At 32.6% G+C, this 500,755-nt stretch overlaps 5 protein-coding genes across 8 annotated transcripts; 2 read left to right on the plus strand and 3 right to left on the minus strand.

The window, feature by feature from the left end:
• Positions 1-12,058: 12,058 nt before the first annotated feature.
• Positions 12,059-79,914, minus strand: LOC114335729 (etoposide-induced protein 2.4 homolog). Its single transcript, XM_028286018.2, has 6 exons — positions 79,748-79,914; positions 79,510-79,697; positions 79,201-79,456; positions 50,012-50,355; positions 34,011-34,085; positions 12,059-12,295 (listed from the first exon to the last, which is right to left on the minus strand). Exons 1-6 carry the CDS (start codon positions 79,757-79,759, stop codon positions 12,211-12,213), a joined length of 960 nt encoding a protein of 319 aa, XP_028141819.2. The 5' UTR covers positions 79,760-79,914; the 3' UTR covers positions 12,059-12,210.
• Positions 79,915-80,363: 449 nt separating this feature from the next.
• LOC114335728 (E3 ubiquitin-protein ligase HECTD1) lies at positions 80,364-309,022 on the plus strand. Of its 4 annotated transcripts, none has more exons than XM_028286013.2 (20): positions 80,364-80,531; positions 80,813-80,874; positions 173,716-174,090; positions 189,575-189,890; positions 192,756-192,958; positions 209,294-209,558; positions 218,908-219,521; positions 224,121-224,292; positions 226,661-226,891; positions 233,949-233,984; positions 241,563-241,829; positions 242,896-244,380; positions 255,563-256,582; positions 266,935-267,609; positions 271,697-271,937; positions 273,757-274,107; positions 288,754-289,076; positions 294,854-295,104; positions 298,047-298,795; positions 303,920-309,022. In XM_028286013.2, exons 3-20 carry the CDS (start codon positions 173,716-173,718, stop codon positions 304,200-304,202), a joined length of 7,857 nt encoding a protein of 2,618 aa, XP_028141814.2. In that variant the 5' UTR covers positions 80,364-80,531; positions 80,813-80,874; the 3' UTR covers positions 304,203-309,022. The 4 variants fall into 4 exon arrangements, with proteins under 4 accessions (XP_028141814.2, XP_028141817.2, XP_028141816.2 ...); XM_028286015.2 differs by having other exon boundaries at positions 80,365-80,531; positions 266,950-267,609; XM_028286016.2 differs by lacking the exon at positions 233,949-233,984.
• A 14,251-nt stretch (positions 309,023-323,273) lies between these two features.
• LOC114335731 (succinate dehydrogenase cytochrome b560 subunit, mitochondrial) lies at positions 323,274-336,356 on the minus strand. Its single transcript, XM_028286020.2, has 3 exons — positions 336,190-336,356; positions 335,896-336,113; positions 323,274-323,628 (listed from the first exon to the last, which is right to left on the minus strand). The coding sequence occupies exons 1-3, from the start codon at positions 336,204-336,206 to the stop codon at positions 323,342-323,344; spliced, it is 522 nt and encodes a 173-aa protein (XP_028141821.1). The 5' UTR covers positions 336,207-336,356; the 3' UTR covers positions 323,274-323,341.
• A 946-nt stretch (positions 336,357-337,302) lies between these two features.
• On the plus strand, positions 337,303-393,178 carry LOC114335732 (delta(14)-sterol reductase LBR). The gene is made up of 6 exons (XM_028286021.2): positions 337,303-337,727; positions 337,885-338,318; positions 340,944-341,089; positions 341,147-341,950; positions 369,325-369,739; positions 381,156-393,178. Exons 2-6 carry the CDS (start codon positions 337,886-337,888, stop codon positions 381,431-381,433), a joined length of 2,076 nt encoding a protein of 691 aa, XP_028141822.1. The 5' UTR covers positions 337,303-337,727; position 337,885; the 3' UTR covers positions 381,434-393,178.
• A 15,637-nt stretch (positions 393,179-408,815) lies between these two features.
• Positions 408,816-413,607, minus strand: LOC114335727 (zinc finger protein 239-like). The gene has a single exon (XM_050653405.1). It carries the CDS (start codon positions 413,049-413,051, stop codon positions 412,170-412,172), a length of 882 nt encoding a protein of 293 aa, XP_050509362.1. The 5' UTR covers positions 413,052-413,607; the 3' UTR covers positions 408,816-412,169.
• Between the last annotated feature and the right edge of the window lie 87,148 nt (positions 413,608-500,755).

The raw sequence follows: 500,755 nt of genomic DNA on the forward strand, positions 1-500,755 counted from the left end.
TTTGCTCGAAAACGTCTTTTAACTGCACACATGGAAGTTCACACTGGAGAAAAACCTCATAAGTGTGAAATATGTTTGAAGCAATTTATTACATCAAGTAAGTTAAAAACACATTTGGTAGTGCACATTGAAGAAAAGCCTTACAAGTGTGAAATTTGTTTTAGGCAGTTTGCTCAAAAATGCCATTTAACTGCACACATGAAACTTCACACTGGAGAAACACCACATAAGTGTGAAATTTGTTGTAAGCCATTTTCTGCAAGAAGTAACTTGAAAGCACATTTGAGAGTGCATACTGGGGAAAAACCTTACAAGTGTGAAATTTGTTTCAAGAAGTTTACTCAAAAAAGTCATTTAACTGTACACATGAAGATTCACAATGGAAAGAAAACCTAAGTAATTTTCTACAGCAAGTAAAGTGAAACGACATTTGGTAATGCATATTGAAGAAAAGCCTTAAGCCGGGTCGAGACTAGGTATATAACAAAACATGTTAAACAACACAGTATTGTATAACATTTTTCTGGTTATATAGCACGTTTTATGTTATCCAACAGATGTCGGTAATCAAAGAAAGATATAAAACATTGTTGTAAAACCTCACCGCGACTGATCTACACTTAAAAACACGTTACTGAAACATTTCTCTGGGATAGTACACGAGCAGCAACCATCGGAGTCATATCGCCGTATTCGTTCTTGAGTATATGGTGAATATGTATCAACCACCTTGCGGAACCTTAAAAGCCAATCGGTGCAAATCAGCGCCAAATTTGACATAAATAATATTCTCTACAGAGCAGAGTGTCCAAACATACAACCTGGAACATTCACTACTTCGTTAGCTACACAGATGGACACTGCTTCATCAGTTACTCCAACAGGCACTCAATCATACAATAAATCTGAGCCTTTCTCCATTCCGTCCACTACACCTACATCCCCTACTTCGCCAGCTACACCAATTCAAACAGACACTGACACTCAATCTTGCACAGGTGCAGAAGATAATAATACTGAGGAATTAAATTTTACAGAAATGTTACTGTCTCTCTGAAACAATGAATAAAAATTTTAAAAAACATACTTCAATTGATTCTGTCTTTTAAACAGTCAGTGAGATCGTCACAAAACTTCTGGCACAATATTCGAAATACTTTGCTTAGAAAATTTAAATAAGTAGCTTAAACTTCGGTAGGAATCTCCACTTGCGAAGAATTTTATCATAACTGCAATAAACTTTCTCTTACTGGAATTTCACCTCGAAATGTGTCTTTCCTGCCTATGTTATGGTCGATTTCATTTGAGGAATTCAAAATCAGACCTTTTCATTCTTAAGAAGTTTTTAAAACGGACATCACATTTAGGGCCGGTACTTTATGTCCCGGTTAAACCTCGGTTAGCTAACCGGGGTTTAATCGGGACAGAAAAGTACTTCCTAGAGCCTCTTGCGTTGTAATAAAAGCAATTATAATTATTATTATAATTATTTATGAATATAATAATAAGTATAATTGCGTTTATGTCTATGTTATGCATATATTTCTGTCCCGATTAAACCCCGGTTAACTAACCGGCTGTTAACGGAGACATAAAGTACCGGCCCTTAATGTTTCTTGTCGATAGGTATATGTCATCTCTTTCCAGATCAGCTAAAAGAGCTGTACCACCATATTTTGCTCGAGCTGCTAATGAAGGCCGCACGGAAAGTCTTCGTTTAACACGCCGGTGTCACTTGCACAAAATTACACAAGCTGTTACTGCTATGATGGCATTATCTACGTATGACGCCATTTTATACTGCCAAACCTACCAGATATCCAGCTAAACTGCTGCTAAAGTTATGCGCATTTTGTTGTTATGTTTTTTTATATATAGTCGGGATACTTATGCTATTATAACAAGTTACAGAACAAAGTTGTACAACAAATTTGTTGTACAACTTTGAGTTAAAAGCAACATTGGAACGAATTCTTGGCTACCACGAACTAGTTCTATGTACGGAAGATTTTCAGGAAGATATTTGTGAAGTTAAATGCCAAAAAAATTAAAATTAAGCTACAGTAATCCACAATATAAAACTTAAAAAATAATGTTCATGTATTTCTGTGTTTCCCAATCCGTTTTGCTCCGTAGATCACTTGCCAAAATTTTTGGTTTAAATAGACACTCTAATGTCACATTTTTTGAAATCTCGATGTGATCAAGTCTGTTTAAAAAAAACTTACCTTAATAAAATTTACTACCTTGAAATGTATTTTTGTTAGCCGATACATTGTTTTCACAAAAATAAAAGCATAGGAGTTTAATTCGTATATTATTGAAAATCCTGATGCTGTGATAGGGATCCTGATAGGGATGATCCTGATGCTGTGATACCAATTATTCAATTCATGATAGAAAGTGTAACGACTCAAATGTTTTGTATTAATTTCGTCTTATTCCTTTACATCCCGTTTTAATCCCTCCAAAATGTCACCTTCGTTCGATTACAGTTAAAGTGTGATTCGAACAAGTTTGCTTTATAAAAACGCTTTATATCCCACTTATACAAATTAAATGAAACAACCATAAAAGATATAACTGCCGTTATACATTTTAAATGAAACAAGTTATGGTGTATTTCTTTAAGTTTACATTAATAGAAATCTTTAAATATTATTTCTACGCATATATACTGTTAAATAATTTTTATGGGGAGAATTTAGAGAAGTAATTTTTTGTCAAAAACCACGAGACCATAAATTTTCATCGCTCTGTATATGACCAAAATTTGTAAATAAAATAATTTAGCCGTAAGCAGTGTTTCGTGGAAGAGTCAAAGTCAAGTGGTAAAGTTTCTACGAAGGGATTAATACATTTCAAAACAATGAACTAGAAAATGGCAGTTTTAGAAAGTTAATATGCCGCTTTGGAATGGACAATAGACCATGTTTCTAAATGGTTTCGTAGAAAGAAACGATTGTAAACAATTTTAATTAATTTAGAATAGAGGGTTTTTCTAAAATGTAAGTAAAATTTAATTTTAATATCTACTGGAAATTGACAAGACATAAAATTTGTATACAATACTATTTGTTCTTAAGAAAAAAAGTAGGGATATGATGTATGGAGAATGCTTGTGATTGGCGAGGAGGGAGAATAGAGTGGTTGATGAGTAACTGAATAAAAATGGAATTTTTATTTTATTTTTTTATTGGTCTTTACTCCTTTGAGTAACTAGGTCCATTTTCCGTTGGAATTTACCAGCTGAACAGACGGGGTCGTGAATTGTAAGTTTTTGAATTCCCTCTTGTCTTCTTTGCTTCAGCATCCATCTGGCTTGCAATTTTTAGAAGCCATGGAGGTGTTACCAAGGAAATGGACCAATAAGTTTTCAATTAAAAATCTTTTATTAATATTTTTCAATATTATTATGTTTACATTAGGTTGAAAACTTTGCCTGAGGCCTATTTCATACTTTACGACTTCGGTCGTCACGACAAACGGTCGTAACGACAGTTAGTCGTACATTCCATTAGTCCAATACAGCAATGTACGGAGTCTTTCACACAGGACGACCACGACTAACTGTCGTGCCGTTGCTCCTCGCCGGTGGTCCAATGTCACTGCAATGGACGACGGTCGTGTGGTGCCGTGCTATCAGTGAACCACGGGCATAAATTCGTGCTTCCATACTTAACGACAGTTAGTCGTGTAGAACCACTGAATCCAGTGACACGTACATAATGGCAGGCAATATAGATGGGGAATTTTTAATTGCACTACTGTACAAAGTAGACCAGTATTGTGGGACAAAACTTTGGATGTGTATACAGACAGAAATGCGACAAGGAATGCATGGCGTGAAGTTTTAGTGGAGGTTAACCCTGATTTTGAAAACTTAGAGGACCAGGAGAAAACTAAGTTTGGTAAGGTGTACTTACTTTATTTTACATTTAAAGTATACTCGTAGATTACAAACCTGAATTTTTTAGCCCACTAATTTCCAACGTTATGTAAACGCAACATTTTTAATGTATCACTACTTGAATAACATTTTTATTGCTACATTTTATTAAAACAGAACATAAAGTACAAATCTAATAAAATATTATGAAATAATGATGGCATGTAATGTAATACGCATAAAGATAAACACAACAAGAAGAAGTATTTTGATAACGATTTCCGAAGTGGAAACGTCAAATAAACTTAATCATAAAATAAAATTGTGACTTATTCCCAACTAAAATAGTAAATTGCATAAGAGACCACAAGAAAATAGCTTCAGAACAATTATTATTTTTTCTGTTATTTAATTACAAAAGATTATAATTAGGATTTTTAGTAAAAATGCTTATTTTAAAGATATCTTGCTTATCTTTGTTTATTTTACTTCTTATGATAAACTATAGTGAAATTTCATGTTACTTCCTGTCTTAAGCAAAATTCTATGAAGTATACAGAGCTATAATAAAACTCTAATAATTCAATAAATCATAAGAATTTTAATCCCTTAGGCTTAGGAGATAAGCGGGAAAACCCATCGTTATACCTGCCATGTAATAAACTAATATTTGTCTACAGAAAGCCCAAATGTATTATTTGTAAAATAGTACCGGCACATTTGTCTAAATTTAAATACGCACCAATCACATCTGCAGATGTTCAAAGAACTTTTTCTACGTATAAATAATAAATTTTTGCCTGATTCATTTTACGCCCTGTGCTCTGTACTACAATAAGATGAATACTGTCGTAAAATGTGAAAGTCCGATGAGCACGACCAAAGTCGTAAAGTATGAAATAGGCCTTATTAGGGTATGTTTCTTTAAATGTACAGTAATAGAAATCTTCCAATATTATTTCTACGCGTATATAATAAAATGTGTCTAGTGGCTGTAATTCCTGTGTACTCAGCTAAATGATTCTAAAAAGGAACAGACCTACCGCCTAAATATTTCGTGTTGGTATCATGTGACCTCACGGGCTATGACGCGGATGGGGATGACGTGCAACGGTAAGTATATTGGACGGACTATATATCTAATAAAATTTGTCTATCTTAGTGGTTATAAGTCAAGTGTATTTGGCTAATCGATTCTAAAAAGGAACAGACCTACTACTTAAATATTTTTTTTATTTGCTAAGTGCTACAATCTGGTCTTTGACCAATGAGTAACTTTTTATCTATCCTGTCTTACTAACTAGGTACTTAATATCTAACAGTCACCCTTTGATGTCTTCTTAGTTGTCTTTATTATTACTGGGGCACTTTTTGCTTGCGCACTATCACACAAAGCACTGCTTTTCACTTTATCGCGCACTGCACCAAAACGTTGCTTGCACACTAGTCGCGCAATGCTCCGCTATTAGCTTTGTCGCACTACACCAACTCGTGAGGTTTGGTCCTCTTCAGTCTTCTTTTCTGGTTTGAGTTGTCCAGGAGCTGGATGGCCTCAATATTTTCGTGGAGAAGAAGTTTTTTTTCATGACTTTCTGCGTGTTTTCTGATTTCTTTGTCGACGGGCTCCATTCGTAGATCCTTGTGGAGGTCGTCATTACGGATGTACCAGGGGACATTAACTATGCCCCTTAATACTTTGTTTTGAAGTCTGTATTATTTTCAAGTTTGTCTTTTTTGTACATCCCCGCATAGTTGGATACCATCCCATATAGCACACAACGTCCGATGTACGTCCATATAACGTACATTTAAAGTCCAAACGTCCATGGACCAAAACTGGACGTATTATGTACGTACATTACGGGACGTCCATTGGACGTTTGATTTCAACATACATTGGACATCCATTTGTGGTCCATGGATATTTTACACAAAACGCGACTATTATATTAAGTCCCAATACAAACTAAATGAGAATCTTCTTGACAACGTTGTCCCTCTTCGCGCTATCGGTCGTAAAAGGTAGTATTAGGCAGGTACTTTTAGGGGATTATCGCTGTTAATTGTTGTGGAATACTGAAGGATGGTTTATTTATGATAATTCACAGAATGGCAAACGCGCTTGTAATATACAACAACGGTACTGACTCTAAAAATAGTTTGGAAAAGAAACAGAACAGAGATTAAACCTCTTTTAATGTGCATGCTTCCTAGGGCGTCATTATCTGAATCTCGTCTTTATGAAAATACATCCTGTGATATATTTGTGTTTTCTGTTTATCGTGCATTAATGAAGTTCCTAGTTCCTATAATAAAGTATATATTATAATGAAGTTATAGTAAAGAGAAATAAAAAAGGTCTTTTGTGTAATATTTTTAAGTATAAGTTTAGTATTATAAGGAACTATTTCCTATAAAGGCTTTTTGCTATGTATTCACAAAATTATGGATACTAGATTGCTTTCTGAAAAGTGCCCTACAAATGTCCATAAGACGTACATTGAATGTACATAAGGTGTACACTGAAAGCTCCAATACAACGTACAATGTACGTTTGTAGCGGACGTTCTATGGACGTCCAATTTTGTGAACTCTGGACATTCGTTGGACGTCCATCGGATGTCCATTGTACCTTAGCGGGACGTCCATTGGACGTTCCAATGTACACAGATGTACGTCCATTGGATGTCCATAAAACGTACTTGTGCTATCTGGGATACGTCCATACTGGTTTTATAACTTGTTTGTAGATTAGCATCTTGTTATGCGTTGACAACCCTGAGTATCTTCCCAGTAGCCAGTACAATTTTTTATATTTGATATTTAATTCTTCTTTCTTTTTCTTTACATGTGCTTTCCAGCGAAGCTTCGTGTCTAGGGTTAAGCCCAGGTATTTGGCTGTGTTGGCATAAGGAATGTCTTGTCTATTAATTTTTATTGGTGCGTAGAGAATTTTTTTATTAGTGAAATCAACATGTACTGATTTGCTTTCATTCAATGTAATTTTCCACGTCTTAGTCCATTTTTGGAATTTGCTCATCGCATTTTGCAGTTTATTGGCTGTTTCTACGTTATCTTTACCTACTGCTAATATTGCGGTGTCGTCGGCAAAGGTAGCTAAACAGTAGTTATCGAATTCTGGTAGATCACATGTATAAAGGAGATATAGGACCGGGCCCAATACGCTACCCTGGGGGGGGGGGGGACTCCGACTTTTATTTCTTTAAGTTCGGAATAAGCATTATCTTGCTTGATTCTGAAATATCTATCAGTTAAGTACGATTTAATTATGTCTGTGTATGATTTTGGAAGAGTAGCCTCTAATTTATGAAATAGTCCTTCATGCCAAACTCTGTCAAATGCCTGGGCAACATCTAAGAATAAAACTTGAACAGATTTTTCTTTCCTCTAGTGCATTTTCTATAATATCGGTGACTCTGTGGAGTTGGTCTATAGTCGAGTAGTGTTTCTGCCTAAAGCCAAACTGGTGATTTGGAATTAATTTTTTGCTTACTATAATTGGTTGCAATCTTCCGAGGAGAAGCTTTTCAAATAATTTAGACATTGTGGGTAGCAGTGATATTGGTCTATAGGAGGAGGTTATATGTGGTGGTTTGCCTGGTTTTGGTATCATTACTATTTCCGCCACTTTCCACAATGAAGGAACATATTTTAATCTGATCGCAGCATTAATTAAATAGGTCAACTTGACAATTGCTTTTCTTGGGAGCTGTTTTAATATTTGTCCTGTTATTAAATCAAAGCCAGGAGCTTTTCTCGGGTTGAAATTATACTAGATTTCTTTTATTACTTCTTCTACAGTTACTGGCATTATGTTTTCTTCTTCTTGCAAATGGTTGCTCTGTAATGCTTCTTCTTCTTCTTCTTGTTGATGCGGTTGAAATATTTTCTCTAGATGTGTAGCAAAGCATTCTGCTTTTTGTTCGCTGCTTCTAGCCCAAGTGCCGTCTTCTTTTTTTATGGGTGGTATTTGCATTTTGGTCTTTTTAATCCTTTGGTTGCCTTCCATAGTGAGTATTCTGTGGATCGATCATTCGTTAGGTTGTTTAGGTATGTTCTAGTGGATTCTTCTTTAAATTCTTTTATCTCTCTTTTTAGTTGTTGGGTGAGATTATTTACAATTGTTTTATCTTGAGGAGCTCTACTTTGGAACCATTTTCGTCGTGCTTTCCGTTTTTCGTGCACCAGCGTTCTAATTTCTGCAGGGTAGTTGCATCCTTTTAGGCGTCTTTTGATGTCTGGAGTACATTCCCAAGATATTCTTTGGATGTCTTTATTGAATTGATCAACTTCTTTTTCGATGTCATTTACGGTTCTAAGAGATTAATTTACGTTAATACGTTTAATAACGTTTAAATTAATTGTTTCTTCTAGCAATTGTCTAAAGCTTATCCAGTCGGTGTACTTATTAGTTAGCGAAGGGTTATTTTCTTTATATATTATGTTTTCGCTTAGTGTTAGTGTTATTGCTGAATGGTCAGAACATAATTTATGGCATTCATCTATTTGCAGGTAGTTTTGCGATATATTTTTGGTTATGAAAAAGTCAATTAAGTCTGGTATCTTGTTGTGGTCTGTCGGCCAAGTTGGCTTCCCTGTTGATAAGATAGTGGCTCCGTATTCGTTCACAGCTTTTAAAAGTTCTCTGCCTTTTGTTGTGGTTAACCTTGAGCCCCAGTGGGTATTTTTAGCATTATAATCGCCTCCTATTATAAATCTATTTCCCAGCTCGTTAAAGAGGTCAATATATTCCTCCTTATTTATTGCATGTTTCGGAGGACTATAGATTGCTGTCACTATCAGTGGGTATCTATTAGTTCTAAGTGTTACTGCAGTTAACTGCACTTTTTCTGTTACGTAGTTTGCTTCTTCGTAATGTTGTAAATTTTCTTTAATTATCACTGCACTTCATCCTTTTGCATTCTTATCAGGATGAATCGCATGATATACTCTATAACCGTGAAATTTGAGGTATCATGTGACATCACTTGCTATGACGTGGATGACGTGCAACGGTATTTATACTGTACGAACCATACATAACAATACTGACCTAAGGATGTGAATCTTGGACCTTGAGACAATCGGAAAGAAGAAAGATAGACGCCACAGAAGTGTTCTGTTAAAGACGAATGTTACGAATTCCTTGAACCGACCGTATGACAAATAATTCAATTTTAAAAGAGTTAAAAGTTAGCCAACGATTCTCCAGTAAAATCCACCTCCAACAATTAAAATACTTTGAAAAATATGATGATGGACTGATAAGTGCGAAAACGTTTTGAACGTAATCCGTTTGGATTTTTAAAAATTTTTTGAATTTTTATTAAATATACCAACTACACTAGGGAGTTTTACTTCATGTTAATTATATAAAATACTTTGGACATGTTATGAGAGCAAACACAGAAAACATGGAAAGACTCATTATACAAGAAAAGGTGGAAGGCCGAAGATCACGAGAAAGTTCCCCAACAAGATGGATCGATCAAATTACAGGAATATGCAAAAGACTTATGCATAAGTTAAAAGAAATTACCAGAGATAAAGATCTTTGGAAACGGACAATACACGACATCACGTCGACCACTACACTCCCTTCGGGGGGAGGATTAAAGAGAGAGTCATGGTGGTCATGCTGTAGTGTGTTGTTAATGCTCTTCTTTGGTAGTCTGTCAGTTATTTGTGCAGATTTTGTAAATTTTATTTTCCAGTGATTTCGTTGGGTCCTTTTTTGTTTGGTGTAAGGTGCGCTTGTGACCAATTCATGGATTTTCTCCTGGTACCTATTGGTTTTGTTTTTATCCGCTCCGAGCTTCGCTGGTATCGCCACCTACCTACAGGATTACTAGTATAACTTTTACCGGAAATTTTCTGGAAAGAAAAAAGTGTTGCCTATACTCTGTGAGTTTCGCTGGTATGGCTGCTATCGCCATCTAACGGTTGACTAGTGTTCCTATTTCGGCCGGAATTTTAAAGAGGACAGTAGAAAAGCAAATAATAGTTGTTTCAAACATTATTTAATTCTTATCGTGTAATATTTACAACGTCAAGAAGTAATTGGATTGTAATCGATAATTAATAGCAGTAAGTACATTTATTATTAATTATGATTATTTTTAAGATTTTGCTTATCGTTTTGACGTTTATGTTGCCAACTAATATTAGAAAATATTTATTCTGCAAAAAAGTATAATAATTTAATGTAATTATAGTATAATACTTCTTAAATATTAATTTATGAATGACAGTTAACGGCATCCTACGTTTGCTGTGATTGGTCGTTATCTTCACGCATTCAAAGTTTGTTTCAGGATTGGATTGTAAAATTGAAACCGTCAAAATTCGAGAGTGTGCTAACTGATCCTTTAGCTCAAATTTTTCTACCGTTTTAAAATTAAAATTGTGTTTACTTACTTTTTTCTAATTGCATCAATCCATTTTTCTCGTTGAATCACCTTATGCTTAGCGACAGGAAAGTTGTAGAATACACAGTTACTATTAATTACAATTATTGTAACCAGTATTTAGACACTATTTAATACAACAACTTTCGTGAGACATTTAAAAGCTATAATATGCAACTCTTAATGCAGAACGTCAAAAAGCAAATTTCCAGTAAAGGTTTACAAACTTGTCACTACTGGCGCTCGCGAATTTTTAATTATCCCCTCTACCTACGAGCTCACAGCGTATTGAGCTTTGATAGCTTTGCTTTTGGCCTTGTGTTCTCCAGTTCCATTTTGCTAAGTACTCTATACTTCTCCTGTTCATCTAGTAGTTGACAGACTTTTTCTACTACACTGATTATATCTATTTTGGGAACTGTTAAGCCACGTATCCACTATGTTGGCGCTCCGCGCTCCTGCAACTGCTCCACATAGTATATACGTTGGCGCAACAGTGCGCGCTCCGCCTCGGCACTCCAATCGATGGCGGTTTATATGTAGAGGAGCACATGCCGTATTGATTGGAGCAGTTGCAGAGAGCGGGGAGCGCCAACCTAGTGGCTACAATAATTGGGCCTTGTTATACAAAAAGCAACCAACCCACATTTTTGAGGAAAACAAGGTAATGTCACATATCGATTTAAAAATGTGTATTCTACATTGTGTAAAAAGCAACCAAGCCATTCTAAATATTAAACCATGAAAAATACTACTCCAAATTATTTCTGTTTAATAATAGTTCACTTAAGATTTCGCATAAGACAACCAACCCTCTTGGATTGTTTGTGTGTATCACTGGACTGAACCTATTATTACATTGCACTGTCGAAAAGTACCAGCCAAGTGGGTTGATATTGTTATGCCGATTACGGTTCCTGGAATGTTGCATCTTTTTGTTTTTACGTGTAGGTACTGACCAATATTACTTCGTGCTTAAATATTAAAATATTTGTTGTGTTATATCTATTATATTATGAAGAAATCTTTAAATCTTTAATGCGAAAAATATGTTTAAATCAAGAACTGTTAAAATAATTAAAGCGGCTCGGTAAATTTCAGAAAATGGTAAGTTTTAGGATTAAGGCTATGTTTATCTTACTTTTTAAATATTATGGTTTGTTGTTTTGACTGATTATCGCATATTTTTTATTTGTATTGATATTATGTTTAATAGTAGAAATTCTACTGTATGGTATTACAGAGTTGACTGAAATTATTCGGTTTTATTCATGGATTTTGTGGGTTGGTTGGATTTTGCAGATTGCATTTTATTAGATATATTTCCAACAGCAAAAAGAAACCAACCCTCAATATGGCTATTTTTTTTGTAAAAACTTATTAGGACAATTTTGATAGTACTATGATAAAATTGCTCTAAAATTAAACTATTGATTAGTGAAGTTATCGTTTAAAAAAATACGACGGAAAATTAAATATTTAGAAAAACATAAAAAGTTAATTTTCTCTTAATTTACAAATTGAGGGTTGGTTGCTTTTTGTTTAACATGGCCCAATTGTGGCTCAATCTCGTATAAACATATTACGTACATACTTAAATGACGTACTTTTTTTCTCCCCAATTACATATTACGGAGTACTGCATTTTATTTAGAAATTAGGTGAGTACTTATTTTAAAGAACTCGCTACGAAAACAACGGGAAGTTTATCTGAAATAAAATTAGGGAATAAACGTAGCTGTTAATATAAAAAAATAAAGTTTAATAACAAAAAATTAAAAAGAAAAACATAAATTCCAAGTTGTCAAAAAGAATTAAAATAAAATCGTCACTTATGTATAAATTCTTAATCATATATTTACAATGAATCATTGTTGAGCATTTCAATCTTTTTCACCTCTTAGAACTGCCGATTGTTTTGCTAAACAACGTGTTTGATATAGCAATCACTGGCGCAAAGAAGTGTAGAGGAAACCCACTGAAAAAAAAAATGTTATTTCAGAAAGAATAAAGTTGTAATCTCCAGTGCACAGTCCTTTCATGAAAATAATTACAAAAGTCTCAAAAATGGTTTTAACTGCTTCGTTTGAGCGAGTCTACCACTTTCTGAAAAATTTTCAGAGTGCAGCTTGGACGCATTTTGGCACGCACAACATCTAAATTTGTAGCTCTAGCGCGGCTATGTTTTGTTATTGCAAAACTATAGAATAGAATAGAAATATGCTTTATTGTCGCTGAAAATTATACAAATTTTATGGACAAAGCTTAATATAAAGTCAGAAAAAAATAAATAAATAATATCTAACAATATAACAATAACAAATACAATTTGCTGAAATTTGATAAATCGTCAATATAAAAAAATACAAAAATACAAAATATAAGTTAATAAAGTAAAGAAAAAAACAAAATCGATATATTGCAACAATTTATAGAAATTGCAAAGTGAACATACAACAAAGTAAACTATAGACATAGGAACTAATAAGTTTAAGCTGCTGCATGTGACACCCAAATATAGATAAGTTTGGTTACTTGTTCATTACTGTAATTTCTTAGTTAGTCATTAAGAAACTCTTCTACTGAATAATATGGTCTTTTAGATAGATGAGCTTTTGTCATTTTACGGAACTTGGGGAAAGATGTTGCAGATTTGAGTTGTAAAGGGAGATGGTTGTACATTTTTTTTGCGGAATATAATATCGATTTCTTTACTAACTCCGAGGTCGGGATCGGTAAATAGACAAAAATTTGAATTTCTGGTGGAGTAGTCATGATGAGGCCTTGCTGGAAAGACATGCATGTGTTTACGAATTAAGCAAACAGTTTCTAAAATATATAAAGATGTAAGGGTTAAAATTCCGTGATCTTTGAAGTAACTTCTGCAATGTGTTGTTCTTCTGAGGCCAAACAGATACCTTATTGCTCTTTTTTGTAATTTAAAAATAACATCTAATTGGGCAGCTGTACTAGAACCCCAAAAAGGAAGACCATATCGAAGATGAGACTCGAACAAGGAAAAATATGTTAGTTTAGAAGATGCTAAATTGAGTTCTTTCGAAACAGATCTTATAGCATAGCAGGCTGAGGCGAGTTTCTTACTTAACAAATCGATATGAAGGGACCATTTGAGGTTGCTGTAAAAAAATACCAAGAAATTTTACAGCATGAACGGTAGATATCTGGCTGTTATTAACAAGCAGGGGTTGAAGAGCACTTTTATAGGATAATGCTACTGTCTTATCCACGTTAAAAGAGAGTAAATTTTAGAGTCTCCAGAGTAAAAATTAGAGTATAGTTGAGTTGCTCCAAGTGATACTGGTATCATCAGCAAAAAGAAAAATTTTTCCATCGATTTTTAAAGTTAGTGATGTTATTTATAAAGATAAGGAACAGTAGAGGACCCAATACTGAACCTTGTGGTACTCCACATACAATGTTTTTGAGACTAGAGTCAGTATCATTTGCTCTAACTAGTTGTTTCCTATTATTCAAGTAAGATTGGAACCAATTCGAAGAAATACCTCGAATCCCATAGAAATTTAGTTTTTTAATCAAAATGTCGTAATTTACACAATCAAAAGCTTTGGCATAGTCACAGAGAACAGTGGCAGTATAAAGATTATTGTTTAGTGCTTGGTAAACCTCATGAAGCACAGAAAACATGGCATCAGTGGTACATTTATTAGTTAAAAAGCCGAACTGATTTTGGGATAAGATGTTGTTATCAATGAGAAAGGACATAAGACGGGTTTTTATGAGTCTCTCAATAATTTTTGAAAGTACCGGTAGTAAGGCAATAGGTCTATAGTTGCAAGCATTCGATTTTTCACCACCCTTATGAAGGGAAATAATAATGGCTATCTTTAGGCACTCTGGGAATTTGCCTCTTTCAAAGGAATCATTAATTAGTGAGACGAGGATTTCCAACACATTTTCTGTGAGATTTGAGAAGATTTTTATCGATAGTCCATCAGTACTACAGGATGATTTGCTTTTGATACTATTGATAGTTTGGATCAGTTCAGATGTATCGATTGGTCTTATAAAGAATGAATTCGAGAATACTCCTGAATTAGAGAGATAGGAAATGGGATCTTTTTGTGGGAAAATAGTAGAAGTTATATTTTTACTCACATTAACGAAGTATTCGTTTAGATTTTCCGGGTCTGGAAGGGCAAATGTTTGAACTGCGTGAGTTCTATTTCGAAGATCGTTTATTATGGACCAAGTTTCTTTTGCAACACTTTTAGAGCTTTCCAGACGATTTTGATAGCAGGCTTTTTAGCTGATTTGATGAGTTTTAGATAGGTTACCCTGTACTTGGTGATATATTGAGTGACAGAGACGTTGGTAGTAAATTTCTTGATATACAATAGTGAGCGCATATTTTTGGCTGATATGCGGATACCTTTGGTAGCGCAGGGTTTGTGATGTTTTGGCTTAATTGAAATTAAAGGAAATGCCTTATTGAAGATAGAGACAAGATTTTCTATAAAATCGTTGAAATTATAGTCCACGTCCGCAGAAGGAAAATGCGACTCAGAAGTTAAACATAAATTTTGAAATTTATGAAAATTCCGAGCGCAAAAAATCCTACCTAAACGTCGGGTTTTCGAGGAGGGTTTGCTGAAGATGTAAACTTCATAAATACTGCTTCATGATCTGATAATCCCGCATTAATAATTGTAGAGCAGACATCAAGGGGTGAGAAATCTGAGATAATATAGTCAATATTATGGTAGATGAAGTTTTTGTAATCCTTGTAGGAGAATTAACGTGCACTGAGAGACCATATGATTCAAATATGTTGACCAAGGACATTTGGGTAGCACAAGCAGCATCATAATTAATGTTGAACTCCCCGCATAGAATTTTTCTGCTTTTATGAGGCAAGTCATCTAACAAATTTAGCAGGTTCTGAAAAAATAGTTCCACAGGAGAGTCAGGTGATCTATAGATGCAAATAATGTAAAGATTAAGATTTTTATTATAAACTAGGGAAAACTCAAAGAAGGCTTCATTTACAAGAAAGTCTTATTTCGTTATCAGAGAAAAATCATTATTTCTAGAAAGAATTAGGGTGCCTCCATGAGCTGAACTTGGACGATCATACCTAGCAATTGTGGTATATTTTTCTACAAAAAAAAGGCTCGTTGACTTAAAGCCAGTGCTCTGTAACCGCAACTATCGGGGGAAATCCTAATTCCTCCAGAAACAAAAATAATTCGTCAGTTTTATTTCTTATAGAACGAATATTAATCAGAACCATACTAAAGTTGTCATCACTAAAATTATTCGAGGTTTCTAGTTCCTCAGAACACGTCATATTATTTAAAAATTTCGTCTTGGAGAGCTAGTAGAATAATAATTTCGGTGGCATTCCCTTGATTTTTGTAGATGTATGATTCTTTCTGAACTTAGAAAGGACCTATAAGCAGCAAGATCAGCTTCCACCTCAGCTGGACCAATTCCATAGGCATCATTAAATTCTAGAAGAATTTTTCTTAGTTCCTCAGTCTTGGTAGGTAGTCCTTCGGAAGGCAAAAATAGTTTCAACACTGGTGTTGGTATATCCATCACAAAATACTGAGGCAGGCTGGTCGTGTAGGAAAGCAAGATGTAGCTTAATTGCTATAACTATATTGCTATAACTATAATTTTTAATTTTAATCAAAACATACGTTAAACTAAAATAAATTAATTTTGTTGGACAAAAAAGCGATCGTCGAGTCAGACACCCGCAAGATGTCACTCTAGTCCGGCACAGTTTTGTTATTACAAAACTCTTAATTTTAACTTGAGAGTTCTTATAATTAATTACAATAATTGTCGATCTCTCGTCCGACAAATTTACAGCGTCATTTCTCTAGTCCGACAACGTAAATATGTTAATTATGGCAGGTTATGTTTTGCAATTACAAAATTTCGGACACGAATCACAAGTGATATGGCACTGTCTGATAAAAATTGGGTATCAGATAACGAGTCCGATAAATTAATTTCAATTAGTTAAGATTTAAACGTCTGCCTATGGTTATTTGTCAAAAAGTTGACGTTTTTCAATTATCTAGTTGTTTTTACGTCAACGTCGACTTTTTTACAAATAACCATAGGCTATAGGCGGATGTTTAAATCATTCTTAATTTAATGCCAAACTACAATTCTATATTTATTTAATTTATTCGTCAAAATTAACTAAACGTAAACAAAATTAGTATTAATTGAATAGGTATTTGTAATATCTTTCAAACGATATATCATTTGCCATAAGGTCCCATTTAAAATTATCGGTCAAACTGGCCCTGTAATGGCGTCTGTAACTATTACGTCACCTGTTATGACTATTATTTGCGAGGCCTACGTCCGTATATTCCCACCCACCAAATTTCACTATTACTAGCACATATTTATAATCGTTCAAAAAATATGCATGCAAATATGCACAAAAAATAGTTGAAATATGCACTAAAATATGCTTTTATGCATTTAACGCATATAAATAAAAAAATGCAGTAATTCTCGTTTTGAAGCTATTTAATTATTTATTTTATGCCAATGGCCTTAGCTGTCAAGACATTTAAGCTAAATAAAAAAATAGGTATTTATTTTATGCTAAAGTCACAAAAAATATTTATTGAAAGTTCTATTACCTAAATCATTATATTCATTTATTCGTTTTATTCTTTCATTCTTTATTATATTATTATTACAATTAAAACTATACATTATTAAATGTTTTTCTAAATTTTGTACAGAAAAACTGAGCCTTCTATCTGATAATAGATAATTGTTTATACACGGAAAAACTTTTAAATATTTATAATGGGAAATAAGCCACAATATTATTAAAAAATGATTTTTATTAACGTTTCGACGCCCAAATCGGGTGCCGTTGTCAAAATACACAATACTATTAACATAAACAAAAATGTTGTTGCTTAGTAAAAAAAAATTCTTCCAATAATTCATTTAATTTGACTCATCTATATCGGCAATTCAGACACATATGACACATTTCAAAGTAGAAGACTCCAAAATGATATTGCCAATATTTATTAGTTGCGTTCCTGGGACGACTTTACTGAAAGATAGTTCATTCGATTACATGAAATCAACCCCAACTCAAGAATATCCGTCACAAAAAAATCATAGCATGTGATCTGTCTTTAAAAAGACAACCACATGCAACGGTGACATTAAAATTCTCGCGTTAGAGATCTCATAGTAAATCACGAGGGAAAACCAGGAAAAACCTTGTGATACTATTCCGACATCGTAAATATTTGGTCTTACATTTAATTTACTCTCAAAATTAATACCAAACTCTGACTTTATTATAATTTTGTTTAAATTATAAATAATATCAATAATACATGGATATATAAGTAATACTAAAATATAAAATATGTACTAACTCGACTATTGACTTACTAATTGTGGTATTTTCTTTCTATTGACTTCCTCTTTCAGTATGGGTATCCACATCCTACTGCATTCCACCGAGGAATTTGCGACACAATTGGTTTCGTTTAGCATAATTAGAGCCGCTTCTTTGATTTTTCTCTTTTTACTATCTGTTTCTTTCAGGACTATACTTGAATCTCTCCACTGAACTCTATGTTCATTATCCCATGCGTGTTGACATATTTGAGATCTATCAAATTCTCTATTTTTAATATAAGATTATGTTCACTTATTCTAACGTTTAATGGTCTTGATGTTTCACCTATATAAAACTGTTCGCATTCACAAGGTATTTTATAAATACAATTCTTTGTCCTTTCTTGTTCATTGTTAGGTTTAGTTTTAGATAGAATAGATCTCAATGTGTTTGTTGTTTTGAATGTTGTTGAAATGTTGAATTTATTTCCTATTGTTTTAAGTTTCTCGGATAGTCCTTTTATGTATGGTATTGATATTTTCCTCGTATTATTTCTTGTGAATGTTGTAGGATCCTGTTCTATGTTGTTCTGTTCCATTCGATCCAATCTTGACAATTCCTTATTTATAAACGATAAAGGATAATCATTTTTTAATAAAACAGATGTTAAGAATTGTTTTTTTTTCTAAAAATGAATTTTCGTTAGAACAAGTAATTTTGGCTCTATCATATAAGGATTTTATGATTCCCTTTTTAACGTTGATGTTGTGATTTGATTTGTAATTGAGATATCTGTTGGTATGTGTTGGTTTTCTATACACTTAAGTCTCATATCTAGTATCCTTCTTTGAGACTAAAACATCGAGAAAAGGCAGGGTGTTATTATATTCCTTTTCCATTGTAAATTTTATTGTCTCTTCTTGATCGTTTATAATATTCAGGAATGTATCCAACAATTCTGATCTATGAGGCCATATTGAAAACACATCATCTACATATCTCCACCATACAGTGGGTTTTAAATTTTGTTTAGAAATGATATTAGTTTCGAAATCCTCCATAAATATATTAGCCAATAATGGAGATAAAGAGGAGCCCATTGCTAGACCAAAATTTTGTTTATAAAATTCATTATTTAGTTGAAAATGGGTATTATTAGTACATAATGTCAATAACTCCATTATAGCTGATACATTTAGTTTTGTCCTAGTTGTCAATGTATCATCATTCTCTAATTTCGTTTTGATTGTGTTTAAAGTTTTATCTAATGGCACATTTGTAAATAAACTGTTTATGTCAAAACTTACTAAAATATTATTTGGATTAAACTCAATAGTTGATAATTTGTTTAAAAATGTTTTGTATTTTTTATAAATGTGTCATCATTATTAGCAAATGGTTTTATAATGTTTAATAAAAATTTTGATAGTTCACTACAAGGAGAACTGATGGTACTACAAATGGGTCTAAGTGGTATGTTCGCTTTATGAATTTTCGGCACTCCATAAAAATGTGGTGACTTACTGTAATGAGGTGTCATTAATTTTCTTTGATAGTATGTAGATCATTTTTAAATTTGAATAAAGTTCTATAGATTTTGTTTTCCAGTGTTTTCGTTGGATCCTTCGTTAATTTGGTATAAGGTCCATTTGTAATTAGATCTGTAATTTTGTCCTCATATTGTATTTTATCCATTATTACAGTTGCATTTCCTTTATCCGCTGGTAGGATCGTTATGGAGTCATCATTTTTTAAAGTTTTTAAAGCTTTCATTTCCTCTTTACTGATGTTCTGTTCAATTTTATTTGTCTTTTCCAATTCAAGTTTACATAGTACCCTATACTGTTCTTTTTCATGAGTTGGTAAACACTGGGATATTTTTTCCACTGAACTAATTATGTCCAATTTTGGAATAGATGGATGAGTAACAGCATAGTTTAAACCCTTTGACAATACCAAATTCTCCGTTGCATTCATAGAGTTATATATTAGCATAGAGAGAGTGTCATTCAGAGCGAAGTGACGACACCATCTTTTTTATTTGGATTAGTGCTGTTTCACTCTTACGCATAGTAAGGCTGCTACAATTGTCCTCCTCTTCCGTGCCTATATTCACACTGAATGTCATCATAGATTTTCGATACAATGTGTTAGAAAGAGATGCAGCAAACCAGTCCATGAGATCTTGTCGTCAGGAAGCGCGGAAGGTAGGCTCCCTCTATGTTAATATATACCTCTATGGTTGCATTTAACTGTCTATTTGATAGATTGACAACTGTCGCTAATATGTCATTATTTCTATTTAGGTTATCAAAAGTATGTATACTATTTTGTTCTAAAAGAATATTAAATTTATTTAAATGTATATTTCTTTGTTTCTGATATGAATTTTGATAAATTATGTGTAAACTAAAAATAATTCGATCAAAATCAGAGTTTGATATCATTCCGAAAAGCAAATCTTTAATACTTACGATGTCTTGTTCAATAAAAAATAAATTTGACCTGTGAAATTGTAACCTTTCCCGGATCATTGACAAACTGGCTCTATGTAGAATATTTTGGAGTCAACTGCTTGAGTATGCTGGCCGTAAATATATATTAAATTAAACCGTAAATATATTAAAACAATAGGAAATAAATTCAACATTTCAACAACATTCAAAACAACCAACACATTGAGATCTATTCTATCTAAAACTAAACCTAACAATGAACAAGAAAGGACAAAGAATTGTATTTATAAAATACCTTGTGAATGCGAACAGTTTTATATAGGTGAAACATCAAGACCATTAAACGTTAGAATAAGTGAACATAATCTTATATTAAAAATAGAGAATTTGATAGATCTCAAATATGTCAACACGCATGGGATAATGAACATAGAATTCAGTGGAGAGATTCAAGTATAGTCCTGAAAGAAACAGATAGTAAAAAGAGAAAAATCAAAGAAGCGGCTCTAATTATGATAAACGAAACCAATTGTGTCGCAAATTCCTCGGTGGAATGCAGTAGGATGTGGATACCCATACTGAAAGAGGAAGTCAATAGAAAGAAAATACCACAATTAGTAAGTCAATAGTCGAGTTAGTACATATTTTATATTTTAGTATTACTTATATATCCATGTATTATTGATATTATTTATAATTTAAACAAAATTATAATAAAGTCAGAGTTTGGTATTAATTTTGAGAGTAAATTAAATGTAAGACCAAATATTTACGATGTCGGGATAGTATCACGAGGTTTTTCCTGGTTTTCCCTCGTGATTTACTATGAGATCTCTAACGCGAGAATTTTAATGTCACCGTTGCATGTGGTTGTCTTTTTAAAGACAGATCACATGCTATGATTTTTTTGTGACGGATATTCTTAAGTTGGGGTTGATTTCATGTAATCGAATGAACTATCTTTCAGTAAAGTCGTCCCAGGAACGCAACTCATAAATATTGGCAATATCATTTTGGAGTCTTCTCCTTTGAAATGTGTCATATGTGTCTGAATTGCCGATATAGATGAGTTAAATTAAATGAATTATTGGAAGATTTTTTTTTACTAAGCAACAACATTTTTGTTTATGTTAATAGTACGGAAAAACTTCTTTCTACTTCACATGAAGTTAAAGGAGCAAACTTAATATATTGTATAATTCAGGATTCTACCTATAAAATTAAATTATCGTTACGTTTCCCCATCTGAATACTATTATTTATTTGAATTATTTTTTGATATCCCTCATTTTTTTAACACCGTGCAGAATTTTTGATACACTTTGTTGGTTTTTCCTAGGTGTTTAATTTGTTCATTTAATGAATTGATAATTTTTTTATAGCACCTGAGTCATCTACATAGAAACTACAACTGACGTCTGTAATTCCCTCAAAATTATCGGTTATGAAATTTACATAATTTAACCATGTTCCCCATCTAGTTATCACTGGTTCAGGTGGCAAAGTCACATTAGGTAAACGATATTTTACACCTGTACTCGCAGAAGGGCTTTTAAAAATATTTTTTATATCGATACAAGGGTATTGACCATTGGAAATTATGTCCTTACAGTTCCTGCTACTCTATTTAAAGTGTGTGCTAAACAAGTAACAGATTTGAAAAGAATATTTTCAAATGTTGTCCAACTTTGGTCATTTGGCGCAGCGTCACTTAACAATAACAAAAATATTTCACTCCTTTATTCGTCGTCTCCTTGCCTTATAAATTGTAAAAGGCAGAGATTACCAGAAAGTTTAGATCTGACTTTTCATTTTTCTTTAAATTTTTTTCTGTTGGTATCGTTTGAGGTAAAACAGTCTTCTTCTTCTTGCAGTACCGTCTCCTATCGAAGATTAGCTACCGTCATAGCAATCTTAACTTTGTTGGCTGCAACTCTGAACAATTGTATTGAACTGCAACCGTAACACTCCCTTAAATTTCGCAACCAGGAAAGAAAAAAGTCTGAAAATATACAATTTTAATAAATGCATTCGATGGCTTAACTTGCACAGCGGCTAACTCCGTTTTTTAAAACTTTACAGGAACACAAATTGTTTTTTTAAATCACAGAATTGGTATATTGGGTAACTCCTCAATTCACATAGTAAATAGTTACGTTAAAAATGGACAACTCCATCATCAACATATTATGTTATAACTAGGATATTTCTCACAAAAAGTTACATTATTTCATTAAAACTACTTACCGCCACTCTTATACACTGTATCGTTATCAAATCAGCTGGATTTTATCTGTTAATTCACAGTTTTCTAAAAAAGACCGCGCACTTAAAACGTGGCACTTTGTTACTCACCGTCAAGTACAAATAAACTGGCGGTTGACTTTGGAGTTAGTCACGTTTCAGTGTTGTTATGCTAGTGTTAGCAGTTGACCATTTTACGTGTTCGCCTTTTTCTCTGTAATTTTAAAAACTAGAGAGATATTTTATTGAACATAATGTGAGAGACAACTAGACGCAGTCAACAACGCCAAAACCTGTATTTCGGTAAAAAATGGAATTAGCCGATTTGCAAGTTAAGCCATCGCTATGCACTTAAAAAATGTATTCAAAATATGTAAATATGCATTTTGCATATTTCCCGAGCTCTAGTTATGTATAAATAATAATTAATAATAAATTGAATAATTATTTAATTAAAAATAAAGTCACTTTGCAAAGGTATATGAATGAGAGTTATATATCGTCTCTCTTTCCTTGTTTAAGCATTCAAATCCTTGTCTAAGCAAATTCAAAAATAAGGAAAAATAAAAAATTTCCGTTTTTTATAAGTTTGCGTCATTTTTTGTCGGACTCTTACTGTTTTAATAAACATTGTAACAGACCAACTCCTTGTCAACTATTAAGATGGCTTTTCAAAAGCTGTACATTGTGAAGTGACCTATTTAGTGTGTGGTCTGACCGTTTTGTTTATATTTTAAAGTTTGCAGATGTGAATTGAACACAAAGACGGTATATTAGCTTTTGCTTTTATTTAGTTAACGGTCGACCTATGTATAAGAAACACGAAATACACAGATCCATCCAATATCTTAATTTTCATTGTAAAAAACCCTAAACCCTCTTGAGATTAATTATTAGTTACATCGTATATTGTGTTATAACATGTTTTATTTGAAAGTTAAAAAAATTAAACTTATGACTTTTGTAATCGTGAAACATAACCTGCCACAATTAACATATTTACGTTGTCGGACTAAAGAAACGATGCTGTAAAGTTGTCGGACAAGAGATCGTCAATATTTTGTAATTAATTATAAGTACTTTCAATTGAAAATTAAGAGATTTGTCATAACAAAACCGTACCACCGCACTAGAGTGACATCCTGCGGGTGTCGGACTAGACAATCGCTCCCTCTGTTTTGTCAGACAAAAATAATTTTATTTTAACGTATGTTTTGATTAAAATTAAAAATTATAGTTTTTTGCAATAACAAAACATAACCGCGCTAGAGCTGCACGTTTAGGTGTTGTTCGTGAGGAAACGGGTCCAATCTGAACTCTGAAAAATTTCAGAAAGTGATAGACTCGCTCAAACTAAGCAGTTAAAACCATTTTTAAGACTTTTGTAATCATTTTCAAAAAAGGACGCTGTACTGGGGACTACTGTATAGCATATAATAAAATAAATGTTTAATAAACAGAAATACATTGCTCCAAGAAATAAAGGCACCATCTACAAAACCAAAAAAAAAGCGATTCATTGGTATTTTAAATTTAAGCATGTCAACATTTTTAATGTGTTTTAAATGCATTCATTTTTTTCGAATACTGAGAAAACTAATAAGTATTTTTGAAAAATTTAAACGCAGAATGAAAGACTACTCTATTGCCGAGGGCCGAAAGTCCCTTAGAATAAATAAAAAGTTTCTTTTGAATGAAATATTTGCAGTTAAAAATCACACTAAATTTTCTCTTTTATTTTCACCCCTCTAACTTATTAAAATAAACATTATAGAAGTTTTCAGGAACTTTAAGCCCTCGATAATAATGTAATCTTTCATTCTGCGTTTAATTTCTTCAAAAATATTTATTAGTTTTCTCAGGATTCGAAAAAAATGAATACATTGAAAATGTTGACATGCGTCAAAATTTTGCATTTTGCTCCGTTCCCCTTAATTGTATTCATTTTTGTACTGAGTGTACCATGTATTTGAAATGTTTTTATTAGGTTACTTGTATTGTTTTTGGTTTCAACCAGTTTCTAAGGAACACAAAACAAAGATGCTGTAAAGTTAATGTCGACAAGAGGTTAGTGTCATTTTGAAGTCGTTGTGTGAGCTATTGCTGTTTGTTGCTAACTTTTGGTAATGTTTTAATCAGAATGCAACGCGAATCGAGAAATTTGACCAATGAAAATTGTGCTCAAATTGTGGTTTTGCACGAAGAAGGTTGTAGTTATAGAAGTTTAGGAGAACGGTTCGGCGTACACCATACCTCTTCTTCTTCTTCAGAAATGGATGTTAGCGATCACATTTTCCATTAACTCTCTGTTTCTTGCAATGTGTATCGGAGATTGTATGTCGTTAATCCCTGTCCATTGCCTTATGTTTCGGAGCCAGGACACCATACATCGGTCTCACGAATTATGGAACGGTACAGAGAGACCGGTAGTCACTCTAGGCGTCCAGGACAAGGTCGTCACCGTGTAACAACGACTGTTCAAGACTGTTTTTCACGACTTTGAACCTTAAGAGTCCCCGCAGACTGCAAAAATTTTATCGACCGGTAGTTTGGTCGGCTTATTAATCAAGTACAGAGAGGTATAGTCCTGTCGCCAGGGGGGGGGGTACAACGGCCTTCTTAATTCAGATGGACTTACCCAAGTTTTTTTTATGTATTTTGGCCCGTAGAACACGAATTTTTTGGGTAACAGTTGATCCGGATGTCGATAAGATTGTTATAAACAAAGAAGTTGAGGAATTACATAACAGCGATTTCTCGCAAAACAAAACAATTTTTTGTATTTTTTGGGTCATTCTAACCAAAAAATGTTCCTACAAGTTTTTTCGTAGGATGCATAGTTTTCGAGATAAACGCGGTTGAACTTTCAAAAAATCGAAAAATTGCAATTTTTGAACCCGAATAACCTTTGAATAAAAAATAAAATAGCAATTCTGCTTACCGCCTTTAAAAGTTTAAGTCAAATTTTATCTGTTTTGAATATTTGGATTGCTTAAAATTTATTTTTTGATTGTTAAAAAAAGCTATAAACACATAGTGTTTCCCGTGCCTAATACATGCGTTTTAATGCATGCTACGTAGAAATAGCCATGCTTGCACTCTTACCTCCTCTACCTACTCATTCGATTTTAAATGAGAAATCATTGAAAACATCACTCAAGCACTAGGTGTTTATAGCTTTGTTTTAACAATAAAATAATAAATTTTTAGCAATACAAATAATTAAAACCGATAAAATTTGACTTGAACTTTCAAATGCGGTAAGCAGAATTGCTATTTTATTTTTTAATCAAAAGTTATTTGGGTTCTAAAATTGCAATTTTTCGATTTTTTGAAAGTTCAACCGCGTTTATCTCGAAAACTATGCATCCTACGAAAAAAATTGTAGGAACATTTTTTGGTTAGAATGGCCCAAAAAATACAAAAAAATGTTTTCTTTTGCAAGAAATCGCTGTTATGTGATTCCTCAACTTATTGGTTTATAACAATCTTATCGACATCCGGATCAACTGTTACCCAAAAAATTCGTGTTCTACAGGTCAAAATACATAAAAAAACTTGGGTAAGTCCATCTGAATACAGGAGGCCGTTGTACCCCCCCCCCCCCCCTGGCGACAGGACTAGTATGCATATGCGCACATTACACCGATTCAGTATCGGCCGATAAAAAAGTGTGATGGGGTTCCCGATTGCCTTCAAACTAATTTGTGGGCCAACTATCGGCCGACAGTTTAATCAGTGTTGGCTAACTAGGACTTGCGCACACACGAAGATTGTTTATCGGCCGATAGTTCAATTCTCTCATAGTTTTGGTGTCCAATACTTGTGCCGTGCGAATATTTTTTTATTATTTTGCGAAAAACTGGCGTCGTCTAATTCACAACCGTTAATTGTAGAAACCTGCATGGTCCAATTAGCATGACTAGTTCATTGAAGCTGACTAAGACCATCCGATAAAAGGCGAAAAACTTTTTTGGGTAATCGGAGTAGTACCAGCGGAATGAAAGGAAAGTCTCCTGCTAGCGATACTCAAAAAGGGAGACCTGAAAAATCCTGAGAATTATAGAGGCATTAGTCTGATGAACAGCACATTAAAATTGTTGACGGCAGTCATAAAAGACAAAATCGAGGAAAAAGCGAACATGGCAGATGAACAACAAGGCTTCCGGAAGAACCGCAGCACAATAGATGCAATTTTTATTATCAGGCAGATAGTAGAAAAGTCTATTCAATATGGAAAACGAGCATACATGTGCTTTGTAGATTTAAAAAGTGCTTTTGACAGGGTGAGGCGAAATGACATCTTAAATTTATTACAAGCTGAACAAATAGACCACCAGATAATAAGGCTAATTAATGAAATTAACAAGAACAACAAGACCAAAGTTATAATGTCAATAGGAGAAACAGAACGCATAGAACTAAAAGGAGGAATCCGCCAAGGAGACTCGCTCAGCCCATTGTTATTCAATATGGTGATGAATCAAATAATTCACGAAGTAAGAAAACGACATGGATACCACATGGGAGCGCATAAAATCACGATACTATGCTATGCCGATGATGCGGTACTAATTGCTGATAACGAGGATGACCTACAAAGGCAGCTCCACACTTTCAACATCACAGCAAATAAACTTAACATGAGAATATCAGTAGAAAAAACTAAATGTATAGTGATAAAAAGAGCCGCGTAGATGCAAGTTAGAAATAGACGGCAAAATTGTAGAACAAGTAATGAAATTCAATTACCTAGGAGTAAAGATCACTAGTGACAGGATTATAAGAACAGAGACCATAACACAAGCAACAAAAGCGGCAAGAGTAAGTGGTTGCCTCCGAGAAACCATATGGAGAAACAAATATCTGACCACGGAAAGCAAAATAAAAGTACACAAGACAACAGTAAGACCTATCCTAACATATGCAGCAGAGACAAGGACCGATACAAGAAAGACGAAACAACAAATCAACAATATCGAAATGAAAGTATTAAGATCAATAGCGGGCATATCATTAAGAGACAGGCAAAGCAACATAAGTATACGAGAACGATGCAAAATTCAAAATATTAACAGGTGGATAAAAACAAGAAAGAAAAACTGGAACGAATATGTAAACCGAACGGAACCAGATAGATTAGCGAGCATCTGTAAAAACAACAAGCCGTATAGCAGAAGACCCGTTGGAAGGCCGCCGAAAAGGTGGAAAGAAGACAATATACAGTCAACAGCAACTGAAACAGAATAAGAGGCAGACAAACAGGAGTAATCCTAGTCGCACGAAGGAGAAGAAGAAGGGTAATCAGGTAATGTAGAATACATTGTGTAGAATTTTCTACTAAATAATCTATCACTGAGAATTCATCAACAGCTATTCCATCCATCGCCAGAAAGAAGCCTCCTTTAGGTGTATTAGACTAAGAGCAGCTATAGGTGAAATTTGCTAATCATTTTAGGCACAATAAGACCCTATAACTTCAATAGTAGAAACTAAAAGAAAACGTTTGAACACAGTGCCGTCACTTTTTAGTGGCACATGCGTCGAGAGTGGCGCATCAAACTTTTCACTTATGGAAGGGATAAATAAATTAAAAGGTGCCCTCCCCCACTCCCAGAATTTAATATTTTTGATTTTCTTAAGTTCTATGTGATTAAACAATTAGGCTCAGCGTAATTTTATCCCGCCACACCCTTCCCCCTTCTCCCACCATCAAAAAATTCATTTTTCGTTTTTATTTTTTTTTTAGGTGGGATGCAATCAATTTTAAAATTTCAAAAAATTCATAGCCATAGTTGAGAATTTTCCAAAACATGTCTATTTTTATAGATCAGTAGGTTGAGTATACATAACCTCAAACAAATTTTAAAATATTTTTTTTTTGAAAAAAGCGTGTAATTTTTTTGAAGTGGCTGGAGGACTATTTTTTTTTAGATTTTTCCGTAAGGTTCGCCGCCTTCAAAAATCCAAAAAACTGTTTTTTTGGATTTTGGGGGGTTGGACGTGTTTCTCCCATTTATAAATGTTCCAAAGGACTCAGTTACTTTAATTTATATGTAACGTATACAAAAACATTGATTTGATCTATTTTTAAGTCTATAAACTAGGTAAAATCCCCAAAAACCAACCAAAAAACAGTTTTTTGGATTTTTCAAGGGGGCGAACCTTACGGAAAAATCTAAAAAAAATTAAAAACATAGTGTTTGATAAAATACTCAACATAGAAAAAAATAGACCGTAGCCATCTCAAAAAAAAGTTATAAGCTTTTTTCAAAAAAAAAAAATAAATAAAAATTTTTTGAGGTTATGTACACTCAACCTACGGATCCATAGAAAACAGACATGTTTTGTAAAAGCCTCGTCTAGGCCTATGAATTTTTTGAAATTTTAAAATTAATTACATCCCACCTAAAAAATTAAAAACGAAAAATGAAGTTTTTGATGGTGGCGGAAGGGGGAAGGGGGTGGCGGGTTAAAATTACGCTGAGCCTAATTGTGTAATCACATAGAACTTAAAAAAATGAAAAAAATTGAATTCTGGGGATAACCGAGGGTACTTTTTAATTTATTTATCCCGTTCACAAGTGGAAAGTTTGATGCGCCACTGTCAACGCATGTGCCACTAAAAAGTGACGGAACAGTGTTCATACGTTTTCTTTTAGGTTCTACTATTTAAGTTATAGGGTCTTATAGTGCCTAAAATGATTAGCAAATTTCACCTATACCGGCTCCTAGTCTATATTTCATTTCTGTTTGTTGTTTTTTGCATCCATTCGTGACCAGCCATTTACTTGATGTCATCAGTCCATCTTGTTTGAGGTCTGCCTCTACTTATTTTGATCTACTTGATTTGATCTCTACTTATTTTGATCTTTGCCGGTTTGATCAACTTATTTTGCTTGTCCTTGGTCGCCATTTAAGAATTTGCTTCGTCCAACGGTTGTCTTCTATTCTTCCTATTAGGGGAGTGCAATTAGAACGAAAACATGCATTGTTTCGGAATAATTCAAATAAGCTTATATTTTTCTAAAACTTTTTTTGTTAGTTTATATACATGTTAAAGTAAAAAGTTCTACTCGCAGATTTGGCCGCTAATTGTTTATTAATTGTTTAAACAATAACAATTGTTTTGTATAAATAATTTTAAAAATATCGTTGAATTCATCATTTTACTTTGATCAAATATGTTTCTATTTTGTCTTTGGTTATGCTGAATCCGAGTAATGGCATTACAATTGGAAAATTCTTATACATAAGCTCTTATACAGTATGTTTGCGTAGCTAGGAACCACATGGAAAAAATTTTTTATTATAAATTTTACGAAAAAAAAGTTATTCTTCATAAAATACTCTGGATAGTCAAAAATCTAAAACTCAACCACCAGATATCAAATTTTATCAATTTTATACGAGTTATGTCAAAAATATTAATTTCTTTAAAGAGTAAAGTACCTTTTTATTCCAGAATATCAAAAACTGCTATTATGAAAAGTTGTTTAAAATTAAAAACTATGTTTTAATATAAAATTACATTATTCTAATCGAAAAAAGAAATTTCAATTTTTTCGCAAATTACGGATACCCATCATCATTTTATTACAATTAATTATGGTAACTATTTTATTATCGATTTTACGAAAAAAAGTTATTCTTCATAAAACGCTCTACCTGGTCTAAAATCTATGATACAACCATCAGATATCAAACTTTTTCAGTTTTATACGAGGTAAGTAAAAAATATGAATTTTTCTTAAGAGTCAAGTGCCTTTATTATTCACAATATTTTAATTAGAAGGGTGTAGTTGAACACTGAAACATATTTTTTAATTCCAAACAACTTTTCTTTATAAGAATTTTCGATATTGTGAAATATAAAGGTACTTACTCTTGAGTGAAATTCATATTTTTTTATATACCTTGTATAACATTAATAGAATTTTATATTTGATGGTTGCATCTTAGATTATATACGATGCAGAGTATTTTATAAAGAATAACTTTTTTCGTAAGACTGATAATAAAAAAGTTATCAATAGGTTCCAAGTTACGCAGACATACTGTATAAGAGCTAAAAAACTTTTTTTTGTTGAAGATTTATTATTGTTGAAGCTTATTATTAAATGTATTTTGGATAAGTTTTATAGGAAAAAGTTTTGATCACTTTGTATAAACATTTTTTTAGCTGGTAATTTTCGGTTTTTGTATTACATTTTTGTTATCTTTCTTAATTTTCTCAAAAAGAAATAGTTTATTTTATTTCTAAAGTAAAATAATTTAGTGCATTTTAAAGACTACATCCTGAGCTTTAAAAAACACCTATAAAACTGTAATAGATCTGTTGACAATTGAGTAATACCGTCTTAAATTGGTGTTATGTAATTCTGTAAAACTATGAAGTTTTCAAAAATTACATTTTTTGAGACGTCGTATCATTTGAATTAAATTTTTGAGATTTTTTTTGAATGAAACATCGTTTAGTAAGATGATTAAAAGGTAAGTTGTGCAAAATTGAGAGTTTTATAAGCAAAATTGTATTAGTTACACATTTTTAAACAAAATTCATGTAAGTCTCACTTTCAGCCCACACCGTACTTATGCCCATACATTTTGTTTCTTTTTATTATAACTTTAAGATAGCTTAATTATTCTTCTTTCATGTTCAATTCGTAAAATTTCATTTAATCGATTAGTTAAAGAATTACATTAAGATAACTCAACCATGCACTTCGCCATACGCTAGTTTACAGTGCGCCAATGCTTGTGAGAAGGGTGACTTTAGCGTTATAAATAAAAAATTATAGAAGCTACAGATTTAAATTTAGAAAAATCTTTATATAAGGTTTCTTTTGTAAAATTTTCTGAAGTTTTCAATGACCAAGTCAGTTTTTTTCAAAAATTTACATTTTCGGAGTTGTTTAAAAAAACATCTATCATCGCAGTTCATTTGTTTAATACAAAATGAAGCACCCACTTCTCGAGTAGAACTATTTGATATATGTTGTTTATTAAACATTTCTTAATGAAATTACAAAAAGTTCTATCTTGTTTGATTTTTTCCGAAGTGAAAATCTATATGCACTCCCCTATATGGGTTTTGCCCAGTTCCATTTTACCATGGTAATCTTCTGGATCACATCTGTTACTTTTGACCGTCGTCTTATTTCTTCCACTGTGAATTGGATGCACTCAATACTCTCGGAATCTCTTCTTGGTTTTCCTCCTCCGTTGTATGAGAGCGATAAGAAGATTTCTGGATAATTTTTTCATTGTGCGACTATTCACTTCAACAGTCAAATAAGAACGTTAGTACTAAATCGTTCGAGAATCGTCGGTCGGCTGTTGCTAGTGTGCGCCCTCTTTACCAACCCGACTGTTTAGTTGGCTCGGTATGCGCACTAACAGCCCAATCCGACTAAACTATCGGCCGATAAAAAGGCTGCAGTATGCGGGGGCGCTAAGACAACGATTTTTAAGTACCACAAGCTTACAATCCCAACTTACAAGATGTTTAAATGTTGAATGGGTTGCATATGTGAGTTATACTTTATACTTTACCTTAGAATATAAAACAAACAGGAAGGAGTCTGCCATACATCAACAACACCTTAAATTTCTAGCGGAACCGGCCATCTTGAACGTCTGTGGATGACTCTTAAGTTTTTGTCAACGAGGTAGAAGGTGTTTGTGTATTGGATCAGCTGTGTGCATAGGCATACCATCTGGTAAAGCTCCTGTATATGCAATCAATTAACTAAGTTATTAGTATAATAAAATGTTATTTAACTGACTTTTCAACAAAATATTATATTAATACGTATTTTCTCTTGATCTATAGCTGTTTGTTTAACATAAAAGATGTAATAAAATCGTTAAGAATTTCTTTTCTTCCCTCTTTCAAAGGTACGTCACTGGAGATAGAAAGCAAATCTGACAGCTGATCGCCATTTGCAACCTCCTTCCTGGCTGGAAGTCATTTCGCATTGTACTCCGTCCTGGTTTATTTTATATTCTAAGTACTTTACTTCAATTAAAAATGTTTATAATGTTCGAATCAGCTGTGAAACTGTTCGTCAACGCTTCAAGGAAGGTAATTTGGTAAATCGTACACCTGTCAGAGGGCTAGCTTTGGCCTTAGCTCATCGCAGAGTGCGTTTAGAATTTGCACGAAATCATGTCCAACAATAGATTTATTTTACAATTGTCGATTATCTATTTTATATTATGCAAATGGACATTAGTTGTCGATGCATTAAGCTAAATAAATAAATAAATAATTGTATTCTACTATTTTCCCATGGATACGATTTAAGGCCATCGGTACATAATTCGCAAATATTTTCTACCCCTACTTTTTCTGTCTTTACACGGCAAATTACGTGTAGTAAAATTCACACTGGTATGGATATGTAAACATTACTAGAATGTCATTCTACTTGACAATGTCATCATTAACTTTAAAGAGATGGCTTTTGAATGTTCTTGGATAACTGTTATTTGTATAATTGCAAAGTATTAATTCAGTTAATAAATGTGATAATTTTGTCACTAACTATGTATTCAGTGATTGTAATAGTTTATATGTACAACAAAAACTAATACTCAATCGAGAAAAGAGGAAAAGTGTTAAAGTTATTTTTTAATAATATATTGTTACTATGGAACGCTTACAATTTTGAACATATTTAACAAAAAAATACTTGGATCACAGAATATATCCTGATGTATTCTCTGCTTGGATCTTCCATAAATAATAAACAATAAATAACTTTTTATTAAGTTCACGTCTTAAATCAATTATTTATCAAATACACTATCAATATTATTTAATCAACAACTCAAAATATTCCCGATGCCATGTCAAATATTTAAAACTGTCACTGTCAGTGCTATTTCTATTTGACTCAGTGCGTTGTATGACAAAGATAGCGAATGTTCGATTTGGAAAATATCACCACGGACATGGTATCCATTTTTTTCGAATCCTGAAAAAACTAATAAATAATTTTAAAAAATTTAAACGCAGAATGAAAGACTAAATTATTATCGAGGGCCGAAAGTCCCTTAGAATAAATAAAAAGTTTCTTTTGAATGAGATATTTGAAATTCAAAATCACACTACATTTTCTCTGTTTTTCACCCCTGTAATTTATTAAAATAAATATTATAAGAAGTTTTCAGGAACTTGCTCTCGGTAAGAACGTAATCGTTCATTCTGCGTTTAAATTTTTCAAAAATACTTATTAGTTTTCTCAGGATTCGAAAAAAATGAATCCCCATTTGAATAGCATTGCAGCCGAAAATACGTACCCGTCCCCTTAATAAAAATTTGAAATGTCATGGAAAAACAAATTTCGATTAAAGTGCCTAATGCTATTAATAATTACTTTTTTTATATTTAGCCTAAATGCCCCCACAACTAATGGCGATTAGCATCGTGCAGTTACCAGTGTGATGGGTAAATGTCTTGTTACTTAGTAAAGTCGACTTCATTATATTTACAAAGACACGCTAATTAAATCATTATTAAATTATGTGTTGTTTTAATTAATTATTGCTTTTAATATTATTTTTAATTGACAATACTAATAATAATGCCTTAAAAATCTTACCTGGTATTCAATATAGGACTAGCCTCATTTCCACTAATTATGAAAAAGGGAAATAATACAGAGAACACACAGCCACTGAAAAAATTAGTTTATTTTAAAATTAAGATACTTATAACCGTACTGCAGTTATTAAATAAGTACGAAAAATCTATTTAACAATAGGGAACTTGCACATTTTTGTTTTACTACACAATATTGCTCAGTTTCGTGTAAAAATAAGATTTCCAAAATTTCACGCCTCAAGCAAGACCTCTCAACTTAAGAACTCAAGAACTTGAAAGTACAAATTTAAAATATTCTGTGTATTTAAATCATTTCAAACGACCGAAAAAGCGCGCGAACCCTTGTGACGTCATATATTTTATAATGACAATTCTCATTATGACGATATAAAAATATACACACACCCAAACTTATATGGAATCACCATGTATTTCAAAGTAATATTTATTTCTTTTGAAAAAACTTGTTATTGTTGGAAGAATAAAGGTTTTTATTGAAAATAAACAAATATATAAGACAATCGGATAGTACAGCTCGGTACGGTATAGGTTATTTGCTTGAGTTGCAAAATTGAACGAAAATAAATAAACTAACTTTTGCGTCCAAAAACGAAAATATGCCTCATGTGGGGTTATAGAATTTACAACGAGGAAAGATTATTGGTCTTGTGGAGAAAGTAATGCTCTCAGAGGGACATGGCTGTAGAGCTAGGCGTAATACAGGGCGTTCTGTCCAAAACCTATGCAAGGTAACAGGAACTAGGAAAGCTCAAAAATAAAGCAAGGGAAAGTCGCCAAAAGTAATAACGGCTCTCCACGATCGTTTAATTGTCCAATCAGCTGGAAGACACCCAACCATTTCTCACCTGCAGCTCCAAAGGCAGCTTTTGGAAGCTACAGGTGTAACTGTTTCAGTTGAAACGACAGGAAGAAGAGTTCGTACCAAGAAGTATACAGCAGGAGACAGTTATGGGTTCCCGAGTTATCCAGGCAGCACAAGATTGATCACCTAAATTGGTGTCTTCACCACCAAAACTGGAACATTGGGAATTGAAAAAATGTGCTATTTTCAAAAAAAGTCAGGATTTGTGTAAAATCAGATGACCCACGAAATCGTGTACTCAGAGGTCGAGTAAGACAAGCAAGAATGAAAACTGTCAGATCTGTTCACAAATATACAAGGGGATGTGTAATGTTCTGGAGAGGAATTGTGATCCGTAAAAAAAAACTTCTTTAATTTTCATCCAATCAACTTTAACTGCTCACATGTATGTTGATAACCTGTAGTCAGGCTCTGGAGAGGTGCAACAGGAGAAAATTCCACGCAAACTGAAGATTGCATAAGGACTAGAGGTGATAACACCGACTACCACAAAATACAAAAAAAAATAAAAACAATTTAAACATTATTCGTTTTACATTGAAATTTTGTATGCTATTGACTTTAAAACAACTACTTTCAATTTGTTTGTTAAATACTTTATTGTTTTATTAAATTGTTATGTATTTGTTATTAAATTGCTTTAAAATAAATATTGATTGACTTCGTGTGTTCGTTTTTTTAAATTCGCACGAAATAGTAAGAAATATCAGATGATTCCATATAAGTTGGGTGTGTGTATACCAGTTAGATTGAAGTTTCAGAGGCTACAGTAGCGCGCCGCCAATACGGAAAACGCGTCCCACGATTGCGGCTTTAATTTTGAATATTTTGTCGAGATATTTGGCACACATATTCGTAATATAGTAAAGAAGGGCGGGTACACAGTCTACACTGCCCAATTTGAGAAATATGTTAGTATGTGGAAATTACTCTATAACTAAATACAATATTAAAAAACGAGCCTGTACCGCCAAAGAAGAACAAAAAATACACTTTCTTCAAATAAACTTATTTATCCCATGCCTAGATTTTGTGTCATATTGGAACTACTAAAATTTTTTAACTCAAACAAGAAATCGAACATATTATAACTAAATAACTGATTAGGCAACATAGAGAAATAGTCAGTCATTTTGACAAAGCTGCGTCAGATTTCTAAGTGTAATAGCACGATTCTCTTATCTGCTGGAGTCTTATCAAATTGTTGAAATGACTATTTGAAAAATAGATTATTGTTAATTGTGAGTTTTACTTATAGGTAGGTATATTTACGTAAAAATATTTCGAATTCTAATGCGAGTATATAAAGTTTTAGGAGGATTTTTTATTGTAAAAATATTATCAATAGTTGAAAAAAATGGGAAACGGTCATTTAAAGTTCTATTTTAAAAAAAGGGTTGAAACTAGTTATAGTGATTTTTTCGCTCTATGAACTAAATAAAACAAGACGGCTCTTGTTTCGTTTCACAACGAAATGATTATTTATTATGTTTTATTATTATTTCGTGCAAATACCTATGGTAACATAAAATTTTCACCCATTTTGGTATATTTTTATAAATATTTATTTACTAATAATAAAATTGTTTTCTATTACTTCCATTTAGCGCGCCTATGATTATATTGTCAAAATATTGATCTTAGATAACGTCAAATATTGCCACTGTTGCCAAAGTTTCGCAGAACTTTCGAAAAAGGGTATGATACTCAGCCCTTTGATGAATCACTCACGTTAAATATAACGTAAAGTTATCCTGTAGTTAAGTTATAATCCTCGACTTGGTGTGATGTATCATATTATTTAACTTAACTATTTGCGTTATTTCTTAACAGTTCTTGAGTTATCTGATATATCAACTGTCACTTTATAACGCGACGTTAAACCATAGAGGTATATATTAACATAGAGTGAGCCTACCTTCCGCGCTTCATGACGACAATATCTCTTGGACTGGTTTGCGGTATCTCTTTCTAACACATCGTATCGAGAAGCTAAGATGACATTATGTGTGAGTATAGGCACGGAAGGGGAGGACTACTGTCGCAACTTTACTATGCGTAAGAGTGAAACAGCACTAAGCCAAATAAAAAAGATGGTGTCGTCACTTCGCACTGAATGACACTCTGTTTATGATAATATATAAGTCTATGCGTTAAACCTCAAGTTATGAGATAACTTTCTGCTTATGTAAGGATGTGTAAGGTTAGGTTCATCTTTTGACTTGTTTTTAGATAGAAATCAAGTGAATATTCAACGAAGAACGCTTCTTCAGGTTGTCCTAGGATTTTGTGCGGCATGTTATTAATTTAATATCAAATATAAAGCCCTACAAAATTAAAAATATCAAAAAATAGACCTCAAATAACAATTACAAGCACGTAGGCAATAATAATATTAAAACAATTTAGTAATACAATTTTACAAATCATACAAAAATCAAATCGAGATATAATTGTTGAATATAAGTTGAAATTTATAAACATAGAACCATACGCCATACCTACTTATATGCAGTGTTGCCAGAGAAATTTTTGTAAATTCACTGGAACTGGAATAGTGACACAAATTGTACTAAACCAACACATTTTGTAGAAAAACTTCAAAAACGTCGTTTAATGTTATTTGAAGCAAATTTCTTTTATTACAAAATTTAAGGTTTTTACTTTAAAAGTTTGGTTGTCAATTGTATCAAATTGGTACAATTGTACCAACTCTGGCAACGCTGCTTTATAGTTATCTTTCCATCCTGTCAATCCTGTCCCATGTTCCGATCAATCTCTCGCACTCACTCCAACTTTTACTATTTCTACATAAGGTTCTCTTTGTTACTTCAAACTTTGTTACTCAAATGTTATTTCTCTTTTAACGTTTAAGAAATAACTATTTCATAACGGTGACGGATACGTCACACCTAATTTACGTAAATAGTTATGGGCATAGTTATCCCTGAAAGTTAGTATCTTAACTTTAACGCAAACGTTAAAGATAACTTCGGTCATCCAACACAGGGCTGACTATCTCCCGAAGTTATATTGATGGCGCGTTACTGTAGGTTCTTAATACAGTTTTTGAAGAGATAGTATTGAATTGTGTGTGTCTTTACTAGGGAAAATAAAAGCAAATACATACTATAAAAGTGTTGTTTGGTACCATTGTTTAAAAGTGCAACCATAAAAACCCCCAATAAAATATTTATTAAATTACCAGTCGATAAGAAACGGCGTAAGTAGTTACGTTCATTTCGGAAGGACATTACAGACATTTTAGTTCATTCTCTGTTTAACACTAGAAAGTCGGACTTAGCTTACCTACCTAGAAATCCGGAAGGGATCATTTTGGCCCCACGTTCTTTAATCAATTAAAGTATCCCGAATAAAGTACGTGCCTCCTAGTGGCGGGATACGGGCAACAATACATTGCCTTATACGGCAGTCCTTACAGTAGGGATCTGGCCTATACAGAAAAATGCAGGCGGGTGTGGGGTAGTACTGCACTTTGGTTGCATTGGTGGTGTATTGGCTAAACGTGCCGGGTATGGTGCTGATAGAAAAGGCATTCAGGCATCAAATATCAAAAAATCTGTTCAGGCCGTAATAATGAAAAGACCTTCTTTTACGCAATAAAAACTTATACTGAAATGATGGCATCTCCTGAGGTAAAATATTCCGGAAGTAAAATGAACCTCCGTTCGGATCTCCGGGTGAGGACTATCTCAGGGGGAACACCATTACAGGTTAGAAAAATCAGGATAGGGTCTTGGAATCTTGGTAGTCTTACAGGTAAGAGTCTGGAGTTAGTGGATGCGCTCAAACGGAGAAGAGTTCAAATTGATTGTATTCAAGAAACTAAGTGGAAAGGACAAAGGGCGAAAGAACTAGGTGAAGGATACAAATTGTGGTATGTAGGGAGTAGTAACACTAGAAATGGAGTTGGTATAATTGCTGATAGTGAAATGAAAGATAACGTAGTAGAAGTTGTAAGAACGAGTGATAGAATGATGTCAGTGAAATTTGTAATTGATAAAGAGGTATTTAATGTTGTTTGTTTGTATGCTCCTCAAACAGGTCTGGGTGAGAATGAAAGAAGAGCCTTCTATGACCAATTAGGGAGACGTACTGAGTGATATTCCAGCAGAGGAGAAATTTATAATAGGAGGTGATTTCAATGCACATGTGGGCCAAGCCAAGACAGGATATGAAACAATACATGGGGGATTAGGATTTGAAACTAGAAATGAAGCTGGAGATGACATGCTTGAATTAGCAACAGCATTGGATATGGCGATTGTTAACACATTCTTTAAAAAGAGAGAAACTCAACTTATTACCTACAAAAGTGGACAGCATCATTCCCAAATAGACTACTTCATGATAAGGAAAGAAGACATACGTGAATTCAAGGACTGCAAGGTAATAGTTAGTGAGACAGTAAGCCAACAACATAAGCTGCTTGTTCTGGACATCGAAGTAAAAAGCGAAACTAAACAAAAATATCGGAGAGGACCACAAAAAATCAAGTGGTGGATGCTAAAAGATGAGAAATAAGGTCTATTCAGGGAAAGAATAGTAGAAAAAATATGTTGGAACATGAAAGGAAGCCCTAACACAATTTGGAGAAAAATGGCCAATAATATTAGAGAGACAGCTATTGAAATACTTGGGAAAACGTCAGGAAAGAAGTTTGAGGATAAAGAGACTTGGTGGTGGTCAAATGAAGTACAAGAAAAAATAAAAGAGAAGGGAAAATTATATAAAAAGTGGCAAGAAACCAGATCGGACATAGATCTTCAAAACTATATGGTCGCCAAAAAGGAAGCGAAAGTAGCAGTAGCAAAAGCTAAAGCAAAAGCGTATTCAAACCTATACGATCAACTTGATACCAGGGAAGGCGAAGCAAAGATATATAAAATAGCCAAACAAAGAGCAAAGAAAGCAAGAGATTTTAATCAGATTAGATGTATCCGAGATGAAAATAATAAAATACTAATTCACGAAAAGGATGTCAAAAAGAGATGGAGAAAGTATGTTGACAGTTTATTAAATAAAGAATTTGACAGACAGCCTGTGGAGTTAACGGAGAAAGTAACAGCAATGGTTACCAGAATAACAAACGAGGAAGTGGCTCAAGCGCTTCAAAAAATAAAGAAAGGAAAAGCAGTCGGACCAGATGATATTCCTGGGGAAGTATGGATAGCATTGGGAGAGACAGGAATAAGTTGGCTAGCAGGTCTTTTCAATAGAATAATGGAAGTTGGACAAATGCCAGACGAATGGAGAAGCAGTATATTAGTACCTGTCTACAAAAACAAGGGAGACATACAACAATGTACAAACTACAGGGCTATAAAGCTACTTAGCCACACCATGAAAATATGGGAGAGAGTAATTGATACACGGATACGTGAAGAAACCGAAATATCCAATAATCAATTTGGCTTTATGCAGGGCAGATCAACAACAGATGCAATTTTCATTGTAAGACAACTGATGGAAAATACAGGAATAAAGAGACCAACGCTCATATGGTATTCATTGATCTTGAGAAAGCATATGATAGAGTTCCTCGAGAGATTCTGTGGTGGGCACTCAATAAGAAAGGAGTCCCTGGCGAATATGTAAAGATTGTGAGAGATATGTATGAGGGAGTAACGACTAGTGTTAGGACAGGTGTGGGAGAGACTGATTTTTAGGTGAAAGTAGGATTGCACCAAGGCTCGGTGCTTAGTCCTTATTTATTCTCATTAGTTTTGGACCAGATAACAGCGAAACTACAGGGTAGCATTCCATGGTGCCTAATGTATGCTGATGATGTAGTGTTAATAGAAAATAGTGAAAGAGACTTAAAACAAAAACTGGAACAGTGGAGACAAGCTCTGGAGGAAAAAGGTTTAAAACTTAGTAGGACAAAAACAGAGTATCTTTGGATGGTGAAATGATTGTGAAAAGCAATAGTTTTAAGTACCTAGGATCGGTATTACAGAGTAATGGAGAAATAGATAGAGATGCATGCAGTAGAATTAGAGCTGGATGGATGAAGTGGAAAGAAGCGAGTGGGGTGTTGTGTGACAGAAAAATTCCAATGAAGCTGAAGGGAAAATTCTATAAAACAGCCATAAGACAATAACTTCAAATCGCAACAGAGGCCAAATTGGCCCCTCCGACTTTCTAGTGTTAAACAATTTTTTTAATCTAATTCACAAAAATAATCTTTTCACTTCCAACAATTTTTTTGAATAATTTGGGTCATTTTTGGGTCAATAGCCATTAGCAAAATAGCCATTTTCAAAGCTTAATAACTAAGCGTATCGCGTATAACTCGAAAACAATAAATTTTAGAGAAAAATCACAACAGACCTTTTTTGCTCAGAATGGCCCAAATTATCTAAAAAAATTTGTTTGAAGTAAAAAAATTATTTTTGTAAAGGACCCCGCAACACTCCTTATGGAAAAGTGGACCCGGTCAAATTTAACGAAACTTTGGTCAATGACAGTTCTCAGTGAGTAGATTAAAAAGTCCATGGCACCTAGGTCTGAAAAACTAATATTCTCGAGCTACAGCCTTCTGAAGTTCTTAAGTTCAGGTACTCGGTTTACGTTAAGTGCACTAATTCACGGTCAAGTGAATGAAAGTATCTATTATTGAAAGAAGAGAGGCTCATTTTCTTCATGCAGATTTGCGTGTTGCATTTCAGAAAACCTCCGAAAAGTACTCAGAAAACTGAAGAAGTGCGATAGAAAATGTGTTGCTACAGCGATATAAGAATTATCATGTTTTCATGAATGATTCAGACTTATCCAATACCAGCGTAGCTGCAGCTCCGCCTTATCTTTACAAAACTACTGAACAGTAGCGGATCTAGGGGGAATAGGGTAATTCCCCCCGTAACACGGTCCAGAATTAAAGAAAAAATTGTTGAAACATAAAATATATATTAGATGACATGAAACTTACTACAGACAGACAAATTCAACCCAATTAACTCGACAGGGAAAATTATGGGAACTTATTGCACATATATGTCTTGTAGTTTTGGTTTATCTATTTTATGTATTTTAGGGTTAGTGTTTTATTGGAAGTCACCCCCTCTCCCAAGGCAAATGTTCCGCCACTGCTACTGAAGCGCCTTTAGAAAATTGAGGAACAACCACAATAAGTGCTGCTAGAGCAGAACAAGACATCTCACGTTTTCACGCATGCAGAATAGAATGCCTCTAAAATTCATTAGATATGCCGACGAAACAGTAGTTTTTGCAAATAGCTTAGATGATTTGTAAAGAATAATCTCCAGCATATCAGATATGAGTAGAGAAAATGGACTTGATCTCAATACGATACGAAAAAAAAAACAAGTACATACATGGTAGTAGCTAAACGCGAAATATTAATTACAATCTTCTATGGGAAAATCGGGTTTATGTAATTTTCGACTATCTGTACGTTAAGATTTTGCTGATTTCGGTTAGATGCATCATATGTCGTGTTAACTAACGATCTATCATGATACTTCAGTAGCAGTGGTGGAAAATTTGCCTTGGGGGAGGGGGGGCGACTTCCAATAAGACATCAACCCCAAAATATATAAAATAGATACACCCAAACTACCTAAGACATAGGTAATAACAGGCGCAATAAGTTCCCTGTATTTTTTCTAACTGTTGAGTTGATTGGGTTGAATTTGTCTGTCTGGACTGAGTTGTATGTAAGCTAACATATTTCAACGTGTAATAATCATGTTTCAACAATTTTTTCTTTAATTCTGGACCGTGTTACGGGCGGAATTCCCCTATTCCCCACTGAATCCGCAACTGTTTAGTAGTTTTCTAAAGATAAGGTGGAACTGCAGCTATGCCGTTATTGGATAAGTGTCAAGCATTCATGAAAACATGATAATTGTTGTATCACTCTAGCAGCACATTTTCTATCGCAGTTCTTCAGTTTTCTGAGGACTTTTCGGAGATTTTCTGAAGACTAAAATACGATGCATCTATTGTTGACCACGAATTTATATGCAACACGCAAGTCTGTCTTCATTCACTAATAGATATTTTCATTCACTTGACCGTGAATTAGTGCACTTAACGTAAACCGAGTACCTGAATTTAAGAACTTCAGAGGGCTGTAGCTCGAGAATAACAGTTTTTCAGACCTAGGTGCCATGGACTTTTTTAACCTACTCACTGAGAACTATCATTGACCAAAATTTTGTTAAATTTGACCGGGACCGCTTTTCCATAAGGAGTGTTGCGGGGTCCTTCGTTTAAAAAAAATGTTTAAACAATTTTTCGACCACGGCACCGTCTGGCACCCTGTGGATTTGTTATAAGGACCTCTTTTTGAGTAACTTTGTGCAAAAAAATCTAATCGAAATAATTTTGCTAATGGGGGCGACGATACAGCCTGGACTATGGCGCTAATTGTTAATAATTAAAAATAAAATAACAGCTTTGTAATAAAATAATGACAAAAGTTTCTTCAGGATCTTGGAGGGGTTTTAAAATTTGATTTGATCACTTTCTGCCTTTCATAGGATAATTTTTAATCGAGGTATTAAGCCTTGAAAATGGTCATTTTCGCATTCTTCCAATTTTAAATCGCGTATAACTCGACAACAATCAATTTTAGAGAAAAATCGCAAGAGACATTTTTTGTTCAGAATGACCCAATTTGTATAAGAAAAAAATTGTTGAAAATAAAAAAAATATTTTTGTGAATTTGTTTAAAAAAAATGTTTAAACAATTTTTCGGCCACGGCACTGCCTGGTACCCTGTAGATTTGTTATAAGGACCTCCTTTTGAGTACGTTTGTGCAACAAAACCGAATGGGAATAATTTTGCTAACGGGGGCGACGACATATATTTTGCTCTATTAGACGAATAACGGGTCTAACCTTGCATTACGAGCTGCCCCAAATTTTATTTTTCTAATTTTTAGGGGGGTCAATAGTAGTGTATATTTAAAATCTCAAATGAATTCCGCCGTTGCGTTAGCCGCCATCTTGATTTTTAACGAGAACCGTTTTCGCTCAATATTTCCGCCATTTTCAACTTTTCGACAAAAAGTATAAGAACTAAAATTGTTGAAAATGATTGAAATGGTTAAAAGTGATTTTCTATAATTTCTTTTATTACAATTTTTTCGTTCGGTCGATATTTTTAGAGTTATGGTGGAAAATAGTGATAGAGGATAATTATTGAATAATTTTACGACATTTATTAATAGTTTTACGACAAAAATGTACCTATACAAAAATAGAGAAAATTAAATTTTAAATCATTTTGATCTCTTTGGGCGTAAGACCCGTATGGTTTTACAGCAATTGTTTTTGTTTATTTTTGTTTAATATCTAGCCATTTTCAGCTTTTTGACAAAAAGTGTAAGGACTGAAACGCTCGAAACACACACTAAGAATTTTCAACGTACGATGGTTGAAATCTACGTAGTGGCTCGAGCAATCATATGGAATCTTTCTCCCTTCACCGAACGTTTCAAGCGGCGAAGAGAGAAAGATTCCATATGATTGCTCGAGCCACTATGTAGATTTCAACTATCTCACGGTCAAAATTCTTAGTGTGTGAAACAAGCGTAACTGTTGCAATTGCGATTTCCTACAATTTTTCGAGAGAAACAGTGGCGGGTCTACGAGGGGGAATGGGAAAATTCCCCCCAACGGGGCCCAAAATTTAAAAAAAATTGTTGAATTATAAAAAATATATTAGCTGACATGAAACTTAAAATATCGACAGACAAATTCAACCAATAAACCCGCTAGTTAATAAAATTAAGTGAACTTAATGCATATAAGTTAGTATTTATGTCTTTTATGTACTTTGGTTAGTGTTTCATTGGAAGTTTCAAAAATTGTATAAAATATAATTCTCTTATTTTTGTTTATGTACAATTATCCTGTAAAGTTAATAATAAATAAGAAAATTCAATAATTATGCTTCCCCTCCACTTTCACTATTTCCCCCTTAACTCGGAAAATACTGATCGCATAAAAAAATTGTAGAAAAGAAATTGTAGGAAATTGCATTTCCAACAATTTTAGCTTCTACCATTTTTGTCGAAAATTTGAAAATGGTGGAGATATTAAGCAACAAAGGATCTCCTTTAAAATCAATATGGCAGCTAACGCAACCACGGAATTCAGTCGCGATTTTTTATTTACACTACTATTGACCTCCCCTAAAGGATAGAATTATAAAATTTGGGGCAGCTCAGAAACAAGATTCAATTCAAAAATTATTCTTTCCTACCCCTTTTTACTATTTTCCAGTTTAACCCGGAAAATATCAACCACACGAAAAAAATTGTTAAAAAGACATTATAGGAAATCAGGCCCAATTTTAGTTCTGGACTTTTTGGTCTAAAAGTTGAAAATGGCGCAGATATATTGAACAAAATCAATTGCTATAAAATAAATCAGGTCTTACGCTCGCGCCTTTACCGCATACATACTACCTTAAAAATTGATTTTACCAAAAAAACGACAGATCAAAATTGTATAAAATTTAATTCTCTTCATTTTTGTATAGATACATTTTTGTTGTAAAACTAATATTAAACGAGATAATTCAATAATTATGCTCTATCTGTCACTATTTTCCACCATAACTCGGAAAATATCGACCGCACGAAAAGGTTGTAATAAAAGAAATTATGGAAAATCACTTACTTAGTCCTAAGCCTTTCTACCTTTAGGTGTAAGGATGAGAGTATAGAAAATCACATTTTCAACAATTTTAGTTCTTACAGTTTTTGTCAAAAAGTTAAAAATAGTGTAGATATTGAATAAAAACGGTTCTAGTTTAAAATCAAGATGGCGGCTAACGCAACGGCGAAATTCAGTCGAGATTTTAAATTTACACTACTATTATCAGTGGTTTCAATGTCTTTGGTAAAAATCCAACAAATAAATCAGTACTGGTAGAATTCGCAACATATTCAGCAAAAATTAGTGTTCTAAAAAAGTGCAAGCTTCTAAAAGGTACAACGGTGTTCATCGCCGAAGATCTATCCCCATCTCAACAAGCAGTAAGAAAGGAATTATTAAAATACCAATCTGAACTCAGGTCGTCAGGTAAAACGGTGAAGTTGAGAGGAAATAGGCTTATAGTTGATGGTCAATCTTTAACACTGGAAAAACTGTCTATTACTACTACTAACAAGACTGCTGAAGTAACCGACACATTATTGGATGAAACCAGAAAAACAAATCGTTACCCCACTAGAGCAGCATCTTCAAAAAATTAACTTTTTTTTACTGTATATTGTACTTATAGTTTTTTTTTTTCATCTTTTTTTGTTTTCTAGAATATTTTTAATTTAATAATCATTAATACTGGTACGCTATATTAATTATTGTAACATGAATTCGTTTCTGGAATACATTAATTACACTCCTATTGATACAAAAGTAGTTGACTCCATAAACGAATATAATTTGTGTTCCAATAAGAACTACTCTTTTCGTATTTTGCACCAAAATATTAGGTCCATTATTAAAAATTTTGATGAGTTTAATATTTACACACAACAAATAGAAAATGATATTGATTGTTTTGTATTAACTGAGACCAGACAAGTGGCATGTATAGATATTTTTAAATTGGATGGATATAATATCCATTATAACGAGGGTAATTTCAATCAAAATGACGGTGTGATAATATTCATAAAAAATAACCTTGACTACGAGGTGGAAATAGTAGAGGTTAACATTTTTAAATTCTTAAAATTAAAAATTAAACTCAATAACATAATGATACTTATTACAGCAATATACCGTTCGCCTGCAACCTCAGAAAGTGCGTTTATTGTAGCCTTAGAAAGTTATTTAAATATAATAAAAGCAGAACCAATCACATATAACATTATTGTTGGCGATATTAATATTGACATACTTGCAGACGATGAAATCGCTAATACTTATTTAAATTTACTGTCCGAATATAATTTTCATTCATTAATAAACAAAATAACGAGACCAAATAAATCGGGAGGTAGCTGTATAGATCATATGTTTGTTAAATCCACTAAAGAGTCTATTGAAGATATTTGCTCTCCTTTCATTATTACATCTTTAACTACCGATCACTTCTGTACAATAGGAGAACTAAACATTAACATGAACATTATTTGTAAAAAAAATATTAATAAATTTAAAAATAGTTACATTAATTATAACACATTAAGAGAAATACTAAGAAAGTATGATTGGAGCGAAATTTTCCTTTTACGTGACGTACAAGATATTGCAACTAAAATTGTAACAACTCTTCAAAAGAAAATAAAAGAATCTACTTATGAAAAAAAAAATAAAACGGAACGAAGTTAAACGGAAAAAATGGATAACGTCTGGCATAATAAAATCAATAGACACAAAAAATAAATTATATAAAAAAATGATCCAAAATCCACATAATGAAATTCTTAAACAAGAATACAAAAATTACAAAAATTTTTTGACAAATTTAATAAAAAATACTAAGGCAGAATATTTCAAAAACGTAATTACTAACAAACCCGATAGTAGAAATACGTGGAAGGTTATTCGTGAACTGACCCAAACTGAGGTAAATTCTGTAGGCGTTAAACAGTTAGTAGAGGGTGACCGGATTATGAACTCTGATTTGGATATCGCTAATACCTTCAATAATTATTTTTCAGCTATTGGTGAAAAACTGGCTAACAATATAAAAAAACCGCCATCCAATAGTCCGAATAGAATCTCAGTCGCTCAAAGTGCTTTTTTTGATCCAATAGCTGAAAGTGAAGTTATAGCGATTATTCAATCCCTTAAGTTGAATAAAGCTCCCGGACCTGATTTATTAAAGGCAGAAATATTAAAAGAAGTTTCAGGAGAAATTGTATCCCCTTTAACATATTTATTAAATAAAATTATAGAAAATGGAAAATGTCCAACAGAATTTAAAGACGCAATTATCAAACCTGTATATAAATCAGGAAACAAGGATTTAAGCCAAAATTACCGCCCAATTTCACTAATCTCAAGCCTTGCAAAAATTATGGAAAAAGCGATTAAAACTCGGATGCTAAAATTTTTAGACCTACATAAAATCATATCTAATAATCAATTTGGCTTTGTTGAAGGCAGAGGTACAGATGATGCAATTGCTTCACTAATGGGTTGCATTTATGATTCAGTTGATAGAGGTAAGCCCACATTATGTGTATTTTTAGACTTGGCTAAAGCTTTCGACACAGTAAGCCATAAGCAACTCTTGGAAACTTTGGCTGATGTAGGTTTCAGAGGCAACGTATTAAGATTTTTTGAAAGTTATCTAGATAATAGGGTACAAAGGGTAAAAATAAATGAAAGTATGAGTGAGAGAAATGTGGTGAAGTACGGTGTTCCGCAAGGAACGATTCTTGGTCCATTGTTGTTTATAATTTATGTTAATAATTTATTGTCAATGAAATTAAAAGGTAAAATTATTAGTTATGCAGATGACACAGCTGTACTGTATACTGCAGATAATTGGGAGAATCTAAAATTATTGGCTGAAGAAGATTTAAAAAATTGTTTTGATTGGTTTGCACACAAACAACTAACTGTTAACTTCACAAAAACTTTCTTTTTGCCTTTTGGATCTTACAAAACAAGTCTGCCTAACTACGAAACACTAATAATATCCAATGAAGGATATAAGGATCAACATATTCTGTCTGCTCATTCTGTAAAGTATTTGGGAATTACAATTGATAGTCATTTAAAATGGAACCTACATATTGCGAATGTGACTAAAAACCTTCGAAGTTTACTCTATAAATTTAAATACTTAAGCAATATTTTAGAACAGCGCCTTTTAAAAACTATGTACTTTGCCTTAGTAGAATCTAGATTATGCTATGGGATTCTTGGGTGGGGCGGGGCGTATGGCAATCATTTGGAACAACTAAATGTCGTCCAAAGAAAAATTTTAAAATCAATTTATCGCAAGCCCAAGCTTTACTCCACTGAATTATTATACAAGGAAACTAATATTTTTGATATTAGGCAGCTTTATTTTAAAGCGGTTACTGTATATCAATATAAAAATAAACAAACACTACAGTTTCCCTTGCATGAATACTCCACCAGAAACAGGAATAAAGCGATACCCCCTAAAAGTGAAAAAACAATTGGACAGCGTTGTTTCACTTACCTAGGACCTAGGTCCTTTAACGTTTTACCCATAAATGTTCAGAATGTCAAGAACATAAAACAATTTAAAAATAAATTAAAGAAATATATTATAGATACGCCTCTTTCAGTAATACATGAATTAATTGAAGTTAGAAAATAAAACAAGTGTTTGAATATTGGACTCATAGTTGTTGTACTTAATTGTGTTTTTTTTTCTCATTTGTTGCTGTTATTTTTTGATAAATACATCGTAGGGATGCTGTATTTTTAAATTTTTTCCAGATTTTGAAATATAATTATTTTCTTTAATTATTTAAGTATTCAAAAAACAATGTAATGCTCTTTGCTTTTTCTTTGTTCTCTTATTATTAAGTAATAGATATTATATTATTGTATTGCCTGTGAAAAGATAGTGTGTACCTACTCAGGATATTTTTGTTACATAATGAACCAAATTGACCACTGCACAAGCATTCTGCTTCAAGTGGTATTTTTGTGTTTATTTATAGGGAATTATAATGATTTTAATGTATTACCATTGTATGTATTGTATCTTTTCTCTGAATAAACATTATTTATTTTTATTTATTTATTAACCCCCTAAACATTAGAAAAATTAAATTTGTGGCAGCTCGTAATGCAAGGTCAAATGCTATCCCGACTGGGCTAACGTTGGCAGCCATGACAGTAAGGTGCAGGTCGAGGCATTTGTAGACGTTTTTACCTTTATCGCAGACATACACTCTGTCCACTTGATGAAATGTTACTAAATAACATAAGCCAATAATCCCCTTTTGGTAAAAAATCGGACATATCACGTTTTGCCATAGCACTACAGAAATTAAATTATCTCTCAAATATACTTTATTCCGAACTTCATCGATAGGCGAAAACACTGAGCAAGAAACATACATACATACATACATATTTACAATATAAATAATATATATAATTAAATATCATACCTTATCACCCACGAGTCAGATAACTGGGTAACAATGGCCATTGGTAAACCAAATCCCATGAAATAAGGCCAATGAGTTTCTATGAAAGACAGTCTTTTGTGTAATTCCCATCCCATATTAAACCACTTATACTCAAATGCGTAGAGAGAATATAACATACACATCTGAGCTAAAGATAATGTATATCCCACCATGTATATTGGTATATAACTCACAGCTGTAGCTTGAATTAAAAACAACAGTTGGATGAGAACACTGAAGATTGAATCAGCTAAAACTTTGCTCAGGCTCTGGGAAAATACCGGTCTTCCCCTGCTATGCCTATAAGCTGAATCTGCAATATCCTACAAAAGAAAAAATAACATGAATTTAATTCATTAAATGGGATAACTAACTATGTGTACATTATTATATTGTTTTGAAGCTATTTTTGTGGTATTTTAACTCTTTTTCTACGACCGTTTAATAACATGCTCATTATTCGCTATTTTTTCATAGATAATAGCACCCATTACTATACCCGTGAGTAATAGTTCATTACTCACGGGCAGAAGTTACTCACAAGTCATTACTCACGGGCTGAAGTTAGATTCAAGTGGCGCATGCCATTTTTAATATTAATCGTATATAAACTGTAAATAAAATTACTTAAACTTGTTTATTTAATACAATAATTATTGTAATTTATACCAATAATTAACTTCGAAAAATGTTTAAAAGGAATTTTAACTGTAACAATGTCAGTATACTTTTGACGTTTATATATATACAGGGTGGTTCATCTTATTCGCCTCGGTCTCTGTACGGAAAACCACTTGATATTTTAAAAAAATTTCTTCAGAGAAATATACAGGGCCTTTAATACTACAATCTAAAAATAATGTGAATTATACAGGGTGTTCCAAAAAAGAGTGGTATATCAAAGTTATATTTTTTCTTATGGAATGCCCTATATCTGATGACATTATTGAATTGACCTTAAAAAATAAGCTATACTTTCATAAGGGTTCCCTATACCTAAATACAGGGTGTTTTGATTTATTTCGATTTTTATAAAAATGTAAGGCTTTAGAAAAAAATAAATATCTACGAATCTAAGAAGCAGTAACAAATTCTTTCTTGGATCTTAATAATAGACTATTTAGCATACTTAAACAGATGCTTATTGCAACAAAATTTCTTACAGGGTGGTCAAAATATGAGATTGTTCTATTAACAAATTCAAGCTGTAATAACTTACTTATTTTAAATAGAACACCCTGTATCTTACTAGTCTATCGAGTAGAAAATTTACTTAGCTTTCAATTTGTATTAGGGTTTCCTATACCTATCTTTTTACAGGGTTGTCAAAATATTAGATTTTTCTATTAACAAATTCAAGCTGTAATAACTTACTTATTTTAAATGGAACACCCTGTAGATTACTAGTCTATCGAGTAGAAAATTTACTTAGCTTTTAATTCTTATTAGGGTTTCCTATACCTATCTCCCTTCATTTTTTAAATATTTAAAATTTCCTAATTTGTAAGCTTTAAAAATTAGAATTACATACGTACCTATGTCGTGTTTATGTAACACATCACCAACACCGGCAATATACTTAGACAAGATACTGTCATTAATAATAAAATTTTCATTGTTATCATGTAATCACACAGAGTGTTGTATTATTTTATTTGATTTTGGCCTACATGTATAATTGAATAATATGTTTATTTTAAACTGCATACCCTATATTAGATGCCGTATTCTGGAAGATATTTAAATTATATTTCATTCCGTATAAGTATTTTCCATATCTTAACCCAACGGTTATTAAGTAAATTTAAGAACGCCACTTTTTGTTTGAATCTTTAAATCGCAATTACAAACAATTAAATGCAATGGCTACTTTGACGAAAACGAGCCTATTGTACAAAAATATGTAAAAATGGGTATTTACAGAATAACATGGGAATTTATATTTACAGAATAACATGTGTATTGAGAATGTTAACATGGAATTGAAGAGATTTTAAATATCTTCCATTATAAAGAATAGAATATCGAGTATGTCATTTAAAATAAGAACACTCTGTGTGATTAAATAATAAAAATGTGAATTTTATTAATGAAACTATCTTGACTAAGATATTTAAGTATATTGCCGGTGTTGGTGATGTGTTGTACATAACCACGACATAGGTACTTAATTCTAATTTTTAAAGCTTACAAATTAGGAAATCTTTAAATATTTAAAAAATGAAGCTAGATAGGTATAGGAAACCCTAATAAGAATTGAAAGCTAAGTAAATTTTCTACTCGATATACTAGTAAGATACAGGGTGTTCCATTTAAAATAAGTAAGTTATTACAGCTTGAATTTGTTAATAGAACAATCTAATATTTTGACCACCCTGTAAAAAGATAGGTATAGGAAACCCTAATACAAATTGAAAGCTAAATAAATTTTCTACGCGATAGACTAGTAAGATACAGGGTGTTCTATTTGAAATAAGTAAGTTATTACAGCTTGAATTTGTTAATAGAACAATCTAATATTTTGACCACCCTGTAAAAAGATAGGTATAGGAAACCCTAATACAAATTGAAAGCTAAATAAATTTTCTACGCGATAGACTAGTAAGATACAGGGTGTTCTATTTGAAATAAGTAAGTTATTACAGCTTGAATTTGTTAATAGAACAATCTCATATTTTGACCACCCTGTAAGAAATTTTGTTGCAATAAGCATCTGTTTAAGTATGCTAAATAGTCTATTATTAAGATCCAAGAAATAATTTGTTACTGCTTCTGAGATTCGTAGATATTTATTTTTTTCTAAAACCTTACATTTTTATACAAATCGAAATAAATCAAAACACCCTGTATTTAGGTATAGGGAACCCTTATGAAAGTATAGCTTATTTTTTAAGGTCAATTCAATAATGTCATCAGATATAGGGCATTCCATAAGAAAAAATATAACTTTGATATACCACTCTTTTTTGGAACACCCTGTATAATTCACATTATTTTTAGGTTGTAGTATTAAAGGCCCTGTATATTTCTGTGAAGAAATTTTTTTAAAATATCAAGTGGTTTCCCGTACAGAGGCCGAGGCGAATAAGATGAACCACCCTGTATATATATATATATATATATATATATATATATATACATTATTTACTAAAAATTTTGAATCTTTATTTTAGTGACAGTGACATTAGCGCAATTTGTTTGTGTTAATTGGAATTTATAACTAATATAATATTGTGTTTATTTTTCAAGTTATATTGTGTTAAATATGTTATAACATAATATATATTATAACATAATATATATTGTTATAATATTATTAAATTAGGTATATATAGTTAAATGTAAATAATAGTATATTATTCAACGAGCATGTAATGATGGCTATTACTCACGATGATGAAGTTTGCGACACGGGCCGTAGGCGAGTGTCGTAATTCATCAGAGTGAGTAATAGCCATTACATGCGAGTAGAATACTATACTTTTTCTACGACTTTTTTTATTTTAAGTAGTGAAAAATATAATCGTCAACTACTGAACTACTCGAGATTTAAATTATAATAATTTACAAAAATACCTAAATGCTATTTACCCCTAGTACGTGGCTAAATAATTGGTTGCCTACTATTACCAAATTCTTATTTATTGTAAAAATACAACAAGAAATAGTCAATCCAAGTTCTATTCGTTTCCGAAAAATTATAAGCATAAATTTGTACCTACTGTCAGTGAATCTAATAAATAGGAAATGGCTATTGTCGGTGGACGTATTACGTATTTCATATGGTTATATTTATTTACATTTAACTATATATACCTAATTTAATAATATTATAATAATAGTATATATTATGAAAAGAAAATAATCATTTTCGTTTTGATTCAATTCGAGTCTCTTGGCATCCTCTGACACCGTGTTTCGGGGTCTACCCTTTTTCAAAGAGGCTTTCCAAGGAGACTGAATTGAACCATAACGAAACGAAGAAGAACTGCATATATTAAAATATTTGCAGCGGAGTGTGGTTAGACTGTCCTCTAACAGGGAATGACGAAATGAGTGAAAATAATTTCGACCACGAGTCACTATTCTGTTAACCTAGATACAATAGTACCAATCGGCGCCGCTAGGAGAACACTCCAATAATGCGTCTCAGATTACTTTAATCAAACGTGGTCATTTTGTACTCTAAGGGCCGGTTGTTCGAACGCTAATCAACAATGATCACTATCAAATATTTAATTACTGTCACCAACTGTCAATGTCAACTTTGGTTGGGTTGCTGAAAACATAATTGATTATAATTACGAGATTAGTTAATCAATTAACATAACAATTGTTAACATAATTAATTAACTAATTTCATAATTGTAATCCATAAATATGTTTTCAGCAACCCAAACAAAGTTGACATTGACAATTGGTGACAGTAATTAAATATTTGATAATGATCATTTTTGATTAGCGTTCGAACAACCGGCCCTTAACCGAGTACTACCTATACCGAGTATCAAAATAATCGTTTTGATTCAATTCGAGTCTCTTGAGATTTGATTCAATTCGAGTCTCAAGAGACTCGAATTGAATCAAAACGAAAACGATTATTTTCTTTTCTTTTTCATACCTTACTCGGTTTAGAGTACAAAATGACCACGTTTGATTAAAGTAATCTGAGACTCATTATTGGAGTGTTCTCCTAGCGGCGCCGCTTGGTACTATTGTATCTCGGTTAACAGAATACTGACTCGTGGTCGAAATTATTTTCACTCATTTTAAATAACATATTTAACACAATATAACTTGAAAAATAAACACAATATTATATTAGTTATAAATTCCAATTAACACAAACAAATTGCTCTAAAGTCACTGTCACTAAAATAAATGATAAACGTCAAAATTTTTAGTAAACAATATATAAACATCAAAAATATACTGACATTGTTACAGTTAAAATTCCTTTAAAAAATTTTCGAAGTTAATTGAAGACATCAGTGGATAAAGGTGTCATGTCACATTTGATGAAAAAATGAGATAGTGCTATTTGTGGACTTTCCTGGTATATATTTAACTTTTAAATTCGACCCTATTTTTAAAAATGTTACAGTTAAAAAGATATTTAAGTGATAAAGGTGTCATGTCACTTATACTTCTACTAGATTTAGTGAATAGAGGTGTTATGTCACCTTAAGTTTCGATCTAAAACATAAAAGTTCCAGATCAAAATGTATTCTATCAATTTACTCAGAACTAAAAAACTGTGACATAGCACCTTTATCCACTTGTGTCTTCAATTATTGATATAAATTACAATAATTATTGTATTAAATAAATAAGTTTAAGTAATTTTATTTACAGTTTATATACGATTAATATTAAAAATGGCATGCGCCACTTGAGTCTAACTTCAGCCCGTGAGTAATGACCTGTGAGTAACTTCTGCCCGTGAGTAATGAACTATTACTCACGGGTACAGTAATGGGTGCTATTATCTATGAAAAAATAGCGAATAATGAGCATGTTATTAAACGGTCGTAGAAAAAATAAGTTATAACATAATATATATTGATATATTATTATATTAGGTATATATAGTTAAATGTAAATAAACATTATAACCATATGAAATACGTAATACGTCCACCGACAATAGCCATTTCCTATAGGGATTTTCATCGACTGTCAATTGTTTCGAGCTTCTGTCATGCGTCACATAATATTAATATATCTACGTCATACGTCTTTGGTTTGTATCATTGGTATATGCCAATAACGTAAGACGTAGATATATTAATATTATGTGACACATGACAGAAGCTCGAAACAAATGACTGTGAATGAAAAGCTCTATTTATTAGATTCAATGACAGTAGTTACAAATTTATGCTTATAATTTTTCGGACACGAATAGAACTTTGACTACTTCTTGTTGTATTTTTACAATAAATAAGAATTTGGTAATAGTAGGCAACCAATTATTCAGCCACGTACTAGGGGTAAATAGCATTTAGGTATTTTTGTAAAATATTATAATTTAAATCTCGAGTAGTTGACGATTATATTTTTTACTAATTAAAATAAAAAAAAGTCGTAGAAAAAGTATAGTATTCTACTCGCATGTAATGGCTATTACTCACTCTGGTGAATTACGACACTCGCCTACGGCTCGTGTCGCAAACTTCATCATCGTGAGTAATAATAGCCATCATTACATGCTCGTTGAATAATATACATACTATTGAGTAATGAGTTTTTGTTTGCAAAGATAAAAATTTTAAATTTGGGGGTTGAGGTACATGATGTTTTTAAAGATTTATAAACAAAAAAATTTGCCCATGAAAATACATTTTTTTGAATAAAATTAATGTTTGTTAAAACAACCATGGTGTCTCAAGAGATAGATAGATAGATTTATTTAACTACTTTACATAAAAAAAAATATTTGCAGCAAGTTAAAAATACAAAGTACCTATATTAAAATATTAATATAAAACGTAACTTACAAAAAATATCACAAACAAGAACATAGATTAACAGAAAATATTTTGTATGCTTCTTTTCATGAGCATTTTTCAGTGCGTCACAAATGATAGAAAAAAAGGTAAGTCCGTGATAATATACGTTTTACTGACATGACATTTTAGTTAAATCTGACAGTGGTCACATTTTATTTGCAATTTGGCATAAAATCAAATCCATTGTATTTATTGCATTTATAAAATGGTATTTTCTTTGATTTGTATAGTCTTATAAATTGTACAAATTATATTCGGAGATATATTATATAATTCGGAAATAATGTTTTTTTCGATTATAGCGCCATCTATTGATAACTAGAATAAATGTTATAAATGTCACCGACGAAATTTAATCACCGACGTGCGTTTTTTTCTGTCACATGCAATTTAATGCGTTAGAGATAAATCGAAAAACTGTGACGCACTGAAAGATCCTCATGAGAAAAAGCATAGCAGAGTCACAGTAAGCAGTTCAGTGGATGTTCTGCAATGAGTCATATATTATTCTTCTAAGCAGAAAATCAATGTTTTAGCAGATATTTTTTATAGCTTTTTCGAAACTGTTTCAGTTTAGTTGTATAATATTATACAATAGATAACAAGTAATTAATTTTTATTGAAAAAACGATCAGGTAATATGGCACCAAAGGTGCATATTAGATTTGTATAATGTTGAATCCATCTAGCAGAGGTTTCTGACACTATGACATTGCTGTTAGAAAAAAATAAATCTATAGCAGTTTTTACAGTTTCGCGAAAATTATTGCTATTTTGTTTTGGAAACATTTGGGAGTGCCAGTTCTAGTTCCAAGTTTTGTAAAAAAAACCTTCGCCTACTTTGGTCATTACTTTTCCAATCATGAAACTTTTAGTAAATATAATATAGACATTGAGTGCAGTCATATCAATCATTTCCACCAAAATCCAAAAAGGCGATCTCCTACTTGAACAAACACATGTATATTATCTGGTCATTTTATCTCTGGTGTCAAACAGACCCTTTGATTTTTATACACAGCAGGCCAGGGCCCCCGCTACCATATGTGCAAAGTGTGCAATGCACACGGGCGCCATCCTTTAGGGGCGTCAAAACCGGGGTCAAAAATTGCAAAAAAAGACAAACAAAAAAACAAAAATTAATTTTAAAATAAAAGTTGAGAAATTAAATAGGATTAAGTATAAACACACACGAAATTTTATTAGTATATCAACCAGTTACTGCTGATTCCCATTTGCAAGAACATATCAGAAGTCAGGCATTTTAATTTATTTTGTTACGATTTTATTCTGCTTGTTTCATTTTGATATACACAAATAATAGTCCACTTACTTACGGTTTTTGCCGAAAATTTTAAAGAACCGCTTATATTGACATGAAATTTGTCATACACATAGCTAACAAGGAAATAAGTGATATTGTGCCGATGTGTGCTTTTGTACCTGGGGATATTCTCAGGGTAAAAAAACATACGTTCAAAATAAGTCCGGAATTGGATAAACTGACTAATTATGAGCAACTTTTGTTCCATAGAGATTTTCACTAAGTCAATACTTTTCGAGTTATTAATCTTGATCTTAATCTTGAATAAATTCCTTTTTTCCAAATAACTTAAAAATTATTATTGATACCAAAAATCTCAGTAAAAAATTTCAAGCAGTAAAAATAAGGTTTTGCTTTTCTGAATATTTTGGATTTTTTGTTTCTCTGTAAGAGAAAAAATGGTTATGGCTGTTCAAAATTTGCATACACTCATGATTAGTGACTCGTTCAAACCCTTTTAACTACAGTCTTTTCAAAAATAAGCATTTTGAATCGATAAAACTTCAGATCACATATAGAAATAGTTTCATATAGAAATCCTAGTATAAAACATGTTAATATGAAACTAAGACAATGTACTAACATGAACATAATGTTTCTCTCTGTTCCTACGGGAAATGATCCTAATGCCAAATATATTTCAAAATTTAATAACAAATTAAGTGACTTCTTAAGTGTTTTTAATTCATATTATGAGCACTCAATCTCATTCCTAAATGTAAATAATTCATATGGGCATAGACTGAGCAACTATAGAATTTCATACCTGTTGGAGAATCAAATAAAACATTTTAAAAATAATAAAAATTTGATATTTATTCAGTTAAAAAATACAACACCACCCAATGAACATAATTCAGAAAGCATAATTGTTTTAGATGATCTTGGTGAAAATTGTTGCACTTTTACAAGACCAGAAAAAGATTTGGATTTTCAGTTAACGCCAATAATACAACTTCAGACTTAGAAACTGACAAGTCAGAATCTTCTTTTAATTTAATTTTTCTCTTATTTAATACTCAGTCAGCTAGAAATAAAATTGATGATTTATTTTTAATGTTAGAATATAATGACTTTCCCAGTGTTCTGTTATTGACTGAACACTGGCTAGAAGAAAATGAATACTTGTATATTCCCGAGTATTCCATGATTTCACATTTTTGTAGAACAAACTTTATACATGGGGGTACTGCTATTTTAGTACACAACTCTCTATTGCAAGAACTGGCTTTTGTTCAGATAAATTATGAGGATCTTATTGAAGAAAAACAATTTGAATTTTCAGTTGCACAAATAACAAATTTTGATATCTATATTATTTGCATCTTATTAATGTCAAATTGACGTCGAAGTACTTATCAAAGTTTTTTAGAAAAAAATTGATTTTTTAGTTACTTTGGAAGCTGTAAATGTGCAAGAGAATATATTTATATCAAAATATATATAGTAATTATTATTACGCAAAGAAATAGTGAATTCCTCACTGAAAGAAAACTATATTAGTACATGGTGATAAACATAGATATCAAAATCTTTATTTGGTCTCGTTTAGTATCCTTTTTTAGTGATTTAATTGACCATAATATAAAGGATTACATTTATATCCAGATAAAGGTAAACATTGTTAGTATTCAAGAAATCAGTGAAGCTCTTACTGAAGAAGTGACACAAATAGACGTCAAAACTTTAATAAAATCTGTTGATATCCCGTTAAGAGAATCCCGTTAACGGTCTCAAATCATACGAAAGTGTGAAACGAACTCTCCTTGATGATCCCATCAACTAGTTGTAATATATATAAACGTTAACCCCATGGAGGAGGATTTTATAACAGGCATCCAAATTCAAATAGGTTAGAACATTTCTATTTATTTTAGTAAGAACATCTGTGTATGTATCCTGTATTTCTTTAGTGTTAGTAGTTAGTACTCCTGCCACCTCCACGTGGTTAGGGGGCGGGCAACCACTCCACTGCCATAAGTCGGGGTCCTCCCACAATAAGCTCAGTGGTAGGGCTAAGAGCACACTGAAGAAATTGTAGGTAAAAAAGTGGAAAAAATGGGAGATAAAAAGAAAATTACTTCTTTTGGAGGTAATTCATCTCAAATAGATGACATAATTGAAAATAGTTTTAGAATTAGTATTAATACCTTATCTCAAAATAATAATAATGAAATATTAGATAATAGTATTGTAGATAATAATATAAATAATACTGAATTAAATATAAATTTGAATGAAAATATTGATAATACTAAAACAAAAATTAAAGACTTACTTGACTTCATTGAAGGTGAAATGGAAATAGGTAAAAGATTAAGTAAAATAGGAAAAGATGATTTAAAAAATAGAATAATCTTATTAGCAATGGAATATGGAAATATGGAAGGACAAATAAAAATATTAAAAGAAGAAAATAATAGACAAAGAATAGAATATGAAAAATTAAGAAAAATAACACAAACACAAGAAACGAAACAAACATATGCTGCAATAACATCAAAACCAATAAATAATAAAACTGAAAATCAAAAACTAATAGAGACACAAAAACAAATAAACACTCTTTTTATAACAAGTGAAACAGCACAAACTGGAAGAAAAGTACAAGAAGAACTTACGAAAGTTCTAGATCCAGAAAAAAATAAATTAAAAATAAACAAAATGAGAACATCAGGAAGAGTATTAATAATTGAAACTCCAACACTAGAAGACATTGAAAAAATAAAAAATAATGAAAAAATAAAAGAAAAATTTAAATGTGAACTTCCAAAAAAAAGAAAACCACTAGTAATAATGTATGATTTACCAAGCAACGAAAAAGAAGAAATTATATTAAATAAAATATATACTCAAAATTTTGAAAATATAACAAAAGAAGACTTTACAAACAATTGTAAATTAAAATTTAAGACAGGACCAAGAGAGAAATCTACGGTCCATTATGTATTAGAAGTGTCACCTGATATAAAAAAACAGTTAATAATAAATAAAACATATGTTGGTTTTACAAGTGTAAACACAAAAGATTACATAGTGGTAGCAAAATGTAATAAATGTAATGATCTAGGACACGTAAGCAAACACTGTAATAAAGAAACAACATGTAACCATTGTGGTGAAAATCACGAAAGAAAAAATTGTAATAAAACAGGACAGCCAAAGGTATGCATACCTTGCAAACACAGAGGAAAACAATGTAATAAAGAAAATAAAAATTGTACAACTTATGCTCTACTTTTAAATCGTCTAATTCAAAAAACAGACTATGGTACATAAATATTATTTAAAATTTAATTAAAATTAAAATTAAAATGAAAATTAAAATTAAATTTGAAATTAAAATTAAATTAAAATTAAATTTTATAACATTAAAAATTAATATAATAAAAAATAAAAAAATTCAAAAACATAAAAACCAATGTGATGCAATGGTTAAAAACAGAGTCATGAGAACAAAAAATCATACTTTAAATGCTAAAAATACAAAAAATATAAATCATAATATAAAACAAAAATACTTTAAAAATAATAAAAATTATTGTATCAGAGAAGAGGGAATAAACTCAGATAAAATAATTAAAAATAATAAAATACACAGATATGGTGATAAAATACTAAAAATGAAAATTTATTCGATTCTAATAAACACGGAAACCAAAATGAAATTAATAAAAAAAAAAACAAACCAAATTAATTAATGACAAACAAAACATTCAATATAAAAATAGGACAAATAAATGGTATGAGAAGTATCACAGTACTACATGAAATAAGAAAAACAGCAGAAGAAAATAGTCTTGATATGGTTTGCATTCAAGAACCATACACAAGACTAGGAAAAATTCAACACATGCCAATTAATGCACAATGTGCAAGCATAGGAGAAAATCCAATGGCGGTAACCGTATTATTCAATAAAAATATGAGACTTCTAATTCTAAAACAATTTAGTGATCGACACTGTATCTGTGTAGAATTGCTAACAAAAGCAGGTAAATTTATCATAGCTAACCTATATTGTCAGTTCTGTGAAGATATTGATGAATACGTGGAAAAGATAAGAGCTATATTTATAACGTATAGAGAGGAAAAAGTTATAGTTGTAGCAGACGTAAATGCAAAATCAATATTGTGGAATTCAACTCAAACAGATCAAAAAGGATTATTAGTAGAAGATATGATTAATGAACTAGAGTTGATAGTACACAATAAACCAGGAAACCCACCAACTTTTCAAAACAGAGCTGGTGCGGCTAGCAATATAGATATAACAATATCAAATGTTGCAGTAGCACACCTAGTTAAGGATTGGAAAGTGATGGAACATGCAACAATAAGTGATCACAACCTTATAACTTTCAATCTTAATAACCTAAATCCACGTAATACGGAAATATCTTCGGTAAGATACAATATAGGTAAAGCAAATTATGAACTATTAAAGTCTGAGTTTCGACCACCTTGTCTGGTACAAAGGGGATCTAATATAAATATTGCAACAAAAGAATTAACCAAACAAATTAAAAAAGCAATGGATATAGCAATACCAAAAATAAAAGAAAATAGTAAAGTAAAAAACTCAGCCTGGAAGGAAAACCTCACAAGAATGAGAAGCAGAGTTAGATATGCGCGAAAGCGATATCAACGATGTGGTATCTATCTTGAGAGGCAAATCCTTCTAGGTGAATATAGAAGACTAAAACAAGAATATAAACAAGAAATAAAAATAACAAAAGCTAAAAGTTGGGAAACCTTCGTATCAAGACACTTAGAATTAGATATGTGGGGAATACCATATAAAATAGTTTCTAAAAAAATTAGATGTCCGACAATGCTTTCTACTTTAAAAAAAGAAGATGGAACATTTACAGAAAGTTGGGAAGAATCGGCCGAAACATTACTTAATGTATTATTACCTCCAGATAAATTAGAAGGAGAAACAGTAGAACAAAGAAATATAAGAGAAGAAATGATACAAGAATACCAAATAGAAGAAGAAAGAGAAATAGAGGAATTCACAGAAGAAGAAGTATATGAAAGTCTGAGAGAAATGAAAAGAAAGAAGGCACCTGGACCGGATAATATTCATGTTGAAATACTTCAAGCATTGTCGGAACAAATAATTCCAGTACTAACATCATTATATAATGAATGTCTTAGACAAAGAAGGTTTCCCAATAATTTTAAACAAGCAGAAGTTATAATAATACATAAAGGGGAAGATAAAGATCCTGCCTTACCGAAATCATATAGACCGGTATGTTTATTGAATACAATGGGAAAATTACAAGAAAAATTACTATGTAAAAAATTAAATCAAATAAGAACAGAAATTGGATTACATCCTGGTCAGTATAGTTTTAGGAAAGGTAGATCAACAGAAGATGCAATAAATAAAGTATTTGAAATAGTAAACGAAAGCATAAAAAAGTATGTTTTAATGATCTTTATAGACGTGTCTGGGGCTTTTGACAATCTTTGGTGGCCGTCATTCTTTGAAAGACTTCGAAGAATGAGATGTCCAAAGAATCTGTACGGAAGTCTCAGAAACTACTGTCAAGACCGATATGCAAGCCTAAGCTGTCCAACAGGAAAAAAGACAAAACATATCACAAAAGGATGTCCACAAGGATCAGTTTGTGGACCTATGTTCTGGGATGTAATGCTAGAGGAACTGCTGGAACAATTGACTATAGATCCTGAAGTGCTTGGAAGCATAGCATATGCAGATGATTTGTTGTTGATCATAGATGCAAACTCAAGAAGAGAATTAGAAAATAAATCAAATGAAGTATTAATAAGAGTAAATGATTGGATGAATAAAGTAAAATTAACAATATCAGATTCAAAAACAACATATAGTTTAATAAAAGGAAATTTAGAAAGAGATCCAATTATAAAAATTAGAGGGAAAACAATAAAAAGAAAAATGGAAACAAGATATTTAGGTATTATAATAGACGAACAAAAATTATTTACAAAACACATGAATTGTGTCTGTGAAAAGGCAACAAAGATCATGCATAGCATTGCTAGTCTAGCACAGAAGGAATATAGAATTTCGTTCCGACAGATGAGAATATACCTAAGTACAATACTTGCATCAATTGTAGGGTACGGTTCAAGTGTATGGGCACATAGATTAATAAATAAAAAAAACGCAGAAAAATTAAATAGAGCTCAGAGAGGATTTCTTGTAAGAATGACGGGAGCATTTGGAACAACTGCAACACAGGCACTCACAGTTTTAACTGGAGTAATGCCAATGCATTTAGAAACACAAAAAAGAGCATGTAATTATTGGCTAAAAAACGAAAAACATGAAAAAATAATACAAATAATAGGATTAGATATAAGAAATAAAAGAGAATTAAAAGAAATAATAAATAGAAAAAGACAAAATGAATGGGAAAATTCAACAAAATCTAGACGTTTATACAATTTTATACCAATATTAGAAAACATTCCAAATTATTTTAATCCAAAACAAGGTTTAATACACTTTTTAACAGGACATGGACCGTACCCAACATATTTGGAAAGATTTAACTTAAAAGATGATGCATATTGTGAATGTGGAGAACTAGGTACACCAGAACATATAGTGTTACATTGTGAAAATACTATAGAAAATGAAGAACACAGAGAAATGAGAAGAAGATTAGAAAGAATTGAAATAAGAGATATATTACAAAATGAAGAATATTTTGAAATATTAAACAATCTCGCACAAATAATATCTAAAAAACAACAAGAAATCTATAATAATAGAAGAAGACAACCAATAATCCAACCCTGATGAAGTTGAGTAAGATAAAGTTAAAATAAATAAAATAAAATATAAATTAAAAAATAGATATTTACAATTATAATAATAATAATTCAATATAAAATAAATAAATAAAAATAATAATTCAATACATAATTCATAAAAATAAAAAAAAAAAAAAAAAAAAAACTACCAACTCTCTTCTGAAAATAGAGGGACTGTCTTTATAACTTAGAAGGGAGTTGATAGTACCAAAAATATTTTAAATTGTTTATTTAAATTTGTTTGTTATACGTAATTAAGAGATTATGGCAAATTGTTATTGTAAAAATAGATTTAATAGTTGAGTAAAAAATGTAAAAATATAAAAAAAAAATATCTGTAATCCCATCAGGAAAAAACGACCTGGATTAGTCACTAGAGGCCAGGTCATATGTATAAATAATAAATAAATAAAAATTATTTGCATCTACAGATCTCCAATAGCCAGTGTCCAGATTTTTTTGGAAAGGCTGGAGAACTTGTTGTTGAGGATTCCAAAGTTTAGTCAAATAATCCTGACGGGTGATTTTAATATTGACTTTCTGAACTATGATTGCAATGAAGTAAAGAAAATAAAAAACTTACTCACTTGTTTTAATTTAAAAATGCATGTTAATGAAGCAACACGTGTCACTAAATTGTCTCAAACTCTAATAGATTATTTCTGTTCTAACTTTGAGAAGGATTATGTTCAATGTATTGTATTTGACCCCAATCTGTCAGACCATAAGGCAGTTGTTGCTTCTATCAAAATTAAGAAATTTAGTAAAGGTAAAGATAGTGTAAATAAATTTAAAATTGGTCGCCTGTATAGTAAATCTAACTTTGGTAAATTTAGATTAAAGTGCGAGAGTCTTGACTGGTATTCTCTCCTATCACAATCGTCTGAGCCATTTAAATCATTTCATAATACAATATGTGAATTTTTTGAAAGGTCTTTTCCTAAACAAAAGATTAAAATTAAAAATAGAAAACCTTGGATTACAAATGGCATTAAAAATTCCTGCAAAACCATGAGATCGCTCCATTATATCAAAAAATATTACCAAGATGAATGGTTTGTTACCTATTATAATCAATATAAAAAGATATACAGAAATGTTATTAAAACTGCAAAAGAAAACTGCTACAAGCATAGAATAGAAAACTCCTCAAATGTAACTAGGGAAACTTGGTCTATAATAAATGAATTAAGGTAAGGGGTAAACACAGATCAGGTAATAGTCATCACACTCCACTTCCAAATGACTGTAATGAATTTTACTGTAGCATAGCCGAAACATGGTACAGATCCTTTGTCATATCTGAAGAAAACAGAAGTTATGTGTCCCTTCATAATTTATGATACTAATGTTGAGGAATTGAAAGAGATATTTAAATCAATCAGAAACAAAAACTCTTCGGGTTATGATGACATCTCTATAAGAGTTTTCAATAATCTACCAAACTCTGCTTTGGATGTTTTATCTATTTTAATTAATGATAGTTTTAATGCTGGCACATTTCCCGATTTCCTGAAGATAAATGTTGTAATTCCATTGCACAAGGGTGGAGATCACATAAACCCTTCCAATTACAGGCCAATTTCTCTGATACCTACGTTGGCAAAAATAATAGAGAAAATTGTTAAAGCAAGATTAATACAATTTTTAGAGGTTAACCAACTACTAAGTCCGAAACAGTTTGGTTTCCGTGGTAACACTGGCACGACCGACGCGATTTTCAGTTTTTTAGAGATAGCTTACAATAATATTAATTTAGGCGAGATGGTTGCGGCAGTGTTCTGTGATTTGACGAAGGCTTTTGACTGTGTCAATCATGGTTTGCTGCTGCAGAAGCTTAAACGCTGCGGAATTAAAGATAAGTCACTGAGTTGGATGGAGTCATATTTGTCGGGTAGGAGTCAGTTTGTTAGAACAGACTGTGACTCTGACTTGATGAATGTAACTTGGGGAGTGCCCCAAGGCTCGGTATTGGGACCAGTTCTGTTTTTGGTATATATAAACGATTTAGCCTACCTTGATGTATCTGCTCATTTCACCCTTTATGCAGATGATACCACTCTTATATGGCATGCTAAAGATTTGAATGTCTTACGCCAATCTGTAGGTAGGGAACTCTTAATGATTGGAAATTGGTGCACGGCGAACTTTTTGACATTAAACACTTCTAAAACCAAGCTTCTGTGTTTTAAACATGCTATGCCTGAATTACATCTGGAACTTGAACCTCAGCTGTCCGTCAGGTTTCTTGGCCTGAATATTGATCCTGACCTTAAATTTAAATCGCATATCGAAGCCTTGAATTCAAAACTTGCATCTGGATGCTATGCAATACGGTCGACTAGAAGGGAGCTTGGTTTTGCCCAAGCAAGAACTGTGTACTTTGCACTAGTAGAGTCACATCTTAGATTCGCAATTCAGTTTTGGGGAGCGTGTAGTCAGGAGCTTTTCAGTAGTGTGTTTTTGCTTCAAAAAAAGGCAGTACGCCTGTTGTACCAGGTAAATTCTAGAGAAACGTGTAAACCTTTATTTATTAAACACAGTATCCTTACACTTGTATCTCTTTTCATTTTGGAAACGGCAAGCATTATTTTTAAGAATAAACATCTATATGAAAATAATAATCGATCTGGACGATTTGCTAGCAATTTAGCTTTGATTACACCTAGAAGCACACTAGTCAAAGACTCATTTATTTTTAACGGCATCAAAATTTTTAATAAACTACCTAGTGAAATAAAAAATTTGGAAACTATTAGAAAGTTTAGAAATTCATTAGATAGACTGCTCGCTAAGAGGGCCTATTATGATCTGACAGAATTTTTTGAGGACCATTGGAGCTGATGTATTTGTGATCCTGTGTATATTTATTTATTTTTTTTTTTAGTCAATTTGTTTGTCATTATTGTTTGTGATTTAGTTTTACAGCTTGTAGTTTGTTTGTTTTTTATTTTTGACAATACTACATATTTTGTAGTTGTTATATAATGTAAATGTGTTATGTGTTATATTTTATATTTAGTCATATTTTAATTTAATTTATTTATTTAAAACTCTTAAACAGTGTTTGTCAACAAGATTTTTTCTTAGACAATAAACATATATTCTCTCTCTCTCTCTCTCTCTCTCTCTCTCTCTCTCTCTCTCTCTCTCTCATAAACACTACATAAGTAAAGTAACTTGTGGTGAAGCGGTAACGATTAATTTCATTTGGGATGCTAATTAGAGGGTAATTTTCACGATTTGTTTACCAAAAAAAAGGGAATAGCATTATTTTGAGCGTACCCTACTCTTACTTTTGATATTAAAAAAAAACACCTAAAAAAATAAAAATATAGCTTCTTTTAAACACTTATTTCACGTTGAAATATTCGATTTGTAATTTGACGAATAAGACCCTTCTTTTCATTAGCTATAAGTCTGCTTCTACTGGGTCTGCAGACTTCATAAATTACACCATTTTTTTAGATAAGATATTTTTTTTGATAAAATACTTACTTTTTGAGTTATTTGCGAAAATCCGTCTAAACAGGTATTTTTTTTGTTGGAAAATGAACATTATTATTTACTCGCAAATAACTAGAAAAGTATTGACTTAGTGAAAAACTTTTTATTTATCTATCTAATCAACCCTAAACATCCATCCTTGGATATAGGCCTCCTCTTCCTTCTTCCATGCCTCTCTATCTTGGGCAATTTGCATCCATTTTGACCCAGTGTGCTTCTTCAGGTCATCTGACCATCGCATTTGTGGCCTTCCCCTTTTTCGTTTGTGGTTCCACGGTCTCCAATGTATAATCGTCTTAGTCCATCTTTCATCCTTCTGCCGTAGGGTGTGTCCGGCGAACTTCCATTAAAGCTTTGCTACTTGGTTTGAGACATTTTTCACTTTTGTTTTGTTACGGATCCATTCGTTTCTTTTCCTGTCTGATAGTTTAATGTTCAGCATTTGTCTTTCCATGGATCTTTCTGTCTTTGCTATTTTTTCCATATTTGCTTTTGTCAACGTCCATGTCTGAGAGCCATATATTAGAACAGGGAGTATACATTGATTGAAGACTCTTTAAAAAAAACTTTATAAGCAGAAAAAAAGTTGTTCAAAATTAGTCATTTTATCCAATTCCGGACTTTTTTGAACGTATGTTTTTTAAAAAACGTATGTTAAAATAAAAAAAAATATTACTTTATTCCTTGACACGTTAGCTAAGCTATATGTATGCCAAATGTCATGTCAATCCAAGCGGTTTTTAAAAATTCGTAGGTTTTACAATATTTTTCCTTGAGTGAACTTTATCATAACTATAGATATGATTTTTAAAGTTCGGTTTTTTGGTTTATTTCAAGCACCTACCTACCTTTAAAAAATAAATAAAAAACATGATCCAAAATGCCAAAAATCTGGGGGGCGCCAAAATTCTTTTTTGCACGCAGGCGCCAGTAACCCTTACGGGGGCCCTGCAGCAGGCCATGTGGGGTAACGGAGGTACCAAGTAATTAATTTCAATTTTAGTAGGAAATTCAAATTATATCTAAGTAATAATTTTTATTGAAAAAATGATTTGGTAATATGGCACCAAAGCTACATCTTAGATATAATGCTAAATCCATCTAGCAGGGGTTTCTGACATTATAGGTCTGGATCTCGCATACCAAAAAAAAAGTTGATTAATAGCAAACTGAAAATTTGTTAATAGCTTAAGGGTGTCTAGTCAGACAAACTTTGATATATTGGAACACTGGAACAGGGGAAGTTTTAATTGTGGAACAGATTAAAAATTTGGAACGTCAGACTACGAAAATGTCAGATGTATTTTGTCCGACAGTGGACGAAAAGTATTATTTATTATTGGCTAGACAGTTCCGCCCTTGCTCAATGACGGGAAAAAACAAGCATCAAAAAATAAAATCCACAAAGAAAAAGAAATGTTTTTCCTGTAGTTGGCTGTATACAATCAATCACAAAATTGGAAAAAAAAATAAAAAGTACACAACATATATTTGTCAAATTTATTGTGATTATTATAATTCACATTTTAGCAATTGTAATTAATTTTTTTAGCTAAATATAAGAAGTTTTGATTATTATTACAGTCCATTCTATCGAAGTTGTCCATAAAATTTGGACCTTCGAGCCCGAGAAGTATAAAATTTGGTCCGATCGAACCCGATGAGTGAGACAATGGTCTAATAGATCCAGATGGGTATGAAGATTATTGGTTTTTGAAGAATTTATGATTCAGCGAGATTGGATCCGCTCTGCCGATTGAATTAAATGTGAGGATTTTCCATTTATTTTCTCGATTTTACTTGTTTATCCTTCATATTTATTTCCTTTCAACAAAGTGCCAATAAATTATTAGATTCTTTGAGGATTTTTGGGGTTCAATTAAAAATTTTGATTTTGCGCATTGAATAGTTGATTTATAACAACCTATAATTTTATTTAGCTAAAAAATAATTACTTATTAGATTGATTTGTACACCTTTGTGTGTATGTATATATGTATTTGGGTTGATTTGGAGTATTAATTTGTGGAATGCTATACGATTTCTGATTATTATTAGTAGATATTGCTATTATTATCGGATTTATTTAAATATAAATGATTATAGGACCATAACCAATATTCGGCTAAGTTTGATTATTAGATAAAAGAGATTTAGGTTTGACTTTTATTACTTGACTGATTCGTTGATTTTTGAGTTCAACAAAGATTAAACAATTTTATTGAATTTATAGTGATAACAAATATCGCGATTAATGATTTAAGCGAAGACCATTTTTCGCAGAAAGTTTGTTTACTGAGTTTGATGAAATCCAAATGTCAATTGAATTAAATTGTCAGGATCAAGATATTCAACAAGAGTATGCGAAAAGACAACGATTAGATACTACATTTTCAAAAACTTTGTCTAGAGCAAGAACGATTATAAAAAGAAAATGTTCCGATTCATCCAGTTCACAGTCGAAAAGGTTAGATATAAGCCATGAATATAGTGGATTAGGTGTCAAATTACCTCCTATAAAGTTACCTGTCTTTGACGGAGACTATTTGAAGTGGATTGAGTTTAAAGATACTTTTGAAGGGTTAATTCATAATAATAAAATATTGGCAGTTTAAAAGATGATACATTGAAAATTATACAAAGTTTAGATTTTTCTGCACAAAATTACAATTCTGCATGGCAGACTTTATGCAACAGATTTGACAACTCTCGGATGTTAGTCAACAATCATTTAAAAGCTCTTTTTGAGATTGAAAATTTAAATAAAGAATCTGCATTAGGTCTTAGAAGCATGATAGATTCAGTTAAAAAGCATTTATTCGCTTTAAAATCACTTCAACTACCGACTGAACATTGGGATGCTACACTCGGATGCAAAATTAACCGGACACCTTAAAAATGGGTAATTTTTGATGTCTCGCAATTCCTAAACCTGTTGTCCGATTTAAGTGATTTTTTAATATGTTATAGCCTTATTCTTTAACAATACCGTTTTAATAATATTGTTGCTAAACAGGTAAATTTTCATTGTATACGAGGTGTACCAATGAAACTGTGTTTTTTTCTTAAACTTCGCATCACCCTGTGGAATATTCTAGCATTTACAAAATACTGAAATTGAAATCTAACTATAGCCTCATGTTTTCTAAACATTTTGTTTTTTGATTCATTCGCGTACATTGGACCATAAAAAAGTTAGGTAATTTAACAACTAGCTATGTTTTTCATCAATACGGGGTATTTTCAAATAAGTATGGCAACCTTTAAAGGGTAATTCTGCATGAAAAAATAATGACAGTTTGCTTTATAAACGGTATGTCCGCAATTGCTTCGTTTCTGAGATAGGGGGTGTTGAAATTTTTCTTACAAACTGATGATTTATTTATTGCTTTAAAACCGGTTGAGATATGCAAATGAAATTTGGTGGGTTTTAAGACGTAGTTATTGCACATTTTTTGACATACAACTAAGAATTTAATATTTACTATTGGCGCGCATACGGGTAATATGACAGCTCATATTACCCGTATGCGCGCCAATGGTGAATATTAAATTCTAACTTGTATGTCAAAAGTTGTATAATAACTACGTCTTAAAATCCACCAAATTGCATTTGCATATCTCAACCGGTTTTAAAGCAATAAATAAATCGTCAGTTTATAAGAAAAATTTCAACACCCTCTATCTTAGAAATTAAGCATTTGCGGACATAGGTTTATAAAGCAAACCGTCATTATTTTTTCATGTAGAATAACTCCATAAACTTTGCCATGCTTATTTAAAAACATACTGTTTTGATAAAAAACATGGCTAACTGTTAAAGTACCTAACTTTTTAACGCTCCAACATAAGCGAATGACTCAAAAAATAAAATGTTGAGAAAACATGAGGCTATAGTTGGGTTTAAATTTGAGTATTTTGTAAATGTTAGAATACTCCACAGGGCGATGCGAAGTTTGAGAAAAAAACACAGTTTCATTGGTACACCCGGTATACAACGAAAATTTACCTGTTTAGCAACAATATTATTAAAACGGTATTGTTAAAGAATAAGGCTATAACATATTAAAAAATCAGTTAAATCGGACAACAGGTTTAGGAATTGCGAGACATCCAAAATTACCCATTTTTAAGGTGTCCGGTTAATTTTGCACCCGAGTGTATTACGTTTTATTTGGTAAGTGGCAAATTGGATAAATTTAGTTCTCGGGAATGGGAAAAAAGAAAAATAGATAATTATTTGCCAAGTTTAAACGAATTTCTTGAATTCTTGAAGAATTATGCTGATTTTTTGGAAACTATCGAGTTAAGCAATGTGATAAAACCGGATTATAAACCTAAATACCAAGATAAACGCTCTAGATCTCTGCTAACTAGTAAAAGCAGAAGTTGTAATTTTTGTAAACAAAATCATTTGATTTACATATGTGAAGAATTTCTTAAACTTTAAGTAGCCCAAAGATGGGGTAAAATAAAACAATTAAATTTATGTCGAAATTGTTTATGTACCGGACATTCCTACAATGTAAATCGTTCGGTTGTAAGATATATAAAGCCAAACACAGTTCTCTTTTACATGAAAATAAACCATTTAATATTCATGTTAAATATAACAGTTCAATTAATTTCAACCCGAACAATGATTTAGATTTAGAGAATGAACCAAATAAAGTTAAATTATTATCATGGTGAAGGACAGGACGTGAAATGCATTTTTAGATTTCCCTTGTCGAGTATTTCGCCACTGTTATGCTTTATTTTTTTTAACTTAAAAAGCTCAGAGGATAAATAATTTCGAATTTTATTTCCAGACTCAACTTTCGATTCATAGATGGTGCTAGTAGCATCTTTGGTAATTAATTTGATAATTACCCGGAAAGGATGAAAGAATTTGATTTCAGTTCAGTGCCTCTACCCAGGTGCTCCGATGAGGAAACGGCTATTCCGAAATACGTATAAGCACATAGTAGAGGTGCTGTACTGTAATCAAATCTAAACCATCCTTTCTTTTCTTTTAGTTTATACTTTATTCACTTTTGTGGATATAAAGGGAAATAATTCGCTAAAATTATTATCATGGTGAATGACAGGACGTGAAATGCATTTTTAGATTTCCCTTGTCGAGTATTTCGCCACACTGTTATGCTTTATTTTTTCCAATTAAAAAAGCTCAAAGAATAAATAATTTCGAATTTTATTTCCTGACTCAACTTTCGATTCATAGATGGTGCTAGTAGCATCTTTGGTAATTATTTTGATAATTACCCGGAAAGGATGAAAGGATTTGATTTCAGTTCAGTGCCTCTACCCAGGTGCTCCGATGAGGAAACGGCTATTCCGAAATACGTATAAGCACATAGTAGAGGTGCTGTACTGTAATAAAATCTAAACCACCCTTTCTTTTCTTTTAGCAAATAAAGTTAAGTTGTCAACTAATACTCCAGAAAATAATGTTAATAGAAATGAGATCGTTTTAAAAAATAATTGTTCAAATAATGATTATGTACTGTTGAGTACTGCTAAAGTTAGAGTATATGATAGATATGGAAATACTCATATCGCACGAGTAATCCTAGATTCAGGGAGCCAATCATGTTTTATTACAGAGGATTTTCTAAGTAAACTCGATTTAGACACAAATAGAGCAAATATTTGTGTTTCAGGAATCAATAATTCTGTTTCATCTTTAAATAAAAAATGTCAATTAAAAATTGGTTCTACATTAAATAATTTTAGGTCAAATTTACATTGCATAGTGGTGCAACAGATTACTGAGAATTTGCCAACGTATACTTTTAATGTCTCAAATTTCTCAATACCCCCTAATATAACTTTGGCAGATGATTCACTTAATGTAAGCAGTAAGGTAGATATGTTATTTGATGCTAGTTTGTTGGGATATAATGTTAGATGGTCGCATAGATCTTGGAAAGAATTTACCCGCCCTCCAAAATACTGTTTTTGGTTATATTGTGGTTGGTAAAGTTCCATATCCAACACAAAATCATATTAGATGTCATTTTTCACAAAGATTTAGTAGTGATGATTTATAATTAGAGAAATTTTGGTCTGTTGAAGAACCAAAGTTTCATATTTCTTATTCAAAGGATGATGTTTATGTTGAAAATCATCTTAAAAATTAATTTTCTCGATCAGAAACTGGTCAGTTTATTGTTAAAATTCCCTGGAAGGAACATCCTTCTGTCCTAGGCGATTCTAAATAATTAGCTGTTAAAAGATTATTGTATTTAGAGGATAGATTTAAGAAATGTCCTGAACTTAAAAATGGTTATTTAAATTGCATGAAAGAATATTTAGATTTAGATCATATGTCAATTGATTATAATTTAGATGCGGAAGGCACCACACAACCTAATTATTTTTTACCACATCATGGTGTTATCAAAAATGAAAGCCTGACAACCAAACTCCGTGTTGTTTTTAATGGTTCTGCCCCATCGACTAATGGGAAGTCATTAAATGATATCCAATATTCAGGACCAGCAATTCAAAATAATATTTTGAGTATTTTGATTAGATTTAGACAACATGTAGTTGTTGTTGTTTCCGACATCAGCAAAATGTATAGGATGATACTTATTCATCCCGATGACAGAAGACTGCAAAAAATTGTCTGGAGGAATAGTCCTTCTCAGCCAATTTCAATTTATAATTTAAAAACCGTAACATATTGCACTGCCAGTGCACCATATCTAGCCATTAGGTGTATCCAGCAATTGTGATTTGATAATAAAATCAAGTTTCCTGAAGCAAGTGAAATTATTCTGAGAGATTTTTATGTTGACGATCTGATTACTGGATTTTCAAGTGAGGCTGAAGCTATTAAAAGATGTGATGAAGTGGTCAAAATATTGAAGTCAGCTTGTTTTAATTTAAGGAAATGGTCTTAAAACAGCTAATTGGTATTAGATCACTTTAAAGATAATTCCGACCCTTTAAAAGTACTTAATTTAGGAGATCACGAGTGTATTAAAACTCTTGGTATTCAATGGTCTAGTAAGTTTGATATTTTCAGTTTTCATGTTGAAAACCCTGATCTTTTATCAAAAATAACGAAACGCACAATGCTTTCTGCAATCGCAAAAATTTATGATCCCTTAGGTTTAGCCAGTTGTTGTATAATCCTAGTAAAAATTATGATTCAATCTCTTTGGTCGTTAAAACTTGATTGGGATTCCGAAGTCCCCTCTGATTTTTGTGATAAATGGAAAAAGTTCCAGTCTAAATTATGTCACTTAAATGATTTAAGAATTCCACGGTGCGTTCTGAGTAACAAACCTAAAATAATTGAATTACATGGATTTAGTGATGCTTCACAATATGCATATTGTGCAACAAATCTATGCTCGATGCATTGATTCACAAGGTTCTATAAATGTTCACTTGTTATGTGCTAAGACTAAAATCGCCCCAGTCAAAATATTGACTATTCCTCGATTAGAATTGTGTGGTATGGTTCTTTTCATGAGCATTTTTCAGTGCGTTACAAATGATAGAAAAAAAAAGGTTAGTCCGTAATAAATACACATTTATGACATTTATTCTAACATGACATTTTAGTTAAATCTGACAGTTGTCACATTTTATTTGCAATTCAATTGTGTTAATTGCATTTATAAAATGGTATTTTCTTTGATTTGTATAGTCTTATAAATTGTACAGATTAATTTTTTTTATATAGAATAATATAATATTATTTAATATTATATTATTAGCGCCATCTATTGACAACTAGATTAAATGTTATAAATGTCACTGACGAAATGTAATCAGCGACGTGCGTTTTTTTCTGTCACATACAATTTAATGCGTTAGAGAGAAATCGAAAAACTGTGACGCACTGAAAAATGCTCATGAAAAGAACCATAGCTTATTATTGGTCCAACTTATGAAAGCTGTTTCAGATTCTGTTACTTTTCAGTACACTCTATATTATTGGTGTGATTCACAAATTGTTTTGCATTGGCTCAATAATGACCCAGCAAACCTTCAAGTTTTTGTTGGAAACCGTATTGCAGAAATTCAAAGATGTACTACAATTGAAAATTGGAATTACGTTAGCTCGTCTGAGAACCCTGCAGATATTGGTAGTAGAAGAATTTTGCCAGGCCAATTAGCTCACTGTAAGCTCTGGTTTAATGGCCCTTAATTTTTATCAACAAATTTTGATAAAACTAAGTTCTATGATTTACTTGATATATCAAACCTTCCTGAAATGAGAAAGAAATATAAGGCATTAGTTTCTATAAAAAAATGATTTTAATTTACTTTTTTATAAATACTCGAATCTGAACAAATTAATTAGAATTATGGCTTATTGTAGAAGATTTGTTAATAAATCAAAGTCAAAGTATAATAGTAAAAGGTATGGCCCGATTTCAGCAATCGAATTTACTGATTCAGAGGTTTTTCTTGTTAGATTGGCTCAGACAGAAAGTTTTGTTGAAGAAATTTCATTATTAAATAACGGTAAAGACCTTCCGTCATGGAGTAGATTATTACCTTTAACGCCTTTTCTAAACGAAACTGGATTATTGAGAGTAGGAGGACGCCTTAGAAAATCTTCTAGGAATTATGATGGGAAACATCCCTTACTATTAGATAAGATTCATGTTTTAAGCAAACTAATATTGAGACATGAGCATGTGCAACTTCAGCATGCAGGTCCACAACTCTTGTTAGCGACAGTTCGTCAAAAATTTTGGATAATTGCAGGGATGTCCCTAGCTAAAACAGTTGTAAGGAATTGCATTAGATGCTATCGGTTTAAACCCAAACCTGGTTCTACGATTATGGCTGATTTGCCAGAACATCGTGTTAATATATCACAACCTTTTTTCATAACTGGATTAGATTACGCAGGGCCAGTTACATTAGAGGATAGAAAAGGTAGCGGATGTAAAACGTATAAAGCGTACATATGTTTATTTATTTGCTTCGCCACGAAAGCAGTACATTTAGAATTAATTAGTTCTTTGACATCTGAAGCTTTCATGGCAGGCTTTAGAAGATTTGTTTTTAGACTTGGTAAACCCAGGCATCTGTATTCAGATAACAGTACAAGTTTTGTAGGTGCCAAAAATGAACTAAAAATTTTGTATGATTTTATTAGAAAATCAGAGGATGAAATTGTCGCCTCTTGTGCAGCTCAGAATATTATATGGCATTTCATTCCTCCCAGTACTCCAAATTTCGGGGGAATATGGGAAAGTAATATAAAGGGGGTAAAATATCATTTATCTCGTATTATTGGTCAAACCCTTCTAACTTATGAAGAATTCTGTACATTTTTAATTCAGATTGAAGGCACTTTGAATTCACATCCTTTGTATGCTCTATCATCTGATCCTAACGATTACACTCCTTTAACTCCCTCACATTTTTTAATCGGAAGACTGATGACCACTTTCCCTGATAATACGTTTCAAGGAGAGATAAAAATAAACCAATTGTCCAGATTCCAACTGATTCAGAAATTGTTGCAAGACTTTTGGAAGCAATGGTCAAAGATTTACCTGAATGATCTCCAACGTCATAAATGGAGAAGTAGTACTTCCACCATTCAAGTCGGATCTTTAGTGCTCTTAAAATCTGACAATTTGCCCACTTGTCAGTGGCAGTTAGGAAGAATAGTGTCTGTTCACCCTGGTGATGATGGTGAAATTTGAGTGGTAACTGTTCAAACTGCTCATGGACTTTAATAAAAATGAGGAATAACTAAAATTTGTCCATTACCATTAGCTAAGACTTTTTTTTAGTGTTCCTCATTATTAACTTAGGTGATTTGAGTTTGAACAGTCTTGGAGCAGTTCAAGGCGGGGAGTGTGGACGAAAAGTATTATTTATTATTAGATAGACAGTTCTGCCCTTGCTCAATGACGGGAAAAAACAAGCATCAAAAAATACACAACATATATTTGTCAGATTAATTGTCATTATTATAATTCACATTTTAGCAATTGTAATTAATTTTTTTTAGCTAAATATAAGAAGTTTTGATTATTATTACAGTCCATTCTATTGAAGAACTTCCAATTGATTTGTTACCCTTTCATTAAACTCTCATGCAAAAATCAGACTGCTATTACTAACCAACATGATTCCTGTCATTTGACATGTTCTTCATGTTCCACTCATTAAAATGCCCAGTTGGTGATAGACACCAGTCTGATTTTTGCATGAGAATTTAATGAAAGGACAACAAATTAATTGGAAGTTGTGTCTAACAAAATACATCTGACGTTTTCGTAGTCTGACGTTCCAAATTTTTAACCTGTTCCAACATTAAAACATCCCCTGTTCCAGTGTTCCCATACATCAAAGTTTGTCCGACTAGACACTGTTAAGCTATTAACAAATTTTCAGCTTGCTATTAATTAACTTTAGCTGTTAGGAAAAAATAGATATATCGCAGTTTTTACAGTTTTGAGAAAATTATTGCTATTGTGTTTTGGAAATATTTGGGGGTGCCAGTTCTAGTGCCAAGTTTTGTAAAAAAATCCTTCGGTTACTTTATTAATTACTTTTCCAATTGGGAAACTTTTAGTGCATAATATAATATAAGCATTGAGTGTAGCCTTATCAATGTAGCAACAAAGGAACCCCAAGTAATTAATTTCAATTTTAGTAGGAAATTTAAATTATATCTAAGTAGGTAATAATTTTTATTGAAAAACCGATTTGGTAATATATTTTCCAAGATTGCATGGAGGGAGAAAAAAAAATTATATTTTGAAAAGTTATTAAAACAAAATTGCATCTAGTATACCTAAAATACCCTGCACAGTTATGGAAAGGTTAACAAACAAAAAAAAAACAGTTAAAAATAATTTTCTAAGTGCTGAATGAGCTCATTATATAACTACTACATCTATTTATGAGTACAGTTTCTATAAAGTGATGTACCTATTAAATTTCTATATTTAATTGTGTACTGAATATAATGTTAATTTATGAATATAATTTGTTAATATAAATTATTAACTTACCTGAAACCATAAGGCATTGACCACTTTACTTAACAAAAACAAAGGAATAACCCATATAGTTTTAAATATAATGGACACTATAGTTTCGATCCATGACCATATTCGTTTACCCATAAATGATTCCCTTCCATATACGTATCCCAATGATTGATTTACACTCGGGAGAAATACATATTCAAATAAAAGGAGACTGCTCAGGAATATAATTCCATTAAGTGTTCCACATTGCATGATCCTCTTTATCACTTTCGATTCTCTAAAAATTATTAGAATAGATAAAACTAACAGGTGACTAATGAAATTGCTTACTCATGTCTCTTTAGTTGCCTCAATGGTGTCCCTTCTTTGGGGTCTATAGGCTTTTGCCTAACAGAGTTTAGTCTGGTTGGAGACTGTCTAGTTATTTTACGTTCATTTATTTCTTTATCTAGATAAATAAGTGCATACATTCCAGTAAAACTGTCGAATACACCTCTAAATACAGCATAAAAAATTTTCTAAAAAGGAATTATTTAAACAAAGAACTTTTGAGTTTTATAAAACTTACTTGTATATCCATTTTCTTATCTACAAATATACCCACTTTGTAATTAATCGATTTTTGTAATTCAATATCGTTACAAAAATAATTTAGCTTTTTTCATAACTACTAAAAATTTTTGTAAACATTTATAATCAACATCTGACAATATGACAGTTGACATTCGATTATTCGTCATTCGTTCATTTTTTTTGTCAATGACAAATGACAGTGTTAGATGCAGTATGGTAAACATAATAGAAAAAAAAAATTTCAAAAACAAATACTGCGGATTAAATGCATTTATATATAATTAATTATAACATATCAAGTTCAAAACCAAATTACAGGTAGTAATATGAGTTATCAGATTATAATTATGATTTCATATGGGGTGGCATGATAAACTGGCAACACTGCACCAGTATGAAAGATTAATGCAAAAATAAACTGGTTTTTGTAAAAATAAACCAAGTAATTGTTGACATATTAATATTATGTTGAATTTTAAGTAGTTGAAAATTTAACTTAAATCAAATATTTAAATTATCAATGAAATTAGTGGACAAGAAACGTTCATAAATAGAATGACTGATGACATGACACCAATCACCCATTTCGTAAGTGATTTTATTGGCAACACTGCATTGCCTTGACGTTTCCTAAGTGAATGCGAAGTACCGTGTAGGTGAACGTGAACATATAAATATTTTATTGTGTATTTTTGGGAAAATTTCTCAGCAAAACATAAATCTGTTTGAATCTAAGGCAAATAACATCAACTATGGGCGTATGATCAGGTTATAGACTGGTAAGTTGTTTTGGCAATGTCATTTTGGGCTGTTGAAATTTCCATTATTTGCGTAGAAAAAGTGGGCACAAATTCATTGTCAGTAGAAATGTCACTATTTATTAAATTGCTTTTAACTTCTTCCGCGTACATCATTTCACAATACTTACTTCGGATTACAAGTTAAATGATTTGGCTGGTTTGATTATTACATTTATTATTGATTAAATTGATGGCAGGAGATAGTCAAGTTGCCGAAATCTATCACATGGTTTTACATATATTTTTTTAACGAATTTCAGGACAATCTTCTTTAAATCCAGATTGGACTGCTATCCTGAGCTGTGGGGCTTCACGTTCAGTGGTGAGTAGAAGTCCAAATATTAATATATAGCTTTTTTCCATATCTAATGAGGTTGATTTGTTTCCTAAAATACCACCTACATAGTTTACATGCACAAATAAAAACAATTTGTATCTGCGCAATAATATTTGCTTAATTCACTACCTAAAAATACAATTATTTGTATGTTTTTCTTCAAACATGGAATTTTGAACTATATATATTTTGTAACTGTAAAATGTGTCATATTTACTGTTTCAAAATATTATTTTTATCTTAATCAGTTTGTTTGCAAACATATCTTTTTAATGAACTTATTTTTTGTTAATTAAAAATGTAATATTAATGTTTACAATACTTGATATTTTTTCTTCATATCCAATCCTTACAGATGGATCATAGTTGGTGATCATGATCAAATATGAATGTAATCTCCATTCCACAAAATACATGGTTTCCACATGTGACTACCATGTGCTTGGGAAGTTCTTGAGATTGCATTCATTAATTACTTGGCGGTCTCTTTCACAGTTGCACAAATAAAATAGGAAATATCTTCTTCCTCTTTATAAGCAATTTTGCTTGTTCATTGGCAGATTGACTCTTCTTGGGAAGGTTGTCAATCCGTCTTTTGCGTGGTCACCTGATACTTCTACCAATTGGTGATATTTTGACCACATGTGTCTCCCCCATTCTGCTTGTGTAGTACACTGTACCTTATAAACTGCTCGTCAAAAGTAGGGATATAGAAAATTCTGCTAAATTTTCATAGTAGATTTTTTTGTGAACAGATTAACGGATTCTGCTAATTTTTTTTATTATTTTAGATTTTTCTTTAGTATTTACACAGTTATGCAAAGGTTTACTCAAATTTTTGTTTTGCGTTTTGAAACATTTTGTTTTTTGAATGTCCCTGATATCTTTAGAAACAAATAAAATAGACAGTTTTGTAAGTTAACATGTGTTTTAACCGAAACAAAAGTTTGAGACACCTTGTAGGGAGAAAAAGGCACAAAAGTGAGTATACCTCGATATTATGTTGTAGTCTCATATTTTGTGAATATTTTATTTTTTTAATTTCTCTAATATCTTTAATAACAAAGAAACTAGACGGTATTACTCTTTAATATGTGTTTTAACTGACGACATGCATCACATCACACATGTAAAACATAGAAACACATATTAAAGAGTATTATATTATTATTCTTTGTTATTAAAGATATCAAGAGAAATTAAAAAAATAAAATATTCACAACATACCAGACTACAACAAAATAAATGAAAGAAGTATATTAAAGTGTGTAAATGTATTTTAATTTCCTTAGCTAAGCGCTTTTGACATAAAAGTCATCTTCAGAGCTAATGCTACAATAAAAAGTTAAAACAATAAGTAAAAAGATGTTCAGAGTACAAAGTTTTTTAACTTACGTCAATATATAAAAAGTACCGGCTACTTAGGAATGTATTTTCTTGCATCGCATTAAGAAATTTTTAATTCTGGTCCACTGTACAACTCCGGCTGATGAAAGCTAGTTTTTTTTTTTTAATTAAAAATTAAAACTAGCTTTCATCAGCCGGAGTTGTACAGTGGACCAGAATTAAAAATTTCTTAATGCGATGCAAGAAAATACAGTCCTAAGTAGCCGGTACTTTTTATATATTGACGTAAGTTAAAAAACTTTGTACTCTGAACATCTTTTTACTTATTGTTTTAACTTTTTATTGTAGCATTAGCTCTGAAGATGACTTTTATGTCGAAAGCGCTTAGCTAAGGAAATTAAAATACATTTACACACTTTAATATACTTCTTTCACTTCTTTCATTCATTTCAAGTGTGTACAAAACCTATCAGTCTTTCAACTCTCTACAACAAAATATCGAGATATACTCACCTTTGTGCCTTTTTCTCCCTACAAGGTGTCTCAAACTTTTGTTTCGGTGCAACTATGAAAATCAGCATAATTTTCTATATCCCTAACTTTTGACGAGCAGTTTATTTTCTTCTAATGCCTTCACTCCTCTTTCAATCTCTCAGTATATAACCTAATTCTTCTCACTACTCTCATCTCTGCTGTTTCCAGTAGTCTTTGTGTTGTGGCTGTAGAGTAGTATACTGCCATCCTCAATTAAAACGTGGTATCTGCAAAAAAATTGAAAATCGAGTTTTTGCTATATGTGGTTTTCTTGTGACCTTATTTATGCTTCTGCAAGGTCTGAAAGCCGTATCATTTCATTTACTACCAAATTGAAATATGCCGTCAACATGTTTTATTTACTACCAAAATAACAAATTGGAATATGCCGGTCGAAATAGAACTCCTACAAATCATATCTATACTATTAATATAATATTAAGGATTGTCCTTTAGACTCTGTATCTCAGATAAAAGACCTAGGTGTTGTGCTCGATTCCAGCTTATCCTACATCCCCCATATCTCATCTATTGTCTCAAAATCACTTCAACTTTTAGGGTTTATCAAACGTTGTGCTAAAGACTTTCTATATCTATTGTCTCTGAACAGCAAGAACATATATGATTGTTTAATGAAATTTATCTGTGAAACTAAAATTAACCTCTAAACTTATTAATCCTGATAATTTGGTATATTATGTACATATGAAAAAAGAAGAAGAAGAAGATACATAATGGAAAATGTGGTGAGCAACTTGGACAGTCCATAGCGGCCAGCTTTTGAACTGAGTAGAGAGCTGTAGAAGAGTTTGCTATGGAACTCTAAGGACCTCATTGCCTTCCTTATGTATGAACAGAAAACAAAAAAAGTTGTGACTGGCTAAATGACACCCAAGTCTATGCCATAAAAAAAAAATATCCTATCCATAAAAATATTGTATTGTTCACTTGTGAGACCTCACCTAGATTACTGTTCATGTGTTTGGTCTCCACACTATAACACCCATGTTCAAGCTATTGAGAGAGTTCAGCACAAGTTCTTAAGATTTGTTGCATTTAAACTATACCAGAGAGTTGATGAAATTAACTATTCGAATATGGAAAAGTCTCTCAACATAACTTCTCTCCAAATCCGACGCATGCATAAGGATCTCACAATATTTTATAGCATACTACACTCCAATAATTTTGGTCCTCAATTATTGGAGAAAATTAGCCTCCATGTTCCCAGTAGACAAACAAGGCTTAATCAACCCTTTTACATTAGACCCCATCACACAAACTATGGACACAACTCCTTCATGTCTAGAACACCTTGGTTTGCTAACCAATATTCGGAAAGTTTAGATTGTTAAGTGTAGTTTTCCAAAAGAATTTAAAGCTCAGCTTAAAAACTGTGTGTGATAAGTTAATGTCCTTGTTTTCTGTACATTTTTTGTTAATATTTTTTCCTAGTTTGTATGATTAAAATTTTTAAATTTACTGTAGATTAGGTTAAAAATCTCCTGTGATTAATGTTGATACTGTATTTTAATTGGGTGATTGCCCGTTAATAAATAAAATAAAAGAGAAACACATATAGGGTACTGAGAAAAAAAAATTTTAAGAGCCGATTTTTCGGTTTTAAGTTGGCTGCACATACCGCATTTTATTTGAGGACAGCAGTGTAGAGGGTCTTATTTCTGCTGCAGGTGATTATTGGACTTACACTGGCTTTATACATTATTGACTTCATCTCAGTCAGTGTTAATGTCGGTTTCACCTTATACCTAGTGTTATTAAGGCATCCTGCCAGCCTATTTGCTTTTTGTACTTGATTTCTCACATCTTCATCCAGGTCTCCATATCTGGACAATGTAATTCCAATGCATATTATTTCCATTACTTGTTCAATACTATTGCCATAAATTTCTATTTTGCAACTGATTGGTTATTTACTGATTACTATTGTTTTAGTTTTCTGAGATGAAATTGTTGTAGGTATTGAATTCTTTTGCTCTTATGTAAAATCTATGGACTAATCTTTGCAGACTATCTTAATCTTGGGCTATTAATATTGCATCATGCATAACAGAGTATTGATATTCTTTGTTTCTCATTCTGTATCTTCTTCCTTTCTTTGGTAGATGTTTTCTAGGTTTGTTTCTTTCTGATCAAGGGTTACCACCTTATTTATCAATTTATTAATTTATTTTTTTTATTTATTAACGAGATAACCCCATTAACAGTAAAATACAATAAAATATATTAAAGAAAAAGTTAGGCTCCGCGAATCATAAATCTAGACAGAAATAACAAACTTATGAATGTACAACTAAACATAGAACAGTAATCCTGAAAACATTTAAGACATTTAAGTAATATACATAATGAACATACAATACTAAACGATAATAATACTTTCTTTCTAGGTTATAATGATGAATAGTTTTTAAAAGCTACTTTCTAATTAAAATTATTTATTTGAATAATTATTATGATGGGTCAATAATTGGAAATAAAACAAATAACTAAAAAAAATTAATGTTCTCTTTTACTGACAATTTATAAAATGTCAATATGAATTTTAAATATCTTCTTCTTGTGGTGCTGTCTCCTTTAGTGGAGGTTAACTACTATAATATAGTCCATCCCACCTTGACTTTACAGTATAGGGAACATATGCAATGCGGTCCTTATGAGAGTTTTTAGTACGGTGATGCAGATTTTATCAAAAAGAATTTGTAATCGAACATTAGAGCTCAGATTAAATTAAAACTGTTTTAGAAAGACAATATACAATTTTAGGATTCTTATGTGTTTAAGTTTATTTGATATACTATAGGGAGCGTTCAAGTTAACTATTACGTAACGTAATTTTTGAAGATTTTTGATCCCCCCCCCCAACCTGCGTTACGTAATACTTGAATGGTCCCATAGTTACTATGCATCTGAATCCTAAAATTGTAGATTGTCTTTCTAAAACAGTTTTAATTTAATCTCTCTAATGTTCGATTACAAATTATTTTTGATAAAATCGGTATCACTGAGCTAAAAACTCTCAAAAGGACTATCTGGTGCCTACAGGAACCCCGTTTTCCTTCAATCTTCCCTTGGACGATCAGTTGCTTGAGGCAGTACTTTTCATTTCTCATTATGTGTCCCAGGTAGCTAACTTGCATGATCTTTAGCTGCTCCCTATCTGTACTTATTCTCCTCATCATCACATTTTCATTGGTGGTGTGTGGTTTGTCCAAAGTATTTTCAAGATCCTTCTATAAAGTCAGAGTTTGAAGGCTTCTAACTTGTTTGCCAGTGTAATGTTGAATGTCTAGGCCTCTGTTCCATACAATAGTATTGACTATACATGGCAATGCAGAAAACCAATTAATGCTACTGTTATAAAATAAGCTTTTGGAAGGGGTATAGGTATAGGGGTAATTTTTTTCTTTGGTATTTTCATAACTTTGGTTTTTGCATTATTGATCTTCATCCCAAATATAAATACTTTAGGTTTTAAAATTGTTTTATCAGTATTTTTTTTTTAGATGACATTCTAGGATGGCTTCATTTGAAGATAGTTTCATTACTAAAAATCTTCAAAAAAAAAACTCGAAAGAGTCATAATAACATAATTGTGTATGTGTTAATATTTTTATTGAATTTTTTGTTTTAATAAACACACTTCCCACTATAATTTTACTGAAAATTTTACAAACTCTAGTACAGCTTCTTTAATATATCAGTTTTACTATCAGGTTGTTTCAAAACTGTTGAAAAGTTCTTCCTTTACATTTTATGTTCATTGTTTGCATTTTGATCATCCAAGTTCTATCAAATTATCAAATTTTAATGTAACATTTCTGTTGATTTATTCTAATATTCACTGGCCTTGAGGTTTCACACAAATAAGGTTTTCGCAGTCATATGGTAAATACAATCCTTTGTGTTCTTATTGATAATTATGTTTAGCCTCATTTAAACTATTGGGTATTTTAATGTTATTTCAATAATTGATTCATTTCCTATTTTGTTTTTATAGTCGGTTCGCTAATCTGAGACACAACTGTCTAGTAATTTTAGTAATTATTTTTTGCTAAGTTAGTTACATTTTGACAGACTAGAATGGCTGGAAATTACTATACAACGAAGCACACATGCTCATAGCAATATTAAGTGTAAAAAAACATGAATAACATAAATCTCTTGCCAATTAATAATTATTTATTTTCACCATAATATAATGTATTGATAACAAATGAGAAAATTATTTATTGTACAAAATAAAAATATTTTGAAGAAATAAATTCCACAAAATTTTATGTGGGAGTTTAGTATCCACTATACACTCCCACTATTTCCAATAATTCTTCTTATTCTAATGAGAGAGTAAGGTTATTTGAGCTGTTAATAGCGTGAGGTAGGAATTTTTGTGTTGTAGGTTTCCTACTATGAATCTATCAAAACGCATTTCAGTTGAGCGAACCGAGTTTATGATCATTAATTCTTTTACAGACAGTGGCATATGTCATTATACAGGGTGTCCCGAAAAGATTGGTCATAAATTATACCACAAATTCCGGGGTCGAAAATAGGTTGATTGAACCTCACTTACCTATATACAATAGTGCACACAAAAAAAGTTACAGCCCTTTGAAGTTACAAAATGAAAATCGATTTTTTTTATATATCGAAAACTCTCAGAGATTTTTTATTAAAAATGGACATGTGGAAATTTTATGGCAGCAACATCTTAAAAAAAAATTAAAGTGAAATTTGTGCACCCCATAAAAATTTTATGGGGGTTTTGTTCCTTTAAACCCCCCCAAACTTTTGTGTACGTTTCAATTAAATTATTATTGTGTCACCATTTGTTAAACACAATGTTTTTAAAACTTTTTTGCCTCTCAGTACTTTTTCGATAAGCCAGTGTTTATCCAGATATTTTGAATATTTGTTGAATCCACCACATATTTGTATATGGTTAAGTAGATACGATTATAGAGACCTGTTAATAATCTGAAAATTTATTTATAATTTACATCTTTAGGTATATTTTGAAAAAGAAGCTACATCTCGATAAAAGGTGACTTATGAAAAAAAGACTAAGAGGCAAAAGTTTTAAAAATACTGTGTTTAACTAATGGTACCACAATAATCGTTTAATTGGAACGTACACAAACATTTGGGGGGTCTAAAGGAACAAAACCCCCATAAAATTTTTACGTAAATATATTGAAAAAGAAGCCGCATCTCGATAAAAACTGGCTTATCTAAAAAATACTAGGAGGCAAAAAAGTTTTAAAAATGTTGTGTTTAACTAATGGTACCACAACAATGAATTAATTGGAACGTACACAAAAGTTTGGGGGGTTTAAGGGAACAAAATCCCCATAAATTTTTTATGGGGTGGACAAATTTCACTATAATTTTGTTTTAAGATGTTGCTGCCCTAAGAATCATACATGTTTATTTTCAATAAAAAATCTCGAATAGTTTTCGAGATATTGAAAAAAATCGATTTTCATTGTGTAACTTCAAAGGGCTGTAACTTTTTTTATGAGCGCATTTGTACTAAGGTAAATTAGGTTCAATCGAACTATTTTTGACCCCAGAATGTGTGGTATAATTTATGACCAATCTTTTCGGGACACCCTGTATAGTTTTTTTTATAAAGATCTACATTTTTTATTAACTGGATGGTGATATTCCAATTAGGTTCAATCGAACTATTTTTGACCCCAGAATGTGTGGTATAACTTATGACCAATCTTTTCGGGACACCCTGTACAGTTTTTTTTTATAAAGATGTACATTTTTTATTAACTGGATGGTGATATTCCAAAAACAGCAATATATCTTACTGGCTCTTATACTCCCAGATACATAGTCTAATATGAAAGTGTTCAAGCACTAGAGAGACAACACTGTATCTCCTGATATCATTGGTTTTAGGTCTGTTCCAGATTCTTCTGCTGTTTTGTGGATCACAATTTGTGGTTTAGTGTTTTTTCCAATATTTGGTTCAAAACATGTTGCAGTTTGTTTTGCTGTTTTGTGGGTCATTTATATACCAAGGTCTATTCCTTTGTTTTTTGGTGTAACACTAATTGTGAAAAAGTTTAGAAGTACTACACTAATTTGTTCCTTTGTAAGGCATAGATAGTGGTACATTAAGTTGTTCCTTTGAAAAGTGTAGCAAAAAAGTGTAACACTGGTGTAGTTAAATCTACACCTGCTTCTGAAAAGCAGAGGGTGGCTAAGTACACTCATGTACAGGGTGTTTGGTAAAGAATGGGCCATAGCTTAACCTTAGATTCCTGAAGTTAAAATAGGTCGATTTAAGCTGACTTACCTTAATACGAAAGTTGATAATAACCGAAATGCAGGGTGTCAAAAACTTTTATTTATTCTTGAATATTTCCTAACAAGCATGGGATAACACGAAATTTGGTAAGCGGGGGTTTTTTGGGACGAGAAATCTAAGTTCGCCACCAAAAATGATGTATTACTCAGAGGGTGCCACATACGCCTTTCAGCGCTCATTTAATAGGTTCAGTTTTTTTTTATTACCCACTCTACATAGTTTCTGAATCAAAACTTTTATTCTCTTAATATTTTTACTTAAAAAGGTATACTGTATTAATCTCGCTAAACTCAACCGTTTCCGAGATAAACGCATTTTAAATCTGCGAGGAAACATCGTTTTTTGCATCAAATCATTGTAGCTACACCCAAAAAATAACTTAAAACCGTAAAAATTTCCAAAAATGTATCGCAAGTTTCTTCAAATCGAATTTGCGACGCAATGACATAAATATGGCAACTGGCACAATTCTTATGGTTTCAAGTTGATTTTTCGGGTGTAACTAAGTACATACAATGATATTATGCAAAAAAATTGTGTTGCCGCGCAAATTTAAATTGCGTTTATCTCGAAAACAGTTTTGAGTTTAGAGAGATGAATGTAGTATGACATTTTTAAGTAAATATATATTAAGAGTAAATATATATTATAAATATATTATAATTGAACATATTAAATGAGCGCTGATAGACGTATGTGGCGCCCTCTGGGTAATAAATCATTTTTGTGGTGAATTTAGATTTCTCATCCCAAAAAACTTCCGCTTTCCAAATTTCGTGTTATCCCATGCGTTTCAGGAAATATTCAAGAATAAATAAAATAAAAGTTCAACTTTCAACTTTCAGATGTTATATTATTCCAGGGAAATAAGCTAGAAATAGACCATGTTCGGGACACTCAAAGATCCAGGTAGCTGACTACTTTTTTAGTTATTGTAGACCTCATCATCATTCTCTTTGCCTTATCCCTATGCGGGGTCGGCTTCCCTAATTGCATTTCTCCACACAATTCTGTCTTGGGTCATATCAATGTTAATCCCCTTTACCAACATGTCCTGCCTTATCGCCTCCCCCCAGGTCTTCTTTGGTCTTCCTCTCCTATTGGGTGATTAACGTCTCGACGTTGAACATGACCAAACCATCTTAACCTATGCTCTCTCATTTTGGCATCAATTGGTGCCACACCTAGACTTCCCCTAATATACTCATTTCTAATTTTATCCTTCTTTGTCACTCCACTCATCCATCTAAGCATTCTCATTTCCGCCACATGCATTCGTTGTTCCTCTTTCTTTTTCACTGCCCAACATTCAGTTCCGTACATCATAGCCGGTCTTATGGCTGTTTTATAGAATTTTCCCTTCAGCTTCATTGGAATTTTTCTGTCACACAACACACCACTCGCTTCTTTCCACTTCATCCATCCAGCCCTAATTCTACTGCATGCATCTCCATCTATTTCTCCATTACTCTGTAATACCGATCCTAGGTACTTAAAACTATTGCTTTTCACAATCATTTCACCATCCAAAGATACCATTTTATTTGTAGTAGCTCCATCTTTAAATGAACATTCCAAATACTCTGTTTTTGTCCTACTAAGTTTTAAACCTTTTTCCTCCAGAGCTTGTCTCCACTGTTCCAGTTTTTGTTCTAGGTCTCTTTCACTATTTCCTACTAACACGACATCATCAGCATACATTAAGCACCATGGAATGTTACCCTGTAGTTTCGTTGTTATCTGGTCCACAACTAATGAGAATAAATACGGACTAAGCACAGAACCTTGGTGCAATCCTACTTTCACATGAAATTTATCAGTCTCTCCCACACCTGTCCTAACACTAGTCGTTACTCCCTCATACATATCCCTCACAATCTTTACATATTCACCAGGGACTCCTTTCTTATTGAGTGCCCACCACAGAATCTCTCGAGGAACTCTATCATATGCTTTCTCAAGATCAATGAATACCATATGAGCGTTTGTTTCTTTACTCCTGTATTTTTCCATCAATTGCCTTATAATGAAAATTGCATCTGTTGTTGATCTACCCTGCATAAAGCCAAATTGATTCTCGGATATTTCGGTCTCTTCACGTATCCGTCTGTCAATTACTCTTTCCCATATTTTCATGGTGTGGCTAAGCAGTTTTATAGCCCTGTAGTTTGTACATTGTTGTATATCTCCCTTGTTTTTGTAAACAGGTACCAGTATACTGCTTCTCCATTCGTCTGGCATTTGTCCGACTTCCATAATTCTATTAAATAGACCTGCTAGCCACCTTGTTCCTGTCTCTCCCAATGCTCTCCATACTTCCCCAGGAATATCATCTGGTCCTACCGCTTTTCCTTTCTTTATTTTTTGAAGCGCTTGAGCCACTTCCTCGTTGGTTATTTTGGTGACCATTGCTGCTACTGTCTCCGTTGACTCTACAGGCTGTCTGTCAAATTCTTCATTTAATAAGCTGTCAAAGTACTTTCTCCATCTCTTTTTGACTTCCCTTTCGTGAACTAGTATTTTATTATTTTCATCTCGGATACATCTAATCTGATTAAAATCTTTTGCTTTCTTTGCTCTCTGTTTGGCTATTTTATATATCTTCGTTTCGCCTTCCCTGGTATCAAGTTGATCGTATAGGTTTGAATACGCTTCTGCTTTGGCTTTTGCTACTGCTACTTTCGCTTCCTTTTTCGCCACCATATAGTTTTGAAGATCTATGTCGGATCTGGTTTCTTGCCACTTTTTATATAATATTCTCTTCTCTTTTATTTTTCCTTGTACTTCGTTTGACCACCACCAAGTCTCTTTATCCTCAAACTTTTTTCCTGACGTTTTCCCAAGTATTTCAATAGCAGTCTCTCTAATACTACTGGCCATTTTTCTCCAAATTGTATTAGGGCTTCCTTTCATGTTCCAACATATTTTTTCTACTATTCTTCTCCTGAATAGACCTTCTTTCTCATCTTTCAGCAGCCACCACTTGATTTTTTGTGGTCCTCTCCGATATTTTTGTTTAGTTTCGCTTTTTACTTCGATGTCCAGAAGAAGCAGCTTATGTTGTTGGCTTACTGTCTCACTCACTATTACCTTGCAGTCCTTACATTCACGTATGTCTTCTTTCCTTATTATGAAGTAGTCTATTTGGGATTGATGTTGTCCACTTTTGTAGGTAATAAGTTGAGTTTCTCTCTTTTTAAAGAATGTGTTAACAATCGCCATATCCAATGCTGTTGCTAATTCAAGCATGTCATCTCCAGCTTCATTTCTAGTTCCAAAGCCTAATCCCCCATGTATTGTTTCATATCCTGTCTTGGTTTGGCCCACATGTGCATTGAAATCACCTCCTATTATAACTTTCTCCTCTGCTGGAATATCACTCAGTACGTCTCCTAATTGATCATAGAAAGCTCTTCTTTCATTCTCACCCAGACCTGTTTGGGGAGCATACACACACACAACATTCAATACCTCTTTATCAATTACAAATTTCACTGACATCATTCTATCACTCGTTCTTACAACTTCTACTACGTTATCTTTCATTTCACTATCAGCAATTATACCAACTCCATTTCTAGTGTTACTACTCCCTACATACCACAATTTGTATCCTTCACCTAGTTCTTTCGCCCTTTGTCCTTTCCACCTAGTTTCTTGAATACAAGCAATTTGAACTCTTCTTCGTTTGAGCGCATCCACTAACTCCAGACTCTTACCTGTAAGACTACCAAGATTCCAAGACCCTATCCTAATTTTTCTAACCTGTAATGGTGTTCCCCCTGAGATAGTCCTCACCCGGAGATCCGAACGGAGGCTCATTTTACTTCCGGAACATTTTACCTCAGGAGATGCCATCATTTCAGTATAAGTTTTTATTGCGTTTGGAGAAGGTCTTTTCATTATTATGGCCTGAAAAGATTTTTGGATATTTGATGCCTGAATGCCTTTTCTATCAGCACCATACCCTGCCCTGCACGTTTAGCCAATACACCACCAATGCAACCAAAGTGCAGTATTACCCCACACCCGCCTGCATTTTTCTGTATAGGCCAGGATCCCTACTGTAAGGACTGCCCTATAAGCCAATGTATTGTTGCCCGTATCCCGCCGCTAGGAGGCACGTACTTTGGTTATTTCGGGATACAGTTATTGTAGACCTATAGGAAGAAAACCTACCTGTTTCCTGCCTAGAGTTCGCGTCCGTTTTTTAATTACAGTAGAACCCCGCAAATCCGAACTAATTTCCCAAAAGGTCAGATTATCCGAAAGTCAACCTAATTAATAATCAAAGCTTTCGTTTTCGTTGATTTTGAGTCGCAAAACGTTCTCGCAAGAATGTGGACAATATTTTTGGACTCAAGTTAACTGCAGGAGAACCGAAGTAAGTTTATATTTAACCTTTAGAAGGACTACATATAAAGTGCCAATGTATTCATTTTTAAAAAATTTTGAATGTCAAAGTCCTATTAATCCTAAATTGTTCAATTTACTGGATTTGTTCTGTATAATAAACATGTTTTTAAGTTTTTGTCTTGAATTTTTTATTTTTTTTTCACTTGCCGTTGGTTTGGATTTGCCGAACGTTCGGATTAGCGGGGTTCGGATTTGCGGGGTTCTACTCTATTAACAATTTAGTACAAAAAGCGCGATTTTTTCGATTTTTTGCACCTCATTCAAAAGCTAAATAGTTGACATAAAATTACCAAATTAAATATTTTAGAACTTTAAAAAACCTTCAAAATGCCGATTTTTAAAAGTTAAAATGTTAATTTGTTGCTATGCAAACTGCAAAATAAGTGAAAATTATTTGTTAATAACTTTTACAAAAACTAACTTAGATCTTTAATGTTTCACCCAAAGTTGGACATTGGGGTACTTAACAAACCCTCAAAATTTGAGACCGATCCATTAATCAGTTATTCTATTTGTTTATCCCAGAGACCTTTATTTTTCAATAATATAAGACAGAAAATAATGAAGATAGGGTAATTCTGCGTATGCCAAATGAAAGTAGAAAAGTGGTACTATCAAAATGTACCAAAAAAATAAAAAAAATTATCTAATACATATAGTCAAAAACTCTAATACCAAATTTTTGAAATTTTGTAGTTTTTAAACATTTAGAATAACTTTCGTAACTAATGTAACTTTGTAATGTAACTATGTAATTGTATTTTGCTTGCAGTACTGCATTTTAATAACATAACCTGAATCTTATTTTTTCTTCTTATTATTTTTTTGGACTATGGCCTTGACAATTATCCAGTAACCAGGACTAATATAATTGGTCAATATAATTAAAAGTGCGAATAATGTTTCTGAGCGTAGAAACCAGGTGTCGCTTTGCCGAACTTGCACGGTCCCAATAGATATACAATAACTAAAAAAGTAGTCAGCTACCTGGATCTTTGAGTGTCCTGAGAAAATCCTTATTTCTCTGGACTATATTATACAAGGTAAGTTAGCTTAAATGGACCTATTTTAAGCTCAGGAATCTACGGTTAAACTATGGCCCATTATTTACCAAACACCCTGTATACTCGTCTTGCGCAGTGTCATCTAACCGAGTTTGACAACTGTTTAGCTATCAGATGTGTTTGTTTACAACAATTCGATCGTACACTCAAAAGTGCTACTCTAGAAAATAAAGAAACATACATACATACCTACAATTGGGTACTGCCATTTGGCAACTACACTCGAAAGTGCTACACTAGAAAACAAAGGAACAGACCTACAATTGGTTACTGCCCTTTGGGTATTTTACTATCTGATTCTTTCCCTTTCAGTTCCTAGCTATTTGCTTTCCTTTTTGTCTATTATCTCCTCCATATGTGAAAAGTTCCTAAACCAATCAAACCCGACGTGTTTCCACATCACAGACATTAACTCTCATAGTTTTATGTATTGTTCTGAAAAATATACAGTACGTAAGTTCGGCTGGATATAGGGACTATACATTGAGATAATTATGGCAACTGCGCTCTCTCGGTGACAATATGTTTGTTAGGATTAAGAGACATTGACAATTATTGTGGCAACTGCGCTCTCTTGGTGACAATATGTTTGTTAGCATTAAGAGACATTGACAATAATTGTCAATGTCTCTTAATCCTAACAAACATATTTTGTCACCGAGAGAGCGCAGTTGCCATAATTATCTCAATGTATAGTCCCTATGTCCAATGAATTATTCATTTCGGCTGACACAAATAAACGTCAAAACATGACAATATAATAGCTAAATATTTTTGGCCTAAGGGAATGAGAAAACTGTATCTGTTTAATTTTGCAATTACTTTTTAAATAAGAATATTTTAAAAATTAAAGTAAAATTATTAACTCATTAGCCATAATCCTTGTTTTTGATTTATTTATGGACAGCCTTGCTGCCAAACTCACTCATTCTATCCATTCTAACAGCTCTACGGCATCAGAAACTCCTACTCAAATAGAAGCTTCAACTATCACGGGTTAGCGCAGTTGCCACAATTATCTCAATGTATATTCCCTATGTCCAGCTGAACGATTTACGTAGTATACTCGTATAACGAGATACCAGCCAATTACCAATTGCCAGTATATAAGATTTTTAATTTATAGGTACTTAAAAATTTGACAAAATGTAATATAGCTTCGTCAGTCTATAAATTTAATTAATACCTACATAATTTATGGATTTCTTCAAGTATGTATATAAATAGTGCAAAATTATACATTTTTATTATCTATTAAAAACTGATGACATTGTAGAAAACACAGATACATAGCATTTTTATGGTTTCCATTACTATGTACAGGATTATTCACTATATTTTGACCCTCCTGTAAACAGCTTTATTTACAGAATTAGAAAAAAATGTAAAATACAAAAGTTACACAATTTTTTATGTAGTTTTCGAAAATAATAGAAAAACAAACAAGGTGTAAACAAAATGACCGTGATGTTAACTTTGGCAATTTAAATGGAACACCCTGTATATGGTTACATATTTGAATAGAACGTTCTGTAACTAACATTTCCATATTGAGTTTGATGGGCCTATCTAGCTTGTAGTTTGATGTAACTTCAAAACGGAAGAATTAAAATAAACGCAGATGGATGAAGGGATGGTTAAAACAAAAAAGAAATACGTACCTACACTGATGAAAATTTTGTATGAAGTGGTTTTCAAAACTTTCTGTGACTAGATAATAGGTATATTCTTTGATGAACTATTAATAGTTATTTATGTACCAAGTCAGTAAAGTTACTCTTTATCGAACGAGTCTGATATTATGGGCAGATGAAGCAAAGCGAGCGAATCAAGTAACAGACGAGTTCGGTAAAGAGTTTTTACTGACGTGGTGCCGTGGTGCATACAAAATTTTATCGCCAATCATAAAAAAACAAACACTTACTTAATTACATCCTTCTAATGAAAAAAAAAAAAGAATGTGTGTGTACTTTGTACGCACGTAAGAAGTTATACTTCTACTATATGATTTAAACGAAATTAATATACTTTTTATTTATATTTTGTTTAAATATTAAACTAATTTATACTTACTACTTCTCAAACATTTTTATTAGAACAGTGCCAAAAATTAAAATAATAAAAGAATAAAACACACACAAACACATTAAACAAGCCACAAATGATGTCTGAACATTAATTGTCGAAATTTTTTTAACTAAATACGTATTTTCTGAAAATACAATTATATAATAAATATACTTACAATCATAAAATGTATTAAAAAAAACAAAAAAGAAAGTTTCTATTGGGACTCGAACCAGCGCTGATAAGAGCGGTTGGTATTGGAATTCTTTCGCCTTCTCCGCTTAGCCACGGACACTATGTGTCATTATTTACGAAGATCGACTAACTAAACGGATTAAACTTGTGATATTTTGATATTTTGAAAATTGATCAAATTATTTTAATTTTGAATTGAAATGATTTAGAATTGAAAAAATACAACAAAACATAGAGTAAAAAACAATATTTTAGGTGAATATTGATAGAAATTTTGATGGTAATCAAATTATATAAATAAAAGTATTACATACTATGTATTTTGGCAGATCAAATAGGTAGGTTTATACTCATGATACACTAACAATTATTACGTACCTGTTGCTTTTAAAAACTATTTAAAAGTCACTACAATATTATAAACTTTTTTGTTTCTGTCCTCACAACAATAAAACTAATATATTATACATTTGTTTACCTTTACCTCCAAACCACAGCTGCCATATCGGATAATTTTTGATATGTCATTTGAACATCCAATCAGAACAAAGTTATAATGCGCATGCGCCGGGCTGATAGGTTTTAACATATAAAAAAATCACCCTCTATCGCCGGTAAAGAAGTATAACTTCAAAAATGTGTGTACTTTGTACGCACGTAAGAAGTTAAACTTCTATTACAGTGGAACCTCGATTATCCTTCAGGGCACCGGACCAAGGGTATGACGGATAATCGAAAAGACGGTTCACAGAACGTTAACTGAATTATGGTGACACGCAGATATTGACTGTAATTATTGTGCTGTGCGTTTTTATTTTCGGCTTGCGATTCTAAAAATAGAACTCTAAAAGCACAGTATCATTTATCATTACCTATTTAAATTGAGATTTAATCCAGAGTCCTGATTTACATAAAAAAATGCTCAAACAAAATGAATTGATGACTAAATTTTTACTTATGTGGTCAATATATCTTATGTATGTACCCTGACGGTTAACAGAGGTGACGGTTAATAGAGAGACGGATAATCGAGGTTCCACTGTATTATGATTTCAACGAAATAAATATGTTTTAAACACTTTAATTGTATTTTTAGTTAAATATTAAAACTAATTTTAATACTTAAAATAATACCAAAAATTTCGCAAACTAATAGCCTTTTGGAGTTTCTTTTCCCTTGATGAATCGTAGAAAATCTAAATATTTAAATATATTTACTAACAAATTATCAGTAAATATCTATCACCGTCCTATATAAAGTGCTAGTCAAAAGTCCGTACACCCCCTTGTAACTTTTGAACGGTTATACCTATACAGGGTGTTTCAAAAAAAGGTAACCCCGTCTCTAGGGTAGGTAAAAAACTGAAAAATAATTGGGGTTTGCTTAGTAAAAAATTTTTGTAACGCCATCCGTTTTCAAGATACAGGGCGTTGAAGAAAAAAAAATTTACGCATTTTTTACGATTTTGCCGAAACTACTGGCAACATTGTAATGAAATTTTATACGAATATGTTTTGGAAGCTGATACATACAAGAATCTACAGGTCGAGCAAGTCTCGTAAATTTCACGATTGCGAGCCACGCTTCACGCAACCGTGTTTGCGTACTTGTGTTTCGAGTTGCGTGGTCGTGCGAAGGTGCGAAGTTATGTGGTTTCAAAATTAAATCAATATGGCTACTGGGTGTAAAAGATAAATCTTATTCTATCTGTTCTTAATGAGTTTTAGATAATTTTAGTTGTATTTCTTTGTAATTTTGTGTTGTACAAAGATTAATTTAACATTTTCTCTGGAAGTATTAATTTAGAAAGATAATATGCTTCATTGGTGTTGTGTTTTGAAGTGTGAAATGTGATAAAGTCAAGATAAAGTTCACTTTTAAACTGAACTAAATAAGGTATCTGAGAGACAACAATGGTTAAATGCAATACAATGTACGGGTTTTACTAGCGAAATGAAAATTTCCCTGTCCTGTCTGCTGTAATCATTTTATATCTGGTAAGTTACAATTACAACAGTAACGATTTTTGAAGATGTTAACATTTTAATCTTATAGGAAAACCAGCCGACTTAATCGATAATAGCAATCTCCAGATTGGGTTCCTTCAATAAATATGGTCTATAAACACAATGAAATAAGTTCCCCAAAATCTAAAATGGAGTGGTATCAAAGGAGAATTAAAGGGAAAAATATTCATATTGAAATTATTTATAAGGCACTGGACTGTCTTAAATTCTACAATAATACTAGGTGGGTAAATGATTTTAGACATTTTTCATTAAGAGTAGATTAAGATTAAGTAGATTTTCATTCAGTAGATTTAAGACTTGTTTACACGGGTAGAGTAATGATGCAAGTACTTGATAGAGTAGAGTAACTCTACCTGTAAAAATTATAAGCACAGTAGAATAGCTGGTAGAGTGTATAGTTGGAGTTAAAGTAGAGTGACTAGCAACCTATGGCAAAGTAACTACTCTATGACCACCACTACTGCCAAAATGTCTACTCGGCTGCACACTCTACCCATGGAACACGCTCAATTATGGCAGAATAGAGTAGGTAGGAGAGTACATGGGGGTGCTGTCATTCTGGCTGGAATTGTGTTTTGTGTAAATAGTGAAAATGAAGTTCACCGAAGATGAAACTTTAAAACTTGTAGAGCTATAATACAGCAAATACCAGTGTTTATGGAATTTAGGTAGTGTATGCTACAGAAATAAAAGTTTGCAGCAAGCTGCGGAGGATGAAATCGTCGAAAGAATGGCAAAGGGGGCTTTGGAGTAAACGAGCTTCAGCAAAAAATTAAGAATTTAAGGTGCACTTATAATCAAGAGTGTTTAAAAATACAAAAATCGGTTTCACTATACTAGCATCAGTACTATACTTGTACTCTCCTCATGTGAATGGTATCAAGCCATTTTTGGTAGAGTACTACCACTACTCTACTCTCCTCAAAACTCTACCCATGTAAACAAGTCTTTAGAAACAGTGGAAAATGAGGTAGCTAGTAGAGTAGTAGTAGAGTAAAATATACTGGTTTAGCAAATTACTATGTTTTAAGGTAATACAGTAGCGATAAACAGGTAGCCAAAACGTGTTCCAAGATTGTCACTGTAATTTTGAATATTTTTTTGGGGGATTTGGCACACGTATTCGTAAAATAATAAAGAATGGCGGTACAGAGCCCAATTTGAAAAATATATTAATATGTGGAAATTACTCTGTAATTATACAATATTTAAAAAACGAGCCTGTACCGCCATTAAGAAGAACAAAAAAATACACTTTCTTCAAATAAACTTTTTTATCCAATGCCTAGATTTTGTGTAATTTTGGAACTACTAATGAAATAAAAAATTTTAGTAGTTCCAAAATAACACAAAATCGGATAAAAAAGTTGTATTTGAAAAAAGTGTATTTTTTTGTTCTTCTTAATGGCGGTACAAGCTCGTTTTTTTATATTGTATTTAATTACAGAGTAATTTCCACATATTAATATATTTTTCAAATTGGGCTCTGTACTGCCATTCTTTATTATATTACGAATATGTGTGCCAAATATCTTGAAAAAATATTCAAAATTACAGCCGCAATCTTGGAACACATTTTCGCTACCTGTTGATCGATACTGTTTCCTCTTAAGATAGTTTTAATAGTTATTTATGATATAAGTATTAAAAGTACAATTTTAAGACGCGCATGTGAAAGTTAACTTGAAAAAATAATTAATTATTTATATGGGAAATAAGCCACAATTAAAATGAAAAAAATAATTTTATTAATGTTTTGACTTCCACATCAGATGTCATTGTCAAAATACAAAATATTCATTATTATTAGGTTTGTTCTAGCAAACAGTCAAACTAGTCAAAAACTATCAGCAAACAGTTGGTCAGTAAAAGAACATAATACAGTCACCAGTGCGATCCCCTCTACTCGCGCTGGTCCACTATTCGCTGATGGTTTCAAACTGATGCTAGAACAAACCTATTATTATTATGCATATCATTATCTGTAAATAATATTTCTTCTGATTGTTAATTGTAAAGGATAGAAAAATTACCATTTATTTTATTTTTTTTAGAATCAGCTGAGAGAAGTGGTCTACAAAAAACCAGGAAGGAAACGGAATATGTGGCTACGAAAGGCAAAAGAAAGGTTTACAAAGCAAATGTGACACATCTTTTTGAAATATTTAGGAATATCAGTAAATTGCATTGAAAAAATGTATGAAAAGATTTTGTTCAATAAAAATGTTTATATTTATCAAGGATGTATTATTTGGTATGGCCACATATCGTCAGTGATGTAATAATACATCCTATCTGTTTTTTCATGAGTTTTGTAAGAGAGACTAAAAACTTGTCTTAGGGTCACCTCCTGTTTTCATATGATATTTTTTGACTTGTTTTGTAGTAAATTAAACTATGTATGAACTACAAAACAAGTCAAAACTTACATATGAACACAGGAGGTGACCTTAAAACATGTTTTTCCATCTCTCATATAAAACTCATGAAAAAACAGATAGGAGGTATTGTCACATCAGCAAGGATGTACAGTGATGAGTGCCCTAATAACCGGCAAAATATGGGCAACATATTTAGTTGTGAGATAAAAAGAAATGAAACTAGTCGAGCTGGGAAATTTAGCGAAATTAACCTTTAAATTTACGTTATATTGATCCCACCTTTACACATATCGGAGGAGTATGTCAACTAAAACTGTCACTGTGACAGTGGTAGTTTCCAAACTCGTCTGATACGTCTGAAGGTGGTACACAATCAATACAATCTAAATGTATAAGTTAATATCGCTAAATTTCCCAGCTCGACTAGTTTCATGTCTTTTTATCTCACTACTTAATACATCTTTTGTGCTATTTTGCCGGTTATTAGAGCGCTCATCACTGTATTTCTGGTATATCCAGGGAATGTCTACAAAATATATTTTGAATGTCCAGAGAACATTTGTGGACATTCATGGAATGTTCCAATAAGACATTCAGGTAATGTTTAAAATGCTGACACAGGATTTTCCTGGGATGTTCAGGGAACATGTTTTCGGGGATATTCCAGGAATTTTTCAATGTCTGTGTACCTTCTATGGACCTATATGGAATATTTTGGTGTTATTACCGCCGCACTCCACTTGCGATTTGTAATCAGGAAGATTGAACACATTGTTTCAAATACAAGTCAATCCATTTGACTAAATAATCATGGATTGACTTCTATTTGAAAGAATGTGTTCAATCTTCACAACTACAAATCGCAAGTGGAGTCCGGCGCTTAGGGCTACTTCCTCTTCGGTATTATGTATTATACTACAGAAATCAGGAACTTTGCTTCTAAATATATGTATGCATCTTGGCCATCAAACATATTCTTCCAAACATTTTTTTAAGGGGTTACATATAGGTCTTGTGGGTAAAAAAAGTGACTTTTTAAAAAAATTATATCTCGAAAACTAAAATTTATTTTTATTTATAATTGGAACATGTAAAAGTATAGTACTTAAGGTAGTCTCAAAAAAAGTTTCAGCCAAAAATATTCATTTTTGTAGAGTTTAAGTTTTTTTGCGTTGGCAGCATACTAAGTCCAGTCTCATCTGAAATCAAAAAGTTTCTTGTAGTTTATACCTCTGGCTAGAATATGAACGAAGGAATTAAAAAAAAAATGAAATTTGAAGATTTTACATAAGTTTAAACACATTTTTGACCCCAATTTTTCTCATTTTTAAAGTAGTTTTTTTTATAAAACAAAAATGACCTCATCTAATAAAAAATCCTTTGTTCATTCACTAGCCAGAGGTATAAACTACAAGAAACTTTGATTTCAGATGAGACTGGACTTGTTATGCTGCTCACTGCAAAAAAGGGCTGTTGTCGAAAAATTGCAGTCAACTCTACAAAAATGAATATTTTTTGGCTGAAATTTTTTTGAGAGTACTATACTTTTACATGTTTCAATTATAAATAAAAATAATTTTTAGTTTCCAAGATAAAATTTTTTTAAAAAGTCACTTTTTTTACCTGCAAGACAACAACTTAACAAAATGCTGATTTCAAATTGTAACAGCTGTTTTACAAAGTATGCTGCCCTCTTGTATTTTCTGTGTTATCTTCATCATAAAATTACTTCATCTAAAAACTTTCTGCGATATATTCGCAACAACAAAAACAAACAAAACAAAAAAAATAAAACAAAAGTTTAACCACCTTCACACCACAGAATCAAGCAATCAAGTTACAAAATTTTCAAACACCTCACCTGACACAGCGTCTCAAGTACGATTGCGCGAATTGGTAAATATAACTCCGCACGACCACGCAACTCGAAACACAAGTACGCAAACACGGTTGCGTGAAGCGTGGCTCGCAATCGTGAAATTTACGAGACTTGCTCGACCTGTAGATTCTTGTCTGATACATCCCATGAATTTGTTTTTATATCTGATTCTCATAGAGGGCGCTAGTTACACGGATCGTAGTAAGTATTAGTCGATATAACTTTTTTAAGAGTATAATTATTAATCAAAATTTCAAGTAAACTTAAACGTCATTCAATTTTCCACGAAAAAGGTACTCTTGGTAAAACTCGATACTGTGTACCGTTTTCGGAATATTTTGATTTGAAAATTACGAAGTAATAATTGATGCTGGTAGTAATGATAAAGTTCTAATAGGTATACCTCTATTTTCTCCAAGTGTGCCATGGAAATCTGACATTTATTGATTGTTATGACGATAAATCAACAATAATTAGAGTTTTTAAACCTTGTTTCAATTTTTCAATTTTCAAAAATGCGTAAATTTTTTTTTCTTCAACGCCCTTTATCTTGAAAACGGATGGGGTACAAAAATTTTTTACTAAGCAAACCCCAATTATTTTTTAGTTTTTTACCTACCCTAGAGACGGGATTACCTTTTTTTGAAACACCCTGTATAGGTAGTGAAATTTGGAGGGAGGAAATAAACGAACGTAGGCTTCTTAACTAGTCATGACAGGTGACGTAATACTGACAGATGACGTTACAGAGCCACTGTGACAAATAATTTTAAATGATACCTTATGTCAAGTGATACCTCGTTTGAAAGGTATTCAGAATACCTATTCAGCCATACTAATTTTGTTTGACTTTAAGCTCATTTTGATGAATAAATGAAATAAATATAAATTGTAGTTTCGCATTTAATTAATAAAAATTCAAAATTTCGCCTATGGTTACTTATCAAAAAGGTTGACGTTGACGCAAAAACTACTAGACAATTGAAAAACGTCAACGTTTTTGCCAAAAAAAACCATAGGCGGACATTTGAATTTTTATTAATTAAATGCGAAACTACAATATTATATTTATTTAATTTATTCACCAAAATCAAAATCAAGTTAAACCCAAAAAAATTAGTATGACTGAATAGGTATTTTGAATGCCTTTCAAACGAGGTATCACTTGCCATAAAGTCCCATTTAAAATCAACTATTTATAATGGGAAATAAGCCACAATTTTACCAAAAAAAAAAGAAGATTTTATTAACGTTTCGAAGCCCAAATCGGGTTTCGTTGTCAAAATACATTTTGACAACGAAACCCGAGAAACAAAATGTATTTTGACAACGAAACCCGATTTGGGCTTCGAAACGTTAATAAAATCTTTTTTTTTTGGTAAAATTGTGGCTTATTTCCCATTATAAATAGTTGATTATAAAAATACCACAAGGAAATAGCTTCAGAACAACATTAAGTCCCATTTAAAATTATTGGTCACAGTGGCTCTGTAACGTCATCTGTCACTATTACGTCACCTGTCATGACTAGTTAAGAAGCCTACGTCCGTTTATTTCCTCCCTCCAAATTTCACTATTATAGGTACCTAGAACCGTTCAAAAGTTACGAGGGGGTTACGGACTTTTGACTAGCACTGTATAATCGAATTAACAAAAACACAATTTCAAATTTTATTTGCATTACTACCTAACTTCCAAGATTTAAGATTTTTTTTAATTTTAGACGAAATAAAACTTGCGTATGACAGTAATGACGGAATGCTTTTGCATGACGGCCAGTTTCGATGTTTAATCGATAGTTATTATTAATATTGAATACCTACCTATACTAAATTTACAATCAAGATGCAGTGGAAATAAACAAACCAAGACAGTTTAAATGCTACTAGGAGCACTCCCAAATCATAATTTACAATGTACATATACATTGTAAATCCCAAATAATGATTTCCAAAGTTTATACAATGTAAATTATGATTCGGGATTGCTCCTAGTAGATACGATTTAACGTGTTTTGGTTTGTTTATTTCTACTGCATCTTTATTGTAAATCTAGTATAGTTACTAAATCTGTAAAGTTTTGATTTATGTTGTATGCATATAATTGCAAAATACTACAGAATTTCACTTTTTGGCATAAATTTAATTAACAATAACGTAAATTTGTGTGTGTTACTTTACTGCCGCAGATGAGGGCAAATTAATACAATAATGAATTATTTTAGTGATCGTTGGCGATCAACATTATTATACCTGAAATTAAAAAAGGGATAATAGTCGAGGCATTGAAGCACAAAAATAGGCCTTAATGTCGATTTTTGGCGCAGTAAGACGGATTTTAATGCAGTTTGGTGCGTTGGATTCGTGAGAATGTCAGGAAACTGTGTGAACTAATGTAATGAATAAGAAATCTCAAATTGCATTTGTGCATAAGAAAAATGCATTTCCAAAAAGCATTTCGGTAAATAGTGGGAAAAATTGACTCAATTTTCTTACACGGGGGTTTTTGGGGTCGCTGAAAACGAATATGAGATCGGCGAGAGTGTGGAAACTACCTGGTGCCTGCTGCGGGTGTAATAAATGTCTTCCTTTGGAGTATTGTGGTAATTTATCATATAATTGGCTTAAACTCATTACTCGGGGGGTTTTGGGGTCGCTGAAAACGAATATGAGGTGGGCGAGAGTGTACGAACTACCTGGTGCCTACAGCGGGTGTAATAAATGTCTTCTTATGAAGTATTGTGGTAATTTATCATATAATTGGCTTAAACTCATTACTCGGTGGTTTTTTGGGGTCGCTGAAAATGAATATGAGGTCGGCGAGAGTGTATAAACGACCTGGTGCCTGCAACGGGTGTAATAAACGTCTTCCTCTGGAGTATTGTGGTAATTTATCATATAATTGGCTTAAACTCATTACTCGGGGGTTCTTGGGGTCGCTGAAAATGAATATGAGGTCGGCGAGAGTGTGCAAACTACCTGGTGCCTGCAGCAGGTGTAATAAACGTCTTCCTCTGGACTTTTATGGTAATTTGTTAAATAATTGGCCCAAACTTGTTACTCGGGGGTCTTTGGGGTCGCTGAAAATAAATATCGCAACGACTAAATTCTAATTTCATATCATTTAAAGCAGTTTGAATTAAGGCGCAAGTGAATGATGTGGTTTTGCCTTGAGAGAAAGTTACTATATACAGAATGTACTTAATGGCTATTGGAAAAAATAAAAAGATTATCATTGAAAAAATTCTTTTTTGGATTGTCAGCATTTAAAAAGGGTATATTTACAAACACAAATTTGGCTGCATGGAGAGGACAGTAACATGAACCCAACCTATTGGGGATGGGAATTACAAAATAATGTACTAATTCCAGTTAGAATGACTCAGCCGCCTGGTCCTCCATACATTTTAAATTTAATATTTTGTAGTTGTAAGTCAGACTGCGGCAACATATGCGGGTGCAAGAAGCATGGGTTAGTTTGTAATTTAGCCTTCAAAAATTATGCAGGCTCTGATTGCACAAATATTGCACTGGACTCGAGAGAGGAAGGCAATAATGAAGTAGTAGATGATAATGATGAAGAAAATGAATTTTAAAGATGAATTACGATAAATTTTGTATAATGAACTTTTTTAACCATAAATATATTATAATAATAAAAATTTATGTTTATTTATAATAAAAATACCACCCTTTTCGATCACTATAGTTACATCGAAGAAAATAGATTACCCCAAAAAACCCCGAGTAACGAGTTTAAACTAATTATATGATAAATTACCATAATACTCCAGAGGAAGACTTTTATTACACCCGCTGCAGGCATCAGGTAATTTGCACACCCTCGCCGACCTCATATTCGTTTTAAGCGACCCCAAAAACCCCCCGAGTAATGAGTTTAAACCAATTATATGATAAATTACCATAATACTCCAGAGGAAGTCGTGTATTACACCCGCTGCAGGCACCAGGTACTTTGCACACTCTCGCCGACCTCATATTCATTTTCAGCGACCCCAAAAAACTCCAAGTAATGAGTTTAAGCCAATTATATGATAAATTACCACAATATTCCAGAGGAAGACGTTTATTACACCCGCTGCAGGCACCAGGTAGTTTGCACACTCTCGCCGACCTCATATTCGTTTTCAGCGACCCCAAAAACCCCCGAGTAAGAAAGTTGAGTCAATTTTTCCCACTATTTACCGAAATGTATTTTTTAAATGCATTTTTCTTATGCACAAATGCAATTTGAGATTTCTTATTCATTACATTAGTTCACAAAATTTCCTGACATTCTCACGAATCCAACGCACCAATCAGCATTAAAATCCGTCTTACTGCAAAAAAATCGACCCTTCAATCCTTCAATGCCTCGACTATAATGTGATGTGAGATGCTATCTCACCAAGTCAGTGTTTATCAATAACTTATGTTACCTAGCTACTGAAAATACTTTTGAAGATTTAAAATTCATAAATGCATTATTGCTACAAATGAACCAATATTGCCACAAATGAACCAATATTGCGCAATATCTTTTAGACTTTGACAGGCGAGAGAAACTCAAAGCATGTTTTTTGAGCGATTTCCATTTCCATTTGGAGGATAAGTTATAGTATGAAGACGCACATACTGAGGTAGTTTTTATCTAGAATGAGACTTTATTGCCTGTAGGTACCTGACAGAGGTTCTAGGAGACCATGTTTTATTGTTCATAGTTGTTATTCTTGAAGATGACGCAACATTTATGCATGCTAGTGCAGATAGTAACTGTGTATCTTGACGAGGTACCATTGAATATATTTGTGAAGGAAACACAAACACACTTTATACAGTGAGGACGTTTAGGTTGGAATAAATTAATTGTCTCGAGAATGGGCTATTTTGGAGATAAATCCCAGAAACAGGTTGATTTTTACTTTTAAATTACGATTTTTTGGCATATATATCATACTAGTGACGTCATCCATCTGAGCGTTATGAGGTAGTCGATGATTTTTTCACATTAGAATAGGGGTCGTGTGATAGCTCATTTGAAAGGTTATTTAATTCATAATAATGACAGGTATAATTTTTTCGCAGAATGTGATCCAAAGCATGCCTCAACATTTGCAAGCTGTTATCACTGCTTCTTCTTCTTACGGTGCTTTATCCTGAAGGATGTTAGCCATTACATTTGCCCATTTAATCTTGTTTGCAACCGCCCTGAATAGTTCTATGGAGGTCATATTCATCCACTGTCAGAGGTTTTTAAGCAAAGAGTTGCATCTTCTTCCTGGTCCGCTATTGCTATTGATTTTGCCTTGGGTTATGAGTTGTAGTCCAAGTAATGAAGCTTAAAATAGGACAAAACCTCGCAATTTTTACAGAATGGATCGATTTGCTTGAAAATTTGAGAATAAGTAGTAGATAAGATCAAAATCTATATGATGCCAAAAGGCGCTTTTACCATGGGGGTGGTTGCCACCCCATCTTGGGGGTGAAAATTTTTATTATATTTTGACCGCAAGAGTTGGTAAAAACATTCATTATAAGCAAAAAACGTTCTATACATTTTTTTGATAAAATTAATAGTTTTCGATTTATTCGCTATCGAATGTGTTAGTTTTATATCGAAAAAATCAATTTTTTTTAATCAGTTTTCTGCTAATAACTCAAGTTTTCGTTTTATCAAAACAACTTTACTTAACAAAAATGTACAAAGAAAACCGTTTTTTTTTTTATTTTCTTTAAGACCAATAGTAATTGAGCTATACTTTATTATATGTTGGCTCTTCTTCGTCAAATGCTAAATATTGTAGTTTAAAAGTCAAAGGACGGGAAAACTATGCATTTTCGAGGACAACTTGTTGAAACTAATTTAAAGTATTTAAAAATATGTATCTCCAGAAATAAAAAAATCTCTAGCTAAAAAAATGTAAGTGACATAATGAAAATAATGGCAGTGACTATATAACGGAGATCTCAGCTGCAGACTATACAGTAGAGAGACCGAGACAGTCAGACATTTATTGTGCGATTGCAAGGCGCTGGATCGTAAGAGACAAGCAATATATGGAGACTGCAAACCAAGTCCGACAATGTATGGCACTAACCCAATGGACCTTTACAGGCTAGTGAAGGGCACTGCTATATTGGATTAGGTGTCATGAGAACAAATGGAAGAAAGCACAATAAGCTGAAAAGCTGCAGTGCCACCGGGGTGCATGCACGGGCGGCTTCCAGGAAAGAAAAGGGGTGGCAACCACCCCCATGGTAAAAGCGCCTGTCGGCATCATATAGATTTTGATCCATGGACTATCCACTACTTATTCTCAAATTTTCAAGCAAATTTATCCATTCTGTAAAAATTGCGAGGTGAAAAGATTTGGTTCCTGGACTATTGGAGCAGTTCATACTTTTGATTTCTTACGATGTGACCAAAATATTATGTTTTTCGTTCTTTTGTAGGATGTTCTGAGTATTTTACGGTAACACCAGAGTTCGAATGCTTGGATCATTTTATATGTTGCTTCTGTCGTTGTCCAGGCTTCAACACTAAGGTGGAGAAAACCTAGTACTTAAGTATTCTATAGTCTAAGAGCTAGTGAACCCTCCGACTAACGGTCGTCCTGTAAGGCTAGAAATTTTTCTAGTGATAATTCATAGCACATCAAGGCTAAAAACCATGACTTGGCAGGCCTCAGCGGTGCACGTGTATCTACCAGGTGAATCGAAAAGTGCAAATTTAGGGGGTAAAATAAACTTTCTCCTGTAAGGTTTAAATTTAAGTATGGTTCTTTTCATGAGCATTTTTCAGTGCGTCACAGTTTTTCGATTTCTCTCTAACGCATTAAATTGTATGTGACAGAAAAAAACGCACGTCGCTGATTACATTTCGTCGGTGACATTTATAACATTTGATCTAGTTGTCAATAGATGGCGCTAATAATATAATATTAAATAATATTATATTATTCTCTATAAAAAAAATTTAATCTGTACAATTTATAAGACTATACAAATCAAAGAAAATAGCATTTTGTAAATGCAATAAACAAAATTGATTTGTTTTTATACCAAATTGCAAATAAAATGTGACAACTGTCAGATTTAACTAAAATGTCATCTTAGAATAAATGTCATAAATGTGTATTTATCACGGACTAACCTTTTTTTCTATCATTTGTGACGCACTGAAAAATGCTCATGAAAATAACTATATGTGTTTGGGTAAGTCATTTAGAAGAAATGTGTACAATGACAGGCGATTCTGAAGAGCATAAGACCTTGCCAGGCGAGGGGAAAGATTAGGGGTTTTTCCTAAAATTTTCCTTTTTAGGTTTTTTGAATAATTCCAAACAGAAAAGGTCTTTAGTGATTTTTCTCTTAAGTTAATAGTTTTTGTTATACAGTGCTAGTCAAAAGTCCGTACCCCCCCTCGTATCTTTTGAACGGTTATACTTATAATAGTGGAATTTGGAGGGAGGAAATAAACGGATATAGGCTTCTTAACTGGTCATGACAGGTGACGTAATAGTGACAGATGACGTTACAGCGCCACTATGACAGATAATTTTAAATGGGACCTTATGGCAAGTGATACCTCGTTTGAAAGGTATTGAAAATACCTATCCAGTCATACTATTTTTTTTTGGGTTTAAGTTGATTTTGATTTTGGTGAATAAATTAAATAAATATAACATTGTAGTTTCGTATTTAACTAATAAAAATTCAAATGTCCGCCTATGGTTTTTTTTGTCAAAAAAGTTGACGTTTTTCAGTTCTCTAGTAGTTTTTACGTCAACGTCAACCTTTTTGACAAGTAATCATAGGCGGAGGTTTGAATTTTTATTAATTAAATGCGAAACTACAATTTTATATTATTTCATTTATTCATCAAAATGAGCTTAAACTCAAACAAAATTAGTATGACTGAATAGGTATTTTCAATACCTTTCAAACGAGGTATCACTTGCCATAAGGTCCCATTTAAAATTATCTGTCATAGTGGCGCTGTAACGTCATCTGTCACTATTACGTCACCTGTCATGATTGGTTAAGAAGCCTACATCCGTTTATTTCCTCCCTCCTAATTTCACTATTATAAGTATAACCGTTCAAAAGATACGAGGGGGGGTACGGACTTTTGACTAGCACTGTATAAGCGATTGAAAATTGCGAAATCGGCCATTTTTAACCCTAAATTGGACATTTATCTAAAAATTTCAAAGTTGCCAAGGTAGGTAGATATTCTTTAAACATTGATTGATGAAATCCCAAAGAGTTTTTTTTAATACAATATCGGAAACGCCTTTGTTTTTTAATTACTAATCAAGCGGGCGCGACACTGTGGTATAAGTGAGGACGTTTGAGTTGGCATAAATTCATTATCTCGAGAATGGGCAAATCTCGAGCGAAATCCTCAGACAGGTCGATTTTTATTTTTAAATTAGGACTTTTTGGCATATATGTAATACTAGTGACGTCATCCATCTGAGCGTGATGACGTAATCGATGATTTTTTTAAATGAGAGTAGGGGTTGTGTGATAGCTCATTTGAAAGGTTATTTAATTCTCTATTCACTAATATAAACATTAACAAAATTATTTATACAGGGTGACAATTTGACAAATAGAAGAAATTTTTTTTTGTACACCCTGTATAAATAATTATGTTAATGTTTATATTACTGAATAGAGAATTAAATAACCTTTCAAATGAGCTATGACGCAACTCCTACTCTTATTTAAAAAAATCATCGATTACGTCATCACGCCCAGATGCATGACGTCACTAGTACTATATATATGCCAAAAAGTCCTAATTCAAAAATAAAAATCGACCTATCTGAGGATTTCTCTTGAAATTTGCCCATTCTCGAGATAATGAATTTATGCAAACTCAAACGTCCTCACTTTAGACTACTACAACTAGAGCATCATTACAGTTGCTTTCCTGATGAGAACAAAAGAGTTCGAAATGGTCCATAGAAAGATGGTAATGATCTCTGAATCGAAATTAAATATAATGCCTTTTATCTACCTACCGTTTTTACTCACGTATCGAGTACTAGGAAGCAGATTTGTTGATCTTTACCTCGGTGAATTGATATGTTGTGGAGTGCAACTATGTAGACTCCCCATGTCTATACATTCATCACCCTTTATTCCTTGCAATTTTTGGAAGGACGGGAATAGGTATAAGAGAGAATCTGTTTCCGAATTAAGAAATCCAAAGATTTTATTATTTTTAAACATTTATTTGTTTGAAAATGGAGTCTTTTGGGTTTCGACATTTTGTTAATAGAGGTCGCTATAGCGTCTTAATGTTAATTATATTTTGTAATTGGCATGAATGGCAAAGGTGTTTTATTCGATTCAGAGCATCATTACAGTTGCTCTCCTGATGAGAACAAAAGAGTTCGAAATGGTCCATAGAAAGATGGTAATGATCTAGAGCATCATTACAGTTGCTTTCCTGATGAGAACAAAAGAGTTCGAAATGGTCCATAGAAAGATGGTAATGATCTCTGAATCGAAATTAAATATAATGCCTTTTATCAATAATTATTTATTTACACCATTATAATGTATTGATAACAAATGAGAAAATTATTTATTGTACCAAATAAAAATATTTTGTAGAAATAAACTCCACAAAATTTTATGAGATTAGTAGACACTCCCACTATTTCTAATTATTCTTCTTTTTTTAATGACAGATTAAGATGTGTCAAAGTGAATCTCGGTAGAGCGAATTCAGTATAACACCAAAAAGAACTTAAAATTACCAGGTGATCCTAATTTTATGCTAGGCAGTGTAATTTGGTTTTCTTCTTCTTTTATGGAAAACAGTCCCACGCATAAATTAATTATTTTCATTGATAGACTTCTTTTTTATTTACATCTGTCAAAAATATAACATCATCGATGACTACAAATGACATAGGATACATCATTTGAAACCTCTTGTTTCACTTAACAATTCTTTACAATTCAAATGAGAATCACATCTCATTAATATTTTAAATTAGATTATTCATCATCACTTGCCTCCACGTTTTTTTTAATTCCAATATGCATATCAACGCAAATTTATTTTCAATTTGAATTATTTCTGAATATCTATTCGAACTTGAACTACATCCTTATGTGCTCCAATTTGTAAAATCCTAAACAATGTTTCATCAATAATTCAGAGATATTGGAATTAAGTTCTTTCAAATGAATAAAAAAAGTAAATCAATATTGAGTTTTTAATTCTAGCAAGCTACCATAAATTAAAACTCATCTGTCTGTCGCATTCACAGTGACGTGGGTAAAGTCCTTTTCATGAGCATTTTTCAGTGCGTCACAGTTTTTCGATTTCTTTCTAAACGGATTAAAGTGTATGTGACAGAAAAAAGGCACGTCTGTGATTAAAGACATTTATAACATTTGTTCTAGTTATTCTAATTGTCGATAGATGGCGCTATAATCGAAGAAATAATTATTTACGAATTATGTAATATATCTACGAATATAATCTGTACAATTTATAATACATACTATACAAATCAAAGAAAATACCATTTTATAAATGCAATAAACACAATTGATTTGTTTTGTGACAACTGTCAGCTTTAACTAAAATGTCATGTTAGAATAAATGTCATAAATGTGTATTATCACGGACTTACCTTTTTTTTTTATCATTTGTGATGCACTGAAAAATGCTCATCAAAAGGACTTTATAAGCTTTTTTCTGAAAGTCGTCTGCTATAAACCGATCATACTGCACTTGATATATGATGGAATTGCCCTAAAGTTGTGTTAATTCTTATTCGTAAAACCCGCTTTACATCAACAATAAATTATTGATGAAGAAATTGACCAACTTCTTCAAGGACAAATTTGACGTGTACAAAATGTATGGTTTGTGGTACAAAACACAATTTGACATCCAATTTTACCCACAGATCACCTAAAGCAGTGGTCCTTAAGCTCCTTAAGTGCGGCTCTGGCACAAATATCCACGGAAAGCACAATATTTTCATTAACAAAAAACTTAATAAAAAAAAATTACATCTTATTTTAATAAATTCTTCTTCTTTTTGTATAGATATGATTATATCTGTTTTTTCAATGTGCCTGTAGTAAGTTGTCGTTCCATCGTTTTGTGGTCTTCCCACTGATCGTCTTCCTATTGGGGAACCGTCTTTCGCTGTCCTTACTACGCAATTTGTTGTCATTAGCAAAATTACCATTTGCAATCTTTAACATTTGTAAAAAATTCCCTTGATGTTACGATAACTGAGTTGAAATTTTCTCCTTTTGAAATTGACATTGGTAGCTTTGAAATACATTTGCTGGATTTAAAAACAAGAAAGTATCAGGCTCTAAATTTTAACATATTTGTGTTGAATTGGAAATATTGGAGAGGAAAAAATGTGATATTGAACATGGAAGACATGATCATTTTCAACTCTGGGAATAGTATTCTTGATTCTTACGACCAACTAAAAATGCTCGCATTTGGTGTTCTTTTCCTTTTTGGTTGTACATATAAAATTTCATAAAAATTAAATTTTGTGCCAAAAATTTGGAGAAAATACAATATTGTAAGAAATAAAAACCCTACAAAACGAAAGAAAATAGAAGTTTCTACGATGATTTGAAAGGAGTATATCGCCAAAAAACGAAAAAAAATACTTATTAATTTTTTTGGGCAGTTATGGGTAGCGCTAGGGGTATAAAAATTTATTTGGTCTGATACTTTTTTATGTAAAAAATGGTATTTTTATTTTTGGAATATCGCTGGTGAAATTTTTCATTATCTTAAAGGGCTAGACCCTATAGCTTATCTAGTGTAAGTATACTACTTATTTATGAGTAGTGTAATAAAAGTTACTGAATAAGCAGATTTGGCTTCCAATTTTTTTTAATTGTTATAATGTTCATATTTGGCTCTTTGGCTAATAAGTTTGCCGACCACTGACCTAAAGTGTTCTGTGATTTTAGCATGAATCAAAAGAAAATGAAGGACTTTGACAAAATAGAACATGTTCTATATTCTTTGTTATAGGACATAATTTATTTTGTCAAATTTCTTAATTTTCTTTTAATTCACGGCAAAATTGGATATAAAATTGTGTTTTAAACACGTCAAATTTGATTGAAAAATTCCCTTGATGTTACGATAACTGAGTTGAAATTTTCTCCTTTTGAAATTGACATTGGTAGCTTTGAAATACATTTGCTGGATTTAAAAACAAGAAAGTATCAGGCTCTAAATTTTAACATATTTGTGTTGAATTGGAAATATTGGAGAGGAAAAAATGTGATATTGAACATGGAAGACATGATCATTTTCAACTCTGGGAATAGTATTCTTGATTCTTACGACCAACTAAAAATGCTCGCATTTGGTGTTCTTTTCCTTTTTGGTTGTACATATAAAATTTCATAAAAATTAAATTTTGTGCCAAAAATTTGGAGAAAATACAATATTGTAAGAAATAAAAACCCTACAAAACGAAAGAAAATAGAAGTTTCTACGATGATTTGAAAGGAGTATATCGCCAAAAAACGAAAAAAAATACTTATTAATTTTTTTGGGCAGTTATGGGTAGCGCTAGGGGTATAAAAATTTATTTGGTCTGATACTTTTTTATGTAAAAAATGGTATTTTTATTTTTGGAATATCGCTGGTGAAATTTTTCATTATCTTAAAGGGCTAGACCCTATAGCTTATCTAGTGTAAGTATACTACTTATTTATGAGTAGTGTAATAAAAGTTACTGAATAAGCAGATTTGGCTTCCAATCTTTTTTTAATTGTTATAATGTTCATATTTGGCTCTTTGGCTAATAAGTTTGCCGACCACTGACCTAAAGTGTTCTGTGATTTTAGCATGAATCAAAAGAAAATGAAGGAATTTGACAAAATAGAACATGTTCTATATTCTTTGTTATAGGACATAATTTATTTTGTCAAATTTCTTAATTTTCTTTTAATTCACGGCAAAATTGGATATAAAATTGTGTTTTAAACACGTCAAATTTGACCTTGAAGAAGTTGGTTGGATTTATTGTTGGTGTAAAGCGGGTATAATAGATTTTGATATTATATTTTTTTGACATAACGAAAAGTAAATTGAATCTTATATTTTCGAAAACAAATTAGAAAAAAGTGTATAAAAATGAATGAGTATGTTACATTTAGGGATGAAGAAGTAATAGAATAATTCAAGTATATAAAAATCAGACTTTAACTATAAGATCTTTTATCAGACTTTAAAATAACGTTTTCAATCGGACTGAAATAAAGGTGGTTTTTACATGCTCTTTTATAATATTTATAATTGCTGATAATGCTGTTCCAGTACATCGCAATTAGTGTTGTAAGAGTCCAAAATGTTCAACGCTAACAGACGGTAGCCTCCTGTTGAATTCATAATTCCTGGAGAATATACTGGATCATAGCGGAGCGGTCATTGTACTGTAATTCACGGGACGGGACAAGAGCCTGTCCCCGGTCCCGCGTGAATCCCTAGTCCTAGCCATTTACTTTCTTGTATTTGTATTTCTGTTAGTTCTACATTCTATTTTCTGAGTTCGTTAAGTAGTGATCCCTGTGCTTCTGGTTTATTCAATGTCAGGACGTTCCACGTATCCAGTGCGTAGTCCATGTTTCTTTGCTCAAGTCGTCGTCGATAAGACCGATCTATCCGTCTTAAAAAATTAGTACAATAATATAAAATTCGGAAATATAACCTTGTGGCAGACGCAGACGTTTCAAAAATTGATAATTTTGAAGTGACCTCAATTTTTGCCTCGGCTGTGTTTTGAATATAATTCATATTTATGTTTTTAACCCTCTCTACCTCTACGACACTGATAAGAATTTTATTTACAAATAGGAAATGTTTTTATTTGTGTTTTAATGGGTGATATCGGTTAAACGATAAATCACGATAAAACTAGAATTAATTGTTGCTTTGTTATTCGAGACTTATTATCGTGAAAATAATTCGGAGAGTAAGGTGCACGTTTTATAAAAATCAATGACTTCGTTCATTCTCTTTTACTAATGAATAAGTGAAATGGATAACTTTTTTTTGATAATTCAGAACTCTTGGTTTGTTTAACATCGTTTGGTTTAGTATCGTGTGTTGAATTTTTTTGATGCATCCGTCATAAAGGTAACAATTTTATGTTATTAAAAAAGATAGTATGGCATGGGCTACTAGGACAAAGTACATTGAAAACTAAAGCTTTATTTTAATATGAAAAAATAAAAAAATCAGATAATGTAAATTTTAAGTTTTTTCACGATAAAAATAATGCTCTCTCGCTTTGCCTTATTATAACCTATAACCTGTAGCTACACTGCCCGATTTCACCAACGATACCTAAACAGTTGCCTTATTAAGTAATTCTTATCGATAGGAACTTCCAAGTCAATACTTAAGAACAATAGCGTTTCACAACTAAAAGAACTTTGAACTAGGAAATTCTTTTCTAGGTATTAATTCGGGTACGTTTTAACTATTTTTGATAAATAAAAAGAAGAATAAGATGACATTACCTTACTTTTTCGATTATTTGTCATTATTGTTTGTTTGCCAACTTGGTTTCAGTTTTGAACTGTTATAGTTATTTTATTTAGTAGTTAGTTATTTGTGAATTAGGTTTGTTAAGTTTTGTATGTTATTTGTATATGTACAGTGAAATTGAGGAAAAGAAAAGAGTTGTAAATTTCATGTCTAAATGTCGAAAAATTAAAGTTAGTTGAATTGTCATTAATGAAATTGCTTCGTTTATTATTAATTTTTAATGACACACTTTTAGTGATATCACGAATGGGTTTTTGAAACACAACACTAGTTTGTTAGGTAGTAGGTAGACTACATAATTTTGTCAATAGACCTGTAAAAAAACTCCCAAAGGATTTTCTATATTTTCCAACACATATTATATTAATAATATAAAAGAAAATACAAAATTTCAACTAATATACCTAATATTACAGAATAACAGAAAAATTAAGGTAAGAAACAAATTATTGACAAACGTCACAAGTACCTACATTAGTCAAAATTGTAATAATATAACCTGACTGTCAACGATAAGTAATACCTAAAGTTTAGGGAGATCGAAATCCGTATCCTAACGTAATGTAATGCTTAAGCGGATTAGGCAATTCTTATCGTATGGTGAAATCCGTTTTAGAGTTAGGAAATACCTAAACCCACTTAGGTAATTCCTTAATATTTAAGTATCGTTGATGAAATCCAGCATAAAAGTGGAGCAAAATGCGCATTACGTCCTTTCTTAGCCAAGAATGGCTTCTAGTGGTAGATTGGTTAGGCTAAATCAAGGCACTTCCTTAGTCGCCATTTGATATGTAATCACTTTCTTCCGGTTTATGTATTTTCAGTTTTATTTTTTTACTTTTCTCCAGCTTAATCCTACTGATTCGTATTGTCTCTTTACGCTCCTTTTGCAAGTACATATTGCCTGGCATACCTTTTTGAAGATATTCTTCTTTAGCGGCGATTCGATTGAGGGTAAAATTGTACATAAATCTGCGCGCCTGCGCACACAGACAGCATGTAGTTCATTGCTAATCTTTCAAGATAGGTATGTATGTATCTGTAACCGTGCAAATAAGTCATTAAAAGAATATATTAGTGTTTTTAGTAAATGTATTATTTATTATAATTCTTGTGTTTTTGGATTTGTGTTTCTCTGTAGTAAAATAATAAAATATTATGTAGGCATAACATTTTTACACTAATTATTGTCGCCGTATTGTGTAATTATATCCGAAACTTACACGTCAATTACAAGGACCTCGCTGGAGTAGTTGGTAGGGCGTTAGCTCCGAGATTGGAAGGACGCGGCTTCTAATCCTGGGCGATTCATATTTTTTTTATTTTTGGTTGTTTTAATAAAAAAAATTTGAAAGTGGTAGATAAGAAAGTTAGTTTAATTTTTAAATAAAATACAAATAACCTGTTAAGTATATTTACTTCGTTTAAATTACCTATATAATAGAAGAATATCTTCTTACGTGCGTACAAAATACACACACATTCTTTTTTGCTTTTACTGATTGGCTCTATTTGAGCCCTTGTTATCGTCATACAGTGTGTCAATATGCAAAAACACGTCAAATTTATTTGTGAGGGGGACATTTTGTAAACCGGTTTTTAACTAAATCACATCAAACCTCTAGCGGGGGCTGACAGAACCCAAAAAATCTTTAATGAAAATGGGGTTGAGCGATACCTTCATTATATTTCTTTACAGTACTTTTGGCATAGTGAAACCGTACAAATATTAATTAAAATTGCGTTTTTGACAATGTACCTCCACTTAAAATTAAAAATAGACCTCATATTCGTTTTCAGCACCGTCAAAAACATAAAGTAAGACCAAAATTAGCCATTCACCACCCGTGGTCAGTATCTCGAGAAATAGCGTTTTTCTTTTTGGTGTGCCGCTCGTCTATTCGCGATGTGCAAGTACTGGGAGGCGATATGAGAAACGATCGTGCGAGAATAGCGGAGAAATATTGTAACTTTCTTAAATAATTCATTGTCAATTGAAATTGTCAAATTGACGTATATTTCATATCTACTGTCAATGAAGAAGAAAAATCATATATTGCTCCACAATAGTGATATGATATAATTATTATATAAAGGTTAATGTAATTAATTGTATTTTGTTTGCATTACTGCATTTTAATAAGTAATTTTATTTACTACATACAATTGTTTACGTTTTAATAACATAACCTGAATCTTATTTTTTCTTCTTATTATTTTTTTGGACTATGGCCTTGACAATTATCCAGCAACCAGGACCATATGATTGGCCAACATAATTAAAAGTGCGAATAAAAGTGCAGAGCGAAGAAACCAGGCGTCGCTTTTCCGAACTTGCACGGCCCCAATAACGACAACATATAAATAGCACTACCATAGTTAAGTTTGAAGACCATAAGACTTTTATTTAAAAAAAATACTAGATTTGTTGTAAAATGTATATTTATAATACCCTAAATAAGGTTAATTAAAACAAAACGTTTTCGGATTAAGAAATCCATCATCAGTGTTTCTAACAGCCAACAAATAGCATGCATGAGCCACCAAAATATTTTGGGTAAAAACCCTTTAAATGTAAACAATTATGTTATGTTACATGTTAATACAAAAGTTTAAAGATGTTGCAGATATGCCTGGATATTACCCAGGGCAACACAGGACTCTTCCCACGTGGTTTGAATTTTTTTGAGGATTAAAACCTCACATATTGGATTTTATTGGCCAACTGTCAGTGAAACCCACAGTTCCCACAAACCCACAGCGAAAACCGTCAGTTCCCATGGGGTTGGAATTTTTTTGAGGATTAAAACCTCACATATTGGATTTCAATGGCCAACTGACAGTTGAGTCCTGTGTTGCCTTGGGTAATATCCAGGCATATCTGCAACATCTTTAAACTTTTGTATTAATATGTAATATAACATAATTGTTTACATCTAAAGGGTTTTTACCCAAAACATTTTGGTGGCTTAGGCTTGCTATTTTTTGGCTTTTATAAAAACTGATAATGGATTTGTTAATCCGAAAACGTTTTGTTTAATGTGACCCTTATTTAGGGTATTTTAAATATACCTTTTACAACAAATCTAGTTTTTTTATGATAAACTGTATACCATAAAGTTTGCATTCTTATACTCGTGTAAGAGTGTAGAGCTGTATTAATTGGCCTAGGGCTTTAGAGGCATTGATTTACAGGCAACTGTCTTTAAGTTCTTGAAGGTATGGTCTCCATAAGAAGCTTAATTAATAAGAATGATATTCGGTGTGCAATGCATTTTTTGTCTTCTGATAAATAGTTCACTTCAGGTTTGGATAGAGAGAAGTTGAGGTCGAACCTACTGGCACTCTTGTTTATATACTCCATATAACATTTATATATTTATAAGCAACTTATATCGATAATATTAAAAAAAAAATTGAAAAAATCTTAACACATCGAATAACCGGTTTTTGGCCCCATGCTTTTCGTTAACGAATGTGTTAGATTTTTTCACTTTTTTTATATTTGCTTTTTAGTTGATTTTTTTATAATATGTTTAATTTTAGTCACTCGTACCTAAAGAAAAGCGTTTCTTAAAAATATTTTTTTCATATTTTTTATTTTTTACTTTTTAGTCTTACACTTTTCAAACATTAAAATATATCGTCATGTTTATTAAAATATGTATAAAACATATGATGTACAAACATGAAAAGTAGTCGGAATCGGCAAAAAATTTAAAACTTCATTGTTTATTTATGAAGCATAAGGTAAACAATTAACGTAAAAAGTGAAATTATGTATAGTTCATATAATTAGCTACAATTTGTAAGTTTCAAGTTTCTTCATTGTAAAAAACAAGAGAATTTAAGAATTTTCTGTTAAAATCGTTTTTTATTTAAACAATTAATAAACAAAAAAAAATTTTATTGACTATTCGTGTATTGTTCCCGCGAATTTTTAGTCATTTGCATTGAAGAAAATGCAGTCAAATTAACGTCCAAAGATTTGACCCAAACGATTGAACTAAAGAAAAGCGTTTAAAAAGGAATAATTAGTCCAGGGTAATAAGGATTTTCTCAGGACACTCAAAGATCTAGATAGCTGATTACTTTTTTAGTTATTGTAGACCTATAGGAAGAAAACCTACTTGTTTCCTGCCTAGAGTTCGCGTCCGTTTTTTAATTATTAACAATTTAGTGCAAAAATCGCGATTTTTTCGATTTTTTGCACTCCATTCAAAAACTAAATAGTTGACATAAAATTACAAAATTAAGTTTTTTAGAATATTGAAAAACCTTCAAAATGTCGATTTTTGAAAGTTAAAAAGTTAATTTGTTGCTACGCAAACTACAAAATAAGTGAAAGTCGTTATTTGTTAATAACTTTTACTAAAACTACCTTAGAACTTTAGTGTTTCAGCCAAAGTTGGACATTGGGGTACTTAACAAACCCTCAAAATTTGAGACCGATCCATTAATTAATTTAAGATTTGAAGAGTTATTCTATTTGTTTATCCCAGAGACCTTTATTTTGCAATAAGACAGAAAATAATGAAGATGGGGCAATTCTGAGTATGCCAAATGAAAGTAGAAAACTGATACTATCAAAATGTACTAAAAAACGATAAAAAGGTTATCTAATATATAGTATTTTTACTACAAAAACGTTATTACGTAGGTCAAAATTTTTGACGTAAGAGAACTGTCAAAACATTAGAATGTGACTTTTCATTATTGCCGTATTTATAATAAACATAGCAATAATGAAAAGTCACATTCTAATGTTTTGACAGTTCTCTTACGTCAAAAATTTTGACCTACGTAATAACGTTTTTGTAGTAAAAATACTATAGTCAAAAATCCTAATGCCAAATTTGCGAAATTTTTGTAGTTTAAAAACATTTAGAATAACTTTAAAAATATTGTCTGTAGAAAAAGGCATTTTACATATTCAAAATGCTGGTATTTTACACGAATTTTTAAAAATGTAGTTTAATTGGTGACTAGTCGTGATAAGTGAAGGGGAAGCTGGGACCCGACAAGTGCACGAGTTCAAAAACTATAAAAAGCAACTCAAAACTACTATCATTTTCTATATCTCGGGATCTACTGAATATATTTTGATCGTTCTTTTTTTAATGTGTATGTATTTTTTCTGTACATTACAAATATGCAATTTGTCTTGACATTTATTAATTATTAAACAGTCTAATTTGTTTAAACAATTTTTGAAAAAATAATTTTTTCCCAAAAATCCATGATTTTAATCGTACTATCCCTATTAATCATAGAAAAAGTTAAGGTATACTTTAATAAATAAATTATTTTCAATAATTAATTATCTAACAAAAATCTTTTATTTATTGAAGTGTACTTTAACATTTTCTGTGATCATTAATGATACTATGATTAAAAAAATAGATTTTTGTAAAAAAATATTGTTTCCTACCTGTTTCCTGCCTAGAGTTCGCGTCCGTTTTTTAATTATTAACAATGTAGTGCAAAAATCGCGATTTTTTCGATTTTTTGCACTTCATTCAAAAACGAAATAGTTGACATAAAATTACAAAATTCAGTTTTTTAGAATATTGAAAGACCTTCAAAATGCCGATTTTTGAAAGTTAAAAAGTTAATTTGTTGCTACGCAAACTGCAAAATAAGTGAAAATCGTTATTTGTTAATAACTTTTACAAAAACTACCTTAGAACTTAGTGTTTCAATCAAAGTTGGCTATTGGCGTACTTAACAAACCCTCAAAATTTGAGACCGATCGATTAATTAGTTTATGAGTTATTCTAATTGTTTATCCCAGAGACCTTTATTTTGCAATAACATAAGACAGAAAATAATGAAGATGGGGCAATTCTGAGTATGCCAAATGAAAGTAGAAGAGTGATAGTATCAAAATGTATTAAAAAAAGATAAAAAAAATGTGTGTACTTTGTACGCACGTAAGAAGTTATTCTATTATATAATTTCAACGAAGTAAATATACTTAACAGGTTATTTGCATTTTATTTAAATATTAAACTAACTTTCTTATCTACCACTTTCAAAAAAATTTTATTAAAACAACCAAAAATTAAAAAAATATATGAATCGTTCAGGATTGGAACCCGCAAACTTCCAATCATTGGCCCAACGCTCTACCAACTACGCCACCGAGCTTCTAAGTGACACGAAGTTTCGGATATAATTACACAACACGGTGACAAATAGACATATAAAAATGTTATACCTACATACATAATATTTTATTATCTTACTACAGAGAAAGACAAATCCAAAAAATATAATAAATAATACATTTACTAAAAACACTAATATATTCTTTTAATGACTTATTTGTGCTGATACAGATACATACATACCTATCTTGAAAGATTAGCAACGAACTATTACTGTCTGTGTGCGCATGCGCGCAGATTTATGAAATTTTACTCTCAATCGCGCCTAAAGAAGAATAACTTCAATAATTAACTTAGTCAAAAATCCCAATGCCAAATTTTTAAAATTTTGTAGTTTATAAACATTTAGAATAACCTTAAAAATGTTGTCCGTTGAAACAATCTTTTTGTATATTCGAAAAGATAGTATTTTAACACGAATTTTCAAATAAAAAAAATTAGCCTGGGCTCATTTGGGACAAAGTTAGCCATATGTTTTTTTTAATTCACAGCTAACTTGTTTATAATAATTAAGGAATCTCATTAATGCCATTTTAAAAAATGGGATTTGTATTTTACTTAAAAAAAAATTGCGCAAACCTTATACCTTCACAGCACCCTCTACGATTTTTCAAAAATGTAGTGCAAACGATTACTAGGGGGAATCTACAAATCCAGCGAGTTAAAATACCGAAAAAGCAATTTCAAACGAATATAATTTGCTGTATCTCGGGATCAACTCAATGGATTTTGATCTTTCTTTTTTTAATTGGAATGTAATTTTTACGTACATTACAAATATGCAGTTTGTTTATAAATTTATTCATTAATAAACAGTCGAATTTGTTTAAACAATTCTTGAAAAAATATTTTTTTACAAAAATCTATTTTTTTAATCATAGTATCAATGATCACAGAAAAGGTTAAAGTACACTTTAATAAATAAATGTTTTTTATTAGATAATTATTTATTGAAGATAATTTATTTATTAAAGTATACCTTAACTTTTTCTATGATTAATAGGGATAGTACGATTAAAATAATGGATTTTTGGGAAAAAATTATTTTTTCAAAAATTGTTTAAACAAATTAGTCTGTTTATTAATTAATAAACGTCAAGACAAATTGCATATTTGTAATGTACAGAAAAAATACATACAAATTAAAACAAGAACGATCAAAATATATTCAGTAGATCCCGAGATATAGAAAATGTTAGTTTTAAGTTGCTTTTTATAGTTTTTGAACTCGTGCATTTGTCGGCTCCCAGCTTCCCCTTCACTTACCACGACTAGTCACCAATTAAACTACATTTTTAAAAATTCGTGTAAAATACCAGCTTTTCTATGTAAAATGACTTTTTCTACAGACAATATTTTTAAAGTTATTCTAAATGTTTTTAACCTACAAAATTTCACAAATTTGGCATTAGGATTTTTGACTATATTAGTGATAATCTTTTTATCGTTTTTTTGTACATTTTGATAGTATCAGTTTTCTACTGTCATTTGGCATACTCAGAATTGCCCTATCTTCATTATTTTCTGTCTTATGTTATTGCAAAATAAAGGTCTCTGGGATAAACAATTAGAATAACTCTTAAACTAATTAATGGATCGGTCTCAAATTTTGAGGGTTTGTTAAGTACCCCAATACCCAACTTTGGGTGAAAGTTCTAAGGTAGTTTTTGTAAAGGTTATTAACAAATAACGATTTTCACTTATTTTACACTTTGCGTAGCAACAAATTAACTTTTTAACTTTCAAAAATCGGCATTTTGAAGGTTTTTTAATGTTCTAAAAAATTAAATTTTGTAATTTTAGTCAACTATTTAGCTTTTGAATGGGGTGCAAAAAATCGAAAAAATCGCGATTTTTGCACTAAATTGTTAATAATTAAAAAACGGACGCGAACTCTAGGCAGGAAACAGGTAGGTTTTCTTCCTATAGGTCTACAATAACTAAAAAAGTAGTCAGCTGCCTGGATCTTTGAGTGTCCCGAACATGGTCTATTTCTAGCTTATTACCCTGGTCTAAATGTGCTGGGCAGTGTTTTGGCTGTTGATTTTACCTTGACATCTTGTTATGTGAGAAAAAGAATGGGTGTTAAATACCAGATAGCATAATCTGACTTATCTTTTTTACTATCACATATTTGGTTAGAGTGCTTTTGATGTCAAGGAAAATTGTAATAACTTCATTTTTGTTCAATTATCAAGTTACCAAATGTACCTTTAATACTCAAGATACCAAAATATGAAATTGAAAAATATAACTATTTATTTAGTAATTATTGAAAAAATCATATCAGTGTTAGTCATCAGTTGTTTGGTAGATTAAAATTTAAGATTAAAATGTATTTTTTAATAAATGATTAATTTTTATCATTTATAAATACGAAATTTAAAACATTGTAATATTTCTATGAATTCACTAATCGATTTTAATGTTTTATCCATTTAATAACTTTGTAATGCCTCTAGCTTATTATTTAAACTCTACTTGCTTAGAGAAGAGAAACCTCGGAAAAGAACTATAGGGCCATTACATCAAATTAACTTTTAAATTTAAAATTAGGTCTATGATGTGATGAGTTTTTCGCTTTTGTATACCCTGTTTTTAAACCAGGAGGAGTAAACTCAAAAGACAGATTCACATCCAATAATGTCACTAGAAAAATCAGCAAATACATCTTCTGTTTTAGTTGATCATGTCGGCCTTCGACGGTAATCCATAAATATTATATTATACTAATACGTCGCTAAAGAGTTATGAAAACAACTGTTTTTTTATAATATAAAAGCAGATTAAACATCTAAAAATTAAAGGAATAACGCAGAAAACACAAAAAATAGCCGATATAACTTAGTTAACTTATGAAATGCCAATAGTGTCAAAATTTCATAAATGTCAATAGTGTGAAAGTTTCATAACATTGGAGTAAACTTGTCTGAGGTTGGACCAATTACAAACAAGCATTAAATTTGAACTACTCCTCCTAGTTTAAAAAACAGGGTATAGTAATATTTTTTAAAGTTATCTTGTGTGAACATTTAAACGTATTTTTATAAAGTCAATTTTCATTATTGTTTCAAAATAATTTGAAGATCATTGATGTCTTCTAATAAAAAAGTTATTTATAATTTATGATAATTATTATGTTGATTGAATGTTTTTGTTATTGTTCTTATCTATCATATTGTTTTTGTTTGTTAAACTATGGTTTGTAATCTTTATATACCAATATTTTTTATGTAGCTTTTATAGCCCTACCCCGTGCTCTTGTATCAATAGTACAGTCGGAAAAATGAAAGAATACCCATGAACGAACATATAAAACACGCTGTATTTTCCTGTCACCGTGTCACAAAGAAAATTGCCCAGCGCAAGTACATGTAATAATAATTATTACATGTACTTGCGCTGGCCAATTTTTTGTGTGACACGGTGACAGAAAAATGCAGCGTGTTTTATATGTTTGTTCACGGGTATTCTTTCATTTTTTCGACTGTAATTTCTGCGGAAGCATCCCTACTTGGAGAACCTATTTGAGATAGAGTCAGCAACCGGGTTGACCTCTCTACTCTTCCCTTTATTATTTTTGTTTGTGGAGTAGGGGTCGCTCATTTCTGAGTCCTCTTTTGAGTTAAGTATATCTTTTTCGTCTTTTCATTTATTACCATGAGCTGAGACGAAATCAATGTCCATTTTATTATTATGAGTTGGGAGGAAACCAGGCGCCTATGCTGAGCCGACGCTATAATTCAATAGAGTTCGCCAGATCTCTGGATCATCGCTCAGGTATCATTTCCTCCTGTGCCATTGTATTCATTGGACAGGAAGACACAGTGGTGTCAGACTTCAGGATTGAGGAGCGCTGTAGTAGCAGCACAAATCTCACTGTGCCTACGGTACGGAAAAACAAAGTTTCGAGAAAAACGCGTTTAAAGTTGATGATTTTACGCTGAAGGATCTTTAGGATTCTTCTAGATTATGTTAAGTCGTGTAAATTGAAACTTTAGATTAGGTCTAGCTTTGCTACTTTTGCCTTATCTCCCTGGTAATAATACCCTGTATCCCTACTTAGTCTGTGGTTAGTCACCCTGCAACGACCTGGGTGCGAAAAGTTTTTTTCCCTTCCCTACTCTTGATTGTTCGATTGGATTCGTAATGGTCTTGGTGTATGGTAGGTTTGGTTAGGCGTTGATTTTAAGAAGTGTTGCTGGCTAAATAGGCGCAATTCCCAAAGACCATAAAAGAAGAAAAAATACTGCAGCGCATGCGTAGAATAGGAAAGACAGCGCACGTACCGACCGCGCAGTATTCAAATCTCAACTCCGGTAATAATGCTCGAATTTACTTCAAATTTGATACGAATACTCTTGCAGTACTATTAGTCCGGGATTCCAGGCCCATTTTTACCATTTATTACTATTATAACATAACAAGTTTATTAAATTTATTTAATTACATAACAAGCTAATTTTTCGTGAGTAGCTTCAGTTTGACGAGACGCATAACTTTAGTCCTTACAACAATTTTTGTTTGTGGTAGCCAACAGGGATAGCAGGGGTGAAATATGTTGATTTGACGGCTCTCAAATTACTAACTGGATTTTTTGTTAATTTTCAAGATAATTATCTCAATTAGCCGACATTGTCCTACAAAATGCAAGGTCTTATCAAAGAGTCCCCCTTTCCAACATTAACGAGGCCATGAAAAATAATTACTAACCATCTGATTTTTTTCTGTTGATTGATTAATATTTTTTATATAATTTAACTCCCACATTGTCCTACAAATTGCGTAGTGCATTATATGTAGTAAAAATTTGTAAAAAGCTGTAGTAAAAATACCTGATGTAAAAATAATTACTATAGTCGGTTCGCTAAACTCAGACACAACTGGCTAGTGATTTTAGTAAGTAATTTTGCCAATTTGGTAAAATTGGCAAAAAGCAATTACTAAATAGTTAATAATTACTAAATAGTCAGTAATTTTGCCAATTTTGGCAAAATTGGCCAAAAACAAAAAAAATACCTACTAAAATCGCCCTACAATGAGACGCCCAACAATTTCCTGTGCGAAAATTTTCGTTTGTGGTAGCTAACAGGGGTAGCAGGGATGAAGTATGTTAATTTAACGATTCTCAAAAATTTATTACCAACTTTTTTTTTGTTATTCTGAAGATAGTAATAATCATCTAAATTAGGCGAAAAAATATTTGTCTTACAAAAACCAAGCTTTTGTCAAAGTGTCCCCCCTTTTCAATATATATCATGAACGAGGTCATGAAAAATAATTACTAACCACTTGATTTTTTTTCTGTTGATTAGTTAATATTTATATAATTTAACACCCACGTTGTCCTACAAATTGCATGGTTCGTTATTCCGGCCTCCAATTAATTACATATTTTAAATTCATGAAATTACAAATCAATTTATTTTCTGCTATTAGAGCTGAGTTACACTGGTATAAGTACGCATGCGCACGGCTTTGTTTACAGTTTGTTAGCAACAAATATAGACGCATAATATGCCTTTTCATCACATTTTTTGTACGCATGACAATTCTTGTCGGACTAGCGATTCAAACCTGTTTTTTGTAGGACATTGTTTTATTTGGATGAAACGTGCAATTATCTATCACGTAATATCTTTGTCCTACGTTACTAATGAAAAAAATGGTCTTGTGGTATTAACAACTTTTGAACGTAGGACCAGGACAACGTACACAATTTGTAGGACAATGTGGGCGTTAAATTATATAAATATTAACTAACCAACAAAAAAAAATCAGGTGGTTAGTAGTCATTTCTCATGACTTCGTTAATGATACATGTTGGAAAGGGGGGGACTCTTTGATAAAACCTTGCATTTTGTAGAACAAATGCAGCATCGCTTTAAGCATCACTTATTTATTAATATCTTGACAAAGTTATCTTTGTCCCCTCGAGAACTGTTTTTCTTTTGTTATAAACCAGCGCTATAATTTATTTATAAAATTGGCGATTACAACAGAATTAAAGTGGCGCATTTTCCCATCTCACGTGTTTGGGAAGATCACTCGAGCATACTTTAGGTTAATCCGATGAATTTTTAAACGTACGTTATTATGTGAGAAATACATAAAATATCTTCAAATACGAAGTCAAATTAAAAGAGCTGCTTTACATTATAAAGAACATGAGTACAACAATAAATGTTCAAAAAATTTTGATCCGTGATATTTGAAACATTAAAAACATTTTATTAGGATTGAGCAGGCGGTAAATCGTCGAACACACTGTATAAAAGGCAATGGGAATTTTAAACTTAACTTTGTGCTTCCTTAATTATTATTTCACATAAAAAATCACAATGCTCTCCAAATTACGTTCATGTCAAAAACTGCTAAAATGCATTGAATATTATATTAAAGACACACATATACAGGGCGTTTCATTAATAATTGAAAATATTTTAACTGCAGATTCCTGGGCTAAAAATATTGCGGTATAACCCAATTCACCTAGTCCGAAAATGCTTTCTAAGGAAGCTAGAGCTCTTTGAAGATAACGTCTTGTATTAATTAGATTTTTTTAAATACCTTCAGAACGCTTATATTTAGAAAAACGAAAACTGGTATATTATCTTCCAGGGATAAATCGATTCCGTCAATTGCAAATTTCTAGTACTGGTCATAGACGTTTGTTTTGGGTAGGGCAACGGGTATTTTATCGCATGACTTTTTTGTCTTTAACTGTTTAAACATTTTTGACACTGAATTATTAAATTACGATGTATTCTAGTACTAAACGGTACTCTCGCTTTAAGTCGGTAGGATACATACACCGTTTTCTAGAAAGATCGATTTGAAAATTTTTCATTTTTTCAATGTGAAAAAAATTTTCAAAAAGAACGGTGTATTTTACCGACTGATAACTCTTAATACTTGAAATACCTGATAATTTAATAATCTAATGTCAAAAATGCTATGTGATTAAAGTAACCGTTGACCTAACCATAACGGACGCGTATGACCGGTACTAGAAATTCGCAATGGATGAATCAATTCAGCTCTGGAAGATAAATAAACGTACCAGTTTTCATTTTTTCTAAATACTTAGTTTTTCAAATTCATTTTTCAAAAATCGATTTTTTGAAAATCCATCTTTATCCATCAAATGAATAAAGAAACTACTATTCTATGAGAAGAATACATAAAGTCGAATTTGCGAAAAATGGACATGTGTTGTTTTTCAAATAAACGCTTCAAATAATTTTGTAACCATGGATATTTTCTAGTATAATGTGTTATATTATCGTTGGAAAGAGAAGATTTCAGAGAATAATTTTCAATCATAACCCAAATAAACTTAAAAAATTCAATTTTTGGACTTTGGCTTCCCTTAAAAGTTAAAGCCGAAAATGACCTACCCAAAATGGACCCTATGACCGGTACTATAAATTCGCAATTTATGGAGTCGATTTATCTTTGGAAGATAAATAGACGTACCAGTTTTAGTTGTTCTAAATAGAAGCGTTCTAGAGGTATTTAAAAAAACTAATTAAAATATGCTATCTTCAAAGAGTTCTAGCTCTCTTAGGAAGCATTTTCGGACTAGGTGATTTGGGTTAAACCGTAATATTTTGAGCCCAAGGATCTACAGTTAAAATATTTAAAATTATTAATGAAACACCCTGTATATTACATTTATATAGTTTTTTAATACCTTATAATTGTTATTTTACACCTATATTGTAATTAAATAAATACCCCATAAATATATAAACAGCTACCATAACCTACATAAGGAACACAACTTTTTACTAGACCAAACAATAGAGGTTTAAATTAAATTTTAATTTGTGAAAAGTGTGTCAATGTTCTTACGTCTACTGTGTATAACACAAGCCAAAAATAAACATTAAAAGGTAGCCTTATTTCCTTTAAAAAATAGAAGCGAGTGCACTATTGTTTTTATTCTGTGTAAATTAAGTGACATAATACATGATTCAAATCGATTTTACGTAATTCTGAATATACTGTGAGTAATGAAAGGTTACGGAACGAATATTGTCAATTAATACACGGTAGTGGTGCACAATAGTGCATAAATTATTTCCAAGTTTATTAACACGATATATTTTTTCATTTTATATAGCACATAACTAGTAACTAGCCTACACCCTTTTTACTACAAAAACACACTTACGTCATTCAAGATTTCTGACGTCAGTAAGTAGTGGTGCACAATTATACCGGGGCTGATCTGTGAAAAAACGTCTATTTTTGGATGTACGAGGTGCCATTCGGATTTTTGCAGATAAAGTTAGGTGACAACTTCAACAATAAAAAAAATTAAAATATTTAGAAATTTCGAAAAACATCGATTTTTTCTACGTTCTTTACTCATAACTTTAAAACGATTCATTTTGGAACAAAGTCGTAGGGAAATAAAATAAAGATAATTGAATTTTGTATGATAAACGACTGGTTAAAAATATCTTAAATTATTACCCTTTCTGCAAAATAGCAATAAATACAAAATAAGGGAGCAAAATAAGCCTGTTTTTATTTAACGTTTTTCAACCACTTTCGTTGCACTTAGTAATTTTTGTAATTCGCTTAGAAAATTCTTACAACATACTTAAATGGTTCACCAAATTAAATCAAAATCGACCTGATAGATTTTGCAGAATAATTTTGCAATCTAAATTTTTTTAAAGTTCAATTTTTTTTGAAAACTTTCTGAATTTAGAAGTTTTTTTTTACATATTTTACCTAAGATTTTTTTACATATAAAGAGGTTCTCTACCTATCTAATACATTTTACAGAATTAAAATAGGATTATTTAAGCGGCCTCAGCACTGTTTTAAAGTTATAAACAATTTTTTGGCTTATAAAAAAATACAGTGAGGACGTTTGAGTTGACATAAATTAATTTTTTTTTCGAGAATAGGCGTCTCTGGAAATAAATCCCGAAACAAGTCGATTTTTATTTTTAAATTCTATTTCTTTGGTATATATATATATCATACTAGTGACGTCATCCATCTGGCCGTGATGACGTAATCGATGATTTTTTTAAATGAGAATAGGTGCCGTGTGAGAGCTCAATCGAAAGGCTATTCAATTTTGTATTCACTAATATAAACATTAACATAATTATTTATACAGGGTTTGAATTTAAAAAAAATTGAATTAAATTAATTCCAATATTTAGATTACGTCATCACACCTAGATGGATGACGTCACTAGTATGATATTTATGCCAAAAAATTATAATTTAAAAATAAAAATCGATCTGTTTCGGGATTCATCTCCAGAGTCGCCCATTCTCACGAAAAAGAATTTATTCCCACTCAAATGTCCTCACTGTATTTTGTTTATAAGCCAAAACATTGTTTATAATTTTAAAACAGTGCTGAGGCCGCTTAAATAATCCGATTTTAATTCTGTAAGGTGCATTAGATATTAATAGTAATTAGATAGATGTAAAAAAATTAGCAAACTTCTAAATGGTCTAATTTTTGTTCAGAAAGTTTTTAAAAAATTTGAACTTTTTTAAAAAAATTTAGATTGCAAAATTATTATGCAAAATCTATTAGGTCGATTTTAATGAAATTTGGTGGACGGTTTAAGTATGTCGTAAGAATTTTCTAAGCGAATTATGTATGAAGCTTCTAAGTGCAACCAAAGTGATTGAAAAACATTGAATAAAAACAGGATTTTTTGTCCCCTTATTTTCTATTTATTGCTATTTTGCAGAAAGGGTAATAATTTAAGACATTTTAAACCAGTCGTATATTATACAAAATTCAATTATCTTTATTTTCTTTTCCTACGACTTTGTTCCAAAATGAATCGTTTTAAAGATATAAGCAATGAAAGTAGAAAAACTCGATATTTTTCGAAATTTTTAAATATTTAAATTTTCTTATTAATGTTCCGGGCATATTTGAGAAGGATCATAAGTCAATTACATATTATAATTATTGAAGTTGTCACCTAACTTTATCTGCAAAAATCCGAATGCCACCTCTCACATCTACCTCAAAACAGATCCGCCCTGGTCTAAATAGTGCATAAATTATTTCCAAGTTTATTAACACGATATATTTTTTCATTTTATATAGCACATAGCTAGTAACTAGCCCAGCGGTGCTCAAAGAGTCGATCGCGATCGACCGGTCGATCGCCAAAGTTTTTGAAGTCGATCGCGATTCACGGAAAAAATACAAATGGAAAGGACGGGGATTGCGCTGACTCACGGCATGCGCAACTTTACAACTTTTTATCAAATAGAAATGCGCAATCAAGTTTTTTATTTTCTAAATTGTTTTTTTTTACTAGCAGTCGATCGCTGGACGCTTGCAGTTTATGTGGTAGATCCCACGCAGTGTAAGTCTGAGCACCACTGAACTAGCCTATACCCTTTTTACTACAAAAACACGCTTACGTCATTCAAGATTTCTGACGTCAGTAGTGGTGCACTATAGTGAATAAATTATTTATAAGTTTATTAACACGAGATATTTTTCCATTTTATGTAGAACGTAGCATATCATTCTTTTTCATGTGCCTTGTCAGTTCCGAACGTTGGCAATTAACATGGCTATTCTGATTTTGTATACGGCAGCTCTGAATAGTTTGGCAGATGACAATCCGAACCACTGCTGCAAGTGTTGGAGCCACGAGTGTCTCCCCCTCCCTAGACCCCTTCTGCTCTCTATTTTCCATTGGATAATTAGCTGAAGTACTCTATATTTACTGTGTCTCATAACGTGACCCACCTATTCCAACTTTCTTTTCTTTATAGTTATTCCTACTTCTCTCTCCTTACATATCCGGCATAGTACCTCCTCGTTGGTCACGTACTCGGACCAGGATATACATACTATACGTCGGTAAGCCCACATTTCGAAGACCTCTACTTTTTTCATTAATGTTGCGGTCATTGTCCACGCTTCCATTCCATATAACAAAACTGAAAATACATAACATTTGAGAAGTCGGATTTTGAGAGGCGGACTGTTAGAAAATTTGCTTCATGCTAGTGAACGACGCTCTTGCCTTTTTTTTCTTATATACTCCGTCTAATATGCTAGTGAACGACGCTCTTGCTTTTTCCATTCTTATATACTCCGTCTAATATACTTACCGTTGCACGTCGCACGTCATCCGCATCATAGCCCGTGACGTCACATGATACCAACACGAAATATTTAGGCGGTAGGTGTGTTCTTTTTTAGAATCATTTTGCCGAGTACACTGGAATTACAGCCACTAGACATTTTATTATATACGCGTAGAAATAATATTTAAAGATTTCTATTAATGTTAACTTAAAATGATACACAATAATATGTTTCATTTAATTTGTATAAATGGATTATGAAGCGTTTTTATGAAGCACATTTGTTCAGAACACACTCTAACTGGTGTAATTGGTAACATTTATTTGACAGTTGCGGTGGTGACACTTCATATTTGGTTTTTATTCTTTACTATAAGTATTTGTTTTATTATATCTACTGTTTTTATTATTTACTTTAACGTAAGATTATAAACTTAATTCTTGTTCTCTATTTCTAAAGTTTTTATTTATTTACATTGAATATTAATTTGTTTTGTTGTATAATCCACGTTTGCAATAATTATGTGATCTATTTGATTTAAAATGGAATCAGGATTTTTTTATACTTTGGCAACTATGTCAACTTAGATCTCTGACGTAGATAATGACGTGCAACGGTAAGAATATTAGAGGGACTGTACGTATCTACTTCGCTTGATCCCAACTTGGATTAACTATTGTTCCTAAGTAAGTGTACGAATCCACGTGTTCAATTCTTTGATTGTCTAATATCAGTTGTCTTGCTTGTTGCCGGGTTTTGCTTACTAGCATCCATTTGGTTTTTGTAATGTTTAGTTTGAGCTTTGAAGCCGTATTGTGCACTTGTAGGCCAGGGTAATAAGACAAAAATATACCCTGTTCGTGACACTCGAGCAGCCAGGGTACTAAAGCGTTTTTTCGACAAGTAATACCTATAGGAACAAATTGTAATTATTTCCTGCGTAGGATCTGGCGGCCATTTTTATTTATAAACAATTAACTGTCAAAAAATGGCATTTTTCCCTTTTTTTTTCAAATCAATGGAAAACAGTGAAACTTATGATTTTTTTAGTACAAATATCTTTGAGATTATGGAAAAAGCTTTAAAATTACATATTACAAAGTTTGATATACTCATTTATTGTTAATATAATTGCGAAAAAAGGTCGGAATTGCGAAAAAAATTATTTTCGCAATAACTGCTGTAAAAATTAGTGTACAGGTTTGAAATTTTTGTCAAATGAGGGTTCTTTGGTGCTTAATATGTGATAAAAATTTCAAAGCGATTCATTCAATTGTTTAAATTGTATTCGAATTGTTTATCTCAGTGAGCATTTTTTTGCACTAACATAAGTCAGAAAAAAATGACGTTAGAACCATTTCACAGGTGTCAAATGGAAGAGCATGAACTATATTTTCAACTTGGTTTAAAAAAAGCGAATAAAAAATGCATTTATTAGTAATAAATAATTGTGCAAAAGTATCGTAAATCTTTCCTTATAAACTTTTTGAATAACTTTTTCCAAAAAAATTAACTTTTTTACCCTGTTTTAAGTGCACAACTACCAAGTAATGTTATTTATATCATAATTGATAAAAAGTTGTAATAAATATGTATAATTTCTTATATAACAAAATAAAAAGTTTATAAGGAAAGATTTACGATACTTTTGCATAATTATTTATTACTAATAAATGCATTTTTTATTCGCTTTTTTTTAACCAAGTTGAAAATATAGCTCATGCTCTTTCATTTGACACCTGTGGAATGGTTCTAACATCATTTTTTTCTGTCTTATGTTATTGTAAAAAAAATGCTCTCTGGGATAAACAATTTGAATAAAATTTAAACAATTGAATGAATCGCTTTGAAATTTTTATCACATATTAAGCACCAAAGAACCCTTATATGACAAAAATTTCAAAGCTGTACACTAATTTTTACAAATGATATTGCGAATTTAATTTTTTTGCAATTCCGACCTTTTTTCGCAATTATATTAACAATAAATGAGTATATCAAACTTTGTAATACGTCATTTTAAAGCTTTTTCCATAATCTCAAAGATATTTGTACTAAAAAAACCATAAGTTTCACTATTTTCCATTGGTTTGAAGAAAAAAGGGAAACATGCCATTTTTTGACACTTAATTGTTTATAAATAAAAATGGCCGCCAGATCCTACGCAGGAAATAGTTACAATTTGCTCTTATAGGTATTACCTGTCGAAAAAACGCTTCACTACCCTGGCTGCTCGAGTGTCATGGAAAAAACCTTATTACCCTGGACTATTGTTCTTTGTATTAAACTCTTCAGGCAACTGTGCTTTTCTCTAGCGCTGTCTTAAGTACTTCCTCTGAGTATATGTTAAAAAGAATAGGAAACAGTCCTGCCGTACCCCTTTCTCGATCTCAGTTTTATTGATCAATGTAGATCCTACTTTCACGTTGGCTGTTTGACCCCAATAGTGACTCGCTATTGTTCGAATGTCTCTGTAGTCGATTCCGATCTTATGGAGTACATACTTGAACAATTATATTTTCGTGCCTTACATTATCGACTGCTTTTGCTTAGTCTATGAACCATATATACACGCCTTTGTTCATATTTATGTCTGCAGCGCTGCCTGGATGAGTACCTGTGCCAAGAACATTACGAAACCCAAACTGCGAATCTCCAACGTTGCACTCACATTTTTTGCGTATTCTGTTGTACTCGTATATTTTATAATCTTGGTGTATGCCCTAGTAATCTGGTTAATTAGACTTATCATACGATGTTGATCACAAGACCTTGCTTTTGGTTATTTCGTTATGGCGACAAAAGTTGAATGTCTTCAGAACATCGTAAATACTTCAAAAGTAGCATAACGATTTAGAAAATAAACTTATATTCCGACAAACGGAAAATTTATTCATGATCATTTTTAGCAGAATTGTACTTAAAAAATTATTAATTTGCTTACATTATATGTTGTAAGACATTCGAGGTTTTGGAGTAGAAGTCTCCAAATGCCATGCTATGCCGATTCTTGGCCATCGACTCCGCTTCTCTCCAATTGTTCCTCGCCTCTTCAGCGCCTTTCTAATCTAGCTATTCCACGTCCTTGCTGGTCTGTCTCTTGCCTTGTCTGCTTGCCACACTTGCTTCACTTTTCGTGATTTGGTGATTTTTTTGTCTGGTCAACTACAACAACCGCGGAAATTGCCAAATGTTACTTCCACGTGCAAATCGTAAAAAGATGGGAAAAGGGGGCGAGGATGTAGAGTTGCCAAGGTAACACTAATAGTCTGGGCTGATTATCGGAGAATAGGCCATTTTTGGGAAAAGTTATTTACCAGCAATTTTATTGCTGGAATCGAATTATAAGATCCTATATATTAATAATATTGGTATGCAAAGTCCTCAAATAGTGTGCTACTTTTTTTATAAACAAAATGGCGCACGAAAATCGTGTTTTTTTCAATTATTGCTCTATAACTCCGAAGATTTTAACTTTACAACAAAAACACTCAAATAAAAATTCACCGTGATTAAATTCTGCATAGAGACGCGTTTTTCCCGATCTGCTCCGACGAAAATTTTACTCGGAAAATGCGGGTTTTCCCAACAAAATCTTTAATTTTCAAATAAAGTTTTAGATAAGTAATTATCTATAAATAATTAAATAGTTTGGTGACTTAAAAGCCTTTTTCGTTTAGATTATAGTTCCAGAAGCTGATGAAAATTAAACGAATATTTTAGCAACAATTCATTTGTTAATTAATAATTTACGGTCGCAATAATAACCAAAATAATTATGATACACTGATCAATCTTTGAAATCTTATAAAGATGAGATGCCTATTTAACATTTTGTCGACAAAATATGAATTTTTTATTTTTTTGCATAATCTTTAAATGTTTTAAAAAAATAGTTATAAACAAATTAACGTTTCTCAGAAAGTTTTTATTATATTATAATTTTAAAAAATAGCTAAAATGCGCATTTCAAATATATTGAAAATGAATGCTTTAAAACTTTTTTGCAACCATTTGTAAAAAAGTTATGAAACAACAAAGTAAACATACGATGACTACTGTGTTTATAATTTTTTTTAATTCTTTCAAAACGCAGAAGTGAGTTTAAAGTACAAGCTAATTATTTACAAAAAAATATCAATTGTCAGTTTAATGGTTATATTCTAATTAAAGATTATAAATATATTTTTTTGTAATTTACACGCGCGAAAGTAGAGTAACACAGTACTGTAGCTAAAATTTTCACTCGGAGCGACGACCGGCCGCGTGATGTACACTTTTAATAAATAATGTACGCTGCGTGTCAGTCGCTTCGAGTGAACATTTTAGCTCCGACTCTGTATCAGGCCTACGTTTGCGCTAAAAATTACAAAAAAAAAGTATCTTTAATCTTTGATTAAAATATAACCATTGCACTAATTTTTGACATTCTTTGTGAGTAATTAGGTTGTACCATAGACTCACTTTTAAGCTTTGAAACAATTAAAACAAATTATAAACAACGGAGATTTCGTATATTTACTTTGCTGTTTCATAACTTTTTTGCAAATGGTTGGAAAAATTTTTTAAAGCATTCATTTTCAATACCTATGAAATACGCATTTTAAGTATTTTTTAAAATTAGAATATAATAAACAATTTCTGAGAAATGTTAATTTGTTTATAACAATTTTTTTAAACATTTAAAGATTATGCAAAAAAATTAAAAATTTATATTTTGTCGACAAAATATTTAATAGGTATATTCAAATGGGAAATAAGCCACAATTTTACCTAAAAATGATTTTATTAACGTTTCGACGCCAAAGTCGGGTGTCGTTGTCAAAATACAAAATAATACAACGACACCCGACTTGGGCGTCGAAACGTTAATAAAATCATTTTTAGGTAAAATTGTGGCTTATTTCCCATTTGAATATACTTGATTATAAAAATGCCACAAGAAAATAGCTTCAGAACAACATTAAATAGGTATCACACCTTTATAATCTTTCTAAGTTTGATCAATGTCTCATGATTATTTTGGTTGTTATTGCGACTGTAAATTGTAATAAATTGTTGCTAAAATATTCGTTTCATTTTCACCGGCTTCTGAATTTATAATCTATAACAAGAAAGCTTTTATTTCACCAAGCGATATAATTATTGATAAATAATTACTGGCCCAAAAAATTTATTTGAAAATTCGAGATTTTGTTGGGAAAACCCACATTTTCCGAGGAAAATTTTCGTCGGAGCAAATCGGGAAAAACATGTCTCAAAGCAGAATTAAATTGGGGTGAATTTTTATTTGAGTGTTTTTGGTGTAAATTTAAAATCTTCGGAGTTATAGAGCAATAATTGAAAAAAATACGATTTGTCGGCGTCATTTTGTTTATAAAAATAGTAGCACATTATATGCGGACTTTGCATACCTATATTAATAATATATAGGATCTATATTAATAATAATATATTCGATTCCAGCAATAAAATTGCTGGTAAATAACCTTTCTTTGTACTTTACTAATTAGACCAGCGTATTATAATTATTTTTTTTTAAATTTAAAGATTATGCAAAAAAAAGAAAAATTTATATTTTGTCGATAAAATATTAAATAAGCATCTCATCTTTATAATCTTTATAAGTTTGATCAATGTATCATGATTATTTTGGTTATTATTGCGATCGTAATTTGTTAATTAACAATTGAATTGTTGCTAAAATATTCGTTTAATTTTCACCGGCTTCTGGAATTACAATCTATACCAAGAAAGCTTTGATGTCACTAAGTTATTTAATTATTGATTAATAATTACTTATCTAAAACTTTATTTGAAAATTAGAGTTTTTGTTAGGAAAACCCGCATTTTCCGAGGAAAATTTTCGTCGGAGCAAATCGTGAAAAACATACCTCTATGAAGAATTTAATTGCGGTAAATTTTTATTAAGGTGTTTTTGTTGTAAAGTTAAAATCTTCGGAGTTATAGAGCAATAATTGAAAAAAATACGATTTGTCGGCGCTATTTTGTTTATAAAAAAAGTAGCACACATCTGCGGACTTTGCATACCTATATTATTATTATATAGGATCTTATAATTCGATTCCAGCAATAAAATTGCTGGTAAATAACCTTTCCATGAATTTTGCTAATTAGCCCGGAGTATAAGCAACCTTGAAAAGTCAGCATCAAAGAAGTACTTGGCAATAACCAGGAAAAACCTACGCTTGACAGTTCTTGGTTTTTTTAATCGGTCATTGTCAACTAAGCAAACACCTCCACACACTGGGTTACACCTGCCCTCATAAGGGAGATGTTCACTGGTGACTTGTCCAACTTCCTGGAAATGACAGGATCGACAATGAGCTAGGGACGACAGCTTCCTGGGTGGATACGCAATGGGTCAATTGTGGCCTAAAAGCTGTGGGACTTGACTCGCCCTCCGTACCCTACAGATAACTGTCACTACCACACTTGGGATATACTCCCTGGTGTCATAACTGAAAATCGTTATTTTTGACACTTGCACTTCCAAAAAGGTAACAAATTTTTCGCAGTTCCTTTAAAAGGTGTTCGCATATCTGCTGTGATTTTATCGTATCCTTGTCATGCAATGATTTTATCTTATATTTAAATTTTTTCGATTACTAAAATTTGTTTTAGTTATGTATTTTCCACTTAAAAACTTAATCATTGAAATGTTTCAATAATATTGTAGTGATGTGACACTAATCAATAAAATTTCATCAGATATCCACAAAACTGTAATCAAGTCTTACGTAAGACAAGTTATATTATGTATTTAGATTAACACATTTTTTTCCAGTTGCATAGGAAGTTTAATTGAATGAATATCCCGTGATGTGCACTAAAGGCTAATTTACATCAAACTCTGGTTTGCACATTAGTTTCGACATATGTATCTAATATTTGTCTTTTTGTTGTTTACCTTAAATCCATATTCATCACAGTAGTCGTCTCAATTATATGTGGCAGTTCTTCGTAATTGGACGTTGAGAGGTGACTCAAATTTTTTTGCAGAAATTGCTTGAAAATAAATCAAATAATAATATTTGAGTTATCCTCCCTCTCAAAAAGGTCCGGAACATTGTTTAAAGTTTAAATAATCAAAATGTCAAAAAATTAAGGAAAAATTCGATTTTTTTCTTCGTTTTTTGATTATAACTTTAAAAGTATTTATTTCCGAGAAAAGTTGTACTAACATAAAAGTTGCGTAATTAAATTTCCTATAATATAGAATTGGTCAAAAATTTAAAAAATGGTCACCCTTGTTGCAAAATAGCAATAATTGCGAAAAAAACGTACAAAAACAAGTATTCGCATTTTACGTTTTTCAACCATTTATGCTACACTTAGGACCTTCATATTTCACCCAGAAAAACTTTATGATACAGTAAAACAACACTGATAATTTCAATAAGATCGGTTCAATAGATTTTGCAAAATAAATTTTGCAATCCAGCTTTCGCAAAAAAAATTCATTTTTTCAAAATGTTACAGGACTGAAAATAATGCAGATAGCAAGTTGACATTTTTTTTGCATATAGAAGTGTACTGTACCTTTCATTTGCAATTTTGCAAAATTAAAATCGATTAACACCACGGCGTCAGGAATTTTTTTAAATAAACTTTAATTATTGGTGCTACGCGCAGGACAGCGGATAGTTTGCTCTGATTGGGCATTCCAGTGACCTTTGATAATGATTGATACATTTTAATTTTTATTACATTTCGATATAACTAAATAAATTTGTTAATTGCAAAATAAAAACACATACTCTATCCTTTGAAATAACACTTTTAATAGCAAAAACTTTCTTTGTTAATATATTTTAACTTAGAGAATAAAAGTTTATTATTTTTAAACATAAGTAATTGTTTAAACAATATTTCACAAACAATAATAAAATTAGTTTGATTTTTGTGGAATTAAAATATTAAAAAACAACAAAATATAGAGTAAGAAAATAATATATTAGATAAATATTGGAAGAAATTTTGGTGGAAATCAACTTGTGTGAATCGAACACCGCTGTCCTGCGCGTAGCACCAAAAATTAATGTTTATTTAAAAAATTTCCTGACGCCGTGGTAATTAATCGATGTTAGTTTTTCAAATTGCAAATGAAAGGTACAGTACACTTCTATAAGCAAAAAAAAATTCAACCTGCTACCTGCTTTATTTTCAGTCCTGTAACGTTTAGAAAAAATGATTTTTTTTTGCGAAAGCTGGATTGCAAAATTTATTTTGCGTAATCTATTGCACCGATCTTAATGAAATTTACAGTATTGTTTTACTGCATCATAAAGTTTTTCTGGGTGAAATAGGAAGGTCCTAATAGTCCATGTGGTGAGACCGCTCCCGTCTGGAAAAATTTCTAATTAGGTTTCTTTGTGGATTCCTATTCAAAAATGTCTCCTTTAAACAAATCTGGAGGGTGCCGGGCGAAATTTTTGGGCAGAAATTGTTTAAACAATATTTTTAAACAAATACAAAAGATCACGTTTCTTTGCTCCGGAACATATATTTTTGAGTTTTGTGAGTCATTCTGAACAAGAAAGGTATCTTGTAAATTTTCTCAGAAATTGATAGTTTTCGAGTTATAGGCGATTTAAAATCTGAAAAATGCGAAAATACGCATTTTCGAGGCTCATATTTCGAACTCATATTCAAATTAGTATTTTTGAGGTTGCCAGATACTTAAATTGAAGACTAAATATTCAGCTTCAAGATTCTGAAGAGTGATCGCGTCTAACTTTAATTTATACCGTTGTTTTTTAATTGTTAAATATGCGTGTTTATCCGATTTTTTTGCCGGTGCGGCGCGCTCCTATTCAAAAATCTCCTATTTTCCGCCGCTATTTTCCTCCGAAAAATATTTTTTCTAGATTTTTTGGGACATTCTAAATAAAATAAGTTTCTTAACATTTTTCTCAAAAGTTAATAGTTTTAAAGTTATAAGCGATTTAAAATCCGAAAATGCGTTTTTTGTCATTTTTCGAATTTTAAATCGCTTATAATTTAAAAACTATTAACTTTTCAGAAAAATGGCAAGAAACATATTTTATTTAGAATGTCGCAAAGAATCTAGAAAAAATATTTTTCGGAGAAAAATAGGAGATTTTTGAAATGGAGCGCGCCGCACCGGCAAAAAAATCGGATAAACACGCATATTTAACAATTAAAAACAACGGTATAAATTAAAGTTAGACGCGATCACTCTTCAGAATATTGAAGCTGAATGTTCAGTCTTCAATCTAAGTATCTGGCAACCTCAAAAATACTAATTTAAATATGAGTTTTTAAGCCTCGAAAATGCGTATTTTCGCATTTTTCAGATTTTAAATCGCCTATAACTCCAAAACTATCAATTTCTGAGAAAAATTACAAGATACCTTTCTTGTTTAGATTGACCCAAAAAATCTGAAAATATGTATTGCAAAGTAAAAAAACGTGGTCTTTTGTATTTGTTTAAAAAAATTGTTTAAACAATTTCTGCCCAAAAATTCCGCCCGGCACCCTTCTGATTTGTTTAAAGGGGACATTTTTGAATAGAAATCCACAAAGAAACCGAATCAGAAATTTTTTTCAGACGGGAGCGGTCTCACCACATGGACTATAAGTGTTGCATAAATCGTTGAAAAACGTAAAATGCAAATACTTGTTTTTGTATGGTTTTTTCGCAATTAATGCTATTTTGCAACTAGGGTGACTATTTTTTTAATTTCTAACCAATTCTATGTTGTAGGAAATTTAATTACGCAACTTTTATGTTAGTACAACTTTTCTCGGAAATGAATACTTTTAAAGTTATAATCAAAAAACGAAGAAAAAAATCGAATTTTTCCTTCATTTTTTGACATTTTGATTATTTAAACAATGTTCCGGACCTTTTTGAGAGGGAGGATAACTCAAATATTATTATTTGATCTATTTTCAAGCAATTTCTGCAAAAAATTTTGAGTCACCTCTCAACGTCCATCTCAAAACAGATGCGCCCTGGACTACTTGCCATTAACACTGTCACTCGTGTACCACAAATTTTATCAATATTGACGCCATTAATTCTGATACCGCACTGAGCAGTACGAAATGCTTGATTGGAAACGAAAGATTTTGAATAATATGTAGGTTTTTATCATCAATACCTACGTGCTACTTCAGTATATTTACTCGATCAAGGACCTCCTCAAAGTTAGCCAAACATGTATAAACCGAATGTCGACATGTCTGAATGTACCATAACTTAACTGTACGAATACTAAATGGTGATTCTCTGGTTACAAGAGGTGATTGCTGAATCCAAGCATCTGTTGTTCTATAATTTGAGTTGTTCTATTTTTTGGTACATCCTTGAGTGCAAAATTCTAAAAAGTATTTTTAAAACATGGCTCATCAAGCTGATGGTTCGGTTGTCACTACATTGTCACCACATCTTGTCGTATTTGGGTTATCGTCCCAGAAGTTGACAGCAGTCAATCCATTGGTATACAATCAGTCTCATTTTGTTAAAGAGATGCAAGAGAGATCTTTTACTTGAACTTTCAAAGAGCTTCATTATTTAATCCCGTTCGTCGCTTTTCTTCTTCTAACGGCGCCTTATCCTTAAGGACGTTGGCAATTACATTTGCCCATTTAATCTTATTTGCAGCCGCCCTGAATAGTTCTATGGAGGTCATATTCGTCCATTGTCGTAGGTTTTTAACCCAAGAGTTGCGTCTGATTCCTTGTCCTTTTTTTCTATTGATTTTGCCTTCAATTATAAGTTGGAGCAGTTCATACTTTTGATTTCTTACGATGTGACCAAAATATTGTGTTTTCCGTTCTTTTATTATAAGTTGTCGCTTTTCTGATGTTTGTTAATTATTTTTACTCGTTCTGTGTGGTCTATAGTTATGTCAAGTCCGGTTGCCGTTTCCTTAATTTTTAGATCGGGTCCTTCACCATTGAACAGTTCCTCAATATACTGTTTCCATCTGCCAATTTTGGCCAAATCAGTTATAATCAGTTTGCCGTCTCTATCAACGATATTATTTGTAGGTACCTATGTTTGTGTACTGATCTGTTACTGTTACATACTTTTTTATCGTATTTGTTTCATTGGGAAACGGAAATACTTTAATGGTGAATAAAGGTCACCGAGCCGGTTCTAGATATATTAAATTTTTTGCCCTACCGACTTTTATATTTGACTTACAGGGTGTTTTATCGATTTTGCTCATTTCTTTCCAAAGCCATAACGTTAGAACCACCCTGTATATTTTTTTAATATTCGGTACACATATGTCTCATTCACAACCCAAACGACCGATAAACTAATTACAAGAAAAATCCAGGTCCGGATTAACAAAAAATTATAAAGTAATTGTGACCTTAAAACAACACCCTGTATATTGAAATTTTGAAAATCTCTTTGCATCTTTGAATAGAGCACAAAAAGGTAAGTCTAATGGTTCGCTTCGATTTTTTGGCCAGATAATTTTTTGACTTTAATTTTGAAATTATATTGATTTTTTTAAGAAATCAACATTAAAAAGTAGGTATTATTAACTTATAATTATAAATTTTTAAAGTTATTGAATAAATACTTATAGTCCAGGAACCGAAGCTTTTCACCTCGCAATTTTTACAGAATGGATCGATTTGCTTGAAAATTTGAGAATAAGTAGTGGATGGTCCAAGGATCAAAATCTATATAATGCCGAAAGGCGCTTTTACCATGGGGCTGGTTGCCACCCCATCTCGGGGGTGGAAATTTTTTATTATAATCTTGACTGCAAAAGTTGATAAAAACATTCATTTTAAGCAAAAAAATTTATATACATTTTTTTGATAAAATTAACAGTGTTCGATTTATTCGCTATCGAAAGTGTTGGTTTTATATCGAAAAAATCAATGTTTTTCGGTAATATACTCATTTACTATTCACTCAATTTTTGCCGTAGAAAAAAGTTTTGCAATCCAATTTCTTGGGAATTTAATAAGCTACAATTTTATATTTAAATATTTTTTCGTATCTCTGATGCTACTCTTTCTATTCTGAAGCAAAAAGCATTTTTTACCAAACTACAAAAATTCGTTATTCGCTTTTAACTACATTTTTTTTAAAACTAATCATTCTAAGCCAGTCAAGCTTTTGGAATCTATTAATAACACATAAGTAAAGACGAATGAATAAGGCCGATGACTAAGAACACCGCTAACTTACATTATTATGCTTCCAATTGGATATCTCCTTTTTTTTTTTCAAAAAAATATATGGATTTTTTAACCGTAACTTTTTTATTTTTATCCTAGAAAGTTTGTTAAAAAAGAATTTTGTAGGTTTTTACAGGATCTCCAGGACTATTAATATTATATCATTTTAAAATCCTCATTCGCAAAAAGAGGTGACTTTGAAAGGGTTGGTAAAGGTGGTTTTTGCATGTTATTACAAGTTTTAATTTCCAATAGCTCACTTAATTTTTGCCGTAGAAAAAATTTCTGCAAACCAAGTTCTTGGGAATTAAATAAGCTACAATTTTATATTTAAATATTTTTTCGTATCTCTGATGCTAATCTTTCTATTCTGAAGAAATGGGAATTTTTTACCAAACTACAAAAATTCGTTATTCGCTTTTAACTCATTTTTTCTTAAACTAATCATTCTAAGCCGGTCAAACATCTAGAACCTATTAACAATACATAAATTAAGAAGACCAAATAAGATTAATGACCAGTTCTAATTAGGGTGGAGAGTAGGGGGAAGTTTACGATCACTTTTTCGCTGAAAAAAATAGGGACTGACATTCTTTTTACTATAAGTCACTTAATTTTTGAGCTAGGGACTATTTTTTTCATTTCTGAAGATAGATATTTTTAAATACTTTAAATTAGCTTAAACAAGTTATCCTCGAAAAATGCATAGTTTTCCCGTCTTTTGACTTTGAAACTACAATATTTAGCATTTTACGAAGAAGAGCTAATATATAATAAAGTATAGCTCGATTACTGTTGGTCTAAAAGCAAATTATAAAAAACGGTTTTGTTTATTATTTCAAAAGGTACATTTTTGTTAAGCAAACTTGTTTTGATAGAACGAAAACTTTTTGAGTTATTAGCAGAAAACTGATTAAAAACAATGATTTTTTCGATTTAAACCAACACTTTCGATAGCGAATAAATCGAAAACTATTACTTTTATCAAAAAAATGTATAGAACGTTTTTTGCTTAGATTGGATGTGTTTACCAACTTTTGCTGTCAAAATAAAATAAAAAATTTCCACCCCCCGAGATGGGGTGGCTACCACCCCCATGGTAAAAGCGCCTTTCGGTCTTATATAGATTTTGATCCTTGGACTATCCACTACTTTTTCTCAAATTTTCAAGCAAATCGATCCATTCTGTAAAAATTGCGAGGTTTTGTCCTATTTTAAGCTTCATTACTTGGACTATTATTTTAAAATGAATCAATACTTATTTACCACATTGGAAAGACCCAATTATTAATCACAAGACGAATCCAGGTCCGAATTAACAAAAAACATAAAGTAATTGTGACCTTGAAACAACACCCTGTATACTGACATTTTCAAAATTGGTTTGCAAATTTGAAAAGAACACAAAAATCTGAGTTTATCGGTTCACTTTGATTTTTTGTGCAAAAATGTATTAACTTTAATTTTGAAATTAAATATATTAAAATTTTTAAGAGCCCTGAAATTAATAAGCAGGTTTTTAAAGCACTTTTAATAATAAATCATTCAAGTTAATGAATAAATACTAATTTTAAAAATAATCAGTTATTATTTACTGCGTTAGAACGACTCACTTACTAATCACAAGAAAAATCCAGGTCCGTATTAACAGCAAAATACAAAGTAATTTTGACCTTGAAATTGAAATTTTTAAAATACGTTTGAACACCTGAAGAGAGCGCGAAAAACTAAGTTTAATGTCCCTCTGTAATTTTTTGTGCAGACAATTTAATGACATTACTTTTGAAATTATATCGAAATTTTTATTATGAGTTCTCAGAGTTCTTAAAAATTTCGACATAATTTCAAAATTAAACTCATTAAATTGTCTGGCCAAAAAATTGAAGCGAACGATAAACTTAGTTTTTTGTGCTCTTTTCATACCTATGTGCAAACGGATTTTGAAAATTTCAATATACAGGGTGTTGTTTCAAGGTTACAATTACTTTATATTGTTTTGAATGTCGTTCGAATGTCGTAAATAAAGTAATGCTATTATTTTTAAAATGGGTATTTTTTTAATAACTTTAATAATTTATTGTTAAAAGTGCTTTAAAAATCTGCTTTTAATTTCAGTGTTCTTAAAAGTATCAATATATTTAATTTCAAAATTAAAGTCATTACATCTCCTTCACAAAAAATTAAAGCAAACTGATAAACTCAGATTTTTGTGGTCTTTTCAAATGTGCAAACAAATTTTGAAAATTTCAATATACAGGGTGTTGTTTCAAGATCACAATTACTTTATGTTTTTTTGTTAATCCGGACCTGGATTTCTCTTGTGATTAATAATTGGGTCGTTCCAATGTGGTAAATAAGTATTGATTGATTTTAAAATGAATATTTATTCAATAGATTTAATAATTTATAATTAAAAGTTAATAATACCTGCTTTTTAATGTCAGAGTTCTTAAAAAATTAAATATAATTTCAAAAAAAAGTCATAAAATTGTCTGGCCGAAAAATTGAAGCGAACGATTAGACTTAGTTTTTTGTGCTCTTTTCAAATATGCAAACAGATTTTCAGAATTTCAATATACATGGTGTTGTTTTAAGGTCACAATTACTTTATAATTTTTTGTTAATCCGGACCTGGATTTTTCTTGTGATTAGTATGTCGGTCGTTTGGGTTTTGGATGAGACAGATGTGTACCAAATAACAAAAAAATATACAGTGTGGTTCTAAAGTTATGGCTTAGGAAAGAAATTGGCAAAATCGATAAAACACCCTGTAACTCGGTTATAAAAGTCGGTAGGGCAAAAACTGTAGTATACCTAGAACCGCCTCGGTGACCTCTATTCACAATTAAAGTATTTCCGTTTCCCAATGAAACACCCTGTATAATATCACAAGAGAGAAAATTTTGCCGGCAATATTTTCGACTGGTATGAAAGTTTGTTGCCTGGCAATTTTCGCGAATTAAATTTTGACTTAAATCACGAGACGTCAGTCGAGTGATTTTGTCAAAATTTCATAAGCGAAAATTACCAAAAGGCAACGAACTTGAATGAAACCAGGAGAAAATTTTGCCGGTAAATAATTTTCTCTCGAATGATATTCTACAAGACTATTTCACGAGACAATTAATGCACCATATCAACGAAATATAATCTTTATTTATTTGTTATTACCAGACACTTTCGTGACGGATCTGTCATAATTTTGTCGCTGAGAAATCACGTCGCTAAGGAGTTTTGTCAGTAGAAAACGATGCGTTGCTATACCGTTTTATCAGTTAAAAACAGTCTAGTGACTAGTGAAGTAGTCGTATTAAATGCATCATGTTTTTTCTGTAACTTTTCATGTTCCAAACATTTGTTTTCAAAGTACATATGCTTCATTTCAGGAAGATTCTGGAAGTGGAATTGTGAACATAGTGCGAAGAGAAATTAAATGAGTATTGACCATATTGCATTTCATTGAGGATTATGGCTCGCTATCAATTTCGTAGATTAATTTTCGTGTTTTCAATAGTGCTTTGACCATATACTATTTCATTATTATGGTTTGCTATCAATTTTCGTCTGAAATGAGTCTTGACCGTATTCGCTCTATGCGTGACTATGGTGAACATGGTGCGTGACCATACACGAAACTATGCCAGCGTCCGTAGCGACGAAATATGACAACTTTGGCGACTAATGATTGAATAATAATTTTTTTCAATAGATATTTCGCTTACCTTATTATTGCCGTTTTGATTTTTATTATTTATATTATTTTTATTTTCATACTGACTTTCTTTCGTTCCCTGATCTAGTGATATATTCCTATCGTCATCTATTTCCATTTTGTGTTACACACACACAAAATTAATAAAAACAAAAACTGTCTGTTCCCTTTTACAAAACTGATAGTTCAATAGACCCAGCTAATGTTCAAATTTGGTTCCTACTAATAATTCACACTACCTAATTGCTTTCGATGTACACTTAATTAATGTTAACACCAAAAACTAAATTATAATGAAAATGTGAACAAAACCCCTTAAAATTAATATTTTCTTCAGAGAACTTCCAAATATCCGCTTTTTAATTTGACGTTTATTTGATACTCGAACTTATTGTTTGTATTAGTCTGGGCAGATTATCCGAGAATAGGGCGTTTTTTGGGAAAAGTTATTTACCAGCAATTTTATTGCTGGAATCGAATCTTATGATTGTATATAATAATAATATAGGTATGCAAAGTCCGCAGATAGTGTGCTACATTTTATATAAACAAAATGGCGCCCGAAAATCGTGTTTTTTTCAATTTTTGCTCTATAACTCCAAAAATTTTAACTTTACACCAAAAACACCCAAATAAAAATTCACCCTAATTAAATTCTGCATAGAGACGTGTTTTTCCCGATTTACCTCGACGAAAATTTTCCCCGGAAAATGCGGGTTTTTCCAACAAAATCTTTAATTTTCAACTAAAATTTTAGATAAGTAATTTTTTATCAATAATTAAATAACTTGGTAATATTTCCAGAAGCCGATGGAAATTGAGTTAACAGTTTAGCAACAATTGAATTGTTAATTAAAAATTTACAGAATTGAAATCGGACTATTTAAGCGGCCTCAGGATTATTTTAAAATTATAAACAATTTTTTGGCTTATAAACAAATATAATATCTCGGGAAATATTAAATTGAATTAAATCATGAAAACGGCATTGAAAAAAAGAGGCATGACGCTTCTTTTAAAATAAAAAACGTTTAATTGTGATGAGTTGTTCCTGAGATACAAGCGGTCAAAGTTGACCGGCATTTACGGCAAAGAAATAAACAAAGGATCATAATTGTCGAACCATCACCTTTTTATTCCGGTCCTCTTTCTCCACACCAATTTTCATGTCTTTAAAATACTTATAACATATTTTATTATAATAAAAACTATCGATAGTACGAGTGAAAATTGCCAAAAATAGCAAAATTCCAATCAAAAATTAGGTTGGAGAAAATGTAATCTCAAAGTTCAAAATCGGTATAAGTTAAAAAAATGCATTTTCTCGACTTCCCATCGAGCAATATTCTTTATTCTTTTTTTGTTCCCAAGTAACTCGAGTAGAGCCATCTAACTAACGTATTATTAAATGTCAAACTTGCTTTTGTTTTGTTATAATAGATTAAATTTATTTATAAGACTATATTTTTTCCAATTGTAGACTTTTTTAAATAAACTTACTACAAGTGTACAGGGTTATTCACTATATTTTGACACCCTGTAAACTGCTTTATTTACAGAATTAGAAAAAAATGTAAAATGAAAAAGTTATTCAATTTTTAAATTATGATTTTTTGACATATGTATGGTACTAGTGACGTCACCCATTTGGGCGTGATGACGTAATCGACTATTTTTTTAAATTTGAATAGGGTTCGAGTGCTAGCTCATTTGAAAGGTTATTCAATTCCCTATTCGGTAATATAAACATTAACATGATTAATTATACAGGGTGTTCAAAAAAATTTTTGAATTAAATTAATTGACACAAAAAGAAGAATGTATGTAATTTATTTAATTTAAAATACATTTTACTGCTGTTACAAAACATAAATAAAAGTTTATTGCACAAATAAACATTGATTTTTGCAATTCAATGTTCAAACTGCCAAGAGGCAGATGGGTGGCAGCTTGAACATTGAATTTAAGTGAAAAGTAATGTTTATTTGTTCAATAAACATTTATTTTTGTTTTCTGACAGCAGCAGAATGTATTTTGAATTAAATAAATTACACACATTCTTCTTTTTGTGTCAATTAATTTAATGAAACAAAAATTTGGGACACCCTGTATAATTAATCATGTTAATGTTTATATTGCTGAATAGGAAATTAAATAACCTTTCAAATGAGCTAGCACTCGACCCCTATTCCCATTTAAAAAATAGTCGATTACGTCATCACGGCCAAATGGTTGACGTCACTAGTACGATATATTATATGTCAAAAAATCAAATAACTTTTGTATTTTACATTTTTTCTAATTCTGTAAATAAAGCAGTTTACAGGGGGGTCAAAATATAGTGAATAACCCTGTACCTTTTAACGTTAAAAACACAAATATTCAAAGCTGTACAATTATTTAAACAATCTTTATTTAAACAAATTAAAAAATTTTGTTACAATAAATTAATTTATTATAACAAAACAAAAGCAACTTTGACATTTAATAATGCGTTAGTTAGATGGCTCTACTCGAGTTACTTGGGTACAAAAAAAGAATGAAGAAAATTGCTCCATGGGAAGCCGAGAAAATGCATTCTTTTAACGTATACCGATTTTGAACTTTGAGATTACATTTTCTCCAATCTAATTTTTGATTGGAATTTTGCTATTTTTGGCAATTTTCACTCGTAATATCGATAGTTGGTGTGGATAAAAAGAATCGAAATAAAAAGGTGATGGTTCGAAAATTATGATCCTATTGTTTATATCTTTGCCGTAAATGCCTGTCAGCTTTGACCGCTTGTATCTCAGGAACCACTCATCACAATTAAACGTTTTTTATGTTAAAAGAAGCGCCATTCCGCTTTTTTTTCAGTATCGTTTTCATGATTTAATTTAATATTTCTCGAGATATTCTATTTGTTTATAAGCAAAAAAATTGTTTATAATTTTAAAATATTCCTGAGGCCGCTTAAATAGTTCGATTTCAATTATGTAAAGTACATTAGATCGGTACAGCTTCTTTTTATACAAAAATCATAGTTATTCTTATATTTGTGGTTATTATAGCGACCGTAAAATTTTAATTAACAATTCAATTGTTGCTAAACTGTTCAGTCAATTTCCATCGGCTTCTATAATTATAATCTATACGAAAATAGCTTTTATATTACCAAGTTATTTAATTATTGATAAACAGTTACTTATCAAATTTTAGTTGAAAATTAAAGATTTTGTTTTAAAACCCCGCATTTTCCGGGGAAAATTTTCGTGTAAGTAAATCGTGAAAAACACGTCTCTACGCAGAATTTAATTACGGTGAATTTTTGTTTGGGTGTTTTTGGTGTAAAGTTAAAATCTTTGGAGTTATAGAGCAAAAATTGAAAAAAACACGATTTTTGGGCGTCATTTTGTTTATAAAAAAGTAGCACACTATCTGCGGACTTTGCATACCTATATTATTAATATATACAATCATAAGATTCGATTCCAGCAATAAAATTGCTGGTAAATAACTTTCCCTTGTATTTTGCTAATTAGCCCAGAGTATATGGTATTTTATCAAAAACGGTAAATAAATATTACATATTAACGTCAAATATGTCATATGTGTATCATTATGTTTAACGTCAAATTCTGGTCGCCAAAGATGTCAGGCGACTACGCTAGGTGTCGCGTCAGCTATGCACGGAACGAATAGCATTATTTCATTATTATGGTTCGCTATTAATTTTGTAGATTAATTTTCGTTTTTTCAATAGTTGTTTGACCATATAGCATTTCATATAAATTTTCGTATTGTCAATAGTTGTTTTCGTTATTTAGCTAGTTAACTCTGTTGTTTTTTTCTTGAAACTTCTCTTTCATGCGTTAAGAATAATAATTATTTGATGTAAACGTACCTTAACGTTTTTAGCTTTTGCACTCTTTTATTTTCAACATTCTTGCTATTAAATATCAAATTGTATCACAACACAAATATGTACGCGCATGGACTTGGGTCACGTCATATAATAATTCAAGTCAGCACAAAGACGTTTATAATGTAAGTGATTGTGAAAGCGTTGTTTGATCGTGATTTAGCAGTGATATAAATTTTTCTATTCGGACATACATAATGTGTTTCCCCAAATATGAGTGCTATCAAATCGAAAATGATGAGATAGAAATGGTTTTTTACTTTTACATAATATTATCATATAAGTATTACCGATTAAATAGTATCATTTATTTTAGTTTAGAACTTTTTTAGTCTCAGTTAAAATTGTACAAAATATAATGTGAGTTACTCTTTATCTGACGCTTCATTAAAAAATTGTATGTGTATTAAAGCAAATTTTAATTATTCATTTTCAATGAATGATTTGTTTAGAGTTTCGTTCGTTGTCAAAAAAGTGTGGTAAAAGTGATACTTTTTTTGTGATGTATTAGTAAAAATGAATCAATTTTAATAAGTGTCAATATTATTATTTTCGAATGCATATACATATAATCAGTATACGGTTTTTATTACATTTTTTTTATTTTTTCGTAATTTTCGTCTATCTGTCGTATGAAGGTAAAAAAATACCCTGTTGGAAACTAACACTTTTTGTAACTTATTGACTAATACTAAACTCGAAACTTTAAATTAAACCTAGGGCAACTGTATTGAAGCTTTTTAATTTAATTTTAGCTTCCATTTCTTATGGGCCAGACGATGGCATATATATTGTGAATGCCGAAACCGGTCGCCCGCAAACTGCTGTAAATAAACACATTCAGTAAGGTTATGAGTATTTCACTCTTTGTACCCTAAAGGTACGATTCCGACATCGACGGCAGGCGGCAACTGCAAACGACAGTTACAGTTGTTACCATGACATACGTATCAATAATTGCTGTCCGGTAGAACGTCAGTTGCTAATAATTATACAAAATAATAGTGCAAACTAAATACGTATGCCATGGTAGAATGATTGCAAAAATCTCTGCCTGAAATACGGAGGTATATTTTACCAGTGGAATAGAAATGTTAAAATTTCCACCACGTTGAAATTTTCAGTCCTTTGTTCAAATCGGCAAAGTCGAAAAATTAAACTTGAACTTCAAAGTCAAACTAGAAAATATATTCGGTTGTTGTTGATGAATTTGGACGTCTCTTTTTATAATTTGTATGTATTCTTTGCGTAAATTGCCGTTTGTTAATAAATTTACTGTTAAATTAACCTTGTAAAAATGTTTTCCATCTACCTCTAGCGAAAGTATACTTTTCCGGACCTGATTGTAGGGAGCAAAGTTGTACTTTTCCTCCCTAGGGAGGAAAAGTAAAAGTGACGTCATGGTATTTCATTCATGAAATATAACTTATTGAGGCCCTGTACAATATCTATTTTCTATTACGTAAGTATCTATACATTTTAACGTTTATTTATAATACACCCTGTATTTTGCAGAACGGTAAAAGCAGTAAATTGTTATTTTGATTTAACAATGTTTACATTAATAATTTGACTTATATTTGACAGTTGACAGTTATATTGTACCTACTTGTTAGTATTAGTTCTAATAAATTTTGTTGGTTAGATAAATTAAGTAAAAATGAAAAAATGACTTGTTATTTGAGGAAGGTGGAAAAATCATATGTATAACATGGGAGTAAAGTGCCTTTTCCTCCCTTGAATGATTACTGCCCTCCGCTACGCGTCGGGCAGTAAACTTCATTCTCGGGAGGAAAAGTAGCACTTTCCTCCCTTGTTATACAAATAGCTATTAAACCATCGTTGGAAAAGAAAGATTACGATATTTTTTGGACTATATTTGTTGATAAAACAAGAATTTATCATTTACAGTTAACTTTACAACTTAAATATAACAAACATATAATTTGACAAATATTTATAGTTGTAGGTAAATAATATATGTAGTATTGAAATATGAATAATTTAAATTTTATCAATTATTTACAACAATTTATTGTAAATTCAAGTGTAAATGGTTTATTCCTACGTTTTCCAATAAAAATCGTTCTAAAAAATTTTGTCGAAGTTTGTTTAACAATTTAATTGCATAAATTAAAATTAAATTATTAACAAAAGGCACAGTCGTTATGTACAAAAAGAGTACATACAAATTAAAAAGAAATGTCAAAATCCATCAACAAGAGCCGGAGATGTAATTTATAGAGCGAATTTTAAAGTGCCCCTACGCTACTCTAATCTAAACTAAGTGGAGCTCCACATTTTGAAGCTTTGTAGGACTTTTGTAGGACCACATTTTGCGACTCTGTTCAAAGGAAATTTTTTCAAACTTTGTACAATAAAATTTCAGTCTCTAATTTTTAGAATGCCGCTAATTAGGATTCTTAATTGTGATAAACAAACAAGCTATGAATTACAAAAAAGTGACTAACTTCGTCCTAATTATCGTAGGACAACTTTCCCTTCCGGTTCTACTTCCGGTCACGTTAGGTGATATCCTAGGACTTATAGGGAACTTGTACATAAAAATATTTTTAAATAAAATTGTTAATTTATGTTTAAAACGGAATATCTCAATCATATACAGATGTAGTACCAAGTTTTGATTTATCATCAGATCATAGTCCCATAATTGCCACAATTAGCACAACGGTGATAATCAAAAAACCAACACTTCGACTGCATAGCTTCAAAACAAACTGGGACACATACCGGCTAATCATAGAACAGGAAGTAAATCTACTAGTGAGATTGCAAACTCCCGAACAAATAGAAACAGAAACTAATAATCTAATCAACTTACTTCAAAATGCTGCCAAACAGTCTACCCCTCAACCTGAACAAAAAAAATTTTCAACCAACATTCCTCTTGAAATAAAAAGACTCGTAGCAGAAAAACGAAAAGTCAGATCAATTTGGCAAAGAACTCACAGACCAGACGACAGGACAATTTATAATAACAAAACTAGAAACTTAAAAACAGCTCTAGAACAGATGAGAAACAACTCATTTGAAAACTATGTATCAAACCTTTCGCGTCAAGATAACTCTATCTGGAAACCAATCAAAAACAAAAATAAACCAATAAATACTTCACCTCCAATTCGGAAAAACTCAATACCACCAGGACCATGGGCAAAAAGCAACAAAAAAAAAGCTGATTTATTTGCTGAACATCTAACTGAAGTCTTCAAGCCACACGACAATGACCAAGTACAAGAAGTAGAGCAGGAACTAGTGTACCAAGAGCTAGCAACGTCGGGAAAACAGTGATTTTAAGACACTTGGTTTTTTAATATATTATTCCCTATGCTTCCTTGAACACTTTACCGGCCATTTGGCTACTGAGACAGGTTGCGTTCATTACTGCGCAGCGCACCTGTACAGGTAAATATATCGAATTTAAAATTATTTTAAGACGAAAAATTTTTTTGCCATTACTTTTTAAACATTATTAGAAATATGAATTATAATTGCCAGGAATTTCTGTGGTTGCTAAATATGCGTCAGACGCTATTTTTTATAAATAATAATTGAAAAATTTAAATCATTTTAGTATGTCTGAAATTTTAATATCATATTATTTACACATAAATAAATGCAAAATTAATTTTCCAGGCATTAATTCGGTTGCATTCACCAGCCAGATGGATTTAAAATCATAAAAATAATGTGTATTTTCAGCAAAACGATCGCTGGTTGGGTTAAGAAACTAGACAAACAAAAGATACGACAATTTCGGGGGTGAATGTTGTCCGCACATGTTATTAAGATGTGCGTCGACTTGTCGAGTTTCTATTTAGTGAAAAGTAATTGTGATACAATATAATGGCAAATAAAATACAATGTGTGTTTTGCAAGGAAAAAAACGAGAATGTAATAACTTTTGTGGATGAAAAACTGTTAAAGTGTAAAGACGTTTTGAGTGCGCGTATTAAATACAGTTTAAAATATAATAATGTATGTACAGTTACCGGACCAAGTGAATACCACTGATGGATACCATAAAAAATGTTACAATTCTTTTGCAGCCTTAATGGTAAGTATCGTAACATATCTGACATTAATTCAGTTTTGTCAAATCTTCGTCATACATCAAGTTCTTCGCTGTCAAGTGTGAGTGACACAAGTGAGACGAAAAAAATTTTCGTCTTAAACTAATTTCAAATATATTTACCTGTATCTTTTGTTTGTCTTATTTCTTAACACAGCCAGCGATCGTTTTGCTGAAAATACACATTATTTTTATGATTTTAAATCCATCTGGCTGGTGAATGCAACCGAATTAATGTCTGGCAAATTAATTTTGCATTTATTTGTGTTAATAATACAATATTAAAATTACAGACATACTAAAATGATCTAAATTTTTCTATTATTATTTATAATAAATAGCGTCTGGCGCATATTTAGCAACCACAGAAATGTCTGGCAATTGTAATTCATGTTTCTGATAATGTTTAAAAAGTAATGGCAAAAAAAATTTTCGTCTTAAACTAATTTCAAATACATTTACCTATATCTTTTGTTTGTCTTATTTCATAACCCAACCAGCGATCGTTTTGCTGAAAATACACATTATTTTTATGATTTTAAATCCATCTGGCTGGTAAATGCAACCGAATTAATGTCTGGCAAATTAATTTTGCATTTATTTATGTGTTAATAGTGTAATATTAAAATTACAGACATACTAAAATGATTTAAATTTTTCTATTATTATTTATAATAAATAGCGTCTGGCGCACATTTAGCAACCACAGAAATATATGGCAATTATAATTCATGTTTCTAATAATGTTAAAAAAGTAATGACAAAAAATTTTTCGTCTTAAACCAATTTCAAATATATTTACCTGTATCTTTTATTTGTCTTATTTCTTAACACAGCCAGCGTACCATTTGATGAAAATATATCATTTTAAACGATTTTAAATCCATCTGGCTGATGACTGCAACCGAGTTAATGTCTGGCAAATTAATTTTGCATTTATTTATGTGTTAATAATATAATATTAAAATTACAGACATACTAAAATGATTTAAATTTTTCTATTATTATTTATAATAAATAGCATCTGGCGCTCATTTAGCAACCACAGAAATGTCTGGCAATTGTAATTCATGTTTCTGATAATGTTTAAAAAGTAATGGCAAAAAAAATTTTCGTCTTAAAATAATTTTAAATTCGATATATTTACCTGTACAGGTGTGCTGCGCGGTAATGAACGCAACCTGGTTCAGTAGCCAGATGGCCGGGAAGGTGTTCGAGGATTCATAGGGAATAATATATTAAAGAATCAGCTGTCTTAAAATAGTTGCTCGAAAACGTTGATAGCCACGTAGACTATAGCGTCTGGCACGTATTTAGCAACCACAGAAATGTCTGGCAATTATAATTCATATTTCTAAGAATGTTTTACAAGTAATGGCAAAAAAATTTTTCGTCTTAAAATAATTTTAAATTCGATATATTAACCTGTACAGGTGCGCTGCGCAGTAATGAACGCAACCTGTCTCAGTAACCAGATGGCCGGTAAGGTGTTCTAGGATGCATAGGGAATAATATATTAAGGAATCAGCTGTCTAATAGTTGCTCGAAAACGTTGCTAGCTCTTAGACCATAGCCTTACCAATTAATCAACGAGAGCGACTAACTTTAATTACACCGAAGGAGATCAAAGATGAAATTAATCATTTGAATGAAAAGAAGGCACCAGGCACTGATCTTATAACAGCAACAATGCTAAAACAACTTCCTAAAAAAGGTATAATGAAATTATTGTACATATTAAATGCAATCTTAAGACTTAATTATTGGCCCATATCACTAAAAATTGCCCAAGTAATTATGATACCGAAACCTGGTAAAGCTTTAACGGATGTTTCATCATACCGCCCAATAAGTCTGCTGCCAATAATGTCAAAACTTCTTGAAAAGCTGTTACTTAAAAGAATTATGAGCGACCTAGAATTCCAAAACTGGATCCCAGAACACCAATTTGGATTCCGGCAAGGTCATTCTGCAGTGCAACAATGCCATCGCATATCAAATGTAATTAATAGAGCTTTGGACAATAAACAGTATTGCACAGCAGCCTTTCTGGACATCAGCCACGCATTTGATAAGGTATGGCACCCAGGATTACTTTATAAAATCAAAAAATCCCTACCCAACAAATACTTTGACTTATTAAAATCATATCTAAATCACAGAGAATTTGAAACTAATGTGGAGGATGAACTATCAAACCGTAACAAAATTCAATCAGGAGTCCCACAAGGTAGTATATTGGATCCACTTCTTTATGTACTGTACACATCCGATTTACCGACCTCTCCACAAACCACCATTGGAACTTTCGCTGATGACACAACAATATTTGCAACTGAAGAGGATCCAAGAGCTGCAGTATTAAAACTTCAAGAATACCTAGACCAAATTGGACAGTGGTTAAAGAAATGGAAGATAAAAGCTAATGAAACTAAGTCAACACATATAACTTTCACACTAAGGAAAGACCAATGCCCAAATATTAGCCTTAATCAAGTCAACATACCACAACAGAACATCGTTAAATACCTGGGGCTTCATCTTGATTCTAAATTAAACTGGAAACAACACATTTTGAAGAAGAAGAAACAAATTGAGTTGAGAGTGAAAGAAATGAATTGGCTTATAGGTAGAAAATCTCGACTCTCAATTGAGAACAAACTGCTGATTTATAAAACAGTCATCAAACCTATATGAACGTACGGTATAGAACTATGGAGTTGTGCCAGCAAATCAAACACAAAAATTATCCAAAGAACTCAATCAAAAATTCTACGCACCATCGCAAATGCCCCGTGGTACATTTCCAACCAAACCCTTCATACAGACCTAAACATCCCGTTAGTCAGCACAGTAATTCAAGAAAGAGCCAACAGACACCACGAGAAATTGGAAGGCCACCCCAACCAATTAATAGTACCATTACTGCAGCCACTAAACAACAGAAGATTGCGAAGATTATGGCCCATAGACCTTCGCTGAAACTGAGGTGAAACCGCTGGGTGATGTACCTCATAACGCCATTTTAGTGTACAATACTACATTGATATAAGTTATTGTACTTGTTATCAAATTAACTCATAGAATATGTAATTCTGATTGTTAATAAGTGCTTACAAAAAAAAAATTTATGTTTAAAAATATTATACTCAAAATATTACGCCTTAACAATTAATAATGTACGAACAACAACTGATAATAGTTGCGCACGAAAATTGACCGTTTCAAACTTCAAAAGCGCGCACTGGGCTAGGACGTCACCAACCATAATGCTTACCACTGTTCTCGTTTGGTTAGTGCGAGAGGTGCACTGTGCAGACAACATTTTGCAATTTTAAAGATTTTCATTTATTTATAATATTCTTTTTAGGTTACGTAAATACATTTTTATTTTACAACCTATCTCAAATGCCAAATTATATTATAAAGTTTGAACAAAATTAAATACTTATATCACATTTCTTAAAAATATATAAATGTGTACATAGATACTACTAAAAAATTACTTATAAAAAGAAAGGATGTTTTATTAAAATATGTACCTAAATATTTAATTTAAAATTTGAATTTCATTCTCACATAAAAAAATAAAAAATATTTTATGGATAAAACTTTTTTTATCAAAGTTCCATTTATTTTTAATAATTAGCGCAGCCAAATAGATGGGGGAGAATATTTACACTCTAAAAGTCTTGTGCTATTATTAATCAAACTGTCAATAAGACCTGCGTCATATTATATCCAAATATAAGTAAATTTTGAATTATTTTCAGTTTTTACTTGATTATGGACAACACAATTAGATTTTAGCTCTCTGTCTCGGTTTTCTAACAACACAACTTTTTAATAACTTAATTAACAAATAATTTAAAAAGTAAGAGTAACTATAACCTACTATTATAAAATATTTAAACATGCTTATTAATAATACTTGCTTATTCGTCTTAACACCTGATCAATTTCAGTTTGAAACTACATAAACTGATTATGTAGTATACAAGAACACAAAAATAATACCATGGAATTTCTAATTAAATAAGTACGATTAAAATGGAGTTAATACAATGCCCAAAACAACCTTTTTTCTTTTGAACTTTTATTTATATAATCAACTTCTATATGAGAGTTTGAAGTGAATGTGAATGAATTTGTAAATAATATTTTCGAAATATCCTAGCGCTTTTGTTGCCGATGGCATGGGTCGTGACGTCAGACCCCGTTTACGCGCCTCTGAAGAAATTTGAAATTTATAGCATTTTCAAAGCCTCGTAATAAGCGTATGAATTAAAAATATTTGTGTTTTTTTTTGCGTGCATGCGTTTTAAGATCATGTTACCTTATATTTTTTAATATTATTTTAATATTTAAAAATATATGCAAGTTCCCTATTGCTTGTTTTAAATTTTCTTTTTTCCTCGTTCCAATATTTAATAATCTCATCTAAAGGAGGTAATCTTTTACAATTTATTAAATTGTTGATATAATCTTGGTTGGGTGTGCACATTATTTTGATCTTTGTAAAGCGTCGTTTAAACACAACGATAAGTCACAGCAACTAGTTGTGATGACAAGTTGAAACACTGTTTAGACGCTGCGATTCAATGCGATACCACCTTCAACCCAACTCCAACTTTGATAAGTTGTGCGATGCACCGTTTACACACAATGATAAGTTGCAACAACTCGATTGACCTTGATAAGTTGTTTGATTTATCGCTGTGTTTAAACGACCCTTAATGTTTCATTTCTCGTCAACCTCATCCATCATCTGTTATCTTATTCTTGATTTTGAAGTTTGTTGAAATCGGCTGACCTGTATGTTATTTATTTTTGGTTTTATTTTCATTTTTGAAACTAGAAGATTATAACTACGTAGATAATTATGAAACATTTTTTCGACTAGAAGAATATTAATACTTACATGGTACTCTTATTTAGTGTCTGATAATCTGATGTTTTGTATCTTGATCTTGTTTTGCGTCTATGCCAGTTTTACTTGTTATATACATCTATCAATGTTATGCATCAGGAACCTAATTTCTACAGCCTTTGTTCTCGACTTGAGTTTCTTTTTCATTATACATATGTATGTACATTGTTCACTAGAGAAGAGTATCACTGGCTTATTTATTTTCTTTTAGCTCCAATAATTATTTCCATTTAGGTATTCAATTTTCCTTAATTAAAATCTTGACTCAGCTGTATTGAAGATTCTCTCAGCTTTACTTATTGTGTCATTGACCTTATTTATTTTAAATTCGTCTTGTCCTTATCGTAATTTTATCAATAACTTTTTGGAAAAATACCACATAAATATAAAAATAAAATTATTTATTAATGAATTGACTTCCGAATTGGTAGTGGTAAGCATTAATCAATGGTTTTATTTTTATACTATATCTGGTATTATCCCAAAGATTAAAAACCGAGATGACGCAAACACCTTTCTAACACCATCATAATTTTAGGCTGGTAAATATAAATAATAACATGTAAATATGTACTTTGTTATTGAAAATATGTTGTGAACATTCTCTTCTTCAACGTTTCAAGTCCAATTTAAGTTACAGAAAATTTTTAGGAAAGCCTTATCTAACAGACGATTTCAAAACATCGCGACTGTTATTATCAAGAAACTACGTTAATTGCCAATTTTTTACAAATTTATAGTTTTTATAAATCACTTTACTGTGGGCTTATACGGGCACTTTTTTGAGCAATATAATTGCTCAACAACACCAAAGAATAAATCTGAAAATCCATCAACATCAACACATCAAAAAAAAAAAAGAATGTGTATGTACTTTGTACGCACGTAAGAAGTTATACTTCTATTATATGATTATATGATTATAAACGAAATTAATATACTTTTTATTTATATTTTATTTAAATATTAAACTAATTTATACTTACTACTTCTCAAACATTTTTATTAAAACAGTGCCAAAAATTAAAATAATAAAAGAATAAAACACACACAAACACATTAAAAATGCCACAGATGATTTCTGAACATTAATTGTCGGAAATTTTTTTAACTAAATATGTATTTTCTGAAAATAAAATTATATAATAAATATACTTACAATCATAAAATGTATAAAAAAAAATAAAAAAATAAAAGTTTCTATTGGGATTCGAACCAACTTACCAGCGCGGTTGGTATTAGCGTTGTATTGGGGTTCATTCGCATTAAACGCTTCCCCACGGAGACAATGTGTCATTATGTGCGAAGATCGACTAACTAAACGGATTAAACTTTTGCCATTTTTGAATTAAATCAAATTATTTTTATTTTGAATTGAAATGATTTAGAATTGAAAAAATACAACAAAACATAGAGTAAGAAAACAATATATTAGGTGAATATTGATAGAAATTTTGATGGTAATCAAATTATGTAAATAAAAGTATTACATACTATGTATTTTGGTAGGTTCAAATAAGTAGGTACCTATGATACATTTATAATTATTACGTACATGTTGCTTTAAAAACTATTTAAAAGTCACTACAATTACAAACTTTTTTGTTTCTGTCCTCACAAAAATAAAACTAATATATTATACATTTGTTTACCTTCATATTGAACAATTATTTATTAGTGACAGATCATTTCAACACCCAATCAGAGCCCGTATAACGACTAATACCATACTGTCGGTGTGCGCATGCGCGCAGATTAATATAAATTCACCCACAATCTCAATCGCGCCTAAAGAAGTATAACTTCAAAAATTTTCAAAAGTGTCAGTATGTCGGTTCGCTAAACTCAGACACAACTTGCTAGTGATTTTAGTAAGAAATTTTGCCAATTTGGGAAAATTGGTAAAAAAAATAATTACTGAATAGTGAATAATTACTAAATAGTTAGTAATTTTGCCAATTTTGGCAAAATTGGCAAAAAACAAAAAAATTACCTACTAAAATCACTAGCCAGTTGTGTCTGAGTTTAGCGAACCGACTATAACAGCTGTTCAATGTAAAATGGTAGCCATTGTGTAGTACTCACATTAACCCTCCGTTAGTCGCTAGGATAAACGGAGCATCAAGAGTCGCTACGGTGTCAGAGACCGACAATTTAAAAAAAATAGTTATTGCTATAAAATTCATACAAATATTTTATATTGTGTATAGGAATGACTGAAAAATATTTTTGAAAATGTTTTATTGAAAAACAACAGATATATGTAAAATGAAAAACCCTAGTATGACAATTATTGTTATTTGTAATATAAAAATATTCGCTAGGAACCATTTCCCATAATTCCAACAAACGTTTTTGTTCGGCTTCAAAGGACATCTATAAATAAGATTTGATCAAAACTTACCGATAAAATGCAATAATAAGATGTAAATCTTTACCTGGACTGCAAGTTATGCCAATAAAGTAATAACCAGCTACTCCAGTTAGTCGCTACGGAGTCTTGCACCGAAAATAGCTATAAAATTCGCACATTTGTACTCAAGTAGGTAAAAATGTATACTAACACGAGGTTAGTTGATAGGAAGAGGTACAGAAAGTGGCGATAGAAAAACCAGTTATTTTGTAAATCCCTAATGAATAATTCTGTCGTCGGTGTGTGACACCGATAGCGACTAACGGAGGGTTAATGTGATAATTTATATATTTTAAGGGTTTTTTTACCCATGACCAAAGCTTAGCCCTTGGCCAATTTTAAATATTGCAATGTGTTGTACAACGATTACTCTTCATTTGAGGTATTTATACCTATGAGACGAAAGCTCTGATGATGGCATTTTGATATTTACTGAAAGTACTTAGCTAATTTTTAATAAAGTTTTTACACACTATCAGTTTTTTGAAGACATACACCTGTTGCCGTTTTGATTTTTCCTTATGCCTATTAAGGCGTCGGATTATGGTCCGTTGTTTCTTTCACCCATTTTTCCACGGTTTTTTGTTTTTGACTAGGCGTTTCATTTCTTCTTTCGTTTTCCCTCATGCATTTGCTATGTCCTCTATTTGATCCTTTCAATTCTTTCGGGGACGCCCTCTTCTCCTTTTTGTCGTGTTTCCCATTTCCAGAATTTTCCTGGACATCCTTTCTGGTTTCATTATAATCACATGTCCATACCATTCTATTTGTTTTTTTTTTGGGTGTGATATAATATTGGCTCTATTTCCGTTCTTCTTATTTCTTTATTTATTATTCTATCCCACTTTGATTTTCCTGCGATCTTTCTTACAGGGTTGTTTCGTTTAAAACTTTAAAACACTTAAATTAAACAAGTGTTTTTTTTTCATTTTCTTTGTTAATATGTATAATGAACATAAAAAAAAATATGAAATACATTTTATAAACTTTTTAACATACATATTATTTATTTATTAATAATCGGAACATAGAAAAAAAAATTCTAAAACTTAAAACATTTTACATACAAGAGTTAATCAATTTCTCAAAACTATTTTAGTCTCATAGTAATCTTGTAATCTAAATCAGCAATCTGATCAGTTACGTCATCACTAATGGAATTAAGTTCTTTAAAAATTGAGACCAACTTAGAAGCTTTGACATTGCCTAGTGGGCCTAGCCGATTACGTAGTTTGGAATGGTAAACCGTATGATGAGAAGAGTCTTTCTATGTTGGCTGACGATGCAAGAGCTCTGTGAAGCTGTTGAGCAAGTTTCAATGCTATAGTATTTATATTTTTCTTAAAACGCCACCATGCCAATGGTTTTACATTCTCAATTAGATGTTTAGAAAACATATGGTTTAAAGGGTACACACTTTTCCTGGTAATAATAATACTAATTGAAAATGCTTCTGGATGATAATTTATAATGGATGGGTGATAAATTTATTTCCACTAAAGCGATGATCAAGCAAATTTGCTAAAAAATGAGCTGGGGTCACTACAAAATATCTGACAGTAGACGTTATTGCAATAGCTAACTGCAATGCGAATTTATAAATATTATCTATTATTTAGTAGAATAATAGATCAAACACCTTCAATTAATGTTATGTTTAAGAAAATATGATTTAAACAATGTTTTCTTCTAAGTTTTATTTGTTTAAAATATTAAATTTAAAAACAAAAAAAAAACATGTTTAAAGCAAAAAAACGTTTAAAACAAAAAAGAAACATGTTTAAAACAAAAAAAAACGTTTAAAACAAAAAAAACATATGTTTTGTTTAAAATTAGAAAACCAAGTTTTTTTGCTACCCTGCTGTCTTAAGTGTTTCATCTCCATGGCTTCTATTTTTGACTTATGTTTCTTCTGTATTTTCCAATTTTCACTTGCGTAGGTTATTACTGGTCTAGTTATTGTATTATGAATCTTCCTTTTCACTTCCATGTGCATGTCTTTATGTCCAGTATGGGTTTATTTAAGACATAAAATATTCCTGTCGATTTGTTTCCTCTGTTTGCTATTTCAGCGTCTCTTTTCCCTTAGTCAGTTATTATACTCCCTAGGTATTCATAGGTTGATACTTTTTCTAATGTTACCTGATTACACTTTAATCTTTAATCAGATTAGATGTATCCGAGATGAAAATAATAAAATAAGATGAAAATAATAAAATACTAATTCATGAAAAGGATGTCAAAAAGATATGGAGAAAGTGTTTTGACAGTTTATTAAATGAAGAATTTGACAGACAGCCTGCGAAGTTAACGGAGACAGTAACAGCAATGGTTACCAGAATAACAAACGAGGAAGTGGCTCAAGCGCTTCAAAAAATAAAGAAAGGAAAAGCAGTCGGACCAGATTACATTCCTGGAGACGTATGGAGAGCATTGGGAGAGACAGGAATAAGTTGGCTAGCAGGTATATTTAATAGAATTATGGAAGTTGGACAAATGCCAGACGAATGGAGAAGCAGTATATTGGTACCTGTCTACAAAAACAAGGGAGACATACAACAATGTACAAACTACAGGGCTATAAAACTACTTAGCTACACCATGAAAATATGGGAGAGAGTAATTGACAGACGGATACGTGAAGAAACCGAAATATCCGATAATCAATTTGGCTTTATGCAGAGCAGATCAACAACAGATGCAATTTTCATTGTAAGGCAACTGATGGAAAAATACAGGAATAAAGATACCAACGCTCATATGGTATTCATTGATCTTGAGAAAGCATATGATAGAGTTCCTCGAGAGATTCTGTGGTAGGCACTCAATAAGAAAGGAGTCCCTGGCGAATATGTAAAGATTGTGAGAGATATGTATGAGGGAGTAACGACTAGTGTTAGGACAGGTGTGGGAGAAACTGATAAATTTCAGGTGAAAGTAGGAATGCACCAAGGCTCGGTGCTTAGTCCTTATTTATTCTCATTAGTTTTGGACCAGATAACCAAATTCCACCATTCCATGGTGCCTAATGTATGCTGATGATGTAGTGTTAATAGGAAATAGTGAAAGAGACTTAGAACAAAAACTGGAACAATGGAGACAAGCTCTGGAGGAAAAAGATTTAAAACTTAGTAGGACAAAAACAGAGTATTTGGAATGTTCATTTAAAGATGGAGTTACTACAAATAAAATGGTATCTTTGAATGGTGGAATGATTGTGAAAAGCAATAGTTTTAAGTACCTAGGATCGGTATTACAGAGTAATGGAGAAATATAGATGGAGATGCATGCAGTAGAATTAGGGTTGGATGGATGAAGTGGAAAGAAGCGAGTAGTGTGTTATGTGACAGAAAAATTCCAATGAAGCTGAAGGGAAAATTCTATAAAACAGCCATAAGACCGGCTATGACGTACGGAGCTGAATGTTGGGCAGTGAAAAAGAAAGAGGAACAACGAATGTATGTGGCCGAACTGAGAATGCTTAGATGGATGAGTGGAGTGACAAAGAAGGATAAAATTAGAAATGAGTATATTAGGGGAAGTCTAGGTGTGGCACCAATTGATGCCAAAATGAGAGAGCATAGGTTAAGATGGTTTGGTCATGTTCAACGTCGAGACGTTAATCACCCAATACGAAGAATAGCTGAAGTGCAGATTCCTGAAAGGAGTAGGAGAGGAAGACCAAAGAAGACCTGGGGGGGAGACGATAAGGCAGGACATGTTGGTAAAGGGGATACCTTTACCAACATTTGCAGGACATGTTGGTAACATTGATATGACCCAAGATAGAATTGTGTGGAGAAATGCAATTAGAGAAGCCGACCCCGCATAGGGATAAGGCAAAGAGAATGATGATAATGACCTGATTACACTTTATCTCTGTGTTGTTTAGGTCCTCCTTGTTATTTATTATCGTTGTTTTGGTTTTGTCTATGTTTATTTTCATTCCCATCATTTCAATTTCTTCAGTGCAGTTTTTCTGCATTTTATTTTTATTATTGGCTATAAGCACTATATTCAGGGGTGGTCAAACTGTGGCTCGCGAGCCACATATGGCTCTTTGAAGGATTATTTGTGGCTCTCAATAAATATCTGAATTACTTTTAACTTTTTTCTTTCATATACATATAAATTCGGGTTCAAAACGTCCTCCGACGTTGTCCGATGCCTTGTTGCCAATATCTTCTATCATTACAGTTTTCATCTTCTAATCCTCGTACACTCATTGATCGTCTTACTCCTTGTATCCATGTCGTTCTTGGCCTTCCTCTTTTTCTGTTTTCTGTGGGTATCCATTTCATAATTTTCTTTGACAGTCTTTCCTCCCCCATTTTTTGAACATGTCCGTACCACGTTAATTGTTTCTTCTCAATGCATTCTACAACCGTTTCTTGTAAATTCATTCTTCGATTTACTTCCTCATTTCTAACCCGGTCCAATCTCGATGTTCTACTTGCTCTTCTTAGGGCGTCCATCTCAGTAGCTTCTAATTTTAGCCTTTTTTCTTTCAAAATGTCTTAAATAAGTAATTATTACTGACAACAAAAAATATAAAAGACTAAGTGTAACGTGTAACATCAGGACTTTGACAAGGAGACCCCTTATCACCGTTGCTATTCAATTTGGCGTTAGAATATGTAATAAGTAAAATATCATCTGAGATGACGGAGGGATTTGCGAATCGATGATCAAAACTATTGTTGGCCTTTGCTGGTGATCTAGGTGCAGTTGCTTATTCTACAAGAGCCGTGAGAGAGGTGTTTTCACAACTCGAGGAAGAAACAGGTAGTCTGTAGGCCGTACCAGAAAAAGATGGAAGGATGATGAAGAATCTAAATATACTGAAATAGTAAAGGCTGCTTGTAGAATTATTTCCACATTTGCAACAATGATGTGAACAATTTTAATTCAATTTAAAATTCGTGAAATCCAAACACTGAGAGAAAAATTTTATACCTTTTTTACACTTTCTAAATTTAAAGAAATGTTTAATTGCGGCTCGCGAAAAATTTCAAATTTTGCAAAATGGCTCGGATTATCAAGGAGCTTGGCCACCCCTGCACTATATCATCTGCGTATTGTGTGGTATTGTAGACTATTTATTTTTACTGGTTCCAAATTTCTGTAGCAGATTATGGTGTTAACTTCTTGTTCCCTTGCTCTGATATTTTTTATTGTTCGGTCCATTATTATTACAAACAGTAAGGAGCTTGAGACTCGCCTTGTTTTAGTCCTTTGTCCATTAGAAACTCTTCTGACCGCTGACCTCCCATTTGTACTTTAGCTTTCACAAAGCGATAGCACGGGAGCAATTTAAAAAGCGGAAATTGTTTCGGTAATATTGCATCTAATTGTTCCATATATTCCATATTGCTCAATGTCGCTGACGAATTGCCGAATATCCAGTGATTATAGAAATTCAACTCAGAAATACAGAAGTTCTGTATATTTTACTTTAAATATAAATATCTATATGCATATGTTTATTTTTTGTTCTACATTAAAAGTCACGATTTACCTTTCTAGGTAACAATAATTGTAACTATACTAGCGAGCAAAAAATCGAGGTCACGTTAAAATTGGTGTATTTTGTAGAATTAACTATTTTAAGGCTAAACATAAACATATTTGCAATTTTCAAATTATTAGGTTTAACCAATTAGATAGATAAACAAATTTACAATCAGAGGGAAATATTACGAAATTTACAAAAAATACATAAATCTTCGATCACAAAATTATGCAAAGCAGAAGTTTTTCACAAATCATCAGAATGGGAAAAGAACAGTTCGAAAATAAATGTTGGTAATCTGGAAAAGAAAAAGTCAAATTTTTAAATATAATCCAACATCATATAATACTGGACATTGCTTTCGGGAAGACTTTCAATGAAACACCAACCAAAAGAAATAAAAAAGATAAACCCAAACTACATAAAACACGTATACAGTATGGTGCAAATGAAAGGAATAAATTCGATATTTCGTAAACCGGCGACACTAAGGAAAAATCCCGAAATAGGTCGATTTTTATTTTTAAATTTTGATATTTTAGCACATATATCACACAAGTGACGTCATCTATCTGGGCGTGATGCCGTAATCGATGATTTTTTTAAGAGAATAGGGGCCGTGTGCTAGCTCATTTGAAAGGTTATTCAATTCTCTATTCAGTAATGTATACATTAACATACTTATTTATACAGGGTGTCCAAAAACAGTTTTTTAAATTAAATTAATTGATAAAAAAGAAGAATGTATGTAATTTATTTAATTCAAAATACTTTTTACTCTTATCATAATACAGAAAAAATATGTTTGTTTGATAAATAAACGTTGATTTTTGTTTAAATTCAATGTTCAAGCCAGCTCCCGCTAAGCACCTGCTAAGTGTTAACATTTAATTTAAGCGAAAAGCAATGTTTATTTCAAATAAACATTTTTTCCTATTTTCTGACAGTAGTAAATGTATTTTAAATTAAAAAAATTACATACATTCTTCTTTTTCTGTCAATTAATTTAATTTAAAAAAATTGTTTTTGGACACCCCGTATAAAAAATGATGTTAATGTTTATATTACTGAAAATCTGATTTTTTGCAACAATCACATACATCTACTATACAGATTACACAAACAAATTAATACAAAAAAACGGAAAACGCAATATGATTGCATATTGTAGAATCCTTTCCGTTTTCTATATTCGTCGTCTCTATGTCTTGTAAATTGTGGAAGGCAGAAATTCAGGATGTTAACAGAAACAGAGAATGCTGTGGTGTCGAGGAAAAAGGGAATAAGTACACTCAACTCGTTATAACTTGTCACTGAATAAACTATTATGAGATATCTCATTTCACTTCTTTTTTTAAGTCACGATAAATATACTAGTTCTTGACTCATCCCCTTGTTACCGTGTTAGAGATTGATATACCGAATCGGTTTGTGTATTTAACTCATTATATCATTTTTTTGACTCATCCCCTTTTTCCTTGACACCACCTTTCTTTATTTAATAAGGAAAGTTTCAGATTTAAATAAGTGTATATTATGTTTAATAATAGACATGTTATGTTTTATATGTTATGTTTAATAATGAGACTTCCCATTTTTTTAATACACAAAAAAAAATTGATACCCCTGGTGGCAGTAACATAGCTTTCCTTCAAATTTCATTTGAAATTTGAAGGAAAGTACACATAATCTAAAAAGATCACGTTGTGAAAGGTTTCCTAGAATTGTCAAACCTAATTTGCTTTTAAGTTTCTGATGACGATTTCCGGAGTGGAAATCGAAACGTCAAACAATAGTTATTTAAGAAATATAATTTTCATTACCAACTTAAATATAACACTAAACTAGGTTTTATCTCTAGAATATAGTCTTACCTAAAATATGTATCTTGCTTTGTAACCAATAATTTGAAAAATATGTTTCTATCTGAAACTTTTGTTCTAGATGGCTGATCCTGACCCGGAAACTCTCTTGGAATGGCTGAATAGCGGCCTGGGCGATGAGCGCGATATGCAGCTCATCGCCCTCGAGCAACTGTGCATGTTACTCTTGATGTCGGATAATGTGGACCGTTGCTTCGAAAGTTGTCCGCCTAGAACTTTCTTACCAGCATTATGTAGAATATTCTTGGACGAACAAGCTCCAGAAAACGTGTTGGAAGTCACCGCTAGAGCAATCACCTATTATTTGGACGTGTCGGCTGAATGTACAAGAAGAATTGTCGCGATCGAGGGAGCTGTTAAAGCCATTTGCAACAGATTAGTGGTAGCTGAATTATCTTCTAGAACCAGCAAAGATCTAGCAGAACAATGCGTAAAGGTAAGATAGGTTATTATTAAAATAATGTTCGTTGGACATTAGGACATTAACCTTCCGATGACCAACCTTTTTTGTTACACGGATGACCAAGGGGGGGAAAATGACCCCAGGTCAAAAATGACAATTAACAAAAAAATAAAGGTTTTTTTTTAATTTTTTTTTGGCATGTACTTTATGTCATTCAGCCAGTCACAACATCAGTATTAGTGTCATGTGTAGTGTGTATGTTGAGTAAGTGTCTTGTTACTTTGCAAAGTCGACGTCATTAGCGTAAAACTACTTGGAATTACACATAATAGACGGTATTTTACTAAACATCAACTTCAGAATATATTTTTTATTCGTAAAATATAGGGAATTTTTTTTATTTCAAAATATGAGGTATGAGTATCTAGAATGATATTAAAGTCAAATAAAAAAATAATGAGTTAAAAATTGAAAATACTTTTGAATTTATTGAAGAAAAACATACGCTGGGGTCACAATTTCCCCCGCTTGGTCATCCGAAGGTTAAATAAAAAAGGGGTTTAAAGTTTTGACAACTTTTATTTTCAATTTATTTTTGTCTGTCAAATCGTAAAGTGATGCATACCGGCATATGCTTTTGAATCGCAGACTAATTTTGCAAAGGAGAAGGGGAACAGCTGCTAAACATTTCTCACTACGCTCAAACGCGCTGGCGCGAAGTTGCTGCAAAGTGAGTCGAAGGTAGGGATATTCAACATGCTGTATTTTCGGTATTTTGGTCCGAAAATTCTGAAATTTTCAGAGAGTACTCTTGAAGTTACGTATTTTCATTTAAAATAATAAAAAAAAAACAAAAATTTCGAACCGTACCTCCCTAGGGATTAATAAAGTTTATTTTCTCATTTTACAACGTGGACAAACCCAATAAATTTAAATAAGTTCATTTAAAACAGTGTATTAAGTAAATCTTTAATTCAAGTACATTAGGCTATTGATTATGTATTTTAGAAAGGAACTACAACGTTAACGGGGTTTTAGTATTTCATATGGTCAATGGACCTCTAAATATGAAAAAACCGCGGAGTGCTACCATTTAAAGTGGTGCGTTTTTGCGAAAGCGGTGAATTAGTCCCTAGGCACAGGGCGAATTAGGCTGAGTTCTATCCATTTTTGGTACAAACACGTCTACAGGAAAATTGTTCCAGATTATATTTACTCTCGAAATATCACATTTTAAAGTCAAAAATATTTTTTGTTACAAAAATATATCCAAAAGAAAAGCAAGAAAAAAACACGAAAGATAGTAATTTTGTTTTTTGTCACATAACTTTTTCCACGGGAATATAGGTATAGGCATTGCTTCACCTAAAAAAACTTCCATCCTTCCTCTTTAAAATGACGTTTACTAGAAGTCTTAATGATTTACAGTTTCCAAAATATGATTTTTCGAAATTAGCCACTCACAGCGATTTTGGGCCATTTTCCTTGTTACTTCGCAATCATTGTTTTGTAACTTTTTTCTACGCGGCTTTAGGTATATGCAATGTTGCATTTCATAGGAAGAAAAGTCAATTGCCTTTAAAATGGTCTATCGAAGAAGGCTGCATGACTATTTTTAAGCAAGATAAGATTTTTCAAAGTTTTATACTTTTAATGATTTTTGATATATTTTACGATTATTTTTAAATTTTTCATTATAACTTTTTTTATTGTGTATTTAGGGATATACATTTTGCAATAAAAAAGAAAGCTTATTTTCTTTACTTTAAAACGGTGTATTGTAAAAAATTCTAGGACGATCTTTAAACAAGATATGCATTTTAAAGTGTGACATATACACCTGCAATAGGTCCCACCAAGTTGGAACCATATGGAAATTTTTGAAGTGAAAACTTCTTTAGGGACGTTGTGCGATTTTTGGATAGGGGAGAAAGCATTTAATTCGCGACCGTCATCGCGACCGTCATTGCGACCGTCATCGCTTATGCTATAAATTATTTGTATATATATTTAAATTGTATTAAAGTATTTAAATTTAAAATAAATATAAAACCTATTTTAGGATAGGGAAAAAGGATTTATTTCGCGACCGTCATCTCTTCGTCAGGATTTGTTTCGCGACTATTATCTATATTATGTGTATGTATACATAAATTATATAGAAGTATTTAAAATTAAAATAAATGTAAAAGCTATTTTTGGATGGGGAAGAAGGATTTATTTCGCGACCGTCATCTCTTCGACGAAATAAATTTTAATCGACGTATATTTATTGAAGTGAAAACTTCTCTAGGGATGTTGTGCACTTTTTGGATGGTAAAATGTATTAAATTGGCGACCGTCATCGCTTCGAAGAAATAAATTTTTGAAGTGAAAACTTCTTGAGGGACGTTGTGCACTTTTTGGATGGGGAAAAATATTAAATTAGCGACTGTTATCACGACCGTCATCGCTTCGACGAAATAAATTTTTGAAGTGAAAATTTATTTAGGGACGTTGTACACTTTTTAGATGGGAAAAAAGTATTGAATGAGCGACCGTCATTGCTGCGATGAAATAAATTTTTAAAGTGAGAACTTCTTGAGGGACGTTGTGCGCTTTTTGGATGGGGAAAAAGTATTGACTTAGCGAGCGCCATCGCCTTGGCGAAATAAATTTTTGAGGTGAAAACTTTTTTAGGGACGTTGTGCACTTTTTAGATGGGGAAAAAGTGTTGAATTAGCGACCGCCATTGCTTCTGCGAAACAAATTTTTGAAGTGAAAACTTCTTTAGCGACGCTGTGCACTTTTTAGATAGGAAAAATATTGAATTACCGACAATCATCGCGACCGTCATTGCTTCGACGAAATAATGTTGTGAAGTGAAAACTTCTTTAGGGACGTTTTGGTCTTTTTAGATGGGGAAAAAGTATTGAATTAGCGACCGTCATCGCTTCGACGAAATACATTTTTGAAGTGAACACTCCTTTAACGATGTTGTACACTTTTTAGATGGGGAAAAAGTATTGAATTAGCGACCGTGATCACTTCAGGGAAATAAATTTTTGATTTGAAAACTTCTTTAGGGACATTGTGCACTTTTTGGATGAAAAAAAGTATTAAATTAGCGACCGTCATCGCTTCGATGAAATAAATTTTTGAAGTGAAAGCTTCTTGAGGGACGTTGTGCACTTTTTGGATGGGGAAAAATGATTAAATTAGCGATCGTCATCGTTTCAACGAAAAAAATTTATTTCTTTAGGAACGTTGTGCACTTTTTGGATGGGGGAAAAGTATTGAATTAGGTCAATTAGGGACCGTCATCGCTTCGACGAAATACATTTTTGAAGTGAAAACTTCTTGAGGGACGTTGTGCACTTTTTGGATGGGGAAAAAGTAATAAATTAGCTACCGTCGTCGCTTCGGCGAAATAAATTTTTGAAGTGAAAATTTATTTAGCGACCGTCATCGCGACCATCATCGCTTCGACGAAATAAATATTCGAAGTGAAAACTTCTGAGGGACGTTGTGCACTTTTTGGATGGGGAAAAGTATAAAATTAGCGACCGTCATCGCTCCGACGAAATACATTTTTGAATTGAGAAAATTTTTTAGGGGCGTTGTGCACTTTTTAGATGGGAAAAAGTATTAAATTAGCGACCGTCATCGCGATTATCATCGCTTCGACGAAATAAATATTTGAGGGACGTTGTGCACTTTTTGGATGGGGAAAAGTATTAAATTAGAGAACGTCATCGCTTCGACGAAATAAATTTTTGAATTGAAAATTTCTTTAGGGACGTTGTGTACTTTTTGGATGGGGAAACAATATTGAATTTGCGACCGTCATCACTTCGCTGAAATAAATTTTGTACGTATATAAATTACGTGTATGTATACATAAATAGCATAGGGCATACGCATCGCGTATGTGATATAGATATAGCACTTCTTTTTGGATGGGGAAAAAGCATTGAGCTCGTAATTTATATACTATAAGAAGTTTTCACTTCTGTCGGCACTCCCACGAGTGCCTTTAATTTTTTTTTTTTATTAACTTTATGAAAAAAAAATTATTCTTTATAAAATGCTTTGCATAGTCCAGAACCTAAGATGCAATCATCAAATATAAAATTTTATCAATAGTGTACGAGATATGTTAAAAAATATGAATTTCGCTCAAGAGTAAAGTACCTTTGTATTTCACAATATCGAAAATGTTATTAAGAAAAATTATTTGAAATTAAAAATTATGTTATAATATGCAATTGTATTATTCTAATTGAAAAAAATAAAAAAATTTAAAATTTTTCTCAAATTACGGATACCCTTGGATATCCTACGGATATCTTGTTTCAAAAAAGCCCAAGAAATTTTGCGCAATACACCATTTTAAAGTAAAGAAAATAAGCTTTTTTATTTCAGAATGTATATTCGTGGTGTGCAAGTACTTGGAAGGGGAAACGAGAAACGACCCTGCGCGAGTCGCGGAGAAATATTGCAACTATCTTAAATAATTCATATTGTCAATTGAAATTGTCAAATTGACGTATATTTCATACCTTCTGTCAATGAAGCAGAAAAATTATATATTGCTCCACAATATTGATATGATATGCACTTATTATATAAAGGTAAATTTAATTAATTTTATTTTGCTTGCAGTACTGCATTTTAATAACTAATTTTATTTACTACATACAATTGTTGACGTTTTCATAACATAACCTGAATCTTATTGTTTCTTCTTATTATTTTTTTGGACTATGGCCTTGACAATTATCCAGTAACCAGGACTACTATAATTGGCCAATATAATTAAAAGTGCGAATTTTAGTATAGAGCGTAGAAATAGGGGTCGCTTTGCCGAACTTGCACGGTCCCAATACTTAAATGTACAAGAAAAAAGTCATAATGAGAAATTTAAAAAATAATGCTAAAAAGTATCAAAAATCATTAAAAGTACAAAAACTTTAAAAGCATAACTTGCCTAAAAATAGTCGTACAACCCTTTACAATAGACCATTTTAAAGGTAATTGACTTCTCTTTCTACTAAATGTACCATTGCATATACCTATATGTATATACGTAGAAAAAAGTTACAGAACAATGTTTGCGAAATAATGGGGAAAATGGCCCAAAAATGCTGTGAGCGGCGAAATTAAAAAAATCCTATTTCAGAAACTATAAATCATAGAGACTTCTACCAAACGTCATTTTAAAGGGAAGGATGGTAACTATTTTTCACTGAAGCAAGCCTATATGTACTTATATTCCTGTGGAAAAAGTTATGGGGCCAAAATCAAAATTCCTTTCTTTCGTTTTTTTTCTTGCCTTTCTTTTGAATATATTTTTGTAAAAAAAATATTTTTGACTTTAAAATGTGATATTTCGATAGTAAATTTAACCTGGAACAAATTTTCTGTAGATATATAAAATTGCATAGAACTTGCCCTAATGCACCGTGTGCCTAGGGACTAATTCACCCCTTTCTCAAAAACGCACCCACTTAAATGGTAGCACTCCGAGGTTTTTCAAATTTGGAGGTTCATTGACCATATGAAACAATAAAATCCCGTTAACGTTGTAGTTCCTTTTAGCTCTCTTATTTTAAACATTATAAATAGCATACATGGAGAAATGAAAAATATTTCATTATACCTCGGTTGTAATGAAAAACAAAAATTCTTTTTTATTTTAAAAATTAATTTTCCGATAATCAGTTATAACTGCCGATAAGTATCCACCGAAGTATTTTAACCAGGGAGCAGTCGCGCCATTAGAAAAATCTAACATTTTATCCTTTTCCGTGATAACTTGATGAAAAATTTTGCAACATAATTGTCCACTCGTAAGTGATTCGTGGAAGACTGTAGTGATGCGTGTATTTTTTTTTTGTTTTTTTATTTTTTTGTGGAATTTATGGCGTTGGTGAGAACCAATTAGCTTTAAAATTGTTAGAAATAGATATTTTTATCATAACAAGTAAATAAAAATATTACAAAATAGAAATTTGTTTTAAATTCGTATTGTTAGACTTTTTCTCTGCGTGCGACTGCTTACGTGAAAGAGTAGTGAGCGCGACTGCTCCCGGGTTAAATAGGTAAATTAAATAAATTCTATTACATACTGTATTCAAGCATCATTAAAATATTTCATGAATCATAGTCATAGTAAATAATGTGAAACATTACTTGAAAAGGTTTTAAAACTAGAAACATTCACAGACACTGACTCAAACCATCATGACTACTCATAGCATACAGCCTAAGGCAACACCATTAAAAACATTTTTTTGTTTTCATACTACAATTAAGTATACTTTTAAAAATGATGCAAATCTCATATATATTTGCTGTTTTATATATTTACGTTATACAGTGCTTTACAAAACTTGTGGAAATTTTATAAAAAGCATATTTCTAGTATTATATTGTAAGTTATCCTTAATGCCTCCCAGTGAGTAGCCAAACCAAAGTGAAAAAATATCTCAACAAAGCTATCAATCGGTCTGTGGAACTTACCTATCTGTAACACTCAAAATAATGTCTGGTTAAGGAAGTTAAAAAAGAGATGGGGTTAGTGGGTTTGGAGAGGTAGTGCCTTTGCATCAAGTTTAGTGAGCACTGGTCCTCACAAGCTCACAGGGCTAGATGGAGCCTTAAGCGCTGGTTTCCTCGAAAGCGGCACCGACAACCTGCGACCGTAGCACTGCGATGAATTACGTCAGATTACGGTGAAAAATTCAAGGTTCTTCACTGCGGCAATGGAATGTGCAAGCTCAGCAAGCGGTGGCTTCCAACGCATCCTTGGAAACCAACGCTGTTATTTTGCATGGTACAGTTTTTTATGATGTCATTCATCGCAGTGTTACGATTGCAGGTTGTCGGCACCGCTTTCGAGGAAACCAGCGCTTTAGCCTCGAGTCAAGACCGGAATGCGTCCTATACGACGTACCCCTGTTAACGTTGAACATTACGGATCTAGACCGGAAGATCGATAAACATTTCTGGAAATGATAAGTAGTATTTCCTGTACCAAGTTGCGGTGTATGAGAATCGATCTTGGACCGGCGCAATACTGGATAGTAGGAAGGAAGATTGCAACAGTTTTTATTGGTTCCTATACTACGATGCACCAACCCGCTTTCCAGGCGTGGTTATTAAATTGCCAAAAAACCCTCTAAATGAATTGAAATGGAAATGTCAAGGTACAAAATTAAACTATCACTTCTATCACAGACAAGTAGAACGAACTGTTCTGAGTCCTGCATTAGACAATTAGATCAAGGACAATTAGATCAGTCCCAAGGATTTTGGGGGAAGGGGACAGAAAACTGAAATATTAAAACTTCCACACACCTACAATATATTTCATTCAGGACATTAAAACTACTAACACATAACGTAGGTACTTAATATTCAGACGTTAAACTCCTAGAATTAGAGGAGGAGGAGAAATCGTGAAGAACAACTTCTTACCTTAAAAGACGAAGCCACAAATGGTGATCTGCACAATTCGAATTTGGCCTGTGGTGTGAGTTTTTATTGAATCTCACCCCACCGTGGCAAAAAGGCTTTAATTATTACCTTTTGCCTAATTGGACATAGGTGAATATTTTTGGACCACACCCGTTTGTCCCAAGCAGAGAATGTCCTTCGATTATACAAAACAGTGAACTTTTAGGAGAACTCGTTCTAAGATTTAATTTGGTCTGGTTTTATAGTTACTAATTAACACGATATGAAGGGTTGTGCAAACTAGAAATAAAGGTGTTAAGCGAACAAAACATTTATTAACAACAACGAGTTTAACAAATATGCGGAATTAACGATAAATTATTGTCTTAATAGCGAAAGAGAGAGAGAGAGAGTGTCTATTATACAAATTTCCGTGTTGACAATTAGCGAAAGGAGTAATTATTGCGAGAGCGTAACGTATTTTCACGGCGAAAAGAGAAACACCCACTGACACCTCACCTAGAGAGGCTGGCTAGAGACTACTCAGTTTTTATTCTAAAACTACATAATATTTCGCTAAGGGTAAGAATGTCACAAGAGCGTGTTCGTCAACACATGTTTCTACCCTTGAGACCACCGGAGAAGCTAAACAGCAAAACCATATGTCCGTTATCTTTTCTGCTTAACACAACACTTAAAAACAAAATTCTTAAATCTCACTAGCAAATGGTACAGATTGTCCCAACAAATTTAAGAGCGATATTTTTATAAAAACGAATTAATTTAACTGTTGTTTTCACAACAGCCTGCTTATCCACAAAAATATGTACAAAGTATATTGGATATTAAGCAAATATCAGGGAGTGATACTCATAACAATTACACTGAGCAGTAGATATAAAATGAAAGATATAAAAAGTTTGCTCACAACGTCAACACAAGAAGGAAAAGAAATCGAAGAATTCTATGAAGAATTGACAACTGCATTATGGGAAACAAAATGTCATTTCACTTTTCTTCTGAGAAACTTCAATGGCAATGTAGGAACTTGACGATGCAGAGCTGGGAATAGGAAACACAGTCTAGAAGATCGAAACGAGATAGGTCAGATACTACTAAATTTTCTTCAGAACCACCAATTGTATTTGATGAATAGCTTCTTCCAAAGGAAATCACATAGAATATGAACATGAGTAAGCCCAAACGGAAAGATAAAACGTGAAATAGATTTCTTTATAACAACACAAAAGATGCGTCAAAGATGTCACAGTATAATTCATTTTGGTATTAGTAGTGATCATCGAGCTGTGAAAGGCACAGTAAAGTTAAATTTAAAAAAGGAAAGAATGAGATTAATAAAGAGATGAGAAATGATAAAATGGAGTAAACCATAAAACACAAAAGATTATGTAGAGCTATAAATCAGACCCTAAAATTTTCTGACTTTCTTAACTTTCAAATGTAAGGCCATCTTTTCATTGACTTTCTTCGGCAATGTGCGTTAGGTTTTTATAACCTTTTATTACGTTTTCCTTAAAATTCGCTTTATGGTGTGTATATAAGGTTCTTGAACTCGTGCAGCATATAGCTTCAGTGAAAACGCGCCATCAAGTTCTATTTTCCGCTAAGGCCTTCACCTCATTCCAAAATTTTCCTTGACCTTTTATCTCGTCCATGATGGATCTTCTCCAAGTTTGTGCTGGGCGACCTCTTTTTCTTTTTCCTTGGGGATTCCACTTTAGGGTAGTCTTTGCAACACTGGAGCTATTTTTTCGGAGTGTGTGATCGATCCAACCCCACTTTCTGGACTTTATTTCATTTTCTACCCTCTTTTGTTCGGTCAGGTGTAGCACATCTTAGTTTTTGATGATGTTAGGCCAGAAAATACGGTCAATTCTTCAAGCAGTGCCGGATTAACCATTAGGCGGACTAGGCGGCCGCCTAGGGCCCGGGTACTTAATGAGGCCCGCATCCCACACAAGTGCATTAATTAATATTTAATTATTTAAGCAATTATTAAAAAAAATAAAATGTTAAAAAAATCAAATAGGGCCAACTGAGACAAAAAAAAAAGAAAATGATTAAGATAAAAAAGGGTTCAAAAAAGGGTGCGTGGCCTAAGTGTCCTCTATTTGCTTTCTCCTATTTCGTCGTCTCTATGTGATTATATATTGTAAAATCCGGAGATATGGGATGCAGCCAGAAAGCAGTTTATTAACGAAAAGTCTTGGATTTAAAATATTGTTTATTATATTTTTATTTCAATTATTCTAATTGTTTAAAAAGTAGTAAACTTTGTATCTAGGGCTTTTCGTTTTCCTCGTAATAAGAAAATGATTAATTTATGATTTCCAATGAAACTCAGTTTTTTGCTTTGTCTTTTGTCAAATATCAGAAAAATACAACCGACTTCAAGACAAATTAAGCAATTATCTTCAAATGCATTTTTATATTCCATGTTCTAACATTCCCTCAATTTGGTAATCAATTTTGCAAGCAAATTTTGATAAAAGCTGGTAATTATTTTGGTATGGTACGTATTTTTTTTTTCAATTTCTACCCACCGATGGGCCTTATAGTCCATTCACTCACGGTAAAATATTGCAAAACCTCCGGATTTTAAAGAACCTTTGGATTTGAAACAAGAGCTTGAATTTACATGAAATTTGGTATAAGCATAGCTAACATGTCAAATAAAAAAGTGATATTGTGCCAATGTGTGTTTTTGCTCTACGGTTGCGTCCACCCCTTCTCGGGGCTGTAAAAATACGGCCGGAAATGGATAAACTGACTAATTCTAAGCAACTTTTGCTCAATAGAGTTTTTTCATAAAGTCAGTACATTTCGAGTTATTTGCAAGTGAATATCTTCATTTTTCAACAAAAAAATATCACGTTTTTAGACGGTTTTTCGCAATAACTCAAAAAGTAAGTATTTAATCGAAAAAATATTATTAGCAAAAATATAGCTTTTAAAAAATTGAAAAAATGGTGTATGTGAGCAGTCTGTAGACCCAGTAGAAGCAGAGTTGTAGCTAATGAAAAGTAGGTTCTTATTCGTCAAATTCCAAATCGAATATTTCAACGTGAAATAATAAAAAAAATAAGGCACTTTTCATGAAAAACACATCATAACTTGTTTAAATGTTTTAAAAAAGCGTTATTCTTGTTTTTAAAAAAAGTGTCTAGCATAAAAAGTAAGCAACATACGCTCAGAATAAAGTTGATCCCTTTTTGGGTAAAAAAACTGGTGAAAATAACCCCCTAATTAGAATCCCAAATGAAATTAATCCTTACCTCTTCACAAGCTACTTTACTTATGTATTGTTTATATGCTCTGTAAGTTTTATCGGTATAAAGTGCTTATTTATAAAAGGGCTGTAGTAGAAAGGGCTTGAACAAGTCACTAATCATAAGTGTATGTAATTTCTTTTTATTTAGCTTACTGCCTCAACAACTAATGGCCATCTGCATGGTATAGTGGATTTTTCCAATCAGGTACCTAGTGTAATTTGTAATGTGTGTGTTGATTAAATGTCTTGTTACTTAGCAAAGTCGACGTCATTGTTTTTGCAAAGAGACGCTAATTGTATCCGAACGTCTGCGGTCCCTCCGGTGAGTGCCGATCCCACAAGGATAGAAACTATTTTCATTTATTAATTTTTAATAAATGAAAAATTCCTCTACCCAGGGTATGGAAATTTTGAACAGTAATATCTTAAACCAATTTTTATCTTCCAAAAAAGCAAAAATTTGAAATATTCAGAAAATCAAAACCTATATTTTTTATTCTTTAAGATTTTTGGTACCACTAATAATTTTTAAGTTATTTGAAAAAAAAGACATTTTTTTTAAATTTCAAAAAATTTGTTTTACTTTAAATCCCAATGTTTTGAAATATAAGTACTGTGAACCGGTGAAACTTACAGATCATATAAATAATATAGTTATAAGTTTTTTCAAGATTTCATAAATTTTCAAGATTTTTGTGCCAAAAAAGGAATCAACATTATTTTAAGCTTCACTTGCTTAATTTTGATACTTAAAACTTGTTTAAAAAAACAAAAATAAAACTTTTTTAACACTTTAAAAAAGTTGTGATGATTTTTTACCGAAAAGTGCTTAATTTTTTGGTAATTTACGTTGAAATATTTGATTTGGAATTTGTCGAATAAGAATCTACTTTTCATTAGCTTATTCTAGGTCTACATACTCCATACATACCTACACAATTTTTTTAAATTTTGTGTAGGTACGCTATATTTTTTCTAAGATTATTTTTTCGATAAAATATTTAATTTTGGAATTAGTTGCGAAAAACCGTCTAAAAAGGTGTTTTTTTTTTGTTAAAAAATGAACATATTCACTCGCAAATAACAAGTAGTATTGATTTAGCGAAAAAACTCAATAGAACAAAAGTTTTTCACCCCCGAAGGGGTGGGGCACTCATACTCAGGGCAAAATCACATATCGACACAATATCCCTTTTTTTCTTTGGCATATCAGGTATGGAATATTAATGAGAAGTTGTTGCGAAATGTAAAAAAAAGAAAAATGATCTTTTTTACATTGTCTTAATTTATTTTTGGAGTAACTACTTCCCAAAACAACATAAATATCTATAAATTTGTTTCAAGTAAATGGTCGATATAAAGGGGCCTACTTCTTATGGCCGCCTAGGGCCCCATGGGGCCTTAAACCTGAATTCACTGAATTCTTCGTAGACATTTATTAGCAAAAACCTGCAGTTTGTGTGTAAGGGTTTTTGTCACTTTCCAGGTTCCACATCCATAGAGTAGAACAGACATGACATTTTACTGGAATAGTCGGATCTTTGTCGTTGTAATATACTGGCCAGACCTCCAAACAGTGTTAAGTATGCTGAATGGTTGTTGAACTTTTTGTATTCTCATACGAATATTGTCTTCTGTACCTTCGCTTTCTGTTATGACACTTCCAATATACATAAAATTTCCAAATTTTAAATCTACATATTTTTAATAGCAATAATTAGTTTATGGTATGTACGGATTATTTATTGAGATAAAAAAAACACAAACCGTCTGTCTAACTCGTCTTTGGACCTAATTGCGAAAGTTGAACTTTGATTATTCACTACTTATAAAACAAAACAAAAATCCTGTGTATATTGGAGATTTCCTTATAGTTGTTTCAAACTTACAACAAATACTGTAAATTATGTTTAAAAAGCAATTAACCGAGCAATAATCTATATTATGTTGTGGTAAAAACACTTAGTTTATTTACTTTTTTAGTAATCATCACTAAATATCGCTATTTGCAACTTGTAGCACTTTTAACAGTTTTCAATAAATAAAGGAGTACACCAATCAATTTTAATGATTATGACCTTGATGTAATAGGTAATAGTCATAAAATAAGTTGCGGTTAGTGATCTTATTCATTTTGTTGTTTGACTATTTTTTATAGTTTACATTTTATTCATGTTATTGACTCTATTGTCTATTTATGTCGAATAATTTAATACACTGCGTGTCAAGAGAAAACGGGCACTCCACAAAATAAGTCATTTTTGATGTCTCTAATTTCCTAAACCTGTTATCCGATTTAAGGGATTTTTTTAATATGTTATAGCCTTATTGTTTAACAATATCGCTGTAATAATATTGTTGCTAGACAGGTAAATTGTCACTCTATGCCGGGTGTACCAATCAAACTGTTTTTTTTTCTCAAAGTTCACAACACCCTGTGGAATACTCTAGCATTTATAAAATACTGAAATTAAAACCCAACTATAGCCTCAGATTTTCTTAACATTCTGTTTTTTTATTCAGTCGCTTATGTTGAACAATAAAAAAGTTAGGTACTTTAACAAGTAGCCATTTTCTTCATCAATATAGGTTGTGTCTAAATAGGTGCGACAAACTTTAAGGTCTATTTCATACTCTACGACTTCGGTCGTCACGACAATCGGTCGTAAACAGTTGGTCGTACATTCCATTAGTCCAATACAGCAATGTACAGAGCCTTTCACACAGGACGACCACGACTAACTGTCGTGCCGTTGCTCTTCGGCTGTCATTGCAATGGACGACGGTCGTGTCGTGCCGTGCCATCAGTGAACCACGGGCATAAATCAGTGCTTCCATACTTAACGACAGTTAGTCGTGTAGTACCAGTGAATCCAGTGGCACGTACCTACATAATGGCAGACAATATAGATGGGGAATTTTTACCTACATAGATACAATACATAGGTTGGTATTATCTTATTGTGAGGACAAAAATTTCAGCATTAACAATGTTTATGACTTTTTCAAAGTGCCGAGGAATAGACTCTATTATAAAATGCATTATTATCAATGTACCCTATTATAAAAATTAAATCATAAATGTTTCATCGGGAATATCTAAAATTTCTTGTTAATAATAAATTTAAAGATTCTTTTATAGCACAATTTAGTGTCCAGTGACGTAAACGTAGATGTATATTCGTGTTTTATTAATGATTATTTAAATATGTATAGATATTAATATAATCGGTATATTAAATAATCTAAATTCAGTTTTTTAGACGGATCTTTTAAATATTGAAAGATGAAAGTTGAGCACTATAACAATAATTATTATTCACTAATTGAATTGTATTTATTAACAAAATAGGTATATATTTTTTTAACCGTCATTATTATCTGTTTAACCATAGACCTGGAGGGATTTCTCTTTCCTCTAGTTCTTTTTCATTTCCCCCCCTCTAGCTTCTTATCGGCCTTCATTTTTCTTCTTCCTTGTGGTGTTCATGCCAAAATCTGCTTAGAGATCCTGTCATCTGGCATTATCTGTACATGGCCGTACCATGCTAGTTGTTTTGTTTTTATGTCATCAATTATTGTATGTGTGACTCCCATCATTTCTCGTATTCTCTCATTTGGTATCCGATCTCTTCTTGATTTGCCTGCTGCTCTTCTCCAGAAGTCCATTTCTGTTACTAGTAACATTTTCTCCGTTCTTTGTTTCTGTGGCCAAACTTCACTGGCATATGTGATTATACTTTTAAGTGTGCTATTCTATATGAGCTGTTTGTTCGCTGTAGATATTGTCTGGTCCCACAGAATGCCGTTCATCATGGATATGGCTTTTCCACCCTGTATGTTTCTGTCTTTTATAGCAGCATCGAGTGTTCCATCTTGAGTTATCTTCATGCCCAGGTACTTGTATTCATCGCAGTGTTTAATTTCTGTCCCATCGTCTAATCACTAATCTAATGGACTGTTTTGTTCTTCTAGTACACATAGCTTCAGTTTTTTTAATGTTGACTTCGAGACCCCATTTGTTATATTCTGCTATTAGCTTCCGCGTCATGTAACTCAAGTCGTCATGATCCTGAGCAATCAGAATTTGGTCATCAGCGAAACATAAAGTGTATTATAGTGTTGTCATTACCCCGGCATACTACCCGTATGCACGCCAATGGTGAATATAAAACTCTTAATTTTATGTCAAAAATTGCGCAATAACTACCTCTTAAAACCTACCAAATTTCATTTGCATATCTCAACCGGTTTTAGATCAATACATAAATCGTCAGTTTGTAAGAAAAATTTTAACACCTCGTTATCTCGGAAACGAAGCATTCCTGAACATACGTTTATAAGCAAACTGTCATTATTTTTTCATGCAGAATTACCCCTTGAATGTGTCATACTTATTTTAAAACACCTTGTATTGATGAAAAACATTATTTCTAGTTGTTAAAGTACCTAACTTTTTTATTTTCCAACATAAGCGAATGAATAAAAAAACAGAATGTTAGAAAACCTGAGGCTATAGTTGGGTTTTAATTTCAGTATTTTATAAATGCTAAAATATTCCACAGGGTGTGGCGCACTTTGAGAAAAAACACATTTTGATTGGCGCACCTGGTATACAATGACAATTTTTACCTGTTAAGCAACATTGCAACATAAAAATCACTTAAATTGGACAACAGGTTTAGAAAATTCCAGACATCAAAAATGACCTATTTTGTGGGGTGTCCGTTATTCTCTGACGCGCATTTACATAACAAAAATTAACAATCTTTTATTTTTTGACAGGTATTAGAGCTAATATGTACAAGAGAAGCCGGAGCAGTATTCGATGCTGGCGGCTTAAGCTGCATTCTGCCATTTATTCGCGATAATGGTCAAAGAGTACACAAAGACACACTTCATTCCGCTATGGCTGTCGTCTCAAGATTATGCACCAAAATGGAACCAGCAGACGCTCAACTACCAACTTGCGTATCAGCACTCAGTTCTCTACTACACCATGAAGACAGCCATGTGGCCGATGGCGCACTTAGATGTTTCGCTTCTGTAGCCGACAGATTTACAAGAAGAGGTGTAGATCCAGCTCCTTTAGCTCAGCACGGTATGTTTTTTTATATTATTTACATTTGTTTTAATTCTTCTTCTAGTGCCGGCTCCGCTAATTCAGATTGGCTATAACTATTACAAATTAGTCTCAATCTTTTGCTTTTCTTAAAAGCGTCTGTGTATTTAGCCCGGTCCCTTCGATTTTACTCGTATATGCTGTCTTTCTCCTTTTAAGTCAACATTAACAGTCCAGGCTTCGGCACCATAAAGAAGAATAGAATGCATATAGCATTTTACCATCCGATATCGGATTTGCAAATTAAGTGTTTGGTTACTCAGAAATTTTAGATTGCTCTATTCTTGATCGAATTTCGGTTTTAGATCTTCAGTAATCCAGCCTCCTAAGTATTCAATTGTGTTCACTTGTTCAATATCTTCACTGTTTATCTGGATCCTTACTATAACTTTACCCCTCTTGTTGATAACCATTGTTTTTGTTTTCTTTAATTTTTATTGTTAAACCAAACTGTTCCTCAGTATCACAAATTGTGTTTAGTAGCGTCTGCAGGTCTTCCTCACTTTTAGGAATAATGACAGTAACGTCGACATAACGAGTGTTATTTATATTTTCAACATTTAGCTTGATCCCTTCCATACAGTTTTCAAGTGTTTGTGTAAATAACTTTCGGAGTATATATTAAATAGTAATGGTGAAATCTAACGCAAAAGAAGGTCACAGCACAAAATCCACAAAATATAATACTGAGGTGCTAAAATCTGAAACTGCTAGAGCTAATTACATGAAAATCTTAGACGAAACGTTACCAAACATCGGTGAAAGTTATAGAAGAGCGTTGGACTATATGTAAAGAAGCCATGCACACAGCGGCTGACACTGTATTAAAACCTATCAAGACCAGAAAAAACGAGGATTGGTTCGACGAAGAGTGTAGACATATTAACCAACAAAAAAATGAAGCATATAAGAGACTCCAGCAGCGCAGAACGAGATCAACTCTCGAAGGTTATGAAAATCTTAGAAGGGAAGAAAAGAGAATGTTCAGAAGAAAAAGAAAGAACAATACGAACACGCTCTAAACGACGATAATCGGCAGCCACTCCCCACCGAAGAAGAAATTAGAGAAGCCATCTTAACACTTAAAAATAACAAAGCCCCCGGTTCGGATAATCTCCCTGCTAAACTTTTCAAAAACGGCGGCGACACCCTCTTGAAACACATGCATAAACTGATAACTGCAATTTGGCAACAGAAAGAAACACCCACAGACTGGAAGTTGGGTGTACTGTGTCCTCTACACAAAAAGGGAGACATGATGGTGTGTGATAATTATAGAGGCATCACTCTACTCAATATGGCATATAAAGTGTTCTCCAACGTATTGTACAAAAGACTTCTCCCCTACGCTGAAGAAATAGTAGGAGGATATCAATGCAGTTTCCGTCCTAATAAATCAACAACGGACCAGATATTTACAGTGAGGCAGATCATTGAAAAAACCCTAGAGTTCGACGTCGACACCCACCACATATTCGTGGACTTCAAAGCCGCATACGACTCAGTTAATAGAGGTAAACTTCTACTTGCTATGGTAGAATTTCAAATACCGCTTCAACTTGTCCAATTAACTGAACTTACGCTCACAGGAGCAGAGAGCATGGTAAAAATCCAAAACGATTTCTCAAGACCCTTCCATTGCAAAAATGGACTAAGACTATCGTGTCTCTTATTTAACCTGGCATTAGAAAAAAATAATTCGAGAGTCTCAAATTAATACGAATGGTACTATCTTTAACAAATCAGTATAAATTGTCGGATACGCAGATGACATAGACATCATAGGTAGATCTAAAGAATCTCTGACTGAAGCATTTCGGTCGTTAAGAGCATCTGCACAGAGAATGGGGCTAAATATAAATGTTCAAAAGACCAAATATATGTGTTGCACTAGGTCAAGCAACCCGACACCTACAAGAATAATAATTGACGACCTAGAACTGGAAGGTGTCGACACCTTCACATACTTAGGCTCGCTACTAACTAGAGATAACAATGTCAGTGAAGAAATTAAAAGAAGAATAGTGCTCGCCAATAAGTGCTACTATGGCTTAAGAAGACAGATGATCTCAAAATACCTAGAAAAATTAAATTAACTGTCTACAAAACACTTATAAGACCAGTGCTAACATATGGCTCAGAAACTTGGTCACTTACTCAGAATGACTAAGAACTGCTCAAACGTTTTGAGCGAAAAATCCTAAGACGAATATATGGTGGCATAAAAGAACAAGGCTTGTGGCGCCGGCGTTACAACTTTGAGTTGTATAGAAATTTTGGAGAACCTGACGTTGTACAATTCATTAAGGTAGCACGCCTTAGATGGATAGGTCATGTAATCAGGCGAGAGGAAGATGCCATAGTCAGAAAAGTTTTTGACCGAAGAGGTCCGATAGGACAACGAGCAAGAGGAAGACCGAGACTTAGGTACCAAGACAACATAGAAACTGATTTAAAATCTATTGGAATTAGAGCATGGAGAAGAGTTGCCAGAGACAGGGCGAATGGAGGATTGTTCTGATGAAGGCTTTGGCTCATAAATAGCTGTAGCGCCACTGATGATGATGATGATGATGAATGGTGAAATTGCACAGCCTTGTCTCACTCCTCTACTTCTCTGTTGCGCATCCGTGTTATTTGCATCTAATGCTGTTTTAATTGTCATTACAAATGCCAAATATGTGGCATTGTTCAAGTAAAGTTTAAAAAATCTAATGGTACTCGTATACCAACTTAGACTACTTATTTCATATTACAGTGCTGTTATTTATTCAGTTAGTCAATTTGGTATTAAAATACGTAAAATTTAAATTGAATATATTTTATTCTTCAATTTTATTTCAGGTCTGGTCAATGAACTGTTAAGTAGGCTCTCTAATGCTGCCGGGCCAGCAGCTGCCAGTGGTACTCAAACAACACCCGGTAAAACTCCATCTACAAGTAATCCAGCAACAGCTACACCTGATTCCAAAGCGAACGCAGCTTCAATATCGACCATTATTAGCCTCCTTTCAACTCTCTGTAGGGGATCACCTTCTATAACATATGTAAGTTTTGAGCCATTTTCTTGTTAGGTAGTAACTGATATCTTTATGCTATAATAGTTTTGAAACTCGATAAATACCTACGTTTCTAGTACCAAAATTTATTAATGCCATTCGGACCGTCCACACTACTTTATGAATGCTATTGTTAAACCAGCCTCGCTACGCCACTGATCGAACTTTCGTGGTATCCGACGATTCGAGCTACAAGTTCTAATAGCGTCGAGAAAATTCTACGTGGTTCTAGAAACCTTTCGAACATGCTGGAGTTCGATCTAGAAGGTCTACGGCTGTCCGGCGGGAGAATTCCGCTGAATTCTAGAAGAACGTTCGAAGGGGAGCATCCATAAACTAGTCGTTGAAAACGGGGAGGGGTGACTTTGCTTATTAGGACGGTATACGACAGGTAGGAGGGGGCCATAAGTGCACATCCGACGTCGTTTGAAGTTCACGAATATAAAAAATATACTCTATTTTGGAATGAAAAAGAATTTGTAAATTACTTTTATCGTATACTTTTCATTTCGTTTTTATCACTCACAGCCTTAATAATATTGCTAGCAGTTTTATACAGAATAACACACAATATAACATTGTCCTATGTATTTAAACAAACGCTTCTTTTCAGAACAACGTCTGGAAGCAATAAATATTAAACTGCTGTTCACTTATTTACTGAATACTCTGTGTGAAAAAAATTCTAAAAGAATGAATAGAAATAAAATATTCTATTCTATTTAGTTAGTACATTGTATCTATTTATACTTAATAAAAGAAATGGCATTGAAATCAAAACAAAATAAGTATCAAGATAAAAGTGTTGTCTTTTGTCCCTATAAAGCTAATTATTAGTTGTACAGTGAATTGAGAGAGTACGCAGATATTAATGAGCTACATAGTAATACTGATTTGGATACATTCGTAAATAAACTTTGAGAGCTAACTTTTAAAAATCTAGGAATAACATGGAATTTAAAAAAATTACTAAAAAGGGGGTTAATGAGTTGCAATTGCGACGTCGGTATGAGGGGGGGGGGACAACTCCAAGCGACGCTTTACGACGGAAGGGGGAGGGTATTAAAAACTCCATCTACTCGTAACAGTACAAACACATTTATACTGAATTCGCTCAGCCGAGTTTCATTTTAACACATTCGAAATAGGAAACATACAACACAAAAATTCCTACCTCACACTATTAACTGCTCAAATCAATTTAATCTTTCATTAAAAAAAGAAGAATTATTGGAAATAGTGGGAGGGTATACTAAGCTCATAACATTTTGTGGAATTTATTTCTACAAAATATTTCTATTTTGTACAATAAATAATTTTTTCATTTCTTATCCATACATTGTAATGGTGTAAGTAAATAATTATTGATTGGCGTAAGGTATATGTTATTTATGTCTGTTTACTATTAATAATATTGGCAATGAGCAGCTCTTTTGGTTGTGTAGTAATTTCCAGTCACGTCTAGCAACCTAAGTTCTCCAAAAAAATTACCAACGTCACTAGACAGTTGTGTCTCAGATTAGCGAATCGACTTTATTAATATACAGGGTGTAACAAAACTAGAGGTCATAAATTAAATCACATATTCTGGGACCAAAAATACTTCAATTGGACCTAACTTACCTACATTAGTACAACTATGCACATAAAAAAAGTTACAGCCCTTTGAAGTTACAAAATAAACATCGATTTTTTCCAATATATCGAAAACTATTTGAGGTCTCTTATTGAAAACGGACATGTGGAATTCATAGGACAGGAACATCTTTAAAAAAAAATATAGTGAAATTTGTGCACCCCATAAAAATTTTATAGGGGTTTTGTTTCCTTAAATCTCCCAAACTTTCGTGTACGTTCCAATTAAATTATCATTGTGGCACCATTAGTTAAACACAATGTTTTTAAAACTTTTTTGCCTCTTAGTACTCTTTTGAAAAGCTAGTTTTTATCGAGATATTTTGAATATTTGTCAAATCCACCACATATTTTTTTGTATACGGTTAAGTACGATTATAGAGACCTGGTAATAGGAAAATTTATTTATAAATTACATTTTGAGGTATATTTTGACCCATATTAAAAAATAATCCACATCTCGATAAAAGGTGCCTTATCGGAAAAATACTAAGAGGCAAAAAAGTTTTAAAAACACTGTTTAACTAATGATACCGCAATAATAGTTTTAATGGAACTTACGCAAACATTTCGGGGCTTTAAAGGCACAAAACTTCCATAAAATTTTTATGTAGACATTAAAAACGAAGCTGCATCTCGATTAAAACTGGTTTATCGAATATATCCTAAGAGACAAAAAAGTTTTAGAAGCATTGTGTTTAACTAATGGTGCCACAATAATAATTTAATTGGAACGTACATAAAAGTTTGGGAAATTTAAGGGAACAAAACCCCCATAAAATTTTTATGGGGTGCACAAATTTCACTATAATTTCTTTTTAAGATGTTCCTGCCATAAGAATGCCACATGTCCATTTTCATTAAAAAATCTCTAATAGTTTTCGATATATCGGAAAATATCGATTTTCATTTTGTAACTTGAATGGCTGTAACTTTTTTTGTGCATATTTTTACTAAGGTAAGTTAGGTTTAGTCGTAACTATTTTTGGTCCCAGAATATGTGATTTCATTTATGGTCTGTATTTTTGTTACACCCTGTATAACATTTACACTCGACCAACCTTACAGTTGAGTCGGCGAGTCTTTACCCGTGCGTCATCGTTTAAAGCTTACGAAATAAGTCGGAAATCTATTTCACGCAACAACAAGTGACAGAAAGTGGCTGCTGTTCCGATTACGGGTTTTATTGTAAAATTTGACGTTATCAAATATATAGAATGTCAAATGTAAGTTTTGCTTCAAAATTTTTGTGCAGAATTACAGCTACAATTGAAGTAGCTTAATAAATTTTTTTATTATTATTGAGTAATAAATAAATAAACAATTTATAAAAAAATTCAATACCATATTTTATTTTTGTTATTTTATTCACTTTGACGGAAACCTAAACACAATCATTTCTTTACTGTGTGAATGACGTTAGCTATGTATGTTTTAAATATGAATTGCCAGAATATAATTATTTACCTTAAAAGTTCAAAGCCCAATATAAAATTAGTTGTGAAAACAACTGTTTGTGTAATATAAAGAAACTTCAAAACGCAAAAATTCGACAAAAGCCGCAAAAAATTCAACTGACTGACAGCCACAAAAGTAAACAAAGCAGAAACGTCAAACAAATTGTGCTTAAAATATGAAAACATACCGAATCGTCTTTTTTTGTACCTATCTCTTTTCAATGCACTGAGTCTAGATGGTTCATAAAAATAACATCCTATTATGTGTTTTATCTCGCCAGGTATTAATGAAGCACGGGTAAAGACTCGCGGACTCAACTGTATATGGAATCATCTGATATTTTTTTTATTTTAAGCGAGTTAAAGCTAAATTTAATTTTCTTTTATTGCACCTCTCCGGAGTATAACTACAGCTTATAGAACCAAATTAACATACCTGCGAGTTATTAAAGTTGGTTGGATGAAAATTAAAGGGTTTTTTTACCGATCATAATTCCTCCCCAGAACATGACCCTTCTTCTTTTATATTTGTAAACAGATCTGGCAGTTTCCGTTCTTGCTTGTCTTCCTCAGCATTTAAGTACACTAATTCGTTAATCATCTGATTTTACATAATCCTACTTTCGTTTGAAAATAATTTGAAAATTTTCAATGTTCCAGTTTTGGTGTTGAAGACACCAATTTACGTGATCAATCGTCTGCTGCCTGGTTAACTCGGGATCCCGTAACTTCTAGTCTCCTGCTATGTAGTCCTTCGGCACGGCAACTCTTCTTATCGTTTCAACTAAAATACTTACACCTATAACTTCCAAAAGCTGCAGGTTTCAAATACATAGTGATTCCGTAAGAGTTTTGTTGAGTGTATTTACTTAACCGTACAAATTTATATTTTCAACTAACTCATTTTCTAATTTCTATTATACTTGTCTCGCTTCTCGGAAGTTCCCAGAAACCCGTATATTTTCTCTCGTCGCCGTTAGGACCGATGTGGAATGTGGCGAAGTTTCTATTATGGGCGTAGCAAGACTGGCGTAACAATATTATTAAGGGGTATGGTTTGAAATCAACATATCAAGCACATTTTTGTGATTTTTTTTTCGAAGCTGTGGTAGAATTATTTTATTTTTAAATTAAATAAACATATTAAGTGCAATTCAAAGAATATTTAACAAAAAATTCAATCGAAAATATTGAAAAATAAGCCATTGGCGACAAATTTTGGCAGGCAGCTCAAAAAAAAATGGATTTTGCTGTGGACATCAGAACTCATCACTGGATCATACGAAACAAAAAATTCAAAAAGATTTAATTAATTTATGAGTTTCACGAGGTAACAACGTCGAGTTTTTTTTATTTTTAATGATTTTTGAATCTTTGGTATCACTTAGAAGTCAAAAGTACGAAATTTTTGATAAAAATTTTGTGAAAACCAACAGATTTAATATTGTTGAACAAAAAATAACAACAAAACGAAAAATATCTCGACGTTGTTACCTCACGAAATGTCCAAAGAAAAGCTATGCAAAATTTCAGGTAGATCGGTCAAGTAGTTTTTCAGTTACAATGTCCACCGCATTTGAAAAAGAAGTTTTGAGAAAAATGCGTTTAAAGTTTTGACAACTACATCTTCATCTTCTGATTTGTCTGCCAAATCGTAAAGTGATGAACATTGGAATATGTTTTTTGAATGCCGTAGTAATCTACAAAAGAGAAGGCGAACAGTTGTTTAACGTTTCTCACTACGCTCAAGCGTGCTGGCGCGAAGCCGCGGCAACGCGAGTCGAAGGTAGGGATATGCAACACCCTGTATCTCTGGTAATTTTACTCCGATTATTTTGAAATTTTCAGAGAGTATTCTTGAAAAGTATGCACTTTTATTGAAAATAATAAAAAAAAATTAAATATTTCAAACCATACCCCCCCCCCTTTAATTTCGTATTCGCTGGCACTGATATGTCCTCTTAATAGAAAGATACACTGTTAAAAGAAGTAAAAGATATTTTAAATATAAAAATATTCTCTTAAACCTAAATTAAATTCAGAAATAAAAACTTTTTGGCAGTAAACAATCACGTAATAAGATGAGTTTCAAGTTATATCCGTCTGCTGAAAAAGATCTTGTTTTATGTGGGAAACAATAATAAAGGGAATCATCATCATCATGACATCTACACTCCTAGCGGAGTGATTGCCGCCCTCTTTTGGCTCTTCCTCTTCGTTTGTCGCGGTGAATCAATCCACATTAACATTTTGGTTTTATAATTGGTTGTGTGACTTGGTATCTTCTACAATTTTTATCTATTCGTTCCTGTTTTTGCTTATGGTTACCCATTACCTCCAATCTGCTTAAGGTCCTCGACTATCTGGTTCTTCCATTTGGTTTTGGATCTTCCTCGTGGTCTGCCTGATACAGGTCTCCATTTGGTAATTTTCTTGATAGGGCTTCTGGATTTCTCCTTGTCTGAGTCTCTATGCCTTTATAAATCTGACTATGTCTTCCCCTTTCAAAATTTCTCTTACTTCGTGGTTCATCAGTTTTCTAAATTCATTATTACCTAAGTTAAATGGGTCTGCTGTACTCTGAATTATTTTTCTCTCTAGGATCCTCAATCTTTCTTCATCTTTAGGTGTCAAATATATTACTTCAGCACCATATGTGATAACTTGTCTAATTGCTGCTCTGTAAGTTTTCAATTTAGTAGAGTAAGTTTCTTGTATTTGAGGAAGTTGTTGTATTTCCAGTGGGTTCTGTTTCCTGCCTGAATTCTTTCATTGATTAGCATGCTTCTATTATTAGTTCTATTAACTGAGACCCCAAGATATTTAAAGTGTTCTACCTTTTCAAACTCATATTTACCAATATGATATGATATTAACCGTCGGTCTTGACGGTCCAGTTGGCTGGGGCTCAGTCTATCGACAAGTTTAGTGGATTTGCGATTTGCGGTCGCTGGTTCGAGCCTCAGCTAGGTCATGAAATTTATAAAAGGCCAACGCCGTAGTATAAAACTCAATAGAGTCTACGGCTTGGTCCGGATAAACTGGCGTCGGATCGGCCTATGGAGGAGCAGTACGGCAAGGGATAAGGGCTTGCGGCTTGGTGATACTCCTCCATAGATCCCTACCGAAGGGCGTTGACGCCTAAGAACGGTGTATACATACATATTTACCAATATTTACCAATATTTAAACTTGTCACGTTAACTAGATTTTTTCTTGAGCAGAGTAGGTAGTTTGTTTTGTTTTGATTTATTGCTAAACCCTTTTTGGATGCTTGCTTATACATAACTTCGCAAATTCTTCCTTTAAACTGTTTAGGTTTCTGCTAATCAATGGCTATGTCGTCAGCATACGCCACAAGTTGCGACGTTGTTGTTATAATTGTATCTTCTATTTCTGTAGCTCTTATTGTTCTTTCTATAGCGACATTAAATAGTGGTGTTGATAGAGAGAGAGACAGAGAGAGAGAGAGAGACAAACAGACAGACAGACAGAGAGAGAGAGAGAGAGAGAGAGAGTCACCATTGTCGTACTCCAGTTGGTATTTCTATATTTTTGGTGATTCCCTCATCTCTTATTATTGCTGAAGTCGATCCTTCCATTGTCATTTTCGTAAGCTTTATAAGTTTTATTGGGATATCTAGGTCTTTTATGTCTTCTATTAAGTCGGGTCTTGTTAAGTTGTTAATGTCGAAGGCTTGCTTGAAATCTATAAAAAGGATGTGTAAGTCGAGATCATGTTCGTAAGATTTCTCAATTGACTGTGTGATTATGTCTGCGTCTATTGTTGACCTTCCCTCTCTAAATCCCTGTTGGTAGTCTCCTAGTTTAGTTTATTAAAGGGAATATTAATATTAATTAAATTGCGCCTCAATAGTTATTGATTGTCTGGTGTTCAAATGAACGTTTACCATAAAAATGTTTTGTTATTTTTAGAACAATGGAAGTAAACAAATCTAGTAAATTTTTTATTCGAGGTGCATTTTTATGACAATAATTTGAAAGGCATGAATTATCAAGTGTTGATAGGCCAGCGAAGTAATGATTTTCGCAAGTTACCTTTTGATACACAGATATTAACAACTACTTTTGATAAATTTAGTGATAACAATATATATGTAATAAATAAAATATGCAAAAGATTAAGTTATTTTTTATTTATAAACAATGTAAGATATGTAATTAAAGGTGGAGACCGGTGAATTATATGGAAAAGTGAGATAATTTTACTGAAAAAATGTTAGAAAATCCTTTAAAGCGAGAGTTTGTAAGTTATTATTATTAATTTGTTGCAAAATTATTGCAAAATTAGCTTGTCAATTTTTTGAAAACTCTGAATAACTTTTCTAAAATGCACAAAAACTTAATTTCGCATGAGAATATGGAGAATATCACAAGTATTCAGCTATAAAAATTTCAAGAAGTTTTACTTGTTTTTACAAAAGTGTAATTGTTTATCCCAAAAAGCTTGTATCTACAATCTACAATGTTATTATGCGTAAAATATTGGGTCTATATAAATTCTAAGAGCACCAAATTGAAGAGAGCATTTAAGCATATGCTATAGCTCTATTGTCGGTATATTTGGGTTTGCTACACATTTTTCTTCCTTAAGTTGGATGAGGGCTGCCTCTTTGACTTATCTCTTTTCAATGAAAACTTTTTGTTTATAAATTCGCAAAGTCTGTGTGTTATTGCGTTTCCGCTCCTGCAATACTCAGATCAGATTTGTCGATGTATTCCTATGTAGTTTTTTCTTCTGAATCCAAATCTGAAAACGGCATTTCGATATCTCTAACCGTCTTCGAGATAATCGACCTCAAAGTCTAAAATGTGACGTCACAATCCATTTATTTTCTGCCGTCACACTAAACGTCAGCTGAAATCGTTGCTAATAAAGCGCTGGTTTCCTCGAAAGCGGCACCGACAAACAGCGACCGTAGCACTGCGATGAATTACGTCAGATTACGGTGAAAAATTCAAGGTTCTTCACTGCGGCAATGGAATGTGCAAGCTCAGCAAGCGGTGGCTTCCAACGCATACTTGGAAACCAACGCTATTATTTTGCATGGTACAGTTTTTTATGATGTCATTCATCGCAGTGTTAAGCGCTGGTTTCCTCGAGAGCGGTGCCGACAGGCTGCGACCGTGACACTGCGATGAATGACGTCATAAAAAACTGTGCCATGCAAAATAATAGCGGTGGTTTCCAAAGATGCGTTGGAAGCCACCGCTTGCTGAGTTTGCACATTCCATTGCCGTAGTGAAGAACCTTGAATTTTTCACCGTAATCTGACGTAATTCATCGCAGTGCTGCGGTCCCGGTTTGTCGGTGCCGCTTTCGAGGAAACCAGCGCTTTACGACCGTAGGTTGTCGGCACCGCTTTCGAGGAAAACAGCGCTTAAGTAGGCTAGTTTTTTAAAAGTATTAATAAAATATCAATGACATTTGATAGTGAATTTAATTATTATATAAAATAAATAAGATGCTCAAAAATACAATTTGAGTATATTTTAAAAGCAATAATTTATTTTTATTAACAGCTCTAAAAAGGTTTATACGAGTATACAGTCTCCCTTTTAATGATAAATGGACTGTTCCACTTGTTATGAAATGAAAATTGTTATTATAGTCGGTTCGCTAAACTCGACACAACTGGCTAGTGATTTTAGTAGGTAATTTTTTTGTTTTTTGCGAATTTTGCCAAAATTGGCAAAATTACTAATTATTTAGTACTTATTAACTATTTAGTAATTATTTTTTTTTGTCAAATTGGCAAAAATATTGACTAAAATCACTAGCCAGTTGTGCCTGAGTTTAGCGAACCGACTATATGAAATAATATTGTTTGGAATAAAAAATTATGGTCTGATATGTGCAATTACATACTTCTAATGAAGAAAAATATTTGAAGATTTTTCCAACAACATTTTCATTTATAACTCTTTTATTTTTAATTTGACGAAGAAAAGTTATTCTTCATAAAAAGCTCTTCATGTTCTAAGATTTATAATGCAACCATCATATATAAAATTTTATTAATTTTTTACGAGGTATGTCAAAAAATATGAATTTCGATCAAGAGTAAAGTACCTTTATAGTTCATAACAGTTAAATTAGAATGATATGTTTGCACATTAAAACATAATTATTAATTCTAAACAACTTTTCATAATAGCAATTTTCCATATTATGAATTAAAATACGTAAATAAACAAAGTTTTCGTTGTGATAATGCTCTCATTTTCAGCTTGTTTATCTTCTTTTTTTTCATGATTCATCATTATCTTTCAATCATGAAAGAAACCGACTGTGAAGTTGGGGGTTGCTAGGCGAAGACACTACCCCGAACAAACAAACTTAAACTTTTTACAGAAACTTTATTTATATAATTAAATGTACAATTATTTACGTTAACCTTGAGATAGGTCGGGTATAACCCATTTCTCGGTAACTATATCCCCTGACTACGCGCTAGAGAGTGCAACGACAAAAACGATGTCTCAGGTACTCGACCTTCCTATTTATATCTGTTATAGTTAAAAACAGTGCCAATATGTATGACCATATATGGTGATGTACTATACGTATATTAAGAATGACGTGTGCTTTCTTTGCAGTCTTTCAAATGAGTTCAATACTTTGAACTTTGCTACTGTCGTAGTAAATTATACAAATTGCAATTATAATATTATGACCTTATTTTTATAACAAATAAATTAGGAAAATTCCGTGAGGGTTGTCGTGTACCATCACACGATAATGAAAAAGAGAAATGTCAAAGAACTCATTCATTTTCATCTTTCAATCATGAAAGAAACATACACGAAAAAGAGAAAGGTCAAAGAAGCAGATCTTAACGGAGCGGTTGCTGGAGTGGACGTCGAAATGTCAAACATTAGGTATTTAAAACTGTAATTTTCATGACACTAATAAATGTGACTTAACCCGGGAGTAGTCGCGCTCACTTCTGTAACGTGAACAGTCGCGTGTTAGATTTCATCTCACAATACGAATTTACAACAAATTTTTATTTTATAGTATTTTTATTTACTTGCTATGTGAGAAATATTATTTCTAACAATTATTAAAGCTAATTGGCTCTCCCCAAAGCCATAAATTCCACAAAAAAATAACTACGCATTACTACACCCTTCCTCGAGTCACTTAGAAATTTTTTCAAACTTGCAAAATTTTTCATCAAGTTATCCCGAAAAAGGATAAAATGTGAGATTCTATCTAACGACACGACTACTCGCGGGTTAATCCCATATAAACATAACAGTCAAATTTTACAAGTCACAGAAAGAAGAGTTATGTCTCATTTATATTTGAAAATTTATTTTTATTTAAATACTTTCTAAGAATATCTCTTACTTTTGAGGTGCAATTAATTTAAGTTGCACTATTGATTCAACTTTGTTTTAAGACGATGACGTTTCATTGTCAGTGATTGCGTCTATAATATTAAATATGCATTCAAAAAGTGCTGCTGACTACTCTATTGACATTTTTCAGGTTTATATGTTGAATAATGCAATAGATTTTCTACTTTATATAGAAACAAATGTTATTTGCTATAAAAAGTGATAGAACTTATGTGAATTCTGAAAATAGTTTTTCTTTCTATATCTTTCTATATTATATCTTCGACGCCATACACCATTTTCATTTACGGCCGAAAAATCTTTCGAAGTATTAAAACCGCTACCATGAACCATGTATCAAAACCGCTACCATGAACCATGTATCAAAACCGCTCTTGTTAAGGTCTTTTAAAAGTTTACTGCAGATTTTAGGTATTTATTTCTCATGTGTTTTTGAAGACCATAGACCTGTTTGCTATTGCTATGTATCTTTTTTACTTCGTCGCTTGTGGTGTTATCAGTAGTAATTGCACAAGAGCTCTAAAATTATTGAATTTTTCCCGAGTGACACTTTTAATTTCACGAGCCAAAGGCGAGTGAAATTATGTCAAAGTGTCACGAGGGCAAAAATTCTATATTAATTTTAGAGTTCGAGTGCAATTTGTTGCGATTATTTCATGAATAAAACTGTTCAAAACCAAAATTTTATTGTAATTTTTTTATGTAAGTACAAATTAGTACAATTAAACACAAAGTTTTTATAAATATTTGACGATTGAAAGTCATCACTTTTATAATTTTTAAAACATTAATTGTCATTAATGTCACTGAATGTATCTTATCGTAGCAACGAAGGGCATCTGACGTAATATACTTAACGACGGGCAATTATAAAAAATTTTCGATTTAATTCAGATTTCTGTAGCTTTCTATTGGTCAGAATCTCCTATGAATGAAATAATCAGCAAATGCGATAATTTCAGCAAATGCGATAATTTCTGTAGATCTAATATTTATCTGCCTGACCAAGCGAGAAGAATAACACTGTCATAAGCTGCTTAAAGTCGACGAAGAGATGGTGTGTATATACGGTATGGTGCAAATGAAAGGAATAAATTCGTTATTTCGTAAACTGGCAACTTTAAGGAAAAATCCCGAAATAGGTTCATTTTTATAGATGATCCCAAACCCTTTTTTCAGTGCGTCACAGATTATCGAATTCTCTCTAACGCATTACAGTTGGAAGTGACAGAAAAAAACGTACCTCTGTGATTATTATACATTGAACTTAGAAAATTGTGTACAGTTCACCAAATATAGCTGAAAGTGTGAAAACGCGTGACGATCATGATGCGCATTCATCAAACGACGGACCTCGCACTCGCACTGACGGTCCAGGCCGTTTGTATGTGCGTTCTCACTTCATTGTTAGCGCAGGCAATGGGAATTTCACACTTTCAGCTATATTTGGTGAACTGTATTCCTTGACGGGTATTTGCATATTAAAATAACTTATACTTAAATATGTATATTACAATATTTTAAATAAATAACCAATCAATGATGCGAATAAAGATAATTTGATACAAGATTACACAAGATCGACTGTGACATTATTTTGACAAATCATGTGGTAAAATGACAATTGTAATTTCTAGGCTAGTATTTTTCAGCGACGTAAATATAAATATTTTATGTCATTGGTATTTTACATTCGGACATTGTATAGTGAAATTTGATTGTATATTTATTTATTTTTACATTAAAATATATTTTAGATATTAATATTCTGGCAAACATTTTGATGTTTATACAGGGTGATTGATTAGTAGGGTAAAGCTCAATAGCTCCGCTATAGTAATAGATAGCAATAAAAGTTAATAACGAAAATTTTAGCCACCTTTGAGCTTCACATTAAAAAATTAGTTAAAATGTTACAGGGTGTTCGATAACACAGTGGCAGACCTAACTTATGTTTTTTTAAATGGAACACCCTATATTTTATTTTATATTCGAAATCCTGTTAACTTCTCCATCGCAAAAATATAAAGGTTTTTAATGTTATACAGGGTATTTACAAAGTTATAACCAATTTTGTATGAAAATCGTAACAAGTTCAACTCCCTGTATAAATAAAAATAAGCACAATAGCAATGGTTTAATATTGCCATATTTTTTTATTTATTGTCAAAATTTTTATGAATTATTGATATTGCTAATTTTCTTTATATCAAATACAGGGTGAGTCAAAACGCAAGTACATTATTTTCTCAGTAATGTTAAATGGAACACCCTGCATTTTATATCATTATTGAAAAGTAACATTAACGTACTTTAATTTTTATAGAATATTTCCTATGCCCAAATTCATTAGTTTTCGAGATATTTTCATTTTTCAGAGCAAATTATTTTAGGTGTTTAAATTTATCTAAATTTTAAGTAAGCAAGCCATGACTGAGCTGACAATTGAAGATTACCGATTATCATTCCGGTAATCAATGTAACACTGTAGCAAATAAAGAAATAAAAATAATTTATTAGTAATACATTTTACAAACAAAAACACAACCACTACATGCAACATTTTTTAAACAATTAAAAAATATCTTTTTATGTAAATGCAACAAATAAACAAAGAAAATTAGTAATAAATTTTACAAAAAAACACACAAACACAAAATACAATATTTTGTGAGGACAATTTATTAAACACTACTTTTGTATGTAAATGTAGCAATGTAACAAATAAAGAACGAAACATAATTTATCAGTAATACATTTTGCAAAAAAACATGTTTGAAAAAATTAGAAGCTACTTTTAATAAAATATTTTTAATATTTAATTACATAAGGTGTTCAAAATTATCTCCTAACACGTTTATGTACGCCTAAAAACGATCATTGAATGAGCTACTTACTCTACGGAGCATTTGTAAATTACCACATCGAAATACACTTTGTATTCTATTTGTCATCTCATCCCTTGTTGTTGGAGGTATTTTATAAACTTCATTATTAACGTAACCCCAAAAAAATCAGTCCAGTTTATTAAATTCTGGTGATTTGGGTGGCCACGCTACTGGTCCATTGAAAAATGAAAATATTTCGAAAACTAATAAATTTAGACATAGGGAATGTTATCTAAAAATTAAAGTACGGTAATGGTACTTTTCAATAGTGATATAAAATACAGGGTGTTCCATTTAAAATTACTGAGAAAATAATGTACTTGCGTTTTGACTCACCCTGTATTTGATATAAAGAAAATTAGCAATATCGACCATTCTTGAAAATTTTGACAATACGTTAAAGAATATGGCATTAATAAACCATTGTTGTTTTGCTTATTTTTATTTATACAGGGAGTTGAACTTGTTACGATTTTCATATAAAATTGGTTATAACTTTGTAAATACCCTGTATAACATAACAAACCTTTATATTTTTGTGATGGAGAAGTTAACAGGATTTCGAATTTAAAATAAAATTAGGGTGTTCCATTTAAAAAAAACATAAGTTTTGTCTGCCACTGTGTTATCGAACACCCTGCAACATTCTAACTAATTTTGTAATGTGAAGCTCAAAGGTGGCTAAAATATTTATTATTAACTTTTATTGCTATCTATTACTATAGCGGAGCTATTGAGCTTTACCCTACTAATCAATCACCCTGTATAATTGCATACTGTAACATAACTTTTAATTCCAAATCACTTTTCTTAATAACACTTTTCGATATTGTGAAATATAAAGGTACTTACGCGAAATCCATATTTTCTTAAATACTTCGTACGCTATTGATAAAATTTTATATCTGATGATTGCATCTGAGGTTTTAGACTATGCAAAGCATTTCATAAAGAATAATTTTTTTCATAAAGTTAATAATAAAAAACTTTTCCATATGGTTCCAACTTAGTTTGACCTATTGCTATTCAATTCGATTACTAATCAATCACCCTGTATAAATATTAATATTCTGACAACTGTCATATTTAACTAAAATGTCATGTAATGATTTGCGACATTCTTAAAATCCTATCCGCTATGAGCTCGTAGGTAGAAGGGATAATTAAAAGTTTGCGAGCGCCAGTAGTGACAAGTCAGTGAACTTTTATTGGAAATTTGACACAATTGTCAAAGTGATTAATTTAAAACTTTGAAATTAAAAACATTAATAGGAAAAAATATTAGTTGGCCAAAGCTGTGGCATATATGTTTACCTTAAATATACTTACATTTTAAATACTGAAATTTGTTTTTTAACGTTATTAATATAATTATTAATCTATTAATCTAAACGCCATCTAGACGATAATTGTGAAAGTATCAGACGTAAGAAAGAAGGAAACTAATATTTCATCAATAGAAACGTCAAAATGATTAGCAAAATCTTAAAAAAATAATCATAATGAATCATAAAGTTTGTACTTACTGATATTACCCATCGATTACAATTTAATTACTTCTTTGCGTTGTAAATATTACACGATAAAAATTAAATAATAAATTTAAAAATTTCCGACAAAAGTTGCATTAGTAATCCGCTAGTTGGCGATACCAGCGAAGCTTAGACCCAATATGACGTCAAAATTAATGACGCACTGAAAAAAGGGTTTGGGATCATCTATATTTTGAAATTATGATTTTTTATGATTTATACTTTTTATGATTAGTATGATATATAATATCACACTAGTGACGTCGTCATCCATCTGAGCGTGATGACGTAACCTTTATTTTTTTTTAAATGAGAATAGGTGTCGTGAGCTATCTCAGTTGAAAGTTTATTCAATTATGTATTCAGTAATATAAACATTATGATTTATACAGGGTGGGAAATGTTTTTTAATTAAATTAATTGACACAAAAATAAGAATGTAAGTAATTTATTTACTTCAAAATACATTTTACTGCTGTCAGAAAACAAACAAAAAATTATTTGAGAACCTGCCAGCCACCTGCCTCTTGGAACTTTGAACATTCAATTTAAGCGAAAAGCAATGTTTATTTGTCAAATAAACATTTTTTTCTGTTTTCTAAATAATAATATAATATTTTGACTTAAATAAATTACATACATTCTTTTTTGGGAATTAATTTATTTAAAAAAATGGCCTCTGTATAAATAATAATGTTAATGTTTTTTATCAAAAATGAATAACCATTTTCAATTAATGTTTATATTACTGAGTAGAGAATTGAATAACCATTCAAATGCCAAAAAATCATAATTTTAAAATATAATCGACCTCTTTCGAGATTTTTCGTGAAAGTCACCGGCTTGCGAAATAACGAATTTATTCCTTTCAGTTGCACCATACTGTATATTATATTCTATTTAGTGAATATTCTAAAATTTGTACATGTGCGTGTATGTGGTGTATAGTTGACTTTCCGGCCTTTATTTTCTTATTGGTGCTTCAATAATCTGTAGTTACTGATCTGTTTAAACAGTTTATTTTTGTCGCCTTCCTCAACAATGTCTAAATTAAGATGTTGTGTCCACCTATTAAAAACTGAGTTCGTATCATGTGGAATTTCACCGATAATTTCTATACAACTTTTTTTTCCTTTGCTTAAATTCTTGACGGTTACTATTTAGGAACTTGCAGTATTTTCTTGTTTCATTTTTAAAATAATATTTGTATCTTTTTAACATTTTCTGTTCATACTCCCTTTATACTCATTCATACTCCCTAAGTCACTGGATACGTTTTTCTTCTCTTTCGAAGCATCTATACTCTTCTTTTTTTCTCCTTATGCTAATCTAGTAATATACAAATCAACGACTGGAGTCGTCTTCGTTCCTAAATTGTTTATAAATGACTAACGTTTTTTAATATAATATTTTATTTTATAGGATTTACTAAGATCTGAGCTTCTGGACGCCATTGAAAAATCACTAAAAGGAGACGAACGATGTGTATTGGACTCAATGCGTCTAGTTGATTTGCTGTTAGTGCTGCTTTTCGAAGGAAGACGCGCTTTAGGAAAATCTGGATCGTCTTCGTCTGGCCAACTGATGCCAAGAATGAGGCGCATGGATTCAGCAGCTGAAAAATCTCACAGACAGCTAATAGATTGTATAAGATCCAAAGATACGGATGCATTGATTGAAGCTATAGGTAAGTTTTAGTACAATTAACAATTTAACATACAGTTTCTTTATAGTTATAGTATATTACATTTTTATTGACGCACGTCAAATTTGAAGAGTACATGGGAAAAACAAGGAATGTAAATTTTTCATGAATTTTGGCTTTTCTCGCCATGAGGTAGCAAAAACTGAGTACTATTGACAAGCCTATTGATTCAATACAATAACCAGAAAGGTCAGTCTATATAAATTTTCTAAAAATTTGTATCCAGGCGAAGAACGAGGATTGTCCACACGCTGCCGAACAAAAGCCAGGGATGTCAGCAGTTTTTTGGTGCATTATTAAATTAATAAGTTAATATACAGGGTGTTTGGTAAAGAATGGGCCATAGCTTAACCGTAGGTTTTTGATGTTAAAATAGGTCGATTTAACCTAACTTACCTTTATGGTGTCAAAGTTAAACTTTTATTTTATTTATTCTTGAATATTTCCTAACAGGCATGGGATAATAACACGAAATTTGGTAAACGGGGGTTTTCTGGGACAAGAAATCTAAATTTGGCACCAAAAATGATGTATTACCCAGAGGGCGCCACATACGCCTTTCAGCGCTCATTTAATATGTTCAATTTTTTTATTGCCTACTCTATATACTTTTTGAATCAAAACTTTTATTCTCTTAACATTTTTACTTAAAAAAGGTTTTCTACATTCATCTCACTAAACTTAACCGTTTTCGAGATAAACGCATTTTAAATCTGCGAGGCAACATAATTTTTTGCATAATATCATTGTAGTTACACCCGAAAAAATAACTTAAAACCATAAAAATTTGCAAAAATGTATCGCAAATTTCTTCAAATAGAATTTGCGATGCAATGACATAAATATGAGAACTGGCACAACTATTATGGTTTTAAGTTATTTTTCAGGTGTAACTACATATGCAAAAAATTATGTTGCTTCGCAGATTTAAAATGCGTTTATCTCGAAAACGATTAAGTTTAGCGAGATGAATGTAGTATACCTTTTTTAAGTAAAAATGTTAAGAGAATAAAAGTTTTGATTCAAAAAGTATATAGAGTGGGTAATAAAAAAATTGAACATATTAAATGAGCGCTTAAAGGCGTATGTGGCGCCCTCTGGGTATTACATAATTTTTGGTGGCGAATTTAGATTTCTCGTCTCAAAAAAACCCCGTTTACCAAATTTCGTGTTGTTAGCCCATGCCTGTTAGGAAATATTCAAGAATAAATAAAATAAAAGTGTAACTTTGACACCCTGTATTTCGGTTATTATCAACTTTCGTACTAAGGTAAGTTAGCTTAAATCGACTTATTTTAAGCTCAGGGATATAGGGTTAAGCTATGGCCCATTCTTTACCAAACACCCTGTAGATTAATATTATATTAAGATTGTCTGACTCTCTTAGGGCATAAGGACAACGAGAAGAAGAAGAAGAATTATATTAAGATTATAGAATAAGAATTGCTAGAATTCTGCTAAGAATCTCCTAAGTAGTTTTTAGATATCACAAGAAGTTTATCTCAATATGTATGAAATGTGACATTCCTTGTTTTTCCCCTGTGCTCTTCTTTTATGATAGGAAAAACTACGAAATCTACGACTCTATATTATCTACAACGAAATAGAAAACTTTATTTTTAATTATTGAAGAATACATTGAAGTAAGGAGAAGAAGAATTCTTCATTTCTTCTTCCAGTATCATACATTTCCATCGTGTAGACGTTCATTCGACATCTATTTGTAATAATTGTCCGTTGCCAGCTTAAAAAATTTCTCCTGCATGTCGAATCCCGCACCTTTATATCTTGCAGCCATGATACAGTAACTCTGAAGATATGACATGGAGCAGGTGGGCGGGGCCTACGTAGCTAGTACGTCACTATGTGAGTAGAACAGCATTATATTCAGTGTTGCCGTATAGTAAATAGTGTTTATTTTTGTGTTTAAGGTGAATTTTACTTATAAGTTGTTATACTTTTATTAAAAATATTATATTCATAGTTATATTTGAATAGTCGTGTGATAATAAATTTAATGAATAAGATAAAAGAACGTAAGTGATAAAACATTAGGCACTTATGGAATAAAATTATTTCTGTCATTGTTTAAAAAAAATTTAAAAAACGCGTTCATTTTTTTATATAAACGTAAGCTTTTTAAACCTAAATTTGAATGTACAGGGTGATTCACGCAAGCCTAATATAGTTCATAAGCTTTATTTTTAATGGAATACCCTATATATTTTTATATTATTAAAAGCTACTTAACAACCTGATTTCAACGACCCATATCATGTATGGTGTATTATGAATAATACAGCGTGAAATTTTGAAATTATAGGTAGTGTTTGGATTGTGTCCTTATTTTAGAAAATATTAAAAAACGCTAGGATATGTCAACTTTTAAATTCAAATTTGCTCTGTTTAAATATAAATTTAAATATACGGGGCGATTCACACAAGTCTACCATAGTCCGTAATCTTTAATTGTAATGAGACAATGTTTTTGGAATTTGCTAAATAACCTCATCACAAAAAAATGTACTATATAGGACCAATTATGAATAATACAAGATGAAATTTTAAAATTATATAGGTATAATTTTCGTCAAGATATTAAATACCTACATAAAATTTTTAAATTATCTAATAATTTATCATACTTTAAATAATAGTACTATTTTTAAACTTAGCTAAATAAAGTATAAAGTAAAAATACATTTTCTAAACTAAGTATGTATAAAGAATATTTTTGAAGTGAAAACTTCTTTAGGGACGTGCGATTTTTGGATAGGGGAAAAAGTATTGAATTCGCGACCGTCATTGCGACCGTCATCGCTCATGCTATATATTATTTGTATGTATATATAAATTGTATAGAAGTATTTAAATTTAAAATAAATGTAAAACTTATTTTAGGATGGGGAAAAAAGGATTTATTTCGCGACCGTCATTTCTTCGGCGAAAGAAATTTTGTACGTATCTATATTATGTGTATCTATACAAAAATTGTATAGAAGTATTTAAATTTAAAATAAATGTAAAACCTATTTTTAGATGGGGAAAAATGATTTATTTCGCGACCGTCATCCCTTCGGCGAAATAAATTTTGTACATATATATATTGAAGTGAAAACTTTTTTAGGGACGTTGTGCACTTTTTTGGTGGGAAAAACTATTAAATTGGCGACCGTCATCGCTTCGAAGAAAGAAATTTTTGAAGTGAAAACTTCTTAAGGGTCGTTGAACACTTTTTGGATGGGAAAAAATTATTAAATTAGCGACCGTTATCACTTCGACGAAATAAATTTTTGAAGTGAAAACTTCTTTAGGGACGTTGTGCACTTTTTGGATGGAGAAAAATTATTAAATTAGCGACCGTCATCACTTCGACGAAATAAATTTTTGAAGTGAAAACTTCTTTAGGGACGTTGTGCTCTTTTTGGATGGGGAAAAAGTAATAAATTAGCGACCGTCATCGCTTCGATGAAACACATTTTTGAAGTGAAAACTTCTTGAGGGACGTTGTGCACTTTTTGGATGGGGAAAAATTATTAAATTAGCGACCGTCATCGCTTCGACGAAATAAATTTTTGAAGTGAAGACTTCTTTAGGGACGTTGTGCACTTTTTGGCTGGGAAAAAGTAATAAATCAGCGACCGGCATCGCTTCGACGAAATAAATATTTGAAGTGAAACTTCTTTAGGGGCGTTGTGCACTTTTTCGATAGAAAAAAGTATTAAATTAGTGACCGTCATCGCTTCGATGAAATAAATTTTTGAAGTGAAAACTTTCTGAGTGACTTTGTGCACTTTTTGGATGGAGAAAAATTATTAAATTAGCGACCGTTATTTTTGAAGTGAAAATTTCTTTACGGACGTTGTGCACTTTTTGGATGGGGGAAAAGTATTGAATTAGGGACCGTCATCGCGATCGTCATCGCTTCGACGAAATCAATTTTTGAAGTGAAAACTTCTTTAGGGACGTTGTGCACTTTTTGGATGGGAAGAAGTATTAGATTAGCGACCGACATCGCTTCGACGAAATAAATATTTGAAGTGAAAATTTCTTGAGGCACGTTGTGCACTTCTTGGATGATGAAAATTATTCAATTTGCGACCGCCATCACTTCGCTGAAATAAATTTTGACGTATATAAATTATGTGTATGTGTACATAAATAGCATAGGGCATACGCATCGCGTATATGATATAGGTATAGCACTTCTTTTTGGATGGGGAAAAGGCATTGAGCTCGTAATTTATATACTATAAGAAGTTTTCGCTTCTGTCGGCACTCCCACAAGTGCCTTCAATTTTTTTTGTTTTGTATTTAATGTCTTGACGAAATTTATGACTAATTTCAAAATTTCACCTTTTCAAAATTTCACCTTGTATTATTCATAACGGACCCTACACATTACATTTTTTTGAGATAAAGTTGTATAGCAGCTTCTAAGCACATAAAAATATACAAGGTGATTCATTAAAACGAAAGATCATGGAATATGCAGTACTTGCGTGAATCACCCTGTAAATTTAAATCTATGTTTGTAAAGCGCCCATTTAAATTTAAAAGTTGACCTGTTCTAGCATTTTTTATAATTTTTTAAAATAAGGACACAAACAATTTTATTCCATGAGTGGATTCCATCCTTAATAATTTCAAAATTTCACCATGTATGATTCATAATTCACCCTACATGATATCAGGTTAGTTGAAAGTTAGTTGAAATCAGGTTGTTAAGCAGCTTTTAAAATATAAAAATATACAGGGTACTCTATTAAAAATAAAGCTTATAGACTCTATTTGACTTGCATGAATCAACCTCTGTACATTTAAATTTATGTTTAAAAAGTGCAGATTTTTATTTAAAAATAGACGGGTATCAGCGTTTCTTATAATTTTTCGAAACACGAACAGAAATAATTTTAGTCCATAAGCGCCTTCCACGTTTCTAATTGGTTTCTATTATTAGAATATGTTCTCAATAATTATATTTAATCATACTAAACAAAACAGCACTTCTAGAAAGTTCCACAACTGATATTAAAAGCTAAAATCCCCAAATCATAATGGCAATGCATTCGAAATTTAAAGGATCTACTCACAACGTGACGTCATGCGCAACTTTAACGAAATTAGGAACGCTCCGTATCGTATCTTGTGTTATTGTATCATGTCTTGCAGCCATAAATGTTGCCTTCATTCCGGACCTCTTCTTTCTTCTACTTTGCCCATTAAAATCAATCTCAAGATATCATCTTTATGACTTCTCATTATAGGTCCCAAATTATATCTCTCCTCAGTTAACCTTGCAAATACATATGTGTTGTATATTATAAAAATTCAATTACTAAATGGTGAGCGGATTAGTTGACTGAACAGCATGTTTTCGTGGCACACATTTAGGAATATTTACCGCAACTAAAGGCGAAAACGCATTAGAGAGTCGACGGACGACCGCTCGAGCAGTCCGTGTATGTCGCTCATTGGTAAACTGCCCCAGCAGACGTGTACGGCCACCCTTACAGGTCCAATTTAATTACAGTATACATTCACGTTGAAGTCGATACAACAACGAGCTTTATCAACTTTATAAGGAAACGCCCCTGTCAGACTTCATTGGATTACAAAGATTGCAATGGGCCGGACATGTGATAAGAATGGGAGAGGATAGGCTACCAAAACGAGCACTGAATGCTAGAATGCAAGGAAAGAGACCGGTTGGGAAGCCACGAAAGCGCTGGGAAGACACAGTAAACAGCGACGCACAAGCCCTTTTAGGAGTCCGTGTATGGAGAAGAGCAGCCACAGACAGGCAAGGGTGGAGGCAAAAAATAAAGGAGGCCAAGGCTCAATTTGGGCTGTAGTGCCGTAGAAGAAGAAGAATACATTCACGTAAAACTAGTCGTTTTGAAGCCATCATCTTGGGATGATTTATTCTGACTCTTGGCATAGAAGCTTAAAATGTTATTAATATATTAAAAAGATTAATAAATTTTAAAAACATAATATTCTACAGATCCACTTATAAACGATGGACTATTTAGGTTTAAGTCATTTTTTGAGAAACTATTAGTTTCTTGTTCCCTCCGAATACAAAACGATGCAGTCTAGACAATGAAAAACATAGATGCCAAAGAATCTCTCAAAAAATTTAAAATAATAGTTTGTGCCAAGGGTATTGTTTTAGTATGTCAAGGTGAAACATTCACATTGGTACAACATGTAATAGTCTTCCTAATATTAGACAGGCAGCTTTTATATATGAAAAATTGTAGCACCTGTTTTCCGTATATTGCAATTTATAACTTGTAGTAACAAGAGAGTGAGAATAAATTGAAAATAATTCTACAATTTTTCGAAAACTTGTTGCTGAATGACAACAAGTTTGAAAAACAAACTGAAGCAATTTTTTTTTATTTATTCTTATTATCGTGTGATATTCGAAAGATTATTTTTTGATATTCACATACAAAATTCAAGTCTTTGTAAATAAACATTGAGTGACATTTATCACAATTAATTTTTTACAACTTGTAAAAGTTAATACCATGAGCAAGTTTAGCAAATAATCAGACGAAGATATCAATAAAATTTTAGTTAAAATTATTTAAAAATACAGTTTTATTCATGAAATAATCTTACTGAATTACACTCGAGCTCTTAAAGTTGCTGATTTATATTGCCCTTGTGACAATTTGACATTAGATTCAGAACTAAACGTTTATTTTAACTTTTTAAAAAACTTATAAAACTTTTAAAAACTCTTTCTAATTAAACAGAAACAAAATACTTAAATTTATTTTCAGTATAATAATGTAAGCAGATTATTCCCAGTCTAATAATAATCTGAATGGACATAATTAAACATGCGATGAAATATCTTACTACACGATTGGAAATTTAAATCATTAAAAAATAATCAGCAATAATTATAATAATAATAAAAGTAACTGTTTTGTTGTTTTTTTTTTCGCTCTTTTTTTTATTTACTTTAAAAGTATTTTGCAATCTGTTGAGTGTCAACAATAAACAAAAGTAATGACATTGGTAAAATCAAAGTACAATTTTGAATTGTACTTTGTAATTTTGTACTTTAATTGTAAAGTACAAAAAAAATTGCTCTAATGTGAACTAATAATTTTTTCGTCTTTGGTGAATGGTAAATGTTTGTTCTTGTCTTTGTCTCCATTCATTATTACGGTTTTTGTTCACTGCTTTTTGGATATCTTTGTAAAGTTTCAAACTGCCTTAGATTTACAATTTTAGGGTCAACATACAATCATTTATTTTTTTTATTTATTTATTTATTTATTTCTACGGTAGAACCATTTACAAAATACAAAAACAAAAAAAAAATAGAATAAGTAAGATCATGTATAAAAAACAATGAATATAAAACAATTAACCAATAAAATTTGTAAAATAACACAGTACATATATCAAATCACAGTTAGAAAATGAAAAATATCACATATTTAACTCATTAAATTCTCTAGTTGCCTCTTGAAGTCATTAATGCCTAGACAGAATGGATCAAGTTTCATGTCATTGCAAAAACTGAGCATTCTCGACAAGGGAAAATGACGAGAATACTCAGTTCTATGAAAAGGAATATGAAAGAGTGCAGTGTGTCGAGTTCTATGAATTGTATTGAAGTACACATTATCCAACAAGGAGGGACAATTAATATCATTGTTTAGAAGTTTAAATAAAAACAACATATCAGCTCTCAACCTGCGGTTCTTCAGTGTAGCAATGTTAAATTGAGACATTATTCCAGAATAATCTATGACAAAATTTTCAGTATTTCTTATATTAGTATGTGCTTTATAAGCCAAAGATCTTAGAAACTTCCGCTGAACGCTCTCCAATCCATCAATGTAGACTTGATGAAATGGAGACCAAACAACAGAACAGTATTCAAGTCCTGAGCGCACTAGAGAGCAGTACAGTAATTTGAATACAGTAGGTGAGAGATCATGACTGTTGCGATAAATAAACCCAAGATTGCGAAATCCTGTTTCCTTAATTTTAAGATAATGGCTTCTAAATGTCAATGCACAATCCAATAATACACCCAAATCTTTAATCTCAGTAACTGAATTCAAGAGTACATCATTAAGAACATATCTATTAGCTGTTAGATTATTTATACGACCAAATGAAATACAAGAACATTTAGTCGGGTTTAGGCTTAAACCATTTTGTTTCGACCATAAACATATATTATTAACATCATCTTGCAGGAGATCTTTATCTGATATATCCTGTATGTAACGAAATAACTTAAGATCATCAGCAAATAGTAGAAAGTGTGAGTTTTTGATAGCCTTACCAATATCGTTAACGAACAAGTTAAAGAGCAAGGGACCACAATGAGACCCTTGTGGGACACCAGAACTATGCCAACAGACTCTATGATTAATTAACAACCGAAGATAACGTAAATCAACAAGACTTGAGAGAACTAAATAAAGATATTTAAAAATATATAAGAAAATATTAAAAAAAAACCCGGAAGTAACGAATTTTCATAAAACTTCGAGAATTTTCATAAAACGAAGCAATATTCGCGTCCAGCGGCCTCAAAAACCCCAGATAATAAATTTCACCTATTTTCATAACGAATTTTCATAACACTCTAGGAAATGACGTAGATACCGGACACCAGGTACCTCGTACAGCATCTCCAAAGTAATATTGGTGTTCAGCGACCTCAAAAACATCGGGATAACAAGTTTCAACGGTTTTCATATTAAATTTCCATAAAACTCCGGAAGACAACGTGCATACCGGGCACCAGGTACCTCTTACAGCTTCGCCGACCCAATATTCCTGTTCAGCGACCTCAAAAACCGCCGGAGTATGAAAATTGAACTCATTTCCATGATTACTTTCTCAGAGTTTTTTTTTTAACACTTTGAGATGCTCTTTGGAAACTGCATTTTACGCCTACAACAATGCAATTTTCATTTGTCTCTTATGCCAAGTGTTAAGAATTTTCCTGAAGCTCTCCCGAATCGAATGCCAAAGGTTTCATAACGATCCATCTTACTTTAAAGAAGTTAGAGGTTTAGGCGATTTTAGTGCTTTATTGCCTCGCCTATATGCATAAGGTTAAATTATTTAATGTTATCTTATATCGACTGCAGAAAGCATTTCAAAAAAATTATATCATTAATGATTATACATATTGATGAATGTTTGATTTAGTTTACTTTTTCTAATGAGTGTTTGGTCTACATTCAGATATCTATATTGTTGTTAATTTTGTTTTTATCTATTTTATCGTCTTGTTTATTAGTACAAGAATTGTTGCTAACATTCCTATTTGTTTTAGAAAATGGCGGAGTTGAAGTAAATTTCATGGATGACGTTGGACAAACGCTATTAAATTGGGCATCTGCTTTTGGCACCCATGAAATGGTCGAATATCTATGTGAAAAAGGTGCCGATGTAAATAAGGGTCAGAGGAGCTCATCCCTCCATTACGCTGCTTGCTTCGGCCGTCCAGCGATCGCCAAAGTCCTCTTACGCCATGGTGCCAATCCTGATTTACGGGACGAAGATGGTAAAACACCTTTAGATAAGGCAAGGGAAAGAGCAGATGAAGGACATAGGGAAGTGGCCGCTATTTTACAAAGCCCCGGCGAGTGGATGATTCCCGTGGATAAAGAACGAAATCGCAAATCGGAATCTGAAAGCGAGGATAACATCGAACCAAAAGGTGATCCGGAAATGGCTCCTATTTATTTACAACGATTATTACCAGTATTCTGCACCACTCTACAATCAACGATGTTGGCCAGTGTTAGAAAAGCTAGTTTGGGGTTAATTAGAAAAATGGTACATTATATTCAGCCAAATCTTTTAGAAGAACTTTGTGCTATGGACGCTAATCCAAATTTTGGTACACAAGTAGTTGAAGTCATTGCTACAGTTTTGGATAACGAGGTAAGCAACAGAAAAATATAACGTAACTCTAAGTATAACTGTAGTCAAAAGTGCTCTAGATCTAATCGTATTAACTTTATTTTGTTCTTCGTTTTCTTTTGCATGCGGTGCACATCATTTGATATAAGATGTCATTTCTGAGTCCTTTGGGTTATCTGTGTTTGTCACTGTGACTATATTATTCCCTTGAGTTAGCACCAAATCCTGTTGTTAATCTCCCAGAGTTCAGTAGCTCTCCGAGACATCGTTTAACAACACTTTTCCCACTTGTGTGATGTATCTTGTGGGCAATATGGTTTTATACTTCAGGATTGGGAGCACCGTAGTTACAGAACAAATCTCACTATAAGTTAGAGATGATGAAGCTGTCAAGTGATTTGCCAAATGGGCATGGTGTGAGTGTGCATATGTGTATGTCTATTTTGTGTTTGTATAAGTGCGTGTTAACCCTTAAGATCCTGAATTAATTTATTTAGAATTTTTTTTTATTTTGATGTATTCAGGAGGTTTTAAAACAAAATACATACCTACATTTTTTTCTTAATTATTTTTTATTTTTTAGAAAGTTGCCGTTACATATTATGTAACGCTAGGAAGATATAGGAGCAAACATATTTAAAATATTTCCGATTATAAATTTCAAAATAACAAACAAATACAAAACTAGATAAATGAAAAATCATAATCAAGTTATTGTAGTGAAAATCTATGTTGCATTTGATGCACACTCCCACATTGCACTTGCAACCCATGGTACGCACATATGAACTACAGCATTCATCTGCAAAACGTCTCCTTTTCTTATAGGAATATAGGTCAGGAGATGATCAATATTATCATATTTTATATCTACAACTACTTTGGACGAAGATTGCCTGCCTACATCTTTTGGTTTTGTACCATATTTCGTAAGATACGATGTTACTAGATACCTTCGAAATTCTAGTTGTGGCATAGGATTATAGGATCTATTATGTGCAGTTATGTCCAACATCAATGTAAATAGACCATTATGTCCATAGTTATGTCCAGCATCAATGTAAACAGGCACCACTATCATTTTTAGAGCAAATTCCTACTTGGTATCTAGCTACATTCTGGTCCATAATATCAACTTCAACTTTCCTTTCACTAGTTTTTAGCTTTTGCTGATGATCTCTAAGGCTGAGCGTCGTCAATATCATCATAATATATTTCAAATTTCTTTCACTATTTCATAAAACAAGTTCAACAGGTGCTCTTAGAATTCTCTCGGACAGCCTGTTAAAATCATTATATTCCTCATCACCAAACTCCTCGTCTGTACATACCAAAAATTAAAGGCATTTTTTACAAAACCAGGATAAAATTTCTAAAAATTTATATTATCAATAAGAAAAGACATTAATTTATTCTCAATTGAAAACACTTTAAACAAAATATAATAACAAAAGAATATTAAAAATATACTTACTCAAACTTGAGATCCATTTTTACCGTAAATAATATACACCGTCACATAAAACACTCAACTAAATAAACAGGTTAGATCAAATCCTCGAACCAACTGCTGAAAACTAGTAAACAAGTGTCGCTTGAAAGTCTTGCATCATCATCTAGTTAAAATTAGAATCACTTCCCGAATTTAAGGCTTAAGATTTTAGTGGTTTCTGCGTTACATAATATGTAACGCTAGGAGCTTAAGGGTTAAGTTCAATCAACAAATCTTCAGTTAACGACACAGCTGCTGCTACTACGTCATCATATCTCCTTACCTTACTCCATACCTCCTAATGGCATCATAGCTCGTTATGAGCCAAAGCCTTCTTCAGTACAATCCTCCATTCGCCTCTGTCTCTGGCATCTCTTCTCCATGCTCTAACTCCTTCTTTAAGTGCCATCTCCCAATCGGAGGTTGTATATCATCATCAAATCATTACCATCTTTACGTTATCTACCGCTGCTCTGAAGAGTTCTATAGAACTGCATTTAAACCAGTCCCTTAAAAATTATTCAACCAGGACACTCTCCTTTTTCCTATACTCCTTCCTCCTCTTATCTCTTCCTGTATTATCAGTCTTAGCAGTTCATTTCGCTGTACCCTCATTACGTGTCCCAGATATTGTAACTTTCTTATTTTTATCGTGTTTATTATTTCGTATTCCTTGTCCATGTTTTCTTCTGTGTCCATGCTATTTTAAACATCCTTCTGTAACACCACGTTTCAAATGGCTGTAGCTTATTTATATGTTCTTGCTTCAATGTTCAGCTTTTAAGTCCATATTGCAGTATCGAAAACACATAGTATCTCAAAGCTCTTAAGGGCGCTTTACAGCTTGCAAGAAAACTTGCTGCAATTTCTTGCATGCAAGACTTTCATACAAGCCTATTGCATGGTTTTTTACAGCTTGCAACCCGGCTTGTATGCAATAAATGTAGAAAGTTTTACCCTTAACCTAACTTATAAATTTTTGTTTTTTTTATTACTTTATTGTTGTTTATTTAACTTAGTAAATTTCGAAATGCCAAGACTATCAAAAATAGCCAAATATAAAAGGAAAAAGGTAGCGGCAGCAGCAACCTTAAGTATTATTATTGCTGCAGCCAGCCTTTTAGTTACTAATTTAATTTAGAACGCCGAGATCGGAGATGGTGGGTGACCTTGGTTGAACAAGAAGAGGAGTAATATATATCTAACAGAATAATTTATCCAAGTAGATGATGAAAAATACTCTAATTTTCTACGAATAAATGAAAGTAGGTACATTTAACAAACTCTTGGGAAAAATTGAACACATGATCACAAAGGAATATATATTTCGAGATACTATTTCTGCGAAACACAAATTAATTATTGCGCTAAGATACTTAGCTACAGGAGAGAGAAGAGAACTTCCGTAGCAATGTACAAGTACAATTATAGAATCTCAGAAAGTGCCATTTCATTATTCATTCTCAAGCGTGGCCGCGTCGTGGGAAAATTTTGATACATATTTCATAAACAGAAAACAGCTGATCGGCATGTATCCATGTAAATCAGTGATTATGACATTTGACATTGTGGAAAAATCAAACTTCCTACAAACTCCCCTAGACTTGCATGAAAACTTGCAGAGAAAATGGCACCAAACCGATTATCGCGCAATTGCAAGAAATTGCATGCAATAATCAACTGACGACATACTGCGCATGCCTTTAGGCAACTTTCTTGCGTCTTGCAAGTACAATTGCAAGCTGTGAAGCGCCCTTTACTCTCAGTTCTAATCTAAGGTCTTTGTTGCAGAGAATTGTTTTCATTTTTACAAACGCATTTCTTGCTATTTCTATCCTGGCCCTTATTTCTGTTGTTTGATCTATATTGTCTAAAATCCAGATTCCTAGATATTTGTATTTATCAACCCTTTCTATCGGCACATTTCCTAAATGTATGTTTGTTTGTATATTTGTTTTCTTTCTTATTATCATGTATTTAGTCTTTTTGAAGTTATACTTCTTTAGACGCGATTGAGAGTAAAATTTCATAGACACAGTCCTCGTAGCGTATTTGGTATAGCATTCGGCCAGAGATCGAGAGGTCTTGAGTTCGAATCCGGAGCAATCCTATACTTTCTTTTTATTTTTTTGAAAGCGGTAACCACAAAATTAGTTTGGTGTTTAAAAAAAATAAAACAAACTGTTTAAAATATATTTATTTTTAAGAAATCATATAATAGAAGTATAACTTCTTACGTGCGTACAAAGTACACACACATTCTTTTTTATATTCATTTTTAATCCATATTTTTCACAGAAACTGTTTGTTTTGTTTAGAAGTAATTGTAGTGGTTCAGCAGAGCTTGCCATAATTACGGTGTCATTTGCATAATATCTTATGTTGTTAATAGATCTTCCATTAATCAATATTCCTTCACTTTAAGATATGAATGCTTCTTCAAAAATGCCTTCACTATAAATAGTAATGCAGACATAATACATCCCTGCCTAACTCCTCTCCTGATTTCAATTTCTGGACTGGGTTCTTTATCTATTACAATTTGTGCTCTTTGATTCCAGTAAAGGTTTGTTATTACTCGTAAGTCCCTTTTGCCTATGTTTTTGGTCTTTAGAATTTGGACTAATCTTTCATGTCCTACTTTGTCAAAATTAACGTAATAAACATGCACATCCACGTTCATATCCATGCATCTTTGAGCTAACACTTTAAAAGCAAATAACGCCTCTATGGTTCCTAGTCCGTTTCTGAAACGGACTCTCTAACTCCAATAGACTTTAAATCGTCCTTCAAGTTGTTTTGGTACCTAAGCCTCGGTCTTCCTCTGGCTCGTTGTCCAATCTGCCCTCTTCGGTCAAAAACTTTTTTGACTGTTGCACCTTCCTCTTGTCTGATTACATGCCTTATCCATCTAAGGAGTGCTACCTTAAATAAGTCATGGAAATTTATATTCCTTTAAAAATTCAATCCAATATCAATTTTGTTTATTGTGGATTTTAAGGTCTTAATATATTTAACACTGCGCGATTTTTGGTTTATTGTAATTAGCAAATGAGTATTCTGTAATTTATATGTTATTTTCTTGAATATGATAAAAACTAATTCAATTGCATATTTTCATTTTGCAGGATGATGAAGATGGTCATTCTATAGTCTTGTTGATTATACAAGATTTGATGTCAAAATTACAAGAAGTATTTTTAGACCATTTTGCAAGGTTGGGTATTTTCACCAAAGTTCAAGCCCTAGCAGGTCCACCAGAACCGCAAGAAACTGAAGAAACCGACACTACAACTGAAGGTATGTTGTTGCTATTGTAACTATGGTATAGTAGAAACTGAATTAGGTCAGAATGTGCAAAAAAGTGGCGGTATCAGTGGTTGGTATAAATGTTTAAAATCGCATTAATCATTGTAAATTAGGAATTAGGCAATGTAGAACTTACACTGAACACTTTATCACTATTCTGTATTATTCTGTACATCATATTTAAAACATTATTTGGTTATAACATTTCATTTTTGTTGGAAAAAAAATATATTAATTTGTCTTGACTAAATAACGGTCCCGTTGGTATCCGAGAAGACTTGGTCTTCACACAATGTTGTCAAACTGAATTTTTTTATTTTCAGTGTGAATTTTCTAGTAACATTCCGAGTCTACTATAACGCAATACTTTCTGAAACCGATCTAGGCTAACTGGATATCAATATATCCTCGAATTTATTCTCAATTTAATCGTGGAATGGAATGTTATAGTCTAAGAGCTAGTGAACCCTCCGACCAACGGTCTTCCTGTAAGGCTAGAAATTTGTATAGTGATAATTCATAGCACACCAAGGCTAAAAACCATGACCTGGCAGGCATCAGCCCTGCACGTGTATCTACCAGGTGAATCGAAAAGTGCATAGTTTAGGGGAAAAATAAACTTTCTCCTGTAAGGTTTAAATTTAAGTATGTATTTAAGTAAGTCATTTAGAAGAAATGTGTACAATGCCAGGCGATTGCATGGAACAAAGTTTTTTTTAGATTTTTTGAATCATTCTAAACAGAAAAGGTCTTTAGTGACTTTTCACTTAGGTTAATAGTTTTTGACATATAAGCGATTAAAAAGTTTAAAAATTGCTAAATGGACCATTTTTAACCCTGAATCGGACATTTAACTGAAAATTTCAATGTTGCTAAGGTAGGTAGATATTTTTTAAACGTCGATTGATGAAATCCCGAAGAGTTTTTTGCAATAAAATATCGAAAAACCCCTTGTTTTTTAATTGCTAATCAAGCGGGCGCGACACTGTAGTATAAGTGAGGACGTTTGAGTTTGCATAAATTCATTATCTCGAGAATGGGTAAATTTGAAGAGAAATCCTCGGACCGATCGATTTTTATTTTTAAATTAGGACTTTTTAGCATATATATAATACTAGTGACGTCATCCATCTGGGCGGGATGACGTAATCGATGATTTTTTTGAATGGGAGTAGGGGTCGTGTGATAGCTCATTTGAAAGGTTATTTAATTCTCTATTCAGTAATATAAACGTTAACCTAATTATTTATACAAATGGTGTGCAAAAAATTGTTCTTCTTTTTGTGTAACTTAATTTAATAAAAAATTTTTTTTTGTACATCGTGTATAAATAATTATATTAATGTTTATATTTCTGAATAGAGAATTAAATATAACCTTTCAAATGAGCTATCACACGACCCTTCCCATTCAAAAAAATTATCGATTACGTCATCACGCCCAGATGGATGACGTCACTAGAATTATATATATGCTAAAAAGTTATAATTTAAAAATAAAAATCGACCTGTCCGAGGATGTCTCTTCAAATTTGCACATTCTCGAGATAATGAATTTATGCAAGCTCAAACGTTCTCACTTATACTAGTGTGTCCGCTTAATTAGCAAATAAAAAACAAGGGGGTTTTCGATATTGTATTGCAAAAAACTCTTCGGGATTTCATCAATCGACGTTTAAAGAATATCTACCTACCTTGGCAACATTGAAATTTTCAGTTAAATGTCCGATTCAATGTTAAAAATGGCCGATTTCGCGATTTTTAAATTTTTAGTCGCTTATATATCAAAAACTATTAGCCTAAGAAGAAAGTCCCTAAAGATCTTTTCGGTTTGGAATGATTCAAAAAACCTAAAAAAAACTTTGTTCGATGCAAAAAAAAAAATTTTAGGAAAAAACCCTAATCTTTCCCCTCGCCTGGCAAGGTCTTATGCTGTTCAGAGTCGCCTGGCATTGTACACATTTCTTCTAAATGACTTACTCAAACACATACTTAAATTTAATCTTTACAGGAGAATGTTTATTTTTCTCCTAAAATATGCACTTTTTGACTCACCTGGTAGATACACGTGCAGGGCTGCGGCTGATGCCTGCCAGGTCATGGTTTTTAGCCTTGGTGTGCTATGAATTATCACTATACAAATTTCTAGCCTTACAGGAAGACCGTTACTCGGAGGGTTCACTAGCTCTTAGACTGTTACCATTATTTATTTATTACAATCGCCTACATTTTCTTTAAAACTTTTTCTTTCTCTGATATTTCATAGTAATCCATTGAATATTATGATAAAAAATTATGCAATAGGTATTCTTGTTAAATTTGTGATGAAAAATCATGTATTAACAATTGTATTCCTTTAGAACCTCCTGAAACTACTCAAGTTGAAGATGCAAGAGAGATCTTACCTGGAAAAGCTTACCATTGGAGAGATTGGTCCATTTGCAGAGGTAGAGATTGTCTTTACATTTGGTCCGACGCTGCCGCACTGGAGTTATCAAACGGCTCTAACGGTTGGTTTAGGTTTATATTGGATGGAAAATTGGCTACAATGTATTCCAGCGGATCGCCCGAAGGTGGAGCAGATACGTCAGGTTAGAAAGTTTTATTTATTTTTGAGATTGCTTAGCAACTGGGAATTTTGTTAGAGTATTTACTATAGTGATCCAGTATTCAAAAATTTATTAAGGTTTCCATCTTAAATTCAGAACGATATTATTTCATTCTTACTATTTTGCCCCGCAATATAAACATCATTACGCAATGCATACGCAACGACATCTGATAGCACAGAGGTAGAAATAGACAGATTGTAATGAACTAGAAAAAACACTGGAAGAAAACAAAAAAAAAATAGGTTAATATTATATTAGGCGACTTAATGAGAGAGGAGAGAGGCTAGTTCAGCTTTGCAAGGACCATGAATTCATTATCTATTATCAAGAACACATGGTTTAAACTACCAGTCCAAAGAATATACACCCGGAAAGCCCCTTAGAGATGACGGTGAGAACATAATAAGAAACCAAATTGACTACATCATTACAAACCAAAGATTCCGTATCGCCATATTATCGACTAAAACTTACCCAGGGGCAGATATAGTAAGTGACTACAACTTTGATTTAGCAGACACGAAACTCAAACTAAAGTAAATAATAACACTCACCAAAGCACCTAGAATGAATCTAAGAAGACTAAAAGAAGCTGATCTCTGCGAACAGATCAAAAAACAAATTAATACACGAAGAATCCCAGACAGTAGAAAGACAAGGACAATTTAACAGAAATCTGGAGAGAGTGAGAAAATATACTGAGGAACATCATAAAACAACAACTGGAGGGCGATACATCACCTAAAAGCAAATAACCTAAATGAAGAAATAAAGTCATTGATATCGGAAACGACGTAAATAAAACAATCAAACAAAAAATCAAAGAAGCTAAGGAATTGTGACTATCAGCAAAATGTGTAGAAATAGAAAAATTAGAAAAACAACATGACAGCTGTAACATATACAGGTAAATTAAAGAAACAGCTGACATACAAACAAAGAGGTATTGGAATCATAATGGACAAAAACAGCAATGTAATAATTGAAAGTGCAGAGAAAATAAATAAATGGGAAGAATATATAAAAGAGCTATTTAAAGACGACAAAAGAATGGAGATAATAGAACCAAGAGACCTACAATTTTCCAAAGGGGAAATTGAAAAATCACTAGAACGTTTAAAAAATAATAAAGCATGGGACCGGATGAAATATCTACAAAAATCTTAACACCACTAACAGAGAACCACATTGATATACTAGTAGAATTATTCAACGATATGTACTATGCCGTGGAAAACCCAACATAATGAAATATGAAGAGGATCAAAGGATCAGCTTAATGAACCATGTTTTAAGTCTTCTTGCGAGTGATATATGAACGTGTGTACAAAAAAATGGACGATAGAACAACAGGAAACCAACTGGAATTTAAAAAACGCATTGTCAATAGTGAGGCATTATTTACTATACAAACACTCATAAAACGGCGTCGAGATGTCAACTGTGACGTATTCATATGTCTAGTTAACTTTGAGAATGCCTTCGACAAAATACAACACAGAAGGCGTGCAAACATAATGGAATACAGAAATAAATGATCATTTTGTGAGAATTATTACAAAGGATGTGTAATATTTCCTTTACTTTTCAACATTTCTAGACTGGGGACTGAAACGGTTAATATAAAAGAGAAAGTAAAAAAAGAGAATCGTACTGACTTAAGGGAAGTAGATTTAAAAATTGGACTATATAAAAAGGACAACACAAATTTAAAAAGATATCTATAGGAAGAGGAGTACGACAAGAATGTGTACTATCCCCTCTACTTTTCAACATATCTAGACTAAGGATACTGAAACGGTTTATATAAAACAGAATGAGAAAGTAAAAAAGAGAATCATACTGACTAAAAGATTTGAAGAAAAATTGGACTATATAAAAAGGGCGCCACTTTATCTTTTTAACTGAGTGACAAGTGAAACTATTCTTTAATTGTATTTGCATAAAAACAATATTTCCAGTTTACAAACGCAATCCTCGCATAATATAGTTTGACTGTCCATTTTTCTTTTTGGTTGAATTAAATATATTTTTTGATTTGTTAATCTAAATACTTAATACATTTCATGCTTGTTATTTTCAGTTTTGCTTTGACTAGTTTTGTTTTTGCTTTCCTTGTTATAATAGTGACTCGTTTGCGATATTCAATTATACAGTGAACCAGGTAATGGTAATTCCAACGCTAAAACTAATAATATTTTTAGTCAGTGTTGAACTAACATATTTGTTGTAAATATTCTTATTAACTTGAATATTTTAAGAGATATTGATTTGGTAACTTAAAACCATTTAAAATTGTCATAAATTTGAATGCAAATTCAAAAAGGGCAAAATTCCCGTTAATATAGGCAAAATGCCCTCACTCCCAGAATTATTTTTTTTTACGTTCTATGCGATTAAATAATAGCACTCAGCTCAATTTTGGCCCACTACCCACTCGCCCTATCCACTAAAACGTATTTTTTTTTTTTTTTTGTTTTTATTATTATTATTATTATTTTTTGTAAAACCTCCATCAACCGAAATAATTGGGGGTAGGCCGTTTCGGATAACAAGAGTTTCGGTTAAAAATAACATTGTTTTTTGTATTATTCTTGTATCAAATTACATGGTATTCTTGGTCAAAGTTGGTATTAAAAAATACCATGAGGTGATCTCGTAATGTGTTGTATATTTAAATGCGTTCTTTAGTTGTATTAAAGCAATGTTGACGATGTTGACAAATTACCATCGAATTGTTTACGTTTTCCGATAAAAATTTATTTTTTGTTGACTAAATTATTGAAACTGTCAGCCGTTTCGATTAAACGATGTTTCGGTTAAGGGAGGATTTACTATATAACCTTGACCTGATCTATTTCAATGTGTTTAAAATGGAGAAAGTCTCTAATCAATCCCCCTAAAAAGCCAGTTTTTCGTGTTTTTGATGCTACACTTTACGGAAAAATCTGACAAAAATCAGAAATATATTTTTTGATAAAATACACAAAATAAAGAAAAATTAGACTTAGCAATCTCCAAAAAATGTTGTATGCTTTTTTAGAAAAAAAAAAGTTGCATTTTTAGGTTATGCACACTCAGTTTACTGGTCTATAAAACATAGATAAGTTTTGTAAAAGCCTCAACGATGCGTGTGAATTTTTTAAAATTTAAATTTATTACAGCCCACAAAAAAAACGAAAAAATGACTTTTTGGTATTAGGGTCTTATTTTTTTATCACATAGAACGTAAAAAATGAAAAAATTTAATTCTGGGAGTGGGGGCATTTTGTCTATCTTAACGGGGAGTGCCCTTTAAGGAGATGAAAACCAAAAACTCTACTTGTGTTTTTAAATGATGAAAATTCTTTATATGCTGTTTCATTAATTTTGGTCAGATTTTAAATAGGCAAAATGATCATCTAGTTTTGATGTAAACAGGAGGTTACCTTTCTTACGTATTTTCATTCATGTTAAACTTTAACTATTGATTGTCAGATAAACTTTCTACCCGTCAACAGTGCCATAATCGACTATAATGCACCGTAAGGAAGTAGGCGCAAAATCTTGGTCCAATGCTATTTAAATACATTCATTTTTTGAAATCCTGAGAAAACGAATAAATATTTTTGAAATATTTAAACGCATAATGAAAGATTACATTATTGCCGAGGACCGAAAGTCCCTTAGAATCAACAAAAAGTTTCTTTTAACCCTTATCCGGGCAACACATTTTACTTACGTAACCGGGCAACTCGGGTCTGTTGGGCCCACCACTGTTCTTGAATGTACTATTCATATTTACCCATATTATATTTCTAACATTCTTTTTTGATTTTTTATTAAAGTTAAATTTAAATTGTCTAGATTTAAAAAAGGTGCTACTATAGTATGCGGTCTACCTCGAGGGTGTGATCTACCTGAAGGATTTGCACAAAATAATGAAATGCAAGAAAACTTTTGCAGAAAAAATATTTATTCACTTGTTATAAACATTTGGAGCCAAATAAAGACTTAATAAATAAATAAAAACTTTTGTAAATCTACCATGCCATTTTATTAGAAAAGAGGGGTTGATGTTTAGGCATACCCTGGAAAAAGATTACGGTGTTGTTGCCTTTCATTATTGTGTAAAATCTCTTCTGAGAAAAGATTATGGTAATCAGCAGCTCATGTATAAAGTACCTATAAAAACAATCTTTACAAAATGAATAAAGCGCATAAGTCAGAAGAATATAATTATTTTAAAAATCCACGAGAAAAATAAAGTTCCTGTAGCTGGCTGTATACCATAAATCACAAAAAATACAAGATCCTTTGTAAAAGGTAATTTAAAAGACCCCAATAAGAGTTAAATCACAAAACAAAACGTTTTCGGATTAATAGGTAATCCATCATCAGTGTTAAGCCAATAGCATGCATGCGTGAGCCACCAAAAAGTTATGGGTGAAAACCCTTTAAAAGTTTCAAGATCTTAAATGATACTACATATTATTATTAATACAGAAGGATGTTGCAAATATTCCTGGATATAACCCACGTAGGTGAGATATGCAAGGAATCATTATTATATTACATACTTTTATTATTATTTTACTTTTACAAGCCACAAGGTTAGCTTATTCCCAACTAGAATAGCAAATTGATATGACAAATTAAATTATTATTAAGTATTAGGTTAAAAAAAACAATAAAAATAAAAAACCATAGATTAGTTTTCGGGACATTTTATTCGCACTATCTACTTTCACTGTAATTCAATATAATTTTAGGAGATTAGTTGTCGACACTAACATCGATATCAAACGACTGATAGCAGATGCATTATTTATTTCAAAATATGTATAGGTACCTACCTAACAATATTATTGCATTTCAATAATGATTATCAGTTTTAATTCATTTTGAATAGATATAACACCTATTGAGAACAATAATAGATATAACACCAGATGTGAACATCAAAGAGATGTTTACATTGTTACACGTTTAGACTTTATTATTGGGTTTCCGGAATCATAAAAGTCGTTTAGATAATCCACAAAAACATTACCTGACTGCCAGATTAACTTCTGTAACAAAGATTTAGACTTTGGGTATAAATACAAATAGGGTCCGACGGGCCCGTGTTGCCCCTTTACGTGACAAAATTCTTTCGACGCAATGATTTCAAAAATGCTTCTAAACAAATTCAGTGATGCTTAAAATTCAATAAAAATTTTTTTATCAGTTTATGATAAAAGATTTGTTGTCTCGGGTCCGTTGGACCCACCTTGCCCGGATAAGGGTTAAATGAAATATTTGAAATTAAAAATCACACTAAATGTTCTCTTCTTTTTCACCCCTGTAACTTATTAAAATAAACATTATAGAAGTTTTCAGGGACATTCGACCCTCGGTAATAATGCAGCCTTTCATTCTGCGTTTAAATTTTTCAAAAATACTTATTAGTTTTCTCAGGATTCGAAAAAAATGAATGCATTTAAATAGCATTTGACCAAGATTTTGCGCCTACCATCCTTATTCTATAAATGCAGTTGTTCCTATTTTTTTTAGAATACGCTCAGTTTAACGAGTGTTAAATGAACATGAATAAGTGTATGGTTCAATAATTTCAACAATAGCTATATCTGTTGAAATCAGATACATTTCAGTATCCCTTGGTGCAAAACCTTGTGAACCTTGGAAATAAGATACCCGAAAAAAAAATAATCATGAAAACATTGACTATTTTAACGGACTTAAAGTACAGTCGATCTGTAAAGTACAGCTTACGTGAACTGCAAAGTTTTAATTCAGGATTAAATAGGATATAGCTGCGTTTTCAACAAATTCATTTTTTGGGCCACAATGAAAAAAATATTGCATCGCCCTTTAAATCCAGAAGATTTTAAGCACGTGTTTCGTAGATCATTCCAAACTTTTGGAATTATAGTTGGTACAGTATAAATACCGTCGCACGTCATTATCTACGTCAGAGATCTAAGTTGTTGAAAGCTGTCGGTCTGATATGTGCCGCGTTTGCTCACTTATTACAACAAGCGCAACCATAAAAGCCCTGATCGACAGGCGAGTAAAACCGTGGTTTTGTGGCTCGTCGGTAAAGCTCGCCAGTGTATCATTGCAATACCGCGGTTTTATTCACCGACAAGCCTGGCTCGCGGCTCGTCAGTTTGTTTTAAGGCCCTGATCGACTGGCGAGTAAAACCGCGGTTTTGTGGCTCGTCGGTAAAGCTCGCCAGTGTATCATTGCAATACCGCGGTTTTATTCACCGACAAGCCTGGCTCGCGGCTCGTCAGTTTGTTTTATTTTTTACTTGGCTCGTCGTTCAAAACTGCGCGTGTATCACGGCTGGCGAGCCAAACCGGCAGTTTTCGGCGACCGTTGAAGTGAAAAGACCAGTTTTTAATCAATCATGGACTCTCAGCCACGACTTTTTATTAGAATTTATATCTTGCTTACGAGACTGTTCTTGTTTATGGAAATGTAAATCGCCAGAGTGCAAAAACAAAGCAATTCGACTTACAGCATATGTTAAACCCTTAAATATCGTAAAAAACATGAACCCAACTCAACTAGAGCCGATGTCAAGAAAAAATTTCAATAATTACTAGCTTCCTACAGGAAAGAAAGTAACAAGGTTACGACATGTTGTCTGTGGACGGTTGACACGACTGTTTTGCTCGCTAGTCGATCAGCACCAACGAGTCGCGAGTAAAACCGTCGTTTGCGCCTTAAAAGGATTGCGCCTTAAACACTAACAGCCTAAAAAGATGGAATTATTATAAGTCGTTTGTTATATTTTTACATAAAAGGTGATATATAATAATATACTTAGATTTATATCAAAACTGGATGATACATTAATCGACTCTTTATCATAAATTACAAAAAACAATACTTAATACATACACATACAATATTTAGTAAACACTGTTTTGGAAACATTGGTTTAGTTTTTTGATATTTCCATTAAAGCTAGTAATTTTATGTTTTTTTTTTTTGGAGTATTTGCAATGTGGTAACGTGATGTTGATTTGTTTGTCCGAATTATAGGGAAAGGTCGAGCAGCTGATTCCCTTACAACTGAAGGTAAGAGGGCTATTTTTTATTATTTCTACTTTATTATTAGTTTGCTTCTTTTTACGAGCTTTGCTTTTACTGTTTAATTTGATCTATTTTCTGTGTAAAAGCTTGCTGGACTTACGTTATTTGTTTATACGAATGAATGATTTTTGAGAAATCTAATATATCAGTAATTTGAAATGTATTAATTGTGCCATACTAGCTATACTGATAAGCTTTTGAAAACAGTTTCATTAACAGAAATGTCGTTAAGATTAAGAAATGAACAATAAACTGGATGCTCGATTTTCTGTTGGATTACACAGTCTAAAGTTATGAATGTGTAAGTCTAAAGTATTGACTAAAAAACAAGTTGGCCACCGAAAGTATGAATATGATAAAAACACAAACAGTATACACACATACAAGCGGTAAAATCACATGGAAATCACATTTGAAGATTCTTTCTATGTGAAGAAGCAGTATATTGTGAGTTTTGTCTTATAATATCTGGGTTTTACTATTTTCACCATTCTCTTATATCTACTACTTTCTTTTCCTCTAATCTACTTCTCCTCCCCGTATTTCTTATCGACTCTTCTACATATTCCCTCCATATTATTCTTGGTCGTCTTCTTGATGTTGTAACAATAAAACAGCCACCTATATCATTGGGTGCCAATTTTTTAATAGTTGAAAGACTGATAAGTTTGTACACACTTGAATGAATAAGGGAAAATGAAAATGTAGTATGTCAAAGTGTGTAAATAATTTTATTTCCTTAGCTGAGCGCTTTCGACATAAACGTCATCATCGGAGCTAATGCTAAAATAAAAAAAGAGATCTTGTAAGAACAAGAAGTACAAAACTCTTTTTTTACTTACGTCAAATACTAAAAAAGTACCGCTACATAGAGGTGTAAACAAGTGCATCTTAGGAATGTACATTTGATTTTTAAATTTTGAATGCTAACTTAGTCCTCCGTACAACAGCAAACAGCAACAAAACAGAAAGAAACGGCCACATACACGTTGCACAAAAACATATAAACTTTTTTCATGGTCCGGGTGTCGATGTCACCCGTCCATCCTTGGCCTAGTAACAACAGCTGACTGACAAGGTCGGATATTCAAATCTGCTTTTATCTGTTCTGCGTTGACGTTGACAGCTGACGTTGAAACATGAATATTTTAAACATATTGAAAGGAAAATTGAAAATTTTTACAATGAAATTGATAAGGAAATGTACCTTAGATGTTTGTACTAATCAACTATTAAATTAATTGATGACATGCTTGATTTTGAGACTAATTGGCCCAACTTACATACACTGTGTTAAGTTAAAAAAATTAAATTAAAAAACAAAAAAAATTATTAAACAGAAAGTAATGAGAAAGATCAATTTTGATTGTGAATTCTCAAATTCAATATTCAGAAGATGTTAGCTTGTTGAAGTTAAAGATTGAGATAATATATTGTTGTTATTTATCATCTTTTTGTCATTTATGTAAGTCATTGCAATGACCTTGACTTGGTGTATGGATATTTTATTAAGTTGAAAACCTAATGTTTATGTAGAAATATTAAATGATTTTATTAAATGCTATGATGTTAAAATGGGTATATTCAGTGTCTATTGTTGTAAGACGTTGATGACAAAATAGAAGGATATAGTGTTCGGTGGAATTCAATTTTTAACAAAATAGTTTCGAACACTTTTGTTGTTAGGTGTTTTATTTCTAAGACTCTCATTACTTGTTGGTAGAATCCTGAATATACCCATTTTAACATCATAGCATTTAATAAAATCATTTAATATTTCTACATAAACATTAGGTTTTCAACTTAATAAAATATCCATACACCAAGTCAAGGTCATTGCAATGACTTTCTGAATGAATCATTCTACCAACAAGTAATGAGAGCCTTAGAAATAAAACACCTAACAACAAAAGTGTTCGAAACTATTTTGTTAAAAATTGAATTCCACCGAACACTATATCCTTCTATTTTGTCATCAACGTCTTACAACAATAGACACTGAATATACCCATTTTAACATCATAGCATTTAATAAAATCATTTAATATTTCTACATAAACATTAGGTTTTCAACTTAATAAAATATCCATACACCAAGTCAAGGTAATTGCAATGACTTACATAAATGACAAAAAGATGATAAATAACAACAATATAATATTATCTCAATCTTTAACTTCAACAAGCTAACATCTTCTGAATATTGAATTTGAGAATTCACAATCAAAATTGATCTTTCTCATTACTTTCTGTTTAATAATTTTTTTTGTTTTTTAATTTAATTTTTTTAACTTAACACAGTGTATGTAAGTTGGGCCAATTAGTCTCAAAATCAAGCATGTCATCAATTAATTTAATAGTTGATTAGTACAAACATCTAAGGTACATTTCCTTATCAATTTCATTGTAAAAATTTTCAATTTTCCTTTCAATATGTTTAAAATATTCATGTTTCAACGTCAGCTGTCAACGTCAACGCAGAACAGATAAAAGCAGATTTGAATATCCGACCTTGTCAGTCAGCTGTTGTTACTAGGCCAAGGATGGACGGGTGACATCGACACCCGGACCATGAAAAAAGTTTATATGTTTTTGTGCAACGTGTATGTGGCCGTTTCTTTCTGTTTTGTTGCTGTTTGCTGTTGTACGGAGGACTAAGTTAGCATTCAAAATTTAAAAATCAAATGTACATTCCTAAGATGCACTTGTTTACACCTCTATGTAGCGGTACTTTTTTAGTATTTGACGTAAGTAAAAAAAGAGTTTTGTACTTCTTGTTCTTACAAGATCTCTTTTTTTATTTTAGCATTAGCTCCGATGATGACGTTTATGTCGAAAGCGCTCAGCTAAGGAAATAAAATTATTTACACACTTTGACATACTACATTTTCATTTTCCCTTAGCCAATTTTTTAACTATAAATCGACACTTCAGTCGGGTAACTATAAAACGACACTTGAGATGCCAATTTTATTGTTATGGCTTGTACTAAATAGCTCTTTTTCAGATGTGGGTAAAGTCTGACAAGGTATATAAGAGACTCATTAATATTCAGCTGAGCGGGGTGCTGTTGTCCGAGTTGTAAAATTATATAAACAAGGGACCATTCTACAAAACAGGACCTTGTTTATGGAATTTCACGACTCAGACAATAGCACCCCGCTAAGCGGAATATTAATGACTCTCTAGACAAGGGCGGATCCAGGGAGGGGGTCATGGGGGCCATGGCCCCCTCCGAGAATTTAAAAAAATGTAAATTTAAATATTTACAGTTCAAATGTTTTTAGTTTCAAACACATATATATGTACAAAACAGGGGATAAGTACATATTATGTCTTCTGGACTAAAATTTAACACAAGCAGTAACGGAAACTTCAAGAATGACATAGGATGTTTTGTCAATAAAAATGTCAGAACGATCTTGACAGCCATCAAAATCGTATCAATTTCCATATTCTGTACACACAAAGAATAAAAACGAAATGAAGCGTTAGCGTGCGTTGGGTCATCAGCACTTGGAACAAAGGAGTTGGTTGGTACTTTCGCACATGCAAAAGGGATTGTTCTTCAAGTACTGCGTTTTATTTTTCTAATGAAAAATATGGTCAGAATAAAGGGATGACAGCCCAAAGCCTTGTCACGAAATCTTTAGCATCTTTCGCCAAAATTATGAGCAAAGACGGAGCCATACACACCCATGAAAAAACATCATATCACAAGGAGTGCGTTCAGGTTGGGCTATATTTTCTACAAAGTTATCGCAACCCGCAAAAGTCAGTCAGTAACCAGATAGACTCTCAGAGGTCTAAAGAGATATAAGAAAATAGAGAACGACAAATAGTGGAGTCTATAGTGTTCTTCAGGTCGACAAAATATTCCTCTAAGGGGCCACCGTGATGATGGCCTTCTGCTTCTGGACGAAGATGCTGGAATTAGTAATGAGGGGAATTGTTCAAGTTTAAAGTCGCATCAAAAGATAAGACTTAAACAACACCTATCCAGAGTGTGACCAACTCCAATTCAGTCGAATCCGGGACAAGGCTCAAAAATACCTGAAATCCGAGACTTTTCAATGAAAATCGGGCCATTTTTTTTTCAGAAGACAATAATTAAAATACAGAAACGAAAAAAAGTCCACCGTTTTAGTTTTCGTAGAACTATGAAACCACGATATAAAATGCATGCGTTTTGGATGTGGTATTAGTATTACACTCTAGACATTGTCGACTTTTTTTCGTGCCACCAATTCAATTTGATGTGAATTCTTTAAACAATAACGTATTCAAAATTTCAAAATAGAATTTTACCAAAACGTTGAAAATTCGGATGGCCCGGAAACCATGTCCGGGACGCCGGGACACGACTTCGTAATTCGGGCCATGTCCCGGATTTTTCGGACTAGTTGGTCACACTACCTATCCACAGCATCTTCCCGAGCAACATAAATTAGTAGCACCAGTCAAAATCAATTATTGATAACATGTTGTGATGAAGAAATAATTGAACACATAATGAATCAGGTTCAAAGTGAAAATTATTACTCTGTCATATTTAGAGAAACGACCGACGTATTCCACGTGGAACAGCTTTCTTTAAATTTGAGATACATACACAATATCAACATTCGTGAAGACTTTATTGTCAAGTTGATTGACGCTTATGAGAACAAAAATATTTAATGAAAATCAACAAAGAGGAGAAGAACAAGGTCTGACAGGACAAGCATTGGGAAAAATAAGTATTAAACTTGTTGAAAGAACTGCACTTGGATCCGAAGAAATGCGTAGGAATCGGTACTGACTTTATTAATACTTTAGTAACGATACATTTTGAATGTCTTTATGGCACTCAAAAGTGTGTGAAAAGTGCCTTAAACTTATCAATTGTAACCCTAATTTTTAAAAATTACCCCCCGGTACCCCTCTTCAAAAAAGTGCATGGCCCTTTCCGAAAATCGGTCCTGGATCCGCCCTTGTCTCTAGATAGTTTGTCAGATTCTACGTCTTATCTTAATGCGAATTATACAATGAGAAATTTGGAAGGACCAATAAAGGATTGGCGAAGAAAAACGTGCGGTTCCATCAAATTTATTGAATTGAAATAGCGATTTGCAATCACATTTAATGAATTGAAAAAAAAAACAAAATTCAGTTCAGCAAATCTTGCCCAAGCTATACCGTAAAATAAAAAATTTTAAATCTACTTGTGGCTAATACTGCCACTTTTGGAGGAGCGGCTGGATGTATTATTTAATTGATAAATTAGGCTATAGTAGCAGCAGCATTGATGTAATCTGTAGTGGCAGCATATTGGTGTTGACCTAGTGCTTCCTTTCAACAATATTTTTTCTATTTTCGTTCTATTTTATGTTTCTGGGTTGTTTTCCACAGAAGGTATGAATATATCCCCCATTACTAAGTGGTGATCTGAGCACACTGTGCTCCCCTGTTTACCTTTACATCTTGCACTCAGAGTTTAGTATGTTCTGTTATTATGTAGTCTATTATCGATTTTAGACTCCTCATTGTTGATCACCAGTTGAATTTATGTATGTCTTAATGTCCAAAAAACAATTTAAAATTTAAGTCATACTCTTGGCACCTATTTATAAGCGTTTCGCCACTGTTGTTCATTGTTTCTTCGCCATACATTCTGACCAGTTTACTATAAACCTGTTTCCCTACTCATAGAAAGAAATGAATAGATAGATGAATTTTTTAAAACAAAAAAAGATAAAAAAACGTAAACGAAATTTAAGGATTGTCTTCTCAAGACTAGGAATGGGTTATTTACAACCGACAAAATCATAATTGAAAAAAAACTTTTCAAAAACAAAGCGTTTGAAAAAGAAGAATTGCTGTTAATGGTAACATCTTTACGCCTGCTAAAATTTTGGCGATATTTCTGTCTAAAAAAAATAAAATTTACTAACATTAAATGCAATTAAATAATCTTTAAGTATAGCCTTAATTAACACATATTTAACATTGCAATGTATATTAATTCATAACACTGGCCTGTGTCATTTTTGAGATCTGTACATATGTTATTCTTTATATTTCATGCGTGCAACTCTTTTATCAATCAGATCAGGTTATTACTATTTCAAATTTTCGGAAAGTCAAATTATCGAAATAAATAACAGCACAAGTATGATTATTATAGTTATTGTTTAAACATAATTTCCATTTAAATAATGTCATGGCAGTTATTTTTTCACGATAGCTATTCGTTAATAATAAATGATCGTTTCAAATCCTTTCTGGCGTGTTTTCACCTGTAACGTCCTTCTTAGACACCGGCAATAGTGTGCAAGCATATTCACATCCCAGTTGTCATGGTATCTCTCTTCATTTACTCGAATGTCCTGATGGAAACCTGTCCTGTTATCCATGCTCTTCACTGTAAACCCCACAGTTTTCAGGGAAGTACTCCAAAGTAATCCACAGTATTTAAATCAAACTTACCAAATATTCTAAAGGCAAAAACCTTCGATCAGTTCGTATTGCCAGTTCTGACATGGAACTGAAACTTGGGCTTTTAACAACAGCTTTGCCCACAAACTTCAAGTGACTTAGAGAGCTAAGGAACGGAGAATGCTCAATATTAAGCTCAGTGATCGCAAATCCAATCAAGAGATAAGAAGACGATCAAAAGTACCAGTTATGATCCTAAAGATTGCCATGTTAAAATGGAACTGGGCAGGACACGTAGGAAGAATGGAAGACAACCGTTTTACGAATTCTCTGATGGCGACCAAGGGCAAGCAAACGAAGTAGAGGCAGACCTCAAACAAGAAGGACTGATGACATCAAGCGAATGGCTGGCCAGGAATGGATGGAAAAAACAGCAAACAGACATGAATGGACACATGTAAGAGAGGCTTACATCCTATGATGGATGGAATAGCTGTTGATGATGATGGATTCCAAATGTGAGCTGAAAAAGTGCACCTTTATAGACATACGTGCTCCAAGAGCATTGCATTTCTGTAGGAATTCCTCTAAAGTAGACTCATAGTCCTTACACCAAAATAAATAAGGTACAAATGGTGTTATTTTTGATATCCGATCTGATATTGTAACTTTACCACAAATGTAGCAAAACCGGTCAGAATGATTCTTGCACTTTCGATTAATTTTGTAAGAGACACTCAATTACTGAATCCAAACAATCTGTAGCTCAGTGTGACAAACATTCCTCACCTTCCACCATCATCCTATACCACATTATCATCCACACAATGGCTATATTTTCCTCATCCACTATTGCCAAATATTGCCAGTAATGACCTATGACTAGTGGTAGAAAAGTTCATTTTCTAGAAATGACATTTACACCTAACCATAAAATCAACTCTTTTATTCACTGTAATAAGTATTTTTGCATTGTACTTTCTATTGCTGTGAAGAGTTCGATAGGACTGAATTTTTGAACTCGGCTTGCACTAAATATATAAAACCACCTATAAAATTTTTGACCTCACCAAAGAAGTTTTGAAACTCAGGCCAGTGTCATATTGCATCAATTTATGTTTTAACACGTGATACTTTATTCTTCAGAGAATCGAGGAGAGTTTCTAGAAAAATTACAGAGGGCGCGTTCAGCAGTTAGATGCGTCAATAATTCTACGCCGTTACTATCAAAGCCTGGTACCACACGATTAGTAGTAGGAAACTGGTCGCTGACATCAAGAAAGGATGCTGAAATTCACATTCATAACTCTGATGGACAACAACAAACAACCATTTTAAGAGAAGATCTACCCGGCTTCATTTTTGAATCTAATAGGGGAACAAAACATTCCTTCATCGCTGAAACATATTTAGGTAATATTATTTGTATTAAAACGATATTATGCAAACTGGTATAGTCGAAACGGAAATCGGTCAGACTGCGCAACAAAGTGGTAGTATCAATGTTGTGTATAATTGTTTAAGAAATTTGAGAAGCCGCTTTAAAGATGAGGTATTTTGACATCCTATTAATCGTTGTAAATTAGTCATTTGAGAACTTACAGTAAACAGTTTGATATTAGTACAGTTAAAATAATTTAGGCGATAAATATTACGCAAGAGAAATTAAACGTTTTTTTTTTACTTTTAAGGACAAAAAAGGCAAGTTCATTAGCGCAACCGAATTCAAAATTATTTGGCACATCATATTTGAAACATTATTTGGTTAAAACATCTCATTTTTTCTGCACTTAATTACGGTTCTGTTGATATTCTATAATCTAGAAGACTTGGTATTCACACAATGTTGCCAAACTGAATTAAGAGGAAACAGTAGCGATCAACAGGTAGCGAAAACGCGTTCCAAGATTGCGGCTGTAATTTTGAATATTTTTTCGAGATATTTGGCACACGTATTCGTAATATAATAAAGAATGGCGGTACAGAGCCCAATTTGAAAAAATTTTGTGTCATTTTGGAACTACTAAAATTTTTTATTTCATTAGTAGTTCCAAAATGACACAAAATCTAGGCATCGGATAAAAAAGTTTATTTAAAGAAAGTGTATTTTTTTGTTCTTCTTAATGGCGGTACAGGCTCGTTTTTTTAATATTGTATTTAATTACAGAGTAATTTCCACATATTAATATATTTTTCAAATTGGGCTCTGTACCGCCATTCTTTATTATATTACGAATGCGTGTGCCAAATATCTCGAAAAAATATTCAAAATTACAGCCGCAATCTTGGAACGCGTTTTGGCTACCTGTTGGTCGCTACTGTATCACCTTAACTGAATTTTGTTATATTCGGTTTAAATTTTCTAGGCGATTTCCGAGCGTACTATACATCCAGATTTTATTACTATATCTGGTACTAGCCGATATTGGCTATTGCTATTGCATATTTATATTGCTAAACCGTTGTTTATTTTGTTTAGGTCCCGAATTCTCAGCCGGTTGGACAAATAAGAAAGGAAAACGTCTTCGCTCAAAATTAGAAGCCACAAAAATGAAAGTAAAGTATTTGGCTCATCAGATCTACGAACAATACTTCAGAGTGGCCCAAGCTCAACCCAGAGGTATAGTGGCTAAACTAGGAAATATTGTTGCCCAAATCGAACGCGCTTGTCAAAAACAATGTTCGTATGGCAACAACCGAGAAGGAGGCAACTCATGGAAGGAAATCCTTCACAATGCTTTAGAGGAATTGACAGAGATCCTTAAGGAAGATGGAGTGGTATCAGCGTATGAATTACACAGTTCTGGTTTAGTGCAAGCATTATTGTCTCTCCTTTCAACGAGTTATTGGGAACAAGGTTTAAAATCAAGCAAAATGAGCAAGTTCCAAAAACAGAGAGTACAAGTATTTAAACAGTGTTTCAGAAACAAGTGTAATGAAGACAAATCTCCTATTTTAATACTAGTCCATAAATTAATATCTGTCCTTGAGAGCATAGAAAAATTACCTGTATATTTGTATGATACACCAGGAACCGGGTATGGTCTTCAAATCTTAACAAGAAGACTGCGATTTAGGTTAGAAAAAGCCGCTGGTGACAGTACCTTAATAGACCGATCAGGAAGAAGTTTAAAAATGGAACCTTTGGCAACAGTATCTCAACTAGAAAGGTACCTGCTGAAAATGGTGGCAAAGCAATGGTACGATTATGACCGCAGCACTTTTCAATTCCTCAAAAAATTGAAAGAATCAAAATATCAAGTTTTCAAGCACACCCATGATTTCGATGAGAACGGTTTGATATATTTCATAGGAACCAATGGCAAAACGAGCTCTGAATGGGTAAATCCAGGACAATATGGTTTAGTAGCTGTTACTAGTTCGGATGCCAGAAATCTACCCTATGGAAGAGTAGAAGATATTTTATCCAGAGATACATCTGCACTTAACTGTCATACCAACGATGACAAACGTGCGTGGTTCAGCATTGATCTAGGAGTATATATAATTCCGACAGCTTACACTTTACGTCATGCCAGAGGTTACGGAAGATCTGCCCTGAGAAACTGGCATTTCCAGATGTCCAGAGATGGTAACACTTGGACCACACTATATACTCATACGCACGATATGTCATTAAATGATCCTGGTAGTACCGGTACTTGGCCAATAGAAGTTCCACAAGAAGAGGCTCAAGGTTGGAGGCACGTTAGAATACAGCAGGCCGGTAAAAATGCTTCAGGTCAGACTCATTATCTAAGTTTGTCCGGTTTCGAAATCTATGGACAAGTAACAAGTGTCTGTGAAGATATGGGCAAGGCACATAAAGAGCAAGAGGCGCATTTGAGGAAGCAACGGCGTTTGGTTAAGTCTCAGTTGCTTAAACATATGACAGTTGGAGCACGAGTAGTTAGAGGTGTCGATTGGAAATGGAGAGATCAGGACGGCAATCCTCCAGCTGAAGGTAAGTTTTTGCTTATTAAAATCTGTATGTATTTGTTCTTCTTCTTTAAGTGCCGTCTCCCAATCAGAGGTAGATATCGTAATCACTATCTTTATCCTATCTACCGCTGCTCTGAAGAATTCTATAGCACTGCATTTAAATCAGTCCCTTAAATTCTTCAACCAGGCCACTCCTTCTTCGTATACTCCTCTATCCTCTTATATTTCCCTGAATTATCAGTCTTGACAGTTCATATCGCTGTTCCCTCATACGTGTCCCAGATATTGTAACTTTCTTATTTTTCTAACAATAAAACACTGAAAATGTTTTTTTTTTCTATACTTCCACAAAATTTATTACAACTATGTGACTACAGCTGTTTGGGCACAGTGCCTTTCTCAAGTGATTTAGATTACTATGGGTTTGCCTTTTTAAAGTCTTTAACTGAAGAGGTTGAGGAGTGGGGAGCTGTTTGTCTCGAGTTGCTCATTTCAGAATTATATCTGTATTTTTAAATTTATTAATTTCCATAGATTCTAATAAAGATAGCTTAAGGCCTTTATTTTGAATATGCAGAATTTGAAACTGTTCATTGAAAGAATGATTATGATCTAGAAGGTAGAAGTGTCTGTTTTCTATTGTTGAAAGCCCTTTTGTGTTCTGCTATCCGTTTGTCAAAGGTTCTGCCAGTTTGACCGATGTACGTTTTCGGACAGTCACCACAAGTTAGTTTGTACACACCACTCTGTAGTTGCTTTCTCTTTCGGCTTTTATTGTTCTTAATATATTTGCTTAAGTTGTTGTTAGTTCTGAAAGCTGGTGTTATTCCTTTCTTTTTTATGGCTATTTTTGTTGTTATCTTGCCAGTATATGTAATAGAGCAGAAGGTACTGGATTCTTTCTGTAGTGGTGGGTAGACTAATTTCAGAGTTTTCTTATGGAGTTTTAGGTTTAAAATTTTTTTAATTGTTTGTTCGTTATAGCCATTGTTTACATTTGTTTAATGATGTTCAGTTCTATCTCGAAGTTATTTTTTGACATGGGAATTTCTGTCAGTCTATGTATCATGCTATGGTAGGCTGCTAATTTGTGTTTTGTAGGATGGGATGATGAATTGTGTATAGTTGTGTCAGTATGGGTAGGTTTATGATATACGGAGAACTCATGTTTGTTGTGTAGTCTGATAATTGTTACATGTAGAAAGTTTATGGAATTATTCTGTTCTGTTTGTGAATTAATGCATGATAGAAATTGGTCAAGTTGCCTGTTAGTTCCTGTAAAGCATACTACATCCACGTATCTCCACCAATATAAGAACTTTTTAAATACGGGATGTTTAGAAATTGTTGTTTCAAGGTGGTTCATAAATGTATCTGATAGCAATGGGCTTAGAGGATTACCCATAATAAGTATTGCCCTGTTGTTTGTGTATATTCAATAATCAAATATAAACTTACCAGCTTTCAGAACTAACAACTTAAGCAAATATATTAAGAACAATAAGAGCCGAAAGAGAAAACAACTACAGAGTGGTGTTTACAAACTAACTTTTGGGGATTGTCTGAAAACTTACATCGGTCAAACTGGCAGAACCTTTGACAAACTGATAGCAGAACACAAAAGGGCTTTCAACAATAGAAAAACAGACACTTCTACATACGCACTTCACCTTCTAGATCATAATCATTCTTTTAATGAACAGTTTCAAATTCTGCATATTCAAAATAAAGGCCTTAAGCTATCTTTATTAGAATCTATGGAAATTAATAAATTAAAAAATACAGATATAATTCTGAATGACCAACTCGAGACAAACAGCTCCCCACTTCTTAACCTCTTCAGTTAAAGACTTTAAAAAGGCAAACCCATAGTAATCTAAATCACTTGAGAAAGGCACTCTGCAGAAACAGCTGTAGTCACATAGTTGTAATAAATTTTGTGGAAGTATAGAAAACAAACGTTTTCAGTGCTTTATTGTTAGATAAAATGAACTTCCATCAAGTAACGGTCGAATCAATTATTTTCTTATTTTTATTGTTTATTATTTCTTACTCTTTGTCCATTTCTCGCAATACTTGTGTTAGTTTTCATGTTAGTTTTCTTCTTTGTCCATGCTATTCTAAGCGTCCTGTATCATCATATTTCAAAGGACTGTAGCTTATTTATGTGTTCTTGCTTCAATGTCCAGCTTTCAAGTCCATATTGCATTATCGAAAGCATCTCAATATATTTGTTCTATTTTTTATTAATGTATTAATAATTTTAAACCAAAATTTCATTATTATAGTCCCGTGTACTTCTAGTGCTAAGGTCACCGTTCACCTTCTTCATCGTTGATGTAACAACATTAATACGTTTTGTCTACCTGCCTAAATATGTCGATTACATTGTAAAGTCAGTGCTTCTTCCTATTGAGCCTTATCCGTTGCCGATGTCGGCCATTAACATGGCAGTGAGCATTTCGTTTGCCTAAATAGTTGAATTGGTGATAGGCCGGACCACTCGCGTGGGTTTTACGTTCAAGAGTTTCTTCTTCTACCCGAACTTCTGGTTCCATACTTTCCCTGGAGAAAGAAAATCAGTTATTGGTCAGGCTCAGATATTGCTTAGCCTTTCTTACAAAATTCCATTGTAGACCAGGGCGGATCTGTTTTGAGGTGGATGTTAGAGGTGGCATTCGGATTTTTGCAGATAAAGTTAGGTGACAGCTTCAATAATTATAATTGACTTATGCTCCTTCTCAAATATACCCGGAATATTAATAAAAAAAAATAAAATATTTAAAAATTTCGAAAAATATCGATTTTTTTCTACTTTGAATTGAATAGAAAGATAATTGAATTTTGTATGATATACGACTGGTTAAAAATGTCTTAAATTATCACCCTTTCTGCAAAATAACAATAAATACAAAATAAGGGGGCAAAATAAGCCTGTTTTTATTCAATGTTTTTCAACCACTTTGGTTGCACTTAAAACTTTCGTAATTTGCTTAGAAAATTCTTACAGCATACTTAAATCGTTCACCAAATTTCATTAAAATCGACCTTTTAAAGATAAATTTTTAAAAAACTTTCTAAAGAAAAAGTAGACCATTTAGAAGTTCGCTAATTTTTTTTACATAATATAAAGAGGTTCTCTACCTATCTAATACACTTTACAGAATTACAATCGGATTATTTAAGCGGCCTCAGCACTGTTTTAAAGTTATGAACAATACAGTGAGGACGTTTGAGTTGGTGTAAATTCATTTTCTCGAGAGTAGGCCTCTCTGGAGATAAATCCCGAAACAGGTCGATTTTTATTTTTAAACTCTAATTTTTTGGTATATATATCATACTAGTGACGTCATCCATCTGGGCGTGATGACGTAATCGATGATTTTTTTAAATGAGAATAGGTGCCGTGTGATAGCTCAATCGAAAGGCTATTCAATTTTGTATTCACTAATATAAACATTAACATAATTATTTATACAGGGCTTGAATTAAAAAAACATTAATTAAATTAATTCCAATATTTAGATTACGTGATCACGCCCAGATGGATGACGTCACTAGTATGATATTTATGCCAAAAAATTATAATTTAAAAATAAAAATCGATCTGTTTCGGGATTTATCTCCAGAGCCGCCCATTCTCAAGAAAATGAATTTATTTCAACTCAAACGTCCTGCATTTGTTTATAAGCCAAAACATTGTTTATAACTTTAAAACAGTGCTGAGGCTGCTTAAATAATCCGATTTTAATTCTGTAAAGTGTAGATAGGTAGAGAACCTAAAATTAGCAAACTTCTAAATGGTCTACTTTTTGTTCAAAAAGTTTTTAAAAAATTTGAACTTTTTTAAAAAAATTTAGATTGCAAAATTATTATGCAAAATCTATTAGGTCGATTTTAATGAAATTTGGTGGACGGTTTAAGTATGTTGTAAGAATTTTCTAAGCGAATTATGAAGGTTCTAAGTGCAACCAAAGTGGTTGAAAAACATTGAATAAAAACAGTCTTTTTGCCCCCTTATTTTCTATTTATTGCTATTTTGCAGTAAGGGTTAATTTAAGACATTTTAAATCAGTCGTGTATTATTATACAAAATTAAATTATCTTTATTTTATTTCCCTACGACTTTGTTCCAAAATGAATCCTTTTAAAGTTATAAGCATTCAGAGTGTGTACTTCAACGAGGTAACATCGCTTAGTGTTTTGCTAGTATTTATAGTGTTTTTGTGAAATTAACAAATTACAAGTAAGACCAGACTTTATCGTACATATTGATAAGCCTAATTGCATGTTGTTTTTTGAATCGAACAGTTAATTAGCAAATTGGTGAATTATTCAAAAACTTGGCCTGCTTCCAGTGGCGTAGGCCTACCAAATATGTATTTTCGGAAGAGAAAATATATAAAACCTAACTAATACCAACAAATAATTAAACTGTTCGTCTACTTTTGACTACAAGGGTAGCGACAACCAAATTAGTCTCCTTACAGTTCAAACTTCAAGATGTCTCAAAATATTCAACAAACTTCTACACCAACTTCCTCATATGCAAACGCAACGAAAAAAATTCCGAGATCAACCTTCCCGAAGCGAGAACAAGCCATAGTATTACATGCCGATGAAAGTCTAAAATTGTTCGATTATGTCAAGGCAGTAGGTGACGCTATTGGTCCCAAACAAATCTTATTTGCATCTAGGATATCTAATAACAGAATATGTATCTATTTATCAAACTCAGAACTCGTCGACAAACTTTTAAAGTCTCATCCTATGTTAACAGTAGGAAACTCTATCATGAATGTCCGCAGACTAGTCTCTCCCACAAAAAGGATAATAATATCCAATTTATCTCCATGTATCCCACACGACCTTGCAGAAAATGCCATAAAAGATCTTGGGCTCCAACTGGCCTCCCCCGTCTCATTTCTAAGAGCAGGCATCCCCGGTGATGAATACTCGCACATCATGAGCTTTAGAAGGCAAGTCTATGTTTATACCTCTGATGACAATTTCAATCTGCAAACTTCATTAGTCATCACATTCGAAGGAATTGAAAACAGAATATTTTTGTCCTCAGACAAAATGGAATGCTTCATATGCAAGATGTCAGGGCACATTGCCTCAAACTGCCCCAATCCTCCACCCAATCATATAACACCCCAGACTCAGTCGTACATACCAACCCACGCAACAGATCCCACACCACTACAATCTCCTATAGAACTCGAAATACCACCACATATCCCCACTTCAGAACTTAACAATGCTACACCCTCAAAAACGCCCGCATACAAACGTGGCCACTCTGAAGTCGAAAGTACTAGTGAGCAGACCGATATTCCCGATAACACATCCGTCACAAATCTGTCCGAGGATAACATCATGCCTCCCCCTAGTAATGATATTAAGAAACCAAAAAAGAAACCCAGAACAAGTTCAGCCTCAGATCGTTGCCTTTGTGATTTAACAAAAGACTCTATCAAAGAAGCCTTTAAGAAAACCTCAGAATCACTTGTTATTCCCCCAGAAAACTTGATAGCCTTTATTGAAAACACTTTTGGATGTAGTAACCCCTACGCTGAAGCTCTTAAGTTTACAGAAAATGTTCCAGGGCTAATTGCTAACATTCAAGCATTGCACCCAGCTTGTCAGGAGAGGTCCACGAAAAGTAGGTTAACCCGTCTAACCAAAAAACTGAGAAAGGCCTTGAACACTGATCCAGAAGACCTCGAAAATTTGTCCAACCCAAAGCTTTCCTCCGATCCTACCGAAGACAACTATAATTCTGATAGTTCAGAATCATCCCAATCCTCTCAAATCAGCTCTTATTAATACTAACATTATGTTAAGACTAATTCAATGGAATTGTGATGGGTTTTATCCCAGACTAGAATACTTACAAAAACTTATATCGGACTGTTCGCCCAATTTTATTTGTCTCCAAGAAACCAATTTCACCAAAGCTCACAACCCTTATCTAAAACACTACACCAGTTACAACTTTTTAAGACCAACACACCTACGAGCAAGTGGAGGCTCATCTATTTTTGTTTCTAACGATATCTTTCATCAAGAGTTTGACCTACACACAAGCTTAGAGGCGATTGCAATAACCGCATGGTGCCCCAACAAAATAACAATTTGTTCTATATATATTCCTCCAAACTATAACCTATTCAGTACAGAACTAAAAGATCTCATAAAACAACTCCCAAACCCCTTCATCTTAGTTGGAGACTTCAACGCCCACAGCACAACATGGGGCTCCCAGCGCACTTTTGGGAGAGGAAAACTTATAGAAGATATCATAAGTAACTCCAACATCAACCTCTTGAATACAGGGAGCTCTACATATTTCCACATCCAGTCTGGAACATCTTCCTCCATAGACCTAAGTTTTTGCGATCCTGGAACTGCTCCTTTGCTTCAGTGGAAAACACTAGATAGCTTATACGATAGCAATCACTACCCCATCCTTATCTCAAGTCATATCACAGAAACTGCAGAAGTCAAAACCAAATGGAAAATTACCGGTGCAAATTGGAGTTTATTCAGCGATACTGTTGAGGACCTTTCAAACCAAGAAATTTTCAGGGAAAACATCGACGATGCCGTAGAGCAATTTAAAAATTGTATCCTAACTGCAGCTGACCAGTGCATAGGCAAATACACTATTAATTCCTCAAGAAAGACTGTCCCGTGGTGGAATGACTCATGCAAACTAGCAACAAAAGAGTACAAGAAGGCTCTTAATAGATATCGCAAAACCCGTAGCACTGAAGATCTTATTTATTTTAAGAAAATGCGTGCAAGATCCAAACGAGTTCTGAAGGAAAGCAAAAAAGAATCATGGAAAAAATTTGTAAACAGCATAACTTCAGATACCCCTCCCGCCCAAATGTGGACCAAAATCAAACAAATGAGAGGACTAAACACATATCGAAAAATACCCGCAATAACAGACGGAGATAACATCATTACAAATGATAACCAAATAACAGAAACTCTAGCCAAATACTTTCAAAACAAAACTAAGTCTGAACTCTCCGTTCCGTACCCCACAAACCACTCGCCACCTATCCCTATCCAAACCAATCCAATAAACCTTGCCTTCACAGAAGAAGAGCTAAATTTGGCAATATCATCAATGAAAAACTCTTCTGCAGGTCCTGATGAGATCCCATCTATTTTTCTCAAACATCTACATACATCCACCCTCTCGAAGCTGCTCGCGCTCTTCAATAAGATATGGTTCAGCCAAAATTTTCCGAGTCTCTGGCGACAGTCGCTTACCATACCTATAAGAAAAAATGACTCATCCTCTAACGCTCCTAACGCCTACAGACCAATTTCACTAACATGCACAATGTGCAAACTACTAGAAAAGATGGTAAATAAACGTTTGCTTTGGTTTCTTGAAGAACACAATCTGATAGATGTAGCGCAATCAGGATTCAGACCCAATCGAAGTACGATGGATAACCTGGTACTACTACAATCAGAACTAACCGAAGCTATGGCAAACAAGAAGGACGTCATCGCAGTTGCCTTAGATATAGAATGTGCCTTCGATACAATAAACAGAGCTGCTATCATCAAAAAGCTTGAGAAACTCAATTTAACGGGTAACATTCTCTCCTTTATAAACAATTTCTTACAAGAGAGATCATTCAAAGTGGTTGCAAACGGGAAAACATCTTCAACTTATATCTCACAAAATGGAGTTCCTCAAGGCTCAGTTCTGAGCCCCACACTTTTCCTTCTTAGCATTAACGATATAGGCTCTCTCGTTCTCCCTCCCGTAAAATACTCTATATACGCTGATGACCTCGTTCTTTACTGCCAAGGTAAAGTTATAAGAAGCATATACTCTTTACTGCAAAATACTCTTAACAACTTTTTAAACTGGTCTGCCAAAATTGGAGTCAAATTTTCATCTAGAAAATCCAAAGTCATACACTTCACTAGAAGACATCACACTCACCCTCCTATACTTCACCTAAATGGATCTCCTCTTCAAGTGGTTGATAAACACAAATTATTAGGAGTAATATTCGATAAAAGACTTACATGGAGAGATCAGATACAGAAAACAAGAACAAACTGCCTCAATAGAATCAATATCTTAAAAACTTTGGCTCACCATCAATGGGGTGCAGAAGAGGAAGTCCTCTTAAGAATTTACAGAACCTTGATCCGCTCTAGGTTGGATTACGGAAGCATTCTCTACATATCAGCGTCCGACACTCAGCTTAAAAGCCTGAATACAATTCACAACACTTCCTTACGCATTAGCCTTGGAGCATTTAAATCAAGTCCTTCTGAAAGTCTCTATATCGAATCTTCAGAACCTCCACTTTTTATAAGACGTCAACGCTTACTACTATCTTACTTCTCTAGAGTATCTGCTAATCCGAAAAATCCAGTCATTCAACTAATTAATACCCCCCACCCTGTTCCAGATAATACTCAACCTCGATCACATTCTTTCTCACAAATTTTAAAAACTATGCTAAAAGATACAGATCTAACACTCACAACTCCTGTCACTACGTCCAGTATTCCTCCGTGGACCAAAAAGCTACCTACTGTCGTTACCAGCTTAAATCGATACAAAAAAGAAGAAACGCCCAGAACTCTCTTGGTACAGAAATTTCAAGAACTTATACATACACAGCACTATGACAAGATTCTTTACACAGATGCCTCCAAAGAAGAACATGCCGTCGGTTGTGCCGTTACCACCTCAAATACAACAGTAGCATCATATCGACTTTCTCCCAGATGCAGTATACACACAGCTGAACTGTACGGAATACTTAAGGCATTAGAGTTGCCAACCACTAACGAGAAATCATTAGCGATATGTTCCGATTCTCTCGCTGCGATTGGTTCTATCAAAAATATATACTCCTTACATCCCATTGTACAGAGCATCCACAACATCTGCCAACAACAGTCAAAAAATGGTATTTCAGTAACCATCATCTGGATACCATCCCATGTTGGTATCAATGGAAATGAGAGCGCTGATCAAGCAGCAAAACAGGCCTGCTCTCGTGAAAATTTAGAAAACATGCAACTTCACCAAGATCTAAAGGCTAAAATCAAGAACAATGTATTAAGCACCTGGCAAACACACTGGAGCATGCAAAATACAAAACTACACACAATCCAACGAACTGTTACCTCCATCACCATGCCCCAAATGAGCAGAAAAGACAGTACTATTATCAGAAGGCTCAGAATAGGTCACACTCGTCTTACACATGGATATCTGATGTCCTCTGAAAATCGTCCTCGTTGTGAACATTGTGATGAGCCATTAACAGTCCAGCACATATTACTGGAATGTGGCCAGTATAGAGTTCAAAGAGTCCACTACAACTTTCAAAACAATATAAGTGACCTACTCGGTTCTACAAACATGTACAGTGCCATAATTTGTTTCCTAAAAGATTGTCACCTTTACTATTTAGTGTAATTGTAATATTAAGTTGTAACTTGTGCAAAAACAAACTATAATTATTGTAAGTAAATAATATTGTAAACTTTTGTACCAGTGTCAATGGCCATTAGCTGCCGAGACACTTTAATTAAAAAAAAAAAAAAAAAAGTTATAAGCAATGAAAGTAGAAAAAAATCGATAGTTTTCGAAATTTTTAAATATTTTAATTTTTTTATTAATGTTCCGGGCATATTTGAAAAGGAGCATAAGTTAATTGTTATTGTTCAAGTTGTCACCTAACTTTATCTGCAAAAATCCGAATGCCACCTCGCACACCCAAAAATAGACGCTTTTTCACAGATCCGCCCTGGTCTAGTGGTGATTGTTAGCTATTTCTTCACTAGATTCTTCTTATTTTTCTTCTTAAGGTGCCGGCTTCTTTCGAAGGTTGGCAATCATCATGATTACTTGAACTCTGTTCACTGCTGCTCTAAAAAGATGGTTAGAAGAGCAATTAATCCACTCTCCGAGATTGCGCAGCCATGGCATTCGTCACTTTCCGACGCTACGCTTTCCTAAAATCTTTCCCTTCGTTATATTCTGCAGAAGCTGGTATTTTGTTCCTCTATCACGTGGCTAAGTTATTGCAGTTTTCGTATCTTTATATTATTTAGTTCTGTTTCTCTTGAAAAGTCTTAGCAAGACTTCTTTATTTCTGATTCTGTCTACTTCTACATTCTTAGGATACTTCTGTAAAGCCGCATCTCGCACTTCCACTTTTTTCATCATCGCTTTAGTCTATCATCTTTAGCTAATCTTTAGTTTACAGTGGCTGCCGCTATACTATATAGGCTGATACTGAATATGACACTCAAAGTTCTATTACCAAAAAATTGTTTCAGTTTTATAAATGAGTTACGTGCAATTTCTAATCTGGTTGTTAGTTCCTTTGCAAAATCATTATTCTCATTTATTAAGATTCCAAGATATTTATATACATGTCCGATATCTTGGCCATTAATAATAAGTTGGGCATTATTATTTGGTTTTGTGGTAAAAATTAGAAAATTGGTTTTATCCTAGTTCATATTTAAACCAAAATGTACTGTATACACTGTAGTAAACTTACTGTATAAACTGTTTGGATTATTCTCTGGAGTGTCATCTGCATACCTCAAGTTATCAATAGGGATTCCGTTTACTACAACACCAGTTGTTTCCTTGTCCAATACCTGTTGCTTAATAACTTCCGAGTACAAGTTAAATAATAATGGAGACAGAATGCAACCTTGCGGTACCCCTCGTTTACTTTGGATGTTCTCTGATTGTGTTTTACCCAATTTAGTTTTCTATTATTTTTTCACGCTTGTCTATTCACACAGCAGAGAAGCCTCTTCATTCTTGTAAATGTGCTTCTGGCCTGTTCGATTCTGATTCGTATTTCTTGAGAACTGTCATTGTTTTCATTAATGGTTGTATCTAGGTATATGAATTCTCTTACTCTTTCAATTTCTTACTATTCAGTCTTTCAAGCAGGCATATGCATCTTTATTCACGTCCGTCCAAACAGTCCACTGTCTCCTGCATACTCTATCAAATGCCTGTTTAAAATCTATGAACATCTGATGGAGTTCATCATCAAACTCGCAGCATTTTCCATTATCGTTTTTATAGTGAATATCAGGTCGCTTTTTGGTTCTTTCTTGCAGGATGTTACTTTAGCAAAAAGGTTAAATTTTGTTTTGTTTTTATCCAGGTACTGTTACTGGAGAACTTCACAGTGGTTGGATCGATGTCACTTGGGATCATGGTGGATCAAATTCGTACCGTATGGGTGCTGAAGGTAAATACGACCTGAAACTAGCTCCAGGATACGATGTGGAATCAGCCATGGCTTCTTCATCGAAACAATGTTCCACCAATAAACAGAAAAACGATAAAGATAAACAGAGCGTGCTGACTAGCAGAAAAAGTAGTTCAACGCCTAGTTTACCGGAAGCTACAGATGCTAAAACTTCAGTTGCTAGTACGGAACAAGCTGCTTCTGCTGACAATTTAGCAGCAAAACAAGCTGCGGAAACTATCGCCGAGAGTGTTTTATCGGTTGCTCGAAATGAAGCGCTTGTAGCTGTAACAAGTGAATCTCAAGCTCTTTCGAATGAAAGTGAACTGTCCGTAGTGGTACATCCGTTACGGGACCCCCATAACGATCTCTCTACCATAAATAACTCAACCGATTTGGCGACAATAGTAGAAAGTTTGGCTTTATGCGACGCTGGACCAGTTTCAGCGAGTGATGCTCAAAAGTCAGCGACGAACAGCAATTCTACATTAAATATCAACAAATCCAATCGCACTTCAAAAATTAGTAATTCCCAAGCTGCCGCGGCAGCTCAAAGCTTCGTAGAAGCCGTTGAAGCTTTGGACAAATTCCGCGAAGGTGCTGATATGCTCAGAAATAATACCAATAACTTTTTGTCTGCAGAACTGCTGCAGTCGGCGTTAAATCTCGGGCAAAGCAGTCAGATAAATCCGTTGTCGAGTGTGCGTATCTCTGTGTCGGATAATTCGGAAACCGAGGACGAAAAACCGCTAAGACGAAAAACTGATTCTGTCAAGGGTGGCAATTGTAGTAGTGATAAAGATGAGGCTGTGACAAATACTAATAATGCTAAAAACAGTAGTAATAATACGATTGTCGTGAATCCCATGAGTGTCAGTGTTCCGAACTTAACCACAGAGTCCAATAGTCAGATAGAACCGACAACAACAGCAGGTATCTATGATTATTTTACATTTTAATATAATTTCTTTGTATTTTATTTTTATCGTTGTGATATAATATACACACACCCAAACTTATACGGAATCATCTGATATTTCTTATTATTTCGTGCGAATTTAAAAAAAAAACGAACACACGAAGTCAAACGATATTTATTTTAAAGCAGTTTAATAGCAAATAGGTACATAACAATTAAATAAAAGAATAAAGTATTTAACCAACAAATTGAAACTAGTTGTTTTAAAGTCAATAGCATAAAAAATTTCAATGTAAAACGAATAATGTTTAAATTGTTTTTATTCATTTTTTTTGGTAGTCAGTGTTATCACCTCTAGTCCTTATGCAAACTTCAGTTTGCGTGTTCACGCTCCTACTCAAATTATCAACATTTTGTTGTGGTAGGTTACTCCATTCTTCAAGAGCAGCTTGTACTAGCCGTGCGGTATTTTGTGGATTATCCCAGTCAGCTCTAATTTTTCTTTTAAGCATATCCCACAAATACTCTATAGGGTTAAGCTCGGGTGAGCAAGCAGGCCTCTCCGGAGCCTACAGGTTATCAACATACCTGTGAGTAGTTAAAGTTGATTGGATGAAAATTAAAGGAGTTTTTTACGGATCAGAATTCCTCTCCAGAACATTACACTCCCCCTTGTATATGTGTGAACAGATCTGACAGTTTTCGTTCTTGCTTGTCTTCCTCGACCTTTAAGTACACGATTTCGTTGGTCATATGATTTTACACAAATCCTGGCTTTTTCTGAAAATAGCAGATTCTGTCAATTCCCAATGTTCCAGTTTTGGTGGTGAAGGCACCAATTTAGGCCATCAGTCTTGTGCTGCCTGGATAACTCGGGAACCCATAACTGTCTTCTACTGTATACTTCTTGGCACGAACTCTTTTTCTTATTGTTTCAATTGAAACAGTTACACCTGTAGCTTCCAAAAGCTGCCTTTGGAGCTGCATGTGAGAAATGGTTGGGTGTCTTCCAACTGATTGGACAATTAAATGAACGTGGCGAGCAGTAACTACTTTTTGGCGACTTTCCTTTGCTTTATTTTTGAGCTTTCCTAGTTTCTGTTACCTAGCATAGGTTTTGGACAGAACGCCCTGTGTTACGCCTAGCTCTACAGCTATGTCCCTCTGAGAACATTACTTCTCCACAAGAGCAATAATCTTTCCCCGTTGTAAGTTCTATAACCCCACAGGAGGCATATTTTCGTTTTTGGACGCAAAAGTTAGTTTATTTATTTTCATTCAATTTGCAACTCAAGCAAATAACTTATACCGTACCGAGCTGTACTATATGCTTGTCTTATCGATTTATTTATTTTCAATAAAAACCTTTATTCTTCGCAACAATAATAAGTTTTTTCAAAAGAAATAGATATTGCTTTGAAATACATGGTGATTCCATATAAGTTTGGGTGTGTGTATTGGGACCGTGCAAGTTCGACAAAGCGACACCTATTTCTACGCTCTGCAACTTTATTCGCACTTTTAATTATATTGGCCAATTATATTAGTCCTGGTTACTGGATAATTGTCAAGGCCATAGCCCAAAAAAAATAATAAGAAAAAATAAGATTCAAGTTATGTTATTAAAACGTAAACAATTGTATGTAGTAAATAAAATTAGTTATTAAAATGCAGTACTGCAAGCAAAATACAATTAATTAAATTTACCTTTATATAATAATTACATATCATATCAATATTGTGGAGCAACATATAATTTTTCTTCTTCAATGACAGTACGTCATGAAATGTACGTCAATTTGACAATTTCAGTTGACAATATGAATTATTTAAGAAAGTTGCAATATTTCTCCGCTATTCGCGCACGATCGTTTCACGTATCCCTTCCAAGTACTTGCACACCGTGAATACCTAATCTGCTAGAGATGATTTTTTAAACTAAAATATATTTTTTAATGGCTTAAATATTATAGAAGAGAGATCATTCGCCTTGTGAGAACAATAGTGACGAAACTTCAAAATGAACATTTAGAGATAATCGTATTTGAAGTTTTGATGAAACTGCTAAACAGTATAACTGACTTATAGGTAATCATTTTGCAAAATTTTTCTAATAATGTGCTTTCTAGATATGTAAACCAATTAGTAGAAGTAATTTTATTTGAAGAAAAGATGGATATTGTATTTATTTTTGATTTTTTTTCTGCGTTACGCCATTATTGCATTATCGAAGATGTTTAATTTGATGTTTCGCCACTATACTTTAATACTACTATACTACAACAGTTTAGTTTCTTTTTTAAATAATTAAAAAAATTTACTTTTAAAAATAAATTAAACACATCAAATAAAATATTTTATTGTACACACCAGTTATGTGCAAAATGAAACTAAAGTGCAATAGAAAAATAACAAAATAAGATCTTAAGTAATAATTATGAAGACGATAAATATGATAAAAGATAAAAAGTAAGCAAAAGAACTATGAATAGTAAAATTAAATTCATCATTTCACTCACGTATGTTTCGTATTTCTACTAACTATTAAAGAAATTATTGTGGGTAGAAGGAATTGATTTATTTTGCAAGAGTTCTTTTTAGAAATGAATATTGGTCCTCTATAGTGTGGAATTAAACAATACTGATCCAAAGTGGATAGACGCTTTCTTGATTTGCTATTTCTAAATACCTAAGAACGATTGAAACTGAGTTTCTCTGTAAGAAGTTTTATAAAAAAAAACACAAGCAAAAACGACCACACAGACAAAAGTGCTCATTCGCCACTATTGCACATTGTACTACTATCTTTAATAAAATATCTAATATTTCAAATACATGTAGGCACGGCGTAATTACAGATTCGCCAGTATTGATATAAAGTTTGGTGTGCTTTCGTCGTTAATGCACCAAATTATTTGACAAATTCACAATACCATAAAGACTTGTAGGCGCCCTCTAGTAATAAGGAAATTAAATAATTGTTAGCCGATATTGCACATAAAAGAGGGCATATTTAGATGTCGATTGATGGACTTAACTCAAAAACGCTAATTTTCGAGTTTCGCCACTATTGTTCTCACTAGGCGAATATATGAGGCCCATAGAATCAAAACCTGCTAGATCCATTTTGTGAAATTTTTCAGGAGACTACAAAAACATTAAAAATGTAAATTTCCCAAAAAGTATTCGTTATTTCTTAATCAAAGTGGCATCAATAAATGTCATAAAATGGCGGATTTGAGCCGAAAACTTATGCCTGTAGATTAATAGATACTTGAACTTTGAAACTGTTTAAAAAAGGGAAAACGAAAAATTTAGGATTTAGCAGGTTTTGATTCTGATGGGCTTATATTTTAGAATACCCCTATCAGATAATACAGAAGCAAACTAAATGATTTCAGTTTATGTTAAAATTTGTTATCATTCTAATGATAAATTTGGCATAGTTATTTGATTAATGCACTATTTAAATATTTGCTATGTGTTTTAACCCTCTTAAAAGCATGATATCTTCTTCTTTATGTGGTTTGTCCGTATTCAGACGTTGACGTCCTATGCTTCTTTTCATGAACATTTTTCAGTGGGTCACAAATGATAGAAAAAAAGGTAAGTCAGTGATAATATACATTTTAGTGACATGACATTTTAGTTAAATCTGACAGTTGTCACATTTTATTTGCAATTTGGCATAAAAACAAATCAATTGTGTTTATTGCATTTATAAAATGGTATTTTCTTTGATTTGTAGTATAGTCTTATAAATTGTACAGTTTATATTAGTAGATATATTATATAATTCGTAAATAAATTTTTTTCGATTATAGCGCCATCTATCGACAACTAGAATAAATGTTATAAATGTCACCGATGAAATGTAATCACCGACGTGCGTTTTTTTCTGTCACATACAATTTAATGCGTTAGAATGAAATCGAAAAACTGTGACGCACTGAAAGATGCTCATGAGAAAAAGCATATCATGAATATTGGATTTAAACACCATGTACGCCGACTTTATATTTCGAAAAGTCTTGGAGATAGGTTTAGAAATCAAATTTATGAAATCCTCACTAATATTCGCTGAAGATAATCAATCCAAACGGTCAGATCATATCCAGGGGAGATATGCGGATCCTATCATATTCTCCTCGTAGCTAAAGTAAAGCACAAACTTAAGACGCCCAACAAACGGAGAGAGACAAAGAGAAGAATGTTCTGAATTCCATGGACCGACCATAGGACAAATAATTCAATTTTAAATGAGCTAAAGGCCAGCAAATGGCTCTCCAGCCAAATCCATCTCCTACAATTAAAATACTTTGGACACGTTATGAGAACAGGCACAGAAAACATGGAATAACTTGTATAAACATTTTCAATTTCTTTGCAACACGAAAATGCAGCAGCTGCATAATGCTCTGGTTAAATCGGAGAGTGCAGGAAGAGTCTATACCGGTTTCGGAGGTCTTTTTCCCCTCATCAGTAATCCCATATCCTCTTCTCTCCGATTTCTCCAGGCATCACACGTTGGACCTTTCCGTATTGCAAAGAAAGAAATGTCACGGATGAACTAGAGCCATCTACCGAAAAACAAAGTAATTTATCAATCGAAGTAGCACAGAAAACGACAATAAATATCGTTCGAATTTTTAATTCATTTACTCTTTTGTAGGAGTATTAAGGAATCTTTCTTGTTGGAACTTTTACCACGCTGAGCAGATGAGTTGTGAATTATTTAAAATTCTCTTATCTTAATTTCCTCGGCATCTTGCATGATTTATAAATTTTAAAAATCTCAGGAGGTGTAACCAAAGAAATTATTCCACCTGTTGTCTATCTGGTGGTATGGGAACGATATTTATTGTCGTTTTCTGTGCTACCTCGATTGATAATTTACTTTGTTATGGAATAACTTATTTTCCAAGGTAAGATAGAAGGCCGAAGATCACGAGGAAGATCCCCAACAAGTTGGATCGACCAAATTACAGGAATATGCAAAAGACCTTTCATCATCATCATCATCATTTGGCTCTACAACTCCATGTGAGTCTTGGCCGCGTTTACTATTTCCCTCCATTGTTGTCGGTCCTGAGCAGCTATTTCCCATTGCTGTACTCCCATTTTGCGTAGATCGCTGGCTACTGCGTCCTTCCATCTCTTTCTTGGGCGACCAACTGACCTTTTTCCATCGGGCCTTTCCCAGAATGTGGCGTTTAGAAGTCTTTCGTCACTTGATCTTAGTACGTGACCCGCCCATCGTATTCTGTTTGATTTAATGTAGCGTACTATGTTTTCATCTCCGTATATTGTCTGGAGTTCATCATTGTGTCTTCTTCTCCATTCTCCTGTTGTCTCTTCTCTGCAAGGCCCATAGATAGTCCGCAGTATCTTTCTTTCAAGTACCAGTAATTTTGTTTTTTCCCGCTGATTCAGAGTCCAGGTTTCGCTTCCGTGCGTTATTGTGGGACGAATTATTGTCTTATATACTCTTAAAAGACCTTTGCATGAACTAAAGAAATGACCAGATGCAGAGACCTTTGGAGACGGCAAAATACATGACGTTACGATGACCTCTTCTGACTCGCTCTGGGTGGTCAGGACTGAAGAGAGTGAGATAGAGAGCGAGAGAATTAACATTAACTAACACAGCCATTTTTAAACAATTTTGACATCAAATCTTATAATTTTCCATAAAAAAGTATGTAACCTTCATTAATTTAACAAATCACACATTTGTAAGCTACATCTGATAACTTTGACGTTACTCTTTTATAGACCAGTCATCAGCGGCAAAAAACTATAAAACCGTGGAATTTTGAGAATCAACACCGATTTGAATGAAAATTGACCCTCTTCTTCAAAATCTGCCCTACGCCGAACCGGGCTTTTGCCCTGGGAGTGAAAACAACCCCATCTAGGGGATGAAATTTTTTTTGATCAAAATAAGTATGGAAATCGATAGAGTGACCAATTCTGAGTAAATTTTGTTCTACAATTTTTTTTTTTTTTCAAAATTGGTACTTTCCAAGTTATTAGCGATTGAAACTATGCATTTTTCATTAAATAAACTCACGTTTTATAACCGTTTTTCATGAATAACTTAGAAACTTTAATTTTATAAAAAAAATCATCAACAACAAAATTGTTGCTAATAAAAAAACAAGTTGAAGAGATTTGAGTTGGAAAGACCTACGTAAACCCAATAACGACTGAGTTATTGCTCTTTAACCCTTTCAGTCACAACTTTTTTTGAGCTATGGGAAAATTCTCATATTTGGTATATAAAATAAACTATTTTTGTTGATAATTTTAACATCATTTTTTTTGTATATGTCATATGTCACTTGGCATATGACATGTCCATGTTGATGGACAATATGACTTGAAGCAAAATAAAATAAACCTGAAGATTTTAGAAATTTATTTGAATATCATTAGAATGACGAAATAAACAATATTCTTTGTAAATAACGAATTAATCATTTTACATGAAATTTAAAAAAACAGTTACGACCGCTTACAAAACATAAGTGAACATTACATTTCACGCAAAATGTATGTGATTTTCCCTTACAGTTCTCCATTTTGCAACGTGTACTATCTTTTTTTTCATCTATTTTCGGAAAATGTCCATAGCTGTCGAACCGTAATTCAATATATGGCCTTGCTTCAGTTTTGGTTTTTTTATTATTTGTTGTACCAGTATTTTCTTGACCAGATGGTCTGCCTCTCTTTGGTGGAACCTTATGTAAAATGAGGTGTTGCCCAATACTCATTCTAAAGTCCCACAAATCCAGGATTTTATTGTGTTGTACGCCTAGCAGTTCAGCTTGTTTTCTATATTCCAACCACGAATTTACTATCGCCATATCTATAGCATGTGTTATCATACGTACAGTCCATTTTCTGGATCGTCTGTAGGATCTGTAAACGCTCAATAAAAAATCTAACTTATCAACACCACCCATGTTGGAATTGTAAAGCGATATGGCTTCCGGTCTAGATACATTTATATACTCTTTCGACGTCTTATCCCATCTCTGGCACAAATCCATTTTTCCCGCTGCAACAAAATTTGAAGCCACTAAAACTGGTTTATTGTCGAACCATTTTGTAATCACAATTCCATCTTCACTAACCGCTACATCAAAACTACCTCTACCATTTTTTTTTAGATCTTTATCAGATGTTAGTTCTGGTCCAAAAAATCGGTTTATTCTAATTGTTCCGACAGCCATAATAGATTTATTGTTCAACCATTGAAAGAGGTGATAAGAACTAAAGAAATTATCAAAGTACAAACCGTGATGAGTTTCTTCAATTCTCTCAACTAGCTGCATCACAGTTCCAGCTCCTTGTCCAAACTGTGAATAATTTTCTTTTATTTCCGTTTCAGCACCTTGATATATGATGAAATCGTAAATGGTACCAGATTGTCCAGCCAATATCCATAATTTGATCCCCCATTTTTTCGGTTTATTTGGGAGGTACTGCTTGACATTGATCTGTCCCTTGAATGGAACAATTTGCTCGTCAATGCACAAATTTGTTTCGGTTTGAAGTTCCCTACAACGATTTCTAATGGAATTATATATTTCTCGGACTTTCCACATGCGATCTGTTTCGTCACCTCTTGCTGTTACATCTACTAAGTGAATGGTATTGCGCAACTTAGAGAAGCGATTGAATGTCATATTATCTTTTACAATTGAAATACCTGTAAGCTGGGACTAATACAGTCTTGCTCTTGGGAATTTTAGATTTCCCATAATAATGTGAATGCCTACAAATCGCTTTATTTCTTCTTTATCTGATGGAGAAAACCGAGCAATATTTTTTTGTACGGCATATAAGTTAGTCATTTCTGAAATCTTCTCAAACAGAGCATCAGGTATGTATTTCATAAAATATTCAATAGGAGCAGGTAATTCATCAACTTGTACTTCTTCTGGAACAAACCACTGTACTGGCCTGGTAAGATAGGTAATATTTTTTTTCCAACAAACATCTTTCTTATTTGTGAGTTTGAACTCTTTACAAAACTCCAGCAGTCTCTCCTTTGCAGTTGTTTGTTTTTCAGTGGTTTGGTTGGAATTTTCTTTGGTTTTCATGTCCTCAGACATTGGTTGTTCTGTAGTCACTTCATTGGGATATTCTAGATTTTCTAACTCACCTCTTTCTGTTGACTTCTGTTCTTGGATCAATCCGTCAAAAATAGTTTCCTCAATATCTTGGATATCATCGCCAAATTCTGAGGAAACGTCATTTAGATCCGCAATACTGTTGGCGTCATCAGCATCTGACAAACGTAATATTTCTGAGTCATCGTCTTTCATGAGTAAATCCAGAAGTTCATCCTCAGTCAAGGGTCGCGTGACCATCTCTTTTCTTTACTAGTTGACGGTAAACTTTCCATTTTATGGATATCTAAAACAACACGACCTTGCTAATTTTTATATGCATAAGTATACCTAAGTCATTTTGTCCATCTACATGGACATATAAATATACACCACTTTATAAGATATTTTCAGTCAACAGTTTGATACATAATATAAACACACTATACTAATGCTCTTTACTTACCCAAATCAGCAGGCATTTGTACGAAAAAACAAGTTTATTCAATAGAAATCGTTCCAATAACAAACAGGTGTTTTCACCACCACGACAGCGTGCTAAATGCAACCTGTTTTGCGTTTTATATAGCTTCACAAATCGACTAACAGATGGCTATTAATGTATTCAATGCTTTTCTTATGCATGTACCCACACATGGACAAAATGATTTGGGCGATAATAACCATCGATGTTTTAAGAGAATGCTTTGAAAATCGATGTCCATCGGTGTGGACACGATGACTGAAAGGGTTAAAGGATGGTTATTTTCGAAGAACCTCGAAATGGAGAACCTAATCTCAAATAACTCGAATGTAGTGCAATTTTTTGGGAAAACTGAACAGACATCTTTTAAAGTATGTACACTAAAAAACCTTTCAAATAAGCTCTGACAAAAGTTTTTTTTTGATGAGAACTGACTGACTTATGACGAAAATAAAGTCGCTCTCTGTTTTTTTCTTTTTTCAATGTAACAATTAAACCCTTAATGAAAATAAAGTTTATTTAGATATAATTGATACGATCCATGTGATTTGACCGGTTTGGAAAGTTTAGTTTAAAATAGTTGATTAAATCGGAAATGACATTTTTATAATTAAAAAAAGTTCATTTTTCTTAAATAAACTATTTATGATACAAAAACAAAAATAGAAAAAATAGTTGATTAAATCGAAAATGACATTTTTATAATTAAAAAAAAAGTGCATTTTTCTTAAATACACTATTTACGATACAAAAACAAAAAAAATCAAAACTTTCAGTAAAAGAAATCCTACAATTTTGAAACATTTTTCATATTATGAATACCTACTTTTAGATTTATTTAAGAAAAATGCTCTTTTTACCGGTCAAATTGCATGGATCGTATCAATTATACCTACAGTCGGAAAACAAACGTTTGTTATTTATAGAAAAAGACAGCAAATACAAAATAAGTGATTGATGTGATCGTTCATGGGTAATCTTTTATTTTTCCGACTGTAAATAAAGTTAATGTGTGAGGGTTTAATTTTCACATTTTCAAAAAGAAAAAACCAATGAGCGACATTATTTTCGTCATAAGTCGGTCAGTTCTTATGTAGAAAAATTATCTCAGAGCTTGTTAAAAGGTTTTTTTAATGAGCTTTAAAATATGTTCGTTAAGTTTTCCCAAAAAATTGCACCACATTCGAATTATTTGAGATTGAAGGTTCTCCATTTCGATGCTCTTCGAAAATAACCATTCTTAGCAATAACTCATTCGTTATTGGGTTTACATAGGTCTTTCTGACGTGAATCTCTTTGTTTTTTTTTTTTATTAGCTACAATTTTGTTTTTAATGATTTTTTCTATAAAATTTAATTTTTTAAGTTATTCATGAAAAACCGTTATAAAACGTGAGTTTTTTCAATGAAAAATGCAGTTCAATTTGGAAAAAAATTGTTATAGAATATTTACTGAGAATTGGTTAATCTATCGACTTGCACAGTTATTTTGGACTTCCTAGATGGGGTTGTTTTCACTCCCTGGGCAAAAGCCCAGTTCAACGTAGGGTAAATTTTGACAAAGGTTATAGTTACTGCCTAAATCCAAATTTTGAAAAAAAAAGCAAAGAAAATGGACCATGATTCTTAAAATTCCACGATAAAATGGCTGTTGATTGGACTATTAGAATTTTTTAATAATTGGATCACTGCTTTTTACCATACTTTAGAAATGATTATATTAAATTGATGGGGTTTCTCATGCAACACTAATTAAAGATTAGTCTTGAATTTCTCAGGCCTGCTCGAAACGTTTGCAGCTCTAGCTCGACGACGCACCCTAGCTTCAGTAACATCTTCAAATGCATCCAACACCAATCCCAACAATGCTCAGAATGCCAATAACGCTCAAAACAACCAGAACAGCAGTTCCTTGTTTCCACGTGCACCCAATTCAGTATCTAGTCTAGTCCGTCTAGCGTTATCGAGTAATTTTCCTAGTGGCTTACTTAGTACTGCTCAGAGCTATCCAAGTCTATCTACCAGTAATAACCCAGGCAACACTACTGGCGGTATATCAACGACAGCTGGGGCTGTGCAAGGTTGGAGTCAAGCTCTTACGATGAGCCTAACATCAACCAGTAGTGATAGTGAACAAGTATCTTTAGAAGACTTTTTGGAATCCTGCAGGGCGCCAACATTACTTGCCGAACTCGACGACGACGAAGAAATGGGAGATGACGATGACAACGATGACGACGAAAACGAAGATGACGCCGATTATGAAGAAGTGATGGTTTCAAGAAATTTGTTGTCATTTATGGAGGAGGAAACGTTTGAAGCTAGACCTACAAAGAGAAGATCGTGGGACGATGAATTTGTTTTAAAGAGGCAGTTTTCTGCTTTGATTCCTGCCTTCGATCCCAGACCAGGAAGGACCAATGTCAATCAAACTACAGGTAAAATTATTGAATTAACATATTTATTTATATACTCACGGACAAAAATATTGCATATGCATGTGAAATGAAATTTTTTGTACTGATAACCTTAGCCCCCCTGTATTATAGGAATAGGATTTCTTTTCCGAATGGGATGTTTTAAAGTATCATATAAATGCTATAATCGGATTTAAATCTGATCAGGGCTATATGCTGGCCAGTATAATTTTTAAATTGAATCTCATCGAGGTAAGTATTCACTATGCTAACGGCATGAAGACGTGTATTAGCACCAATATATCATATCCAATATGGCTTTCAAATGGCAAAAGATGATCTTCTAAGACGTTTTCAATGTACTTATTAGTTGGCATTCGCCTAATCACCTCCACGTGTTCGGTATGCCCTTTCAAAGCAATACCGCTTTATTGGGAATGTGCAAGTTCGGTAAAGCGACACCACAGTATATAGAAGTTCCACCATAGCGACACCTGGTTTCTACGCTCAGCAACATTTTTCGCACTTTTAATTATATTGGCCAATTATATTAGTCCTGGTTACTGGATAATTGTCAAGGCCATATTCCAAAAAAAAAATAATAAGAAGAAAAAATAAGATTCAGGTTATGTTATTAAAACGTAAACAATAGGGAACTTGCACATTTCTTTTTTATTACATAATAATGTTTAGTTTTGTTTAAAAATGAGATTTTCCAAATTTCAAGCTTCAAAAACTCGTAATAACTTAGAAATACATATTTTAAAGTCTTCTGCGGTATCAAATAGTTCAAACGACTCGTGACGTCACATAGTTTTACATTAGTTTTTATTATGGTTATATTTCGCTGTGTCTAGGTACACGCTAACGTGTACGCAAATAAAAAAGTTAGTACACGCGAATTAAACTTCATCAAGCCAGTGACGTCATTATTTAGCGTGCGCAGTGACTGTATATTTTGGTACAAGCTATTTTGATATGTTTAGTGTTTGTTTGATAGAAAATTATTTGTTAAGGGAAGGGAAGCAGAACTATTCAGATGTTTCAAACTTAACTGTAATAAATCAATGTATATATAAAAGTATATATTATTTAGGTTAGCAAAATAAATATATGTATTTAGTCGACATAAAACGTACAACATATTGTTAAAATAATTTTTATACGTAAGTTAATTATTATAATCAACTATTCTACATGGGAAATAAGCCACAATTTAACTAAAAAAATGATTTTATTAACGTTTCGACGTCCAAATCTGATGTCATTGTCAAAATACAAAAATTAGTCAGATTAAATAAATTATTAAAAAAACAATTCTTACTAAGCAACAACATTTTTGTTTAATTTAATAATATTTTGTATTTTGACAACGACGTCCGATTTAGACGTCGAAACGTTAATAAAATGATTTTTTTAGTTAAATTGTGGCTTAGTTCCCATTTAGAATAGTTAATTACAAAAATGCCACAAGGAAATAGCTTCAGAACAAGTTACTTATTATTGTAAAAGCTTTAGGTCTTCCTTTTATTTTAAATTTGGACGGTAAAACTATTTCACTTATTACTAAAAATATATATATTAATTTATAGTCTCTTAACTTTTTCATACTTTTTTAAAATGTTGTTAAACTCATTAAAACAACTAAATAATTGTACATACTGCATAGTTAATTTAAAAACAAACCTAAACAAATAAAAAATAAGAAATCTCTTCACTAATCAATATTAAAATTAAAGTGTAAACACAACGCGATTAAACAAATTCCAACACTCTGACACTCTATTTTTTTAATTTCCGTACACGTTAGCGTGTACCTAGACACAGCGTTATATTTAGGTATATTCTTCTTCTACTTCTTTAGTTTATTGGCCTCCACCTACTTGGGTATTTGGCCAGCTCGTCGTCGGAGAATAAAGGAAAGAAATTTATATTCTAATGACATTTATCGTATCGTATCGTATGTCGTTGTAATAATATTGTTGAGATTGGAGTTTGATACAGTTTTTGAAGGAAATGAAAGAAGGTTTACTATTGAAAATAAAACCATTTGGTAAAAGTACAAATTTTCTATGAACAGTTTTTTTTTGAAAAATGGCTTTGGCAGAGCCAATTAGCCAGACTTGTTTGTGATTGATTGTAGATTCATAGTCATAAATTTCTTATAAACATAAGTACATTCTACAATATTATTTTTATAGATACATAGGTACATTGTGTAGCTTTTTTTTATTTTGTTTTTTTTTTAATTATTTTACTGTTTTTTTAATATATATTTTAATTTGTGCGAAACACTTTTTTTACTTCTTTTTTTTTCTATTATTTTTTTATTTTTGTTTCTATTTTTTTTTCTTTTTTTTTATTTATTATTTTTTTGTTATTATTTTATTATGTTTACTATAAATAGTTCAAACTATTATATATTCAATACTATTATATTTTACTATGAATAGTTCAAACGATCAAAAACACTTTTAACGTCACATAACTGTATTTTTTACTGACGTTTATAATGTCTAATTTAAAATTATATATACGATTGGTGTAGAATGTAAACATACAACCCTGTGACGTCACGACGCGTTTTGGGGTGGCTGGTATAAGTTGAATTTTTAGTCGTCTTTAGGGGCCAAACGAAAGACAAACAAAACTTTTTTATCTTTGGTACAGGTTCTAAATTATGTTCTGTTGTGATTTATAACATTTTTTTCGAATTTAAAATTGTATGCAAGTTCCCTATTGTATGTAGTAAATAAAATTAGATATTAAAATGCAGTACTACAAGCAAAATACAATTAATTAAATTTGCCTTTATATAATAATTGCATATCATATCAATATTGTGGAGCAATATATAATTTTTCTTCTTCAATGACAGTAGGTATGAAATATACGTCAATTTGACAATTTCAATTGACAATATGAATTATTTAAGAAAGTTGCAATATTTCTCCGGTATTCGCGCACGATCGTTTCTCGTATCCCCTCCAAGTGCTTGCACACCGCGAATAGCACTATGCCGCTACCACCAAAACTAACGCTCTGTGTGAGGTTACAACTGACATACTGTTCACCAATTCTTTTGTAGACGAAGTTTTGTAAATCTTGCCTCCATATGGTGAACGGTATGCCAGATATATCCTCATACAGAGTGTTAGTTTTTGATGATGGCGGCATATTGCTATGGAGTGGTATTTCTTGGAAAGGAGATACCGAACTTGTGGAGGTGATTGGCTGAATGACAACTGAATTGTACATTAAAAACATTTTAGAAAATCATGTTTTGCAATTTGCCAGCCATATTGGATAACGAATTCGTGTTAATGCACCATGACGCAGGTCTTTATGTTGGTAGAATAGTGAATACTTACCATGAGATTCAATTTAAAAATTATATTGGCCACTATATAGCCCATATTAAATTTAAATCCAATTATATCATTTATATGATACAATAAAACATCGTATTAGGAAAAGAAATCCTATTTCTATGTCACTGGGGGCAGAACAAAAAAAAATTTATTTCACACGTTAATTTCAAAATATACAATATTTTTGTCCGAGAGTGCTCTTTAACACAGAATGAACAAAATGTGCATTTCAGATCGTCATGCAAATTTAATATTAAGAGCGTAGGCGCAAAATTTCGGGCCAATGCTTTTTAGATACATTCATTTTTATTCGGCTAATGAGAAAGCTAATAAGTATTTTTGAAAAATTTAAACGCAGAATGAAAGATTACATTATCACCGAGGGCTGAAAGTTCCTGAAAACTTCCATAATGTATAATTTAATGAGTTCAGAAACTTTTTGTTTATTCTAAGGGACTTTCGGCCCTCGGTGATAATGTGATCTATCATTCTGCGTTTAAATTTTTCAAAAGATTTATTAGTTTTCTCAGGATTCGAAAAAATATCAATGCATTTAAATAGCAATGGACCAAGATTTTGCGCCTACCCCCTTAATATTTTTTAACTTTTTTCATCAGAAAAACATGCTATATTTTAATATAGATTAACCACAGCCATTTCCTTTTTATTGTATATTCTAAATATTTACCTTCTTATAGGTGTAACTTTCGAATATATCCATGAAAAATTATTTACAGATTTAGAAGTACCCCCTCCTGGCCAAAGTGAAGCTCCCTCAATATCAGAACATGAGCTACTGCCTCAGCCCAAATTGCAGTTGTTACTGAAGGGTCCAAATATGCCTGGAATTCCTGACGTAGAAATAGAATTGAATGATCGTTGTTGGACAATATTTAGAGCAGTACAAGAATTGATGCAAGTGACTGAATTTAATTCGAAACAAGAAAAAGTTAGAAGGATTTGGGAACCCACATATTTGTAAGTAATTATTATTCATTAATTAAAAGTTATCGTTATTTTTATGTAATCTGCGGGCTGTTTTACAGTTTAAACAAGGAATTGGACATTGTAAGTCCTAAGTTTTCGGGCGGGAAATTAGACGTGACGGGGATTAGAACCGGAAATCATGTTTGAACTCTTCGTGTAACTTGGCATCTATTGATATACGATTTCACTAATTTTGAGTCAATTTTGACAAACGCAAAGTCATTTTTGACAACTTCCGGTCATAACTTTTTAACTGGAAATAACATCAAAACGAACTAAATACTGGAAGTATATAAATATATGTTTTACTGTCAGCGTTGCATGTGGTTGACTTTTTAAAGACATATTACATGCTATGATTTTTTTGTGACGGATATTCTTCATTGAAAAAGAAATTGAAATATGTGCATACCATAAACATTTTATGGGTTTTGTTCCCTTAAACCCCCCAAATATTTGTGTACGTTCCAATTAAATTATTATTGTGGTACCGTTAGTTAAACACAATGTTTTTAAAACTTTTTGCCTCTTTTAATATTTTTTCGATAAGCCAGTTGTTATTTAGATACTTTGAACATTTGTAAATCAACCACATATTTTTAAATGGTTAAGTAAGATTATAGAATATTATTTTCAAAATAATTATTACCAGGTCTCTATATAGTCTTACCATTTAAAAATATGTGGTGGATTTTACAAATGTTCGAAATATCTCGATAAAAACTGGCTTATCAAAAAAGTACTAAGATGCAAAAAAGTTTTAAAAACATTGTGTTGAACGAATAGTACAACAATAATTATTTAATTTGAGGGGGGGGGGTTTAAGGGAACACAACCCCCATAAAATTTTTATAGAGTGCACAAATTTCACTGTTATTTTTTTTAAGATGTTCCTCTCATAATAATGAAACATGTCCATTTTCGATAAAACGTCTCTACTAGTTTTCAATATATTGGAAAAAATGAATTTTCATTTTGTAACTTCAAAAAGCTGTAACTTTTTTTATGTGAACATTTGTCCAAAATAAGTTAGGTTCAATCGGAGTATTTTCGAATCGATTTTCATTTTGTAACTTCAAATGGCTGTAACTTTTTTATGTGAACATTTGTCCTAAGGTAAGTTAGGTTCAATCGAACTATTTTTGGTCCCAGAATATGTGACTTAATTTATGATCTTCCTTTTTGTTACAGTCTGTATAAAACAATTTACGAATTTACAACTTCTGTCTTCTTTCTTCGACTCTTTACGTCGATGTACTGTATAATAATACTGATAGCATTTTCGAGCAGTGGAGGTGACAGCTAATCATGTGTATCTGAAATTGGTACTTTACAGCACCTGGTTGAACTCCGTTTTAGTTTCGACTAGTTCTTTTTCTTCATAATATATAAAATCTATATTTATATAAAATCTTCCATATAAAATTATATATTTTTCAATAATTAACTATTTAGATGGGAAATACACAATTGAATTGAAAAAAATAATTTTATTAACGTTTTGACGCCCAAATCGGGTGTCGTTGTCAAAATACAAAATACTACGAAATTAAACAAAAATGTTGTTGCTTAGTAAAAAATTCTTCTAATAATTTATTTAATCTGACATATATTTTCAATATAATATATTTTTAAATTTTTTATATGTATTAATATTATTCCATATTTAGCCATACGGCTTATAATATAATTATTAACATCAATTAGTGTTGTTTGTCTCATTAATTTATTATTATTATGAATTAAGTTCTTCTAATTCAGATGCATTTGTTTTTGTATACGTGTAACTAAATATTGTTTTTGTTTTTAGAATTATATATAAGGAATTGAAAGACGATGGAAGTTACGACATAGAGGAAGGCAGAGCTACTCCAGTAGCGACCCAGTTTTCTCGTAGTGGCAGCAGTTCTATCGCTGGTACCACTTTATCACCGAGTACACCAGTGCCTGGCACTCCTTCAGTATCAAATTGTACAGTTGAAGATGTTTTACAGCTTCTAAGACACTTATTTGTCATTACAACCTCGAAAGAGAACGATCTCAAAATACTTGAAAATGCTGATATACCGGCAGACGAATATTCCAGCAAGAAAATCACCAACAAACTTTTACAACAGATCCAAGATCCGCTAGTTTTGTCCAGCTCTAGTTTGCCAGCATGGTAAGTTTTTAAAGTTAGTTTGAAATATTTATTGTTTTGTTTGTATAAATAGTTTTTAAGAAACTACAACTAATTTGAAAATGCCGAGTTTCTAAGATGATTAGAACCGACGATATCGCCAAAAAACGAAAAAACACGTTATAATTTTTTGGAGGGTTATGGATGGGGCCAGTGGTTTAAAAATTTTTGGGTCGAATACTTTTTGATGTAGAACATGTACTTTTATTTTTGACATTTATCGCTGGGGGTATTTTTCCCTATCTTAACCGGCTAGACCCTTTAGTTTTATTTAGTGTAATAAAAGTTTACTGAACAAGCAGATTTGGCTCCCATTTTTTTAATTGTAATGTTCATATTTGGCTCTTTGACTAATAAGTTTGTCGACCACTGACCTAGTGGTATTATAAAAATATAGAATTATAAAAAAAAAATAGTTAAGGTTGATATGAACCCTCAATTAATTTGTTTCTGATCCTAGAGATGGCTCTACTGTAGCATGCCATTGTGGTAACATTTTCAACTTAATTGTAGATTTCTACATGATGACTCAGTAATATGTAGAAACCTGAACACTTTTTTATCGTTACACCCATCGGCTCAATTGGCTATGATGCCAAATTGTTTAAACAGTAATTTTATCAACGCCTAATAACAATGTTAATAGCAAGAAACATTTAGTCCATGTTATGAGGCCGCTCCCGTCTGAAAGAAAATTATGTTTCGGTTTCTTTGCGGAAGGAAATCTGAGGGCGAAATTTTTGGCCAGAAATTGGAAAGAAAGGTATCTTGTCATTTTTCTCAAAAGTTGATAGTTTTCGAGTTAGGGGCGATTTAAAATCTGAAAAATGCGATAATACGCATTTTCGAAGCTTAAAAGATCATTTATCTTAATATATCGCACATCCCATTCAATACCGATACAACTGCGGGTTTCTTCTTCGACAAAATAGATATTTTAAGACAAGTAATTGAATATTAGAATATTAGTAATTCAATAGCACACGAATGGATATCTTTTTTCAAAAACAAGTAATATTTAACCGTTATAAATATTTGTAAGATATGGCGGTATTCGTATTGCATTATCTTTTTAAATAACTCATTATGGTAGGGGAGCCCAAGCGGGGATTTTTGCAGTTACTCGAGCGCGTCAGATTATCATATGGGGAGAAACCTGGTACCCTGCAGATGTACTTCTACCATATATTGGCTCTTAACACAGGGGAGTTCGTTAAGGGGGGCCCGAAAATAAAAATCTATCCTTAAAAAAACTCGAAATTGTCAGATTAAGATAAGGTAAGTTAGGTACATGCAAAAGAAAGTATATTTCAAAAATCTGACGATTTGAGCCGGGCGTAAGGAAATGGGCGAGTCCCAAAATTTCACAAGAATAAAGCGAATATTTCGCGAAATGAATGACAGATCAAAAAACTAAAAAATATGTGCTCAATATTTTTTAAAAATCTATCAAATGATACCAAACACGAGTTCCCACGGAGAGGGGTGGGGGTAAATTTAATATTTTAAATACGAATCCCGCGATATTTCGTGAAATGAACATCAGATCAAAAAACTGTAAAATACACTTATTTAATATTTTTAAAAAATCTATTGAATGGCACCAAACACGACCCCCCACGGAGGTGGGGTGGTGGGTTACTTTAAAATCTTAAATAGGAGTCCCCATTTTTTATTGCAGATTTGGATTCCTTACGAAAAAATAAGTAACTTTTATTCGAAACATTTTTTCGAATTATGCATAGATGGCGTTATAATCGGAAAAAACGATTGTTGGAAATGGAAAATTAAATTAAAAAATGACAAGCGCCCACTAAAATGGAAAATGTTACTTAACTTTTTTTGGTTTTAGGACCTACTCTTCACAACCCAATAGGTCTCCAAAGCGCTCGAGTGACTGCACATTTAGCATACTTTGCTCCCCTACCATTAACCATAAGTGCTACTGTTATGGTTATACAGATTAACAATGAAAAAACAGACAAAGTTATAAATGGTAGTTTACTAGATAAATCTAATAATTATAATTGTATATTATTAAAAATCACTTACAAGAAATTAACTCAACAAATTGAAATAAAATGATTGGTGTACATTTGCAATAAGATTTTTTTGCATAGTTCCAGTAAATGCTCTTTTGTTTTCTCTTCTACAGTAGGAGGCTTTTCGTAGGCTGGTTTTAAGTTATATTGCTCTAAAATATTATTATTATCAGAAAAACCTCGAGTAGAAAGGTCAATAGTTTTATAGGTTGTATAGTCAAAGTTAGTTTTGTTAAAAACTTTTGTAGGAAAACACGTTTCTACTTTAAGAATTTGTATATTATTCCATATTACTTTCTCGTTATCCGAATTTTTGGTGAATTTTTGTCCAAAAATTTTTGAAAGGTACTTGAAGTCAAAAAAGTCTTCAGCGTCCATTTCATTCCAATAGCTAGAGAGGCATGTTGCAATTTAATTTGCTCCTCGCATAGCAGTGGCTTCGTGCCAAAAAAGCAGGAACCGTTTGCGATGCTACTTCGAAAATCGTAAAATTAAAGCAATTGAGGCAGGACTTATAAAAAAATGGAGAGAAATATCTCCGCAATGCGTAGGTAATACTGCTTGCAAATCTAAGCAAGCTACTATGAGTTTATTATTTTTTATGTAGGCTTTGTAATATCTTTTGCTTTTTCTTCTCGGCTTCTTTCTTTACTACGAATGTGACGTGTGTATTGTTCTTGGCTTTTGTATTTTTCTTCTTGATTGCGTTGTTTATACACCTCATAAGTTGCGCACTGATCTTTCGTCGGTTTAAAAAAGATATATTACATTCTGTGTTAGAAAATGTTTCATATGTACATGTTTTGACAGATGGCAACTGCTTTTCTTCTCGTTACTCTTTGTAGTATCTATACATCTGAGCTAAGGTTAATGATCCATCAAGGAATTCTCTACGAGTTTGAGGTCTTAAATAGTGAGACTCTACGCGCTCAAAGCTATTTATGTTTTCTTACGACGGTTTCCTTAAGTTTCTCGTCTATCGTGCGTTTTTGATGATTTCCTCTATTATCTTTCTGAACGATGTTATAATCTTTTGACTCAGCCCAACTTGTTCGAAGAAATCGATTTCCAATATTAAGGGTATTCATAAAAATATTTTGCATGCTCTTCTCCTTAATTTGTTTATAGTTAAATACAAACATAAATTCTTTGTCCTATTACTTCCTTCTACAACTCTCCCATACTTCGGAATATTGTGCAAACGTTTCTGTAAAATACCCCTAGAACTCGCAACATGTGGCGGTATTACATTAAAACATAATATTATATTCTCCGTGCAATATCCATACATGATACAGTTACGGCGCTACAAACTACGTTTTTGAAGTTACGTCACTAATGTTCTCAGCAAACGATGTGTATTCTCGCAATTTTCAGATTTTAAATCCCTTGTAACTCGAAAACTGTTAACTTCTCAGAAAAATGAGAAGATATCTTTTTTGTTTAGGAGACAAAAAACCTAAAAAATTACAGGGCAAAATAGGAGATGGTTGAAATAGAGCCTGCCGCATTGGCATTAAATTCGGATGGACGCGCATAATTAACAATTAAAAAACAACCGTCTAAATTGAAGTTAGACCCGATTACTACTCAGAATTTCAAAAATGAATGTTTAAACTTTACTTTAAGGACTTGCCAACCTTAAATATAATAATTTAAATAAGAGTTTTTACGCCTCGAAAATGTGTATTTTCGCATTTTTCAGATTTTAATTCACCTCTAACTCGAAAACTATCAACTTTTGAGAAAAATGACATATATTTCTTGCTTAGAATGACCCAAAAAACAAGAAAAAATATTTTCCTGGACAAAAAATGGTAATATTGTGAATTTGTTTAGAAACATTTTTTAAACAATTTCTGCCCAAAAATTTCGCCGGCACCCTTCTGATTTATTTAAAGGGGACATTTTTGAATAGGAATCCGCAAAGAAACCAAATCAGATTCTTTTTCAGACGGAAGCGGTCTCACAACATAGACTAATTACATATTATGTTTCTCCGTAACTAAATATTCCAGTTAGTCAAGCATTCATCTTATCTCACACAGATGGTAATAAAATTTTACGACCTCTTCCATTCACTGTCGACAAAGTAAAAATGTATTGCATTGCACAAATTTTGTTTATACACATAAAAATTTTAACACGTTGACGAACAGTGTGTCAAATGTATAATCAAGTGTGACACTATATGAATTTTGCCAAGTAGAATAGGGAAATTGCTAAATTTGTTTTAGCGCTTATAGTTTGTGGAAACAATATGTTTTTTTGTAAACATGTGGACGACGACCATGGATGTAGATGCATATTTCATATGCATCTGTAGATGTAATAATAGGATTTTGATTTTAAATTCAGCAAAATATGTTTAAGCAAGGCGAAAACCTCGCGTTTCTTGGGAAAAATATTCCCATGAGATCTTTTTGCGTAATCAGTTTCATGAGATACCGCAGAATAAGACCCAAAAGGTTATAATAAAGATATTAAAAATGACTGTTAACAGAAAAAAATACTGAAAACTATTTCACACCAAAACTAGTTCGTCTCTGTCTTGCTAAGAGAGCCGTCGATTTATTGCATTTCGATTTAATGTCCATGATTCAGCTCCATAGCAAAGCACACTGTGTACATAACATTTAATTAGCCTTATTCTGAGGGCCAGTATCAGATCTTTGTTGCATAAAATCTTTTTTATTTTCACGAAGTTGACACGTGCTTTTTCAATTCTCTCTCTTATTTCTGCAGTCTAATCGTTATTTTCTGTGATTATCGTTCACAAGTAAGTATATTTTTTTACTCTCTCAGACTGCTGGCCGTCTATAGTTAATATTTCATTTGTATTGTTGTTCTTGTTATTTTTCATAAATTTGGGTTTTTTGATGTTAAGAGAGAGTCCGTATTCTCCACTACATATATCTTAATATTTTGTTCATTATTATTTCTAAGTCTTCCAAGTTGTCTAATATTATGACTGTATCGTCGGCATGCCTAATGTTATTAATTAAATTTCCATTCACTTTTATGCCGACTGTCTCGTTTACCAAAGCTTCTTGTGTGATTTCTTCAGAATAAGCACTAAACAATAACGGCGACAGTATGTAACCTTGCCTGGCCCCTCTCCTTATCTCCATTTCTTCTGACACTTCTGTTCCAAATTACACATTTGATCGTTGGCTGTAGTATAAATGGTATAGTTTATTACTAACTCTATTATTATGGTATCGTTTATTACTAACGAGGAAGTTATAAATGCTAAATCAAATGAAAAATGGAAAATATAGAGACGACGGAATAACAAAAGAGATGATTAGAGATGGAGGTCAAACTACCTTGGAGGCAGTTAAAATCCTTGGCAAAATTGTTTTGTTGCGAAGATTGAACACATTGTTTGAAAAACGTTAATATGTATCTATACACTTGACAAAACGTATGTTTGGTCGTACGTTTTGCATGACACACAAAACGTACAATAAGACGTAGCGTGAAAACGACCCTTTTTAGACATACATTTTTCCATAAACCTCTCGAAAGTAGAATTGGTATTTACTGCATCATCGTTGATTTGTATCGGGCACACTGAAAAATCGCATGACTTGTTTTGAATTCTCTCAGAACTTAAATTTGATCCAAGATCAGTAGGTCTCATAGTATGATCTATCTGATAAGATGTACCTTGTACATATTTATTATCATCATTACTATTAATATTATCACCCAAATTACGTTGATTTAAAAAAAATAATCAATTATATTGCGACATTTAAATTTTTTACTTTTTAAGTTCTCGGTAGAAGCTTCTGATTCCTTTCGTTTATCGTTTCTTTGACATCTTATAACTCTTCGTAAATCACAAACTATATTAATATAAAAAAAGAAGAATAAACTCAAAATACTATTAATCACGCTAACAATGTACATACAAACTAAGATCTGCACGAATCAGTATTGGAGATGTTATTTGCATTGATAACCAAAATACACTGCAATCAGTTATCTGCAAACAATTTTATAATTATACGTGGAGATGCTTAGTATGCGTTCACAGAATATAGGATTACATATATTTTTTTAAATATGCTTATTGTGATTATTTTTATTTCTTAATTTATAAGGATTATAAATTACTCATTTCAAAATACACTGGCGTCACTGGCCCGTTTTGGCCAAGTCCCATACTAATAAAATATATTTATATGTAATTCATAATTCATATAATATTCTAATTTTAAAACATGTATAATTATCCATTTGAAAAAATAAATGAATGTTTTTGTAATCTTTATATTATAATAAAAAAAATGTGTGTGTACTTTGTACGCACGTAAGAAGTTATACTTCTAAATATGATTTCAATGAAATAAATATACTTTCGGACAGTTTATTTGTATTTTATTTAAAGATTAAATTAATTTTTACTTACTACTTTCCAAACAGTTTTATTAAAACAATACCAAAAATTAAAAAAAGATTAGAAAACACCAAGATTCGAACCGGGGTCCTCTTGATCTCCAGTCGAACGCTCTACCGCTGAGCTATACCCTTTTAATTATCCAGGCTACAAGATTTCTCAGACATAGTGACAAACAGACATATTACTTATTATCTTATTCCCGAGGTAGACAAGTCCAAATACACAAAAATTGTAATAATAGTTATTTATGATATAAATGTTAAAAGTACAATTTTAAGGCACGTATGTGAAAGTTTCGTGTGAAAGATTCGCTTCGCTCATTCTGCAATTCACATGAGTGCCTTAAAAATGTACTTTTTAACACGTACCTATATCATACAATATTTTTTCTACAAACGTCTTATATGTGAACAATTATAATTTATTCATTCTCAATTACAGGACAATACCTACAAAAACTTTTACTTGAACTTGACTGACATTCCATTTTTATATTTTTCTTGACATTACATCAAAACTGCCTATACTGTCAATACGTAAATCAGAATAACATCTACTTTTATTTTTGTATATTCTAACAAATTTTAATAGTTTTTTTCTACAAACGTGTTAAAAATGCAATACAGTTTAAATTAAATTTTAAAAAGCCTTTTAAACCACCCACCTTTTTCAAATTGCGCAAGTTGTATTATTAATATCTATTAATGTTAATAATGAAATATAAATATTTTGACGTTTCACAATTTGACAATTCACTTTTAACTGCAGTGCCTTAAAATTTTTAAAGCACCGGTGCTTTAAAGTAGCATTTTTAACGCTCCTATGGAGTGCTATAAATTGTATTTTTAACACGTTTGTAGAAAAATATATTTAAAAACACTAATATATTCTTTCCACACCTTTTCTGGACTGATAAATACATAAATTAAAACATTTAGTAACGAACTCCATACTGCCTGTGTGCGCATACGCGCAGATTAATAAAATTTCACCCTCAATGAAATCGCGCCTAAAGAAGTATAACTTCAAAAATAAATCACTTGGGTTGAGAGTTGGGGCCGATCGCCCCCATCGCCCCCCTGGATCCGCCACTGATAGGACACGTGCCACGACAAAACAACTAAAGGTGGACGAGAAACATTTTAGATTGGAGACCACGCGAGCATAGTCGTAGCAGAGGAAGACCACAAAAACGATGGCTAGATGACTCCAAAGCAAAAGTGGGGAGAAACTGGTACCAAATAGCACAAAACAGAGAAGAGTGAAGAACTCATGGGAGGCCTTTGTCCAGGAGTGGATGCAAACAGGCTAAAGAAGAAGTTATTGTTTTCTTTAGGGACATTTACTTAACAAGCTACATGTTTTTATGGATTCGGCTGCCTCTAGAGATGAATATTCTCGGGATGAATACAGTCACTTAACTTCAACAATATTATTGTCACCTACTGACCCGTCCGGAGAAGCTCATAAAAACCCATAACCTTTTTCAAACACAGAAACAATCCACACTGCTTTATTTACTATAATTTTTATTTTGATAGCAATTTCTGGCTCTTCTTCGTTTCTTATCAGATAAAACAATTGTTCCAGATATCGTTATCGCGTCTTTTTACTTTTTTATCGATGATTATTCTGCCGCGCCGTTTTCATTTTCTAATATTCCATACTCTTTCTCTTCCTGCTCTTAAAGAAACTGTTTATTAGATTTTTTTCTTTCTCATTTAATTTATACCGATCCAGATTAGCTCCATATATAAGTTCTAAGTTCTACTTCCATCAGACTAATCAATACGTTTATTTAACATACCTATTATTAAGTGACAACACATTTTTTCTTTTGTCTTCGCTAATATTTATTTATTTCTGTTGTTTTTGTACAGAGAATAAATCAATATAGATGTAAGATTTTTAAAATTGATTGTTACCTATTATTCCTTGTATATTGATCCTTTTTTTATTTTTAATGTGAAGGTGAAAATATTTTTAACCTCTCCTCAATTAATTTGAGAAGTGGTTATTTACGCTTACTTCATATCTATTTACATATCGTCCAATTGTTTTCTCCTAAATTTAGCTCACCACAAATGCAAAAAGTAATGAACAATGAAAATTTTAAAAATAAAGTAATAATTTCAATTAAAATCTTTAATAAACATAAAAGTGCGACAAAAGAGAAATACCATGGATGGTAGTTATTAGAAACACTATTTGACAAATGAAGACTATGCTCCAATTCCAATTTAAAATATAGTCAAATACAAAGCTTCAGAGATACATGAAGAAATACAAAGAAAAAAGACAACTTTATGGTACTTAAAAACATTAAAATGCCAATTGCCAACTCGGGTTTAATCGAAACAGAAAGTACCGGCCCTATGTAAATATATCAAAATCTAATACGGCCAAGGGGACTGAAAATATTTCAACAAAAGTAGTTAAATTAATTTCAGAAGGTCACGTTGATGCGTTATAAATAGACGTTATAGTAGTAGGCTTATATTACCTACTAACATTAAAACATTTTGTTGTACAAAGTAATTGATATGGCAACGCTGTTAGTGTGTGACGCGATTGAAGCAGAAGGCACTGCTATCTATCGAACATAAATATTACCGATGGTGTAGATGGCGCAATGTCATGGCGGCACAAATTCTTAGCGGCAATTCAAGATATAATTCTTGTTTAACGAGATTTTTCATATGTTTAGGAAAAAATATTCAACATTTTATTGGAAATATTTTCCATTGTTACAGTTTTATATATGTTGTTATTGAAATGTTATCCAATTTCTTACCGGTAGCTTTATTATAAGCCGAAACATATTATTTTTTCCTACTGTGGCAAAACTGTATATTCAAAAATTTTAAAAAAATTCATAAGTATTTCCTAGGATTATATCTTTATGATGTAAGAAAATTAACAAAATTGTATGTTTAGTTTTCCCGCTTTATACTTGAAAAAAAGGAGTTTTTTTGAGTTTTTTCGAAAACGAAAACATGAAGTTTGCTCAAAATTTGTCAAAATACTTCTAGTGATCACATATACCTTCTCAATTTTTTTCAAATTTTTTGAATGTGTAGTTTATTTTTGGGGGGGTTCAGATCAACCTTAAATCTAAAATTAAAAAGTATACAGTTAAAATTTTTTAAATTTCAGCAAGAAATGCAAGCAAGTCCCCGCTATTTTTTTATTTATGTTTTTTTAACTACAAAACCTAAAATTATTTTTTTAAATGAGTCTTTTTGTATTATTACACTTGTAATTGATCGGAATATTAATTGCACAACACTGTGGTGGGGTTTAGGGTAATTATAGGTTAGGTTTTGTAATAATGAAACAGCTTGTCTTAAGCCGCCTTAAGAGGATGGGTACGTGTTTTCGGCTGCAATGCTATTCAAATGGGGATTCATTTTTTTTTCGAATTCTGAGAAAACTAATAAGTATTTTTGAAAAAGTTAAACGCGGAATGAAAGATTACGTTCTTACCGAAAGCCGAAAGTCCCTGAAACTTCTATAATGTTTATTTTAATAAATTACAGGGGTGAAAAACTAAGAGAAAATGTAGTGTGTAGTTATTAGTTTTTTCAGGATTCGAAAAAAATGGACCCATGTCCGTGGTGATATTTTCCAAATCGCACATTCGCTATCTTTGTCATACAACGCACTGAGTCAAATAGAATATGGTGACAAGACAGTGACAGTTTTAAATATTTGACATGGCATTGGGAATATTTTGAGTTGTTGATTAAATAATATTGATAGTGTATTTGATAAATAATTTATTTAAGACGTGAACTTAATAAAAAGTTATTTATTGTTTATTATTTATAGAAGATCCAAGCAGAGAATACGTCAGGATATATTCTGTGATCCACGTATTTTTTTGTTAAAGATGTTGAAAATTGTAAGCGTTCCATAGTAACAATATATTATTAAAAATCACTTTAATAATTTTCCTCTTTTCTCAATTGAGTATTAGTTTTTGTTGTACATATAAATTATTACAATCACTGAATACATAGTTAGTGAAAAAATTATAACATTTATTAACTGAATTAATAATTTGCAATTATACAAATAACAGTTATATCCAAGAACATTCAAACGCCATCTCTTTAAGTTAATGATGACATTTTCAAGTAGAATGATATTCTAGTAATGTTTACATATCCATACCAGTGTGAATTTTACTACACGTAATTTGCCGTGTAAAGACAGAAAAATTAGGGATAACCGTAAAATATTTGCGAATTATGTACCGATGGCCTTAAGCCTAGGTTCAGAATGCTTTATTTCCTCTTCCTAATACCTGCCCCTGTCACGTCACTCTTACAAACAATGTTACCAATCTGAGTGCGTTCCGAATATTACTTTACTTACCTCACATCCCATTCTTTTTATAATGACAAAAATAAAAATACATGAAGTACACTTAGCTTTATATGCTTGGCAGGGTTGGTCTCTGTGCTCTATTCCACATCTACTGCACCCAGATTTACCATTGAACTGGCTGCTTTGGGACTATGAATAAGTTGGATTTACTCTTCTGTCCTTCCTCTAAACTTTATTTACATATTTCTTACGGAGGTTTCCTTTCTTTATGTAGTTTACCTCCTCGGCCTTCCGTATTTTTTCAGACTGGAGTTTTGAGCTTTCTATACTTTTACACAGATTAATCGCCTTTTCCAAAGAATACATATCTCTCACAAGAACCGACACGGACGGCGATTCTTTTGTTGTTAGCATGTACTTAATTTTAGTATCGAGTTGGCAAGTGTACACGCGAGTACACTGAGAAAAGTCTCGCACATTTCTGGCGTGTATCAATAAAATTTTAGTTGCACTGAGAGAAAGGTTGCATGCAGGGCCGGCTTTTGTTGACATTCTTAATATGGTGGAATTATTTTTGATTTACAAAAGGTTGCATTGCAAATACAACACAAAGTAATGATGAGAATTATATTGATTAAAACCATGGATAAAATACCTTTTTTTATCCTGATTTTAGCATTGAAAGACCAATAATAAAATATATTATAGTGGCGTGACATTCACTAATTATTCTTTTTGGCTTATATTGATACAACGATACAAAATATAATTTGTTGTTTTCACCAATTTTGAAAAAGTGTGAACAAGTTGGTGAGAATTTGAACGACTTGGTGTGACCTAATAGGCTGTCTGTCCGTCCGACCGCGAACATAACTCCTTCAGTCACTATACTATACCAGGTAGAATGACAAATGAGGTGTCAAATGAAAGCTTATAATCCATGGATGGTACTCAAGGTGAGACATTTGACCTAGACTATCTGTCCGTCCGACGGGAAATGTAACTCCTCCGTCACTATACCAGGTAGAATCACAAATGAGGTGTCGAATGAAAGCTCATAATACATGGATGGTACTAAAGGTGGGAAATTTGACCTAGGACTTCCGGTTTTAGAAATGCGACCGGAAGCACTCTTTTAAAGTCAATGCAATAGCACAAGTGATATATTATTCGACGCGCATTCGCAAGACGAGAACAAATATATACTTCTGGTTTCATGACTGTCTGTCCGTCCGACCGCGAATACAACTCCTCAGTTACTAATACAGATAGAATGACAAATGAGGTGTCGAATGAAAGCTTATAACCCATGGATGGTATTAAAGATGAGAAATTTGACATCGGACTTCGGTTTTAGAGTTGTTTTAAAGTCACTCAAAATATGATATGAATGTAAAACAAGATGACAAAATTAGTAAAATCGTAGATCAATCGACGCAAAGTTACACGAAGAGTTCCAATATCGACTTCCAGTTCTACTTTTGATTACTTTGGGTGAAAACCTATGACCAATTACTTGTTTGTCGAGGTATTTCCTAATTCATTATATTCGTTATTTCGTAAAATAATCGAAAAATAACAGCCGTTGTAACCGTCACGGAATCCAATTCTTTTTGGATGACAAATGTTCGTGATCAACAACAAGAAACTGTATGTTAAAATCGAATGTCAATATTTTCAATTTTTATTGTCTTGGAAACCAGCCAAAACATTCCGTACATTCCAGCCAAAACCAGCCAGTAGATTCTTTAAAGTCGAATATCGGGGTAAATAAATAAAAAACTAATAAGTATTGTACTATTTTATTTCTTCTTCTTCTTCTCGTTGTCCTTATGCCCTGTATTTTATTTCTATTTCTATAAATATAAAGATGTAATAACTGAAAAAATATATATAGTATACAATAAAAACTAATAAGCAATCGAGAAAAGAGAAAAAGTGATTTTTTTAATTAATATATTAATTAATATATATATGGAAACGTTTTGATCATTATGGTCAGAAGCTTATATTCCATATGAAAGCAGCCTTTAGCTTTTTTTTGTTGGAACGCAAGTATAATCAAGAGAATGTAAACCTATTATGAAGAGTGTATTGTCAATTATCAAGCATTAACTTGAATGTTAAAACAATTTCAAGTGATATTGGATCAAACTTTTTGAATTAGCTAAATTATATAATGTTACTCCTGAAAATCCTGAATTTCAAGTAGTCAGTCATAAATTGTTTTATATATTTGACCTAAGTTATTGTTTTATACAAACTACAGAAACAATTTAATGAAACATAGTTTATTAAATTTAATTTAGGTTTGCTGATAAAAGTACTTTATGGAAGTTTTTGTGAGTATTGGATTCTCAATTTTTTAAACACAGCACGTGGCTTGTGGAATGAACACATATAAAATATGACTTTGTGCTCTTCCTGCAGATGCATTTGGTACAGTAGAAGTCAAAGAAAGGTTAGAGAATTTGTATGATATTTTAGATTCAAATTCTTTTTGAAATCCCAATAAATACAAAATTAATTTTTTATACGATAGTTTATAGTTCATGAAAAAGCTTAAAATAATTAATTCACATAATCAAGATATCTCAAAAAGAATTAAATTGTATAAATGTTGGAAAATAACAATTAATAGTTGTAGGCTATATAAGAAAATATATATAGAAAATAAGTCTATACAAAATATTATGAGCTACAAACTGATACAAAAACAATATACTAACGCCAAGCCAAGCCAAACAAACAACTGTGACAACAAACGCCGATCCTGTACAAGACAAATGTCACCAAAATTATTTGCTATTCATACAAATTGAGAAATGGCTGATCTGGCACATGCGCATAAAAATTTAGTTCATAGATAATCCGTTTGTGTCGGTTCTTGGGAGATATGTATTCTTTGCCTTTTCCAAGCTCGTCTCATCTTCTTCTAACAGTCTCTGTCTCATAGTTTCATTTACTACCCCACATGTTATGCAAGTCTTAATCAGATTGTCCTCCAAATTCTCTAGCTCACAACTTTTTGCCTTGTTTATAATATCTGTGATAAATTTGTCTACTGTCTCTCCTTCTTGTTTTCTGATAAACAGGCAATACCTTGCGTTTGGGTTTGAAGTGTGTTTCAAATTTTTTGATTAACAGATCTTAACTGATCTGTTAAGAACTTGAACTTATGATAGATATTGAATCCTTCATCCCCTATTAATTGTAACAGTTATGCGCATTTAGTTATTTCAGGTTTTTTTGTTAATTCTCTTGCTTGTAGGTAGTTTTTAAATCTTTGTATGAAGAATTTCCAGTTTTTGTATAAATTACCTGACATTTGCATCGAGTTCCATTTCACTTTTATATTTTTCTTATAGTATTTGGTTTCGGCACCATGTGTGGTGGGGTTTAGGTTAAGTTTTATAATAATGAAAAAGCTTGTCTTATGTTTAGATTCAGAATGCTTTATTTCCCTTTCCTAACACCTGTCCCTGTCACGTCGTCACTTCACCTTTACAAACAATGTTACCAACCTGAGTGCGTTCCGAATATTACTCTACATACATCACAAACACAACAATTAAAATACTGATACACTTACTTACAGTCATATAGCGGGAGTCTAATAGCATCCCGTGCCGGAGAGTTTTGGCAACACTGATCTACATAAGCCAAATGTTCCGTTCTTAACTGAAATAAAGTATAGTAAGGAACTATTCCCCAACTAAACGTTTCGCACTTTGCACAGACCGAATTCAAACCGGTCGGTAAACAGAGAAGGGTTCAAACGTTCCGATTTTAAAGTATTTCTATTATATTTCTTACTGGCACTATAACTGATTTTGTTTTTAGGTGTGAAGAACTAAACCATTCATGTCCTTTCCTGTTCCCATTCGAAACGAGGCAGCTATACTTTAATTGTACCGCTTTCGGTGCATCTCGAAGCATAGTCTGGTTGCAGACGCAAAGGGATGTTACAATGGAGAGGCAAAGAACGCCTGGTTTGTCTCCACGAAGGGACGATCCTCATGAGTTCAGAGTGGGGAGATTAAAGCACGAAAGGGTGAAAGTTCCTAGAGGAGAGCAGTTGCTGGAATGGGCAATGCAAGTGATGAAAATTCACGCAGCTAGGAAGTCCATTTTGGAAGTTGAATTCGCTGAAGAGGAGGGAACAGGTAACTATAATTGTTTACTGAATATCGTATTCTTACCACACTGGGTGGGGGTGTATATTTTGTAACATTTCCGTTAAATTTTAGAGACCTAACTTTTAACGGTCCTCTAAAACTTTTAGGTTAGATTGACATTATATAAAGACATATTATAGTGGACTGCTAAAATAAATTTTTTAAAGGTATCTTTTAAAAGGTTTTGAAGTAAATATGGCAACGTCGCACGTTGATCGTGTTTAACCCGGGATCGGTCGCGCTGTTAGAAAAAATCCAACATTTTATTATTTTCCAAGTGCCTGGAGCAAGAGTGTAGTAATGCACATGTCCAAGGGTACCGGACACCATAAATATGAGTAGAATTGACTTTTGTTAGATAAAATCTAACGACGCGATTGATAACGTAGGTCAAAATTTTCAAGTATAATTTTATAGTATACTTTTCTAGTATTGTATCTAACAGTCTTTTGGTACTCAGATATCTATACATATCTAAACGATCTCTATATTATGTATTAACTATAAATTAACAGTTGTACTAGCTGAATTACATACTCTGGTTATTTGTATTTTAGAGTTGGTTCCGTTCCTTTGTATCTGTTATATTTTATTTTAATGTTTGTTCCGATTTCGTGTATCCCTCATGTTAGAAATAGATATTTTTGACATACCAAGTAAATAAAAATCCTGTAAAATAAAAACTTGTTTTAAATATAATCATGCCTATTCTGTAACTCATTTCGATGATAGAAGCCAGGAAAATCGAATAGAAGTGGCCAAGTCGAATAGAAATAGTCAAAATCGGTATTCCATAACTCCCTCGGAATCTCTACAATCGGAATAGTTAATAGAAATGACTTCGACACCATTTACTCTGTCGAAATTAGATTTCGATAATCGGAATTGTGTTTGACGTGAGCGTATTGTATTTTGTTTTGACGTTTATATTTTATATCTACTAAAAATAATTTATTACTACTTATTTATCATTATTTATAATATTTTTACCTTTTGTAGCTGCTTAATTTTTAGTCTGTGGTGGTATTTACTTAGGGAATTGTATATTTAATTTAGACATGTACGAGTATGCATCAAACCTAACCTTAAAATTGATTTGGCATGCTGAATGTTTGCCAGCCACAGTGTTGCCAAACATTTTTTGTTAATTGCTTGTACAATTTCAATCAATGGCATAATGTACAAGAATAGATTGTACAGTATAAGAACGTTTAAAATATAAAGATAGACTTATAGCGTTGATTGATAAATATATTATACCAGTTTACTTGTATTTGTATTAATTAACGCTTATAGAAAAGAAAATAATTATAGAAAAGACGTCGTTTTTGGGAAAAGTTGTTTATCAGTTATTTTAGCTGGAATCAAATCTTAAGATGTATATATTAGCAATATCTTACATTATACATCTTAGATTCATTTATCTTTTTTATTTCTCAGTTTATCTTCTTTTTTATAACAATTTTAATTAACTTTGATTTAAAACCATTTATCATCTTTTGGGGTTTTTGTGTCCAATATTTACACTAACATTTTATTGTTTACTTTTCAAAACTTTTCTTTTTTGTTATTTCAAAACTATTTTTAAAAAAGCAACTGTATGTAATGTGATTTTTTATTGTCGTATTTCAAATTTAGAACCAGTAACAAACGGGTCACAGAACACTAATTTCGCTTGACAATGCGGGGTTGCCACCCCCGCTTGACCGCGTGAAATAGAAATTGCCGATTTCGATTTAACTTGCTTACGATGTGAGTTACAGAATGCCAATCCAAACACAAAAATGACGCTATAGATATCAAACATTTCGGGTAATTACGATTAGACTTGGTCATTTCTATTCGATTTGTTAAAAGTTACAGAATAGGGCTGAATGTTGGATAAAATCTAACGCGCGACCGATCGTGTGACAGAAAAGAGCGCGTGTTAACCAAAAACTGACTGTCTGAGGCCAAAAAACTTAAGAAATAAGAAGAAATTAACAGTTTGCTGGAAAATAATATTTATTTTATTTAATAATTTTTTCGTATCAATATTTTCCAATTAAACATTTTTATTTAAACAAAAATATTGCTGAAAAATTGCATCTCGTATTTGTTCTCCTCTTCTATACTAATTTTAGTCAAATGGTCTATTTTCAATTACATTAAGGTCATTTCCTCATCTGGATCTAGTTCTAAACCTTCTGGAACTCCATCTTTATAAACATTTGCTATATTTTGTAATGTACCACAATTATAAATAATAGGATTATAATTTAATACACGATGCTTTAACAAACATCTTGATTTCAGCACTTCATTCAACTTTGTAATCATATTTATACTTCTTATGAAATGTTAATTGTAATTACTTTCAGGTCAATTATTACTTTTTGTTTTTGTTGAAATCTGAATTCAGCTCTACAGAAAGAAAAAAAGAATTCAATTTTGTTATTGGCGTAGATGTCGATTGTAAAGTAAACTGAGACTTACCTTTCATTATTATTTATTACTTCTTCAACTTAACGACGTTCTACACCTTCGTTGCGGGGTATGCCTCTCAGAGGAAAGGGGGGAAACTTATATGCAAGCAAAAGTTGGTAACAATGCATTTATAGCAGAATACTCAAATCATATGTTTCAGTATTGAATACTTTATAAAAATAAATTCTAATAAATGACGGAAATTACGGAATAAATTATGGAATTAATTGTAATAAATAAATTAAAAATAAATAGTACGGTAAACAATCCTAATTTTTTAATATGTTATCCCTTACAAAAAAACCTTTAATTTAAGCACAAATAATTAAAAATCGTAAATTTGTATGACGTAATCGTCTAGCTGTTTGACGAATTGGCCTAGCGGTACCAGTGTCAATTTTATGTTTGACAACTGTCGTTCTTCCTGTCTTTCCTCCTTTCGGTACGAATATGTCACGATATTGCCTAAGAAATTCCCTTAATTTCCTTTTTTCCATTTGATTTAGTTAGAGATTGGCCTGCAACTGCAACCATTTGGTCGAACTTGTCGTTGGAATTATCTGATGTTGTCGTCTGACGGATTATGGACGTCACGGGTACACAAGTTCCTACTTTTGTCTCCTTCTTAATGGTCACTGGGTAGTCATTGACATTAATCAATCTCACGGGAATTTCTTTAGCAGAAGTAACCAATTCCTTTCCAATTATGATTCCTCGGCCAACCTCCTCGTCGTGGTTCCATGGCTCCATCATAACAGGTGTTCCTTCTTCTACAATTCCCTGTAGCCGCTCTACGATGATCGTTTCACTCCTCGCAGGCACAACTGTATCTTCTTTAATGGCTGCTAGCACAGTGCTGTCATCAAGTGGATGAAGAAATACCTCCTCGTTGCCAACTTTGATTACCCTATTCTTAAAATCCAATTGAAATCCATGCAAATTCATTACGTCCATTCCTAATATAACATCTTCTTCGATGTCTGCAACTATGACAGTATGGACGAACTTTTCTGCTCCAATCCCTATTTGTATCTGGATTTCTCCATGGATGTTGGCGTTTTCACCTGTGGCAGTCCGCAGTCGCAACCTCGTTGGTAAGAGTTTCTTACGGCTGTATAAAACTGACGGTCGTATAATGGTCCTGGTCGCTCCGGTATCCACCAACAATGTATACTTTTTACCATTTATTTCTCCATCTACATATACACTATCTTCACAACATTTCAAAGAAGCTATTAGTATGAGAGGGTCTTTGGAAAAGTTGCGGGTCGAAGCTGCCCCCCTAAGGCCGACCCGTTCTAGTTTTCCTGCTGGTGAGTCTCTTGACTGTTATTGTACCTAGGGTACTTACATGAACTCCGTACGTCTCCTATTTCACCACAATTCCAGCACCTTATGGTCTTTGTTTTCTTGTATGAAATGCCCTTTATCATATTGACAATCTGGTCCAGTTTGTCTTCATCCTCTTCCTCTTTCACAGTCCTAACTTTACTGTACCCGCCAGAGGCCTGGGTAGCTGATTCGTATTCGAGGGCGGCAGACAAGACATCAACCAGCGTCTTGTGACGAGCTAATCGCAGTGTTCTTTGCATTTCATGATCACGAAGGCCATCAATGAATGTTTGAACAGCCAACTTTTCCATCATGTCTTCGGGAGCTGTTGGATATGCGTACCGTACTAACCTGGCAATATCGACCTCGTATTATTGAAGAGCTTCATCTTTTTTTTGTCTTCGATTTTTAAACTGCGACTGATAGACATGCTCTAAATGTTCGTGCCCGTATCGCATATTCAGTCTCTTTTTAAGATGCTCGAAGTCATCTGTCTCCTCTACGGCTATGGTCTGGAGGACATCCAAAGCGTCGCCTCGAAGAGCAATAGTGAGGTTTACAGCCTTTTCTTTTTCGGACCATCCGTTCGCTCTGGCCGCCGATTCGAACTGTTTCATGTAGTTGTTCCATGATGACTTTCCGTCGAAATTTGGCACCTTAACACGAGCATAACCTACACTCCCTTCAACTATAGACCGTGGCTCCAATTTGTATTTCGTTTCATCATCTTTAATGTCTGTTAAGATGGGTTCCATCACTTTGTCTACTTTTTCCGTTTCCTCCATTTTCTTTTCTATTTCCTTGATCTTTTCTTCAAAAGTAGATTTTATGGACGATATCTTGTCGTCAAAATCCGAAGTGACTTTGGAGATCTCGTTAGTCATTTTGCTGTCAAGGGATGAAATATCACCCGAAACTTTCTTCTCTAACGATGCAATGTCTGTCGAAACTTTCAAAACATCCGAGGAAACTTGGGAAATTTCACTAGAAACCTTTTTCTCTAACGATGTAATGTCTGTCGAAACTTTGTTCTCTAGCGATGTAATGTCTGTCGAAACTTTGTTCTCTAGCGATGTAATGTCAGTCGAAACTTTGTTCTCTAACGATGTAATGTCTGTCGAAACCTTTAAAACATCCCAGGAAACTTGGGAGATTTCACCAGAAACCTTCGAAATCGACGAGATCACAGCAGCATGCTTGTCTTCAAACAAATAGGTTTCTGGATCTTAACCCTCTTCTTGAAGGGCGTTCTTTAGACGTTCGACTAGATCAGCCTTCAAATCCCCTATTTATATATTTTATTACAATGTTCCAGAATAAGAAAGACTAACACGGAAGAGCCCATCCCATTCTAGAACAACAATCGAAGGGTTATTTACACAAATATCAAATAAGCATTTTCTAGAAAGAAATATCGAGGTTAATATACCTGTTAAAAAGGTCTCGGTCATAAATCAAATTATGTAAACAACCTCTCACAATAAATAAATAGGCAAGGAGCTGAAAACAGTCGCGTGACAAAATCACGTCACAATATACTAAAATTTCATGCAAATCCTTAATCTTTGCCGAAGGTGTAGAACGTCGTTAAGTGTCATCAATACATCATAAAAAGCCATTTTTAATTGTTTATCTGCATTATTATACATAAATAACCAACTACTATTTATATAAACAACGAAACAAAAATATTCAAACAACATTTAACGGACTGCTAAAAATTGAGAGGGCAAGTTTTGACATCCTCTAACTGTAAAATATTCTGATTTGGCGGGAGTTTTAACGGTTTAGATTATGATTTTAATGGATGCATAATTTAGGGAATACCAAATTATCTTTAGCGGTCGCTAAAATTTTAGATGCCTCTAAAATTTTACGGAAGTGTTACAGACCACACCCCTTACTCAGTTGCAATATAGATATAGACGGTCATAGCGCGAAATATTATATTATATGATATGTTTTAGGTTTAGGCCCAACACTCGAATTTTATGCTCTGGTAGCCGCAGAACTACAGAGGAGAGATTTAGGCATGTGGATTTGTGACGATGAAGCTATAAGCCTGAACGAACCGGTAGACTTAGGAGAAGGAATGAAACCTCCAGGATACTATGTCCGGAGGGCTTCAGGTCTGTTCCCTGCCCCTCTACTTCAGAATTCTGACGTATGTGATAAAGCTGTAAAGTATTTCTACTTTCTGGGTGTATTCTTAGCTAAGGTTTGTATTTTATTTTAATATACTATATATACATATCGCCGCCGCCTACGAAAAGTATAACGCCGAAAAATGCCGTTAAGAGTAGAACTTTCAATGAACGCCGCGAAAATATTATTTTCGATTATATGATTCTGAAAATTATAATCCCTAATAAAGTGTTAGCGAAAAAATTTATTTTTTGAGGAGTATCAGCAAAAAACATCATTTCTGTTTGTGGGTCCACGAAAATTATAATTACTAAACAGTTTTCAGAAATAATTGTTTTCGTCGGCAGAAACAGAAAGGGAAATAATTCTTTTCGTCGGCATCTATTATAAACTAAATCTTTTCGTTATAAATATTTTGGGAGTTATAATCTTCGCGGACACGCATATAAAAAAAATTGTATCGCCAACACTTATCAAAGAGTTATTATTTTTACTGGAAATGTATTAGGAATCACATTAATCATAGGTACCAGCGATATATTGACAATTTAAGCAGAGTTCTAAATACTGGCCAAGAATACGCAAATTGGTGAAGGAAACAATATTCATTTGATAGTTTTTCCAAAATTTGTGGCCGTATATCGGCAATAACGCGGCGAATGTTGTCCTCCAGTTGGTCAGTTATTTCAGGATTATCGGCATAAAGTTTAATTCGCGGGTCCGAAACGTGAAATTATGCGGTTAACAAACGTTTCCTTCAATAAATCATTTGTGGCACGAGCTGTGCGACATGTTGCGCCATCTTGTTGAAACCCCAGCTTCTGTACATCATGATTGTTCAATTGGGGAATGAAAAATCAGTAATCATGGCTCTATTATAGCGACCACTATTGACTGTAACTTTCTGGGTAGAATCGTTTTTGAAGAAGTACGGACCAATGATTCCACCAGTCCGTAAAACACACCAAACAGTCAGCTTTTCTGGATGTAATAATGTCTCAACATACACTTGAGGATTATCTTCACTCCAAATACGGCAGTTTTTTTTATTGACGTAGCCATTCAACCCAAAGTGAGCTTAATCGCTAAACAAAATTCACTTATGAAAATCGGGATCAACGGCAATATCGTTTTGGGCCGATTCACTGAATCTACGCCTTGCTAGGTGATCATGTAGCTTCAATTCTTGCATGAGTTGAATTTTGTAAGCACGCAAACCAAGATCTTTCCGAAAAATCTTGTATAAAGTGGATGGACACATATCCAACTGCTGCGCATGATAACGGATAAACTGATTCGGGCCTTCCTCTATGCTAAGCTCTACGGCGGCAACAACTTCTTCTGCACGCACTGTACGACGTCTCTGTGGATGCGTATTTTCATTTAGAGTAAACGTGGTGCGAAAACATTTCATGGTTAATCGAATTAATTGCTCTGATGGGGGTCACCGTCAGAGCAATGTTCCGACCAGGGGTCACCAATTATGTTCCCCGGGGGTCCGTTTCGGACCCCTATGACACATCCTGGGTCCGGAGTTATTGCTACCTGTTTCTGATTGTTCTGATTCGGTTTCTTTGAGGAGTCTTGTTAAAACATAAATATCCCCTATGAACAAATCAGAAGGGTACCGTGAGAAATTTTTGGGCAGAAATTGTTTCACAATTTTTTTAACAAATTCAAAATATCACATTTTTTGTCCCCAAAAATATATTTTTAGCATTTTTGGGTCATCTTAAACAAAAAAGATCTGTCATTTTTTCTCAAAGGTCATATTTTAAGTTTTAAGAGAGTTAAATTCTGAAAAATGAGAAAATAAGCATCTTTGAGGCTTGAAAACTCATGTAAAAATTATTATTTCTGAGGTTGTCGAGTGCCTAAATTGAAGTTTAAATATTCAAGTTGTTTTAGTGTTCAGTGTGTATCGCACTATATGATTGGCGTATTTAATTAGCACATTGGCAATAATTAATTGAATAAATAAATAAATTATTGAAAAAAAAACTATGTTAATAATTATTATAAAATTTTAATAAATGTCAAGTATATGTTGTGGATTTTTCACATAAGTACGTATCATATGTATACGTACGACAGAGACGCACCATAAAGTGCGACGCGCGACGATTAACAATTAAAAAACAATAGTCTATATTGAAATAAGCCGCGATTACTCGTTAGAATCTTGAGATTGAATGTATAAGCTTCAATGTAGGCACGTGTCAACCTGAACACTAAATAATTTACACAAGAGTTTTCAAGCCTCAAAAATGCGTATGCGTGTTATCGCATTTTTCAGATTTTAAATCGCTTATAACTAGAAAACTATCGACTTTTAAGAAAAATGACGAGACATTTTTTGTTTAAAATCACCCAAATTTTTCCCACTATTTTAAATTGCCCAAAAATAAATTTTTCGGGGCAAAAAGGTAATTTTGAATTCGTTTAAAAAATTGTTTCCTATTTAAAAAAAATGTACAACCTCTCTGAAGTTTGGAATGAGTTTAGTACAAATGATTCTCATTAGGGCGTTGAGATATTCATCTGTTACCTGAAATTTGTACCGATTTTTAATAAAGTTCAGCCTTGAAAAAGCGGCTCCGCATACATAAGTTGATCCAAACATAGTACACAATTTCATTACCAAACATTTTCAAAATTGCAAAACCCTATGTTCTGAATTTAATTACGATCTGCACAAAACTAGCCTTCGGTCCGGATGCGGACCGCGGTCCGCCAATTGGTGACTCCTGATATAGACCATTAAATGGACATGGTGCGCGATATGTATTTCGAACAGAACCATTATTTTCAAAATAAATTTACACAATTTGGAAGCGTCGTTCAGGCGTCAGTCTATTCATGTTGAAATTTCAAACCAAACTAAATATAAATCACTTGACAGCTGTCAAAATGGCCGCCAGTTAAAAAAGTGTTGCCAACTTATATTTCTTTGCCTCTAAAAAACTCCCTTTATGTATCGTTTGTGTAGATATTTAAAAACAATTTTCATTTTAGGTATTACAAGATAATCGTCTGGTCGATTTGCCTCTGAGCAGTAGCTTCTTAAAACTGATGTGTCATGGTGAAATACAAAACACAGTAAACGAACGCATTGGATTTGCTGGAGTTAAGAAAACTGTGGAAGAAGATATAATGACATCGAGTTTTATTTCCGAAGAAAGTGAGAAAGAGTTAGAACTCGATCCTCCAAAGATAATTATGGAAGAAAAGAGGCCTTGGTATTATAATATTTTAGGAGAAGAAGACTTGTATGATATAGATCCTATTAGAGCTAGTTTCCTGAAACAGATTAGAGAAATTATCAAACAAAAGCAAAAAATTCTTCAAGATCACACTTTGAGTCCAGAACAAAGAAGTCATCAGGTCCAGAATTTATGTCTAAATCATTCCTCTGGGCCTGTGCTTTTAGAAGATCTTGCTTTGACGTTTACATATTTACCCAGTTCCAGTATATATGGATTTTCGGCTGTAGATTTAGTTCCTAATGGTGCTGATATAGAAGTTAATATAGATAATGTAGAGGAGTATGCAGAATTGACAACGACGTTCTGGTTAGATAAAGGTATAGCTAGGCAGTTAGAAGCGTTCCACAAGGGATTTTCTTTAGTTTTCCCAATTGAAAAGTTGGCTGCATTCAGTCCAGATGAGGTGCGTGTTATGCTATGTGGTGATCAGAATCCCGAATGGACCATGGAAGATCTTCTTAATTATACTGAACCCAAACTTGGTTACACCAAAGATAGGTAAGTTATCTTTTTAGATGTTATGTTATCTTATAATATGCGCAGACTTTGGAAACATCCAATGAATGATTGTTATTATACGAGTAGTATACTTATAGCAAAATGCACTTAGCTATCATTTAAGGTCAAAATATATCTCAAATAGAGGATCTATTTGAGCGTATCCTTCAATTTTTCTAGTGAACGGTTCCGAGATAATCGAAAAATCCACTTAGGTCACTAACCTAAAAAAATGGTTAAACCTAACTAATGGAGACTCTTAATATGGCGCGTTCGATGGCCCTCTGTTTTGTTCTTAATCTATTGGCTGATAACTCGTAAGTATCACAGTCTCCATTCCATAGGTCATAACTGGTAGATTACAACAAACTGTTTTCTTTAGATTTATTGGTATCTTTTTGTTTTTCAACATAACACTCAGTCTTCCTACTACATTCGAATTCTTTTAGTTATGTATGCCGTTTGATTCTGTTTATCTAGTTTGATCGTGTGACCTATACTAAAATCACAATAAAGATGCACTAGAAATAAACAAATCAAGACACGTTGAATGTTACGAGGAGAACTCCCGAATCATGATTTACAATGTATAAACTTTGTAAATCATGATTTGGGATTTAAAATGTATATACATTGTAAATCATGATTCGGGAGTGCTCTTCGTAACATTCAATTGCCTTGGTTTGTTTATTTCTATACTTTATTTTTTAACCAAGAGGAGTAAACTAAAAAGACAGATTCACACCCGAGAAAGTCACTAGAAAAGTGAACAAATACATCTTCTTTTTTGATTGATCATGTCGGCCTTCAACGATAATCCATAAATCTTATATAAAGGCGGCGCTAGACATGCGGTATTTGGCAAATACTGAACAAGTGCTCGCTATTTGCCTATTAGTGTGGAGCGGTTTCTTGCTATTTGGCATTGACCAGTTTTAGTGCGTGTCGAATATTTGTCGTGTTCCCGTATGTTGTCGGTCTTTTCAACACTTCAAAGTAAACAAATATTCGCCGTTTGAGTATTTTTCTTGTCATCCACATATTCGTGCAAGCATAAGCAAGTTTTTTTTTTAAGATTAGGTTAAAGTTTATATTTATCGTTTATTAAAGTAATTTAGTTATTGCTACAGAGTGTAGAAAATAATGAAAATAGTAAATATGGAGTGAAAAATGAAAGTATTTTACAATTTTTGGATGCATATGAAAATGAACCCATAATATGGAATGCGAACCTTTTAAATCATAAAAATCGAAATGTTTAAGATGACTGGAAACGAAAACACGCTAAGATTGGTGAGAAATACACGATAAGTGAGTTAAAAAAGAAAAAGGAATCATTAATGGCATCATTTAGAGCCCGTTTGCAAAAAGCAAAACAAAGCTTAAAAAGTGGTTTGATTAAGTGAGACCATCCACCATCTTCCTCTTTTTCTTGGCTTCCACCAACTTCCCCCTCTTTTTCTGCTATTTAATAATAAACTTCCACCAGACATAATGACAAAAGCAGTTGAATTTATAAGAAGCTCTGTATCCACTATCCATTCTGTATCTTTTTTGTTCGTTTAGAATATCGTCGTATCCCTGCGAAAAGTCACTAACTGACATTTTGTGTGAAATTTACTTAACTACATCTAGTGGTCTACTGTGGGCAGTTTGTTCATCTGTAGAAGTCACTAACTGCAAAACTGAACGGAACATAGTAATTTAAAATTGATATTAATCATTATATTACATGTAACCAAAATATAAAACTGGTCAAATTCACTAACGGAGTTAACTGACTTTTTCCGATAAGATCAATGTGTTATAATATAATATATTATAGGGAATATTGTATGTTAAAAAATCACTAATGGCAGTTAGTGACTTTTGCCACAATAGTGTTCTCTACAAAACGATAAAACCAAAGTCGCTGATACTGACTTTGTCAAAGAACATATTAATATGTTTCCTTCAATGGAGTCGCACTACTGAAGGAAAAGTACAAAGAGACACTACTTGGACTCCAAGTTATCTATTCGCAAATTGTACTCACTCTATACTACATTATGTGAAGAAAAAAATAAAGTTCCAGTGGGTCATTCAGTATACCAAGAAGTTTTTTGTGAATCGTACAATTTGCCATTTTTTGTACTAAAGAAAGACCAGTGCCCTTTGTGTAATAGTGCCCTTTGTGTAATAAAGTTTCGGAGGCAAAATTAGCAAGAGAACTAACAGAAGAGCTGGAACAGCGTTTTAATGAGCATATTCAACGAAAAGAAGCAGCCTATGAGGCAAAAACCAATGACAAAATTAGGTCACAAGAAAATGCTACATTTATGTCAGCAACATTTGATATGCAAGCTGTTCTTCAGATACCCTAAGAAAATGTATCTTTATTATATTACAGCCGTAAACTGTGTATTTACAATTTATGCATTTACAATTTATGCAGTTATAAAGTTTAGATATGGGTACACTGGACCTTACGTCAAACTCAATGTAAGTGGGAAAAGGTTGTCAACCCTATGTTGCCAAAATTAAGAAAGCATATCAGCACCCTATTCCGATCAGTTCATTAAAAAAAGGATTTGTTACAACTTTGCAAGAAAGAAGTAATATCTCAGGAACTTCATGCCTGGTATGCTTCCTTACCAACAGCGAATGTACCAGATTTAACACAGGAACCAGCCGTTGATGAAGAAGACGATGATGAAGAAGCCTTCTTAGAATAACAACTCATTTTAACTTGTTATAACTATAATAAATATAATAATAATATTGTCTTTATTTTTAATAAATCATTACTAGCATATGAGCTCTGTTTAGTATTTGGAAAAAATCACTAACTGCTTTTTTTGCCAAAAATCGGACGTATTACTAACTACTCTCGGATTATACGTAACACTCATTATTCACTTATTGCAGCGTCACTAGAAACAATAAATATGGAAAATATTTTGATGTCAACGGTTAATTTATAAATTTAAATTATTACTTCAAATTAATGTATCTCGAAAACAGTAAAATGTCAGTTAGTGACTTTTCACAGGGATCCGACGATATATTTGTTGTTCCCACAGTGACTCGATACACGAAAAATCTCGGATATGTGGTGCAATGTGCTTGCCGTTTAACCAACACTTTCATGAGCACTCAAATATTTGATATTTAGCAAGCACTTGTTCAGTATTTGCCAAATATCGCATGTCTGGCGCCGCCTTTATACGAATACGTCGCTAAAGAGTTATAAAAACAACTATTATTTATATAAAAGCACACTGAAAATCTAAAAATTAAAGGAATAACGCAAAAAACGCTGATATAACTTAATTAACCTATAAAGTGCCAGTTGTGTCAAAATTTCATAAATGTCATTAGTGTCAAAATTACAAACAGTGCTGTAAACTTGCCTGGGGTTGGACCAATTACAAACAAGCATTACAGCGCGGTAATTTTGAATTACCCTCCTGGTTTAAAAACAAACCATAGTGCATCTTTATTGTGATTTTAGTATAGGTAATATATTCTTCAACATGTTCGATCTCACTTCGATCTAAGTCTGTTGTGATATTTTGATTTATCATCAGTTTTGTTTTATTTAAAATAATTTTTAAACCGATTTTCGCAGATTCTTCTTTAAGCTCCTTTAGCATGTAGAGTAAGTAGTTCGTCTGTATTGTTGCTTATGAGTACTATGTGATCGGCAAATCTTAGATAAGTTATAAATCTGCCATAGATTTTAATTGCCCGTTGTTTCCAATTTAATTCCTTGAACATATATTTTCTAATACAAGAGTAAATAATTTTGGAGAGTAGTGTGTCCCTGTCTAACTCCTCTCTGATACATTTATTGCATACATAAAGTATTGTAGGAGTATTCTATATCTGAAATCAATCCTTGCGTTATTCATTCCTTCTAATACGGCCCAGAGTTCTATGGAATCGAATGTCTTATTGTAATCCACAAATGTCAAATGAAGAGGTTCATTGTATTTGTTACACGTTTCGGTAAGTGTCCGTATTGTCTGTAGGTGTTCTATGGTACTATAACCTTTGCGAAATGTATAGTGATTCCATTTTTGTCTTTTATCTGGTATATTTGTTGTCGGCCTTTGCTATTTAGAGTTTTTAACACTTTCTTGCTAATTTCGGTATTGTTATCCCTGATGTGTTGTCTTATTCCTTTTCTTTTTGCCCTATTAACTTCCTTATATTCTAGTGAATTTCAATGCATCTGGCATCAGCTTCTGTCGTTAATCATCTGTGTTTATGTCTTTATTATTTTTCGCTTTCGGCTTCGTGTTGGTTTTTTTTATCGCAGTGATTATACTCTTTCTTATCGTTTCTTTCAAATCATTTATGTTTTTTTCTTTTAATTGATCTATTCGTTTTAGATTAGATTCAACATGTTTCTTTAAATTGGTACTGTTTTGCATAAGTTCTTTAGTAGTTAGGGTTCTTTTTTGCAAAATAGATTGTTTCTTTCTAATTTTTTATTGATTACTTTTTTTGCTCTTATTAATCTGTGGTCATTTCCCAGACTGAATCTTTTGAGTACTCATGCATTTGTTACTATATATCTCTGGTTAGCTAATAAGTAACCGATTTCGTTTTTGGTTTTCCCGTCTGACCCTATCCAGGTCTACCTTCTATTATCTGGTTTACTAAAAACTGATTTCATACAAAATAGGTTTTATGTGTGTAGCTTCCGTTTCTAATTTTTGGTCAAATGGGGTAGTTTTCATCCCTTATCCATTAGCCGCCGATCACGCGACAGCGCGTGATATGGTGACTTCAGTCAGGTGCCGTTCACGCGCTAGCGAGTGATATGGTCACTTCAGTCAGGTGCCGTTCAACAAAATGGCTCCTAGCCGAGTTCCATCCTCTTCGATTGACAGCTATTGTGTTTAGAATAAAAACCACACATGTTAATCATATAACTCTTGAAAAGGAAGGTCATCTGAGCTTACTTGCAGCAAATTTTTGTCAAAATCGGTGCGGTTCTCAGGTTTAACAATGTTTTACCGTGAAAGAATGGATTATATTATGTTGCATACTTAATATACCGAAGTATATTCATTGTAATTGTGATATGAACACTAACTTCTTGATGTTTATTTATATTTTTTTTTTATTTTCCAGTCCTGGTTTCCTTCGATTCGTCAATGTGCTTGTAAATATGTCGCCCGAAGAGAGAAAAGCCTTTTTGCAATTCACAACTGGTTGCAGTTCCCTTCCCCCAGGAGGCTTAGCCAATCTCTATCCGAGATTAACGATAGTCCGCAAAGTGGATGCCGGCGAAGGCTCCTACCCTTCAGTAAATACCTGCGTTCATTACTTGAAACTACCTGATTACCCCACCGAAGAAATATTACGACAGAGGTTATTAGCAGCTACTAAAGAAAAGGGTTTTCACTTGAATTAAACATGTCACACAGAGCAACTTTTATCACCACGTTGATTTGTCTGAAGACAGCACCAGTTCTATGCATATACAAACAAGCTTGATTGCTTTACTACGAACTAAAATCTTACTTGTGCTAGTTGGGACGGTCAACAATAGGGTTTAAATTAAATTTGTATTATTTCTTTAAGCTACTATTATGTATTTTTAAAAGAAAATGAAAATTATTTAAAAAAATGTACTGATAATTTTTGTAATTGTACCCATAAAACATTACAGTCTCCAGTACACCGTTCTTTTTTGAAAATGATTACAAAAGTCTTAAAAATGGTTTTAACTGCTTCTTTTGTGCCAGACTACCAGCTTCTGAAATTTTCAGAGTGCAGGATGGACGCTTTTGTGCATGCAAAACACCTAAACCTGTAGCTCTACCGCGGTTATATTTTGTTACCGTAAAATGAGGCTACTTTGTGACACTTTTTTAGGTTTTGTGATGATATAGCACATACACTTTCGGTTTATTATAATTTTAAAAATGCCACCTGAAAGCTCAATCTTTCCTCTATGTTCAGTGAAAACTATAGTGCGCTGCTATATGTTATAGAAATCAAGACAATGTCAAAAAAGTTGTCACAAAATCGCCCCATGGGTTTCTTTGCGACACGTAAATTTTTCTGCGATATTTATATGGAATTCTGACTGTGGCACAAAAAAACACCCGTACATTTTGTACAGACATTTTATTATTAAATGGAGCCAACATATTGTGTTCAAATATAAATTTACTTTGGTAGAAATTCTTCTAAAAATTCTTTTAGGTAAGTCAAAGTTTGCGTGCCAAACTAAAATCACCTGTTTTGACGATAATCAAATCAGCTGTGGCATGACGAGCGAAGTTGCACTAACTTTGGTTATTGTCCCCTAGATAACGCACATAGTCTACTATTGAAATAAAACATTTTAATTATTCCAGCATTTCTATTTGTAAAACTATTAATTTTTAACTTAATCAAAAGATTAGCCGTTAACATAAAATAAATTATTTTTGTAAAAAAAAAAAGAGGGAGCGATCGTTGACCCCGCCACCCGACTGTCACTCTAGCGCGGTAAAATTTTGTTATTACAAAACTCTTAAGTTTCAATTGGAAGTACTTATAATTAATTACAAATGATTATCGATCTCTTGTCCGATAAATTTACAGCCTCGTTTCTTTAGTCCGACAACATAAATGTGTTAATTATGGCAGGTTATGTTTTGCGATTACAAAAGCCATTTTAATTTTTTCTAACTTTCAAATAAAACATGTTTATTAACAAAGTAATTGTCCGACAAAAGAAAATGACACAAACTTATAAAAATCGAAATTATTTATTTTTTATTTTTTAATTTGGTACTTTTTTTTATTCTTATTTGGTAATTATTTTATATTATTTTATTGTTTAATTTTGTAGACGGCGCGCGTACAAAACGAGCCGATGAAAGCATTATATAGTAAATATATCTCTGTGACACAACTATAGTAAAAATGTGCATTACATGACTATTGTAATATAATATTTTTATAACAATAAATAATATTTGACTTATTCTAGATAAGCTAAGTATTTCTTAAAATAATATCGTTGAAAGCATGGCCATGATATTTTGTTGCTTTGAAAAAAGTTTTACAATGCTCCAAAATTTTAATATCAAAAGTTTTTAATTTTCTCTCTTCTGGGGCGAAAATTTTCATTTGTACTCCGACTTTTGCACACAAACCACTCCATAATTCTAAAACATAAACAAGTGCACGTTTTTTATTTAATAAGTCACATGTAGTACACAATTCCGACAAAGTTAAAGTATAATATCACTGTTACCAGTCACTTCTCGAGCTCGTTTTGTTACGCGCGCTATGGTACCAAATTCAAAAATAAGAAAAAATTAAAAATTTCGTTTTTTAAGTTTACGGCATTTTTTTGTCGGGCACTTCCTTTGGTATTAATATTTTATTTGAAAATTAAAAAAATTTAAATTATGACTCTTGTAATCGCGAAACATAATCGGCCATAATTAACATATTTACGTTGTCGGACTAAAGAAACGAGGCTGTAAATTTGTCGGACAATGGATCGATAATCTTTTTCAATTAATTATAAGTACTTTCAATTGAAATGAGTTTTGTAATAACAAAACTGTACCGCACTAGAGTGACAATTTCTTTGTCCAGCCAGCTAGTTGGAAACCTATGACGTATGCCACTTTCAGCTACAATACAACAAACATGATGCATAGCTATTTATACAAATTTGCTGATGATGATTATAGTGATGACGATCTGGAGATGAATGTTGAAAGAACTGCTACACCAAAATCGATACACACCGAAGGCGCAGAAAGTGAATCTAACTGGAGTTGGATTCAAGAACACAGCGGGGAGAGGCCATGTTAGAGTGCCTAACCTAACGTTCCGCCATTAAGAACTTCTGCGAAACCAGAAGTTAGAGACCCAGACTTTTGCCTAGCTTATTCCCCCTATCCGTAACAGAAGCTGGCTAGAAGAATCAGAGGAGAAAGGGCATAAACAAATAAAATACATAAACTTACGTGCACAGAAATCGGCCCACTTAAAAAATTTGGTCATTTTTTATGTCTCGTATTTCCTAAACCTGTTGGCCGATTTAAGTGATTTTTGAAGATGCTATAGCCTGATTCTTTAGCAATACCACTGTATTAATATTGTTGCCAAACAAGTAAATTTTCATTGTATACAGGGTGTACCAATCAAACTGTGTTTTTTTCTCAAAGTTCACAACACCATGTGGAATATTCTAGCATTTATAAAATACTGAAATTAAAATCCAACTATAGCTTCAGGTTTTCTTAACATTTTGTTTTTTGATTCATTCGTTTATGTTGGATAATAAAAAAGTTAGGTACTTTAACAACTAGACATGTTATTCATCAATACACGGTGTTTCTAAATAAGTGCGACAAACTTTAAGGGGTAATTCTGCATGAAAAAATAATGGCAGTTGGCTTTATAAACGTATGTCCGCAAATGTTTCGTTTACGAGATACGGGATGTTGAAGTTTTTCTTACAAACTGACGATTTATTTTATTGCTTAAAACCGGTTGAGATATGCCAATGAAATTTAGTGAGTTTTAAGACGTAGTTATTGCACATTTTTTGACATACAATTAAGAATTTAATATTCGCCATTAGCGCGCATACGTGTAATATGACCGATCATATTACCCGTATGCACGCTAATGGTGAATATAAAATTCTTAATTTTATGTCAAAAAATCAGTAATAACTATCCCCTAAAACATACCAAATTTCATTTGCATATCTCAACTGGTTTTAAAGCGATAAATAAATCGTCAGTTTGTAAGAAAAAATTCAACATCCCGTATCTTGGAAACGAAACATTTGCGGACATACGTTTGTAAAGCCAACTGTCATTGTCATTATTTTGTCATACAGAAAAACCTCTTAAAGTTTGTCGCACTCATTTAAAAACATCGTGTATTGATGAAGAACATGTCTAGTTTTTAAAGTACCTAACTTTTTTTATTATCCAACATAAACGAATGAATCAAAAATCAGAATGTTAAGAAAACCTGAGGCTATAGTTGGGTTTTAATTTCAGTATTTTTTTTTTGAGAAAAAACACAGTTTGATTGGTACACCCGGTATACAATGAAAATTTACTTGTTTAGCAACAATATTATTACAGTGGTATTGCAAAAGAATCAGGCTATAACATGTTCAAAAAATCACTTAAATCGGTCAACAAGTTTAGGAAATATGAGACATCAAAAATGACCAAATTTTTAAGTGGGCCGATTTATATGCACGTAAGTTTATTAAAAAATGTACTGTTGGAAACTTATCACGTATAAAACTTACACTTCCAGCTAGAATACAAAAAACATGATGCATAGCTATTTATCCAAATTTGCTGATGATGATTATAGTGATGACGGCCTGGAGATGAATATTGAAAGAACTGCTACACCAAAATTGATACACACCGAAGGCACCGAAAGTGAATCTAACTGGAGTTGGGTTCAAGAACACAGCGGGGAGAGGCCATGTTAGAGTGCCTAACCTAACGTTCCGCTATTGGGACCGTGCAAGTTCGGCAAAGCGACCTCTATTTCTACGCTCTGTACTTTTATTCGCACTTTTAATTATATTGGCCAATTATATTAGTCCTGGTTGCTGGATAATTGTCAAGACCATAGTCCAAAAAAATAATAAGAAGAAAAAATAAGATGCAGGTTATGTTTAGCAAACGTAAACAATTGTATGTAGTAAATAAAATCAGTTATTAAAATGCAGTACTGCAAGCAAAATACAATTAATTAAATTTACCTTTATATAATAATTGCATATCATATCAATATTGTGGAGCAATATATAATTTTTCTGCGTCAATGACAGAAGGTATGAAATATACGTCAATTTGACAATTTCAATTGACAATATGAATTATTTAAGATAGTTGCAATATTTCTCCGCGACTCGCGCACGGTCGTTTCTCGTTTCCCTTTCCAAGTACTTGCACACCGCGAATCAAGAAATTCTGCGAAACCAGAAGTTAGGGAAATTTATTTTACTTTAATGTATAATCTTTTGATTGAAATTAAAGATAATAGTTTTGCAATAACAAAATATAACCGGGCTAGAACTACAGGTTTAGGTGTTGTGCGTGCGGAAAAGCGTCCATCTTGTACTCTAAACATTTCAGAAACTGGTAGTCTCGATCAAACGAAGCAGTTAAAACCATTTTTAAGACTTTTGGTATCATTTTCAACAAATGACGGTGTACTGGGGACTATTAGGACATTTTTGAGTGTACTTTCTGAAAGTATGAAAAAGTATTAGCTGCTCCTGTTGAAAACATCGAGTTGCTTAATGATTTTAAGGTGATAATATATTTTAATCGTGACTAAATTATCGCGGAAATTTGATGTGTTTACTAAATGTGTGCAGAAGAAGTTTTTTCGACAGTTCGCTTGAAGTTTTAACAAAAAATATTTTGTATTTAATTCTACATTGTTAGACACCAAAAGCTACGGCCGAATCAGTTACCAAAAGTACGAAGTTGGTCATGCCATTAACCAATTCTAATGAAAAATTGCGAAATTCGTGAAAAATCAGAACTTTTGGAGCGTTCCAAGAAAACTATGCAATAAAGCTGCTGTGAATTAATGCAGTGCATCACTTTATGCATATTACCAATGTTTTTTTCGAATTATTTTTCAGTTGTTTGATTTACAAAATTCGCAATAGAGTACCAGACCTAGCACCCTACAGCACAGCAAATCGGCCTTAATTTAGGACCTTAACTAAAATACTTCAGTTGAATGTAATGGGTATTTTTTCCTTTTCAGCCTTTTTATATTCCAGTAACTGCAGAACCTGCAGTTTTGGTGCCCAGGTTTAATGTAGATTCAGAGTTTTCGGCATTCGTTTCTTTCATTTTCCTCTTTGACCAAACACATCTCAATATCTTTGAATAACACTGGAAGTATAGATTATGACTTGTTTCATCACACTGATATTTTAAATACCACGTGGTTAACACTGAAATACCCACATACTGCTTATCTTATATGATGATGAAAACTTAAAAATTTTGAATGAAGCGCCGATTACTACTTACTTACTTGTCCGTGGTTTTAAACAGTATTTTGTTTGCTGCTTACCACATCCCAATCTCTATTTCTTCTTGTCATAGATACCTTCTTCACTGAGATCTTTTTTCCATTGCTGTTTTTCGTCCATTTCACTGTAATCCGGGACTTCCTCTTTTCCTCCTACTATATGGTTTCTATTTTAAGTTCTCCGAGGTATTCTTGTCTTGTCCATCTTTCGCACATGTCCATACCTGAGTAGTTTCATTTATACAAACTTGAAATAAGGTAGGTGACATGCAGCATCTTTGTCGAAGTCCTTTATCAATTTTAAATTTAAAAGGTGAGTAGTTTTGTCTGACTATTATACTACATTCATTGTAAAAAATTGGAAAAATCCTTTGTAAAAGGTATAAAATTTTATTAAAATCCATTTAAAGGGCTACATCACAACAAAACGTTTTCGATTTTTATAAAAAATCATCATCAGTGTTAGATCTAAAAATAAGTATAACCGATTTAATAAATGTAAAGTTGGTATTTAAATTTTGACTAAGGTTAGAGCAAGTTGGTTATACTTACAAACTGGATGCTAGCTGAGCCACCAAAGAAAAATATCCGGGTAAAAACCCTTTAAATATAACATAGATGCGTTAAAAGTGCTTTAATAAAATGCCTTATGATGGTCACATGGCAACTAGGATAATGCCCTAAGGTAATGTATTGAAATTTCCCAACACGTGGGATCCAAATTGAGTTGTTTACATTCCAATGACTTAATGGCAACTAAATGCAAAATGAGTGATGTTTCTGAAAGGTGTCAAAAGACAAACCGACAACGTGACGTAGAAGTTACCCTGTATTACCACAGCCAACTGATTGTAATAAAAAAACTTTTTTAAAAAAATTTTCCACAGTAATAACAAACATCAACAAAGTTGTGGCTTTAATTACATTTAAGTACCTTGATTATGTAAGATAGAGTATAAAATGATTTTTATAATTCAAATAGAGAATTAGCCAGAATGTATGCAGCAGTCTATACATAATTCAAATGAAGTTAAATTAATTAGCGAATAATGGATCCATTTATGTTAAAGAACATCTGGGACCAAGTAATTAAGTGGAAAATATTTTTGCTAAGATGTTTTATTTATATGAATAGGTTGATCCACAATCAATAAAACATCTTAGTAAAAATATTTTCCACTTAATTACTTGGTCCCAGGTGTTCTTTAACATAAACGGATCCATTATTCGCTAATTAATTCAACTTCATTTGAATTATGTATAGATGGCTGCATACATTCTGGCTAATTCTCTATTTGCATTATAAAAATCATTTTATACTCTACCTACATCTTACATAATTAAGGTACTTAAATGTAATTATAGCCACAACTTTGTTGATGTTTGTTATTACTGTGGAAAAAAAATTTTAAAATTTTTTATTACAATCAGTTGGCTGTGGTAATACAGGGTAACTTCTACGTCACGTTGTCAGTTTGTCTTTTGACACCTTTCAGAAACATCACTCATTTTGCATTTAGTTGCCATTAAGTCATTGGAACGTAAACAACTCAGTTTGGATCCCACTTGTTGGGAACTTTCAATACATCACCTTAGGGCATTATCCTAGTTGCCATGTGACCATCATAAGGCATTTTATTAAAGTATGCACTTTTACCGCATCTATGTTATATTTAAAGGGTTTTTACCCGGATATTTTTCTTTGGTGGCTCAGCTAGCATCCAGTTTATCTAACACTGATGATGATTTTTTATAAAAATCGAAAACGTTGTGTTGTGATGTAGCCCTTTAAAGGGATTTTTCCAATTTTTGTGATTGATGGTATACAGCCAACTACAGGAAAAACATTTTCTTTTCCTTGTGGATTTTACATTCATTGTCTTCGTAGTCATTTTATTTTACAGCAATTATGTGTTATTTACTCCGTGATTTTCCATTGCTTTTCACAGGTTCTGGACTGGGACACTATTCACAACACAGGTCTTTTCTCGAATACAATGTGCAATGCAGCGTTGAATCCCATTTTTTTTTTCTATTCGCTGTTTTATAGAAAATATATTATCAATACATGAGCATCCGGGACGAAAATCACTGTTCTTCTGAAGTCCGCAACAGTTCCTCCATCTTTTAATTATTAAAAATTAAGAAAAATATATACTTACTATAAAGAGTACCTTGGTGTGATATGTATATATTCCTGTAGCGCAATTTTGACGTTTGTATAAGTTTTAATTCTTTAATGGCATTATTTATCCATCTAAAATTGGATATAATTTTCTTTAAATGTAGAGTTACAAAATTATTAATATTTCAGTGTTGTTAAAACTTTTAAGTTACCTGTCGATACAAGATCACTTGAATTACATATTAACAATTTTGGAACATTTCATAGATTCTCATATTTACGTTACCTTATTAAAATTACTCGTTTTCTAAAAATATTTTACTGCCAAAAAGGATTTTTTTACTGTACAAACGAAACCGTGGATTTGTAAAATAATTATATGCTTTTGTAGGAAAGTTATGTAATAAAACGAACGTGAATAAAAAGTGCAGTAAGCTTTTATGCCACAAGCTTCTTACTAGACATCGATGCATTATTACAGTATGAGAGAAATTAATAAAATATATCACTTGATTGTCAGAGCGCTTTTAAAAGGGACGAGTAATAAAATAATAGTCACTTGCTGTATAATTTTGCTAAAAGCTACTTTATATTCTGCTAATACGATACTTTAAACTGTGGGAATTATGTAGTTTTTTTGTTGGTGATAATTTTGATAATCGTTATTAGTTTTATTTTCTATTTTCCTCTAATATAAGCAGCCCATTGCTCTTTTCATTTGGGAACATAATAGGGGAGTGTACCGTACCTTGGGACTTACTTCTTTTTTGCCAAGTTAATTTATTTCTGTTTGTATTAATTTCACAATTTTTGAGTACTAAGTAAATTTTTAGCTGATTTATTTGTACATCTTATAATCAAATTGGTTTTTATTTTTTACCTAACATGTGCCCAAAGTACAGTAACGTCTTTGCCTGGTGAGATATTGAATTGTATTTCGATAGATACTGCAATAATACTAAATACATGAGAAAAATCCAATAATATATGAAATTAAAGTTTATTTTTAACTAGATGGTCCCTGAACAAACTATTATAAACTTACGTGCATAGAAATCATATTTTCTAAACCTGTTGGCTGATTTAAGTGATTTTTTGAACATATTATAGCCTCATTCTTTAACAATACCATTGTGATAATATTGTTGCTAAACAGGTAAATTTTCATTGTATACCGGGTGTACCAATCAAACTGTGTTTTTTTCTTAAAGTTCGCATCATCCTGTGGAATATTCTAGCATTTATAAAATACTAAAACTAGAACCCAACTATACCCTCAGGTTTTCTTAACATTCTGTTTTTTGAATCATTCGTTTACATTGGATAATAAAAAAGTTAGGTACTTTAACAACTAGGCATGCTCATCAATACACGGTATTTCTAAATAAGTGCGACAAACTTTAAGGAATAATTCTGCATGAAAAAATAATGGCAGTTGGCTTCATAAACGTATGTCCGCAAATGTTTCGTTTCCGAGATACGGGATGCTGTATTTTTTCTTACAAACTGAGGATTTAGTTTATTGCTTTAAAACCGGTTGAGATATGCCAATTAAATTTGGTGGGTTTTAAGTTGTAGTTATTGCACATTTTCGGACATACAATTAAGAATTTAAATTAAGAATTTAATATTCACCATTATCGCGCATACGTGTAAGTAATAATATGACCGATCTACCCGTATGCACGCTAATGGTGAATATAAAATTCTTAATTTTATCTAAAAAAATCCACAATAACTAGCTCTTAAAACCTACCAAATTTCATTTGCATGTCTCAACTGGTTTTAAAGCAATAAATAAATCGCCAGTTTGTAAAAAAAAATTCAACATCCCGTATCTCGGAAACGAAACATTTGCGGACATACGTTTATAAAGCCAACTGTCATTATTTTTTCATGCAGAATTACCCCTTAAAGTTTGTTGCACTTATTTAAAAACACCGTGTATTGATGAAGAACATGTCTAGTTGTTAAAGTATTTAACTTTTTTTATTATCAAACATAAACGAATGAATCAAAAAGCAGAATGTTAAGAAAACCTGAGGCTATAGCTGGGTTTTAATTTCAGTATTTTATAAATGCTAGAATATTCCACAGGGTGATGCGAACTTTGAGAAAAAAAACACAGTTTGATTGGTACACCCGGTATACAATGAAAATTTACCTGTTTAGCAACAATATTATTACAGTGGTATTGTTAAAGAATCAGGCTATAACATGTTCAAAAAATCACTTAAATCGGCCAACAGGAAATATGAGACATCAAAAACGACCAAATTTTTAAGTTCGCCGATTTCTATGCACGTAAGTTTACATTATAATTTTCAAAATCGATTGGAAAATAGAATAAAGCAGATACATTTTTCTTCTTTCGATAGGCAAAATAGAATACAATAGAATAAAACATGGGTGATAATTCTCTTTCTGCATATTCAAATAAAAATTGATAATTAACTGCCTCAAAATTATAGACATCACTCTTTTTAGACATCGAGGTGGCACCTTCTACTTTCAGAACTTTGGTTACATAAAAATGTGAAGCGTTTTTCCCCAGAATTCGAACTAAAGATTGATTCTGAGAGCTAAAATCTAGGGATAATCCCGTGCCACATATTATCATTTGTTTTGGATCCGAATGTTCACAATATGTTTAATTGAAACACTATATACTGCATTACAAGCTGACGACTAGTATCACAAGATCGGCAACAATTTTAGCAAAGTCTTGAGTGTTTTGGGTCCTTATCATCAAATCGTTCGACATAACCCTGTCCAATCTCGCATTTTTTAGGGTAGGCTAGACTGTCTTCGTTGCGGTCCACGTTTACCTCAATCTTCTGTCGATTACGAGTAGGGGCGCACGTACGCATCGAACGTGTTAATACACAAAACTTATTAAATTAACTTGTTTACAATTTGTGAAACAGGCTACCAAAGACAAGACAATACCAACGATAGGTTATGTAGAAACAAAATTAAGTTCTAAAACAGTTTAAAAGATGGCACTGCATCATTGTCCCGAGGTACAAGGTACACTACTCTCCTCTATGTTCTTTTAATGTATAATTTTCGTAACTATACATAATAGTCAGTCACGTGACATCATTTTTATGATAGAATCATGTTTATTCGCGTTCCCCTAATGTAAAGTGGCTTAAACACATTTCTTTTGTGGCCTCTCTCCGACCCAGTGACGTTTATTTGCAAATATTCGGACTGAAAAGTTGAAAAATATGCGGTTAGTTTTGAAGTTGCAATATTTTTTCTGTCAATACGTTGAGTTAAAAATGGTTTGATTTTTATATATATTCATTTATTTGTAGTTTATAGAGATGCAGGGCAAGACATACGGAATATAAAAACGCGCACTATTTGGAAACTTGGTTTTACATTTTTATTTCTTGCTTGAAACTACTTTTCTGCTACACTACATTTAAATATTGTAGAGAAATATGTCTGTATGTAATAGATGTTAAATACATTGTATCAATAAAATTCTCTTTGAACTTTTGTTTTTATTATTTCTTCATTTCAAAGCATTCGGCACTGTCTTTGCAAAAAACCGACACAAAATTATTCAGAAAATACGGTATTGGGTTCATGATCAAATGACAATGAAACATGAATGGGAAATAGAATTTGATACGATGTTGATATGTCATATAAGGATGTGACGTGTTACACAAATTGGAGAACAAGTCCACGGTTGCTCAGAATCGGCAGAGATATGGGATGGTTCTTAACAAGATGTTTTTAAAATGCTCTTATTAGCTTAGAAATAAAAAAAAATAGAAAAATTAAAATAAGAATGTCAAATAAAAAGAAATAAAATATTTGTCGCCACTGGTTACCTTATGGGAACCAAAAAATACAAAAATAGAAATAAAAGAAAACTAAGAAAACTAAAAATTACACAAAAATATAGTCAATACAAAATGTATGTACAAAATACTTATGGCGTGACTTACCTTATCTATGTCTTTACTCAGAAAATTCTTTGTTGTACTTACGAAACAAGAGAGAAGAAAAAGAGAAATAATAAAATTGTATTTTGCAAATCAAACATTTTTTTTTATTGAAACGAAGTGAAATTAAATATGTGATCTCTTACGGTGTTACAAATAGAGATCGTGATTACCAAAAAGAAAATGAAAAGTTTTACATAGAAAAAATAATACCTTCTACATCATAGTCCTATATCTTCTTGGTTGGTTTTAAGTCCAAGGCACAATTCACTCCACTAAATGTCACTTTACATATGAATAGATACAATAACAGTACATCCGGTTACTCCCATAGTTTATAGAAAAATTCAACATTGAATATATTTCTCAAAACAAATTGGCCCTACTCGAACAAAAATATAAAAAAAAATTGTTTTCTAATGTATTAAACGGGATCAAAAAATACTAAAATAAAAGCAACTCCATGCTTTAACTATGATGTTGAAACTAGTAACACAAAGGAAAACTCCTAACTCCTGCTTGCATGTAAGAAAAATTTATTATACCGATATTGGTATAAGATATCGCGTTCGCCTAAAAACAGCGGAACGCGGTGGTCTGCGGCTTGTGTAGACCATACTGGAACAAACACTTTAACTCCAACACAAAGACTTCTGCAATAAAATTGCACAATAACTTCACTATACTCAAAGAAACTGAAATTTCCACCTTTCAGGTACTGCAATCCTGCAGACCTTCCGAGGCTAGCTCAACTTGACTTCTTGACGGCTCAAACGTAACTCCTGCTCCAAACGCCCCTCCTAAAAATCATTAGATCTTACCCATCAACAATTCAACGACCAATTACAAACTTAAGACACTGAAGTAATCAAAATCTTGACCAATAGAAAATTGCAAATTACGCTCTGGGTTAAACCCTCTGACACACACCAAAACAGCTCGTCCAATCCTGAAGAGAATAAACAAACAGATCTCAATAGTTCGTACCGCCTACTTTTCCCATGAAATCACCTTACTTAGAAAAAAAGACACCTGCGACTTGTTGACAAACTCATAGCCTTTATCTCTAAGATAAACAAAATTCAGACTCAAGTCTCAAAAAATCATTAAATCTCTTTGAAAACTAGCCGAAGATAAACAAATGCTCTACTTGAACGACAAACGAAAAATATATCATAGAAGACTTTATGACTCCAATTCTTTTGACGGTATAATATAAAATAAACATAACAAGGTACCTCAGATGAAAATAGATTTGATATCCACGCCCTGCAGAACGTAAGATCGACAAAATACACAATATTTAACTATTTTCAATGGGAAATAAGCCACAATCTTAACAAAAAAATGATTTTATTAACGTTTCGACGCCCAAGTCGGGTGTCGTTGTCAAAATACAAAATAATAGTAAATTAAACAAAAATGTTGTTGCTTAGCAAAAAATTCTTCTAATTTATTTAATATAAATATATAAATGAGTCAGATTAAATAAATTATTAGAAGAATTTTTTACTAAGCAACAACATTTTTGTTAAATTCATTAATATTTTTTGTATTTTGACAACGACACCCGATTTGGGCGTCGAAACGTTAATAAAATCATTTTTTTGGTAAAATTGTGGCTTATTTCCCATTGAAAATAGTTGATTATAAAAATGCCACAAGGAAATATCTTCAGAACAACACAATATTTAACATCGTGAGAACGGAAAGAATAACAGAAGATCCAATTCTACGCGATACACGGTACAATTCCTGAAACGGATTTTGCATATAGGATGGAACAAAAATAATATTAGGGCTTCGAAAACGTTATAGTGACTTTCGTACCCGTTACAACAATAGTAAGCATGTAAACCAACAACAAATATGTTTCACGAATTTGCGACTGTTTTGAATTATCGCTTAACACTCGACAGCTAATGGTTCACTCTACTGTAAAGCTTCCCCAACAACATGACCAAAAGTTACAAACAGAGCAAGCCTGGGATCAAATTAAATCTGCCGGAGGAGAAGCTAGCGAGAAAATAGTACACACAAATATTGCTTTGACGAAGAGGCGATAGCAAAAGAAAAAAAAGACAAACAACAATTATAACAGATAATGTAAAAAAACAAGAATATAGAATAATTCGAGGGAAACTGATTGTAATTATATGCATTTTTTTATAAAGTCTTCCATTTGGTTTTACTTTTAGTCTATAAGCTAAATTTAAAACAGTTAAATGAAAAATTGCAATACCAACAATGCCCATACGAATAATTATTATTGTGTATTTTTAAAACTATAAAATGAAAAATAATCTAAAAAAAACGACAAAAACTACGTTTTTGATATCACGTATCTAAAACGTGATAAAAATGACGTCAATTATGGTGGGACATATTCACGTGACTTTCGACGTCGAAAAAACGTGGTTTGGTGATAATTATGACGTCTTTTCAACGTTTTGTAAACGTTATTTGGTTGCCTGGGGAACCACCGTCGTTAATGAGCAATGACAGCCCCAATAGTTACAAGACGCCCAAGAAGATGATCCATGTATAAAAAGAGTATTGGATTGGATGCATCAAGGTGAGAGACCTAGTTGGCAAAACATTATAGTGCATGTAGTCCGGAAGTCAAGACCTACTGGAGCCAATGGAATTGCCTGGTACTAAAAGATGATCTTCTGTACAGAACCTTTGAGAACGATGATGGTACAGAATCTAAGCTTCAGTTGATTGTACCTAAAAGTAAAGCGACAGAAGTATTGCGTCAGTTGCATGACGGTACATCAGGTGGACACTTTGGTATTACGAAGACTCTGCAAAAGGTTCGAGAACGGTTCTATTGGGTGAACTGTAAAGATGATGTAAGAAGATGGTGCCGGAAATATGAACTGTGTGCATCCGGTAATGGTCCAGTTGGTAAAAAGAAAGCACCCATGAGACAGTACAATGTTGGCAGTCCTATGGACAGAGTAGCAATCGGCATTGCAGGTCCATTGCCAGAAACCGATGCTGGAAATAAATACATCCTGGTAGCCATGGATTATTTTCCGAAATGGACCGAGGCCTATGCATTACCAAATTAAGAAGCTGCTACCGTTGCAGAGGTACTTGTTAAAGAATTCTTCAGCCGATTTGGTGTTTCCTTGGAGATCCACTCCGACCAAGGGCGAAACTTTGAGTCAGCTCTTTTCCAAAACGTTTGTAAATTGATTGGTGTCAATAAGACCAGAACAACACCCCTGCATCCTCAATCAGATGGGATGGTCGAGAGGATGAACCGAACGATGGGTAAACACTTGTCCAAAGTTGTATCTGAACATCAGCGAGATTGGGACCAGCACATTCATTTATTCCTGATGGCCTACCGCTCGGCCGTGAATGAAACTACAGGTCAGACACAACCTGCCTGATGTTGGGTCGTGAAGTTCGTTTGCCCTGCGATCTAGAGTTTGGCTGCAGAACTTCCGAGGAACATGTTGCAGGCGAAGAATACGTCGACCGCCTGAAGTTACGAATGAACAACATTCATGACCTTGCCCGACAACATATCCAGATAGCCAGCGACAGAATGAAAGATCAATATGATTCTCGATGCAAGAATGAAAGCTTCGAAGTAGGTGATCTTGTCTGGCTTTATAATCCACAACGTCGTCGAGGCTTGTGTCCTAAGCTGCAAAGACAATGGGAAGGTCCATATGAAGTTAAGAAGAAAATAAATAACGTAATATACAGAATTAAGAAGTTGCCAAACGGTAAACCAAAAGTTATTCACATAAATCGTCTTGCCAGCACCATATGCTGGCTTAAATGAAACAGAAGAAGCAAGAGTCCTCCAACAGGGAGATAAAAGATGCCGCACAGCCAAATTTTAAGGAATTTATGTCAAATGGACCGGGATAGTGTGACGTCAAAAAGGTCAAAATTTTTCCAAACACGTGTCTAGGTATACGCTAGCGTGTACGCAAATAAAAAAGTTAGGTAGATTTAAACGTCATAACAAATATTTTTCTATCAAACAAACACTAAACATATCAAAATAGCGTGTATCAAAATATACAGTCACTGCCCACGCTAAATAGTCACTAGCTTGATGAAGTTTAACTTTTTTATTTGCGTACATTTTAGCGTGTACCTAGACACAACGTGTTTGGAAAACTTTTTTTGATGTTTTGACGTCACGACTATCACGGTCCATTACGCAGAGAGAAAGAGTGCTAGATTCGGCGTGACAACAGAAGTTCAGCAAGATCTGTTTAGTATTCCAGAAGACGTCTCTCTAGCCCAATGTGTTGTCCAAGACCTTGAGATGACTAAAGGAATCTCGTCCGTATTCAACAGAAAGTTCGGCCGCCTGGACGAGTTAAGAAATCAGCAGCCTAAAGTTGGAAGAGTACTGCGATTGGAAGATGGTCCTCGATCTTTGCTGTATATGGTGACCAGGAAGTCTTATACGGACACGCCAAGCTACGAGAACATATGGCGTGCTCTAACTAATTTGAAGAAAATCGTGTGTAATTATGACATCAAAGATTTGGCTTTACCAAAAATAGGCCATGCAGTAGAAAATCTGGATTGGAAGATTGTGAGAAGTATGCTTGAAGTGATATTCAGAGAAACTGGAGTACGATATTACTGTGTGTTGCATGAACCCGAAGATGTCGTACCCTCTTCAAAGACAGTAGACTGTTATTTCTTCTTAAAGGGTGTATGCAGAGCTGGAGAGTCGTGTAGATTTCGCTATCCTGGGCCTTCATCTAGAGTTGCTGATCGGGACGCTCAGATCTTAAGAGGGGAGCAATGTAGCAAAAGAATGAATCACCGGCCGCCACCGGCGCCCATACAAAAATTTTCAGGGGGGGCCAGACGTGAAGATGTTGCACATTATATTTTGTATACTTTGGATAACCATATATAGTTTACAGCACCCGAAAAGCTAGGGGGGGCCACGGCCCCACCCTGCCCATGGGTATGGGCGCCCATGCCGGCCGCAAGTAGCAATTCCAAACGGTTCCATCTCCAGAACATTCTAGCGGAAGCACGATATACGTGAAATCGGTGGAGAAAGACGTGCGGTATGAGGAAGGTCACACAATAGCTAGAGGTGGCGAAGTCTGGAATCATCGAGAATAACGTTATTTGCTATTTAAGCGGAGCGCGCTTTTATTTGAGTTTAGTTTAAGCTAGAGATTTGTAAAGAAAACTTTTATAAATAAATTAATAAAGTCGCATATAAATACGAACGCTCGTTTGAATATTACAATATTATGTTTATGATCAAATGACATCATAAGTAGTTAGTGAAACTGAAAACCATCAACATAAGTTATTGATAGAGACAAAACACTGCCAAAATATTGAAGAAAAGCGGAAAAAATCAAATTATAGATGTTAAAAGATGAGAAAGGTAAAAGATTTGCTCAGGGCAAAAAAAAGAAATGAGTCAAAATACAAAATGAGCTATTGATGGCCTGCCCAGTTCCACTTCAACCATGCTATGCGCTCTGTGACGCCTGTCTATTTCCTCGTTTCTAACCCTTTTTCTGACAGTCCAAGTAATAACGACCGTTTTGTCTCCTTTGGCCCACTCTTTGGTTGTTGTGGCCTGGGTTACGGAAAGTGTTTCAGCTCCGTAAGTCATGACTGGAAGCACACACTGGCCGAACGTCTTTTTCAAATAATTTTGCTTGTTGCTCTTGAAGATGTCTGATATAGAGCTCTATATACATATGCTGCCCATGCTAAATTGATTATTCTTGGCAGTTCAGCAGTTTGATTATCTCTGAAAATTTGTGATTAAATGACCTAAGTATTTATATTGTTCCGTTGCAGTCGACATTTGGATTTTCGCTTGGTACAATATTTGTCATGTATTGTGTCTTACCAAAATTTATGTTCAAGCCAACTTCCTTACAGCGGCATCTAACTCAGTAAGCATAGTTCCAATCTCTTTTAAAGTTATCTGTTGTCAGAACTATGCTGTTCGCGAAAAAGCATTTTGCCTTCGACATTGATTCCTTTGACGTCCCACTCCAATTCTTTAAAAGCATTTTCCAGAATTGCCGTAAAGAGTTTGGGAGATAACGTTTCTGGTTGTCCAATTCATCCTGTGATTTTTATACATTTTATATATTTGTGTAGTTTTACGGTCATGTTGCATTATTAGGTATGTTCGCGATTAGTTTGGAGTATCGATAATCTATCCGACTTTCCTCCAACGCTTTCATTACACTGACTGCTTTCTGAAAGTCTATGAAAGCCAGAACCAATGGTCGGTAATATTCGATGGATTTTTCTATAACCCCTTTTATGCAGTGGAGCAGGTCACTAGTGCCAAGGTTTTTCCTAAAACCCGCCTGTTCCTTAGGTTGGTAAAAATCTAATTTTGTTTCCAGTCTATTTATTATTATTCTTGTGAATAACTTGTAGAGGTGGTAACAGGCTTATGGTCTGTAATTCTCGTGGTCTTTTGGATCTCCCTTTTTGCGCAATAAAATGATATTTTATAATACAAGGCATTTTATTCAAAATTAATTTTTTTTACTATGAAACCAACTTTTTTTCAAAAATAAGCCTGTGGAACCGGTCAAACTTACAGATCATGTAAACAATAGATCTATAAGAAAAATTATAAATCAATAATGATTAATTTCATTTGGAGTGCTAATTAGGGGGAGATTTTCACGATTTCTTTACCAAAAAAGGGGACCAACTTTATTTTGAGCGTAACTCACATTTTTTTATTTAATAAAGTTTTATAAAAAATAAAAATAAACACTTTTTAAAAAGTTTTGATGAGTTTTCCCCGAAAAGCGCTTCATTTTTTGCTTATTTCACGTTGAAATATTCAATTTGGAATTTGACGAATAGGAACCTATTTTTCTACTGGATCCATAGACTGCATAAATTCGCCATTTTTTCGTTTTTTTATAGGCTACATTTTTGATAAAAATATTTTTTTTCGATAAAACTTTTTTAGTTATTTTGCGAAAAACCTTCTGAAAACGTGGATTTTTACTCACAAATAACTCGAACAGTATTGACTTGGTGAAAAAACTATAGAACAAAAGTTTCTTACAATTATTCAATTTATCCATTTCCGGACTTATCTGAACGTGTTTTTTCACCCCCGGGGAGGGGTGAATTTCACCCCCAAGGAAAGGATCCCTGGGCTTAAGTCCAATAATGAAGTAGAGGGTCACGAGGAACCTGAATCCAATTTTTCAAACAGATCCGTCGTAACTACGAAAATTACATTCCAAAACGGTCATTTACTGGGCTTATAATAATTCAATGAAACAACCAATTTTTTACAAATATGTATATTTTGAAAAAAATTAACACAATAACAGAGTTTTCATCGAAAATAATATAATATAATACCGGTCATAACAAAAAAAAGTTCTCAGCTAATATAAATTACATCATACAAAGAGCAACTGCAGAAGCAATTGATAGAGCAAGCATTATATATCCAGTAGTATAGACTTCTCCAATAGTGAGGAACTTTCCAGTATCCCATAACAGATGACGAATACCATTCCAGAAGTGGTAAGTCATGGGGAAAGCTAATACAAATTTCGCTGCAGCTATGGTTGCCGCTCCTACGCCTGCGCATTCGATAGTCTCAATATATGAAGAAATTGATTCGGGTGCTACAGCAGCTGTAAGACCAAAGGCAATTGCATAAAAGGACAATGCCATACCTACAAGATATAAAAAAAAGGTTTTTGTTAATTGTTGCTAGTATTAATAATTCCTTTTCTACAGAAATAACTACTTAAGAAGTAAAAATCTTCCTCTGTAAATAGTATAGGTATATTTTAATTAAAAAAAATTTCTAAAAAAGAACCAAGTTGAAATCAAAGTAATAAGTTTACATTAACCATTAAGTTTAAAGCAAAGATGAAGACACCATTGTAATAGGTTTTTTAATCTTTAAACATCGACTTAGTTTCGCCTTTAATTAAGCCCAATGGCTCAAATGTTGTAATTAAAAGGTCTTGTGACCAAATTCTGTGGCTAGTTTCAACTAATTAGATTTGGAGTTTAACCTGATTATGGTCTGATAAAGACCTAAAACGTTTGTAATGTACTTTGATTCCAACTTAAAGTCTGTTGCACTTTGATTGCCAACTACTGAAAGTCCCATTAGTTGGCTTTACATCATAGTAGAGAAGTAAAAACTTCATTTGCACAACTTAGAACGGGATCCTACAACATTTACAAGAAATAATACGAGGAAAATATCAATACCATATATAAAAGGACTATCCGAGAAACTTAAAACAATAGGAAATAAATTCAACATTTCAACAACATTCAAAACAACAAACACATTGAGATCTATTCTATCTAAAACTAAACCTAACAATGAACAAGAAAGAACAAAGAATTGCATTTATAAAATACCTTGTGAATGCAAACAATTTTATTTAGGTGAAACATCAAGACCACTAAACGTTAGAATAAGTGAACATCAGTCTTATATTAAAAATAGAGAATTTGATAGATCTCAAATATGTCAACACGCATGGGATAATGAACATAGAGTTCAGTGGAGAGATTCAAGTATAGTACTGAAATAATCAGATAGTAAAAAGAGAAAAATCAAAGAAGCGGCTCTAATTATGCTAAATGAAACCAATTGTGTCGCAAATTCCTCGGTAGAATGCAGTAGGATGTGGTTACCCATACTGAAAGAGGAAGTCAATAGAAAGAAAATACCTACCACGATTAGTAAGTCAATAACATATCGAGTTAGTACATATTTTAGTATTACTTATTGTGTATCTATGTATTATTAATATTATTTATAATTTAAACATATTAAAGTCAGAATTTGGTATTAGTTTTTTGAAAGTAAATTAAATGTAAGACCAAATACTTACGATGTCGGGATAGTATCACGAGGTTTTTTTTCCTGGTTTTCCCTCGTGATTTACTATGGAATCTCTAACGCGAGAATTTTACTGTCATCGTTGCATTTGGTTGTCTTTTTAAAGACAGATCACATGCTATGAATTTTTTATGACGGATATTCTTGAGTTAGGATTGATTTCATGTAATCGAATGAACTAACTTTTAGTAAAGTCGTCCCAGGAACGCAACTCATAAATATTGGCGATATCATTTTAAAGTCTTCTACTTTAAAATGTATAATATACGTCTGAATTGCCAATAACATTTAACAATAACATTTTTGTTTATTTTAGTAGTATTTTGTATTTTGACAACGAAACCCGATTTGGGCTCCGAAACGTTAATAAAATCATTTTTTCTTGGTAAAATTGTGGCTTATTTCCCATCTAAAATAGTTGATTATAAAAATGCCACAAGGAAATAGCTTCAGAACATTAACTAGTTATTTAAATTTAATGCCCTAGGGCGTTATTTTTCAAAATTACGCCCTAGGGCATTATATCATACTTAACTGACTTCGAGATCATGTCATTATTTGTCAAATAATATACCAGTCGGGCATTAAAGATTAAAGTTTTTAATAAAACAACACACTACTGTACAAACAAAGTTTTTACTTCTCAGTAAGTTTTTTACACATTTATTTGTTAACGGCATGCATTTACAAAAGTTTTAACAAAGGTACACCTTAACAATAATAAATGTTTAAAATATCAAATATCTCAGAATAATAAACTACAAGCTCATAGGCGCAGTGCCGCCTGTCAAAATGTTCACTGTGTTTTCATTCATTTTTTTCGAATCCTGAGAAAACTAATAAATATTTTTGAAAAATTTAAATGCAGAATGAAAGATTACATCATTACCGAAGGGTAGAAAGTCCCTTAGAATAAATAAACAGTTTCTTTTGAATGAGATATTTGAAATTAAAAATCACACTAAATTTTCTCTTTTTTTTACCCCTGTAACTTATTAAAATAAACATTATAGAAGTTTTCAGGGACTTTCTACCCTCTGTAATGATGCAATCTTTCATTCTGCGTTTAAGTTTTTCAAAAATACTTATTAGTTTTCTCAAGATTCGAAAAAAATGAAAACATTTAAAACACATTGAACATTTTGACAGGTGACATTTTGCACCTATGCTCTTAATACCGCTACCAAGGATAGACTACGCTTAACATGTAAAAGAGATCACTTATAAGATACCTTTTAGTTGTTTTTTAAATAAACTAATTTTGGAGTCAAAAATATTTATTTGTCTTGGCAGGCTATTAGCACTCAGGACCAATGATGTAGTTGGTTCATTGATACCATAATTAGTATGTTGAAATGGCACTGAAAAGATTTCTGATTGTCTGTTTTTTCTAGTAAGTACTTAAGACTAACAAGTGCTAACAATTGAGGACAATCTATTCGCGGTGTGCAAGTACTTGGAAGGGATACGCGAAACGATTGTGCGCGAATAGCGGAGAAATATTGCAACTTTCTTAAATAATTCATATTGTCAACTGAAATTGTCAAATTGACGTACATTTCATACCTATTGTCATTTAAGAAGGCAAATTATATATTGCTTCACAATATTGATATGATATGCAATTATTATATAAAGGTAAATTTAATTAATTGTATTTTGCTTGCAATACTGCGTTTTAATAACTAATTTTATTTACTACATACAATTGTTTAAGTTTGAATAACACAACCTAAATCTTATTTTTTCTTCTTATTATTTTTTTTTGGACTATGGCCTTGACAATTATCCAGTAACCAGGACCATATGATTGGCCAATATAATTAAAAGTGCGAATAAAAGTTCAGAGCGTAGAAATAGGTGTCGCTTTTCCGAACTTGCACGGTCCCAATAACAGCATTAATGACTTTGTACAGAAAACATAAATCCAACAAAGCTCAGTCCAGTCAAATCTCTTTGACTCAAGACTGCCTCTGACACAATTATAGTCATATTCCTCTCTCCGATATCCACTCCTAAAATCTGCTATCTACAAAAATTTATTTTGGACCCTTTCAATCTGTTCAATGTAACAGTTGTATGATGGGGACTATTCAACTGATTAATACTCTTGAAGATTACTAACGAGACCACAATAAAGTCTTCTAAATTTAAATAAAGACAGGTCTATAGATGTGAAGTTGGATAAATCTTAGTACCAACTTTAATCGCCCTGTCACTTGATTGATGTGACTTAAGACAGTTTGGTGTCTAACCAGATTCCCAGGTCTACTTCATTTTTACAGGTAATGACAAGTTATTTATGGAGTAAACAAATGTAATTGGTTTTCTTTGCCTCGAAAATGTCATTTTATAACATTTGTTTATGTTAAGTCACATTTTGTTTAAATTGCAACAATCATAAAATGATTTAAGATCTTCCTGTAATAGAACAGCATTTTTCTAGGATTGAATTTTTCAATAAAAACTGAATCAGTTTTACATTGTCAGCAAACATAAGAACACTACATTTTTTGATTTTTTGTACTAAATTGACTAAACACAAGCAAAGTACAACAAGGCCACAATGGGAGCCTTGCGGCACGGCTGGTGGTACTATTATTTTAATTGAGGTATCACCCCTAAGTCAACTTTCTGCATATAGCCATTAATAAATTCCAAAATCTATTGAAGCTCTTAGTTTTTGGAAGAAGAACCTGTGGTTGATCTGATGACCCGAAGTGCTTTAGAAAAGTCAGCATAGATTGAGTCACCTAGAATCCCTCTTCAAAGCTGTTATAACGAGCGATCCACAATTATTGGCATCAAAGCTAGCCGTGCAAAAAATTATGTATGTCTTGTTTTAATCTGAATTTATATCATTGGTTTATCAATTAATTTTGATTAACATTACTTATAAAACATAAAAAACCAGTCAAAACCTTTACGACAGAACTTTAATCAAAAATAAAAAGAATTAACAAAATTATAAGTAACAATAATAAATAAAATCAAACAAGATGCTGTATATGTCCACCACCAACATCTCTACATAACCTAACTTTTCTTGTTAAGTTGACGTACACTGCAAGGTTGACGTAGACTGGAAAGTATCTGAATTAAGAATAGACATGCACTGTATAGCTATCTCTGTCGTTCAGAGCCACCTATGGTGACAATAATTTTGTATCACACGTTATATATGATTGACATACAAAACTAGATTGGCCTGTCGACCTCCCTCTCATAAAGCCAAATTGTTCAAGATTAAAAATGCCTCTAAAACCAAACAATCAAGCAACTTGAACAGCTCTGACTGTCAGAGTCAGAGCTAATGGCAGAGGGTATTGATAGGACAATTTGTTTGGACTTGGATTGAAATCCAAGGCAAAGGTAGTAACAAAGAATACTCCATCCAACAAGAAGCGAAAGCATCGACTATTTCACGATCCAAATTTCTTTGCGCATGTACGATCCGACATGTTTCATGTATTATTTCTTATTTCTCAACCTAACCCCTAACAACTGTTTGTTGAACCTAACAAATAATGTGAATGTATTTGTAAAATTATTGTGTAGTTTAGTCTTTTCTAATTGTAAAAAAAAAGGATAATACTATTAAACATATTGTTAAAATAAACTCTCATTGTGATGGCTCCACGCAAAGGTGGACTTTCTTGTGTGGTTCCTACTGGGATGCCCCACTAGATCGTGACCAAATAATTCTCTTTTTTGAGTACCGAGAAATCGTAACAGGTAAACGATCGTAGGGCAATGAGAGAAGTTCCTTTTAAACATTTATGTGATTCATTTTCAAACATTTAGATGATTCCATATATTATACGTAATTAAAATTATTCATTCCCAGATTTTTAATAAAGAATAAAAACAATTAAACATAGCTATTGAGTGTTTTATTTAATTTGCAATAGTATTATTTTATTTCCAGTAAACAAACATTTGCTTAATTTTGTTCAGATCATTAAGTATTTTAGGTCTGGATCCCGCTTATAAAAAAAAGTTGATTAATAGCAAGCTGAAAATTTCTTAATAGCTTAAGGGTGTCTAGTCGGACAAACTTTGATATATGGGAACACTGGAACAGGGGAAGTTTTAATTGTGGAACAGGTTAAAAATTTGGAACGGTCATACCACGAAAACGTCACATGTATTTTGTCCGACAGAACTTAAAATTGATTTGTTACCCTTTCATTAAACTCTAATGCAAAAATCAGACTGCTATTTATCACCAAATGGGCATTTTAATGAGTGCAACACGTAAAACCTGTCAAATGACAGGTATTATGACAGGTGATAAATAGCAGTCTGATTTTTTCATAAAAGTTTAATGAAAGGGTAACAAATTGATTGGAAGTTCTGTCGGACAAAATACATGTGACTTTTTGTGGTCTGACCGTTCCAAATTTTTAACCTGTTCCACAATTAAAACTTCCCCTGTTTCAGTGTTCCCATATATCAAAGTTTGTCCGACTAGTCAACCTTAAGCTATTAACAAATTTTCAGCTTGCTATTAATCAACTTTTTTTTCATACGCGGGATCCACACCTATTTGTCTTAGCACCCTATTCAAAATATGTTTTCGTTATCCTACATTTGAAATCTAACAAAATTTAGTGTACGGTTCTAGAAATAAAAGTCATTTTGAGTTTATGCAAGGCAGGTCCACAACATCAATTTTTATTTTATGACAGCTGAGGAAAAAACTTATGAGTGGAAGAGAAAGACTTGCACATAGTGTTTATTAATCTTGGTAGCATTAGATCTTGGTAGAAGGTATATAGCAAAGTTACCAGAAACCTATTGGTACTAAGTAGGAAAGGAGTGCCGGCTGAATATGTGAGAGTGGTACAAGAGATGTATCAGACGGTAACAATTAGAGAGAGCGAATGCAGCTGAAACTGGAAAATTTTGTGTGAAAGCAGAGCTTCAATAGGGGTAGGTTAAGTTCTGTATTAAACCCGTAGTTATCAATAACTAGAACTAGAGAATAACTAGAAAAGTTAATGTTAGGTATGAGTATATACAAAAAAATTGGGTGTGGATCCTATTGGAAACAAAATAAGAAACAGGTTAAGGGGGCTAGATGCTAGATCTGATGTCTTCTTTCTTTTATATAGGCAGTACTGCCTGTTTTTCTTCAACGGTGTATTTCATTCTGTCCCTAAATTGTCATTCCAGCTTTTCCTTGGGCGTCCTATACTTATTCTGCCTAACGTTGACTTGTCCCTGGCTATTCTTACTATTCTTGATTCAGACATCCTGCTTATATGTTGATTCCACTCTTCTTTTCTGTTCTTTACCGAGGTATTTATATTGTCTACCCCACATATGCATCTGATTTCCTCACTTCTTACCCTGTCCTGTAGTCCTTTTCCAGCAATCCTTCTTAAGATCTTCATTTCGTTGATCTCCAGATGTATTTGTGTTTTGCTTGTATCTGGTCTTGTTTCGGCCGTATAAGTCATAACTGGCCTAATAACTGACTTATATATTCAGGCCTTTGTTTGCACTCTTACGTGTTTGTTTTTCCAAATTGTGTCGTTTAGGCATCCGGCCGTTCTACTGGCTTTAATTATTTGTTCTTTTACCTCTTCTTCGATATTGTTGTCAGCTGATAGATTAATTCCCAGGTATTAGATGCTAGATGTGATGGGATAATTGTTATAATCCAATTAAGTCGGCATCATATGGGAAACTTTTTTATTCTTAGTTTTATGAAAAAAAATTATTCTTTATAAAAAGTTGTGCATGGTCTAAAACTTAAAATACAACCATCAGTTATCAATTTTTTTAAGCCGTGTAAATTGTTATAATGAAAAGTTGTTTGGAATTAAGAACTATACTTTAATATGCAATTTCATCCTTCTAATTGAAAAAAAATTTAATTTGTTTTTTAATTATGGATAACCAACATTATTTTCAGTTATTTCAATAATTATGATAACTCTTTTATTATTAATTTTACGAAAAACAGTTATTCTGTATAAAATGTTCTGCGTGGTCTAAAACCTAAATTACAACCATGTTATATCAAATTTTGTCAATTTTATACGAGGTGTATAAAAAAATATGAATTCGCTTAATAGTACTTAAATAAAATACCGTTATTTTTCACAATATTGAAAATTGTGATTATGTAAAGTTGTATAGAACTAAAAATCATGTTCCAATATGTAATTACATCCTCCTTAATGAAATATTCTGAACTATAAAAGTACTTTATTCTTGATCGAAATTCATCTCATTTGACCTACGTCGTATAAAATTGATCAAATTTGATATTAGATGGTTGTATTCAAGGCTTTTGACCATGCAGAACTGTTTACAAAGTATATATTTTTTTCGTACAATTAATAATAAAAAAGTTATCTTAAATAACTGAAAATAATGTTGGTTATCCATAAAAAAATTCAATTTTTTTCAATTAGAAGGATAAAATTGCATATTAAAATATAGTTCTTAATTCCAAACAACTTTTCATTACAACAATTTTCAATATTGTGAAAAATAAAGCTACTTTACTCTTGAGTAAAATTCATATTTTTTGACATACCTCGTATACGGCTTAAAAAAATTGATCAGTGATGGTTGTATTTTAAGTTTTAGACCATGCGCAGCTTTTTATAAAGAATAACTTTTTTTCATAAAACTAAGAATAAAAAAGTTTCCCATATGATGCCGACTTAATTGGACACGCTGTATATCCAGGTGAATTGAATTTGGTACAGTACAACCAGAGTTTCCAGAAACCTCAGATGCACAGAAAGAAATCGAAGGTGAATAGTCATTCTAGCCTCAGCCGCAGAGTTTCCTCATGCAGCGAGAATATGGTGGTGTTGGAGGTCAACAGACATTCAAAGAAATATCTCAAAAGGAAACAAAAAAGTCATCAACCTAAGACAAAGTTAATAGAAAATTTGAAAGTATAATTCTGTACCAAGTAAAAAGGTCTTGGGTTAAAAATATCTATTTTGACAAGTTTTTAGTACGAAAAAAAAAGTAATAGAAATCGATAGAAATTTTCGTCCCTATTTTGAAATTAACTATTAAATTCAACTACATAAGCATTAAAAATCCATCAGTTTACATAGTTTAAAAAACAGTCAAAATCGATATTTTTAACTTAAAACCTTTTTACTTATCAGTACAAAATTGATATATGGGTTATATTAAATTTTGCAGAAAAAAATACAATTCGTATTAAATAGATCAACTTAAAAACACTATAGTTTTAATTATTACTTTGTTTCTCAGTGTAACTCAAATTTCCTACTGTTTTGAACGAATTCCTCATTACTTTTCTTAGTGTAATGTGAAGTATTACCCCTACCATTCTCGGACCGATATTTCTGTCCCCTGAACATTAAAGGAGCCGACAGATGCTTTTGCTTATTGTTGGATGGAGTATTCTTTGGTAGTAATGAAATTGTTCTAATAAAATAGTGATCTTCTTAGGATAATATAAGTTGATGATCTTCTGAAACACAAGGACCATTTGATCCTGGCTGAGGCCAGAAAAAAACTTTTTGATGATGTGCAATACCTTGTGTGGGCAGGAAATTTTAAGACAATAGATAACAAGTTTCCTGAATTGGGACATTTCTCCTTGGATTCGGATCGTGATTTTGGACAAACCAATTCAATTCAATTCAGTTTATTGATGTCAATATACAAAGTATTTACATAAGTCAAAGTCTGTTAAAATGCATCATTGAAATACATTGGCAAGCTAACACTTAATAAGTAAAATCTATAAAATTTTATCACCTAGTCTAAATACTTAACACAAAGTTAGAATATTAGCATAAAAACACAAGAGCACACAGAACATTTAAGAGAGCTGTAGGACTATCACAACAGGGTAGCCCCGAGATATTCCTCCTGAGAATAGTAAGCACCCACCAAAAGAAGTTCTTTGATTTTTATTTTGTATGTATCTAAGGGCAGTTCTCGAATTATTAGGGGTAATTTATTAAAGAAATGTATAGCCAGACATGATGAGCCATCTCTGCACCTCTCCAGCCTATGAAACTTTAGGGCAAGGTTCCCTCTAAAGCGTGTGTTAATATTATGAATCTGTTCATGAGTCTGGAATTTATGCATATTGCATTTTACACATATAAGATTATCATATATATATATATATATATATATATATATATATACTGGCAAGGTAATGTTAATATTTTCCAATCTATAAAAACTTGTCTGCAATCGGCTCTATATGGCAAGCCTGCGACACTGCGAATGGCCCTTCTCTGCAGTCTGAATACATCCTTCGCTCCTGCACTATGGCCCCATGCGAGAATAGCATAGGAGATATGTGAGTGACACAAAGAAAAATATGCCTGCTTTAGTATGGAAGCGGAAACACAGGATGAAAGTCCACGAAGCAAAAATGTATTTGATGATAGCTTTGCCACTAAAGAGGTGGTATGAGCATCCCATATCAGACCAGGGTCCAGCAGAACACTAAGAAATTTAGCACAGGATGCATTGTCCAGTTCATCAGGGATATTTCTAGTTGAAAAAAGTAAGGACTGTGTTTTGGTTGTATTGAGAAACAGCCTATTAGAATGGAACCATTGTTCTGCCTCCGACACTGAACCCCACGAACTCCCCACTGCTGTTACCAAATCCTTACTGCAGGATGAGATTATTGTGTCATCTGCAAAGAGAGTGAAATGCGCAGTTTGACATGAAAGTGGTAAATCATTGATGTATATCAAGAATAATAAGGGACCCAACACAGAGCCCTGAGGAACTCCTATGCGCAAGCATCCTCTCTCCGATTCAACACCTGCAAATCTCACCCTCTGGCAGCGGTCCGTCAAATAATTTTTTATCAATGATATACTGGAGATTGAGAAGTTATATTTACTCAATTTAGCAGTAAGAATTTCGTGGGACACACAATCGAAGGCTTTACTTAGGTCGCAAAAGTTGGAAGACACATAGTTACCTTGTTCAAAAGCATCTTGGATGTAGGTATGTTACAAGATTCAAAATACCCTGAACAGTCTTCAAACCCTTTCTGAAGCCAAATTGAGATTCAACGAAGAGCCCGTTAGACTCAAAGAAACTTGCTATTTTTCCAGCAAGACATTTTTCAAATATCTTCGAGAATATAGGTAACAGAGAGATAGGTCTGTAATTAGACATTTGATCTGTCTCTCCCTTTTTAAAAACCGGAATGACCACCGCAGTTTTTAAAACTTCAGGAAAAACCCCCTCAGCTATACATAAGTTTATGAGCTTGGTCAGAGGACATATTATTAGATTTTTTATCCCTTTGATTAAGCTGACAGTTAAATTAAATGGGTCCTTACTTTTTTTATTTTTGAGAGAGTTCACAATATCTCTTACCTCATTAAAAGAGACTGGTTGGAATTCAAACATCTGTTCAGCATAAGGTGGTGCATAGTTGAGTGGGTCATTGTGGGGTGCAGGAGTACGGCTATGCAGCTCGGATGCAATGTTTAGAAAATAATGATTAAATTGATCAGGTGTTATATTAGAATTAGTTTCAGTTTTTGTGATGCCTCTATACTCATTAATGATATTCCACATTGTTTTAATCGGGTTATGAGAGTTTGACATTAGTTGGTCATTGGTAGCTTTCTTTGCTGCTTTTATTGCTGTCCGATATTCATTTTTAATATTTTTTATGTATTCCTGTAGGTAATTTGGTGCATCAAGCTGTTTATTAAGTTCTATAAAAAATTGAATATTATCACGCATTGTTCTCAAGCTATCATTAAACCAACTCACCACACCCGCCTGACCCTTTCTTTTAGAGTAAGACTTTTCCGGGAAACAGGTCAAGAATGCATTGGAAATGATGTGAACAAAATAGGAAAACTTATTATTCGCATTCATATTAGTGTCATTAATAAAGTCCCATGAAATGTCCTCTATCATAGAGAAGAACAAGTATCTTCCTCTCTCAGTGATGGGTCTAAAAAACACTTTTTGAGGATCAGAAAATTGTTCTCCTCCCATTAAGGTGAATTCCAGGTATATACCTCTATGGTCAGATATACCAGGATCAACAACTTGTAGCTGAAGGTCCTGTGGATCCAAATTGGAAAAAACATTATCGAGACAGTTTTTCTGTCTGGTGGCTTCGAAATTATTTTGATGAAAACCAAAACTATGCATTAGGTTACATAATTCTGTACAGTGAGGAGAATCTGTATTAAAATGAATATTAAAATCCCCAAGAATCAAGATTTTCTTAGAAGGGTTAAGTGATTGTAAAGCTCCCTCCAGTACTTCAATAAAAACGTTAAAAGAGCCTGACGGAGGCCTATATACAGTCAATAAATATAACTTATATTTTTCAATATATGCACAACATAATTCAATCTGTCCCTGTATGGACAGATCTTTTACATTATGCCACTCTTTAAAGAGAATGTTTCTATTTATTAAAATTTCTGCTCCGCCTCCCTTACAGTTTGTTCGGCAGAAGGCTGAAGCTGGCAGACCGAAAAGAGTTTGAGAAAAGATCAAATAATTTCTACACCAGACCTGTACCAGTAAATGAATGTTTCTAACAACAAAGACTTCTTAAATTAAAGGGATAGTGGGATATTGATGCAAAAAGCATATCAGTGTGCTGTGTTCACATTACCATTTAATTTAAACAATATCTTCACAAGGCAACTCCATACTATTTAATGCCACACTGAAAGGGTGAGCGGGTAGGACATATGGTCCAGATACTTGAAAACGGAATCTCTAGAAAATTACTAAACGGAATAATGCAAGAAAAAAGACCAGTTGGAAGACTGAAAAAGAGATTGGAGGATGAAGTAGATGATGATGATGGCATAAACCTAAACATCTTCATGGAAAAGAACAGCACCAAATCAAACGGTTGATCACAAGTTTCTAATTATCTTGATGACTCTAGCCTAAATTAGATTTAAAATGTTTTTTAATGAAGTTATATTAAGATTATAAGGTGAACTAAGATAAAACAGAAAATATATTTCTACAAATATTTTTATCAAAAAAATATGAGTATTTAAAGAATTCAAATCATCCCAATAGAATAAGAAGTATTTACCTGTAGCTCTGTGAGTAATAGACAACATACTAGTTAGTTGGGGAGCATAAATGGTCAAATGGGGCGACTGGGGCCTCCCTAATTTCATGTTACGTTCATCGTGTCCTTCCTCTTTTGGACTTGAGACGTTAGAGGCTTTCAATGTTACAGGTCGTACACAGGTAATTATTCCACTATTATTTTTCAAAAATTGACTACCACATCTTTGACCAGCTAACCTATATGTTATATAATCTGTTATTAATAGGAACATTAAAAGAAATTTTGCAGTATAATTTGCAAATTATATCATACCTGAATATTAGAGACATTTTTAATATTGTTTAATATAATTTTTTGATAAAATAGTAATTAAACTTCTGACATAATACAAATGTCAAAATCTCTATCACCTTCCCCTATTAAATCATTACAAATTTGTTAACCAATCAGAATTCAGAAATGGTTTTCTGACTGAACAGTGTTGTCAGATTTTCGAAGAGATGTCAAAAACGAGTTCCTACTTTTTTTTAGAAATTTTTGTTACTACAGTAGATCGTCGATTATCCGAACGTCGATCAACCGAACGACCGCTTATTCGAACTATCGACTCCCGCGTCCCGCACTCGAATACCGAGCAAGCGTTAGTAATTGACGCTTAAAATATCTTCAATTTTTGTATCCAAAAATAATTATGCTATGTTGTTGCAAAGACTGCACTTTTTTGTTTAGTTGCTAGTTGTCATTATCAAGATATAAATAAATATGTAGGTATATAAATATGGCTTTTATTCACTTGTGGATAAATATGTATGACTATAAATATGTATCAATATATTGTAGTTCGATTATCCGAACAAATCGGTTTTCCGAACACCTATGTCCCCCAATTAGTTCGGATAATCGACGCTCTACTGTATCTGTTTTTAAACCAAGAGGAGTAATTCAAATTTCCCGCGCCGTAAAGCTTGTTTGTAATTGGTCTAACATCAGGCAAATGGTTTACTCCACTGTTATCAAATTTTGACACTAATGACATTTATAAAATTTTGACACTCTCGGCATTTCAAAGGTTAATTAAATTATATAAGCGATTTTTTGTGTTTTCCGCGTTATTCCTTTAATTTTTAGATTTTTAGTCTGTTTTTATATAAAAAAGTTGTTTTTACACTTCTTTAGTGACGTATTAGTATAAAATAATATTTATGGATTACCGACAAAGGCCGATAAAAAAAAGAATGTGTTTGGTGATATTTTTAGTGACTTTCTTGGGTGTGAATCTGTCTTTTTCGTTTACTCCTCTTGGTTTAAAAACAAAGCTTAATTAAATATAAATTATTATTAATGCATGCGGTGCATGCCCTATAATTTGATTTTTTTACAATTTTATTTTTGAAGTGTTGCACTTCTACTTATCTTAAATTAAATGTGAGACATGATCTTTAAACTTTGTTCACCAAATAAATAACTTGAAAAAAATAACTGTCACCAAATACTATGGACGTCATGGGACGTCCATAGTATTTGCTGTCACTAACTGTCAGTTAAGGGTGAATGCGAGAGGGGAAATTATGTCTAGATAAAGGTTTAAATATTGAAATAAAAGCTTGTAAAATTCATTTAATATTTAATTTAAATGTTCTCATACTATTTTAGTATCAGTGTTCATTTATTAATTTTTCATAATTAATTTAGACATCAACTTGACTTGACTGTTTATACAGTTTTAAACAGCCAATCCCAGCAATTATTTTGATCAGAGGTTAAGCGTCATTTTACGGCGTCGCTTGCTTTTATCACAGAGGTTGATTAGAAAGTATTGTGATTAACGGAATTTTGTTATAAAGTAAAAGGTTGGTAAATTGTTGTTCTCTTTAATGAATGCTGCGTTTACAAATTTATTTTCATTTGAAAATATCCTATTTTCACCCCTAAACCAATATAACCTTATCTGATGCCTCCTTGTTTACATCACAAAACTCTTTAAATTTCAAAATCTTTTGGTTTTAGAATGACGAGCAAAGGAAAATCTACTTCAAAAGTAGCATCGGATAAAGTAAAATCGGAATCTACGAGTGGAACCCGCAAGATGAGTCCGGGAAGACCGAAAAGTCCTGGACGACCAAAAAGTCCTGCTAGACCCAAAAGTCCAGCGAGACCAACAACAACCAGTCCGGTAAGAAAGAAGGCTTCAGGTAGACCAAGAAGTCCTGCGAGAACAAAAAGTCCAGCAAGACAAAAAAGTCCAAATAGAACAAGTCCTGCCAGAACCAAAGAGGCTAAGACCAGACTTCCTACACCTACCAGAACTGAAAGAGTTAAAAGCCCATCTAGAGTTAAAAATGCGACTGCTGCCCCAAAAACCTCTACTCCTATTGGGCTTGTATCCAAGAGATCTCCAATTAGGAGTACTAATGAGTTGCTTGCTGATAAAAAAGAAAAAGGTAATCTTTTGTTTATGTTGCAAATTGATAAGAATGGGGAATGTCATATTAAAATTTTGAAAATTAGCTCTGGGAAATAAGGTTTCTCTCAGGACTGTGACAAACCAAGGTATCTGAAATTTTTTCAGTTATTCTAGGCTTTTATGAAGAAAACCTATACAATGCCTATACATTTACAGAGACATCTACAGTACCTTTTTTATTTATTAACAATTTAGTGTAATTTTTTTTGTTCATTAAAAAGCTTAACCTTCTTAGGACTGAAGGGGGTTCTTTTTCTTTTGGGCCCCATACATATATTTTATTTTATATTCCCAATTCTTTCATCAGTTCTTGCATCTGCTATGTGTTTACTGTGTGCTAGGGCTGCTTAAAGTCGATGAACAAAGCGTATACTGCCCTCCTAAGCCAAAATGACATAACTCAACATTTGCGTAAAAGGTGGAGAGTGTTTATACCAATATGCATCAAATTTATAAGCGAAACAGACGTATCTTGCATGAAACCGCTTCAACAACAGAGATCCGTCTGTTTTGCTTAGTAAATTTGTATCAGTATAAACACCTTACACAACCTTTTACGCAATTTATTGTCTTTTCCCTCCTGATTTTATTATTTCAGCTGATATTTCTGTTATTCCTGGGCTTTTGTTATTTTTCAGACTCTTTATTTCGTTCTCTATTTCTTGCTCTGTGGGTATTTCTATTGCTACCTGATCATCTTCAATTTCATGGTTTCTTCCTTTTGTACTTCACTCTTATTTAACAATCAACTATTTTTAATGGGAATAAGCCACAATTTTACCAAAAAAATGATTTTATTACCGTTTCGAAGCCCAAATCGGGTTTCGTTGTCAAAATACAAAATACTACTAAAATAAACAAAAATGTTGTTGCTAAGTAAAAAAATTCTTCTAATAATTTATTTAATCTGACTCATTTATATTGGCAATTCAGACGTATATTACACATTTGAAAGTAGAAGACTTTAAAATGATATCGCCAATATTTATGAGTTGCATTCCTGGGACGACTTTACTAAAAGATAGTTCATTCGATTACATGAAATCAATCCCAACTCAAGAATATCCGTCACAAAAAAATCATAGCATGTGATTTTTGTAATTTCATGTAATTATCATTGATTTCATGTAATCAAATGAACATATCTTTTAGTAAAGTCGTCCCAGGAATGCAACTCATAAATATTCGCAATATCATTTTAAAGTCTTCTACTTTAAAATGTATAATATACTTCTGAATTGTCAATATAAATGAGTCAGATTAAATAAATTATTAGAAGAATTTTTTTACTTAGCAACAACATTTTTGTTTATTTTAGTAGTATTTTGTATTTTGACAACAAAACCCGATTTGGGCTTCGAAACGTTAATAAAATCATTTTTTTTGGTAAAATTGTGGCTTATTCCCATTAAAAATAGTTGATTATAAAAATGCCACAAGGAAATAGCTTCTTATTTAACAGTTCTGTGGAATAGTTTTGCTAGTTTCTCATTATTTTTTCGGGCTTATTTAGCAGTATCTGTTCATCTCTAATGTATGGTTGTTTTTCCGATACCCTCTTTCCATTTTGTTGCTTCCTGGCAGAATGATCTTTTTTTTTGAAATTTTTCTTCTATTTCTTTCAGTTTGTTCTCATTGTATTTTCTTTTTTTTGCTTCTACATTTTCTTTTCATGATTGTTCTCAATTCTTTGTATTCGTGTTTATTGCTATCTTCGTTATTTGTGAATTTTGCTTCGTTTTGCTATATTCGAGATTTTTAAGTGTTACTTTTCTTATTGCTTCTGTTACTTCTTGACATTCTTCTTCATACCATTCTTTTGTTTTGTGTTTTCTCTTGGTCTTTGCTAGGGTTACTTTACTTGTATTCAGGATTGCTTCTTTTATGTTTCTCCATTGTTCTTCCGGGTCTGACGTTTCTTGTTCCCTGTTTAGTCTGTTGGTTATTCCCTGTTACATATTGATAGATTAACTCTTAAACTTTCATTTGATATGCATAGAATTACTGTTTCTTCATTATTTTCTAACTAATGTTATTGCAAAAAATGTCTCTGGGATAACGAAATAAAATAACCTTTATACTAATATTGACCTGAAATTTTGAGGGTTTATTGAGGACCACAATACCCAACTTTAGATGCAATAGCAAATATCTGTGTTGATTTTTAAAATAGTTATAAACAATAATTAACGATTTTACCTCATTTTGCAGTTTTTGAAGCAACAAATAATTTTACAGCTTTTAATAACCACATTTCAAAACTTGTTTTATGTCCTAAAACATCAAGTTTGAGTCATAAGACAGTAAAATGCTTTTACATAATAAAACAAAAATCGATTTTTTTAAAATTTAGGAAGTAAAAGTGTTCTCAGAATCTTCTTTTTATTTTTAATTTGCTGCTGTTGTTAGTTTCACTTTGACATAATAAGTAGTAAATATAATCTATTCTATTACCTAGACCACTCTTATAAATGACTAGTTTTTCACAGTGATATCACTGAGCAATCACACCATTACATCTTATTTTGATAATTTTAAATAAAAGTTTATTGATTTAGTTTTTTATGCACCATGCAACCTAACACCATGTAACCTATTTCAGACATACAACCTAAGAAACAAAAAATTATTGTTGATACTGACACTGATTCTGACACTGCAGACAGTATCCCAGAAATTAAGGAAAAACCAAAAGCTACTGTAAGAGGGCGAACTAGAAACACAGATATTGAAGATAAAGATATCGATGTAAGTTATAAGGTATAATTATTATTGCTTATTTATTCTAAATAATATCATTTTTAGGAATTGAAGAAAACTAGTGGTGCAGAACCTATAGACGCAGTCGGTCTTACACGTAGATTTACACGCTCTTCTCAAAATAAAGATATTGATAGAATAGTTCATCTAAAACACTTTGAGTCAGTCACCTTAACAAAACGTCTAGGTGAATTTTCTGATGATGATGAATTAATTGAGAAGAAGTCTCAAAAAGAAATTGATGAATATGTTGGAAACAAACAATTTGTTGAATTTGGTGGTATATATGGTGCCTTATTATTGATCCCATTGATACCCTTGTCTGTAATAGCTCTCTATACCTTTTGTACAGAATCTCGTTGTTCCTTTTTGGGCCAACCACAATTACAACGATTAAGATTGCTTTCTACATTCTTTGATGCTAAATCGTATTTAAGTATTGCTGGCTATGTTCTTGTACTTGCTCTATTAAGTGCTATTCCTGCCGGAGGTGCTAAAGTTAGTGGCCTTCCCAACAAATATAGTAAATTTGACTATGTATTAAACGGATTAGTAAATTTCTTAATATTGTTCGTTATATTCCTGGGATTACAATTTAAAAAAATTGATGTAGCATCATACATTGTTGATCATCTGTTCCAATTTCTGATTGGTTTTATTTCGTTGGGAATCATAACATCAGTTTTTACGTATGTTAGGAGCTTTTATGTACCGATCAGTGCTCTTAATAAATTTGCTGTAGGAAAGAGCAGGATGTATGGATTTTTCATTGGCAGAGAATTGAATCCAAGATTGTTTTCTGTGGTCGATTTGAAGCTGCTGTTCTTTAGGGCATCTCTTATAGCTACAGTAAGTATTTTTATATATATTTTAATATTTTAAATATTTACAGTCCGTCTAATTTACTTACTGTTGCACGTCATTATGTATTTACGTTAGAGATCTAAGTTGACATTGTTGCCCAATTACAAAAAATTCTTGAATTCATTTTAAATCAAATACATCACACAATTTTTGCGGAAGTGGATTATACAGCAAAACAAATTAATATTCGATGTAAATAAATAAAAACTTTAGAAATAGAAAACAATAATTAAGTTATAATCTTACGTTAAAGTACATAATACAAACAGTAAATATAATGAAACAAATACTTATAGTAAAGAATATAAACAAATATGAAGTGTCATCACCGCAACTGTATAATGCCTATATTTTTATAATGCCTATATTTAAAAGTGGGGCAAACAATCTTGTTACTAACTATAGGAGTGTCTGTATCCAGTCATCAATCCCAAAACTATTTGATAGCTTAGTAAGTGATCAATTGAAGTGGCTCTGTAGAGGATTAATATCCAATAACCAACATGGCTTTTGTGCAGGTAGATCTACGGTCACCAATTTATTATCGTATCAGATGCAAATTACAAAAGCACTTGAAAACTTTCAACAAGTGGATTCTATATATACTGATTTTTCCAAAGCCTTTGACCAAGTAGATCACCACACATTACTCAATAGGCTTTATAATGTTGGGTTTAGCATAGACACTCTAGAATGGATTAAGAGCTTTTTGTCTGACCGTCAGCAAAGAGTTAAAATAGGTTCGTATCAATCAGATTCTATAAATGTTACCTCAGGAGTTCCCCAAGGAGGACACTGTTCTCCGATTTTCTTTGTTTTATTTGTAAATAGTATTTTTGAATGTTTTAAGAACTGTGAAGCCCTGGGTTTTGCAGATGATTTGAAATTTTTTAGAGTAATTGGCAGTTTGGAGGATCAAAAACTTCTGCAGGAAGATGTTGATAGATTAGATCAATGGTGTAGTATAAATAAGCTAAGGTTAAACATTTCTAAATGTTGTCACATAAGCTTCTGTAAAGGAATTAGAAAATTGAATACTTCATATTCATTACAAGGGATAACACTGAATTATGTTTCTAAAATTAAGGATTTAGGGGTTATATTTGATGAAAATTTAACTTTTGTGGAACACATTAATACAATTACAGTGAAATCATAAAAAATGCTAGGTTTTATAGTTAGGAGTTGTAAAACTTTTTCTGTAAATACATTCAAAATTCTTTATTGTTCATTAGTTAGGTCTAGATTAGAGTATGCTTCGGTGATATGGTCTCCATATCATGCAGTGCACATTGCAACAATTGAAAGCATTCAGCATAAATTCTTGCAGGTGTGCTCTTATAAACTTAAGTTGATTATAGTAGATCATGAGTATAGTGAAATTGAAAAGCAACTTAAGTTACAATCCCTGGTAGATCGCAGGATTTGTGCTGGATTAATATTTCTGTATAAATTAGTAAATTGTACAATATATTGTACAGATCTATTGAATCAATTACACATTGGGATTCCCTCAAGAAATAGGAGAAATCGTTCTATCTCATTTTTTGTACCATTTCACCGAACAAACTATGGTTACTACTCTCCTTTAGATAGATATGCAAGAATTATAAATCAGTATCATCTAGAGGTCTTTGGTATTAGTTTATATTATTTTAAAAGTCAGTTAAGGAGCATAAATTTTTAGATTGCAATATGACGTGATGTAACCCAGTCTCTATTTAAGGGTGTATATGATAATGTATAATGGAAATAATTTATTTTAAATTTTTAAATTAGAATTAAGTTTATATTTTCAATCTGTTTACATATTGTTATTTATTTTGTTAATTGTAATTTGTTAATGGGGTTTTCTCGTAAAATAAATAAATAAAAAACTGTCAAATAAATGTTACCAATTTATGCCAAAATATCACCTTCGTTCAATTATAGTTACAGTGTATTCCGAACAAATATGCTTCATAAAAACACTTTATAATTAATTTATACAAATTAAATGAAACATATTATTGTGTATTTCTTTAAGTTAACATTAATAGAAATCTTTAAATATTATTTCTACGCGTGTATAATAAAATATGCCTAGTGGCTGTAAAAGGCAAAGTGATTCTAAAAAAGAACACACCTACCGCCTAAATATTTCTTGTTGGTATCATGTGACGTCTCAGGCTATGATGCGGATGACGTGCAACGGTAAGTAAATTAGATATATAGTATTTAGTATAGGAGTATATGTATTTAGTAAACACTTTGTTAACGCTCCTAAGATGATGCCTAGATTCTTATGTAAATAATTGTGTGGGGTGGGGTGCATTTGTGGGTTGCACACCATCCGTATAGCAATTTTTTTTTAATATTAAAACAGGAAATTGATTTGAAAGATAATTATGACATTTTTATTATAGTATGAAACATAATTTTACAAAGTACTTATTTCTTCTTTAAAAAAATAAATGATTATTGTTGCAAGACAAATACATGAAATTTTTCACAGAGTGAGCAACACACAAAGACACATAGTCTAAGAGCTAGTGAACCCTGTGACTAACGGTCGTCCTGTAAGGCTAGAAATTTGTCTAGTGATAATTCATAGCACACCAAGACTAAAAACCATGACCTGGCAGGCCTCAGCGGTGCACATGTATCTACCAGGTGAATCGAAAAGTGCAAATTTAGGGGGTAAAATAAACTTTCTCTTGTAAGGTTTAAATTTAAGTATGTGTTTGAGTAAGTCATTTAGAAGAAATGTGTACAATGACAGGCGATTCTGAAGAGCATAAGACCTTGCCAGGCGAGGGGAAAGATTAGGGGTTTTTCCTAAAATTATTCTTTTTGCATCGAACAAATTTTTTTTAGGTTTTTTGAATAATTCCAAACAGAAAAGGTCTTTAGTGATTTTTCTCTTAAGTTAATAGTTTTTGTTATATAAGCGATTGAAAATTTTGAAAAATCAGCCATTTTTAACCCTAAATCGGACATTTATCTAAAAATTTCAATGTTGCCAAGATACGTAGATATTCTTTAAACATTAATTGATGAAATCCCGAAGAGTTTTTTGCAATCAAATATCGAAAACCCCTTTGTTTTTTTAATTGCTAATCAAGCGGGCGCGACACTGTACTATAAGTGAGGACGTTTGAGTTTGCATAAATTCATTTTCTCGACAATGGGCAAATTTCAAGAGAAATCCTCAGACAGGTCGTTTTTTATTTTTGAATTAGGACTTTTTGGTATATATAATACTAGTGACGTCATCCATCTGGGCGTGATGACGTAATCGATGATTTTTTTTAAATAAGAGTAGGGGTTGTGTGATAGCTCATTTGAAAGGTTATTTAATTCTCTATTCAGTAATATAAACAATAACATAATTATTTATACAGGGTGTACAAAAAAAATTTTCTTCTATTTGTCAAATTTAATCAAAGTTAATTTAATAAAAAAATTTTTTTTGTACACTCTGTATAAATAATTATGTTAATGTTTATATTAGTGAATAGAGAATTAAATAACCTTTCAAATGAGCTATCACACAACCCCTACTCTCATTTAAAAAAATCATCGATTACGTCATCACGCTCAGATGGATGACGTCACTAGTATTATATATATGCCAAAAAGTCCTAATTTAAAAATAAAAATCGACCTGTCTGAGGATTTCTCTTGAAATTTGCCCATTCTCGAGATAATGAATTTATGCCAACTCAAACGTCCTCACTTATACTACAGTGTCGCGCCCGCTTGATTAGCAATTAAAAAACAAAGGGGTTTTCGATATTGTATTGCAAAAAACTCTTTGGGATTTCATCAATCAATGTTTAAAGAATATCTACCTACCTTGGCAACATTGAAATTTTTAGATAAATGTCCGATTTAGGGTTAAAAATGGTCGATTTCGCAATTTTCAAAATTTTCATTCGCTTATATAACAAAAGCTATTAACATAAGAGAAAAGTCACTAAAGACCTTTTCTGTTTGGAATGATTCAGAAAACTTAAAAAAAATTTGTTCGATGCAAAAAAATAAATTTAGGAAAAACCCCTAATCTTTCCCCTTGCCTGGCAAGGTCTTATGCTCTTCAGAATCGCCTGTCATTGTACACATTTCTTCTAAATGACTTACTCAAACACATACTTAAATTTAAACCTTACAGGAGAAAGTTTATTTTACCCCCTAAATTTGCACTTTTCGATTCACCTGATAGATACACGTGCACCGCTGAGGCCTGCCAGGTCATGGTTTTTAGCCTTGGTGTGCTATGAATTATCACTAGAAAAATTTCTAGCCTTACAGGACGACCGTTAGTGGGAGGGTTCACTAGCTCTTAGACTAACATAATACAGTAATGCCAGGACTTTCGGTCTTCTTTTCTCTGGCATAAGTAACACCGACCTTGTCCTGTGGCTCTGTGTATTTGTGTTTCGATATCTGTAGATAACATTTATCTTTCACCAATTCCCGTTTTAAGTTTACTTAAAAAAATTTGTCTTGCATCCAAATGTTCCTATCATAGTTTGGATAATTTACTTTTAGTTTCCAAATTTTGAAAGCGTTTATAGCTGAAATATCTAATAGGTGAAAACATTCCATGGCCCACCTGTGTGTTTGGTGCTGTCTTGTGCATTGTTGTGCCGATTTGTCTAGTATGTTAACAGCTCCTTTTGTTTTGTTATAATAAAGTATCATTTTAGGTTTACATGAATTCGTCAGATTCACTCTCGTGAAGCAATTCTCTGTCATTCTTCTGTCACTATTTTCTTGGTTTGTCACTTTTTAGTCAAATTCCGGATCATCGTTGTCCATTCAAAATCTTAGTTTTTCTTCAGTAGAAAATCGAGAATCGTGAAATTTAGATGCACAAGCATTCTCTTATCAATAGAAAATTCAAAGTGTCACTTGCACAAAACAACTTACTGCACTAAACAAGAATTGGTAAGAAACTGAAATATAAAGTGAATCCTCAAAAAAAATATATTTTTACACTTTTATTGGCGGATTCAATTGAGATTCAATTTCGATTGCATTGAGATACTGGCAAGGGCTTAGGGGAGTGCAATTAGAACGAAAATATGCATTGTTTCAGAATAATTCAAAAAAGCTTATATTTTTTTAAAACTTTTTTTGTTAGTTTATGTACATGTTAAAGTAAAAAGTTCTACTCGCAGATTTGGCCGCTAATTGTTTATTAATTTTTTAAACAATAACAATTCTTTTGTATAAATAATTTTAAAAATATTGTTGAATTCATCATTTTGCTTTGATCAAATATGTTTCTATTTTGTTTTTGAATATGCTGAATCCGAATATGGCACTACAATTTGAAAATTCTTATACAGAAGCTCTTATACAGTATGTTTGCGTAGCTAGGAACCACATGGAAAACTTTTTTATTATAAATTTTACGAAAAAAGTTATTCTTTATAAAATACTCTGCATAGTCAAAAATCTAAAACTCAACCACCAGATATCAAATTTTATCAATTTTATACGAGTTATGTCAAAAATATGAATTTCTTTAAAGAGTATAGTACCTTTTTATTCCAGAATTTCAAAATATGCTATTATGAAAAGTTGTTTGAAATTAAAAACTCTGTTTTAATATACAATTACATTATTCTTTTTTTTTTTTTTTTTTTTTTTTTTATTTAAACAATATAAATACACCTAATCTACAAGATTAATCAGTATTTTTTCTTTAACCTAATTTCCCTAAAAAATGTTTGTAAACTAGATGTCACCTGGTCCATCCTAGCTTTTTTTTTACATGAAATGTCCACTTCTTTGTTGTGGCTACACAGCACAGCACTGACTCTGCTTTTCACTAATTGCTCACGTATTTGTTGTGGCTACAATACAATGCACAACACTAACTAAGCCCGGCACAACTTCACACATTACACGAGCTCGAACGGTTTAGTCCTCTTGAGCCTTCGCATCTGGGGTTCGTTGACAAGAAGCTGAAGTGCTTCATGGTTGGGATGCTTATGGAGCCTGTCTTCATGTCTCCTGGCGACATTCTTGATTTCATTTGGAATATATTCGATTTTAAGATCTCTACGCAAATCGTCGTTCCGAACATACCAAGGAGCACATACAATATTCCTTAATATTCGGTTCTGGAGCGTTTCTAAATTTCGGTAATTACTTTTTTTGGTACAGCCCCATAATTGTAGGCCATAGGTCCACACCGGTTTCAATATCTGTTTGTAAATTAGTACTTTGTTCTGGATGGAAAGTTGAGAGTACCTACCTATTAGCCAATACATATTTTTGTACTTTATCTTCATCTGTTCAGTTTTCTTTTTAACGTGCTCCTTCCATTTTAGTTTGACGTCGAGATTTAAACCCAGGTATTTCGCTGTTTTTTTATTAGGAACAACGTTGTTGTTTAGGATAATTGGAAGATTATTGATTTTCTTGTTAGTGAAGTTAATATGAACTGACTTCTGTTCATTAAACTTTATACGCCATTTTTTGGACCAGCCTTCTATACCATTAATTGCATTTTGTAAGTTAATCGTAGATTCCTCTATAGTTGCTCCTATTGTCATGACTGCTGTATCATCAGCAAATGTGGCCAGTTGGATGTTTTCCCTCTCTGGAATGTCAGATGTGTACAAAAGGTATAGTATTGGTCCAAGAACGCTACCTTGTGGAACCCCTGCATTTATTTGCTTTAACTCAGAGTACTCGTTTTCCATTTTAACTCTAAATGTTCGCTGGTGTAGGTATGACTTCAATATTTCAACAAGTTGCATAGGAAATATTTTCTTTAGCTTCATTAACAGACCGTCGTGCCATACTTTGTCAAATGCTTTTGCGATATCCAGGAATACTGCCGAACAAATTTTGTCCCCTTCCAGTGCTTTTTCTATTTCAGTTACTATTCGATGGATCTGGTCAATTGTGGAGTGTTTATCACGAAATCCAAATTGATGAGTTGGAATAATATTTTTTTGTTCAATTATATGGTTCATTCTTCGTAGTAGTAATTTTTCAAACACCTTTGAGATTATGGATAGTAAGGAGATTGGCCTGTATGATGTTAATTCATGGTTATCTTGTCCTACTTTTGGTATCATTATAACCTCTGCAGTTTTCCAAAGGATGGGAACATATCTAAGCCTAAAGGATGCATTTATTAGTGTAGTAAGCTTTACTATGGCTTTTCTAGGTAATTTTTTTAGTATCTCACCATTGATCAGGTCAAACCCAGGCGCTTTTTTTGTATTGATGTTTTTGATTAATTTTTGAACTTCTTTTGTAGTAGTCAGTTGTATGTTAACAGAATCAAAAGCTACTGGTTCATCGTCTACATGAGTTTCCCCAGGGTTTGGCTGAAATATGTTTTCTAAATAATCAGCGAACGCATCCACTTTCTCTTTGGGATTTCTTGCCCATGTTCTGTTTTCTTTTCGTAGAGGAGGTACATGCTGAACTGGCTTATTTATCTTTTTGGCTGCCTTCCAAAGGGAGTAATCGGTGCATTCATCATCAGTTAGTTCTCTCAGGTACTTATTGATTGATTCGTTTTTAATTTTCGAGATTTCCCTTTGCAGCTGTTGTGTGAGCCTATTAAGCTTATTTTTATTTTCTTTAATTCGAGTTCTTTGCCATATCTTCCGAGCCTTTCTTTTTTCCTGTATCAAGTCTCTAATTTCTTTGGGGTAATTGTTTCCTACTGTTTTTCTTTGGATTATAGGTGTGTTGTTCCACGCTGCCTGCTGGATGTTTATCATAAATAGATCGGTTTCTTGTTCCAATTGTTCTGTCGTTTGAATAAATCCACTGAACTCAATTTTCTCATTAATTTCTGATTGGAAGTTTACCCAGTCCGTAAACTTATTGGTCAACGCGGGTTTCATTTCAGTGGTAACAATTTGCTCACTAATTGTTAGTAGAATTGGAGAGTGGTCAGATATAAGCTCCTCTACATCCTCTACTTTTATAAAATTTGTTGCTACACCTCTGGATATGAAAAAATCTAGGAGGTCTGGGATTCTGTTTGCATTACTTGGCCAGTAAGTGGGTTTCCCAGTAGAGTGCCATCTACAATTGTGTCCGGTCACAACATGCTGCAATTCTTTACCTTTAGGTGTTGAGAGTCTGGAGCCCCAACAGGAACATTATTCTAATCGAAATAAAATTTTCAATTTTTTCTCAAATTAGGGATACCCATCATCATTTTATTTCATATTTTTTACATACCTCGTATAAAATTGAAAAAATTTGATATCTGATGATTGTGTCATAGATTTTAGACCAGGTGGAGCATTTTCTGAAGAATAACTTTTTTCGTAAAATTGATAATAAAATAGTTTACCTGGTCTAAAATCTATGACACAATCATCAGATATCAAATTTTTTCAATTTTATACGAGGTATGTAAAAAATATGAATTTTTCTTAAGAGTCAAGTGCCTTTATTATTCACAATATTTGAATTAGAAGGACGTAGTTGAATACTGAAACATATTTTTTAATTCCAAACAACTTTTCTTTATAACAATTTTCGATATTGTGAAATATAAAGGTACTTTACTCTTGAGTGAAATTCATATTTTTGACATACCTCGTATAAAATTAATAAAATTTTCTATTTGATGGTTGCATTTTACATTTTATACGATGCAAAGTATTTTATAAAGAATAACCTTTTTTCGTGAGATTGATAATAAAAAAGTTATCAATAGGTTCCAAGTTATGCAGACATACTGTTAAGAGCTAAAAAAATTTTTTTTATTGAACATTTATTATTGTTGAAGCTTATTATTAAATGTATTTTAGATAAGATTTACAGAAAAAAGTTTTGATCAATTTGTATAAACATTTTTTTAGCTGGTAATTATCGGTTGTTGTATTACATTTTTGTTATTTTTCTTAATTTTCTCAAAAAGAAATAGCTTATTTCATTTCTAAAGTAAAATAATTTAGTGCATTTTAAAGACTACATCCTGAGCTTAAAAAAACACCTATAAAACTGTAATAGATCTGTTGAAAATTGAGTAATACCGTCTTAAATTGGTGTTAATTCTGTAAAACTATGAAGTTTTCAAAAATTACATTTTTTGAGACGTCGTATCATTTGAATTAAATTTTTGAGATTTTTTTTGAATGAAACATCGTTTAGTAAGATGACTGAAAGGTAAGGGGGCATCCATAAACTACGTCGTAAAAAATTTGGACTTTTTAATACCCTCCCCCCCTTCCGTCGTAATTCGTCGGTTACAGACGAACCCCCCCCCCATGTCGACGTCGTCATTGCAGTACACGACCCCCCTTTCAGTGATTTAAAAAAATTCAATGTTATTTCTGTTTTTTTTAATCAACCTTGAAACTTTATTTGCGAATGTATCACAACAAGAACAATTAAGGGGGTAGGCGCAAAATCTTGGTCCAATGCTATTTAAATGCATTCTTTTTTCGAATCCTGAGAAATCTAATAAATATATTTGAAGAATGTAAACGCAGAATGAAAGATTACATTATTACCGAGGGCTGAAAGTCCCTTAGAATAAACAAAAGGTTTCTTTTGAATGAAATTTTTGAACTTAAAAATCAGACTAAATATTTTTTTATCCCTGTAACTTATTAAAATAAACATTATAGATGTTTTCAGAAACTTTTGGTCCTCGGTAATAATGTAATCTCTCAATCTGCGTTTAAATTTTTCAAAAATTTTTATTAGTTTTCTGAGCATTCGAAAAAAATGAATGCATTTAAATAGCATTGGATCAAGATTTTGCTTATAAATCTTCTCTAAGTATAAATACGACTTACTACTAAATATAACACAATATTTTATTTCCATTCATTCTTTCAGAACTATTTTTCCACACACAGTATGCAGCACATAAATAAACTAACAATTGAATATTGTTTGCTTCCAAACATTTTTCTGTATATAGAAGAGCTTGTTTAAACTCAAAGAACAATGTCTTACTGTTTGTTATCCTGTGCTAAACTTTTGCAAAAGTGCTACCTAATATTATTTTAATGTGACTGTGACTGATAAATACGAAATTTATGTGATAAAAGTATCTATAAGATAATTCTTTTTAATTTTAACAAAGGTGTATTTATTCGTAAACGTTTTGTTTTATTTTCAATTTCATTTCAAAAACTATAGGTACGTTTTTATATGAATATCTGATACTTTAATGCTGGTAAAAGCTAGTAAAAAATTATATTTATAGAGACAATAGCGACAAATTTAAATATACCAATATATTAAACGACGTCGAATGTGCACTCATACCCCCCACCCCCCTGTCGTATATCGTCGAAATAAGCAAGCCCCCCCCTCCCTCTTCTCAACGACCTAGTTTATGGATGACCCCTAAGTTGTGCAAAATTGGGGGTTTTATAAGAAAAATTGTATTAGTTACACATTTTTAAATCATTTTTAAACAAAATTCATGTAAGTCTCACTTTCAGCTCACACCGTACTTATGCCCATACATCTTGTTTCTTTTTATTATAAGTCTAAGATAGCTTAATTATTCTTCTTTCATGTTCAATTTGTAAAATTTCATTTGATCGATTAGTTAAAGAATTACATTAAAATAACTCAACCGTGCACTTCGCTGTACGCTAGTTTACAGTGCGCCAATGTTTGTGAGAAGGGTGACTTTAGCGTTATAAATAAAAAATTATAGAAGCTACAGATTTAATTTTAGAAAAATCTTTATATAATGTTTTTTTTGTAAAATTTTCTGAATTTTTCAATGGCCAAGTCAGTTTTTTTCAAAAATGTATATTTTCTGAGTTATTTAAAAAAACATCTATTTTCGCAGTTCATTTGTTTAATAAAAAATGAAGCACCCACTTCTCCAGTAGAACTTTTTGATATGTTGTTTATTACACATTTCTTAATGTTGTTCTGAAGCTATTTTCTTGTGGCATCTTTACTATTTTAACTATTTATAATGGGAAATAAGCCACAATATTATTAAAAAATGATTTTTATTAACGTTTCGACGCCCAAATCGGGTGCCGTTGTCAAAATACAAAATACTACTAACATAAATAAAAATGTTGTTGCTTAGTAAAAAAATTCTTCTAATAATTTATTTAATTTTAATGTCACCGTTGCATGTGGTTGTCTTTTTAAAGACAGATCACATGCTATGATTTTTTTGTGACGGATATTCTTGAGTTGGGGTTGATTTCATGTAATCGAATGAACTATCTTTCAGTAAAGTCGTCCCAGGAACGCAACTCATAAATATTGGCAATATCATTTTAAAGTTTTCTACTTTAAAATGTATCATATGTATCTGAATTGCCGATATAAATGAGTCAAATTAAATAAATTAATAGAAGAATTTTTTTACTAAGCAACAACATTTTTATTTATGTTAGTAGTATTTTGTATTTTGACAACGGCACCCGATTTGGGCGTCGAAACGTTAATAAAAATCATTTTTTAATAATATTGTGGCTTATTTCCCATTATAAATAGTTAAAATTACACATTTCTTAATGAAATTACAAAAAGTTCTATCTTGTTTGATTTTTTCAGAAGTGAAAATCTATATGCACTCCCCTACTTCTGAGTGTGATAAATCGTCCTACACTAGAAGCCTCACCGACTCTAGTAAAATGTTGCGGATTGTATTACCAAGCTGACCCTACTATTTGAAACAAAAGAAACGTAAAATTGTAACATGATTCTCTCGAGGACATACTCGAGAAATTTTAAGTTTTAAAATATGGCAAACGTTAACGACAGTGGGGTGCATTTGCTCCCGAAAAGATTTTGTGGGTTTTTAAGTTTTTTGTTGATATTTTAACTTCTATCGAGCTTCCACGTATTTGCGCCTGCATTTGTTTTTTTTGCTTTGATTTTGTTCCAGAAAATTCCTCTTATTTTCGTAGTATTATACAGAGTGAGTTTTATGTATGGAAACCCTCAATTATCTCGGAAAGGGCTAGTACAATTTTTATAGATTTTGGTGGGTAAGGGTTTTCTAATGCGGCCGATATTATAGCGGTAATTACATTGTTGTCAGGTTTTTTCGTTTTTCTGGAAATCTAATGAACTTCCTTATTTCAAATAGAGCACCCCGTATATTTTTTGCGCTTTGAAGTTCTTAAGTAATACTGATTAGTTTTCATGTTATATTCCCTATACCTAAATGCCATAATTTGGGAGATATTGCTACATTTGTTTAAAACAAAATTTAAACAAATTATAAACAATTTTTTCGGCCCGGATAAACATTATTTTAGGTTCTTAGGATCATTGGGAATAAAAAAAATTTTGTAATTTTTCTCTAAAATTAATCGTTTCCGAGATATAAACAATTTAAAACTGAAAAAAATCGAATAATGACGATTTTCAAGGTTTTAAAACAAATAAAAAATATTATTTTTAAAACTGCGAAGTACACAAATTCAAGTACTACCCGTTGCAAGATTAGCTTGTTTCATTTTAAAATATTGTTTTTTAGTTGTTAATGCGTCCTCCTGTTAATGATTGTCCGTCCTCTCATATGCGCTTCATTAACAATTAAAAAGCAATGTTTTAGAATAAAACGTGCCAAAAAATCTTATGGCGAGCTCCTAGAAGGGTTGAGCTTGAATTTAGGTACTTCGTAATTTCAAAAATTATATTTTTTACTTGTGTTTTTAAACCTTGAAAATCGTTATTATTCGATTTTTTTCAGTTTTAAATTGTTTATAACTCGAAAACGATCAACTTTAGAGAAAAATTATAAAAGACCTTTTTTGTTCCCAATGATCCAAAGAACGTAAAATAATGTCTACTTGGGCCAAAAAAATTGTTTTTTTAATAAATGTAGCGATAACTCCGAAATTATGGCATTTAGATATAGGGAATATAACATAAAAAATAATCAGTATTTCGTAAGGAGTTCAAAACGCAAAAAATATCCAGGGTATTATATGAAATATGAAAGTTCATTAGATTTCCAGAAAAACAGAAGATCTGACAACAATGTAATTATCACTATAATATCGGCCGCATTAGGAAACCCCTACCCACCAAAATCTATAAAAATCGTGAGAGCCGTCTTCGAGATAATTGAGGGTTTCCATACATAAAACTTACTATGTAGTATTTTTGGGGTAAGTACTCTAAATAGTTTTCAACTTTCTCCTTTGTTTTCTTATTAATTTGTTAATTCATATGTATTTGGTTTTTGTTACTCATCGTTTTTTTCCATATTTTTGTATGCTTCTGCCTTCCTTCCGTGTATTATTTTGATACACTGATATAAATATCTAAAGAAGTTAAAAATGATTTTATCAGCAGGAAAAGTTATCGCAACTGTTTTGACATCCTCCTGGAATAATCTTGACTAACTGGTTAGAAAAGGAAGAGACTAAATGCCGAGTGTTATGACAATTTTTTGCAACATCTTACTGACAAAAGAAAAAAATAATGATTTTCATTTGGTAAATGAAAAAGCGAGGTTAACTCATGATAACAATTATCTTCTCTTTTCAAACTAGAAATAGTATATTAAGTATGGAGAACGGTAAGGGTTTTATACCGATCGAAGACAATTGTTTGGAGGAGGAGCGGAGCGACGACTCCAATTATTGTCTGAGATCGGTTACCCTTAACGTTCGACATGCTTATAACGTTTTTTGCGCGATTGATACCATTATAAATTATAAAATTAAACATTTTCGTCATATTGACTATAGTCCAGAAAGCCACTGCGCATCCGCTAGGAAAAATATTCTAATTCGGATTTTTTGCACATTCTTACTCAAAAAGGACTCCTTTTAACAAATTTTCATGTTGCCAGGACCAAAAGGTGGTCAAAAATTTTTTAAACGTTTTTTTTTTGTTTTTTCCTAAAGCTATTTTTTTTTGCATGGAAAAAAGTTTTTTTAGGTTTTTTGGATCATTCCAAACAGAAAAGGTCTTTAGTGACTTTTCTCTCAAAATGATAGTTTTTGACAAATAAGCGATTAAAAATTGAAAAATTGCGAAATCGGCCATTTTTAACCCTAAAAAACTATGTGAAAAACTGAAAATTTCTAAAAAACTATGTGAAAAACTGAAAATTTGAATGTTGCCAAGGTAGTTAGATATTCTTTAAACATCCATTGATGAAATCCCGAAGAGTTTTTTGCAATACAATATTCAAACTCCTTTGTTTTTTAATTGCTAATCAAGCGTGCGCGACACTATTTTCCACCGACAGTATGGTGCAAATGAAAGGAATAAATTCGTTATTTCGTAAACCCGCGACTTTAAGGAAAAATCCTGAAACCGGTCGATTTTTATTTTTAAGTTATAATATTGTGGCATATATGGTATACTACTGACGTCATCCGTCGGGGCGTGATGACGTAATCGATGATTTTTTTAAATGAGAATAGGGTCGAGTGGTAGCTCATTTGAAAGGTTCTTCAATTCTCTATACAGTAATATAAACATTTACATAATTATTTATACAGGGTGTCCTTCTACTTCTTTTTTTGTCAAATAATTTAATTTAATAAAAATTTTTTGGACACCCTGTATAAATATTCATGTAAATGTTAATATTACTGAATAGATAATTGAAGAACCTTTCAAATGAGCTAGAACACGACCCCTATTCTTATTTAAAAAAATCATCGATTACGTCATCTCGTCCAGATGGATGACGTCACTAGTATACTGTAGATGTCACAAAATTTTAACTAAAAAATAAAAATCGACCTGTTTCGGGATTTTTCCTTAAAGTAGCCGGTTTACGAAATACGAATTTATTCCTTTCATTTGCACCATACTGTCGGTGGAAAATAGTGTCGCGCACGCTTGAATAGCAATTAAAAAACAAAGGAGTTTTGAATATTGTATTGTAAAAAACTCTTCGGGATTTCATCAATCGATGTTTAAAGAATATCTACCTACCTTGGCAACATTCAAATATTCAGTTTTTCACATAGTTTTTTAGGGTTAAAAATGGCCGATTTCGCAATTTTTTCAATTTTTAATCGCTTATTTGTCAAAAACTATCATTTTTATAGAAAAGTCACTAAAGACCTATTCTGTTTGGAATGATCCAAAAAACTTAAAAAAACTTTTTTCCATGCAAAAAAAATAATTAAAAAAAAAACAAAAAAAAACGTTTAAAAAATTTTTGACCACCTTTTGGTCCTGGCAACATGCAAATTTGTTAAAAGGAGTCCTTTTTGAGTAAGAATGTGCAAAAAATCCGAATTAGAATATTTTTCCTAGCAGATGCGCAGTGGCTTTCTGGACTACTAGTTCCATTCATTTTATCAAGATAGATACTTTGGTTGTTAGGTAGTAACTAGGGTGCATAACAACAATGGAGATTTTTATTTAGTTGTCAATAATTTTAAGTACAATTTTGATTATTATAAATTAAAATATGAGCGAAAGTGAATTTGAAGAAATTGAACGGGCTTGGGAAGAAGGGTGTTCCGCAATTATTCCCGAAAAATCCAAAATCCGTTATCAAAATACCTACCAAAGTTTTAAAAAATGGTGCGAAGGCAAGAATTTAAGAATCGAAGAAAAGACTCTATTGGCATATTTCGTTCATAGACATATGCAGTTGAAAGCTCCTGGAAGCCTCTGGGCAGAATATTCAATGATTAAATCCACCGTTTTTCTTTATGATGGCATTGATATTTCCAAGTTTTCAACTTTGATCGCGTATTTGAAGAGAAAAATTAACAAATTGTACCATAAGTTTCAATATTAATAAATAATTCTTTAGTTTTCTTTATTCTTTCAAAAAATAAATTAAAATTAAGAGATTTTTTAACTCGACGGTAAGTGAATTACTTACCGTCGAGTTGGATCTGTCACGGTAAACAGTCAAAAATGATCAATCGTGCAAAAATATATTTTAGTGATACGAGATAGTCGCTTATAGAAATACTTATTTGTATAAGCACAGTGCTTTGGAATATCACTAGCTTAATCGACGAGCAGATTAATATACAAAGTATTATTTCCTAAAATATTGTTTCTTTTTCTTTTGGGTGGAGGTGTCAAAAGTTCCTCGAAGATATTTTTAAATTAAAAACCAGCCAATGCAAATCAAAGTTTTTAAATCATAAATTAATTGTAGTTGTAAAATACTCAAAAAACGCCCACGCGCATTTCCCGGAAATCATAATATGTGAACATTCAATCTTAAACAGTTAATCAAGATAATGGTGTTCATAAAAATAATCTATTCGTTGATATGTTTAAGCTCACAGTTTTTTCATTATAGTTTTTACGATCTCGATTGTATGCTTGTATGTTTGAATTCGGCTGTTTGTCGAGTAAACTGCTGAGTAAACCATGAGTGGCTCAATGATATTTAAGTAATAAAGTGATGATTTGGTAGTGATCTCAGAAACACTACCAAAAATAGAAAATTATGAAATAGAAGCAGCATTATCACAATTGACGCACAGTACAGCACCGGGACCAGATGGATTCCTTGCGGAAATGTTGAAAGAAGGGAAAGAAGTCTTGCAAGCATTAAGAAATCTATTTATAGTCTGGGCTGATTATCGGAGAATAGGCCATTTTTGGGAAAAGTTATTTACCAGCAATTTTATTGCTGGAATCGAAGCTTATTATATTAATAATATAGGTATGCAAAGTCCTCAGATAGTGTGCTACTTTTTTTATCAACAAAATGGCGCCCCCAAATCGTGTTTTTTTCAATTTTTGCTCCATAACTCCGAACATTTTAACTTTACACCAAAAACACCCTAATAAAAATTCACCGAAATTAAATTATGCATAAAGACATGTTTTTCCCGATCTGCTCCGACGAAAATTTTCCTCGGAAAATGCGGGTTTTCCCAACAAAATCTTTAAATTTCAAATAAGTTTTAGATAAGTAATTATCTACCAATAATTAAATAACTCGGTGACATAAAAGCTTTCTTGGTTTAGATTATAGTTCCAGAAGCCGGTGAAAATTAAACGAATATTTTAGCAACAATTTGTTAATTATTAATAATTTACGGTAGCAATAATAACCAAAATAATTATGATAAACTGATCAAAGTTTGAAATCTTATAAAGATGAGATGCCTATTTAATATTTTGTCGACAAAATATAAATTTTTAATTTTTTTGAATAATCTTTAAATGTTAAAAAAAAAATAGTTATAAATAAATTAACGTTTCTCAGGAAGTTTTTATTGTATTCTAATTAAAAAAAAATAGGTAAAATGCGTATCTCAAAGATCTTGAAAATGAATGCTTTAAAACTTTTTTGCAACCATTTCCAAAAAAGTTAAGAAACAGCAAAGTAAACATACGATTATTACGTTGTTTATAATTTTTTTTAATTCTTTCAAAGCGTAAAAGTGAGTTTAAAGTACAAGCTAATTACTTACAAAAAATATCGATTATTAGTTTAATGGTTATATTTTAATTAAAGATTATAAATATTTTTTTTTTCTAATTTACACGCGCGAAAGTAGACTAATACAGTACAGTAACTAAAATTTTCACTCGAAGCGACGACCGCCGCGCGACGTACAGTAATTAGTTTGTACCATAAACTCACTTTTAAGCTTTGAAACAATTAAAACAAATTATAAATAACGGAGTAATCGTACAGTATTTCTCATGATCATCTTTCAGTGCGTTACAGTTTTTCGATTTCTTTCTAACGCATTAAATTGTATGTGACAGAAAAAAAGGCACGTCGGTGATTACATTTCGTCGGTGACATTTTTATAACATTTATTCTAGTTATTCCAGTTGTTTTTTAATTAGATAATAATATTACAAATATAATCTGTATAATTTATAAGATTACAAATCAAAGAAAATATCATTTTATAAATGCAAGAAACACATGTCATGTTAGAATAAATGTCATAAATGTGTATTATCACGGACTTACCCTTTTTCCTATCATTTGTTACGCACTGAAAAATGATCATGAAAAGGACAATATGTTTATTTTGCTGTTTCATAACTTTTTTGCAAATGGTTGGAAAATTTTTTTAAAGCATTCATTTTCAAGACCTTTAAAATACGCATTTTAAGTATTTTTTAAAATTATAATATAATAACAATTTCTGAGAAATGTTAATTTGTTTATAACTATTTTTTTTACATTTAAAGATTATGCAAAAAATGAAAAATTTGTATTTTGTTGACAAAATATTAAATAGGCATCACATCTTTATATTCTTTCTAAGTTTGATCAATGTCTCATGATTATTTTGGTTGTTATTGCGACTGTAAATTGTTAATTAACAATTGAATTGTTGTCAAAATATTCGTTTAATTTTCACCGGTTTCTGCAGTTATAATCTATACCAAGAAAGCTTTTATTTCACCAAGTTATTTAATTATTGATAAATAATTACTTGCCCAAAAAATTTATTTGAAAATTCGAGATTTTGTTGGGAAAACCCACATTATCCGAGGAAAATTTTCGTCAGAGAAAATCGGAAAAAACATGCCTCTATGTAGAATTAAATTGGGGTGAATTTTTATTTAAGTGTTTTTGGTGTAAAGTTAAAATCTTCGGGGTTATAGACCAATAATTGAAAAAAAAACACGATTTGGGGGCGCCATTTTGTTAATAAAAAAAGTAGCACACTATCTACGGACTTTGCATACCTATATTATTAACATATAGGATTTTATAATTCGATTCCAGCAATAAAATTGCTGGTAAATAACTTTTCCATGAATTTTGCTAATTAGCCCAGTGTATTAGTCAGTGTCTACATAAAGGAGAAATACCCGACGAATGGAGCGAAAGTCTTACAATCCTGCTATTTAAAAAAGGCGATAGAAAAGACAAAAAATTACAGACCTATCTCACTGCTGTCGCAAAAGTATAAACTATTCATGAGGATAAATAAATCGTCAGTTTTTAAGAAAAATTTCAACGCCCCCTATCTCGGAAACGAAGCATTTGCGGACATACGTTTATAAAGCAAACTGTCATTAGTTTTTCATGCGGAATTAACCTGTTTGCCATACTTATTTAAAAACACCCTGTATTGATGAAAAATAAGGCTAGTTGTTAAAGTACCTAACTTTTTTATTATCCAACATAAGCGAATGAATCAAAAAAGATAATGTTAAGAAAACATGAGGCTATAGTTGGGTTTTAATTTCAGTATTTTTATATACAGTAGAGTCTCGGTTAAGCTAAAATGGCGGATAATAGGGAGGGTTAAATGAGACAGAAGTTTTTGCATCTCGCTTTTTTGCTGCCAAGTCACGTCATCTTTGTAGAACCATGATATCGATTAAAAAAATTTTACGGCTTCTTTGTGTGAAACTATGTGGGCCTCAAGAGTATCTGGTTCTTGGATGTCTTCATCACCTTCACATTAACAAGAGTAACAATTTCTTCATGGGTTATTTCATACTGGTCATCCCTTGAAAACCACTCTCCAACATCACTCAAAGACGCATCCTCACACCCAGAGATAAGTTCCACTAAGGACAAAATATTTTCCTAAACTTCACCCGGAGTGCTTGTCCTCGGTTTCTTTATTCTCGCCTCCCTACAGCTTATCCCAAGACTTAGCAACTGTTTGTGTCCCAACTTTATCCCATGCAATTGAGATCTTTTAAATTGGTGGCTTTCAATGTAGGCATTAAGTCTTGGCCATCATTCATTTCTTGTATCATGTCCATGTCTTTCCAATCAGTTCAGTTCCACCTTATGGACTAAAAGTATATTTTATTGCATAAATAGTACGGCGGATAAAACGGAATGGCGGATAACCGAAGGGCGGATAACCGAGACTCTATTTCAGTTTTATAAATGCTAGAATATTCCACAAGGTGACGCGAACTTTGAGGAAAAATCACAGTTTGATTGGTGCACCCGGTGTACAATGACAATTTACCTGTCTAGGAACAATATTATTACAGCGATATCGTTAAAAAATAGGTCTATAACATGAATTGTACAACAGGTTTAGAAAATTCGAGAAAAAATAAGCAATTTTTAACGTGGTGCGTTAATTTCTCTTTTACTCTTAATGCGTTACTCCTAGTGCGTTAATTTCTTTAACACAGTGCACAAAACAGGAAACATACCAAAACAATGGTTACTCTCCACCTTTTGTGCTATCCCTAAAAATACAAACGCTAAAGATTTCAGTGAATACAGAACAATATCATTAATAAGTCACATTCTTAAATTATTCTTGAAAATAATACATGGTCGTATAAATAAAAAACGGGAAGAAGGAATAGATGATAGTCAGATTGAGTTCAGAAACGGACTAGAAACCAGAGAGGCGTTATTTGGTTTTAATGTGTTAGCTCAAAGATGCATGGACATGAATGTGGATGTGCATGTTTGTTACGTTGATTTTAAGAAAGCATTTGACAAAGTTTGACATGAAAAATTAGTCCAAATTCTAAAGACAAAAATCATAGACAAAGGGGACTTACGAATAATAACAAACCTTTCCTGGAATCGAAGAGCACAAGTTGTAATAGATAACGAACCCAGTCCAGAAATTGAAATCAGGAGAGGAGTTAGGCAGGGATGTATTATGTCTCCGTTACTATTTAATGTATACAGTGTAGCCATTTTTGAAGAATCATTACTATTTCAAAGTGAAGGAATAATAGTTAACGGAAGATCTGTTAACAACATGAGATATGCAGATGACATCGTGATTATGACAAGCTCTGCTGAACAACTCCAATTACTACTAAACAAAACAAACAGTTTCCTTAAGAATATGGACTAAAAATTCCTGGATACCTAGGAACATACAAATACCTAGGAACCTGGATTTCAGAGAAAAATGATCAAACAACCGAAATAAGGACCAGGATAGAACTAGCAAGAAATGCGTTTGTAAAAATGAAAACAATTCTCTGCAACAAAGACCTTAGATTAGAACTGAGAGTAAGAGCTTTGAGATCTACGTGTTCTCGATACTGCAATATGGACTTGAAAGCTGGACATTGAAGCAAGAACACATAAATGAGCCACAGCCATTTGAAACGTGGTGTTACAGAAGGTTGTTTAAAATAGCATGGACACAGAAGAAAACGAACACGGAAGTATTGCGAGAAATGGACAAAGAATGCGAAATAATAAACACAATAAAAATAATAAAGTTGCAATATCTGGGACACCTAATGAGGGGACAGCGATATGAAATGCTAAGACTAATAATACAGGGAAAGATAAGAGGCGGAATGAGTATAGGAAGAAGGAGAGTCATGGTTGAAGAATTTAAGGGACTGCTTTAAATGCAGTTCTATAGAGCTCTTCAGAGCAGCGGTAGATAGGGTAAAGATAGTGATGATGATATCCAACCTCCGATTAGGAGACGACACTTAAAAAGAAAAACAAGTTAATTTCTTGGAGAAGTGTACATACAAGCTAAACTAATGCGAAGAGACAAAAGCAGCCATTAATTGGTTGCTTCATAGTAATTATTAGTATAATCGTTCCATTAAAAATAATAACTTCACGGAAAAGTTTTAGCTCAAAATTTCTTCTAAATTTGTTTCAGGTTGTGGGAAATTATTTTAAAATACATACAGAATAATTCTTATCGTGAGTTTTTATCAGTAGAAATTTGTTTATATTTGCTTAATTCGGTTTACTCAACTTTTTATTTATATTTTACCTTGTGGTTTTAAACCAGATATGAATATCCTTGATAAAGTTTTTATTATATTGATATGTGCAATTAAAATGCATGACAGTTATGCAAATTAGATACCTATATATTAATGATATGTTTATTCGTTTTTACTGTGTTGCAAATTATAAGATAAGAATTTATGAACCTTTTATATTTTGTATTAATTGATACATACATGTATTCTTTTTATTATACAGAGTGAGTTTTATGTATGGAAACCCTTAATTATTTCGTAAACGGTTTACACGATTTTCTTAGATTTTGGTGGGTAAGGATTTTCTGATGCGGCCGATATTATAGTGGTAATTACATTGTTGTCAGATCTTCCGCTTTTCTAGAAGTCTAATAAACTTTCTTATTGCAAATGGAACACACTGTATATTTTTTGCGTTTTGAAGTCCTTAAGAAATACTGATTATTTTCATGTTATATTCCCTATGCCTACTCCTAATGCCTTAATTTCGGAGTTATTGCTACATTTATTTTAAGAAAAAAATTGTAAACAAATTATAAAAATAAATTTTTTCGGCCCGGTTAGATATTATTTTTTTTTTGGGTTCTTTGGATCATTGAGAACAAAAAAGGTCTTTTATAGTTTTTCTCTAAAGTGAATCATTTTCGAGTTATAAATTATTTAAAACTGAAAAATAAGAAAAATGACGATTTTCAAGGTTCAAAAATACAAATAAAAAATATTATTTTTAAAACTACGAAGTCACTAACTTCTTTGGTCAACTAACAAGTTCAAACCTTATTTCATCGGTTACCGATAAGTAATTTGGGCTTGTTTTATTTTAAAACATTGTTTTTTAGTTGTTAATGCAGCCCGATCGCCCGTCCTCTCACATGCGCTTCATTAACAATTAAAAAATAATGTTTAACAATTAAAAAAAAACGTGCCAAAAATTCTTATGGGGAGCTGATAGAAGAAGGTTTGAGCTTGAATTTATGTAGGTACTTCGTAATTTCAAACATTATTTTTTACTTGTGTTTTTGAACCATGAAATCGTAATTTTTCGTTTCTTTTCAGTTTTAAATTGTTTATAACTTAAAAACGATTAACTTAAGAGAAAAATTACAAATGACCATTTTTGGTTCCCAATGATCCAAAGCACCTAAAATAATATCTACCCGGGTTGAAAGAATTGATTTTTATAATTTGTTTAATTTTTTTTTTAATAAATGTAGCAATAACTCAGGGAATATCAGCACATGGAAAATAATCAGTATTTCTTAAGAACTTCAAAACATAAAAAATGTACAGGGTGTTCCATTTGAAATAGGAAAGTTCATTAGATTTCCAGAAAAATGGAAGATCTGACAACAATTTAATTACCACTATAATATCGGCCGATTCAGAAAACCCTTACCCACCAAAATCTATAAAAATCGTGCAAACCGTTTCTGAGATAATTGAGGGTTTCCATACATAAAACTCACTCTGTTTACGCTTATTATGGTATGTAAATATTTAAGAATAAAAGAAATTGTGAATCATTTATTTTTGTTGTCCTCAGCTCTTGATTAATTTTTTTTTGTTGATAAACGTAATGTAAAGCGGTTATAATCTAGACTAGACTATCGGACTTGTTCAAACTATGGGCGGATTTATGTTATGACGGGGACGTGGACGGCACGGGGCACGTTGAAGAATCGTCTGATATGAAAAGCTTTGGCTGATTTATCATACAATGGAACGGAGCGACATGCGACACCGGGAAGTGTCGAGAACGTCCACTTTCTATTGTTCTACACGCCGTGTCGTCCATGTACCGGTGTATGATAAATCAGCCTCATCGCGATTACTGGACGATCGTGAATTTTACGACCTACGAATTATGCCGTACTATACGAAATGTAAAAAGGTGTGTTCTTAAAGAACCAATTTTTATTTTTATTTCTCTGGTTTAAAACCACTAAGTAAAATATAAATAAAAAAAATGAATAACCATTTTCAATTTTCAATCTCGTTGGAACTTTACCGCGCTGAGCAGATGGGACGTGAATTGTAAATTGTAGAATTCCCTCATCTTCCTTAGTCTCAGCATCCGTATGGCTTGCAAATTGTAGAAGCCTCGGAGGTGTAACCAGAGAAGGTTCCCATTGTTTTCATTCTGGTGGGATGTAGAATAGCATTAAGTTGTTTTATATGTCATTAGAGTGAAAACTTAGTCTTTTTATAAATAAAAAGTTGAGTAAACAGAATTAAGCGGACATAAATAAACAAATGAATATTCATAAAAACCAGATAAGAATATAATAAAGAACTATTTCATATACATACATATTTATATAAATAATTTTACTACAACTTGTAACAAAGAAACCTGTAAAGAAACTGTGGGATACAGTTTCTTTGTGGGAACTGTGGGAAACTTTTCAGGAATGCTTTTTAAATGCATTCATTTTTTTCGAATCCTGAAAAAACTAATAAATATTTTTGAAAAATTTAGACGTAGAATGAAAGATTACATTATCACCGAGGACCGAAAGCCCCTTAGATAAATAAATATTTTCTTCTGAATGAGATGTTTGAAATTAAAAATCACTAAATTTTCTCTTTTTTTACCCCCGTAACTTATTAAAATAAACATTATAGAGGTTTTCGGTTTCGGGGACTTTTGGCCTTGGTAATAATGTAATATTTCATTCGGCCTTTAAATTTTTCAAAATTACTTTCTCAGAATACGAAAAAAATGAATGAATTTAAAAAGCATTGGCCCGAAATTTTGCGCTTTCGCTCTTAATGAAATGAGTATCCCTGTGATTAATATCATGTTACACATATACAGTGAGGACGTTTGAGCAGTGACGGTTTAAGGCATCATGGGGTCCTAGGCGGCCATAAGAAGTAGGCCCCTTTATATCGACCATTTATTTAAAACAAATTTACAGATATTTATGTTGTTTTGGGAAGTAGTTACTCCAAAAAATAAATTACGACAATGTAAAAAAGATCATTTTTCTTTTTTTTACATTTCGCAACAACTTCTCATTAATATTCCGTAGCTAATATGCCAAAGAAAAAAGGGATATTGTGTCGATATGTGATTTTGCCCTGGGTATGAGTGCGACCCCTTCGGGGGTGAAAAAACATACATTCAAAATAATGGATAACTGATTAATTCTAAGTAACTTTTGTTCTATCGAGTTTTTTCACGAAATCAATACTTTTTGAGTTATTTTCGATTGAATAAGTTCATTTTTCAACAAAAAAAAAACACCTTTTTAGACGGTTTTTCGCAAATAACTCCAAAATTAAGTATTTTATCGAAAAAATATTCTTAGAAAAAATATAGCGTATACGAAATTTAAAACATGGTGTATGTATGAAGTATGTAGACCCAGTATAAGCAGAACTGGAGCAAATGAAAAGTAGATTCTTATTCGACAAATTCCAAATAAAATATTTTCAACATAAATTACCAAAAAATGAAGCACTTTTCGGTGAAAAATTATCATAACTTTTTTAAAGTGTTAAGAAAGTTTTATTTTTGTTTTTTTTTAAACAAGTTTCAAGTATCAAAATTAAGCAAGTAAAGCTTAAAATAATGTTGATTTCTTTTTTTGGCACAAAAATCTTGAAAATTTATGATAATCTTGAAAAAACTTATAAGTATATTATTTATATGATCTGTAAGTTTCACCGGTTCACAACGCTTATATTTCAATACATTGGGATTTAAAATAAAACAAATTTTTTGAAATTTTGAAAAAAAATGTCTTTTTTTTTTCAAAATAACTTAAAAATTATTAGTGGTACCAAAAATCTTGAGTAAAAAATATAGGTTTTGATTTTCTGAATATTTCAGATTTTTGCTTTTTTGGAAGATAAAAATTGGTTAAGATATGACGTTCAAAATTTGCATACCCTGGGTAGAGAATTTTTCATTTATTAAAAATTAATAAATGAAAATAGTTTCTAATTTTGTGGGATATGTACTAACCGGAGGGACCGCAGACGTTCGGATACAATTAATGACGACTTTGCTAAGTAACAAGACATTTACTCAACACACACACTACCCACTACACTAGGTACCTGATTGGAAAAATCCACTGTACCATGCCAATGGCCATTAGTTGTCGAGGCATTAAGCCAAATAAAAAAAATTGCATACACTCGTGATTAGTGACTTGTTCAAGCCCTTTCTACTACAACCCTTTTATAAATAAGCACTTTATACCGATAAAACTTACAGAGCATATAAACAATACATAAGTTAAGTAGCTTGTGAAGCGGTAAGGATTAATTTCATTTGGGATGCTAATTAGTGGGTTATTTTCACCAGTTTTTTTTACCCAAAAAATGGGTAAACTTCAAAAGATGGGTAAAATCAACTTTATTCTGAGCGTATCTTGCTTACTTTTTATGATAGAAATTAAAAAAAAAAAACAAGAATAATGCTTTTTTAAAACATTTAAATGAGTTTCACGTTGAAATATTCGATTTGGAATTTGACGAATAGGAACCTAATTTTCATGAGCTACAACCCCTACTGGGTCTACAGACTGAACACATACACCATTTTTTGCTAAGAATATTTCTTCGATAAAATACTTACTTTTTGAGTTATTTGCAAAAAACCGTCTAAAAACGTGTTATTTTTTGTTGAAAATGAAGATATTCACCTGCAAAAATAACTCGAAATGTATTGGCTTGATGAAAAAACTCTATTGAACAAAAGTTGCTTAGAATTAGTCAGTTTATCCACTTCCGGACGTATTTTGACGGTATATTTTTTCACCCCCGAGAAGGGGTGGACTCAACCGTAGAGCAAAAACACACATTAGCACAATATCACTTTTTTATTTGACATGTTAGCTATGCTGATACCAAATTTTATATCAATGCAAGCTCTTGTTTCAAATCTAAAGGTTCTTTAAAATCCGGAGGTTTTGCAATATTTTACCGCGAGTGAATGGACTATAAGGCCCATCGGTGGGTAGAAATTGAAAAAAAAAAGAATGTGTGTGTACTTTGTACGCACGTAAGAAGTTATTCTTCTATTATATAATTTCAACGAAGTAAATATACTTAACAGGTTATTTGTATTTCATTTAAATATTAAACTAACTTTCTTATCTACCACTTTCAAAAAATTTTTATTAAAACAACCAAAAATTAGAAAAAAAAATATGAATCGTCCAGGATTAGAACCCGCGACCTTCCGTGTGCTTCCGTTCTCTGACCCACCGCTCTACAAACCACGCCACGGAGCTTCTTTTAAGTGACAAGTAAGTTTCGGATATAATTAACAACACGGTGACAAATAGACATATAAAAATGTTACACCTACATAATATTTTATTATCTTACTACAGAGAAAGACAAATCCAAAAATTATAATAAATAATACATTTACTAAAAACACTAATATATTCTTTTAATGACTTATTTGCGCTGATACATAATATACATACATACCTTTTTTTGTCTCAGTTAGCCCTATTTGATTTTTTTAACATTTTAGTTTTTTTTAAATAATTGCTTAAATAATTAAATATTAATTAATGCATTTGTGTGGGATGCGGGCCCATCAAGTGTCCGGGCCCTAGGCGGCCGCCTAGTCCGCCTAATGGTTAATCCGGCACTGCGTTTGAGTTGGAATAAATTCATTTTCTTGAGAATAAACGACTCTAGAGATAAATCACGAAACAGGTCGATTTTTATTTTTAAATTATATTTTTTTAACATACAGGGTGGGGCATTAGTGTGACAAAGTTTTATATATTGAATTTTATTTTCAGATATTCATCGATTTGGCATTTCTCTCGAAAACGTTGGAACCTACATTTAAAATTGAAAATTTAGATAATACATTTACAATTGCGCCAAAACTACTCTCCATCAAACCTACCATCCTAACATTCACTCTCCTTCACGTTTATTACTTCCTTGATTCTATAATTTTCGAATCCACTTGGTTGACTTCCTTTACTCACCAACAAGAAGGATTTGGATATCTGCTGGTTATGTCATACTGTACCTCTCCGTTCTTCAATGCCCTCTTGATGAAGTACGTCATAGAAAATAATGTAGAGTTACCGACGTGGCAATTGGTGATTTGTGGACTGGTGTATGCTGTAGGATTACTCATATACAGAAAAAGCAACAATTTGAAGGGTGCCTTTAGAAAGAATCCCTACAGTCCTGGACTATCCAGTGAGTATTATTTTGTTTTTAATGTAGTCAACTAGTTTTTATGTGTATAGTAATAAAACTGTTTTTTTTTCGGCTGAAAGGCATTTGAATCCTATACTTTAAGACGGTTTTGATTATGTATCCATATGGATACTGCGGCAGTTAAGGTAATACAATATGACGTACAAATAAATTATCTACAACTCAAGAAAACAAATTTAATTTAATTCAAGTAAATCAAATACATTATTTGAGCTTAAATAAAATAAAATATTTTGTATGATACACCAAAAAGCAATTTCTGTGCAAGTCTTAATCAGAACGTATTCGATGAGAGATTGGTGCATTTCAAGCACTGGATTCGGCTTTTTCACTTCATAACTTGTTATAACATATGTCATAACTTCTATATTTAGATTTTTGCAGTTCTTCCAAGGTGAAATATATTTAACGGCTTGTCATTTGTACAGCATATCTGTTTGTTTTGCACGCAATAATTTCCAAAAGATCATTTGACATAAACCTACAGAAATATCCAAACGCCCTTGGTAAATTTTGTTTTTTGATACTTTGAAAGGTTTGGAATTCCTTTTTTAAAAGAAGTACAGGCTGTTACCACCATTGGAGATTTGGCCCTTTTTCTCTGGCTCGTTCTTGTAGGTGTTTTTACTGTCGGAGTGATGGGATTTACAGTATTCTCAGGAGTTATCTACAATCAGTAGCAAAAATCTGATCTGACTCGAGAAGAAAGTCGGTCCCTCCGTCATACATAATTCATGCTAGGGACAGTTTCGGCAGCTGGTACCATAGTAACAATGGGTTTGTCCAACGGTGGATAATCAACAATAGTCGGCGTCAACTTAAAACACTTGGTGGTTTCAAAATCTGAAAGAATTGCTCGCCACGAATAGCTTCAAGTAATGTTGCCCAAAATCGGTCTTGGTCTTGTTCTTGCGTTTTAGCAAGACAAAGACCGCCTTATTTTAGCAAGACCAAGACTGACCGTGCAAGACTTGAGCAAGAACAAGACTAAGCCTGCGAGACTCTTGCGTCTTGCAGTTTGAGTGTCGTTTTATGGAATAATACAGGGTGTAACAAAAATACAGGTCATAAATTTAATCACATATTCTGGGACCAAAAATAGTTCGATTGAACCTAACTTACCTTAGTGCAAATGTGCACATAAAAAAGTTACAGCCCTTTGAAGTTACAAAATGAAAATCGATTTTTTCCAATATATCAAAAACAATTGGAGATTTTTTATTGAAAATGAACATGTGGCATTCTTATGGCAGTAGTATCTTAATAAAAAATTATAGTGAAATTTAGACACCCCATAAAAATTTTATGGGGGTTTGGTTCCTTTAAACCCTCCCCAAACTTTTGTGTACGTTTTAATTTGATTATTATTGTAGTACCATTAGTTAAACACAATGCTTTAAAAACTTCTTTGCCTCTTGGTACTTTTTCGAAAAGTCAGTATTGGTCGAGATATTTTGCATATTATTTGTCAAATCCACCACATATTTGTATATGGCTAAGTACGATTATGGAGACTTGATAATAATAGGAAAATTTATTTATGATTTACATTTTTAGATAAAATGTGCCTTATCGAAAAAATACAAAGAAGCAAAAAAGTTTTAAAAACACTGTGTTTAACTAATGTTATCGCAGTAATAGTTTAATTGGAACGTACACAACCATTTGGAAGGTTTAAAGGAACAAAACCCCCATAAAATCTCTACGTAAACATATTAGAAAAGAAGCCGCAACTCGATAAAAACTGCCTTGTCGAAAAAATACTAAGAACCAAAAAAGATTTAAAAATATTGAATTTAACTAATAGTATCACAATAATAATTTAATTGGAACGTACACAAAAGTTTGGGTGGGTTTAAGGGAACAAAACCCCCATAACATTTTTATGGGGTGCACAAATTTCACTATAATTTTTCTTTAAGATATTCCTGCGATAAAAATGCCACATGTCCATTTTCAATAAAAAGTCTAATAGTTTTCGATATGTTGAAAAAAATCGATTTTCATTTTGTAACTTCAAAGGGCTGTAACTTTTTTTATGTGCATATTTGTACTAAGGTAAGTTAGGTTCATTCGAACTATTTTTGGTCCTAGAATAGGTGATTTAATTTATGACCTGTATTTTTGTTACACCCTGTATATTAGTTTGGGTATATGCTTAGAGACTATGAGATATAAAAAAATATGTAACAAAAATTTGGAAAATTGGATGTATCCGCATTATGAACAATACGATGAACATACATACCGAATTAAAAATATACACACTATTTATTGGATACGTACTCAGAGGTCATAAATTATTATACAATGTAAAAATAAAATATTTCATTCTTTCCTAATATCAGACGACGCCTTCGCTCCGAAATTAATTACAATTGAGCAATTGTCTAGATTTTGAGAATAGCAACCTTTCATAAAATAATCTTCTTGTGTTGTGTGATGCCGACACGACAGTATAATAATATCGCATTGAAACTTTTAAAGAAGTATGTCGCCTAAAGTGATAGAAATATATGAATAGCATATCCAGTGTTACGGACAACCACTCAATTGTTTTTCCTTATCCATATCGTAAAGACTAAACGTCCTACTTATAAACTGTTTGCAGGGTGTGCAATTAGATATTAGATCAATCGGCCAAACAAAATTTTTTGCTGAAAAAGCACTAGATAAGATAATGCCTAGCTACCCTGTATAGCCCATTCACGCACGGTAAAATGTTACAAAACCTTCAAATTTCAAAAAAAGAGATATTATATAAAAAGAGATATTGGCCGATGTGTGATTTTGCCATTGTTTTTTATTGTTAATGAAGAACTTTGGGAGGATGGGCGATCGGCTGCATTAAAAACTAAAAAACAATGTTTTTTAAAATGAAATAAATAAATTACTTATCGACAACTGATAAATAAAGTTTAAACTTCAGTTTAGGCACTTCGAGATTTCGAAAATAATATTTTTTACTTGTGTTTTTGAGCCTTGAAAATCGTCATTTTTCGATTTTTTTCAGTTTTAAATTGTTTATAACTCGGAAACGAATAACTTTAGACAACAACTACAAAAGACCTTTTTTGTTCCATATGATTCAAAGAACCTAAAATAAGTCTGCCAGGGCTGAAACAATTGATTTTTATAATTTGTTAAAAAATTTTTTTAAATAAATATATGTAGAAATTACGGCATTTCGGTATAGGAAATATTACATGAAAATTAATTAGTAGTTATTATGGTTCAAAATGCAAAAATATACAGGGTGTTCTATTCGAAATACGAAAGTTCATTATATTTTCAAAAAAACGCAAGATCTGACAACAATGTGTAATTACCACTATAATATCGGCCGCATTAGAAGACCTTTACCCACCAAATTCTATAAAAATCGTTCAAGTCTTTTCCGAGATATTTGAGGCGTTCCATACATAAAACTCAATCTGTATAAATGTTATTTAATTAAACTGCGTGTATTACTTTGTATTAATTCTTGTTAAAAAAAAGTCAATCTTAAAATTTTCAACTAATAGCAAACAAAAATTATCAACTAATAATAGTGTCAAAGCTATTGCGTACTGTTAATTTAATTTGTATTTTTTTATTTTTTATTCGAATAAATGGCAAATTGTAGAACTCTTTTATTCCATTTCATTTCATACACCTAATGTGAGAGTCCATCAATCCCTTTCTAGACAGATAATGTTCTTTAAAATACAGTCAATTTTATGTCATTTATTTGTTTTTTTTGTGTTTTCACCATGTTTTAGCACATGTCAGGTTATTCAATGCAAACGTTTATTAAGAAACAGACTAACTCCCGTGGGACATGGTAGATAGCCCAGTTAGTTAGAGTATAGGCAGGGATAGTTTAGATCGTGGGTTCAAACCCACCTAATGTGAGTTGTTTATTAATAAATAGCAATATGCTAGTGGGTAACTGCGAGACTTGTAAGACTCTTGCTGCAAGACCAAGACCAAGACTGGGAGTGCAATACCAAGACCAAGACCAGGTGTACTGGTGCAAGACCAAGACTGTCCAAGTCTCGTCTTGGTCTTGCATTTGGGCAACACTAGCTTCAACTCCTGCAAGCAAATTGATCGAATATAACACCAAATGCTCCTTGTATGAAACAATACTGCCGTCCTCAAATAAAACGCGGTATGTGCAGCCAACTTAAAACCGAGAAATCGGCTCTCAAAGTTTTTTTCTCAGGACTCTATATATGTTGACGGCATATTCCAATTTGTTTATTTTGGTAGTAAATAAAATGATACAACTTTCAGACTTTGCAGAAGCATAAATAAGGTCACAAGGAAACCACATATAGCCAAAACTCGATTTTCAATTTTTTTGCAGATACCACGTTTTAATTGAGGACGGCAGAGTAGCTTAAACGCTGTAATTTTTTTTTTATTACTCCAATTTATTTAACAATCTGTTCCGTTAGGAACAATCAGTTAAAGTGATGACTTTCTTAGGCTATGACATGTAGGTAAGAATTCCAATGAAAACTTTCCTTTCTAAATTATCAACAAATGTATAGATAGTACTACTAGTAAAATAAAGTAAAACTTAAAATAGTTCTAATTTATCTAAAATCTATTTGGTAAGTCAGTTGGTTTATAACGCTTAAGTCTGCGAACTTCACCCTCCGTGTTTAATAATTCACTCGCGAAATCATTTGGATGCGCACTAAGTCTTTCTTCATACTTTTCACTGTATTTGCTGATTTCTTCTTTGATGCTGGGAACTTTCAGATCTCTCTCTATTATTGCGTTGGGGACGTACCATGGAGCGTTTACTATGGTTCTTAATGCCTTATTTTGAAAACGTTGTATAATTTCCAAGTTAGAGTTGCTGGCTGAGCCCCATAGCTGTATGCCATAGGTCCATATGGGTTTAAGTATGGCTTTGTATACCACTAATTTATTTTCAATTGACAGTCTTGAATGTCTACCCAGAATCCAGTACATTTGTTGAAGTTTGAGTTCAAGTTGCTTTCTTTTGGTGAATATGTGTTTTCTCCATGTTAGTCTTTTATCTAGATGTATGCCCAGGTATTTGGTTGTATCTACTTGTAATAATTGTTTGTTGTTTATGTATACTGGTGGACAGCTCTCTCTTCGCATGGTAAATGTCATGTGGGTCGATTTTGTTTCATTAGCTCTTAGTTTCCATTTTTTTTAACCATTTTTCTATTTTATTTAAGTGGGCTTGTAAGTTATGCGAAACTCTTTGGGGGTCTGTGTGAGATGCGATAATACCTGTATCATCCGCGAATGTTGCGACTGTTGTCAATCTAGTTGTAGGTAGATCAGCAGTAAATAACAGGTATAGTAAGGGACCAAGTACACTACCTTGTGGGACGCCGGATTTTATTTTAAATAGTTCTGAGCGAGCATCTTGTTGTTTTACTAATGAAAAGCGATCTGTCAGATACGATTTTATAATTAAATAATATTGATACGGAAGATTTTTCTTCAGCTTATGGAGGAGTCCTGTATGCCACACTTTGTCGAATGCTTGGTTGATATCTAGAAAAGCTGCACTACAGTACCTCTTGTTTTCTAGATCATTGCTGATTTGTTTGACTATACGATGTGTTTGCGCTATTGTTCCATGTTTGCTACGAAAATCAAATTGGTGTTTTGGAATTAATCTTGTTTCTTCTATTATTGGTTCCAATCGACGTAGAAACATTTTTTCAAATAGCTTAGATAATATAGGTAAGAGACTAATGGGTCTATATGAGTTCAGTTCTTTGGGGTCTTTTCCTGGTTTTTGTAACATTATGATCTCTGCTACTTTCCACTGATTGGGAAAATGTGCATACGTAAGTATTGCATTAAATATATGTGTTATTGCCATGATTGTTTTCTTAGTTACGTTTTGCAGGATTTTTCCAGTGACGAGGTCATATCCAGGAGCCTTTTTTGGATTGATTTCATCCATAATTACCATTCGGATTTCTTTAGGTTTAAATTTTTTTATTGGGAGATCCATTTGAAAAGGTATATCAAGAAAATTTAAGATTTCATTATTATCTTCGTCGTTTTGGTCCATGTTGTAAGGTTTAAAGACGTTGCTTAGGTGTTCAGCAAAGGCCTTTGCTTTTTCATTATTACTTCTGGCCCATGTTCCCGCAGAGTCTCTAAGCGGAGGTATTTGTTGTATTGGTCTTTTCATTTTTCGTGTAGCACGCCATAGAGAATAATCTGTTGCTTCCGTAGGTGTTAGTTTTTCGAGGTACTCTTGTACGTTCTGATTCCTGATTGTGTGTAGTAGTCTTTTTAATTCAGATGCTGCTCTGTTATAATTCCTTTTATTGATTTCAGTTCTATTGTTTTGCCACTTTTTACGAAGTCTTCGTTTCTCTATGATTTTTTCTTTTACAATAATTGGATTATCACCTTTGGATTTATTATCGGCAACATTGGGAGTTGCGTGCCAGGCTGCTGTTTGAATTCCTTTTGTTAGATTTGCGACGGCTTCATCAATGTTCTGTGGTGTCTTGAGTGGAACGTTTAGTTCAATGTTCTCATCAAGTTTTTGTCGGAATAGCTCCCAGTTGGTCTTTAGGTTGCATAATTGAGGTTCTTGGTATTTTCTTATTACTTTTGCATGTAACGTCAATATTATAGGAGAATGATCTGATGAAAGATCATAGCTGCTTTCAATTTTTAGGTAGTTTGGGTTAATACCTTTTACGATGAAGAAGTCGATAGCGTCTGGTATTTTCGCAGGATCGGACGGCCAGTAGGTGGGCTCTCCTGTTGCTTTGATGCTTAAATTGTTACCTGTGATTGTGGTCAATAATTCTCTGCCCTTAGTGTTTGTAAGTCGAGATCCCCAATGTGTATTCTTGGCATTGTAATCACCTCCACTTATAAATTTGTTTCCGAGTGTTCCTATGTAGTTAGTATATTGTTCTTTTTTGTTGTTGTGTTTAGGTGGGCAATATGCTGCTGATAGAACCAGAGTACCAGTGCTACTTTCTATTGCTACACTGGTTGCTTGTAGGTATTCTTTTTGATAACTTTCTAATTCTTAATGTTGTATACTGCTACGAATTATAACTGCTGTTCCTCCATGAGCTGTATTATCTGGATTGTTTGTGTGGTAGATGTTATATTTAGGTATTTTGAAATAGTTTTTATTGGTAAAATGTGTTTCTGAGACTAGAAATACATCAATGTTATTGCCGATGATGTAAGCTTTAATTTCATGAGCATGTAGACTCAGACCATTGGCGCTCCACTGTACTATCTTTAACAATTGAGTATCCATTAAGAAAGTTTTGAAACAAGCGTTGTGATTAGATTCATGATCGTTCCCATTTGAGTTATTAGATCTCTCATCATATTTTTTAGTTCCGTGAGATCATTTGATTGTGATTGTTGGATATTGGTTGCTCCGTTAGGATTATTTGTTACGTTTTGCATTGTAACAACTTGTGCATATGTATTATCAGCGGTTACTGTGCGGGCACTATTAGTTGTGGTCGCTGTGTTTTTCTGTCGCAGTCTGGGGTATAACTTTTGTTGTAATTTTTTGTGTATTATGCATCCTCTATAGTTTGCTGGATGGTTTTCCAGGCAGTTTACGCATTTGACTGTGTTGTCTTTTATATCTCTAGGACATTCAGATGTTTGGTGAAATTCTGTACATTTGACGCATCTGTATTCTCTTTGACAGAAGTTTTTTGTATGTCCGTACCTTTGACATCGCATACATTGTGGTATTGTTCTTCTAGAGATTGGCGGTTCGAATATTACGCTTGTATTCATGAACAGTTTGGTGTTGTATATATCTTTGTTATTTTCTTTGACCTTTAAGTCGACGAAGAACATTGGTAGTGGTTTTTTTTTGTCTTGTTTTGTTTCACATTCCATATCTGGACAACTTCATGGCCGAGGTCTTCTACGTTGTTTTTAATATGCTCAATGTTTGTTGAATGGTGGAGGTTCTTTAATACCACTCTAAAACTTTTGTCCTGTTTTGGTTTGTATGTATGAAATTCTGCTTTCTTCTCTTGTAGTGCTTTTGTGATTTTACTATATACTTCTCCTGTATTAGGTTGTAGTTTTATTTGTTTTTCTCCCAAGGCTTTTAATGTATACTGATTGGGACATAATTTTGTTAATAGATCGGTTAATGGATTGATATCTTCTACCTTATCATGAATATTGGAGGAGGCTTGGGCTCATTTGTTTTTTCTAAATTACCTTCTGTGGGAGGGGCATCATCTTCGCTTTCGAGATTATTAAATATATTTCCATCTTTTCTATTCGAGCTCAGCCAGTAGTCTTTAATAGAGGTTTGTCTTTTAACTCTTGGGTTTTCTTCAGGGCTGCATAACCTTTTTCTGCTGACTGTTTGCCATTCGTAGTTTATATGGGACTGTTGTTGGGATCCACTTGCGGATGATGATATTGAAGGATACGGATTGATTTGGGATGTAGTTTGATCCATTGGTAGCACGATATGTTTGTTGTTGATCAGGCATTATCATTGTGTTTGGTGAAATATTTGTGGGCATAAGCTGTTGCTGTTGCGGCATCATGGCTTGGTTTGTTATCATTTGTCCATTTTGATCATAGTAAACCATTTGGTTTGGTTGTATTCCATTATCATTATTACTCATTTTGTTCCTGAGGTCACCCTGTATATGGTTCTACTCGTATTTCCATTTTTAATATTAGGATTAAATTAAATTATACCTATTGTTTAAATTACTATTGTTATCACTTACCGACCTAAATGAGTAGCTAACAAAAAGAAGTTTGTGTTCAGATGTTTGATATCACTTAATGAGTTTTTAATGTACCGCACTTAAACTACAGTATTTTTGAAATTCCGCTTAAGAAGTCTCCCCACTTCAACCGTGCGGAGGGAGACTTCTTAACAACCCTATTAATTTGTTTGTTTTATAATATTATTAATCAGTTTAATTTGAAATCTAATATAATATAATTAACTGTATCACTAAGGGCCGGTTGTTCGAACGCTAATCAACATTGATCACTATCAAATACTTAATTACTGTCACAACTGTCAATGTCAACTTTGGTTGAGTTGCCGAAAACATAATTATTGATGACAATTATGAAGTTTGTTAATCAATTATGTTAATAATTGATATATTAATTAACTAACTAATCTCATAATTATAATTAACTACGTTTTCAGCAACCCAACCAAAGTTGACATTGACAGTTGTGACAGTAATTAAATATTTGATAGTGATCAATGTTGATTAGCGTTCGAACAACCGGCCCTTAATCAGATTTATTTTTAACACTCTAAATCCATTAAGGTGTAATTAGGTTTTAATCGAAAATTGATAGCAGTACGAAATCAGAATATCTAGCAGTGTCCCATTTGGATACAATAGTTTTTTATAAACATTCTCTCTTCTTTCTCAATATTTATCCCTAAAATCTAATACCTAATAAAAGGTTAAGGAGGTAGATAAACAAATTTTAAAAACCATCATTTAAAAACATGCAGGGTTACTTAATAAAAATAGATAAACTTACCTCGCGCCGACATCCACTTTCACTACGAGTTGCCATTTCGATTTTTGCCATTGTTATTAACGAAACTGCCAAGAGGTGGCGTCCCTTTACTTTTAAAGTCGTCATATGCTCCCACTGCCTGGTTTTCATGGGACTTAAGCGATTATACTATGTTTAAAAAAATAATCAAATTAGTATATCCACTTGGATATGTTGCCAAACGAAGGGTTAAAACATATGAAACATTTAAGGCAACTATTGATATCTGTTTTACTGTCTAAAACATTTTCAATTAACTTAACTGCGTGTCTAAGAAAAGGGAGGTGTTTTCCACACCAAAGTTCCTACAATTGAACACCGCCTTTTTTGAAATTTCTTTTCAAATTCAAAAAACGATTTTCTGAAATAAATTTCAATCGATTTTTCTAGAAAACCGTGCATTCTACCGACTTAACCTTTTCACTGCGGGACCCGGATATACAGTTATATGTTATAGTTACAGTTCAAGGATATATGTTACAGTTCAAGTTGACCGGATATATTTTATAGTTCAAGTTGATTATCCAGTTAGAGTTAGAAGTCAACTTAAACGGCTGGTATTATTAGTAAAACTTGATTATAAATATAAAATGAAGATTTTTATTCAATATTCACTAGTAAAAGTAGACTCCAACTAGAAAAAGTATACTCTACCCAATCCCATTTAGTAAGAGTTGATTCACACAAACAACCGATTCTAGAAATTAAATGTTACTGGATATTTTCAAAACGTGATAAGTAGTTGAAACAGTCAAAACAAAGAGACGCACACTCATCAAAAAAGCATGTGAGATTATACTCCTATGATCAACATTTACTGAATCGATCCAAGAATATTTAACTCAAACTACTAAGAGTTGATTCTATTTTTTCTGCGATCTACTTTTACTAACAAGCGTTATTAAGAGTCTACTTCAACTAGTAAAAGTTGAATTAAATTTTTCAAATCAACTCTTACTGCTCGTTTTAGTTGGAGTTGACTCGAACTAGGAATAGTCGACTCTAACTGAGAATCAACTTGAACTGTAACATATACGTAAAATAATTTCTAGCCCGTACAACGGGAACCGTCTAAATACGCATAGCCTTTTTGGTCATTCGCTGCGGCAACCGCATGAATCAGATATTGTTTGCGTATTATATGTTACCCATAGAAGAGAGTTAGGCATGTTATATCAAAATTTACAATACATTTAAAAATTCATACATTTCAAGAATCTAACACCAACAAATTAACAGTCATAACCGGGTTGATCAGCACAGGCATGAAACAGCTGTACCAGAGACCATACTACTTTTATAACTAGCCGCAGTGAAAAGGTTAAAGCAAGAATACCTTTTAGTACTAGAATACTTCATAATTTAATAACCCAGTGTCAAATATTCTAAAAATTTAAAAACAAAAAAGTTATGATAAAATAACCTTTGCCTACCCAAAAGTGACGCCTATGACGGGTACTAGAAATTCGAAATTGGTTGAATAGATTTATCTCTGGAAGGCGGAAGATAACTAAGCGTACCAGATTTCCTTTTTTCTAAATACTAGAAGCGTTCTAGAGGTATTTAAAAAAACTAATTACAAGACGCCGTCTTCAAAGAGCTCTAGCTCCCTTAGGAAGCATTTCGGACTAGTTGAATTGGTTTAAATTCTCTTAAAATTATCTGAGGAATCTCCGCTCATCGTTTGAGAGTTTCTAGACACCCTATATATTGCCGAGCCATCTGCTGCATTTAATGTTGTCATAAATGGATGGAATTTTAGAGATATATGTACTTTTTCTGTACCAACTCTGTGCAAAGAGATTTTACACATAAAAAATATATTACAATTTTTATTTTCCAGGTTTGGAAACAATTCCGACTTCACAAGGAAAGAAAATATTAGCTTCTGGTTTATGGGGACGTATCAGACATCCAAACTACGTCGGAGATATCATCATACATCTGGCTTGGGTACCTTTTGTCTTATGTACATTGCCACTTGTTACAATTGCGTTGACAATCCTAATTCTGTTACACCGATCAATACGAGATAACTCACATTGCAAACAGAAATACGGAGCAGCATGGGACAGGTACCGCAACAGAGTTAGATATGCGTTGTTGCCAAAGGTATATTAACAGAAATATGGTTTTTTGCTGTTGTCATTATTTTTATGAGTTATGAAAAGGTAATTATAAAACTTACAATTTCTGTAGCGAGGTTGGAATTATTATAAATAATAAATGTGTTTTGTTTAGTGTGTTTGTGAGTTTAGAAGAATAATAAAAAAATCTAAGAGTGATTCATGAGGGTACAAAAATGGCAAGTTAATATTTTTATATGAACAAAATTTCGGATATTGTGAATGTTTTAATACATTCAACGAAATGAAGCTAATGCGAATTTGAATACAAAATTTTAATTTTTCGACTCGGTTGCCATAACCTTCATTTTAAGAGGATCTAAGAATGCCGTGAACTGTAATTATTTGGATTGTTATATAATCTATACGGATTGTTACTGAAAATGTTCAGTTTCATTTATGACATTTTTAGATCCATCAATCATAAAAGTTATATTGTTTGTGTAATAGATTGATTTTAGGTATACGTAACTTGTGTATTATTATAATGACAATAGTATTTTGCAGTAAATTTGGTATGTTACATATCTATCGAGCTCAGATCTTATTTTATATTTATTCTGTGCAAACATGTAAATATTGAAATAATGATCATTGGTGTAGCTCTATATTTAGTTAAAAGAAAATTCAAATTATTTACTATATCATGTGTGGTCATGATAATATATACTTGGTTATTACAGCCTCGAATGAGCCAAAATATTGGTGTTTGAGAGTGTTGCCATCAATTATTAAGGGTCAGATAATAGAATAAGTGATGGAGTTTAAATACGCAGACATCACGCTACCTTTACAGCTTTTTGTTAATTATTATTTTAATCGTATTATTTTAATTATTTATTATTATTAATAAATTAATATTTTTTATTATTAATAAAATCCTACGGGCTTTTAATTGTTATTTAAAGTCTATTTTTTTGATATTTTTAATTTTGCACTGCTTTATATTTGATAATAAATTAATAACATGCCGCACAAAATCCTAGGACAACATGAAGCAGCATTCTTCGTTGGATATTCACTTGATTTCTATCTAAAAATAAGTCAAAAGATGAACTAACCTTACATATCCTTACATAACTACAGAGTTATCTCATAACTTGAGGTTTAACGTCGCGTTATAAAGTGACAGTTGATATATCAGATAACTCAAGAACTGTCAAGAAATAACGCAAGTAGTTAAGTTAAGTATGATACATCACACCAATTCGAGGATTATAACATAACTACAGGATAACTTTACGTTAACGATAACTTCGGTAATCCATCACACGGCTGAATAACAAAAAAATAACATGAGAAAGGCGAAAAGGATCTTAGATAATAATAAACGGCGAAACAATTTTTAGGCAATAAAAAGAAACTAAACTGATCTTAAAATTAATTACACTACGAATTGCATACTAAGAAGTTCCCCTAAATATTATAAAACCTATTGAAAACATCTACCAAAACAACAAATGGAAGATAGTCTGCAAAGACTAGTCCAAACATTTAATTACACAGATTTAACATAATAACAAAAGAATTTAATATGACAATCCCATCTCAGGAAACTAAAGCAATAGCAGAGGCGTGCGGTCCATGGAAGCGGGGGGAGCACCGCTTCCCTATACTTCGATATAAGAAAATATATTATTAATTAATATTTAATTATCAACAAATTTCCCCTAATCTAATTAATCTATTATGTAGGCAATAGGATCGAAAATATAAAAAATTTATCGCATAAACGAACTCAAATAATAATATACACACAATTTAACGCATCCTATACCAAGAGTCCGTGCCTGTACGGAAGCTCTTTTTAAAATCAGCGCAGTTGATCCATTCAAATGTTGGCCATTCGTGGTCAGGATTTAATGACCGCACTGACAAGTCATCTTGAGTTCGCGCGAATTTTCCTACGCTGGAAGCGCTAACTCTCGTCGCCTTACGGTCAGCTTTTACTTATAAGTCAGTCGAAATTCGTAGGTTTACGAGGCGATGTTTTTTTAAATTGTAAATTTTGTGCTGTCGTTTATCTTTTTCTGCAATGGAAGGAGCGAGTGGACCGTCCTGTGGATTTATGAATAATATAGAAAACTGTGTTTGTATTTGTATTGTGTGTAGTTTATTAAAAAAAGGATTTTCAAGTCGAAGTTATCAAGAGAAAGTGGACATTATTAAGTCTGGTAGGTCAAAGGAGCCCATTAATTTGGAGACAAAAGTGGAAAAATCGGCAAAGAAATTTACCAGACATTTCCATGTGGGTTTTTATGAAAAATATGAATGGTTAACTGGCTGCAAAATTGTATCAAAATTATTTTGTTGGCCCTGTATTCTTTTTAATACAAGCGAAAAAACACATTGGAACTCGGTCGGCATTACAGATTTAAATAATTTTCACAAAAGTGTAAAGCGACATGTAAATAGTAAGTGCCATTTAAATGCTACAATTAAAGAAAAAACATTCGGGGCATATCGCATTGAACATAGTTTGGACAATCATTTAAAAATAAGCCACAGACTTCACAATGAAAGCGTTAAGAAAAATAGGGATGTGTTAAAACGGTTGATTGATGTAACTTGTTTCTTGGGAGAACATGAATTAAGTTTCAGAGGTCATAATGAAACAAGTGAATCGGCCAATCGAGGAAATTATATAGACCTTGTAAATTTTTTGGCAAAATATGATGAAACCCTAAAAAATAATTTTATTAATTCCACAGTTTTCCAAGGTACCTCAAACAGAATCCAAAATGACTTAATTAAATGTACTGCTGACGTTGTAATGGATCATATTAAAAATTAGATAAAAAAAGCTCCATTTGTTTCAATTGCACTTGATGAAACAACATATGTAACCAATTTTTGTCAGTTATCCATTGTTGTGCGATATGTGGTTGATGGTATTCCTCAAGAGAGATTTTTAGAATTCGTGAACTGGCGATCGGACTGCAGAGGCTATGTTTCAAATTGTGTGTGGTACTATTTCTAAGCTAGAATGTAATTCCAAGCTTGTTGCTCAGAGCTATGATGGCGCTGCAGTAATGGCTGGTCAGTTAGCAGGTCTTCAAGCTAAAGTAAAGGAACAGTTTAAACATGCAATTTTTGTTCACTGTTTAGCACACAGACTTAATTTGGTTTTATCTCGAGGCATGGACAATATTAAAGACGTTAAAGTTTTCTTTTCGACGCTAAGTGGCTTGGCATCATATTTTTCAAAATCATCAAAAAGAACGCATGCTTTGGATATACACGTTCAGAAAAGGTTTCCAAAAGTTGGTCGGTGTTTCGGTGTTTCAATACCGTGATTCATTGATAGACTTTTTTCAAGACGTTTGGGATAATAAAGAAAAAAGGGATGCTGAGACTGTTACTGCTGCTAAGGGGTACTTACATTGGCTTAAAGAAAATTTCGATTTCAATTTTTTGCTAAATGTTTTTGTAGAGATTTTTCCTTTTACTGATATTTTATTTGACATTTTACAGACGAAGTCAAATGACATTGGATTTTGTATAAGACAAATAGATGAGTTTCGAAATACACTAATCAAAAAACGAGAGCAGTTCAAAAATATTTGGGAGAAAACTGTAACTATGGGGTTAGAACCTGAAAGTAAAAGAATAAAGATTGCTAATGTCGGCGATAGAGACTCCTATCGACGATTATACATCGAAATTTTTGACAATATCATACAACAAATGAATTCTCGATTTCAAAATTTTAACGAATTAAAATTTGTAGAATTATGTAATTTTAATATATCCAATTATAACTCATCAAAATTTCCCACAGAGGCATTTAATTCCCTACGATTAAATTATGGAAATTTTTTTGATGTCCCAGCTTTGAACTCTCAGTTAAGTGTCGTTTATGAAACAAGTGACATTAGTGAAAAAGAAATTCCCAGGAACCTGTTAAATTTTTTAAACACTACTGGTTTAAATAAGTCCCTGTGTGAAGTGGTCAAATTGTGTGAATTAGTACTAAGTACTAACTATCCCAGCCACAAGTGCATCAGTTGAACGCAGTTTTTCAGTGTTAAAACGCATTAAAAGTTTTACACGAAATTCAACCAGCGAAGACAGACTTTCCAAGTTAGCCCTATTATCCATTGAAAAAGAATGCATTAAACAATTGTCAGAAAATCCAAAATTTTACGACGATGTTATAGACAAATTTGCACTGGTTGATAGGAGAATAGACCTCAAATATAAATAAGTGTTAAAAGGTGCGTGTTGTGGAAATGCCTCGGAATATAATAACAATTTTAAATGGAACTCTTCTTTTTAAGTTTAAAGAAACTAAGCCCGGAGTCGAGGTCCGAGCAAGCAATACAGATCGATAAGTCACTAGAAATAGCGGGAATAGAGCGCCTCACGCTGGACTGCATTGATCGGGGTAGGATTTCGTGTGTGAGTCCTTGTACCCAGGACTCCCACATGATAAGCACTTTGCTGATAGAGAGCCCCTATAGCGCATCAGAGTGCTATCGGGGGGGAAGTGGATGGTCTGGAGCATTGGGCCGGGATGGAGTGACGGCCGCTTCTAGGAGTAAATCCTCCTCTCCCCAATGAATTGTATCACCCGAATGTCTTTCTCAAGGGGCGTGCAAGTCTCTCAGTCTGGGTTAAACACTATTGCTTGCTTGCTTGCTTCGTTTTACAGGTAATTTTTTATAGTTTTTGTTTTTAATCCATATAAGTTAACAAGTAGTATAATATTAGGTATATATCTACTATTTACCTATTACGTAGGTACATATTTATCACATAGTATATATTTTGATCTCGACCTCCGTAAGAAAATAATTTTTTACTCTTACTGAATCGCTTCCCCTTCCGAAAATGTCACCGCACGCCACTGAGCAATAGTAATCAGTAAAGAACGAATAAGATGTACAATCGAAATTGATGGCATCAGTATTGAACAAGTAATGAAATTAAAATACATTGGAATACTGTCCAGTGTAAGACCAATGACATATGTATCATAATCAAGGCTCGACACAGCCACAGCACCACTGGAAATGGCAGAGATGAGATTACTAAGAAGAATTATGGAAAATACTCATGAGAGATCAAAAGAAGAGTAAAGCCATTTGAAGAAAATGTAACGTAAAGTGCATAAACGAATGGGTACTAAATAGAAAAAAAAAATCAAGTAACCACAAGCAGAATGGGGGAGACCCGTGTGGTCAATGTAGCAAGAGATAAATCACCAATCGACAGAAGTTTCGGCTGACCGGGCGAAAGATATAGTGACACCCTTCCATAGAGGTATCAATCCGCCAATGAACAACCAGAATTGCTTATAGAGAAGAAGAATATCAAAAGAAATAAATAATTAATCGTTCGTGTTTTATACACATTAAAAAATTGTAGAATCCATGAAATATTTGTGTTTGTGTTTTGTTTAATGGCGCTGAAACTAAGCCAATTAGCCAGAATCCATGAAATAATAATAAAAATGTATGTACTTTTTAAAACCTTTATTTCTTTATAATTATTGAAGCGTACAACATAATACAGTCGAACCCGCTTATTAGAATACCGGATATTGAAATATACCGGTTTAAGGAATAGACATTTGAGGTCCCGAAACTTTTGCTTGGCACGAAGGCTATTCAAATAAGCGGGTTCGACATTATAAGGATATGGCAACGCTGCCAAATAAAAATATTTTGTTCTGTGGAGGTTGATTTGAGTCTATGTATTGAGGTTATGTTTGCTAAGGGGTATACTTAAGTTTATTTATACCTCTTGGTAAACAATGAATTGAGAAAAAAGGAAATACTGTCATACAATGTATGTGTACTCCTCAAAAAAAATACTTGATAGATGATAATTTGAATTTTCTATAATATATACGTATATAATAGTTTTATTGAATTTATTTTTCACATGATTTAACATTTAAAGATGATATATGTACATTTGAACTTGTAAATGTTTTGTATGACGTGATTATTAAAATCTAATCTATTTAATTCAACCTTTATAAAACAAAATTCGTGTTGATACAGGGATTTTAATAGATTTGAGTCTTTTTTACTGTGTATTGTTTGAACGATTAAATTGATTAGAAATAAAATCACTAGAGTTGTTTGTATTGGAAAGGAGCATTTTGAGTACAATTCTTTCATCTTTTTATGTCCGTCTTTTTTGGTCCTAATGTCGACCAAAAAATTTTCCCTTATTCGTAGAACACTTTGAGAGGATTGATTGTGAAGTATATTTATGTTCTCTATAGAGTTAATTATATAGTTTTATTAGTACAATCTAAAAGATATTTACTTTAAATTTATAAAATAGTATATATATTTTGTGTAATATTTACACATTTAAAAATATGTATTTTGTTGGTACTGAATTTAAAGAATCTGCATTGTCATCACAAGGCTTGCTTGTAACAAATCTTGAAAAATTGAATTTTTAAATTTAATATTGTATGAGTAGTTCAATAGCAAAAATAGTTATTGTTCGCCCGCTATAACTTTTGCCATGCGTTACGATTTATTTTCAAACAAATTAAGTCAAAATATAAAGTGAAACGAACGTCGATGTGTATATACATTTTGTATACTGTATACTATATACTACACACATCGGCGTACGTTTCACTTTATGTTTTGACTTAATTTGTTTGAAAATGAATCGTGACGCATGGGAAAAGTTATAGCGGACGAACAATATTCCTTTATAAGTGGCACATAATATTAATGCGATATTTTTACATAAAGTAAAAAATTATTGATAAATGTCAATTTCTAAAAATATTCCTCCAAAATATTGTAGAGATCTGGAAGTAAATTATTTAATGTAGAGGTCAAGATTATGATACATTAGATAGCTGGAAAAATGACTTATGAGTAAATAAGATTCGGTTTTAGTTTAGAACAAGGGTAGGCGGTTTACGGATATGAAATTTATATCAATGAATTCTGTTTCACTTACTGATGATTGTACAATAGTTTTTTATTGGGGGCAATCGTTATTTTTCATGTAATTGCCATGTAAAATATGTCTTATTTTTAAAAGCCTCCGCCATTATATACCATGAAACAACAAGAAATGACAATTGTTTCACAAGCTCAAGAAGGGAAATCCTAACAGTGTTGCCATAGTTATATAAAATATGCTTTCTTATGAAAATTAGAATCTTTCAATTTTTAAATATTTTATATTTTGCTTATTCTTACCCATTTTTAACAGAAAATGATTGCTTTGTTACAAGGGTCAGATTAGTTCTGGTTAGGTTAGAAGTGCAATAAAATTGTCACAAAAGGCAAAAAAGCATCCGAAAAGTGTGGTCTTTAATCTATCGACAAGAAAGGACATTTTTGGAAACGAGTAAACTACCGACAGATGAAATAATTATGTTGGTAGCAACTTTATTACGTTATTTAAAGCCATGAATTTTGCTTTGGACTTTGGATTGCATCCATCTGTATCTGTTTAATGTAAGTAATTTTTATTAAATTTTTAGATCTTTTAAAGGTTAAAACTGGCAACACTGACAAATGTAACGAAAATTTGAATAAGTGCTATTGTTTAGCCTATTCGTTTAACAAAAACTCAAAATTTAATCTTTGCATTAGTTAATATTGTGTGCTACTTTTAAATGCAATTTTTGAAATACCATTATCAAAGAAATCATCATGACATTTTAGATTTTATAATTATTTGGAACCGTTGGTATCAAATCGAAATGTAAACAAATTTTGACGTTTTTGTTTTTTACACAAATAAGTTGGATTTTTCCAGTTTATAAAAATATTTTTTAGACCTTTTTTTATATTACATTCTAAAATTTTTGGAAAACTTGATGTACTGTCCCTTTTTATATTTATGCCTGTTACTACCACTTTCGCATTTTTTATTTATTTTATATTACCATTATTATGATTCACTAATTACATCTGTTTTAAAACATGTGTTAAGCAACATTAAAATGGGAGCTTAGATATAAACGTGCAAAGGTTTATACATATTACATTTATTAAGACTAGATAAGGTTCTCAAAACAGCTAAGGACAGGAATTCATCACATTGTTCAAAGCAGGAAGATATTCGTCATGAGTTAGAGGTTATTTAGTACATGTAATGTAATAATAGGAAATTGTTGTATTCAAAACTTGAATTTAACCTTTTAATAGACAAGATTGTAAAAATGATTGGATTAAGTGGCTTTTTTCCATATGCTCTCTTAAGACGGTCTTGTCTTTTATAGTGTTAATTAAAATAGATTAACCAAGGCCAGAATCAAAACAAAAAAAAAATAGATTAGTAACAAAACTTTTTTTAAATTTTCAATTTTAATAAAAATTCTCAAAACTTAATAGAAGTATCAGATATCAGAAATAAATTAATTTAGTATTACGATAAATATTCAGAATTAATGTTAATAATTAATGATTGAGGAGTCAGGGGGAAAAACAATCATAGTCCACTTTTGGTCGAAATTGAGATGACGAAGTTTTCTGGTGATAAATACATACTACTTTCGGATGGTACGGAGTAAAAGGGGAAACATTTACAGTCCTTTTATTACAAATGTTAAATGCAACGGTGTACTGGGGAAGAACCATCATAGTCGAAACATTAAATTTCGATTTCCATGAAAACTGTTTTTGTGGACTCAGATTGTTTTTCCCCCTGACTTCTCAATTATCGTATAATTCTTGTAATGGCGAATATTGATTAATCTTCATTGCTTTTCTTCTTTCATTGTCACTTCTGTTTCTTCGATATGTTTCTTGTCAGTGTAGTAAATGTATTATTTCCTATTTCTTTGGTTTTAGTCTTTTATCACAAGTCGTGTCAGTGCATCTGTACTCATGGTTATATACAGTTGTCCTGTCGGATCTTTGCACATGAAATTATTCAAGAATTACTTTTTATACTAAACTTACGTGCATAGAAATCGGCCCACCTAAAAATTTGGTCATTTTTGAACTCTCGTGTTTCCTAAACCTGTTGGCCGATTTAAGTGATTTTTTTTTACTATGTTATAGCCTTATTATCCAACAATATCGCTGTAATAATATTATTGCTAACCATGTAAGTGTTATTTTATACCAAGTGTAACAATGATAGTGTGTTTTTTCCTCAAAGTTCGGAACACCCTGTGGAATATTCTAGCGTATATAAAATATTGAAATTAGAACTCTACTGTAGCCTTAGGCTTTCTTAACATTTTTTTTTTATTCATTCGCTTATGTTGGATAATAAAAAAGTTAGATATTTTAACAACTAGTAACGTTCTTCATCAATACAGGGTGTTTCAAAATAAGTGCGACAAACTTTAGGGGAAATTCTGCATGAAAAATAATGACCGTTTCATTTATAAACATATGTCCGTAAATGCTTCGTTTTCGAGATACGGGATGTTGATTTTTTTTACAAACTGACGATTTATTTACTGCTCTAAAACCGGTTAGATATGCAAATGAAATTTGGTGGGTTTTAAGAGGTAGTTATTGCGCATATTTGACATACAATTAAGAATTTTATATTCACCATTGGCGTGCATACGGGTCATATTACCCGTATGCACGCCAATGGTGAATATACAATTCTTAACTGTATGCCAAAAAATGCGCAATAATTACGTATTAAAACCTACCCAATTTTATTTGTATATCTCGTCCGGTTTTAGAGCAATAAATAAATCGTCAGATTGTACGAACAAATTCAACATCCCGTATTTCTGAAACGAAGCATTTGCGAACATATGATTATAAACCTAACGGTCATTATTTTTTCATGCAGAATTACCCCTTAAAGTTTGTCGCACTTATTTAGAAACACCCTGTATTGATGAAGAACGTTGCTAGTTGTTAAAATACCTAACTTTTTTATTATTCAACATAAGCGAATGAATCAAAAAGCAAAATGTTAAGAAAGCCTAGGCTACAGTTGAGTTCTAATTTCAATATTTTATAGACGCTAGAATATTCCACAGGGTGTTCCGAACTTTGAGGAAAAAACACACTATCATTTTTACACCCGGTATAAAATAACACTTACATGGTTAGCAATAATATTATTACAGCGATATTGTTGGATAATAAGGCTATAACATAGTAAAAAAATCACTTAAATCGGCCAACAGGTTTAGGAAACACGAGAGTTCAAAAATGACCAAATTTTTAGGTGGACCGATTTCTATGCACGTAAGTTTTAGATCTTTTTTTTTACTAATAGAAACCAGTATCGCAAAATTAAACCGCCTGTCCATAGAAACCACAATAAGTTAAACAAGGATAAGCGATACGGCATGTCTTGATACATTATTTACTAATAATTTTGACGTTTATCATTTTCAGTGACATTAGCGCATTTGTTGTGTTCAGAAATGGTTTTTCATTTATTTTATATTACATAGTAATAGTCGGTATGATGTTTAAGCTGTTTAATGTTGAGTCCATCAATCTCCCCAATAGTGAAAGAAAATCAAACACTTCAATAAAATAACTTTATAAAATACGTCCACCGGGATAATAGCCATTTCCTAATACATAATTCTTCTTCGTTCTCTCTTTGTTGACTTTACATTGACAGTTCATGTCAACGTATGTTTCACTTAATGTTTTGATTTAACTTGTTTGCAAATGAATTATTATGTTTGTGCAAAGCTCCAAAGAAAATTGGAATATCTCAGACATATTACACATGTAGAGAGATACATATAACTTGCTTCAATTGATTATGCAGGAAAAGATTCAAGAAAAAAAAAGCATAGATAGACGCAGAATATCGTGGCGGCGCAACCTGAGAGAGTGGTACGGATGTACATCAAAGGAACTTTTCAGAGCAGCCATCTCTAAAGTCAGCATAGCTATGATGATTGCCGACCTTTGTCGCGGAGGTGGCACTTGAAGAAGAAAGATCGAACGGAACAACTGTATTTACTTTATTCATGTATCTCGAGGTCTTCCACATCTCTATTACTGCTGCTCATTCTATCTCCCATGACAACTGTTTTCTTTTTTCTTTATTCATCCATCCGTTGTTAATTCCGAATTCGTTTTATACGTATGGATCTCTCCAAACTAAAAATCTATTGTAGTAACTATAAATCTTAGCTCATAGATTTTCTCCAATTATAAATTAAAAATAGGTGTTTAGATTTGAATGAGCCTTATATAATATCGCAATTTTAACCAAGCCATTTTGAAACTAAGTACAAATTGGTCAAAATCCATATCGTCTCTCTATTTTAAAAGCTTTGTGTACAAAGTTTTTAATATCTGTAATAATTATTTGCATCATTTTTTGATCTCAAAAAGAAAGTTTGTGCAATCGATTTGTACAGATATAATGCGCCAAAACAAAATGTTATAAATAAAAAAAAATATAAAGAGAAATATTTTCGTATTGTTCTTAAAACAACTGTACAGATGTAATAAATATATAGTAAATTTTACTAATTTTAGTTAAGGTTAGTAGATGACATACAGGGCGATTAGTAAGTATATGACTGGATCAAGAGTTCAAAAACTAACTCTATATGTTTAAATGTATGAAGAGCATTGATTTTTTTACGTTTAAAACTTCCATTGGGTTACATGTCTATGTGTAATTGTGAGACACAAACAAGGTTTTATTAAAGACATAGTTTTATTATTTACTATATTATAGAAATTACTTTAAAAAGTTAAAACGTTAAAAAATCAAGACCTCTAATTGATTAGTATTATAGGAGGCCCAAAGTTAATTGTAAGTTTCTACAATAAAATTTTTGATTAAACATCTTTTTATTTATTTTAAACCTTTCATAAAAAGATTGAATATAATACGGGAGGTAGCACTAGATTTGAACAAATTTTTCGTTTCAGACTACCCTTTTTTCCTTTCATCTACCAGAACAACACAATAAAAGTAGAAGATGAACTAACGGGATCAATTGAAGCTGGCAATGGGGTAAGACAGGAAGGTTCCCTGAGTCACTTTATTCATCATCATCACCAAGCGCTATACAACCCTGGGTGGGTTGTCGTTTGAGGTTTAATCACGTACCTGTTCCCAAATTTCTATTTAAAATTCGTTTAAAAACCGATCCATATTGCAACTGTGGAGAAATAGGAGACGCAGAGCATCAAATATTAAATTGCTCTCTAATACAAGCTCAAGTGAAAATCTTCTTCTTTTTATATAGACATTACTCTGTCTGTTTTTCAATGTGCCTCCAGTAAGTTGTCATTCGTGGTCTTCCCACTGATCGTCTTCCTATTGGAGAACCGTCTCTCGCCGTCCTTACTACCCTATTTGTTGTCATTCGGCTTATGTGGTCGTTCCATTCTACTCTTCTGCTTTTCACCCAGTTATTAATGTTGTCCACCTTGCATCTCCTTCGTATATCTGCACTTCTAGCTCTATCCCACATCGTCTTACCATCGATTTTTCGCAATGTTTTCATCTCTGCTGTTTCTAGGATTCTTTTTGTCCTTTCTGTATCAGGTGTTTCTGCCGCGTATGTCATTATTGGTCTGATTACTGTTTTGTAAATTCTGCCTTTCACTTCTTTTCCGATGTTTTTATTTCTCCATATTGTTTCATTCAGGCAACCTGCGGTTCTGTTTGCTTTATTCACCTGATCTTCCACTTCTGTTTCGAGCTTTCCGTAGCTGCATAGTGTGATGCCTAGATATTTAAACTCACATGACTTGTTCTATTATTTGACCCTCCAGCTCTAATTTACACCTTATTAGATCTGCTGTTATAACCATGCATTTAGTCTTTTTTGGGAAAATTAACATGTTAAATTTTCTAGCGGTTATATTAAGTTCGTGCAGCATACGTTGTAAATCATCTTCACTCTGAGAGATTTGTATTGAGTCGTCTGCATAGCAGATTATTTTAAGTTGTTTTTCTCCCATTTGGTATCCTTTTTTTTCTTACTTTTTTTATAAGTGAAAATCTTTTTGGACAAAATTTATAAGTTAAAGGATGTCATACATCCAATTAATTTAAAGTTATTATTAAATCAAAGTAATAATCCACAAGTTGTCATTTTATTACGTGAGCAGCATATTAAAAATATTAAACTGATTATTTCATTCATAGGAGATTCTGACCAATAGAAAGCTACAGAAATCTGAATTAAATCGATAATTTTTGATAATCTCCCGTCGTTAAGTATATTACGTCAGATGCCCTTCGTTGCTACGAAAAAATACATTCAGTGACATTAATGACAATTAATGTTTTAAAAATTATAAAAATGATGACTTTCAATCGTCAAATATTTAGAAAAACTGTGTGTTTAATGGTACTTACATAAATAAATTACAATAAAATTTTGGTTTTGAACAGTTTTATTCATGAAATAATCGCAACAAATTGCACTCGACCTCTGAAATTAATATAGAATTTTTGCTCTCGTGACACTTTGGACATAATTTCACTCACCTTCGGCTCGTGAAATTAAAACTGTCAAAGTGTCACTCGGGAAAAATTCAATAATTTCGGAGCTCTTGTGCATTTACTACTGAAAATATGAAAGAAGACGAATAACCTCCGAGATGTTGAATCGGGTTTTAGTCTTAACGTAGTGAAAAAAAAAAAAAATAACAAAAAGGATACAAAAATGGAAAAAAAAATAATTGAATATAAAAAATGAATAATATAATGAAAAATAGAAGTAAAATGTTAATTTATAATAATAAGATATTGTAATGTATAAATAGGGAAGGAAAATAAACATGTTTAAATAGAGTAGTTGAAATTTATGTAAAAATAAACAAAATCGGTTAGATGGGAGAATGGACCCTAAGGTCCGCAGTCACACAAACCCAAGAAAAAAAATCTGGGTGGGTCCTGGCTGACTGTACAACTTTCTTCCAATTTCTTCGGTCTTCCATCAACCTAGGATTAAATGAAATGTTCCATTTTTCGGAAATCTGCTTGGGTGTTATCTCTTGTTATGAAGTCTGTGCACGTGGCCTACCCATCTTAGTCAATGTGATTTAATTTCTTGGACAATATCGGTGTCATTGTAGAGTGCTTTTAATTCGATATTGGTTCTGATCCTATTCGCGGTGTGCAAGTACTTGGAAAGGGAAACGAGAAACGACCCTGCGCGAGTCGCGGAGAAATATTGCAACTATCTTAAATAATTCATATTGTCAATTGAAATTGTCAAATTGACGTATATTTCATACCTTCTGTCAATGAAGCAGAAAACTTATATATTGCTCCACAATATTGATATGATATGCAATTATTATATAAAGGTAAATTTAATTAATTGTATTTTGCTTGCAGTACTGCATTTTAATAACTAATTTTATTTACTACATACAATTGTTGATGTTTTCATAACATAACCTGAATCTTATTTTTTCTTCTTATTATTTTTTTTGGACTATGGCCTTGACAATTATCCAGTAACCAGGACTAATATAATTGGCCAATATAATTAAAAGTGCGAATAATAGTACAGAGCGTAGAAATAGGGGTCGCTTTGCCGAACTTGCACGGTCCCAATACTGGTTCGTGTTAAAGTCGTGGTGAGGTATGAAAATTTTTTCGTTCAAAACGTCTGAGCTTTTCTTCGTTTGATTTGGTCATGGTCCACGTTTCGCATCCATATGTTAGTACAGGCCTGACGATGGATTTATAGATTTTGATCTTGGAACTTCTTGTAAGATTTTTTGATTTTATAAGATTATGTAGTGCGAATAGACAGCGGTTTGCCGATTGGATTTTGTCTTTTATTTCTTTAGTAACATCGTTGTCAGCTATGTTTACGGCCCCTAGATACTTAAAACGTTGTAATCTTTCGAAATTGAAGGTGTTGGCCGTCACATTTTTGTACTATCCTGTCTCTTCGTGTCGTTCTATTTATACACATGTATTTCGTCTTCTCTTCATTAATCTTCAGCCCTACTTCGCTTGTTGCTCCTCTACCTTGTTGAAAATGGCTCTTGTGGATAGGATGGAGTCTCCAACGAGATCAATGTCATCTGCGTATGCTAGTAATAACTTGGGACCTTGAACTGATAGCAGTTTTGTTTTTATTTCGGCCGACCTCATGGCTTTCTCTAATACAAGATTAAAAAGTAGTGGCGATAACGCATCACCCTGTTGTAAGTCCACTGTTGATTTCAAAGCTGACAGTTTATTATTTACACGTACTTTTGATATTCCACCCTCCATACCGACTTTAGTCATCCGAATGAGTTTCTTATTGTTATTGAGAACTCCGCCATGGCATTTCATACTTAGCTTCTTTCTACGCTATCGTATGCCTGTCGAAAGTCTATGAAGATATTGTGTATGGGTCTGCCGAAAGTCTATCTGTATAAGGGGTTAGTCTACTAAGAATGATGTTTGAGAGGATTTTATATGCTGTGTTTAGGAGTGAAATTCCTCTATAATTCGCGCATTTTGTTTTGTCCGCTTTTTTGTGGATGGGCACTATGATGTTTTCCTTCCATCTTGCTGGTATCCTTTCTTCTAACCACATTTGTGTTATTAACTAATGAATTTTCTATACATTGTAAACTGTTTCAGAGTTAAAGGTTTGTTCAAGTTGTATACAGCGATGAGCACGCTAATAGCCGGCAAAATAGCTCAAAAGATGGAAAGCATAATCATTGCTAAACAAAAAGAGATGAAACTAATGGAGGTGGAAATTATCGTTATAAACGTCTAAAATAATATTACATTACATAGTTTCCCACCTTTAGACGTCTGTGACAGAAGTAATTTGTGTAATTTTTTTTCCACAGTGACAGTTGTCTCTTCTGATACGTCTAAAGGTTCGAAACTATGTAATTTAATGTTATTTTAGACGTTTATAACGATAATTTCCACCTCCACTAGTTTCATCTCTTTTTGTTTCGCAATGTATTATGTTTTCCATCTTTTGAGCTATTTTGCCGGTTATTAGCGCGCTCATCACTGTATATTTTTGATGTTTCTCTGTATTCTGCATTTCGTCTATGTTCCATTGTGGGTTCATTGTTGTATTTGTGGCTAGATATTCTGGATTTGACTTTTGCTCTGACTAAGTAATGATCTGTGTCTCCGTCTATTCCTCTGAGGCTTCTTACGTCTATGATATTGTTCCCATGTCGGACATCTACAATGATGTGGTCAATTTGGTTTCGCGTAATATACCTAGTCGTTTGAGACCCAGGTTTGCTTATGAATGTCTTTATGCGGAAACATAGTTGACTTCATAATAGGAGTCACTTTATTGTTCAACCTGAGTATGGATGAAATAATAAAAAAGAAATAAGAACTACAAATGGATAGGTACCAAATGGGAGAAAAACAAGATAATTTGCTATGCAAACTATGCAGTACTAATCTCTCAAAGTGAAGATGATTTACAACGTATGCTGCACCAATTAAATATAACCGCCAGAAAATGTATGTAACATGTTAATTGCCCCAAAAAAGACTAAATGCATGGTTATAATAGCAAATCCGATAAGATGTAAATTAGAGCTGGTGGGTCAGCTAATATTCGCGGAGCCTATTCAGAGTAAGTTCGGGATTAGTTTCCAAGGCGCAGACGTCAACGTAAACTTATCCTGGACTTGTTCAGGATTATATTCACCGCGAACAATTTTCGGACTCGGAATGTAATGACGGGTTACATAAGGTTAGACAAGGAAGCCTTTCTTAGAAAGTTAGAAATTTGATTAGCGTCTTTTATTTCCACAATATAATTTGGTATTTCCACGCCAAAATTCAGCTTAAATTTTTGTAGAGTAGAAAGCAGCTAATAAAATATAACAGGACACAAGAAATAGTTTCAGAATAAGTTGTGATGTGTTGTTTATGTTTCATTATAACCAATAAGAGACTAATTTAACTCCCAAATTAAAATGAAAAATAAACCACAAGAATATTTATAAACAAGCTCATCTAGATGGAAGACATGTAACTAAAAACGGGTTTTAATAACAAATAAACAAGTTCATCTAGAGAGAAGACATTGACAAAACAACTAAAAAAGTTTTAATATAAAAAATATTAAAATTTATTTGAAGAATATTAGGAGTTTGAAAACAAGTGGAAGCTCAAGTGAATAGAGCAAACAGAGCCGCAGGTTGCCCAATATGGAGAAATAAAAATATCGGAAAAGAAATGAAAGGCAAAACAGTCATCAGACCAATAATGACGTACGCGGCAGAAACATGACCTGACACTATGGGACAGAGCTATAAGTACAGAGATGCAAGGTGGAGAACATTAATAATTATGTAAGAAAGACAAGAGTAGAATGGAATGACCACATAATCCGAATGACAAGAGTAGTAAAAACGGCGAGATGTACCACGAAAATTATGGAAGAACAAGCCACTGACACATTGAAAATCAGAGTAATCAAAACTTAAGAGCTGCAAGCTTTACTTAGTACTCCAGTAACGTATGGTCCTAAAGTTTTAGGAAAAATTTCACCTGGTCTGATTGAAGAAGCAAAATGCATTTAACAAAGAAGGCCATGGAATTGAAATGTCATCAGTTATTGACATTTAATAAACAAAGCAGAATATTTTGGTTTGTGCTCTGCAAAATGTCTTATAAAATTGATAATCGTTGAGGTGTTTTTAATATGGTTGGGCGAATGTCGAAACGAGATATTGTTAATATTTATCGAGATCAAAACATAAGCAAATCGACAATTTATCGCACAATCAGAGAATGTGAAGAAGGGATACCATGTGTTAACTTGCGTAAAAGTGGCCGACCGCGGATTTTGAACCATACAAGAGAGGAAAGACTGATTGAAGCAGCTAAGAACAAAATTGGGGTCTCACAGCGAAAACTGGCCAGAAGATTTCATGTTGGAAAGACTACAGTATACAGGACCCTATCGAGTAACAGTATTATCTATCGGAAAAGAATGAAAGCTCCAAAATACACTGAGGATCAATTAGAGAGAATTCTGAGATGTTGCCGCGCGTTAAGGCGAGTGCATTTCGTCAACAAGTTGATAGTGATGGACGATGAAAAATATTTTACTTTGTCCAACTCCGAGATGAAGGGTATATGGGTTTTAAACGAATGATTACGAAAATGTACCTGATGAAATAAAATTCAAAAGTAAGAAAAAATTTGAGGACAAAATTTTGGTATGGTGTGCAATTTCTGAGGCTGGCTTTATCTCACAGCCCTACATTGGTGTTCGAGGCGAAGCCTTAAACGCAAATATTTATATTCAAAGATGTCTCTCTAAATTGCTTCAGTTTGTGAACACACATCATGCAAATGATCAAATAGTCTTTTGGCCAGATCTTGCTTCATGTCATTACGCGAGGATCACAAGGGACTGGTACGAAACTAACATTACCTTTGTACCGAAAGCAGACAATCCCCCCAACCTACCTCAGGCTCGTCCAATTGAAGAGTTCTGGGCAATATTAAGTCGGAAAGTCTATAATAACGATTGGGAAGCACAAAATCAGGAACAGTTAAGACGCCGCATATATACAAAAATTAGAGAAATTGACGCCGAGGTCGTCCAAAGGATGATGCAACGTGTCAGGGGAATTATTAGGCAAATCGAAAATAATGGTCCCTTGTCTGTCATTTGAATTTTGATTTATAATAAGGATAGTTAAGTTAAATTGTTGAATAATTTAATAAAAATATAAGATTATTGTGGTCAGAGTTATATGCTTTTGAAATTTTTTCCAAAACTTTAGGACCATACGTTAGCGGTGGAGTTACAGTGATGACATATGGCAGTCATCTAAAAAAATGACAATGAGATAGTTCTTTAGATGATTCTAAAAAATATCGGCTGTGTTGAATACTACCCCAGAAAACGATAAAATTATTGCAAATTAAACCCAAAATTAAGCATTTTTTCAATTGTTTATAATTATTGAAATAAACAATAAAAATATTTAAAACATATTTCACAATGTGAGTTTTTATGTAGTTACTACAGGGTGATTGATTAGTGCGATCCGCTATAGTACAGTGGACTCTATAACGAACACCGATATTACGAGGTTTCGCTTATAACGAGGTACCTACATTAATAATTGTCCCATGAAATTCCTATTGAACTATAACCCTCTATAACGAGGAATTTTCTCCGGAAAATGCGGGTTTTTCTAACAAAATCTTTAATTTTCAACTAAAATTTTAGATAAGTAATTGTTTATCGATAATTACATAACTTGGTAATATAAAAGCTCTTTTCGTGTAGATTATAATTCCAGAAGCCGATGGAAATTGTATGAACAATTTAGCAACAATTGAATTGTTAATTAAAAATTTACGGTCGCTATAATAACCACAATAATTATGTTACATAAAAATAATTATAATTTTTGTATAAAAAGACACTGTAAACTGTACCTATCTAATGGACTTTACAGAATTGAAATTGGACTATTTAAGGGGCCTCAGGAATATTTTAAAATTATAAACAATTTTTTGGTTTATGGACAAATAGAATACCTATCTCGGGAAATATTAAATTAAAGTAAATCATGAAAACGGCATTGGAAAAAAAGCGGCAGGATGTTTCTTTTAAAAGAAAAATCGTTTAATTACGACGAGCGGTTCCTGCAAGGGCGCCCATATAAAAATTTTTAGGGGGGGGCCAAACGTGAAGATGTTGCACATTACATTTTGTATATTTCGGATGACAATATATACAGTAGACTCTCTCTATAACGAACACGGATATAACGAGGTTTCGCTTATAACGAGGTACATTAGGTGTCCCATGAAATCCCTATTAAACTATAACGCTCTATAACGAGGCATATTTGGTTATAACGAGGAAAATTTAAATCGAAGAATACTTGTCTTTACCTGTTTTTAGCGTTGTAATGGTCATAAATAAATAAATGACTTAACTACCTGTACATAGAAATGCCCAACGTCTGTCTTATTATCGAGGCCAGTGCTATAATAAACTCGGCCACCTGTAATGAACATCTGCCTGTTTATCGACCGATATTGAATACTATAGGAAATTTACAATCTATGGCGGCGAAGTCTCATTGTTCACTGTTCAGGTTGACCATCGACACATAATAAACTACGTAAGAGGCATCAAAAAATTTCATTATTATTATTGTTTGATATAACGAGATCCGCTTATAACGAGATAATTAATTCACCATTTCAGTTCTCGTTATAGAGGGAGTCTACTGTAGTTTAAACCACCTAAAAAACCTAGTTTGAACCCTGTTGTGAGGAATTATTCATACATTTAAACACTAGACCAGGACTTTCCAAACTTATTCGTACTGTGACGCCCTTGAGACTTTGGATTTTTTTTGCGACGCCCCTCAACCCAACCCCCAATAAAATTTATCAATTTTAGTAATTACTAGACTAGTAACAGGTTATAGTTATAACAAAAAAAACTATTTGAACATTTATATTTTTATTAGAAATTAAGAACGAAATCAAAAAATAGGCCCAAAAATAAAAACGGATATTTTTTATGTAACGAGTCATATTACTCCAGATCTTCGGGAAAATATTTCTCAAAGTGTTCGCTCAATGATAACAAGTGTTGTGTAAACATATTTTTTAAAGAGGGATCGAGGATTTCTATCAAGTTTTTTTGTAGAATACCTTGTAAAGCAGGGAAACGGTCAATTTCTTGATCTTCTAATTTTTTCTTCCATAATAGCAACTCATTTTGAAACCCAGTAATTTTATCTGCCAATTGCAGGATATGAGTATTGTAATAAATATATTTTCTGTATAAAAAGTCCGCCCTGACACGCGACGCCCCTGGGACAACTCGGCGACGCCCCAGGGCGTCGCGACGCACAGTTTGGGAAGCCCTGCACTAGACCAAGTTTTTAAATGGAAATGTCATGGGTACCACAAAAGTTGGGCCTCTCTTTAAAACCCGTTTGAAAAGAATACATGCTTGCAAAGCCTTCCCTTCAACTTTGGCGAGCAGACTAACCATGAGTATGTGTCGAACCAAGTTTTTACTTTAAAATCTTAAAAAGGAGCCCCCTTTATTTTTGCAGATATAGAATCCTTATGAAAAATAAGGCACACATATTCCAAACATTTTTAGAATTGTTGATAGATGGCGCAAATAAATCGCATTTTCCGAATATAGCGCCATCCGTCAAGTCAACAATTCTAAAAAATTTCGAATAAATGTTACTTATTTTTTGAGGAGGAAACTCAATCTGCAAGAAAAAACGGGGGTTCCTATTTAAGATTTTAAAGTTAACTTTCACCCCACCTCCGGAGTGTGGAATGAAAAATCCTGTTTGGTGTCATTCTATAGATTTTTGAAAAATATTAAACACGTGTTTTTTAGTTTTTATTTGGAAGTATATTTCTCGAGATATTAGACCGTTTCTATAATTTTGCTGTGGTATCACGATATACCGTTTTTTCCGATTATAGCGCTATCTATCCACAATTCGCAAAATGGCTCGAATAAAATTTGCTTATTTTTACAAGGAAAATCCAAATCTGCAACAAAAATTAGGGGTTCCATTTAAGATTTTAAAGTTACACCCCGCTCCACACCCAGGGGTTGAAGTGGTGGACTTGTTTAGTGTCATCGCATAGATTTTTGAAAATTATTGAACATGTATTTTTCAGTTTTTCGATCCGATGTTCATTTCGCGAATTATTCGGCCTTTCCGCTACTTTTGGGACACCCTGTATATAACACTCATTCATCATGAAAGATCGCCCGTTTTTCATTTAAATAAAATTGTTCTGTTCATCATAATGAACACTTTAAAAATAATCTACTTACTAAAAAAATACTTTTGCAAACTAAAATTTGACTATGCTCAATACATTTTAAAAATTATTTTTCAGTATGAATTTTTTCAAAATATAATTACTATTTTATACCAGTTGTTAAGAGGCTACAGTAGCGAGCAACAGGTAGCAGCAAACGCGTTCCAATATTGCGGCTCTAATTTTGAATATTTTGTCGAGATATTTGGCACACATATTCGTAATATAATAAAGAATGGCGGTACAGAGCCCAATTTTAGAAATATGTTAGTACGTGGAAATTACTCTATAACTAAATAAAATATTGAAAAAAGGAGCCTGTACCGCCATTAAGAAGAAAAAAATAATAAACTTTCTTCAAATAAACTTTTTTATCGCATGCCTAGATTTTGTGTAATCTTGGAACTACTAAAATTTTTTATTTCTAACAAGAAATCGAACATATTATAACTAAATAACTAATTAGGCAACATAGAGAAATTATCAGTGTCATTTTGACAAACCTGCGTCAGATTTTCTCTAATTTGTTCTGTCATCTTTATTGATATCAGTCCAGTGCAGTAGTGTGTTAATTTAAGAATTCGTTATAGTTGTTTCATAGGAAAATAGTGTTTATTGATAGTTATTTATTATATTTTTGTTGTTGTTGTATAAGTTGTTGGCCTGTTTGAAATAATAGATTGTTGTTAATTGTGTTTTAGTTCAGTTCTATGTAGGTAGGTAAGTATATTTTACGTAAAAACATTTCGAATTCTAATGCGAGTATAAAGATTTAGGAGGATATTTTATTTTTAACATATTATCAATAGTTTAACGAAATGGGAAAAGTTAATCAAACGACAAATAAAGCGAATAATTCCAAGAAAAAGTCCATTAAAAGCCCCGCCAAAATTATGAGAACATCGAAATTGGAGCCACCACAAATTTTAACAATGTAGTAAGTACCTATGAGAAGTAATCTACTGTTGTCATACATAAAAAAAGTGTGAAAAGTTGTTTCCCATGAAAATGAAATTCGTAATAAATCTATGTTTAGGTACAGAAATCCTGACTACAGTACAAATGCAATTTTTTTTTAGGTAGATATTCATAGTCCTGTCGCCAAGGGGGTACAACGGCCTCCTTTATTCAGATGGTCTTACCCAAGATTTTTTTATGTATCTTGACCCGTAGAACACGAATTTGTTGGGTAACAGTTGATCCGGATGTCGATAAGATTGTTATAAACAAAGAACTTGAGGAATTACATAACAGCAATTTCTCGCAAAACAAAACATTTTTTTTGTATTTTTTGGGTCATTCTAAGCAAAAACTGTTCTGACAAGTTTTTTTGTAGGATGCATAGTTTTCGAGATAAACGCGGTTGAACTTAAAATCGAAAAATTGCAATTTTTGAACCCGAAAAAATTTATTTTTGCTAAAGGTAATACAGTAGCGATCAACAGGTAGCAAAAACGCGTTCCAAGATTGCGGCTGTAATTTTGAATATTTTTTCGAGATATTTGGCACACGTATTCGTAATAAAATAAAGAATGGCGGTACAGGGCCCAATTTGAAAAATATATTAATATGTGGAAATTACTCTGTAATTAAATACAATATTAAAAAAACGAGCCTGTACCGCCATTAAGACGAACAAAAAAATACAATTTCTTCAAATAAACTTTTTTATCCGATGCCTAGATTTTGTGTAATTTTGGAACTACTAAAATTTTTTATTTCATTAGTAGTTCCAAAATGACACAAAATCTAGGCATCGGATAAAAAAATTGAAGAAAGTGTATTTTTATAAAAAGTGCAGGAGCTAACAATGCCGAGGAAGATCTATCAGGCTGCATCTCACTTCCCGCCTGTCCAGCACAATAAAATTCCAACAAAGCTTAGTTCCGAATACTCAGATTACGAGTAGAACTAATCAAAATAATAAATAATCATTCCATGAAGTACGACTTAACCTGGTAGATTTCCCTCGGCCTTCTTAGCTCCGGCAATTCGTTGGCTTGCAAATTTTAGAAGCCACAAGCCACGATTGGTTTAACCAGAAGACTAGTTCTAAGTTTTATTTTATTTTTGATATTGTTAATATTAGAAGTAAAACTTTCGTTCGTCTTTAGCAGATACCGCCACGGCATTCATGCCATCATTTCGTTGTGAACCGATAACGGTAGCCCAAATTTTAGTAGTTCAAAGAGAATGAAATATGCACCTCTGATGGGACCCTAAGAAGGGTTAAAGGGTGTTCTAGAGTGCCTTTGGCGCTCTATGAACTAAATAAAATAAGACTGCTCTCGTTTCGCTTCACAATGAAATTATTATTTATTATTATTTTTTCGTACAAATACCTATGTTAACATAAAATTTTCACCCATTTGGGTTTATTTTTATAAATATTTATTTACTAATAACAAAATTGTTTTCGGTTACTTCCATTTAGCGCGCCTATGAGTTAAATTGTCAATAATATTAATCTTACATAATGTCAAAGTTTACCAATGTTGCCAAAGTTTATGATACTATCTCCCGAAGTTATATTTTATTGCTACCTGTTGATCGCTACTGTTTACTCTTAAAGACAAATGGCTCATTAGTGATTATCGATCAGAGATCGGATTTCTTGCTGATATGGTTTTTTTGCAGTATTATAAATGATTCATTTAATTTGTAATTTTGGGTGTCAATTACAGTGTATATGTTTCCCACGCCTCTAATCTCTTTCAATGTTTTCATTAGTAGCATACCGTGATTGTGGGAAATGTGTATTATGCACATTCCATACAGACCACTGTCGCAGACACAAAAATTTTCTGTTAAACTATTAATAACTACCCAATATGTGAATTTTTTTTATTAATAAATATGTTGTTTCCAATTTATCTCTCAAAATTATCCAATATTGTTTTGACAAAAATACGTTTATGTAATATAAATTTAATTTTTTTCTTTCCCGAAAAGCTAGGGGGGGGCCACGGCCCCCCCCTGCCCGTGTGTATGGGCGCCTATGGGTTCCTGAGATACAATCAGTCAAATTTGACCGGCATTTGCGGCAAAGATATAAACAATAGGATCATAATTTTCGAAACCTATTTTCGCCTATTTATTTCGGTTCTCTTTCTCCACACCAATTGTCATATCTTTAAAATACTCATAACATATATTATTATAATAAAAAAATATTACGAGTGAAAATTGCCAAAAATAGCAAAGTTCCAATCAAAAATTAGGTTGGAGAAAATGTAAATTCAAAATCGGTATACGTTAAAAAAATGCATTTTCTCGGTTTCACATTGAGCAATTCTCTTCATCCTTTTTTTGTTTCCAAGTAACTCGAGTAGAGCCATCAAACAACGCATTATTAAATGTCAAAGTTGCTTTTGTTTTATTATAATAAATTAATTTATTTATTATAACAAAAATTTTTTCATTTGTTTAAATACTTAAAGATTGTTTAAATAATTATACAGCTTTCAAATGAGAATATTTGTTTTTAACATTAAAAGGTACACTTGTAGTAAGTTTATCTAAAAAAAAGTCTACAACTGGAAAAAATATGTAGTTTTCTTTTCTTATAAATAAATTAATGTATTACCCATTTGTCAAAATCAACCCATTACAAAAAATTTTAGAACTGCCAATGAGCACAGCAATAGGGCTTTTCATTCAGTCATTTGTTTCGAGCTTCTGTCATATTATTATGTCGTATAATCTGTATATATTAATATTATAATGTGTCCACGGTTGGGGTGCCCAAGAGAAAAAACTTTTTTATTTTCAATTTTAGCGAAAAATGTCATTCTTGATAAAAAGTTTTGCTTGTTCTAAAACCAAATAAAATTCAAGTTTTTCAAATCATGCTTAATTTTGTAGCCAATTTTATGTAAATCCCTATAAATTTTTGCGCAAAGTTCGAAATTGTAACACTATTAACTTGGGAGAACAACCATTTCGCTTCTTTAGATTATGAAACCAACCTTTGTCGTTCTCCTTGAAACATCCAATTATTTAATAATTAAATAATTATTAATCCAATAATGATTCACTCCAAAATTGACCACAAGACAAATTTTTTTTGTAACGCTCAATATTGTCAAAAAAAAATGACAATTCGCAAATTAATTATCGGAGTTGACAGTTACTAAGCTACATTGTAGCTTGGCATCACTAGAATATTGTTACGATTTCAAACTTGGTGCAAAAATTTATAGGGATTTACATAAAATTGACTACAAAATTAAGCAGAATTTGTAAAACTTGAATTTTATTTCGTTTTATGGGGTTTTAGAACAAGCAAAACTTTTTATCCAGAATGACATTTTTCGCTAAAATTGAAAATAAAAAAGTTTTTCCTCTTGGGCACCACAAACGTGGACACACTGTATACAGATTATACAACATATGACAGAAGCTTGAAACAAATGACAATCGATGAAAAGCCCTATAGCTTCGAGTTATTTGGAATGTCTACAACACCATCTAAGAAATTAGTTGACGTTTTGAGTATATTTACCTAATAAGTTAATCTGCTAATTTATTTTTGTTTAATTTGAATTTTGGTTTTTTTAAATGCAACCCATCATTTGTAAAGGTTGACATTATACCTACTTTTGTAAAAATGGTATATCTGCAAAATAAAATAAATAAATTTATGGATTCTGGCTCAGAGACAGATTCCAGAACACTGCACAAATGTTTTAGAATTTGCTCCCTAGCTAGGTAATTAATAGTTCGCAGTTAATTATTTAATTACTTTATTCTTCAGTAAGAACTAAAACTAAATATACTATTATGCATTATTTAATAAGAACACAGACAAGTTCACAAGCAGTTAACATCATTTTGGTAATGATAGTTTACAACTAAGTACAGTCAAACCTGCCATATCCGGATCAATGTAACGACAGACCGATCTGAATATGAAAAAATCCGGATATCAAGACCACTACTTCTTTTACAGTCTCTGAAACGTTTTCTCCTTCATACATTCCAGTTATCAACGCCGTCAATAACTTTCGTCGAGAGACACGTTTTATAGACTCTATAATACATTATTTCGCCATCTTTTAGTTCTTCTTTTAGTGCGTTGTTTAACAGCAGGACTGCCTTTCTCGGTAGATCCGGACGGCGCAGAACCGTCCGGATATGGGGAGGTCCGGATATGACAGGTCCAGATATGGCAGGTACTGTACTGTACATACATTTTATTCAAGCCATACACATATTAAATTCATTGAAACACATGTTAACATGTGTACAACCTAAGCAAATTGTATGAAGAGTTTATCCCAAACCCTTCTTTCAGTGCATCATAGTTTGTCTAGTTTGTCAGATTCGCTCTAACACATTAAGAGGAAACAGTAGCGATCAACAGGTAGCGAAAACGCGTTCCAAGATTGCGGGTGTAATTTTGAATATTTTTTCGAGATATTTGGCACACATATTCGTAATATAATAAAGAATGGCGGTACAGAGCCCAATTTAAAAAATATATTAATATGTGAAAATTACTCTGTAACTAAATATAATATTAAAAAACGAGCCTGTACCGCCATTAAGAAGAACAAAAAAATACACTTTCTTCAAATAAACTTTTTTATTGGATGCCTAGATTTTGTGTCATTTTGGAACTACTAAAATTTTTTATTTCATTAGTAGTTCCAAAATGACACAAAATCTAGGCATCGGATAAAAAAGTTTATTTGAAGAAAGTGTATTTTTTTGTTCTTCTTAATGTCGGTACAGGCTCGTTTTTTTAATATTGTATTTAATTACAGAGTAATTTCCACATATTAATATATTTTTCAAATTGGGCTCTGTACCGCCATTCTTTATTATATTACGAATACGTGTGCCAAATATCTCGAAAAAATATTCAAAATTACAGCCGCAATCTTGGAACGCGTTTTGGCTACCTGTTGATCGCTACTGTATCACCTTAAGCTCGAAGTGACAGAAAAAAACGTATGTCAATGATTATTATAAATAGAACTTTGAAAATTATGTATTCGTTGAAGAGTATTTCCATATTAAAGCGACTAAAGATATATTGGTTAACAATTACAATACTCTAAACTCTAAATAGACATCCAATCCATGATGCGAATAAAGATAATTTGAAACAAAAGTAATCTATTGTGACAGTACTTTCACAATGTTAACAGGTAAAACAATTATAATTCTAGGTTAGTATTTGTCAACAAAGTAAATATAAATATTTTATGTCATTGACATATTCAGACATTCTATAGTGAAATTTTATTCTATATTTATTTATGTTTTCATTAAAATATTTTAAATATTAATATTCTGGCAAATATTTATATAAATATTAATATTACCTTTTCATTTACATAACTAAAATGTCATGCAGTGATTCACTATATTCTGAAAATCATATAGGAAGTCAAAATTAATGACACACTGAAAGAAGAGTTTGGGATAAACTGTATTATACTTAGTTGTAAACACACTTAAAGCACGTGTCATGTGAACTTGCATTACAAGTGAGACTTGACTTGTAGGACAAGTTCACCAGAATCAGAATCACTGTAGCACAGAATAAATAACCGCACAGAAGCGAATCTGACTGTCGTTTCCATTGATTTTGTTGGGACCGAAATATTTGACCTTGTGCACCAGTTACAGAATAGAACTTGATGTTCTAAGGAATAGACCATTCCAAATTAGGTAATATTTTTGACAAGTAGTTATTAATTAAATATGAAATATAAAATTTAACTATAAAATATAAAACAAAACATACATAAATATAATTTGACTATAAACAACTGTCACGTCAGTAGCAAAAGTGAGGTTGCACCAGTTACGTTGACACATGAGCATGAAAATTATGTTACCGTTTTCGGCAGGAGTTTCGCTTCTGAGTGGTTATTTATTCTGTGACTGTAGTCTTTTTAAATCACCGGCTTCACTAAACTTCTTAAAACAAACACATTTATAAGTATAGACATATCGATACATTTTTGGCAAAGTAACTTAGGTGCCATTTTTGGCAAATCATGTTTTTCCATTAAACTAACGCTATTATTGTTTAGAAGATACTGCCAAAGTGTAATATGCCTATACAATATGTTTAAAGTAATTCTAGGCTTACTACACTTTGGCAATACCTTCTAAACCAGCGGTTCTCAATCTTTTTGAGTCATGTACCACCAAATATTTTTTTTATTATTTTTGGTACCACCTAACTGAAATACCTATTTAGCTAGGTGATCTAATTAACTATAATAGTGGTGCTGATTTTGGCTGTTCTTGCGTTTTGTGTACCACCTCAAATAATGATATGTACCACCAGTGGTACATGTACCACAGTTTGAGAACCGAAACAATAATAGCTTTACTTAGTTTAATGGAAAAACATGATTTTCGCCAAATATGTCACTTACGTTACTTTGCCAAAAATGTATCGATATAATCTTGCCTGCAAAGGGAAAATAGTATATGTGAAAAAAATTGATTTTTGTTGCCACCGAAACTGGGTTATTTTTTCGGCTCTTTCTTATGCTATTTTTAGTTTATTTCTATTTTATTTAGTTTTGAAAATATGACATTGGTAAAAGTAACATGAGTATGTGTACTTGCATCTCTCCTATGGTTAAACAGTATATTCGACAAACTCTACAAAGGCAGAATTATTATGTTATATCTGTTTTTTAAACTCTAATGGTAAAACACAATAATATGTGGTATATCAATGGTCTCATTCTAATACCCCGTATCTGCAAAAAAAAACTGAATTTCCGATTTTTGTGGCAAATGATTAACAAAACAGTTATCCATCGATACACAAAACCCTGATCTAAACAAAAAATTCTAGGAACCTCTAATACCAAACAGGTCATCTAATACTACTCAAACATACCAAACAGGTCATCTAATACTAACTTCTTTTTGCAGATACAGGGTATTAGAATGAGACTGTCGATATGCTGTTATACAGTAGGATGACCAATGGAAATTTTTATCTCCCCAGACGGTATATACTCTTTTGATTTAACAGTAACTAAGGTAAACCAGTATATCGTCAGTGATTTGACAACTCCTATCTGCTTTTTCACGAATTTTGTAAGAGAGAATTCAAACTTTTTTTAGGGTCACCTCCTGTTTTCATATATTTTTTGACTTGTTTTATAGTAAATTTAACTATCTATTTACTACAAAACAAGTTAAAACTTACATATGAAAACAGGAAATGACCCTAAAAAAAGTTTGAAATCTCTCTCACAAAATTTATGAAAAGGCAGATAGGAGGTATTGTCACATCACCGACGATATGCCACTTTACAAGCCAAATTATATTCCAAATTTCATTTGTCTAACTTTATAAATGACAAAATGGCACAGTAAATGAACAAAAAGTCATTTATATCAAAACTCATTTTTTCCACATATGAAGACCACAGGGAAAGAACTTGATAAGTCCAATTATTGACATTTGTCGTTTTTAATACCAATTTGTAGCTTTAATTACATAGTTTCTAAGAGTAACACAATACAGAGTAATAACTTGATAAGTGAAAAGATATAAGTGTTTAAAAAAACCCTGTACAGGAAAAGAACTTGACATATCCATTCCAAACAGGGAAAAACGTTGATAAGTCCATGTAATTAATATGCAATATATATTTAAAAAACTGAAGTGTAAACAACCACCAATATATCAATTTTTTTCTTTTTATTGGTAATTAATAATTGTATAATGTATTTCAATGTTTTAAAATCATAATCATATTTTTAATGTTAACTTTAAAATGTTCTCCTGAACAAAACCAAAAATGTGACATATCAAGTTATTTTCCTGTGGTCTTCATATATACTATTTTACTTTTGCAGGCAAGTAATACTAGATTTTACTCTACAATCTAAAACTATGGTGACTAAGTATGACAGAGAAAAACGTTTGTAGATATTTGGGGTAGGCATCTCTTTCTACTCGGCAGCAGTGGGAAAGTCAGGTTTCTTCAGTGTGCACTATCAAATATGTTTTCAAACTATTTGGTCGATTAAACATCTTAAAACTTACAAGTTTTTTCTCCAGTATGTGACCTTAAATGTTTTTTCAAATTACTTCCTGAAGTAAATTTCTTTAAGCAAATTTCACATTTGTGAGGTTTTTCTCCAGTGTGAACTTTTAAATGTGGTTTCAAACTACCTTTCCATGTAAACTGCTTAAAACAAATTTCACAGGCGTAAGGTTTTTCACTAGTGTGCACTCTTAAATGTGCTTTCAAACCTCCTGATTCAGTAAATTCCTTTAAACAAATTTCACACTTGTAAGGTTTTTCTCCAGTGTGCACTTTCAAATGTGATTTCAAACTAGTTGGTGTCCTAAACGGTTTACAACAAATTTCACACTTGTAAGGTTTTTCGCCAGTATGCACTCTCAAATGTGTTTTCACACTACTTGGTTGACTAAACGACTTAAAACAAATTTCACACTTATAAGGTTTTTCTCCAGTGTGTACTCTTAAATGTATAGTTAAATTACCTGCTTCAATAAACTGCTTAAAACAAATTTCACACTTATAAGGTTTTGCTCCAGTGTGCGCTCTTAAATGTGTTTTCAAGCTACCTGGTAAACTAAACCGCTCAAAACAAACTTCACACTTGTAAGGTTTTTCTCCAGTGTGCAATCTCATGTGTGTGTTCAAAGAACTTGTTTGGCTAAACTGCTTAAAACAAATTTCACACTTATGAGGTTTTTTTGTAGTGGGCACCCTCAATTGTGTTTCAAATAAATTATTTCTATCTTGATGTATTTCAGTATTTGTACTTTGTCTATTGGTTTCCTTCTGAATTTCACATTTAAAGCCATCTACAAGAGCATCTTCTAAGTCATTATACTCTATTTCTACTTTACAAGTCTCCTCACTAAATTCTTGCTTTACTTCCATTTTATTACACTTGATTTTACTTATTGAACAAATACGGAATTTGACACCGAAAAAGAAATAGCGAAATCACCATATAAACTCTATAAAAAAACTATTTGAGTTACCTACGGATAACGGAAACGGATATCCTACATTCGCTCTCGCGAGATTTTTTTTGACACTGACGTTAGTAATTTCTTTTTTGAAAAATTCAGTTGTCAGAAGTGACTGGAAATTACTACAAAACCAACGCACCTGCTCATATCCAATATTATTAATAGTAAACAGACATAAAAATACATAAACCTTACGCCAATCAATATTTATTTATTTAAACCATTATAATGTATTGATAGCAAATGAGAAAATTATTTATTGTACAAAATAAAAATATTTTGTAGAAATAAACTTCACAAAATTTTATGAGTTTAGTAGACACTCCCACTATTTCTAATAATTCTTCTTTTTTTAATGAAAGATTAAGTTGATTCGAGTTGATTTTAGCAGTTAATAGTGTGAGGTAGGAATTTTTGTGTTGTACGTTTCCTATAGGGCTTTTCATTCACAGTCATTTGTTTCGAGCTTCTGTCATGTGTCACATAATATTAATATATCTACGTCATACGTTATTGGTATATACAATGATACAAACCAAAGATGTATGGCGTAGATATATTAATATTATGTGACACATGACAGAAGCTCGAAACAAATGACAATCGATGAAAAGCCCTATTCCGAATGTCTCAAAAAAAATCTCGCGAGAGCGAATATAGTATATGGTGCGTGTATTAAGGGCGCTTTACAGCTTGCAATTCTACCTGCAAGACGCAAGAAAGTTGCCTAAAGGCATGCGCAGTATGTCGTCAGTTGATTATTGCATGCAACTTCTTGCAATTGCGCGATAATCGGTTTGGTGCCATGTTTTCTGCAAGTTTTCATGCAAGTCTAGGGGAATTTGATTTTTCCACAATATCAAATGTCATTGACGACACGGATTCACGAATACATGCCGATCAGCTGTTTTCTGTTTGTGAAATATATCAACGATGGAAATGAATGAATATAATGAAATGGCACTTTCTGAGATTCTATAATTATTGTAAATTGTATATTAAGCTACGGAAGCTCTCTCTCCTCTAGCTAAGTACCGTAGGACAATAATTAATTTGTGTTTCGCAGAAATAGTATTTCGAAATATAGATTTCTTTGTAATTGTTCAATTTTTCCCAAGGGTTTATTAAAATGTACATTCATTCCTAGAAAATTAGAGTCATTTTCATCATCTTCTGTTGGAGATACATTATTACCCCTCTTCTTGTCCAACTAAAGGCCGCGTCCCACCATCAAATAATTTGATCAAACTGGTTTGAGCAAACTGAAAGTGACAGTTAGTGACGTCACATCCTGAGTGTTCATTGTGGATAATAATGAAAAATTTTAATTTTAAATAAAGTACAAACAAGTTAGACAACTCAATTCAAAAAATTTGATCAAACTAGACTGATAGTGAGAGCACAGATTTTTAGAATTTCAAAAAAACTGCAATTGTGACGTCACTTTGACGTACTTCCCGAGTTTGCTCAAACTGTTTGATCAAATTATTTGATGGTGAGACGCGGCCTTAAGATCTTACTCACCATCTCCGATCTCGAAAAGGCTGGCTGCAGCAATAATAATACTTAAAGTTGCTGCTACCGCCTTTTTCCTTTTATATTTGGTTATTTCTGATAGTCTTGGCATTTCGAAATTTACCAAGTTAAATAAACAGCAATAAAGTAATTAAAAACAACAAAAGTTTATAAGTTAGGTTAAGGGTAAAACTTTCAAATTGCATGCAAGCCGGGTTGCAAGCTGTAAAATACCATGCAATAGACTTGCATGAAAGTCTTGCATGCAAGAAATTGCAGCAAGTTTTCTTGCAAGCTGTAAAGCGGTCTTTAGGTGGAAAACACGAGGCAACAACGAACAACAAAACAAAATTCAAAATTAAAAAACAAACTGCTAACTGCAAATAACAAATGATGAATGACAATGACTAGTGACAGTGGGATAGGACCAAGGTTAATAGATTGGGCGTAGGTTGTCTCGTAACTATAGACCAATCAAATGCTCGCTTTTTAAAGGCGGGAAATACGTCACCCGTATGACACTTTTGAAATTGTCATAAGTTTCAATGCTAATAAAAGGTTCAAAAACTTAGGTTTTGCAATATATTTTGGGTATAGATATATTAAGTGGTTTTTATATTATATCAATTTTTCCCTTAAAAATCAATAGTCTGCTGACAAAAAATAGAATTGATTTGAAGAAGATTTAACATTTATTGTGTGTTTTAAATGCAGATAACAGTTCAATTCGCACAAAAACCCAAAACAAAAAGTAGAAAAAGTTTATCAAAATTACAATGTACTTACTTATTATGGTTTTACTGGAATGTACAGCATTTTTATCATGTAGTCATGGGAAAAAACTAATAATATAAATAATTTATTTTTAGATTTAAATACAAAAAATTACTTGTCCTTCAAACATTAATCCATTAAAAATGTACCATATATACGTATTAATTAAAAATTAAACAAATAAACAATATTAAAGAAAATTATATAGAAATATTCGTAAACGCAACCACAACATAAAAAAGACGGTTAGGTTTGAACCACAAACAAAAACTGTCAAGTGTCAACCTTGACTTTATCGTACGAGTGACGTAGTCCTTCCCCTCCCCCACGCTGCGCCAACATAGTTATGAGACAACCTACCTCCTATCTATGAACCTTGGGATCATAGAGTTATATATTAGCATAGAGAGAGTGTCATTCAGAGCGAAGTGACGACACCATCTTTTTTATTTGGATTAGTGCTGTTTCACTCTTACGCATAGTAAAGCTGCTACAGTTGTCCTCCTCTTCCGTGCCTATATTCACACTGAATGTCATCGTAGATTTTCGATACAATGTGTTAGAAAGAGATGCAGCAAACCAGTCCATGAGATCTTGTCGTCAGGAAGTGCGGAAGGTAGGCTCCCTCTATGTTAATATATACCTCTATGCTTGGGATAGGATAACCCTGGGTGTTTTTTATATACCAATAACGTATGGCGTAGATATATTAATATTATGTGACACATGACAGAAGCTCGAAACAAATGACTGTGAATGAAAAGCCCTATATTAATATACTCGAATTATACAAAATGCGAGAGAAGCTCGAAACAAATGACAATCGCTGAAAAGCGCTATGTTTGTTGTACTAAGTTGTGATGTCAGTCACAACGATGACCTCCCATGGATTTCTGCTGAACTAGTTTTTAGGATGTTTTCAATGTCAAACGCTAAGCGCACATGCATTTGAAACAAGTAGGTAATATTAATTTTTTATTTTTACATCTTTTTTACAAATATTATATATGTTACAGTTCAAGTTGATTCTCAGTTAGTGTTGACTATTTCTACTTCAAGTCGGTGGTGTCATGGTGCCGGAACGCCGTTCCGGCACTGGTTAAGAAAAGAAAAAAAAATAAATAGAGAATTTAGGATTTGTAAATAAAACACGGATTATAGAAAACATAGTTATATACATTTTAAAATATGCAGACGTAGGTAACTTGTATTAAAAAAGCATAGAGTAATATTTTACTTGTAAAAAAGTTAAAGTGCCTTCCGGCCCTGCTAATTTTGCTGTGACACCACTGGTTCAAGTCAGCTAAAACGAGCAGTAAGATTTGAAAAATTTAATTCAACTTTTACTAGCTGAAGTAGACTCTTCCTAGCCCTTGTTGGTAAAAGTAGATCGCAGGAAAAATAGAATCAACTCTTACTAGTTTGAGTTGAATATTCCTGGATCGATTCAGTAAATGTAGAACATATAAGTTTAATCTCACATGCTCACAACTGCTTATCATGATTTGAACATATCCAGTAACATTTAATTTCTAGAATCGGTTGTTTGTGTGAATCAACTCTTACTAAATGGCACTGGGAAGAGTATACTTTTTCTAGTTGGGGTCTACTTTTACTAGTAAATGTTAAATAAAAATCTTCATTTTAGATTTATAATCAATTTTTACTAAAACCAGCCGTTTGAGTTGACTCGACCTAGGAATAGTCAACTCCAACTGGATAGGACTGTAAAGTCACGTATCCATACAAGGATGAACCCAGCTCCATGAACCAGCTCGAATGGATACGGTATGAGCTCCCCTACATATACACCTAAACCGGTTGAATCGAAAAGGATGATCGCCGAACGGGGTTCACTGAAGACCGCGTCCCACCATCAAATAATTTGATCAAACTGGTTTGAGTAAACTGAAAGTGACAGTTAGTGACGTCACATCCTGAGTGTTCATTGCGGATAATAATGAAAAATTTTAATTTTAAATAAAGTACAAACAAGTTAGACAACTCAATACAAAAAATTTGATCAAACTAGACTGATAGTGAGAGCACAGATTTTTAGAATTTCAAAAAAACTGCAATTGTGACGTCACTTTGACGTACTTCCTCAAGTACGTCAAGTTTGCTCAAACTGTTTGATCAAATTATTTGATGGTGAGACGCGGCCTTGACGTATCCACTATGTGGAGCTGCTACACTGAGCGGGGTTCGCCCTTGTATGGATACGTACTGTAAAGACCGCGTCCCACCATCAAATAATTTGATCAAACTGGTTTGAGCAAACTGAAAGTGACAGTTAGTGACGTCACATCCTGAGTGTTCATTGTGGATAATAATGAAATATTTTAATTTTAAATAAAGTACAAACAAGTTAGACAACTCAATACAAAAAATTTGATCAGACTGATAGTGAGAGCACAGATTTTTAGAATTTCAAAAAAACTGCAATTGTGACGTCACTTTGACGTACTTCCTCAAGTACGTCAAGTTTGCTCAAACTGTTTGATCAAATTATTTGATGGTGAGACGCGGCCCTAACATATACAACATCTACACCAACTTTTATTAAAAGGTGAAGATTCCATGTTCATAATTTTATATTGTCCAATAATTAATTTCTTCTTCTTCTTCTTCCTTCTTGTATGTAGGCTTTAAAGCCTGTTTCTTCTTCAATATTATCCTCCTAAATTGTTTAGGTTATCGCACCACCTTTTTCTTGGTCTGCCAATACTTCTTCGTCCATTTGGTGACTTATCTCGTGCTATTCGTACTATCCTATCCTCTGCCATTCTACTAATGTGTTCGTTCCACTCCTGTTTCCGTTTTGTCACCCATCCATTTATGTCTTCTATATTGCATGATCTTCTTATGTTTTCGCTCCTCTCCCTATCCAACAGACTTTTCCCTGATATTCGTCGGAGTATTTTCATCTCTGTTGTTTCTAGTAGTCGTCTCGTTTTAGATGTGTCAGGCCTTGTCTCCGCCGTGTATGTTAATATAGGTCTAATTGCTGCTTTATAGATTCTTGCTTTTGTGTCTTGTCTTAAGTGTTTGTTCTTCCAGATTGTGTCATTAAGAGATCCCGCCGCTTTACTTGCTTTTAAGCTTTGTTGTCGTACTTCCTCTTCAACATCTCCGTAACTGGTTATATCAATTCCCAGATATCTAAACCTTGCTTCCTGCTTTATTATTTTCCCATCAATTTCGATTTTACATCGTAGTGGGTATTTAGATGTTGTCATACATTTGGTTTTTTCTGCTGATATTATCATATTGTATTTCTTGGCTGTTGTATTAAAGATGTGTGTTAATCTTTGGAGATCGTCTTCTGTCTCGGCGATTAATGCGGCGTCGTCTGCATAACACAATACTTTGATTTCTTTATTCCCCATTCTGTAACCACGACCTTTACGTACTGCTTCTATTATTTCGTCCATTATTATATTAAAGAGCAGTGGGCTTAATGAGTCACCTTGTCTGACTCCACTTTGTACTGGTATAAACTGCGTTAGTTTTCCATTTATCTTTGCCTGTATTCGATTATGAAAGTAGATGTTTTCGATGGTTTGTATAATATTGATTGGTATGTTTCTTCCATACAGTAAATGTAAGACGTCTTCGACTTGGATGCGATCGAAAGCCTTTGTCAGGTCTATAAAACATAGATATGCTGGTTTATTGTACTCAATGGCCTTTTCTGTGATTTGTCTCAGTACAAATACGGCGTCTACGCAGGATCTTCCGGATCTGAATCCTTGTTGTTCATCTGATAAAGTTGTTAGTTTATTGATTTTGTTGGTTAGGACTTTTGTGGTTAGCTTAAGTGCGGTGTTTAGTAGATTTATACCTCTATAATTGTTGGGGTCTTCTTTGTCTCCTTTTTTGAACATTGGTATCATTATGCTGTTTCTCCATGCGTCTGGTATCTTGCAGTGCAATATTAGTTTTTGTATAAGTTTTGTCATCTCTAGGGTTATACTTTCTCCTCCGTATTTTAGAAGCTCGTTGGTTATTCCGTCTGGTCCTGGTGACTTCCTATTTTTGAGTGAATTTATGGCTACCCCTACTTCCTGAAAACTGATTTCAATTTCGTGTCTTAATTCAGGTAGGTTATTATTTTGATTATGATTTTCCTTTCCTTTAAACAGTTCCGTCAAGTATCTTTCCCATTCGTTTGCTGGTATGTTATTGTATTCCTTCAATTCTGCCATTTCTTTCCGTTGGTTTCTTATGAATCTCCATATTTGTTTTTGTGTTCCGTAGAAGTCGCTTTCCATCCTTTTTGTAAACTGTTCCCAGTGTTCATTTTTTGTTCTTCGTACCAATTGCTTTGTTTCATTTCGTATTCTTCTATAGGTGTCTCTGGATTCTGGAGTGTTTGATGTTTTATACTTCATGTAGGCGTCTCTCTTCTCTTTACATTTGTCTTTTATTTCTTTTCTGAACCATGGTGCATTGTTGTTGTTTCTTTTGTTCAGTATGACTTTGCGTTTTCCTAGAGCTTCTGTTGCTGCCTCTTCAATATTGTTTTTAATTTTCTCCCAGCTCGCGTTTATATCTTCGATGTCGTCTATCTGCTTCAGCTGTATCTTCTGTGCTAGCCTCCTTTGGTACATTTTTTTGGTAGAATCGTTCCACAGTGATTCTACATTGAATTTTTCCTCGGTGATTTCCTGTGGAAAATGTTTTGGTGTTAGTTTCATTCTTATTTTTGCTAGGACTAATTTGTGTTCACTCCCTGCGTCTGCCGAGTTTAAAGTTCGAATATCTAGAATCTGCTCTGGGTGGATTTTTCTATTAGTGATTATAAAGTCAATCATAGATTTGTGCCCCCTGGAGTTTTCAAACGTATATTTATGCTGAAGCTTATGGTCGAAAAATGTATTATTGATTCGCAGTTCGTTAAAAGCACAGAGATTAGCCATGAGTTCTCCATGAATAATTAATTTAAAACATATAAAAATAAATAATGAATATTACTTACTAGCTTATGGTCGAAAAATGTATTATTGATTCGCAGTTCGTTAAAAGCACAGAGATTAGCCATGAGTTCTCCATGAATAATTAATTTAAAACATATAAAAATAAATAATGAATATTACCTACTTCTTTCAAATGCATGTGCGCTCAGCGTTTGTTGACGTTGAAAACACCCTAAAACTAGTTCAGCCGAAATCCACGAGAGATCGTCGTTGTAACTTAACATAGCGAATTACTTTAATATTGTATTGAAAAGGCCGCGTCTCACCATCAAATAATTTGATCAAACAGTTTGAGCAAACTCCGGAAGTACGTCAAAGTGACGTCACAATTGCAGTTTTTTTGAAATTCTAAAAATCTGTGCTCTCAAGGCCGTGTCTCACCATCAAATAATTTGATCAAACAGTTTGAGCAAACTTGACGTACTTGAGGAAGTACGTCAAAGTGACGTCACAATTGCAGTTTTTTTGAAATTCTAAAAATCTGTGCTCTCACTATCAGTCAGTGGCGGCCCGTGAGGTAGTGCCATAGAGCCATGGCACTACCTTACTAACTATGCAGAAGCAGATTTTTATTTTTAAAATCTTTTAATGCCTGTTAACTTTTTGTGTGTATTTCTTTTTATCTTCATAAATTATATAAAATCTGGCAACTGTGCGCGTAGTACAATCGCTGCCACTTACAGCCGAGATTATTCGGCTGGAGAATCTCGAGCCAAAATTGGTACTACCACGGCTGAAAAGAGAAAGATTTTACGAGCATCCCATATAAGTGACAGAGAAAGAGCTATATTGGACTATTTAGTATACCTTAAATGGGAATCTCGTGCCTGGCACAAGATTTTGAGTTTCTTTAAGTGCTGGCTTGTCGCTTTTGTTATGTCTATTTTCTGTTAAAGTTTTTGTATTTATAATATTAATATTATTATTAAACTTTTAGTGCATCATGATCGTGGGTGTAGTATAAATAATATTTTGATTATTAGTTTAATTTATTAATTGACAGTGAGTCAGATTAGTATCTTAAAAAACTCTTTTGGTGGTTTTTCTTTACAAATTTTATAAGGTTTTTCTGGAGCTTTCGAGTTAGCTTAAATAGGTCACGACGAAAAAAAATTCACAAAATAGAGGCATATTTAAGTAACTGGTCAATTTTAGCGCCGAATTAGACAAAGACTTAAAGGTTCACAATATTTAGGGCCGGTTGTTCGAACGCTAATCAACAATGATCATTATTAAATATTTAATTACTGTCACCAAAACTGTCAATGTCAACTTTGTTTGGGTTGCTGAAAACATAATTAATTACAATTATGAGATTTATTATTAATTATGTTAATAATTATTGTTATATTAATTGATTATAGTCTCAGAATTGTAATTAATTATGTTTTGACAACCCAAACAAAGTTGACATTGACAGTAATTAATTATTTGATAATGATCATTGTTGATTAGCGTTGGAACAACCGGCCCTTAAAGTTCCAGATCTTTCAAAGGTCTACCGTCCGCTGACATGTAGTTGCTTCTAATTTATTTATGTCGGATACAGTCGGAAAAATGAAAGAATACCCATGAATGATCACATCAATCACTTATTTTGTATTTGCTGTCTTTTTCTGTAACAAACATTTGATGTTTATAGAAAAAGACAGCAAATACAAAATTAGTGATTGATGTGATCGTTCATGGGTATTCTTTTATTTTTCCGACTGTAAGTATTCTGCTTACAAGCGTCGGTTCCCCGAATCATTTTTTAATGAAACATGGAGACAATTTTAATTTTTAAACAAAACTCGGTTTAAAACTGAATTAGAATTACTGTATTAGTGAGACGAATTAAGTACTACCTCTGGGGCTATTCCGCTATGAGTTTTATTAAATGAGGAAGGTTTAAGAAGCACATTGGAAGAAACTATTTAACTTTTAAGCATTTTAATTACCATTCCTATATCAATATCTGAAGCAGAACGCTGTTTTTCGATGGTAAAACGAATTAAAACATTAGTTAAAAATACAATGAAAGAAGAACGACTTAGGTATCCGCAGAAAAGCATTTTGTAAATGGTATTGATAATTTTAATAATAAAGTCATTGAAAACTTTGCAACCAAAAAAACAAGAAGAATGTATCGTAAACTTTAAAAGTGGTATTAACACAACTTTGTGCATGTGTGTAAATAATGAAATAGTATTATTTTTATAATTTTGTAAATAGAGACTAAATCGTAATATGTATGTAATAAATAGTGTGATGTTACTGTCTTCTAGGTCGTAATTAATTAAAACTCTCTTCTTAGTTCAAATACATTATATTATTTACACTCAACTCCATCAATGACTAACCATAACAATCTGTTTACATATATCAGTAGCGACCTACCTTACATTAATTAAATACTGAGTACAATAATCTTTCTCCACCGAGTTAATGTTTATATACACATTTAAATAATAACAAAACATGACAATTCAATGTTACTTGCGGTTATTGATACAAGAACAGATACTACATGGATTAATGACTTTGAATGAGTTTTAAACATATTTTGTACAGGGTGATATTATAATACCACATGTACGTAACAAGCTAAGTAATATTAGCAGTAAATAATGGTTGTAAGTTGAGAGTTTTTTACTGTTAATGAATTTACTGAACTGTTTTGATAAATTTTGAACAATTTCTTGGCACCTCAGATAAATATACATAAGATACAAAAGATAAAAGTATCAGCGCCTATTTTTTTTAATTTTTGTTTTATAACTTTTTTGACAATATCGTGAACCCGTCACTAAAAATTTTGGCCGCTGTCCGAATTCTGGCACTACCTTCTTAAAGTGGTACGAGCCGCCACTGCTATCAGTCTAGTTTGATCAAATTTTTTGTATTGAGTTGTCTAACTTGAGTCAACTTTACATTACATGATTTATCATGTGATTTGTCATATGATTTGGTCATGGAGTGAAATTTACATGTTTACACTGTGTGATTTGTCATATGATTTTGCATTGTTTATACGGCTCGTTTTGTCATAAGCATTGTCATGCGGCTCGTCATGGGAAAAATCATATGACAAATCACATGATAAATCATGTAGTGTAAAGTCGACTTTGTACTTTATTTAAAATTAAAATTTTTCATTATTATCCACAATGAACACTCAGGATGTGACGTCACTAACTGTCACTTTCAGTTTGCTCAAACCAGTTTGATCAAATTATTTGATGGTGGGACGCGGTCTTCACTATCAGTCTAGTTTGATCAAATTTTTTGTATTGAGTTGTCTAACTTGTTTCTAGTTTATTTAAAATTAAAATTTTTCATTATTATCCACAATGAACACTCAGGATGTGACGTCACTAACTGTCACTTTCAGTTTGCTCAAACCAGTTTGATCAAATTATTTGATGGTGGGACGCGGCCTGGGGGAAAACGATGAATGTCAAATTTTTGGTCATTTTGCAATTCTTGCGTCATCTGTTAGCTTAGAAAGAGCAGCCTGTGCACGGCCAAGAGGGAAATAAGATGAGAATCACTTTAACAACATGTCAGAAGATTGGATGCAAGGGAGAAAGAGGATGAAGGTTGTCAGGGTAACTAGTCAGTCTAGTTATAGTTCTGTGTTCTATGTACTCCTGTCATGTCCTATGGGTTGACGGAGAAATGTCACTTTATGCCAGATAAAATATAAGATGCAAGTTTATTTGTACTTCATGGCGCATACAGTAGTCGGTACAATTAAATGCTTATTGGGACCGTGCAAGTTCGGCAAAGCGACCCCTATTTCTACGCTCTATACTAAAATTCGCACTTTTAATTATATTGGCCAATTATATTAGTCCTGGTTACTGGATAATTGCCAAGGCCATAGTCCAAAAAAATAATAAGAAGAAAAAATAAGATTCAGGTTATGTTATGAAAACGTCAACAATTGTATGTAGTAAATAAAATTAGTGATTAAAATGCAGTACAGCAAGCAAAATAAAATTAATTAAATTTACCTTTATATAATAATTGCATATCATATCAATATTGTGGAGCAATATATAATTTTTCTGCTTCATTGACAGAAGGTATGAAATATACGTCAATTTGACAATTTCAATTGACAATATGAATTATTTAAGATAGTTGCAATATTTCTCCGCGACTCGCGCAGGGTCGTTTCTCGTTTCCCCTTCCAAGTACTTGCACACCGCGAATAGTGAATGATATGGCTGAAATATAAATACAATTAAAAAATTTCAAAAGATGCATCGTCCATAACCTAAAAATTCCAAGACACTTCTTGTAGAAACAAATGGTTTTATAATAAATTACAAATTACAGAAGAAAATGGGTGATAATAGGGGCATTACACAGTTGTGTACTACCGGAAATTTAGCAGAAAACTGGAAAACGTGGAGAGCGAGATTTGAAAATTACTTAATTGCTTCGGAAATAAATAAGAAATGCGAAGAGACACAGTGTGCCCAGCTGCTTCATTATATAGGTGAGGAGGGCTTTAAAATATACACCACATTTGCGTTTGCAGAGGACGAAAAAAATAAGTTAAAATGTTAATTGGAAAAGTTTGAAGTACACTTCCAAGGAAAAGAAAATATTGCATATGAAAGGTATAAATTCTTTACTTACAAACAAGACCCAGGACAACCAACCAATAATTTCATAACCGAGTTGAAGAAAAGGGCAGGTAAATGCAAATTGGAAAAGCTTCAAGATAGTCTTATTGTAACAATGATTATATGTGGCATTAAGAACAATGAAATACGAGAAAGACTATTACAAGAAGATGGTCTTACATTGGAGAAAGCAATCGAACTTTTGCCAGGTAAAGAGTCATCCAGAGCCAGAAGTGAAATGATAATAGTAGGAGCCTCGAGTAATGTAATAGAAGTGGAAGCAGACAACAAATCAGGTAATCGTTATTAAGGTGGTGAGAAGGAGAAGCATCAGGCGGTCAGAGGAGATCAGGAGGAGTCAGAATATACAAAATTGTAATAAATGTGGTTAAAGGTCGCATCGAATAAATAATTGTCCAGCCTTTGGTAAGGTATGTAATTTTTGTAAATTACCAAATCATTTTGCAACAGTATGTAGAAAGAAAAAATTTCAAAACAAAAAGGTTAATGAAATAAATACTGTAACTAAAAGTCCAAAGGTAACAAGTAGTTGTAATGATTTGTTCGTAGACAATGTACTAGAAGTTAATGCAGGGGAAAATAATTTCACAAATATAACAAGTAGTTGTAATGATTTGTTCATTGGCAATGTACTAGAAGTTAATGCAGGGGAAAATAATTTCACAAATATAGCATGGTTTGCAGATTTAAATATAAATAAACATAAAATTACTTTCAAAATAGATTCAGGTGCAATGGCAAATGTATTACCAACACAGGCGTAGCCACGTTTTAGTTTCGGAGGGGGTTCAAAAAAGTAAAACGTCTAAAACTACATAAAATAACCTGTATATTCATAATAAAAATTTGAAATATGTTAATATCTTAACTTTTCGGGGAGGGTTTGAACCCCCAAAACCCCCCCTGGCTACGCCCATGATTACCAATGAGTAGGTATTTTTGAAACTTTAGGATTTTCTAACAGGGTAATCATGAAAACAAATACAAAACTACAATCTTACACTGGAAATAATCTTAATATGGTAGGTAGGTATAGGTAAATGCACATTATACTGTGAAAGAAATAAAGTTGAACATGATTTAGACTTTTATATTGTAAATTCTAAAACTGAAGCAATTTTAGGCTTAAATTCTAGTATTCAATTAAATTTAATATCTAAAGTAAATAGTGTAGGGAGTGTAGGTTATGATTTTGAAGAATATAATATTTTAATTGAACAATTTAAAGATATTTTTTCAGGCATAGGATGCATTAATAAAGGGTATGCTATAAAAATTGATAATAATGCAAAACCAGTTATACACCCAACAAGAAAAGTAGCTTTACCTTTACTTAAAAATTTAGAAGAAGGTCTAAACAATCTTGAAAAGCAAAAAATTATTGAAAAAGTTGTAGGTCCTTCAGAATGGGTGAATCTTTTGGTAATTGTAAGAAAGTACTTGAGAATTTGTTTAGATCCTTTTGAACTCAATAAGGTTGTTAAAAAAGAACATTGTCAAATTCCAACTTTAGATCAAATAACGATGAGTAAATTACGCAATGCAACCGCTGTTTCAGTACTTACATTAGACACGCAACACAAGGGTTTTATAAAATTCCATTAACAGCAGAAAGTAGTAGATAATCTTTGCACATTTGGTACTCCTTTCGGGAGATATAAATTTCTTAGAATGCCCTATGGCTTAATATCGGCTCCAGAAGTGTTTCATAGTAAATTCAAGGAAATTTTCAAAATGGATGGTGCCGACACATAGGTGCCTACATTGATGATATAATTGTTTGGGGAAAAGACAAAGAAGAGCATGATGCCAAGCTCAAAGAAGTTTTCAAAATTGCTAAGAGAAACAATGTTAAATTTAATTTGTCAAAATGTAAGTTAGGTAAAACTCAAATTTGTTATATGGGTCATATAATTTCAGGCAACGGTATAAGTCCAGATAAATCCAAAATACTCAACTTCGTAGACCAGAAAATAAAAAATATGTTCACGAGACTGTTAGGTATGCTGACTCGCAGTGCCGGATTAACCATTAGGCGGACTAGGCGGCCGCCTAGGGCCCGGGCACTCAGGGGCGTCATTTGGGCGTCCAGGGGGGGCATTTGCCCCCCCCCTGGCCCTAAAAAATGACTGAAATTTACAAAAAATACATCATATATAATGTATTGTATATATAGTGCTTGCCCCGTCTGTCCAAAACAAATTTTTAAATGACGCTCCTGCGGGCACTTGATGGGGCCCGCATCCCACACAAATGCATTAATTAATATTTAATTATTTAAAAAAAAAATTAAAATGTTACGTTTTTTTTTTCAATTTCTACCCACCGATGGGCCTTACTTATAGTCCATTCACTCACGGTAAAATATTGCAAAACCTCCGAATTTGAAAGAACCTTTGGATTTGAAACAAGAGCTTGGATTGACATGAAATTTGGTATAAGCATAGCTAACATGTCAAATAAAAAAGTGATATTGTGCCAATGTGTGTTTTTGCTCTACGGTTGAGTCCACCCCTTCTCGGGGGTGAAAAAATATATTGTCAAAATACGTCCGGAAGTGGATAAACTGACTAATTCTAAGCAACTTTTGTTCAATACAGTTTTTCCAGGGTTGGTAGGTTTAAATCAACATGCTTAAAACCTTGGTTTAACCATGGTTTAAATCAACTGGTTTTTTTAAGAAAAAAACCTGGTTTTTTACTGAACCTTCAAACTGGTGTTTTTATTTAAAGTTTTTTTATACAGCTGCCGCAAATGAAGAAAATTAAAATAAATAAATTCTATTTTTTTACTTTCGAACTTAGCTATTTTGAATATGTTTTGATACGTTTGAAGGTGTTTTTTTTGTTATTTTAATTTTTTGTGTGTGTAAATAAAAATAAAAGTTGTCTTAATCATTTTTTTTTATTGTTTATTACTATTATTTTATAAAATAATTTATTCATTTTTAAAGTATTTAGACTTATGATACTTTGTATCAAATAAACCTGGTTTAAACCAAATAAACCTGGTTTAAACAAAAAATACTGATAATTTTGGTTTTTTTTTTTGAAAAATCCTTTGGTTTTTGCCTACCCTGGTTTTTTCATCAAGTCAATACATTTCGAGTTATTTGCAAGTGAATATCTTCATTTTTCAACAAAAATAACACGTTTTTAGACGGTCGCAAGTAACTCAAAAAGTAAGTATTTTATCGAAAAAATATTCTTAGCAAAAATATAAGCTTTTAAAAAATTGAAAAAATGGTGTATGTGTGCAGTCTGTAGACCCAGTAGAAGCAGAGTTGTAGCTAATGAAAAGTAGGTTCTTATTCGTCAAATTCCAAATCAAATATTTCAACGTGAAATAATCAAAAAATGAAGCACTTTTCATGGAAAACTCATCATAACTTGTTTAAATGTTTTAAAAAAGCACGATTCTTGTTTTTTAAAAAAATTTCTATCATAAAAAGTAAGCAAGATACGCTCAGAATAAAGTTGATCCCATTTTGTGGGTTAAAAAAACTGGTGAAAATAACCCCCTAATTAGCATCCCAAATGAAATTAATCCTTACCGCTTCACAAGCTACTTTACTTGTGTATTGTTTATATGCTCTGTAAGTTTCATCGGTATAAAGTGCTTATTTATAAAAGGGCTGTAGTAGAAAGGGCTTGAACAAGTCACTAATCACGAGTGTATGCAATTTTTTTTTTAGTAATGCCTCGACAACTAATGGCCATTGGCATGGTACAGTGGATTTTTACAATCAGGTACCTAGTGTAGTGGGTAGTGTGTGTGTGTTGAGTAAATGTCTTGTTACTTAGCAAAGTCGTCATTGTTCTTGCAAACAGACGCTAATTGTATCCGAACGTTTGCGGTCCCTCCGGTGAGTACCGATCCCACAAGGATAGAAACTATTTTCATTTATTAATTTTTAATAAATGAAAAATTCTGTACCCAGGGTATGCAAATTTTGAACAGTCATAATCTTAACCAATAATTTTTATCTTCCAAAAAAACAAAAATCTGAAATATTCAGAAAATCAAAACCTATATTTTTTACTCTTTAAGATTTTTGGTACCACTATAATAATTTTTAAGTTATTTTGAAAAAAAAAATACATTTTATTTTTCAAAATTTCAAAAAATTTGTTTTACTTTAAATCCCAATGTTTTAAAATATAAGCACTGTGAACCGGTGAAACTTATAGATCATATACATATAATATACTTATAAGTTTTTTCAAGATTTTCATAAATTTTCAAGATTTTTGTGCCAAAAAAAGGAATCAACATTATTTTAAGCTTTACTTACTTAATTTTGATACTTGAAACTTTATTAAAATAAAACAAAAATAAAACTTTTTTTAACACTAAAAAAAATATGATGATTTTTCACCTAAAAGTGCTTCATTTTTTGGTAATTTACGTTGAAATATTTGATTTGGAATTTGTCGAAATAAGAATCTACTTTTCATTAGCTCCAGTTCTGCTTAGGTACACTGGGTCTACATACTTCATACATACACCATTTTTTTAAATTTTGTATAGGCTATATTTTTTCTAAGAATACTTTTTCGATAAAATACTTAATTTTGGAGTTATTTGCGAAAAACTTTCTAAAAAGGTGTTTTTCTTTTGTTGAAAAATGAACATATTCACTCGCAAATAACTCAAAAAGTATTCATTTAGTGAAAAAACTCGATAGAACAAAAGTTACTTAGAATTAATCAGTTATCCATTATTTTGAATGTATGTTTTTTTACCCCCGAAGGGGTGACACTCATACCCAGGGCAAAATCACATATCGACACAATATCCCTTTTTTTCTTTGGCATATATTGAATATTAATGAGCAGTTGTTGCGAAATGTAAAAAAAAAGAAAAATGATCTTTTTTTACATTGTCGTAATTTATTTTTGGAGTAACTACTTCCCAAAACAACATAAATATCTGTAAATTTGTTTTAAGTAAATGGTCGATATAAAGGGGCCTACTTCTTATGGCCGCCTAGGGCCCCATGATGCCCTTAACCGTCACTGTGCTGACTTATGTAAGTAAATTTATTGGTAATTTCTCAGACATAGCATATCCGATATCCACTACGTCAATTACTTAAAAAAAATGAATTCATTTGGGAAAATGAACATGAAATTTCTTTTGAAAAATTAAGACAAGTTCTAATTAATAAACCTGTATTAGAATTTTATGATATCGTTGATTGACCCATATCAATATTTCAATCAACGATGATATTGAATTAGAGACAGTAGTTTCAGTAGACGCATCGCAAAACGGGTTATGGCGCGTCCGCATTGGTAAATTTTTCGTGCGTTTTGAACTAATGTTTCGTCGCAAGAATTTTCGTCGCAAATTTTTAGGGTGGAGCTCAGGTTGTGTTGAGTAAATCATAGAATTGGTTTTCGGTTTAAATAAGTAGACGGATAGAAAATATTATTATGGTTTTATCCAGGGAAGATGTTTTACTATTAATCCAGGAATATAGTAAGCATCCTAATCTATGGGATCCAAAGAATAAATTTCATTAAAACAAAAATAAAACAGCTGATTCTTTGGAAGAGTTTTTGATGTTGAGGGTGTACAAGGAAAACAAAAAAATATTAAATTTATTAGGCTCTTACAGAAGGGAAAAAGCCAAAGGCAAGACAGCAGTTGGAACAGGGAGATGTAAAGAATTTTTGTATAGAAAATAAAATATATAACATGGTTTTCATGAAATATTTCATGTATATTATCTTAAGTTTAAGAGGATTCTTATTAATGATTCTTTATTTGTATTGGGCTAAGGAAGTGTACAAATCAGAATGGTATACATTCAAAAGCATTGCTTTTCTTAGTGACAAGGACAGACCTAGAGAATCGAAGAATTCTGAGGATACGTCTTAAAGCACTGCATAGCTACTTCTGGAATTATTTCTGATATTTTCTGTTTGGATACCTTGAACAGATATTGTAGACTGGGATAGGAATCACCGGTTACCAGGAAGCGTAAAGTGATAACCAACCTTTCCTTGGCAGAGATAGCTTTTCTTAAGTTTGTATCATATTTTTGAATGTTACGTCCAATTTTATTTAACAAAATTTTAAAGTTTTGAGGAGACATTCTTAGCAAGTTCTTGAAATAACCGGTGCTTTCATCAACCGAAAACACATCTACCTGTTTAGTATCGGGGAACTATCTTCCAAAGTTCTTTGTTGATGTAAATATTTGATCCGGTATAGCCGTATCTTTTTATTTTCCTTTTTTCTGATCAAACCTCTACTCTATAAGTAAGCCGCACATAAACACTGCACACTTTTTCTTTTCATTATTAAATCGTTACTCATGATTAATAGACCAGGGCATTTAGCACTAAAAACACCCGAATAAATCGATTTTTGAATACAGCACCTAGAGACTTACAGTTTTTTGCATTATGTTTAGAATGACGTCAGGAAAAAAGTCTACCATTCAAAAATGGGTGGAAATGCATACCTGCACTGTACAGTGCATAAAATGAATCCAATAATTACATAAATATAAAAATAAAGTCAAAATCAGTAAACTAAGGAACAAAATTTATTATTTTGGGGATTTTGGGGTCACTGAATACGATTACGCCATCAGAACTGACCCCCGGATCACCTGGTGCCCAAGGTCACGGCAAGATACGTCATCTTCAGGAGGTTCGATGGTTTTTGAGACTAAATCGATGCTAACGGATTACTCACGGGTCTTAGGGGTCGCTAAATACGAATATGCCATCAGAATTGACCTCCGGAGTACTTGGTGCCCAGGGTCGCTACTAAGGCACGTCATCATCTGGAGTTTCGAGTGATTTCGGCACTAAATTGATGTTACTGGATTCGGGGGGTTTTTGAGGAGTTAAACACGAATATGTCATCATAATAGACCTCTGGATCACCTGGTGCCCAAGGTCACTTCAAGAGACGTCATCTTCTGGAGTTTCGAGGGCTTCCGGTATCAAATTGATGCAAAGGGATTACTTGCGGATTTTTGAGGTCGCTAAACACGAATATGCCATCAGAATAGACCACCGGATTACCTGGTGCCCAAGGACACTGCAAGGGACGTCATCTTCTGGAATTTCGAGTGTTTTCGGTACTAAATTGATGCAAACGGATTACATACGGGTTTTTGGGGTCGCTAAACACGAATATGCCATCAGAATTGACCTCCGGATTACCTGGTGCCCATGGTCGCTACAAAGGCACGTCATCATCTGGAGTTTCGAGGGATTTCGGCACTAAATTGATGTAATTGATCTACTCTGGGGTTTTTCAGGTGGTTAAACTCGGAGATATGCCATCAATACAGACCTTAGGATCACCTGGTGCCCAAGGCCACTGTAAGGGACGTCATCTTCTAAACTTTCGAGGGCTTTCGGTATCAGATTGATGCAAACGGGTCACTTACGGGTTTTTGAGATCGCTAATCACGAATATCTCATCATAATTTAATTACGAAGCACTTGTTGCCAGGGTCGCTACTATGGCACGTCATCTTCTGGAGTTTCGAGGGTTTTCGGTATAAAAATAGATACAAATGGATTAATCGGGGGGTTTTTAGGTCGCCAAACACGAATATACCATTAGAGCAGACCCACAGAGCACCTGGTGACCATGGTCACGGCAAGGGACGTCATCTTCTGGAGTTTCGAGGGTTTTCGGCATTAAATTGTTGCAAATGGATTACTGGAGTGTTTTTGGAATGGCTGAACGCGAATACGCCATCAGATCTGACCCACGGAACACCTGGTGTCTAAGGCGGCTCATCTTCTGGAGTTTCGGGGGTGTCGCAATTAAATTGATGCAAATGGATTACTCATGGGTTTTTGGAGTTGTTAAACACGAATGCACCATCAGAACAGACACCAGGGGCCTGGCGCCTAGGTCAGGTCATCTTCTGAAGTTTCGAGAGTTTTTGGTACTAAGTTGATGCAAACGGGTTACTAACGGGTTCTTGGGATTGCTAAACACAAATACGCCATCAGAAGAGACATCGAAGCACCTAAGCCTAAGGCACGTTATCTTCTGGATTTTCGAGAGTTTACGATACTAAATTAATACAAACGAATTACTCATGGGTTTTTGGGGTTGCTGAATACGAATACACCATCAGAACTGACACCAGAGCACCTGGTGGCTAAAGCATATTATCTTATAGAATTTCGAGAATTTTGATGCAAACAAATTGCTTATAGGTTTTTGGGTTTGCTGAACACGAATATGAAATGAGAACCGACCCCCTGCGTTCCTAGTGGCCAGAGTGGCTGCTATGCACATCATGTTTTAGAATTTTGAGGCATTCTGACACTAAATTGGTACACACCGAGTATTCGGAGGTTTTCTGAGTTGCTGTTCAAAGAAATAATTCAAATTGCCCACATAACAATGATGTTCGTATCATGTTCTAAGCATATACTACCAACATTCGTCGGAGTATATTCTGTTTAATATATGCGTAGTACAAGCATAGCATGTACCTTAAAAAACATTCTAAATTTCATGTTCTTTGCATATACTTTAAAGTATATTCTCGTACCGAATATACTGAGTACATTCGTGTACGTAGTAACTCGGAATATTCGTACAAGTTTATTCTTAGAATATACCGTTATCGAATATTCTTAGCACATACTTATAAGTACATTCTTAACACATACTTATAAGTAGATACTATTCTTAGAATATACCTTTATCGAATATTCTTAGCACATACTTATAAGTACATTCTTAACACATACTTATAAGTAGATACTTTTAAAATATCTTAAAAATAATATGTATGTATAGTATAGGAAGTTTATCAACTTCGTTATATTTTAGAATAATTAATAAAATTTATGTATGTAGGTAGTATTGGACGAATTTCATTTCAAAATTGTTGTATAGTAAAAAAGTTTAAACATTAATTGTATTAAAGGTTACATAGATAGATACTATTAAAATTTCGTTTTCATAATTGAAATGACTTTACCATTTCGAGTTTATCATGAATCATGAGTATTTTTATATCCTTGGAATTTGAATTTAGGTACATTTCGCAGAACCAAAACGTGCCAAACTGCACAACCAAAGGCTTTGGCGTTGCCAACCGTCGAGAAAGCTTTTTCCGTCAACTTACCTTAAAAATTCCCACTTTTATAAAAAAACTTCCCTCCTGTTTACAAAATCTGAGAAAATATGTTTAATTATTTTCAAATATTTTGATTTTTTCTTAATATTTTACAATTTGGAATGGATAAGTTACCTTTTGAGTTAACTTTTTCCTTTTATCACCTTGTTGAAAATTCCCGCAAAAAGGGAAATTTCTCTCCGTTTGGCAACACTGACCACCGATGTTATTCCACAATACATACATATCCCCCATCTGACCATTTCTTACCTGAATGGATCAGGGATAGGAAAAAACCGTAAAATATGAAAAAGAAAACAGGCATTATTTCATTATTTGTATCATCTATGGATCTATGCAGTGTTGAGGATGAAGACGAATGATGTAGTACTAGGACTAAAGAACATACATACAATATCTTTATTTTGTTTGCGGTGCTTGAAAATACATAAAATATAATCTATTTTGGTAACTCATTAAATAGGTAAGTACATATAAGTATTATATAAATTTTAGTTACTTATACATAGTTTAGTTTAGCTAAATATATAATGATTTATATAAATGACTAAAATTTATAAATATGTACTTACTTTTTAAGTAATATTGTAGAATGTAGGTACTAACTACATTCTCATTTGCAATTAAAATATGTAAATATAATAAGTATTTGGTAGAACCAGTAGAACCTAAGATGAGATTAGGTGATGCTGAAAACATACTTCTAAGCAATATAGCACTTGATAGCACTTTCTTAGAATATTCTTAAAAATATATATTCTTCCCATACAAAGATGTGCGGTAGTAGGTACGTTCTAAGTATATAGATAGAAGGTTTATAGCACTTCCTTGGAATATTCTAAAAAGTACCTTCTTGGTATAAACTAAAAAGATGTGCGGTAGTATGTTCTAAGTATACACATAGAAGGTTTATAGCACGTCCTTGGAATGTTCTAAAAAGAACATTCTTGGTATATACTGAAAAGAAGTGCGGTAGTACATTCTAAGTATATACATAGAACGTTTAAGTACTGTAATGTAGTATATACTCAGTATGTGCTCTGAACATTCGCAATGGTAATTACGCATATTCTCAGTATATACTTTTTCTGAAAAGTATGTTCTATGAATCTACTAAGAACATGAAATTGTTATGTGGGTGGTAACTTTTTTTTGCTATTTTACTTGGATCGTTTATTAAAATAACTACGTTGTGCTATACAATTTTTTAATTGTTTATAAATATAAACTCAATTTATATCTGACAGCATATTTCCTTCATTTATTTCAAAATCGATTTACTATATTTTATTTTTATAGTGTGATCCCTCGTGGTCACTAGATACTCCAAAGTCTTTCATCTAAGTCATATTCGTATTCAGCAACTCCAAAAACATAAGAGTAATCCGTTTGCATTAATTTAGCACCAAAACTCTATAAATTCCAGATAAGGCGTGCCATTGGCACCTGGTACACCGGTGTCTCTTGTGATGGAGTATTCGTATTCAGCAACCCCAAAAATCTATGAGTAAGCCATTTGCATTAATGTAATATTAAGACACTCAAAATTCCAGAAGATGACGGCCCTTGTATTGACCTTTGGCACAGGGTGCACCAGGGGTCAGTTCTGATGACATATTCGTATTTAGCGACCTCAAAAACCTTCCAGTAATCCGTTTGTATTATTTAAATGCCAAATATGTTCGTAACTCCAGAAAAAGGCGCCCCTTGCTGTGATCTTAGTCACCAGGTGCTCTGGAGCTCGGTTCTGATTGCGTATTCATGTTTAGCGACTTAAAGCCCTTGAGTAATACATTTGCATCAATTTAATGCCGAAGACACTCAAAACTCCAGAAGATAACGTGCCTTAGTAGCGGTCCTGGGCACCAGGTACTCCGGAATTCAATTCTGATGGCATATTCGTGTTCAGCTACCCCAAAAACCCGTAAGTAATCCGTTTGCATCAATTTAATACCGAATGCCCTCGACACTCCAGAAGATGACGTCCCTTGCAGTGACCTTGGGCACCAGGTAATCCAGTGGTCTATTCTAATGGCATATTCGTGTTTGACGACCTCAAAAACCCCCGAGTAATCCGTTTGCACCAATTTAATACCGAAAGCACTCGAAACCCCAGAAGATGACGTTCCTTGGAGTGACCTTGGGCATCAGGTAATGCGGTGGTCTATTCTGATGGCATATTCGTGTTTGGCGACCCCAAAAACCCCCGAGTAATCCGTTTGCACCAATTTAATACCGAAAGCCCTCGAAAGTCCAGAAGATGACGTTCCTTGCAGTGACCTTGGGCACCAGGTAATCCAGTGGTCTATTCTAATGGTATATTCGTGTTTGGCGACCTCAAAAACCCCCGAGCAATCCGTTTGTACCAATTTAATACCGAAAGCCCTCGAAAGTCCAGAAGATGACGTCCCTTGCAATGACCTTGGGCACCAGGTAATCCGGTGGTCTGTTCTGATGGCATATTCGTATTCCGCTACCTCAAAAACCTATAAGTAATCGGTTTGCGTCAATATAGTACAGAAAAACCTCGCCCAGAGGATGACGCCCCTTGCAGTGACGTCACTGACGCCCTCGCGGGCACCATGTGCTACGATGGTCTATTTTGATCGCATGTTCTTGTTTAACGACTTTAAAAACGCCCGAGTAATCCGTTTCCATCAATTTAATGCGGAAATCCCTTAAAACTTCAGAAGATGACGTCTCTTGCAGTGACCTTGGGCACCAGGTAATCCGGTGGTCTATTCTGATGGCATATTCGTGTTTGGGGACTCCAAAACCCCCCGAGTAATCCGTTTGCACCAATTTAATACCGAAGGCCCAGAAGATGACGTCCCTTGCAATGACCTTGGGCACCAGGTGATCCAGAGGTCTGTTCTGATGGCATGTTCGTGTTTAAATATTAACTATTCGTATTTAGCGACCCCTAAGACCCGTGAATAATCCATTTGCATCGATTTAATGCCGAAAACCATCGAAACTCCAGAAGATGACTTTTCTTGCCGTGATCTTGGGCACCAGGTGATCCGGGGGTCAGTTCTGATGGCGTAATCGTATTCAGTGACCCCAAAAACCCCCCAAATAATAAATTTTGTTCCTTAGTATACTGATTTTGACTTTTATTTTTATATTTATGCAATTTTGGATGCATGTTATGCACATTACAGTGCAATTATGGATTTCCACCCATTTTTGAATAGTAGACTTTTTTCCTGACGTCATCCTGAACATAATGCAAAAAACTGCAAGTCTCTAGGTGCTATATTTAAAAATCTATTTATTTTGTGCTAAATGCCCTCGTCTATAATAAGCTCACATGATTAACTCAATCGATGTTGTAAACAAAGAAACAAACAAAAACACACACTGTACCAAGAACGGCGTCCACACTGGAAAACGAATGCGACGCAAATCATTTCATTCTCTCGAATACTGACAACCGATGGATCGTGTGCGTCGAAAATTCTTGCGTTCGTTTTATGCGACGAACACGTCCACACTAGCACAATTTACTTCGAGCACGCAAATATTTGCGACGAACAGCTGGTACGCACGAAAAATTTACCAATGCGGACGCGCCATTAGGTGCTGTGCTTCTTTTGTTTACTTCAATCATCAACTAGTCTAATTAATAAAAGAGGCTGCTTTCATATTTATCCTTTATTTCCTAGGATTATATTGGATTATTACAAAAATCATAGAGAAATAAAAACAAGGAATAAAAACAAGAAATATAACAAGGAATAAAAACAAGAAATAAAAACAATCTTGTTTTTATTTCTCTATGTTGTAGAATGAATATTATGTATAAATAAACACTAAAAATAAAAATTTATTTATTTGTTTTCCAAGCTAGGCTGTCATCTGTCAATAATAGTGGTCTAGTCCGATTAAGGAATTAAGCTTGAAATGAACGAAGCTAAAACGAATAATTTCACCAGAGTATGTGAAATGTCAAGTATATGAGTTGGGGCTCTCGATGAAGTGACTGTATACGAGTTGGAGCGTATAGGACATGCGTGTGACGTTTGACAAGTTCAAGGTTTTAGGTGAATTGGACTTTGAGGTTGACTCGAAGAAAGAGGTTTCGTAATCGCTCCCTACGGTAAAACATGGCGGATACGATGCGTATCGAGTGTACGTAATCCATGGGCGCTATTCTTGACCACTTGTAAGTGCAAAATGTCGTTCGCAAGATTGAACGATGCGAACGAAATAGAGTTTTCCGTATTCTTGAGCACTCACAATCATTGCGAACGTTCCAAGTTCCAAACTCGCTACGAGTGCTTGTAACCATTCCAATCGTCTTCGCAACTGAAGATTGTAACGTTTTATGTTTGTTTTAAATTGAATTTGGGAATTGTATAATATATTTAATTGATGCTGTGACTTTTATGTAGAATAATAATTGGTACGATAAGTTATTATATAATTTTATTCATTCATTAATATCTAATACATTTTTTAATTTTCCAGCCAAAGTTAAAGTCATTTTTAAGAAGAAAAATTCTTTTGAGTAAAGGGATTTGAAAATTTTGCACTTAGCAAATTAGGATTTTTTTCATAAATTCCAGCAATATTTTTTTTTCTCGTCTGGCATTGGTTGTTCGTTTTGCTTTAACTGATGGAATTTCCATTTTCAAAATACACATATAAACAATATTTAACTGTGTAACGGCGTGTAACCACGTATAACAAAAACGATAAATAAATAATCGAACCCTAACGTGCTAACCTAACCGAATTTCTACAGCAGACAGCAGTGAAGACAGATATTTACAGTGTTGCTAAATGTATTTAGACTTCAACAATGCGAACGGTCGCCTGTTTCTGCGAACGGTGGTCAAGAATACCGTTTTTAGGAAATGTTCGCAAATCAATCCTTCGCAACTTACGTATACGCGCTAATTGCGAGTTATGTCGAGAATAGCGAGCCCGGGCCCTGATTCTTAGCAATAATAAAAATCCTGATTTAGATATAATGGATTCCAATACACTTTTTGAAACAAAACTAATGTGATGTGGAGATAAGTTTGTATTGTATCATGAACTTAGATTATTGTTGTTCTGAAGCTATTTCCTTGTGGCATTTTTATAATCAACTATTTTCAATGGGAAATAATCCACAATTTTACCAAAACAATGATTTTATTAACGTTTCGAAGGCCAAATCGGGTTTCGTTGTCAAAATACAAAATACTACTAAGGCCCGGTCTTTTCACCTCCGAATAAATATGATCTATCTGGCAGTTAGCTATCTGGAGGATAAAAAAGCGATTCTAGATATGGCAACAGTGTGAATGTATATAAAATTGCATATCTCAATCGGTGAGTTTATATCAAATTTTTACCAAATTCAATACTATATTTCTGTAGTGGTATGGCAAAACTTGATATTATGTCTGATTTTAGCCAGAATGAGATTATTTGCTTGATACTTGATATGCTATTTAGTAACATTTCTTCAAGTTGGTAGAGTTTGGTATGTGTATGATAAAGGTAAAACTCCCTTGGTTCCACATATCTTTTGTATAAAAGATGTCATCTTTTAACTTACAGTAGAACCCCGATTATCTGGGTGGGGATTATCCGTGCTATGATTTTCTATTACTCAAGTTGCATTTTTGAGGTTTTATCAAAATAGCGTCATCGTAAATCACTTGACGGAAACTCTATATGATGAAAGAGAGACTCATAATGAAAGATTTATTTTTTCTGTTATCTTTTTATGGTAGGTACATATGTGTATGTGTATACGTATGTATTATACATAAGAAATACATGTTCGGATTATCCGTGCTTTTTAATTATCAGTGCCACCTTCGGTCCTGAGGAGCACGGATAATCGGGGTTCAACTGTATTAGGTAGGCCAGAACGGGTTGGCAAAACATGATTCAAACTTTCAAAATGCTCTTCTGAAAAATTAGGCTAGATGTACATATCAATCATTGTCAAAACGCTACAGATTTATAATCCATCCAACTGGTATATTGAATAGTAAACTAGGGATAAACCAACTATGTATATCAAAACACAATATTTTTAAAGATTGGATAATTTACATGGTAAATTGAGGAATCCCAATAACAAGAATAAAACCTAATTTTAATATGTGTTAGTAGATAGATACCTTTCACTTTTCTAAATAAAAAAATTAGTTACAGATATGACAAACATCTAGAAGATGGAATCCTGCGTTCTTAAAGAAAAAAGCTAGTTCCAGAAGTAAGCTACCAATAATAAACTAGAGAATGTATTACAAGAAAGAACAACGCTAATACTCAACATTGCTCAATTGCTTCAGATAGAAAAAGAGGAGGAAAGGGTACAACACAAGCGTGCCCGAGAAAATGAAAGGGCAGAAGCGAGACACAAAAATTCATTGATTTATTAAATTTTCAAATTAAATTATACAAAGGACAATTAAATAAAGAATAAAAAAATGATGCATGTATATTAATGATCCTTCTATTTCCCCATAAAGCTTGTTACTGACCAGGAGGTATACTATAATAGATGTATTACATCTCATATTGCTCACTATAACAATGAGTGAGCCTGCATAAACGAAACCATAATATACATTATAGTTCCGTGTATGCAGCTTCACTCATTACTATAGTGAGTGATATTATGAGATATATTTTAGTATAGTTCCCCGTGCGTGACAAGCTTAACACAAAATTTTTTATAAGGTTATCAAACATCTTAACTTCAGTAAATTCAATAATTTAGCTTATTTCTGGTCTATACTTAGCAATTCATTTTCAAAATTGTCTTCATTTTCATCTCTCTCTATGTTATAAATATATTGCTTCAGTGGAAGATAGGACAATTGAATGAATTTAATTGTTTTGTTTTCTGCCATATACAAAAAGGGATGTATTTGTGGACTCGTTAAAAATGGTTTCAGGGGACTCCAAATAACAACCCATTGCTATGATCTGAATTTAAACAGCAATAATACAGAATTATTTATATTTGGCACAAAAAATATTAGTAAGAAGGTACCTATTTAAAACATATTCATTGAGTATTACGAAATTATCAGAATATAAAATCAGTCTTCCTCATATTCTACAGATTTATTGAAAATTTTGAGAATTTCATGATACACCCAGTACCTATGTTTTGGATACTTAACTCTGCAGCTTTTCTTTTCAAGGTAGATATCTACTGTTTTTGAGAACCATGTGCATACATAATTCTAGTTACTATATCAATACCTTTCATTTTGGAATCGTAAAATATTTGGCAATTCAAAGAAACCATTCTTTTAAAAATGAGAAAAATAAACAATTTTTTAACAAAACTAGAGGTAAAACTTCTACCAATTTCATGTTTCACAGATTATTCTGGTGGGTAACTTTAAGATAGGTACTTATGCAAGATGGGATAAAAAACTATTCTATTTTTATTTTTTACAACTTGTTTTCCTTTGTAAATGAATATAGTTGGGTAGGTATACCTACAATAATACATACCTATTATAATTTTCTCAAAGTATAACCCATCTTTAATTTAATATCTAATAACTGCTCAAAAAATTACAGTAGGTATGTATAAATAAAAAACAAAATAACAAAAAATTTGTGATTGAGAATTTTTAGAAAGAACAAAATTTAATCAGACCTACAAGATTTTAGGTTATATTTTTAGTTTCGTGGTAACCAGAAACCATGAAATATACAAAAAGCAAAGTTTATCCTCCAAATAACTTTTTATTCGGTACTTTATTCGGCAGTTAAATATTTGACATATAACGTCAATTTATCTGCCGGATAACTTTATTCCAGAGTGAAAAGACGCTACTTTTTTTATCTGTCAGATAAACTTCCCAATAACTTTTATTCGGAGGTGAAAAGACCGGGCCTAAAATAAACAAAAATGTTGCTAAGTAAAAAAAATTCTTCTAATAATTTATTTAATCTGACTCATTTATATTGGCAATTTAGACGTATATTATACATTTTAAAGTAGAAGACTTTAAAATGATATCGTCAATATTTATGAGGTGCGTTCCTGGGACGACTTTACTAAAAGATAGTTCATTCGATTACATGAAATCAATCCCAACTCAAGAATATCCGTCACAAAAAAATCATAGCATGTGATCTGTCTTTAAAAAGACAAACAAATGCAATTAATAATGTAATAGATTACATCCAAATGCAATTCCTAGCTTACATTTGCATGGTGAGTTCAACAAGTATTTGTTATTAGAGTAACAAGTAACACAACTCTGATTTATTTTAGGTGATTCCTTTTCTAATGTACGTTCTAGAAGTATTTGAAGGTTGGTAGAGAAGCAAATGAATGTAATACCTAGTAAGTAACCCCTACTGAAAATATATAATTAATAAAAATTATTTTACATGAAATGAATCATGGTATGTATAAACTATTATATATTATTTTTTTGTTTTAGTTGAAAGTCCTTCAACAAGTATAGAGATGCACACATGTTTCAATCACTTGAGATACCCTTTTGTAGTAAGTATTTGGAAGATAACTATTATAATAGTGGAAAATTACTGATAATTTAATTTATAAAGATATGATTTGTAAAAAAATATATATACAAAGTGGTTTTGCTGGTATTAAATAAATAAATAAAATACGCTGTCATGTTATTTTTTCCCAAATGGTATTTTGTATATTTAAAATTAAACATAATTTGCATATTTTAAATGCATTTTTTTTTCAGCTATACATTATATTTTAATATTTTAACCTACATTTTTCTCTCACCAAAATTACATTTTGAAATTCCCTCTTGGATTAGTTCCGATGCAGGCCGCTTGGATCGCTGTTTTTCATATTTAACCAAAGCATTATCGTGAAGCATCTAGAGGAGGTAGGTGATCTGTGGTATGAACTTTTGTATGTTTATTCAAAGATTTTTTATGAGTAAATGGTTTGAAACAAATTTCACACTTATAAGGTTTTTCTCCAGTGTGTAATCTCATATGACGTTTCAAAGAACCTGCCTGAGAAAACTGCCTAAAACAAATTTCACACTGGTAGCCTTTTTCTCCAGAGTGCACCTTCAAATGTTTTTTTAAAGTACTTGCATTAGTAAACTGTTTAAAACAAATTTCACACTTGCAAGATTTTTCTCCAGTGTGAACTTTGGTATGTTCATATAAAGAAGATTTCTGAGTAAACTGTCTAAAACATATTTCACATTTGTACGGTTTTTCTCCAGTATGTAATCTTTTATGCTGTTTCAAATTAGTTGACTCTCTGAACTGTTTGAAACAAATTTCGCACTTGTAAAGTTTTTCTCCAGTGTGCACCTTCGAATGTCTTTTTAAAGTAAATGCATAAGTAAACTGTTTAAAACAAATTTCACACTTGTAAAATTTTTCTCCAGTGTGTACTCTCAAATGTCTAGTTAAACTACCTGCTACAGTAAACAGCTTAAAACAAATTTCACACTTGTAAGGTTTTTCCCCAGTGTGAAATTTCGTATGTTCATATAACAGACATTTCTGAGTAAATTGTTTAAAACAAATTTCACACTTATACGGTTTTTCTCCAGTATGTAATCTCATATGATGTTTCAAATTAGTTGACTCACTGAACTGCTTGAAACAAATTTCGCACTTGAAGCGTTTTTCTCCAGTGTGCACATTCGAACGTTTTTTTAAAGTACTTGCATTAGTAAACTGTTTAAAACAAATTTCACACCTGTAAGGTTTTTCGCCAGTGTGAAATTTCGTATGTTCATACAACTGACATTTCTGAGTAAATTCTTTAAAACAAATTTCACACTTGTACGGTTTTTCTCCAGTATGCAATCTCATATGTTGTTTCAAATTAGTTGATTCACTGAACTGCTTGAAACAAATTTCGCACTTGTAGCGTTTTTCTCCAGTGTGCACTCTGAAATGTATTTTCAAATGACTTGTTTGTCTAAACTCCTTTAAACAAATTTCACACTTGTAGGGTTTTTCTTCAGTGTGTACTCTCAAATGTTTTGTTAAATTACCTGCTACAGTAAACTTCTTAAAACAGATTTCACACTTATAAGGTTTTTCCCCTGTGTGAACTTTCATGTGTACTTTTAATGAACTTAAATAGGCAAATTGTTTGAAACAAATTTCACATTTCAATGTTTTTTCTTTAACAGGTCGGTCCATGCGTTCTTCTTTATTACATGATCCTACAGGTATTGTTTTCATCATTTCCGATATATTCTCCATTTCAAAAGCACCTAAAATAAACATTTTTTAGTTTAAGGAAAATGTAGTGCAATAGGGAACTTGCACATTTTTTTTATTACATAATAATGTCCAGTTTTATTTAAAAATGAGATTTTCAAAATTTCAAGCTTCAAAAACTCGTAATAACTTAGAAATACATATTTAAAGTCTTCTGTGGTATAAAGTAGTTCAAACGACCCGTGACGTCACATAGTTTTACATTAGTTTTGATTATGGTTATATTTCGATGTGTCTAGGTACACGCTAACGTGTACGCAAATAAAAATGCTAGGTACACGCGAATTAAACTTCATTAAGCCAGTGACGTCATTATTTAGCTTGCGCAGTCACTGTATATTTTGGTACATGCTATTTTGATATGTTTAGTGTTTGTTTGATAGAAAAATATTTGTTAAGGGAAGGGAAGCAGAACTATTCAGACTGAGAATTCGGTCTCGAAGGCGGATGAACACTACAGAGTGGTTAACGGCATAAGGATGCAGAAGGCAACGAGGTACCACTGCATTAACCTTTTCACTGCGGCTAGTTATAAAAGTAGTATGGTCTCTGATACGGCTATTTCATGCCTGTGCTGATCAACCCGATTATGACTGTTAATTTGTTGGTGTTAGGTTCTTGAAATGTATGAATTTTTAAATGTATTGTAAACTTTGATATAACATGCCTAACTCTCTTTTATGGCCAACATACAATACGCAAACAATATCTGATTCATGCGGTTGCCGCAGCGAATGCCGAAAAGGGCTACGCGTATTTAGCCGGTTCCCGTTGTACGGGCCCGAAATTATTTTACATATATATCCGGTTCCCGCAGTGAAAAGATTAAAGACTCATAAAAGTACCCCTAGTAGTAATCATCATGGTAGACATGCAAAAGAGAAATACTGATCATGGACATCGGATACCAAGATCTGACAGAGGAAGACAAATAGATAAGTACTAGGCTTCCTTGGTTGTAAACCTGCGAAACCCTTGTAATAAGAAAAAGACAACCATAAAAATGATTACATGGAATGTAAGGAGCTTATTCTCTTAGAGAAAATTAGATAACGCCGTGTTGGAAATGGATCGTTTGGCTATAGACATAATTAGACATGCGCGATACACAATGGCCAGGAAACGGAAAATGTTCCACAAATAATCATGGTATGTTTTATTATGCCGGAAGTGATACCACAACCCATCGATACGGAGTTGCAGTCATCATTTCCAAAAAAATGAAAGATGCTGTAGTAAACTTTACTCCATTCTCAGAGCGCGTGATGTTAATACAATTGAAAGATAAGAAGAACATAATAAACATCATACAACTGTACGCTCCTACAGCATACAAAAACGAAGAGGAAATAGAACAATTCTATAATAACTTAGAAGAGGTGATGAGAACAACAAAGAGACAACACATTAACATAGTAATGGGCGATCTGAACGCCAAGGTAGGCCAGGGTAAAATTGGAGAAAATGTCGGTGAATATGGCTTAGGTAATAGAAATGAAAGGGGTGATCGCTTAGTTCAGTCTTGTCAAGGCGAAGATTTAATAATTACTAATACATTCTTTAAATTACCCCTACGACGACTGTATACGTGGACGCCACCTAAACAAACATAAGAACAAGTAATTAGAATCCAAATGAAGGGTACAGCAAAAGAAGGTGCTGTCATTTTTTTTTTTTCAGAAAATGAGTTTCTGCGTCCCCTCTGGTAGCCAGCGATCTTGAATACCATTCTATAAATCAATCACCGCTATGAACGTGTTCAATCACGAATGACAACATATTTTAATTCCTCTAGTCAGGCTAAGAAAGTGGCAAATCCGCGCGGTCCCGGCGAATAAAGTACTATATCATGTTCTATACACGTAGGCTGATGCCATCACTGTAATTCTAGCAAATTAAGTAAATAAATGAGTTTTCGTCAGTGCATAAATAATTACAAACACCAGAGAGTCTTAACATTTAAAACCATTTTTCTCGAAACTTATTATTTTGACATTACACCTTCTTTGTCCGTACCCTTCAAATAGATTACATAATGGTGACAAAAAGGTATCGTAATGCCGTAAAATCTGCTAAAACTGGCCCTGGAACTGATATCGGTTCGGATCATAATCCAGTAGTATCTGTGATAGAAGCTAGACCAAAGAAAATAAGAAAAACCACCATCCCAACGTTAGACTTAAGCCAGTTGAAAAGTGAACACCTACGACAAACAGTATGAGAAGAAATAAACACCAGCCTCAGTGTAGCAGAAAGCCAAATCCGCAGAACAGACAAAATAGATGAAAAACTTAAGTATATAAACAATAAAATAAGAATTACAGGAAAGAAACACCTAACCAAATCTGCAAAGAAACATAAGGTGTGGATGACACCAGACACAGGCTAGAACTAATGGATGAAAGACGTAAAATGAAGAATAATGCAGAAAAATACAGAAAGTCGATAAGAACATAAAGCAAAGAATAAAGAAGGCCAAAGAATCATGGTTTTAACTATTTATAATGGGAAATAAGCCACAATATTATTAAAAAATGATTTTTATTAACGTTTCGACGCCCAAATCGGGTGCCGTTGTCAAAATACAAAATACTACTAACATAAACAAAAATGTTGTTGCTTAGTAAAAAAATTTCTTCTAATAATTTATTTAATTTGACTCATTTATATCGGCAATTCAGATACATCATCATCATCATCCTGGTGCTACAGCCCTTGGAGGGCCTCGACCTTCTCAAGCGTTCTACGCCATTCTGTTCTGTCCCTTGCCTGCACTTTCCAGTTGCCGACTCCGATCTTCTCGGCATCTTGTGTTACCCCGTCCGTCCACCTCAACTTTGGTCTACCCCGTCTTCTCATTCCCTTGGGTTGAGCTGTTAGAATCCTTTTTATCATGTTCGATTCAGGGGCTCGGGCTACATGTCCTGCCCACTGCAGGCGATTTCGCTTAATTATAGTGATAATATCTTTTCCACCAAACGTTTGCTTGTAGATATTCTGCAGTTCAAAGTTATATCTACGCCTCCATTCAGATACATATGATACATTTTAAAGTAGAAGGCTTTAAAATGATATTGCCAATATTTATGAGTTGCGTTCCTGGGACGACTTTACTGAAAGATAGTTCATTCGATTACATGAAATCAACACCAACTCAAGAATATCCGTCACAAAAAAATCATAGCATGTGATCTGTCTTTAAAAAGACAACCACATGCAACGGTGACATTAAAATTCTCGCGTTAGAGATCTCATAGTAAATCACGAGGGAAAACCAGGAAAAACCTCGTGATACTATCCCGACATCGTAAGTATTTGATCTTACATTTAATTTACTCTCAAAATTAATACCAAATTCTGACTTTACTATAATTTTGTTTAAATTATAAATAATATCAATAATACATGGATATATAAGTAATACTAAAATATAAAGTATGTACTAACTCGACTATTGACTTACTAATTGTGGTATTTTCTTTCTATTGACTTCCTCTTTCAATATGGGTATCCACATCCTACTGCATTCCACCGAGGAATTTGCGACACAATTGGTTTCGTTGAGCATAATTAGAGCCGCTTCTTTGATTTTTCTCTTTTTACTATCTGTTTCTTTCAGGACTATACTTGAATCTCTCCACTGAACTCTATGTTCATTATCCCATGCGTGTTGACATATTTGAGATCTATCAAATTCTCTATTTTTAATATAAGATTGATGTTCACTTATTCTAACGTTTAATGGTCGTGATGTTTCACCTATATAAAACTGTTCGCATTCACAAGGTATTTTATAAATACAATTCTTTGTCCTTTCTTGTTCATTGTTATTTTATTTTTTAATTTTATTAATAATTCTCATAAATTATTAGAAGTTTTTTACTAAGCAACAACATTTTTGTTTATGTTAGTAGTATTTTGTATTTTGAGAACGGCACCCGATTTGGGCGTCGAAACGTTAATAAAAATCATTTTTTAATAATATTGTGGCTTATTTCCCATTATAAATAGTTAAAATTGTAAAAATGCCACAAGAAAATAGCTTCAGAACAACATAAAGAATCATGGATTAAAGAACAATGTGTAGAACTGGAAACTATGAAAGAAAGTATGACACATTCAATATACATAAGAAAGTAAAAGAAATTACAGGAACCCAAAGAAAACATCAAATAAGTTTGCTTAAGAACAAAGACGGAAAGATTATTATAGATTTAACAGAGAAAATTAATACATGGAGTGAATACATAAGACAATTGTTTAAGGAAAACAGAAATAACATTGTTCAGGTGGTGAAACGGGACTTGAAATCCTAAAATATGAAGTAGAAATGGCACTTAGAGATGCCAAAACTGGAAAAGCAAATGAGCCTGATGAGGTTCCTACTGAATTGCTAAAGCTCTTGTATGATGAATCAATAGGTATAATATTGCACTTGTAAACACAATATACAATATTGGTATTATACCTCAAGAGTGGCTCTTGTCTACATTCGTAACACTGCCAAAGAACAACGTAACAACGCAAAAGGATGTTCAGAACATCGAAAAATTCCTTTAATGAGCCATCTACTAAAGATATTTCTATAAATAATCCACAACCGAGTTTATCTAAAGTTTGAGTCAGATATTAGTAATAAACAGATGGTGTTCAGAAAAGGACTAGGTACTCGAGAAGCTCTCTTCGGTTTGAATGTTCTTACACAAAGCTGCCTAGACGTTAATCAAGAAGTACATGCATGTTTTATCGATTTTGAAAAAGCGTTTGACAGAGTACGCCACGATAAGCTAAGAGACATTCTTGAAAGAAAGGACATAAATAATATCTATACTGTAATAAGAAAGATAACACCAAAAGAGAAAATGAGACATCACAAGCAATATAAATATGTATAGGAGTACAACAGGGATACATTTTGTCACCACTGCTATTTAATGTATATAGTGAAGTCATATGCATCTGCCAGGAAGCCCTTTTGCAAGCAAACGAAGGAATCGTATTCAATGGAGGTTGTAAATAATATTCACTGTAGGTACTAGTTGCAAGAACGGTAGAAGAATTATAACGGTTACTTACAAATATGAAAATATTGCTTGCAACAATTATGGCATAAACATCAATATAAAAAAAAACAAGTATATGGTCTTCAGTAAAAACATGACACAACCAGCACATATCAGTATAAACGGCATTCTAATTGTCCAATAATAAATATTCAGAATTCATATTCGATATTGAACAGAATTATTTTATCACCCAGTAGACCGCACGAATTTATTTATTTTATATTCACGCACGTAGATTAATTAGTTTAGATACAAATTGGTCAATTATCAACAATATAATTTGGAAATGTCACGAAACTGCTGACAAAAGTAGAATTATTTACATTAATTAGATATACAAATCACGGGGGACTAGCGTCACCTATGACCCAATTTAAGCTTCTATAAAACTAGGCTCTTGGGCCTAGAAAGAGAGTTCTCATTCAGTCTTCAGCTAATCGCGTATCAATTATCAGTTACAGTGTTCGGCGGTTCTCCCGGGATTGAAATATATCCTTGTGTTCGTCTATATCAATAAACGTATTTATTGTGGTCACATGGTCCTTATCGAGAAAAAAAGGAGGCCTACAAGTACAGTCCACACCAATCGAAATCAGTAGCAAATAGACGACACTAGGCCCGGGAGAACAGAACCAGAGCGAAGCAGAAGCCGGAACCAGAAAAATACAGGTCAGAAGCCGTATCCAGAAAACTACAGGTCAGAAGCCGTAACCAGAAAAATACAGGTCAGAAGCCGTATCCAGAAAAATACAGGTCAGAAGCCGTATCCAGAAAAATACAGGTCAGAAGCCGTATCCAGAAAACTACAGGTCAGAAGCCGTATCCAGAAAAATAACGGTCAGAAGCCGTAACCAGAAAAATACAGGTCAGAAGCCGTATCCAGAAAAATAACGGTCAGAAGCCGTAACCAGAAAAATACAGGTCAGAAGCCGTATCCAGAAAAATAACGGTCAGAAGCCGTAACCAGAAAAATACAGGTCAGAAGCCGTATCCAGAAAAATACAGGTCAGAAGCCGTATCCAGAAAAATACAGGTCAGAAGCCGTATCCAGAAAAATAACGGTCAGAAGCCGTAACCAGAAAAATACAGGTCAGAAGCCGTATCCAGAAAAATAACGGTCAGAAGCCGTAACCAGAAAAATACAGGTCAGAAGCCGTATCCAGAAAACTACAGGTCAGAAGCCGTATCCAGAAAAATAACGGTCAGAAGCCGTAACCAGAAAAATACAGGTCAGAAGCCGTATCCAGAAAACTACAGGTCAGAAGCCGTATCCAGAAAAATACAGGTCAGAAGCCGTATCCAGAAAAATAACGGTCAGAAGCCGTAACCAGAAAAATACAGGTCAGAAGCCGTATCCAGAAAAATACAGGTCAGAAGCCGTATCCAGAAAAATAACGGTCAGAAGCCGTAACCAGAAAAATACAGGTCAGAAGCCGTATCCAGAAAACTACAGGTCAGAAGCCGTATCCAGAAAAATAACGGTCAGAAGCCGTAACCAGAAAAATACAGGTCAGAAGCCGTTTCCAGAAAAATAACGGTAAGAAGCCGTAACCAGAAAAATACAGGTCAGAAGCCGTATCCAGAAAACTACAGGTCAGAAGCCGTAACCAGAAAAATACAGGTCAGAAGCCGTATCCAGAAAAATAACGGTCAGAAGCCGTAACCAGAAAAATACAGGTCAGAAGCCGTATCCAGAAAAATACAGGTCAGAAGCCGTATCCAGAAAAATACAGGTCAGAAGCCGTATCCAGAAAAATACAGGTCAGAAGCCGTATCCAGAAAACTACAGGTCAGAAGCCGTACCCAGAAAAATAACGGTCAGAAGCCGTAACCAGAAAAATACAAATCAGAAGCCGTATCCAGAAAAATAACGGTCAGAAGCCGTAACCAGAAAAATACAGGTCAGAAGCCGTATCCAGAAAAATAACGGTCAGAAGCCGTAACCAGAAAAATACAGGTCAGAAGCCGTATCCAGAAAACTACAGGTCAGAAGCCGTATCCAGAAAAATACAGGTCAGAAGCCGTATCCAGAAAACTACAGGCCAGAAGCCGTATCCAGAAAAATACAGGTCAGAAGCCGTATCCAGAAAAATACAGGTCAGAAGCCGTAACCAGAAAACTACAGGCCAGAAGCCGTATCCAGAAAACTACAGGCCAGAAGCCGTACCCAGAAGAGTTACTGCAGATCCAGAAAGAAAACTGCAGGTCAGAGGGCATATCCAGGTGCGCATGCAGAGCCAGTCCAGAAACATAAAAAAGAAAAAAAAAACCGTAAGTTTTTGAACAAATTGACATTTTTCCAACTATTTCGTATCGTATAACGCAATATTCTTTCCAATTTTAAACCGAATTATTCGACCTATACATATTTACAAAAATTTTAGTGCATTCTATACAATAGTTGCCATTCAAATAAATTTAAATATTTACTAACTATTTACTCTTTTATTTTTGTTAACTATATTTGCCTATATTTATTTATTGATTCTAACTATATTTGCCTTATATATTAACTATACTTTGACTATATAATAATAATAAACGGTTAGCCCTACTAATATTTACTACCTACCTATTTCTTTATGTTACAAGTTGATAAAGAAAAAACATTATACCCTAATAATTTCATAGTGCTTGGTATTTCATTTACATAATTTTAGATCGCATTATTTTAAATACTCATCGTAATACAGAGGTTGTATTCTTATTATTCTATTTATAACTGTGCAACATAATACTTTGATTGACATTAACCCACATATAACACTGACCTACAGATAAATAAGCAAACCTCAGCAAGGTCTACAGAATTACTATTTACGATTCAGCAAAAGGTGAATCACAGTAAATTGAAAATATAAATAGTTACGAAAAAATACGGTAAAAACATTTATTACTGCATAAAATAGAAAGTAAGTGGATTTAAACATGGAAGCGTTACAGAACAAGCAAGCTGAGCTTGGAGGAGAGATTTCTAAACAGGTGTCGTCTCTTAAGAGAGACCCTGGATCTCGCAAGAATCAACAATACATTAAAGAGCGTCAGGATAGATTAGAGGATTATTGGACAAGGTTTGGGCATAACCACGAGAAATTATTAGATAGCGGAGTAACGAAAGACAAGTACTTCGAAACAAAATACTACGAGCAGGTTTTTAAGACATATATTGAGGGAAAAACCCTATTGGAAGAATATGGAAGAATATTGAAAAGAGGAAAGACAACAAAAGGAAAGGAGATACAAATAAGAAAACAAAAAATCGAGGAATTATTACAAGAATATGAACAGGAGTTGCAGTACGATGAAGAACTGCAAGCAGAATTGAAAGAACACATGGAGAAAATAAACACACTCATCATAGAAGCAACAGTAAATGATGAGCTAGACGTTATAGATAGTGACGAAGTAGAGAGGATAGATCAGCTAAGGAGGAAGGTCAGGGAAACGATAAAGAAAATGCGGCCTGCAATGCAACGACCAGACAGCACACAGAGAAGAGAGGGAGTAACATTACCGCAGGTAAAAATCCCTGTGTATGAAGGAAGATATGAAACGTGGAGAACTTTCCACGATCTGTTTACAAAGGTAATACATGAAAACGAACAGTTGTCGAGAGCAGAGAAGATGCAGTACCTCAAAACACAAGTAAGAGGGGAAGCCCACAGGATGATACAACACTTGCACATAACCGAAGCCAACTACGAAGTGGCATGGAACATGTTAAAGGAAAGATATGAGAATCCGAGGATGATACTGTTTAAACTAATAGACAGGATGTTACTAGCACAGGAAGTAAAGGATTCTTCCACTAGAGCACTGAAATCACTACATGACACCTTCCATGAGTGCCTGGAAGCCATAGGAGGGTTGGGAACAGACACGGAAGCGTGGAGCCCATTGATAGCGCGAATTAGCATAACAAAATGGGACAATGAGACAAGGAGACTATACGAAAACCACAGCGGAGACAGTAGAGAGATACCGACGTTCAAGTCAACACAAACGTTTCTACAGCGACGATTCCAAACACTGGAACTGCTGGAGTCAGAAAAGAGACAAGAGAAACAAGGAGGAACGGGTAAGAAAACAAGAATGGGTTGCGTGATATGCAACGGAGATCACGGAGTACCATACTGCAGAGAATTTCTGGAACTCAAGGTAAAAGACCGGAACAGGATAATACGAGAAAAAGAATGGTGTGCGAATTGTCTAGCACATAAGAAGGAGAAACAATGCTTTTCACAGGTTAGGTGCAAACACTGTGGCGGAGACCACCACCAAACGTTGCATTATGAAACAGAAAACACAGGCAACAGAAGAAACACAAATGAAACAAGAGGAGAACAAATACAGGAAAGAAATGGAAGAGAATCAAACAGTAGAAGAAACGGGTACCAATCGGACAGGTACAGAGGAGGAAATAATTATTCCAACAACGCCAGAGAACAAAATAACGGAAGACGAGACAATACGCAAGGGAACAATGGGCAAAGAAACAACAACACACAGCAAAGAGGACAGAACTCAGTTAACTGTGCAAGCCATAAGGAAGGTGAAGCATTACTAGCCACAGCAGTGGTACGCGTTAGGGATGCGAATGGAGAGCCTCACATAATGAGAGCATTGATCGACCAAGGGTCACAATGTGCATTTATAACGGAACAAGCGGCGACGGCGCTAGGAACAAAAAGGCAGCCAATACAGGCGACCATATCCGGAATAGGCTCGTCAGGGGAAAAGACAGCCAACTGGAGTATGAAACTATTGATCGGAAATCATTACCAAAGTGACTTCGAGATGGAAATAGAGGCACTGGTACTACCGAAAATAACAAGGGATTTACCGGAACAGGACATAGTCCTACAGGATTGCAACGAGAAGAATGTGCTACTGGCAGACCCAAGATACTACAGGGTAGGAAAAATAGACTTATTGCTAGGAGTAAAAGAATATAGTTACATATTGACAGAAGGGATGCACAGAAGAAGTAATGGACTACTAAGTCAAAACACCAAACTAGGATGGATAATTTCGGGGATAGCGAAAAAAAGGGAGACTACTAAAGCAGAAGTATGCTGTATGATATCCAGACAAGAAATGGACATACAAATAAAGAAATTCTGGGAATTAGAAGAAGTGAATCAAGAAACAAGTTTATCAGTAGAAGAGCAAGAATGTGAAGAAACGTATCGTCAGACAGTAAAAAGAAATGAAGAAGGTAGATACGAAGTGAGAATTCCGTTTAAGGAAGACGTCACAAAGTTAGGAGAATCTAAGTAGCAGGCATTCGCCAGATTGATGCAACTTGAAAGGACGTTCACAAAAGACAAACAGTTAGAAACGAATTACAGACAATTCATGGAAGATTATGAAAACCAAGGTCATATGGCAATAGCGGAAGTCCAGGGAGGAGGTTACTACCTACCTCATCATCCAGTGAGAAAGGAGGACAGCACTACAACAAAAATAAGAGCCGTGTTTGATGCATCAAGTAAAAGCTCATCAACAGTAAGCCTAAATGATATTATGCACACGGGGCCAAAATTACAACAGGATTTGACAGATATACTATTGAGATGGAGATCCCATAAGGTAGCATACTCAGCGGATCTGGAGAAAATGTTTAGACAGATCAGAATGGCAGAAGAAGACCAAATGTATCAAAAAATACTCTGGAGAAAGAACACAAAGGATCCAGTGCAAGAATATAAATTGAAGACGGTGACATACGGCACGGCCGCAGCACCATTTTTAGCATTAAGAACAATACAACAGTTACAAGAGGATGAAGGAGGGAATTTCCCTACAGCAGCGAAAATAATAAAAGAAAATATGTATGTAGACGATATATTAGGAGGAGCGGAGACGTTAAAAGAGGCAGAAGCAGCCCAAAAGGAACTAATACAAATTTTTAAGAAAGGTGGATTTACACTTAGAAAATGGTTGAGCAACGAAGAAAAAATAATGGAGAACGTACCGGAAGAAATGAGGAATGTAGACTCAAAAGCATTCAAGCAAGAAGAAATACGAAAGACGTTAGGAATACATTGGTCACCCAAAGAAGATACAATCAGATTCAAGATAGAAATAACGACGACAAAGAAAATAACGAAAAGACACATACTGTCAGAAGTAGCAAAACTATATGACCCATTAGGATGGATAGCACCAGTAGTAATTCAGGCGAAAATGTTCATACAAGAACTTTGGGAGCAAAAGACCAGTTGGGACAAAGAATTAACTAGCGCGCAACAAAGCCGGTGGAAAGCATATCAGGCACAATTAATAAATCTTGAGAGAATAACATTATCCAGGTGGAACAATTTAAATAAAACAAACAGAGTAGAACTACATGGATTCGCAGATGCGTCTCTGAAAGGATATGGAGCGGTTATTTATGCTAGGGTATTAGACCCGGAAATTAAAACAAATCTATTGATAGCAAAATCTAAAGTCGCACCATTGAAAGGGAAAACGACATTACCAAGATTGGAATTGTGTGCCGCGGTACTATTAGCAAATTTAATGAAGAAAACCCTACAAGCATTGAACAGGGAGAACATGGCAATATATGCATGGTCGGACTCAACAATAACCCTGGCTTGGATAAAGGGATCATCAAAAAGATGGAAAATGTTCGTCGCCAACAGAGTAGAGGAGATAAAAGGAGTTATAGCGCCAGAAAATTGGCATAAAGTGGATACGAAAGAAAACCCAGCGGACATCCTCTCACGTGGAAGTACCGCTTCAGAGTTATTAGAAGCAGAGTTATGGTGGAAGGGACCAACTTGGCTAACGAGTAAAAAAGCACTGAGGTTACCGGCAGAGGATATACCTGAAACAAATGAGGAGGAAGTCAAAACTAAAGTAACGACGCACATGGTAACGATAAAGGAAGACATATGCGAGAGATTCTCGAATTTAGAAAAAATGAGAAGAGTGGTATCATATTGTATGAGATTTGCAAACAACTGCAGAAAGAAGGACAAAACTCAAGGACAACTTACAGTCCGAGAATTAGAGGAAACATTGTTAAAAGTGATAAAACTCACACAAATTAACAACTTCAAGCTAGAAATAAATAAACTGGAAAAGAAACAGCAACTAGACAGGAAGAACAAATTAGCATCATTGGTACCGTTCCTGGATAAACAAGGGACAGAAGGAAAAATAGCAATCACACCAGCTCACTTCCTTATAGGGAAAGAAATTGTATCACCGAATCGGGAAGAAGAGCTCACGACGTACTTGAAGATGCCAGCAAGGTGGCGAATATTGGAAAAAATAAAAAGGGATTTTTGGAAGATTTGGAGGCAAGAGTACCTGCAACAGTTACAACAAAGGAATAAATGGCATAAAACACACCCAAACATAAAAAAAGAAGAAATAGTCATAATTAAGGAAGAGGATACACCTCCAGGTAGATGGCCACTAGCAAGGGTAATAGAAACACACCCTGGAGCGGAGGGATTAACCAGAGTAGTGTCAGTGAGAAAGGCAAACGGGAAAATAACAAAAAGACCTATACATAAGCTGATAAAATTAGAAGAAGAGAAACAGGAAAAACCAAAGAATTCATCAGGATCAAGATGGAAGAAAATATTAATCGCAATAATGTTTTTAACACTATTGAAACCCATGAATGCAGAACTGTATAAAATATATAATCCGGAACCAGGGTTATTTACTGAAGACCTTGGAGAGGTTTACATAGATCGAGGAACATTCCGAATAAAAGTGCTAATCGAAAAAGGAAGAGTTCAAAAGGAGCATCAACTGATAGGAAGTATGATACAAGGCATACGGGATCTGTGCCAAGAGACAAAAATCGTAAATTGTAAGGAGATAATAGGGAAGTTAGAGGAAGGACAAAGGAAGGCGGAGTCAATAAGTGAAGCGTTGACAGTAGAAATAAAAGGAAGAGAAAAAAGAGGAATATTAGGCACAATATTAACCTCCATATTTGGAGTGAACGACGAAGCCTATAGTGACATTGAGACACTAGACAAAAACCAGAGAGAATTAATAAAGGGGTCACAGCATCAGGCAAAGATAATGTTAGAGACAATAACGTCAATAAACCACACGGAGATGAGGATAAATGAACAGATGAACAAGTTTAACAAAGCACTATTCACAGGCCTACAAGAAATATCAAAAGGACTCAATGAAGTAGAAGACAAAGCATTAAGACTAGAAACCGAATATAGCACGTTACGAATACAAACCATAGCATTACAAGTTACGGAGTTCAGAAACGAATATATTCAATTTTACGAGGGAATATTAAACCTGCACTACAACCACGGCCATTTCGTTGATATAATAAAGCCGGGTCAAATAACCAAGTTAATAGAAAGAGCGGGGAAGATACTACCACAAGGAGTGGAAATACGACGACAACCCATTATAGAAACAGAGGTCAGCCATGACGACAAGTATATAAAGGTCATCGGCTACTTCATAGTGACAGGGAGAAATAATTACAGCATGCTCAAGATCACCGCGATACCACTTAAGGTCGAGGGGTCAGTGTTGCATTCGTTTGTCGCCCCAAGAAATCTACTGATTGTAGATTATAACACTCTCCACTACTTCGAATTGACCGCAGAAGATAAAGCAAGATGCTTACAGCTGGCACGGGCACAGATAGCGTGCTCTCCAACGGCCGTAATGAACATGGATACCAAACCAAACTGTATACTGGAAGAAATTTATGAGCGATCTAAGAATAGCACATGTCCAGTGGTTACCCGGGCAATACATCAAGCTCAGTGGAGTAAGATGGGTACACCCAACCTTTGGTTAATAATCACACCGATTCCGATACACCTGTCCATTATCTGTGATGGAAATCGGAACGAAAGAGTTCTGGAGCGAGTCTCATTTCTGAAACTCTCGCCCCGATGCATCGCCCAAACGAAAAACATTACATTACTCCCCACTAGCAGCGGGGTGGAGACAGCGATAACCAGCTACCTGAAGACTCCGATCACTCCTGTAGCGCAGTTGCTGACGATGCCAAGACATCTGTTAAATACGATTCAACCCACACACATTAACACACAAGGCGATGAATTCCGTACTATACTATTGGACGAAGAAAGTCTGGAGCAAGAAGTAGCGCATACGCCCTGGCGAAAGATACATGAGTCACATTGGACTTATTTAACGGCCACCGGAGTCATTACTTCGATTGTGGTGATTGGTCTGCTCATATTGTGGAGATACTGTCCTGGTATACGAAAATGTCGCTCAGGCAAAGCACTTAGGCAGACACCCGACCACGAGGTAACTTCTTTAGCTCGTAACCGGAAAGACGCCTCCCCGTCGACTTCCAAAGCCGACATCCCCCTCAACACTTTTTCATCTAGTAGTCCCAATTTTGATCTAAATATAGAGTCGGACGCTGAAAGCTAAGTTAACAGTTGGAAAAATATTGATTATTCGTAAACTACTTATTAATAAATTATGTATGTTGTCATATTGGAGATATGGTTGTTATATTTTATATTTATGTTATACTTGTAAACCTCGAACACTGATACTTGGGACAGCTTCCGGCGGGCAGTATGTCCAATAATAAATATTCAGAATTCATATTCGATATTGAACAGAATTATTTTATCACCCAGTAGACCGCACGAATTTATTTATTTTATATTCACGCACGTAGATTAATTAGTTTAGATACAAATTGGTCAATTATCAACAATATAATTTGGAAATGTCACGAAACTGCTGACAAAAGTAGAATTATTTACATTAATTAGATATACAAATCACGGGGGACTAGCGTCACCTATGACCCAATTTAAGCTTCTATAAAACTAGGCTCTTGGGCCTAGAAAGAGAGTTCTCATTCAGTCTTCAGCTAATCGCGTATCAATTATCAGTTACAGTGTTCGGCGGTTCTCCCGGGATTGAAATATATCCTTGTGTTCGTCTATATCAATAAACGTATTTATTGTGGTCACACTAATTGAAAAACTATTAAGTTACAAATACTTGGGAACTTTAATAAACCAAACTGGAGACAAAAACAATGACATAAAAAGACGTATTAAAATTGCCAGAGCCACCTTCATTAAGATGAGTAAATTCTTCTGCAATAGATATAAGCATCCCTCTACGATTAAGAATGCTAAGAGGCAACGTATTTAAAACGCTATTATCAGGTGTGGAGGCCTGGGCTCTCAAACAGAACAACATAAAAAATATTGAAAGTTTCGAGATGTGGTGCTACCGTCGAATGCTAAAGATAAGTTGAAAGAGTCACAAACCTTGAAGTAATACGAAGGATGGGAAAAAACCCAGAAATTTTGTTAACGATAAAACGAAGAAAACTCGAATATTAGGGTCACCTGATGTGAGGACATAGATGCGCATTACTTCAAAATATGATGTAAGGAAAAATAGAAGGAAAACGGAATCCAGGCCGTAGAAGAATGTCATAGTTGCTAAATTTGAGAGAGTGGTTTGGCTGCACCACTAATGAACTCTTTAGGTCAGCTGTAAAGAAGGTCAGGATAGCCTTGATGATTTCCAATCTCCGATAGGAGTGGTACGAGAAGAAGATTAAAGAAGAAATTAGAAAACGCAGATATGTTTCAAATGAGGACGTGCTAAACGGGGCTCGCTAAGCTTTTTACGTCAGTAACTCCGGACGAGTTACAATCTTAAATAGGAACCCCTATTTTTATTGCAGATTTGGATTCCTTACGTAAAAATAATTAACTTTTATTCGAGACATTTTTTCGAATTACGGATAGATGGCGCTATAATCGAAAAAAAAAACGATTTTTGAGAATGGAAAATTATATTAAAAAATGGTCAACTTAACTTTTTTGGTTTTAGGACCTAATCTTCACAACCTCAATAGGTCCCCATGACTCTTTATTAACTGCAAATTTAGCATCCAAAACCAAATTTGGTCTAAATCTGGATGACACTTTTTTTTATAATAAACAAATATAACTCTTCAGAAAAAACAATCAAGCCCAGGTAGTTATTCAAGGAAAGATTTGTCACATCGTCTACCCATTAAGTTTTTTTAGCATGCGATCTCATAATATACTAAGCAACAAAATTATCTCATAATATACGCACCACCTTAAAAACGGGGCATTTTTGATGTCTCAAATTTCCTAAACCTGTTGTCCGATTTAAGTGATTTTTAATAGCCTTATTCTATAGTCCGTCTAGAAAGTATCCGGAAAATAGAAAGCAGAACTATAATTTTACGGTATTTATTTCTATCACTTGAAATATAAAATTTCAACAAAATAATTCATCTCATTTACTTATACAACCTCCATTTAAGTCTAAATACCTAACTAAACGTCCAGGTACACCCGAAACTAGGTCAAAGCCATAATTTTCGGTAATGGTGTTCCAGACCTGTAAAACTGACATAATCAAACTTTCTTTATCTCGTGGCGCTGCTCGTTCCACTTCAATCTTCATCAGTCCCCATATGTTTTCAATGGGGCTAAGATCTGGAGATGCTGCTGGCCACGGAATTGTTGCCAATTCGTGTTTTTGCATCCAAGCTTGAGTATAAGCAGAAGAATGACATCTTGCATTATCTTGCTGAAAATGCCACCCCTCTGGATATAAAAGATGAGCCGTTTAAGGAAGAAAATCATTTAGGATGTCACAATATTTCGCACTATCAACAGTACCATTAACTATACAGAGAGGTGTAGCACGACGCTGAGATATTGCTCCCCAAACCATTATTTTAGTGGGAAATTTGAACGGTAACATTTTCTCTTGATAGGACTTTTAGATGATTTGCACCAAGCTGGAAACAATTTTCATCGGATATAAAGACATTATTAATCTTATCGAAAACGTTGACAAAAATCTATTCTTCGTTGCCTTTGCATTTTAGGGTTTTTTTTTGGATTCCTTGATATGTAGCCTTGCTTTTTCAGTGACATGTGGACAGTTTCTGGGCAATTATTGTTTCCGCGAATCTTACGCGATCTACCCGAAACTGGTCTATATCTCATATCTATGCCATTTTTTATCCTCTTTATTGTCTCATACACTGCACTTTTCCGAGTTCAGTCAATTGCAGTAATTTTCTAACGTTTCGGACACTCTTTCTATACAAATATTCCACTACTTTTCTTTTTTCTACTTTCGACATTATTTCACAAATCTTAAGTCTGTTTACAAACAACAATATTTGACAGATGGTGTTGTCATGCGATTTTGTCCATAACCTACTATCGGCACAACCTACTTGATGCATTACTTTTGTCTTAAAATGTTACAAAGAGGAAATCTATTAAAATTAGGAAAGATATAAAATTCCGGATACTTTCTAGACGGACTATATAACAATATCCCTGTAATAGTATTTTTTATACCGGTAAGTTGTCATTATATACCGGGTGTACCAATCGTACTGTTTTTTTCTTAAAGTTTAAAACACCCTGTGGAATATTCTAGAATTTATAAAATGTTGAAATTAAAACTCAATTGTAGCCTTAGGCTTTCTTAACATTTTGTTTTTTGATTCATTCGCTTAGAGCCCGCGCACACTGTAGACTTTTAATTCGGCCGATAGTTTAGTCGGCTTCTTAATCAGTACAGAGAGGTATGCAGATGCGCACATTACACCGATTCACCGATGCATACCTCTCTGTACTGATTAAGAAGCCGACTAAACTATCGGCCGACTAAAAAGTCTGCAGTCTGCGCGGGCTCTTATGTTCCATAATAAAAGAAATATATGTACTTTTATATTACAAATGAGGTTTGCTATTTGGCCTTGAATAATATCATTACAAATCTCGACAGCTACTGTTTCTACCTCTTTTAAGGATCTAAGAGGTGGCAAACGCTGTCGTATTCATCTGCCAATAATTATGTTCCACAAATGTTCGATTGGGTTAAGATCTGGACTAGTCGGTGACCTATTCAAAAGTCCGAAGTTGTACTCGTTGTAAATATTCGGTTACAGTTCGTGCAACGTGAGCTCGTGTATTATCGTGCATTAGCAAAAAAATGTTACCAATATAAGGAGCCGATAGCATGGTAGCTAAGTCCTTCACTATGTAAGGTCACTACTTGAACACACTCATCGCAAGTCAAATCCTTGTAGCGCGTTCCATTTACACCAAACAAAAAATTACGGACTTAATTGAAATTTTAAATAATAAATCTACTAATTTTCACAACAAATTAGAAACTTTTTGAATATTAACAATTTGACATTTATCAAATTGGCTACATGTTAAAATAGCCACAATAAAACATGGCAATAAAACACAATAAAAAACATGGCTAGTTGTTAAAGTACCTAACTTTTATAGTTTCCAATAATACAAAGCCTAAGGCTATAATTGAGTTTTAATTTCAATATTTTATAAATTCTAGAATATTCCACAGGGTGTTCCGAACTATTAGAGAAAAAAAAACACAGTATGATTGGTATACCCGATATACAATAACAACTTACCTGTCTAGCAACAATATTATTACAAGGATATTGTTGAAGAATAAGGCTATAACATAGTAAAAAAAAATCACTCAAATGAGACAAGAGGTTTAGAAAATTCGAGACATCAAAAATGTCCCATTTTTAAGGTGGTGCGTTAATTTTGCTGCTTAGTATATAATTATGTTGTTTCAAATTAGTTGATCTAGTAAAATTCTGAAAACAAACGTTATATTTGTAAAGTCCTTCTTGATATGTCGTAATAATAATAAATGGTGCATGGCTCAATAAACATATATTTACATAAATAATGTTTTACAGAATTTTTATGAGTAAATGGTTTGAAACAAATTTCTGGGGCAGTCAATAAGGGTATTTGGCTACGAATTCCATCCTACTACATCGATTTCATGGCGCTTTTATCTTGGGGCGGTCCCCACCTCTTCAAGGGGGGTGGAAAATTTTTTGGTCAAAATAACCACGGAGGTGGCTAAAGAGCCTAAGATTGCTGTATATATATTTTTGAAAACTCGATACTTTTTGAGTTATTCGTCGTTGAAAATTGGCCATTTTCATTGAAAAATGACACTTGTTCGGACGGTTTTTTGCGAATATCTTAAAAACTATGCATCTAACTAAGAAAACTATACATATAAGACATTTTGGTAGCTCATAAAAAAAACAAAGATTCGTTCGTTCATAAATCTTCTAGTTATAATACAAAAAGAGACATGGTAGGTGAAAAGAGTTTGTTTTTTTGGTGCATGCTCAAATCGGTTTATTCAACTTGAAATAACAGAGAAACGGTCTATTTTAGATGTATATTGCTACCAATACCTTTTGTAGTGCTTGAAAAGTCAATTTCATTCAAAGTCGATTTTATTCAAACTAAGCGAGATATGCTGCAAAAAAATTGATGACTAATGTATTTTAAGAAAAATGAAAAGTATTTTTTAGATCATTTTTTTTCTTTCATCACCGTATCTCTTATCATTTTCGATTTACATGGAGAACAATAAAGATTCTTAAGAAAATTTAGAAATGAGCTCTATATTTGATCTTATGTTTTTCAAAAACCATTCATTTTAAACCGGTACAACTTTTTGAACATAGAAACAACACTACAATAAAAGGTATGGTAGAAGGAAAACGATGAATTTAAATTCTGGCGGATGAGGGGTTAAATATACTTCTTATATTTTCTTAAAATACATTAGTCATCAATTTTTTTTTCAGTATATCTCGTTTATTTTTAATGTTCTATACAAACAAATACTTAGACCAGTATGGATGTATGGTTGCCAACTCTGGGGCTGTGCCAATTCAAGTAATATTCAGATTATCCAGAGATTCCAGAATAAAGTATTACGGAACATCGTTGATGCTCCTTGATATATCCGAAATGTCGACCTCCACAAGGATCTTGAGATGGAAGATGTAGACAAAGTTATCAAGAAGATGGCAGGTAGTCACGAACAACGGCTCCATAGTCATGTAAACATAGAGGCTATCCAGCTCCTCGATAATACTGGGCTAGAAAGAAGACTCAAACGAAGAAAACCATTTGAGTTAGCGTAAAGTGTTAGTGTAAAAGCAGAGCATAGTGTTGTATTGTGTGTTAGTTTTAGTTTTAAAATGCATACTTGTTAAAAAAATAAGAGGACACCATAGGGTTAATATCTTAGATTATGTATCACTTAGTAATATAAGTTAAAGAAGAACTGATAATTGGTCAACTGATGACAAGATTTCAGTAGTCTAAACACAACTTGTGTTTAATAAAAAAAAAAATTTTTAATGTCGACATTTAATTTTTTAATCGACATTTAATATTGCTCATTTTGAAGGTCTTTTCAAGCACTACAAAAGCTATTAGTAGCATTATACACCTAAAATCGACCGTTTCTCTGTTATTTCAATAGGGCAGTCAATGAGAGCAAGACCATGTTATTACCTCCGAATTCTATCCTACTCCATGGATTTTAATGAAATTTTAGGAATAGGCTCAACTTATATCTTTATTCAAAGTCTACCCTATGCCGATGTGTGCTTTTGTCTTGGGGGCGGTTCCCCTTCTCAGGGGTGGGAAATTTTTTGGTTAAATAACTACGGAAGTTGCTAGAGAACCTAATTCTAAGCAAAAACTGTTCTATAATTTTTTTTTCGAAAACTCAATACTTTTTGAGTTATTCGTGGTTGAAAATTGGCCATTTTCATTGAAACGTAACACCTTTTCACACGGTTTTTGGCGAATACCTTAAAAACAATGCATCTAACTAAAAAAACTATATAAAACTTTTTTGTAGCTTATAAAAAACAAAGAGATTCGTTCCTTCATAAATCTTCTAGTTATAACACACAAAGAGATATGGTAGGTAAGAGAGTTTGTTTTTTGGTGCATGCTCAAATCAGTGTATTCAACTTGAAATAACAAAGAAACGGTCGATTTTTAGGTGTGTAATGCTATCAATACCTTTTGTTGTGCTTGAAATGCCCTTTCAAATAAGCAATATTAAATGTCGATCACATTCAAACTAAGCGAGATATGTTGCAAAAAGTTGATGACTAACGAATTTTAAGAAAAAAATGAGAAGTATATTTAACCCCTCATCCACAAGAATTTAAATGCATCGTTTTCCTTCTACAGTACATTTTACTATAGTGTAATTTATATATTCAAAAAGTTGAGCGGGTTTAAAATTAAAGGTTTTTGAAAAAAATAAGATCAAATTATAGAGCGCATATTTAAATTTTCTTAAAAATCTTCCTTTTTCTCCATGTAACTTATATATAACTTTAATAAAAAACTCTGTAACTTTAATAAAATCAAAATTTTTATCTAAAAGAAACCTACATTTTTGTATGGCATCTCTTATCATTTTCGAGTTACATGGAGAAACAGGAAGATTTTTAAGAAAATTTAAAATATTTAAAATATTTGAAATAAAATAAAATAAAATATTTAAAATAATTTGATCTTATTTTTTTCAAAAACCATTCATTTTAAACCCGCCCAACTTTTTGGACATAAAAATAACACTATAGTAAAATGTATTGTAGAAGAAAAACGATGCATTGAACTTGTGGATGAGGGGATAAATATACTTCTCATTTTTTCTTAAAATACGTAAGTCATCAAATTTTTTGCAGTTTATCGCGCTTAGTTTGAATGTAATCGACATTTATTATTGCTTATTTTAAAGGTCTTTTCAAGCGCAACAAAAGTTATTGGGTGCATTATACACCTAAAATCGACCGTTTCTCTGTTATTTCAAGTTGAATACACTGATTTGAGCATGCACCAAGAAAACAAACTCTTTTCACTTACTATATATCATTTTGTGTTATAACTAGAAGATTCATAAAGAAAAGAATCTCTCTGTTATTTTATAAGCTACAAAAATATTTTATATAGGTTTTTTAGTTAGTGTTTGCGCCAATATGAATATATATTTCATTTATTTTAATTCGGGAACGTCTTGGCAACACAGTTCTAAGTAAGCATAATCGTCTGTCCTTTATGTTAAGTCAGTCAGTCGTTAACAGACATACGGTCGGAACGTATAGTACACCTTGACAATTTTAATTTGATTTTGTGTGTGTTTTCCGTGAGACAAATTGACGATACCAGACAACATATTTTCGGTAAGTTCCCTTCTTTTATCCCATCCTTCATTTTCCTTAATGCCACCGAAAATAGTGCTTCAACATTTAACAACACGAAGAAAATCTAAGAAAATCTCGGTAAGTTATTATTATTAAATATTTTCCATTTGGTTTTCCTAAAAGCCAAAACATAATTGGTCCTTCGAGCCGGATATTCAGCGTAGGTTTACAGTTTGCTTTGCTTAGTTTTGTATTATTAAATAATAATATTCTTATTTAGAAACAAATTGTTCGGTCAAATTTAATGTCGGCACGTATCGGAAAAAAAAACTCTGTGATAACTTTTTGCTGATTTTTGTATTTGTATCGTTTTTGTTTCTCGGAACAACTTGGGCTTCGGGCGTGAAAGAAGTTAGGTTTTTAAATATTTGCGGTGTTGTCAAACGTGAATATTTTTCGACTCAATCGGTTACGGAAAAATTCGGATGTATGAATAAAAATTATTTTGTAAACAAATACTAAATTTGATTCACGGTTCTAAACAAAATAAAGAGTTTGCATAATAACTGCCCGGAAGGCTTGTTTTTTAACAAATCTCTATAATTAATTAATTTTATTCAAAATTTATACTCAGACCTGGTTTGTTATATGCTACAGTTTTCTTAAAGTAGACTTTGTTTTTTTTTCTGATTTTGCGGATTGATTTCAGTAACAATGACTACTTACGAAAGGCAATTTAAAATATTAACGGCTAAAAAAGAAACGCTTTATACAATCATTCAGACTTTATATGACTTATCGAAAAACTTAACTACGGATAACACCATTAAAAAATTCACAAACTTGTATCAGTCGATGGATTCGACAAGGACAGAAATTCTCAAAATTTTGGATGAAATCAACGCAGTCGGGTTTGACGTTGATGAAAACTATAAACCAGATTTTCAGGTGATGTCTGTTATTAACGAAATGTGTTGTGAAGCAAGGGCGGCTTATACAAAATTAAAACCAAGCACCAATATTGTAAATCCAACTTTACAGCAAAGTACACAACAACAGTGTAATGTACACAGTCTTTTGCCAAAAATCACTATTCCAGATTTCCACGGAGAACCAAAGGAATGGGAAACTTTTTATTCGATTTACAAACCATTGGTACACGATAATTTCCAGCTGACGGATGCAGATAAGGCTCGGCTTTTGGTTTCACATTTAAAGGGATCGGCCCTTAGTATTTGTGCGGGAATAGCTACTTCTGGGGATAATTATGACACGTTATGGAAAGCACTTTTAGAAAAATATCATAATAAAAGGTTGTTAGCAAACACTTATTTACAACAAATTTTTAATTTTAAATCCTTGCAATCGGAATCTGAAAAAAATCTAAACAGTTTTTTAGAAATCTTTGACGCCTCGGTTAATGCCTTAAAAAAGTTGGATGTCCCGGATTTAACGGATTTTATTTTACTTTATCATGCACTCTCAAAACTGGACAGGGAAACGGTAAAATCTTTTGAAAATCACATGCGTGGAACGGTTATTCCTACTTACACGGATTTAATTAAATTTGTTAAGGATCAAACAAAAATTTTGCATAATAGTGACTCACAAGGGGATAGCTCCAGTGGCTATCATAAAAATAAAAATTCGAAATCATTTTTTGTAAGCCAGCATGAGAACAAAAACAATAACAGAATGCCTTTTTGTGTTTTATGTAAAAAATCGTCACATTTTTTGGGTAGGTGTGATAAATTTAAGGCTATGAATCCTACACAAAGGTACGATTTGGTAAAAAATAATAATTTATGCTTTCTGTGTTTTTCCCAGTCACATGGTGTAAGACAGTGCTTAAAAAGACCGTGTGCCCAGTGTGCCAAGAATCATCATTTTCTTTTATGCGCAGGAAAACCGGAAATAAGGGGCGCGAAAGAAAATAATCAAAATAATCAACCAAATTCTGGTGTCGGTATTCCAGAAACGGGTTCCAATAACCACAATTCGGGTTCAGTTAATTGTGCGTTTCAAAATTCTAGTTTTTTGAGTAGAAATCAGGAAAAAACGGTTCTATTAGCAACGGTAACGGTATGTGTGTTAAATAGTCCTTTACAAAATGCAACGGCGCGGTTTATTTTGGACAACGGTAGTCAGTGTAATCTTTTGACAACGGAATGTTGTAAAAAACTAGGTCTTAGATATACAAAAATTAATTCTTCGGTACAAGGTTTGGGACAAAACTCTCAGTCGGTAAGGGGAGTAACGGACATTATTATCGCTTCGCGTTTTGATCAGACTAAAAAATACGATGTTCAAGCTTTAGTTATTGATCATATTACAGATAAATTGCCAAAAACGAAATTAAATTTGCAAACTTTATCGGAATTTAAAAATTTACAATTAGCGGACGATAAGTTTTTTGAACCTAAATCAATCGATGGCATAATCGGTGCGCAGTTTTTTCCTATTCTTTTCGGCGGTAATCGGATTTTGAGTTCTTCAGGTTTAGGGGCGGCTTTAGAAACAACGTTCGGGTATGTTATTATGGGTCAGGTGGATACGGAATATTCCACTCCCATAAATTTGCTCACTTTAAGGGAAGAAACATCGATTGAACAAATTTTGACAAAATTTTGGGAATTAGAGCAGGTTCCAAAACGGGAAATTCCGGATTTAGACGCTATAGAATGTGAAAATATTTATAAAACCACGGTTTCCAGGGATATATCGGGCCGGTTTACTGTTGCATTACCTTTTAAAAGTTCACCAAAAAATTTGGGAAATTCAAGGGTTTCGGCGGAAAATCGGTTAAAAACCTTGGAAAAACGGTTAACAAAATCGGACAGCTTGCGTGCGGATTACAATAAAATTATGCAGGATTTTTTGGATCAAGGATACTTAAAATTATTGGAAAAAGAAGATTGTGACTTATCCTATTATATTAGTCATCACCCTGTAATAAAATTAGAGAGTTTAAGTACACCTATACGTATCGTATTGGATGCATCTTGCCCTTCAGACAGTGATGTCTCTTTGAATGATTTATTGCATAGCGGGCCCAAACTGCAGGCGGACATATGCACTTTATTAATAAATTTTCGGCTTTTTCCAGTAGCATTGAGTTCGGATTTAAACAAGATGTTTTTACAAATAAAATTAGTACAAGATCACTGGCGGTTTCAAAGAATATTATGGAGATTTGATCCAAACGAGGAAATAAAAACGTATGAATTTACGGTGGTTGCGTTCGGTTTAAGGTCGTCACCTTTTTTAGCGCTACGGACGGTTCAGCAATTGATAAATGAAGATGGCAAAGATTATCCTTTAGCTAAAAAATATATTTCTTCGGGGCTATATATGGATGATTTTTTAACGAGTGTTCCGGACGAAATTGAAGCTAAAGAATTATATAATCAATCGGTAAATCTCTTCAAAGGTGGTTGTTTTGACTTAGTTAAATGGTCGACTAATTTGGACAATTTGTTATCAGAGATTCCGCTGGAAAAACGTTTACAAAATTCGGTTACATTTAAATCGGAGACTAAAGTTTTAGGGATGCAATGGGATCCGCAGAGGGATGTTTTGAACTATAGGTTAACCACCCCCGATAAAAATTGTACAAAACGTAAGATTTTATCTCTTACTGCAAAATGTTATGATCCTATTGGTCTGATTGCTCCATTTATTTTGCATTTAAAGTTAATGATCAGGGAGTTATGGCAACTAAAATTGGGTTGGGATGACTCACCCCCGGATACGATTAAAAAATCATGGGAAAAGGTATGCAATGAATGGCAAGATTTTTCAAAATTTGAGGTCCCTAGACATGTAGGAGCCATGAGGGATGTTCCGATTATGATTTTGGGGTTTGCGGATGCAAGTCAAGACGGTTACGGTGGGGTAGTTTATTTAAGGGTTGTAAATTCTAGCGGTGAAGTGAGTGTGAGACTGGTTGCTGCAAAATCGAGATGTACACCTTTAAAAAAGACCATGACCATTCCGAAGCTAGAATTATGCGCGGCTTTGTTGTTATCATCTTTGCTGAAATTAATATTTGAAAATTATAGCAAACTTACTCATATTTCACAACTAGTTGCGTATTCTGATTCGACCACGGTGGTGAGTTGGTTAACTTCGGCAAATACTAAAGATATTTTTGTAGCTAATCGAGTGCAGCAAATTAAAGAAAACCTTCCTAATATTTCATGGCAACATATTGAAGGTAAAAATAATCCCGCGGACTGCTTGTCAAGAGGGTTGACACCCTCACAATTAATAAATCATGAACTTTGGTTACAAGGTCCTAGTTGGATAAAATTACGGGAATCGGACTGGCCTTCTTCAATATTAGAATCGGATATTTCGGAGGTTAAGGTTTTGGTTATTGAGGAGGAGAAGCAAGGTGAAAAAATTCATCCCTTACTTGAATTGGTTGAACGTCATTCTAGCTGGCATAAAATTTTACGGATTACGGTTCGGGTTTTAATGTTGTTAAAATTAATTCCTGTGCAAAAATTAATTACGGCTACTGCGCTAAGAACAGCAGAATGTTATTTAATTCAGTTAATTCAGTTAAAACATTTTGAAACTGAAATAAAAATGATAAAAGAAAACAAACAATGTAAAACACAGCTTAAGAAATTACGGCCATTTTTACAAGACGGTTTACTTATGGTGGGGGGACGACTTAATAATTCATCCCTTAGTTTTTCGGGAAAACATCCACTAATTTTACCGGGAAAAGAAACGTTAGTTGAACGGATTGTTGATTTTTATCATATAATTTATATGCATACGGGGGCATATTTGCTTGAAGCTTTATTGCGTCAAAAGTATTGGATTCTTGGGGCAAGAAATCTTATAAGAAATCGGGTTTTTAAATGCAATCGTTGTTTTAGAAATAAACCGAAAATTTTGACACCGCTCATGGCAGATTTACCGGTATCGAGGGTTACTGCTACTAAACCCTTTTTACACGTAGGGGTTGACTATTTTGGGCCAATAAATATTACATTAGGTAAAAAACGTAATGCGGCGGTTCATAAATCGTATTGTTTATTAGCGGTTTGTTTAAGCACAAAAGCGGTTCATTTAGAATTGGTGAGTTCTTTAAGCACACCACATTTTATGCAAGCATTTAAAAGACTTTTAGCAAGAAGGGGCCCATGCAAGGTTTTGTATTCTGATCAGGGATCATCTTTTGTTTGTGCGAAAACGGTTTTAAGTGAAATTAATCGGTTTGCTAGTTCGGAAGAATATCAAAATGCACTGTTATGTGAATTAAATTTGAACGGTGTGGAATGGAAATTTATAAGTCCACAAAGTCCGAGTCACGGGGGTCTTTGGGAAAGTAATGTAAAGAGCGCTAAGTCGCATCTCTATAAGGTCATAGGGGATCAGTTGTTAACATATGAAGAGTTAAATACTCTATTAATTCAAATAGAGGCAATCTTAAATTCGAGACCTCTTTGTCGTCGACCAACTGATTCATCTCAAATATCGGTATTAACTCCATCACATTTTTTAAATTTAACACCGTTAGGAAGTTTGCCGGCCGACGATTTAACAGATTTAAATATAAACCGGTTAGATAGGTTCCAGTTAATCGATCGAATGGTGCAAGATTTCTGGAAAAGGTGGCGTTTGGAATATTTGACTACCTTACAAACTAGAGAAAAATGGAATATAGATTTGCCTAATGTTAAAATCGGAACGGTTGTTATTTTAAAGGTAGACAATGTACCTACACTTTGTTGGCCGTTGGCCATTGTTACTGAGGTTCATCCGGGTAAAGACGGAGTTGTTAGAAATGTTACTGTAAAAACTTCGAAAGGAACATTTACACGACCAGTTTTGAAGTTATGCCCTCTTCCGAATCAATAAATTTACAGTAATATCTTTTGTATATAGTTATAGGTATTTTTCATTAGAATTTATTTATTTTTTTTTCGATTATTTTTTTTGAGTTACGGTAATTAACTCTGAAAATTTTGGTATATTAATTTATGCCTGGTCCTTTGAGTATTTATTTGGAACTAGTTTTTTTTATTGTGTTTTCGGCACAAATTGCATACAGATTTGGCTGAAAAATGGGTTTTTCAGGGCGGGGGCTATGTTTGCGCCAATATGAATATATATTTCATTTATTTTAATTCGGGAACGTCTTGGCAACACAGTTCTAAGTAAGCATAATCGTCTGTCCTTTATGTTAAGTCAGTCAGTCGTTAACAGACATACGGTCGGAACGTATAGTACACCTTGACAATTTTAATTTGATTTTGTGTGTGTTTTCCGTGAGACAAATTGACGATACCAGACAACATATTTTCGGTAAGTTCCCTTCTTTTATCCCATCCTTCATTTTCCTTAATGCCACCGAAAATAGTGCTTCAACATTTAACAACACGAAGAAAATCTAAGAAAATCTCGGTAAGTTATTATTATTAAATATTTTCCATTTGGTTTTCCTAAAAGCCAAAACAGTTAGATGCATAGATTTTAAGGTAATCGCAAAAACCCGTTTGAAAAGGTGTCATGTTTCAATGAAAATGGCCAATTTTCAACCACGAATAATTCAAAAAGTATCGAGTTTTCGAAAAAAAAAATATTGAACAGTTTTTGCTTAGAATTGGTTTCCTAGCAGCTTGCGTGGTTACTTTAACCAAAAAATTTTCTACCCCCGAGAAGGGGTGGGAACCGCCCTCAAGATAAAAGCGCCATAGTATATAAGGTAGACTTTGAAGTAAGAGATAAGTAGAGGCTATTCCCAAAATTTCATTAAAATCCATGCAGTAGGATATAATTCGGAGGTAGAGTCCTTTCATTCTCATTGACTGTCGTATTCACACTTATAAGATTTTTCTACCATGTGTAATCTCATATGATGTTTCAATGAACCTTGGTGAGAAAACTGCCCAAAACAAATTTCACACTTGTACGGTTTTTCTCCAGTATGCAATCTCATATGCTGTTTCAAATTAGTTGCCCCACTTAACTGTTTAAAACAAATTTCACACTTATAGTTGACTCACTGAACTGCTTGAAACAACTCTCGCACTTGTAACGTTTTTCTCCAGTGTGCCCGTTCTCTATTTTATTATTTTCAAAACAGATCCTGTAGTAAACTGCTTGAAACAAATTTCATACTTGAAAGGTTTTTCCCCTGTGTGAACTTTCTTGTGTACTTTTAATGAACCTAAATCAAATTTCAAATTATTTAGCAATAAAAAGTTACAAAACTTTTTAAAAGGAAAGATATACTTCAAAAACAAAATATGCAATATATTTGTTTGTGAGTGTACATTTTTTTAATTTAAGGAAACAACAGAACAGACAATTTCAAATAAGTCAGTATATTTAATGAATAACGGTAAATTTGACACAATCTAAATTCTGTGGTTTCCAAAATATTGATAGAAAATGTTGATCATAAAATAGATATGTTGCTTCAAATTAGTTGATCTAGTAAACTTTTTAAAACAAACGTTACATTTTTTTTGAAGTCCTTCTTAATATGTATGTAATAATAATAAATGGTGGATGACTCAATAAACATATATTTACATAAAGAACGTTTTACAGAACATGTGGATTTGACAAAATTCAAATACATAATTTTTTTGACAATTACTTAATTCTCTTGTTAACTTAATTCTCTTCATCTTAAAACATGGAACATTATATCAATATCTTACACTTCTTCCGTATGAACATTTGTATGATTATTCAAAGAATTTTTATGAGTAAATGGTTTGAAACCTAAGGCAGTCAATAAGGGTATTTGGCTCCGAATTTCATCCTACTTCATCGATTTACTTACTTGATATTTTCACAGTAGCTCAAGAAACAAAGTATACCCTATATTCTATGGCGCTTTTTATCTTGGGGGCGGTTCCCACCTTCAAGGGGGTGGAAAATTTTTTGGTCAAAATAACCACGGAAGTGACTAGAGAACCTAATTCTAAGTAAAAACTGCTCTATAATTCTTTTTTGAAAACTCAATACTTATTCAAATTATTCGTGGTTACGTTGGAATCTAACTTAAAAAAAACATTTTTGTACTCATAAAAACCAAAGAGATTCGTTCATTCATAAATCTTCTATTATAGTTATAATACAAAAAGAGATATGGTAGGTTAAAAGACTTGTTGTTGTTGGTAGGTAGGTTGTTTTTTGGTGCATGCTCAAATCGAAGTATTCAACTTAAAATAACGTAGAAACGGTCTATTTTAGGTGTATAACGATACCAAAACCTTTTGTAGTGCTTGAAAAGACGATTTCATTCAAACTAAGCGAAATATGCTGCAGAAAAATCGATGACTAATGTTTTTTAAGAAAAATCAGAAGTAGTTTTTTAACCCCTTATCGACCAAAATTTAAATGCGTAGTTTTCCTTCTGCAATATCTTTTATTATAGTGTTATTTCTATGTTCAAAAAGTTGGATGGGTTTAAAATGAGTTTTCAAAAAAATAAGATCAAATTATAGAGCGCATTTTTAAATTTTCTTAAAACTCTTCATTGTTCTCCATGTAACTTGAAAATGATAATATATACGAAAAAAGATACCATAGAAAAATGTAGGGTTTTTTAGATAATTTTTTTTTCTTTCATTACTGTATCTCTTATCATTTTCAAGTTACATGGAGAAAAAGGAAGATTTTTAAGAAAATTTAGAAATGAGCTCTATAATTTGATCTTGTTTTTCAAAAACCATTCATTTTAAACCGGTCCAACTTATTGAACATAGAAATAACACTACAATAAAAGGTATTGTAGAAGGAAAACGATGCATTTAAATTCTGGTGGATGAGGGGTTAAATATACTTATATTTTATTAAAATACATTAGTCATAAATTTTTTTTTGCAGCATTAGACCAATCAAGTTAGTAAAAAATAATCCGTTTTTCGACATAATTGAAAAGACGAGGTTTGACAGTTGAAATGTGTAGTATGAGATATTACAAAATGGCTACCATCTTGGGATTCATCAATTTTTTAGTGGAACATTTTTTAAATTAACAATCAAAACGTCAAACTTAGTTTTTTGCTCATACGACAAAATCACTGTTTTTGAATATTGTTAATAACAATTTTATTGTTTATTAAAATATGTTTAAATATACCTAAACTTGAGGGCATTATGGTGTTTGAATGGTGTGCAAAAAATGGTCCAGATCTGTTAAATAGTTTTCGCAAAATTTAATTTGTTTATAAATTTTTTTGAAAAACGAGCTAAGTTCTGAGGCTGGTCCAGTTAATATGGCTGAATGTATCTCAATAATCAGGGACTTATTTCCTTCGTTAAGATGTATACTAATACCCTATGAAAAAAAAAAAGTAAAAAAATTACATGTACGTACACAAAATTATTTGTTAATAAATAGCAGTTTTTAAGCTTATAAACAATTACAATAATTTCGTAGAAATTAGATCAAATTAAATGGCAATAAAAAATACTGAAAACTGGTTAAAATACACAACTTCTAAAAAAAATTTTTAGGTCCTACGACCCTTGGGGTCTGAGATAGCCCCTTTTTTTAAAAAAATCACTGTTACGTTAATTAACAACACTAGATCTGAAATTAACCAATATTTTGTAAGAAAAGTCAAAGTTTTTAACAAAGTTTTTTGCAAGAAAAAATGTTAAAAATTGTTTAAACAGTATTGTTATAAAGAAAGAGTATTTTGCGTTCCGACTAAAGTAAAAAAACATGATGGGCGCAGCCGAATGAGAATAAATTCGCGGACTAGCATTCGCTAGCGCTGGACCGTTGCAGCCCATTTTTAACATTGACAGTATACCGGATTTGAAGCTTAATATTATATTTATATATTTTGGTAGAAACTTGAATTTTATGAATATTATTATGTTGCACATTTATTTAGTAAAATTATATTTTAAATAAATGAATTTAAAAAATAACAATAAAAAGGCCACAAAGTCAAAATATGCAACAGAAAAAAAGTTACGCGACCTTATAGACGAGTGGTACGTGGTACTCCCAAAAAAAACGCTCATTTCTCGAGATATCAACCACGGTGTGGTGAATGGCTAATTTTGGTCTTACTTTATACTTTTTATGGTGCTGAAAACGAAAATTAGTTTTATTTTGAATTTTAGATGGGGAAACATTGTCAAAATCGCAATTTTACCCTAAAAATAAAAAAAAATGAAATCACGTTTTTCTTAAAATTAAAAGTTACACCACTTTTTTTCTATAAAACATTTTGTTCTCTGTACTCTAGATTTTAACTTAAAATTAATTAAACAGCTAAATTTCAAATTTTGTTACTCAACTTTTGCGATTAAACTTTGCAATTCAAGAATCTGCACCTTTTACTTCAAACAATTTATAACTTTCTTTATGACAAGACAGAAATATTGAAGCATATACTATATGAAATATATACTATAAAAATATCAGAAAAAAATATTACAATGGAACAGAGTTGTAGCAAATTAAACTCAAAAAAACGTGATTTATTTTTATTTTTAGGGTAACGTTGCGATTTTGATAATGTTCCCCCACGTAAAATTCAAAACAACCCTAATTTTAGTTTTGAGCACCATCAAAAATAAAAAGTATGACCAAAATTAGTATCAGTATCTCGAGAAATAAGCTTTTTTTGGGGTGTGCCGCTCGTCTATAAAGTCACATAACATTTTTCCTATTGCATATTTTAAATTAAATTTTTTTGGAAAACTTCTTCATAAATTATATTTTATTTCTGTGTTAATTAAAATTATAAACTAAAAAGTTTGTCACTCAACTTTTTTAAGTAAACATGAAACTAACGAAATCTGACGACAAAATGTTTAAAAATTAACAACTTCTTTTTTAACGTGTTGAGTCATTTTGGACAAATCTCATTGTTATCCAAATGCTTCAAAGATAACACAGTAAAATTTTCAAAAGGAAATATTTACAGCGACCAAAAATACAGTGAGTTAAAATTGAAAAATCATCAAAATTGATTTTTCGCATTTTTGCATAAAATTTGATTTTTGAACATGTTCCACTAATTCTAGAAAAAAATTAACTCCATATTCGGATTCATAGACCTCGAAAACATAAGGAATGACGAAAATTTGTCATTCACCTAAAGTGGATTTTTGTGGTCAGGATAACGTAATTTTAATAGGTGCTGCCGCATGCCGGTCGCCAACCGCGCCCACTATTCAGTCAGTCGACTACGCCCGCTATTTTTTACTTTAGTCGGAACGCAAAATACTCTGTGTTTATAACACTCCTATTTAAACAATTTTTAACATTTTTTCTTACTAAAAACTTTGTTAAAAACTTTGACTTTTCTTATAAAATATTGGTTAATTTCAGCTTTTCGTGTTGTTAATTAACGTAACAGTGATTTTTTCAAAAAAAAATAGGCTATCTCAGACCCCAAGGGCCGTAGGACCTAAATTTTTTTTTTGAAAGTTGTGTATTTTAACCAGCTTTCCGTAATTTTTATTGCCATTTAATTTGATCTAATTTCTACGAAATTATTGTAATTGTTTATAAGCTTAAAAACTGCTATTTATTAACAAATAATTTTATGTACGTATATGTAACTTTTTTTTACTTTTTTTTTTCATAAGCTGTTAGTATACATCTTAACGAAAGAAATGAGCCCCGGATTATTGAGATACATTCAGCCATATTAACTGGACCAGCCTCAGAAATTAGCTCGTTTTTCAAAAAATTTTAAAAACAAATTCAATTTTACGAAAACTATTTAACAGATCTGGACCATTTTTTGCACACCATTCAAACACCATAGTGCTCTCAATTTTGGGTATATTAAAACGTATTTTAACAAACAATAAAATTGTTATTAACTATATTCAAAAACAGTGATTTTGTCATCCGTTTTGCAATAACTTTTTTGTTTATTAACCGATTTTTATTTAGCGTATCTCATTCGATGTATCTTTTTTTTCTGAGAAAGTTACCTGTGGACGTCAAATTTCTAAATAAACAAGTTTTTAAGTTATGAGTAAAAAACTAAGTTTGACGTCTTGATTGTTTATTTAAAAAATGTTCCACTAAAAAATTGATGAATCCAAAGATGGTAGTCTTTTTGTAATATCTCATACTACACATTTCAACCGTCAAACCTCGTCTTTTCCGTTATGTCTAGTAAAAACCTAACTTGATTGGCCTACATATCTTGCTTAATTTTAATGTCGACATTTATTTTTTTAATCGACATTTATTATTGCTAATTTTGAAGGTCTTTTCAAGCACTACAAAAGCAATTAGTAGCATTGTACACCTAAAATCGACCGCTTCTCTGTTATTTCGAGTTGAATACACCGATTTGAGCATGCTCCAAAAAATCAAACTTATTTCACCTACCACATCTTTTTTGTATTATAACGAACTATTATTATAACGAATTATATAAGATTTATGAATAAACGAATCTCTTCGTTTTATTATAAGCTACAAAAATGTCTTGTATAGTGTTTTTTACTTAGATGCATAGTTTTTAAGGTATTCGAAAAAAACCCTTCGAAAAGGTGTTATGTATCAATGAAAATAGCCAATTTTCAACCACGAATAATTAATTGAGTAGTAGTAGTAGTAGTAGCAAAAGTATTGAGTTTTCAAAAAATATATAGAACAGTTTTTGCTTAGATTTGGTTTTCTAGCCACTTGCGTGGTTACTTTAACCAAAAAATTTTTCAGCCCCGAGAAGGGGTGGGAACCGCCCCCCAAGATAAAAGCGCCATAGTATATAAGGTAGTCTTTGAAGTAGGAGATAAGTAGAAGCTATTCCCAAAATTCCATTAAAATTCATGCAGTAGGATAGAATTCGGAGGTAGAGTCCTTTTCATTGGCATTTTTCAGTGCGTCACAAATAATAGAAAAAAAAAGGTAAGTCCGTGATAATACACATTTGACACTTATTCTAACATGACATTTTAGTTATCTGACAGTTGTCACATTTTATTTGCAATTTGGCATAAAAACAAATCAATTGTGTTTATTGCATTTATAAAATGGTATTTTCTTTGATGTGTATAGTCTTGTAAATTGTACAGATTATATTCGTAGATATATTATATAATTCGTAAATAATTTTTTCTTCGATTATAGCGCCATCTATCGACAACTAGAATAACTACAATAAATGTTATAAATGTCTGTAATCACAGACGTGCCTTTTTTCTGTCACATACAATTTAACGCGTTAGAAAGAAATCGAAAAACTGTGACGCACTGAAAAATGCTCATGAAAAGGACTCTAATATTCTGTTCTTGCTCTCATTGACTGGCGTATTCACACTTATAAGATTTTTCTCCCATGTGTAATCTCATATGATGTTTCAATGAACCTTGGTGAGAAAACTGCCCAAAACAAATTTCACACTTGTACGGTTTTTCTCCAGTATGCAATCTCATATGCTGTTTCAAATTAGTTGCCCCACTTAACTGTTTAAAACAAATTTCACACTTGTAAGGTTTTTCCCCAGTGTGCACTCTCATATTATGTGCTTTTAAATTACTATTATTAATAAACTGCTTAAAACAAATTTCGCACTTGTAACGTTTTTCTCCAGTGTGCACCTTTGAATGTTTTTTTAAACTACTTGCATCAGTAAATTGCTTAAAACAAATTTCACACTTATAGGGTTTTTCTTCAGTGTGTACTCTCAAATGTCTTGTTAAATTACTTGTATTAGTAAACTGCTTAAAACAAATTTCACACTTATAGGGTTTTTCGCCAGTGTGTGACCTCAAATGTATTTTCAAATGACTTCCTGTAGTAAACTGCCTAAAACAAATTTTACACTTGTAAGGTTTTTCCCCAGTGTGCACTGTCAAATGTGTTTCCAAATTACCCTTTTGTCTAAACTCCTTTAAACAAATTTCACACTTGTAAGGTTTTTCCCCAGTGTGAACTTTCATGTGTTCTTTTAATGTACTTAAATAGGCAAGTTGTTTGAAACAAATTTCACATTTCAATGTTTTTTCTTTAACAGGTCGGTCCATACGTTGTTCTTTATTACATGATCCTACAGGTATTGTTTTCATAACTTTTGATGTGTTCTCCATCTCAAAAAGGCCTAAAATAAAAACTAGAGTATATATTTTTTATTAAAAAGGGATAGTTCCCTGGGTTGGCTCTATACCATATATGTAGTTAAATAAACTCTAACATCGAAGTAAAACAACTTCTACGTAATAGGTACAATTTAATAAAATCCTAAAAAATCCCAATGGATTGTATAAAATATGTCCAGGACGAACGTATTCGGACCTATCAGTCCATCATCAGTGAACCTAAAATAGAATAAATAATCCCACTATTAAAATAGAAAAGATGGTTGAAATTTTGAATGTTAAAAAATTGCGGTTATGATTACTTACTCATATACTTGCTAACTAGCCCCAGAACCAATAGGTCTGGATCCCGCGTAAGAAAAAAAAGTTGATTAATAGCTTAACGGTGTTTAGTCGGACAACTTTTGATATATGGGAACACTGGAACAGGGGAAGTTTTAATGATGGAACAGGTTAAAAATTTGGAACGTCAGACTACGAAAACGTCAGATGTATTTTGTAGGACAGAACTTCCAATTGATTTGTTGCTTTTTCATTAAACTGTCATGCAAAAATCAGACTGCTATTTATCATTAACGTAATTCCTGTTATTTGACATGTTCTACGTGTCGGATTTGTTACAATGCCTAGTTGGTGATAAATGGCAGTCTGATTTTTGCATGAAAGTTTAATGAAAGGGTAACAAATCAATTGGAAGTTCTGTCCGAAAAAATACATCCGATGTTTTCGTAGTTTGACGTTCCAAATTTTTAACCTGTTCCACAATTAAAACTTCCTCTGTTCCAGTGTTGCCATATATCAAAGTTTGTCCGACTAGACACCCTTAAGCTATTAACAAATTTTCAGCTTGCTATTAATCAACTTTTTTTGGTTCGCGGGATACAGACCTACAAACAATGGTTGTAATTATAATTCAATCTACATTCTAAGGTAGTGAAATTGTAATGGCTTAACGCCGATGTTAGTAGATAACCTCTGGGAACAAGGTGAAGCCCTAAGCGAAAACTTTAACCAACCATCTTGGGCCAAGAAGGCCTGCCAAGTGTCAAAAGTTCATAAGGAAATACTTGAAGTGACAGTGACAGTACAGGAAGACGGTAGTCGATTTTCAAAAATTGTAACACAATGGTTATGATCAAAAATAATGATATGATAAAAATTTTTATATCTGAAATTGTCTATCGTTTAAATCTATTGTAACTAAAGAGACACATTTTGTTTTACAAAAATTTTAAATATAAAATTTAATGAACTGTTGACTACAAGTTAACTATAAAATTACACTGATCAAATTAGTTAAAAAAGAAGAAATGTGAACAATTAGTAATAGTGATAAACATGTGAGGATAAAACGGATGATAATGAGAGAAAAGAAATTAAAGTTAAATTTTGGATTGGTATACTATTATAGAGAAAATAAAATGAAAACAAACCTTATGTGAACATTGTATTGTTGGTTGTATATATTGAGGAGTACATTGGAGGAGGAAGATTGTACGTTGATATATCTACTAACATCGGCGTTAAGCCATTGCAATTTCACTACCTTAGAATGTAGATTGAATTATAATTACAACCATTGTTTGGTTCTGGGGATAGTTAGCAAGATAACCACATTTTTTTAACATTTAAAATTTCAACCATCTTTTCAATTTTAATGTGTAGTGGGATTACTTATTCTATTTTAGGTTCACTGATGATGGACTGATAGGTCCGAAAACGTTCGTTCTAAACATATTTTATACAATCCTTTGGGATTTTTTAGGATTTTATTAAATTATAAGGTGAGTCGGGGTAAAATCGCACCAAAAAATGTAAACATGAAATTTGTCTGACAATTGTAAAATGAAAATTAGGCATAGAATTATAATAATATGCATACTCTACTTTCAAGACATACTCTATTCATCTACAAGGTTAGATTTATAGTTAACAAAACCGTATTACTGAAATATTAAAAATAATAATATATAGTCAGTGTCCGATCTTATACCTACTTATGGGGCAAGACCGAACAAGAGGTCAAAATTGTACAGAACATTCATTTGTCCTAATAAGGTGGAAGTTCGAATTCCGGTCTTCCCCAATGAGAAAATAAATTGTCTGTGCAAACGATGGCAGTAATTTAGTATTTTATTTAAGTCAGTATATAACAAGACATAATGTAATGCTTATGAACAAAACTGGACATAAAAGAAAGTCCCATTATAACTAAATGTGTGCTTAAGTAACTACAAAATAAAAAGTAATTTCTGGTGAAACTTAAAAAATACAACATTAATAATTTTAGCACAAGTTCATGCCAGAAAATTTAATATTGAAAGTCATATATGAGCCTCGACGATCTTTCTCAGGTTCTGGTAAAATCATTACAATTGTATCTTTCGTTATAGTATTTTCGTCGGGTTGCTCGGGCCAAAAAAACTGGGCACTGTTATGCTTATGTTTTAAGCATTTTACCAGGTATTCATCATTCAATGTGTTCACCTTGAATAAGGATTTATTTTGTGTGGGGCAAGACCGAATAGCTAAATTTAGTTAAAAAAAACACACTAAATCTAAGAATATTCACTTCCTAAAATAAGTGTAAGTAAGCACTCTCAAACTTTGGTACCATCCAACTATTCCGTAAAGCAAGCGAAAGCACTACCGGTGACGTGATTTTACGAAGTAATCCGAGTTACCGCGACTGTGGACGGTCTTCCCCCAGATTCGATCTTACCCCGACTCACTTTACCTATTACATAGAAGTTGTTTTACTTCGCTGTTAGAGTTTATTTATATATTTTTTAATTCAAGGAAACAACAGAACTGACAATTTTAAAAATTCAGTCTATTTACTGAATAACGCTAAATTTGACACAATCTAAATTTTGTGGTCAGAGCCGCATTTAGGCCAATTGACGCCCTAGGCAATTCTCTAGTAGCCGCCCTTCAAATATGTACCATTTCTGCGAAAAGAAAATGCAAGCAGAATTTTTTATTTAAATAAGAATGTTAGGTTCTTCAAAGAATGTTTGGAAATGTGTTAAAAGTATTCTCTATTTTACATCAGGCGTAATGTTACATATTACTATTATAAAAAGGCGATATGCATTTTTTTTTGACAATATTACTACACTCAGATGCAAAAAAAAACGCAACGGAGAAAATTCTGATCAGATTTTTATGACACATTTGATGACAGATTTTACACACTGTGTAAAAATTTTAATTTGGTATAGTCAGTTTTTTAATAACATTTTGTATTTGACTTATTATACGGGGTTAATCGAAAGGTGGTTTTTTATCCCAACTTTGAAACATCCTGTGGAATAATTCCGTTAGCGGATTGTCGTAAAACCTTGTTTTGTTGCAACCATGTCTTCTACGTATTATGTTTTTTGTTTCATATGAAAATATGGATTGGTTCATTTTTAGGAGCGAAATGACTTTGCCACCCACAATTTACGACCTTTCCTATTATCATTATCTTTTATATTAATTTGTAATACGAAGATGGGGGCTTTGGTGAGTGATATCGAAGAAATGTCATACATCTACATCCCAGAAGCACTGTATTTAAATAATAATTAAAAGCAACATCATGATCTTGGTTTTAATGAACAATGATAACAATAATAAAACATAAAAAAAAACAACTTAAATGTAACTTAACCTGAGTACGCAAATAACAAAGAAAAACTACTAAAAAATAACTTACTACTTTGTATTGCCTCCCCTAGCCTCTATAACTGCCTGTACACGTCGGCTCATGCTGTCTATGAGGTTGCGAATATCATCTTGCTGGATGTTTTGCCATTCCTCTTCTAGAGCCAAGCGAAGTTCGTTAATTGAGGATGGTGCGACTTCGCGCCCTCTAATATTTCTACCAAGCATGTCCCAAACGTGCTCTATTGGGTTCAGATCTGGCGAACACGCTGGCCAGTTCATTTTATTAATACAAACTTCCTCTAAATATTGCGTGACACACATTGCAGAATGGGGTCGCGCATTATCTTGCATTAATAGAAAATCATCGCCGATATATTGAGAAAAGGGTACTACGTGATTAGCTAAAATTTCCTCAATACACCGGTGTGCGGTCAACGAACCCTCAATAAATACCAATTCAGTGTGCGTCTCTCGGGATATTCCTGCCCATACCATCACCGAACCCCCTCTGCCCCGCCACCATGGCTAACGAGGGGACTGAAAGCGCACTCCCCAAATCTCTTTCCAGTTCGACGCCATACTCTTTCTCTCCCATCTGACGAGTGAAGACAGTATCTCGAATCATCCGTAAAAAGAACATTACTCTATTGTCCTAAATTCCAATGTAAATGTTCCCTGGAAAATTGTAGTCTAGCCACTCTGTGCCGTGGAAGTAATTTGGGGCCAGTTGCTGGTCTGCAACTTTGCAAACCAAACCAACTTCGTATAATCTTCGACGAACTGTAAATATACTTAGGTACATTATTGCCTCGAACCTCTTGAGCTGATTTCTTATTTGCATCGCTGTTAAATGACGTTCCCGCAAAGCGTTGACTTATACAGGGTGTCCCGGAAAATAGTGCGTTCCTTAAAGGTATGGGCTAAGTGCACCATTTAGAGCAAAAAAGTCTGATAAAATTTTTTTGTAAAGTCAACCGTTTTCAAAAAAATAATTTATTAATTTTATTGCATTTGATTAATATCCACAGAAAAGCAAATACAGCCGGCAGCGCTGCGTTCCTTCTTCTGTGCTAAAATAATTTTACTGTAACTCAACTATCATGAATCATCGACCATAGGCATAATATACATTGATAAAATACTGATAACAGTGATAGAAAAACAGCATAATATTTGTGTTTATTAAATATCTAATAAATAAGGTTTGTATAGTGTTTTAACTTAAATGAAAAATTTTTAACAAATGAAAGTTAAACACACCATTCGTAAAAATAAACTTTATCTGCACACAACACTTTACACAGAAATTCGGGTTCTCTGATGATTTTGTTTTTCTTCGAGGTAAATAGCCTTACTGTAAATCTTGCACTAAACGTAATTAACATAATATCATGATACTCGCGATCGAAATCATGACAATATCACAACAATACGATGTACCTATTCTGGGGTTACAGGTGATTATGATATGACTGTTTGTGTTTACAATTTGTATATTTTTATCTTCGCTGTGTCAAAATAAATAAAACTGCCGTGTTGCCAAATGTAAATTTTAGTAAAAGACATTATTTTAATTTTTTCGGGCAACAGATGACTTTAGAAAAAAAATTTATAAGAAAGTTTTCTTTTAAATGGTGCATTCTACCCACACCTTTAAGGAACGGACTATTTTCCGGGACACCCTGTATAAAACGATCACCTAAAGCGGTAGTTTTGCGCTTCCTGCCACTTCCCGCTTTACGCTTGTTTGTTCCAGTTCGTATAAAACGTTCCACTACCCTTTGGATGGTAGAGCGATGAGTGTGTAGTACTCTAGCCACATATTTATAATTTCGCCCATCTTCAACCAGAGCAACGGCTTTCGCACAATCTTCGACACTAAGAACCATGATCAATCATAGGTAAACAAAATGTAAGTATCAATATGACATAATGATAACAGTCACCAAAGCCACCTCGTCGTATTACAAAAAAACTCCAAAATAATAATTTAAAAAGTCCTAAATTGTGGGTGGCAAATTCATTTGGCTCTAAAAAATGAATCAAGGCATATTTTGACATGAAACAAAAAACACTATGCTTAGGAGACATGGTTGCAGCCGAAAAATAAGGTTCCACAGGATGTTTCAAAGTTTGGATAAAAAAACCACGTATTAATTAACCCCGTACAAGAAGTCAAATATAAAATTTTATCAAAAAACTGACTATACTAAATTAAAATTTATAAATTTATTCACAGTGTGCTAAAAAAATCATCAAAATAGTGCGAAAAATAAAAAATTAAAATACTTTGAATTTGACCAAAATTTTCTCCGTTGCTTTTTTTTGCATCTGAGTGTATATGACATGACAGTTCTTACAAAGGGCAGAAACTTGTCACTCACTGCTGCCAACACAACATTTCAAAGATTTCTTCCCACAATTGAGTGTACTCGAGTGATGTAACGAATGTCATTTTATGAACATTCGTAAATACGAATGCGAATATCTGCTACCGACATTCGCGAATGCGGATGCGAATCTATTTTTGTAATGTTTCCTAAATTTATAATGAAAAGTGAATTGGTATTTAGTGTAAATCAATCTGAATCTTTAGCTTTATTACATAATACCAAATAATAAATTAAAGTGAAAGCTGATACCCATATAGCACACAACGTCCGATGTACGTCCATATAACGTACATTTAAAGTCCAAACGTCCATGGACCAAAACTGGACGTACTATGTACGTACATTACGGGACGTCCATTGGACGTTTGATTTCAACGTACATTGGACATCCATTTGTGGTCCATGGATATTTTACACAAAACGCGACTATTATATTAAGTCCCAATACAAACTAAATGAGAATCTTCTTGACAACGTTGTCGCTCTTCGCGCTATCGGTCGTGAAAGGTGTAGGATTAGGCAGGTACTTTTAGGGGATTATCGCTGTTAATTGTTGTGGAATACTGAAGGATGGTTTATTTATGATAATTCACAGAATGGCAAACGCGCTTGTAATATACAACAACGGTACTGACTCTAAGAATAGTTTGGAACAGAAACAGAACAGAGATTAAACCTCTTTTAATGTGCATGCTTCCTAGGGCGTGATTATCTGAATCTCGTCTTTATGAAAATACATCCTGTGATATATTTGTGTTTTCTGTTCATCGTGCAAGTGCAGTCGTGCATTAATGAAGTTCCTAGTTCCTATAATAAAGTATATATTATAATGAAGTTATAGTAAAGAGAAATAAAAAAGGTCTTTTGTGTAATATTTTTAAGTATCTATAAGTTTAGTATTATAAGGAACTATTTCCTATAAAAGCTTTTTGCTATGTATTCACAAAATTATGGATACTAGATTGCTTTCTGAAAAGTGCCCTACAAATGTCCATAAGACGTACATTGAATGTACATAAGGTGTACACTGAAAGCTCCAATACAACGTACAATGTACGTTTGTAGCGGACGTTCTATGGACATCCAATTTTGTGAACTCTGGACATTCGTTGGACGTCCATCGGATGTCCATTGTACCTTAGCGGGACGTCCATTGGACGTTCCAATGTACACAGATGTACGTCCATTGGATGTCCATAAAACGTACTTGTGCTATCTGGGTAATGTGATTATTCAAGGTTAAGTTACCTTTTCTTAATAAAAAAAGTTGAGTAGTGAATAGATTTTGATTTTATTAACCTAATATTATCTTCAAATGATTTTTTTTTCTGATATTTATACTCGCTAAACATTCGCACAAACTTCGCGAATGCGAATATTCGCAAATGAGAATACGGATATTCGTTACATCACTAGTGTACTCTAACACCCTCCCTCAAACCTGTAAAATGCTTCGTGGTGAATAAAAATCTAAAACTACCTTTATTTTCACAAATATATTCCAATTTTAACATGTTACTATTTATTAAGTCTAACACAAAATGCAGTTTAACATCTATATGTTTGTATCTTTTGTTATTCTCAAAGTTGTGAAGTAATTTAATAGTGCTTTGGTTGTCGTCAAACAAATAAACTGGCAATTGTATATTAATTTCTAAATCTGATAACAAATTCTAATATATAAAAATTCAAAAAATAATTGTCAAAGTTATTTTAAATTTGGAAATCTCTCCGAAAAATATTAATTTTTGGCGGATTATTTGATTTATACCGTTCTAATTTAGTTTGTTTAGTTTTGTTAAACTTTTCCTTATTTAGTTTACATTTTGAAAGTGTTCATAAGTTAAACGTTACTTGAAAACTCCTCTATGGAGTCATCTAGTGGAGGCGAACCGCCTGATATTGAGAATTCGATGGATAGTAGCTGTGATTTACAAGATTTAAATGGATTTCTACCCAACCAGCCTCAAAATAAGATAAGTAGTAGTATTAATCTTAACAATATTAATGAAAAACAAAATACTTTAGTAAACTCAGATCAACCAGAAAAAACCAGGCCTGTTTATTTATACGAAAAAATTGATTTAGGACCTTTTTACATTTTCATTGAAAACTCCAGTTTAAATTTTACAGGAAAATTAAACGCTGTTAAAATAGGCGAGATCCTATTTACGTTACATCCAGAAATTGACAATTATATAAAAAAAATTGACTCAATCGGACGCAACCGAGTTAGGGTCTCATTTAAAAATTATAGTAGCGCAAATGCTTTAGTTACTTCCAAATTCCTTATTCAAAAAAATCTGACCGCATACATTCCAAAATTTCAATTGTTTAAACTAGGTGTAGTAAGGGATATAGATTCAGATATATCGGAAGAATATCTTAAAAATAGAATAAAGGAATTTGATCACCATTGCAAATTCTCGGTTGAGTATGTGAAACGAATAACAAGAAAAATAGTAGCAGATGACAAAGTAATATTTAATCCAACAAAATCAGTTATTGTGTCTTTTAAATGCCAGAATATACCAAAGTATGTAGTAATTAATCATGTCTTACACACTGTTGAAAAATACCAGCAAAAGGTAATTATCTGTTACCACTGCTATAGGTATGGGCACATGAGTAAGCAGTGTAAAAGTAATCCTCGCTGTTTTAAGTGTCATTAATCTCACCTTTCCGATTCTTGTTCTTTATCATCGTTTAACAAAAAATGTCTATCCTGTGAAGGTGAACACTTCACCAATGAATGGGAGATATGCCCAGAATTTGATCGCCAAAAGAAAATAAAACATTATATGTCTGAAAACAGCTTATCTTTTAAGGAAACAATTAAACTCTTTCCTAAGATAACTTATGCATCTATAGCAGCCAATAATTCCTCAATAAATTCTCATCAAACTCCAAATATGAATGCACCATCCTCTTCATATTCCTTTACTCAATTGTCCACGTCTCAAACATCTTCCAATCAGTTCGCTCTACCTTCAGTTTCAAATAGATATACAATAATAAAACCACCAAAATACAAACGACCTATCTCTTCCTCACCAGACGAAGTAACAATGGAACATCAAAAAATAATAAAGTTAAACCCCATGTCCAACAGACCTGGTGGTATTATCACCTCTTCTTCGTATCAATCTACATTTAATCCAGAACAAGGATCTAAAATACATGAACCATCAAAAGAATTAACAGAATTAATATCAAATATAGTTACAAGTATTATCTCTAATATAAATCACAAAAATTTTGAAATTCCAGAAAAATCAGTTCTAGTAAATTCAATTCAATCAGTTTTAAGTTCTCTCTTATATAATAATGAATAGATTGGTAATTTGTCAATGGAATTGTAGATCGGCTAACTCTAATAGAGAAAACCTTATCCACCTATTAGAAGACCAGAAAGTTGATATCGCATTATTATCAGAAACTAGATTTAAACCAGAAAAGTATTATAACTTTCACGGGTACAATATTGTCAGAGACGACCGCTTTTCAGTAACTGTTGGCGGTGGCTCAGCAATTTTAATAAATTCAAACCTATATTACGAGGAAGTCACCATGAAAGTAGATTTAATAAACGTCAATAAAGTAGCAATAAAAATAAAGTTTAAGTCATATACTGTCACATTTATATCTATGTATGTTCCCCCAGGAACCAAGTTATTGTTACAACAATGGAACAATTTCATAACATCTATAGAAAGACCATTTATAATAGGAGGTGACCTTAATGCTCACCACATTGCCTGGGGCCTAGACAACCAAACAGATATGAAAGGTAAAATCTTGATGGACTGTATAGACGATAATAATTTAATATTCAAAAATGATGGCTCTCCTACTTTCTTTAGGAACTTCTCGAAATCGGCAATAGACCTGACCATTTGTACTCCTGACTTAAACCACCTGATCACTTGGAAAACACTTCAAGACCTATTTGGTTCAGACCATACACCTATAAGAGTAGAGTTAGAGGATCAACCAACTCATACATATAATCCATATTCACAAAAGTGGAATTTAAAGAATGCCGACTGGAAATTATATGAACAGTATTCGGAAGATGTATTCTCTCAATTTAAAGATATAAATTCTTATGAACAAATTTTGCACAATATAAATACAACTGCATCCTACTGCATCCCCAAATTTAAAATAAAAAAACCGACTTCCAGAGGAAAATACTGGTGGGATTTAGAATGTGAAGAAGCAGTCAGAAGAAGACAGGAAAGTTTTTGTATATTCAAAGAAAATCCAAACCATGAAAACCTACTTAAGTATAAAAAAGATGATGCACATGTCAAGAAGATCACTAAACAAACTAAAAGAAATAGCTGGAGAGATTATGTCGGATCACTAAATAGGTCAGTCCCTATTAAAGATGTATGGTCAAAAGTTAACCGAATAAAAAATAGAAAAACAAAGAACAAAGTCCCTGTTATTCTGTCGGAAGCTTCGTGGATAGAAGAGTTCCATCAAAATATCACACCGCCGTCTGCAGAATTAGTAATTCCTGATTTACAACTAAATGCTCTGTACGACTATCCAGAACCAATCCGTTTCCTAGTCAAACCATTTTCTGCCACTGAACTAAACTTTGCGTTGAAGAAAAACTCAAATTCAGCACCAGGTGCCGATAATATCCATTACTCGATGCTATCAAATCTTTCAAGAATTGGTAAGGCTGCACTACTAAATATATATAATGAAATTTGGATGCGCCGCATAAAGATTCCTGACGATTGGCACGTTTACACTATTATCCCGGTTTTAAAACCAGGAAAATCATCAAAGAATTGGGATTCTTACCGTCCAATCGGTCTGGCTTCCTGTATACTAAAAACATATGAGAGACTTATTAAAAACCGTCTGGAATTTTGGCTAGAAAAGAACGACCTATTACCAAGAAGTCAGTTTGGTTTTAGAAAAGGTAAATCCACACAAGATAGCCTCTGCCACTTTTTAATAGACATTTATAGTTCCTTTACTTATAAGAAAGCAGTTAGTGCTTTGTTCTTAGATATAAAAGGGGCTTACGACAACGTTAATCTTCACATACTATACGCGAAAATGTTGGAAATAGGAATACCCGAGATAGTAACATGGAACATCATTAACTTATACATTAATCGAGCAGTTCACGTTAGATTAAATGGAGATCAATCTAACTCCCGATACACATCTTTGGGACTACCTCAGGGTAGCATCCTAAGTCCTATATTATATATACTGTATACTGCTGACTTAGAAACTAAACTTCCTCAACACATAAAAATCCTACAGTACGCTGATGATGTTGCGATATATGCAGAAAATAAGTCAATAGATAGATGTAATAACTACCTTAAATCGACATTGAATATTATAAAAAAATGGGCTGCCGATAATAACTTAACAATATCAGAGAGTAAATCAACCATTGTTACCTTTACTAAAAAACGATATGTTCCTCAAAGCCATCTACAATTTGATAATACTAGTATTCCTTATAAAACTTCAATAAAATTTCTTGGCGTATTTTTAGACTCCAAATTAAATTGGAAAGAACACACAAATTACATATTACGAAGAATGGAAAATGCAATGAATATCATGAAGACTGTAAGTGTCAGTAACTGGGGAGCTGATCCAAACATATCAATATTACTATACAGAAATTTGATAAGATCAATCTTAGACTATGGATCTATTTTTTATGGCTCAGCATCAAACTCTGTACTCCAAAAAATCGAGAGGATCAAAAATAAGGCACTTAGGTTATGCACTGGTTATCTTCGTAGCACACCTATATTGGTCATGGAATGTGAGATTAATGAACCTCCACTTTCATTACGCAGGGAATACCTAAGTGAGAAATTTATAGTTAAAACAGCGGTAAACGATAAACTGCTATTAAATAAAATTGTTCATTTAACCACCTCATACCTAACTCATTATTACTGGGAAAAAAAGAAACTGCTTTTAGTTGTGGAAAGCTTCCTCAACGTTTCTAATTCCATTGGCGACATACACCAAATTGAACAAAGCTCGTCTCGAAAGCTAAATTATGAAGATTATTTATCTCCAGTTAACTGTCATTTAAGTAATATTCGTGCGACAGACTTCCTTACTAAAATAGACCACCTTCAGTGTGTACAAAAAAACTGGGGGAGTTATCAGAAATTATATAAGGATGGTTCAAAAATGGAAGGAAAAGTTGGATATGCTATATATTACCCACAAAAAAGTATAAAGATAAACAACAGATTACCTGATAAAATGACAATTTTCACAGCTGAACTCATTGCAATCAAAGAAGCATACAAAATATGTATTAATCAAAAAGAACTCAATTATGTTATATTTACAGACTGCCAAAGCATTGTAAAGACATTGAAATATAATGTACATAATTTTGCAGAAAATTATATCATCAGTGACATCATAGCAATGAACAGTGAAGCTTTGAAATCGGGCAAAAATATAATATTGTGTTGGATAAAAGCACACATTGGTATAAAAAACAACGAAATAGTAGATGATCTGGCTAAAAAAGCAACAACGAAGGAATCCACTCTGCATACTTATCAACTTCCTATGGGAGACATAATTTCTATTATGAGATCTATCAAACGGACGAAATGGCAGGAACAATACAATAATTCAGACAAAGGAAATTATTACAAAAAAATCCAGCCTACACTTCCCATCAAGACATGGTTTAATCAAGTTTCCAACAAAGGCTTTATCAAAACTATTTGTCGAATAAGAAGTAATCACTGTCTGACTCCAGTCTACAAAAGAGAAATAGGACTTGTAGATAATGATGAATGTTTATGTGGAGAGCTAGCTGATCTACAACATATGCTGTTAGAATGTCCTTTACATTTTATTGAAATATCAAACTTTTTTGCCAATCTAGTTCAAGTTAATGTACAATTTCCTTTTAATCTTATATACCTTTTACAATCAAACAATCTAGATGTTTATAAAATTTTGTACAACCATGTTAATTGTTTAAAATTAAAGCTCTGAGAAAAAAAGAAAAAAAAAATAATTAAATAAAATAAAAAGTTACTAAGATCTAAACCTCCGCGAGGTTGAATCGGGTTTAGGTCTTAGCGCGATAAAAAAATATACAAAAAAAAAAAAAAAAAAAAAAAACTAAAAAAAAAATAAAAAATGTAATAAAAAAAAATGTTAAAAAATATAATAAAAAAAATAATAAAAAAAACAGAGTAAAAAAAGAACAGTAGTACTAATAGTTTTAAATTTAGATACTAAGTATATATTTTGTAAAAGAGAGAATTCAAAACACATTGACTGGCCAGTTGGTTGCTTAAACCAGTGCCAATAAAACATAAACACACACACACAATATATAAAAATTCACATGATGCAGTGCAAACTGTTACAAACTCTGACTCTGTGCTTGACAAAGTCACAAATGTTTGTTTTTTGGAACTCCAAGAAATTAAATTACCAAATATTGTAAAACAGTATCCACTTATGGATTTACATACAGAAGAAGATAACATCTTACATTTTGATCAAGAAAACTGTGTAAACAGTAATCAGATTTTGATCTCATAAACTTTAAATTTAACATAAAACCATTAAACGTTTTGTTCCATGCTTTTGGAGCTTGTTTTAAACCATATACTGCCCGTTTTAACAGACAAATCTTATTTCTGTCCTCTTCTGATACTTTTAATCCTTCTGAAATTTTCATAAAAAGTTTTTCTTTGATATTACTATGTAAAAAGGCATTTTTAACATCTAATTGTTCCAATTCCAAATTACAGCTAGAGTGCTATGTATTAAGTGTATACGTCAAAAATGAAAATTTTTTATTAGGACTTTTCAAAGTCTTTTTACCACTGAGGAAATAACTATTACAGCTAAATATGAAAATGGTGACGAAATATGATTAATAAATTGGTAATTAACTATTTTACTTTCTACTTTGGTAATACCTTATTTATGTAATTCAAAATATAGAAGAATCCCAAAAAATCTTTTTTATGACTTATACTCTTAGTATATAGCATGTCGTCAGTGCAAATGGCCTATAAAATTCTTAGAGTTGAAAGTTTTGCAACTGGAGCATGAATTTGACCAAACTCACCAAAATCATATTGTTCAAATCCTCTAGCAACTAATCTTACTTTATATAAACATCCTTGACCCTTGGTTTTGCAACTGGAGCATGAATTTGACCAAACTCATCAAAATCATGTTGTTCAAATCCTCTAGCAACTAATCTTGCTTTATATAAACATTTTTAAGTGCTTTAATAAATCTAAAAAATATCTTGAAGCCGGTAAAACTTGCTGTCGAACTCCTTTGCCGTTAAAATGTCAATCTCATTGCTGCTGAAGCTATGCTCAAATTTATGATCAAGAAACAAGAAGATAATCAATCAACGTTAGCTTCAGAATTAACTTTGTCTTTGCGCCAACGTATTTTACAAAAACGTAGAAATGTGATTGCACTACCGATTTATTACGCGTCGTGTGATGAAAAGGCTGAGAGCAATGATGACGAAGAGGCTGATCTAGTAAGCAATGTAGAGGTTCCGATCTTGATTTTACATTGCAACAAGAGTTAGAGTTAACTTTATCGTCGGCATGTAATGTACTGTGCCCGTCACCATATCGAGCTAATAACGCTCGAGTCCAGTCACCATATCGAGCTAATAACACTCGTTACACCAAACGGTGTAATTTGATTGATCTCTTACTAATAGTAATACTTAAATAAATGTGGAGTTAGTTGATTAATTCATTGTTTAATTTGCCTTATATAAATATGACTATTTTCAATATGCGGGATCTCACAAATACCGAGATCCCGCGGGATTGAAAATTGGTAGTCCCGCAAATACCGAGATTGAACTCAGGCTGCGGGATTGGAAGTCCTAATTTCATATTCATCGAATTTAGCAGGTAACCTAATTTGTCTTTTTGATCTAGCATTTTGCTCCATATCTTCTAAAACATATTGTGTTTCTGTTATTTCATTAACAGTTGTCTCTTCTATCTTCCCTTTTTGCAATTTCATCTCTGATGCCATTGACATCTTCCCAATCATTTTCAGTTTGTTTCCTATCTGGAAAGTATTTAAAATTGTTCTCATCAAATATGACATTTCTACTATGAACAAATTTATTTTCATTTTCGTTCCGTAGTTTATATCCATTTTCAGTATAGCCGATAAATCTGCACTTCAAACATTTATCATCAAACTTTGTTCTAAGAAAACCTGGAATTCTTTCATGAGCTATACATCCAAAAACTCGCATATTGCTAACATTTGGCTTCTTATTTAGCCATAACTCATAAGGGGTTTTTTTCTGTATTCAAACATGATTGTGTTCTGTTGTTTATATAGGCTGATACAAGCACAGCCTCTTTCCAGAATGATTTGTGTATATTTGCCTGATTAATCATTGGTCTTGCTTAATCCATCAATGTTTGGTTCATTCTTTCTGCTACACCATTGAGTTGTGGAGTGTATGGTGGAGTATATGAAATTTGAATGCCCTTTTGTGAACAAAAATCTATAAAACTTTTTGAATCATACTCACCTCCATTTCACATTTTATTTTAGCAATTTTCTTACCACAAAATAAAGATGTTATCTTTGCTTCATAATCTTTTATACAGTTAAATACCTCATTTTTATGTTTAATTACATACACCATGACAAACATTGAGTAATCATCTACAAAAGTTACAAAATAACTATTACCATTATATGATACTGGTGTAATAGGACCGCAAACATCCGTGTGTATAATTTCCAGAACTCTACTTGATTTTTTACTTCTTGAAAAATATGGCAAACACTTTTGTTTGCTTTCTACACAGATATTACACAACCCATCATTTTCTGAATTTGCAAACTGCATACCATTAACCAAATTTTTATTTGTAACAGTGAACTATAATTTAAATGATCATACCTCTGATGCCAAAGGTATTTTCATTACCAACAGCTAAGTTTGCATACTCAGAATTGCAATGCTTAAAATATTTTATATAAATTATTGCATCGATTATATTACCTTCAGCATAAATACAGTTACCTCTTTTAATGACAATTTTACTATTAAAACATTTTATTTCAAATCCAGCTTTTTCAATTGTTGATATTGATAACAAATTTGCTCTTAAACCAGGTACACATAACGCGTTTTTAATAGTAATAACAACTTCTTTGTTAGTCATTTCACTTATGCTTTTTCTCATGAGGATCTTTCAGTGCGTCACAGTTTTTCGATTTCTTTCTAACTCATTAAATTGTATGTGACAGAAAAAAATGCACGTCGGTGATTACATTTCGTCGGTGACATTTATAATATTTATTCTAGTTGTCAATAGACGGCGCTATAATCGAAAATAAAATAATTTGCGAATTATATAATATATCTACGAATATAATCTGAACAATTTATAAGACTATACAAATCAAAGAAAATACCATTTTATAAATGCAATAAACACAATTGATTTGCTGTCCAATAATAAATATTCAGAATTCATATTCGATATTGAACAGAATTATTTTATCACCCAGTAGACCGCACGAATTTATTTATTTTATATTCACGCACGTAGATTAATTAGTTTAGATACAAATTGGTCAATTATCAACAATATAATTTGGAAATGTCACGAAACTGCTGACAAAAGTAGAATTATTTACCTTAATTAGATATACAAATCACGGAGGACTAGCGTCACCTATGACCCAATTTAAGCTTCTATAAAACTAGGCTCTTGGGCCTAGAAAGAGAGTTCTCATTCAGTCTTCAGCTAATCGCGTATCAATTATCAGTTACAGTGTTCGGCGGTTCTCCCGGGATTGAAATATATCCTTGTGTTCGTCTATATCAATAAACGTATTTATCGCTACTCACGTCTTTTACATCCTACGTAATTACACATTTGCTTTTATGCCAAATTGCAAATAAAATGTGACAACTGTCAGATTTAACTAAAATGTCATGTCACTAAAATGTATATTATCACGGACTTACCTTTTTTCTACCATTTGTGACGCGCTGAAAAATGCTCATGAAAAGAAGCATATCACTTTTAAGTCGCCGACACAGGTTGCCTCTATAAACTTTCCTTTTTCTGCTAACTGTATCGACCTTGGCTCTGCAAACTGTCTTTTGTTTATTAGGTTTGAGCTATCATGAAGAGGCAACAGTAGCGATCAACAGGTAGCAACAAACGCGGTCCAAGATTGCGGCTGTAATTTTGAATATTTTGTCGAGATATTTGGCACACATATTCGTAATATAATAAAGAATGGCGGTACAGAGCCAAATTTGAGAAATATGTTAGTATGTGGAAATTACTCTATAACTAAATAAAATATTTCAAAAAGGAGCCTGTACCGCCATTAAGAAGAACAAAAAAAAAACTTTCTTCAAATAAACTTTTTATCCCATGCCTAGATTTTGTGTCATATTAGACCTAGTAAAATTTTTTCTAATCTCTAACAAGAAATCGAACATATTATAACTAAATAACTGATTAGTCAACATAGAGAAAGTGTCACTGTCATTTTGACAAACCTGCGTCAGATTTCTGTTCTGTTATCTGCATAGGGATTATGAACACTCGATATGAATCGTATCCGCCATGTTTTACCGTAGCGCCGTAGAGTGTTCGTAATTCCTACGTAGATAACAGAACAGAAATCTGACGAAGGTTTGTCAAAATGACAGTGACACTTTCTCTATGTTGACTAATCAGTTATTTAGTTATAATATGTTCGATTTCTTGTTAGAGATAAAAAATTTTACTAGGTCCAATATGACACACAATCTAGGCATGGGATAAAAAAGTTTATTTGACGAAAGTTTATTTTTTTGCTCTTCTTAATGGCGGTACAGGATTCTTTTTGTAATATTTTATTTAGTTATAGAGTAATTTCCACATACTAATATATTTCTCAAATTGGGCTCGGTACCGCCATTCTTTATTATATTACGAATATGTGTGCCAAATATATCGACAAAATATGTATTCAAAATTACAGCCGCAATCTTGGACCGCGTTTGTTGCTACCTGTTGATCGCTACTGTTGCCTCTTAATATAATGATATGTAGCATCTGAATCGAGGTACCGTTCTATTTTATTAGATTTTGACAAATACGCACTCGAAGCACCGAATGCAATAGATTGCGATGATGTTTGAATATCACTGCTTTGATCATTATTAGAGAGCGGAATATATGCAACACAACATTACCAAAATATGCGCATATATATGCATTACTTTTACTACAAATATGCAGGTATTTTTTCTAAATTTGTCTAAATATGCAAATGCATATTAAAAATACTCAAAAATAAAACAATATATTAAGTCGTAAGATCTTCAGAAAAGTTGCCTTCAAAAATACGTACAACTTTCCTCAAACAATCGAAGCCCTCATTTTTTTCTAAAACATTTTTTAATTTATTTCTAATTGTAATCCCTGTATTTTCGGGAATTTTTTGACAATGAGCAGAAAAAGTGTTAACAAGATTAACCGAATCACTTAATTGTAAATTCCTTTGTTCTAATGACTTTATTAGATCTGGTAAAAAAACTAAAATTAACTTTTATGAACATAAGTTCTATAGCAATTTGTACGTTACTTAACCTTTAACTACACGCGCTGGCGTATTTTGTACGCCAGATATAAGAATTATACTGCAAATATATTTAAAAATTTAATTTTTGACCTTGTTTATCTCTCTAACCTATCACTGCAATGTGCTTTACAATTTGGTTTTAGTTTCGTTATAATCGGCGTTATGGGAAGATCGTAATTTACAGTTTATTATTTGTTATTTCCGGTGGTGGACAATGTAAGCCACGATTATATTAATATAAGTAGTAATATAAGTACATATTTCAATTGTTTTTTAGTCATTATGGCACAAAATATATTTTTCTTTATAAACAATACTTTTTCTCCTGTAAAAAATTACATTTAAAAAAAATATTAGTAATTTTATTTATCATGGAATCCAGTTATACCATGATTCCAGTTATAAATCTCAATTTGCTTACTGAGAAGGAACTCCAAGTATTCACTGATGCCGAATAAGGTTTATAACAAACAACTAAGTGTATTTTTTCAAAAAAAAAAACAAATCCGCTGTTTTTAACTGTATTTTCTTGTGGCGTATAAAGTACGCCACGCGTGTAGTTATGTTATAACTTGATGCGCGGGTAATTAAAGGTTAAAGAACAAAGTACGTTACTTAAGCTGAAGAACAAAAGCGGAATTGTCTACAATTTGATGGATTTTTGTATTTTGATGCTTCTCTCTATGTCCGTCTTTATAGAAGTAAAAGCGAATTTGTCGAATAAAAACACTCTTTCCAGAAAAATTTCTTTTGTGGGACATGATGCTTTTGTTTGTCAGTTCCTCATTTAAAAAATGAAATGTGAAAATGAATGTAACTTACGATTTTTGAAGAGGCCTTGCAAAATACTTTGTCTCCACTTAGCTTTAACTCGGGAAAACACTTTATCCAAGCACTTTTTTGAATGGTAGACATATTTAAATGTAATATATACCAATCACTTCAAAAACACTAAATACGATACAACGTTACTTTAAACAAATGTTGGCCGGAAACTGACAAAATAATTATTGGACCCTTAAAAGCAGGTAGGCACCTACGACTTGCTACGCTAATAAAATAATATTTTTCTGGGAACACCCATAATTATTAAATTCAGGTAGTACTGGGAAAGTCCAGATGAGCGATAGATAGATAAATAACGAGCTCGTTCATATCGAAGTTATAAAATTCCAACTAAGAGAGGAAAATTTTAAACTTTTATATAATTTATTTTTAAAATATGAAAAACAAATCGTGTTTAGCTTAAATATGCAATGTTGTGTTTGTTGTCTGAAAATATGCAATATATGCATCTATATGCACTTTGCATATATTCCGCTCTCTAATCATTATATACATTATACATATACTCTTCAGCTAAATTTGCCCTATTGTCAACTTGATTTTGTCTACTTTTTTCAGATAGCAGTTGTTTATTTGTGTCTCATTTTGTTACATTTATGACATC

This window comes from Diabrotica virgifera, chromosome 6, assembly GCF_917563875.1.
Source record: "Diabrotica virgifera virgifera chromosome 6, PGI_DIABVI_V3a".
Classification (NCBI taxonomy): domain Eukaryota; kingdom Metazoa; phylum Arthropoda; class Insecta; order Coleoptera; family Chrysomelidae; genus Diabrotica; species Diabrotica virgifera.

Bases quoted from the DNA above. Each gene is read 5' to 3' on its own strand.
- LOC114335731 (XM_028286020.2), bottom strand. The intron at 323,629-335,895 runs GTAAATACTTCT...TATATCTTGTAG, and splicing joins TATTACTCACAGAGCTACAG to GTATGGCATTGTCCTTTTAT.
- LOC114335728 (XM_028286013.2), top strand. From the start codon at position 173,716: ATGGCTGATCCTGACCCGGAAACTCTCTTGGAATGGCTGAATAGCGGC. The intron at 174,091-189,574 runs GTAAGATAGGTT...ATTTTTTGACAG, and splicing joins TAGCAGAACAATGCGTAAAG to GTATTAGAGCTAATATGTAC. The intron at 189,891-192,755 runs GTATGTTTTTTT...ATTTTATTTCAG, and splicing joins AGCTCCTTTAGCTCAGCACG to GTCTGGTCAATGAACTGTTA.
- LOC114335729 (XM_028286018.2), bottom strand. The intron at 34,086-50,011 runs GTATGATATTTA...TAATTTTTTCAG, and splicing joins TCTGACTCGTGGGTGATAAG to TGGCTGTGTGTTCTCTGTAT. The intron at 12,296-34,010 runs GTAAGATTTTTA...TTTTTTTTTCAG, and splicing joins AGTCCTATATTGAATACCAG to TGGGTTTCCTCTACACTTCT.
- LOC114335732 (XM_028286021.2), top strand. From the start codon at position 337,886: ATGACGAGCAAAGGAAAATCTACTTCAAAAGTAGCATCGGATAAAGTA. The intron at 341,090-341,146 runs GTAAGTTATAAG...TATCATTTTTAG, and splicing joins TTGAAGATAAAGATATCGAT to GAATTGAAGAAAACTAGTGG. The intron at 341,951-369,324 runs GTAAGTATTTTT...TTTTATTTTCAG, and splicing joins GGGCATCTCTTATAGCTACA to ATATTCATCGATTTGGCATT.
- LOC114335727 (XM_050653405.1), bottom strand. From the start codon at position 413,051: ATGGAAGTAAAGCAAGAATTTAGTGAGGAGACTTGTAAAGTAGAAATA.